The following is a 552,475-nucleotide window of genomic DNA, read 5'->3' on the forward strand; positions in this document are numbered from 1 at the left end:
CTTTCAGGAAATAATATCGCTTGTGTTCCCCTAAAACTGATGATTGGTCTAAAAATGGAGGTGGTTTAAGAATATACTACTTTGATGAGGGGAAATGATGTAGCAAATTAAAGGAAGAGTTCAGCATTTTGGGTGTATGGTTCAGTCTTTATACTGTAGCTTAAAATATTTCCAACAATCCTGAGCTCCTCATTTAAGTTCTAAGCTGATCTACAGTCCCTATGGCGTCTAATTGAGGAGTGAGGGAATATCCTGAGATGATGGCTATAAGCTAACAGGGGATATTCCCACCAGAACATGCCGTGGTAAAGCCCATACGTCCAGTAAATCAGCACACACACAGAGGAATGTGCACGTGTGGGCTGCATAATGCATAGAAATTATACACAGAGATTATACACACAGTAAAGGTTATTCACAGCCTCATATGCAGCTCAGAGAAGCCAGTGCACCAGTGTAGGTACTGTAGATACACATACATATACTCACCTGACCTAAGTGCTTCATCTCACAGCCATATGGAGCACCTGAACTTTTTCTGGGCTTGATAGATGGACGGCAGAATATCCCTGAGGGACCGATGATTAAACAGGAAGTATGGAGAGTCACTGAGCAGACCAGGAGCTGGCTGACCCCTCCTTCTCAGCCGCTGACTGATCTGCTGCTACAGAGACTAGAAGAGAAGAGGGAAAGAATGAAAGGGAGCCATAGATTATCAATAAAGTCAATATAGCATTGTGTTACATTTGCCCTCTGACCTAAGCAGGGTTACTAGCTCTGATATCCTTATTGTGATTTCTAGCAGGACTATTGGATTCACGGATCTAACCTCACTACCGGAGGACACAATCATAATTTATCTGTATTCAGCAACTGCATATTGTGTGCTGCTCTGGGTTTTTTCTGATGTTCTGATTAGAGAATTATTAGATTACCACTGAACCATATCAAACAGTGATCATCTGTAGGACACTTTTTGTTACACTCTGGGTTTTATAAGTTGAAAAATAGACAAATCCATGTAGATTTGTTTTGTTTTCTAACATATTTCATGTCATGTCTCATTTATGTGAAATTCTCACATTAGCATGCAGATTATTCAGAAGTGATCTTGCAGTCACTTTATCAAAGCATTATCTGTTCATACCTAATTAAAATTCTAGTCACAGTCGGTGAAAACCTTGTTTGAACATATACCATATCAGCACGGCTTCTATACAGTAATACCACTGAGCTGAAATCTGTCTTAGACCTGCTACTTTAATTCATCTCCAGCATTCCATGTTTAATTTTTAGCCTTGGCTGCCCGCTGGGACTTTAACCCTTTCTGCTGTCTCATTTTAATCGGATGCTTTTTTGTTAAATGTTTAACTTAAATTGGGAGCCTCATAAATATTCCAAATCACTCGTCCTGTGTTTGATGAGGAAATGAGCCTCGTACCCGCCGTGATTCCCCAGGCAGGCAGAGAGGGAGGAAAAAAAAAAAAGCCCCTACAACTTAACTCTTGGAACTAGACCTGTGCGGCGCTCTGACAGCCTATATTAGCAAGCGGCAAATTGTTTTAACAATGTGAGGGCCGCCTTTGTGTCGAGATAATGATGATATCTCTTTTCTGTGGCGCTACATGCTACTGAGGTAATCATAAAGGTCTCTACTGTCATCACTGCCTGAGAGCACCTTTTATGGTCTAAAGGGACAACAGCTTGAGCTGAATACGAATCTCACTGCTCTATTATAGACTTTACATGTAGCATGATGATCCCAGGTGATGTTGTGGCATAGTTTTGATATCTGTTGAAGCAAATTAGACGATGGTATTACGATAATATTTAGATCATTTTCCAATATTAACACCAGTGACATAGTGTTGGTGCTGCACGGACAGTTTAGTTAATATCGTAACTCCTCAGCAAAGGTCAAGCAGCTCTGACCTTTGAGTTAGTCAGATAGGCGAGGGCCTGTTCCAGAGTTTCTCTTTTTCTGTCTATCTTTCCCTCCCATGGCTCTGTGGTCATTAATCTTCCACACAGGTGCTGAGGACTCCTGACCCTCTGCTCCACTTCCTCCATTAGCACCATGACAGCTCCACGGGAAGGTTCATATACCCAACCATATTTCCATCCCTCTTCTCCCACGCTGCTTCGACTAGCGAACAAGAATCCGCCATGTCCCCCTCCCTCCTCAAAAGTTAAATGACAGTTGTGTAAGTGCAGCTTTATCATCCAGTCACAGAAGTGGCAAATCAGATTCAGAAGATAGTTTGTGGCTTGCACTGTGGTCTGAATTTTATAAGGAAGAAGTGATGTAAATAAACTGGTTTGATAAATTAATGACTAGCAGTAGAACAGCAATACAATCTAAAGAAAAAATACTTAATATTTAAGACAAAGCTAACTATTTTGTGATAGGCGCTCTTAAAATATACCAAAGCAACAGTTTTGGTATTTACAACATTATTGTCTGAAATGATGTCAGAAGTCCAAAAGTTCCTTCATATTATTGCTTTAAATGGAAAACAGAATTAGAATTTCACCAGGCAGGAGCAACAAACAACGACATTTCTTGCAGAGGATCTCGTAGACCCAAAGCTCAGAGTAAAAGCTGATGCAATATTGCATCACTACCTACATATGTCAGTTTTATCTAATGTAATCTGTAAGACATATTGCAATCTACTCAGACCATATTACAATTTTTAAGTGGTGATGCACTTCCTTTGAACACCAGGGTGCAAGCGATCAGAATATAGTTTATGAATTAAAATATGTAAAAAAGAATGCAGACATATATTTAGTTCAATTTAGCCACTGTATATGGATCTAATTATTACAGATATATGAGAAACATCTAGGCATAGTAGGTGAGCGTAACATTAGATTTTTGATATTTGATAGGCTGATATTGTCCAATTTATTTCAGCCGACTGCCGATACCGATACGTGCACATATTTTTTCATCTAATTGCAAACAGTATCAGGTCTCTCCTGTAGTGAAATTAACATATTATCACTGGAAAGTGCAGACATTATATTACAATGCTTTTCAAATTGACAAACTGACAGCAAAATAAGACGATTACTTCAACTTAAATGTAAAACATGCCAGAATTATTTTTAAGTAGGATTTTTGCAAAACTGCAAACGTTTAGCCTGACAGGTGTTATCTGTCTGTCTTTATTCATTTTGAGCCAATGACGGTATTTCACTTTAAAATCTTTATCAATCAACACCAATGAGATGCTGATGTCATCATGCATCCCTAAAATATTTTATTTCCTGCAAGTCCTAGCTTGCAACCATATACTGTATATCTATGTGTATCTTTTTGCATACAAAAAGGATTGATAGTAAGTGCATCTACACTCTCTGAAAACAAGAGATATATTTCTTTCAAACTTAAATCAGCATCCAGTGGTGAAAGAACACATTTAAGCATTTATGTATAAGTTGCAATACTACGATGTAAAACTTTTTATTATACTAACAGTTCTTGCTTTCAAAATTTTGCTTTGTAAAAAGTTATGATGTCAGATTACACTTGTGCAAATCCTCAATGAAGGTCAAGCAGCACTGCCATTTCAGTATCAAAATCAATTAGTCACAAAATACTCCCAATATTGTCTGACAGCTAGGACTAAAAGTATTGCAACAAATGTAGTGAAGTTGAAAGTGCAATATTTTCCAGCAAAATGTGGTTGAGTAGAAATATAAAGCAGAAGGAAATGGATTAAAATACCCCAACATTTTATTTAAGCACTAAAGCCAATGGCCATCATAACTCTGAATCCCTCCCAGTCAACAGCTTTCTCAGAATGAAGTTCAATTTTCAGATCAAAGACGGCTTGAAGGAATAAACTACATACAGCTCAGATGAACAGTAGCCTCTGTGCTGCACTCTGACACTGCAATGATAATGTGACAAGACCATGACAAGATTTCTCAGCTCCAGAACAATACACCAGCTCTCTTTGGAGGCTCTTATTTTCATCAGCGTGTCTCTTGATACGTTCCTGTCAGAGTTGTGAATCTGTGCCATGTTCTGGGGTCGCGACCCCTCCGCTTCTGCTTCCTGCACTGAGTTTCTGTTTCACAGCAGAGGAAGCCCCCGCAGAACATCTGGACTGGCTCAGCCACAAACACACATGTAGACATTTACACATTCTCACATCACACGCAGACATACCCCTACATTAACACATGCGGGCAGTTGTTTAACATATGCAGCATCTCTGTGCGTTCTCTCGCAGGCCGCCATACGCCCAGGCCCAAGGCAAAGAAAAAACACAAATGTCAGTCAGGATGGGGAAAGGTTACAGGGAAGCCAAGAGCTCAATACTGTTAATTTGCTCCCCGGGGTTGAAGGAGTGGGTCGACTAACTCAGGAGATATATCCAAAATACCATCTCCTCCGGCAGTCTACACTCATCTATCATAAAGAACTTTGACAAAGATAGTTTTCATGACATGGACAGTCAGATTGCGGAGAGGAATTGAAATACCTAAAACATTTTCTTAATAACAAATTCCTGTGTGTGGCTGAATAATAAGAAAAATATCTAAGAAATGAAGCTAAAAATAGATGTCAGTGGGTTTCAGTTTTTACGTAAATGGTCCTTTATAAACCACTCTAATTTTTGTCACACTTTAACAACTTTGGAGGTAAAAACGCACCAAGTTAATATAAAATATAATAAAATAAATAGATATTCTGGCCCTTTTGTGAAATATAAAGCTGTCTTAGTACAATGACAATGCAATGAATAGGAAAACATGGTTAGTAATCTTTTGGTTATGATTGACTGAATGAGTATCAACTATTAATTTTCTTGACTGTTAAAAACATGCCAATTTTATCCATTACTTTCTTTGCTATATTAATTAATTTTTCAGTTTTCATAACTTCAGTTCTTAAATGTTGTAGACCTACAACTACTTGCATTATTCTACCGCTGCTTCAGTTATACTTCAATTTCAGTCAACAGCATCAGAAACTAAAAGCAAATTGTCGCGTCATTTAAAATATCCAGACAATATTCTATGGAGTCAAATGAATACTTGTGCAGTCCACGGCGAGTGTCCTTTTTGCGGGTGGATGTGGTGTGAACGTGGTGTGTGAGGTGTGTGTATATTCCTGGTGGTCCCATCCAGACGGTGTGTCTGACTTTCAACATGTCTCTCCTCCCCATCTCACTGAGGTCACCTCGTTGGTATCGCAAGCGCAGCAGTCACATTGTGCTTCAATGCAGACAGATTGCTTATAATAACCGTTAGAGACCTTTCATTTTTCCCTGTCAGCGATTTGCAGGATAATTTTGGCACCCTTTAAGGATTCAGCTCCCCTAATAAGAGGATAAAAATAAACAAGCTAGTTGTTGAAGTACTATATTGGGATGGCATAATCCCATTTACAAGTCTGAACGCACTCTGGCCAATAAAATCAAACCCCAGCAACATTGTTATATGTGGCAATTTTCACCATTTCTAAAACAAGAAATGACTGAGAGCCAGGCTTTTAGACTGCCAGGATTTACTAAACGGATGAAACGTCACTTTCCAAATTTCATTACTAAAGACCTACAGCGAAAAATGCCTAGTCAATTCATGTACCATAACAAATATTAGGTACATTTATTTTTGGTTCAGCTATCGACCACTTTGGCAACAGATTACATTATAAGTCTATTTTAATTTACTATATAGCTGTTTAAAAACAAGTTTCAAATTCTGCAGAAGTGGGGCATATCGATTCCTGCAGTGAGCCGGAGACGTGATGGAGCTTTACTGTCTGTCCGTTGTGTCAGAGCTGATTTGACACAGCCTGACAACCGCATCATATACCTGTACTGTCTGCTGGTACACTTCATTTGTTCTGTTCTTTTGATTTCCATTAAAAGAAGTATGAAAGTGCGGTTTTCGCTATGAAAAGCAGATACTCAAAGACATTCGGCAGAGCTGAGAGATTAGGTAAATTAATCAAGTGACGAAAGTTTGAGAAGAGAATGCTACAAAAAGGTGATGTATGAAAACAGAATACAGAGCATTGTAGGGCGAGATAGAAATGAGTCGGGTGAATTAATCAACAGAGGCTGAAGGACAGAGGTTGAAGGAGTAAACTAATGTCTGTGCTGCCTTGAGTGAGATGGACATTTAAAAAATATAGCCAGAGATCAATACACACAAGGCTATCTCTGTTGATAAGATCTATCCATTACTGTCTTCAAAGTTGAACACATTTAATTCTGCTTTCTGATTAAAATAACTCGTTGCTCAACCAAACATATCTACATTCTTCTAACAAAAACAGTGTGGCAAGTCCTTTTTACAAGTGTGAATTACACCATATCATCCCCACAATGTATAGCCTACTGTATGTGTTAATAATATGTGATGATAACCTATAAAATGGTGACAGAAAATGGGGTTCATTTAGAGGCACAGACTGGCAAACAGATAAAAAAGGAAATGTGTGGCATTAATTCTGGGCCTCTATTTATCCCATTTCCTATACTCTCTTTATGTATCTAATATTTCTAATTTACCACCGTCCAGGAAAAGTGACACAAGAAGCCATAAATTCCCTTCTAATTCCAAATAATTCCGATTACATGGACGAGTAGTTTTCAATCAGAAAGATAATCTGGATGATAGATGGTGGGATAATTGGCTGTCTCTGCCACGTAAATATTGTGTCGTTCTATTAATCTTGCCGAATGAAGTGTCAAGCTGTCACTCATTCGTCAAACTGAATTAGGAAATATAACGAATAAATAAATGCATGCGGGTGGCAGTGGAAATGTGTGTTTCTGCGTGTGTTTCTTGGTGTTTGTGTGCGAGAAATGAGATGAGACGAGAGCAGGGAGTTGCAGTGGTCCTGAGTCAAGAAAAGGAGACGGGAATAGAAGAGGAGAGAGATGAACATGGCGGCCAACATGTGCTTTTGTGTTATTTTTTTTTAGGCAAGAGAGAGTATGACAGAAATGTTATGTTTGTATCGAGAGAGAATAGAGGACGGACAGCACTCTTCTCTTCAGCAACTATAAAATCATCTGGCGGATTGCACATCTTAAAACATTACAGTCTAACAATACACTGTGCTTAATCTTGCCAAAGGCATTTTTATCAGGACGTATACCTCCAGAATTACATTGTCTTTTCTGTCCTAGGCTCTATATCTGTCATCTGTCAAAAGCAGCTACAGAATATTTTACCCAACCATCCGGGGAGGAGTTGCTTTTAGTCTCTGCGGGGAAAAAAGGCCAAATGTTCAAATAAACTCACAAGGATATGCACGTTGGTAACATATGATACAAGTTTACTCTACATTTGAGAGCTGAACACATGATAAAGGAAACCAGTTGGGAATTTGTATATATATATAATTAATGTGCAAGAGGGCATATTTTTTCTATCATTCAAGAGGTGATAAATATCTTATCTACTCTTTAACCTGTAGGACAGGAAGATAAAAAAAAATCAAGCAGTGACATCCTCTTAATTTAATTTATAAAGATCATAATTAACGACCTGCAGGCTGCAGAAGACCCCATTTCAGACTGAAGACAGAAAGGACCTCAGCTGTAAGAATAAAAATGAAGTTTTCATTGAATTCTGAATTAAATCTCAAATATCAGTAATTTCACAGAAAAGGTCAGCTCTAATGGAGTTCCTCCCTGCTTTTTAATATCTGCTATCTCTCTTGAAGGAGTCTACCTGGCGTGACGTGGGGCCGCTAATTGTGGCCGGTTAATTAATGAAACCATCAGGTGTTTGCAAAGGCAAACAAAGAGCCGAGCTCTCCTAAATCATCAGTGCCCTTCGACATGGTTATTATCTGGCGGCAGGTGAACCCCAGCCTTGACGCATGACAGATTAGATCTTCTCAGAGGATGGGCCGTCCATTTATCTGCCTGATAAACTCAGAGCCTCTCTCCATTTTCAATCATCAGAAAGGAAATGAGATTAACAATCTAATGATGCCAGCACGCCCGCACACACACACACACAAACACACACACACACACACACACACACACACATAAAACAATGCTCATGAGCAAATGTCCATTTATCGCAGCTTTGATTATGAGCACAGGAAAAAGCGTCTTCAGTGATATATGATCAAATTATTTATGATAAATCAGAAAACAGTGATCTTTTTTTTATTTGGTGCAGGAGTCCCGTTCCCTCTCCGTTTCCATTCTGCCCGCTCTGCTGTGTCCCTGTTAAATCACACAGTGCGCCGTGGGTTCACACTGTTCCACAGAGGTCCACGCCTGTCATTTCACAGCTTCCATTCCTCAGACCTAAATTTACAGTGCAGGGCTTGTGTATCCCGCTGTACTCCCCCCTTGTGGGTCAGCCCCTCCCCTGCTGTCCCTGACACGCATAGCAAGCATCCCGGCCCTCGTAAAGCTGACATCTTCACTAAACTATGCTAACAAGGCCGTAGTGATTTGTATATGCACAGCCTGCTGGCACGTGGAATTGGGGGCAGGGGTGCTGTGGAGGACTGCGGGTGGGGTGAGGTGGGGGATCACGGGTGGAATCTACACATGTGGCAAGGCCAGTGAATCAAAGCACCGCCACTGCAAAGGTTCCACTGTCCACCAGCAAGCTTAGATGCGCTAACAAAAACACATATCTGAAGGTTCACATGGTATAGGGTGACAGAACAGGCAGCCCCGAGGTCCAGTGAGCAGCCCATAGAACATTTCAGCTCCCCGATTCCTCCCTGTGCTGGGATTTATAGACTTCAGGCTGAACGGCTGGTGCAGGTGCAGAGCAGAGACAACTGCTCTGCTCTGCTGATGCAATATATTACCGAGCAACAAACATCAGCCAGGGTGTCAACACAAACAACTCTTATTATTTAAGGCTGTGTCTCTTAAAGGTGATGAGCTTGAATGGCTCGGATGGTACAATCAAGTTGGGGGTTTGAATGTGGCTCGCGTTATTTACGAGAACGGAGCAGTTGATGAATTGAACAGAGTTATTTTATTCTCCTCATGTGAAGTTAGATTAAGTAGAAAGTAAACAACTAATATATAATGAAACATTGCCACATTTTATCCATAGACATACTGAAGAAAGCAGCTATATTTTTGACAGCTGATACTAGATTAATAAACACATGCAGGTGCTGGCATTAGCTGATCAGTGGGAGCCTCTGTTTGTCATGCTTTGTGTCTATTAATACCTGCAGTTGCAGGCTGGAGGACAGCGACCTGTCCACTGCTCACTGGCTGGTGATTGAAGACCCTCCGTGCTCTTTACTGCCCGACAGGTGAAGCTTATTTGAGGGCATCGCTGAGAGCAGCAGTCCAGTCGTGACCCATCCACTGCTAATTCAAGAGACTCACAGTTAAAATTATATTACGCTTCATTAAAACACACTTCTTTTTATCTGTGTAGGAATGACATTCAGGAGGTGCTTGGTTAATAAGATCATTCTGCTGAAAGATCCTCAACTCTGAAGCGACGAACCAAAGATTTCAGGAAAGCCTTCAGGTAATTTTTTACACAACAAGAATTAGCATATTTTTTTCATCATGCTGCTTAATATTGTACAGTCTGGACAAAGTAGTTGTTTTTCTCCACAGCAGTTGTAGATTTGCCAAAAATTTCATAAACACTAACAATTTTAGGTGCACTAATTCTAAGGAACTTCTCATGCAGTATTTAATATAGAGATGAAATGAAACTAAGTACATGTACATAAACAAAGTACTTGCGTACTTCCATTTCATGCTACATTGTACTTCACTACCCACTGCATTTTTCACTACATTTATCTTCACAGCTTCAGTTACTTTGCAGATAAAGATTTCACACTCAAAACATGATGAGTCAAAAGATATAGACACACTACTGGTCAAAAGTTTTAGAACACTCCAGTTTTTAAAAATTCATCATCACTTTGCTGTAGGCAAGGCAAGCCTCTTTTTTATTTTGATGTCTGAGCAATAACTTTCTTGCTGCAACTCCAAGATTTCTCTTTACAGTTGAAACTGAAACTTACTATGACCACTATTAAGCTGTGCTTGAAGCTGTTGTCCTGTGAGCCGCTTATCATCAAGCTGTTCACTCTCAGAAACTTGTCTTCTGATTCTATTGTGGCTTTAGCTCTTCCAGGGCTCTTCCTGTCAGTTTCCTCCAGTTACTGAGTGCTTTTTGATGGTGAAGAAAACTGTACTCACTGACACCTTGACTTTGTTTGCAATTTCTCTGTGGGAAAGACCAACATTTTTTTTAACTTTTTATTTATTTCACATATGTAGAACAGATGAAGATGCACAAAAAATCACACCATCACAATTTACACACTACTCAATCCATATCATGTTATCTTCAGTCATAAATACATACCTTTACGTACAAGTCATACACAAGATTACATATTTAAGACTTACATTTTAAAATGTTATGATGGTCTGTCTCTTTTCTACTGTTAATTGACTCTTTATCACCATGTTTATAGCAACACACCACTGTCTGCAGTACAATACTGTTCAAATAATGCTCTGGAAGGTATGGTGCCACGCTGTGTTTCCAACACTATTTTTATGCAGACAGAGGAGGCTGCAAGTAATCAAGAAAAGTTGGGATATTTGTAGGATTTGGTAGCATCAGTTTTCAAGGCTTGATCAACCTCCATTGCTGCAGAGCATCTTTAAGTTGTTAACCCATTTTTTGTTGCTACTTTTCCACAATGCAACTGAGGCTGTCACAATATTAAAAAAGCTAATTGCAGCTATTGTTGAGACAATGGCAACTGGACCTTCTGCTGCAACAAGTTTTTTTTTATGTTATAATCTGCATAGCCCTGCTCTTCACAGCTCAGTGTCTGACTGTAGGCGTCTCTTTTTTTTTCCTCCCCCTGGGGTCAGCAGGTAGTGAGTCGGTACAAGTGAACGAGAGAGCGCCTGATCTCCCGCGAGCGAGGCTGTCAGCGTGGCCCTGAGTGGGCTGTGTGGAGCTTCTGTCGGAGAGTGTCAAATTTCCACGGCCCACACTGTGGCCCTCTGTCCTGCTCATGGCTGCAGCTCAATGGCTCCTTTGATGGGCCACCCGAGGCCTTTCATCGTGCACCTTGCCACGGAGCCCGGGGGCCGGGAGGGGTTGTGCCGCACAACACCTGGCAGGTATGCAAACCCACGTGCCCGAGACAAAACAAAAGCCACTCTGTCGAGCATTTATTGGAAATTAATTTCCTCTCCTCAATCTTTTTGCATTCATAAACGCAGAACGGAAAAGAACAGGATGATCCGGAGGCAGACATGGGCAGTCACAGGACGTAGGACTGTGTAGGTTCTTCACCACAAAGTAATCATGCTCTTTTCATATAAAGATCTGGTGCATCCAGCTTCAGGTTCTGATCATTATTTAGACACTGAAAAATAACTCCACACTGTTGGGTTTTGTGTTTGATAGTCTGTTTGAAAAGGTTGTGGTCATGAATTGTGTTCACCACAGGAGACTATGCAACATGCAATGATGAATCATGTGAACTACACCTATTTTCAACCACACCATACTAGAGTGTAAATTCGACCATTGCATTTGTCTCGGGACTTATCTGACTTGGCCCTCGCTAGTTCCCATACACCTGCTCCTGCTTCCCTCCATCTGTACCCTTCCACTCATTTGCCCCTGCCCCATATACAGCAGGTCCATCCCTAGGATCATCCTCTTCCTCCCTTATCTGCAGTTCAAAGTCTGTTGACTGAATTATCTCCGGACGGTAAGAGAGAAAGGAAACAACTGTCGGCAGCTCTCAGTCAGCCGGACAGAAACCCTTCCCTGACAGCTGGTTGGTTAACTGTCTTTACTACAATAATCTGGAGGTGGAGGGATGGGAGCAGAGAGAGAAAGAGTGTACGGACCCATCAGCGCCGGCACTCGCAGCTTTCCGCAGACAAACGGGCTCAGTGTTTCCTCTCGGAGAGAGCGGTGTCATGAGATAGTGGGTATTCGTAGCTAGAGCGGAAGCCGAGGTCTCGGTTTGAGTGGCCACAGAGAGTGCTTGACTGAGGTGTTGAGAGGAAAGGTGTGGCGGCCAGGCCCACAGGAGGACAGAGGGGAGATTTAACTGCTGCTGCAGAGGGAAGGGAGAAGAAGCGCTGTGCAGCAGGATGAGTGGAGCCTATTGAACCCTGAACACCTGCGCTCACTGATCAAAGGGATTGTCTGTGTGTCTCGGGGAAATTGCACTGTACCGGCCATATTGTTTCCAGTTGCTCAAGAGATATTCTAAGTTCAATAAAATCAATTAGTTTTTGCACTGAGGACATCAACATGGCCAGTCAGCATAAACGTTTTACCACCATATGGCCTGGCCCTTAACTACTATATGGCCTGTTAGATACAGTTGATTTAAAGAAACCCAAGTCCTGCACATCCACATAGATGTCCCCCCTGGCCCCCTCGTCTGTCTTGGCTCTCTGGCACACAAGGTCATCCCCTAGCCAGTCACGACACTCCAATTAAGGCGACTGATGGACGCAGCTAATTGGTAGGATTTATAACCTCCTTTTATTATGCTTTATGAGGAAGCCAAGTGGAGGGCATTACCATTTATAGGCCCCAGGCTCCATGCTGGATCACTGTCATCCGCTGGTGTCCAGCCTGACAACAGAATATCGCAGCGGCGTGAGGAACTAGAGCTGGGATGTCCACGTGTCCCTCCATCCTCTCTGGTTTGGGCTTTTGATATAATTTCAGAGGAAGCAATCCGTTGTAGAAAAGAGATATATGAGGGAGAAAGAGAAATAAATGTAAAGATAAGAAGATTGAAATAGGGAGTGAAAAAGGAGGACAGAGGTAAAGATAGGGTGAAACACAGAGGGAGGCTTCATGGGGCAGGTAGGCAAGGAGGAGGCAGGCAGGGCTCCTATAATGAGTGTGTGGTTATTGATTGTATTGTCAGGGTGGCTGACCAGGGTCCCGTGTGCTATGGGCCCCAGTCCATCTGTGGACAATGCAGTCAGTTACACCTCACTGCTCCGTCTAATAAAGAACAGGCAGATTGATGTCACCAGTATGGTTGAACTCTACCTAACACTCACCAGCACCGCTAAGCACACACACACACACAGGGAGGCACATTTGTACTGCAGCACTGTCATGAAATACGGAAATCATTTTTATTTCCTCTCCTGGCAGAGAATATAAAGGAAGTGTGGTTTGGGCTGATAATATGCTTGGATATATAATATAGGGGCTGCAACTAATGATTATGGTCATTATCAATTAACGTGTCAGTTATTTGACAATCTATTAATTGTTTAGCCTATAAAGAGTCATAAAATAGTGAAAATGGCCATGACAATTTCCCTGAGCCCAAAGTGACATCTACAGATCATTTACTTTTGGTAACAGATTAGTTTGTGTTCGTTTCATATAAAACAAGAGCAGAAAATCTTGCCTGTGGTCCAATTTTTTCTTGATAAATGACTCAATTGGTTTTTAGATGGTGTAGATTGTTGATTCATTTTGAACATTTAGTTCAATAAATTAAGTATTTCTAAGGATTAAAGTAACATGAAGTACACATAAATGTACATACACACATATAAACATGCTTTGTTTGTGTAAATAATTAAAACTGCAATTTGTCAAGAAATCTACATCTCAAATGGGAAAACTACAGCACTGTATTAGTACACCTGCTTTTCACACCGTGCAACATATAAATGCCATGACAGTAGCTTTAATTCCCAGCCAGCCGACTTAGAGCGACTGACTCTTGAATAAAAGATGGAACAACAGCAGTCATAATGAAGACTCTGTGTTCTGCTGGTTAAAGTTGCCTCTTTTAGGAGGAAGTCAATGCCTCCACCTGAACATTTGGCTGCATGCGCTGCAGCCCCATAGCTTCTGTGGCAGCAGCACAAGCGATTACTCCTGCGCAGCCAGCCAAAACACTAAAATCAATAAACAATCTCAACGTTTCTGAGGGCCTTTCGTCTGACTTAATAAATGTCTCAATCCACTGTTATGACTTCATTTTGCTTTAACGTCTTCTTCATGTGCATCTTTTGCCGATCAATTAGAGAATGGAGTGCCCCTTCTGTCACGACACCTGCCCTCCATCCACTGCACACACACACACACACACACACACACACACACACAACACAACACACACACATACAAAGGCACAAGGTGAACAGCTATTTTAATCCTTGAAATAAGATACTTTTTGAAGGCACTCTCTTAAACGGCTCATTAGAGATAAAACCACCCACTTCTTTCAGGTTATTCTGCATATCATGTTCACGCATACAGTAATTTCATCTTTTTCTCTTCCGTTGATGCAGATTTTAGGCAGTTAAGGCACATTGCTTTCCTGTGGAGGAATGTGGTGTTTGAGTCCGGCCAGCTAATGAGACGTATATTTAGTGTAAGTATGCAGGAGAGGCACCATTTCCAGGCTGTCAGTGGCGATGATGACCACAGCATCTTTCTCTCAGGCTGCTCCTGCTGTCACAGGCCCTAATCCCGGTGCTGCAGGGATGACAGGTGAGTGGTGCCAAAGCCCCTGGTCTGTGACTAGAAGCTCCAGGAGAATTTCTCACACACCCCTCTCTTGTCTCCCATTGATTCTGCCACTTCCCATTATTGTCAATCAGAGCGGCGGCGTCTCCACGGGAGGAGCTGTGCAGCAGGCGATTGCCAGGGCAGCGGGGTGCGGAGAGCAGCATGCAGCTCGCCTGCCAGCCACTACGCCAGCACGGGGGCCACCAGGGGCCCCTCTCAAGAGGCTGTCTGGGCAGGATGCCACAGCTAAAACTGAGACCTTTTCGCTTTACAGTGCACACGGCTGAGAAGCACAGAGGGGTGAAACCTCTGGAGCAGTTTTGTGCCGACGAAAGAGGCAGCTGAGGCCCTCGCTGAAAACATAGTTTTACATGGCTGTCAGTGGGAAAGCAATGCTGCTCTCTCAGATGTGACTGCCTAGTTAGAAAAATGACATAATAACAATGACAGGAGTAATGGAACCGCAGTGAAGCATTGTTCTGGAGGTTGGTTTGGGAGGTGGTTGCTCCATAAGTGAGCTTCCGGTGTCGTCCCTGGTGGCTCCTGACCCTTGGTGGGCTGCTGTTGTGGTGCCGTGCAGGCGTTCTGGTCAGGTAAGGCAACCATGCAGCGGCTATAAGCCCTGGAGATTGATGGGAGTGGTGCCCTCCCTCCCTGCGCTGTAAAAGATTATCCGCTCACCCGCTGGAAACAAAGCTGTGATGGAAATTCGTCTCGCATCATCAGCAACAAAATATCTACAGCAAAGCAAGTCTCTCATTTTTCATGGGCTATATATTAAATAAAAAAGGGCATTAAAGAAAAAGGGAAGGAGGTGGTCTGAGTGATAGCACTAGTTAGTGTTTTTTTTAAATGGGCCACTTGAATCAGGGAGATTATAAGGTTTTTATTGGCTGTCAGGAAACACAACTTTCTGCGTACTTCACCTGCTGAAGCTCATAACGCTCTGATTAGAATGCCAGCAGAAATGAAAAGGGATGGTGCTGGTGTAAAGACGCAGGAGAGGCGGCAGGACAAGCACAGATGCCCTGGAATCTGCTCTCCCTCAAATACACGAGGGAATACAAGAGGACTAACACTTGCACCAATAAAGCACAGAGGCAGTGGAGAGGCTGCATACGGGCTTCAGACAGAATTTATACACCGAGTGTCACAGTCAGATCTGGTGTCAGGGGCTGAGCCGTGCCTATTCTGAACCGGATACATGAGACACATCAGGCAGAGTGTTATCTCTCGCTAAGTGAATATTGCATTCAGCTGATATGTGATATTTGAATTTCCTATTAGAGGGGGAATATGTGGCAGAGTGAATAAGCTCAGTGATGCTTGCTCATCTCACAGAAGGCAGTGAATGGAAACCTTGCTGCACAGTTGCAGTGTGTCACAGTGATGATAAGGATGAAGTGATGGAGGGGACTCCTGAGGGGGCTAGTAAGAAAACTGACTGCTGTTACTCACAGGGTCACCTACACAGAAGCCTTTGAGTCAGTTTGAAGACTAACCATCATTTACTAGAAACTCAACCAACTCAACCTGATCACTGTAATCTTCCCCAGTGGTTTAGACGTGTTTTTAAAAGGCGGCACCGATACCTCGCGAGTAAGGCAGCAGAGAAATCGGTCATTATATCGACTCGAGAGACTCCATGTGTGTCAGTTTGTTCAAACTGAGCTTTCAATTTCCCCATAGTGGAGAGAAAGTAAGAGAGGGCAACATCAAACTCCCAAACATGACAGAGCTGGCTCTTTCTGACGAGAGGAAGCCATTGATTTTTCCTCCATTTCACCATCAATCTGGTGGAGAAGAGGTGGCTGTGGGTGCTTAGACAGCTGATGATGTGATTTGTAACCATGGACCACCAGTGAGCGGAGAGAATTGCTCCGACTCTCAACACGTGGCAAAGTGACTACCACAGTCTTCAGCATTCAGCTGGAAGATTAACAGTGGGGGATCTACTGATAATCTTCAGCGGCCGAGGGAGTATTTTCTCTGTCAGCCACACTGCAGCCGCACTAACATTTGTATTCAACATTGTCAAATGTTGGTGGACTGTGTCACTCCTCTCTAACAAGTATTCTAATGCAGCAACTAAATCTAATCTGCATTATCAACTAATCAATTAATTCATGTCCTATTTGTTTAATTAACTTCCTAGACTGTAAAATTGTCAAATTAAGCTCCTAGGGTCCAGGGTGATATCCTCAATTGTCTTGTTTTGTCCTAAAAATTATTCCAAATCATCAAATCAAATCCAATCATTGATAAAAACAAAAAAAACAAACAAAAAAAACAATCAAATAGAAAATACCTTGAGGTGATTTGGTGGTTTTCGCTCAGTGTTGAATTAATTCAGACACACATAGTTCAGTAAATATGTACCTACCAGGAGTGGATCCAGATTAATTTTAGTGGGGGGGCACAGGGGGGGTACAACAGATATTTTTGGGGGGCCACCGAAAACTTGTAAGAAAAAATGAAAGCTGCTACCGACCTCTCGCTTTTACAAAGTATTTTTCATTGCTTTTATTTTGGCTCTTTAACCCAATAGGAAAGCTGTATGTGACCTTTTCATTTTGGACTGTTAACATTTCAAATTATGATGGACTTGTTTCCTTGTTTTCCTTCTTGACTAAACAAATAATTGGATAGTCAAGAAGTCTAAATTTCTTAAGTTGTCATATTTTAAATCTGACAAAAAATATCAAAATAAAGCGTCTTGAGACAATTTGACCTGGAATTGGTGTTACATAAATAAAATTGAATTTAAATTGTATGTATCTTGTAATGTGAGGAATTCAGCCATATATGTTGGAAAACACTTTTTCTTTGTCCATTAATCTGTTGATTGTTTTCTCCAGTAATTCATTTCTCATTTTGGTTTATAAAATGTCAAACCCAAATATATTCAGTTTACTGTCATAAAAACCAAAAAGATTTACATTCATGATGCAGGAATCAGGCAGTTTTCACTTTTATCTTAGTTTAGTCAGAAAGATAGTTGATAATGTGTGAACTGTTGCAGCTTGTGAGCCGTAAAAGGTTTAAATCTTTGGGGTCGAGTTTCAGAAAACATTTAGAAACCAACATCAACTAAACACTCAAAGATGTTGAACATCATTAGAGGGAATCCAACTTTGGCATGTCGAATAAGTCTAATAAAAAGGACATTTATTTCCAATGTAAATGTGTGATATTCATCCTCTGGAGGCTTCTCTTCACATCGTCTTCCATCTGGACTGGTTTGGTCGGGAGTATGTGCAACAAACATCTGAAAAAACTGCACTTCAACATCAATGAATGACACTGAAGTTTAATCTCTACATAAATGAGACTGAATCTGGATGTGCTGCTCTGTCATTAACTCCTAAGTTTAGGGAAAGTTCAGCAAAGAGGACAGTTCAGATAAGACTTGAGAATGACCTAATTTTTAACAAACATCTCAGACTTTCTAAACTTCAGCACCTCTAGCAAGATATTTTAACAACAAGCAACTCCAGAGATCCAGAAGTTAGAGAGAGTTTAGCTTTAGCTGAGCCAAAGAACGTGTGGGACGCTAACCTAGCAAACATTTCAGACTTTTCTCTGTGAATTCTGAGAAATAATTTCCTATTTAATGACAGAGCTACGCATCTGAACTCAGTCTCATTAAAACTGACTCTAATTCAGTGTCATCCATCCATATTAAAGAGTTACCCAAAATGTTTGTTGCATGAGCTCCGACAAAACCTGTCCAGGTAGAAGGCCACTTTGACAAACAGGAAGTGGAAGATTCCAAGCAGATTTATAGAAGGGGGAACTGGACTGTACTAAGTGTGGTCAAGTATAGAGGGGTGTTTTGTGGGTTTTTAAGGCTGACAGTGATTATTAGTGAGACATTTGCAGACCTGCCAACCTTGGCGAAATATTTTGCGTACCACTTAATCTCACACACACACACAACTCGCGCTCATGTCGATAGGAAAAAAAACTCTCGGTGCTTATTTCCCCGATATGACATCGTATTTTCAACGTGAAAGTAACGTTATTAACAGTACATATTTGCCAAAAGACACACACGTACACTCACGCGTGCACACACACACACCATTTTACTGTTTTAACTGCCAGCTGCTGTGGGTGGGGGCACAGGAAACGGGGAGAGAGGCGGAGGGAGGCAGAGGACAGGAGAGAGCGGGCCAACAAGGGTTCGGCAGACTCGTTATTCTCCGCTACTCTATGATGATTGGTTGAAATTGCACCACTACACTGCTGCATCATGTTGTCAGGCATGAGTATTGCACGTCCACATTTCTAACAGCACTCACAGATGTCTGCAGCTTTTTGAGTAGTTTAATGAGGCGGAGCGTACCAGCGTATTTTGATGTCAAATTGCGTACCTGCTACGTAAAATGCGTACAGGTTGGCAGGTCTGCATTTGAAGTAGATATTCCATCCATCCATCCATTTTCCTCCACTTATCTGGGGCCGGGTCGTGGAGGCAGCAGGCGAAGCAGGTTGTTCCAGACGTCCCTCCCCCCAGCGACGCCTTCCAGCTCTTCCTGGGGGATCCCGAGGCGTTCCCAGGCCAGATGGGATATATAATCCCTCCAGCGAGTTCTGGGTCTACCCCGGGGTCTCTTCCCAGGCGGACGTGCTCTGAAAACCTCCAAAGGAAGTCTGACTGGAGGCATCCGAATTAGATGGCCAAACCACCTCAACTGGCTCCTTTCGATGCGAAGGAGCAGCGGCTCTACTCCGAGCTCCCTCCGGATGTCTGAGCTCCTCACCCTATCTCTAAGGCTGAGTCCAGCCACCCTACGGAGGAAGCTCATTTCGGCCGCTTGTATCCGCGATCTTGTTCTTTCGGTCACTACCCAAAGCTCATGACCATAGGTGAGGGTTGGAACGTAGATGGACTGGTAAATCGAGAGCTTCGCCTTACGGCTCAGCTCCCTCTTCACCACGATGGACCGGTACAATGCCTGCATTACTGCTGACACTGCACCAATCCACCTGTCCATCTGTTACGGCCACCAGTATTGGTGTGCCGTCCGTTTTGAGGGGGTGTTTTGTTGGGGCCTTTGTGTGGGAGAAATGTTTGTGTGTGGGTTCAGCTGTGGCTTGTTGCAGAGCCTTTTGGAGCCCCAGCTGCCAGCCGTTTTCAGCTGACGACGAAGCTGATGACGACCTGCACTTTCGTCTGGTTCTCCCCGCCCTCCAGCCGTCCTGATTGGGCCACCCTCCAGCTCCTCCTCCTTCAATCAGCCAGAGGCAGCCAGGCACCACACCTGCCGACTATAAAGACCCACCATACCATCTGTCTTGGTGGCTGGTGCTTTGACCAGTCCACCCTGGTGCTCTCTTTGTGTTTCGTGGCTTTGTATCACTGTTCTGTGTGGTCTTTCGGTTTGGAAGCACTTGTGGTGGGTGCTCCAGACAACTCCGACCTTCTGTTGGCTTTAGTTTTGTGTGGAGCCCTATGTGTCAGTGGAGATTGTGGCTCCACTTTTGTAGTCTGCCAATTACGTGTAGAAGCCACTCCGTATACTGAGCTTTTGCGTACCGCGCTCAGTATGTACACACGTGGACAAAATTGTTGGTACCCCTCAGTTAAAGAAGGAAAAACCCACAATTCTCACTGAAATCACTTGAAACTCACAAAAGTAACAATAAATAAAAATTTATTGAAAATTAAATAATCAAAATCAGCCATCACTTTTGAATTGTTGATTAACATAATTATTTAAAAAAACAAACTAATGAAACAGGGCTGGACAAAAATGATGGTACCCATAACTTAATATTTTGTTGCACAACCTTTTGAGGCAATCACTGCAATTAAACGATTTCTGTATTTGTCAATGAGCGTTCTGCAGCTGTCAACAGGTATTTTGGCCCACTCCTCATGAGCAAACAGCTCCAGTTGTCTCAGGTTTGATGGGTGTCTTCTCCAAATGGCATGTTTCAGCTCCTTCCACATATGTTCAATGGGATTCAGATCTGGGCTCATAGAAGGCCACTTTAGAATAGTCCAACGCTTTTCTCTCAGCCATTCTTGGGTGTTTTTGGCTGTGTGTTTTGGATCGTTGTCCTGTTGGAAGACCCATGACCTGCGACTGAGACCAAGCTTTCTGACACTAGGCAGCACATTTCTCTCCAGAATGCCTTGATAGTCTTCAGATTTCATCGTACCTTGCACACTTTCAAGACACCCTGTGCCAGATGCAGCAAAGCAGCCCCAAAACATTACTGAGCCTCCTCCATGTTTCACCGTAGGGACAGTGTTCTTTTCTTCGTATGCTTGGTTTTTGAGTCTATGAACATAGAGTTGATGTGCCTTACCAAAAAGCTCCAGTTTGGTCTCATCTGTCCAAAGGACATTCTCCCAGAAGCTTTGTGGCTTGTCAACATGCATTTTTGCAAATTCCAGTCTGGCTTTTTTATGAGTTTTTTTCAGCAGTGGTGTCCTCCTTGGTCGTCTCCCATGAAGTCCACTTTGGCTCAAACAACGACGAATGGTGCGATCTGACACTGATGTACCTTGGCCTTGGAGTTCACCTTTAATTTCTTTGGAGGTTGCTCTGGGCTCTTTGGATACAATTCGAACGATCCGTCTCTTCAATTTGTCATCAATTTTCCTCTTGCGGCCACGTCCAGGGAGGTTGGCTACTGTCCCGTGGGTCTTGAACTTCTGAATAATATGAGCCACTGTTGTCACAGGAACTTCAAGCTGTTTAGAGATGGTCTTATAGCCTTTACCTTTAAGATGTTTGTCTATCATTTTTTTTTCGGATGTCCTGGGACAATTCTCTCCTTCGCTTTCTGTTGTCCATGTTCAGTGTGGTACACACCTTTTCACCAAACAGCAGGGTGACTACTTGTCTCCCTTTAAATAGGCAGACTGACTGATTATGAGTTTGGAAACACCTGTGATGTCAATTAAATGACACACCTGAGTTAATCATGTCACTCTGGTCAAATAGTTTTCAATCTTTTATAGAGGTACCATCATTTTTGTCCAGGCCTGTTTCATTAGTTTGTTTTTTTAAATAATTATGTTAATCAACAATTCAAAAGTAATGGCTGTTTTTGATGATTTAATTTTCAATAAATTTTTATTTATTGTTACTTTTGTGAGTTTCAAGTGATTTCAGTGAGAATTGTGGGTTTTTCCTTCTTTAACTGAGGGGTACCAACAATTTTGTCCACGTGTGTACATCTGTTTAGAGGCACCAGTTCTGTTTAGTTTGTTTTGTACACCTTTTGTATTAGTTTTTGCTCCTGGTGGTGGGTGTTGCTTCTGTAGTTCGGTTTGGCTAGGGAGTTTAGTTGTTTTCTTTGTGTTTAGCTTAGTTGCAAACTCTGTTAGCCTTCGTTATGTTTTATTCTGTTCTTTGTTTTGGCAACACCCACTCGTCTTGTGTTTTATTGTCACTTTTCTGTTCCCTTTAACTACTAACCAATAAATCCCTTAACCTAAACCAACACCATCTGGTTATTTTGTTGCATCCAGCCAACCCCTAGAGGTTGGATCGTAACACCATCTCTCGCTCCATTTTCCCATCACTTGTGAACAAGATCCCGAGATACTTAAACTCCTTCGCTTGGGGAAGCAACTCCCCCCCCAACCGGAGGGAGCAATCCACTGGTTTCTGGCAGAGAACCATGGCCTTGGAGGTGCTGATCCGCATCCCTGCCGCTTCACACTCTGCTGCAAACCGCTCCAGTGGATGCTGAAGGTGATGGTCTGAGGACGCCAATAAAACCACATCATCCGCAAAAAGCAGAGATGCGATCCTGAGGCTCCCAAACCGAAAACCCTCCCCACCACAACTGCGCCTTGAAATCCTGTCCATGAAAACCACAAACAGGATTGGAGACAAGGGGCAGCCCTGGCGGAGTCCAACACCCACCGGAAATGTGTCTGACTTAGTGCCGAGTATGTGGACACAGCTCTCAATTTGGTCGCACAGGGACCAAACGGCTCGTAGCAACGAGCCCGGGACTCCATATTCTCGCAGTGGCCCCCACAAAGCCCCTCGAGGGACACGGTCATAGGCCTTCTCCAGATCCACAATACACATGTAGACTGGCAGGTCATACTCCCATGACCCCCTCAGCAGCTCCGCAAGGGTAAAGAGCTGGTCCGCTGTTCCACGACCGGGATGGAATCCGCATTGCTCCTCCTGAATCTGAGGTTCGACTATCGGTCGGATCCTCCCTTCCAGCACCCTAGAGTAAACTTTCCCGGGGAAGCTGAGAAGTGTGATACCACGGTAGTTGGCACACACTCTCCGGTCCCCCTTTTTGAAAATAGGGACCACCACCCCGGTCTGCCACTCCACAGGCACTGTACCCGATGCCCACGCGACATTGTATAGACGTGTCAACCAGGACAGTCCAACAATGTCCAGAGCCTTCAGCATCTCAGGGCGAATCTCGTTCACACCTGGCGCCTTGCCACCGAGGAGCTTCTTAACTACCTCGGCGACCTCTGCCACGCATAAGCACAGACAACAGTCAGAGTTTTCCCCTCCACAACACGAAGTCGCAGAGAGGCGACCCTCTCGTTCTCTGGGGAGAACTCCAACAAAGCAGCGCTCAGCAGGGGGCTTGTGAGTATCCCCACACCCGCCTGGTGCCCCTCACTTTGGGCAACTCCAGAGTAGGAGAGAGTCCAACGCCTCTCCAGGATTGTGGTTCCAGAATCCTTGCTGTGCGTGGAGGTGAGCCCACCTATATCTAGCCGGTATCACTCCACCTCCCGCACCAGCTCAGGTTCCTTCCCCGCCAGTGAGGTGACGTTCCACGTCCCCAGAACCGCGCCTGCTCCTGCCTACTGCCTGGATGACATAGCACCCGACCCCGGCTTCCTGCCCTGTAGGTGGTGGGCCTACTGGGCAGTGGCCCCGTGTTACTTCTTCGGGCTGTGCCCGACCAAGCCTCACGGGACCCCAAGGCTCGGCCACCAGACGCTCTCTTGCGATCTCCCCCCCCCAGGCCTGGCTCCAGGGGAAGGCTCCGGTTTCCCTAATCTGGGCGAGGTAGCGGCTTCACCTTTTTCTGTTTTGATCAAGGTCTTCTGAATCGCTCTTAGTCTGGTCTCCCACCCAGGACCAGTTTGCCTTAGGAGACCCTACCAGGGGCTTATGCCCCGGACAACATAGCTCCCAGGATCACCGAGACACTCAAACCCCTCCACCGCGATGAGGTGGCGATTCGACGGGGGGGGGGGGGGGGGGGGGGGCGATCCGACAGGCGGAGTAGATATTCATTTGCAGTAGATGAAAGTATTTAAAATCTTGGAGTTAAACTTAAAAGAACACAAACTCTAACAGAAAACATTGTTGATACGTTTTTGTTTTGTTTACAGATGTTAAGTTAAAGGAGTTTTATTTGTGACATATAGCCAATCAAATCACTCCAGAAGACAGAGCGACCACAGCTAGATAAAGGTTCAGAGTGAAAGTAGCACCATTTTTAAAAAATTTTTTTCATTTTTTTGATTTATTACCGTAAAATCAGTAAAAAACTAAAATACTGATAATCAGTAAATCAGTCAGCCCACAATTACTACAATTCTACAATGTATGCCTCTTTCCTTTGACTTGTTATTTGTGCACTATACGATGTATATGATGACATTTTTTTATACCAAAGGCTATACTATGAAGTTTTCTCAGAGACATACTATGCTACTGTTTGTTCTGGTCCTGGGCCGCTGCACTCCTCCTCGGTTGTTTTCTGGATTGTACTCAGCTGCATGCCTTTGTCCACTCGGCCTCCGTTGACTCGTCCCACCTGCCATCTCTGGAGCTGAAGCTGGATTGGATCAGACCAAAGTACCGTCCAATCACAATGCCAGCTGCCTCTCAAAAGGCTCCTCCATCTGGCGGCACTTCTTCTGAGGAGAAGCTGAGCTTCAGCAGAACTTTGGAGATGTGTTCCAGTGGTCGGTGGATGTGTGGGGAGATAGAGATGGACCTTTGAATTGTTCAGAAAGGAAAACAGGGAACCCATTGGTAGTTTTAGTTTTGGGTCCTACTGCGGTGTGTTTTTGGGTTTTAATAGGTGATCAGGAAGAGGTTTTTTTCGTATTGATGATCTTTTACTTTGTTCCTGGTGGGAATGTCCATCAATGTCAACATAAAGTTCATTTTTAATTCTGTTTATTTTTTATTTTACTAACACCCATTTGCTTTTAACCCCCTCACATGTTGTGTTGTTGTAAACTTACTCTTTCAAATAATAACTTGTCTAAGCTTCTGGAAGCCAGAAATGGAAAAAAAAGGTGATTCTTCTCCTACATCCTGTTACTAGGCTACTACTGAATGAAAAATATAAAGATATAAATATAAAGATAAAGAGACATACTACATGCAAGACACATCACAGTAAGTGATGCTGCATCCATTACCGTAAGTTGTTTGAGTCCTTTGTGTTCAGCAAACCTTTTGCTGTGCTTCGTCGTGGAGAAGTGCTGCAACATGGTTGATTTTTTTCGGTGCTCCAGAACGATGTTGCACGGGGTGCAAATAAGTTTCCCCCCACTTTCGTGCAGTAAATCTGGGTACTGTTTTGCCCGGTCTCTGGCTGAAATATTCGTAGGTAAATGTGATCTTTGAGCATTCGCCATTCTTATTTTTCGTCTCTGAGCCAGTGTTGCCAACTCCTCAGTATGGAAAGTAGCTGTTGGCTGTCCTAAAAGTCGTTAGAAGTCGCTAAATGACATTATCGCCTAGTTTGCATATTTCCCAGTTTGCATGTAATTGTAATCAACGTTGTAGGAGAGAGGAATAACGTTGTGGAAAAGACCAAAAAGTGAGTATAAAACACCCAAAATAGATTTTTGTACAAGAGGCTAAATGCTGTGGTTTATTTTAGTATGACAGTGAAGAAACATTTTCATTTCTAGCTATCCCGCTCCGTAAGTCTGGATGGGAACTGTAGTGACTTTGCGCATGCGCGATTCATCTGCCGTCTGGCCGCGGAGTGATGTGTCCTCTAATCAGACACTGGGACTGCTGAGGGGTTACTGGACTGACAGCCTGTGCTTTGAGAAGGGGAGGAGCTCACAGCAGCACCTGCTGCTCGTTGAACACAGTAACTGCAGAATGATCCGAGTTTTCCTGTCAGAGTCCCGGCAGAAAACGGCAGAAAAAGTCGCTAGATTTGTCGCTAGTCGCTTTTGACAAAAAAAAAAGTCGGTAGGACGCTTTGGAAAGTCGCTAGATTTAGCGAGAAGGTCGTTAAGTTGGCAACACTGCTCTGAGCGCCGCACTCCGCATCAGCTCGTACTTCTAGTGTGTGTGAATGCACGAGCTGATGATGTCAGGCCGGGCGTCACATAAAAACTCACTCACAACGACATTTATATTGGTTATAGTTTTCTCATTTTATGCGGAAATTGTGAAATCAAGCGGGACCTGCATATTTCTCTTTTTTATCGTGGAAATGTGAGATTCTTGCGGGAATTATGCGCTGTTTTGTGGGGATTATGCGGCCTTTTGGGAAATAATTGTCCCCTGCATAGTCAGCGGCATTTTGGTGATTAATGCGGGAATTCATGCGATCGCATAATCACGTTTTTCTGGAGGGTCTAACTAACGTCATCGGTGCATTCAGGTGCAGTTGGACAACGCAGTTGCGTTCAGGAGCATCGGAAATTGGACTATCAGTATTGTAAATTTTCAATGGAAAAATTTTTTTTTGGCGGGGGGTGTACAGGGTGGCCAATCAGATCACAGGGGGGGACTACTGCCCCCCCGTGCCCCCACGGAAAATCTGCCACTGGTACTCACCAAGTAACTTTAAGCTCACATCTTCACATATACCTTCCACAAAATCATGATCACCAACTCATTTATTGCACACAAAGTATTCAGTATTCGAAATGAATACATACTACAGATTTTCTTCTATATATACACATAATATGTAGGAATAAATACAACATCATGTATGACATGAAGGCAAGATGACCTGAAGAATCCCACTTTTATCACTTTTAAAATACACAAATGGCTTGACTGGAACTACAACTTCTTAAAACAGCTTCTTATCCATGATAGACTATGAACAAGTTCTTACAGAGTTTATTCATTCGCGGAGTTTCCACCTGCTCCTGGAATTTATTTTGACACAACACTAGGAGATGAACATGGAAAACAGAGCTACTGCACAAACGCTGCACTGCAGGTTGTTTGAATTTTACTATTGTAATGTCTCTTTAACATCTAATGACACGGTGAAGGCTTTCTAAGGGAGGAGTAATCCTCTTTAGATCATTTGCAAAGCAATTAGGCATGCCTCCACTGCTATTAAACATAAAGATAACAGCTTATGAGATAAGATGCTATTTGTACGACATATCAAATGTGGATAGCTGCCTTGGAGCCCTGATATCAGCAAGATATATTTAAATCCCTGTAAATGAAATTAAAAAATATGATAGTAAAAAAATTAGACATATCTACGGTGCTATCTATCATGAAATTGAATTCATGAGATGTCCTCAGACCTAAATCCTCAATTAATGGGTCTATAATTATCACATCATAAATACACATTTTATACAGTGCAGTCACTTTAAATGCATGGCTTCATGGATAATATCAACTCTGTCATTCCACTGAACAAGGCAAATATATAAATACTTTTAGCTGCCAAGAAAACATATGATAATGTGAAATATATTGATCATTGCCACAGTGACAGACAGTCGCAGGAAAACATGAGACCCCACAAGGTTGGATTTCACAGTTAAAAGGACGCCCAGATCCAACTGGATCACTTTGAAATCCAAAGTGAGTTGAACTATGGTGACTCGCAACATGCATTTGTCAGCAGGAACCAGAGAGCCTCTTTTGCATGTGTTTCTATCATCAGTATACACTACACACCGAGAACAAATGCCACTGACAAGAAAGGAGAGGGGGGAAAAAAAGAAAAAAAAGCAAATTCCCCACTGACCTGTGACCTGGGGCTCAGAGGGGCTGCCCTGCATGCATACAGAGGAGGTTCAAACAGAGTTTATGACTGCATTATCTCCCCTCTTCCTCATCACCTCTCCACCCATCAGTGGACACTAGAAGCCACCACACTGGAGCAGACAGACCAGGCATCACTCATTCACTCGCCTCCTAGGTGCCTTTGTCAGGTGATTGCTGGCGGAAAAAGGAAAACAGATCAATACATCTCCCATGGGTCTGACAGGTAATCTTTACCTGGGATGAAATATGAGCGGTACCGGCCTGCTGGATTCCTTAACTGTAACAGGACAATTGACTGGCTGCACGGATGCCATTCTCCCATTTCCTAGCCATTGGAAATTCATTTTGGGGCGTAAGGCTGCAATGTCATTATGGTGACTGCTAATTACCACGCTGGCAGGTGAGGTATTCCTCTGCTGCTACTAATGGAAGTGCATCTAAACTGATACATCTTCCTCCCCCGTCAATGCCCTGGCACCGCAACGCAGACTGTCGGATACGCCAACAGCACTGAAGTCCTCTTTAAAACACTACACAGTCAATACTTGTCAACAAGTTCAGGGGCATAAGTCTCGAAGAACCCATCACTGTATTTATCAAAAGCTTTTTTTCCTAATTATGAACTCCTACCTGTGTTATTCATATTAATCAAGTCTATATTCCTGGCGTGGGAGGAGCCTGCGGTACTGCTGGACTTCCTGCTGGAGGAGAAGCAACAGTCTCTGTGGGGGAGGCGGGGTCACTCTCGGCCTCAACACTTTGACTGATTTCTGTGGCAGGATGTCTTGTGTGAGGCATCCATTTAGACTAGTGTGCACACACAGCATTTATAAATGTCATCCCTCTCCAACATGATCACATAAAGCCTTCTCAGATGGATTATTGCAGACATATAACTCACGTTAATTGGCAAATCTCATTCTATTAAATGAGATTCTTCTCTTAAATAAGGCTTTAAAGCGTCTGAAACGACATGCGTTATGTCTCTTATAAGTATGCGGTTCATTTCACTAAAAAGGTATCTTGTAATCGCTGTAGAAAGTGCATACCGGTTACTTTTTGGTGCTTGGAGTATGGATACATTTCATTTTTCAAAAACACTAAACTTTTCCCTGTAAAACACCTTTTGGAGACACTCAGCAGAGTGAGTTGGGTTGAATTCAGGTGTGTTTGTTACAGATGACAACAGTTGTCGACTATATGGGTCATGTCAAGACGGATGAACATCACTAAATGCATTTTTCTGAAAACTGCTTGTTTACCAGCTTGGCCAGAACTGTTGTGTTTGATCTCACTGTACGTCGCCATTGATCTTTTAATGCATCTGATGCTGAGGGAGCCGGGGAAATGTATACCCCAAGGGTAGGTGAAAATACTGTGTGTGACTCCCGCATCCTGTCTCCTAGAGCTCCTCCAACTCCTCCCCGCTGGCTCCCGTCCACTTTCTGCACGGCTCCAAAAGCAAACTCGTCCAGCACTGCTGAAAAACAGGCTGTTCAAACAGATTCGCAGCCGGCCTTGAACTTTAAATGCGTTTGGGGGAAATTTGAATATAGAAGGTAACCTGGAGAGAACAGAAGCGGCCCTCCGAGGACCGCGACTACACTCCCTCTGTGTTGTGCTAATGAGCACCTTTGTACCAACTGTAGCTTTTCAAATCCATGCTAATAGGAGGCCTGTACTTTGTGTGGCTCTCTACTGGTGGTCGCCTCTCTGAACCCTGTAGCAGCATGTGGTAGCTAAACATTGTGATGCTCTCCTGTCTCCGAGCTCGCTACGTGCTGCTGCACTGCTGCCGTTGGCTGCCTTAAAGTGGAGCAGACTCCCTCCTGGCCGCCCAGACTCGCTGGACCATCCTCCCAGTGTTCCTGCTGACAAACGCTGCTCTACTAGAGTGGACGTAATTGTTGGATTGTGTGGTAGCAGGTGGCCTGGAGATTCTGCGTGGAACAGGAGGAGCCGCCGAGTGTAGAGTCAAACAAGGAGCCTCTTGAAGCTGCCTTCTTCCTTGAGGAGATGGCGGAGGGCTTAACAAGGCTTGATTGCATTAACATTTGTCATGCTTAATATACTACCTGGAAGGATCTAGCAGTAGCATGCTGATTTGAAGAGTAATGATGTGCTTTGTGTTTTTTCCTTTGTTATAAAGTTTGTGCAGCAAGAGAAGCCTTTTCATTCTCGGGCACAATAGCTTTCTTTTTTTTTGTCACATTCTGCCAGATGTAGGTGTGTTCAGTTGTCGGATCCATTCAGGTGTCTTTATGGAGTGAAGACAAACTCTCAGAAGTAGAGGACTGTGCACTCGGTCCCACAGCTGCCATGGTTGAGGTGTTACCGGCTCCTTGTGCCTCTTCTCTCTGGTGATCCATATGAAATGGGTTGCAAGCTGCAGAGAAGAAGAGAGCACATATGATATTCTGAGCACAACACCGAGAACAAACAACAAGATACTCACATAAATCACATTTCCCTTCTCTGTTTCAAGCCTCTCAAATAAAAATTAAATTTAGCTCCACGACTCATGGATCACTCCATGCTTTAGGTATACTGAAATAAAACTTTGAAGCAATCCTCTTCTAATAGGTTAAATATTAATGAGGTTTTGGTCATGTGAGCCAAATCCAATTTGGCCCCATATGACTTGTGGACATGGTTATTAAAAGGCCAATCTGTGCTGCTCTTATGGCTTAACTTTCCCCCTCCGGTTATGCTGCGTTAGAAGCGGTATGTTTTTAACTCCATTCATCACACTTCACATCTCACTAACTGCGTTCCTTTTTAAAGATCCTCTTTCTCTTGATCTCGCTCACCTTTAAAGCTTTTTGTCTCTGCAAGTGAAGAGAAATATCTGAAAGAGAAGCTGGGCCAATTTTCGCACAAGACAGAGGAACTCTAAAACAATTGCGCTCTCTAACATGCTTTCTTGCTTTTCCTGCTTCGCTTTGATAAATAAATCTCTCCTGATCTCCCCCCAAAAAGTTAGCGGCGGTCACACAAGACATTTGCCAGGCAGTCCCATAGCAGAGGACAAGGGAACTAGAAGTGACATTGTGGCTCTGGGCTGTCTCAAAGGATTAGGCATTACAGCATTCACTGGCATGTGCTTTTCCTCATTCCCCTTATATCTGCTCCTGCCTCTTTCCAGATGACTTCTTCCCCAAACTGATCCGGCGGGCAAGATAATTGATTAATATTTCTTGAGGGAATGATGACTAACCGTTGCTGAGGTTCAACCCAAACACTTGGGTTAAACATAGTCGAAGGACTTGATCAAAATTCAGGAGATTTTTTTTTCCATATTTGACAGAAGAAACTGCAGGGAACATTTAGTTTCGGTGTTGACATTCACAAATACTAACTCAAATCCCGAGTCAAGGTCAGAATGAGGATAGCAGGATTGATTCATGTTTCTTTGGGGAATGACGACTAGCCGATGCTGAGGTTTGTTTTTACATTGTGATCAAATGAGACGACATTTGTTTAAACATTTTAAATACTACAACACAAAGAATAAGTGCACTTAAGAAAACTAACATTATTCCTGCTAATGCTTTACAAATACTCAAGCTTCTCATTTAATTACATACAAATACATTAGCAAGTTAAATGTTAGTCCTTCAGTAAAACTGAAACTATGATTAACTAATTTTAGATAATGTTAAAAGTTGAAGTACTTATTCTGATGTGGGACTGACATATTATTTCACATATGACATTAAAACAGATTTGAAATACTTACGCATCCATGCATAATCAGCGCTTACTGTTGTAGCTGCACAAATGAAAGCTAGTTTTAGCTTCCTCATATAAAGTTTGGGATTTTAAATCTAATCTGATTTGCATATTTTTTTTGCATTTTTCTCTAAATGTTTAGCCATGAGACACAGATTTTCTGTGAGGTGTTACAAGTCAAAAAGAGGTGTGAGATGGATGTCCAACAATTGTGTTTAATAAGCATATTATTATTATTATTAGCATACCTTTTTTTAGGGAAAAGCTACACTCTAAGAGTTGCTACTTCCATAAATCAAGTAGAAAGCATGTTTCCCTGTGAAATGTAGTGAAGTAAAGGTGCTTCTGTTACATTTCAGTAGTATTTTATAGATTTTGTGTATTTGATTGGTAAATAACTACTAATACTGTTCCTATATAATAATCATTATTTTTAAAAAGCATCTAATCTATAGCATGTAAAGATACAGCATCTTTATATATTCATGTGCCTGTAAAATTATTTAAAAGCGGTAAATGTAAATAATTTAATGCTCAAATTAAAGAATTCCAGCACCTACACTCATCTGGTTTTGCATGAAGGTCAATAAAGACGTTACAATGCAAAGGTTTTCTGTCAATGGGAGAATTACAGTACGTACATTTATCGTGGGCGATAATGGGAAGTTGAATGGAACCATCTTACCATCTTAATAAGCTCTCATGTGATGCTCTCTAAAAACAATCATTACAGGCCTTCCTGGAGCACTCCCCTTCCCCTGTTTATTAATCAGCTAATTACACATTGACAGTAATGGGCCTGCTGATTCCCACACTTAAATGCACAGGGCTGAATAGCTCTTTAATGATTAGCCTTTGTGTTTCTCTCTCCCCTGCTCACTCTCCTTCTCTCTCATACATACACACACACACACACACACACACACACACACACACACATATGCACACTTCGCTCTTTTCACAAATGAAAAAATAGGACATTCAAATCAGGCCTCCCAGTGAGAAGGTTTGCACACAAGCGAGTCAGGAAGCACCTGACAGGCTAAGCTGGTAAAAACAAATGTGTCTAGGCACAGAAGAAACCAAACAGAAAACAATTAGAGTGGTTACAAAGGCAGCAGGTTCTGGGTCTATAGTACATCAACTTGTGTGGTTCTCGGTGTTAAGCTCAGCCTCCAGCAAAAAAAACAAAAAAAACACACCGTGAAAGTTTGGTGGAGCAGTGCAAGGCAGGTGCAGGTGGAGACGGAGGAGATGTGGGGGTTTTTGAAGGACAAGAGCAGGGTGTGGAGTGGAGCCGGAGAGGGCGAAATAGTGCGGTGGGCTGCATTTCTGTCAGCAGAAGTGATGGCTGAGTGGTAGCGTTATTTGTCTTGTGCTGCCATACGGCCCTCGCACCAGCCTGGGCATTAATGAGAGGGGGCCGGACCGCCGGGCAGGAACACGGCGGGCCTCCGACGCAGGTGATCTGTCACGCAGCCGTCTTGCTCGGGCAAGGAGACACATGAAGACAGAGGGGAGAGGAGAGGCGGCGGCACTGACCGAGGGGCCGGCCTCCACATGGGCACCTACATGTGGTACTTAGCAGCATATAAAGATAACGCACGGCCTGACGAGGTTAATCAACGGCTAAGCGGACTGATTGTTCGCCGCAGACTCCTCCTGAAATCTAGCACACTGAGGAAGTTCTGGCTTGTTTTTCTTTTTTTAATATTTAACTTTCATCACTTTAAAGAGATAAAGATGAAGGGCATTATAGGAGGAAAGCATGGGAGGGGTAAAATTGCAATAATTAATTAGTCTGTGTGCGAGATCAGCCAAGGCTATTAAAATCTATCAAGATCTTTACACTTACTGATTCATCTCTGACCCACAAATAATCCCCAAAACTGTGTAGTGTGTACAACGGATCACTGAACGTGTGATATTATCCAGAATTCACTAATAAACCACAAAGCAATAATCAGCATCATTAAAAATTGTGCAAACTGTTGGACAAAGCTGCTGATGAATGTGTATTTCTGGATTTTAATAATGTCTAATAACACAAAAGAGAACAATGAAATGCATTGTTCAGTATCTAGTAAGGACTTGTTGGATTTGTGGATTGATACTGGTGAGAAAAGTAGAAAATGGCCAATTTAAGGCTAAGAAATGGAGTGGTCATCTAATCCAAACAGATACCTGGCTTGATAAGTTGTTGTGTGTGTTGTTTTTTCTTTCTTTTTTTCCCCTTTTTTCACAACCAGCTTCTGCACTGCTGTGGAGGTGCTAAAAGGGTAAAGAAAGAAGACAAAGCAACAGCTGGGTACCGCCTCAGTAATTCCCCATAGAGCCCTGGAGGATACCTTCAGCCGTAGACCATTTTCACTCCTGATTACAGAGTTTCAAATCAACCACTAACACATACAACAATCCACTTCCTCTGGCTAACTCAAAGACTCAGCTGTCGTGTTCACTAAGAGCAACACGGGGAGCCGCGCCGCTACTTTCTACTGAGTGCGGTAAACAATCTTTCCATGCAAACAAGATGTTTACCAGGAAACAAACTCCGTTCGGTAAATCACTGAATCTGATTTTGTCTCTGTACACATTTATGTCAGAATGGCAGCAAACCAAAATTTTTACGCGCCGAGTGTGAAAGCTTGTCAGAGTGAATGTGCATCTCCTGGCGGTGGTGAGATTACTGAGGAGAGACATGGTGCAGCAGGCTGCCAAAGTAAAGATTTATACAGAGCAGTTGCAGCTGCAGAAACTGACATTGGACGACATGGGATGCATGATAAATCATGGTGGACAGGGGGCACTAGACTCAAGAAGCAGGAAAACACTCTCAACAGGGCTGAGGGGGGATGTGGCAATCAGGGACTCTCCTTCTATGTCATTTAGGAAACAGACAATACACAGCAGTTCTAAAAAATCATTAAAATGCATTAATTTAAACATCATACGCTAATCATTAGTGTATCTGCAGTCCACTTTTTTGGCAGATTCCTGAAAAAAATTTCAGGAAGACAAATCAGTTTTCTTGTTCACATATTTCCCACTCTTGCACCTTTTACAGTCCAGACCGTGGGTCTGTTAACTGTCAACAAACTGAGGGATGCCTCCGGTTCCGCATGTTGAATATGAGGGGTCCTTAGGGGCCAGGGGTGAATCCTTTTTTACTTTTATGGGAAGTGGTTCAGCGATGGGGAGGTGAAGGACAGAGTTGCCGGCCGTGCCATCACTCAGTGCAATAAATGGATGCAATCTGTATCCAAGTAAAGCATTGGCTGTTTTTAAATTCCACCTCTTTTATCCAAATGAATGATGGACCCTGGTACAGTGCACTGTGCAGCAATATTAATATACATCAGAGGCCTGCACCCCTCACTAAATCAGGGGACTACCAGCATTTGTTATTTAAATGACAAACAGCTGCAGGAGTGGCGCTCAGAGAGGGGACGCAGAAGAAAAGGTGGACAAACCAATTCAGATTTCAATCCGGCAAAGACACAAGGCCCCGAGCCATCAGTCTAATGAAAAAAGGCAGCTCCACTGGTCTAAACACGCACAGCGCCGGCTGCTCAGTGCCTCCACTGATAGGACGGACTCTACATCACACTTCTTCTGTTTCAAACACAAAGCTACGGAGTCTGAGTGTACACTGGCCTCTGTTAACTCACCAAACATTTTACCTTCTGGAATTGACAGGGAATTCCAGAAATGTACTAAAAACTGCCTACAGCCTTCTTAGGTCTGCAAACTAGCCGCTACTAGGCTGTATTTCAGTAGAGTGATGCTTTGAGCTAAATGCTACATCAGCTGAATGACAATGCTAACCAGTGATGTTTACCATGTTCATCGTCTTGGTTTAGGGTGTAACCGTCTAATAAAATACCACAAAATACACCTATGGATGTATTTTTAAAAGGACAGTTAAATTTTGATCTGATAACACTGCTAAAAGTAACACTTATGTAACTTGAGTTTCATCTCAGTTTTACTCATTGAAGATTAATTTTCTGCTGCAATATGAAGTCCTATGTCCTATGTAACACGATCATGACTAGAAGTAGAGAGATTCCAAAATGTCTTCTGTGCACCGTGACACAGTTATAATGCCATAAATCATTAAAAAAAAAACAGAAAACAAAAGTTCACTTCCATTTATGATCTGTTTTATAAAAATAAAAAAATGAATTATTATGTATAATATTTGTCCAAGTGCTCACAAGTGTGTTGCCAGTACTGGAAAAAATATGGCTACTAAACATACTCTAGAGATTTTACTACTTCCATCTCCATACTTTCCTAGAGTGTAAACACTGCCTGCAGTTCAGTTGAAAAATCTCTCAATTTTTCTCATGTGACTGTCAAAGCTGAGTTACTAACAGCTTCATTTTTACACAGAGGTGCACATATATTTTATGTTTTTGTGCAGGATTTGGGAAAGATGAAAATCCTACAATTCTCTCTGTTTTTACAGCTTCGAGCTCTGACAAACGGTGTAATTTTGGCGATGTTTTAAAGATAACACGCATTTCCGCACTGCCAGGTTTCGGGGATTAGAGGGTTCCTCAACATCTTGCCATTTCATGTAAAGTCTTTTAACAGTTTTTGAAATATTTCCCCCAAACACCGCACGCAAACTTTACGTTTGGGCTGGAAGAAAAGTGAAAACCTCAGCAAAGCTATTAGGACTTATCGTCTGGGCACCATAAATGTCTGTACGTGTTCTCTAGCAACCCTTCCAACAAAAGAGCTTTTTATTGTCAGACAATAAAGTTGGTCTATATGGTACAAGTGTTGCTGGAGTTCTGACCTCTTTAGACCTTTCTTCTCTCGGCTGTGCACCTTGGCAGCAGGTGAACTTGTGCCATAAATCCTGACTCTGCTTCTACAATCCATCCAGTAAAGCAAGACTGCCATCCCAGGAACCAGAAGTAGTTCCACTTCCAGCTCTATCTCTGAGATGTATAACGTTCACCAGTGATATGTGAACGCGTGAGGATGTTACCTGATGCTGTGACGGATACGGCCTTCGTTTCCCTCCTCTTCCTAATATTTCCTTTGCACAACAGTCGTGGCGTGACGTTTGTCTGCCTGGGAGAACATAAGGCAGAGAAAAACAAACCACAGTCACAATATGATGATGCAGCTCCCGTCCACAGTGCAAATATAAACATGCAGAAATTTAATAATTTCTCACAAGTCGATAAACGCAGCCACTGCACTTTTGCAAGCGGCGCAGCTCACATTTAGCCTCATATTTTGCCATATATTAATTTTTCTTCATTAATGCATATTTTTCAGCGGAGAGAGCGTCCAATGCAGAGGGGTGCTGGGGTGCCGGAGTCAATGCATAGTTCACATAAACAAATTACACCTGCTCTGTGCCTCCTGTGTGTCATATGTCAGGAGCCCTGAAATAGGAAAAGCTCCCCCATGAGCTTAATAGCCCTGACTTCTGAGATGTAAAGTTAAGGTCAAGGTCTGTTCCAGCACTAGGGGGTTGGGAGCAGCTGATGTGATGAGTTCAGTGTGTGTGTTTGTGTATTGGAGGAAGGGGACAGAGACAGAAGAGTTGGAGTGAGCTGCAGTAAGACACAATGACAGACCTAAAGATTTAAACCTCACTGTGGCATGATGCTGCTTGGTAAAACTACGCTGCATCAAGGGGAGGTTTAAAGATTGATGAAGGGGGCTTTTTGAAGATGCCAATAAACCTGTAAGACCGACTGCTAAACAACACAGAACCTCAGAGAAGAAAGCTCCTTGTTAACCAGCGCCGCTCCCCTCAGACTGCAGGCTACAGAAAGCTCACAGCCCTAACAGACACATGCTGCAATAAGGCCCCGTCAGGCCAGCCTTTTAACAGGCAGCGTGTTCCATGACCTCAACGCCCATAAATCACATGACGGGTGTGCAGGCGCTGGGTGTTGAGAGCTGAGCAGGGCACGCTTTGAGCGAAGTCTCTATGTTGTATAATCAATAGATATAAAAATAAATGGCCTGACCGTTATTCTCTCCCTGCTACCCCTCTCTAATAAAATCCCAGTAATGCATATTTCATTTACTTTTATACTTATTGATTACCTGTACTCCAGTTAGTAAATCACGCGCCTATCGATCCCTCAATCGTACCTCTGTCGGACAGCACATAACCAGCCATTTGCGCCCCTGATAAAGAGCTCAGGCATTGAACTCCCCACAGTAAATCTTTGCAAACTAACTTTTTAATTCCAAAATCGATCCACGTTTAAACGTCGCATTATTTCACGAGGCACGCCCGCGGTATTAAAAGTAATACCCTGATGCATTTGGTCTTAATGTGTGGAGGTCCATCCCTCCATCTCTTCCCTCATTACACCGAGGCCGAGACACGCCGGGGGCCCTGCAGCCTGGAGGGAGGCGAGGACCGTCCCCAGCTACTGAGAGCTCAGACTCAGAGCCACTCTGGGAACGTCAGGAGCCCACTGAGGCACTCGGCACAATGCTAATCAAACATGAGAATACCATCAGCTGGCTCATTAACCAAGGCAAAACACCACCATTCATCTCCGAGCAGAAACCAAAGGCTTTTTTACAACATGTTACATGGCTCAGTGTAAAAACGAGAGAATGAAAGAAAAAAAAACATACACAACACTGTTATTATTTAACATCTGTTACTTCATCGGTCTGAGCAGCTTGACAGATGTTGGCCAGTTTGTGTCTGGATTTACTGAAACTGTGATGAGAAAACAAAGACTGACTTAGAGGCAACGAGCAATGACAAAAAACAAGTCATAAGTAAATGAGATGGCCGACAACAAAAACATTCTGTCAAAGACACAAGGACACCGAAGAAAAAGTGTCCAAGATGGATTTTTCAGGTCATATGAGACACTTTTAAATGCAATGTGGTCCCTTAGGATGCGCAGTAAAACAGCACTGACACAGGGTCAATTGTAATTTTGGCGCCCACATCCAAAAGCAAATATATCAATTAAAAATAATAAATCAAAAGAGGAGTGAGGAGCTGCGGTTACAAAATGGCCATCTATTTTCATTATGGTACATGGCGCTTCAGGTGTGAGCAGGATCTCAAGATTAATAGAGGTATTCAAATGAATCAGAAAGGATTAGGGTCTCCAGGGAACATAATCAATAGCCCCAAATCAATAATCAATAGGCCACTCACACCAATATACTAACTGCTGACACCGTGATCTCACAATTAAAATGAAAACTGGGAAGGGAGTGGCGTAAGACTATGATTTATCTCACAGCGCAAGTGTCATTTAGAAATAAATAAGTCAATAGATAAAAGCTGCTGCTGCCTGGCTCAGGTGGGAGGCAGTTATGCATTTTAACGTGGCCGCCGGCCCCGAGCATTACAGCCAAATCCCACAAAGCATTGCGCCTATTCACGCGCAGCATGCACCCTCATACAGCCTTTATCACTTAATATCAAAGACGTGATCGTCGCCGTCAACTTGCGTCAAACAAGAGATGACAGCTTTTATTAATACAATATCATTTCAACAATACAAGACTAATGCTTACACTGGGCCCACTGAGGGAATATTTTTGTCTCAAGGGTGTTTGAAAACAAAGAAAAGTCACGTGTACGAGGGGCTCAACGCTGGAAATCAATCACACAGGTAAGATGTTCAAACTGAGACCAAAAAACTGGACATTTTGAAGTTTGTCAAGAGCAGGAAGGAGTTTAACTGTGGCATTTCTCATTGTCACGCCGAACAACATTTCTAACTGTTTGTACGTTGCAGTGTTTCGCTGAAAGTTAAAGGAGCTAAGTGGGTGCCATGTGTGCAGAGCTGGGTCGTAAGGACAAAGCAGCCATCTCACTGGAGAGTGGATTTGAGCAGCTTGGGGAGATAGATTCAGCTCGTGCCGTCCAACGGGACACATCAGAAGCCCCTCTCGTCAATCCCCCCTCTCTCCCTCATTCATTTGGGAGTATGATTTATACTTTTTGAAGTGAAGGGTCTTGAATCCCACTATAAAGGAATTAAGAGGTCTCCCTTGAGTCTGCCATTCAAATGACAGCATGGCAGGGATATGAGGACTTTTTAATAGAGAGAAATTAGTATTCACAATGCCTTAAACTGGAATCTGAAGGAACCTTTCAGGTGGAGAAGAAAGGGCCAGTTTAGAAAAGAAAGCCCTAAGAAGTCGGGGGCTTTTCATAGCAGTCGTGTTTTTGCCCCTCATCAAGGAGCGCTGGAGCGCTCTGTGAAATCACCCAAGAGAGAGGGAGGAAAAGGAGTGTGTGTGAAACAAAAATTAAGAATGCACCATAAATAGGCAGAGTGGAAACAATACAACGAGGAGTCCCACAGTCTCGAGGCCAAGAGGGCTGCTCGGCTCCTCCTCAGTCCCCCATGCAGATCCAACAGTTCCAGGGATGACTGGGAGCAATGCGACGCTTTGACAAACATCTTTTGGATAAACCTTTCTTTTAATGTTTTTGTGCAGTTCCACAAATGCTGGGATTTGAATCTGCATTACAGCTACAGTATGTCAACACAGAGTATTTCTCTATTTGGGAACACTGACCTTGAAAACTAGTGAATCGGTGTTGCTGCATCCAAGTGTTACTTCTATAGCTACAGAGAAGGCAGCGGCAACTCTGGGACAAGATTGCCATTAACTCTCATACATTATTTGATCATGTTAATAGTTAATGACTTTTCTTAATATTGCATATGGCAGGATTTTGAAGTGAGGATATATTTCAAACATCTGCTGCAGGAAAGAAGAAAACATCTGTTTCAGATCTCAGAGACCCCAGTGGTTGACCATGTATTTTACCACAATACTGCCTCTCCCAATAAATTTCTCTTTTTGGACTTTTGAAACATTTTGTTATAGAGAACGTCAATTTGATTTTGGCAAACAATGCATAGCACATGTATAGCATGCAACATATAAAATATAAGGGGGTGTTTAGGCTGCGCATTATATGGGCACGAATGCCCTGAGCAACAACTCCCAGGTTTGATTCCCAGCTGGTAGCACCACTTACATTTCCCATTGCTGTCGGTACGATCAAACACAAGCTTAAAATGTCAAGAACATCTTTAGAAATGCATAAAATATTACTTAATTTGGTTAAATGAAAACGCCTAATGTTAATTTCGGTATTTTTTGCCTTTATCAAATCTGTAGGTTACCACTACTTTGCTACCAGCATATTTTAATACGGATAATAAAAGACAAATACACTACTGTTCAAAAGTTTGAGGTCAATTAGAAATGCCATTTTTTTGAAAGAAAGCAGTTTTTTTCATTGAAGATAACATTAAATGAATCAGAAATACAGTCTAGACATTGTTAATGTGGTAAATGACTATTCTATCTGGAAATGGCTGATTTTTAATGGAATGTCTACATAGGGGTACAGAGGAACTCTGATAATGGATGATTAGAAAACCCTTGTGCAATTATGTTAGCACATGAAGAAAAGTGTGAATTTTCATGGAAAATGTGAAATTGCCTGGGTGACCCCAAACCTTTGAACAGTCGTGTATATACCTCTAACCAGCACAAAGTAAAGCGAGTATCAATAAAATGGTTTCAGATGAACACATTCACAATAACAGCGCATATGATCTGTGTATTACATGCCGCTGCCAAGAGAATGCTTTAAGTGTCAATTGAAGATTAAATCTCCCTCTAGTGTACTTGCAACCTGAATATATTAGCACTGAAACAAGCCTTGAATTTGCAAATTCATGCGACACAAAAAGGCTTCTTCCTTCTTCCTGACACACACACACGCACACACAGCTCAATCTCACTTTAATGAAGAAGGAAGAGGTTTCAAATACATCTGCCCACTCAAACATACACACTCTCTGAGGTATCAACAAAGATTACTCAAGTTAGCGGCGTCCTCTGCTCTGTAACCGATTGGTAAAAGTGAGCCGGCCATAGATCAATATATTGAGCTGTGATTGAAAGGACTGAGCGGCGTCTCCGATAGGCCCTTGAGGGACCGCTGTGTTTAACTAACATGTGGCATCAACTACCTGCTTCTGAAGGCTGAGGAGGAGCATCTGAGATGGGAGCTCTCTGACATCATGTCAATAGGACACACTGGTAATGGGCACAAAGGGTTCAACTGCAAATTGAGAGTATCAGTAACATTTAGATTTTTGCAGTTTCACCGTCAGAATCTGAACAAAGTGGGGACAAAAAGATGACAAAGCTTAAAAAAGTTTTTTTAATGTAACATACCTGGCTTCGGTCTCGTTTTCCGACAGAAGGAAGCCAAAAGCTAAAAGGAGAAAATCACAGAAGAATTACTGGGAGAAAAATGATGCTGGAAAGAAATGCATTTAATACCAGATGATTTTTGTTTTCATAGGAGTTTTAACATCTTACTCTCTCTGGTAAGGATCTTGGGAGTAATGTCTCAGTCTCTCTACAAACACTGGCATGCTGTTGCCCTGTTCAACACAAATCAGACACACAGTATGAGACACACAAACTGTTTTCAGCAGCTCTAAGACTAGTGAAGAGTAAAATGCAACTTTTGCTTCACCTTCCTGGGAAGCCGCCTCCTGTCCTTCCGGATGCAGCAGGCAGCAGAGCCAGGCAGTCGTTTAAGACGTGAATGATACCCTGCAATGGGGGAAAAAAAAAAACAGCATTTATCTTCCTGTGCTGCAAAATGATCAAAGAGGATTTTTAATGTTCAAAAGGGAAGCAGGAAAAAGACGACAATGCAAACTTTGTTTATCGTACTGTGGCACATTTCACGAGCAAAGGAAAAACACAGCATGACTAGCATTAAGAGGATAATTAGAAATGATTAATCAAGGGCATTCAGTCATTTTGGGACAACTCCAATGGCTGGGATTTCAGGACAAGTGGTGTAATTCCTTTGTACCAGTCAACGACACAACAGTTCTCTTTCTAGTACAAAAAATGCAGGCTCCAGTCTCTCCAAAACTGCAGTTTGATCTACAAGACAAAATCCTTCTCCACAACCTCTGTCAGAGGGTCGTGCGGGTTGCAGGAAGGTGGGCGAGTTATCTTCAAGTGTAAGCTGGTTGTCAGAGTCCCAGTTGGGCAGCAGACCAGCGACGCCCGTCCCGACCCCAACGTCCCCCTCGAAGAACCAGTCGCTCTGCTCATCATCACCTGAACACAAGAACAGGCAAGATGGTGCATGGGTTAGCATGACACAGTAGCAGCTTGGACTAGGAAGCATATTATAGGACAACACTGGAAATAGCTACAACACACGTAGACCTGCACACACACCCATCACCTCCAAACTGCAAACTGCAGTCACATCAGTCTCACCCACTATCACCCCAGTAGTGATAGTGGGTGAGACTATCATCATTGTGTTTGATGTGTGCTTGTGTTTTTTTTTAACTTTCGTCCTTTTTAATTAATCTTATATTTATTTTACCTTAAATTTATTCTTAATTTTTATAGTATTATTTTATTTCTGAATGGATGTGAGAAACATCATTTCGTTTAACTGTGTACTGCGTACATTGCTGAATAACAAAGAGGTGAAGTTGAAATATCGGCTAAATACTCGATAATATGACTGCGAGGCTACAATATACTTGCATGATGCTGATTAAGTGATGCTGTACATAAGAGATGGAGAGAGCCAGAAAGAAGTGGCTTAAACCTGCACTCTTTCAGAGGGCGACTCATCTGATTGCAAGTCTGACTGTATAGAAGGCAATGAAAAAACACCCCAACTTCTCACTTGATTTGTTACCTCAGTAAACATTTTCCAAATTATTTTATGATATCAGTTGCTAATTTCACGTCTCCTTCAACATGTCATGATCTTTATTTTGTACATTATGGTCCCACTCAGAGGAAAATGGACAATTAAGCAGTGCACACTTTAGATGTGGTGACCACAGTGACCTGTCAATCAGAATAGAAGCGTAGCAAAGCTTCAGCAGGACAATGAATATTAAAATAGTCATGAACTTGTTTTTAGGGTTTGCACATGTTTTCATCTAAGATGTCATCCACTTCATGAAAGTGAATTGTAACATTTTGGTTGCCTAAACAATCTCTGGACTCAGATGTTAATTTTTTCCGGTTTGTTCCATACCTGTTACTACTCAAATTATGATGATAATATAGATAATCAAGCGCATGTACTTCAGGGAATCACTACCCACTGACGATTCGGTATTGCACATACAAGTTCAACTTCTCAGACACATCCACTCTTCACTCATCACGTAGGCAGTAACAGCCAAATTCCAAACTTAAAGCTGCTGTCCGGAGTTTGAATCGCAGCGTCTCCCAAAACGCTGTTGGTCCCACCCTCCCTCCGTCTGATTTCGCCCCTTTATTTGTGTACGCGCGCAGTACATGAGAGAAGTGCCCGGAGTGCTGCAGCATCTCGCCTGTTTTGCTGTTTTCCACTCTTCTACATTTAGTACATTTAGTAAATAATAAAGGAATTACGTTAGAATGCTGTATTGAGTCTAACTTGTCCTAATACCAAAATAACATGAATCTGCTAGGACGAACGAGTAAAGTTTCAATATGTGATTACACTCGTGTATCCCTCTCGATGACGTTGTTTATCAAACTTAGTGCATTTACGCGTGTATATGTATTACATTGTTTATTTATTTCTATCTAGAGTTCAGAATTGCATGACTCCTCTGACGAAGAGTATGTCCCAGACGGCCCAACATCTTCCTCCAGAGGTCGGGCATCTAAACGAAGCCGTCAGCCGGGCTATGGAGGCCGTGGTCGGGGAGCGACGCGAGCACCCCGAGCCAAAAAACGTCCTGCAGTCTCTTGGCCTGACAAGCCGTGGGATTGCTAACTTTTCTGGAAGTTGCTGATCCCTGATGCTCTCTCCTCCACAAGCAAAACAAATGTGCGTGTGGTTGTGTAGTGCGTAGCTCGCCCACCTCTGCATGGGCTTGCTTGCTGTGCGCGTAACCGTTGATTGACAGCATGACAAAGCTGAAGTTCGAACTTGATTGGTCGGCAGCAACCGGCGCTTTTTGGAATAACATGGGGGTCTATGAGAGGAAGGCGGAGCTCATGAACAAATTTTCATATCGCGTTATACTAACTTTATATTATAGTATCGAACTAGACTAACACATTTAAGCTTTGTTAAAAAATGATACATAAATTGAAAACAAACGGAAACTCCGGACAGCAGCGTTAAGGCTTCAAATCGACAGTCTACAAACCAACGGGTGACTTCATGGAGACAATCCTTTATTATAGTTTATATTTGGGGGAAGCTAAGCTGCTGTATGTTGGTGATCCTACAAACAACTGGAGCTTTGATGAGTGTGTGCCAATAATGGATGAAATTGAATTTTAGTGTAAATGCTCCTTTAAATACATAGCACCAGAAAGCGGCCGCCTCGTCCCCAGACAGTGAGCTCCTCTCAGACCTGTCAGTCAGCAGAGCGCACAGAGGAACCATGCCTCTCACAGTCAAGGTGTAGTGACAACTGTTAAATCAGAGGCCGCCTGGCCCCACCACGGCTAATGAGATTAGCAAAGGCTTCAGCGCTCATTAACACGACATGACAACGTCTTATTAGAGTCGCCTGGGTGCTCAGCAACCAGCCCATTGTATCTAAACCTCCGTCTCCACAGCCCAAGCATTCCCTCAGACTCCAGCAGGGTTTTGTCCAGATCTGACAACTCATCATCTGTCCTCACACGACACAGAAAGCTTCATCTGTGAACTGAAAGTGCCAGAAATCCAATCAGCTGTTTACTATTTTTAGTGCACTGTATGTGAGGAAATATTTGCTATGTTATACCTTGTCTTCCTTCATCATTGGTGAAAAGGCCAGGGTCACTGCTGCATGTGCTGCTGGTTTCCCTGCAGAGGAAAAAGAAAAAAAATGTCACATGTGAATGATTCCCACTCACATGCTGCTTTAATATCAATGACATCTGAGGAGGAAGAGCTCCATTTTGATTTGTCGTCTCAAAGCTGAAGGGTTCTTTAGGTCAGACAGTGTTATAGGATCTGAAAAGTGAACAATGAAAATCAAAAATGTACATGCCCCCGTAATGTCAATATTCAACATGTAACATTCAATAATAGAAATAATGAAGAAGACCGGAGCTAGAGGTCGACATAAATGGAAATGACACAAAAAGACAGAGCGTGCTGTGTTCTCCCTTGTTGCGATAGCAAACACAAAGGCATCAGGAGAGACTCTGATCGAAGCCACTGAGTGACATGAACAATCTAATTGAATATCCTCTGCTGTCAGCTCCAATCTAATCTGGCCTGCGTTGTGGAGGATGACAGGAGAGCGAAACACACTCCCCTTCCTGCCCCTCCCCCTGGGTGTGCCCCACACACAGCGCAACGTGCCGCTTCCACACAACAACTGGCCGACATCTGCTGTGTGGGCTGCCACCGCCACTCTGCCTGGGCCGCTCCGTTGCCGGGCCCCTCCACACGCCCCGGGCAACCTCTGTTACACCCCCCACCCCACCGCCCAGCATCCCCAATCACTGTGGGTTTCTCCGTCTTTCTCACACCTCGGCCACCTTGGAGCGGGACCTCTGCACAGTTCAAGGTCAAGAGAGGGATGGGGGAGGAGCAGGAGGTGCAAAAAGCATCTGTAAGAAGTTATCAAACTGGTTTTGGTTCCTTTAAAGAAATGCAACACGGTCACCAGAAGCTCCACTGACAACAATTGCAAAATAACTTACCGCAGAAGTATATTTGGACAGACAGCCTTTTCAATCAAAGGCTGTCATATCTGGAACACATTACCAAGTGCAATTAATAAGATAGCAGCTTTAAAAACTTTTACAGCAAAAGTTAAGGATTGGCTGAAATAAAAACAAGAATGTACCCACCTATGACATCTATAAGGTCTGATTGTGAATTGTGCCATTGTGCGTGTTTGTGTGTGGGTGGGTGGGGGGTATAGGTTTTTATTGTTGTCTGTGCTGTTTTTATTTGTGTTGTTGGTCCTTTGACTAATTTTACTTAAAAGCCCAACCAGGGACGGGAGTTGAGAATTAGCTCAATGCTATACACACTATGTGTAACGCATCAGTTCTGTGTTCTATGATAATTGCATAAATGAATGAATAAATAAATAAATAAAAGTACATATAGCTTAAATGTAAAACAATAATATACTTATTTTTTTCCCAATTCTGAATAGCAGCTAGCTAAAAGGTAACATTATTTCACTGGCTAACAAGTTCCTTCATCACTTGGAGCTTGATAAAAAAAATAATAATCTGGAAAGACATGCACTATCCTTCAAAAGCTTAAGGTCACTTAGAAATGTCATTATTTTTGAAAGAAATGCATTCTTTTCAATAAAAATAACAATACATTAATCAGAAATCCAGTCTAGACATTGTTAATGTGGTAAATGACTGTTCTAGCTGGAAACGGCTGATTCTTAATGGAATATCTACATAGGGGCACAGAGGAACATTTCCAGCAACCATCACTGCTGTGTTAAAAACCCTTGTGCTATTTATTAAAGTGTGAGTTTTCATGGAAAACATGAAATTGCCCAAACTTTTGAATGGTAGTGTATACTTGCAGCAGAAGTTAAAATCTTTGTCTCACAATGTTAAATAACACAAACTCCAACACAAAGCCTACTTCATTGGCTATTGCTTGTGATGTACAACCAATCAGATAGCACCGACTACAGACAGACGTAACTCAAATATAACTCATTTTATAATTCATTTATCTGATCGGGAGTCAGTTAAAAAGAAATTGTGATGCAAACAATCAGAAAAATACTGCTCAATCCTTTCTCTTTACTGTTATGAACAGATTAAAACACCAACACATTCACTATACAGCTTTTTTTGAAGAAATAAGTGAGCCATATCTATGGCTCGTTTCATCCTCTTATCTTCAGCAGCAACAACAGGATTTGGGGTCAGCGGCACAAACATGTTCAGGAGGCTTTCATTTTTTTTTTCCTGTATAAAGTAAGAAAGACAGACAATAACAGCAGCATTACCAATTAAATAAAGCTAATTGCCACAGTGCTTTCTGAGGCAGCGTAATTCTCTTCACTGCCTTGCATTTGGCTCTCTGTTTATCATCGCCGACCTTGCTCGTAGGAGAAAGCTGGAGGGTCAGATATGCGCTGATACTGTGCTTTGCCATATTGCGGAGGCCTGTCAGTGACGACAGGATCAGGGAAAACGTCCATCCAGCTCGCCTGTCTCCCTGTCCAGATGGTCCTGCATCATCTCCCTCTAACATCCACGAGAAGCAGATGTGAGAGGGAAGCAGGCCTCTCCGGGGAATCTGGAAGATGTCTGGCCTCGTCGAGCGGCCGCGGACCGTCCCTCCACCCCTTCAACCCTCTCCAGACTGCCTCCCCAGGCCTCTCCTCAGCTGCACCCCACCTCTGGACACATCAGCTGGCATCTGGAGCACACAGCACTCCTACCTGCCGTTTTGGTTTTAGGCTTCATCCCATCCACAACCTTTCCCAAGAGTTAAGATCAGCATGTCGTCTCTAAAAAAATACGTTTGCTTCTTATTGGAGGTATTTTGTGCAAAGTTTGAAAAAGAATCACAGGTATAAACAATTAATTAGAGGCACCCATTAAGTATTTATCTGTATTAAAGGTGTAATGTGATGTCGCTTGGAGCAGCACCGGGCCGATGTGAGACCGTTTCCATTAAGTACTGCCTAATTAATGCTATGAATAATTGAGATCCCCATTTTTCTTGGGACCAAATGGAACACCTCCTTCTGCCTTCAGCAGTGACCTTTATCGGGAAAAGTTGACAAACATTTTGAGAAAACTTGGTCTTTGACTCTCAGCATACAACAAGCAAATCCTGGCACTGAACTGCACTTGAACTGGTCAAAAAATAAGATATCGTGGATTATACACCACAGTTAGAATAAATAGCATATGTCCAGGTGAAACAAAGGCAAGGGCAAAAACACAAACTGCATTCCAGCGTTTAGGGACGAACTCAACTCCCCACACAGCCCCATTGTCTCTATACAAGCCAAAGAGGTGAAGCAAAACACAGTATCCAGATGAGCACTAATCATTAGGATATAATCCTTAGCTCCTGGGAGAGGCAGGCCAGTTTGCACAGAGATTACAGGCAAGCCGCCATTTATTGAGCCTGGGCTCATTCTGCAGAGGAATAAAGAAGAGGCAGAGTCGGAGGGGGGCAAAGTGCTGATAACAATGGATCTGTGGGCTCTTCAAACAAGCCGCCCCAACCCAAATCCATGCCCTCTTCCATGGGTGTCTGATTATAAGGTTATCCCACCCTCCCTGAGCTGCAGTAATTGGATTAGTCTCAGAGATTTATGAAAATTAACTTTGGCAAATGCCGCACTGCTTTACCAAAAACTCCACACAGACTTTTCAAAATAGAAATTGTGGCACGATAAAGCCGAGGAAAAGCACTCACCACGGCTTTTGTTTTGAAACCAACATCACCAGAAGTGGCACGCAGCTGGAGACGGAGGCTGAGCCCGGGACGGCGACTACCCACAGGTGAGGCCTGCTTGCTGGGCCAGCCTGGGTGCCAGGTGGCCTCAGTGCCAGCAGGCTGGGCCAGCTCTAATCAAGGATGTGGAGCCCAACTGGAGCTACCAACATCTGCTCTCCTTGCACTTGGGTGGCTGAAGGCGAAGCTCTGCTCAGTATGCACATAAGGGGAGTGACCTTGAGGAGAGGCACATTTTAAAAGACTAGACACTCCATATGAGAAAGGTTAATGGAATGAACGGAGACCAAAGAAATATCCGAGTGACTCAAAAGACATTTCGACAATGGCATCTGTGTCCGACATCAAATGGACCGTAGAGTCTCAGAGTATAAATATTGCTGTTGTACCACTGTCAACCCCTCATCACTGCTGCCATTTGTTCATATCCTTTGCCTCCGCCAGGGCTTCACCATTAGATTGTTGAGCCCTCAGTACAGTGTGGCAGTCTACTGAGCAGCAATCAAGAGTGTTGGCGTTGTGTAAGTGAGAAATGATTGACAGCATGCCATGGTGCTCCCATTTATTTCTTCTCCGGAGCTGTTTTCTGTCAGAACGGCTATTGATTTTTCCATAAAGTAAGAAAACAAGTACCGTTTAGGGGCTAGGGAGGTCAGCACAAATTAAACCAGAAGATGTAAAGCCTTCTCTCTGTCCCATAATGGGCTACCTCAAATGTCCTCTTCTCACATGTTTATATATGATCAGCAGACAATGAGATCGACTACAGAAATAAATGAAAGAGCACAGGAGGACATTAGAAACAGGATCTCCAAAGCTTTACAAAAAGACCATATGTTAAACTGCAACTGAACCAACACTCCACACACCGTGTATTCATCAGCTCATTATATTACCATTACAACTGTGTTGTAACATTATATCCTCCAAGCTCCATTAAATGGATTTTTGGTGTTTTTTTTCTCGTATCCAAACCAAAAGACCGAGGACGGAGGGTGTTGTGTGACGTACAGAATGCAAAGTCATTTGAGGCAAAGGTATAACTTCAGGCTATATAGATAAAACTGATGACTCCTTTAGTGAAGATCTTAAGAATATTCTTTGATGATTACATACACTACCAGTCATAAGTTTGGACATACCTTCTCATTCAATGGTTTTTATTTAATTATTATATACATTTTAGATGAGCACTGAAGACATCAAAACTATAAAAGAATACATATGGAACTATGCTGTAAACAAAAAAGTGGTAATCTTTTACAACTCAAATAATCTAATACCTGATATAATATGCAGAATTGTTCTTTCAAATAATGGAAAATATAAGCTTAATATCAACATTGGTTGCTGATTTAAATACAGTAAAAATAGTGACATTTTACAATCAGTATGAATTACCATTTAGAAAAGTTTTAATTTTTTCTACTGTCAATGTGTAAATTCATTATTTGTGGTATCCTGTGACTTTACTACTTAACAAAACAAGGAACAGCTGTAAAAGAACAGCAAATTGTTCAAACAATTATAGTTTAAACCATTGAAAAATGTTTATTTCTTAGATTATATAGATGCAACCATTTGTACTGTATTCCCTATCTGCTGTGGTATTAGAATTCTAAAGTCTATGCACTAAATTGTGCCCTAAAAATATTCCACTGTGGAACAAACACGTTTCATCCTCTTGGCATGTGCACACTAGTTCTCAGTGATGCAAAAGGTCATTCATTTGTAACCTGTTACTTATGAAAAAGGGATTTGGAGCAAAATAGAGACGTATAAAAGGTATAAAGACTCATCCACAACAGAACGGCCCCTTTCATAAGTTGCACTATTGGATTACCAATACTAAGGTATTCAGTGCTCTTAGAGACTATTTATATTAAGCAAAACATACAACACAATAGAAACACTCAATCCCTTTGGTACAGGTAAATGTACTTTGTTACACTACTGTAATTTTCTGTTAAAAATCCTGGAATGTGTCACATTTGATAGATGCAAGCACTACAAATGTCTATTCACTGCTCACTAGACGGTGAGCTATTGAGTGTATGTGATATAGGGAGTGGTGGATGAGGGAGGGACTTTGGGTAAAGCTCTATTGTTTACTGTCAGAATTGATTTTCAGCCATATTTAAGTCTTAATTCCACTGTATAATTTAGTATTTGCTTCACTGTAATAACAGAATGCCCCTCTGCTTGCAGTTACAGCCACACTTAGTTTTTGCTAAATAAAATGCACAGAAGTGGGCGCACTCTGGGACTGTGGGACAGGCACAGCTTTAATTACCCAGCCCAAGACAGGAATTCATTTCAAAACAAATCAATACCACACCAAGTCACTTATTTATTTGTGACAATATTTCTCGAAAGGAAATAATGAGCTGGCAGATGCCCGGAGGCATAACTATCAAAGATCCCTCCCTGATGATCATTTCAGCTATAGGAGATGAGGATGAAGAGACTCTATCATTCATTTTTAATGTCAACTCAATACTTTAAAGTGGAGTGGCATGATTGTGATACATTTTTTTGGTGTAGTTGAGGACATGCTGAATATTGACAGCTGGCTCGATGAAGACAGGCAGTATAGATCATCTTAAATGTCGCCTTGTTTAATTGCTTCTGTCTGATAGTAGTTATGCCCATGACTTTTATGTTATGGGTTTAACTGCCTTGGTAACTTTCAATTTAAAGGGTAAAAAGGGGCTTTTAGAGTTCTGAGCTCCTTCTTCAGTATGATCCTAATGCAGATTCTTTACACAATGACAGGGCTAACATTTAGCTTCTTGCATAACTGCAAATTAAATGTAGGGTTTTGAAAATTGAAAATGCCCGTATTATTTTACAAATAACGGGACTCAAAGCGCTTTATATAACCCTAACTGTATGCCAAAATGCAAACTAAAGCTTGCGGCATGGTACTGTGTTTGTACTGCACTGCAGAGCTTTGTAGATGCATGTCGAACTGTTGTAGCTGCCTGCTGCCATGTGGGGGCAGCGTCAAAAATACGGAACACAGTGGTCATTCGTCCATCATTTTCAGGCGAAAATCCCCGAAGTAGCAACCATATTAATTTTATTATTTATATATATATATTTTAGGGTCTTATAAACCCTCCTCACACACTGTACAACACCGCATAGCAACACTATGTGCAGCCATCAGACGTCTATGTGAGATGGACAAGGAGAGATGCTGAATGCTGCTAAAACAGGAGACAGAGGAGACTGATGCTACGGTCGCTGAGCCAATCAGATCCCAGTGCTGTACAACACAAAACTAATGTGGATTAAACATTCTTTTAATATGTTTTAGTTATTATTTTTCTTATATATTTTTATATTATTTTAAATTTTGTAGGATAGGAAATGCTTATTTTACCGCAAAAATAATGTAGTGAGAACTGGTAGCAGAACTGGTAGCTATGACTTAACCCTCGTGTTGTCCTGCGGGTCAAAATCGACCCATTTTGAAGTTAGAAAATGTGTATGTGTGTGTGTGTGTGTGGGGGGGGGGGGGGGGGGGGTATCTTCGCAGTGAAACTTTTGATGTCCACATTTTCAACATTTTTGGGAAATCTTTGAACATGTTTTGGTGAAAAAAAAGAAATATTAAAACTGCTTCTTAAGAACATTTGCAAAAAAAAAAAAAAAAATCAACCAAAATCCAGTGAAATTCGCTGGATTTTGGCTGATTTCTTTGTGAATGTTCTTAAAGAAAACATTAGAAATTTTACTGATATATATGTAATCATATTAGATATTTTTATGATTTCTTTGAATTTCTTGCCACATTTGGGGGATTTTTCTTTTTTTAAATACAACTTTTAAAGGAAACTTTTAAGGAATTACTGGAATTTTCTTCCTGAAGGTTTTGCTAATTTTCAGAAATTTGGGAAATTTTTTTGCTGAATTTTTGGATTTTTTTTAGACAAGGAAACAATATTGTTTGGTGCAGGTAAATGAGGACAACAGGAGGGTTCACTGTTGCGCTGCAGTGCACCATGGGAGTTCAGGGCGTTGGGGGTTTAAATGCCATTATTGCGTTTTATGTTAGTGTTACGGTGTTTGTGTTTTATTGTGTTTTGTAGTTTAGCCGGCCTAGTTAGTTTAGTTACGTGTTATGTTGTGAGAACCGTGAGTGTGAAATGCGGTGTGTTTGATGATTTAATGCCACATTTTCTGTATTTCTGGTCTCTGTGTGTCAAAATAAAAAAATCTGCTGGTTGCAGACTGCATTAAAAAGTAGATATCTTTCACCCAGCATCTTTCTTCAATGCAGCTCGTCACAATAATAAATACATACAAATACCTATACACCGCAAAATCCTGCGATATAGCAAAAAATATGAGATACGAAATGCAATTTAAAAACCCGTGATACAGCAAGACCGCGAAGAGGGAACTGCGATACACATGCATGCACACACCCCCACATACACACACAAGCATACACCCGTACACACACATGCACAGATACATGCACACACGCAAACAGGAACACACATTCATACACACACTGCACTACTGCAGTAGACTCTTTATTTATCTATCTACTAAATATTGCACTAACTGATGGTTCAGTGCACATATATTTATGTTGTAGGTTTGTATATATTGTATATATTAGTGTGTCTCTATATACTTAAATTGTCTTTTATGAAAGTGTTTTTATATTGTCTTATGGCTGAAACCGGGACCAGGGTCCAATTTCGTATTGTTTCATGTGCAAATGTGGAATGATATGACAATAAAGAACCTTTTGACCTTTGACCTTGACACGGTGAGGGACTACTGTACAACCGGAGATGTAGGCTGCTTGTGTTTGTTTTGCTTTTAGCCCTGCCACAGAAAAGACAGAAGTCATAGTTGAGTATAGTGGAGTTAAACCAAGTGAGAAAAATTAGAGAATAAATTTTGATTGATTGATTGATAAAAATAAGAGATCTGCATGCAAAGTTCAGTACACTGAAGGACCTTTAACTCCTTCTGATCCAAGCAAACCTTTCAACTAATCAGCATTCAAGATACACATAGCTTCATTGCTAATGGACAACACCCTGTTAGTTTATTGGAGGACTACACCCACTCCTGGTTTAATTCCCATAATCCTTCACTCTGCATATACAGACAGCAATACAAACGGACCCCAATTCAGGACCTTGAATCTACATAATCTCTGTAATTGTGCATTGAATAAAATGTTTAGCTTAACTATGTCAAAAAAGTAATATTACCCCTCCGACATGTTCTCATCTGCAGCATCTCTGCGTTCCTTCACCATCTTCCTCTTCCAAGCCTCCTTCCCCATCAGTCGGGCTCCTTCAGTCTGTCTGTCTGCTGCCATCCAACCACCACTCCTCTTCTTTGATCCTGACAGATGCTGCACCTTCGTCGGCCTGTGTCTCGGTTTCCTATCCACACCAGAGACTTTTAACTTCTGCTGCAGCCTGACCGTTATATCTGAGGTCATGCGTTTGACCTTCCTCCGCCTCTTGAGCGGCCTTCCTGGATTATTCTCAGCGATGGAGTCGGACTCTGGCCAGGACGGCTGCCTCGTCCTGACCGGGCCTCTCATCAGGGAGGACCACTGGTTGGTTGCAGTCATATCATCAGAGTCACTACAGTTGGTCACAGCGGCAGCGATGGCGGAGGAAGAGTTCACCCGGTATTCCTTAGCTTCATCCAAGCTGGACTCCGAGGCCTCGATCCAGCATCGTCTATGCTCCATCGGATAGAGGGAAGATTCGCGAAATCGCTTTCGGCCTCTGCGGCGGCGGATCTGCCGGCGCTGCTGCAGTGGACTCAGGACCATTTCCTCCCACAGCTCCCCCAGCTTACTCTGCTCTGAGGTCTGCTCCAGTGCAGACACCAGGTCCTGCACCAGCTCATCCATCATGATGCTGGAAACCAAGGGCACAACAGAGGAAACATTAGTGGTGTGGTGACAGACATTTAAGCTCTATGGTTAGTGGGACATCATAATAAAAGTGCATTAGCAGGGTGAATTTGTATAAAACCCAGAGCAATGACAAAAAAACACTGAAAAGTGAAGCCACTGATGAAGGGCCTAAAATTGCAAATCTGCTAATGATTTTAGATTTGGGCCTTTTGTGTACAACATTTTAAACACTGAGTCGATGTAAGCTGGACATCATGAAATGTAAATCAATCCTAACCATCGGAGGTTTTATAATAATAGTTGCACCATGGTATAAAAGCACTCAGTGTTTCTTGGTTTTCAGGTTGTTCATTCATTGGATTAGCCAAAGGTAACATTCCCATGTGGTTATCTGATATATTTACAACATGGAAGTTGAAATTCCAGAAAATCCACTGTTTTATTAAAGATTTCTTGATATCATTACATATCTGTCCATATCTGTTTATCCTTTTACAATTTAACACTGCAATGACCTAAGGAGGCGGTCGCTTGTACCACGAGTGGTTTTCTGTTGACAAGCAGAGAGCATTGTGGGAGTTTCAATAGCAGCTGGCCACCATGACAAAGACTGTTGAGGCAGTTAATGGTTTCCGATAAGAGCATTCAAGATGATCCTCAGTCTTCCAGGACAGGTGTTTTTATAATCGAGTGACTAATTTAACCATGCCATTTTTATGGTGCTGCCATATGTCAGTGGTTAAAAATAGTTCTATACATAGATAGAAAAATGTCTGCTAAGGAAACTACATTGTACCAAAGAAAGTCTCAAAAACACAGATTCGAACCTCTGAGGTTTCATACATGACTGAACATAAGGAACCAATCGTGTCAGCTTGCATAGTGCAGCTTTTTGCATCATTATTCTGCAGAATTGGGCTCATGCTCATCCATCCATTCTATATATACCACTTTATCCTCATTAGGGGTGTGTGGGGCTGGAGTCTATTCTAGCTGACTTGGGGCAACGGCATGGGACACCCTGGACAGGTCACCAGTCTGTCGCAGGGCTACACATAGAGACAAACAATCACACTCACAACAATTTAGAGATGCTAATTAACCTGAGCATGTTTTTGACTGTGGGAGGAAGTCGAAGAAAACACATGCATGCACAGGGAGAACATGTAACTCCATACAGAATGATCCCAGGCCTGGACACGAGCTGGGGATCTTCTAGCTGCGAGGCAACGGTGCTAACTACCACGCCACTGTGCAGCCCATGTTCAAGCATGTACAGTTAAACTACTCTAATATTACAAGCTTCTTTTGTGTAGCATAAAGAAGTTTTACAGTGTTTGAGCACAGACATCAACAGAATTAGACGTTTCTGATCTGCAGTTACGGGCCTCACCAACCTCCCCAGTGATTATTGTTCTCTCATGAATTGTTTGTTTTCCATCTGCTCTCTCTCCCCTTTAATCTCACCCCAACCAGCCGAGGCAGATGGCCGCCCTCCCTAAACCTCTCTATAGTTTTGTAAGGTCTTCACCTTGCTATGTAAAGTGTCTGGAGTGACTTGCAGAGTCCTGGGTGAGCTGGTTTGCTCGAGCTGGGGCGCATGGAGAAAGAGGTGGGGATCTATAGATACATCTAAGGCACTTTAAAGCAAGGTGTGATTCTTTTGTTGTAAAAAACAAAAACAAAAATATATAAATATGTAGCTTTGACACACAGAGTGAATCTGCAGCAATAAAATGCAACATCCACATCAATGCAGCAGTAATATTAGTCCAACAACATTAAAAACAGTAATAAAATACTGGAAAGGTTGTGTTTTTACTTTAAATACTCCAAATTGTGATGACAATTTGCACATTTGTATTTGAGCAAGGTTTTGAGAGAATATTTGTATAGCAATATTTACACAATACTTAGATCAACGATATGAATCTTAAACTATCGATGCCCTGCCATATTTTGTGAAGCAATCTAACACAACTGGGGCTTCTATGGCCTCCAACAAAAAGACTAGGTGGGACACAGTATGTGAGAGGCTTTATAGCTATGACGCAGCCTTTATATTGCGTTACATATGATTTAAACATCTGGTCCAGGCAGTCTTGATATTTTCAATCACACCTGCCTCCTTCTTTACCTCTGGATACAAGATTTCCCACATTAAGGTCAGGTATCAGTGGTGGAGGTGAGTTTTCAGAGGTTAAATCCAGGACCAGATAAAGACCCAACTAGAAAGAATCTCCTCCTAAAATCTGTTATTAGTGTATTAGGAAGATCACAGATGTCCAGCTATAACCCCTATCAGCTGTAAAAAAATACCATAAGTACACAACATTCAGCCATTCCTTTAAAGACAAAACACACCACCACAAAAAAATCAAATAGCCTAGTGTAGACTAGCTTCCCTGAATGCTCCTTTATGTGCAGCAGCATTAAAATAGTGAAGCTCATCCACACTGGACCTGCCAGGCTCCTCCTTATGTGATCACAGCCGTGTAGAAAATGACTGCTTGTCTGCTTGCTCCTCAGCAGCAACACGAGATTTACAGCATCTTTCTAACTGCTTCAGAAAGCGGCTGGAAGCTGAGCAACACCAGTGCAGCAAAAACAATAGCAGGCAGAGGCAGCAGAGTGTCTGCAGCTCAGTGTTACATAACAGCTACACGTGAACTCAGCACAAGGACGGACACACGTCTCTGAACGAGCAGCGAAACACGCCGTTTTTAGCAGCGTTTAACTCCGACACCGTGTCACTGAGGCGGTGAGCTCGGCAGATACCTGGATGCTAGGGAAGTCTGCGTTTGAACACTCACCAGTCGCAGCTTGTCTTGTTTTGTTTTCGCCACAGCTGGGACACCAGACGCACTTCCGCGCTGCGGTCCAATCATGTGGCTCCGCCTCGCTGTGACTCTGCTCCAAAACAGCCGCCACACCAGCCCCGTGTCCGGCCAGATAGCAAGTCAATGAGCCTGCTGCGAGGCAGATAACACCAGGAACTTCACCACTGACCACACGGATTACATTACTGTAGTAAACTGAGACAGTGCCGGCATAAACAATCATTTAATCACTTGTATAACTGTGCATTTTTGGTACTGCATCATATTGAGAGCTGAACAGATGAGCATTTTCATCAAAAGTAGTTTCATGTCAGTGGTGTTCTTAGGCCTCAGGCTTGTACTAAAATGCTGGATTAATGGGTTATGTTGAGCCTACAGTCAGAGTTTTCCAAGACATGAAGGTGGCTCTCTTATAACCTGCTACATCACCATGGTAACTGATGCTGCACACCTGTCCTGGTCCAGAGCAGGTTCTGTTCATGATTTGAGATTTAAATCAGAAGTAAGCCTTTCCCTTTTGCCAGCTCGTTTCCAGGCGATTCAGAGCCATGCGTTGGTAATGGTACTGAACAAAGCCTCAAGCAGTGTGTCTTGTATTGCCATGGGACCAGGTATGTATTCAGTTGGTGGTGCTGAAAATGCAGCTAACATGTGCTGCTAACATACCTGTCCATGTTTGTGATTGGTCACCTGGTACTACCACCAGCCTTTAAATTTCAACTTGCTCATAACTAGATTTAGAAATCCTGAATTGACTGTGTAAGCACTTAGTCCGACAGCGGTTTTTAGGTTAAGCAGTTTAGTTTAAGCCGGATAATGACAAGATTTCTTTGGTATTGGTTATTGATGATCAGAAATCATTGCAACATAGAATGTGACAATTTAATATAGATGTACCCACAAACAAAATGACCTTGCGCTGAGGACAGGCATGTGTTCTGCATGTGTACGTTCTGTATGGATACTGGATCGCGTGACCTAAATATGTAGCGGTTGGCGGAAATTGATGGGCCTCGGAAACACTCCCACAATTTAATCAACTGTTCCTTGTATCACTTCCAATGTATAAGTCCTGATAAGTTTGCAACGGTCGATTTGTAGTAGGATTGCATTCATGTGATCGTCAGCAGGCAGCTGGTGTAGTGTTCGCTTGTCATAGTTACAGTGATGCCGTGCCGCTATCTCGCAATAATACAGAAATCTTTAACAAACCCATGGATCCAGATTATGAGTCACATCACTGCCCAAATCTAATTAGTTAGTCACTGTGTCATTTCTGACCTTCCCTGAAAATTTCATCCAAATCTGTTGGTCTGCTTTGAGTAATGTGCACAGACAGACAAACATATGCCGATTGTCACATACCTCTTCCATGGAGTTTAGAAAGAGACAAAAACTATGACTCTGTTCATCTGTCACTCTGATCAGGCATTAAAGCCCCTCAAAAATAATATGACACAGTTGTTAAGAAGCATTGGGTCATTACTATGCTGTCAGTAACAGTCTCATCCGTTTACTGAAGTCAAAATATCTTTCTGTCATGTCAAAGGGTAAAATGTCTCTCCTGACCAGCACCTGCATAGAATAGAATAGAATAGAATAGAATAGAATAGAATAGAATAGAATAGAATAGAATAGAATAGAATAGAATCACTTTATTCATCCCCGAAGGGAAATTCAGTTGTCAGGGTTCTTATCTGTTTAATTTTGAATTGAATAGCCTGACTGCTGATGGCAAGAAAGTTTTCCTAAATCTTTCGGTCCTGCAGCGCAGGGATAGGAGCCGTCCACTGATGTTTCGTTGTTCATTGAGGCAGATGTGAAGTGGATGATCCATGTTTGTCAGAATGGCCTCCATCTTGCTCAGTTCCCGTCTCTCCACATCAGCCTCCAATGTGTTCAATGTGATTCCAACCACAGAACCAGCTTTTTTAATCAGTTTGTTCAGACACCTTGCATCTTTGTGTTGTATGCTGCCTCTCCAGCAGACTGCAGCATAAAACAGGACACTTGCTACCACAGACTGATAAAACATCTGCAGCATCTTACTGCAGATGTCTAGTGATCGAAGTCTTCTGAGGCAATAAAGTCGGCTCTGGCCCTTTTTGTAGATGAAGTCTACGTTTGTAGACCAGTCCAACTTATTATCAAGGTGGACACCTAAATATTTATATGATGTCACCATCTCGATGTCCACGCGACAAGTGTTCACTGGAAGAAGAGGGGGTTTGGATCTGCGGAAATCTATGATCATTTCCTTTGTCTTTGAGGCATTGAGTAGCAGGCAGTTTTTGTGACTCCAGTCACTGAAGGCACTTATCGGATCTCTGTATTCAGCTTCATGTCCATTTCTGATACATGCCACGATAGCAGTGTCATCAGAGTATTTCTGAATGTGGCAGGACTCAGTGTTGTATTTTAAGCCAGATGTATACAGAATGAACAGTAATGGAGCCAGGACTGTTCCTTGTGGAGCCCCAGTACTACTCATTAATGTCCCAGAAACACAGTTCCCCAGCCTGACAAACTGTGGCCTTCCTGTCAGGTAATCTGTGATCCATGAAACACAGGAAGGATCCACTCCCATCTCTGTGAGCTTGTCTTTGAGGATGGTGGGTTGGATGGAGTTGAATGCATTTGAAAAATCAAAGAACCTGATTCTCACAAACTCTAGGTTCCTCCAGATGAGACAGGGCACAGTGAAGCATGAAGAGGATGGCATCATCCACTCCAATGTGTTCTTTGTAAGCAAACTGCAAGGAATCTAGTTTGTCTTTGACCTCAAGCCTCAGTAGACGTAAAACCAGCCGCTCCAGAGTTTTCATGATGTGTGAGGTCAATAGAGCAATAGGTCTGTAGTCATTTAGTTCAGCCGGACATTTGATTTTTGGTACTGGTACAATACAGGATGTTTTGATGCATCACTACTCCTGAACTATTTAGAAGGTTGGTCACAGAAATTACTATATAATCAAACTTCTGAACGCAGTGCGGAACACTAGCTAAATAAAGCAAAGGTACGATAACTTTACTTTGCTTAAAGCATAGTGTCCAACATTTTATATTAATTACTCTGCCAAGGTACACAGCAGAGTTATGTGGCGATCGGTGTTGGTTTGTCTGTCTGTTTGTCTTTCTGTGTGCAACATTACTCAAAAACAAAACAACAGATTTGGATGAAATTTTCAGGGAAGGTCAGAAATAACAAAAGGACCACGTGATTACATTTTGGCAGTGATATGGCTTACAATCTGGATCCACGGATTTGTTAAAGATTTCTGTATCATTGCGAGATAGCAGCACGGCGTCACTGTAACCATGACAGTAAGTGAGCGCTACATCAGCTGCCTGCTGATGATCACATGATGGCAGTCCTACGACAAATCAACCCCTGCAGACTTATCGGGACTTTTTCATCAGAAATCACACAACTGAGCAGCCTTCGGAGTACTGCACTCTCTGAATGCTTTTCTTGTTTGACTCTGAACTAACTTGAAAATTGAGCAACTGTCAGTTTAAAATCCAAATATTTGTGGGCCTGGCTAAGCCACAGGTTCTTGTAGTATATTTCTATAAAATAAAATGTAAACTATGGTTACAGTGGCCAACATATAGTAGTGTTGCCGGTGAGATAAACATATCTCCAAACAGTCGATTTTTCATGAGCTCAGAATCAGCCTTATTTTCAGCTTTGTGACAATGCGTGCCAGCAAATCCAAGAGGGTTATTAAATAGTTTACTTTGCTTAAGAAATAGTAGAAGTTTCTCAACCCACAAAGGAACACTTAATCCTTCTGATAACAAATATTTAAAGAAATGTTGAAATATGGAGTTTTCGCCGGGCAGGAAAGGTGTCACAGAAATTAATCTGACGAGTAAATAGTATCTAAAGCCTCCAGATAAAAGTAGCGGAATCAGACAGCAGCACAGCAGAAGTATAAAGTTGCATGAAATGGTAATCCTCAAGTAAAAGTACCTTGAATCTGTGCCTAAGTGTAGTAGTTGAGGAAATGGACTGAGTCACATTCCACCACTGCAGGGAAGTACTTTACTAAACCATGCAGTGCAGAGCTCCAGTAAAAAATCAAAGACATGAAGCTGTACCGTTTGTTGCATGGCTATTGTTGCATGAAATTCTACTGCTCGTACAATTGTGTCCACTCCCATGAAGATAAGGGACTGTAACAAGTCTACATGTATGTAATATTCTGTTAAATTCTTCAAACAAAATCCAAAAGCATGTCAAGTTTGTAATTACTGTAGCTGCCGATTACAGATTACAGTAATTCTATTGCCTCCACACCTTTTAAAACAATAGTGGACTAATAAGTGTTTCACGATGTGAGACAGCTCTCGGTAATGAAGAATTGTTTCTCAAAGCTGGTGTTGTTTCTGAATGAAGCAAAAAAGAAAAAAAAAGTAATTTACCACTTCTTTCATCCATCAGATGAAGGCAGCCCAAATAATAAAAAAAGAAAAGTCTGTGAAAATGAGTACAAAAGCCATTTAATCGCTCTCATCTTCCTCTTAATAACTGCAAATTTCCCCTTGGGCCCATGGGAGAGGGCCTCTCTGTGCCGCTGCCACCTTATCTGTCGCCTCCATATTTCAGCATGCTGAGCGGCTCCCTCAGTACCCAGCCCCCGGCCTCTTCTCGCCGGGGCCTGTGGGGAAGCTGGGCTCCTGGGCCCGCCATTGTTCTGGCCTGGGAGGAGAGTCCGGAGAGAGCCCTGAAAGCCGGAGAGTGGGAATATTAAAAAAAAAAAACTTGAGCCACTGCTTCATTAAGTGGCAGCCTTTCACAAGCAAACATATCAGAAACAGCCCCCTTTCAGAGGCAGTAATTAGCAATTTGGAAACCTTGCCCCCTCAGGATATACTGTTTCAATTTAGTCAGCAGCTTTAGATTCTAAGGCACTTAATATTCATTGTTTCTGCCATCTTCCCAATTTCTCAACGCACATTGTCTAGTCTTTCACTGGCGATAAAGTGTTTTATCTGTCATGTAATTCTTCTTTTCAATGAGCCCTCTGCAAGAGAAGTTAATTTTTATAAATAATTTTCAAAGGGATTTGCAAAGAATGTGAGGGGATATGATAGCAAAGTGCTCTTCATGAAGTGCCAAGCTGAATATCATATGGAGCTTCGTTGATCAAGTGTGGCAATAAATAGAACGGGAAAAGTTCCTGCAATGTACGAGAAAGTTACACCGCAGAAAAAAAAACCCACCACTGCTAATAGCAAATGTAAAAAAACAATGATATTTGATAGAAAGTACGTCCAAATACAGCACCGTAGAGGTTCAGAGTTTGCATGATTTGCCATTTAACATTGTCTATTTGCGATAAGTTACTTTACTTACTTTCATGCTACAATTACTGAATTTTGGGCATTTTATCACCAACTTTTGGCTTGTTTTTGTATGACCACAGTAAACCCTCTGCACAGCTTTAATGGCAAATGTTTGCAAACTGCTTATTAAGCCAAACCACATATCATACCTCAGGGGGGGCAGACTGACACTTATCTTCGTCTCCATGGAGCCTTTGTTTCAAAATGGTACCACTTCCATTCATTTCCAATCAGCATTGTCTAATAGAAATAATTGATTTTTGCCTCTTCTTCACAAATGAAAAACGCTTGTGATTAAACATTTTGTCTCCAAATCTAAATTCCAAGATCGCCATCAATGCTTGAGAAAAATAGGCAACTCATTAAAGCAAAAAAAAAAAGAAAAAAAAGAAGTAGCTAAGATGTGAAAGGAGGAGGCAGGGAATGAAATAATGAATGGAGTCCTAGCGAGCTATCTTTCCCAGGCAGAGCGCCACTAGGGATGCAAACTCTCAGCCACCAGAAATGAGCTACCTATCTGTGAAAAGAGTGACTGCTCCATCCTATTTGATTTGGCTCTCCTATCATCTCTTAAGAAGATGTCAGCCTTGCTTCTTCTATTGCTCTGAGCCTTTATCAACCCGGAGACGATTTCCCTGCCCAAAAAAAAAAAGGGAAAAAAAAGAAAGAGAGAGGGAGAGAGAGTAAGAAGGGGGAGAGACGCATTTCAGTGCCTTTCAGGGAGCAACACTAAAGAATAAGTGTTATGCGATAAAAAGGGGGTTGTTAAATAGATCTGTCTATTTGTATGGTAATAATGATCGCTTAAAGACTCGGCTCTCCGTGACTTGTAGAACAAGGAAACAAATCTGTATTCAGGTATTGTGTTAACACGACTCTCCCAACGACCTTGTGAAACTTTCATACAGTAAAAAATGAGTTGGATTCGAATTTTTTTCCCCCCCCTTTCTTTGTTTGTATCATTCTTTTCTCTGTCCTTTCAGAGAGGAGGGGTTCCTGCACTGAGTCCGTCTCTGCCGCTGGAAGTCTGTGCAAATGATCTTTGTCAGGCTGATCTGGTAGAGATTCAGAAGTATTATTTAGGATTCGGTATATCAATAGAAAAGTCACATCAGGGTGTCTGCTACATATTTTCAGATGTTTGTAATGTTCCTTCACATTTGCAGCATCCTGAATTGAAAGTATGTGCATTTTGAACACCCTTTTTAAATAAGGACGACATAGGTGCTTGCCATTTCAAATAGCTTTTTATAATTGGATTGTAATTACTGAGGCATCAACAAGCAATTTGCATTTAAATTTCTGAATGCATATAAAACAAAAGAGTATAAAGTGTCTGGTAAATGCTTAATAAATGGTACAGAGTAGAAAAGTAACATTTTCTCTTTGAAATGTAGTGGAAAGGAAGTGCAAAGTGGAAGCATATAATGAACTTATATGCTTCCAGATAATTGTGCTTTACTGCCTTCCACAACTAAATACTGTCCATCCTCTTGGTTGATTAGCAACTCCTGAACATTATCAGTGCATCCAAGTTTAACCCTAACCATTAAAATCACAGCAATGCGCGCTGATTGTCAAAAAGCCAACCTCGAGATCTCTCATTAGGATTCAAAGGCTCCAGTTTTCTGTACCCAAGTGACATAAGTCATTAGCAAAATTATCTAGAAAGCTGGCCCATAAACCTCAGGAGCGCCGTTTTGTTGACAAGCAAATCAAACAGCGGCTTGTTTGTTGAGCTGCATACCTGGAGACTCTCCTGTACATTGTTTCAGATGCATCACTGCCATGGGTAGCCGTGTCAGCCGGCTTTATGAAGGTGTTTGATATGTCAATTTAGCAGGTGGGTTGATGCGGAGCCCAGTTAGTTGATCTTATATCTCCTTTTCTGACGGCTGTTTGGGGTGTCAATGTAAAAGAAAAGCCAGCCAGGATCCAAATCCTCAGCCAGGGGTTGTGAAAAGTGTAGACGATTCTTCAACAACAGCTCGAGAGGACTAGAAGTTATAGTGACGGAAAAGTTGTCATATCAATGCTGGTGTAATTCCCCAGAAGACAGAAAAACTCTGAATTAGATCTGTCTCTTTCTCCTAGACGTAATAGAGCTCAATTTAACATGAATAAGAGGTTTTGGTCATTTTTTCATGGTTCTTAAATTCGGCTCCTGGGAAAAAGCCATCCTCTAATCTCAGTCTGATTCCAATTTAAGATTTTAAAATGCTCTTTTTCTCCTCTCACTGCCCTGTTCTTTGTGTGTCTGAAATAATCAACTACAGAGAGAACAGGAAGATCCAAAAGAAAACTCAGTTGGCTTATAAATGAGCCTGCACAATATCAGAAATGTGGCTCAACTCTCTATTTTTTTGTTTGTACAGTTGCTTTACTGTTTTAATTTGTCACAAATATCACTGCAATTTCTACAAGTGTGTGTGTCTGTTCTTCACATACCTCAACAACTGTTCAATCCAAAGCTATCTCAACCTTGGCAGGTGTATTGCTGGGGACCAGAGGAAGTGCAGTGTTGAATTTGGAGATGTGTTTGACATTTTTGAGGTCTTGACTGCGACACCTACTTTTGCTGATGCTAACATCCCAGTGGCAGCAGGCATCACATTCATTTTTGTTCATTTTCTACGCAATATGGTGGTTTCTTTTTCGCTGTAAAGGAGTGGCAGTGCATCACAGGTGTGTAAATGTAAATGAGGAAGCAATGCTGGTATGTTTAGCGCATGCTTTTTCAGTGCACGTCTGTTTGGATGGACGTTATTTATTAATTATTTTCTTCTATTGAATTAAGTAATTCTTAATCTACAATCAAGATTTTTGGGCATAGTTTCATGGGGAGGCATGAGGTGCAGTTTGAACGTGTTGGTCAGCACTGGGCCGTTCTTGTAGATGTTCTCCCTGTGTGACATGTATTGAAGGCAATTGTTGACTTTAAATTAGCTGTAGGTGTGAGTGTGAAGATGGATCGTTGTCTTTCTCTTTGTGTTAATTCTGTGAGGAACTGATGACCTGCACAAGTTGTACTGGGATTTTTTTGCCTGGAAAATCCAGACTGACTTTATTTATGTATTGATACAAATACAAATAAAGGCAGTCTGGCATTGTGATGACAGGAGACGATTTCAAAAAGGAGGAGCTAACGAATGCAGCTTGAACGAGAAAGAACCAATCAGCGTAACACGGATGTGACGCACAAACAAATCGACCTTGAAGTCCATGTAGTCCAAACAACAATGGCATGCAGCCGAGAAAGCGTCGCGGTGAATGATTACTGCCGTTTTTGTCACAAAAATCTGCGAATACATGGGGTACTCTCAAGTACGACACTTATTTTTGAAAAGGCTACGCAACAAAAGACTCCTTCCGAACGATTAGCGGTGTTAGGAATAACTTTGTTAATGTTTGTGTTTGGTTACGGGAGGTGCGCAGGTGTTTTATGGGTAATCCAGGCGCTGAAGATAATGCAGCATTAACTCCCGCCTCCCGTGCTATGATTGGTCGTACCAAACTGTCCTGGGAGGGAATAGCGATTCAATTCGCCCAATGCCAAACTGATTCTCCTGTATCTCCCAACATGGAGATAGGAGATTACATGGAGATTCAGTTTGGATTGTCCAAGATAGGGATTTTTCTCTTATTTTCCTATTAATTTCCTCCATAAGTTTGTTAAAAAAAATATAACTCTTTGAAGACTTTGAGCACAGCTAGAATTCTTGCTTTTCTAGTGTTTTTGTTTTTATTCTCAAACTGGACAGGATAATTTGTCTCAGATTGATTTTTTTTGCTTTGTATTTGAGGAGAAATAGCTCAGAATTCAGAAAGGATTACTTTTCGTTTTTAACAGTAAAACTTTCCTCTGTGACCTATTTTGCATGATCTACACTACATGTATGTAGTGTGCAGTGATGACGTGGAGAATGTAGGAATAAGAATGCATGACAAAACATCAAATGGAAAGAGGGAAATTAACATAGACTGATTTGCTAACACTGTGGTGAACAATTGCTACTGTTTTCTCAATAATAACTGCTGGGTGAACATTTGTAAATCTGTGCTTTCCCTGCAATGTCACATCCAGATGCCCTCAGTCGTGAGCTGTAGGTCTTTTCCACAGCAGGCATTTTGGCTAACTAGGTGAGCACGTTTAACTAATCACATTAATGGTGGTTCTGTTCTATTCCAGTGTCCCTGTCATCCATGACAGTGCAACAGTCAGACAGTAAGCACAACATCAGGACCCTGGAAGTGAAGCAAATTGATTTTATTTTGAAAGGGGCTTGTGGCATTACATCTTCATGTATTTGTGTTAACTTATCCAGGCCCTGTGTGTCTGACTGTTGACCATCATGGAGTCACATTAAATGATTTTTTATTTTGCGTCCAGAAAGCAACATAAATGCTTGCCAACAAGTTGAAATACATTTTCTGATTAGTTCATCTCTACAAGATGCACTTTAAAAATTTAACATAGCTCTGACATCTGAAAAGCGAAGCCAACGCAAAAATGCCCTAAACATTCTTTTTAATAGCCAGTAGGGGGCGACTCCTCCGAGTGCAGAAATGGATAGAAGCCAGTAAAGAAATTAACCAACTTCTCAGTCAGTTTGTTCCCTCAATGAACATCTGCCTAACAATTTTTTGGTCTCAATTGCTAGTTTTGTATCTTATTCAACAGAGCATGGTTTTCTTTCTTTCTTTTGTCTTTCTTTCTTTCTTTCTTTCCCCCATTTATGTGTCAGCATTCAGTGTTGAAATGTGAAGCCAACATGGAAGTGCCAAAATCTGCAGTTACCTCAATGGCCACTTGAGGCTTTTAGTCTCTGTAACTAATTTCTCTATTCATGACCATCATAAGAGGGTGATTTTTTTTATAACTCACCTGCTTGAATGGTAAAAAAGTGATGTGTAATTATGACTGTGGCTGCTTTGAGTTCTAGGGGGTATCACTGAACGGTCCATGGTCTAGGGTTGTTTGCATGGCCTCAGCTTAACTCAAGCTAAAACTCTTTGCTCATTATTGTATTAGTTAGGGTTTAGGTGGAGTCAGGCCATCTGGGTGACATCAGGGAGGGTTCATCAATCTTTACATACACTATCTACAGTATGATGATAAATATAATAGATATGACAGCACAACTACTTAGAGATTACCACATCATGGCCACAGTGACCTGTCAATCAGGCACTGTGAGCATTTAGATACTTCTTTTTAGGATTTTGTTTTTATCACATAATTTTGACATTTTGAAAGTATGTTAGTCTGTTCACATTGTTCATTTTTGTTTTAAATCTGTTTTTTTTTTTTGGACAAAATTAACATTCCATTTAATATCACAGTTAATGTGAATTATGGATGCATCCTGCTAACTAATCCAGCTAGCTGGCATTAGAAATAGCAGGTAATGTAGTGTTTGCTACACAAATAGTACCTGGTCCTGCTGGACTGCTGGACTGCTGGACTGCTAACCTGCGTTAACGTTTCTTAACTAACTAACTCAGTATTTTTCATAGCAATATTTGTGTTTGCTTCACTGCAGTACAATCTCTTTTGTAAGCATATTTGTGTTCTATATTTGATGCTGCTAATTGTATTCCAATTGGGGATGTTTACTCATGTGTTAATGGAATAGCAGCTTTTCAGTTAAAGCTTTAAAGAATGGCAAATTTAACCAACACAAAGCTAACAATATTTTTGTGCGTGTTTCTGGCACATGTGACTAAACTGAGGCATATTTCTTTAGCATTATGCTCCTCTCCACCTGAAACCTCTCATTTAAATATGGTCACTTGTAGTTCCAAACAGTAATGTGGCCAAAATGTCAAATTCAAGCCTTCAGAACAGCAGTGCACCAACCAGCTGCAACAAACTATAAAAATGACGTAATCTCAAATGCAATGTATGTCTTCCAATTGTCTGTTCCTTAATAAACATTACCCAGATCAATCAATTGGGACTTAAGCTAGTTTTACCAAGACACATGAGCACTATTTAAAGGGTGAAGAAGAAAGAATCCTTAAATGTCTCACCACTTACTAAATTTTATTGCCTTTTGTTTTCATTCCTCACAGCTGTATTGCTCTCCACAAAGCCCGCTGCTGAACAGAGGAGGAGAATGCAGACTGCACGAAGCTCTCCAGACCCAGCGTGGAAAGTACTAGAGGTAGATTGATTAGCCCGTTCAGTTTGGCTGATTAATCAGGGCCTGTTAGGTGGAAATGAGCGCCATTTATGGCTGATTATCTTCCCAGAAGGCAAAACCTTACAGCACAATCCGCAGTGGAACTTTTCCACCTACAGAAAAAATTCTCTTTATTTTAGTCATGAGGATTCTGGTTGGATGCCCCGATTCATGGAGTTTCACATTTATAGTGTGAGAATACATGTAATATACTCTTTCGTGCTTAATTAAGCTCAACGGGGTAAACAAGAGAAGCTACCTGGGCGGTTTTTCTACCTCAAATCCAGAAATAGACAGAGCTAGTTTGCATTTACTTTAACCTACCTTAGTGCTTAAAAATCAATTATAAAGAAAGGCTGCAATATAATGTGTTGGACTTTACCCACTGTATTAACTCCGTTTTTATTCAATATCTTCTGTTTAAGAGAACAGGGAGGGCTGTAAGGTTGAGATTTAATATTATTTGAAGAAATGTTTAAGCCAAGATCTCGCATGTGAACACCCACAAGTAAATTCAAGTTATTTGTTCTAAGATGTCACTGTGAAATTTCCTGTTTTTCTAATTGTGTGCTTTTAGGAGAAGTGACATCTTTGCATGTAAAACGAGTAACATGATGTAATGTGCTGCAATGTGAAGTAATAAAAACATTTGGCTAAATCTAAATTTGTGAGAATAAAACATTTCTGATGTCTACATGTTGGCCTATCTTGCCGGTTTCTTTTCAGATGATTTATATTTTAATTACAGTTTTGATATTTTGTGCTGTGTGTATACGTCCCGTGTTTTATTTTATGATGTAAAGTTCATTCAATGGCTTTTATGTTTTAAAAGAGCTATTGAAGAAAGTTGAATATTGACTGAAAATGAATCAAAAACTAATTTATATTTATAATAATTCATCATTTTTCAAGCAACAATGCAAGATGCAGTTTTCATGTTATCTTATGTCAGAATTTAATATATTTCTCTATGTTTTTGGCATTGTTGATTAAAATCTAAGGAGATATATTCAGGCTCTTGGAAATTAAGATTTACTTTGAATGTCATCAATCAGACACCTAATCACACAACCAAGAAAACAGAAAAATCAAAAGGTGAAAAGATAATTGTTAGTTGCAGCCCTGCAGTATAGCTGGTTTTATATTCGACCGTTTGTTTCTCTAGAACAACTGAAACCTTCCACAGCAGGAAACCTTCAACTAACTACTACAGCGAAGCAAAGACTTTATGCAAAGTGTCTGTGACCTTTTACATTCAAGTGAGCTTGATACTATAGTAATGCTGACGCTTCTAAATTGGAAAGTGAACACCTATCACCCCGGGGACAGTTGCAATCACCCTTTTCATCTTCTGCAGTTCATTCTCAATGGAGCTAGACCACAGTGTGACACAGAACTTGAACTTGCAACTGTCTAACTGCTGTAATGGTTTAAAGTGAAGGTTTACTAACAGACACTAAGTTAGAGTTTTTGTTTGATCATATCTGAAGCAGTATTTGCCAACAGACTCCTCTCTAAACACAAAAAAAGGACAAGTCTGATGGCGACATCTCTGCAGTGTAGCGCTCACACCACACATCATGCTATTGTCCAGCCTTGCAGCCAACACTCGGCTGCAGTGGCCTTCCCCAGCCTGGTCACCCGTTTCCATTTATCTGCTGGGATAACTATAAAAATCTGTCAGGAGGCAGGGTGGGTTTTTTCGCTCAGCTCAGCCCAGCTGGCAGATTGAGAGCCCCCTGTAATGCACAAGTCTGTTTTTATTATTCTTGCTGAGGGAACACTATTTCATCAAGTGCATGATTCCACAGAAGAGAGGAGATAGCCCCGGCCCGGCTATATTTCTTCCAATCAAACATTCCAAGGGGAAAAAATGAGTGGGTGCCATCAAATCCCAGAATAATGCTGCCAGATTTTATGTAAAAAGAAGGACTGATGGACAAATACAGGAAGGCAAGACAAGTTTAATGACGTGTGTTCAGGAGCTGAGATTGGAAAACTGACAGAGAAAAGCAGCCTCTTTGCCGGAATATAAATTGTTGTGCGCTGTAAAAAGGCTTTTATCTGGAGTGAATATGGGACGTAATACACAGGTCAGGGTTAAGTCATTTTCTCCGGCAAGTTAAGCGAATAATGAAGGCGAGCCCGCGCGGAGAGGAGCACTGCTACTGCCAGTTTGTCTTCATTTATTATGCCAAATCTCATGATTTTGGCGTTGGCGCGGTGAGTGCTCTGGCGCGCACCGGTGGACGACATATCGCTTAATTTACACAAGGTAATGAAAGCAGGGAATGGGAGGACAAAACAATTTACCTGCTGACACGGGAAGAAGTGATTTGCGAACATGGGGAGGGGGGCAAGCGAAAGAGCAGGCAGAGGGCCAGGGCCAAGGGGTTGGAAGAGGAGCAGAGATAGGGGATGAGGGGAAGGAAAGGGTGGAGGCATGGAAGAATAAAAGAGCAGCGAGAGGGAGGAAGGGGGGAAAAAAGGATGGAACTGACAGACGGGCAGCTCGGCAGCTTGGGCGCCTGCTCGTCAGATGATGATGATGGCTTCAATGAGGCAACAGTAAACTCTCCCACTCTGTCTCTCCCTCCCCCGCACAAACGCAGCACAAAAATAGACGCAATCAGAGGGCGAAATTGACCTCAGATCTGGAGGGTCTGTGCTGACAAGGCCCTTGTTTTACTCCTCCTTTCTGCCCAATTGTAATCACTTATCAGAGAGCCACTTGTGAGGCAGGGACGGGAGGCTTCAGCATCGCTGTGGAGCTGCAACAGGTATTTTCACCCAAAGACCAAATCTCTGGCTGATGTGGAACACTGAATGTGCTGACCAGTTCAATGAAAAATGTGTTATTTTAAAAAAAATGCAAAAGAAGAGCTTCTACTTCAAGTGGAAGAACATCACCTACCAGATCCATCCATCCATTATCTATGCACCGCTCAATCCTCATTAGGGTCATGGGGGGCTGGAGACTATCCCAGATGACTTGTGGCAAAGGCAGGGGACATCTGGATAGGTCACCAGCCTGTCGCAGGGCCAGATGGAGAGACAAGCATTCACACCTACGGACAATTTAGAGTCATCAATTAACCTCAGCATATTTTTGGACTGTGGAAGGAAGCTGGAGTAAAACCCATGCATGCACAGGGAGAACATGCAAACTCCATGCAGAAAGATCCTGGGAAAGCCGGGACTCAAACCGGGGATCTTCTAGCTGCAAAGTGAAAGTGCTAACCACCACACCTCTACCAGATTCAGCATCCTATAAATACAGATATAGTTTAATCAAAATGAAAAAAAGTCAGCTAAATTACAACTAACTCACCAATGATTTGGTAAATTAGCGCTGTGGACAGCCAGTCTCTCCCCAGTAGCTACTGTCTAAAAGTGTACGATTGGCCATTCAGCTGCTGGCCTTTCACACAAACAGAGAAGAGTCTGGCCTGGACTCCTTGACAATATGGCTGGAGCAGGCACTGTAATTTTCCAATCACTAGCCCTTCAGGCCAGGCCACTCCTTAGGGCAGTAAGATCAGATGAGTTCGGGCATTTTCTTTTGTAGGAGGCCAAACTCTATTTGTCTGCTCACAGGAACAAAAACAATCAGGGAAGCCGAGAGCGAGCGGGCTTTTTGGTCTCTCTGGAGACGGGCCAAGGATGGAGCGAGGGGAGGTGGTGGTGGTGGAGGGGGTACAGAGGCAGCAGGGGGAGGGACAGTGGGGTGACACAGATAACCGAGTCCCCCCACTCCACCCCACCCCTCCACCTCCTCCTCTCCTCCCCCCCCCCCCCCCCCCCCCCCCCCCCCGTCCGCTGTGGGTGGTTGGTTGTGGTGATGATGAACGGGGGACGCGGCTCAGCACCAGGTCCCTGCTGTCAAGGCTCTCGGCAGGACGAGACAGAGAGAGGAAGTGTCACTCTCGGCGGGCCTGCTGGGCCAACCTGGACTCTGCTGAGTCCTGCTGCTCGAGTCTTCACAACAAATCAAACACCATAACACCCACCCCTCCCCGAACACGGCCACACACACACGCACACACACAAACACGTAGCTGCAAGAATGAGTTGGAAAACAGACTGTTCAGCAAGCTTCTATCGTCGAAATGTGGGTGGATTTTTTTTTGGAATATTCAGCTTGAATCTCCTTGAAAGCAGTGTTTGGGCTGTAAAAGGGGCTCTCCTCCGTCCTCCACCCTCCCCTGGCCACAGCTCTCTCTCCACAGGCTTATTTCCCCCCACAATGAGAGGTGACAGTGAACAGTGGAACTCGTCAGTGTGAATAACACGCAGTCACGCTTGGTGAGACCCTCTGGTGGAGCTTGGCACACACACTCGCGGGCGGTGACGCACACACCGAGGCTCAAGGGCCCAGCGGTAGGCGCGCTGTCAACCTCAGTGCACTGCCTTCCATTACAGCTTAACTGGGGACAAATTGAGCAATCTGACGGGTTAAATTTGACATGTTTGCCCGTCTGACCCGCGTTTGTCGTACAGTACGCTCACTTCTCAGAGTTCAGCGGGGTGAGCCAGGAGGCCTCGATGAGCACAATATGCATAACGTGCAGTCTTAACGAAGGTCAGACGTTTATTCAAGTTTACAAACTCAGCTGAGCTCACATTACTGTAGCATCGAGTCTGTGGCAGTCGCTCACTGATTCACTTCAGTCTTGTAGTGTCCTTCAGTGGCACCTTATAAGAGCAGCTCATAACACAACCAATGGTCAGGCTTAATTTACCCACTTTCTCTGTCCACTGCCCCATCAGCATATAGTATCACATAACTGCTAATGGGCTAATGGAGGAAAGAGGGAGGGAGCGAGAATGAGAGGAAGACAGTGATAGTTAGGGAAATGGAGCTCAGGTTCATCCAAACATTTAATAACTTATCCAATCTGGAGCGTTCACCTCTTAGGTAGGCTAATTACATCATTTAACTGGCCTGGACGCGGGGGCCAGTGTGGACGTTCCGTCTTACAGTGTCATCACATAATTATGACTTATGCCGGCGAGGTCTTGCAAGCTGGATGAAGTCAGCTTGCCATAAATTTTAATGATCACTTAGACAATACGAACATTTGCAGGGCTTCCGCGGAATTAACAGGGAAATATGGATGCCATCAGAAGGTGCAGGAGCTGAAGGCTGGAAACACAGGAGGAGAGAAGGAAAAAAAGAAGGGAAAGGAAGAAGGAGAGAGGAGGCAAAGTGCAGGAAGCAGAAAGAGAAGTGAAGTGTGTGTGACACGTTTGGGAACGGCGAGTTTAGAGCGAGCAGACACAGTTGCTTGATTGTGTGAGATCAGGTTCTGTGGTCACCGCTCGGAGGCCAACGTCAGGCCTGTCAGAGGGCTAAACACCCCAGCGTAGTCTGCTCCAATGGAAAAACAGCAGCTGACACTCAGCGCTCACATGCCAACTGCTGACCTCATTCTGTGAATAAAACGTGGATGGAGGGGGAAGAAAGCCTGGCGTGTCCAATATGGAAAGTTGATGCTTTTATTCCTCAATGCAGCAGAAGTTTCTAATAACTTTCAAAGTTGGGGAAAAAATAGAAAAGGCCATAATGTTGGGAAAATAGATGGGGCATAATGAAAAGGGCTGAGTGTCTTTTTTTTTTAATAGCTGTAAAATGGCTAATTAGCCCTCTATGATTGATCATTGTGGGAGCACGCATTGGGAGGTTTGAGTCTCCTGGGCTTTAATAGTTTTCTGGTAAAATAATTTTACATTTCTGGTGTAATTAAGAAACGCTCTGTGACCTCTGTGACCTTTGAGTGTGGCATGTGGAGATATTTTTATAAGCCAGCTTTGGTTCGTTTAATGTTCTGTCAATAAAAATGGGCTTTATTATAAAAATGTAGCTTAGCGTTAAAAACATGAGCGTAAACCTACACCACAGAGTAAGGAATATTGATTTCAAGATGCATGCGGCCTACTGAGATATTCTGCTCTTATGAAATAAAGGAGACGAGAGAGCAGGCCAAAGAGAAGCTGATCTCTCTTACACTTAATATTAATGTCTGTTTTGCGGCTATCCTGTTTCCGGAGGACCCAGCTCGTGCGGCGGAGCGATTGAATGACAGAGATTACCTGTTAGGAAAGCCCCACGAGACGGCTGATTGATAATGCATGACACAAAAATGTTTTTGTTTACCCACAGATATGGGTTTGAGCAAGGTTTCAGTTTCTTGTTGTTTTTTTTAACCTTAGAAACCTGATTCACTGGACTGAAGTGGATGGAGGGGGAGAGTCACGGGTCAGGAGGTCTCGACTCCGAGTCGACTGGGGCGTCTGGCTCCATAGGTACCTCCTCCACCGGGGGTCACCCACATCATATTCATCCCATTCAGTCTGTGTTGTCCTAGAGGGGATATAACATGAAAACATAATCTCACACCACAATTTCATTCCTTCAGCAGCATTAGATTGGATTGAAACTTCCCTGCACACTTTCCTGGGGCTGTCAAATGAGCTGTCAGTCATGTGTCACAGCCGGCCCCTGCTCATCTGCTCTAATACATCACACAGCCTTTTATATGGATCAGTATGAGTGGGACTCTCTACACAAACGCCAGCAGCTCCTCCGCCGAGACGCCGGGTGATTGATAACGTTTCCCCAGCTCTTCACACTCATGCCCATTTGTATAGTTGGTTGGAGAAGGGCCCCTGGTGTCCGCTGACATGTACAGTGCCCATCATCGCCTCACACTGAACATGACATCAGCCTTGGAAACATAGCAGCTTGCTCTGATACATGCCAGGAATGGGCAGCTTCCCATTCATAAAGTACAGTGTGACAGCCAGTGACGAATCACTGGCGCTGGTCACTGATATTTGTATTTTCAGAACAACAAAAGCAAAAGGTTCAGACGATCAAGCTAACTCAGCTGTTTAAGCCTCATCATAGTTGATCGATGTTTATTGCTCATTAGCATGTCAGTGCAGTTTATCGCTTCAGATGTCCAGTCCGACTGTTGAGATCACCGAGGGGAATCCTGAGCCTGTTTTTGTATACAGTTATATTGGCATACTGGCCGAGCTAATGGCCACTTGGCACATAGACAGCTATCCATCCCAATCTCAGCTCCACTAATCCAATTGAGGCAACCTGCTTGGCATGAGGGAGGCTCATCTGTCTTTACTGTTCATTAATAAAGGCTCCTCCTCGAGCTCGGAGCCCATTCACATTCCTTTGGATCGGCTCGAAACCAAACCTTCAAACGCTGGACCTGGATTCAGCAGGGAGGCAGATATATAATCACTTCTGAGATGCATAATCACTGCTGTGTGGGGCCAAGTATCAGAAAACATGAAACCTCCCTGAGGAATGAGCCATATATTTTCAGAGACAATATAAAACACTTTGCTGTGCAGGGAAGTAATTCAGCTCAATATTATGACGAACAAGCTACGTTTTATTCGTATTTTAAGCTTGTCTCATCCTGTCCTGAGCAAAGAGCCTTCTTCAGATTGTTTTTTTTCTCTCTCTCTGTGGCAGGGCTTTACGTCTAGCGGTGGAATGATAATAATGTTTCTAATCTTGTTACATTGCACACAGAATTGTCTTCCATGTTAATGATGGACCAGCCCCCTCCCCGCTCCACTGAGATGCTTACTTTCAATTTGTGTACTGTCATCTCCCCGCCACGCAGTTGAAATTGATGCCCCCTCTTCCTTTTAATTAAATCAAAAAACAGTCGGGGGTCCATGCAGGTGGGGGACCTGCTCCCATACGCAGCCATCACAAAGACCTGGCCGACTCCAGGACCAACTAGGGCTGCTCCTGTTCACCTCTCCACTGTGCTTAGTCAAGTTGATATCAGATTTAAAATACAGAAAAGATCTCAATTAAGCTAATTCTTCATTTCTTAAAATTATATTCCACTTAATAAATCTTCAAGTGTTGTTGTCCAGAAAACTATTTCTACCTTGGCTTCCACTACAATCTAACTTTCCAATGATATTGATTTCAGTCAAAAAAAAAGAAAAAAAAAGCATTTCCAGGGAAATAAATAAATAAAAAACAATCCCAGGAATCTTTCTCAGGTGAGTTCGGCCTGAGGCATGACCGACGCCAAAGTCTAAGAAATGAGAGCGTAAAATTCCCACACATTAGAAGGTGGATAATTGGATTTCCTGTGTCCTGTACGGTGGGCGGTGTGGTTCCTGCAGCTGTGACATTATCAAGGTAACATAACCTGAAGGCTGCGGTGTAACAGCGCAGGCCCCGCAAGGCCTGTCCTCCAGTTCCACATCACTGCCTGCTTGGCTATTCATCCTGTGGACCCTGCAAATGAAATTACGGGAGGAAGAGCAAAGGACATTCTTTGGGAATTAATCCCATTTATGCCTAAACCCACTTCAGATTTTTATAGTGAGGCCCTCTTTAGATGGAAGGCGCATTTACAATTAGACAAGGCCTTAGAAGGATTGGAAAATACTGTGTTTGCTGGTTTGTTTGGTGGGGAAATTGTAGATACAGACTGAATGCAGGAAAACTCAAAGACATGAAACAATTGCGGAAACTGAAAAGTTATTTTCAATAATTTGATTTTGCACAATACAGAACAAATTTCAAGCACGTAAGTGTCATTTGACTTAAGTATCTAAATGCGCCATTAAATTTAATAATACAGCATAGACAACAGCAAGCAGATGTGTAAATGTATTAATTATGAGATAAATGAAAAATGTACATACATTCTATACTGCCACTGAGAACATGAACTAAAGATGTGATATGAATACATCTACAGAATCCAATCACTAATAATTTTCATATAAAATGTACTTTAATTCATTATTAGAACACCGAAATACTCAAAAGAGATCTGACATTTCAACAACTAAAAGATTTTACAGTCACTGCGTTCAAATCCAACACAGGAAACAGTCCTGCACATTAACACTGAATCAGAGTTTACCTTTGTAATGAAAAATATAAAACTGCAAAATTCAATTTAAAATTCATACTGTACTGTTTAGCAAATTGATGTAAAGTTCTCACATTGTTTTAAAAAAGTCACACTTAAAATGCTAAATTTAAAACCACGAAGCTAACTCTAATTAGCATGAACTCACAAGGATGCAAGAGGGAATTTGTAGTTAATACTGTGACCAGTTTTAGTGCACTGACCACATATTGACGTAATATGTTCAGTTTTCAAGAGATTATTGTACAAAATCAAACAGATGCTGTGTCATCAGTTATTTGACAGGATGTTGTTGCTGTTGTTTTTTTTTAATTAATAATGAAAGCAATATTTCCATCTTACGTCTAAGCCAGTTGCATTCTTGTTATTTTCTGTTTTGCATGTCTGTCTTCAGGACACATCCAGAAGAGGCACCTGACATCAATTAGCCCCGTCTGTGTATTCTCGCGATGCATTGCAGATAAACACTGCCCCCTAGTGACAAGACGTGGATACAACTTTAAAATCAATATGGGATCCAATCCCAGCATGTTTGCCAAGAGTTTTAATTCACTTATTTATTTATTTTGTTGATTTACAAAAAAAATCTAAAAGCCTAATAGCATAAAAGACAAATAACTTAATTTTATTCTTAATTTTTTATAAAAGGAATATTTACATGACACCATATTTGACCATCTAGAACGAAAATATCAATAAAATGTCAATAAAATGATTTTAGGTCCTAATAGATAAATCTGCTAGAAATTTGAAAAAATCTGTGTCCACAGCATTTTACTGGCTCTGCAGTGCTGGCTGTCCTTACATATCAATTAAAATGCACATGGCGCACATGTCATATACGGAGCACTACAAAGCTCAACACACACACACACACACCATACAAGTATTAGTACAAGGGCTGGGCTGATTACATCTCCTTCACTGTCCTCATCAAGACCAGAGCAGACCACAGCCACAGTTGAGAGGCCCCAAATACACACGCACACACACACACACAGTAAATACAATAATCTGTCCTATCCACTGCACACACACACATACTGTACTTATAAACACACACAAACAAACACACACATGCTGTGACAGCCTCCTCAGGCAGCCTCAGAGCTCAGGCAGGTCCCTGCCATTATCCCGTCCTCTACCCTAAACACGCAGTTTTAATTTCAAAGCTCTGATTAGCTGATGATTGCATGACAGCCGCCGACCAGGTTCCCTTTTCGCCCGGCTCCCAGACTGCAACTCAATCATGCCCAATTAGTGGGTCCCCAAACACTCTCTCTTATTAGAGGACTCATAATCGACTCATTGTGTCCTGATTTGGCAAATAAATCACTCTGGAGGCTGCTGACTCCCCCAACCTCCTCCCCAACATCCCCCCTCTTTTCTCCCCCCCCACTTCTCTCACTCCGTCTCTCACTGCCCACTCCCCTTCTTTTCCTTGTCCAGGGGTTCAGTGACAACGTTTTCAGGCGTGCTTTTCATTGGAGCTGACAGTTTGAGCAACGCCGGACTCCTTTTTTTTTTTTTTTTTCTTTTTTTATTCCCCCCGAAGAATGAAGAATAATTTAGCAGCTAAGGCAAGGCAGGCAGCATGCGGGTGTCCTTGTCCTACAAGGTTAAGAATCCATTCCATCTGAGCAAGAAAGGAGTGAATTAAAATAAATGATGGCCAGATATTTATTGCGAGTTTGTAGATGAAGCCAAGTCAGTCCAGTGGACCAGCGGGGCCTGGGCTGCCAGTGGCTCAGTGTAGCTGAGTGACCTCCCTACCTCTCCCTGCCTAACTGGGGAATAACACTCAATGTCACATTACTCCTAGCCTGCATTTGATATATTTATTTATATTCCAATACATAATTATATCTACAAGAGCATGTGTTGGGGACATCAGGGCAAATGAGATAGCAGGACATATATGAAATTATCTAGTTGGGGGGGATGCTAAAAATAATTGGATTGAATGAGGGGAATTCTTGAGAAAACTGAGCTTTGAAGACACGGACAAGGAGATCCTGATGGCATGGACAGGAAACATGGACACACAGATGTCCTTCAATCTGGAGACACAAAACTCAAGGCCGCTCTGACATATAGAAGGACAGATACACCAACTCATGGCCATTATCATGGTGTATTTTGAAGGAAAGATCAGTTGTGGAGAAGGAACCAGAGCAGTATTCCCTCTCAGATTTCTTTGCTGTATGCAGTTGCTGTGGACAGCGGTACAACAGGAGCTTTACACACCCAGCGGATGAGCCCTGAGGCTTGTGGAGCGCCAGGAGGCCTGTGATGTTGCATGCAAGAGGAAAACCAGTAGTAGTGGACTCAGAGTAGGAATCTGAGAGTAGCTTTAGCAATGCCCCACTGTGATGTGAGCTCCCCTTCGCCGAGCTCAAAAAGCCTCTCCTGCAGCAGCAGATCCTGTGAAGTAACCTCAGGACGCTGTTTTGATTCATCCCAACCATCCGAGCCTTTTCACCTGCACCGTCTCCCCCTCCTCCATTCTACCAAGGGAGACGTGTTTGGTGTGTGTGTGTGTGTGTGTGTGTGTGCTGAGTGGTCATTAGTCTCTGTTTACAGGGAAGAAAGCCTGGCCAGCTGGCAAGTGACGTGTGATGTGCCGCGTTGTGGTCTACCACTGTGAGACCCCCGTGGCAGAGTCGTGGAGGCCCAGCAACCCCCTTCCCCGGGCGGGCCGCAGAGACCGCTGCGAGCCCTCGGCAGATGGAGCCTCCAGCGCTCCTCGTCTCTCCTCCGCGAGCGAAGAAGAGGTGGAGCGAGCGCTGGAGGTGGGACTGGCCGTGGCCCCCATCACAGATGCCAGGAGAAGGCTGAGGCTCTGACGAGGCCCTGCTGGGAGGGTGCTGGGCCGGAACAGGTGCAATCTCAGCCCCTCTATCCCCTCTGTCAGCACCTCAGTGGTGGAGCCCGCGCTCTCTTCCTGTCCTCGCTCCTTCTCATTCACACGCTCAAGAGGTGTTGTGGGACCACGTCCAGCCCCTCCCCGCCCCCAGCGACAAAAATCCAGACACCCAAAAATCACAAACCAGACACAGTTCAACAATAAGGGGACTAATAAACGTTGCTCCTGCTGCCTTCTGTCTTCCCTTCTGAAGGAACAAAATTACAAAGTTCACAGCCGAGTTGACCCTCAGAGGGCAAACTGTGCAGTTGTGTTGACTCAGGTGTTTTCCTCTGCCGGCCATGATAAGCTCCTCAGCTGACCTCGCCACTGCCAGGGGGGCCAACGCTACCACTCTCCCATCAGCCACTGCTTTACCGCCAGCAGCTACAAGACAAAGAGCCTCGGCTCTGTACCTGGCTGCATCTCGCATGATGGAAAGAGTTTATGACGGGGGGGGTGGCGAGGGCCCAACAGGCCACCTTGACCTGTCCCTGCTCAGAGGACCTTGGTGAACCTTTTCCTATTGCCCCCCGCCCCCCACAGCGACCTGGCCACTCCAAGCGCCACTGAGTTATTATCATAATTTCCCAGAGAGGCATTGCAGGGCCTCCAGACCAGAGAGGCATCCGTGTTTTACAGAATGTTTTGTGTTTTATTGCCTTTAAGTCACTCATAGGCCAGCGGAGAGGGCCCACAATGATAAGAAAACCAGTCATGTGAAAAATGAAGGACCTTGCCTACAGGACTGAGAGGTGAAGAAGGGAAATAATAAAATACATGACAAATGTGGAGCCCGACTGTATTTCACGTTCAAACCTGTGTCTCACCTTCCAACTCGCAGCCGCACTAAAAACATATGAGGGAAAGCAGGAAATAATAATAATGAATTCAGCCAATCTCGCCGTTACAAAAAGAACAGAAGCTTTTTTTTCTCCTCCCTCCCATCTCATGGTTTATACTTGAAAAAAACTCGCAGCTCTCTCTCTCTCCCCCTCCCAGGTCCTTTGACAACATGACGGCCGTAAGATGCCCAGGGGCATTCCAAGCTGCCACCGTCCCAGCCATTTCATGTCCGAGCCCACCTGGGGTAAACAAAAAAAGGACTTGGAGCGATAGAATATTAACTAAAGAAGAGAGGGGAAAAAATAGCTGAAAATACTTTTCAGCCCGTCAAACTTTAGGTCTTAAAAAATACCACTTTCATTGTCTCTTTTGTGGAGTAATTCCCCCTCCTCTCCCACAACCCCCTGCAGGCTTTTAAAGGTGCAGTATAACTAATGAAAAATAAAACATCTGTTTAATCTAGCTATTTCAAAGGCAAATCCCCTTTTGATCAAAAAATGATATTGATCTGACTGCCTTAGTTGTGTGTTGAGGATTTCTCCTTTAAACTTGAAATATCATGGAGGCTTTGTTGCAAATCAATACTGTGGCTGCTTTTTGAGGTTTGTTTCAAAGGGCACAAGTTCCATTTGAATATGGCTGCATTTGCATTTATTATTTCTAGCATCAGAATTCAAATTGACCTTGCATATATTTATGTTATAAATTAATGAGTAAAACATGATCTCGTCCTGGCTTAAAAGGGGGCATGTCTTTATGTTCTTGCCTTTTCAAACGGATAATCGTCCTCTCATGGCCGCTTCGTGGCACCTGACTGATGCAGCGCTGGTCGGGTCACTGTGACAGGCACGCTGCCCCTGGTGGAATGAACTGGACCTAATATTTCTGAGCTTTAGCGTGTCTGTCCTCACCCCTCACTCTGTGTCTGAGGGGCCCCGGCTATCTCTACATCTCCCCATTTTCTTTAATTAGACCTCGGCATATTGCTTTTGGGCCATATGGAAGGGAGATATTGAGAACAGATAAGATGTATAAACTTCTGTCAACACCACAGCATATTAGGTAGAGCTGGAAGCATATTATCTCTATTCTATCCTTGCAATTAGCGCCCAATATCAAAATACATTAAGGCGAGCCTGTCGACGGGGAGCAGGAAAAAACATTACACAAATGGGGCCTTCCTTTGCTTTTTATTAAAACTGTATTACTTCCCTGCGTTTGTTTTCTTTGCCACAAAATGAAAAGTCATTTCCGCCAAGGGACCCAATAAAAACACAGATAAATTGCCCATTTAAACCCAGTGGCCTGAGAACGCAGAGTGCTCAGCTGGTCCACACTGGCCTTAAGGTTTTACAGTGGCTCCTCAGTAACAAAATGCTGCTTTATAAATAAACAGTGTAGATTCACACGAGAAAACGTCGTTTTCTCTGTGAGCTCTGGAGGTTTTCTGCCGTAGTGTTGCGTGCGTCTGGTCAAATCAAAGCTTTTTAAACATTGTGTCATTAATGGAGCATTTTGAATGAAATATCGGATTGCAGAAGCATGCACGGGGGCAATGTGGATTTTTACAGCAGTAGTAGCCCCATTATTTTAATAGAAAAATGTCAAGGTAAAAACAAATTACACCCTAAACCCATGTGCGGCCTGTATCGTCTCATCTGATATACACAGAGCCAACATGGCCTCAGACTCAGCTCACCTCCCAGTGACACCGTGTTCGTCGGAAAGCTACCTCCATAACCACAAAACTCTCCGAGAACACGACTGTCTTCCTCACTAGAGATGATGTATACATTGTAGTTGTTTTGATGTGATTGAATTCACTGCACCGAGACACTGAAAGGTCATTCTTAGCCTCGCCGCAGCGTCAGGATATACTGCATGCACTGAGAGACATGGAGAGAATAAAGGAAGAGAAGAGAGCAGCAGGATGAGGCAGTAGAGAGAGGTCACTTTGAGAAGCTGGATGCAAGCACATGCCAAACAGCGTCTCTGGATCTCTCTCTCGCTCTAATCCCCTCTCTGATCCACAGACGGTTGGGCCAATCATTTGAGGCCGGCCACAACCCGTGATCACTGGGCCCTAATCTCAGTCCTCGGCCCGTCCGCGGTCCACCTCAGACAGCACCGGCTGGCTGCCAGCAGAGGAGTGGCAGGCTTAGCCTTCTCCAGAGAGACAGCTAGAGGTTGTCTCTACATGGATGGGCACTTCGCAGCTCAGCGGGGGCGGGAGGAAGGGGCAACATAGCAGCTGCTCAGGGCATATGGGCAGAATTCATTAAGTCTGGCTAAATAAGCCAATTGTGGAGGCGGTAAAAAAGTGTGCATTTGTATGTCTGATAGGGAAACAAACAGAGATCACTCACTGAATTTGAGCACCGGGCTCAAATATTCTGCCACACACAATATTCCGAGCACAAATATCCTGTGTGATAGCTTCGTGCTGGGGTATTATGCTTGATGAAGTTGATTCAAGGCCTACCAAATGAAAAAAACCTGGATCTATTTGTGATGGGCAGTGATTGAGCTGTTAGATGCGTGGATTGTGTGTCCTTGAGGACTTTTCTGTGCATCTCCAAATGTCCTGAGACTGCTCTCAGCCTCAGAAATAAACCTAATCACAATCTGTAAATGTTACAGCTGTTTCCCTAATAGACCTGCCCTGACTTTAGAGGCCTGCATCTATATTCACACACATGAACCAAAGACAAAACTGAATGCTGATACATAAGACCAGCACATGTTAAGACCATGCTATACAGCAGAATTCATACACTGTACCAAATACAATCGTAATGTATCAGTTTGAATCAATTGAGAAATGGAAATACTTCCTTTGCATATCTCTGGCCTGCTTGCTCTACATTCTGTGTTATAACATTGTTGTGAAGAATTTGCTCTTTCACTTTAAAGAGCACACACCTGATACTGTGCTGTCTTGTTCCCGACTTACATCCATTCTTCTTTATCCAGTAAAAAGGTATAATGTATGCTAATCCCCCAGGTGTCAATAGGAACACTGTTCAATGCATTTGAGATAATAGTGAAGAAGGGGTTGCTCCTATCGAAGAGCTGGAAGATAAAGTCAATGGCACAGTCAATAACAATAAGGTTGTAGGCTTTAATGAGGAATGTTAATTTGAACACAATCAACTGGATTTCAGCTTAGCTGATTATCAACCTTGGACTTGTATGAGGGTGTTGATAATGCTGGCAGTACAGAGAGGGCATTTTTATCTGGAACTGCTATTTTCAGAGGGGCTTTTCAAATAAAATCAGTTTGCCTTTTGGCTGTTTAAGTTAAAGCTAACAAACAAAATAGAGTGAAATTTCAAAATAACTAAACAAAGACAGGGTAAGACATTGAACTGTTCCCTGAGCAGAGAACTTTATTTAGAAATGCTGTACATACACTTTAGAAAAATAGAAATTCTGGTTAACAACAGTAATTAAAGTTAACATAACCAAAGTTTCTGGCCTTTCTGTGCAATGGACATTCTCACACCATTCCCACTGGAGCCATTTAAAGTCAGTTCAAACCTCCTCCTCATGTTACAGGCAATGCAGCCAGCTCCTCACTATCTCCTTGATCCCATTCCATCAGCAGCTCTGAGGACACCTCTGTAAACAGATGATCCCAGTCCCAGCTCACATCATCCTGCAAAGCAAAAGAGAGACAGAAGAGAGGGAGAAAAGAAGAATTAGAGAGCCAGAGGGAGACATACCAAGAAAGAGAGCATGGGGAGCAGAGGGAGCAAAGAGAGGAGAATGGGGGAAGGAGAGCAGAGGGTGTTAATGTACACATCATAAATCTTGATTACCTGGGAGACACAGTGGCAACCTCCCCTGGTGCTCTAGAAACAGCTGGACAGGCCTTTGCTGGGAGCTCACAAGCTATATTTACTAGAAACTCACTCACCTCTTTCACCTCCTGCTCCGGTGCTAAAACCTTGGTGAGGAGCTTCAAGTCAATCTCTCCATCCTGAAGAAAGAGAGCAGGAAAATTCACTTAGCTTGCACAAACAGAGGTGATGGTAGTTGCAAAAGTAAATGGACCACCTTGAGGAGAAGAGGCTTGAGAATATCAAAGATTTATAAAAATAAATGTCCTTGACTCACTAAGGTTTGGAATGCAGAGTAATACTTCAGATCATTGTCCAGATCTCTGTACGTCATTACCCGGTTCACCTGGACGCTAGCACAGTGACAGGAAGTCAGAACAGTTGAGAAAAACAGGCTTCTGATACACTTGTACTGATAACAAAGCTGCATTTGAATCGACACAACTTGACAGAGAGAAAAATACTGCTTTCACACTGCATGCAAAGTGAGACTGAGAAGTGGCCTCAGATAAGTTAGAAGTTTGTGCACAATTAAGCTTCAAGACTTCAAGCAAAGACCACAGAGAGCAGGAGATGGTTGCCAAGTGTTAAACGCTTCAAATTGAAACCCAGCTGCTTATCTGTGGGTCGGAATTAAGTGGGGGGGCTCTCAAAGTGGCCGGGGCCTAGCAGTGCATGCCAGTCCTACTTACTGCACATTACACGCTACATTGCCCCCGCAATGAGTTCAATGTGGATATTATCTCGCACAGAGAGCAAGCCCCAGCCTAATAACCTCCACCGCTGTCATAGCCTTGCTACATATTCGACACATGTCGGCGTGTCTCTCACTGCCCTGTAAATCAAAGGGCCCGGTTAGTAAGGACCCTGGTAACAGAGTTGCATAAATCACACCCAACTGTTATTTCTCCATTTCAGCCCAATAAAGCAAGGCACTCCACAATGGCATGAATGGAGGACAGGTAACATCACAGTCACTGTAGTAGGCTACCGATCCATTGTCCTGTGCGTACACAGAGGTTAACTGTCTTACAGGGTTCTGTGATGCACTGTGTGTGAATGAGTCCAGAGTGATAAGGACAAACTGCTAAACTAATGAGCTTCAGCAGTTCACTACCTTGGTGGAGCCGCAATTTGCATGGTGAGATCTTCCTCCTGCACTTCTTCAAGGTCTGGAATCACTGGGATATCTGAAAAAGCAAAAACAGAGACCACCATATTTGGTGAAGTGGAAAAATTTAGAGAAAATCAACTCTGTCATTTGCCTACCGATGCAAATCTTCTGATTAAAATACAGTGAATCCCCTGTGTACGGCTGCTAGAAGTGTGTGTGTGTTTGTGAAACCATGTGTATGTGTGACCATATCTGTGTGGCACTTCCTCCCCTCCCTCTTGCTTGCTACATCCTCATAAGAGCTGCCCTGTCACAATAGCCATGCGGCCATGAATATTCAGGAGGCAAGGCGGCAGCTCATCCCGCTGTGAGAGGGGCGCTGGCCAGGGGCTCCCCAGAAAGCACCCCCTGCTACCTTAGCATTTGGGCCCTGTCAGTGCCGCCCACCCCCAGGACCTGCAGTGGCCGGTAGGCCGACCTCCATGTCCACTCTGCCACTCCGACTGGGGCGGCATCCAGCCATGTGCAAGAGTATTTGCTTGCGGGCCCATCTGTGTGGGGTCGGAAGTCACAGTGCGGCCTGGCAGGGGCTGCAGTGCCAGGAGCCGCCAGCCCGCTGCTCAAACAGTGGGAACTCACTTTAATTGGCAAAACGCAACAGGACAGAGGATGGCTCCACTCCCAAGAAGGACAGGGCAAACTTTCACAGCATTTTTCAGATGGACATATTAGGGAAGGGAAATTAGAGAGGGATAATAAGCGATTGTACAGAATTTGGTTGGAAATAAGCAAAATAGGATAAAAGACAGACTGTGCAAAAGTCTTTGCAGAGATTTTATGATACATACCTTTCTGCATCCTGACATTCACTTTCAAAAGGTTACTGTATAGATAAAGAAGATACAACAATATACATTTCTGTGTAACATAGACAGCTGTTAAAAATGCTACAGGCTTCACAGGTGTCCTCGATTTAGGTGTGATGTGTCTCTTCCTGAACAATATTTTCTGGTGGGCAGCAGACAGCACAACCTTATTAGCTCTACAGCTGAGAGTTGACAGTGACAGAGACAGAGAGAGAGGCAGTGGAAGCACGAGAGAGAGAGAGAGGAACAGACAGATAGTGAGAGAAAAAGAGAGCTGGACTGCATGAAGAGGGTTGTCAGTAATCTCTAACCACAGTACTGCACCCTGAGGGGAAAGTCAATAGAAGAGCTAAATAGAGGTGAGGAGATGGAAGTCTGCATCTGATGTGAGGAAATATCTTGGCATCTATGTCACCATTCCTTCAAAATAACCCCTGAAAATAAACTTGAGTTGAAGAAACTTCGATCTTTGATAGAAGGAGGAGGAAATATTTTGATTCTGAACATATTTCTCAGATGAATGAAGATTTTGGTCAAAACCTAACCCATCAGGTTTCACTAGACACCAAAACCTCACCTTCTGCTGATAACTTATTTCTTTCTCTTTTTTAATTAAACCAAATTAAAAATGCCACGCTCGTTTAGCCACTGACAAGATTCATCTGTGTTTCTGATATCCAAATAAATGCGGGCGCGGGTATTTCATATTCATGAGGCCCCGGTGACACTTTGTCCTCTCATTTACAAAGCACAGCGTTCAGCAGAATCCGTCCCCCTGGACCCCCAATCAAATTTAATGGTCTTAGTGCAATGACATCAAAAAGCTTTGCCGTCCGGCTCTGCAAACAGCTTCCTGAGTTGTCTATCTGTCCACACGCTCCCGTTTTCCATTTCAGCCAGTAATGCACTATTAACACACTTCATGAGGGTTCAGTGTGAAGCTCAGAGGCATATGTTGTCTATATGCAAAGCTGATTATTAAGTGAAAAAAAACACAACAACATTTTTAAATGAGCTTCAAATTCAATCTATTACCGGAGGTCAAGCAGGGCACAAAAGCAGCTGCAAACAAGCCAGTGTTTTCTCCCGACGCAAAGGGCAACTCCATCAGGAGGAGCTCTCCCCTCAGCGCGGTGCATATTACCCACACTGACTTCCTCCGCTCAGCTGGATGTGTATCAAGGTGGCTTTTGTCTGGCAGCGAGCAGGCCACGCGTATCCTTATTACACGGTCGCGTCCGGCTTCCTCGCTGAAGCATGTAAATATCAAAAGGGGATAATTTGCTGTGAATGTAGACATTCTCCCGGCAGGCACATGCCAGTCAGCGACTTTGCAGAACAGGACGTTTCTCCACATCACTTGGGCTCCTATAATCTACGCAGGGGTTCAGTCAAATGATTACCTAGGCACAGAATCCATTTGAAAGGCTTATGGGACAATATTCGACACATCACAGGCTAAGAGTAAGACAGTGGGACATGCGATACTGGTGCTATTTTAAGTGACCAGCAGGAGGCTGTGGGGGCAGCTGATAGGGAGATGGGAGCAGGGGACTGGGCTAGCCTTCTCCCTCTGTGTCTCTCTCTGTGCTCGTAGCCAGTGGACATAAGGGATAAGGGTTGGGGACATAATCAAGATCGCAGGGGCTATCTCACTAACCCTCAGCACTGTAATTTCCAATGCCCCTGCCTCCAGCTCTGTATTAAGAGGTCTCCCTCCACAGAGTAATAATCTTTCCGGCGGCATTAACTGCAAGAGAACCAAACCTCCGGACTGCTCATACAGCTGGCCATTTTAGCCAGTGTGCTGACATTATGTGTGTGTATGTGTATATATATATATATATATATATATATAAAAATGTAATAGAGACATAGAGCATTATAAATCATTTACTAATAATCATTTACTGTACCTCAAACCCTACAGGTTTTATTAACAGTTCATTCTTATTTATCATCATCACATTTCTTTTTTTAAATTTCATTGCTAATTTTTTCCACCAGCAACAAAATACAGCATTAAAATACAATATTTCAGCAATTACCATCAGGCCTGAATTGTATTTAATTTTATTGCTTACAATTTCTCCAGGTCACAATTCCCATAATAAAATGATAATAAAAGACTGATTAAAAGTTAAATAAATATAAATACAAGTTTAAATAAATCAATAAACAGCCTTTTAGTTTTATGGGAGGAACATGAATTTTAGTTTTTCCATTTTTTTTAAATGGATTTTTACAGCTTTGTTGTAAGTTGTCTATTTTTCCAGTGTCTTTTTATTTACTACAAAATCCTAAATTTACAAAGTTTATTATAGATATTTTAAAACAAAGTTACAATGCAGGCTACAACCAAAAAGGGCTGAGATCAAAGACTTCATTTGCTAATTTATTCATAAACTGCACTGCACAATAAGCTCTCAGGCACTCCTGTCTTTTGGTCTTTTAGAATGGGAAGTAAGCAGTGCATGCTAACAGATCTTTACCGAGGCTATTTGAACAATTTCCTCTGCTGCTTTGCACTGCAAAATAGAACAATTATCTTCGGTAGCACCTTGTTGAAATTTTCCCCCTCAGCCCTGACATTGTTTGTTGAGCCCTCAGGTCACTCAGTCAAAGCGGCCTGGTTACCAGATCTGTATTCAACAGCATCAGTCTGACACTCTGTGTGTGTGGATGTGTGTTTGTGACTCTCTGTGTGGCTCTCCATCAGCTCTGAATCTAACGCTATTAAATGAACATATTCGCTTGTCATGTTCCTCAAAAGGGACGTGCTTATACGTTGCCTCAGTGGTCAAAGGCAGCGCACGGATCCATAGAGAAAGATGGTTTGAGCATCAGTGAAAGAGATGATCTGACCGCCTGCTTATCTGCTCTACTTTCAGAGGATGAATGTGCCAGAGAGACACTGGAGGGCTCCTCTTTGCCCGTGAGGAGACACACAGTGTGGGGGATTGCAAGGGTGCTCTTACCTCCTTCATCATCTAATCCCTGGGGAGTTTGTGGTCGCAGGCGGCGGCTGTAGAAACAGGAAGTGTGAGAGTATGAATTATTTAATGCTTTGAAAACCCAGCCTGACGGTGAGGTCATCAGAGGGAGTGAGTGAGTTGGCTCCGAGACTTTCCTTTGATGATGGGCCTGTTTTTGTTCCTTCTCATGCTGCGTGGACACTTGCTCGGTTCCCTACTCTCTGACTCAAGCTTCAGAACACAAAGGTGCTACAAGGCTCTGCTGTGCTTTCTCAGTGACCCACCCGTCAGTACGACAGCCCCGGACAAGATCACCTCTAAGGATTTTTGAAAAACCAAACCCAGCGGGAGTCGCAGCCTGAATAAGTATTACTGAGACAAGACAACAGTGACAGAAGCACAACATGAGGGGCTTTTGTGTCAGGTAACGTCATCAGTTTCACACAGCCGTGCAGGCACCAAGCTCCAGCTGCGATGAGGAGTAAAACATAGTCGTCTACGTCCTCTACCTGCCTCTGCTGTTGGTGATGTCTATTCTAGTCACAGAGTGATGGGAGGGAAGGTGAGGAAAAAACTTGAATAACAGGAAAACGGCAATAAAAGTGACGGCAACTCAGTCACGCTGTTTTTTTAATCATGTTAAGTGACTGTTCTTGGAAGGTGAGGATTAGTAGCAACCAAGGACAATCTGAAAGTATGACACCATTTTTATTTTACTGGAAAGGGAACAAAACATTTAGACTAACCTATATTTTATACATACACACAAACATGTCAGCAAATTCAATGAACAACTGAAAGAGTACAATAAAACGTGGAAGAGGAGTTTGAGTCTGACTTACTCTTCCAGGTCCTCAGCTGCAGGTCTTCTTGAAGACCTGTATGTGAGCAGAAGGAAAACTTTTAGACAAATTAAATAACACATTTAACGACAGAAACTATTTCTTCATCTGTGTTTGATAATTGCAACCTACAGCAGATGTCTCACCTCCTCTCTGTTTTCTCAGCTTTGTGTCCTATGAGATAATGTAACTATTTTTAACTTTCTCTCAATTTACTCAGCTCAGCTTGAAGAGGGCATGCCAGACCCCAAAATACTGTGTTTAACACTTTTTTTTTACCTCAACACAGCATTTTTAGCACACATTGTCTTTTTTTGGGAAGGGAGGTATCACACCTTCTATCAAAGAACTAGAAATATATCACATTATTAATGCAATATGAAACATTAAACATAGCACTGCTGAAATAAAATTAAAGTGTGCAGAACTTTTGTGCTTTTTAATAAGTAGCTTTAAAATGAGTTTTAACAACAAGTTCTAATATTTTCCTTGGAGCAAAATACTTTTGCTAGTTCTCCTGGTTGAGTAGTGCCCCCTACTGGTTATAAAGGGAAATTATTCAGTGTTGCAACCGTTTATGTGATGTTATTTAAATTCTTTGCGACCTGCAAAACTCAAGAGGACAAGGTACCAGCAGTCATAGAAGTACATTAAATAAATAAATTAAATTAAATATGCATTTATTTAGAATAGAACCCAAGTATTAAGAGGCGTTTATTGGAATAAATCAATCCCAATTTTGGGACGCACACTTGGAAAATAAATTAAAGCTTGTATGTTAGTCATGCTACAATCACGACAACTTTAATGATTACTTTTATTTCAACATAAGCGATGTTTATCTTCTGTTGCAATTCCTGAAGATTTTTATCTCAGGGGGCTTTAATTTTTTTTATGGAATTATGGGTTTAAGGATAGAGGACGTCATACACTGAAAACTGTAAAACCTTTAAGGCAAATATAATGTGGGTAATTGGTAATATAAATAGAATTGACATTCAGTTTTACCTTTCAATCCAGGCAAACAAACTTATCACCACAAAAAAAACAGAGCTTGTGTAAAAATTCTGATATGCAGCATGAAATTCAATTTTGACTGTATATTTAAATGAGTAGAAATTCATTAATTAATCATTTGTTTTTTACCGAGTGCTGACAAAAAAAAAATGATAGCATGACAAGACGCATAAAGACCTCGCTAATTCTCAGCTAATTATGTTTACTCATGATTTGTCTGTCTTTTGCATGAGGCCAGACCAACAACCTTAAAGGTACCGGAGTCCAACCAGGCAAAGCAGAGAGGAGCCGAGGGAGCCTACCTGCCTGCCCTTGGACTGTGTCCTGTCTGGGGGGCGGGGGTGGCGACACTTAAGACACATTACAGGCCCCTTGATTAAGACTCATGTAAGGCAAAGCGATAGACATGGTAAAACTGTCTGGAAAAAGTTGTTAGGGATAAAATATATTGTGACAACCTGGTTTCAAAGGTTCATCAATAAACTGACAGATCATTTAGTGTCAATTAGAAGTGATAGATCGACAAATCCTGGGATTTCTGCGCTGGGATTAGTGGGAGGAGGGCAGTGGTGATTGAGCATGAGGGGTGACATTGAAGGGAAAAGTCCTTGCCGGTTCCAGGGGGGACCATTACTTACTTTGTTTCAGAGAGGATCAATGCACGTGCAAACCCCTTTTACACCTCCTGTATTTCAATCACTTTGAGACTGGGAATCAAGCTGGGTTACGCAAAAGCGGAGAAGCGACACGCTGACCTTCTGTGAGAAAGGAAAGATCTATTGAGTTTGCTGTTTTCCCTGCTTGCACTAACGGTGCAGTAAACTACGCAAATAAGCACAATTGACTTCGCCTGTTCACTTCAATGCATCTCCTATGCTCTCACCTCCGCTGGGACCGAAGAAAAGAAGCACAGTGGCAGGTGGAAGAACACACTGCTCTGCACTATATTAAAATGTCTTCTGTTCAGTCAGTCATGTACAGTATTAAGATTTAGATTTGTTAGTTGTCGATGAAAGCTTTTGGCAAACACCTTCCATCTGTTCCAAATACTTCATGAATTCTCCATGTTGTGCTCCCTGTGTAAAGAGCAGACTGCAGTGGTAAGGGGTGATTAAGTGGCTTGAACCCCCGTGATGAAGTGGCTAGCTGACTAACAGTGCCCTCCTGTGGCTGATGCATTAACCATGTCAATTACCGCCTTGCTCACAGATGAAGACGAATGGAGAGTTGCCTGCTCAGACAGGCTCCCTCTAACCTTGTTGATTCACAGCCTGAGTGCCAAATATGCACTGATAAATAAGCTCATTCAACAGCATGAGAGTTCATTAATAACACATAACGCCAGACCACAGCTCGCAGGCCCCGCTCTCAGTGTCGCTACTTGAGATGAGGGAAAAGGTGAAGATACGTACTTGGCAGAACCAGACCCAGAGCTTTCTTCTGCCCAGCCACCCTGTCGCCGGGCCGGCTTGGGAGGAGGTGGGCCCTGGAAGGAGACAGAACTTTAATAGCAAATTAGCTTAACTGAATGCACTCATGTAGAAGATAAATAATTACTATTTGAAAGCATTCTAAACACTACTAGGCTTTACACTTGTGAAAAAAGCTATAAATAGTGCGTGAAATTTCATCATAATTGTTGGGGTGAGGTGTCACATCAACACATATTTCATACAGTGCTGAACCGGCTACATTTTTTACTTTATAACACTAAAATCATCCATAAACAAGAGACATGTAAAGACCTGTTTTCATGAGTTTAAAATTATAAATGTGTCACTAGAGGGCCCTGTTGTCTTCAGCAGAAAACCAAGATCCCAGCAGGAAAAGCAGGTCCTAAAGCTTAGCATTAATGTAAAAGGCAGAAAAGGTATGCTTAATGTCCTGCTAAAGGTATGCTGACAATTTAAACCAAAATTATCTTCTAATCTCTAATAAAAGTTGAAAGCCACCAAAAAGCTCCCATATATTGTGGTACGTGCCGCTAGGAGTCATCTATAAGCATTAGAACATATGGAGCAGAGTGTGGGAACAATCAGGGTCCTATTCTGACCCTAAAATAGATGCAGACAAAAAAATGACTCTCTCTCTCTCTAATTCTTTGATTCTGAAAATAGTAAACTCAGTATGCAGCTTGATCCTGAGACTGGGACCCTGAGACCGGCACTTGAATGAATGAATTCCTCAGAGCGCACAAGGGTGGGCGCTAGACAAATGAATTAGAAAAAAAAGGCACAACATTTCTCATTACTAAATTGGGTTTGCAGAGGACAAAGTGTTCGTGAAGAATTTCTTTCATTTATGATGAAAGAGGAAATAATCTTTCATGGCTGGTTCCTTTACCGAAGCCATTTATAAATCTGAATGTCACCATTAAGCAGGGCAGAGGGAGGGGGAGCCCACTCTGCCCCACTGTATATTACCATTAATCGAGAGAGCTGAGGCTGAACGAGCTCCCTCAACTTTGTGTAATTAGTAACTGTCTCTTTAAAAAGAACAAAAAGGATTACAATAATGACAATTGAGGCTTTCTAAGCAACATTCGAGCGATATGAAACCCCTGTGATGTTCTATGTTGGGTATTTCTGAAATGAACAATTTTCACGAGAGACAAGATAATAAGGTCAAATGTCTTTGAGTGGAATAAATTCATCCTGCGACAGTTATTTCACTCAACAAAAATGGAGAGGACCATAAGTGTCCTGAGAAACCAAACAAATCTGTGCCTGCGATTCTTCATGACCAAATATGAACTTCACAGTTGTAGTAAAATAGTTATGGCTGTTAAGGCAATTAGCTTGGTCCTCGTGGTTTCTAATTTAGGATTCTTTGATGGTCTCTAGGGCAAGGAACTTGTGGTGGCCAAGCCCTATCAGCCCATAAAAGCAACTGAGTCTTTGTTTAAAAGGATGTCAGGAATGTGACCAATCAGTTGGGTATTTTAGGCAGAAGAGGACAGGGTTGATAAACGGAGACTGCAAAGAGAAAAAACACCCAGTCGCACGACACTCTGGAAAAATGTATTGCATGTCCACAGCAGGTCAGAGAGGGCGCGAGAATATTGGTTCAAACATTAGGGAAGTTGGCCTAATTTGGGAAGAGTACCCTAAAGCAAGAGCATTGCTGGAATTTTTTTGCTTTGGGAATGTTGGCTGGTTTACAGTTTGCCAATCCAGAAGACGTGACTGATTCCATAAATGCCAACAATAGCGAAGCGAAGTTATTTGTTGTGTTTTTCAACTGCCACTTCTGACATGACTTCTCCTATATATGTGGTCCTATATTTAGTCTAAATTTAGAATCATTACATGCAACATATTTCAAGGCACAGTAATGGCTGAGAAAACTTTACAACAGCTTCAAGTGGTTTGTGTAAAATTAGGCCGTATTAGGGAGAGGATTTATTAAAATTTATGTTAGACTCATGGGGACTGAATTAGACAATTTACAAGAGCACAACTACAGTGTTTTGTGGCTATAAAGTTTAAATGGGTTGTAGAGTTTGTATGAAGTAACACTTCAAACACTTAAGGCAAACACATAAGACCCAACACACACACAGGGCAATGAATGAAGTGCAGCTATTCTGAATGTTTTAGAACATTGACTGTCTATGCTTTAAAACCTGCTGAAGTACAAAAATGGAAACTCAAATGTCTCATCACCTGCATAAATAAGCACTCCATTAAAACTTTATACCAAGTGTATCAAGCAGGGTCTACCGTCTGTGCAATTTGAGAGGGGTTGACTCTCAGCAGGCCTGGATATCAAATCCAACCAGCTTTTTAAGACATTTAACAACAATAAATGGTATAAAGTTGATATTTGGAACACTTGCAGCAGAAGCCATGCAAAGTCAGGGTTTTTCCGGCCACCTACCTCATCATCATCCTGTAATTCATGTATGAGACAAAACCAAAACGCATATTTATGAAGCGCAATGCAAAGTGTAAATCTGACATGCATCTATCTGTCCATTATCACATGATCGCATACCTCTCCCGCTGAAGCAGAGGTGGAGGACTTCCTCACGTAACGAGAATCTTCAAAGGATGATTGGTCTGCTGCAAGGCGAGCTCTTCGTCCAGACTTGGCAACCTGGGAAACGTGCATCATTTTAACATGGGAAATATATTTAGATTTCTGAAAGCCAGACATTTGAATGGTTACTAAATACTTGTGGTCTTGCTTTGCCTTTACTGGGTCATTTAATGACACAACCAAATGTCGTCTGAATGCACTTGCACACAAAATACAGTAGGTCAGGTTATTCCATTTGCGTAAATCAACCACATGTGAGATCTAACATTCTTTTTCTTAGCAATTTGGCGTTACTTTCAATTCTCTGAAGTTACACTGGATACGTTTACAGTCCCCTTTTGCATATGATAAGAGAATTATTCATTTGTATCTGTATTCATTTGCCAGTAGAAAAGCTTAATTAGAAATAACAAAGCATTGGAATATTGTCTTTCGGTCAATGAAGAGTAACTGGGTGTATTTTTTAAATCGGCCAAGGCCACTCCTGACATCTCATTAGTCGACAAGATTAGTAAAGTTAATTCACTAAAACTACAATGTTCAAATTTCAACAAATATTGAACTTCAGTGTCTCAGTGCAGCTAAAAGCACCTTTGGATGACTTCAACGGTCATGGTTAGCAGCAGCCAGTCAGTTGTGTGGTCGTCCACAAACATCACAGACAGCCACAGTCGGCGTGTCTTTAGCTGACAGAGGCATGCACACAGACCTCAAAGTATTAACAGGAGATGAAGTTTAGTTTGGTGCTTCCAGCATGTTTGTAGGAGTTTTTCCTCTGAGGTCATTGCATGCTTAAAGCATCAAACAGTAGCAGGATCCATATAAACGTCTTCAAAGTGAGAGGGGTGGCCACATTTACGCACGACACAGCGGTGACTTCATTAAGTACTGATATTTATAAATTATCTATGATATAAAAACAGGATCGGTCAGGATCTAATGGTAAAACACAGAATACTTTTGTACACTTCAGACAAATAAGTTGTCACACAAAGTCAGTTTGTTAGATGCAGTTAAATAAATTGTTACACAGCTGATTCCTAAACTCCATCATGGCTGGATATTTTACTGTAAAGGTTAGATCTGTTTACTAAATATTAAACATTTTTCTGTTGTATTAAGTTGTTTTGTTGTGTTTTTGTCATTGTGGAGATTTTTTCATTTGACAGTAGGTATTTTTGCAGTATTATTAATATTGAAAGTGTCATAAGAATGTGACTTTTCCAGTTAATAAAGAAAAAAGTATGGCAACAGATAGTCTCGCACAGCTAGATCAGTCTCTAGTGCTAAACTAGCTTTGTGTAGAATGGTCTGGCTGCACATCATTATTATTCTGGTCTACAGGGAGAAACAATGTCCTTGCTTCTTTTTATTTCTTTGAACCAATCGCAAACCTTGTGTGCAGTGCTAAGCCTTGGATGCAGCCATATCTCCCCTCAAAAAATGATGAGGGAACATTAGCAGATAGAGGGGGTGAGCACTGTCATTAAAATAGCTAATTTAACAACAAAAACAAAGTAGCAGCACTTCCTTATTACACAATTAAGCATTAAGCAAAACTTGAAATTTTTCATTTGGTAATTTGCTAGTGGCATCTTAAGTTGCTAAGTTGTGGGAAGCTGTTATCTGTAGTGCAGGTGATTCTGAAAACAGTAACAAGCAGATTTCTTTCCTTTTTCCCCTCAAATACGTTGCAGCATCTTTTCTCCTGGCCTAATCCAAACAGTGGTCATCATAATGTCCACAATGCTACATGTAACATTATTCATCTATGCAGTCTAGGTAATTCGTAACATTAACTGTGTCATCGCAGTGTCTTAAATTATAAAACAGACACTTTTTTGGTAAATATACTGTAGAGCAACGGAGTGAGAGTGTAAATCTATCCAGTGTGTCTCTTTTTACCTCACAGCAGAACAAGAATGACGGGCTACTTATAACATGACAGTGAACACAAACCTCTTTTCCTATTTGCTTGTTGTTTAGTTTCTGTAAGTTTACATGGTCAGAATTCTTCTTGGCCACATCAGAAACTCAAAGTCCTGCATTTCCTAGAGAAAAAGCAGCTTTTTCTCACTATAACTCAATTTCTCAGGAGAAAAACTCTATCTCTGGCCCAAATCATGTTATACACATCCCATCACAAAGATTAGTGGCCAACCTGTAACCCTGAAATATGTCAGCATTTGATCTCTGTAATGAAGTAAACATAGACACACTTATTCATAAATAACCCATCATCCCTGAATCAGCACTGTTCAGAACAGGAGGAAATCTTTCAAATATTGGAAAGTTGCCCTCTATGGAGAAACTTTTGATAGCTGTTGAAATACAGTAGAAACACAGTATGCAGATTTCGTGTGCATTTTTGATGGCGTAACAGCAAAAAACAAAACAAAACAGCGAGGTTAGAATGGGGAAAAGAAACCCCAGTTCATCTGTTACACGACCCCACAATTAAAAGCACCACCAAAACACTCAGCATTGCATGTCTGGAAATTTAGGAGAGACAGCAGGTCCGATTTGTGGCACTGGCAGCGAGCAGTGACACTTTTTGTGGCACCGCTGCAGTGCCATAAAAAGTGCCACGGTTAATGCCACTGTGCAGTGACACTTTTTGTGGCACCGCGGCAGTGCCACGGTTAATGCCACTGTGCAGTGACACTTTTTGTGGCACCGCCGCGGTGCCACAAAAAGTGTCACTGCGAGCTGCCAGTGCCACAAATCGGTCTTGCCCCTACTGAAATTTAGGCTAGCATGGCAACGCCGCCGAGTTAACGTTAGCTACACACTCAGCAGAGTGTAGAATCATCATCTACTGTAGTTCAAAAAGCGGACGATAATAGCCTGTCTTTGCTGGTAACTGGTGAGTTAAACATCGAGCTCTTTCACAGACTGGCTAATACTGAGCTTTGCACTAGCTTAGTAGCCAAAGAGCTAGCACTAGCCTCGGTGCACCGTTACTCTGTGGCCACAGCTAGTTGTACAGAGCTGAAAACTAATGTCAGCTCAGGCTCTATTTCCTCACAGCATGAACTAAAATACAAAGAAGTCACTCACGCTTTTCATCGCTCCTGCTTCTCCGAGGTGGAAGTTATCCTCCATTTTTCTCCTCCTTGCTACAGCTAAGTAGCAGCGTCTCTTCCTGGATATCAGGAAGCGTCACGTAGCAACGCTCTCCATGGTAACTTGGAAACCGCGTGTCTGACTCAATCAAATCTGGGGAGTAGTCAGGTTGTGGCGTTACGAATTTATCTGACAAGTTTGAATATGAATGTTAAAACACTTAACAGCGCATTTAAAAGGATAGTCTTTGAGCCAAAGTGTTCCAACAGAAAAATAAGGTTTGTGTCACCAATTTACCTAACAAGTTTCAATGTTAAGGTTAGAAAAACTAAAATATTGTCTTATGAAAATATTCAATATTATATACAATATTAACTTATCTAATAAATAATTTAAATATTAAGGTTAAGCTACTACTGTATCATAAAAAATAAATATTTCCCTTACGAATTTCAGTATGAAATACTGAAGAATCTTAACATAAATATTTAAATTAGTCAAGTAAATTTGATTTTTTTTATATAACATTGCAGGGTCTTAAGTGTAATATTTAACTCACTTAGGTAAATTTACAAAATAACTAATACTGTAGGCTTTTAACCTAAATTTTAACAGTGCTTTATTAATAACAATGATTTCACTAATACTGGCATACTGTGTTTTGTATTTTTGTGTCCTTTGTCTTCTTGTATTAATTTTAACTTAACTGTTGATATATTACCTTCTGTGCATCCTGCTTTTGCTTTGTAGGTCTTTGTTATTACAAGTGCTATCTGAACTTATAATAGTAATATACATGGAAAACCCAATTAATCCAAATATTGCCTATGAGTCAGCATGCTGGCAAGAGTGGAAAGGAAAAGCAAGCAGAGTCCTCAGAACCAGGGCGAGCTCAAAGATAGAAAAGGGAAGCAGACAAACAGACAACAAACAAGAAAACACAAAGAAACGGAAACATTTAGATCAGAAATTGGCAACAATAATGACTGAAACACAGCATTGTCTCACACACCAGCTGATTTCACTTTAATCACAGAAATAAACCTCTGTGGCACTGAAATGAACATCCCAAGTGTTTACTGTAATAGAAGAAAAAAGAGTAGTGAGCGGACCTAATTTGAATTTCTCATTTGAATCTATCACCTAATCCTTTCTCAGTTTTGGGGTATTCATTTCCTGTAACACAGAAACATGTAAACTTAACTAGAAATGCAATATAACAAACTGACTGTAATGGTAATTATAATGACGATAATCATAAATCCCTCTAAAAGGCTTGCATCCATTTTCATATTTGAGCCCCTTTCAAGAAATATAGATGATGTTGCTGAATGAAAAACTAACCAAAACTGACCAGGGTTTCTCTCCATGTAGTGGTCTGTGACAGTCCCAAACACAGACACTCAGTGGTACAAAGTTTGAGGAAAACCAGACCTGCAGTTGCTCGTTTTTCCCACTAGATGTCACTGCTGCTCATATATTTAGTCACTGTGGAGATGCTGGACGGTAGCAGCATGCAGCGGATCACAGCAGCTGGCTGCTTCTCTGTGCACCTTCAAGATCCTCTTTGTTACCTTTCGCCCTCCATCAACATCTGATTTGCCTCTAAAGCTTTATTTGTGATATTCTCAATATTGTCCAAAAATGCTGCACTCATTGAACTCCCCTCAACTTATGTGTCCATAATTGATACTAATATTTGAGCACACAGCAAAGCATTAATTTCAAACATACCCCTAAAACACGAATGGTATTTATCCCACTCCATCCGGGGAAAGGACAGAAAACAACAATATTATTGGCAAATCAATGCAATCCATTGTTTCTCTTGCGAAACCCCGTTTTACGCGCATTTGACTCAAAAACAGATTTGGCGAATTAAAATTTGAAGCTTTATTTCGGAGCAGGACAGATCTGATTGTCCGAGCGCAGCTACAACTCGCTGCCCCTCCTTCAGAAACGTCACAGCTTGTGACTATAAAGTGTGGGTGAGAGTGGAAAGCGTCTGAGTGTGTTTGAGGTTGGACTGCGGGCAGATAACAGAGGCGCACTGGCTCCAGGAGCACAAGTGGATGGAACGCCTGAATGCGATGGAGAAACTAAACCACGGTGCAGACATCGGCCCGCTGTAAACTAAAGAGAAACAAAAAGAGGAGAGGTGCTTGAATGAGACAAGAGGGAATGAAGAGTATAATTAAGAGTTTTGATGAAGAATTGAGGTTATTTTCCAAAATGGCACGGATTTGCTCCCATGCAAATGCGCATTTTGCAAAGATGACATAGCACTTGAGAAAATGGGATTCCTCCAGGAACAGAACTCACTCACGACCTGAATGAAAAGATAAAAGGGATTCTATTCAAATCGGATTTTTGTTTTCTTCTTCTTCTTCTTTTACTTGACAAGCCTCGGTTGTGAGTGAACGCAGAGTGAAATATGAATCTGGGCAAAGCACTTCTGTTTTTCCTCCTCTCAAATTGTGTGACAATGACTTTCTCGCTTTCCACTTGCACCACTGTGGACATCGACCACATCAAGAAAAAGAGGGTGGAGGCGGTCCGGGGACAGATTCTCAGTAAACTCCGGATGACCAGTCCGCCTCAGACAACAGGTCCAAGTCAGGTACCGTTTCAGGTTCTGGCCCTTTATAACAGCACCAAGGAGCTCATTGAGGAGCTGGGGAGAGACCGGCAGCAGAGTTGCGGGCAGGATAACACGGAGACTGAGTACTACGCCAAAGAGATTTACAAGTTCAACATGATCAATGGTCCGCCAGAAAACAGTGAGTTTTTTTGTTTTTTGGTCATGTATATCCACATGTATAGCTCCCCATTCTCATCCATTAAACATTTTCTGTTGTAGATGGAGGTGATTTGAAGTTTAGTATTGGTATGTTTTATTTTGCCTGTGTGCCATGCGCATTTATCCAAAACTTTATCCAAAATTTACTAGTGCAAATGCATTTACGCACATAAAACTGACTCCTTTATCATGCCACGATAACAATAAGGCGATGTAAGAATGTCAAAAGCAAAAAAAAAAAAAAAAGCTGCAATTTTTCCAGCTGGTCTGAAGTCCACTCGTGTCTGTGCAACTTTTACGCACAGACGCGCCAGCGAGCAGTGGAGCGTCGCGCAAAGGAGAGGGCAAAGTAAACAGTCTAATTGGAATGAGCACCATTCCTCATACATACCTCACACCAAAGCCATGGGAACTCCAGCCTAAGTCTGACACATTCCTAAGCGAGGAAAATTCTCAGGCTGTTAAGTCTAGTATTTATTGCCAACTTCAATACCTCATCTCCATTTTCTGGCCCCGAGTTACCCAATATTTTTCATCCACTGCTACTCATTTTCTATTTCCATACTATTTCTTTTTCGAGTAGCTCCTTGTTATGATCTTATTCCCTTGTTCATCCATATTGGTATTTCCTGTATAAACTATGGCCCATTGATTGTTCCAGAAATCAGAAGCAGAAGCTCACTGAGCAGCAGATTCTTCCAGAGAAAGTGCATTTTTAAATGGAGCAGTTGGATTTGTGCCTGCTTTTCCGGTCAGAGGCCGGTTAGTGCATGGTGTTACCAGTCTGAAATCAACAGGTGTTTGTGCTGCACTGTGACACTGAGCAGAGCTTCTGCCGCTTCCAGCATAAGCCCTGAATCAAATCCATTTCACAGGTCCCACAAAGTGCTTCTGACATTCAAAATACACAGCTCGGGGTTTATCCACTGGTCAGAGGTAGCCAGAGCTCCCAAAACAAATAGAGGTCTAAGGAGTGGGATCAGTGATGGCCAGGTGCCCAGGACACATCACTGGTCTCATACTGTAGGCCATACTGTAGGTGATAATACAAGACACCAACTCCCCTCACTAGTGGTAACACCTTCTGCCCGACAGCTTATCCACGGAAGATATTACTCAAATTAACAGAAGGCGCCACCATACATTAATTAACACTTTTCTCTCCCTTTCCATTATGTAATTTTAAGGGGAGCTGGGCATGTTGCACTGTGTAGGAACATAATGTCTGTCACCTTGATAATTTTGCAGTGTAGTTCATTTTCATTCCTGCTGGATATAATGAGTTTTACATTCACTGTTTTTGGAAGGTGGGAGTGTTTGGGAATATAGTCAAGTTTTTTTCCTTCTTGCTCAGTTAAGAAGTTAAACAGAAACTTTTCTCTCATACTTGAATGCATCGCTTGCTCCAGACTACTTTGCTAGACGCTACTACTAATGCAAATCAAGGTACTTGCCGTTTATGAGCAGACGAAGCAAAGCTGAGACGGGGCAGCGGCTTAGAGCTTCTTTTTGTGGCCCATCAGAGTGTGGCACGATAGCATTTCAGGAATCCACTGACCAACCATGCCTTGCAACTTGGAACGTGCAGTTTCAGTGAAATTTTAAGCCAATCATTGACTCATCGTTGGGTCAGTGAAAAAAATGAGGACTTGCGCTGAGGACAGCAGGGTATCTGATATATGGGATAGTAGAAAGATGATGTCATCTGCACAAACAGAGACAGAGGTCTTTGGCCTGCTCCCAGAGAAACAGCATCTCTCCAGCTCACTCCCACGCCTTGACCATTTTTGCTTCCTCATCTTTAATCAAGTGGGAAAAAGTTGTTTTTCTTCACAGCAGAGGTCCATCGTATTATCTCATCATCTGCTGTGGCCTGTAACAGTCGGAGTGTACAGTCAGATGAATGGAGGAATTAGACTTTATACAGAAAGAAACCTGCACCCTGAAACCTTAATGTCTGTTTCTTGGGTAATTGGTGAGTGAAAGTTTTCCATCGGGGCAAACTAGTTCAAATTCCAGATGCTGCAATTTAAGCAGATAATAGAAAACGCCAGCTAATGCATTTGCAGAGAAATTTGTGTCGTGCTTTATGAGATCTAGACACCACAGCAGCTGGCTAGCACCTGCCGACTTGTGCTCCGTATTTCCTTTGTTTACCTCCTCAAAGCTCTGGAGGGACTGACATCACCGACTATCCTCTGGGCAAAAGGGCAAAGAGAGGTGATTCCTGAGAGCTTTTATCAGGGAGCTTCTGTGTCATGAGAGGATCCCAGACACAGGAAGGCTGAGCGGGTGTCAGGTGTGGTCTGGACAAGGCTCTTAATGCCAGGCTTTATTCCAGAACTAGTCTGTCCCGAGGCTGTCTGTGCATCTTCGCTTCTAGATCCCTCATTTAAAACCTTTAAAACCCATCTATGCTCAAATTAATTGAGTGATAATATGCGAATGAAATCAAATGGGCACCATTTTGTTACCCAGGCTTTTATACGTGGCTATAAATGCACTTTTGTGAACATGTTAATGAGAATAGCTCCCAGTAAAACTCAAAATGAATAAATTCTCTAATTAGAATCTGATCTAAGAAGGGTGTGTTATTTAACTAAATCATTAGGGAAAACAATGGGTCTACAAAGCTTTTTAAAATCAAATAATTAGCATATAAAACCTCAAATCTCTCATTTCTCAGTAGATTTAGTTGCAGAAATTAGATCCTGGAGAGGCTTATCAATATCAACCTGTGCTTTGTCAAACAGTTTCCAGGTGAAGCTTGTGTCACGCAGTCTGAAGAGCTAACATCTAAAAATGGAAGGGGTCAAAAAATTAGTGAATGTAGCTCATTTTAATTACCCAAGCAATCCCCCTCCACTCACCAACATGGAACAAATTACCTTTCAGACCCTTGGCAAAAATAAGCCATAATGTGAAATCCACCTAAAACCATTGCAATGGGAAAAATGAGGTCATCCAAAAGGAAACCAAAGACTTGATTAGAATTTCAAATCTCCCCTCGAAGTGGGGCTTTCCACCTTCTGTGGGGGAGGCAGAGGGGGGGAGACGGAGTCGTGAGTGAGGGGGAGGAAAAGGCTACTGAGGTTTCCTCCTTATAGATTGTGTGTGGAAACACTGGATAGATATGTGGCTGGGGATGAATGCTGAAAAGGTCACCTATAAATAGGGAAAGCTGAAAAAAAAACTTTGTGGAAATATCAGATAATGACTGGGAGGACACTGAAATAGGATTATGGGTCAAATGAAGTACAGATACTTGGAGATGTGAAAGTTCCTTTCGCATGACACAGAAACAACTCGACTTCTGAGTTTCCATTTGTCCCAAAAAAAAACTTGCCTGAGGTGCAAATCAGCTAAAGGTGCAATGCCCCCTTTCAACTACCAGCAAAATCTTGAGGCTTGGTAATAAAGCTTAAGCTTGAGGTAATAAATTAGCCAAGGCTTGGCTGTAAATGACTGTTTCCACTTGGCTCATAAAAAGTTTGCTATGTGCTTGTTTTGCTCAACACTGCATGTGCTCTGCCTGTTAAAATAATAAACTGTTCAATGGTTTTTATGGTATAAAAAAGGGGGGAAAGGCTTCAATGCGACAGGAAGCTTTTCAGATAGAATCACAGTGTGGCCATTTATTTATCTGATCCTGCCAAAGGTCAGTGTGCAATCACACACACGAACACACACTATGTTCAGTCGCACAGCAGGTTATTGTTGGTCAAACACATTCTCAGTGCTGTCGTGATGGTCTCCCTCCTCACTGGTTGCTCAGGTATTGTTCTGCTCCAGCATGTGAGTCACATGTTCGTGGCTAAACCTCCGAGTTCCAGGGAATACTTGGCGTCCATCCGAGCCCTCGGAGCACCTGTTGGGCTCAAGTGCTGTTGGGAGGAGGCGCACGCTGCTGTCCCACTGTAGTCTGCTCCAGCACCACATGGGACATTTGGTTTTCATTTCATGACTTCAACTTGTTGCTAACTTGGACTGCTCAAAGTATAAGCAGATGGTTTGTGGTAATGGCTCCACGAAATAGACTAGAAATAGTTAAACAAAAAAAAGGTGGAACTTTTGTTTTTATCTGTAAACTATTTAGGGGAATCCTCTGCGAAAAGCTCATCAATAATAAGGAGGTAAACATGTCCACCCTTGGAAGTCTGTGGAAAATAGGCTTTGATAACATGTACACAATGAGGTAATAATAAAATGAGAATTCCATATATTTTGTAACTTCTTTTAAAGCCACTGATGAGTCATGATTTCCACTTTACCTGCAGATGACCTCCCCTACTGCCCTAAGGGTATCACCTCCAAGGTATTCCGCTTCAATGTGTCCGTCATGGAGAAGAACTCCACCAACTTGTTCCGGGCTGAGTTTCGAGCCCTGCGGATCCCTAACACCAGCGCCAAGAAAAACGAGCAGAGGATTGAGCTCTACCAGGTGTGTGAACTGACCGTTGGTTTCCGCCGTTAGCAGAGCACAGGGGGGTTGTGTGCTCTATTTCTCTCAGAAGGCCTGTGTAGGTCAGTGGGAAAGATGAAAACATTTATATTAGGGTGTCCAACTCTCTCTCTCCTCTTTTCAAGTGCTGATCATTATTCCATGTGCTTATAGTCAAATGGATTCTACATTAGGTCAAATTTAAGAGCTTGTGCAGCCGTCTTTAAGAAACCCCAGATTACCATTTGGCACTTTTTTTTCTTCCTTATAGTTGTCAATCTCAAAGCAGTTGTCCATCCATGGTAGATCAAGCGAGGCATATATAGATCTACCCCCTGCATTTTTCTGTTTATGAGCATTTTTTGAAGTGTGCTAAAGCATACATCTGGTAGATGTCTGTGTGTGGGGTGGCAAGAATAGATTTTTTTTTTCTGTTTCCTCATTAATCTCCCGTGAGAGACTAGGAGTAATGATCAGGTTCCAACATTTCCTGCCAGGGAGACAAGCGTCTCCGGACTGCATACCGCCTCTGAGGCAAGGCTCTGGCCAGAGCTGAATACAGACTGTCAGGCCCTCAGATTGTTTCCAGGGGCCTAGGAGGAGATAGAAGCAGGGTCACCCACCGAGGGAGTAAATGGAGCCGCTCACTCGCCCCCACACTTTTCAGACTGGAGCTGATTGGCAGCGGGCTGACGCTGGCAGCCCTTTGGCCCCTAGTTCCCACAGGAAGACAGATTAGATGCTGACAATGTTCAGGAACCTGGTTATCCATGGCACTGCTGTGGGGCTAAGCGCTCATACCCACCACCCAAACACACATTTCGCACCACAGATAAACACCTTTGTTCAGAGAGGTGCTGCTGGAGATATAAATGTCTGAAACTCGTCGTTGCATTTTCCAGTTTCTTCTTCTTTTTTCTTTGTTCTTGACACGATAACACAGTTAGAACATAAATGCCCTCAGAGGTGCTTTCAATCTGAACTGTGTGACACTACATCTGAGAAGCTTAAGTCAAAGTTTGAATGGCTGACGTGAAGGACAGCCAGGTTCTCATTGGCAAGAGGGTAACACGCAGGCATTAACTTGCAAAATGGGGATATCAACACAGGGAGTCACTTTTTCCATGAAGAGTAGACATTTGGCCCAAGGCATCCTGGAGAGTCTGGCTCAGACAGACAGCCTCGGTTCTGTGTGGATATGTGTGTGTGTGTGTGTGTGTGTGTGTGAAAATAGAAGAGTTTATGCAGCTGGGTCACATTTTCATCTTTCCTCCACAGATCCTCCAGAAAGATGACCCCAAAGCCAAACAGCGCTACATCGGGGGCAAGAACGTCCTGACCAAGGGGACGCCCGAGTGGGTCTCCTTTGATGTTACAGAGACAGTGAGGGAGTGGCTGATGTACCGACGTGAGTGGGACGCCTCAAATTTTCCTCACATCGCACCTTATTACGTATCCTGCCAAAAAAAAAAGCACTGGTTCATTTAAAAAACGAAGGATAATGGCCTCAGGGAAAAATGCCATCTCCTTACATCCCTCTGCTCTGGTTTCCCTCCTCAGAGACCAACCTTGGCCTGGAGATCAGTGTGCACTGTCCCTGCCACACTTTCAGGCCTAATGGGGACATCATTGAGAATGCCAACGAGGTGCTAGAGGTCAAGTTCAAAGGTGAGATTGCATTTGATAATTTTAAATGGTTTGGAGTTGCGTCAGAAAGCGTTTCTGTTTTTCCAAGTGCTCGAGTGAATTCCATTTTGACGAGGTATGAAGGTTCAAACCAACGAGCAAGTAGACAAAAGAGCAAGAGTGCATTCAAGTAGGAAATGTGTTTTTAAAAGTCAACATCAGTAATGCTTCAAATTAATTAGATCCAGATTAGATGTTACCGTCAGATTCGGTTCATGAGCTCCTGCATAATGTGAGGTGAAGGGAACAGTTAGATATTTGCTTTCTTGCTGAGCGTTAAATGAGGGAAATTTACCTTCATATTCTTTATATAAGGCAGATATTCTATGAATGTGTCAGACAGAAACCAAATCGGCGTATCACCCCGACAGTTCCTTAAAATATCTCAGTCTTGTTCATTGTGTGTGGAGCGCAGACTCTTTCTTCTTCAGGTTTCCAAGGTTTTCTGTGTCGTACAGCCTCTGTGTCCAGACTGTGGTCGCCGAGTCTGTGTTTGGTCAGCGTTTGTCTCTGCTTTTCATCTCTCAGTCTCAGAGTGAAAAGATGTTCAGCCAGTTTGTATTCGCGATCACGAGCCAGATAGCGCTTTAGTTTGTTTGACTTGTGTTTGATTTGTCCAATGTTCCAGATAGGCATCTCGTCTTTGTTTGAAAAATTCGGTTTATTCTGATTAGCGCTATTAAGGCGCTGCTGGCTTTTTGGATGATTTTTATTAATGTGTCTCAAGACTAGTTGATTTAAGGAGCGCTTTTTGACTACTTAGTTTGCAGTGCTTGTTTTAGATGTTTCTAAGATTTCATGTATATTTTTAGCTAATAATATATATATATATATATGTATATATATATATATATATATATATATATATATATATATATATATATATATATATATATATATATATATATATTAGTGTCTCAATTTACAAAAATATCCTTTTTGTTTAAGTGCATTTACATTTAGGTTGTGAGTTCTAATTTAGGTTACCTGAGGCACTGCTTTTGAGTAACAGTGCAGAATTTGCCCTATAATAGTGTTTCTCAGGATGAATCTAACACAATACCACAAAACTCTCCTTATTACAAAAGTTACTTTCAGTCCAGTCATCAAAATGTTCCTCTCGTAGCGATACTCATCGAGGCCTTTTTGTTAAGATAATGGGTTTCCTTTCTAAAAGGAAGAGAGAGACACAGAGCATGGGAATACAATCGATCTGGTATCTCACTTAACACTGGAGCCCCCGGGCCCTCGGTCCTGGGAACACTCCTGACTGGCTTGGCCACAAGGAATGTGCTGCCACGGCGCTCAGACGTTTGGCCCCAAATTAAAGAGGGCCGTACACATCCACTAGCAGCATCTCTCCTGAGATATCCACTGCTTTAGCTATCAGGGATAGATTGGATGAGCAGACACAGGCCCAGGGGGGAAAGCAGAGGAAGTTAGAGGGACCAGTGTTAAATACAGAAAGAGATGAAAAGTAAGCCAGAAATGAGTGAAGTATGTAAAGAGCTATAACTGACAACGCTGACCACAATTAAACTATGCTTCCACTGAATTCAGGCATCTTTGTGCAAGTTTTGTTCCTGGCCTCCTCCTGACCAAGTGACTTCCTCCTGCAGGGATGGAAGCCGACTATGATGATTTGAGCCGTGTGAAGAAACAGAAGGAGCAGCTGTACCCCCACCTCATCCTCATGATGCTGCCCCCCCACAGGCTGGATGCCCAGACCTCCTCCCGCAGGCGCAAGCGGGCACTTGACACCAATTACTGCTTCAAGTAAGGCCCATTTCTATTTCCTTGGGTTGGAAAATGCAATGTACTGTTCGTAGTATTGTTCATTGTCTTCAGCTGTGTAAAATGATTTCTCTGGCCTCACATGCACCGCCAAGTTCAGAAATCTGACTCCTGTGCTACTTCGAATGTTGCACGTAAATAGCCTCGCAGACAGGAGGTTATGTTGTCAAGTTGTACGCAAGTCGCAGCGGCATCAAATGAGAATATCAGTTTTCTCATCTCAAGAAGGTGACAGGGAAGAAATGAACGTGGGCACAGAATACACAGGATATACTTGATAATCACCCAGAGGAGCATGGAAGAAGTATTAGCTGATACAAGTCAGGATCTGTCCCAGTACTAGTGAATGCTACCTCCTCTTACACATTGTCTCCTCAGCTCTGGATTTCCTCTGTCAGACTGACAGGCAGTACCAGAGACACCTGGGCTGACTCCAAGAGGGAAAATAAGGGCACACCTAAGAGTGGAATTTCTGAACTTCTCTCTCTCTCATCTCACACTGAGACTATAGGGTGGAAAATGTATACAACTGTTAAAATTGTGTGTCATCCGTGACATCAGGACCCCGTCTCTCCTCTCTTGTCTGCAGCAATTATGAGGAGAACTGCTGTGTGCGACCACTATATATTAACTTCCGGCAGGATTTGGGCTGGAGGTGGATCCATCAGCCTGAAGGGTACTACGCTAACTTCTGCTCTGGTCCCTGTCCTTACCTACGCAGCGCTGACACCACCCACAGCTCGGTGAGTCACAGTGCCACAGCGCATTAACCCTCGTGTCGTCCTGCGGGTCAAAGTTGACCCGTTTTAGTTTGAAAATGTGGAGAAAAAAAAATTCTCAGTGAAACTTCTGATGTCCACATTTTCAACATTTTTGGGTAATTTTTGAACATTTTTTGGTGGAAAAAAAGAAGTGTTAAAAATGTTTCTTTAAGAACATTCACAAAAAATCAACCAAAATCCAGTGAAATTTGCTGGATTTTGGTTGATTTTTTTTGTGAATGTTCTTAAAGAAAATAAAAGTTTGGCAGACATACATGTAATCACTAGATATTTTTAGGAATTTTTTTGGAAGATGTTTACTAATTTTTTGAAAAGATTTACAAGAATTTTCTTGCCAAATTTGGGGGATTTTTTTTTAAATAAAACTTTTAAGGAATTATTGGAATTTTCTTCCTGAAGGTTTTACAAATTTTCAGAAATTTGGGGAATTTTTTTTTGCTGAATTTTGGGATTTTTTTCAGACAAGGAAACAATATGTTTTAGTGCCCGTAAATGAGGACAACAGGAGGGTTAAAATCATGAATCTGTTTGGCAGATGTGGCCGTTAATCCTCTACCTCGTCTCTCTTCTCCTGCAGCTGCTCAGCCTCTACAACACCTTGAACCCCGAAGCGTCCGCCTCGCCCTGCTGTGTTCCTCAGGACTTGGAGCCCCTCACCATCCTGTACTACGTGGGTCGCTCCCCGAAAGTCGAGCAGCTCTCGAACATGGTCGTCAAGTCCTGCAAGTGCAGCTAAAACTTCGGGACTTCAGAGCCCGGCGAGAGACATGGGATGTGACGGCTCCCAGCACTACTCAGAAGCGGGTATGAGGAATTAAAGTGGACAGGGTACAATTTGTCCTCCATGAGTACCTCTTCCCCCCACCCTCCTGCTTCAGCCTTGCCCAAGCTCTCTCTCTCAAGAAAAAAAAAAAAAAATGCAATCCACCACTTTGCTCACGATCATTGGCAGCGTTTCCCTAGAAGACTCGTCTGACACCACTTCGCTAGCAGCGCTCTCAAACCCATCAGACCTCTCGTTGACCTTCATCAATTGCCTTTTGACATCAGTGTTTCTCATGTTGTTGTTTTTCTATATATATATTCCAGCATTTTGAAGAGCCTGAACCTCACATGAATATCGGTAATCAAAGCCTGTTTTCATTGAAAGAGGAACAGAACAATAATTGCCGTGCTATGACCAACGCATTCTCAAGGACGTTAAATCATCGCAGCCAAAAAATAAAAGAGAAAATGCCCGAGAATGCAGACAAAACTCAGCATGCGTCAAAGAGGGTATTATATATTAAAAAAATGATTGTTTGCTGAGAGCAAACACATCTCTGGGCCCCGACACTCACACAGGACACATTTGAATGTCCAAAGCTGGAAACTGATGCTGTGCACGCCACAGCTCCCTACAACACTGTTTGTTTAGGATTAAATGCTGTTGAATAAAAAATGAGCTTAGGAACAAAGAAAACATGCTGGAAACCGATCTTTATTTCAAAGTAGTATTTCCATGGTTATGTTTACCTCTGTAATGCAACAGGATGGTGATTCCAGGGATTGTTTTGTTTTAAAAGTGAAGCCTTTCTGTTGTATGAGATGATGTATGTCACTAAGTGAACTTAACTAGATCACAAACTGTAAATGTTTTTTTCTTATTACTCTTGGAAACACTTTTTTTAATTAAAAAAAATGGACAATTGGAGAGATTGGTTTTATTTTCACTATTACTGGAGTTTCTTTTCAGCAGAAATACGACGAATTTTTAATGATCACAGTGAAGAAATCAAAGGCCAGCGGTGGAAGAAATGAACAAAAACATGTATTGACACAGTTGTCATATTTTAATATTTTCAAGGCATTCAGTTCAATGTTGTTTGCTACAAACTGCCTAAATGGTTCCAAAAATATTACATTTCCATGCATGTATATTGTAAACAATACGGACCACAACAGATTCCAACATTGTACCACCACAGTAGATTACACACATTGATTTGGACTCTGCTGTGGAGTAATACAGCATGCACTGGCCTCAGCAGTAATAAATCCACAACATGAAGTTTAACATTGATTGCACATTACAAAAACACCCACCATCAATGTATCTTTAAAGTTCCGTTGTACTGCATTGAAAACTACAATCTGTGCAAAATCACGATCATGATACTCATCGGTTGAAATGAGAAAATCATGCACAAAATTCAAGTATTTCAGACAAAGTCGTCATAAACATATGGTGAATGTACTCACATAAAACAGAGATATTTTAGTCTATAAACACGCCCTGAGCAAACTCACTATATGGTCCCAAGGAACAGAATATACAGAAGGATATTTGCCTGCTGGTGCAGCATTAACCATCATTATAAGTCTGTGCATAACCATAGTTCATCTTAATGTTATGCTTTGAGCTACAGAAAGGGTCAAAAAGACCTTATGATGGACATTGTACAGTACATAAATACTGATGCAATGACAATAAGTTATTTAGCAAAACAAAAACATTGAATTTGGTCCATCCAAGGGAAACAATATCAACATCTCAACAGTTTACAGTAATATTCATAAGCCGACTGCACTCTTGACATTAAACAACAGTGTCACATCATCCTTGTAAATAGGCCACAAGGCAACAACCAATAATATATTAGCTTTAACAATCAAAATTTCCCCATTAAGCCTACGAGAGAAAGCATGATATACTTTAACACATCCTTAGGTGAACGACAGAGATTTGGCAAGTGTTTGGCTTCCAACAAGGAGTGAGAGTCGCACATGAAAGTCGCTCCGCTGCACGCTCGCCTTTCACCACAGTAAGATGAGAAGCTGCTCGAACGGCCTCCATAATACTTGTCAAAAACTCCTCTGAAATCTCTCCTTACCAAAAGCCCCCCATCTCACCTGTATTCAAAAGAGGAAAATCTACATGTATGGCCGGGGGAGCACATGCCACTGCCTGAGCAAAGAATGAAACACTGAATCCTGCAGTTAAAATACCAACAGGGCTTGAAGAGCCATCTGCTGAAGGCTATCTGTCAGTGAAATCTTCCTGTGGCATCAATAGCACGGGGAGAATGAGGGCGGGCAACTGTCGGGCTATAGACTGATTGTAGCCAAAGGCGATGGGGGAGGAAGGTGGGGGGAGCAGGGAGGGAGGAGCCGCGCAACAAAATCCCAACCTGCGTCAAAGCTGGGCATTCCTGGCCTGGCAGACTATCCCCTGGCATGTCTGTGGCTGTATCACAGAGAAATTAATAGGACCCGGTTCAATGTTTGGCATACTTTGATCTGTTGTCCTTTCCCAGAATACACCTCTGTGAGATGCTGTTACATGCAGAGACAACTGTCAGGCCTGCAAAGTGACAGGACGTGCCTCTGGTCGCCTTCGTGTCATCTGTGAGCCGGCTCCTGGTCCTGGAGCAGCTTGCGGTACATAGAAAGACCTGGCACACAACACATGAAAAGACAATTACAAAGACGTACAAAGGCAGTCAAAGGTCCTCCATCTGTGTGCACAAACAGAAATGTTTACGGCCAATCTGAAAACCCCTGTGGTGAATGCTCTGTTGATAATTACTCATGGTTGAGGTGGTTATCAGCTGATCTGCTCAGTCAGCTCACTTCTCAGTCTTTTGTCTGACTGTTCCTCCACTTTCAGGCCCCTCGCCCCCTCATCCTATCGCCTGGCACTCGGCCAGGTATCCAGTAGAAAAGGCATTCCAAGTGCAGTTAGAGCTGCCGTGTTTGTGCTCCCAAACAGTATTCCCTTTCATTCCCTCTCTGCACACTGTTTGTTTTGGTGCTCTTTTACACTGTGGGGCCTGACTGAGCTGGAAAACGAAAACATCTCCCCGACTTCCAATCCGATGACATGACCGCTGGAAGTGGCTTCCTCCAGCTCAGCACAGGAAAGATAAAAAGCAGCAAGATTCGGTCTAACACATCGCACTCCAAATGACACTAAAACCGTGATAAAACAAGGGACACAAACAGTAAACCAGCCTGTAATTAATTCCTAAAGAACGCTTTGAAATGCTGTGTTTTGCTGCGTCAAAATACAGGTACTATAATAACAACGCACCCCTGACTTTATCGACCAATAAATTACCTACACGAATACAGTTTAAGGGAGTGACTCAGTGACAAATCAAACATCCAGTAACTTACATAATTCCTCCGAAAAAAGGGACGTGGGCCAATAACTACCCTCCTTTCCCAATAACGCACCACAGAGTCTTATTTTGATAGAGAGAGGCCAAAGCTATTCGTCCTGACATGATCAGACTCCCATTAAAATGGCACAAGTGCAGCATTCATTTCCCTCTCAAACTCGGGCAATAAATCTCCTCACAGTCACCAACTGTGGAGCTCTGAGAACTTCAAGGAAACTTCAAGGGAAGCGTTGTAAAACACATGTGGCCGATATAATCTGAGTTCTGTAAGCTTCGGTGGGTCCTCATCAAAATCCTGCCCTCATGTCATGTCAAAAAATCAACACAAGAAGAAGAAGGAGTGAGTGGGTGAGCAGGAAAAGTTTTCAGGGGATAAAGGGGGAGTTGTACGAGCAGAGAGAGGAAGAGATTAAGAGAGCGCGCAAGAGAGAGATAAAGGGGGAGTGTGATTAATGACGGCTGACAGCTGATCATAGAGAATGCTCTCCATTTGGACTCGCTCTAACTGCCTGTCAGAGTCAATCAGGGGAGCTCAGTCATCTTGCTACAAAGGTACACTGGGCAGGCAGAAAGACCTGATGCACTTCTAAGCTTCACAAAGGCTGTGCCCCTTCTAATAACACCCCCCCCCTCCCCCCGCCCCCTCCAAAACACCACAGTGAGTCTGTGTTCGACTCCCTGTCCCCATTCTCAAAGCATGGCTAAATCTGCTCTGCTAACTGGTTTGGGGTTTTTTATAAGTCAAGAGAGAAGCGTGTCCCCCCACCCTGTGCGCCCTGAACAACGGAAAAAATGCATTCATGAAATTCAGAAGCTGCTCCCAAAGAATCCAGTTACAGTAATTGATGAGTTTATAAGATGTTTGTTAACCTAAGCCAGCTTTCATAGTTTGGGAGCACAGAGAAGAGGCAGAATGAGAAGAAATATTCTGACACACGCACGTTTCTTTTTTTGTTTTGGATATGTGTGTTTGTGTGGGGTATGAGAAGGAGTCGATGCACAGCTACTGTATTCTTTCCCAACAAGCTTTGACTGCAACACGATGTGAGAAACGGTGCGACTCTGTGCTAATGTTAACGTATAGTGCGTCTCTGGAAAAAAAACCCTGATCAGACAAACAGATGTGTGCACGAACTGCTTAATGTCACAGTTGCTGCAATAACCTCAACACTTTGCTCGGGATGGAATGGCCTGTGGAAACAAGGCAGGATGACAGGGCACACGTGAGTGCACGAAACCCGCAAAGCCTGAGTTGCATTCGTCATTCTCCTGCGCGAAGTGTGATTTCTTCGGTACAGCTCTTGGCCAAAGGACAGTAATTACAACTGCATGGGAACGGCCAGCAGATGGGAATGCCCGAACTGTTCCCATCACTGGATCTCATTACAAAAAATGTAAAAGCTGCCTTCACTGTTAGGCATCTTTAACCTTCAGCGGTAATCTGACCTCTGCTCTTGGACGCACATAGAATATACAGTACGCTCAAACAGAAAATTACCCACATGGAAATTCTGTTTATGCCCATCCAGCTCTGGCTGCTTCAACTCTTCTTGGCAGAAACTCTACAGCACAAGGTATTGTAATATAATAACCAGTAAAAGCTCCTCTAATAAGGTTGTGATTAAAGTCTGTACACTTTTTATTATTATGACAGTGCTCTTACTTTGTACAGTGTGCAAAAAGCATTTACTCATCATGCACACAACTGAGAGAGCATGCTGGGTAAAAATACCCAGTGGTGCTTATCAGTCCTCCATGAGGAATGCCCACTATGCCTGGCTGTAATCACTGACACTGGCATAGAGAGGGTATAAATCCCCCCCCCCCCCCCCTCCTCCTGAGGTCTACAGCACAGCACTAAGCGTATGCAGAACCACAGTATCAAACCCACCTGTTTTACCGCAGATGGCCTCGTAGACCACCTGCTGGCCGCTGGACACGCTTCCACTGGCTGAACTCTCTGAGGACGGCTGCCTGTTAATCAGAGAAAGGAGAAGTGTCCGTGAAGACCAAAAAATCATCATCCCCTGAAGGGCTCCGCAGAGACAAACAGTATTTCAAAGACCGCGCTCATCTCTGCAGCTGTCATCCAAGCCGTGGGACGGAAACCTGAATAAATACATAAATATAACTGTTTCTGACAGCATGTGATTGTTTGAGCTTGTGTGTGTGTGTGTGTGTGTGTGTGTGTGTGTGTGTGTGTGTGTGTGTGTGCGCACAATGCCCGACCAGCCATCCTCTGACAGGAGAAAAGTGCAGCCAATTTCAAATAGTTGCTCTTTGTGTGCAGTCAGTGGAGGCTGAGTGTTTACTGAGAGCCTCTCGAGAGCTATTGTGACAAGAAGGGGAGAAATTCCTGCTCCTTGTCCTGGTGATGTGATTGTCACACTGGCAAGCATATTGAGGTGATGACTGCGTCCACACTGGAATCCCTGCACAAGCTCCCTGTTTGTTTTTGCATTGGTTTTACACCTCAAATGTCCAACTTTCTATTTATATTAAGGATGGACTAACCCCTTATGAGGTTGGACGTCATCTTAGATGAACCCTCCTGTTGTCCTCATTTATCGGGACCAAAAAATATTGTTTCCTTGTCTGAAAAAAAAAATCAAAAAATTCAGAAACAAAATTCCCCAAATTTCTGAAAATTTGTAAAACCCTCAGGAAGAAAATTCCAATAATTCCTTAAAAGTTTCCCTTAAAAGTTTAAAAAATCCAAAAAATATCTAAATTGATTACATATATAAACTGATTACATATATATATATATATATATATATATATATATATATACACACACACATATACAGTGGGTACGGAAAGTATTCAGACCTCTTTAAATTTTTCACTCTGTGTCATTGCAGCCATTTGCCAAAATCAAAAAAGTTCATTTTATTTCTCATTAATGTACACTCAGCACCCCATCTTGACAGAAAAAAAACAGAAATGTAGAAATTTTTGCAAATTTATTAATAAAAGAATAACGGAAATATCACATGGTCAGAAGTATTCAGACTCTTTGCAGTGACATTTATATTTAACTCACATGCTGTCCATTTCTTGTGATCATCCTCGAGATGGTTCTGCTTCTTTATTGGAGTCCAGCTGTGTTTAATTAAACTGATTGGACTTGATTAGGAAAGGCACACACCTGTCTATATAAGACCTTACAGCTCACAGTGCATGTCAGAGCAAATGAGAATCATGAGGTGGAAGGAACTGCCCAAGGAGCTCAGAGACAGAATTGTGGCACAGATCTGGCCAAGGTTACAAAAGAATTTCTGCAGCACTCAAGGTTCCTCAGAGCACAGTGGCCTCCATAATCCTCAAATGGAAGAAGTTTGGGACGACCACAACTCTTCCTAGACCTGGCCGTCCAGCCAAACTGAGCAATCGTGGGAGAAGAGCCTTGGTGAGAGAGGTAAAGAAGAACCCAAAGATCACTGTGGCTGAGCTCCAGAGATGCAGTCAGGAGATAGGAGAAAGTTCCACAAAGTCAACTATCACTGCAGCCCTCCACCAGTCGGGGCTTTATGGCAGAGTGGCCCGACGGAAGCCTCTCCTCAGTGCAAGACACATGAAAGCCCGCATAGAGTTTGCCAAAAAACACATGAAGGACTCCCAGACTATGAGAAATAAGATTCTCTGGTCTGATGAGACCAAGATTGAACTTTTTGGTGTTAATTCTAAGCGGTATGTGTGGAGAAAAGCAGGCACTGCTCACCTGCCCAATACAATCCCTACAGTGAAACATGGTGGTGGGAGCATCATGTTGTGGGGGTGTTTTTCAGCTGCAGGGACAGGACTACTGGTTGCAATTGAAGGAAGGATGAATGCGGCCGAGTACAGAGATATCCTGGAGGAAAACCTCTTCCAGAGTGCTCAGGACCTCAGACTGGGCCGAAGGTTCACCTTTCAACAGGACAATGACCCTAAGCACACAGCTAAAATAACAAAGGAGTGGCTTCAGAACAACTCTGTGACCGTTCTTGACTGGCCCAGCCAGAGCCCTGACCTGAACCCAATTGAGCATCTCTGGAGAGACCTCAAAATGTCTGTCCACCAACGTTCATCATCCAACCTGACAGAACTGGAGAGGATCTGCAAGGAAGAATGGCAGAGGATCCCCAAATCCAGGTGTGAAAAACTTGTTGCATCATTCCCAAGAAGACTCATGGCTGTACTAGCTGAAAAGGGTGCTTCTACTCAATACTGAGCACAGGGTCTGAATACTTATGACCATGTGATATTTCAGTTTTTCTTTTTAATAAATTTGCAAAAATTTCTACATTTCTGTTTTTTCTGTCAAGATGTGGTGCTGAGTGTACATTAATGAGAAATAAAATGAACTTTTTTGATTTTGGTGAATGGCTGCAATGACACAGAGTGAAAAATTTCAAGGGGTCTGAATACTTTCCGTACCCATTGTATGTATGTATATATATATATATATATATATGTATATTAGTAAAACTGGTAATATTTTCTTTAAAAACATTCACAAAAAAAATCAACCAAAATAGAGCAAAGTTCGCTGGATTTTGGTTGTGTTTTTGTGAATGTTCTTAAAAAACATCTTTAACATTTCTTTTTTCCACCAAAAAATGCTCAAAGATTTCCCAAAAATGTTAAAAATGTGGACATCAGAGGTTAAACTGTGAAAATCTTCTCTTTTTTTCACATTTTCAAACTTTAAAACCGGTGAATTTTGACCCGCAGGGCAACACGAGGGTTAACAGGTTGTGCTCTTCTGGTCATATCCAGAGCCTGACTGGTGACTGAAGACAACCATGGGTTTGTAATCTGGAATGACTTACCTGCTGAGATTAGAATCACTAAACCAAGCAGTGTTCTCAAATATCTTCTTAAAACATTCTTTTTAATATCTGTCCGGGTATTTCTCTTTATCGTTTTCATGACTTATTGTTCACAGTTGTTTCATTGTGGTTATATTCTTGTCTTTTAGCTGTTTTTTAATTGTTCTGTGAAGCAGTTTGGAACAATGTTAAGAAACGTGCTCTACAAATAAAGCTAATTATTAGTACTATTATAGCTACATGCCGTCCTGCGGGGAAATGTTACAGGAAGAAAAGGAACCTACACATACTGTAGGCTGAATGGTGAATACAGTAGTCTATTTATTTTACAGGGCTTCATACCTGAGTCTGAAGATCACAGACAAGGAATTACACAGCCCTTTTCACATAATCAGACAGCAAATACAGTGTTTTCACAGAGAAAACCATTATAAGAACTACTGAAGCATAGAGCAGGAGCAGACACGTCTGTAACCTTATACATTAAATCTGTTAAGCATTTTTTTTTAGGGGGAACAATAAATAAAGCTTAGCTGGCATTAACCTCTCGCCCCAGAAAAGCAGCTTGCCAAAGGAGCATTAATAAGGTAATGAGGGTACACACTGCCTCCTTGTAAGGGGCTGCACAGTTGTTCTTTCATACCATTACACAACCACAAATAGAACTGGCCCACTTTGAGCGTGGCATACCTCGACAGGAAGCAACCCCTTTCATATCGAGAGCAGGAGGGAGGAGGGGGAAGAAAAAACTTGACCTCTGGGTTCTTCACATCACTTTCTTTGTCAACGGTCTCTCACTCTGTCACTTCAGGAGTCAGACAGCAGCCAGGAGCGCTGCAGGTGACAGCCGATTCGGAACTCGCAGTATGTTCAGATGATACATAAGCCCAAAGCTGCAAATTTCACACCACTCGCACAGAGCTGGAGTTCTCGTGTAAACAGAGCTGATGAGCAGCTTTGCTTTTTGTGCGACTCAGGTGCTTAGTGCGTCTTAATGTTACTCGGACTGACCAAAGGGGATAAAGTTTAACCATAAACACACGTTTGGCAGCTTCTGTGTGTATACAGTATCCCGTGAAAATAACTACTGTTGTGGCTGATTAATAGGGAGTGAAAGCAGCGGCGAGGCTGACATTAATGGCGCTGCTGTAATTGTCACCCTATTAGTAATGCCACACGACAGCCCGGGTTTCCGTAGTTACAGCTGCGACTAACCAAACCTCGCAAACAAAATACCAAACAGGCTCATTTATTTGTGTTACAAATTGCTCCTTTCAAAGCCTTCACTGAAGTCATACCACTTTGAGTTCTTGCAGCCCCTCCAGTTGGCAGCTGTGGTATGTTGATAGAGGAGAGAGAGCCCTGCCCAGTTGAGTACGATACCAACACGCTGCACATTTGCTCCGAGCAAGTGTACCGTATGTTAGCTGAGCCCAAAATCAAAGGCGCTGTCACTCAGAGGGTTTGCCAAGGACTATTCAGCTTTACTTAAAAGTGAATGCTGACTAGTCACTCAGCCCAATCGCTGGACAAGAGTCAACAATTTCAGACAAAACTGACTGAATAGCGCTCTTGTTGGGTTTCAAGCCTCCAAACAGAGGAAATCGCTTGGCTGCATCTACAAAACTAAACAAGATCAAAAAGCAAATGCCATTTTAGTAAACAGATTCTGCTAACAACTGTCGGTGATCACCAGGGGTGCACTGCTCAGGCTGGTATATTTGTATCAAGCAACATTTCTGCAGTTGGCTAGAGGAAGGTGTTTGGAGGGCTGGATAACCTTGATCTGTTTGAACACACCCAGCACAGTGATTCTATTATAAGTTGGAGGGGCTTAGGCCCACGCTGGGATGCATTTCAGATGTGCCTCAATAACAGAGGTATTGAGTTGCCCCTAAAATGAGCACTGGAAATAAAGGGAAGCAACTTATTATCCCTCCATTTTTCTGCAAACAATCATCTCCTTTCTCCTGGACAGAGTTTACTTTCCTCTGTCATTCTTTCTTTTTCCCCTCTCTTTATTCTTTCTTTTCATTGTTTCCATCAGCGCATTTTTGGTCCTGAAGCTTCCGTTTTTCCCACACTCTCCCCTGTCACACTGGTCGACCACAAAAATGCAGGACAGAGGAGAGTGTGAGGGGGCTCTGGAATTCCACATGCAGAGGGTAAACACGGCAACTGCCAGGAAGACACACACACACAGGAGCAAACATGGCACCTACCCGGCTGCCCTAACCTATTCTATACAAGAACCCCGGCGCGGCACCCCTGCCCTCTTAACTCTTTACTTGCCAGGTACAGTTTGTCCAGTCAAGCAGGATGACTGAATGTAACACGTCAGCAGAGCGACGGCTCCTCTCACTGCAGTGTCAGCAGGCCTGCAAAGCTGCAATGAATGAATTAAGTCACATGGAGAAACGGACTGTCAGATTTTTGGATGATTCACTTTCTGTAAGGGCTCAAATCAAGCGCTATAAAAACAGTCTGTGTTCCAGTCCAGTTGTGTCCTTTTCCTCTTACACATTAAACAAGTGTGAAGAGCCCTTCAGCGCTGCAACGGCGCGCTTTAAACAAACAATCAGCCCTGATCACAAAGGTTTGCTGTTGTTGTGTAATTTAGCCAGATGTTGCAGTAATAAAGTCATAAAATAAGTGGGGGAAATAGCTGGCAGTTCAGCCCAGTTTCACTCTTTTCCTTTTATTTTTCCTTCTGTACTCTTCAGCTTATCTCCAAACCAAACAGGATTTAAACGGCGCTCGGAGCCCAGGCCCTTCCACTGAACCACGCTCTGTTTATGGTTCAGGCAGAAATCAGGCCTGTGATGAGGTTGTTTACTGAACAGGCAGATACACCCTGCAGCCAGAAGACTGGGAGCACTCTGCTACACGCATATTCTAACTCTCATTAGCATTAGCCGTGTCCTCTTGAACCCACCGATCCCATGAACCCTATCTCACTCCGCAAGCAGAGGCCAATGAATGCCATCCCATTGCACTTAATGTGCTATAAATTACATGGGGACTTTGCTAAACTTTCAGCCACACTTGACATAAACAACATGAGGAGTAAATACACTGATTCATCTGCAAGGCTTACTTGATGAGGCGCTTTGTTGCTGTTTTCCTGATTTGACCCTCGCGGGCGCTGCTGGGTGGCTTTGGAGCGAGAGCTGGGCTGATGCAGGTCTGGATGTGGCTGTGACCGTGGCTGTGATTGGGCCGAGCATGAAAGCCGGATGGAGGGCAGCTGGATGGTTTCATGGGAGCATGGGTGTGTGGAGCACTTGTCTGATCTGGAAATTGAGGCTAAGAAACAACAAAAGACAACTGTTATTTACAGGCTACAATCAAACTACTACAGCAATAAAACTATACTGAACCATCTACCCAGCTCGGTAAGTAAAGATCGAACATTTGCAGTTTGAATTTTAACTGTACAGCTACTAGAGATGTCTACTGACTCACAAACCTTCTGTAATCGTGTCAAGAACACTTTAATAGAGAGGAAATTAACTATTCCCAACTTTATAAAAGTGTTCATCACATATCTAAACATGGATATCAAAAAACTGGCTTAAACTGATCAGTCTATAGTAAGCTAAGAACTTAAAGGATACAGTACAACTTCCGAAAGCCCCACTCATTAGGAAAAAACATAAACAAGAGCAATTGGAGCTAGTTGAAGCTCCTTTGAAACTTAAGCTAATAATATCATAAGCGTGTAGCTTACAATTTCCATACCATAACTTCTTCAATATGTTGATTTGATCAGAGAGCTGTCACAAAGATCTTAACTCGAACCATTACTCTTCCCAACATATACAGTAAAAAGATATGGAATCTTTATTCTCTACGTTGGTAATTTGGCTTCTCTGGAAAACTTAAGATCTGTTTCTTGAAGCAATAATATGAAACATACTTGCTTGAGAAAAAGACTGAGCACAACACGACGTCATTACTCCTGTGTGAGACTGAATCTGCTGTAGTCTGTTTGCCCCAAATTACGTGCTTATAACATATTTTTTAAAATCTTGATGAAATGTTGCATGTCGGATGTAAGAAAACTGTCATGATTCAACCTAGAATTTCATGCGCATTGATTTAATTACCACAATCCCCCCAAAATATCATCAAGGTCACATAATAACTGCACAAGAAAAAAACAGCTGAACAAAAAATTACCCTTTTAAGCAATGGAACTGAATTCATTCAAATGTTACGTATGTAGCAGAAAACTCCACTGGCTTTTCTTTTAAAGCACCAGAGACTGGCATTAGTATGGGACAAAATAAAATCCAACTCAATTCCAAAAGAGGACTAAGGAAGTGTGATCACATTTGGAATGGGTTAGTCATGGAAAAAAATATGGCCTCTGGTCATTAAGGTGAAATATCAAAGTGCTTGACATGAATTAGTGGAGATATTAATGAAATGCCATCCAGTATCAAAACAAGCTCAACATTTTTGCAGTTGGCTCCACTGAAAGGCAAATTCTTCACATTATTTATATGTTTATATAAGATCTCTTCAAAGGCTTGGGAAGGGGGAAAATACTGTTGTCTTTCTGACCTAATATTTTAGAGCCACATTTGACTCTGTCCTTGCAGTGCTGGGGAATGCTTGCATACATTCCTTCCACGTCTCATGTCCATGCTATTTTCTTTGCAGCTTTATACGGCTATCTTACAAGCTAATGGTTTTCCAGCTTCACAGTGTAGCCGTTCAAAGGGCCGCGCAGGGTGACAGGGAATATCTGATGTAATTTCTGTGTTGATAAATGAGAAGCTGAGTTTCCAGGTTGCAAGGCCTATGGCCGCAATTCAGTTTGAGCGGGGCCAGGAAGGGCACCTTTCTTTGGCTGCCAGGTGGCCCAGGGCCAAGCCTGTGGAGGAGCCGAGCAGTCTGCACCCAGTAACTGGAACGTGGATTGGAGTGCCGGAACAGACCCCTGTCTCTTTCTCTCTCACAGAAATACACACTCATACACAAATATACACTCACACTCACACTCAATGAAGTACTTCCTTTTGTGTCTTAAACATATCCAAAATAATTAATACATTTCCCGTGAGATCAGGAGAGCCAGACTTGTAACTTCAGGGGTATGAATTATACTTGTATGAATCCCCTCTCTAATGCCACTGAAGAGCAAAGTCAAGTCACTGACTAATCCCTGGACCAATCAAGGTGCATTACCTGCAATGAAAATCTGGGTCTAATAGCTATACAAGACATGAAGTAGCACACTTTGCCAGGACAGCTGGCAGAAGGACCCATGTGGATGGAACAAACCAGGGTTTTAGTGAGGATGTCTGACTTGATGGTGAGACACTCGTATCCAGAGTCAGCCTTTCTATGACCTCAGTTTATGAGGGTGAACAACAGGATGGCTCTGTCTTAACAATGCGTGTGCCGCACTGTGTATTTTTGGTCCTAGATGCCACAATGTATTTTAGTCTGTAAGAGATACTCCGGCCTCCACACGCCTGCACTATGATGGAACATGTCACAAATAAGAGAAACGTGGTCAACTGTGCTCGATCTGAGACAAAAACAAACAAGAAAAAGAAACGGAACTGAGAGAGGCAAAGGATCACTTTCATAAAGTGCTTTGCGTAAGGCTACCAGACCAAGCCAAGAGAAATATCACCTCAATTGCATTAATTAGGGCCCAACCAAGTCGATGAAAAAACAATGACGTGAGAGCAACTGCATTACTCAGGACAGTGTGGAAAAAGTGGGTGCATCCAATCATTCCATCCTGTAAGCCGTCCCATGGTACTCTTCTGTCTCCACTTCTCTCCATCCATAGATAGACTCGACAAAATCCTCTGGAAAATGGGTAAATACACTCTTCCTATTAAGATCCTCTTTCAAAGTCACTGTACAGAAAGACGGAGGGCCTATCTTTTTACTCTAAACAAATAAAATTACACTGTGCAAAATGACCGAGACCTTTCTACCTTTCTAATCTCCCCGTAAAAACAGCCAAATCACATCTGTCACGGCTAGTCAGCCATGACTAAAAGGCTTTTTGTCGCTACAACACTGCTGCTGGGAAAATCATAGCCCAAAATTTGATTTGAGTTGTAATGGGAACATAAATGGAGCTCAAATCTGATACGAACTGAACTGGTGAGACTTAAAACTCACAAAAGAATCTGCACCGGGGCCTCTCCAGTGCCCTCGTGGGCAGCATTCCTTGATTACTCATCTTTCAATATAAGCCTAGTCGAGTCAGTCGGCCAAACAATGTAAACTGGGGGTGAGGAGTCATGTTTGGCTCTCCAGGAATGAGCTTCTGTTGAGGAAGACGTTCCCACCAAACATCATTTTGTTAAGCGGTTTGGAAGAAGATTCTCAGAATAGCTCTGCAAATGCTAACACGAAAGCTTTCCTCTTGATGTGGGCGTATTTTGTACTATTTTGGACAGCGCTGTGCTTAGGTAAGGGAATGTTTTGTACAGACACAAATATGAGGGTTTCCTGAGTTATAATTTAATAGCTCATACACATTGCTTAGTCTTTCTCCATGTGGTGCTGCTGCTAAATTAAGACTTCAAACCAAAACAAAAGAAACTCTCTCTCTTGTAATTTGTACTTTAATCCTAATTTCTTAAAACAACTCCAATTACTGCCATGCATTTGTATGCCTCCATCAACAGTTGAGCTCTATGTCTGTCTGAGCTCTTTATAGAAACAAATTATGAGGAACTAAAACTGTGTAAGCAACAAATAACCAGTTAATAGATGTTGTCACTGTCTCTAAACACTCAGTAGTAAACAGATTTCCCCCCAAAGGACCTGGAAAAATCCAGAACTCTCCAGCTAGCGTACTTGAGGCTGAAAGTTGACCTCTAATACATCTGTGTGCTTTGTGAACTGGAACGCCGGGGATTCCCCCTTGAAAATGATAAATGGGCTCATTTTTATCATGAAATAATGTAGAAAAATAATACAAGCTCTCTTTCCTGTACCTGGTGTCTGCAGTGACTCTGGTCCAGAAACTGATGAGACTTCAGTCTCTGCTGTTGCAGCTGCTGAATAGCAAACTGGAGCTGGTAGCTTCCCTGGGTGGGCTGGTAGTGCTGCTGGGGGTTCACTCCCGTCACCAGGCTGTAGGCACTCTCCATCTGCCCATCCCAGAGGCCCTCCTCATCCTTCAGTGGCCTGTGGCTAAGAGAGCAGGGGAAAAGAAAGTGAATGAGGAAGCAATATAACAGAAATACAAACATACTCTCTCTTCTGACTCATAGAAGCTGTGCTACTTTGCAGTTATTGCCTTCGGTTTGAAAGTGCCAGCTGGTTTTGTTATTGCCCTGTGGAAGAAATTGAACATCTACAAAGGTTTCACCTGTTGTTGACAAGAACTCCAACAATCACATGGAGGCAAGGTACGTTATCCTATAAGGACATTTTGCAGCATTAAAGCAAATATATACGCTACCGTTCAAAAGTTTGGGTTCACTTAGAAATGTCCTTATTTTTGAAAGAAAAGCGAGTCCTTACACCAGACAGTGCTCTGGCACTAAAAATAATGTGTGCCACATAGAGGGAAATGACACATGCACTTGTAGTAGTTTGCGAAACCATAGCTGTGGGCTGCAGATGTAGCCAAACTGTTGTTTTCTCCAGTGAGAGTGTTCAGTCAGGTGAGCATTTTAGTCAAGGTCAGACCACAAATGTATCTTCTTAGAGCAGTTTTGCCCTAACCCCTGCATGTACACTACTGTTTAAAAATTTGAGGTCCCTTGGAAATGTCCTTATTTTGAAATAAAAGCTTTTTTTTTATCAATGAAGATAACATTAAATTAACCAGAAATACAGTCTAGACATTGTTAATGTGATAAATGATTATTCTAGCTGGAAACAGTTGATTTTTATTGGAATATCTACATAGGGATACAGAGGAACATTTCCAGCAACCATCACTCCTGTGTTCTAACGCTACATTGTGTTAGCTGATGGTGTTGAAAGGCTAATTGCTGACTAGAAAACCCTTGTGCAATTATGTTAGCACATGAATAAAAGTGTGATTTTTCATGGAAAACATGAAATTGCCTTGGTGACCGCAAACTTTTGAACAGTAGTGTATATGTTCCAAAATGTCTGAGTATTCCTTCTGAGTTTTTTAAAGCAGGGCTATTACCATTCTACTATATCTCATCCTTTGTTTCTATTGATCAATGACTAGTTTAACACATTTAGTCAGAGTTAAAACATGGAGCACAGACAAGAATAGAAAGAGGGCTGCGAGACAGAGGAGTGTGTGTCATGAAATAATTTTACTGCATAAACTGAGAGGTAGGAGTGCCAGTTTAATATCAAAATTACTGCATACAGTATTTGTTTCACTGGGTTAGTGAGAACATCCTAGGGAGATCTGTGCTCAAAAATGGCGTCACTACTGGCTCACAGACATCCCCATTCCAACAGCTAATAATGACTAGGACTCTAAATCAAAAGGTTCATTACAATACAATATCATATTGATTCTTGGACAATGACACCATATTTGTTAATATCACAAAGTCTGAAAAAAATTTGGTTTGAATCAACTCAGAGGTCTTTGTTTGATGTGGCAATATCATATGCCTATTTATCACAATCATTTCTATTTATGTCATCTCAAGAATGATTTTGACAAATATATATATATATATATGAACATTTAGACAATAAACATAAACCTTTTGCTTTTATACCAAAAGGCGTTATGTACAAGTGCAGTTAATTTAAAAATAATATTATAGATCAATGTTTTCATGTGGCTTTGATCATACTAGATTGTCCTCAATAAATATTTTGATCCTGACCGATTCATAGCCACATTCCTTGGTATTATGTGGAATATAGGAAAAAGGTGCAAGTTTTAGAGTTTCAATAGTAGCTTTCATAGTACAGCAGTTGCTAGCATCTTTTTCTTGTTAGTTATATTACCATCCAACCCTGTGGCAGAGACAGTAGCTGATTAACTCCCCCATTTCCCTCCACATGTTGAGATGCAGCACCCCTGGTAAAGAGTAAAAACGACAAGACAGCTCACAGCATCCTAGCCGGTGGCTGCTGGGCCCACAGAAGCCTCAAATCAAAGTGTGCAAATCAGAGTCAAAGCAGAGGGCAAGCCTGTGGCAAACATCGGCTGAACTAAAAACCCTTCCTCTTTGCCTCAGCGCTCCCCGAGCTTCACGTTCCATTCACGTCACAAAGCCACAACCTGGAAAGCAAACCATTTGACGAGCTCCACGAGTTTGTAACTGGATTATCTGTCATTAGAACTAAGCCTGTTTCAACCTCTTTTTTTTTTTCCTTTTTGGCCCCTGTTAAAGCAATGAGGTGACCAGCCTCCCCTTCAGAAATGCTTAAATCGAGTCTATGTGGAGTCTGGTGTGCTGCTGTATATATACCGCCTCAGCCAAAAATAATGCCATAAAGAGCACTATTGGGAGCTGCAAGGAAAAATATAAAAGAGAGAAAAAAAGAAAGAGATACATGTACAGCTGAAGAAATGGGATCTCTGGGGGTCTTAATGACAAAAAGGTTCTTGGAAATTCCTCCCATTGCATGCAATAACATTTGTCCATTGGTCTAGAGTTAAAGTAAACACGGCAGACTTAAAATCACAATAGCCACAATATTTTTAGAACCAAACTATGATAAGCTCTAAAATTAGAATTCAATTAATCTTGAACAACAATGCACATTGTGGGATAATAATCTTGTGTCGCTCAAGTGGAAAAAAAAAATCCTGTGTGGCCACACAAGGGATCCCACACAGTTTAAGATCCCACACAAGGGATCTTAAACTCATGTGAACATGCTATCCGCCCATGCATTTCTCAGTTCACATAATAGCACATATATTGCAAAAACAACTGGTGTGACCCACGGGCCAGTTCAATTTTTTCAGCTTCTGGAAACAAAGGCATGTCTGTGAACCTCGCAAGGCCAGAGATCCTACAACGCCAGGAGACAAAACAAGAAGTCGTTCTTTGTTTACAGCAGTGATTTCCTCGGCTGCAGTTTGCACACTGGACCGCTGGGACCTTCAGTGCTACCATTTTATTAGCATATGGTCCGAAATCCACAATCGCAGGTTGAGAGCATATGCTTTTCTTGAGGCCAGTGTCACTGTAGAACCCCATGGAATGGTCTTTTCAGACAGGACCTGTCAACACAACACCACACAAAAAACTACAACAGATCACCATGAATTTTACAAGCAAGAGGAAGCAGTTTCATCCAACACAGTGACCAATGAAACAGAAAAAACAGCAATGAGAGAGAAGAGCACTTTTTACATCTGAGTTTCTCATCACGCCACATGTGTGGAGCTCCAGCTATCTGGGACTTCCCTCCCTGTCAGACTTCTGCTCGTGGGTGTCAGCTTACTCACCGCTGTGCTCGCCATCCTTTAATATGCTGATATAACTTACTGTAGAACAACACAGCGGCACAAGTTAAGCACATGTGCGGCATCAATCTAACTCGGTGTGAATGTGGGAAAATGTACCGTTTGAGATGACATCATGGCAGAGTATCTCAAAGCCCTGCCTGGTCAGTATAAACATCAGTCGCCTCAAGAGTGTGAGGGTATTTCCAGCCATTAATCAGTGTTTGTTTACCATGTTTTACTGCAACGACATGACACTGAGTAGAGCTATCCTTAAAGTACAAAGTATGACAAGCATCTGGGGATTTTTTGAGGGCAGCATAGCAGAGCTGGCTGATGATTTATTAAGTGCAGTGATAAGCAATACAGAATCATAAAACAATAAGTGGTCTGCTCTAAACAGCAAGTCCACGACTTTACTGAGAAACAACTTAAGCATCTTCATATCTGTCTCAAAGCTACACAACAGATTTGACTTCACAACAATCATACTTGAGGTAAATGAGCCACATATCCAATAAGAAATAAAATCAGAGGGGATTTCTCTATTTTAAAATTTCATTGTATACCTGGTTATGGGCTTGAACCAGTTGCACCACTTGAAACACTTAAAACTAACCTTTACCTATCAAATATACATATTACAGAGCTACTCCTCAAACACTCTAAAACTACTCTATGCTACACGATGGCAAGTTGTAATCATGAAGTGATTCAGCCATACATATTTGATCCGAAAACTGATAAAGAAGAAAAATAATGATACAGAAAGTCCCACCCTGCAAGTTGACAGGACTGATTCTTTAGGTTTGTTACATGCTAAACGCCAGAAGTCTGAACCCGTCTTTATGAGATCGTCATCTGTACACTGCAGTTTCAAAGTGGTGATGCTCAGCAAAGGAACTGACTGCTTATTTTTGCTTATTTTTGCTTATTTACCACAAAAACATGGAGTATAATAGATGGTTTGATTCATTTTTTTGTTCTGTTTTGTTTTACAGCAACTGAGTGAACATATGTAGTTAGTGCTATTGCATCTTTATTAAATCAAAAGACGATGCAAATTAGATCAAATTAAATCATCCTCGTGCATGAGTTATACATCAGTATCAGCTTAACAGACCTTCAAACAGCAATACGTCAAAAAAGAGAAAACTGTGAATATCGTAGACCCTCAAACGTGTTAACTAATTGTGTTTTTAGGCAACCTCATGTCTTATTTCGAGGAGCAAAGACTGAAATTCATGTTCATTTTCAATAACAGGACTGAAACTATTACACAAAGAAACCTAATTTTATTGAATTTTCAATTTAAGTTAAATTCAAAAGCCTTGTTTTATTTGCCCAGTTTACTGGCATCTGACAAAGAGAGGCAGCCAGTCCAACATTAGTAAAGCTAGGGTCTGAAAACATTTTGATTAAACGACTATTTGGTCCGGCTCTATTCAGTATTTATCCGGGATGATTTTCAATGACATTTCAAAAGTCCAGTTAGAGAACAAGAGTGAATTTTGGATGTGATTGAACGTTTCCTGCACACTCTGAAAACTGTATTTTTGCAAACTGTTGCTCAGAAACTGGTCACAGCTCATCATTCTGCAGTGACTTCCTGTACATGGTCGATAATAAAACTTTTAACTGGATGGTACTGCAGATGTTTCCAAATTATATGTCAGTAAAGTCTGTGCTAGCTTTCAGTGGTGTCATTTGATTGAACTGATTTAGAAGTTAGGTACTAAAAGCTTTACACATCAAGTGAGTAATGAATTAACTATTAGGTTATGCAGCCGAGTCTGAATTCACCGTCACACATTTCAAAACTCTGCAAAATACTGACTGTAAAGGTGTGTGTAACTGCTGAACGACCTAAATCTATTCACTGGAATTGCACTCGTTTTTACCTTAAGGCTTCCTATTACCACATCTGGCTTCAATCAATGGGAATGAAATCTTCTCTTCTTTTAAAGTCAAAAGAAGAGAGACATCAGACCAATTTTGTCAGACTTTGTCCCCATCAAAGAACTTTTCAATTTTTACTGGAGTTTTTCTGATTAGTCTGATTGTTGGTTCAGCAAATGGGCTGTCATAAAATCCTTTGGAATGGTACGTCCTTACAAAATTCGACCAAGTTAAACATCAATCTGACAAAGTATTGAACGGAGCTAAAAATACCCTGTATAAGCAGGGTTGTGGTATTTCTCAGCTCAGAGCTGGAATGAAAATAACACTGCAGAGGCTGTGAAGACATTTGTACGTACAAGGAGAAGAAAGTGGGGAGGTAATTTTTGTGGCCAGGGTGATAACGCAGCTCAGAATGCTGTAATGAGTGTTCGCATAACTAACGCAAATGGTGAGGATCAACCACGACCAGCTGCTGACTTAATACACTTAATACAAGGCAGACATGGAGGTCCATCACAAAATGAAATCGCAGCTGGTTCTAGCAAATCAAAGCACTAACATGTGTTGACTTATTTACCAAGCTGAAGAAGAAATGAAGGTAAAATTACCAACAAGGAAGTACAAGTTGGCTCTCTCGCACTGTGCAGAATTAACCTAACCAAATACAACAAACTCCTTTTGAGGCTGACCCCAGTCTGAATGTCTGACCGTCTGCCATCTGAGTGATTTTAAGAGCTCCCATCAATTCACACGTACACTGAATGGAAATCATCGTACATGTAGCAGGAGGTCCAACACCGGAAGTGATCGCTAAGTTAAGCGTGGGTGTACGAAGACGTGCTGGATGGTTCAAAGCCCACTGATTGTCAGCACACTGGATTGAGGCTAGGAGTGCTGATGCAGCATACCTGGTAGATCCTGGCAGCAGTACTTCAAAGAGCCGTGCTACTCTTTGAAACCCATCATACTTCACCCCTGTGGTTGCTAAAAGAGCCAGTGTGCTTAACAGTTTCAGTATGTTTGGCACAAACCATGAGCCCAAGCGTAGGGGGAGGGGACTCAGGAAATTCTGTGTTTTAAGAAACAGAGTCGGGATGAAATCAAAACAATTTATCCTAATATCTTATTAGAGACGTTTCATTGCAGTAACGCCAAGCCAAGAGCTGGGAGTACTGGGGCAAAAGAGAGCTTTTTGTATTGCAGCCAGTGACCCATGGAAAGATAAAGGGAGCGGTATATTTTCTTCTTTAACTAAACCTACAGTATATTCCTCCTCTTAAATCATGGAATTATTATCCTGAAATATGGAAAGCTGAAAGGTAAACCTGTACTAACATTTATTTTCTGATGACCGAAGAACAAAAACAACATATGGAAAAGTAAAGGAACCGTTTGAAATTCAATAGAAAAACTGGATCCATCACAGCACCGGATCCCTCAGAATGTGATTTAAGTTTCCACAGAATCATATATAAAAGTGAGATGAAGCTATCAGTGAAATTATAAATTCTATTAAAAGTCTCTTCGTGGTTTGTGGAAATAAAAACATTTTAAAAAGGGGAAAAGGCCAGACATTCCTGGAATTCCCTGACAGCTCGATACATAAGGAAGGGCTGGACTGGAAAAAGAGAGTCCAAGATCAGGGCCAAGCTGTCTGAGACACTGCCACTCACGTATCAGCAGGAAAAGAAAAGAGGACACCACTGACGCTCAGCCCTCAATAAATCCTGCCTTCATTCACCTATAGGCTTACAGTCCTGGTCCCACAGACCACGTGATCATTTTCTGTCCTTCCTCCTCTTCTCAGAGCAGTGTGACAGGGGTAAGCTTTGGGGTGACGTAGGCAGAATTTCAGTGGAGAAGAGGCAAGAGCCCGAAGCAGACAGACTTTGTGGGTGTTGACATTGCACCACTGCCTCCAGCACCCCTTCAACACAATGCTTTAAGCTGCCAGCCTGCTTCAGACTTGTGTAAAATTGATTATACAGAAAATCCTCAGGACGGCAATTTGGTCAAAGCGAATCCAATTTGATACCTAAAGAATGTTTCTTAAGCTTTTGCACAGATCAACACAAGCATGAGAAAAAAACAGCTTCAACAATCAACTACAGTGTTTTAATGCTTTAGACCTCATCAGGGGTTCTGAAACACCAGAATATCAATGTGTACTTTCTCCAGCATCAGTGTATGGCAGCACAGCATCTCAAACTTAAAGTAAGTCTGTCAGAGGAAGGACATTCTGTTTAGCTTGGCAATGAACCCTACTCAAACTGTAATGGACTATTTTCTGTCTGCTGCCTCAAGAGAAGACAAATAAATAGTACACATGAGCACAATGGTGAAACTTGACCAAAAGTAGCAGTCAGGCTTGTATAGGGCTGCAAATGCAGTGTGTGCTAAATGCAAAATGGAGTAATAGAGCGAAACTGTGAAAACAACTATAAAGAATAAAAACATATTAAGATCCTATAAAAATGATCACTTCAGTGTTCTATTATGTCAGTTAATACCATTTATAACATCTGAGACATTAGTCATTTTCTGTTTTTGCCAAGAAACGCTAATTATTGTTGTAAAAGAACAGAATAGTTTAAACAGATTTTCACTTGGATTTTACGCCCACGTGTGCAGCATATACAGAATATCAAAAATTGGAAGGCAACACCTAGAGGTAGGAGGAACACAATCCATCAAAGTGAAAGAACAAGAAAGGACTTATTTTTGTAATCTCTGGTGACTAAGAATGGGTTTTGGATACGGTTACTTCACTTGGACGTTTGAAATTCACTGTTCAGCATGATGTATGTGCAGCGTTTGACACCATGCAGCTGTTTTTGCATTCATCTACTGAGGGTGAAATTTTATCTAATCACCTTAAATTTGTTTGATATATGAATGTAAAAGATGATTCTGGGGCATTACATGCGTGTAAATCCGGTACACAAACACTACGAATGGACTTTACTGTGAAGCAGGAGACAACTTTTATACAGCAGTAAAAAGGCGACAGTAGTGCATGTATTAAAACATGTTTACGGGGACCCTCGTGATTTTGTGTATGCACGCATTTCCATGGACTCACCCAGTGCCGCTTTGCAGATCTGTTCCAGAGTGAACAGCTCTCACTGGCCCGTGGGTTGTAAAAGCTTTGGGATTGAGTGTGAAACTCTCTTTGCCCAGCATTCTGTTGGCCAAGTTCATGTTGGTCAACTGTTGGCAGAGAAGGAGATTTGAAGAGAATATTCAACTTTGCTGTAATTTATGTATACAAATACAACAGAATTACATGCATTGTATTATAAGCCTCAACCCTGCTGTTGTCCTCATTTACGGACACCAAAAAATATTGTTTCCTTGTCTGAAAAAAGTCCAAAAATTTAGCAAAAAAAATCCCCAAATTTCTGAAAATTTGCAAAACCTTCAGGAAGAAAATTTCAATAATTCCTTAAAATTTCGCTTAAAAGTTTTATTTTTTTAAAAATCGCCCAATTTGGCAAGAAAATTCTTGTAAATATTTTCAAAAAATTAATAAAAATCTTCCAAAAAAATCCTAAAAATATCTAAAGGGATCACATATATATCAGTAAAACTACGAATATTTTCTTTAAGAACATTCACATAAAAGTCAACCAAAATAGAGCAAAATTCGCTGGATTTTGGTTGATTTTTATGTGAATGTTCTTAAGAAACATTTTTAACATTTCCCTTTTTCACCAAAAAATGTTCAAAGATTTCCCAAAAATGTTGAAAATGTGGACATCAGAAGTTTGTGAAAATACATTTTTTTCCCACATTTTCAATCCTTGCACTGGGTCAATTTTGACCCGCAGGACGACACGAGGGTTAAATCATTGTTACAGGTGGAGTGAAAGGCGATTATCTGTGTGGAGGAATCTGCTGAATTTGAAAAGTAGTATATCAAAAGCACATATTTCACCTTTAAGTCACCTTAACTAAACATCTCCCCACCAGTGGCCTCCACGTCTAAAGAAATGGATGTGATGAATAGGATCTGATGAATAAGTGTCATATCACGCTCCTCCTTACATCGACCACCTCCGTTTTCTGTATCTGGGGGCTGTGTGAAATGTACACACGGCACATGGCACAGCTCGTCTCCACTCAGCACTAAATCCAGGTGGTCCCCTCCCCTCCTCCTTCCCCCGTCCTCCATCCTTAACAGAATCAGTTATCATGCCGCGCCAGGCAAAATGTGTTTACAACCGCATCAGCACTTCTGTGGCAAAATGCACCTCTGTGCGGCTCCGCACCACTCCGGGAATTATGTTCAGCGAAATCCAGCGGGAGAATTAATCATACTGCTGTGGGGTTTTATTTACTTTATTTCCTCCTGTGTATTAAATGTCCAATAGGAAATCTGTAAAGCTGCCAAGCCTTGCACGACGTAAAAAATGTGTCAGCATGTTGTTACACAGCTACAGCAGCTCTAGTTTACTTATTAAGGTAGACTGGTCATATTCGTATGAAGTTTAAACTAAGGAAATTGCTGGGAGGTTAGAGAAAACATCATATAACATATGAAGAGAGCAACATTTTAATATATATTTACCATAATACATCTTCCAATGTATGTATCAGCCATAATAACCCATCATCTAAGGTCATGTACACAGGCTTGTCTATTTGAGTATTACAAGGACATCTTATAATGCTTTGGACGTAAACATACGTACATACACAGACACTGGAGGGATTCACCGTCATATCATCACAGCACAGGAGTATATCCACTTTATTGATGGTGACCATGTCTGGCTTTACTCAATTTCGGTTTCTGTTTTGTGTATGTGGCCTAGCATGAGAGTGAGTAATTACATAAACCTTAGAGGGTCAACTGCGCAACAGGGTGTTGTTCATGTTTACAAAGTTCTCCATTTAGATCAGCAAGTGATTTAATGACTTCAAATCTGAGCCCTGAAAACCCTAAATGCACTCTGAGCCTTTAAGTGCTAAACACTGCACTATTTTACCCTGAAAAATAAGTTGCTGTCATGCCCAGGAATAACTGCTCACAGGAAATACATCAAACATCTTTCAGATAGACAGAATAATGTACAGTCACAAGGAAGCTATAAAAACTGCAGTCTGTGTGGTCTGGTGCCATCACAAAAAAAACTTTGACAGAAGAAATCCTGTGAGGCAGAGGAGGAGGAGGAGAAGGAGGTGTAGGAGGAGGAGGAGGTGTATGGGAGGAAAGGTTGAGGGGCTCCCCAAGCCGAGGGCCAAACCATCAGGGAATATAGGAGAAGGTGGTGATGGAGCCAACGGAGCTGCCACTCCCCTGCTCAGTGCCAATTTGCCACATTCCTCTATTTATAAGCATCAATTACCACAAAAAAGTGGCTGCTTGTTAAGTATCAACAGAAATCACTCCCCCATGGTGTATCTGATAATGAGACCTCACACAGAGCCGAGACTTGATGCGGCTCACCACTGTTTGGGCCAGCCAGCTTCAAACTCCGGTTCCAGACCCGCCCCCACACCAGCCCACAGACTGCAGGCGAGCTGGGGGCTGAAGGAGGAAGGTGCGTGGTACGAGGCAGCAGACCCCGTGGCTCCAACAGGTCTGCTGAATGAATGAGCAGCTAGATGCCGTCGACCGGCATGGGGTCTGAGCCAGGTTTACGCATCAACAAAGAGAATAATCAAAGACCTCACAGTGAGAGACGACTGCAGAGGGGCCAGATTGTTCTTCTCATGAAAAATTACACAGATCAGTTTACAGTTCCTTAATAACCCAGCGTTGACTCTTATTTAAAAGAGGTCACTGTCGACTCAGATGCCTACAGGGGTTAAAGGCATTATAAACTTACGTGTTGTGTCAGCAGGTTGATGTGACTGGAACTGGCACAGTGGCGAGCAACCTGCTTGTCAGCCAGCTTCTGCAGAGCTGAGATGAAGGCCTGCTGGTTAGACTGGGCCTGAGCAGACAGAGAGTTTAACTCCTTGAAAGCTCCCACTGAGTTTGACTTGAGCTTACTGGAACTGCTCTTCTTGACCACTGAAAGAAGAAGAAAAACAAAAGAAAATGCTGGAAACATCACAGTGAGATGGATTTGAAATAACAGCATGTGGAACAACAGGACTACCTTGGCTTGCCGATGTGGGTCTTGAGAGCTTCTGGCTATAGATGTGCATGGCACTTGGGATGGAGGAGGCTGATGGATGGGACAAGGTAAAGGAATGAATCCTTCTGAGCACCTGGGTTGATGGCCCTGTGGGGCCTGTGGATGTAGCTGTCCCCATCCCTCTTGGAGGTTGTGTGATCACAGGGGCAGAGGTGTATGCAGGAGGGTCAGAGAGAGTCTCAGAGTGGCAGAAGTGAGATTTCGCCAAGGACTGTGCATACGACGGCGGCTGAGAGGGTGGAGGAGGTGGAGGACAGTGCAGAGGCAGGGATGCTGGAGCAGGAGAGCAGTGCTGCAGATTGATGTGCGTGCAGTCTAAAGTCACAGGAAAACTGGAGCAGTGCTGAGACGACTGGACATCTGGCTGGGTTTTAGCAGTCCTAACCTCCGTCTGACGGTCTTCAGGCAGCATGCGGACAGAAGGCTGACTCTCAGTGGCCTTCATGTCTGGGTCAGTGCTGACTTTCCCGGTGGAGAGCGAGGACTCTGAAGCACTGGAATCCTCTTTGGCCACAGACAGAGCTGTTCAAAGGAGGAAAGAAGCCAGAGCTTCTTTATCATCAGCTAGCCATTCCTCAGCTCTGACACACATTTGTTTTCCTGCAATGAGTTCTAATCATTTGAGGCTGACCTATTCTTCACCCCAGATGACTCAACCTTTTTCCCTTCCCTTTTTTAGGGTTTTACAAATCTAAACAATTTCTGTTTACTGTGCTTGAATGATAAAAAAAATTAAAACATGAACCAGACCTACATTAACGATAATAAAGGACAACTGTGGAAGGAACTGTTGGAAATACCTTGATCTCCTGAGACATTTACTTCATGAACATCTTTCTTAACACTTCGGACTTTTGTTCCGAGGAAGACGGTTGCCGATTTATTTTTCTGCGTATAGAATGTCAGTACTTCCTCCAGATCGTTTTCACTGTTCATAAAAACACAAAAGACAAGAGATAAATGTGTACAGCAGATCGGGATCACTCTTCAGCCAGTAGCATATGTAACTGGAACAGTGAAGAGCAGAGCAGAGAACAAAAGTAAGTGTGCCTGCCAATTGACTAACCTCGCTGCAGTGATGTACTCTTCAAACACTCTTGAGTTAACACAATGCTCCTCTTTGCTATTTTCCTGTTTTTTCACCATATGTTCAGTTTCCTGAGCAGACGATAAAGAATAAGACAGCAAGCAGATGTAAATAGCACAATGTCCTCTGTGTTTAAATCACCTCTGAATTGTGTGATGAAACAGAAGTCTGGGCAAAGGTACCTTGTTATAACAGTGGATAAATTCCCCCAGCTGGTGGGACAGAATGCGTCTGCGGTCTTGCAGCGGTAACTGGCGACTCGGCAAGACTACCTTTATGTCTTGTTGAAGGTTACTGGCTGCTCTTCTCAGGAAGCGAATCACCAGCTCCTGTGCAAACAGAAAACACACGAGAAATCTTTCATTGCCGCCCCAAATCACTGATTCATCATGCTGCCTGTGTGTTCTCCTTTCAGGGTTCAGCTCCTTTGAAAACACTGAGACGTCTGAATTTGAAGCTTTGAGTTCACACTGATTTTCCCCAAAGGCTTGAGGTCACCGATGATGATGATGATGATGTATGCCATTACAATGCAGACTTTCCAATCGGTCTCACTTTTACAGTCGACGCTCTCCTTCTATGTGGCCACAAATGTCTCATACACATTTCGGCTACAGCCAGGGTACATATGAGTAACAGAATAATAAGGGAAATCTGGCATATATGTACATACAAAGGAAACAATGCTCCAGGGGATCCAACTGCTGTTTATTTATCAGGAAAAAGAAATTGAAAAATGGCTTTAAATGTACCATTTGGTCGTTGTCATTGTCTGGCCAAGCTGGGATGGTGTTGGCTCTGCTCTCTGCTAATAGCCTTTGCTGGACTCTCTGCAGGTAAGAGGAAAAAGCAATCCGGGCCTGCACTTTGCTGAAAAGAAGGCAGAAAAGAGAGGAAAACAATCAAGAACTTCAAAACAGCAAAACAGCAGAAAATTTAAGAAGTAACAACAGTTGAAAACAACTTGACATCCAGTTAATCCTTTGTTTTTCACTTGTAACTGACAGCAGAAGCTAATTTGAGTTGGCATTTGTGATATACGAGAAAACAAGCAGTTGGACTCGTTCAGTTTGCTGACAACCAGAAAAACAGAGAACCCAAAAACATGCAAAGCGCATATCACTTTCAGCCACAAATTGTTGAAACGCAGTGTAACTTGTTCTGTATCAGTATCAAAATGATAAACTGCCTGCCTTTGAGACCCAGGTGAACCTGGTGAGAGTGCTGTGGTTGAAAAAAATGTTTTGGAAAAAGCTGTCAAACACAAACAATGAAATGCTGTATGATAATTTCCCAGCTTCGTGCACAGTCCTGGCAAGTTCTGAGGAATTCCTACGAACTCAGACTTGTTATTGTAATTTCTACTGAAATTATAATTTCAAGTTTACATCTAACATTGACAGAAGACTGCAGTCTTTGTTGCATGTCAGTATAGCGGTACATACAGAATTTATGTGTCTAACAGGGTATAGCAGCATTATTTAATTAAAGAAAGTCAGGATGTTGTCTTTCTCAGCAAATTTCGAAGTCTTTGCTTTAAGTCTGTTGGTATTTCACCTTTGACAATATTCTTCAGTTCGTTAGTTCAGTTTAAAGTCAAGCTTCAGCCTCTACAGAGCAAGCAGCAGATTATGGTATTGACTGCTGCTAATTGAAAAGATCACACAACTACAATTTGATCTCTAGATAGTTAAAATGCAGGAACCCTTGCAGATTCATCATTTCTGGCAAAGCTCCGGTGATCGTTGTTTTCGCTACACTTGATCAAACCTAAGTGAGCCTTCAAACCCCTTCGACAAAGCAACCCCATGCTGTTTTGGAAAACCTACTACCACACGTCACTGCAATTCCAGCAGGGAGAAAAGCAGAATTTGTCCAGCATCTAGGTTCAAGAGTGACAGCTTATTTATAGTAAGGTATTTACAGTATTTTATGGCATAAAACTCTTTTTCCATTGGCTCATTTTGAATGGTTCAAGTACAGCCTATGGAATTCTCCTTGACCGTATCAGAAACTCTAAGCCTACACACCACATGCTGACAAAAAAGTTTCTTCAACCTGGAACCTCATTCCTCAAAAGGTCCTGAGTTCTCAACTTTTAAATTTTACTATGTAACACACATCATAATAATGAAAGCAGTGATCATCTTCAAACTGAAAATAAATAAGCATTTCACTTCTCTGATTATGAACAGATGATTAACATATCTATAAATAACAAGCCGTGAGCACACAACTGAGTTTGTTTCCACAGAGCCTCAAAGTTAAAATGGTTATCATCAAAGCATGAAAAGTTAGAAAGTAAAACAGCTTTTTTACACAACTATGTGGGTAGTGTGTGTGTTTTAGGCTCTATGACACAGAAATAATACTGACTGACATTTGTAGACCCCCAGCAATTAGAGAGCGAGCCAGAGGCAGCGGCTTAGCCTGCGATGATGAGAATGGGAATTTAAAGGAAATGAAAATACAGTCAGAGCAGCAGCCAACCTGAGCAGCAGCCCAAAATACAGACTGACCTGAGTTCCCACCCCTGCTGAAGGATGTTGAGCAGGTTGACTTGGGGCCTGGCATTGTGCGTGGCTGCCTCTGAGCTGGACAGAGACTCACTGTGGCAGCGCTCCAGTGGTGTGGCCACTTGTTTTCTTTGCTCTCCTACCAAAGCCTTGTGGGAGACTGGCTCAAGAACTTGTTTCACCTCCTCTCTTTCCTCCTGAGCACACTCCTCTCCCTCCTGACTGCTGTTCTCAGTCGGGGAGGCCTTGGATTCCTTCCCTGAGGTATGCAGCAGCGCAAGGAAAGACAAATGTCAGTTGCATCACTGGCATTTTGGATAGAATACACGCATACACTCTAAATAGGCTTTTTATTGTTTCTGCAATGAAATGAACTCATTCAGAGTCATATTTGGCCAACCTTACCGTGACACAAGGGAGTTATTTATTGGAACCAAAAGTGCATTAGCGTGTGATGTTGTCCTACTTAGCTACACTCTTCTCGGTTTTTGAAAAAAACTGTTTTCTGAACCGAAGCAGAATACATCAGGCCTACCCAGTCTTTTCTTCCCTGCAGCAGAGCGATGAGTCAGGTGGCGCTGTCTCCTCTCTCGTGCCTCCAGAGACAGCAGCTTCCTCTCATACTGGACAACATGACAGCCATGGACTGTGTCCACCTGCAGCTGCACATTCCCATTCACATTCCTGGGAGACAGAGCAAGACGTGTTAGAGCAAGACGTGTCAACGCAATGGTCATAACAACAACAGTAATGATTTATATGTATATCATCGTGTAATACAAAACAGAGAAATGGCTGTCAATGTCAACTTTAACTGGAGCCAGTTCTGAGAAATATTAGTGCGGTTAAGTAGCTTGTCCAGAAGTTGACGTGACAAATGGTGATGGTCCAAAGCATAAAGGGCAAACAATGACAGCAACTGAGGTCTTGCAGCAACAGTCGTCTCCCTAATCTGGCTACCTAACGAATATGGAAAAATCCTAGACGAGCTTAGTTGGGGGCCAAATCTCCACTCAACACGGTGCAACAGTCAAAGCTGTGGTTGAAACTTGAAAGCTCATACTGAGTCAAATAACCTAAATGCATGTTGTATTACAATAACAAAAATGTGGTTTAATAAAAATGGCCCAGTTCATCTATTACTGTCTTTCCCCTCCTGCCCCTAAATCGACACCACAATGCCACATAGACGTTGGGCGCGCTGGAAAAGTTGACTGTGCTTCATCTTTTCGCCTGTTCCTCTCACCTATCCAGTCGAAAGACCAAACACACGTTACGTTACAATCCAGCCATTTCCACAAACTGATGGAGAGATTTATTCCCCAACTCCCAACCACAATGGAAATGCTTACCTTCCATGGAAAAGTCTGTTGGCCAACATGAAGTTCATTGATGTCTTGGATTCCAGATATCCACTGAGAGAAGAAGATAATAAGCAAATTACAATAATCATAAAGGCAGGGGCCCCAATGAGCCTCGACCTCCTTATTTGCGGCAAATGTGTTAAAATGAGGCTTCTGTGATGTACAGTAGCTACTATGGCAGCAGCTGCTATTAAATGCCCCAATAATTTCCCAGACTGCTCAATAATATGCTTTTAAAAATGCCACAAAATCCCTGCTGCTAAGAGACCCGTGGATCTAATCAAGCAACAAATCCTCATATAGGGGTAGAAACTGTAGCCACAAAAATGGATTTCCTCCCTAAATGGGGGCTTCAAACAGATTTCAACATATAATCATTTTGAGATGCATTTTTTGGAACATAACTCACATAGCTGTACAAATATCTTATGGCAACAATTGCCAGTTATTCTATAGCTATACGTTAGATTTATGGTTCAATTAGTTACAGTCAAGAGGAGAAATATGGTCTGGATTTAAGGCAATGATTGCATTAATTTCTGCTTGATGTCCTACTTATCTGAGTATCAGTTATGAATACCATCTTAGACAAACACCCCTTATAGAAGTGATCTATGTGTTCTCTCTTATTACCCATAGAGCTCCCATGTATCTGCAGTGGGGAAGATCCTAATAAATCCTCCTCGTCGCTCATACTCCTCCATTATCCTCCTCAGTACTTTGATCTACATTTGTGAGACAAAGAAAAAAGTTTCTGAAAAAGATGCAGTTTGTGCATGACATAGCCCATGTACATTCGGTTGTCTTCTTTAATACAGCATGTTAAACACCATAATTAAGGCTTTACCTCCTCAGCAGTCATGCTCAGAGTGCTGTCTCCTTGGCTGTGTTTGGCTCCTTGCTTGTCTTTCACTCCCTCTGTTTCTGAGTTACTGGCTGATGTGGGTCTCTGACGCTACAGAGGAAAAGAACAGAGACGACACCATTATACACTGATAGTAACTGCTTTTCTCAACAAAGTGAAACCAAATTGGGTGATTTATAATCAGAATCAACTGAATTATGTTTAAAGGTTGCAGAAGTAGTAGTGGCAAAAAAAAAGTCAAGTGTAATATAAATAAGCAATCTACATCACAGGTAACCAAAACCACCCTCTCCTTTGTTCTCCCTGTCACAGAAAAAGAGCATTCTGTCTTGCATTGACATTCCTGGCAGTCTCCCTGCTGTACGCACTACCAGCCTGTGACTGACAACTTTGGCATGTAGTTTGGAACTCGGGCCAGATAGCAGGGCATAACCCCACGGGATCACACACAAAATTTGTCATCTAAATAGCGGGGGGATTATATTTAATTTGTCTGACGCAGCTGGGGGGGATTCAAAGGCAGCCAAAAAGTGACAAGGCCTAATCCCTCAGAAAAAGTCTCAACTGTTGCCCCTGATCAGAGTAAAGGGAGAGGACAGGTTCTCTGTAGGCCCCTGGAGTTCTTCAACTGACTCTGTGACAGCTCTGGTCTAGCGCTGAACCTGATTCAGACATGTCGGGAGAGCTAAGACTGAAAAGCAAAGTTTCTGAGCACGTGAGTGGAGTGGTGCATTGCAGCATCTTAAGCAGCAGCTTAAAAGGGCCACTCAGCTAATGACTATTAAAAAAAACAGCATTAGGAATCGATAGAGGCCATCTGTCTGTCACCATGAAAAATTGTAAAGCCACATAATCAAATAAGCAAGAGCAGTAAGCAATTTCTTACCAGTAATGTAACAGGCATCAGGGAATTGCAAAGAAACAAGGCAGAAGAAGATTAATATGTCTGAGTCAGAGTAAAACTCACCACTCTGCTGTGTGCAGTGGCTGTCGGTGCAGAAAAAGGTTTCTAAGAGGCAATGGGTGAAGACATTGCATCAGCATTACTGTTTACCCTTTATGAAGGCGTACAGAGACAACATGCAAACCACATCAACATGCAACAATGAAACATTGTTACTGTGTGTCTAAACAGGCCCTTTACACAATATAAGGTGGAGCAGAAATCTGTCTGATTTAGTAATATCCCTCCAGCAGATGCGGTGCCAAATCTCGATGCAGTAGTCGAGTGGAGGGAGCCAAGTGCATTAGCTGTTGTGGCATCATTAGGCAACAAGGCCTAGAGAGAGTATTAGTCACTTGATTAGAAATGATAAAACAATAAGCCACAGAGAGTGTAGCACTCACAAACTGATGTCACTCAAACGCTGTAATTACATTAGCAGTTGTTTTGCATTACAGTGAATTTTCCATGAGGGTAAGACAAGAGCTCAATGGCAGTGGCAGGAATGTACTGTGAGCAACAGAGAGACGAAGACAAGAATGGGAATGTTTCACAAGGAAGGGTGAATGAGTGCACGACTTGGCTTGATGGTCAGTTGTGTGTGCATGTGGGTGTGTGTGTGATGTTTGTGTATGTGTGTGAGGGTGAGTGTGTTCGCATCCACTACCTGTGTCCTCTGGGTTGCTGGGTGCTTGTCCGTAGTTCCTCGGTCGGTCCGTGGCTGTCTCGACAGGGGGTCCTGACACACAAAGCCTGCACGGACACAGATGAGCCATAAAGGGGTATATTAATGACATCAGGTCTTAAACATGTTACTCATTCCCATGACCTTCACATATTGCATCAACTCTTCAGTGTTTGTGCAAGAAACCAAAGTAGACCACGGAGGGACTCAGAGGCAATAAATTAAACAACAATATCATGGTAAATGGAAGACATTGCATTATACCTACTTCAGTAAGAAAATAACAGTTTTATATGGTAACACACTGCTGTTTAACGCAACCATAGTCCCTTTATGTTGACCACTGACTGAGTTTCTGGCTTGCTCTGGTAAAAATCAAGTTTTTTACAGTTTTAACATGTCCATATGGTGTTTATTATACGCTGGATGACACACCATGAGTGAAATAAGCAGTCAACGTCGAGCATTTCTACCATGAAACTGCAGCGTATGAGTCTGTCTCAAAAACACAGATTCAGAATTCCAGTGTTTCATACAAAACAAATTTAAAGAGCCAATGCCATCACATTGCAGGGCAGGGCTTTCTAATCATTATTGTCCTTCAAAATCGGCTTCTGATTCAAACTTGTATGCATATATTACTCCAATAATAGAAGCTGCCATTGTGTTTCACAGTTTTTCAGTGTTTGAGCACAGGTGAGCTGGTGTGCTTCAGATACAGCAAGAAGCAGAGGGGTGAAAGAGGGAAGGACTTGATAGATCAGCATATTCTAGAGGAAGCAGCGTGTATATTAATTGATTATCTAAATATGGAATTTAGAAATATGAATATGACTTATCAGTGGTTTACTCAATACCTGGAGGGGGATTTTAAAGGGAAGTTCTGGTACGATATCATTCTCATATCTGAAAATGAAAACACAGAAGTGACAAAAGTGCAAAAAGTGCAGTTCCACAAATGGCCACTCAAGGCTGTCTCCAAAAGTGAATTCGTCCTCATAGACCTTCATGTTAAAATGCCAAATTTTAAATCAGAAATAAACATGTTTACAGCCCTGTACAAAAACAGTTTTGGTCTCTACAGCTGATTTCTCCATTCATGACACCTGTACAGGTGGTGAGTTTTTATATAACTCGTCTGTTGAAATTTCATTAAAACCTAAAATTATACATAATAAAGGGTGTGTCCTGAGCTCCACTCACACTCCAGCTTTTTCCTCATTCTAGGATTAGTTGGGAGCTAGGAGCAGTCAGGCACCTAAATGGCGACAGCTAAATCCACCACACTGAGCTTTAAAACCGCTTTTCATGAAACATCTGTGACATCACAGAGGGTTCATCCATCTTTGTTACAGTCTATGGTGATGATACTATAAATCTAAAGCTTGTAACCACCAGGGATGCACTAAGAGAGCTACACACAGTGCTAGCAAGTAGTCTCTCTGTCAGATTTTTTTAGTGAGCACTCACTGTATTGCAAGCAACAAAATTCCCAACCTCGAAAAGCATTTTCCCACGGACTATTTTCAAAAAATACATATATAAAATGGCATATAACCTCTGATTTTATTTTATGATAATTGGTATGTCATGGAGGTTTCATAATTGTAAAATTTCCCAAGTGCAGAGAAAAGTTTGTTTTACTTTTGTAAAGAAGTTGCAGTGTAAAACCTGTGGACCCAGCCGAAACCTGCAAGTGGAGCCAGCGGTGGAAAACACAAATACACAAGTACAGTGAGCCATACAATGTGGAAGGCAGAAACTTTTTTTTCTCACGAACCAAGTGGCAATTTCTTTCTTTTGCAGTGTGGCAATGGTCTGATCCAAGTCTACTCTGCCTCTTTCTGGCTTAACCTTACATCACAGGTCACACTTTCATCATGGATATGACTGAGCATCCCCTGATCACTAGCCTAAAGAAAACCACTACCAGGAGAGCAATTTTCATTCAAGTCGCCATCAGGACACTATCTGTGGTGTATTAAAATAATACATTTGTTGTTTTGATCTGTTTGTTTTTGGTCACATTTTATAAAAACATGAAGTAGTGAGTAAGAGTTTGTTGGACAGACAGGTTACTTGTTTCCCCAAGTTACCAGACGATATGCTAAGCTAGGCTAGCTAGCTTGAGCGTGCTATTGATCCTATCAGTATTTACCAAAATATCAAACTATCCTTTAAATTTCTTAGACAGGAAAATAATATACATTTTCTTACAGTGACACACTGCTGTGGATTCACACAGCTCCACATCATTGCATTAAAGTGTGTCGTATTTGTAATTCACATTTCCCAGCAAGATGTTCCCACCCTGTCAAAAAGCCTTAATTATGTGATCTTCTGTTTATGATTCCCATAACCCCCTCCGAGCAAACTAGTGGTCACGGTGAAATGTCAAAGAAGGATGTTGATGTTGCATCCTGCACTCACACACTTGGATTGAACTGAATCTATTGACAGCTTGGAGCTCGAGGCTATTTGCGCTACCTCATCCCAGCCGTCAGGTAAGAGTCGGACCCCTGCCATGCTCTTGCCTAAACACAGCAATTATTACAAACATGGGCGACTCGAAGCTGACAGCTACACGCAGGCAGAAAATGAATGCTAATGGAATGCTGTCATTATTTACAGGTCTGGGATGCAGCCCAAGTGTTATCAGCCAACAGTGACTTTGTTTGGTACATAATAGATGTGCTATGTTTTACATGCCACTGCTCATTTTCCCCAGACCCGCAGTAACATCTCAGTCCAAAGATAACTGGCAATTTATGATTCTACTCTTTCATTTAATGAGCCGGAGGGGGAGTGTTTCAAGCCACAGCATGGCCCAGACTAAGACGCACGCGCATAAGCACATGTACACGTGTGCATACATGCACATAATAGCCATTCCTCTAATATCATTAGGCTGAAACCACATAGACATAATGGTTCAGCGCCAGTTTAGATGGACGCCTGCTAATCAGTAGGCTCCGTGTATAATGTGAATGGTAATAAGGATAAGACAGAGGATTACGTGACGCTAAATAATCAAGAGATGTTTGTCTCATTTTTTTTCCTTGCTGGTATCGTTTCAACTTGATACTACAAGGAAAAACAAACCGAGACAGCATCTCTGTATGTGGTAGCAGCACAGTCATGAGATTCTTCTTGGTTTATTATATCTTAGCTCTTGTTCTGTATGAGAATTCAATAATTAAGAAGGGATTAGAGATAATAGACACTTATCTCTTTGTCTGTTTAAAACACTTTTGTATACACAGTGTTGATCTCTGCCTTGGGCCAGGCTTAATGACTACAAAAAAGACTAAGGCCTGTGTTGACAATTTTGTCCGCAAGTCATTTAATGTTAATTAATGAAGACTGCGGTTTCTTCTTTCAACACTGGAGCGCCCATTATGAAGCCATGCAGCTATTTTCAGCAGTTTGCGCAAACTCAGCTGTTGGAATGCAGGGAGACATTAAGCATTAAAACAATAGACGACTGTCTCCATCAGCCTGAAAACTAGCTGCCATGCCTTTGGAGTGACACTAGTGCAAACACTTTTGATTTTATAATTGCTTCTCCAAAATTAACATCTTGTATTGTACTTATTTCTTTTTGCAAGGAATGATGTCTAAATTGTGCCTCAAGCTAAATATTTTTCCACTTACATCTTCTGTTCTAACTTTAGGTATCTAAAAACATCTTCAGCTGCAGTAACACTGTTTCAAGCTCTGTATTTAACTGAATTGAATTGTTTCTGATTGATTCTGTATTTTGATTTATATGTTGATAAATTATTTAAGATGCATACATTCTAGTAATGCAAAGCTGTAATTTTTTCAAGACGTTTAATGTGTTGTATTTGCTTTCAGTGAATAATTCGAGGTTCATAATGTAACTGAAGATGTTACCTTGAGACTTTTGGATTTTGCTGCTTATTTGTTGTACTTAAAATTGTCAGCATTTTTGTAATTTCCGAACTGAATAACCACTTGTGAGAGAATGTGAAATCAAATACAAGCTGTATCTAGTGATTTTAGCTTGCACTCACCCACAAGTGACAACATGTCTGCAATCATGCTGGCCTTTATCTTCAGATCCAAGGGGGCATCACTGTAAACAAGGACATTTGAAAAACGAAAAACAGGAAACATTATTATACACTACCATTCAAAAGTTTGGGGTCACCCAGACAATTTTATGTTTTCCATAAAAACTCACACTTGTATTCATGTGCTAACATAACAGCACAAAGGTTTTCTAATCATCAATTAGCCTTTCAACACAATAAGCTAACACAATGTAGCGTTAGAACACAGGAGTAGTGGTTGCTGGAATTGTTCCTCTGTACCCCTATGGAGATATTCTATTAAAAATCAGCTGTTTCTGGCTAGAATACTCATTTACCACATTAACAATGCCCAGACTGCATTTCTGATTAATTTAATGTTATCTTCATTCAAAAAAGGGCTTTTCTTTCAAAAATAAGTACAGTTCTAAGTGACCTCAATCTTTCGAATTGCTATAAGAAGATACATTTGTGGTCTGATCTCGACTAAAATGCTCAACTGACTGAAGACTCTCACTGGAGAAACAGCATTTTGGCTACATCTGCAGCCCATGGGTATGGTTTCACAAACTACTACAAGTGCATGTGTCATTTCCCTCTATGTGGCACTTATTTTTAGTGCCAGAGCACTGTCTGGTGCAAGGACCCTCCTGAAAGTGCTCTGTTTGTTATTCTATTAACATATTTTTTCAAAGTGCTATTTAAAGAAGGGCCTTCACTTGAAATGGCAGACTAACGGGAATGGTTTCAATCAGAGATTCTCCTGAAACAACAAATAAAAGAATCAAAATAATTGAGTCACTCACCAGGCCAGGGAGGGAGAAAGGTTCACCTCTAACAACCAGGGTTTGAGGTTGGAGTCAATGAGCACATCAAAACCATAGAGTTCTACAGAGGGAAACACAAAATGAATCAAAAGGTTTTCACCGCAGACAGGGAAGTCAGCAGAGACAGACAGGATTTAAAAAAAAAAAAAAAGATCTGCTCAGTGAAAATAAAGCATGAAGGGTATCAGAGTCACAAGCGTTTCCAGAGTTTTATCACAGCCTCATAACTGTATGTGGCATTTGGCAAACTGACCTATATCTTTCTGCTATTGATTACATGCATGTTATATACCCAGTTACTCAAAGAAAAACCCTCACCAGTGCTGCTACTGAGGGATTGGATCAATCACGTTAACTAAGAACATACACTCTTCATCATCATAAAGCTGCTTACATAATACAGGGGATAAAAACAGTGTGTGGCTGTGAAACTTTTCATACATACAGTCGATAATTTTCTCATGACTGGGAAGGCTAGAAAGTCGACATATTGTCACTACATATTAACAAGAAAGGCAGGGCTCTAATTGCTACCAGAAAAAGCATCAGTCCCTTCATGAGTTAGTATCTTGTCCAACTGGAAAAATAAATCCAGAGGTACAAAGCTTGAAAAATGACGGCCCACCGCAAGTAGCCAAACCTGGGGAATTAGAAAGCCTTAGGCAACATAGTATATATATTTCACTCCAGTAACAGCTTCGCACTGAGTGACACAATAAAAGCCTTTTACAAAGTGGTCAGGAAGTTCCTTGTGTAAAAATTCATCCATCCTATACCATTTTTCTCTCTTGTTTCAGTGACTGATATATGGCTCACTGCGGCAGACGCGGCCTATGTGCCATATGAAAGGCCTCACACTGCTCTGGGGAGTGTCACCCTATAAGCCAACGACCCGCCAGCCCCAGCAGCAGCGTGCAGGGAAACCACAGTATTTTACAGGGAGAGGGTAAAGCCCAGCCAAAGAGCCAGAGGAAAAATCCTTCTAATGGCACTTCAAAAGAACAGACTGTGTTGAGAATAGCCCGGGGGGTTGGAGGTTTCAAAGCTGCCATAACCAGCACTGTTTGTTCTAGCATCTCAGGTCAATGCCAGTGTTAAGCACACAAAAGCCAGCATGACAGCAAGCACTGGCTTGATTTTGCACTAAGTATCACACTGATAAAACTTAGCAGGTCTGGTTTAACAGGATGCACGTTACTGAAAGCAGCAAACAGTTAAATACAGTTAAATCAACACTTTATAGGACATGTACAGTATAAAGATCTGTATAGTGCATATAGTGTAGAGTGCACATGTCCAAGTGAAACTGTGTGATATTTATCAGGCACCGTCAAGATGTTTTACTCATTTTGGTGGAAATGTAGTTGTTAAAGTCCTTAATACGTTCTGTTTATTACTTTTGATTCATTTAAGAATGAAATGTACTTTAATTTGAAGACATGCAATATTTCCTTTTGTGAGTGATAAAAAGGGGTATTAGCAGCAGCTCCTGTTAATACTGATTTGGCAAAAAATGACTCCTATAAACAGGCCTGTTCTGTGTTGCATGTCATTTATGGGTTATTCCCATGCAATATAAAGCTCGTAAAGCTTCATTCATGTTGAGAATTAAAGCCCTGTTATATTGGTAACACAGAAAAAAAGGCATCAGCATGCCATTTCTGTGAGAAACTAATTTGCTGTGGTAAAATTGACAAAGTAGGTTGAACAAAACTGTGTTTGATTACAGGATTCTTCCATCTATACATCATCTATACACTGCTTAATCCTCACTGGGGTCATGGGAGAGCGGGAGTGTATTCTAGGTCACCAGTCTATCACAGAGCTGCACATACAGACAAACAAGCGCACTCACATTCACACCTATGTACAATTTAGAATCATCAATTAACCTCCACATGTTTTTGGACTGTGGGCGGCAGTCGGAGTACCTAGAGAAAACCCGCGCATGCACAGGGAGAACATGCAAACTCCATGCAGAAAGATCACAGGCCCAGTCTGGGACGCAAACTGGGAATCTTGTAGCTGCAAGGCGACAGTACTAAGCGAGCCACTGTGCAGCCCTTACAGGATACTTGTTTCAGTTAATTATCTTATGTATCATCAATTATTAGATTTCATTTTAGCACAATGTCTTACTCGGCTACTTCTTTAAGTGGGGACAGTATTAGGTGCTAAAAACAATTTACATACATTTTTAAGTGGAGTGGATTTCTGAAATCTGATATAAAATAATACCCAACAGTGCTGTATACACATGTTCCTTGGATTTCCTTAAAACACTTCTCTGCTGGTGTTTTTATTATTTATACTGAGAAAATATGGATAAAGTCCATAAAGAATTCTGTTCAGCATTGTTCACTGGGCTACTGTATATCACAGGTGGTGGCAGTTAAGCTTATGGTGGTATCATAGGATACAAATTGGTGTAACTGCAAACTGTATTTATATGATGGAACTGAACCAAGTTTGCCATACATCCATGAGCCAAGAGCTGAAACATAAGCCGCCGCTGCCATCTTTAACTTCTGGGGATGGACCGGACCCCCACTGCTAAACGGTGCTCGGTTAAGCAGAGCACTGGGATTCTATTTTCCACTTGCTGGCTTATCCTATTTTATCCACTTCTCTAGAAAAACACGTACAGATCGAGACTAAAAGAAAGATGGTGAGTGTGTGTGTGCGTGTGTGTCATAAAACATTACGCATTAGTCTTGGGGAGCAGAGCACTGGAATAAGTGGGCTTGAGCCTACAGTGCCTCATCAGTGGCACCACAACAACAGGGGAAAATGGGGAGGTGTTACACCACCTCACCAGCCCCCGACAAGCAGACTCCATGTGCCACAAATTTTCCCCCAATTAGGAGCAGACGCCGCTCCTGCCCCATGAGCCCGCCGAGCCGCTGTTTGTTCTGCGGCTCGACCGCTGCCGGGGGGAGCACCTTTAAATGTGCCCACAGAGAGCCCACAACAAGCATCACAGACAAGGAGACGAGAGGCAGCGAGCATCCACATCACACCCATTAAAGAGGGAGGGAGAGAAAACACTGACAGAGAAAAGGGATGATGAAGAGCTTTTTTTCTGCGTGTTATTGGATGGGCGCTGTTGGAAAAGTCACCACAAGAGACAAACGCCCAAAAACAATGATCTCCCCACCCTGACCATGCAGCCTGTTGGTCCACAATAACAACATCAAGTATCTCCTTCATGTGTGTTTTCATCACAGGCGAGCGCAATTGAATTAGTTTCGCATCACTCTTCGATAAATCACCGCTGCTGAGCTGTTTCACTGCTGTTGCACAGCAGAGCAGCATGAAGCCGCAATCATGAAAACAACAAATTCAAGTTGCAGTTAACAGTCTGTTGCCTTATTGTGATAGCGGGGCCCCAAACCATTATTCATTCTTAAAAAGACTCCGTCACAGCAGCTACAGTTGTCATCATAGGGATACAAACACTGTGCCGCAGTGAAGTGTGGGAGTATCTGACGAATGTAAAACAGGGAGAGTGGTTCACAGACGGGAGATCCAACCACACTCAGCACTTAATGAGGGACGTTCAGTGGAACACAGGACTAGTAAGTGGAATGTTTTGTGTGTAATAAAATAGGCCTTTGGCTTGGCTAATCAGATCTTAGTCAAAACATCTCGTAATCAGCATCTCTCAGCAAAAAAGCCTGTCCATTAATCACACGGCAGCGGTAAAGAGCTGCATGGGTGGCATTTTCTGCTCACAGACACACTCGCTCACACTCACACACGCACACACACTTCTTACAATGTAAAACGAAAAATCTGTTGTTTTTATTTCTTCCCGCATGAGACATTACGGAGCTATAAAAAGATTTTGTTACAGTATGCCCATTTAGATACACCGTGCAGTTTGAGCAAAGGGAAGAAATCCCATTTGAAAACAATAAACATTGTATTAAAGCCATTAATAGACATTAAAATGGCAGGGAACAATTTGCAGTAAATTAAGATTATAATGTGCTTTATGGTCTTGCATGGCTCCTTTCCAGACAAGCCAGAGACTGTATAAAAAACTCCAAACAATGGCTGCTTTTATCAGCGCATTCACTGAGCATTTGCTGCCATGCAAGTCTGACGCTTTACCTGTTTACTATTACAGGCAGCTGCTGAGGCCCAGAAAGAAGGCTGGGTGTGCTGCAGGTTGTGGACTGGAAAAGTCTAGTGAGGATAAGTGCAAGAGGAGGAAGAAAGGAGCTGATGGCAGCTGGCTGAATATGACTCCCAGGTGGTTTAAGTGGGTTTTATTTAATGGACAAGTAAAAGCCCACAAAGATACTTGACTGGACTCCCTGAAGCTTAAGCAGACCTGCATGTTTGTAAAACTCATGCTTTACACTCGTTCCTACATGTCCCTGTATTCATAGTATACGTACATACTCACACACACAGAGAGGGAGCTTGCATGCAATATGACCACACCGGGAGAGACACTTCAGCAGAGAGAGGATGAGGGTGGTCCTCTGGAACCGTCAGTGTCTGTCTTTGGAAACTTAATCCTGTAGACAGACTATGAATGCTGTAATTAAGTCGCTTGGGGCCATCTGAAGACAACAAAATTACACTAAATTCAACAGTAAACTGATAGGGCTGAAGTAAGATAATGGGCTTGTTCATGGCAGACCACAGCGTATTGTGTATCTTAATCAACAGCGTAGATCCTAATTGCTTTTGTTCTGTCGGCCTATGCATGAAATGGGTTTCAGTTTCTAGGCGGCTCAACCGATACGCAGTAAACAGCCTTTCACAGTCTTGAAAGTGAAAGATGCTTCTGTTGTTCAGTTTTATTGTAATTTCAAAGTGGACAATATATAATATAAAATATATCTGCAGTGTCATCAGCAGGTATGAGTAATTATGTTTCTTTCCATATTTTCATACTTCTTTTCTAAACTCTTAGGTTTATACTACACATTTATTATTTCACAAAATACTGCAAAATCAGATGATGTTGTGTATGCAGTGTTTACATACGCAAAGGCATGAACATTATCTGAAGTCTGGTGCTATTCTCATTCATAAACATTCCGTGGAGCGTTTTTCTGACTAGGATATGGGGATGTGTATCAGCAAATACTTAAAATGCAGGCATACCTGAGAGAAAGAATGAATGAGAATAAGAACTAACTTGTTTTCCCATTCTTGTTTTTCACTCTCACACCAAAGATATGCGCCATCTGGTTGTTTATTCATGTCTCTCAGGTGTGCAAGAGCACCAGCTTGAGGTTTGGCATGCCGCATTTTCATGTAAATACCTGCATGGTCAACAGTCACAGTCTGGGTTAATGTGGTTTTTCATCGCAGCAGTGATGCTCAGGGTGGAGATACCATCTTTATGCGGGCGAACGTCTGATGGCGAGGCCATGCTGCTACGCGCCCAGCACAGCCCAAACAACCACCAAACAGGGGGCTATTACATCCAGAGAAACCTGTCAGAACTGCGAAGCGCTTTATTTTTCTAACATCTGAGAGGTGAAAGAGAGTGTGAGCAGCAGAATTATAAACAAACAGAAACAGCAAGAGAAAAGGGAAAAAGAGAGTGAAAAAGAGTCAGCGGTGTTGAGGGAGGCTCGGCCAACGTACTCGCTTTCAAACCCCAGATCTCAGAAAGACTGCCAGACACAGAGAAAGAGCGCAGACAATTAGTGCCAACACTAACATGGGTAATGGCTCCAAAATGGAGTTCACACGAGCCCGCTGCTAGGCAAGACTAGCCAAGAAAACAGTCAGCCTAAATCAGGCAGACCTGAATGGCAACAGAGTAGAGGAAGCAAATTCCTGCTTCAGTCAACAGGCCCTCCACGACCCGGCAGCCAGTCAGAGGGCAGCAACAGGCAGGAAGGCTCCACACTGAGGAATGACTGTCTACAACCTCACCATGGCTCAGTGGACAAATAGTATGGAGGAACTGCGAGACAATGAATCTGAAACTGAAAGGAAATGTGAGGGGTGTGGTAATGTGTAGGAGTAAGCGCGTATGTCGGCACTGTGAGCAAAAATGGCAATTTTTCCAGAGTTCAGGTTTCACTCATGACAAATTCTTGTGACGCTACGCTTCTGAAGACTTTCACTTTGTCGCCTTGAACAGCTTGTACTGATGCCCTTCTTATTCAAACTGACCCATCTGCACTGCAAAAAATGCCTCCCTCAAAACAAGAAAAAAAATTATTTCAAGGAACTTTTACATTGAAATAAGTGAGAAAAATCTGAAAATAGAACAAGTGAAAGAAGGCTTGGTAAGATTTCTTGAAATAAGATATTTAGAATACTGAGATCTCAAAATTAGCTACGAAAACCTATTTTAAGCTGTATTTTACCAGGATTGTCAAGCTTAGGTGTCTTAAAATAAGCCAGATATGTTAAAAAAATATATCATTTTTTTCACTCAAAAATAAGTTTTCGATTTCATGTATCCTCCTCCTTGAGATGCATTAACCCTCCTGTTATCCTCATTTACGAGAACCAAAAAATATTGCTTCCTTGTCTGAAAAAAAACAAAAAAAATCTGCAAAAAATTCCCCAAATTCCTGAAAATTTGCAAAACTTCATGAAGAAAATTCCAATAATTTCTTAAAAGTTTCCCTTAAAAGTTTTGTTTTTAAAAATCCCCCAAATTTGGCAAAAGAAATCTTGTAAATATTTTCAATAATGAGTAAAAATCTTCCTAAAAAAGTACTAAAAATATCTAAAGTGATTACATATGTATCAGTAAAATTTCTGGTATTTTCTTTAAGAACATTCACATAAAAATCAACCAAAATCCAGCGAATGTCACTGGATTTTGGTTGATTTTTATGAGAATGTTCTTAAGAAACATTTGTAACTTTTTTTTTTCACCAGAAAAAAATTTCCCAAAAATGTTGAAAATGTGGACATCAGATTTTTCACTGTGAAAATACACATTTTTATTTTAACATTTAACATTTATTTTATTTTTAACAATAAAACGGGTTAATCTGACCCGCAGGATGACACGAGGGTTAAACTTATTTTGAGTTTTCTTGTAAAATTCAACTCAAAACAAGATATTTAAGATGCATTGTCTTAAAAAAATCCCTCTGTCTCGCTGAAATGTCACTGGTTAAGTGAATTTATCTTAAATCAAGTGGGATGAGACATTTTGACTAAAAATAAAACAAATAGATTTTGAGTTTCTGTAGTGTGCAACCTGATTCCATAACTCTAACTGGCTTGTGTTGTTATTGTAAAAGGATTTTCACCTCTAGCAGGTGTGAACACATATGGTGGGCGTGATTGTTCAAAGTGTGGCTGAAATTATTTTAAGGAAGAACATGAAACGATTACCAAAGCAGTTTGTCTTGTGGGGAACAAACATCTTGCAGGCGGTGGCTATCTGTAGCTCAGCACTCAACACGGCTTTGATGATGAGGTCCTCAATTTGCCTCATTAGCACTGAAAAGACAAAGTGGGGAAAAAAAAAAGATGTTAAATAAAGGTAAAGCTTCTCATATATTTCTTTATATTGCTCTGAAAGAATTCTTACTCGACAAAACTGGCAACATTTGATAGATAAAACTGAGGAGGGACTGAGAAGCAAACTACAAAGTGATAAAACTCTACTCCTATCATCTTTGAATGGATACAAAAATGAAAAGGTGAAGGTCTGACTCACATGTTGTATCCTTTCCCTCCTGCTTCAAATACCTCAACACTGCACTCATACTCCATTTGTTCCCATAATCCTCAACTTCAGGGTCATCGCAGCTGAAAAGGAAGAAATGCACTTCAAACACTCGAGCTGTAATAAATGCATGAGCCAGTGGGTTTCCCGTAACAGCAACGCATTCAACGTATGTGGACCGCTGACGGCACTTACCTGACATAATCACTGCTCTTTTTGTTCACACTGTAGTTGGTGAGATGCATGAATGTGTTCTTGATGTTCTTTGAAGTCCGGTCGTACTTGACTGTGGCAAACCTGAGGACGGGCGGTATTTAATAACACAAGAGAGAAAGAAACCTCAACCCATCGTCCAACAGCTTTACTACATATTTATGTGCCATAACATCCACATGAGTGAATAACTTGACTGAGTAATAGGGGCACTTTGGAGAGAGATTAGTTTCTTGGTAGTGTTTGAGAGGAGTGGATGCCACATGTGCAATAATGAGAATTCCTTGGCATGCATCGTGTACCTGAATACCAACACAACCAAAGGAATGTCAGGAGATAAAAGTGGGATTCAGGATTTGGCCCTGATTTATAGCTCGCACTTGATAATGAAGCCAGCAAATAAGAGGGCAGTGGCACTCTGCTTCCAGCACGAGCACGTATCAGAGCGAGGCCAAGAGCCAGTCATTCGATAAATCATCTAGCCTCGCCTGACCTACCTGTGTCTGATGATAGCCTGTTGATGGTTTAATAAATTATTCCCGCTCTCAACATCTCAACCCGAATACCGCAATCATATAAAGCCTTCATAAGATACGATCTCTGAACACTGACACAATCAGCAATATTAGATTAGCACATCCTACGCCTGAAACAATAGAGTGCTTTGTTTCAGAGTCAACAACACTGCAGTTAGTCTGAAAAGTTTAGGATGCCCTCTTCTGGGCACTGAAAGAATACCAGGGGATGTGTCTCAGAAAGTTCATGATGCGTTTAAGGACACCGAGGTTCATTACTCATAATAAACAACAGTAGACTCCCTAGGCCATTCTAACTCATGTGTAAAGTGTACAGAAAATTATTAATATGCCCAGCTCTGTTTCTGTTTAATGAAACTCTGCACTCATCTCTCCTTATCAACATGTTACGTGGCTTTCATCCAGAATGCAATGAAATAAGCACATAACAGAATCAACACAAAACACATCATACCGTGTCTTTAAATCAGCTGATTTTGTCATAATTCTAGCCAATGTTCATTCACAGCAGGAAAACAATGACCTAAAAGTCAAGATGTTTTAGTTTATCAAGTTTCCCAGATGCACCTTGTAAAGCATTTTTGATTTTCTACATAAAATTAATCTTCCATAACAAACAAAAGTAGTACTTTTATATGAATGAGTCAGAAATAGTGTGTGCTGCTGTACACTTCCATAGATTGTTTGCAGAATAATAGCAAAATGTGTCAAATCAAACTATAGTAAAACTACGATGGAGAAAATGTGTGTTGTACAGTATACAGAATATCTGCTGATGATTGTACTTCAGCTGCAACATTAAAACCACGGATCGCTGAATGACATTTCAGCACACCCCCTCATAGCAACAGTTCTCCCACAGCAGGACCATGAGTCAAAGCAAAAGCAGGAGCTTCTCAATGACTTCAGCAGCACGACAAAGAGCACAAAGCACTGACCCAGGCACCAAACTCAACCCAGATCAAGCATCGATTGGATGAGCTGAGACAAGGTCGATCCAGGGAGGCCCCACCCGGCAACTCACAGCACCTAAAGGACAGGCTGCTAGTGTCTTGATGCAAAAACCAGCCCTAGAGATCCTAATGTTTGGCAGCATAAGGGGGACCTACAGGCAGGTGGTTTTAATGTTGCAGCCAGTCAGTGAATCTATGATATATGGCAACAGAATGACATCAGTCCTCTGCATTTGGTTCTAATCCACATCACACCTTATGTGCTTTCTTGCAAAACAGCTGGGAAACAGTCTTGCTTTAATATAGTCCTGACATTCATCTAAGCATTCAGCATTTAGTGCTTCCTGGAGGGTCATCTAGGGTCAGGTGAATACATTTTCTACCTCCACGAGTGAATTAATTCTGCTTTGGTTGGCCAAATAGAAAGCTGCTTATCTGTCTGGTTATTTCCAAGTTTATGTTTTAAAAAAAGGAAGTCATTCTGATGCATCAAAGTAAAACTAGAAACAATCTGAAATGTAGATTTTAAATGTATTTGAACACAGCACTGGTGTAGAAAAGTAGTCAACTGCAGCATAATTACAGCACTTGATTAAAAGTATAAAACAGATATTTAAAAACTGAAAAGAGAAAGTAATCATTTCAATTGTGCTATAAGCAGATAACTAGAAAGGAAGAAAACAACCTAAGTTTTAAACTATGTGGCGACTGGAGGCAGTTTGCCACCGCATGCTTGTAAATGAACAAAAGTGTGACAAGAGTTTTGGAAAAAGTGCCATCATTAATTCAATAATATGGTACTAAACTGTTGAGACTAATATAGTACAGGCCAACTGTCTAATATTAAGCACTGGGTGCATCATGTCTGTGAAAATATTTTCTTCAATCACAACAGATGGACAGAGCTGCATATTTTGTTTATCAATTTGTCCATAATTTGTTTGTTAGTATGATAACAGTGGTGCAGATTAAACTGAGCGGAAATGCTTACAAGAGGCCACTGGTCTACTCCCTTATTCGATTTTCTACTTAAAGCTGGGTTAGCAATACTTTTTTGGCTTCAGCAGTCAAAAATCCAATAATAACCTTTCGGTGTATCGTAATTGAAGTCGTCTGAGAGGAAACTAGATGTCTGCATCTCCTCTTGGCTCTGTTTTCAGGCTTTAGAAAATGTAGCCTCTGACAGGAGATTTCAGCTGATCAGATGTCTTTTCATAGAGTAGGCATCTTTCCGACTGGTTGTTCTACAAATGCAGATTCTACAGGAAAAGTTAATCCAACATTGGCAACAATTGCCTCCTACACTGCAAATCAAACCAAAAAAAGAAACACAGACTAATCAAAAGTACAGTCTAAACAAAGGGAGCGAGACGTTTCAATATCAGTAAACAGAATCGTGGTTACATCCAGTAAATCCTATATTTCAAGCATGGAACCTAAAATTCAGGACTCAACGTTCTTTGGAGCTACTTTTGTCTTAATTAAACCAAAGAAACAATCAAAAACGGTTGTGCAACAGTGTTAGAAGTTAGTTTATGTTGCTTGTTGCCCTCAACAAGATTAGTGACCATTAACCAGTGACCATGACAAAAATAATTTAAAAATCCACATATACTCACCGAGCCAGGCCTTCCTCATACACATAAATGAGAACCGGATCATAGGATGTTACCAACACATATAAACGCACATCAAACTTGAACTCTACAAAGAAAACAAAAAATAGTGTAAGACAAAGAGCTGTCAAAATATCGCTTAAATACAACATAATGTGCATTACAAATATTACACACTCACCATCAATCAGTAGGGGGTTACTGATATAGCGAGACACCAAGATGTTTTCATCCATCGAAATCTGATTTGGCTGTAGATGAGAAACAGAACACATAAAAGACAGCACGATAAACACGCAAAGAAGCAGTATTTTATCACATGTTTAAGGCGAAAATGCTACAAGCTAATTCGTATAGAAATGCATTAAATCCTCAATTCCATACAGCTGACGTGACACCGCAGTTAACCATAAACATCAAAGAATAATCAGATGAAGAAAAGTCTCAGTGACGCTGGCCGTAGCAGGTCAACCTTCAATAACAGCCTATAAAAACACAATCTGGTGGTGGGAGATGGGTCATTTATGAGGTTGAAATGTGTTGCAGGTGGTGAAGCTGAGGGGAGATGGGAGAGAGGAGTGGGGAATGGGGGAGTAACCTCAGTGCTGGCTACAGTTCAGAGAAAAACCAAACCAACAAGATGAACGTATTTCTTTCTTCTCTCCAAATATCGCTCTGACATTCTTTCCACTGTTTCATAAAAATGCCTGAGAAGAAGAAGAATCGTGCATGCGTTTTCCAAGAGTGAGAACCTTGTCGAGCTCCTCCAAGAGCCAGGGCCTTGGAAGTGTGTGATTTACTCCACGAGGCTTATTAATGCCTGAAACGCTGGTTGATACTTATTCTGAAGACAGCTGTATCAGTGCACCCCCACACACAGATAACATCTGGCCGAGTGACTGCTTTGAGTTCACACAGTATTTTTTATGTCAGTATGCTTAAAGTTAACTCCCACTGGTTTTGCCATTAATGTGAATCCCTGCTTATACACGAATTAGAGGTCTTTTTTTTTTTTTTTTACACGAAAACAGAAAAGCTGACTGACACTGTCGGTAATATTGATAGTTTATCATAAGCGTTAGCAGTTGTTTTCTTTGTTTCCACTCTGTGCTAACCTTTACTAAGCATCTGCTGGCTGTAGCTTTGAAGTTAGTTGTATCAGTCTTGGTTTAAACCTTTAGCTGTGTTTCCTTTTAGATAGTTTTTGGGTTTCTGTTCTTGCCAAGGAACCTACAGACAATAGAAGAAAATGTGTTGTTCTAGTTTTTTATGTTCAGCAGTGTTTACCTCCAACAAGACAAGGCAACATTATAAATATAGCTTTAAAAAGACAGTAACAAACATAAAAATTTATTTAAAAAACTGTCTATGAAAACACATCAGTCTGCGTAAAACAATCTCAAACACACATCTTAGTCTGACAGAGGTGTGGAAGACAGAGTAACTCACAATCCTGTCATGATATGATGCCCGTGATGACAATAGTATTACAATACAACAATTCTCTGACACTTGATGTGTTCGATCTGTAACACACTGCAATATCTGTGTCACTGGAGAAGAACAAACATCCCCATGAGGCACAAAAGCAGGAACTGTGTAATTCTTTGCAGCATTGTGTGGATGTGTATTATCATTATTATTTAATGTAAATGTGTTTGATCCATTAGCTCTCTGATTTGCTTTCCCCCGCTGTCTGAACTGTCATTTTCCCCTGTGAGTTTATTCTTCTTCGCCACAAGTTAGTTGACTTATGTTCACTTTATATTGATTTATTTGAGTCAGTAAATAGTGACTCTATCTATGGGGGAACCCATTCGGGGTGCTCACATGGTTTTAAGAAGAATGTGGAAATGAACGCCTATTCATTGACAATTTATTGCAATTTCCTAGTACTGGAACAGAGCTTCTTAACCTGGAGGTCTTGGCCACCCAAGATGTCCTCAGACAAAACTCAGGACTCACACAATGATTAAAGAAAAACAAACACAAAATCTATGACTGTTACTGAAAATTATGTTTGAACTTGAAGATTCATTCTTGACTTTTAAAGCAGTAGTTTGACATCATAAGTCAGATCAAAACATCCACTTATTTGGTTGTTCTTTTCTCTTGAACTTTCACATACATCTCTTGGACTTCAAGAAGACCTGAAGAAGATGGGTCACAAAAAAACTATGGCTTAAAGCAGAACATGTGGTCTTCTTTTCTTAATTTTTTGTCATCTCCTTAATTTCTACTGCAGTTTTTTTTTTTCATACAGTTAACCAACTGGTCACATGTCATGTCCACACTGATAACATAACCCACAAGTTAAATGATCAGAAACCAATAGATTGATAACTAAAACAGGCCAAATCACTCACATTGCTAACCAAGTAAATGCCCCGTCCTCTTGAGGATGCTACTGGTTTAATTATCCATGGGCCCTTGTCCTTGGCAAAACAGCCTGAGAATAAAAGAAAGGACAGGAGATGAACTTAGAATGAATGTGTAATGACTGTAAACATTTCATCTAGATAGCTCCGCTTAGACCAGCTGGACCAGGAAGGTGTTTCTTACTGCAGAATTCCTGGTACTCAGAGGGAAGCACAAAGGTCTGAGGAACAATATGGAAGTTTTTGAAGCCATGGGTCTGCTGCATTCGCTGGATGTTTTTATAGAGCCGGTCTTTGCGCGTCAATTCGTATGACCTGGAAATGAGCAGAGCCTCCAGTTTAAAATATTTCTAGCGCTACGCTCCACTTCGACACCGACAGAACAAATATATAAATACATAACAGCTACAGAACGCCCTCTGCCTGACAGTGTGATTCATTTCATGCTCCAGAGAGGCACCGGTCCAAACTAAATGCGTGTTGCAGCGGAAGCCAACAAACACATTGCCTGAACTGAAGGGCTTAGAATGGCTCAGTGGTGATATTTATATTACAGAGAACAGTGGCAATACACTCGCACATTTGAGCCACATTTTATACCTTGGAAAGTGGTTAACCTTCTGGAAGTCTTGAAGGCTGCGCAGTATGTAAGGCTTTAGGTGAGATCCCGTCCACATGAGGTTAAAGTCATTACTGTTGGGGTGAACCTGAAAAACAGATCGACTTCAATTGACAGGCCGGATCGAATGATTTAATATCAGTACACACACAGTAAAATATCTATGCAAAACGGATCATTAAAAAAGCCATAAAACCAAGTATAGCTATTGCTGTTCATACTGAAGGAGCTCTGTGAAGTTTCCAGTGACCAACAGCAGCATTATCCTCTGATGTCCATCACATATGACAGCCCAGCTGATCTAAGAAGCAGATCACTCCACCGCTAACCTGGAGAACTACAGCCTTCACTTCTGAAATGACCTCAAGAGGAAGGCCAACTCGCAGATTTTCATCACTGTCATGTTACTTTATCTGTTTTGTTTTGTTTTATTCCAACAATTCGTTAGGAGGCAGAATTCACATGACCATTCTGTCTGCGTCTAAGGGAGAGTCAGATGTTTGCAATAAAGGCTTGTTAAAGTTTGGCTCTGCCGAGGCTGTGGTAGACACTCGTCTGCCTTTGATGATGGGTTAGCAGGAGTCAAGAAGCATTGAAATGAAATAAAAAGGGAATTAATTGTAACTGCTAGGAGAGAGCAATAATGGGGATTGTGCGCCCTCGTGAAACAGGATTAATGTTCTTGAGGTCATTTTGTTTTTTTTCCATGGGTGCATTCCCGGGCTTTGACATCGGCATTAGCAGTCAAAGGAAAAATAACAGAGCTGCAGTCGTATCCGTTATCCCTGCACAGCTGAGCATGTGCATAAGTCGCATGTGCTGTAAAAGACAATGCAATTTTGCAAGATTTTGGCTAAGCTTTTAAATTTGCATGATTTAAGGGAGAACATTACCTCATGGAATCCATGATTGGTGAGGATTCCTCGTACCAGGCGGCTCTCTGTGCGCACAATCTTGAAGGCCATATTATATCGCTCTACGAACATAAAATACATTAGGGACAACGCAATATTCTTAGTATGCAACTTACTGAGGCTCAAAACTTTAAGCATATTATTAATAATGTTTTGATAGTCATTCTGTAACTTCACCACAATGTGTTGTACCTCCAACTGAGCAGATATTCCCATCTTTAGAAACAACCGCTTCAGGGACGAACAAGAGAACTGGGATTGTCCTGCTGAGGCCGCTCCATGCGATGCAAGGATGGTCTCTAGTGGACAATTAGATGAGACACGTAATAAAAATCCAGTAATTCAAACAATCTGGATCATAAAAAACATACACTGAGAAGAAATTCTCGGTAACAATGTCATAAAGACGCACTTTGGGGTGAATTTCACTGCTCAGAATCTTTGGCATTCAGTCCAGGATGATGTGAACGGGCCTATATGGGCAGGTTACCTAATGCTGAGGGAATGCATCCTGACATGGTGTTTATTTCAGTCAGGCAGATAGAGACAGAACCACACACAGTTTCATGAGGTGCCGGGCAATAACAAACCCATATACTGTACTAACAAACACCCTTGTAAAAATTCCAGATTATCTCACAGTACCAGACACAGCGTGCTTATCAGGGGGCACAAATACGATAAGGTGGACCAATGATGGAGTGGAACTCAATCAGGTATGACCAGTCTGGATGAAGCATGTAAGCAACAGCTGCCCAGAGCTTACAAGTATCCAGATATGCGAGACAATAGGAGATATCTGTTCCACTGACATGGTCAAGTTGCAGAGGGGGTTTTGACAGTGTTCAGGCTTGTTGTTTATCATGAACATGAGCCACCATCAGTGCCTGAACAAACACAAGATGTAAAGATTTTAGACGACTTTCAGTGGGATTTTTAAACAAAACATTATCTTTCAAGTTGAAGACATTTGGCAAAATATGTGCAAACTTTAAGATTTTTATAACATCTGAAATATTCAGGTTACTTAGATGAATACTGAGATTAAAAGTTCACTGGACAGACAAAATGACCAGCGGCACATTTAAGAACATTCTGAACCCTGATAAAAGCCGACATTTTCATCAAGAACAATAAAAAAAGTGAGCTAAAGCCCTTGGGTTGTTGTGTTGTACTTTTGCCAAAGTAAGTTTCTCACTGTACAAGCACTTACGTGGGCTTGTCTTTGTGCTTACTATGCATTTCTTAAAAGTGTTTGCAGCACTATACTCTGTGGTCCTTGCATTAGTCATTTAATTCATGGTGCTGTATTAGAGCCTGACAAAGATGCTGGCATATCCATCCATCCATTCTCTATACACCGCTTTATCCTCACTAGGGTCGCGGGTTGTGCTGGAGCCTATCCCAGCTGACTCGGGCGAAGGCAGGGGACACCCTGGACAGGTCGCCAGCCTGTCTCAGGGCTACATATACAGACAAACAATCACACTCACATTCACACCTACGACCAATTTAGAATCATCAATTAACCTCAGCATATTTTTGGACTGTGGGAGGAAGCCGGAGTGCCCGGAGAAAACCCACGCATGCACAGGGAGAACATGCAAACTCTATGCAGAAAGATCCCAGGCCCACCCTGGGATTTGAACCGGGGATCTTCTTGCTGCAAGGCAAAAGTGCTAACCACTACTCTACTGTGCAGATGCTGGCATATGTTAGATATAAATATAAATAATTCAACTGATAATTTTGTAAATACTGCCAAATTTGTAAAAATGACGTCTCAGGGATGTGTGTATGTGTGTGGGCGGCTAGATGACTGCATAAGTGAGCTCTTAACTTAATTACTTTAGATTGGATCCTGGAAAAATGCTCTCATTTTGCCTGTGCTACTGTTGTATGTACAGCTAAATGATAACAAAGCTTGATTTGATTTGACTGATTTGATGTTGAAATAGCACAGATATCAGTATCCGAAAATATAATGCCCTATCATTGTCAATTGAAAAATTTCTTGTCAAAGAACACAATGTCCATCCACCCATCATCTCTACACCACTTAATCCTCTTTAGGGTCATGGGGGGGCTGGAGCCTATCCCAGCTGACTTAGGGTAAAGGCAGGAGACACCCTGGACATGTCACCAGTCTGCTGCAGGGCTACATATACAGCCAAACAATCACACTCGCATTCAGACCTTCAGACAATTTACAATCACCAATTAACCTCAGCATGTTTTTTGGGAGGAAGCCGGAGTATCCAGAGAAAACCCACACATGCACAGGGAGAACATACAAACTCCATGCAGAAAGATCCTGGGAAGGTGAGAATGCAAACCAGGGATCTTCTAGCTGTCAGCCAAAAGTGCTAACCACCACACCAGAACATAATGTAAAGAAGACAATTCCATTCATTTAGAAATAGTATCATCAGCGTAAATCATTTCATGGGCCAGGAACAATTTTACTCCCGGAAGTGTATACTTAAACTAGCATGGCTTAATCTTTAACACAAGTATATGATACTGGCAGAATCAACCAGCAGAAGGTGCTCTAAATTCATAATGTACAATCAGGCGTAAACTAACCGTGACGTCACCCGTTGGTTTCAACGCCAAGAAAAGGAAGCCCGGATTTTGCTACTTCCTGGTCGCCATTTTGGATTTTTTGGAGCCAGTGACGTAAAAAGTGTCAACTTTAACGCCGCCAACTTTAACGATTTATTTAAAATTCAATATTGATTTATTTTAAGATCGGCCACCTGATCTCTCATTTTGACCATGAAAACTAACAGGAAAAAAAATCCTGAGCTGTAGAAAATCAGTCTATCAAATTTTATTTTTTCCAAAAATGAATTGGGGTCTATGGAGAAAAATCTTTTTGGAGCCAACCCTAGCGGACGGCATGTCCAGTTTTTGACACTTCCGGGTTGGCTTCAATTCTGGAGCCAGATGCTACGTCCATCTTTATATACAGTCTATGTGTACAATACAGCGCTGTCTGCAGCACATGTAGCAGAGTATGCACGACAGCTGAGCAGACAATAGTGTGTAGTCAAGAGATGTCTTCATGGTAAGTTGCTGTTCTGTTGCTGTTTGTGAAACACGTCAGTGTGTCATTTTCCCTTTTCAATTTAACTCTAAGATACACAGTATATACAAGGATATAGCCAGATGTATTTATAAGTGATTTCTTGAGTACTTCCTAAACATCCAGTGTTGGTCAGGTTTTACTTTTCATCTTTTAGTATTGTCTGACATTGCAGTAAAAGTTAGGTGAAAATTTCCATCACTTTTGCATCAGCTTCATGTAAATTATTGCCCACCACTTATAAATGTAGAAAATATAACATTTAAGTCAGAGCATAGCAGAACAACTCAAATTGCTGTATGTTCAAATGAGAACAGGTGTATAGTCCTGATTAAACTACTTTCTAAGAATATGTTCTTTTGGATAACCACATGGTTTCTGCTCTGGCAGCACCTCATTGCTCAATAATTTTCCCTCACTGTAAAAGCAGCACTGGTTCCCTGGAAGTTAAACCCTAATTCTACGCAATCCAAACTAATTTAAGAGATGCAGCCTAAAAGCAGACACAGTTGCACTCAGTAAGGTATGACTAAGTATGGCTTAAGAGGGAATTATTGACAGAGAAAGACTGAGTGGCATGCCTAAGATCGAGACCTAGATGTTCTTCTCTCTCATGCAAAACTTTCATCAATTATGCAAAATGATACCTTAAGGTTTCATTTTGTCTTAATGTATCTTTGCATCAATTATTAAGCAGTGCTCAGGACATCTTCTGTAACTCTGCATAGATTGCATTACACAGTTAATAAATTATGGCAAGTTACAAAGACTTGGTACTGCTGAAAAAAAAATTAACACAGCTTCTGATCTGCCATCATGGTGGAATATTAATAATCTATTTAGAGGCAAATCCTGTGAGGCCTGCCAAGAGAATCAGTAGGCTAAGAACTGAAATAATAACACCTGCCAAGTCCACAAGCTGCAGGAACTGGGAGCAATACCCAAAGCCTCTCCACGCATTGTAACTGTCTGTATCACAATTATGAAAATGCACAATGTATTAACACAGAAGCCTGATATGAAGGACAAAATACCTAAACCAAGATTCTTATGGCAGAAGACATCTAACAATATAAAGTATTTTAATCACGTGTTATAAATACAACATTCTGTTTTGCCAGAGTTGTCTTGTTAAGGATGTCTGAATCACTCAATGTCCACATCTTGACATTTTTGATGATGACTGTAATGTATATTATCAAAACAATTGACATACATGAATAAGGAAAGGTAAGAAACAGGCTTTTCATGCAAAGTATCAGGCTGGTAGTGATAGAGAACAATTACAGAAGACAATTCAGGCAGAAGACTGATCAACATCATTATATAATTTGCATTTGGCTGTGTTATATGAGGATTACACACAGACCCTAAGATGACAGAAAAGCTAGAATGATCTCTGAGTTGGGAGCTTCATTTGCCTTAGAGGGTAAATGAAAAAGAAAGAATCGGTGCAAAATATATGATGTTGAATAGATGTTGTCCAGGTGCTTTTGTTCTGCTGACCTTTGGTAGTAGCAGATCACGGTCACTACTTAGACTCAACTGCAGACAGTACAACATGAACAACTGCAAACTTGTACTTACTCTTGCTCATCTTCTGAGGAGGATTCAGAATCCTCTTTATCCCGGATCACGGCAGGCATGTCCACAGCAGAAGAAGGGCTGCCTGCTAAAATCTCCCTGGGATCAAAATGTTACCACGGCATCTGACACATACAAAAAAAGACTATTATTGATGAAGCTCAGCTCATATTACCACCCGCCTGTTCGTACACAGTATTTCAATCACTTCACCACGGCTTGCTACTCAGACTGACACAGCCCTACAGTGGTTTATATTTAGCACACAGTTAGCTGAGAACAGCTGCTTTCTAACACTACCTGCGGTGGCAGTAAAATCACCTTACTAACGTAAAACATAAGACGTTAAGACTAAACCCTCCCAGACAGTCCAACCAGCGTTAGCTACAGAACACTACGGTTAGCGACATCTTATTTTAAGTACAGATATGCGTAGCTGAATGCAGTGTCTGTTTAGTTTCAGCCTGTTTTTACAACGACGAACAAATACACACAAATACAAACTTGCCTTTTATTTCTATGGAGCCTGCTAACGGCTAACTAGCTGCCATCACCAGGGCCAGTTGATCATCGCGGTTAATCTTCCTGGTAACTACAACAACTGAGTAGCAACAGAAGCAGAGCATGCGCACTGGGTGGCTACATTTGTCCACGTGACCAAATGTTGCAGTGGAACATCCATGCAGTGATATTTACAGTCTGTGGAGGCCCTGTGCTGTTCCAAAAACTCTAAATACTTTTATAGGAGGAATATGAGTGGTGAATACAGTCCTCAGATTTGAAACTATTTCCACCATTTTCAAGCTTTTCCACAATAATATTAACATAAAATTTGAGCCACTGCTCTCTCTTTAAAGACAGATCTTCTCACTGAAATCACAATAACACAGGGCAGCAGTAGCAGAGGTTCTCAAACTATGCATCTTGAAATTAATCTTATTTGTGATGATTTATAGAGCTATAATGTGATGTAAAGATGTGCCTTGGAAATACTTGTTTTCATAAATTTTAAACACTAATTTGGGTTATCGACCCCTTGACCTTCTGAATCCCCAGCAGTTTCTGTGCATTTTGTGCTGCTGTCACATTTCTCCTCACTGTGTGCTCATTTTTTACTGCAATATAATACCCTCCGTCTCTATGAAAACATTACAGCCATTGCTAGAAGTAGGGAGAACTCGAAAATATCTTTTGCACAGTATGAGACAGTTATAATGCCAAAAAAAAGACATTTCTTTGATAATATATTTTACAAAAATTGTTAAAATGGGGAATTAACTCATGCAACATTTTTCCTCTTGCTTACAAATGTTGTTTGTTTTTGTGGAATCTGATTAGTGCAAATGCTTTGGGGGTTTGATAGGCCAGTAGAACAGATAGAAGGTCACTCATAAATTAAATTATGGGTACATAAGATATCAAAAGTTACTACCGCTACCACTATTAATGCTACTACTAATACTGATATTAATTTTACTACTACTACTACTAATAATAATAATAAGAAGAAGAAGAATAACAACAACAACAACAACAACAATAATAATAATAATATACTAAGTCATTTTTGACATTGAAATCGGTAGGTAGTGTCACTCACCCTGCAATAAAATTAATATTATTAAACAAAAAAAACGTTGTAGTCTTTGCTATTTGCCAGTTGAATTTTTTTCAATATACAGTTTTGATTTAATATGGATTGATTATTTTTGCTCTGGTCCTTATTGATTTCTTGGTTTAAATGAAAATAATTAGTTTTTATTGTCTATTAAAAATGCTGCTTTGACATTTTCACTAGTACCTGTTCATTAATACTTGATACAGACTTATTTTATTGATTTCACGATACAATAAACCATCACATATAATTCTCTCGTCCACATCTACTCTTTGTTTGTACACAGCCTAGCTTAATACTACATGCGACAATGTTGCTTAGATTCTATTGGTTGGAGAGGCAAGTGGGCGGAACCTTAACCCTTAAAGTGGCCAATCACAACAATGGTACGAGCCAATGGAGCCATTTTTGGAGCTCTCTTATTGGCTAACCCCGCGAGCCAAGATTGAAAGACCTGCCATTGTAAATGTAACGCCATACTCGGCTGGCATCAGTCCCACTTCACTGTTTTACATGTAGTACTCGTATTTTCTGTCAGAAACATGGTCACACTGTAGTTTGATAGACGTCGTCAGGTAAATACACATGTATACTCATGCTATGTTTTCATTTTAACAGGCTAATCATTTGTATTAACCAGTTTACAGGAGTGTTAGCTTACAATGTCATAATAGTTATTGATGTTTTGCTAGCTGGATAGATGGTCTCCATGTCGAGTGTCAGACAGGTGACACACAAAACACATCTGTTAATCCGTCTCTGTTATATAAACGGACACTCTGACTTGCATGAACCTGCAGTTTGGGGCTGTTTGTTCTGACTTTTCCCCCCTGACAGGTGCGTCTGACACACTGAGGAGATGAGTCGCTTTCTGAACGTCCTGAGGAGCTGGCTGGTGATGGTGTCCGTCATAGCGATGGGAAACACGGTGCAGAGTTTCAGAGACCACAGCTTTCTGTCTGAGAAGCTTTACACAGGAACCCCGGAGTTTGGTGAGGAACACAGTGAACATTACAGCTTGTCAATATTAAATGTCAGATCACTGTGGGTTTCACTCTACTGTGAAAAATGTTGGTGCTGTCAGGAGTGAGTGATGTGATTCCTCTGTTGACCTTAATCCCACTGACTGTAATATTACTTATCTCTCAGGTATTCTGACATTGTTATGACTTTGTCAATGATTTTGTTCCTAATGACTTCATATATTTGTTTTGTGTTTATGTTTTAATTAGTGGGTTATTCACTACTACACTGCTACAGCACCTCTTCTTTGCTTTAGGTGTTTTTTTTTTCAGTATAAACTATGCATTTTTAGAATGGTAATGGTGAAATTGTAGATTGTACATCAAATGTTTATCCAGATCAAATCTTTTTAGAATTCGTCTTTGACCCACTTTCAGTAGTTTTTTTTTTCCGCACATTGAAATTTGAGGCTACATTTGAATAGCAATGTCTCAGTAACATCACAAGATTAAAACCTTTAATTTGCTCTTATTTGATATTGATATATTTGATTCAGAATCTGCAATATTGCACAAGTAGATTGAACAAATATGTTTGACAATAAAGTCAAACATATTCTAATGACTTTCAGTTTAACAACATTTGAAAGCAACAATGCACACCATATTATAGCTTTAATAACCTCAGTAAACAGTTTTAAGAATAACAGCTTTACCAATACTGGATTTTTTTAGACCAATTGGGAGTATAGAAAACTGATAAATCACCTTAGAGTTAAGTTTGTAAGTGCTTTCTTATGGACAGACAATTACCTCAAATATATCTTTAATGTGGCTCGGTGGTTAGCAATTTCTCCTCCCATCTACAAGATCCCCAGTTTGTATCCCAGTCTGGGATCTTTCTGCGTGGAGTTTGCATGTTCTCCTTGTGCATGTGTAGGTTTTCTCTGGGTTCTCTGGCTTCCTCCTACAGTCCAAAAACATGCTGAGGTTAACTGGCAATTCTCAATTGTCCATAGGTGTGACAATTGAGAATGACCCCCTCTATGACAGTAGTGAAAATTAAGCGGTGTATAGATAATGGATGGATGTCTTTAATGTGTGTATATGATTAGCTAATATTAGTATGCCCACCAGGTGTGCTCGAAATTTGGCAGTTTTTACCCACCTTTGATTGTGTACTAACAACTCATATTGGATATACCGATTGAATGTAACATTTTATTCATTCCAGTATTCCTTATTTTTCTCTTTTCCTGTGTCTCCTTAGTAAATGGTCTCCAAGCTCGGACTTTTGGCATTTGGACGTTGCTGTCGTCGATCATTCGCTGCGCGTGTGCCATTGACATCCAGAATAAAACGTAAGGCCGCCGGTTACTTCCTGCACCTTATGTAGACGCTATGTCCTTACAGTGTGTCATTCTGGCTCCTGCAGGTTGTATCACATCACCTTATGGACGTTTGTGCTGGCGCTGGGACACTTTCTGTCTGAAGCCTTCATCTACAAAACAGCACCACTGACCATCGGAGTCATGGCTCCTCTTATTGTGGCAAGTGAGTAGACTGCCGGTGATAATTTATTTACACTGGTCCTTAAGTTAAATTATGGCTTTAAGGGTTGAAACATCTCTGTAGATTCCACCACTTGTGTCACAAATGAAAACATTGTTAAAAACAGACTCCTAACAGCATCTCAACTTGTTTCTCCAGGTTTCTCTGTCATAGCAATGCTCATTGGATTCCAGTGTTTTCCAGAGACACAGGAAGAAGTCGGAGCTCGACAGAAGAAGCGTAACTGAATCTCAGTAGTTAGGGTTTTCCTCTAGTAGACTGAATCCACCACCGCCAGACACTTGCGGACTGATCCTAGTGTGCTACTTCTTGCCTTGAAGAACAGGCGATCACTTATTTCCTGCTGTGACATTTTAAAATGCACCATTTACATTTATGTCTTCATTTTACAGTGGACAGTGCAATCAGAACAGTGTTACACTATAATGGTTAACGTGTGTTGTGTTTGTGCAAATGAGCAATACATGGAGGCTTCATTTTAAGAATTTTGCAATATCTTAACAGCCAGAATTTCAGTTTCAGTGTGGCGGTGCTGAAAGAAATGACAACAGGAATAATCCAGACAAGCTTTTTCTGAGGATGCTAATTGTTTTATTTCACTAGATTGCAACCTTCTGTTAATTTTTTCAAACAATTACTCAAATTTTACCAAAGATCTCCAAGACTGCACAGTAAAAACTACACCCTTCATTATAAACCATCACAAACATGTATAGCAGCAGTTATTCTTGATGTTTTTTTCTGCTGGAGGAGGTTTGTACGCCGTCAGAATTTATGCACCGCTACCGTCGTGTGAAACCTTTTTAAAAGTCGTGTTTTCTATCAAAGTAATAAGATAATGATATGTATTTTTCAAATCACAATCTATAAATGAAAATGTATTCTAAGTATGCAGGTGTCTTGTTTCCAGGGATGTAATTGTGTTTTTGCTTCATTTTTGATAAACTCTTAATTCCCTATTTTTGCTCCGATCTCATATTTGGGTTGACAAAGACATTCTTTACATTTTTAAATGCAAATTCAAACATGGGAATACAGTGGAGGTGAAGATCTCATTAGTGCCAAAGATGCATTTAACTAGAGCGCACTGATTCATGTTTTCTACATTAACTTGGTTTTACTTGATTTTCTTTATTATTTTAGCGCAATAGAAACATCCATACTCTGTTGCAGAGCAAAGATTTTTATTATCATCTACATAAGTTCACATCATACAAAATGGTGAAAACTGAGGGTTTAGAAAATTCACAACACTAAAATGTCCGAGGACAGAATAAAAGAATAACTTGCATCTGTCACAATCACAGAACAATCATGATAAAATGGGAAAATCGGCAGACAGTTTGCCTCAACACACAAAGTAAAAGATAAATACTGGCTACACAGCATGAACTACATGTCTCAGTAACAAATTTACAAGCTAAAAGTATACATAAAAACAGTTTAGTGTGCAAAATGACAAGGACAGTAGAGTTTATTTGTCTCATCCCTCCATCATGTGGTGCTGTGCTGACATTCTTTATGTTCCAGATGCTCTCAAACGTTCATCTATCTCCTGTCTTCTTGTAGAGACACTTACAGTAAAACAAGGACAAAAGTGACCTTCCAAAGTGTACTCAGATGCACAGCATCAATCATATTCATAATCAGCAGTAATCAGAAGTAATACTTCCATGTGATCCTGAATGGCGGACAGGTGATCCGACTGCCACGACAGGTAGCGACGTCACAGTCCTTAGTCTGCTTTTAACATGCATATTCTAAAAACAGAACACTTAAATGAATACCTTCAGCAATGTAAAGACTGAGTTCAGTTACACACAATATTGGTCCAATATGAGGAAACAGTTTAAATATTGCTCATTAAATGCATAAAAGACCACATTAACACCAATCAGAGGGCGGCAGTAAAAGCTACAGAGGCAAGTCTTTAAAATTCAGTCCGGTATGTTGGAGTCACTAAAGTGCACTGAACATGACAAGTAAAATGCCCTTATTGAATAAAATTAAGGTTTACTAATTAAGGTTTAATATATTTAGTCAAGGGATTTAAAAACTTTCCAAATGCACTCCCCATGTGCGTGATGGTTTGGGAAGCGCTAAGTTGCACTTGGGGTAGTAGTGTGAATTTGTGCAGCGTGGCGTCCAAACAGTACATCAGACGTACAGCAGGTTAAACATCACCGAGAGCAGATCAGTGTGATGCTTCAGTCTCCATCTACTCACTCCTTAAAGCAGCTTTTTCTTCTGTTATCGTTTGTGCACCTCTATGCATGTTGATGTGTCTCTACTTCTTTTTTTTACAACTGTACATGATGTCTTTGACAGAGGGAACGTCTATTTTTCTTATAGCTTCCCCTCCTTCAGGATTTCAGGTGGAGAGACGCCTCCTTCCAGATCAGCTCTTATTTTCTGTAAAGAAACAAGGAAAGAATATTACTACTAAACAAATCAGTAAAGTTGTTGTTTAAATCCAAAAGAAACAACGTCGCAATTCATCACAGCATCCACAGAGGCAATAGAACAAAATAAAAAAACATATACTATACATTACTTTAGTATTAAACAGTTCACATTCACTGGCATTAAATCAGTGTAATCCATTAACTGTTAGTCAGTTAACAAACATCCACTTGATGTTTTAGAGACAGTTGAACTCACAGGATAAATGTTTAATTCCACAGTAACAGGAGATTAATCTGGATGATTTAAGAGCTGATTGTGCAGTGAAGTACAACAAAGTGTAGTTCAGTGACCATAACCTTAAAAATGTAGAAAATGTACAAAAGTGAATACACCTGTGATGATTGACACAAGTCTGAAATCCCGTACCACAGAAACAGAACTAAATACAACTATGATTTCCAATCAGCCTAACGACATGAACCTTGGTACAAAATGGCCTGTGAACACCAGAGCTTTCTCAGTTTTGGACTTCTGCGTTGTGTCTCCATCATGGCTTTACATGGGAAAGAGTTGCCAAAGGAACTGAAAGATCTGATGATAGGAGTTCACAACTTTACAGAGTTGGAAAAGAGAAGATTGTTGACCAGCCTAAAAACTGTCAGAACACAGTTGCAGCATTAATCAAAGGTATAGAATGAAAAGTTGTGCACAATCTAGTTCTGAAAAGATGATGGACCAGTACTTCAGATTTGTTCATAATATCAATGTGTATAGATGGTATTCATGATAAAAGCCTTGCTTACTCTTCGGTGCATTGCTCGAAGAAAAAACTTTGCGAAAGAACTTTTTTTTTTAAAGTCTGATGAATATTGAAAGCACATATTTTGATCAGGTAAGACCAAGATACATTTATTTTGGCTGAGATGGGGTCTGCATGTTTAGTGTGAATGCAAAGTCCTGGCACAGAAGCAAGAGTGTCCTGATATGGGGTGGCATGAGAGCAAAAGGTGTTTGGAACATGACGTTCATAAATGCCAGAATGAATCCCTGTGGATAAACTAAAATAAAAGGCTGACAAGATGACCCCCAGTCTGCAGAAACTTGACAGAAGAGAAATATTCCAGCGTGATAAGGATCATCAGAATCATACAAAAGTAGAAAAAAATGAAAGCTATGATCTGGCCAAGTATGTTGTCTGACTTCAATTCATTCAAACACCTTTGGGGTATTTTAAAGAGAAAGATAACAACAGCCAAAAATGATCTGTATAAAATAGTAGAATATCTGTGGAGAAATTCAGACAAAGAGAACTGTGTCCGGCGTTAAAAATGCAGCTACCTCAGCAGGATACAAACAACAAATTACTGTAATGTGATACAACTTCAAATCATCTCAGTCATTTATTGCACAGATGTGTACTCATGTCTGTTGTACCCTGCATGTGTGTTTTTGGATGTGATACAGCATTACTGTTGTTGAAGCTCCAGAGAGTCGGGCCCCTACCTTGACAGGTGTGTGTTTTGGTTTAAGTGAGGTTGTGGGTTATTGTCAAGACGGCCGTTGCCAGGGGCGACCGCACGATGTGGCCCCGTAGTCCTGCACCGATGAGATGGAGCCTGTAGGCTGGAATGATAGCTCGGGTGTCACACTTCCGAGGGGCCACGAGGGGTCACCTCATCCTCTACAACACCCCAGCAGCAGCAGCGGCTCCAGAAACACCTGCACACCCGACTATATACCACAGCCTGTCCACTAGCACTTACTGAACATGTGACTTTATTGAATGTTTCTACAGTATTTAGTCATTTTCATCTGTTTATCTCTCAAGATTTCTCATTTCTAGCAATTTACCAGAACTATCTGTTTAACAAAAAAAGGATTAGCAGTTGTGTCCTCTTAAATATGTCTTTAAGTTCTGTTGGTGTGCAGGGTTACTGGTTGTTTTCCATTTTAGCTGCATTTGGAATGTTAAAATTGGTATGGATTGAGAAAGGATGAGGAAACGCAGCAAAAGAGGTCCCAAGCTTGTCTGAAGCAACTGGTGAGCCGCAGAGCACACACGAAGTGAAGTGAGAGTTGGTTTAAAATGGCTTTCATTGTTAAATATTCAGAGGTGATGTTGATCAGCTGGATGCCTTGCTTCCTGTGTTTCATTGAATTTGACTGCTATTTCATGAACAGAGCCTTGTGGTGTCTTTTTATCATGTAAATGCACTGATTTATGAAGCAGGTTGTCTTTATAAATGGTCATACAGCATCTGTTTGACAGCTGTCAACTGCACCCGTATTAAAGTAGAAATAAAAGCACAAAATGTTAAGCCAAAAAGAGGCTTTTAGAGCACAACTGTGTCAACAAGCCTTTTGTTAGCGCGAGCTGGAGAGCTGTCAGACAAAGCAAAGCTGAGAGAAAATGATATTTTTTGTGAGTTTGGTACAAACGTTTCCACCAGAGCAGCTCCTGCATTCAGTCAGCAGCATGTGAAGGACTGCAGAGAAGCATTTAGAGTGCATTCAGCCCAGGACCAGTGTGGGAGCTTGAGCCCTTTTCAGACATGGGATAGGTAGCTTGTTTCTTTAACCTGTTAGTGACAAATTCTGTCATTCAGACACTGGTCTCGTTTACATTAATGCTACTCATGGCTTTGTTTAGACACATCCCAGACAGTCACAGAGATGTTAATTGCACAAAAAAAGTGACTCATTCAGACATTCAGATGCTGTCAGATTAACAGAAAGGAATACATGTCTGAAAGGGCTTAACACACGCCTCCTCCACAGGGACGTGAAGATCCCATATCTGAGTTCATGCAACACACACAGATGTACTCACACTCACTGTCTGCACCTCGGTCTGCTGGTTGGCCTTCTGCCGGCGGAGGTCGGATTTGATGAGGCCTGTAATGAATATGGAGCAGCTTAACTGTGGAGCTGATTATGTTAGCAATAAAAACAGCAAAATGCAAAAGTGTATCCATCTAGTAATCAACATAAAATCTCAAGAAAATAGCTCAAAAGTAGTGACTGCCTTCTGTAGTTTAGTCTTAGTCTGAAATACAAAAACAGAGACAATGCAAAAGACCATTTAAAGCAGGTGTCTATTAACAATAGTAGAGTATTAGTAGTATTTCTAGAGTATTGCACTGGATACTATAGCATGAAGTAGCCACTAAGATATTTAAAAATATATAGAATTTGATTTTAAAAAAGCATCCTTTATTAAAAAGTCTATCAAAGAATCTGTCTGTCATTTAATTTTAACTTTATCAAATTGTGATTCTGAATGTAGCCACTAGGGGGCAACATTAACCTATCAAGACAACTTTAAACAAAGGTTTAAGGTTAAAACAGTGAGGCTCTACCTCTCTGCTGTGTTCAAGTGTCTTTAATATCACATGCTTGGATGTGCAAAGGGTTGATCATTTACTGTTGTTTTCAGTTCTGTTCCATGTTGTAAGCACCATCACAGCAGAGTTACAGCGAGGACACGGGGCTGAGGTTAATATCTTACCTGTCATTGCTGTTCCTATTAGCAGAAAGATGCACAGGAAGATATTTCCAGCTAAGGTTCCCCATTTATCAATAATCTTGCCTTGGGCGATGGTGAAAATGATTCCAAAGATCTGAAATGAGATCCAAAATGTTAGCATGTGAATAAGCATAAAATTCCCATTTTGTTAGGAAATTACATTTGACATAAAAATACTAATATTTTCTTTTATGTAATGGATGAAATTGTTGAATTCAAGTTAAATACTATAAAGGTATTGCAATTTCTGTATTAGATACTATTCCTGACAATTAACAGAAGGTATTTTTCTATAATTTTACACAGATTTAATTAAATGACAGGTGTTTTATACACTGACAGAAATTTTCACAATAGAAATTCTGAATTAATGTGTTTTTAGCAGCAAATAATATATATAAGCAGTAACAGTAATAATAAGCTGTCATGAATTATCTTATCTGTATATATTCATAAAATCAAGGCTAGAAAATGCCTGTATTCTTATGAGAATGTTATTTTCTACTATTTTACTGTATTTTCTTGGCACACTGCTGGAATATTACTGATTTAGTGTGTTTTTGACCGGGCACATGTAGCCATGCCAACATTACCGACCTGCGCTGAACAGTTGAGCAGTCCAGATGAGGTTCCCTCTGACTCTGGGTAGGTGAGTTCTACTGCAAACTCAAAGCCCAGAGGCAGATAACCCGTCATGAAGAAGCTGCACACACACAGACAGGAAGTGAAGGCTGAATTAAAAGCAGCAAAAATCTCTCCTAGCCGATGAAGCAGCTTGGCAAATGTAAAAGTAGGACACATGTATATTGCTGTATAGTACATCCTGTCTGGGTTTTAGAAACAAAAACCAGACAAAGAAATTGCTATGGGAATCAGTTATGGGCATAATCAGCTTACCATAAATAGCAATAATTGTAAGGACAAAGCATGTGGACCGGGGACTCAGCGGAGAATTAATTTAGCTTCGACAAAGCCGCATTCATGCCATTTTAATGAAATGTTCAGAACATGAACTGCACAGAGCTTCACCTGAATGCTTAAAACATAATTAGCAGAGACTTAAGAGCTGTTAAGGGCTGGACATCAAATGTGACAGATACGGTTCGTCTTAACCGCAGGGTTAAAATTAGCCACAGGACGACGTCATCAGACAGGTATAATAAACCTTATCTCTAGTTAACCCACAGAATGAATCACCTTAAAGACACCATTAACTCTAAGTGCTACCAACCAGCACCTCTTAATTACCAGACATTATTACGTGGCTAAAATGTCTGTCAGGGTTCACATTCATTGGAATTAATAAAATTGCAGTTGTATTTGCTAAAAATGTAAGTGCTTGACTTGTTTTGCAATGAGTACAAACATTTTTACTTGTAATCATAAAGTCAAACCGAAGGATTCTTGTATGCAGAAATAACTGATAGTCAGTCTGACTTAACATTTCTCAAACTGGCAATAGTACACAAAAATTTTACGGGGTTTTTCAGCTGTGACCAGGTCTCAAGAATAATTATCAAATGGCACTAAGATATTAAAACTACTACTCACTTGCTCAACCAGTTTCTTTCAATAGTATTTCAAATATGAGAAAGAGCATTTCAACATATTTACTGGCTTGAATGAAAGAGTGGCATTCCACAGTTAATTTTTACCCACATTTTGCAGGTTTTTAGTGTTCATTTCAAGCCCTGACTGTGATGTTTATGACAGTGGTGGCCTCTCTTCATTAATGGTTACCCACCCTAAGACTCCAGCTGTGACAAACACCACCCACAGGTGACCCAGGTTGAGGGTGAAGGCGTAGACCAGCATCCCAACCAGAGAGAGGACGTATACGACCAGGGTGGTCTGTCTGTGAAGATGGGAGACAGACATCAGCCACATAGTAGAACTCTCAAATCCCACATTATCTTTATTTTTTTAAAAGCACCAACATTACACCATTTAGAAGAGCCAGTAACTGTAAAAACAGAAAGGATCAGTACTTTAGTCGATTGTTTCATCAAAATCACTCATGCTTTCAAATGTGTAACTTTTGTTTGAAAAATTACCAAAAATGAACCATTTGCATCCAGAGTCCGGAAAAAGTTAAAAATTTGGTGATCCTCAACACAACCGAGAAGTCATGAGTGATAATACAGCTGCAAGCAACGGCCATGTGGTAAAAATTTAAGGGACATTTTTGGGCTCAATTGCAAGCATGGAAAGACATTTCAAATGTAAATAGTAAGATATCAAAAGTATGAAGATCCTCGCTTTTTTCCTAGTATTGGTAACACCTGTGGAAAACATTATTTATGTTGATTCCAGGTTTGTGTGCTGTTTCCATAGAGGTGCAAGACTTTAAATTGTAGTAAAAAAAAAATGTGTCTATAGTGAGTTCAAATGTGCCAGAAGCAAAAAAAAATTGTGCAGAAAATGCAAAGGGTTCAGAGAGTTTAAAAGTGCTGTGACATGATCATATGAATTAACACATAAGTCACAATATGTGTGTAGACATGCTACAGAATCTAAAAGTCTGTTGTTACCCTAAAGGCTCCAAATCATCTTAGAATGTCTCGGCTTAATCTGATTTGACTTTTACATTACTGTTTTAGAATCGGAGTCTTGTGACAAGGCTCATGTTTGCTACATGCCTGCTAAAGCCGATCTGAACAAGAAAATCCTCCAGTATAGTTTTCTGTGTGTGCACAGGTAAAAGAAATCTGGCTACATGGAGAGAAAACATTCCTCCATCTATACTCTAGAAATTGAAATTCAGAGTGTTAGAGTGTTTTAATGAGTCACTGACTTATAGCTGATGGCATTCACTTTGTATGATCCAAATGTATCATAGTGCATGTTGTGACAGACCCAATGAGCACCAATGTAAACTCCAGTAAAGAGGACTTGTCCTTAATCTCAGGCATTTTACTTGAAAAACAATATTCCTGAGTCACTGAAAAGCATTTGTCTCAACACAGACCATCTGCAAAAACAGGCTTACTCTGGTGAAGCTGTCTCTGGTACAACCACGCGTAAAATATGCTGCAAAACATTTTTGTTAATATAGCGCAGTCCTTTGACTCTCTCCAACATCGGACACCGAGTGTCCACAGTGGAAGTGTGACCCTAACTGCTTTGACAGCTAAGCATCCTAATGGCATGTAAGGAATCTGAGGAGTTTTTCCAGTCAGAATAGTTTGGATGCCTCATCATGAAGGCAGTGTAGCAAACATCGTAGTGGTGACAACACTGGTGAGCAGTCACTGTGTGGGCTCAAAAAATAAGTAAAATCATTTATCTAACTGATCAAATGAAAACAACATCATCAATAATCAGATATTGTTACTGTTAAGACTGCATCGTTGCTGTTTTCATGTTTAAAGCAGCGACAAAACGCTCAATTTGAGACCAGGGAGGACCAGGAAAGTGTAGCCTGTCGGTGCGGATAAGCAGAGAGGGACATCACATCTGAACCTCAGCTCCACTGGATTCTTATTCGCGCCTTCTTTGAACTAAAGCTTTGATTCACTTGGACATCTCTCTGAATGGATGAATAAAAGGATGTCCATGCAAAGAGCCAGTGTTTTAAAGCACAGCCGACACTGTGGAGAACAGGAGAGACTGCTGACCCTGTGTTGCAACGTTTCCTTTCAGAGCTCCCTAAGACTGCTACCATTTATCAATCACAAGAAGCTACAATAAAAATATCATCCACTCAGCTGTGTGGTTCTGTGGATGACAATGACAGTCCATGTTTGGTAGAGACTGAAAAATCTTAAAGTGGAACTTCGGTTTTTTTCAACCTGGGGTCTGTTTTCATTTGCCTTTTCATACATGTGAGTGATGGAGAAATGAATTTTCGACATAGGTCCAGTATTTAGCCAGGCAGGCAGCTTCGCAGCTCAGCTAGCAGCTCAGCTAGCGAAAAGTATGGGGCAACTTGCCCCCCCTCAAAGTCCGCCCCAACGTGCTTTTTCCCCCACACTGACCGACTCGGATAGTCTCAACAAGTGTCCCACAACATACTAGAGATGAGAAGTGAACGAAAACCTCCACATTTCTTGGCGATCATTATTTGTTGTGGTCTGTATCCAAATCTCAGGACGCTAGAAAGCAAATCTCATTCCGAAATCGCGCGATAGCTCGTGCCAAAACACCTATCGCGTGATTTCGCGAGCTATGTACTGGAGCTATGTTGAAAATTCATTTCTCCATCACTCACATGTATGAAATGACATATGAAAACAGACCCCAGGTTGAAAAAACCCGAAGTTCCCCTTTAAGTAATTGATCAATTTCCTTAAAATGTTGGTGCAGGCATTAATGGTTTCCAGTTAATGACTCCCATTGGCTTTGGTGATACTCTGACTTGTATTCTGTGTGAGATATCTTATCAGTAACTTGATGGGTTGCAATGAAATTAAGCTGAACAGTTAAACTCTCCGTCTACCACCAGCAACCAGAGCTGCAACAATGAATCAGTTATCAGTGATTAAATTAATCTGCAACTCATGTATTTTGATAATCTAGAGAGTGATTTGAGTCATTTTAAAGAAAAAAAGCCAAAGCTCCCTTATTCCGGGTCAATAAATTTGATTATTTTCTGGGTTTTCTTTGCTCCTCTATGACAGAAAACTGATTATCTTGAAAAAATAAATATATTATCTTGGGCTTTGGGAAACACTGATCAAATTTCCCTAAATTTTCTGGCATTTTATAGAGCAAACGACGAGTAACTTGATCAGCAAAATAATTGTTAGATTGATTGAAAATGAAAAAAGTAGGCATTCCCATTACCCTCAGCAGCATTTTATGTTTAGTGCTAAATTAAAATGGTAAATATTAGTATGCTCACATGGTCAACCATGTAAAGTTGCTACTCTGACCAAAGACTCTATTCTTAGTCATGTTTGTTTATGTCAAGTCATCACTGATGTTTTAATGGGATCTATAATGTACTGAACTTTGATTGCAAATTGCCAAATTTCCAATAATCTTTAACATTCAAAAGTCATTAAGTTCTGACACTAAGTCTCGGTTCCTCCTTCATAGCTTGGAGGGTTTTGTAGTACATGTCAACAGTAAACGGTACTTTATTCGGTCATCTTACTTGTAGGTTTTGGTCTTGTCCAGCCAAATGCCACATATGAGTGAACCTGCCATGCCAGCAATGACGATGGTCAGTCCAATTCTCCCAGCATTCACCTCTTCACCCTGAGAGGAAAATATTGACATTTCTGGTTTACAGACCATAGAAGACATTAGTGACATTTTGCAGCCTGCAGTTATTTTGACAAAGAAGCTTTGGTCTGCAACAATCAGAGTCTCAGACTGATGATATTTACGTCAGGATCATCTCCCCTGTAGCTTTATGGTTCAGTGTCAGTGAACGTCACATGAATGCCTACATGTTAGGATTGAGCATTTAAATGACAGGAACGACAAGAGTCTACAAAAGGTGGAATAGAAACATGTGTTTTTGCAGCAGACATGCAGGAACTTACAGGGTAATGTTCGATGATCATCCGGTTCAACAGTGTGGAAATGGCATAGAAGCAGCCGACGTTCAGGCCTGCAGACGACAAACGGAAAACAATCTCATCTATTCTCAGGTGACCCAGATTCAACCTCATGCTTCTTCATAAAACCAATGCTGTGACCTTCACAAATCAGGTCTGCATTAATGCCGAGACACTGTCAGTACTTGGTTAGTATTATTTCGACTTAAAGGTCCCATATTGTGCCCATTTTCAGCAAATTAATATAAGCCTCTCATGTCTCCACAGTGTGTCTTGCAATTTTCAGTTCAAAATACTGCAAAGATGGTTCATTTCATCATGATTTTATAAGACAAAACACAATCAAGATCGATTTTAATACTGGAACTGTATCAATCAGTATCTCTTAGTTTAACACTCATGAGATACAAACTGACCTTAAAATCAGTTTGACGTTCAAGGTTTGACTTTTTAGTCAATCATTACCATTGCCATTATTAAATAGTGACCTCTGAGCTAAAATATGCCAAAAGACCTTCAGATCAATGCTCCATATAGACAGTGAACTAGACGTCCACGTGTGATAATGACAGACTCATATCCACACAGCAGCTGATTAGGACTAGGAGTTTACAGAAACTGAATTCCCTCTGGTCAGAGATCAATAGAATTTATCTTAAGTATGACGGTCACCATTTCAGACTGGCAGACATCTATTTGGAAGTTTTTATCTTTTACCTCAATAACACAACAACATCCTATTCTGAACTGGTGATAAAAGTACATGTTGAGTGTGGGATGAACCTGTACGTCACAATATGACACATGAGAATGTGAACACACCGATAACTGTCAGACTCCCTCCTGTCTGATGTTGGTGATATCATGTCATATGACCTATCTATGAACCCGCAGTGGGCGAAAATTAGTATTTTTAGATAATTTGGGAGTATTACAACTGTGTGTTGTATCCAATGAACATTACCGCTTTCTATGCAGCCATTAAATAATTATTAGATTTGAAGAACACAAACTGAATCAGCAACCATTGTGCTACTCAATTAATTATTTATGTGTTCTATCAAAAAAAAAAAATGCAGTCTTGCACAGCTAGATCATTCTTTGTGATCATTCTGCTTTAGGGTAAATAAAACGCTCTGACTTGGTTGTATTTCTGCAAAACAATCATAAGTGTGTCGAGTAGAGCAGATAGAAGAACGCAGCGAAGGTGTTCCTCAAAATAGTGAAGAGAGAATCGCATGGGTGGATGATTTGCAAGCTGGAAGTCAAGAACAGTTATTAAATGCAAAATTCTTCCAAACCCCCCCCCAAAAAACTAGCAGGGCTGTGTCACTGCACAATCCAAATTGTTCTAAAGTTGAATTTTCACTTTCGTAAGCTGCTGCACGAGGTTGTTGTCACCGTTTCCCGTAGTGAAGGGGATTTTTGAAAACAGAAGTTGAGGTGAAAACAGTGTGAAATGTGCAGCCAATAGCATCCTTTTATCCTATGTCTACATCCAATGAGTCAGATTTATGAAAATGCCAATGAGCTTCTTCGGAAAGAGGTACTAAAAAAAAAAAACGTAGTCGCCAAAAAAACAAACCTACTAGAATCCCCACAGCTCTGTCTGTAAGGCAGAGTTTCAGCTGGAAGTTGGGGTTTCTTGGTAGCAGCTCGACCTGTTTTACATAACTGGAAGCCAACTAACCATCTGACCATTTTCTAACCATTTACACTGGAGGATTCAGAGTGGCTGAAACTCATGACTGAGGTATTTAAAAATATTTCCCAAAGCAAATTTATCCACATACATCTTTATTTTCTGGTTTACATTAAGTGTGCAATATCTTAGAAAGGCTGAGGGGTACTAGTTAGCAAATTACTTCTATGTCTGTTTAGATAGTTGCCTTTGTATTCAGATTTTTGCTATATGTATATTAGGGTTTCAGTTTCACTGTATAAGCCATGTAGACTCTACATGGCTTATACAGTGAAACTGAAACTCCAGGATTCTGGGAAAGCTGTAGGCTACAATATATCACTACTAAACGAGAGCGATTTCCCCAAATTTACAAGCAAGAATAGAAACTGATACTCCAGTATATTATGATGGCAGTACAACTTAACATTGATCCATTATCAGTCATATTGACTTGTAATGGCCCTTGTGATAACTTAGCACGGGTTCACATTTCATATCATTGGCTGTAATGTGTATTTAATACTTTTTTTGTTTCGGGGGGACTTCTTTAAAAGAACGTTGAAAATTGAGTTTGGTTTCTTCAGTTATACCAAAAAGTTCATCCAATCATGATGCAGGACTTTGATTTTGGAAAAAAAAGTTCAAAAAGTTATAACCCTAATGTATATATGCTTGCATCTAATGTAATAATGTATGACTGAATTAAAACATAACACAAAGGCAGGTATTTGTCGCTTCCAATGTGGAGGTGATCACATCATACTTTTCTCAATTTTATGTAATTCTAAGCAGTTAAAATGTAACATTTTAAAATTAAAAACATAAAAAAGGTTTCCCGTGTCTGTTTGTGGAAATACAAAGAGGTTACACAACAACACATTGGACCCACCATAACTGACCACCAGCAGCATGAAGGGCTTGTTGCGCAGCAGCCTTAAGATGGAGGCCATGTAGGAGTACTCGTCAGGCTGAATGCTCCTGGCCTGAGCCTGGGCCTGGGTGGGAGGGAGCTCTGGCCTCTCCTGAAACACTGCAACACAAACAGACAGTATTTGTCGAAGTTACTTGTGCGACAGTGTATCATCTGTGAGGTCAAAGATCAGTGTGATGCTGAAGAGTTTAAGTGGAAGGTCAGTCGGTGATGCACACGTGCCTGTACACAACAACAACCCAGAGCTGGACAGGCCTCTGATGATAACAGATCAGTCAAGGAGGCTTGTACTAGCTATCATCAGCAGACGAGTAATCATCTGTGTGACATCTGTTGTCAATGAGCCAGTTAGAGATGTCATTTGTCAGTGTTGTCATTTAATTGTTTTATGGTTTTATTGGTTTTACTCACTCACACATTAATGTAGAGCTCACAAGGCAAAGCAAAGTGGAAAGCAAAAAAAAACATTAAATAAATGGTAGAAAATATAATAATTGAATAGAATACTACGGAAGTGATGTTTTATTTTAGCTGCAATATTTTTACACACTACTCCACAAACATGGCAGATAACACAGTAAGATGTTGTAAAATCACTGGGGTGTGAAGGGTCTTCTTATTGTGTTTTACAGGGAAACACTGTGGGAAATGGTGTGTTTCATAATTTGCTAAGTGTGCATATTTAAGAGTTGTACTGGTTCTGAGGAATAGGAAGGTCAAGAGCATCATTACCACGGTGTGACCGTAATGAAACAAAGAGTAGAAAAGTCAGAATCAATAAGAAGGAGCTTATGCTTTATTTTACTTATTACTCATATGATTGAAACCAAGGACGATCGAGACATAAAGTGATTGATAATCAAAGTACAGACAATTTTGATAATAAAGGTACAGATAGTTTTTGACGTAGGCCATAATCAGTAAAGAACATGAGCTTGTTGTGTGTGCAGTCTCTAATCTTGCTTTGCAGAGGCGAAGTCATTCCTACAAGAGCGATAATGACAAAACATCTGCTGTGACAGAGGAGAGCGGACCAATGCAGCACCGGAGGGAGCGGCCAGCCTAGATAGATAGCTATACACACTGTTAGAGTATAAGAAGACTGGGTCAGGAACAGTTAGCGGTCTGATTCCATCCGAACTGACTGAACACTTGTTGTTGGTTAGGGACAGAGGATTCAGGCCCAGAGCTCTGTATCGCACATTCAATTTTGCTTTAATAAATACTTTTGATTTTAAGAAGAAGTCTCCTGACTACTCCATCCAAAGAACTGGGCGGAAATAGCCTTACACATATTCTGTTGGTTTGTTTAATTGTAGGATAGGCTGATTTCCAACAACACATACTAAACTAATGTAACAATCAATTAAACAGTAACCCAGGAAAATGTGCAATGTATGTCACTAGATTGATTTTTATGTCTAATCTGATACGTTACATACAAATACTTTACACCAAGTTAGCAACAGAATGCAAGAGTGCAAAATAATGCTATTCCTCTATTAGTACTTAGACCAGCAGCATTTTTGAACAGCATTATTATATCATACTCAAAAGTAACACAACATGCAGTTCAGCTCAACGTGACGTTAATCACAGCTGAGTTACTAAAAGCTACTCAGTTGCACAGAATTTTTTATTTTTTACTGGACCTGGTTAGACCAGAAGGTTTATTTTGGGCATTGTATTTATTGGAACATCCATCCATTTTCTTTACAGTGCTTAATCCTCATTAGGGTCACCGGTCCCAGTTAACTTAGGGTGAAGGACAGGTCGCCAGTCTATCACACTCACATTCACACCTACAGTCAATTTAGAGATACCAGTTAACCTCAGCATGTTTTTGGACTGTGGAAGGAAGCCGGAGAACCTGGAGAAAACCAACACATGCACAGGGAGAACATGCAAACTCCATGCAGAAAGATCCCAGGAAGGCAGAGACACAAACTGGGGATCTTCCAGCTGCAAGGCACAAGTGCTAACCACCACTCCACTGTGCAGCCCCTTGGTAGAGGTGAAAGGACAATTTAACAGAGCTGTGGGGAAGATGATTTCATAAAACACTGCTATGACTCCCTGAGTTCCTGTTTCAGTATTTCACATCGTGTCCAAACAAATTTCATCAAAGGTCAACAATTACAGCAATTACTGCAGCTGCTCATCTAGTGGACCACAATGCTGGCGAGGTTTTTCGGTAGAAAGCACATCTCAGGGAGACTCGGCTTCCCGGCAGTGTTGGCTGAGGAGCTTGAAAAACACATAAGAGGCTCTAACATGGAAAATAGTGAGCTGTGTGTCAAAAACTGAACTTTAATGTGGCAAAAATCCATCTATAACAGATCAGTGATTCTGAAAATTGCAAATCCCATTGCTATTGTTGTGGACAAACAAATGGGCTTTGTCACACCAGTAACACCGGAAACCAAACCTGTAAAGATGATGCTTTGCTTTATACATTCTCCAAACCATGAGTGGGGAAGTTAACTGACAATGAAAGGAACTTGCAGCGTGCGATTTCTACATGAACGAGTAAAGAACCCCGGCAGCTCTTGGTCCGTTTTGTGGACCTTCATCTCGTTTTGACTTACCGATGAGGACAAGGACGAAGATGAAGGTGGCGACACCTGCGCTGATGTAGAACATGATCCTGATGTGATACGCCAGCTCCGTCACGTCATCCACATTAGGCACGAGGATGGGCGGCACCAGGAACCCGATGGCAATACCCATCTGTAGGCGTAGAGGCACGAAATGAAAAACTGACTCTGAGCCTTTAGCTGACGACCACACACACACACACACACACACACAATAGGGGAACATCACACATCATTACAAAAGGGGTAAAAGATAAAGAATTAAAGAATCCGAAAAGAAAAAAGGAAGTAAGCCGTTTGCAAAGGGTCAAGTATGCGCTTTTGTAAGCTGCCCTGCAAAACAAAAAAAAGCAAACCCTGACTGCTGGACATCTGTGTGAGTGATGGTGTACCTGTTAAGTACATGTTTTTTTGGCATATGTTGTAATGTAACTACATTCAAAATATGCCAAAGAGGGTGATACAGGAGTAGTCTGACATGGATGTAACTTTATATTTAACATGTAATTCAGTGAATTTCCAAAGATGTCAAAAAGACAGACGGTATTCTTGTGGAATGTGCCTGCTATGAGGATAAAACGTGATCAAATTTGACTTTTCAGACCCCAACACCTCCCTCAACCTCAACCGTTCTAGTGCATCTTGGACAAACAGGGGTGGGTTAGGGGTGACTAAACTTTCCAAATCTGAGTACCACAGGCAGGAGCAGTGCCAACTTCCTCAGCTTCCTACTGCCTCAAGAACATTCCAGAGGGGACACCAGCCGAGGTCCCTCCGCTCTGGGGGAGAGGTGAGAGAAGGAAAGGTGACGAGACATGTTCCCTCATGAGGAACAAACTTGTGAAGAGTCTGAGGCAAGTGCGAGCACAAAAATACGTCAAAACCCTTCAGTCTTCGGAGATTCTTACATCCACTGCGAGTTCTGCACCTGTTACCCTCAAAAACACAGGAAATGTTGCCGTACTGATGCTGCACATCCACCATGAGTGAACAAGCTTTAACTTACCTTGCAATCACTACAGAAAGCTTTATAAGATGTTCACAGGAGCCTATGCCTGTTAAATCATCTGAAGCCAACCAAAGGCACTGCATCCCTACTTTTGTGCCGTTTCTGATATGCAGAGAAAGCCTTGGTAACTTGTTAAAAATATGCAAAACAGGCGTAACCGATTTTCAGTTCAAATCAAGGATGGCCCCACTTATGAAGTTATTTTTAGCACAAAACTCTGTGAAATCTTCAAAGCACCACCGTTCTTTATGGAAATCCTACCTACTTTCTGTTAATGTGAACTATTTCTAAATGTCCAGGGGGATATGTAAAAGACTTCAGCCGGAAAACTTGGAGGGAAGTTTAGGGACCGAAGCCAAAGGAATTAAGACGTGGTGAGCAAGTAAACATCAACAACAATGTGTCCTTTTATCTTTATCGGTGGGGAGCGGGACGAAAGCACAAAACAAGAACATGCATGACAAAGACCGGCATGTGCTGTTTGGTCGAATGAAGGTGAGAAATGACGCACTTCAAATGAAGAAAAAACAGCTCGGTTTCAGAGATTTAAGAGCTTTGTGATCGTCACACGTCTTTTGATGGTATATGTTTATGTACACTGTCAAAGATCATGGTGAGAACACAAAGCCTCCACATATAGCCCCATACATGTGCGGTATGCACTGACTACTGTTTTTTTTTTACTGGTTTGTACAGTAGGAAACAATTGGTGCTAAACCGGATCATGAAGGCAGATTCTTTCATTTGGAAACAACTTCAGACTGCATCACATCTGTGTCACTCTGCTGCAAAACATCTCAATTCATTGCATCTGTAGCAAAATGGTTTTGACTAATTTATCCTCTTAGTTTGACAAACTGATTTTTCAAAAGTTTGAGACATTAACCAGTACTTATTGAGATTATTTCATTTCTCAGATTTATTACGTTTTATATTTGGAAGCCAAAGCAGTTTCTGGGCATTTTTTTTCTTTATTCCTGTCAATTTTTTTAAAACTTTTGTGCTTAATTTTTAATCCAATATTAAGTTCTGCTCCTCTATGGAAACAGCACAGACATGGCTAAAAGCAGGGAGAACTTGAAAAGGTCTTTTGCTTAGTATGACACAGTTTTCATGCCATAAATCATTAAAAAAAATTGAAAGTTGAATTTCTTTGAATAATTATTTTACAAAAAAAACCCTGTACACAAGAAAAGGTGACTCTACTATAGATATTCTAATGCTAAATGTTTGGGGTCACTCAGAAAGGTCCAGATTTTTGAAAGAAAATCTTTTTTTCAGTAAAGATAACATTAAATGAATCAGAAATCCAGTCTAGACATTGTTAATGTGTTCAATGACTATTCTCGCTGGAAACAGCTGATTTTTAATGGAATATCTCCATAGGGGTACAGAGGAACATTTCCAGCAACCATCACTCCTGTGTTCTAATGCTACATTGCGTTAGCTAATGGTGTTGAAAGGCTCATTGATGATTATAAAACCCTTGTGCAATAATGTTAGCGCATGAATAAAAATGTGAGTTTTCATGGAAAACATTAAAATGTCTGGGTGACCCCAAACCTTTGAACAGTAGTGTATGTATTTTATTTGTTTTAATACATTTGTCCTATCTGTTTTGTGCATACACAGCCTGCAGTTCAATCTGGTTAAACCGAACAGTCCCTGAATTTTAGTTGGTTTCATTTGAGCTATTCATGGCTACCTAGCTGCATCAAGGACCACAGACTGATTTTGTACTTTACAGAATCCTGGTGGCTTTAATTGTATTTTTTAACTTGTGAAACGTACAATAAAGTGAACTTGAAATATCAGGATTAATCTTGATTTGGTTCATTTTCCACACATGAATAGTTCAATGACCGCCGAACAGTTGGAAATCCATTTATTCTTGCTGTTATTACAGTTTCAGGCTTTGATATATTGTGGAATTTTGACTTTTTAAAAAAAAAACAAAAAAAAAACGATAATGTGCTTTTGAAATCTGCCAATGCATTTTAGGGTTCAGAGTGTTGATATAAACTCTCATATTTTCAGTGACAACATGAAAGCACGCAGTGACACAAACCCTCCCCTGCAGGCCGGACTACCTTGCCATAGTTACAGCAGCATTCCCAGTGTAATCTCATTGTACAGTTAATTTACCCAAGACGTGGGAGCTTGTTGCAGAAGCAGACGGTTCAAGCGGTAGCAGTCACCCGCCATCCCCAGCAATTTCCCCTGGCTAGAAAGAAGAAACCACACACACACACACACACACACACAGGAAATCACTTTGAACAATTACACAATACAGGTGTCTCCCTTTAATTAATTAGCTAAAGTTTCTCTGCAGCAAGCTTCCTCCTTGTTTGGAAGAGACACACCTGTTGACTGTATCTGTGACGAAAAATACAACAGGAAGTAGAAATGGCAGCCTGACATTGTCTAAAATTTCAGTTTTCTGCTCAAATTCAGCTTGTTTGGGGGGGGGAAATCCAATTGAGACCTTTTTGAGTTAAAAATGAAAGAATATATATTTGGACACACACAAAGAATACTAAATAAGCATTTAGACAAGAAGCTGAATGCAAACTATGAGCTAATTCTGTCATAACTCCACTTTAACTTCCCGTACGCCACAGGGCATGTGAGAAATCTTGAGGTGATTCAACAAGAACTGAAACTGACATTGTAAGCATGTATTAGGTGTTTGGTTCTGCATTACTTCTCTAAGATCTTTTCCGCTGTTGGAAGCTGAAGCGTGCAGTAAAGGTTTTCTCTACAGACAGAGAAGGTGATTAATTCTGTTAAACCTGCTGCCTCAACAAGAAACACAATTCACATGAGCAGAGAGACTCATTCACACATCCAGATGTCAGACGCTGACATGACATAATATGGACCTGCCTGTGTTTTGGCTCATTCAGATGATCTGCAAAGCACACCATGCACACACTGCCAAAGACCTCTTTTTTCAGCCCAGCAGCTAAATAAAGACACACCTGGTTCCCCAGAACGCCAATGGAACAGGCGGTGGACACCTCCTGCTGCCCAAACCACAACGACGCAAGTCTGGACGGGATCCCCAGGATATAAACCGTGGCCACCGAACACACAAACTGCCCGAAGAAGGTCATGGCGAACATGTTGGGGTCGGCCGTGCTCATCTTGATCCAGGCCCCGATGCAGTTGAAGGCCGAGCCCACCACCACAACGTCCCTGATGCCCCGACTGTCCAGCAGCCACATGACCGGCAGGATGAGGGGGATGTAGGTGAGGAAGTAGATCATGGAGAGCCAGTCGATGGCCAAGGAGTCGATGCTGTAGAAGCGCATGAAGATGTTGCTGATGATGCCGTACTGCAGCCACATGAAGGCGTTGCTCATGGAGTAGCAGCAGAAGACGAACAGCATCGCCCACCGCCGCTTGTACAGCTTGGTCTCCATGAGTGGGAAGAGCTGCGCAGTGTCCACGAACGACGGCCCCAAGGTGTCGCAGTCGTCTCCCAGAGGGCGCCTGTATTCATCCAAACCAGTCCTCTCCTTCCTTTGAGAGCAGTCATTGTCTGTGGCGTTCCCAAAGCTGTCCATCCACTCGTGGGACAGTTCGTCTTGAGAACTCATGTTGCTCAACCTCCTCCGGTTGCCTCCAGGCGTCTGTACCACTCAGCAGCTGGAGGGAAGAACAAATATTTCTTCTTGTGTGTGCTTTTTCTTAACACAGCTTACCTGACTGGTCCCTCCCACCCAGCAGGCTTTTCCTACATGCTGATCGTAAACGAGCTCGCCTGCTGAGCCTAAAGTTGAAATGACTACTCTGATTTGGCAGAGGTGGATCTGGGGTGCAGTTTAAATATAATGAGCGGCGCTGGAAAGCTGCTGGTCCCCGCCAACATCTACATACCTGGCTGCCAAGTGTCAGTATCCGCCTGGTTGCTCCGCTGTTAAACACCTCTTTAGTCAGGTGATGGATTTGTTTTGCGAGTTTAACTTCTGGTTTTTAGACTCCTCCTCCCTGCTAAGGTCACAGCGTGTAACATTTGATGGCAGGTGTTGAGTGACGGAAGTCGGAGTTATTGCTAAGGAGAATCACGTGACGCACACACATGCACTGATGCGCACGGACGAGATAAAGTCCACCGAGAGGAGTGCAAGTCATCAGAAAACTGACAAACTATTAACATGCAAAGAGAGGTCAAAGGCACGTGATGTTTTTGAACTAAAAACTGTGTCTCTAGTGCTTGTAGTTGGCTAATATAGGATAGAAATGAAGCATGTGCAGATACAGTACTTGCAAATATGTGCAGCAAAATGCATTTATCAATACATGGGAATAAAGATTTAAGCAGTAACAGACAATTACCAGCCTGTACTAATAGATCTTGTATTTTCGCCATATAAAAAGTTTTACATTTATTTATACATTTTTATGCTTGTGCCTCTGAGCTCAAACACAAAGCGACAGCAACCCACTGCTTAAAGGCCAGTTATTGGAATAAACTGTTTCTGCGTCATAAATTGGATTTACTAACACCCAATCACTTCATATTATATCATCTGTCAGGGACATTATAATACCGGCAGACCTGAGGCTGGTTGGTTTATTAAGTTGGTAGCATGCACAGTGTAGTCAGAAAGGATTAGCACAGTGGCACATTTTTGTTACTAGTTCACATGCCAGTAGAATGATTTTACATGAAAGAAAACAGAGTTTCAGCTCTAATTTGAAGCTGTTTACATAAAAATCAAACGATCAGCGTGGGGGTGGTGGGATTTTTTCCATTTGCTTGCAGGCATTTATGCAGCACAGCTTGTGCTACTGCCATCAATAACCACAACACTGAAAGTCATACCATCGTTGTTCTGCATTCCTCCTGCAGTGTACACATTCATCTACACAGTCTAATCACTTGAGCTTGTTCTGACATATAAAACCCATAATACTGTTGAGCAATCAGCACAGTGAATAAATGTTTAGTTAATGCTTAAGTTGTTTCTACAAAAATGCTCTGGTATTACACAGTGAGAATCTTTTTAAGTGCAGCGATGAAAGTTTTTCTCTTCATTTTTTCAGCAACACAAGCAGCTCATGAAGCACTGACCTTAAAGTGAATCCCTGTGATAAATGATTCGATGCAGTCGGCAGTGAGAGGTCAAGTAGGACCAGATATTGAATATTTCAGTGATTTGTCCAACTTCAATCATTCACAAACTGATTTACAGTCGTTGTTTGAGCTTGAACATGTTTGCACTTTGCTGTACAGCAATCAGGCAGAACATCATGACCACCTGCTTAATACTGTGTTGGTCTCCTTTATGCTGCTAAAACCCCTCTGACCCAGGTTGGCATGGACACAGGACCTCTGGGGATGTCCTGTGACACCGGGAGGGTGTCAGTGAATTCTGTGGGTCCTGTGCGTTGCAGGGCGGGACCTACCTAGTGGTACATCCCATAGATGCTCAATAAGATTTGGATCTGGGGAGTGTGGAACAGCTTAGCTCTGTCCTGAGCAGTTTTTAAAGATATTTTTGGGTCTTTTTGTTGGCTTTATTTGACAGATTAGTAGAGAGACAGACACAAAAGTAGGGAGTAGCATGGAGGGTAGACCTGCAGCATAGGGTCTGAGCTGGAACTGAATCCAGGCTGCTGCATCGGGGTCTATAGTCTGTTTATGGGTCACCCACCCAGCCAGCTGAGCTAGCTGAGGAGTTTATGCAGTGTGTCGGGATTCATTGTTCTGCTGAGGGTGGCAACTGATATCAAGGACTGCTGCTGCCACGGGAGGTTGAGGGTTGCTTGACCTTCATTGTTTAGGTGGGTGGTACATGTCAAACATCCACATCAATGTCAGGACTCCAGGTGTCCCAGCAGAACGTCGCATTTTAACAAGATGATTGATGTTATGCACTTCACCTGTCAACGGTCATAATGTTGAGGCTGATCGGTGTAGATGACTGAGTTTTCTCACCGCTGGTACAAGAAAGCCTCAAATGTTTTAGTGTTGGGCCTTGAAATAGAAAGGAATGTTGAACTTTGTCAGGACTGAGTAAATGCTGGAACATGACATGATGATCTGTTGGACAGAGCAGAGTTTGGTGTGTATTTCTCAGATGATTCTCCCTACTGAGGCATGCTTGGTCATCTCCAGACTTAGTTACTGATCAAGCTTAACAAGTAGAATGATCCAATTTGGGTCCTTTAATGTGGTGAGAATGCCGTTTTACATAAAATTATTCTATCAGACCACAAGCAAATGTTTCTGATAAAAGCTTAGTGGGCATTAAAGACACAAAGATTATTGACGGACAAAGACCAAAAACGTACTGGATATAGAAAATCAATTTGAAAAAAAATGTAGACGCAGGTCTTTATGCTTTATTTCTAATTAACTTATTTCATCCTCCTAATTCTCTAATTTCTGTTTTTTGTAGTCTTCTTTCAAAACATGGTCTAATTTAACAAATTATTATTGGATTGATCAATCCTAATCAATTAATTAATGCATGAATGCTTTTCAATATTAATCAATGCGTGAAAATATTTCAGAAATGAATTTACAAAGTTTTAAATTCATTTTCAAGAATCACTGCCAGGGTCATTTTGTTTATTGTTGTTATAGTCTTATTTCAGTTTGCATAAAATACTGTATTGTGCTTATATTTTATTTCTTTTCTATTAGGCACTGAATTTAATCTAAAGTATGGAATAGTGAGAGTGCCAAAATACAAAAATAAATCTATAAAATAATGATAAAACAAAAAGGGACATATAAAGAAGAGTAAATAATATGGTATACACACGTGGACAAAATTGTTGGTACCCCTCAGTTAAAGAAGGAAAAACCCACAATTCTCACTGAAATCACTTGAAACTCACAAAAGTAACAATAAATAAAAATTTATTGAAAATTAAATAATCAAAATCAGCCATCACTTTTGAATTGTTGATTAACATAATTATTTAAAAAAACAAACTAATGAAATAGGGCTGGACAAAAATGATGGTACCCATAACTTAATATTTTGTTGCACAACCTTTTGAGGCAATCACTGCAATTAAACGATTTCTGTATTTGTCAATGAGCGTTCTGCAGCTGTCAACAGGTATTTTGGCCCACTCCTCATGAGCAAACAGCTCCAGTTGTCTCAGGTTTGATGGGTGTCTTCTCCAAATGGCATGTTTCAGCTCCTTCCACATATGTTCAATGGGATTCAGATCTGGGCTCATAGAAGGCCACTTTAGAATAGTCCAACGCTTTTCTCTCAGCCATTCTTGGGTGTTTTTGGCTGTGTGTTTTGGATCGTTGTCCTGTTGGAAGACCCATGACCTGCGACTGAGACCAAGCTTTCTGACACTAGGCAGCACATTTCTCTCCAGAATGCCTTGATAGTCTTCAGATTTCATCGTACCTTGCACACTTTCAAGACACCCTGTGCCAGATGCAGCAAAGCAGCCCCAAAACATTACTGAGCCTCCTCCATGTTTCACCGTAGGGACAGTGTTCTTTTCTTCGTATGCTTGGTTTTTGAGTCTATGAACATAGAGTTGATGTGCCTTACCAAAAAGCTCCAGTTTGGTCTCATCTGTCCAAAGGACATTCTCCCAGAAGCTTTGTGGCTTGTCAACATGCATTTTTGCAAATTCCAGTCTCGCTTTTTTATGAGTTTTTTTCAGCAGTGGTGTCCTCCTTGGTCGTCTCCCATGAAGTCCACTTTGGCTCAAACAACGACGAATGGTGCGATCTGACACTGATGTACCTTGGCCTTGGAGTTCACCTTTAATTTCTTTGGAGGTTGCTCTGGGCTCTTTGGATACAATTCCAACGATCCGTCTCTTCAATTTGTCATCAATTTTCCTCTTGCGGCCACGTCCAGGGAGGTTGGCTACTGTCCCGTGGGTCTTGAACTTCTGAATAATATGAGCCACTGTTGTCACAGGAACTTCAAGCTGTTTAGAAATGGTCTTATAGGCTTTACCTTTAAGATGTTTGTCTATAATTTTTTTTCGGATGTCCTGGGACAATTCTCTCCTTCGCTTTCTGTTGTCCATGTTCAGTGTGGTACACACCTTTTCACCAAACAGCAGGGTGACTACTTGTCTCCCTTTAAATAGGCAGACTGACTGATTGTGAGTTTGGAAACACCTGTGATGTCAATTAAATGACACACCTGAGTTAATCATGTCACTCTGGTCAAATAGTTTTCAATCTTTTATAGAGGTACCATCATTTTTGTCCAGGCCTGTTTCATTAGTTTGTTTTTTTAAATAATTATGTTAATCAACAATTCAAAAGTAATGGCTGTTTTTGATTATTTAATTTTCAATAAATTTTTATTTATTGTTACTTTTGTGAGTTTCAAGTGATTTCAGTGAGAATTGTGGGTTTTTCCTTCATTAACTGAGGGGTACCAACAATTTTGTCCATGTGTGTATAAAGCAATATTATTCAAAAAATGAATCCATAGAAGAAAAGGCTAATAAAAGTAGAAATATAAAGACAAATAATTAAAGTAACAATAAAAAATGAGAACAAATATGCTCATAAATAAAATAAAAAAATGTATTATGTGGCAAAATTAATAAAAAAAATGAATCCATGAAAGAAAATGATAACAAAAGCAGGAATATAAACACAAATAAATAAAATAAACAAAAGAAATGTGCTTTTCCTTGGATTTTAAAACAATATTACAATGTTATATTGTTACTAAAAGTAGCAATATAAATTAAGTATTTTAAAAATAAAGGAAATGTGATTTCCCTTTGCTTTAAAATATTATGTCTACTTTTATTAGCCTTTTATTTTATTTTTTATTAATATTGATTTATATTGCCACATTATTTTATTTACAAGCATATTTATTTTTATTTTTTATTATTTTATTTATTTGTCTTTATACTTCTACTTTTATTATCCTTGTCTTTTATGGATATTTTTTTTGATTCATAGTAGCTTTATATTACCACATTTTTTATTTCTCATTTTATTTCTACTTTTTTATGTTTCCACCTTCACTATATCTATTTTTATAGATTTATTTTTGTAATTAGGCACTCCCACTACTCCATACACATGTAATTTTTTTCTGGCACAAGTATTTCTTTCAGGATTGTTATGGTAAGCAAAATTGGAAACAGTTAAATAAAAATATGTAGATAAATCAACGTGTTTGTCGATCTTTGTGCCCCCCTCCTGATCCACCTCTACATGTGTCTATTTTTGTTGTCTGACGCTGAAAGTTTCCGCCAGCAGACACTTAGAGAGCCGCTGGCGTCTCCAGCGTGAGGACGCATGAATGGAAGGAGTGAAGGGAAGACAAGGAGATCCAGACCTCCTCATGATATCGAAACTACAACCCCCAAACACACCTCTTGTCCACTACTCTTTAAGAAAACACTCAGTATCTAGACAGCAGCGGAGCTTTTCAGTAACAGACTCGCCGAACCGAGATTGCATCGCTGGCAGCAACATTCACCTTATTTCCATTCAAACAGCGCAATAAAACACTAAACCACAACTGATAGACTCATCGAAAAACAATCCCAGCCTCATTCTTGCTTCATATCTAAACAATTTTCGGGATTTATGGGACTACAGGCTGAGGCGATCGGATTTAACGCTTCCTAAAGAGGCGAGGAATCAGCAGCTGAGCTATAAATACATGGACTGTTCTGCTCTGTTACTCTGAAAGGAAAGTTTTACTGGAAATAATGGTAAAATGGAAAAAGAACCGTCAGTTTACTGTACCTGCAGCAGGGGAGCATGATAACAAAACGATACTACACTGAATGAATGCACATAACCAGCAGAAGGTGGCGAAATAGTGCCGACACAGATCACGTCATTTCCCGTTTGGTTGCATCCCTGAAAACAAATAGCAGCTAGGTTCAAGGAGGATTAGGTCCAAATGAACAGCAAACATCTGTATTTACAGCTGGATTATGAAAAGAAAAATGACCACAATAAATAGTAGTTCAGAAATCCTGACATCTGGATATGAAAAGGTTTGTGAAATTTAAAAAAAAAAGTGAATAAATGAATGGCACATTTGCTTCAGTAATACTGTTTTTATACGGTTGCACACTGTATTTTTGTATTTTATCCTTTATTTTGTTATACTTCAGTGCCAAATAATGCATACTTTACTCAACTGCATGTACTTTCTGGACACTAATAATAATTTATAGAATAGAACAGAACAGAATTACTTCAGTGCTCCTCACTGGGAAATTCTGTTGTGACAGTAGCAAGCAGAAAGTGTGAAATGACCACCACCAAAATACAAATAAATAAGAAGTTTTTAAAATATATGCGATATCTGATGAAAAAAGCATAGTAAAGTGTAATTTGTTCTTTAGATTCATCTTGTGTCTCTTTGCATGAGATCTTAACCATCTAATTTTATATAAACCTGCATTGTACAGCATTAAAAATTAGTTTGGTCAAATCATACATATTTTCTAGGTTACTTAATTTCAATATAAATTGTGTTAATTTCTTGTTTATTTAACTTAAAATGTCTAATTTTCTATTTTTCTAATCATTTTAGAATTTAAAAACACGAGTTCCTGTAGATATTTTTGACAGTTGAAACTCCCCACAGACTCTTGTTTTTTTGTAGTTTGAAAAAATTGATAAAATGGAAACTTGCTGCATTTATTTTTGATATAAAAAGCTGTTTCTAACTAGGTTAGTATTGAATTTAGTCCCTTTACATCCGTAAACTCATAATTTATCTCACTGTAACCAGAAGCAGCCTCATGGATTGACAAATGAGGCCGTAAGTTTTCACTGTTAAATGAACAAACTCTTCAAACTTGCAAACTATAAAAGCAAAAGTCTGTCTTTAAACATTGTCTACATGACTAGTTGATTCAACTCAATATCTTAAGTTTATTGAAGTTGTTTTCTCAAGTTGTTAATTTAACTCAGCTAGTTTTACACTTTCACAACAAATATGACTTTGAACTAATTATTCACCCAAAGTGCTGTTAACGCACATTTTAAGGCAGAAAAGAAACTTATGCTTGTTTTACTTCATTCTCATGTCAGCTAATCTAAAGTGATGTTCAATTTTGCTCCACATCAGTTAGTTTTAACAGTAATATGCGAGAGGTCAGAGGAGAATGGACAGACTGGTTGCAGATGACAGAAAGGCAACAGTAACTCAAATAACCACTGGTTACAACCAAGGAATGCAGAATATTATCTCTGAACGCACAACACGTTGAACCCAGGCGTGAACTAACCGTGACGTCACCTGTTGGTTTCAATGCCGAGAAAATGAAGCCCGGATTTTGCTACTTCCTTGTCACCATTTTGGATTTTTTGGAGCCAGTGACGTAAAAAGCGTCATCAAACAGGCTGGACCGGAGAGCAACTAGGGGCAGGACCAGTCTATGGGCGGGCCAGACTGAAGCCAGACTGCTGAAAGCCTCGCCCTAAAGGATCTGTCAATCATTCCAGACAAGACTGTCGATCAAGTATAGCCACGCCCCATGGCTCCGTCAACTTTAACGATTTATTTAAAATTCAGTATTGATTTATTTTAAGATCGGCCCACCTAATCTCTCATTTTGACCATGAAAACTAACGGGAAAAAAATCCTGAGCTGTAGAAAATCAGTCCATCAAATTTTATTTTTTCCAAAAATGAATTGGGGTCTATGGAGCAAAAGCTTTTTGGAGTCAACCCTAGTGGACGGCGTGATATTGCAAGTTTTTGACACTTCCGGATTGGCTTCAATTCTGGAGCCAGATTCTACGTCCATCTTTATATACAGTCTATCGTTGAACCTTGAAGAAGATGGACTACAGCAGCAGAAGACCACAACAGGGTGCCATGCCCTCCTCTCAGCTATGAACAGGAAACTGAGGCTACAATTCACACAGGCTCGTCAGAATTAGACTAGAAGACTGGAAAAATGTTGCCTGATCTGATGAGTCTCAATTTCAGCTGCGACATTCAGATAGTCAGAATTTGACATAAACACCATGAAAGCATGGATCCATTCTGCCTTGTATCAACAGTTCATGCTGCTGGTGGTGTAATGGTGTGGGAGATATTTTTTGGCAGACTTTAGGCCCCTTAGTACCAAGTAAGCATTGTTTAAACATCACAGCCTACCTGAGTATTGTTGCTGACCATATCCATCCCTTTATGACCACAGTGGACCATCTTCTGGTGCTACTTCCAGCAGGATAATGCACCATGACACAAAGTTCAGATCATCTCAGGTTTCTTGAACATAACAATGAGTTCACTGTACTTCAACGGCCTCCACAGTAACCAGATCTCAATCCAAAAGAGCACCTTTGGGATGTGGTGTAGCAGGTGATTTCCAACACCTTGTTGAAAGTATGCCACTGAGAATTAAGGCAGTTCTGAAGGCAGAAGAGGGTCCAACCTTTTACTAGTAAGATGTACCTAATAAAGTGGCCAGTGAGTGTATTTTGCAGTTTTTCTGTATGTTTTTCTGAAGTTTTATTGAAGTTCTAATAGATTTTTTTCTTTTTTTACTTTTAGCTTGGCTACTTTTACTACCATAAAAGTTCTGCTTTTGTCACTGAAACATCAACACAGAGAAAGTACATCACTCTAACAAAACCATTCGAAGCGTGTCCACAGATAAGCAAAGAAAATGCCCCCAAATCAGCTTTTTTCAAGGTAACAGACACTGAAAATGCAGATAAGTCTTCACCACACCGGCGTATCTGCACACACACACACACACACACACACACACACACACACACACACACACACACACACACACACACACACACACACACACACACACACACACACACACAACCCTCACAAGCTGCTTGCTGACTTTCTGTGGTACTAGACAACAACACAGAAAGTAGCAGTATCATTCACTGTTTGCAGAAACTTCTGAGGAACTTTACCAGGATGACAGCTGAAACATCCTGAATGCTTAGTCTCACTTCATGTTTGCAGAAGTATTCGAGCCATGAACAGTGAAACAACCAAAGACACACAGACAGATTGGTCAGAGACAGCTGGGAGTCAGTGTGTGATGCTTTAGCAGCTCAGTGTCAGACATACAGAAGTACTGTGGACAGCAATTAGACTATAACTAATGTACAGGTATCCCATCACTCACGCATTGGTCCAGGATATTTATCAGAAGGGTTTCTCTCACTACAGACAGTTTTCCCTTTCAAGAGAAAACCACAAATAACAAAGATTTAGGTGAAATTGGGTTGCTAGCTGGGCAAAACAGACAACTGCACAAACCAGCAGGGAACCCCAAAAGCTTCAGGTTTAATACAATATAACAGTACTACAATGCAATAGTTTAATACAATAAGGGGCCCTGTAAGGAAAGGCCTGCAATTGTATTTAATCAAATGTATGACTTTAGGTTAGGTACTTTTAAAGCACAGAGGTAGTAGCTGGTTTGTAACTCTCTGTACTTATGAACCTAATGAACTGGTATCCCTCCACTCACACTTCAGTCCATGATGTTGATCAGAATATCGTCTGTCACTACAGGTTTTGATAGACTTAATTATACTCAGGAAAAAAAATACTGAAGGATTCTGTTCAACATTGCAAACTTTAGAATTTTACCAAAAAATAAAATAGAATGTTTCAAAATGAGAAGCACAATTGACAAAGGTCTAGGGAAAGCTGTGCCGAACAGACAACTTCCACAGGGCCAATAAACCAGCAGAGACCCCCAAAAGCTTCAGGTTTACTGCAAGTCATCTGTTGTTTTAGTACTGGGTCAACCGCACAGAGATCTGTATGGAAAAGTTATGTTTTATTCCATTATGTATAACTACTGCAAACATATAATTGTTTTCAAATCATAATTACAGTTTGGGGTTACATATTGTTTTAGCATAGAGGTAATGGTTGGTTTGTAGGTCTCTGGATGCTGGTAGAGGGATGAAGGTGGGTCAGCATGGGATCCCAAACATGGCACATATCTAATTTCTCTGGGGTGTTAGCGGACAAACGTACGAATACAGAGGTCTACTTAAGTGCCTCTGTCTATGAGCGCATCAACTCACTTGATTGCCAAAAACTCCAATGGAGCAGGCGGTGGAAACCTCATCCGCGCCGAACCACACGGACGCCAGGCGGGCAGGCATCCCCAGGATGAAGACCTGCGCCAGGGAGCTCAGCAGCTGCCCGACCATGGTCACCCAGAACAGCTCTGGTTTGGCGCTGGCCACCTTGATCCATGTCCCTGCGCAGTTGAGCGCGTTGGCCACCAGCGCCGTGACCCGCAGCCCCTTCTTATCCAGGAGCCAGGTGACCGGGAAGATGAAGGGGATGTAGGTGAGCATGTAGATCATGGACAGCCAGTCCACCGCGAAGGCTTCCACGGTGTAGAACTTCACGATGATGTTGCTGATGATGCCGTACTGGATCCATTGGTACGCGTTGCTCAGAGAGTAGGAGCTGAACAGGAACACTATCGCCCAGCGCTTCTTGTATAAGCTGGTGGTGGGAGCAGAGCCGCTGTCTCCGTTCGGGATGCCGCTGCATTCAACTTGCTCTGCTGGGTTTGGAGCCGTCGGTGCCAGATGTGGACCGTTCTCCTTCACATCCTGAGCGCGTCTGTCCCCCATTTTTTTCCTGCTTCAATTAAGATGAGCGCACTTCTTCTACCAGCGCAGTAACCTACTTAAGATGCCTTCAAAAAAACAGAGGAAAAAATCCCTCAAAAATATAAATGAATTCAAACTAAAATGAAAGAAAAATCACTTTGGTTCCATATGACAGTGTCAGAAAACCACTCAGTTGTCAGGATCACTGCTCTCCTTCTCCCTTCACAGCAGCACTGAGATAACTTCAGACATTCCAGAGGACTGAGCTGCTCCACAGAAGTCCATTCAATACTTTCTGAGAAATTCCCTTTATTGGCCACAGACTATAGGAGCTGACTGGACCTTTACTCCACCCAGCTGCTGAGATAAGAAATGACAGTGACTGTGGAGCTGTGTCCAGGATACAGCAGAGAACAGCCTACAGACTGCTACAGACAAAAACAAAGTCAAAATATAGACTATCTGGCCTTGTTGATGCTTTTGTCTCCCATTACGACATCAAAAACAACAAGTGTCCAATATCATTCTTCTGATCTTTATAAAGGCCATTACTTCCAGACTTGTGTAGTTTCTTGAGCCTTGGTCTTTTTCTTGTTAATCTGTGAGTTAAATCCCTCCTACTAAAAACAAAGACTGCCTTGTTGTCACCTTGGTGCTTGCTGTTTGTCAGTACAGGCTAGGAGCTTGTTTTTATAATTTCCAAGTTGATTAATTTTGACTGAAATGTCAAATCTGAACCCAACAAAAAAGTTAAACCACTGGTCTCCAGTTGATTTACTGTAGATTACCGACTGCTGAAATACCGTGATCCCTGAAACCAAACAAAACGTGTAGAAAGTGACTTGAACACACCAGAACATTCACCTCGTTGCCTTTAAACTTTTCCTGTGTAGCTTTGGCTGTATGCTTTGAGTTATTTTGCAGACTGCATCAGGTTGTCCTCTAGTGTTTTCAGATACTTTGCTGCATGCGTTTGACCCTCTACCTTTACAAGCCTTTCAGGGCCTGCTGCTGAGAAGGATCCACACGTCATGATGCTGCCACCACCATGCTTTACAGCATTTCTGCCAAACACAGCAGGTATAGTCTCATGACCAAAAAGCTCAATTTTTGTCTCAACAGACCACAGTCTTCTTCCAGTTGACAGCTGAGTCTCTCACATGCCTTCTGGTGAACTCTGTGGGATTTATTACAGGTTTTTCTAAAGCAGTGACATTCTCTTTGCTACTCTACCATGAAGCTTTGACTGGTAAGGAACAGGCCACAGTTGTTGTTTGTACAATCTCTCTCTTATCTCAGAAACTTGTAATTCCTTCAGAGAAGTCACAGATGTGCTGGGGGCCTCGCCTAGTCTCTTTATTGTACGGTCACTCAGTTTTGGAGGACGGTCTGCTCTGTGTAGATTCCATATGTGGCATATTCTTTCCATATTTTTTAAGATGGACTGAATGTATTCCAAGAGACATTCAGTGACCTGGACATTTTCTTGTATCCATCCAGACTTATGTCTTTCAATAACCTTTTAACAAAGTTGCTTGGAGTATTGTTGTGTCTTCATGGTGTAGTTCTAACCAGGAGGACTGGTTCACCTGTAACTAGATCTTCTATGTACAGGTGTCTTTATGCTACAATAACTTGAGTCCCATTCAGTGCTCTTAGATGGTCTCCCTTTGATTAATTGTGTGACTTCTAGTGCCAGTCGCCTGCACCTGTGTTGAATTAGATGAGTAAGTTTAAAAGGAGTTAATACACATAAAATAACTTATTTTACATGCTGTTTAAATGCTCTTACATAAAAATTATCATATGTGTGGAGCCATTAAAATGTGAAAATGCAGGCACACAGGGTTAATTCGGTTATGCTTCTACTCACCACAAGATGACAGTGTTTAGCAGAAATTCTCAAAGGACAGTTGTACACAAAATATAGTTCATCACTGACATTGTTTCAATTTGTAAGACTCAAGAAATATCCAGTAAAAAAAGAAACTAAACATTTATTTCTTAAGGGAATACAAAATGGGATTTTGTGATAGCTTATATGCTTATATAACATCATATACAAAAGTATAAAAAACATAATTGGTAGTAACAATAAGGAAATAAAGTACAATGTAAACACTCCGTATATATATGTGCATACATGACGCCTGCGCCAAAACAGTGGAATAAACAAAAAAAAAAAAACAAGGTTCAACTGTTGTGCCATCAAATGTATGAAAGAACCAAAATGACCAGAAAAAACAATGATGGAGTAAAAAGGCTTCTTTGTGTGCCGGTTTAACAACATGAAAACAAATTGGAAATGTATTTATTTTCTAAAATTTGAAGGTTAATGTACTCCAGTAGTAATTTCCATGTTTTACTAGACGCATATCCCTCTAAATTTAAAGGTTTACGGGTAAAACTGATATGATTCCCCAAATGTATTTTGCTAAAAGTAAGACAATCCAAGTCACTTTAGGAACACGGACACAGACATGTTGAAACAAGTCGTCTATTTCTAGCCTGATCACATATAGCTGTTGCTGTTTAAGGAGCTCACATGGAAGCTATAGTTGAAATGATGTTAAAACAACAGTTACATGCAATTTGGCCACAATTAATCGCCGATTCAGTTAATTGATCAAATGTAGCTCAATTTTAAAAAATAAAAACATCATCAAGTAAATGTAAATAGTAGAACAAATTGCTGAAATTGGACAATTCTTCTGCAGTTAAGCTCAAATTTTTAAAGCTTGTTGCTCAATTTCAGATCATATATCGCACAAATCCACCTTAAAACAACAAGCTGATTGTATGGAAGGCAATTTTCTCGAGAGGTTTTTTCATTTAACTTCATGCTGATGGTGGCTGGAGCTGTAATGACCAAAATGACAAACAAATGTGAAAGCAAGAAAAAGAAAAGAAGACGGATTTTACTGTCAAAACAATGTCCGAGGGTGCCGGATCCACATTTTGCGAAGCGCTCTGAAGGTAGCAAGGATCGGGCTGGCTCTCCTTTGGACTGAGCCTCTGACCTAAGTGCTGCTTGTTGGCTGCTTATTCTCAACCGTAAACTGTAGAAAGTTGTGGTGTGTTCACTTGTCCTCCAGCTGCTGCAACAGAGGGTTCACCTCGCTCTCCGGAGTTTTGACACTGTCCGTCCTCACAATGCACGTGGGACGATGGCGGTTCAGCATGAGGATCAGCTGCTGCCGCTCCAGCTTCAGCTCCTCGATCTGGGCTTTAAGGTCGGAGTTTAGCATCTCTAGTCGTTCTGATTCCTATGACAGGATGGAGGGAAGAGAAATAAGCACAGATGTGGGAGGAATTTTGTTTGGATGACTAACAGGAGATACCTAAAATGATGTATACGGATTCTAAATGTAAATTAAATTTGATTCAACTTTATCTATTCTTTTCAACGCAATGAAATAAGTATTTGTTGTTCCAACACACAGCATCTCTACAGCAGAGTGGATGTGGACTGACTCAATGGTCAAGAATTTGTCACCAGTTGAACAGCTCATGAAGCTGCTGTGCACAACTGGCTAAATTTAACCCTTTTCTAACCAAAACAATAACACCGAAAAGACAAACCATCTGCATGCTGCGTGCATATTTAGTCCATACTGTACGTCTCACCTTTTGTAGATAATCTGTTCTCTCTTTCTTTTTGTTTCGACACCGAGCTGCAGCCACTTTGTTTTTCTCTCGCCTCCGTTTCCTCCTCTCTTCCTCTTCATCTCTCTTAAGAACAGCAGGGAAAAAAAACTTTAAAACGTGGCTTCAGTTGCAGTTCATGCTGCGGTACATTGGAGGCACTCCGTGTTTATGTGCAAGAGAATTGTGGAATTTGAATTAACAGCTTTATGTTTAGACCAAACTTCATTCACTATCATTACAAAAAAAAAAACTACATTAGCACTATTAGTTTAGAGGCCACATTCAGCCCAATATGATCTCAAGAGACCAGTAAAATCAGAGCATAATAACCTATAAATAACTCCAATTTTTTCTAGTTTAAATGCAAAAAAGCACTTTCTGAAAATGTTCACATTTAAGGAATTATCTTTCTACAAAACATTATGAACAAACTGGAATTTCTTTTTAAAAACAAGTTCAATTTCAGCAACATTATGCCTCAGTGTATCATTTACACATTAAAACCTACAGATCACAGTGTTTCTACAATGGTGCAAAACATTTAGTCACAGGTATCTGGAACTGAATGATACAGTGTTTTACTTTACGATCAAAATGACAAAAGTCAGACAAAGAAAGACAAAAAAACAACAAAAACAAGACAAAATATTACAAACACAAAACAAAAAAAAGACAAACGTCATGAAGCAAAACAAAAAAAAAAAAAGAGACAAAATGCTACAAAAATGGACAAACGACAAAAACGAGACAAAAAATTACTCAAATGATACAAATGAGACCAAAAATGACAAAGACAAGAAACAAAATGAGGAAAACATAGAAAAAAACACAAGCAAGACAAAAAGAAACTGAAAATGACACAAACAATACACAAAACAAAGCAAAACACAAAATGACAAAAACAAGACAAAAAACACAAATGAGACAAAAAGGAAACACAAAACGACATAAAACAGAAACAAAAGACAAAAGTCAGACAAAAACAACAACAAAGACAAACAAAATATTACAAAAAGGAGACACAAAATGACAAATTAGTATTTTACTTTATGATCAAAACAACCTGTCATGGTCTAGAAATTATTTTAAATTTATAGTTGTACAAATTCACAAATGGAAATACCAGCACAGCTACCAGCAAAGGAGAACTATGCTGTATATTCACACGTAAAGTAACTGTATGAAAGCATTTAATTCTGGCTCTGCTTTTACTCCAAACAAACCTGTTTAGTCCCATTTGCAATGGCACAGTTTTATTATTAGCATGATGCAGTTTATACTTGTAATGATATGAGTTTAACTGCATGCTGGACTTTTTGCTTATTGATATTGATAGTTGATAAAATGACACTTTGCATCACATAATTTTGTATAAGAGGTTATTTGATTTAATTGTGTTAAACAGGTGTTTTAGCCTGTTGTTCTGAAAGTTAATTCAGTAAAGTCCAAGCCCCAATATCATCTCTGCTGCCATCACTATGGCCAAGTTAGTTAAAGCTCACAGTCTAACAGCTCAGCATCCATCTGCTTGTATAATTCCCGTCACACTGACCACATTTTTATGTGTAAAGGGATTCCCATGGTACTTTTAATACCAGTGACATGCCCCACTGTGTCCACTAGATGGTCCTGTTGATTAGGATGTGACTCCAACAGCAAAGGTGTTTCCAATAGAAGCAAATCTGTTCATGATTTACTGTATAAAGGACATCTACCACATGTGTAGCTAGAATCTGTCAGGTTAATCTGAAATGTTGTGTGTTCATTTTCACAGCAGTTGTACTAAATAAAGAAATAAATATGCTATTGTCTATCTGTACAGAAATGTCCTCTCCGCATGCAATGTGTCATTTCTATTAGTTTAAACTTTATAACAGGTTTCTCAGCATGTCCCGTACCTCTGTTTTAATGACTAGGGGCCTCTTCCCCAGACTGTCCAGGAAGTGCAGAGGTGACAGCATCGTCCCAAACTCCTGGAGGTCGCCGAATTTGAGCTTGTCAGTCAGCGTGGTGGCCGAGATCCCAGCCAGCGGGCCCAGGCTGGGCAGGGAGCCTGCAGTCACAGAGGGATCTGGGATTTGTCCTGGCATCGTGTCAGTCTCGGTCGTGACCACAGCTACAGTAGGAGGCAGAGGGAGAAAACGGGAGACATGCTCAGACGGAAACTAAACCAGATCAATGAAAAACACATAAAACTCTGTCTGCTCTGCCTGTTATAGCACATAGTGGGGCGTACTTTATGCAGGAGGGGAGAAAAAAAACAGCCATTTCGCATTAGCAAATTAGACACAAATGCATATGAAAGTGCTTTATATGACCTACAGTACAGTCTGCTTCAGGAAGGCATTTGTCCAAGGTGCACTGTTCCCTTCTAGCAGACAGTTCGGTGATGAATTGCTGCCCTGTTCCAGGAGCAGGATGCTGAGACTGCTGCTCATTAACTTATTTTGTTATTTTGACACTTTCTCTGCAAGGAATATGCTAGCATTTACAGAAACCTTGGCAGGAGCTTACCTTATTTAATCCCAAGAGGACAGAAAGAAAGATGAACAAGAGTGCACAAAACAGATTCAAATTCCATTTTGATCCAAAGAGAGCTAAAGGCAGCAATGGCCAAGAAAAACCTGTTAACGGTGGTTTGCTTCCCTATGAGGCTTAATGTGAGGGGGGCAGAATATGGCTGCCAAAATTCAGCCAAGTTTTGTTTGGCCAAAATAAAAATGACACCATTCAAGTAATATGTGTTGGGTGCACAGATTGTTACAGTTCTGTGCTGGCAAATATGAACATTTTCATTGATACAGAGACAACTGGAGAGGAGGGGTGTGTGAGTAAAACCAGCCAAAGACACAGGAAATTACTACAACAGCTCAGCGGATTTCCAAGCCACATGACACAGCCAAAAACTATGATCTTAGGTCAGTTACTCAGCCCTGTATCCCATACTACTGGAATAAACAGTTATACTCATGTAAATATTACTACAGAAAGCATCCATCTGGCCTGTTATCTGTGAACACGGACCTAAAGTTAAGGGGAGCGTTTAAATGTGTTGGTTAACCTTTGAGCAGAGAACACAACATCAGAATCTCATGGGAATAACTTTCAGTTTTGCACTTCCCCAAATTTCAGGTCAAGAAGACACAGCACGACGGGATGTAGCACCATGATTCACACAAACAACATTTGCACTGAAACAGCCTCATGGTTCTGAACATTCTGTGTACACAGGATTAAAACAGCTTCTCTTATTATAGGCGATTCCTAAAAGTTCCGGCGAACCAGTTCACTTATCCTGATAAGTCCGTGTTATAATCATTTGTGCTGACCTCCATACATTAGAATGTCCCAGTTTACTTTACAAATATGCATTTGGAGCTGATTCTCAGCGTCCCAGAGGCCGGCATCGTGCCAAAAAGGCATCACTTGCCAAAAAACTGATGCTGCACTTCTTGTTCAATGTGTATTTTCCACTTTGTAAGGATCTATACCGTTTTTTTGTTTTTTTTTTACCTGACTCAAACAGTCAGAACATGCACAAAAGCCAAACTCCACATCTGCTGTGATAGTAAAGGTGAGTGTTAGTGGTATTTTAGCATTTCTTGTAACAGAATAGTTGTGATGAAAGAATTGCTGAGAGTTTATAGTTTAGATTTTAGATGATTCTAGACAAAAAGATGTGTTTGGTAGGTTTCATATTCTTGTTTAGAATGTAATTAACATGACTTACAGATGGATTTTATATACAAAATAAATAAAATTAACTGTTTTGCCACTACTCTATGAGATACAGTAATCAATTATAGCCTCGTGAAGTCATTTCTATGCATTAATAACATCTCAGTCACAGTGTAAGGCCTCCAGTCACTTTTTGGCAAGTGGGAAACTGCATTATGTAAGTTACACTGGTCCTTTAAAGCTGCTTCAACTGCTAAAAACGACTGTACTTGTTAATAACTAAGCCACGGAGCTAGTATGATAGTACAGAGACTTAAGGACACTTGGTTTAATCAGTTTTTGGCACAAAGTCACTTCTTGGCACATCAATGCAGCACGCACAGCAGCTGAATTGGTCAACTTGAAAGCGGAAGTTTTTTTCTCAGTGCGGCACTAATCTTACGTAACTTTGTCTTACCATCAGAAACCTGCAGTGATAAAATGTTACAGCTTTTCAGACAGATCGGCTTCAGATAAAGCGCGTTTTAAGGATCATTACGCTGCGTTGATTTCACTGTCAGATCGGTCAAACTAGGAACATTTTGTTCTGAATTGTGCAAGCCTAGATTCATGTTAATAGCAGCATGCAAACAAAAGAAAATGATCCTTCTGCAGCATGCTCAGAGACATGACATGTTTACTTTGCGCACCAGAATTCAGAGATCGCACCGAATCCAGCGAATAACCGAAAACATCCGATCTGCTCGCTGCGTCCTCCAACTATTCTGGTTGTGACCAATGCGTGGCGCGCCAATGATCTCTCCACACAAATTATTCAGCTCTCGACTTGTGAAGTTTTTTGCTCACCGACCTGACTTTGATCCCAGGTGCAACAAATGTCCTTTCTTCTGCTCAGCCGAGGGTCGAGAGTAGATTTTAAAAAGTGGAAATCGTTGCATCAGCCCGACTTTAAACGTGATCCCAATCTGGGAGGATTTGGGAATGCGGAAATTAGGCTATGCCAGCCAAACGTAAGCAGGGATGTAAAAAAGTACATAGTGGGGGCAGAAGTGGGGAAGTCACACCGCTCCTCCCATAAAGAAACACTGAGGCTGCAGACCGCAGCAGCGACAGAAACATGAGCTGGAAACACAGAGCGGCCACTGATCCACAGGCAGAAAACACAAATGTTAACTCCAGGACAGTTTAACAAGGTTAGTTCTAATACAGGGTGTCCCAAAAAAAAGACATCATTTCACAGGGCAATAATTTTGGCAATTCTTGTTGAAATAACCTCAAATTTTCACTGAATGTATAGAAACTGTAGCAGCTTTTAACCCAGTTTAAAGGCCGCTGTGGAGCGGATGGGATGTTACTTCTGGACGCGTGCTCCGGGCAAACAAATCCAACAAAAATGTCCTCTACACAATTCTTCTTTGGATATATCAATCCGTTTATTCCTTTAACCATTGTCCATTTAAGTAAAACATTTCCTTTAACTTTGAAATACGAACAAACAAACCTGTCTGCCACGCTGACACGGTCAAAAACTGTTTGCTCTCCATCCGACACACCTGGCTTAATTACCTGGAGCTTTTAAAACCCAGGACCCTAGCCCCCCCTACAGATCAACACAAACTTGATATATGGCAAGTCCATAGTAAAAAAAATAGAAAAACATAATAATAACAAACTATTATTTACTTAGCCGGTTAATTATTTAGTCTGTAAAACATCATAAACAGCTGGAAATGACAGACACAAATTCTCAAATCTGGTCATATGTAACAGCTCAAAACCCAAACTATCAAATGTGTTGTAATGGAAGATCCAGAAATGCTTCAAATTCTTACTTCTGACGTCATCAAGTCCTGTTACAGACGCAGGTGGATCCACAAAGAATCTATCTTGACAGCAGTTCCTTAAAGAACCTATTTTTGCCCACATCATTTTTGAAGATGTAATAATCAAATGTAAAGGAGTCTTTTTAAAAGCAAATAACCATTTGGGTAATTGGTTCTTTAAAAAACTCTTTAAAGGGGAAAAAATGTGTTTTTTCCCGCGGCATCACTGTGATGAACCTTTTTGGTTCCACTTAGCACCTTTATTCTCTGAGTGTGGAGTAAATCCCCTACCGACCACTAGATTTAGCAAATTCTTTGCTTCAGGACTTTTCTTGGATGATAGTGACCTTGGTAGCTAAAAGCAAATAATTTTGTGGTCTGAGGAAATCAAAAGGGGTGCTTTTAAGATATGTTAATGAATGCCTATAAATAAGCCTCTGTGTTTTTTTAAGGACACAGTTATACTTTATGTTTACTCTTAAAATGAAAGCCATACGGAGGATTACCTACCATTGTCTGAACAAGACGGAAATATTGTTTATGTAATCTGTGACAGTGTAAGAGTAGGACTTTTTAGAGCTGAGCTTTCCTGGTCATTTGACTAAAGTTTGATTTCAGTAATTTAAATATCCGTGACAATGAAGTTTTGTAATAAGGTCACAATCTGTTCAGCTATGATTTGTCGTTGACCCTTTAAATCTGAAGTGTAAATAATTTTGGGATGTGTTTAATGTTGCAGGAAATGTAAGAATACCATCAAGAATTGACAACAGAATTAATCGTAAACTTTAATGACAAGTGTATATTGATCAAATTGACTTAAAGTAAGATTGTCACTGGGTTTGAGAGGGAAGATATTCCTCTTTTTTAAGGTATTACATTTAGTTTTAAAATAACAAAGTTGTTCTCTGTTATGTTTGAATTAACCTCTGAATTTGCTCACTTATAGCATCCTACTTATATACGTATATATAATTGATACTCTCAAATAAATAGACGTTTTTCCTGCTGACCCTACACAGTTCATTCATTTGTCCAACACACCAAACACCACTGTGAACGTAGATTTATTGTAATTATTCAGCAGCATAGATAAGCAATCGATGCCCATTTTACTTATTTTAAATTTAACAAATAAGTCAAAATCTGAAAGGTAAAAAAATAAATCATAAGTTACATCTTGATAAGATATATATATATATATATAGTATATAGCACTGGATGTTTTCATGGAAAACTTTCAACATTTTAACAATGAGGTCAAACCACAGTTGATGACATTGAGGTATGTAGTTACTGAACAGAGATGAATGTGTAAATACAACATTTACAGCAATCAATACACTATTGACACCAAAAACACTAAACCATACTGTCACAGTAAATTCCACATTACACCTTAGATCTAGTAACAGATCAGATATATATGAGCTTTGAAAATTATTTGGAATTTCTCAGCATGCGTTTTTAAAATCAAAACTGACTTCAGTCCCTCCGGTTAAATTAAAAGCCATGCTTTTAGCTACATCACTCTGTTGGCTATGTATCTGGAGAAAGTTTATAAGTTTGTTTAGTCACACACACGACATTTCATGACTGTACTCCTTGAAGTGTTACAGCACACTGTAGCATACGTTGGTCACCATTTCAGATTCGTGAACCTGCAAACAGAGAAACCAGAGAGATCACACAGATCGCTTCCCTCTGCTGATTATAAGGCTAAGATAGTCGGGGAGTTGAGGATGTCGACGGATTCGCTCTTGCTTCCTGCGCCTTTATGGCTGTCTAGTCCCTCTGTGAGCGAGTCCAGCTCAGGACATGCGAACGTGAACACGGACAGGTAGCTGCTGCAGGTGGGGGTGGAGGTCACCACGGGAGTGCTGAGGGGCTCCAGGTCGCTGGAAACAGACTTGTACAGGGTCTCCCAGTCCGACACCCCCAGAGAGCTGCTCAGGTCGATGTCTGGCACCGAGCGAGCCGTCTCCATGGGGGTTTTCTCCTCCAAACTGGGCAGCATATTGTCCAGCAGCCCCTCCTTAATGTCCAGGGAGGGCTCGAGATCGCAGATGTTGATTTCAGCGCTGGCACACAGCAAGATATTGGAGTTCCCAGAGATGGCTGTGGACGGATCGCTGGGGATGTCCATGTCCTGGAGTGAAGGAGCCTCCTGGATGCCGTCCTCTGGAAGTCTGTCCTCGTCCGGACTGGGCGGCAGCTCCGGGGACCCCGTGGGCTCCTGGAAAATAGACTCCAGCTCCTCTGACATCTGGCACACCGGTTTATGCGTAGCGAGGATGAATTCAAGCCGTTCTTTCTCTTTGAGGAGGTTGGCTATTTCCGTCTCCAGCGCCGCCTTTTCCTCCTCCAGCTTGTCTGTCTCCTTCAGATACATCGACATCCAGAATCATCCACAGGGGAACACACAGAAAAGGAGGTGCAAATGACAGCTGAGTGATTGGATCACTGTTTACTTACAGCTTGCAGTGTATCTGTCAGTTCCCTCCGTCTGTTGCGACACTTGGCTGCGGCCATTTTATTCCTCTCCCTTCTTATCCTTTTCTTCTCCTCCTCCTCTGGAGACAGCTGGGACGCAAAGGAAATAATTTGGTTATTACCTTGAAGGATCCAGCCATTTCATCCTCTAATCCACTACATCCGCTCCCAGTTCACCCTCTGAAGAATGGCAAAAGCATGTTTCGCTGCAATGCGTCTAAAAATAGACCATTGTTGCAGACTTGCTGTGACCTGAATATAAATTGACTGCCTAAGGAAGGCACACAGCCCGCACACGGCACCAGAGGAGCATGCACAATAGCACTGTTGCACACAAGGAATTCAGATTGGCATATGTAAATCCACACTATCCCGACCAATAGCAGGTGGACTCCATCTGAGCTAACCTACCTGCTCTGCTTTCCCCTTCCTGACAGCATTTTTTCCCTTATTCCCGCCTGCTTTGGGTGTTGCCTGGTGAGAGCTTTGCGGTTCATTGGCTTGCTTGCTGCCCAGAGACGGGGAGACAGATGTGATAATTGTAGGCTGGACCATCCACTGGAAATCTGGGGTAGAGGAAATTGCTGTAACTGTTGGAACAAACGCTGTGTCTTGTGCGCTCATGTCATGGCAGACCTCCTGCAGAAAAATGGGAAATAATGCACAATGAGGACTACAATAGAGGATAGCAGGGCTTTAAAGTGAATCTTATTGATGACAATCGTGAATAAAAACCTGCAAATGACACGTTAGCTGAAATCAGAGGCTCGCCTGCATCCGTTGATCTTTTCTTGAAATATACCCCACCAGAAATAGCCCTTCTCCAGATCAATATTTGACTTTATCATTGTTTCTGACGTCAACACTGACGCAGGGATGCTGTGGAGTCTCCTGAATGGATTTATTTTTCTCAATGAACCGCTGCATCGACACGCTCACATTTGGTCCCAGGACGTCGGAATCATAACAATCCAACCCACCGTGCTGCTTTTGTCACATTTTTTCCTCCACCTCGCAGCTGATCCCTTTCGCTCCAGTTACATATCAAACGCATCCCGGAAATGTAAGAATATGCATATATATATATATATATGTACATTAAAAATGACGTTTAAAATGAAGCGCACTCAGTTAATTAAAATCTTATCAATCAGCTCCCCCTCCCCCCACCGACAACATGAAAAGCCACTCAGTCTGTGGATGTTTATAAAAAAGAGAAAGAATAAAAAATGATGGGGGGGGGATGTTGAATGTGCTCATCTGCCCTCCCCGGGTTGCATGTTGAATAAATGATCAACAAAGCCATTCATACCTTTGCATTGCTCTCTGAGGAGGAGGCAGGAGAGCTCGCCTCCTCTGGCGTCTTCTGGCTCAGTGTCCCGACAGGAGACTCTGTCCGGCAGGTGGGAGAGACTGGATCCATGTCAGGCGTCAGGTTGTTGTGATACATCACCAAGAGGAAGCAGGGAACAAACACACACACACACACACACACACACAGGTCCTGATCAATGACAAATATGAGTGTGGCCTTCCGCTGGGCAGAGCGGCTAGGGTCTGTTCTCCAGGTATATACCTGGTAACTGGACGACTAGAATGCAAGCCCCTCCTTTTATGCTCTGCTAGAATTTTATGAATGAACCAAGACTGTACCATCGGCGGAGGGGAGGGGGGGTCAGACTGGCAGCCACACGGGCCTACATTTTGGTGTAAAAGATTATTATTTGGGCATTTATGCACAGGAATATGAGAGATATTTTAACAGAGGTTTTACGCAAATGCAGCTAAGAGCTGTTCTCTGCACAAACGGGCCCCATTCACAAAAATCGGCTGCTTATTAATTCAATATGGGATGAGAAACGTGAGTCTATTTATAAATACAAAAAAAAATGTAACCATTTCATGGGCGATGAAAACTTAATGCTCGGGTGCGTTCAAGGGTAAAATCCATGTGCGATTAGAAGCAAGTAAAGCTCAGTGATGCTGTTTTGTTTGATCACCAAGGTCAACTGAGCACGTTTTTGCACGATCATTTCAACAGTAAACTACATGTTTAATTTCTCCGCTCTGCTGATCACATCCCATCTCTCTGAAACACGTTTCTGAACAGTGTGACAGACATTCCTCGACCATCTCTGCACAGCCATCCCGCTCCAAGATAAGCATCGGAGACTGTTAGCAGACATAATGAAATGATGCCGAATTGTTTACTTGGGAGATGGAGGTGAGGAGGAGAGGCTGCACATGTGGGGGCGGACAAGTCACGTGGCATGACCCGGAACTGTGGGGGAGGAGAGGGGGGGTCATCATTCACAACATCGCTGCAGCAGCATCCAGACACGCTGCCATGTCCGACGGTTTCTGTCCGTAACACTTCAGAACTGTGCAGATCAAACACTGAAGCGATGTTTACCTGAGACGTGACTCATGAGGATGTGGTGAGGAGGCTGGAGGTACAGTCAGCAGTTAAGGGGAAAGTTAAGGGAAACTTAACTCACAGGACACAGCAGATGTGATTGCACCCCACGTGAAATATCACTAAAATGATTCAGAAATAAAGAATACGTTACTTCTCAGTAGGCTATTTATTCTTGTGTAAGATGGAAAAACTACACTTGTAAAGCATTGAGCAGATTTTAAGTGGAGTTAACTATTTTCTTGTTTCTTAGGTGTAAATATGGATGTTTTGTCAGTTCCAAGTTAATTCAGCCTAAAATATCTCAATTTATTATTTTTAAAAATAAAAAACGTACCAGCATTTGGTTTCTGATTTGAGGTCTTTTGACTTAAATTGGACGATTAATTCATCTGCAGTTAAAAGTGTATTCAGCTCACTAAATCAAGTTATTAATCCTTTGATGCCCAACGTGAATCAAAAGCTACCCATTTGTATCTTTTTTTTTTTGGAAAAATTGATGTATTTCATTCAAATCCTGGATGTCTCTTTACAAAATAATTGAAGAATTCGTCCTGAATTCAGTCGATATACACTGCTTGGCCAAAAAAAAAAAAAAACAACAAAAAAAGTCAGCACCTGGATTTAACTAAGCAAATAGGTAAGAGCCTTCCATTGGATAATTACTGCAGTGATGAAAACGTTTCAGCTGCAACAACTTATTTAACCCTAGCTGATGCAGTGAGGAGCTTCTCATTTCTGAATCGTTGGCAGACATATCCTGTGGTCATGAAACAGATGTTTATCTGTCTCACATCTATGAAATTATTGGCCTGCGTCAAGCAAAGAAAACAACTAAGGAGATTTCTGAAACTACTAAAATCAGGTTAAAAATAGTCCAATGCATTATTAAAATCTGGAAGGATAGTGCTGAACCATCATCTTCGAGGAACAAATGTGGTCAGTCATGTAGTCTGCGTCCAGATTTACCCTGTTCCAAAGTGATGAGAGCATCAGGGTAAGAAGAGAGGCAGATGAAGTGATGAACTCATCATGGCTAGTGCCTACAAGCCTGTGGGGGTTAGGGTTATGTTCTGGGGTTGGTCAGGTTCAGCAACGTTATGTTCCCAGAGAATGAGGTCAGCTGACTACCTGGATACACTGAATGACCAGGTCTTTCCATCAGTGGAGTTTTTCTTCCCTGATGGCATGGGCATGTTCCAAGATGACGATGCCAGGATTCAAGGGGTTCACACTGTGTATGAGTGGATCAGGGAGCATGAGACATCATTTTCATACAGAGTCCAGACCTCAACCCCATCGATTCTTCTTCCACCTCCAGGAAAGTTCTGCAAGGAAGACTTGTACCAAGAGATGGAAAAGAGTGCAGTTTCTAGCAGATGAATTTTGGCAAAGATGGAAGCGAGAATACTTGCTTAATCGTCAACAAAGACAGAAACGACAAGGAACATCAAGAAACTCGCAAGTAGGAGGTATTGTTATCCTTCAAGATGACAGCTCACCAAGAAACGAATAGAAACTCGCCAAGGTCGTGGAAGCTCACCCAAGTTCAGATGGCATGGTGACAAAGGCGAAGCTGCTCATCGCTGAAAACATACACGACAAAGGAAAAACATACAAAAGATCAACCTTTTTAGAAAGACCCATTCACAAGATAGTCACCTTACTTGAGGCAGATTAAACCACAGAACACATGAAATCGCCCCAAGGACTGTCATGATTAAACGCCCGTTCCAAAGAACTACCTACATCTGTCATGAAGAGAGCTACAGTGACATTGCAGAAGCTTGTCGAAACAATGCCACAACGAATGAGCGCCAATATCAAAGCTAAAGGGAGTCCAACAAAATATTAGAATGTGCGACTTTTTTGTTTTGGCCGGGCAGTGCATAAAGTAATTGGAAACAGCCTGACACGTTAAAAATGGTTTCAGCACCTGCAGCTGCAAGTTCTTCATGTCAAATAAAGAACTAAATCCTTAAACCGAGACAACATAAAAGGAAATCAAGTCTTTCTGTAACTACTGTAAGGCTTGAAAAACCACGGATTCAAATCAATATCTTAGAATGACTTGACATCACCTGAATTGTTCAGTTGACTCAGCTGTTTTTACAGGTCAAACCTCATAATATGTTGTTGAAATAATCATTCAACCTATGTTCAGTCGACTCATACATCTAGGGTAGCAAAGGAACAGACTTAATTGAGTAGTAATTTATATTTACTACATTAGAAATACAAGGCCCAAAGCAGGAGCTCAATTTAATAGAAGTCGGTACATCTTTCATCACTGAGATCAAAATCTTGTTTTTATAATACTTTTTGTGTCCAAATGTATTTTTATTAACAAATTATATCCTGTTTTACTAAGACTGCACATTACAGGGGGTAAAAGTCTGAAAATTCTAGTAGTGATGGGAAATTTTTTTTTTTTATGTTGAAAATGATCCTCAAGTTTTATACTGAAAGTACAGAACAAAGATGGAGACATTTTTTAATTCTAAAAGTTGGGTTTGTTGCACTCGTCATGGAGGCAATGTCAAATATCTGAGTCAGTTGTTTGGATGTTGGTGACTAAGGTCACATGTTTCTGTGATTAACACTGGACTGAATTATATCAGAAAGAGCATCAGGGACATACGTTCAGACTTGTGACACTTTGAGATCAGGTTTAGACTTTTGAAGCATCTAAATTTGTCAGAGGCATTAGTGCCACTTCAGGTTCTGGTTCATAGGCCTGCAATCTACTATACAGTGCTCTTCTTTTAATGTCCCACTCCTGCACCCTAAGAGGTCTTTAAGGTGTGTGCAATACTGTGTTTGATCATCCATCTGGTATTCTGTGACTTTGCAAGGGGAAGTAAATAAAATATTCACAGTAGGTCCTGATGTTTCTGTTTGGTAACTGCTATGCATTATTTACTGCGTTGAAACATTTTCAGTGGCTTCAAATGATTAAGTTGGTGATAACACATGCAGTTCTGTGTATCGAATAGTTAAGCATAAACCACGATTGTACAGAACTTCAGTACAGCAGGTTTTGTTGCATTTCCTTCTACTGATTCAAGACCTGAAGTAGCACGTGTCCCCTCAAAAAGTTTGGTTTTATATTCAGCTCTTGTTGTCATATGCAGTGTCATAAGCATATTGCTTCACTAAAACGGTTATAAAATCATGACAGTGACATAAACGTTGAATACGAATCGTACAAATGGGATTTATTTTGCTCTCTTAATTCTTCATCTCAACTAGTTTGTGGACATAAATCAGAAAAAAAAGTTTTGTTTTTTTAAAAAACAAACATTGACCTTCATTTATCACAGTTGCTGAGGCACAACATTAATACCACTGACAGATAAACTGAATAAATAATTAAGCTGTTACAATGCCGTTACAATGCCACCATTAGGCAGCCAGTGTTGAAATGTGTTGAAAGCAGTAAGAATGGGCAACTTAAGGGTCTGAGAGACTTTGAAAAGAGCCAAAATGTGGTCGCTAGATAACATAGTCAGAGCATCTTCAAAACCGTTGGTCTTGTGGGATATACGCACCAAAAGTGGTCCAATGAAGGACAACTTGTAAACCACAGACAGGGTGCTGCGTGCTGAAGGCTCAGGTAGAGCAGTGAAGCCTGGCCCAAGTGGTCTGATCCCACAGACGGCTAACTGTAGCACAAATAGCTGTACACCATCATTCTGGGCTAATCCTACGTCTCATCAAGCTAAAAAACTATCCTCTGAGCAGCACAAGCATCAGCTTAATGAGGTTGTCCACACTGAGCCTGTATCATAACCTCGTCACCGGCTCTAAAGACTTCTTTTTAATCCCATACAAAGGAACTTTCTGCTCTCTTCACCGTTCATCTATGTGGATCTGGAGCAGAGGGAGTAACAGCACACTGTGTTTGTCTCTCATTTCTGCATTTTCCTACATTTAAATTAACGGAAAACTAAGTCAGATATTTTAGGTAAACCTCTAACAGTTTACTGTCCAAGTTTGTGGACCCATTATTCATTATTTGTGACAACACAAATCAGAAATTGTGTTGAGTTGTTAGTCTCTCTGACAGTATCTACCCCAGAGTTGATCGATCCATATATACAGTGATCTGGACCTGGTCTAATGCAGTCCAGATGTAAAAACAAAGCACCGCAATGTGGGTTTCACAAAACATTAATGGTTTACTGAAAATGTCTAAGATAGTTTTATATCATTTAAATGTGGAAAAAAGGTGAATTGATCACTCAGTTCAGTAAGATAAGTTTCCCTTAACTTCTCCTTACTGCTGCTTCTTAGCTTCATCTCAATCTGCTGTTTGACACAAATAGTTAAATGAATAAATGTTTTTCTGACTACATGTTGCTTAATCACCAAGTGGATCATCAGATTGTGGAACATTCACATGGTCACTACACTGTGCCTGCTACGGTTTTCCTGACGATGCATCACATTTCTTCAATTTATTTCAGCATTTCCTCTTTTTCACTATGACAAAATGACTTATTTAAATCTGACATTGTGTGACTGATATAAATACTTTTCTTGGAATTTACTGTTGGGCGAGTATAAAACAAAAGGTCTTAAATATAGGACTTTGGAGAAAACTTGAATATTTGAGACACTTTTATGAGCTATAATTCCTTTTATTGACAATAAATTACATATTTTAAAATAAGAGACACACCAACTTATCTATTTCCATAGAGTTCCCATGCTTTGTACATTCTTCTCAGCTTTTGGAGGTTTGGTTTGTTGAGTTCCTGCAGGGACAAGAATGCAATCCGATTCACATTGCCTTGAATCGCACATTTAGTAAAAGTTTAGATTTTCTTCTACATTCTCGTACCTTCTGGTCTTTGTCCAAATGAAGGATGTCTACAAGGGGAGCAATAGATGGACGGCCGTGAGCGCACTGGAAGGGCAGCTGGCAGGAAGACAAGGAGGCTACCAAGCTGCAGCATTCATCTTTGCTTAGAGTGTCATTGAACTTGATGGCACCTGTTTCATACACACACGTATAAAAATATCAGGTATAAAAATTACTGGCTCCTCATGACAGAAAAAATTAACTCAAGGACAGAGAGAAGTAATTCATCTTTACCGTGGCACGCTTGCGAGGCGAGCACTTTTAGAACAGTGAGAGGCAAAGTTCCTCTCACTCTACCTGTTGAGCGTAGTAACTGAAAAAAATTAAATAAAAAACTCTGTCTACATCTGTTACACTTCATCAAATAATAAGATGCCTTCTGCATCAAGTTTAGAAGGTACAGACAGGACCCAGCTTACCTCAATCTGCTCTTGAAGATACTCCTGATGTGAGACAAAGCAAAAGTGGGAAACATGAGGGAACAGAAGTGTAAAAACCTGACTTGCTCTATATAGTAAATTGTCTCAATGCTGAGGTGTTACAAGTCTTACCTCAACAATAGGCTTGATAACAGATGGCCTGCCTCGCCTGAGCTCATTACTCTCTTTTTCCGTGAAGCACAGTGGTACCTTCCCTACAAACACTTGTGGATCTGCTGCCTGTGAGAAAGTTACTTCCAGTCCCAAACTCCTCAAGTGTGGCTGACAAGACCTGCAGGAAGATGATAGCACACTATGTTAGCGCTGTAATAATAATACATTTTATTTGTATAGCGCTTTTCTGGGCACTCAAAGGCACTTTACAGGTAAAATGCAAATAATAAAGCATAAAATAAAGTCTGATGTTGATACAAATGACAAAACCTGAAGCATCGTTTCTGCTCTAAAAGGCTTTCCTACTTACTTTCCTGTTTCTCTGGAAACTCCTAATATTTTTTTGATGAACCTAAGTAAATTATGTTTGTTGTACTTTAAGAATACTTTTAATAAAAAAAAAAGAAAATTGTCTAAATTGTCAGATTTCAAAAAAGTCTGATGCTGATGCAGAAACCATAAACTGCAGCCTCGGTGCATCATTTCTGCTTTAAGAAGGTTAAAAAAATGTGTTTTCCACATCAAAATATCAGTTTTATTGAAAGTGAGTATTTCTGAGCAGAGTAAATTATGTTTCTTGTAGATTTGTTGAAGAAAATGAGAACCGTGCAGCAGAATGAGTTGGAATGAACATAAACCAGTTAAGAAACAGTAATAAGAAATTTAAAAAAGAAAACAAAAAGAAACAAAAAAAAGACTAAATAAAAAAATAATTGTGGGTGGACAAGCTGTATGTAGCAGTCTACAGAGCTGTGTGGTGCAGTTTGATGGAAATCAAAGTAACATCTTAATGTCACAACAAGGAGGTAAAGAAACACTCAATAATGGTGAAGGCTTCATTGTTCCAGAGTTTAGCTGCTACCTTGGGGACAGTTTAGTCCACTTTATGTGAATTAAGCTGAAGGATGAGAGTACGTTTCTGCGGTGAGTGACTGTGTGTGTTGTCATTTGTTAAGTCTTGTGTCATCAAGGGAAGGTATATCAGAAATCACAAAGGAAAAAGTTTCCTCACATCTTCAGGATATAACCTTATTCAGAAAGTGAAAGAAGCAGATTGTTGCAGTGACAGAAACCATCACCCTCCTGTCTAAAGCAGGAGACCTGCTTACATATGTTTTTAATGGACTGAGTCTTTTGATTGTCTGAAAACAACCTGAATTGAAACTTAGCCTGTTCACCTCAAGATGTAATGCTGACAGGACATTTTGACACTCACAAGTAGAGCACAAGGAATCTATGAATGTGGGAATACAGATTTAATTATAACCTTGCATGGAATCTGGAAAACATTCATTATACTGTAGGTTTAAATGAACACCAGAGGCTGTATCACTGTCTGTTACCACCTCTGTCCTTAGCTATACTGTAAACAAACGGATATTGTTAAACTTTGTATCTTGTTACACTGTACAAAGCAGACTCGTAGCCTCACCTAAGCAGCCGTAAGTCCTCTTCTGACACGCTGATCTCAAGAGGTGGCAAAATGCTTGACGAACACAGACGTCTCTCCCCTTGGACATCTGGGTCGTTCTCATATGAATCTACAGCGGCACAAATAATTGTCATGGTAGGATCACATGAGGATTTGCTTTATTAATTTTACATTTCACCGGCATCATTAAAATTCAGCAACTACATACCTGCAATTAAATTTTCAAGTCGAACTCTCTCATGTGCAGCATGTTGATCCACCAACACCAACAGGTTTCCTGAGAGTTCAAAAGAAAATGTACAAAGATGAAATACACAAGGTGTCAGGAAAACAGCAGATGGTGATGCTGTAACCCTCCTGTTGCCTTCATTTACCGGCACCAAACAGTATTGTTTCCTTGCTGGAAAAAATTCAAAAATTCAGCAAAAAATAAAAATAAAAAAATCCCCAAATTTCTGAAAATTTGCAAAACTCAAAGAAAATTCAAATAATTCCTTCAAAGTTTCCCTTAAAAGTTTTATTTTAAAAAATTCCCCCAAATTTGGCAAGAAAATTCTTGTAAATATTTTCAAAAAATGAGTAAAAATCTTCCAAAAAAAAATCCTAAAAATATCTAAAGTGATTCCATATGTATATATATATATATATATATATATATATATATATATATATATATATATATATATATATATATATATCAGAAAAACTTCTGATATTTTCTTTAAGAACATTCACATAAAAAAAATCAACCAAAATCCAGCTGGATTTTGGTTGATTTTTTTATGTGAATATTCTTAAAGAAACATTTTGAACATTTCTTTTTTTCCACCAAAATATGTTCAAAAATGTCCCTAAAATGTTGACAATGTGGACATCAGAAGTTTACCTGTGAAAATATTTTTTCCCACATTTTCAAACTTTAAAACAGGTCAATTTGGACCCGCAGGACGACACAAGGGTTAAGGTTTCCCTCCATACCCTCAGCTTCAGTGGGTGCCCCTGGTTCTTCATCTCTTGTATTGATGAGGCACGCAAGAAACTTCTTATCCACTTGGTGAATAACCTGTAAAGTGATTGGATAACAGCTTTATAACATCATCAAATAAGTCAAATCTGTCAAAACACTGAAAAGGTGGTTAAAGGACAAACTTGCCTTCATTGAGTGAATCATGGCCTTAGAGAAGCGGTACGGAAACAGGATGTTGTGAACCTTTACAGCCAGTTCGTCAGCTTGTCCAGTGGAAATATCCACGCCAACCTGCCGACACAGTCGTGGTCATTATGTAGTATTAAAAATATAAATACTGAACAGACAGAACAGAGAAAACAAGCAGCAAATTTTGCAAACGTCTCAAAAGTGAAGTTTCATTGGAAGAACAAGTTTTCTTTACCATAGGAGGATGGACAAACACTGGGTTATTCCATTTTGAGTACAATGAAGAAAGTGAGTTGGAGCTTTCACCAAGATTATCTGCAAAGAAACACAAGGTAAAACGTGACCCGAAATAAACAAAATACACTACATACATTTTGTACTTTGTGTGAGTCAGAACCTTACAGTCTACCACCTGACATGTCTGTGAGTTACCTCTATAATCAAGCCCTGAGCTAATCACTCTTTCTGGCCTGGATTTAGGAAGGAAAGGCAACACTAGATCCACCTGAAATGGGTAACACTTGTATTCCATCCCTACAGTTTAGGGAACAGGAGAGCAAACAGAAGCATCAACACTTTATCCACATGAAACCCTGAAATTTCTCAAAAGCTCCATCTATATTCTGGGCTAAATGAATGGCAATAAGGTTACTCTTGCTGAACCCTGAATTATATTTAGTGACCATAACATCTGTAATTGTGTGTCCCAACTCACCCATTTCAGAGATGACACTAACTGCCATATTGGTGACATCAGATGTACAGCGTACTTGAGTTTCTTCTGCAGCTGGTTCCTCATATCTGCTGAGCCCGGTCACTCTGTTGACGTAAACCGTCTTTCCAACAGATGCATCGTAGTGATGAAGCCAGTCATTTGACGTCATATCCTCTTCCTTTTCATCCAGTTCAGGATTTGTACAGCAACCTGTGTCCAGTTGGAGATTTGGTGCAGGATCACAGGGATTCTCATTGTTGTTATTCTCTTGGATACCATCACTGCTACTCCTGAGACAGATATTTTCCTCTGAGGTAGTCCTGGACATGTGTAGTGATACTTCTGAATTGTTTGTGGTGTGTTGCTTTAAATGGCAGAGTTTAGCCGCCAAAGATTTTTTACCTTTATTCTGAGCTGAGACTGGTTTTAGCTCAGAGACAGCTGATAGCATGGGTGGGCTTTGGGAGCTGCACTGTGTCTCCTCTCCCTCTTGTGTCTTTGTAACATCGCCCTCTTGCCAATCTTCCTGACAAGCTGATACATTTTTAGGATTCAAAACAAAGCTGTCCATCGGAGTACGTCTGGTGTTGTTCTGTGCATGAGCCTCAATAGCGCTTGGTAATTTCAGTTCATCAGACTTAACATATATTCTTCTGAACTTGTCTAGAGAGCCAGACTCCTTACATGTGGAGAACTTCTGACAAGAAATTATTTTGGGTACTTTTGATGGGATAATAGCAGCAAAGTCTCTGCATAGCTTCTGAGAAGATCCGTCTCGGCCTGCATGCAGTGAGATTTTGTGTTTTGATGCCAAGGATCTTCCTTCACTTTTCAAAGGTAAATCTCCCATCTGAAATACTGGCCTGTTGGTTCTGGATAGGCTCTGGGTGTGCAGACTTTCGTGAATGTATGGGTCAGACAGACAGATTTTTCTGTCCCTTGCTAGAGTCTGTCCATGGCGGTCTGGTGCTGTTGGTTCAGTACAGTTTAAATCAGGCTGAATTTGTTTAATATGACCATGTAGTGGATTTACATTGTTGATTGAGGTAGCACTGTTTGACTGAATGTCCTTTTCTTTAATAACTGCACCATCTAGGCCATCTGACATACGTAACATTTTAGAGCCTTCCCCGGTTTCACTGAATACTGGTTTCTTTTCTTTGTTAATGTTATTATGAGGCTCCAGTGTAGCCACATCACACCGGGGCTTCTCCACACATTCATCATTTACACCTTTTTTACAGTGCATTATGCTCACTTCATCTGCAGCTATCTTTTCCTGCCCTAGTTGATCGGTTTCATCTGCTCTGCACTCTGTCAGGCCAGACTCCAGGCAAATGCTGTCCACACATTCACCGACCTCTGTGGATTTACGATGAACAGATTCGGATGCCAGTTTAATTCCAATGCTGCAATCCAGTGAGGAAGTACCAGTAGTTTCTAAGCCACCTTTGTCAGCATTCTCTTCTTGATCTGTTCCATCTGTGCCAAAAACGTTAGGAGATACATCATCCAAGTCATCTTGAGAAAGGACAGCCACCAAGTTCTCTCTGCTCAGGAAAGCTTTCACTGCTTCTTCTACACAAAGCAAAATCCCACCCCAATCTTTGAACTCTATTAGACTTTTGGCAGGCTCAAGACAAATGTCATACTCTGAGTAAGAGCATTTAATATTGATGATGTAGACCCCATACAGCTCTTGGCTTCGTTTTTGTTTTGGACTCCTGATGACAGACAGCATATCTGAGCTGTCATTTTTCTGGTTTGAACTGCTTATTCTGCGCAGGAGAAAGTTCAGCAGCTTGTGGATCCGTGTTTTCAACAGCAGCCTGTCATTTACATACAGGAACTGCAAGGTGTTATTGTAGTGACCCTCTCTGCCGAGGTAGCCGATCACTTCAAACTGTTTGTGTGCGTAGCTGATTTCTCCCAGTTTCTCTGCTCGCATAAGGCCGTGAATCTGCACAAACCTGTGGTAGGTGTTTCTAGCTTTAGGAAGCTGCACTGTCATGGCTCCAGTGCAGTCATTCTTCAGTGTGAAGGATACGGAGGGATGCATCAGAGAAAGAGCCTCCACCCTCTGTCTGATCCTCTCACCCTCCAGGACAGCATCGACCCTCTTCCTCCGGACTGGCATGTTGTGGAAAAAGTTACAAATGATAACAGTTGTTCCAGCAGAAGGTCGAGCAGTATCTGCTTCAAAGACATCCAATCCTTTGCCCTCCTTGAATATTTTAACATGAGTTTTCACTGATGATCTGGTCCGTGATGAGATTTCAACAAGAGAGGCTAAAGACACCACACTTGCCAAGGCTTCTCCTCTGAAACCGTACCATCTGAGGTTATCCAGGTCATTCAAAGAATTACATTTGCTTGTGTAGTACCTATTTCCCACACATTCCATGTCTTCAGCGCCCATCCCCGCACCGTTGTCGATCACCTGAACTTTAAAAGCGTCCATGTCCATCCTGACTCCCACACAGGTCGCTCCAGCATCGATGCTGTTCAGAATGAGCTCCTCTACACACTGCTGAAGGGAGGGGATGGCAACACCGGAGCGAAGTTTCCCCTGAAGCTCTAAGGGCAAACACTTAATCATGGCGAATTCTGTTTTTGGTATGTTTGAGTAAACAAGCATTCACTTGTACTGATCAAAGCGTTAACTTAGCCAACTGCCTTTAAATTGACCGTTGCCAATAACCTAACGTACGCTGACTTGAAGCTGCCTCGTCTCGTGACTTCCAACTGAAACTTTTTGACGGCCACACATACAAACACAAACACTTAATCATGATTAATTCAGTTCTCTGGGTATGTTTACTCATTTACTTGTACTGACCAAAGTATTACATTAGCTAGTTGCCTTTAAACTGGCAGTTGCTAACGTACGCTAATCTGAATCTTGCTAGTTTCGTGACTTTCAACTGAAACTTCTCACCGCGACACATTAAAATAAAGTCCAAATACAGTAAACATTAGAAAAGCATACCATTGAATAACCCTGTTGTTGTGTACAGTCAACGTTGAACAAAAAGAGCTACCCTCAGCCGCTTATTGCAAACAAACAAAGCTAACACCGCCATCTTCTGGTGTGACTGACCGAACTAATGCTACGTTCGTGTGACTCGAAAACTAATACATTCATTCTCCCAGACTTCACTGACCACAAAAAGTAACGATATTAAAGATATGGGCTAGATTAGTAAATCAGACAGGGTTTCCGAAATGTATGCACATGTACACAAAACAGAGTTCATAGCAGTCTGTTAATATTTGGCGCCATAAGCTGGAAACTTCTAAGCTTTCAAATGTTAATTTCTGATTTCCAAGGTTACCCAAACTCACCATCCCCACACCTTTTCTCAATAGTATTTAGATGCCTTGTTTTAGCACCACCTGCTGTATGGAGTGCGCTATCTCAAGTGTTCACGGACCCAGACACAGGTTTGTAGTTTTTCCTGAACAAATAAAGTCAGTATATCCATGTTAATCACATTTATCTCCATTTATTTACCCCTTTGCATGACTTGTTAAACCTCAACCCCACAAGCAAATCTAGTTAGGTTAGATGTCAGGCCTTTCTTTTACAACATACACTATGACTTGTTACAGTAGAAAAGTAAAGGTGTTATTATTAGCTAAATTGTACCTAACCATGCTGGGAAAAAAAATTGCAATGTCACTGTGAGCCAGCATGCATAATTCAGAAACATGAAACCAAATCAACCAAATGGAATTCAGCATCATTAATTTAATTGCTTACACCTGTGCTGTGAAAAGGACACACAGAGGATACAGCTCAGCAGCTGGCACACATGCTATTTGATTATTATTAGCTAAAATGAAAAGCCTGGCCAAATAAATGTGGCTCCGTCTAGATTTATCTAATTAATCAATGCCACCTGCAAAACTGCTAATCTACGGCAGCTGTGGGTGATTGCCGCATAGATGACCATTCCAACAGTTCTTTGAAAATATACTTTAAAAAAACAACACTTAAGTATGTGATATTCCACTATAGTCTACGCTTTATTCTTACACAAGACATCTCTGCAACAGAGCATCAAAACTACAACTACAGATAGAATTGAAAGAACTAATTATGAGCTGAAATAAAAAATAATAATGTGCAGCTGGAGAGTGGGGTCATAAAGCAGAAATCAAAAGTTAGTAATGAGTCACACATCTTTTACTCAGAGAGTGGTGAAGTTGATAGACATTCTGGGGGGACAGGATTTTGTTAGTGGGCTTGTCTTTCCGGAGCATCATGCGGCCAATTGTCGTGCCATGCTGTCTGAAACTGTTTTTTGTGGACATTCAAGTGTCTGACTACGAGTATCTGATCTTTGCCATTCATTAAAACTAAATTTGCATGCTGAATTTGTTGTATTTAGATCGCTACTGACAATAAGGACATTCTATTCTATTCTATTGAAAAAACTCTATTAGGAAGAAGAACACAGTTTATTTCAGGACATTTGACATGACAAGTATATGAGAGTTTTGGTTATGAGGACTTCCCTGATTTATGAAATTAACACTGATTGGGGACTGGAAATAAATTGACAGTAATTTTACGGGCAATTTTGTCAAGGATTTCCCCACAGCCACTTCCAGAGCTTAGTCCTTGCCAAACAATAAAAATTGCATTTTGATGAGTATTTAGCATTCAGCTGTGCTCGTAGTTTATTCATTAGCTGTAATTTTAAGATCCTCTAATTGATGTTTTTATGTTTCTTACTTTTAATATTTTTAGTTTTTTATTTGTGTGCCTACGTCTTTTATTCTCCTACTTGGCTACATGGGAAATGATGTCTTCATATGCTCAATATATTCCAAGTTTAAATAACAGTTGAATAAATTCATACAGTCAATTGTTATGGAGGAAGATGAAAATCACAGTAAAAACTTCCAAGGTCATACCATTAAATCTGGGTTGTTAATAAATGTTCATACAAATTCACAATCTGTTGCGCTATTTTGCTCAATAATGTGACCACCTGTGATAACTTATGCTCCTCTCTGTATTCTAGTGCAAGACCCTTCCAGCCAGGCCCACAGTGTCACAGCTAATACTTGTTTGTTGCAGTTATTATAATAAAATTCTAACGACAAGAAGGCGGGAGAAGGAATTTTCCATTTATTAGAGACATCACACAGTCTGTGGATGTTAAGGAGACCCAGCTTTTACAGTACACAACTTTTTCATTCATTATAAGTGCTGAAGTCCAACCAATAAAAAAAGACTAAATAAATAAACAAATATCTGCTTCCAAGTTAGTATTACAAGCACAATCTATTCGCTATTTCATTTCACTATGTTAAAAGATGAGTGTTCGAGGCTGTCAATTGTTTTTTCATTGTTGAACTCTGCCTTGGTTATGTGTGATTTTGGGCTCCCAGTGGATTTCAGCCATTCTTGCATTTCCTCCACCTTGCTGCGTGGGCCTTGTAGCTGCCCCTGAACAGTTCCTGCTCCTGTGTTTTGGACCCAGCCAACCAGGCCAAGTTTCTTTCCTTCTGCCTGGAAAATGAGAATAATGACAGTTAACAGAACTCAGTTCCTACGGTAGGGCAGCATAATTTATTGTTTCAGCATCAACACTGCAATCTGCGCATGTGCAGTAGTCACATTACAGGAAATTCCATGTGGAGAATTTCTCTCATGGTTTTCATTCTCCATGACATGTTATGTTCTGATATTTCACTCCAGTTCAAGGATATACCGAGTTTTTTTTTCACTACATTTAAAGACATGGTGGCTCCACATGTACCGAGCAAAATGAGCGGGCAAAGGAGAGAAATACTGCAAAGAAAGACTTGGTAGCAAAAAGAATCACAACATCAGCTGTTTGGGAATACGTGGCTACACAAAGGATGTTGATCGAAAACAGGGGAAGCACTATCTATAGCTAATTAGTTTGATCAGTTAAAGCAACACTGCAAAGCTCTCTATGACAAGTGCAAAGCCATTATCTGAATGGCAACCACAGCAAAAAACAAAACAAAAACAAAAAACAACTAGTTTGAATGTGTTTATTCTAACATAATTACTTCTTACCAAAGAGACTTACTGAAGCCATTGGTGAATATGCCTTTATTATTTTCATATTGCAATATAGATTGTAGCAAAACACAAACAGGTCAGTTTTTTTTCCCCTCAATCACTTGCAGTAAACCATGGCCCTATTGGACGAAAACTGTCTATCACTGTGCAATAATGATAATGAGGATTAGGAAACTAAAAACCAAATCAGAATCCGTTTTATTGCCAAATAAGTTTTCGCTTACCAACATTTGACTTTGTGTTTTGGAGCATATCAACACAGAAAAACATCGATAAGGATAAAAGACTTCAGAAAGCAAGTGCAGAAGCCCTGCACTAAGGGTGGCTTCTGCTGGGAAACTACCAGTATCATCAGTACTCAACTACATAAATACAAACATCATTTGGATCAATAGCTGAAGAAAAACTTCAATTTCATGTTAGATCAGATTTGGGACATATTAACACTTCTGCTCTAGACTACTGCTCTCTCTCTCATTCCAGAGAATCCACATAGCAAACATTTATTCAGCAATAAAACAGATCAACGAGAGGACCATGACATGATATAAGTTTACTATCAGATTCAGTCTTGTTTAGCCTATTACTAGGTCACAAATGTCAAACTCACTTGAGTGTATTTCCGAAAAAATACACCTTGCACTCTGCCAAAAACTTCATAATCCACTGAAATTAAGTCTTCACCAGACATAGTGGACCTTAAAAAACACAGAAATAAGTCAGTAGTTGGAGCTGCGTTGTGTTTGTCAGAAACACAACATGAATGGCATGGGCTAAATTACGGCTACAAGCTAAGCTAACATAAAGAAATGACGTTCATAACATTTACAATCTAGATATGGAACATATTAAGTTCGTATTGGCTCTGTACAAATACGTGAAGGATCGTTTCAGTACTATGAGTCACCTGAATATTGTTACGAAGCCGTGAATCGACCATGCAGCTCCGAAAGATCTCGATTTGAAACATACGGGGCTCCGCTTCAGGAAGTGACGTCGAACGGACCAATCAGAGAACATCTGGTTTCTAGGCAACAAGTGTAAACGTTGAAAGAGGAGTCGCATCAATTATTGAGGTTTTCTACGGGGGTTTGTAGCTAAACTCTACAAAACATACAAGAAAAGAGCAATATCGGAAAGTCTATATCTTTATGAACTTTTTCCAGTAACATATTTGGAACTTTTATAGGTAAGTTGATATCAGCTCTCGTTTTTTTCTTACTTTTTTGCCGGTTCATACCATTTAGCTAACAACTGTTGCCCAGGAAACACTAGAAAGTCAATGCCAGCAATGTTTTCATTAGTAGCCAAAGTCATTTTCGAGGTTTATAACTCATTTACATTTTATTGTTCTTATTTCTATTATTAATAATGTTTAAAGTTTCCATTATTTAGCAGACATTTGTTTCAGGCTGTGCCAATTCAGCCTGAACCTGTTGCACAGGTTCAGGTAGAGAGGATTGTAGGCTTTGGGTAACTTGACATTGGCTTGAAACTCAAGCAAAGCTGATTTAGTGTTCTTTTTACTCTCCTTATTCCTTTCTCTTTTAACCAACTTTTTTTTTTTAAATGCTTGTTTTCACAGCTTTTGACAGCTGCTGTGGACAACTTGTGTCTTTAAATTTTTGGGGCAACAGCACAGCATAATCTACAACAGATGAAGTCATGAGCACTTACACAAGAAGAGAATACAGTCCCCAAAGGCATCACAACAGTGCAGGTCAAAGACATGGAAATGTCTCCTCTCATACAAAACACACTGTTGAGCCTAATAGGACAGCAAATATGACTGACCAGCCGTTTCCAAACAAGCCCATTAGCCACAGAAGACCTCCCAGGAAACAAGTCTTACTTGATTCACATGATTTTGAAAAAATCACAGCTTCTACACAACCCAGAGACATTTTGCTGCCCCACCATCACACAAGTGGCATCAGAGAGACCAACAGATCCTGGCATTCAAGAATAGACTCACATGTGCCCAGGAGAGAGCTGCAGATGGCCCAAGCAATTCAAGCAAAACAGTGCATGCTACAGGAGAAACTGTGGCTACTTGAAGAAAAAATAAAACAGAAGATCCAGAGAGATAGTGCTGATACTGCTGCAGGTGATGACCAAAAGAGTGGGGAGGAGAGGTCCAACAGAAGACAAGCTGAGAGGGGAAAAGCTCAGACAAAAACCAGGATACCTGAGAGGAAGGAGCTGGTGAAAAGCAGAGACATGTCGACACTGGAAAGAAGACGTGAGGATTTGAGACAGCCAAAGAATAAACAGAGGACTGAGGGCAGAATGAGGAATACACTTGAAGTACAGCAGAGCAGATGGGAAGTTGCAGAGACATCTCAGTCAAGAGGAAAAGGAAACAAAGACGATGAGATCATATTTAACAAGCAAGAAGTGGATGGAGAACTGACCAAATCGAGATGGCAGGATGTAAAAGAGCATACCAGAAGAAAAGAAGGAGGTGAAAGACATTATGGTATTCGAGGAGAAGCAGAGAAAACTAAATACAGAAAACAAAGTGAGACCTCCATGGGCAGTGCAGTTTCAGCAATAGAAAAGAAATTTAGGGAAATGACACATAATGAGACTGACAGTTTGGAGGATGAACCAGACATGCCTCAGAAAACTGGTCATAGCAGGGCCATGGAAAACCACAGAGGACGAAAATTGCCTAGGGAATCAGATCTCCCACTGGTTGATAGTGCTTCTCGTAGCAGTCAACTGCAACAGGAGGAGCTCGCACTCATGGATAACACAGACAGCAGCGACCAGCTTTTTCCTTGCAAAATCTGCAACAGAAAGTTTTTTAAAGAGAGATTAGAGAAGCACGTCCAAGTCTGTAAAAAGGTCAAGCAATCACATCGTCAAGTCTTCAACTCCTACATGAACAGGACCAAAGGATCAGCCATAGAAGAGTATTTGAAAACCCACAGCAGGAGCAAGACTCCAGAGGTAAGCTGGTCATATTGTAATCTCTTACAAAGGGTCAACCCACCAGTTTCACACGTAATGCTGAAGATTAGCGGTACACAGCATCTTTTGTGCCAATTTTTTTTGTCTTTTTGTGGCATTTTTGCAAGTTTTTGTGACAGTTTAGCAAATTTTGTATCAGTTTTGTGTCTTTTTGTGTCATTTTTGCACATTTTTGGGTTATTGTAGCATCTTTTGTGTCAGTTTTGTGTTTGTTAGTGTCATTTTTGCAGATTTCTGTAGCATTTTAGCAAATTTTGTGTCATTTTTACAAATTTTTGTGGCATTGTCGCATCTTTTGTGTCAGTTTTGTGTCTTTTTGTGTAATTCTTGCAAATTTTGTGTTATTGTCGCATCTGTTATGTCCTTTTTGCAAATTTTTGTGCTAATTTAGCATCTTTTTGCTAGTTTTGTGTCTTTTTGTGGTACATCATGAAGTTTTTGACTGCTAGTACCGCTGTGTAGCATGATATTTAAGACTCGGTCCTACATAAGTTTGCCCTCAAAAAGAAAATGCACAGGGCATCTTCTAGTTTAGTTACATTATAGGGGTGTAAATACGTATTGTAGCTGACACTCTCTGTACTGTATTCGATACCTTTGTCCAGGTTTTAAAGAAAAAGAACCAGAGACAAAAGTACAAAGGAAATATAAGCAATCTGCATCAGGACCGTCTCCCGGCTGGCACCTTGCAGCTAAAACGGACCAAGTAAGATGACCCAGACGAGGAGCAATAAATCCTCAGCTGTCAGCACATAATATTATTGTTAACGTTTTTTGTAAATAGTTTCATGTAACTAAACATAACTGTTGAAGGTTAGCACCGTTGCCTAAGGAGCATATGTTGATATTAACAGGTAGACTTAGCTACAGTACATTGTAGCTTAAAGTACGACACACTCATGATAAAAGATAGCTGCTAGTTTTATTTATGGCGTGTACACAAAGCATGAAACAACAGTGTGACCATGACAGAAGGAGAGTTTGTACAACTGCTACAGCCCCACAATATTTGGTAAACAGTTGGATAAAGTAAACTATATTCTTAAATGCTCAAAATACTGAATAAAAAGTTCATCCAAGGCACAGCGTGGTCATGTTTACGTCTATTCTAGATGTAATGGCCGAGTACGGCACTGTGGAATTAACACTGCATTTTACTGCATTAAAATACTGCCAGTGTTACAGGGATGTCACCTGACAGCTCACAGGATCATGAGTTATAGGCTATGGATGGATTTTAAACACATACGTGCACACATATAGCATAACACACATAAGAAACCAACCAAGCAGACCTCAAACAAATGAAAAGAAAACACATTTTTCCCCCATTCACAAATGATGCACAAAATGGCAAAAGAAAATTTCAGAAAGTACCAAGGACTGACAAAATGGTGAAAGAAAAAAATGAAATAAGAAAATAACATCGTAGCTGCGAGGTCAGCTATATTATATATGCTTTAAAGACCACATTTTATAAGAAAACTGTTCAAGTGTTCATACATGTCACAAAGAAAACAGACTTACATGTGCTGCTTCTACAAGAATTCAAGAGTCAAAGAAGGCAAGAGGGAAAGAGTTGCCAACTTGATAAAAAAAAAAAAAAGATGAATCAGTAGTTTTTCACACAAACGCTCTTAATGTGACAAGAAATCATGCAAAGTTAAAAGTATATATATACATATATATACTGTGTATTTGCATGAGATATTTAGAATATGTTGTCATAGCTAATATGTCTGATAAATATGGTAAAAAAAGCTATTAGATTTGACACTTTTGCTGTTAAAGAAAACAAGATAAAATTAAAGCTGCAAGCAGCGATGGACGGGTCCTCGCATCCACGCTGGTCGGCGAATCCATGCACGTTCACCAGGTGGCGCTGTGACTGAGAGTGTGTGTCGGCCTCTGAATCACATCTGGACCAGAGTTTAATCACACGTAAAATTTCAGCCAGATTGGAGCATGTTCAGACTAGTTATACAGCATTTCCTGCCCATCCACCACCAGGTGGCGCTGTAACTCAGAGTGTATTTCAAACAGTGGATGTGATGAGGGCTGGACTCTGATCACTCATGAAAAGTTTCAGGCTGATTTGATCATGTAGAGGCCAGTTATACAGCATTTATTGTCCCTCCAACAGGTGGCGCTGCAACTGAGAGTGTCTGTTGGCCTGTAGATGTGATCAGGATTGGATTGTGATCACACATGGAAAGTTTGAGGCAGATTGGAGCATGCAGAGGAGAGTTATACAGCAGTTGTTGTTTCATGGCGAAGCATCAAAACTCTAATGGTCGCCATGGCCACGCCATTTGGCTTCTGGTTAAACTTTTGATAACTTTTCCAAACCAAGTCCTGCTGTGTGGACTGACAAAATTTCAGGTCTCCTGGAATTATCCCTAGGAGGTATCAACTCTCAAAAATGAGAAAAATCATCAAAAATCTCACAATTAATCCAAGATGGCCGACTTCCTGTTGGGTTTAGGACATGGCTCCAAGAGGCTTTTTTGTGCGTCCTGATGTGCTCTATAAGCCTCCCAAATTTCATGGATGTAGGTGAAACGTGCTGGGGGGGCTGTTTGTTAAAAATACTGTAGGGGGCGCTATAGCATGTGCAGTGCCGAGATGCATACAGTGTTGTTCCTTGGGTCAATGGTGATGTGTGTGGTAATTTTTGTGAGCATTGGAGTATTCCTAACCTGTCAGAAAGGGCTTTGTTTTTCATGGCGATATTTGGTTGCTACGGCAACAGCGTTGCATGAAATGTCACACCCTTCACAGTGTGTGATTGTCAAGAGGTGAAGACTCGACTGACCAATTTCCAGCATGATATCACCAAGTTTGGGGCCATTGTACCTGAAAATATAAGGCCTTAAACTTACTATTACCAACAGGTGGCGCTATGACTTTTTCAAAATTTATGAGTGTGGATGTGTTCAGACTGGACCTGGTATCCAGCATGTGAAGTCTGAGGCAGATAGGATGTTGTTCAGCTGAGATATGAATCGTTAAATTTTCATGGCGAAACATCGAAATTGGTTTGGCCGCCACAGACACGCCCTTTGATGACAAGTCACCATTTTCACTGGGATGCATCATCAATGTGTTTAGGCTGTTGTCACTGCATTTGAAGTGAATATGATCAACCGGGTAACAATAGGGCATGAAAGTGTAAAAGATGTCTATTTCCTGAAACCACAAGGTGGCGCTATGACTGTCAATGAATATCCCTATGTGGATGACATCAGGACAGGACTGTCATCATACATGTAAAGTTTCAGGCAGATTGGAGCATGTTGAGAAGAATTAGACACCAATTCCTGTTTCATGGCGAAGGATCAGTTGTTTGAGGCTCCGCCATGGCCACACCTTTTGGCTTCTGGTTGAGTTTTTGATAACTTTTCATCAGAAAGGTCTGGTGAATGTACTGGCCAAATTTCAGTTCTCTCAGACTTATCCACTAGGAGCTATAAATTTTGACAAATGTACAGCAAATTCAAGATGGCCGACTTCCTGTTGGGTTTAGGGTGTGGCTGTGATTGACTTTTTGGTGTGTCCTGATGTGGTGCATATGCCCACCAAATATTGTAGCTGTAAATAAAACATTGTGGAAGTTGGCCTAATGACCACTTTTTCAATTTTGCAGGTGGCGCTATAGAGCCATTTTTCCACACATATGCGCAACTCCCATAAAATATCAAATTTTTCGCCAGTCCTGATGTGCACGCCAAATTTCACGCGTTTTGGTTCATGATAAGGCCGCCAAAAAGGCAAGTCATTTCCCGAGGAGCGATTAAGTTTGAAAAATTTACAGCAAATTGAAGATGGCCGACTTCCTGTTGGGTTTAGGGCGTGGCTGTAATTGACTTTTTGGTGTGTCCAGATGTTCTGCATATGCCCACCAAATATTGTAGCTGTACATGAAACATTGTGGCAGTTGGCCTAATGACTACTTTTTCAAGTTTGCAGGTGGCGCTATAGAGCCATTTTGCCACGCACATGCGCAACTCCCATAAAATATCAAATTTTTCGCCAGTCCTGATGTGCATGCCAAATTTCACGCGTTTTGGAGTATGATAAGGCCGCCAAAAAGCCAATTTACTTTACGGGAGAAAAAAAAAAAAATAATAATAATAATTAAAGCTGCGAGCAGCATTGAACGGGTCCTCGCATCCTTGCTGGTCGGCGACCCCAAGCATGTCCACCAGGCAATGCTGCGACAAAGTGTATTTAGGCTCATGGATGTAACGAGGACTGGATTCTGAGCACTCAGGTCAAATTTCAGACAGATTGGAGCATGTACAGACTATTTTTGCAGCACTTTGTGTCCATCCACCAGGTGGCACTATGTCTGTGACTGTATAGTGGTCTATGAAACTCATCAGGACTGGACTCTGATCAAACATGTAAAGTTTGAGGTAGATTACAGCATGTACAGGGGATTTACACAAGACGTCCTGCTTCATGGCGTAACATTAAAGTTCAGTTGGCCGCCATGGCCATGCCCTTTGAGTTTTGTGCACAATTTTCCCAAATATGCAACCTGAAGGCGTTTCTTATATATTGTCCCAATTTCAGATGTTTTGGAGCTATTGCCTGTGAGAAATGAATTGTTGAAAATGATCAAAAACACCAAAAATCTGACATTTAATTCAAAATAGCGGACTTCCTGTTGGGTTTAGAGAATGACTCCAAGAGACTTTTTTGTTTGCACTGACGTGTTACATATGCATGCCAAATTTCATAGTCATAGGTGAAAGTCTGTGTGGAGGCTATTTTTTAAATTCTTTTAGGGGGCGCTATGGTAGATGCTGTGAATGTATTTTGGCCAATAAATGTGATCAGGACAGGACTGTGTTTAATCATGTGAGGTCTGAGGTAGATTGGAGCATGCAGAGGATAGTTAGGTAGCACTTGATGTTTCATGGCGAACCATCAAAATTCTGGAGGTCGCCATGTCCACACCCTTTGACTCTGCAAGAATCTTTTAATAACTTTTGATCATAACATCGTGTTGTATATCCTGGCAAAATTTCAGCTCTCTAGACCTTAACCCCGAGGAGGAGTTCGCTCTCAAAAATGAAAAAAATACAGAAATTTTATCCACTTAATTCAAAATGGCGGACTTCCTGTTGAGTTTAGGGGATGGCTCCAAGAGGCTTTTTTGTGTGTCCTGGTGTGCTCTATAGGCCTCCCAAATTTTGTGGATGCAGGTGAAACATGCTGCCGGGGCTGTTTATTAAACATACTGCAGGGGGCGCTATAGCACATGCCCTGCAGAGATGCATACAGTGTTATTCCTTGAGACGACTGTGATGTGTGTGTAAATTTTGGTGAGCTGTTGAACATTCTAAGCCTGTCAAAAAGTACTTTGTTTGTCACAAAAACAACGCGTTGCCACGGCAACAGCATTTCATCAAAAATCAAAATCTTCACACTGTGGTATTGTCTGGGGGTGAAGAATTAGCTGACCAATTTTCAGAATGATATGACAAAGTTTGGAGCAATGGTGTGTGCAAATGTAATTTCTAAACTGCTTGTTACCAAGAGGTGGCGCTATGACTTTTTCTAAATTTTTCAGTGTGGATGTCCTCAAACTGGTTCTGGTGTCCAGCACATGAAGTTTGGGGCAGATAGGATCCTTTGCAGCTGAGATATGAACACTTCAATTTTCATGGCGAAACATCAAACTTTGCCGTCCCGCCACAGACACGCCTTTTCATCACACGTCACCATTTTTTCTGTGCTTCATCATCAATGTGTTCAGGCTTATGTCACAACATCTGAGGTGAATCTGAGCAACAGGCTAAGAATAGTACATGAAAGTCTAAAAAATGTCAAATTCTTGATACCACAAGGTGGCGCTGTGACTGTGAATGAATCTTGCTGTATGGATGTCATCGAGGCAGGTCTGTGATCATACATGTAAAGTTTCATTCAGATCGGAGCATGTTCAGGAGAGTTAGACAGCATTTCCTGTTTCATGGCGAAGGATCAAATTTCGACAGGCCGCCACGACCACACCCTTTAACTATGGAGGAAGATTTTGATAACTTTTTCTCAGGAAGGTCTGCTGTATGTACTGGCAAAATTTCAGATCGCTCAGACTTTTCCCCTAGGAGGAGTTCATCATAGATTTTGTACAGTTAACGCATGATGGCGCACTTCCTGTTGGGTGTAGAGCATGGCTGTGATTGACTTTTTTGTGTTTCCTGATGTGCTGCATATGTCTCCCAAATTTTTTAGCTCTCGGCCAAATTCCCTCCGAGTTGGCCTAATACCACTTTTTAAAATTTTGTAGGGGGCGCTATGGAGCCATTTTGTCATACACTACCACAATTCCTTTAGAATATAAAATTTTTCACCAGTTCTGGTGTGTGTACAAATTTTCATGAGTTTTTGAGCATGTTTAGGCCCTCAAAAATGCAGTTGTTCTGAGAGACAAATAATAATAATAATAATAATAATAATAATAATAATAATAATAAACCGGAGGGTTCCAATAGGGTCCTACGGCACCGTTGGTGCCTTGGACAGCCGGTGCCCTTGCACCGCCTGTCCTCGGCACCTCGGTGCTCGGACCCTAATTAAAGCTGCAAGCAGCGATGGACGGGTCCTCGCATCCACGCTGGTCGTGAATCCACGCACGTCCACCAGGTGGCGCTGTGACTGAGAGTGTATGTCGGCCTCTGAATCGCATCTGGACCAGAGTCCAATCATACATTTAAAATTTCAGCCAGACTGTAGCATGTTCAGAGCAGTTATAGAGCATTTCCTGTCTATCCACCAGGTGGCGCTGTAACTCAGAGTGTATTTCACACAGTGGATGTGATGAGGGTTGGACTCTGATCACTCATGAAAAGTTTCAGGCTGATTTGATCATGTAGAGGCCAGTTATACAGCATTTACTGTCCCTCCATCAGGTGGCGCTGCGACTGAGAGTGTCTGTTGGCCTGTAGATGTGATCAGGATTGGATTGTGATCACACATGGAAAGTTTGAGGCAGATTGGAGCATGCAGAGGAGAGTTATACAGCAGTTGATGTTTCATGGCGAAGCATCAAAACGCTGATGGTCGCCATGGCCACGCCATTTGGCTTCTGGTTAAACTTTTGATAACTTTTCCAAACCAAGTCCTGCTGTGTGGACTGACAAAATTTCAGGTCTCCTGGAATTATCCCCTAGGAGGTATCAACTCTCAAAAATGAGAAAAATCATCAAAAATCTCACAATTAATCCAAGATGGCCGACTTCCTGTTGGGTTTAGGACATGGCTCCAAGAGGCTTTTTTGTGCGTCCTGATGTGCTCTATAAGCCTCCCAAATTTCATGGATGTAGGTGAAACGTGCTGGGGGGGCTGTTTGTTAAAAATACTGTAGGGGGCGCTATAGCATGTGCAGTGCCGAGATGCATACAGTGTTGTTCCTTGGGTCAATGGTGATGTGTGTGGTAATTTTTGTGAGCATTGGAGTATTCCTAACCTGTCAGAAAGGGCTTTGTTTTTCATGGCGATATTTGGTTGCTACGGCAACAGCGTTACATGAAATGTCACACCCTTCACAGTGTGTGATTGTCAAGAGGTGAAGACTCGACTGACCAATTTCCAGCATGATATCACCAAGTTTGGGGCCATTGTACCTGAAAATATAAGGCCTTAAACTTACTATTACCAACAGGTGGCGCTATGACTTTTTCAAAATTTATGAGTGTGGATGTGTTCAGACTGGACCTGGTATCCAGCATGTGAAGTCTGAGGCAGATAGGATGTTGTTCAGCTGAGATATGAATCGTTAAATTTTCATGGCGAAACATCGAAATTGGTTTGGCCGCCACAGACACGCCCTTTGATGACAAGTCACCATTTTCACTGGGATGCATCATCAATGTGTTTAGGCTGTTGTCACTGCATTTGAAGTGAATATGATCAACCGGGTAACAATAGGGCATGAAAGTGTAAAAGATGTCTATTTCCTGAAACCACAAGGTGGCGCTATGACTGTCAATGAATATCCCTATGTGGATGACATCAGGACAGGACTGTCATCATACATGTAAAGTTTCAGGCGGATTGGAGCATGTTGAGAAGAATTAGACACCACTTCCTGTTTCATGGCGAAGGATCAGTTGTTTGAGGCTCCGCCATGGCCACACCTTTTGGCTTCTGGTTGAGTTTTTGATAACTTTTCATCAGAAAGGTCTGGTGCATGTACTGGCCAAATTTCAGTTCTCTCAGACTTATCCACTAGGAGCTATAAATTTTGACAAATGTACAGCAAATTCAAGATGGCCGACTTCCTGTTGGGTTTAGGGTGTGGCTGTGATTGACTTTTTGGTGTGTCCTGATGTGGTGCATATGCCCACCAAATATTGTAGCTGTAAATAAAACATTGTGGAAGTTGGCCTAATGACCACTGTTTCAATTTTGCAGGTGGCGCTATAGAGCCATTTTTTCACACATATGCGCAACTCCCATAAAATATCAAATTTTTCGCCAGTCCTGATGTGCACGCCAAATTTCACGCGTTTTGGTTCATGATAAGGCCGCCAAAAAGGCAAGTCATTTCCCGAGGAGCGATTAAGTTTGAAAAATTTACAGCAAATTGAAGATGGCCGACTTCCTGTTGGGTTTAGGGCGTGGCTGTAATTGACTTTTTGGTGTATCCAGATGTTCTGCATATGCCCACCAAATATTGTAGCTGTACATGAAACATTGTGGCAGTTGGCCTAATGACTACTTTTTCAAGTTTGCAGGTGGCGCTATAGAGCCATTTTGCCACGCACATGCGCAACTCCCATAAAATATCAAATTTTTCGCCAGTCCTGATGTGCATGCCAAATTTCACGCGTTTTGGAGTATGATAAGGCCGCCAAAAAGCCAATTTACTTTACGGGAGAAAAAAAAAAAAAAAAAAAAAAAAAAATAATAATAATAATAATAATAAACCCTAGGGTTTCAATAGGGTCCTTGGCACCGCTGGTGCCTTGGACAGTCGGTGCCCTGGCACCGCCTGTCCTTCGCACCCTCGGTGCTCGGACCCTAATAATAATAAACCCTAGGGTTTCAATAGGGTCCTTGGCACCGCTGGTGCCTTGGACAGTCGGTGCCCTGGCACCGCCTGTCCTTCGCACCCTCGGTGCTCGGACCCTAATAATAATAATAAACCCTAGGGTTTCAATAGGGTCCTTGGCACCGCTGGTGCCTTGGACAGTCAGTGCCCTGGCACCGCCTGTCCTTCGCACCCTCGGTGCTCGGACCCTAATGAAAAGTGATTCATAGGAAAGCTACAGTATGTTTTCACGTTGGAAGATGATGCCAATATACTGGCTCCCTACCTTCTCATTTCTCAACACTTTGGATTCATTAGGAAACAGTTTCCTATCTGCATAAGCTAGTCTCACATCTAAGGCACTAAGGTCTGAGGCCTCAATGCTGACATCGCTTTAAGTCAACAATAATACCACCAACATTCACATTGCAGCGTAACACTATGATTAGATTGCCTCTCGCAGGTGTTTGGGTCCAAAGCTTCATGTTGAGTCCAGCCAACATTTCAGTCTGGAGAAACTTTCTAGATCACCACAACCAGGTGAAAATAAGTGTGCACTGAGAGCGTGTGACGCATTATACATTATTTCATATGCAATAAAATGTAATTATGCAGCTTAGCTCTCTATTAAACATCGATACTGTAACGTAACCACTGGGTGGGAATCGAGATGCAGTCTCTGCTGCACCTCTCACCGAGCCTCTACCTCCCAGTCTAACCAGCTTGCTTAATCCACTATGTGCATTTGACACTTCTCCCAAAACCAGGACGTCTCCAGGTTAAATCTCACACACTGGCCCCAGCAGATCGGCCTCCATGATTTGTCAATCCGCCTCTTCTTCCTCCTCCAGCTCCAGAAATACGATTGGGGTGATGGTTTCCGTTACTGTCGCACCCTGCTTCCTGTAGCGCAGAACGACTGATCGCTGCCCAGAGCCTCTCATTCTCCTTCTGCTGCTCACTGACCTGTAGACACAGAAACACAGTGCATGCTGTCATTTATGCACACTCATCATACTCAGCTCTGAGGTACATGGATTTAGAAAAAAAATTATTAAAAATTCACCTGCTTTTCAAGCATCTGGATCCTCATCTCTTGATGGGCGATTGTCTCTCGCAGCTGCAAAACAAGCTCTGCTGTCACTGTTGCAAAGGAGTGTACTTGTACATGATTTGCACTGCTAAGTGTGTAAGCAATATACCTGTGCCACCTCACTACTTGCTTTGCAGCATGTTCCCGATTCTCCTTTTCTGCAGGCGTCGGTCTCCTCCCGTCCATTCACTTTATCGCAGGTCATTCGTTTTGTCTGCAGAGCCAACAGAAAGAAAGCTGAGGCTGTATATAGTAGAAATATTTAACAAAGTTTTACTCAGTATTGTGAAAGCTTTCTTCGGAGTACACAAGTCATGTGTACATTTGTGCAAATGGCATTACCGATAGGCCTGTATTACTGCTGACTGCTGCTGCTGCCGCCTTTAGCTCTTTCAGTTCATCGTACGGTAGAGTAACGCTCTCAGAGAAAGAGGAGAGCTGGTCAGGACTGAATGGATCGCGTTCGTCCGGCATTGGGATGAACTCTGCATCTTCAAGCTCCTGTTGAATAAAACTTGTCTGAATGAGTGCGTTGTACGGCCTCATTCACATTTTCATGTAAAACTCAAACCAAGGTTTTCTTGGTGCGTGTGTCCATTTAGCGTTTTTTTCTGGCAGAAAAGCAATGGCAGGCTGCTTCATCAGAGCTTGTCATCAGAGATGTGCTCCCACATTGTGGGTGTTTTTGTTGCTATGACAACAATATCTTGACAACATATCACCACTAACTGCAGCTGTATGATAGACTAGTGCTGCCCCTTGTTGTGATTTTACCATCTGACGTTTTATACAGCTCAGGGCAGAAAGACACTATCAGAACAAACTTCTAATCTAGATTCTTGGTTCCCATGGTGATGACTCCCACCCATGTGATTAGTTTCCTAAGAAAACAGCAGCAAGTGCTCGAACCTGCTGTCCAAAAAATTGGAGCTCACTGAAAGAAGATGGGTACAACTGAATAAAGACACTGATGCTCAGGAAAAACAATCGCTAAGTGGACACTTGGTCTTATTTCTTTGTACTTTTATGGTAGCAAACCTTTCTAAGCCAGAAAGGACAGGAGCTATCAGCAGTCTGATTTGTCATCGACATCATCGGAGTCATCATGAGGCAGTCCTCTGTATTAACCTCCAGTGTTCCTCCAAGAACCCTGTCACGACACTCAGTCTCAGAACCAGGTTCTATGTCCAGATCCACTGTGGAACTCGAGGCCTCCTGGCCCAACCCTGAAAACACACGTACAACATAACACAGATCTATCATCAAGCCACCCAAATTATTCAATACACAAATCTGTGGCTAAAAAAAAGGAATTTACCACTTCCAACTGATAGCCCACTACTGTTAGAGCGGATGGTCTTTGAGTTGAGCACTTTTTCTACAAACAAGACAAAAAAAAATATTAATGACACTGCTGTTTATTGTGGTGTTTTGTTGTATCGATGTCTGTGTAATGACTGGGATGACCAACCCATGATGATAATAGTGTGCCAGCCACGGCAAGAAAGGTCTGGTACGTGGTGGAGGGAACCAAAGATGGGCCTTGGCATGGCAGGGCAAACCTCTGAACCAAACCCCTTATCAGCAGGCATCCCAAGTCTCCCATTTCCGGCATTTCCCCACGCAAAGATGTGACTGTCTGCAAGATAAACAAAATTGGGGAAAAAAAAACTGATTATGATACACCTGTAGAATCAAAACTAAATTCTTTGGAGAACAGTCTGATGAAGATATTATTGTTGCTACGGATGAGGTGCAGGACTTTTCCTCTTCTTACCTTCAGTGGCTGCAATAGTGAATCCGTCTCCACAAGACACTTTGGTCACTGTCTTCCCTCCAAACGGTCCAACAAGGACTTGAACACCTTGGTGTCTCTTGAAGTCCTTCACACCCAGTTGTCCAAACTTGTTGCAGCCAAAAGTGATAAGACGACCACGTGCTGCAAAGTCATATGAAATAACACTTCTTTAAAACTGTCACCATTTCTGCTTACAAGAGAAATCAGATTTTTTGTTGTTGTTGTTGCTGTACCATCAATGGCAGCTGTGTGGGTCTTTCCTGGAGCTATGACCTGGATCTTGAAATGTGACAGCTGCTTTACCAAGGTCAGTGTGGTGATGTATGGGATCACTTGGGAACCCTGGAGCGGCATACATGAAAAACAACAGCTTATGAATGCAGCTGCATCACCGTGAGCCTATTGTTGTAGTACTATACTATAGATATACACAGCCTGGTACCTCTCCAGAGTGGTTTTTAAGACCAGAGAGTCCCTGGTTCAGTCCCAGCTTGTTGAACTCATTGTGTCCGCATGCTAGCACTTTGCCAGTCTCCGTCAAAAAGAAGGTTCCATCACTGCCACATGACACTGAGGAGATGGTGGCACCTTTGGGAATCTCCACCTGGAAAGAGACAACACACAGGACATTAGACAGAAAGAAATTAGTAATATTTTCTCTATTAGTTAACTTTATATCAAACTGACTCCTGTAAGACTTGTGCCAGGACTGGTCAATAAGCCTTACTTGCATCGGAGAAGAGAAGTCATCCTCACATTCTAGGCCAAGACGCCCTGCAACAGGAAAAAAGGATCAAATAAATTCAAGATAAAGAGTTGAGGTGTAATTCTGACTGAGAACACTGAAGGGCTACTGCCTCCACCTGCTCACTACACTCATAAAAGCAAAAACAGCCTTGGAGAAGCTACTTAACATCTCAAACCAACAGTACATACAGAAACCCTACATACCATACTCTCCGCAGCCCCACGAGTAGATGTCGCCACTCTGAGTCAACACCACCACGTGATTGTCTCCACATGAAACCTGGCGGACGTGTCGCTCCTCAAAAAAATCCAGAAGCACCGGCTCCAAAATCTCCATCCCCATCTCGCCCTCTACTCCAATGCAGCCGTAATAATCTGACCCAAACATGTACATCTGGTCCTCGTCTGCAAAAGAAGCACCAGAGGGTTCACTGGGAAAATAGGGTGGCTTTTACAGAACTGAGTTTCTGTCCCAACAGGAAGCTTTCTTCTCTCACCAGTGACACAGGCAGTGAAATCAGCCCCACACGCCACCTGTCGGACGGCCTTCCCCTGGAGCTTATCCACCTTCTTTGGCTGCCGGTATGAGGCCTGGTCTCCGTGCCCCAGCTGGCCCACCATCTTGGCCCCGCCTTGGACATTCTGGCGGTCGAGAAAGCTTCTTGTAATGCAGCACAAGAGCAACTACATCCTGTATATCAGCCCCAGAGTGACGGGTGAATACTCACAGCCCAGGTATACAGCTCCTTTTCAACCGTCACCACTGCAAAGTGACTCTCCCCTGCACACACGTGTTGGGCACTGCTGCCTCCTTTGAACGCATCCATTTTCTGGGGAGTGAACTTCCCTCCTCCCCAGAAATACACCTCCCTCGAGCGTGTAGTCACCACAGCAACTGGGGTCTCGGTCACTGTGCTCAGCCTGTAGTGCAGGTATTACAATAAATCAGTTATATCACACAACACCATATTGAAAGAGCAGGGTTAATCTTAAATGTCAGCTGGAATGGACTTTGGGTGCTTGGCTTTTACAATGCAAACCATGCAAAACATGTCAACTTACTTTGGTTTCTTCATTGCTGAATTCAGTAAGGCCACTCGCTCTTCAAGCTCCCTGTCACAGGACAAAGTTCAGAGGACTGCTGTACCTTACATACATACTGAACCTTCCTTATTTTAAATTACCCCCAAGGGACAAAGAAAGTTTTTAATAATATAACACATATGAAACAGAAAAAGAGAGTAATAGCCTTTTTCATTCAACAATTTCAAAGATTCTCACTGTCGGCAACAGGAGATGACTGGCTGCTCCAGGATCTGTTCGGCCGTGGGCCTCTTTGCAGGATCCTGCAACACAAAAAGACCTCAAGAGCTTAGTGATCATTCAAAAAGGGTAGTTTTTAGGTATCATCTCTGGCTTCAAATCATTTGTTTTACAGCAACATGAAACCTTATTCTCCTTTCACTTACTTGATCGAGACACTCGTACACCAGCTTGATCAATCCAGATGAATAAACATCCGAGTTCACCTCCATAGTCCAGTTTCCCTGGACTATTTTCACACAGAGGTTTAGCGGGTTCTGTACGGACACAAACATCACAGGAAAATCCATGGTGGTGGCAAAAATCAAACAGCCTGATGAATGCACGTCACATTGATTTCTAGAAACCTACCGTTGCATCAAACGTTCTTGTAAGAGTTAAGACTTCAAAAACTACACAACCCATGGCCCAGATGTCTGATTTGAAGTTGTACTTTGCTCCCTGGCACAATTCAGGCGACATGTAATACGGAGTTCCCACACACTGTACACACCAAGGAAGGAAAAGTGCAAAAAGAAATATTTAAAAAAGAAATAGCATATTGTATACTTCATATAATGAGTTTATGCAAAGTAAACTCACACCCACAGCTTTACAGATAGTGGTGATCAGCATCTGGATTCTAATTAAATAGTAGCAGCATTCAAGGTGACAAAAGAGTATAAACTGTGCTCGCTCACTGTGTGTTTTCATCTACATGTGACTGCTGTGTTTCAGCAAAGAAACAAGTAATGTTTGCTGTTGAATTTATGGTGATGTGCCTCTAAGTAGCATGGCAATACCCACAAATCTATGACCTACTCAATCACTACACCAAGAGTCTATGACTGAACAGATGATTTAACAACTAAATATTATAAACATAGATTTCTAGATTAGGATAAAAGGAGTCACAACTTACAGTCTCAGCCATTGAAAACTCAGAGTCTAGCTTCTTTGCGAGGCCATAATCTCCCAGCTTAATGAGGTCAGTCTTAGTAAGGAAAATGTTCAGAGTTTTGATATCTCTGCAGGGAAAAACAAACAAATGATCCAATTATCAAAAATCTGATTATTCATGCCCATTTACCAAGATCACTGTTTAAACATAGCAGGAAGTCACGTGACTCTCCAACTACCTTCATTACTAGCACTTACCTGTGTAAAATCCCAGCCTTATGAATGTGAGCCACTGCTGAGGCGATCTGGTACAGGTACCATATGACCACCTGAAGAAACATGGTAAAGATTGCAGTAGAGCTTAGAATAGTTTGTTTCATTTTGTTTTTTAAAAAGACATGCAATGGTGCACTCATACCTCCTCACTGAAGAGTTTCCCTTTCTGTTGGAGGATTTTGTCATACAGGTTTCCCCCTGCAATAACAAGGCCATTTAGCATTCTGTTGCACATGAACTACCGCCACGATATTATCAATCAGATCCCAGAGAAAAAGTGCGCATTCTTACCATTGCAATACTCCAACTCAATGAGCAGACTGTTTTTATCCATGAAGTGATTGAAGTAGGCTATGATGTTGTTGTGCTCCAGCATGGACAGGATGCTTATTTCGTTCATGACATCTCTGCGCTCCTTTTCTGAGAGCGAGTTCAGGTCCACCTCCTTCCATACCACCAGAGAGTTGTCCTGCGGAAACCAAAGGGGACATCTCACTAAGTAATTATAATAGTGAGAGCCTAAAACACGAGAACAGTATGAAATCTAAATGGTTCAAAATGCATTTCTGGAAGAGCTGGCAGGACATGGCTCTCTTTGCTGCAGCATGTCATCTATCTTATTCTCACTCAAGAATTTCTCACAGCCATGTGTGAGAAATATCAAGGCAGCAGAAACGCCAGAACAGTGAGCAATTCACTGTCAAACACTTAGTGTTTACTCGGCAGAAAGTAACAATAATATCACTGTCAATTTATCTCTCAATTATTTTATGAATTAATCGATTAGCTATTCGGGCAATAAAATACCAGGAAGTGGTGAAATGTTGATTAGTGCTTCCTAAAGCCCAAAGTGATGTCCTAAAAAATCTTGTTTTGTACACAAGTTTAAAAAAAAATGTCACGTTGCTCGAGAAATATATATAAAACACAAAACAACACCCATGAAATGAAAACTAAGCCTGCTTACAGGGGATCCAATGAATCCTATGTTCATTGTTTTTATGTATATTTTTGTAGAGTCAGAACTTCTGATCTAAATTATTCAGGCAAATCTAAATAATCAGTGCTACTGTGCTGTGTCCGCCATAACTATTAATACTTTTTGATCTCTGTCTTACTATTTATCACAGTCAGGTAAAGATATATTTTATCTTTTTTCAGCAGGATTCTAATCTGTACTTGGGCTGCACAGTGGCGTAGTGGTTAGCACTTTCGCCTTGCAGCAAGAAGATCCCTGGTTCGAGTCCCGGCCTGAGCCCGGGATCTTTCTGCATGGAGTTTGCATGTCCTCCATGTGCATGCGTTCTCCGGACACTCCGGCTTCCTCCCACTGTCCAAAAATATGCTGAGGTTAATTGGTTACTCTAAATTGCCTGTAGGTGTGAATGTGAATGTGATTATCTGTCTGTATATGTAGCCCTGCGACAGACTGGTGACCTGTCCAGGGTGTCCCCTGCCTTCGCTCGAGTCAGCTGGGATAGGCTCCAGCACCCCCCTAGTGAGGATAAAGCGGTGTACTGTATAGAGAATGGATGGATGGATAATCTGTACTACTTAAATTACTCGGGTAAATTCATACCACAAATATCACTGAAGGGTTTGAATTAAATCTAGCGGGGTTGATTAATACTTCAAGTTTTTCTACTGCAAAAGGGAGTTCATTTAAATGTGCTTTATAAATAATAGTTACTGGTAAAAAAGAAAGAAAGAAATTTAAATCAGATAAATTTGACCATCCTTAGGCCGATTAATCGTTAATGGAAACAGATGATTGATTAAATATTAAATTCGATTAATCTTTGCAGGTCTACTGTTTACTAAATCAGTGAGAAGACAAAATATACCACTGTTAGCACTAGCATCAGTTTAGAGGGGAAAACCTCATGTTTACTGGGGTGATGACAGTTATGTGGACTTTGCAAAGTTGCAGAAGACACATATTAGTGGTTCTTTAGTTGACCCAAACTTTAATGAAGTTTTCTGTGGCCAGAAGGACTGGACGTGTCCTCGTTGGAGTCGTGCTGTGCTGAACTTACCTCCGTCCTTCTGTACAGAGTAGCTTCACCAAACGCCCCCCTCCCGAGGATCCTGATAGGAATGTAATGCAACTTCTCCTCTTCGACATTAAATGTTCCCGAAGCTGACCGCTCACTGACCACAGACCCGCCGCACAAATCCGAATTTAGCGAGTCGAAATGTCTTTCATAGTCCTCCAGTGACATGTCTGTTTAGGGACTTGTTAGCCAGCGGCAGTGATGGAAATAACCAGAACAGGCCCCGACGACAACTCTTCCTCCAAGGCTTCTAGAAAACCCGACAAATGGCCGACATGTTACCGTTGACGGAGAACAAAAACACCTAACAAAGTACAAGTACGAGCAGAAGCGTCAAAACCCGCTTGTAAAACACGGTGTCAACCAGAAAACGCAGCAAAATACGTGCAACTACAGTACTTGCACCACCGTCAAGTTTTACACAATAAAAGTGAGCACAACATTTTTTCAGTTTTCAAATTAAAAGACGGATCTTAAAGAGTGGCTCCAGTGTATTTTACGCTGAAAGTTAGCAGAGCGGATGTATTGAATCGTACTCATCTGCTCTGTCTGTTAGCTTGACGTGGCTAGTAAGTTAGCAAAAGTGGAGCACCGTCTAATTTCCGAACTGTCATGAACTCTTTACTCCGGTAAAAAAGTCTCACTAGGTGTGAGAAACTAATATAAACGCTACCGAGTATTTAAAACGTTGCTGGAAGCGGAAACAGAGGCGACAACACACCGACAATTCGTCCATCATTCCCTTGTGTCAGACACGGAAACTGTCACACACGGTTCCATAAAGTCAAAACATCACCGCTTTAACCAGAACTCCGAATCTGTTATATACTGTGTTTTTTTAATGTCATTGTGCTGCTCGTGTGACTGAATTTAAAAGGACATTCAACAGGTTGCAGATCCAACTTTTTATCATTATGAAGTCTTATTTTACATTTGTTTTTATTTTCAGATTTTCAGTTAAAAAAAACTTTCATATTCAGTTGATCTGTTATTGCAGATTAAATTTTTTTCAACTTATGCAAAAATGAAAGAAAACCAAGAAATTTCTGTATCAACATAAGAGCCTCTCCCATACTACGATTATTACCAGCTACATATAACATATAAAGAATGTCCAATAAAGAGTTTCATATACACTATTTTTTAAAAATTACATATGTTAAACACTCGGTGATCAAACTTCTCTTGAAAGTGTTTGGCCACTTCTCCAAAAAATTTGCCGATATATCTGCTCCAAACATGAAAATAAATCCCTGTTCAAAGTGAAGGAGGGTTTGGGGAAATACAGTTTTGGGTTTTTATAGTCAAACACAGTTGCCAGTTGACAAATATTCACACAAACATCTGGAGTAAATGCGATAAAACAGATAAGTGATGACAGCACCCACTGTCTACGTTATCGGCAACATGGTGGTGGACCTGCTGGTCACAGACTCTTCTAGTTTTTCTAGCACATTTAGCAGTCAGACAGCTTAGCAGGAATAACCTCTAACATCTCTGCTAAGGACAGAGGTTGGAGAAGGTTGCAGTTACACATAGATGCTGATTCATTTGAGTTTTGTCCCTTACCAGTAAGGTTGTAAGTGATCACAAATTATTAATCACTGAGGTAACCAACACCCTCCTCAGCCGTGGCTTTAATAGACCATGATCAGATAATGTAAAAAGTAGATGGACACTCCTTTAATTGGTGACTATCAAAGGCCACCTTAAAATGCAGTTTAATCCAGATGACCGAAGGCATGCTGGATACTAACGTGGCAGAAACTCCACCATTTGTGGAGTAGTATGGTTTCTCGAAAGCTATCGTGTGTAACTATCACTTCATTTTGAAGGAACACATGCAATCAATGCATCAATCAGCCACAATATTACACCCACCCAGAGGTGAAGTGATTAACATTGATCATCTTGTTACAATGCAATGTTCTGCTCGGGAACTTTGCATCCTGACATTGATTCAGATGTTACTTTCACATCCACGTGAACAATGCAGAAGCCTAAACACCCAAAAGTAAGAAGATATCATCATGCCATAGGTATTCAAAGCCATTTAAACATGAAAGTTTTGAGTTTTGATTTAAAAAAGACCTGGGTCAGCGATGGTGCGCATGTCGGGGGGAGCTTGTTCCAGAAACAGGGTGCAGCTACAGAGAAAATCCAGTCACCCCAGTGTTTGTATTTAGAATCAGTTTAATTACAAAGTAGGCTTTCACATATGAGGAATCTGACTTGGCGCTTCATTGCATAACACTTTATGCTAATATGGAGATTGCAAGTGCTGCAATAAATGTTGCAAGACAAACTTTGTGATGCATAAAAACTGAACACAAATATTTCAGTCATGCCATGTTAAGTGAACTTTATATATCCAGCAGTGGTAGAAAATATGCAACGTTCAGGAAACGTTGTCAGTAGAAAAGGGTGAAGGGCATTTGGGAGCAAACAGACACATGATTATGCCATACTGACAGAAAAAGAAGCACATGACGCAGTGGAGGTAACAATGTGAAGATATTCAGACATGATTTCAAACAATGGTGGCAGCACAGACGGAAAATCATCACACCGTAACACAGGAAGCAAAGGTACATGTGTGTTATTTAAACTGTTATCATCAGAATTACATTAAACGTACTGCTTTTTAGTCTGTTCAGCTCACGTCAAAGCGTTTGTTTGTTCAGGATCTCCATGCATGGTCAGAGTGGGGCCCAGAAGACTTCCAGTGTATTCGCTGGTTGTTGCATGTTTAGGACTGCTGAATGCTTTTCTGCTCTTAGCTGCTGTTGTTATTGGGATTCACTGTGAGTACAAATGATCCCAAGAGTGTTGTAGCTCTGTTTCACTTGTTCAGAGTCAGTGTGGAGTACACAGTAATAAACAATTCATCAACTAAGCTATTACTAAGCTGGATAATTCATGATATTGACTCTTTTTAGAACCACAAATGTCACTTCAACGGATAAAACAGCATATTAAAGTAACTGTAGCTTGCTTTCTGAACATTGCCAGTCAGATAAATGGAAAAGTGGCCCTCTTATCTCTTAACCACAGGTGGTAATGTCAGTGAGAGACCGTCTCTTTACCAATTAACACCACAGATGCTCATCGAGGAGGTGAAGCAACTACAAGCAATAACCAAGGAAACTATGAAGAGTCAACAAGAGGCCCAACAATTATTAGAACAAGAGATCAAGAGTCACGAGCAAGTAAAGCATCAGTTAAAGCAGAACAAGAGTCTCTCTGACAACATTCAGAGGCAGATCGAGGCTCTGCGAGTGGAGAAGGCAACACTGCAGTCAGACTCTGCTAATATTAGTGAGGCTCTTCCATTCATTTTCTATAGACTCATTTTTAATTTAACCGTTTTTTCCATGTTGTGACTATAACTGCTATTTTTCTTTTAACAGTGCAGAGTTGTGGACGATGCCTGCCAGGATTTTTATTATTAAACACATCGTGTTACTTCCACGGTAGATTTCCATCCGTTTAACTGGACCGACAGCAGAGCGGACTGCATCAGCCGCGGGGCTGACCTGGCAGTGATCGATAACTTTGATGAGCAGGTTAGTGTAGTATGCTGCAAAAACCACGTGAATGACAACTGCAGAACAGACATACAGATGTGCTGTGGATGGAAGTTTGACATGTCCAAGTATGAAAAGTGCACACAGTAGCACAAATAAAAGCTAAATAAAGTTTAGCTGCTTCAGTTTCATTTTGCTGATATTGTGCACACTGACTCACTGTCACAATTCAAGGCTTACTGTGACACCTGAACAGAGGAGACCTTGTTATTGTTAGTAATGCCTGTGCTTTTCATACGACAAGTCAAAATGTCTGCTGTGGAAAAGGCCTATTATACAACAGATTCTACTACAGAGGTTTTCACACTGTGAACCTGACAACAGCTGCAGCAGCAGAAGATGCTTTAAAATAGAGCTCACAGAGGCAGCGAAGTACGGAGAACCACAAGTGCCATCGGAAAATGATTATTAATTAACTATTTGCATGACATCAACAGGCATATTACATTTTTTTTGACAAATTCATTATAATTCCAGCTATAAGTTGAATAAATCAAATTCATGATTTTGGAGTTTATTGGACAATAACAGGAGGAATGTTTTTTATATAAATCTACAAATCAAATGTTAAAAATACATAAATCCAAAATACATTAATAAATTATAGAATAGAATATATAGAGGCAAATAGAAAATGAAATATAAACTAAATAATTAATCCAATGTTCTCTTGCCATAAGGTTCAAGATTCCTTTTAATATTTTGCTTCCTCTCGTTTCATAGGAATCATTACTGTGTTGGTCCAGTTTGGTTTTCATTAACAACTAGTTTAGTGAACAACTCTGCAGATTACTTTAAGTGAAAAACTGACATGTTTCTTACCCTCTGTCTTCCTAGGTGAATCTTTTTGAATACCTACCTAAGATCCAGGTCTTAGGTAGGTATATTCGTCCGTGGGGGCTTGGAGGACTTTGGATTGGCCTCACAGATATTCAAACTGAGGGAAAATGGGTGTGGGTAAATAACGCAACCCTGCAGGGTTCTGGGTAAGAGCTTGAACAGCTTCAAGATTTTCTCTGTTGTGTCACTGTGATTAAAGAACGGTAGAAAAGCAGGAGCAGCATGTCTGGCTCTACACTACACCGCCAGGGCACAGTTAAAGCACAAAGCTCTCAGAAAACACAGAACTTCTGTTTGTTTTTGATTTCAAAACAGCTAGAATTAGCTGCTTCTTCTACTAAGCTAAGCTAACTGCCTCCTGGTTCTAGATTTATAATTAATTTCAGGGGAGATCACTTTTTTCTCTGTTTCTTTATAAAACACTCCGTTTAGCTCTCATAATTGTTCTTTTTAACAAGAACAGGAATAATTTTAGCTATCTGAAAATGTAGCCAATTTGTTTTTCTACTCATTTTTGAGCTGAAATGACTGAAGCGAATGACACACTGCAGTAGCGACGGCAAGAATAGCTTGCATTCTGGTATCTTTAAATTAAAGAGAGATTTATGTTTTATGCATGAATCAAAGTAATGGATCACAAGCATGCACAAATCATAGATCAAAAACAGTCTAAGTTTACATGAAGAGCCAAGGCTGTATATAAAAGATGGGTGTAGCTTCTTTCCAACAGCCAGCAGGGGGCGACTCCTCTGGTTGCAATTGTACAGTAGTATGAAAAGATGACCCTATTTCTTACTTGACTTGTTACCTCAGTGAACACTCGCCTCATGCATTTATGGTTTCAGTGTCTACTCAAGATTTTTTAAAATTTGTTGTGTTCATTTTGTAACTTAAGGTCCCATTCAGAGTAAATAGGGGGTGCAAAAAAATCAAACAATTTGCAAAATGTCAAATTGTTTCTTCAATAATCATAATCCATGTGAGCTGTAGTCTAAGTAAATCCAAATTTGGACATTTAAATGATGCATTATCAGATAATGACCAACATGAGCAACATTAATTGCACCTGCAATAACAGTAGAACATGAATCTTGCTTTAGGTACTGGTTGGATGGGCAACCCGACAATGATGGAGCGCTGGGCGAAGACTGTGCAGCACTTTGGAATGTAAACAACTCAGGAAGAAGGACGTGGTATGATGCAGGCTGCCAGAAGACCAAGGAATGGTTGTGTGAAAGGAAACCCATCTAGCTGTGCAATGTGTAGCAGTCCTAATTCAGGCTGAGTTAAAGTGAAACATGAGGGAAGAAGATGTAAACCCAATTATCCTTCATAGCAAATTTTATTAAACATTTCTTTTTTCTTGAATAAACACATGAAATGTTTAAACAGTACTGGTTCTTCGGATGCAGTTGTACTTTAGTCAACAGCGGAATTTAACCTAATGTACGGACTATAATAATGAACAACAACAAAAGAAAAAAACCATCTCAAATCGAAAACAACATTCCTAAATTTAGCATACAGACAAATAAGTAATTGCAACTGATTGTATAAATATTTACCTTTTAATATGAACTTAAATCATCACTGGTGCAGCCAACTGTCTTTTTAGAAATATAGAATATATATATTGACAATTAAAATGTATACAAACGTAGTTCATAACTGCTGAATGCACCCATCAGTACTAATAGAGGCTGTCAGAACATTCATATTGCAACACTGATGTGGTAAAATGTTCAAAAAGGCTATCTTTAAAACGTCAATGGGTGGCAATGAGAAAGTTACCACACACAAAAAGAGAAAAGAAAAGAAATCATCACGACATCTTGGCCAGTGCAGCTTCTGTTGTGTTAAACGATGTTTCCTACCTTCCCCAGCAGGAAATCTTAAGTTTAAGGCTTCATGGTGCTTCTTTGCAGGAGCCACAAGGAGACATGCGCAGCATTACGTGAGCCAAGAGGACTTAACTTCAACCAAGACACTAAACAAACAGCTGAAGTTTCACAGAAATGACATAAAACAATATGAATGTGCTACAGTAGCCTAGCCAGCATCAATCCCACCAATAAACAATGGCAAAACTGACACATGGTTTTAGAATAAATACTGTGCCCTGAGTGAAGAGCAAACAATAATAAGTGGGAGATTTGTTCACTAACTATGTTGAAAATCCACATTTCTTCGAATATTCACATTTTCATGTCACATTCTCAAGTTTAGCTCAACTGCTCCCCTGGACTATATAAATATAGTTAAAGCCTTCTAAAGCACCCACAGCACCCATATAGCTGCTTACGGGTATAAAGGAGGAGGTGAACAGATCCGAGGGCAGTAGCAGCGACACTTCAGTCATGGAGAGTTCACTAAAAGGAACAAATGGCAATGAAGCAACATCTTTTCGTGAAATGTTTGGACAAGGTATGATTTATCTCTGTCAATATGGTTTTACTGAATACATTACTTTAATGTTGGTGAATAAGTATTAGTTGGAATTAATCTCAAATACCTGCAAAATGTAAAATCATGCCCTGCTAATTGCTGCTTTAAATTTGGTTTCTATGTATAAAATTGTAGTTGTATGGCTTACAGGTCAGATTAGACAGAATACTCTGTGGACTATGAGGACTATGGACTATGTCGATTTTCTTATATATATAGTAACCATATATATAGTATATATATATATATATATATATATATATATATATATATATATATATATATATATATATATATATATACTATTTACTTAATGGTGACAGTCGATCTATCTATCTATCTATCTATCTATCTATCTATCTATCTATCTATCTATCTATCTATCTATCTATCAACATAGCTATTATTCAAAATTGAACAAAGCAGTGTTTTTGACAAGTTGAACTCAGTTTTCCTAATAGGGTTTTTCATTGTTTTGTGTGCTAAAATGAAGGGGAACTACATAGCAACAATAAAGGAAAAAAGTATTTTCAGCTTAGTATTGTTTTAATGTTTTTGTATGTCTTTGTTAACACAGTTAGCACAGGCGGTTACAATTTTTCCAACTATCGAATGGTTATACTATGCCTGGGACTGCTGAATGCTGTGTTGCTGATCACTGCAGTTGCTATTGGAATTAACTGTAAGTATGATAGATTTAAATAAAAAAAAAAACATTCCACTCTTTGTAGAATTTACTTCCCTTGAATTGCAGAACAGAAACTTGCCACACACACAAAAAACATCTTGCTTTCTCATATGTATAAATATATGTAGTTGTGTACCTCTAGCTCAACTAACAATGTAAAAACACACTGTACTGTTTTGTAAAAAAGTATAAAATGTAATGTATAAGTTTATGGTCCAGTATAATGAAGTATGACTTTTGATTGAAATCAGCGCAGTTTTGTTTTGACACAAGCACACATTTGTTCAGGTGCCAGAGTCAAAGAGGACTCCCTCCACATTTCCCACCCAACTGCAGCACAGCTCATCAGTGAGCTTGCTGATCTCCGTAGCAACCACAGCGATATGATTGAAGCTGAAGTGGAGGCCAAGGCGACATTACAGAGAGCGATCAAAAGCCACGAACAACTAAAGGTGAAAATTGAGCAGCTGAAGACGAATAATGACGTTTTCCAGAGACAGATGGAAGCGCTGCGAGCAGAGAAGACAAACCTGCAGGTCAATATGTCAGCTTTGGGTGAGACAGAAATGTACTATGACGTTAAAGTACAGTTTTTCATTTAATCTGGTAACTTGCAATGCAGTAAAGCTTGTGGACAACAAATGTTTTATTTTTCTCAGAGGGATCTTGTGGCCGATGCCTCCCTGGATGGATTTTCCTCAACTCCTCTTGCTATTTCTTTTCCTACACTGAGTCCTCTACGGTTAAAAAGAACTGGCCAGACAGCAGAGCAGACTGCATTCGTCGTGGATCTGACCTGATTGTGATTGATGACCAGGAGGAGCAGGTGGGCTGAAAACAAATGAGAACGAAGGGGAAAGAGCATATGGGTATATTTATATATTTCAGTCTCACAATTTGCTACATTAAAACTGTCAATTTTTGTCTCTATGCAGAAATTTGTTAGCAGCAGCATTGACAACATGAGAACTGCCAGAAACGTTTGGGAGAATGGCTTCTGGATTGGCCTCACTGACAGAGATGAGGAGGGGAAGTGGATGTGGATTAACAATGTCACAGAGGTGGAGCAAAGGTTAGAGCTGCAAATTTCTGCTCTTAATATTGCATATTACAACAGATATTATTATTTTCACTTTGCTGCATTATTTCATGAGGATAAGTGATGCTGTGTCAACACTGATTTTGATTATTGTCAGGTACTGGATGCCTGGAGAACCAAACAACCTACACCAGGGAGAGGACTGTGCGGTTGCAGTTTACAGCAACAATAATCCTTGGGAGACCCGATACGATGCACGATGCAATGTGGCAAAGTTACACTGGATATGTGAAACACAATCAAGATAAAGTTCAGATGTACACTTGCTAGGCTGGTTTAGAACTGCTGAGAATAAAAGACTGTTAACATGTGTGTTTTGTTTCTGGGCATTTTTCACAGCTCAATACATCAACAAAACAAGCTCATTCATGACATAAGACATCATTCAACAGAACCTGAAACTAGTCAGATTTGTATAATATCAGGCACTCTCGAAGAATGTTCCACATCTGAGGGGTATTATATGTAAATGCAGTAAATCCCAATTCAGTATATGTAAATGGTATAAAGGTAATGTACTCTCAATTATGGTAAACCTCATTTCAGCACCATGCAAAATCAAACACTTATTAACATGCTGTCCCCACAGACAGCAACCTACTGCTAAAAGAAAGGTACTGCTTACATTATTTCTACAAACAACAAACAACTTAGGTTTAAGGCTTTAAGGTGAAGTGGATGAAATTAGTCTTATATTATTTAGTAAAAGTTTAAAGTCTATTAAAGTCTTTTGAATTACCAAAAAAACTGATTGTAAATTAGACAAAGCTTTTTCAATTGTGTGCCATCATCAATAATCAATAATGAACAAAGTTGTTACTAACCAATGATAGCACTGAGCCCAGTGGCACTCCTTTTGTAACTTGAAGGAATTTGAATATTGATAAGCTTTTCAAAGCGTTTTGGCTAAAAATGACATTTTGACCACTGGATAATAGTAAATTGTATAGCTGTTGTCACTGTGTTTATGCATCATTGTTCACAGTTACCAATATTACAGCACATTTACGGGTCTGTACTTACATAGTAGGAATTACAGCAAATATATTTCCACACTGGTGGTTGTTGTTCTGCAGGGTATGATCATTTTTCCTATTAAATTAAATATATAGCCATATCAGAGGAGTAAAATAAGCTGCATTGCAGGGCGACATATATTGACAATATGGAAGACGTTTCAATAAATGCACCTATGTACAAACCATACTAGTTCACACTCTTTTGACTGCTGGAATCAGTCTTTTACTACAGATAGATATAGATTTTAAACTGGTTTGACTATTATTAAATGCCATGCAATGCAGTAAATCCTCAGGAGACAAATAATAAAGTACAATATTCCTATTAGCTTTAGTAGAAATCAACTGGACTTCTCTTGTAACTTCTTCCAGAAATCAACTGTAACCAGCAGTTAAGTTGATTTCTACTGAAGCTCCTACAATTGCCATGAGTTGGATGATTGAGAATCTACATAGAGATAAAGTACAATGTTTTTGCGCCATTAAAGAGGGTGGCCTCAGATATGAACAAAGTCTTCACTTGGAGGTCAGCTTAAGACTACTTCTGAAGGATCAGCATATTCACATCCTACAAGCAGCACAAATGTTGCACCATAGAGATTAGAAATAATTTCACTTCTGCTCTTTTAGTAATGCTACTTCCTTTTCTCATTTCTAACGAATTTACTGTTGATGAGTCCAGGGTTGTGTCCTCACCGGACACTGCCCAAATTGTGGCTCACATATGATCGCATCTTATCTCAACTAAACAGGGAGAATGGAGAAGAATGAAAGCCCAGATTGTAAATTTGATGGCGGATTTAATGCACTGATTTGTCAAGAGGACTTGGAGGAGCATCCTTACCACCAATTTGGTCAAGGCAGGCAAAATGGTTTAATAAGAACGTGTTTTTATTAGATGCCACAAACAGGTTTCTAATACTGTTGATGCTTTCCTAAGTTCTAAAGTAGTGCTGATTTATGACACATGACAAACAGTTGATGTATATTATTTACTGTATGGGCAGGATTATTTTCCAACATGAATAACAGCTAATAAAGCCTATGTAAAGCTCAACCTATTGTTGTGACCTCAGTACTAACACAATTTTGATAAAAAATATACCATAAATTCCACTGCTAGATAAGTTGTGTTTTGTTTTTGTGTTTATAATCCTGCTTTATTCTTTCTCTGTCTAGTGCCCATGTTCAGTATGAATCCTGGGAAACGCTGCAGACTGACTGTAATGATCCTGGCACTTCTCGCTGCTGTTCTACTGATAGTTGATATTGGCCTGGGAGTCTATTGTAAGTCACTTTTATTGTGTATAGTGACTCCTTGAGATTATTGTTGTTGATATTCAGTGCTGAGGATAATTTTCATTATCTAATAATATCCTGAATTCTTCCTAGAGCCCAGGTGATATGAAATGAACTGTTAGCAGTACATTTGGTGATTTGAAAAGTAGACAATAGTCTTTATTGTGCTTGAAAACTTCCTTGATCTATCAGTTGATTATCAACATTGTTGCTGGTCCATTTCCAAACTGAATATCTCTTCGGGGATAAATAAAGTTATTGTATTATTAATTGTTTCAGCTTTACATCTGATGAAATGGTTTGTAGAAGTGTCTTCTAGATAAAGGAGTCACATGATGGTTTTGGCCAATGCATATATTATTATAATGAAATGCATCCAGAGATATAAAGTTCTACTTTTTTATTTACTTTCTATGCATTTATTTTCAAAATGACTTTTTCTTTGTTTGGAATTTTGTTTATTCATTATTGAAAGCTTGTAGTTCAAACTATGTTGGCAATCCTATAAGATTAGCTTGATTTTTTTTATGTTGTTTATTTCTGTATTTTTGTATGTATTGCTTGTAATTTCTTTTATTTTTCTCTTTTTATTTCTGTGGCTTACAACCAGGACCCAATACTAATTCTCGCTGCCTCATGTGAATACATGTGCTGGCATGACAATAAAGAACCTTGAATCCTTGAATTTGAACATTTATCATGTACCAAAATACGTTAATGTTTGGGAGGATTATTTTTATACTAAGAAAAATCTGAGAAAGAAATCAGACAATGGTTTGTTGACAGTATTATTTTCTGTCTTCCACACTTACAGACAACAAGCTCACAGATACTCACCTCACACTTGATGATACTGACCGCATCGAAAAAGAGGTGACAACACTCCATGATACTTACAAGGCCGCAGTCGAAGCCATTAAGGGGGCAAAGAAGCAGCTGGACAGTGAGATGAGCCGTCAGAAAGAAACCAATTGGGAATTTGAACACCAGACAAGAAGAAGCAACGACTATGAAGTACAGATTGATAAAATTACAAAGGAGATAGCAGTTCTGAGAACACACCTACCAATGATTTGTGAGAAATATTTCACTATTACTGCATTATCTTTAAAATGTGAAAGTATTATGCTGTGTTTTGTGTTTGTTTTGATAGTTTTATCTGTATTTTTCCTTGACAACAGATGATGGCTGCAGACACTGCCCACCAGGATGGCTTCTGATGAACTCAGTGTGTTACTACTTCCCTGTCTCGAAAAGCACTGGACTCAAATCATGGCAGAGTTCCAGGGAATTCTGCCAAATGCACGGAGGGGATCTTGCAGTCATAGACACCAAAGACAAACAGGTTAATTAATGTAGCTGTGCAACTACATTCATGCACAATTCAAAACTTTTTAACTTATTTTTAAAAAAATTTCTTATAGAACACAACTGTAAATTACTTGATGAGTCATCACGATTTTCCACTACAACATGGGTACTGGATTGGGCTGAGAGATTTACAGGAGGAAGGGACTTGGAAATGGTTGGATGGAACAGAGCTTGTTGAAGGGTGAGAATTTAATATGTTACACACTGAAAAAATTTGAAAATCAAGAGTTGGCGGTTGTGTTTGTAGAAAAATCATAATGGCACACAATGATTAACATCTTGCAGTGAAGGTTTCCAACATCAACATTCTGTCACTATTTTTACAAACAAACTCCAACTCACGATCAGATCTGATCAGGTGGAGCAAGAAGGAACGTTTCATTTTCCCATAACTGGACTGTGATCACAAACATCAACAAAGAGTCAGCTTAACACAGGACTGTTCCTTCAAGATGCTCTCTGTACAAAAATGACACAAACAGCCACAGATCCCAGCCTGGCAGTTATGTAAATACATTCCTCAGTCTAAATGACAAGTGCATGATAAATAATGCTAGTTTATTGTGCATCAATGCATGTAAGAAATTTCTTAGATTTTATACAGTGTTTTTCTGTAGATAGTTGCGACATATACACTACTGTTAAAAAGTTTGAATGGTTAGAAATTTCCTTATTTTTTTAAAGACAAGCAATTATTTTCAATGATGATAACCTGAAATTAATTAGAAATAGTCAAACAGTCTAGACATTGTTCATGTGGTAAGTGACTATTCAAACTGGAAACGGCTGATTTTTAATGGAATATCTACATAGGGGTACAGAGGAACATTTCCAGCAACCATCACTCCTGTGTTCTAATGCTACATTGTGTTAGCTAATGGTGTTGAAAGGGTTATTGATGATTAGAAAGCCCTTGTGCAGTTATGTTAGCACATGAATAAAAGTGTGAGTTTTCATGGAAAACATTAGATTGTTTGGGTGACTCCAGACTTTTAAAAGGTAGTGTATATATACATACATAAATAAAAATAAAAAGTCTTAGGATACATTTAAGTGAAGTGAGGGCTCTCATAAAAAAATGTACTCAGTGATGTAAATGTACTAGACTTAATGACTTAATGATAATCTTTTTTCACACAGATAAGACAAAGATACATAATTTGATCTGAGGGACTCTGTACACTAACATACTGTTTTTTCCAGGTATTGGCGTGACGGTGAACCAAATGATGTGGGCAATGAGGACTGTGTCAAGGTGGTAGTTGTAGAAAACTTCTTCAAGTCTTGGAATGACTTACCCTGTGATAGGCTACAGAAATGGATTTGTGAAAAAGCATCAACTTCTACAAGCTGAAAACATCTTCAAGGAGACACACAATTATACTCTAGGTATATGTGGACATGTTAGTATAACAAACATTTCTGAAAACACTATTTGATACATCGTTAATACTTTTCTTGAAGTATAAATAATTTCTGAATGCTTTCTAAACTTATAATTACTTGCTGTTTGTTTTAATGAGACAGTTTTCAATAAACTGATTCTTGTAAGTGTTTGATAGCCAGTTGTTCTTCTCATTCTGCACTTCTTTATCCCTTTTAATACAAACTAAAACTAAAATGTCTCAACAATATGCTATGGTGTTATGGGGATTATAAACAGATTTTGTTCCATAATGGGTAATTCAGAATAAGATGTAACATGTCAGTAGTAAGCATCACAGGCGCTCAAAAGTGGATGTTTCTGTGATGCTATGCTAAGCTAAGTGAATTGAAGTGCACATTTTCAAAAACTGCTTTTTTTTAAAGTTTTGCAAACACCTAGTTGTGAAAAGTCAGCAAGAAAGTTCGATAAACAGGAGAGAAATTTGCAGAAGGAAATAAAATCTGCACTGTTCTATTCCTGTTGTGAATCTGTGTTTCATAATCAGCAACTCATTTGTGAATGTGCTAGTATGGCATTATTTTGGACAGAATAGAAAAATGTAGTAATGCAGCAGTTTGCAAATAGGCTTGCATGCATAGTGTCAGCCCCAGTATTGGTATATACAGAATGATAAACCAGATATCTGTTCTCCAGCATCGGTCTTCAACGCAGCTCGACACAATAATGAATATAGAAAACATCTATACCGCAAAGTCCTGCAATATACCAAAAAATCTGCAATACCAAATGCAGTTTAGAAATCTGCAATACAGTGAGACTGCAAAAAATGAACCACGATATGGTGAGGGACTTGTCTGAACTTTAAACTAAACTGAACCTCATCCTGACCTGTCTTCACCTTAAAATGTAATGATTGATTTTATGGGCACTTGCTTTTTGTCTTCATAAAGAAGCCAAGCCCCAATAATGTGAATGTATAGAGAGATTTGGGTCCCCACAACACCAGTAACACTGGCGCACACACACACACACACACACACACACACACACACACACCTGTTACTACTGGTATAAACAGGCGAGACAAACAGATCAATAAGCTCTATTTGCACCATTTCAATGGAGAACTCGCAGCAACAGTCAGAATCTGAGGAGGAGATGTCATTCGAACATAAAATTTTTCAAGATTTCAGTGGAGATGGGCCTTCATTCTTCCACCGTCCAACATTTGGACAAGGTATATCTTACTTTTCAATCCAGTTCTCTGTTGTCTTAACAATGTCCAACTTCGACACCACCACAGAAACTGACCCTGTGTAAGTTTAGCTCATTTGGTAACTTGGGTTATAAATACATTTAAAATGTTGTCTTACATACAAAATTGTTTCTGTGGTTTTGACTAAAACTGGCATTTTAAACTAATCTTCAGTGATTCTTCTGTAACCTATAAATAGGTTAAAAAAAATTACCATGATCATGTCCGAGCTTTAATTTTGAGCGTTTACTGTGTAGATATAAAACTGACTAGAGGATTTTCCCTAAGAAGAGCATTTTCAATGTCTGCTTGCAGGGAGATTTGGATTTATGTTTCCACGCAACCGACTGGTTATACTGAGTCTGTGCCTGCTGAATGCAGTTCTGCTGATAACCGCTGTTGTCATTGGGATTTACTGTGAGTATGAGAGTTCACCAGAAAATGTCGATTTCCTTAGTTTGACTGATAATTTGTGTTCTGTGGAATTTGAAACTCTTAACTGAATTATGGTGAAAATCAAGTTTTAATCTAGTCAACACGTTCATATGGTGCTTTTTATATGTTAGAAGACATAATATGAGGAAAATAGGCTCATAGCTGAGCATTTCCACCTTGAAACTGCACCAATGAAAGTCTCAAAAAAACTGATTTAGACATCCAGGGTTTTATACATAACACACCCAACAAATCAATCCTGTCAGCTTGCAGGGTGCAGCTTTCTCTATCATAATTACTCTTCAAAATCTGTTTCTGCTTCAAACATGTGGCTGAATTACTTCAATATTAGAGCTTGCCATTGCAGTTTTCTAACATTTGAGCAAAGTCATGAGGTGGTGTGTCTGAGCAGCAGTGGGGAGGGGTGAATGGGTGAATGGGGAGAGACACAGTGGCTTTGCTTTTTGGAAGAAGTAACATGTAGGAAGGGATTATTTAATGGTGAAAACTTCTCAGTCTGTAACTTTATAACACAGAAATGGGTTTTAATAGTTACATCAACGACTGTAGACGGGCTTAGTGTCATATAGGTACAAAAGTTTGCTTTCTCAACAGTAGAAATAATTGCTGTCCCTACTGTTATTTTAACATATTCATATCTTGTACTGGTTAACTGGAAGTGATTTTTGTTTGACTATGAAATCAAAACAGCAAATAAAATAATATAGGCAACAGTGAAAGTATGGCTGTAAGCAATCACTTGGTACGCGTTATAATTTTCAACTACTTGAAATGTTTGACGAATGTTTTCGTTTGTAAAATGTGGCATCAAAAGTTTCCAGAGAAGTATCTTAAAGGTCTTAAACCAAGGCTCTGAAGCTTCAATATAAGCTAAAGAAATTCTCACCTATAAAAGAATAAAACAAGCAAACGTTAGTACCACCAGTGCTGTTCAAGGTGTTTCCAAGGTGCAGGCAGGTTTTCACATTGGGAAGCCTAATTGTAGCTCTTACTAGAAGTTGTGCGTTTGATGCGTTTTAATAGAACTAAACTAAAAGGTTGTGCTTTGAACTAAATGTCGTTGTCAGTGTGCTAACATCATTAAAATAACAATTCAAACATGGAGTTGCTAAGCATTATCCTCAGTTGTACTTAATAGGAAGCTCATTAGTTTTGCACTTTTTTGTTAACAAACTGATTTATTATAAGAAAAATAAAACAACTTCAAAGAACAATGAGATTTTGTTTTGGCAATATTTTAAATTGATAGATATTTCACTGGATTAGTGAAAACAGTGCTAAAGGAAAAGTGAAAGATCATCAGAATAAGTAAGATTTGTCCTCTGGGGACAATGAATGTCTGTTACAAATTCCATCTACACTGACGTGTTACACATGAGACTCAGAGTATTAACCTTGATCTCACACAACAGTTTTGTCATAGCTCTTCTTTCACTATCTTATATTTTATGCCTCAGGTGCCAAAGCCAAAGACTTTGAGATTCCTCATTCAGATGCTATACCACTCATCATAGAGCGGAACTTTCTCCGCAACCACAGCGGGATCATCAAAGCTAAAGTGGAGGCCCAGATGGCACTGGCCAGAGAGCACACCAGCCATCTGCAACTGAAACTGGAACTGAAGCAGAAGAAGACAATCACTGATAGTCTTCAGAAAGAAATTGAGATATTACAGAGAGAAAAGACAAATCTCCACACTAACAGAACATCTTTAGGTAAAACGACCCTCCAACCTGTCTGTCTTTGGTGGCAACAGTCCAACCTGGCAACGTAATGTTGTGAACCTGTACTACCTATGTTAACATAACTTTTTTCAGAAAGTAATTCAGAAAATAACAGAAGATTTAACTCTTTCTAATCTGTTATTGCAACAGAGGCTAGCTGTGACAGATGCCCACCAGGATGGAATTTTCTAAAATCATCCTGTTATCGTTTTGCTCACCGAGAAGTGGTTGAACAAAAGAACTGGCAAGATAGCAGAGCAGACTGTGTTCGTCAAGGGGGCGACCTGCTTGTGATCAATAATTTGGAGGAGCAGGTAGGTCAAAAGTGGGGTGGGTATACTTAAAGACACTTAATGGGCTGAAATAGCAGTCAACACCATGTCTGACCGAGCATTTGTACCTTAAAACTATAGTGCATTGATGTCAATCTCAAAAACATAGGTGATTCTTCTTCTTCTTCTGGGTTGAACCTGCATGGTTGAATTACTCCAATGTTACAACTTGCCGGGGCATTGCATAGAGACGTTTTGCAGTGTTTTTCAGCGAGCTGGTGTGCTCGAGCTGAGGCGTGGGTGAAGAGAGAAGCAGAAATGTCATACAGCTGCACATTCTAGAGAAAGAGGGATCATTTTCATGGGAAAACCTTCTAAAAATGTACATGGAGACCAGTATTTATGGGTTACATCAGTGATCGGAGAGGTACCGTACTTTAAATTTAACCTGAAAGAAACTGCTACATTTTTCTCTGGTTGAGCACCAGCAGAACTAATTTGAACACAAATAACAAGTTAATAAATCTCATATATCTTGGAGAAAATGCTTTACAATTACCTGAAATTCTGTTTTAAATCTTAAGTATTTGCCCATAAGATTAAAGTGAGTTTAATTTAAACCTTTTTGTCAACCATGTATCTAATCACAATATGAAAACAAGTGGGAAAAACAGTCAGTGATAAAATATGAGAAATATCATCTCAATCTGTAGCTCTCCTCAGCCTAATAGAGCTACATAGCACATTTTAGCTCTTTTAGCTGTCTGGTCTGTGACTTTTTTGTTGTGGTTCACCCAAACAGTAGAGATAAAATTATGTTTAGTAAGAGTTTCACATTCTACAACTGTGTAAGTGTAGTTTCATCAGACTGAACTGACTTCAAACTGGCGACATGAGAAAAATGACCCCGCCACTCTTGCAAAAATTCGAATTGTCTACATCCTTGAAGATCTCACATCATGAATGTGACACAGATGTTCATGTTGTATACCATCACTCAGCAAAAGGGCTGAGCTTTTATTTGATCATAAAGTGTACTGTAAATGCCAATAAGTTTGAAATACAGACTTCAGGTGTCAACTTCCGCGTCTTCAATCTTACAGCAACTCATCAGTGAGAGCATTCCGAGGCAGAGCAGCAGCAGTATATGGTGGGAGAACGGATACTGGATCGGCCTCACTGACGTGGTGTCACAAGGAACCTGGGTTTGGATTAATAATGTGACCGAGGCGGAGACAATGTAAGCACTGACTGCTGACAGTGTTCTTTACTACAGTTTCACAGCAACAACATCATGAGTGAGAAATTTAGTGGAAATTAACTCTAGTCTGAATGGTTTTGATTGAAGGTACTGGAGAAGCGGACAGCCAAGCCACGGTGAAGCTCAGAGCGGGAGCTGTGCTGCTCTTTATTACTACCATGATACTATGAAGACGTGGTATAACGTGAACTGCCGACATCTACTGAGCTCCATCTGTGAGATGGAGCCACGTGCGACATGAGACCTGATCAGCAGAAATCAAAACAACTGGAGCGCAATGATGATGATAAAGAAAAATGATTTCACAATTTTTTTAACATTTATATTATGTGTTATGTGATATATTTTTAAAGACATCGGTGAAATGACAACAAATTTGTGCACACTGCTATTTTTTTTTTTTTTGAAGAAAACAACTATATTAGGTGCAAAAATGAATTTAAAAACCACAAAAGAACTTTCCACATCTGTAGCAGAATGGAAACAGTAGAGATTGGTTGCACATTGGCAAAATCTCAATAACTTTTTGTATATCCAGATGTGTATGGAACAAGAAATGTAATGATTTTAAGCTACATCATACTTGATTACAAGAAATAAAAAAAAAATTCCCACGACAGAACAACTGCTTCATTGTTGAAGAAACTAGAAATCGTCTTGTTTAGGTGATCGCAAAATGATTCCGCTCTGAAACTGACCAGCACCTCTAGTAAATATTTAACAAATGGACTTGATCTTTTGTTTGAGATGTTCTATCTCCACACACAAGCAAACACACACGGGGGCAATGTCCTAACAAACAGTCTCTGCTGGACAATCACATCAGACGGCTCTCAGTTGGACTTTCAAAATGGAGGAGAGAGAAAATTCAGGTGGCACTTTTGAGCCCAGATACAAGACACTGGTTTCTCCGGAGGAACTGAGTGCAGACAAAAACCCTCTCTACCCAAACCAAGGGCAGCAACAAGGTAAAGCAAATGAATGATGAGGAATCTTGTTTCAGTTGATACATGGTGTCAGACTGTCAAACAGTTTTGTGCTGATGTCCATATCATCCCTAATATGGATCCTCGCTTTGTTATCAAATCTATGCATTGGATAATTTAAAAAAACAAAAAAAAAAGCTTCTTGCTCAATCAGGTACTGTGGTCATTAAAGGGAAATCCAAAAAAAGTGTTATTTGTACAGGGTGACACAAAAAAACGGGAACTTTTTAACAATCCAATAAAACCAAGAGTGATGGAAGAAAAATATTTTATTCATAGTAATTGAAACCTTAAAACATGCCATTTAAGAAACAATGATGGAATTTTTGTTTTTTAAAAATTAGTTCCTGCAGATGGCATCCTCCTGTACGAATGTATTCTTGAAATCTACCTGGGGCTATCTCAAGAGTAAAGTGTACTCGACTCGACCAAGAACTCTGGATGAGTTAAAACAGAGAATTCAGGATGAAATTCACAGTATCCCAGCTGAGATGTTGCAGCGGTCAATGAGGAATCTCAACAGCAGATTTCAAAAATTCATTTGTACAGGAGGACGCCATCTACAGGAAGTAATTTTTAAAAAATGAAAATTCCATCATTGTTTCTTAAATGGCATGTTTTAAGGTTTCAATTACTATGAATAAAATATTTTTCTTCCATCACTCTTGGTTTTATTGGATTGTTAAAAAGTTCCCGTATTTTTGTGTCACCCTGTACTACTTATCCAGGTTTTTCTTTAACTTGTGTTGCTGATGTGCACAGTAGATCATTTTGTCAGTATTGTACTGTGTTATTTATCAATATATTTATTAATCCATCACTTGTCTGTGTAGTGTCCATGTCCACAGTGAGACCTATATCCAGCCTGAATCACTACAAAGTGCTTGCAGTGAGCCTGGCAGTGCTCGGTGTCATCCTGCTAGCAGTCGATATTGGCCTGGGAGTCTATTGTAAGTCAGTGTTAACCCATAAAACACTCACAGTTTTACAACAGTGTGGACTAAACTAGCTGATGTAACATCACATTCACAATTCATAATATTCAAAATCAGATTTGAAATTCTGAACTTTCACTTCACGAGATGCAGTAAACAATATTTTGGTTCAGAGCTTTTATCAGTGTTGTTTTACAGCAGGCCACTGTTGCCCAGTGGTGGAAAGTAACCAAGTACATTTACTCAAGCACCACACCTAACTACAGCTTTAAAGCTATTTGTACTTTACTCAAATATTTTCATTTCATTGTATTTACTATGGGGCTGCACAGTGGTGTAGAGGTTAGCACTTTCGCCTTGCAGCAAGAAGATCCCAGGTTCACATCCCAGCTTTCCTGGGATCTTTCTGCATGGAGTTTGCATGCTCTCCCTGAGCATGCGTGGGTTTCTCTGGGCACTCCGGCTTCCTCCCACAGTCCAAAAACATGCTGAGGTTAATTGATTACTCTAAATTGCCCGTAGATGTGCAAGAGTGATTGTTCATCTGTATATGTAGCCCTGTGATAGACTGGCGACCTGTGCAGGGTGTCCCCTGCCTTCGCCCGAGTCAGCTGGGATAGGCTCCAGCACCCCCCACGACCCTAGTGAGGATAAAGTGGTGTATAGAGAATGGATGGATATACTTACTACATTTCAGAGAGAAATTGTACCTTCTGCTCTGTTGCATTTATCTAACAGCTTCAGTCACTTGTAAGATAAAGATTTTACACAATGGATAGTTTTATATACTTAGCTTTTAAAATGTAACTTGTTTGAATAATCCAGTAGTTTCCAAACTTTTTAGCTTCTGACATCTTCCAAAAAACTACCATTAAACTTCAAATGTCTTTGAGTTTTTACACTTCTGATAAATAGATTTTTTTCCCCTTTAAACATTCTCACATTCAATTAATGTTCAAATGATCCAACATCTTGCCAAAAATCAATGATTACAGAAAAAGTCAAAAAACTAAAAAAAATGATTTGTCTATCAAAATTTTGACTCTTCTTCTTTCCTCTCCAATCATTTGACGACCCTCAGATTTATCTTCCGTCTATGAAACTGCTTAAAACTTCATTTAAGTTAGTTCCACCTGTAGCAGCTACAACAGTAACCTATTGCTGACACACTGATGTTTCAGTGTTAATATTCCAATAATGTCATATATAACAAGAAAAGTACTCAGAGAGCGCAGTACTCCACCTAGACTACTCACTCCTTGTATAATTTCAGACGGATAAGTGCCAATAAGTCCGCAGCGGTGGATTTGTAGTAGGAACGCAATCATGTGATCGTGAACTTGTTGTCATAGTTATATACTCTTATTATAGTTAAAATACTTTATCTGCTGATTTTAGGCTACTGCATTTACTGTATATTGTATTAGTGTATGTTTTGCAAATAAGGAACAAGAATTTGCTGGACAGACATCTTGTTTGAGGTATTTTAGAAGGTTGATGCTACGGGTGGCTCCGGGTACGGGTCCGTATCTGTAGACACTACCATAGTTTTTCTGTTCCATAGTTTGTCCATTTGAGAGCGCTGATGGGCTGATTGTTCATCTGTAAAATATTCCTCAGTATGTTACATGTCATCTATTAACAACCAGATTACAACTCCCAGAAATGTATATTCGTCATGGCTTCAAAAATGTTGCCGGGCTGAAGATATTATACTGATGTTTTCAAATGATGTTTTTTCTGCCCATAATCTTTCAGCTCTACTACTATACATGTGCTGTAAAAGTGTGAGCAAATCTCGATAATGCCTGTAAAACATCTCAGGTGAGACTACAATACTGGGTAACACTGTGTCTTCCACACTTACAGACCACAAACTAAACGATGGGGCCCAGATAGTCACAGACATCAGCGATGAGATGGTCAAACTGCAGACTACTTACCATAATGCCGTTCGAAGACGTGAAGAAGTCAAGAGACAACTTGCAAAAGAGGTCAGTGAGCACCAAGTCACTAAGTGGGAGCTCGAACACCAGAGCCGAAGAAGCAAAGACTACGAAAAGCAGGCTGCCAAAATTCAAATGGAGATTGCAGTGTTGAAGTCTCACTTGCCGATGCTTAGTAAGAGCCTTTTATTTACTTATGTCATCATGTCATTAAATGCATAATTATTGTGACCCGACCGACAACACGTCATGTTTCCTTCACTGTTTTTCTCCGGCAACAGAAGAGGGCTGCAGACACTGTTTACCAGGATGGACGTTCATGAACTCGGTGTGTTACTACTTGACTCTCTCTGATACTACTGTGCGCAAAAGTTGGATGGATGCCAGAGAGTTCTGCAAAAAGCGAGGTGGTGACTTGGCAGTGATAGACAGCAGAGAGGAGCACGTAAGATTCAACATTTAGACGAACAAGATGTTTCTGGGCCAAAGCTGATAGTACATTTTTACCATTTTAATTAACTTCTGAGCAGTAAAAGATGCACATGTTGCAATGAGCCTCTCAAAAAAGAAGTTAATATACATTTGTACATGTGTGTTTCCTGTGTTGTCAGCTAGCACTAGCGGAACTGATAAATAATTACCATGACTTCACAAGACCCATTTCCCAGAGTGGCTACTGGATCGGACTGAGAGATGTAGAGGAAGAAGGGATTTGGAAATGGCTGGATGGGAAAAGGCTGATTGATGGGTAACAGAGTTTTTTTCAAATCAGATAGCTCATTGGAGATCTTTGGGAATTTCAGTGTTGTGAAACCACTGTGACAACACATTCACACGCTACACCTACAGTTCTAGTGATCAGTCATTTGTCACACCCTTATTCAAATTGAACAGGCATTTGATGATTATGAATATACTCTTAAAGAAAGTACCTTAACCAGTTAACCTACTATCTGTTTCAGGTACTGGAATGAAGGAGAACCCAACAACATTAACAATGAGGACTGTGCAGCTATGTATCCCAGAAACAACCCCTTCAGAGCATGGAATGATGCTCCATGCAGTTACAACCTAAAATGGATTTGTGAAATGCCACCAAGGACTGTGCTTTAATGTAATTAGAAAAAAAAAACAGTCTTTGAGACTCTAACACATCTTCTGAATAGTTTTTTATTGTACTGTTGAGACTACAAAATAGCAAGAAACTTTTAAATACGAAAAATACATCTGATTTATGAAACAAACTAGAAATTGTATGTGAATTAATTTACTATATCTTTATCTTTACAATGTACATATGCAGTTCTGTACAAATCTGTACACTAGATTGCCAGTTTATCAGGAACACCTCCACCTTCATATACATTTGAAAATCACCATGACATGGGCCGTAAAAACTACTTAGTGCTAACTTAAATTCGGTAATCAGGCGCTTTAGCTCTAGCAATTCCCAAACTGCGGTCATCTTTTCACACCCTACTGTTCCAGAGTTTTACAGTGAGGTGCGAAAAGCAAAGAACCACCAGTGATCAGTGATTCTGAGCACAGCATGTCTACAACAGCTTGTGGATTAAAGAGGTCAAAAGAGAACGACCAGTCACATCCAGACTCAATGTTGGAATGCAAAATTTAATCTGGACATTCACTACGCTTTACTGTATCCAATAGAATATAACATGCCTACCTTATAAGCTGGCAGTTTAGTGTAATTGTACCATTCAATAAATAAACATAAACCCTTTTGTTGATTCCTCTATCTCACTACTAACCCTCCCAGCCTCCCACTATTTTATTAACTCTGTGTTTGGAACCCTGATGAATACCAGTGTGGTGGTCTGACCCTCACAGCACCGCAAAGTGCTGCCGGAGTTGTCTGAGGAGCTGCTGAGTGTCGACGTGCTCTGGAAAGGCATCTTCAGACTTCTGGGCCGCAGTGTAGCTGCTCTGAAGGTCTCCAATCTGAACACAGACAAAAATGTCTCTTTGGCAGACTGTATCATAGATATTATATCTTTAACTGCTTTGTTTAACTGCACTGTTACATGTTCAGTTGAATTAAAAAGTGATTAATTACCTTTTCAGAGAGAATACAGAGATTGAAGTGTGGTTCGTACATGTGAGGTGCCAGTGATGCAGCAGTTTGCAGGAAAGCTTTAGACTGGATCAAAGGCAGAGTAACAATTAATATGGATGACAATGCAATATTTTATCTAAATATATATGAGAAAAAATTTAGTTGATTTTCAAATAGATTTCTAGTCACATTATCCCCACATTTCTGGAAAGAACTAGCTCTTCTGGTAGCACATTTTGTGAACATTATTCTGACTTGGTTTTGTGACCATATAACCCAGAAAAAAACAGTGCTGCTGAAAAAACATTAGTCAACTACTATCTTTTCCCGATTTTGTAACTTATGCCAACTTGTGTTAGTATGGAAGTAGAAGATATAACAGCTAATGACTTCCACATACAGTGGAGCTTGAAAGCGTGTGAACATTTGACATTTTTTTACATTTCTACATAAATATGAGGTAAAGTATCATCAGAGTTTCATGCAAGTTCTGAAAGTAAATGGGAAAAACCCAACTGAACTTAAATATGAAATGATCCAATACTACATATCTCTAAGTAGTAAAAGTACATCAACCTCTATGATTAGCAGTGAGTTCACAGGTGAAAGTGGAGTCAGTGGGATAATAATCAGGTGTGAGTGGGCCTCCTGTTATATTAAAAGAGCATCAAACTCTGACCTTCACAACACAAGTTTGTGAAAGTGCATCACTGAACAAAAAGGGAGACTTCTGAAGATCTCAGGAAAAAGAGCCACTCATCACATTTGACTTGTGTGAAACTCATTGTCAAGAAATGTAGAAAATTCTAAAGTGTTCACAAACTTTCAAGCATCACTGCAGCTGCATGCAAGTTTCTTCCCTTCAAACAAGTAGACAGTCCAAGCTGCACCAAAATCTAATGTATCTCATGATATCTTGCCTCATATCATGATAACAATGCCAAATTGATTTCTTGCTGAGCTCTTGCTTGGTGTAATTAGGAGGTTATAGCTTGTTGGATTGATGGTGTGAGAGTGTAACCTTCCAATGAGTAATAATCTGTTAAAGGATATTAAAGGAACACTTTTAAAAAATCAATACATTAATTGGGTTATTTCAGAAATGTCTTTTGATAATACAGAGTACATTAGCTTTTGTAAGGCTTGTGTAACATTAGTAATAATTATAGTTCAATAACTTTCTAGTGACGAACTGTCTTACATCATATAGGAGAGTTTAAAAGGATGCCATTATGATCTCACACTTCCTATTTAACAGCCTAATAAAAGATATGACTCAAAAATGTGTCTTCACCTGTTCGACGTGACCTTTGCGCAGCTCCAGCACCGCCAGGTTGTTATAGGCCTCAGCATGGTCATTATTAAAAGCCAAGGTCAGCTTAAAACACTGATAGGCCAGCGTCAGGTCCCCTATCCCCTGCAAACATAAAAGACATTTTGTAAAAATCTCTATTTGTTAAATGTACAGAGTCTTATTTAGTAACAGTAAATATTGATTTTTTTAACTGCAAACCTCATACAGAAGTGAGGTGAACAAATGATCTCATCAGCAGACACTCTAGGGTGTTTTGGAGTTTGCTAACTCACCACAGCCACATGTCCTATGTTGTACCAGACATCAGCCTGCTCCTCATCACTGGACACCAGGGCCAGAGCCCTCTCAAATGAGGACAGAGTCATATCGTACTGCTGGGCGTAGAAACAGCACAGACCCAGGTTGTTGTACAGCTGGCAATTATACACTCCCATCTGGAGCAGCCGTCTAGCAAAGGGATAAACATATTGAGTCACAGATGGAATATAAATCTCATGAACTATAACAATACATGACATAAACTGTATAGAAAACTTTGTCTGACCTATAGAACCGCAGGGCGATCTCGGGCTGATCAGTGTAGAAGTGATTGCTGCCTATACACGCTATAGCCTCCACATGAGTGTTGTCTTGTTTCAGGACATCTTTGTAGTACTCTGTGGCTGATAAAATGTTATTCATCTCCTGTGACAAGATCACATTAGAAACAATAAATAATACTTTCTATCTTATTTTGCCAGTAATATCACGAGAATGGACTAACTGGACTCTACTGTACCTCATGGATGCGAGCAATTCCTGTTAGAAGGGTTACTTCACCAGGGAAGTGGTCCAGGCCTTGCTTGAATAGGTTGAGTGCTGTTACTGGCTGATCCAGGCGCTGATAAACCTATTGGAAAACAGCATTTTGCATTTAATGGCAAATGTGGCTTTAGAGAGTATCTTTCATTGTGCAGCAACTTGGTTATGTGTTATAATGCTATGATGTCTCCATCATTACCTTTGCAAGGTACAGATACGTATCTACCACCTCTTGGTGGTTGAGAGCGGAGCGAAATTGTTTTTCTGCTTCTCTATAAAGCCCAAGCCTGCAGAGGTCAGAAGATTTTCATAATTACTTAACTTCATACACATAAAATGCAGCTTTAATAAATGTCAGAAAGCTTGAACGATGTAAGTGTTTGTGAGTTACTTGCCTGTAATAACATTTTCCCAGTTGAACTTTCCACCACCAGTCTTTGAACTGTGCATGTTCAGTAGCTTGAGCAGCCAAATCGAGAGCCTGTGCAAGAAATATATCATTTTATTACATGGAAAAGAGTTAACACTCTTATAACAGAATGCAAAGTAATACTTTACTTTACTTACATTTTTCACGTCATTTTCATGATGGAAGATGTACTCAAATAGTGTCTGTGGAGGGAAATGGTGATTATTTGACATGCGAGGAAAAATACTGTGATTCTGATGAATGTTTGAAAATTACATTCTCAGTCTTACCCTGGATAAACTGGGTTTTTGAGAATACTTGGCCAGATTTAGTCTTGACAAGTTTATAAAAGGTCCCTCTGGATTGGTTAACATTGAAGCCTGGGGAAACAGTGACACAAAATGGTATGCTAAATGTTTCAGGCTCAGATAAATATAACAAACAAAATATATGTCATAAATCTTGCAATAATAATATATAAAGTAGTTTGAAGAATACTACACAAATAGGTTGATGAAGATCTTTGTTTGGTAGGAAAAGTATCTATTTCCATCATAAGAGCTTTCTGTAGATGTTTTACTTCTCCTCTTCTTCTTCTTTAGTACTAAACATGCAGTTTTTATTACGGGTATGAATACTCACTGTTCCCAAACGGATGAATCTGCCGGAAGCACTAGTGACAGGACGAGCAGTGCTTGCGGTGCGAGGGGTTCTGATGGCCTGCTCCATAGTTCCAGGGCGACCCGACTGTGTGCTGGGTCTCACAAATCCTGTGATAGGACGCCCCGACTGTGTCATAGGCCTAAATTTCAGGAAAGAAATGCTTTACTTTCCCGAAGTTATCATCAGTGGTTAATATTATGGTATAATTTGGTTTGGTTGGCTGAGACAAGGTACCTGACAGCTGGCGTGGGACCTCCACCATGACTTGTACCAGGGAGTCTCAGTGATGTTCCAGGTCCTAGAAGATAGAAAACTTTAATTAACTAAAAAAAACCACTGAGAAAATGCTTAGCTTATTAATTTACTAAACTATAGGACACTGAGAAAGAATTTAAACTTACGTGCAACCTGAGCAATGGAGCTCTCATCCAGCATCATCTCAGCAATCCCCTCCTGGTCAACCTCAACTTCATCTATATAGACCATCTCTGTAATTGCACAGGTTTTCAGGCTCCAGGCAGCCTATGAAACAGACAGTTTCAGTCAAATAAAACGCCTCAGACATGACTCCATGTAAACACACTACAGTCAGGACCCAAGTGAACCACGGACATGGAGAGGGATGTAAACAGTATGCCAGACAGGAATAGTGTGCAGTCATGGTTACCTCTGAGATAAGCAAGGACGAATCCTTAAGACAGTACGCAGTGAGTTAATGAAAGGAAAATAAAGTTGAGAACAAATGTGAATAAATCAGAGGAAAGGAAAAATTAAAGTAATACAGTATAGAAAGAAAAGAGGGGAATGCAATGTAATGTAAAGCAGTAACTACTAGACACTAAATGAATCAATAAGAAACAATAAATGCAACATTTGTGAGCTATGATAAACTACTTGGCTAATCGGGATTACACGGCAGACTGTGCAGCTTTCCGGCGTTAGCAAGCTAGCAGGCTTTCCCTAATTAGTAATCGCTAGCATGCTCGGCTAGCGCGGCTAACTACACGGCTGTACCTGGTCGTAGGGGTTGTCCTGTAATATCTTTGTACAAATATCTGAACACTGTTGCAGTTTCCTTCTTCTGAAGTAGCTCCACGCCAGAAACAAAGGGTCCATCGTCACCTCCATTGCTTTAGAGAGAAAAGGTGTAAAACTCGGATAGCAAGACGGAGACGATGGCGACACACCGAGGCTTCCTTTGTTGCTCGGCAACAGCAGACGAGGGCGGTACGTCACTGCCGCAGTTTCCTCTAATGACCAGAAATAATAAACATGAGATTTTGACAAGATATAATAAACACGAGATTTTGACAAGATAAATGTATCACTTTCGACACAAAATAATTCAGTTAAAAGTTTTAAAAAAAGAAGTTGACAGCACCTGGTAAAAATCTGCTGAATCCTTACTGTGCTAACAAGTAAGGAGAGACTATAGAAAGAGTTTGTGTTAAATTCTCTCTTGAACAGCGCAGATATGGAGACAAATTGGAGTTGGTTACGTTAGTCTGGGTGACTTGTGTTAGTTTGACAATGTGAGGTTCTCTGGTAAACTAGCACTTATTAGCAAAATTTGTTGAAGTAGCATTGGATAGCCAGGAGTAAAAGTGTTTTGCTGCTGTTTGACATTAAGAAGAGTTTATTGAGATTGTGTTAGGCTGTCTGTGGGGTTCTTTATCTAGTGTTTAAGGCTAAGAACTTTAGTGAGTAGTACCTAACGTTTAGTGACTAATGTGATGGCTATTAGTTGCAAAGTCAGTCTTAGCCGGTTCAGAGCAGTAATGGCAGCTGCAACAGGTGTGCTATAAAATGATCTTTTGCCAAAGTTTTTATACGTCTGCAGCTGCTTTTGTCTGGATCAAACAGTCTTAACATGCAAATACACAGAACATTATATCTGTGATCAGCACGAAGGTTTGTCTTTGTGAAATTTTTCTTCTAACTGAATATTTATGACCAAAGAATTTCTTGCAGTTTACAGCATAATTATACATGACATTCGAGATCATATTAGAATTGTAATGATTGATAGTATTAATACTTTTCAAATAGTAGATACATTTTTTCTGAATAATTTTTAAGGAAAAAGGTCAAATTCTCGGATATCTGCTTGTTAAATTTGAATATTTTCTGTGATACTAAACAGAATATCTTTGAGTTGTCGACAAAACCAGACATCTGCGGATGTCATCTTGGCCTCTGAAAAACACTGATTGGCATTTTTCTGTATTTTCTGACTTTTATAAATGAAATAATGTAGTAATCTGAAAAATAATCAGCAGAGTAACCAATAAAATAAATAAAAATAATTGATATTTTAAGCCCGAAGATATAGGCAACAAAATGATGTTTTTCCTGATGTTTAGATGATGTCTATTTTTACGCCCAATATCCTTATTTAGATAATAATTAACATAATTAGTGGATGGGTTTGATATATAAAATCTCTCTTTTGCAATTATCCTATCAGTTGTTGTCTTTCAAATGTGACCATCATGTATGTAATTAAGCCATTTCAGTGTATTAATAACATTTCAGTTCTGATGTAGGTGCTACGGTCACTTTCTTGGCAAATTAAACTGCATTATTTTTTTTTTATTATTATCCCTTACGAATCCCACGGGGGGAAATTCTGATTTTCGCATTATATGAATGGAACTCATATGACGGCTCTTTCAGGCAATTTCAACTGGAATAGATTGAATTGGTTAATGTGGAGCACAGCAGATAAAATAATGCAGAGACATGAAGATAATCAGTTTTTGTGGGCTGGAGTCAGTTTTTGGCACAACATCTGTCTGAGTTAACCAGTAGGGTATCAGTAGGGTTGGTGTTAGGTCGCCCGTGCTTATGGCATTGGGCTTTTATTATATTCAGTTTTCTGAGCCATGGTGTTTGATTGTAAGGTGTTGACTTTTAATGGTTGTTACTCTTGTTATTTGTTTGGGTTTTGTTCAAGAATATTTCTGGGTTTTTTTTTGTTTACCTTTTATTTAGTTATATTGTCAGAATGAAATGCGTTACTCTGAATTTTTTTTCTGAAGTCCCTTAACATAAAATCATGTCAGTGATTCCCAAGTGCATTTGAGTCATTCTGTCTCAGTTCACCAAATGTCCCATGCCTGACCATCTTCAATTTGACATTTTTTTAAAATTTTTTTTAAAGTGGTGAATATTGATTGAGTTGATCATGTGTAATATCTATGGTCATAGGTAACATTAGTTTTTGAGTTAACATTTTTTTAATGATTGGTGGGGTCGTGTTGATTTTTGTTTTCTACACTAACCTATGCTTGATGTGCCATAATTTGAAAAGTAATGTAGCTATAGTCCTGAAAATTTATAGATTCATATGGTCTTCAGCGGGCTGCACAGTGAAATAGTGGTTAACACTTTTGCCTTGCAGCAAGAAGATCCCTGCTTCAAATCCCTGGGTGGGCCTGGGATCTTTCTGCATGGAGTTTGCATGTTCTCCCTGTGCATGCGTGGGTTTTCTCCTTGTACTCCGGCTTCCTCCCACAGTAAATTGATGACTCTAAATTGCCCGTAGGTGTGAATGTGAGAGCGATTGTTTGTCTGTATATGTAGCCCTGCAACAGACTGGCGACCTGTCCAGGGTGTCCCCTGCCTTCGCCCGAGTCAGCTGGGATAGGCTCCAGCACCCCCCGCGACCCTAGTGAGGATAAAGCGGTGTATAGAGAATGGATGGATGGATGGTCTTCAGCCAATTCAAATCCAAAACACTGAACAGAACTTCTTCTGCAGCAGAATAGCTGTGCAGCATAAGTTTTTATTGTGATCCAGTCAGGTTAATAAAAAGAGCCACCTTCATGTCACTGAAACCTCTGACTTTGGGCTCAATATACATTACTAATCCACTAAACCCCTCTGACACTATAAATTTGTAGGGAGTAAGTAAATAAATGGATATTTTAAAAAAAATCTGAATTAGTTGTATTGTCAGGTTGGTTTTTGCCTATGATGCAGTGAGTTAATGCAGTACAGTAAACACTGACAAGCAAATAATTTTCAGAGATGGATAAAATATTTGAAAAGAATGCAAGTTTTGGTGTTACAAGTAAAAAAGAAGAAAAGAAGTAAGTTTGGAAAATCTAAGAAATATTAAATTATGAAGAAGTAATAGAAATATTTATAGTGTGAAGCTACATGAATCTACAAAATTCAAAAAACTAAAGAAACTTGAGATGTGCAAAGGAAGGCTGTGCGTTGATGTGACATATTGAGTGATTTATTGATTTAAATATACATTTCTTTTGGTTTTATGTGTGCTGGATGTGTGTAAAATTGACATATTAGGACACAATATTCAGATATTTAAGGTTTAACGTTAACCTAGCAGCACCACATGGCTGCTCCAGTCGGAGCTGTCCTTTCAGACAGTCTTTCCTCCTGGATGAGTCGAGGGCTCTGATTGGCCAACAGGCGGCGCCGTCATCCCGGTGGGGGGAGCCTGAGGAATAACAGCACAGCTCCATCTTTGTAGGATTTGACAGGAGCTTTGACCTGTGTCGAAGAGGACCGCAAGCCCGGGGCTGAACCACCACAAGTAGACTCTCACAATGACAGCAAGAGCATAGAAGTGAGCTTGTTAACCACAGGCGGAGGGCTTTTATCTTATCGGGCAGCCGGACAATTAATTCAACCTTAAAGAAAAAAAATGCTTCATTTTAATGCGCTCCCCGGACCGCTTGAAATCCAACGGAACTAATGGGACACACGGGCTTAAAATAAATCCTTTTTGGTGAATGACACTGTATCAGAGAGCCTACGTGATACAGACGGACAGAGAGATACACACGGAAGTGCGGACATGGCTGACAGAACTGCTCCCAACTGCCACCTGAGACTGGAGTGGGTGTACGGATACCGGGGACATCAGTGCCGCAACAACCTGTACTACACGGCCGCCAAGGAAATAGTCTATTTTGTCGCCGGGGTGGGAGTTGTGTACAACACCCGGGAGCACAAGCAGAAATTTTACTTGGGGCACAACGATGACATAATCAGGTAGTGCAATGACACATGCATGACAGTTTGTTTCAGCACCAAAAAACAAATATACCCAAGTGTTGTCATTGTGGGTGCTGCTGGTGTCACCTTGTCTCATGTAATATGATATTTTCCAGCTCTGTGGGGAGCTCAAGGCAGCACACGCCTACTCAGCACCATCCACAGTTAGTTTGTTTGCACAGAGGTTCACTGTCTTGCTCAAGGGCACTCCAGCAGAGCCTTCAACCAGCCTCCCAGGTTCCCAGCTCTGCTGCCACTCCTCCTCATGCAACCCCTTCGAGCTTCTCCTGAGACATTAACATTAATCATTAAACCTAAATGAATCATTTAGACTTTAATAGAGGAAATCATCTCTAATCTTGCAGTCTACAAACTCAGTGATTTGTAATTTATAACAGTGTCACACTGAGAAAAGCAGCACCCCTTCCACTAATGTTAATATTTGGAATTTTTACTTAACAAATCACTTAAATAATGAATGAAAATCACTGAATATTAAATTAATGTAGATTTTCCAGTTAATTGGAGACATTTTTCTCCTCAGTAGAGTGCTTGTCTTGTCTCTTTTAGTTAAGTATTACTAATGTTGAACACAGCTGTCCTTGAAGGGATCCTTAGATGAGAAAAGCTTTCTGTAGGATGTTGGAGCTCATCTGTGCAAACAAACCTTGAAAGCTCCTTTTCATGAAACGCAGCAAAAAGTGCCCCAGTGTCGAGCCGCTCATGTAATCATCCTGCCTTTCTGACTGTTTCTCAGCAATACTGCACAACAATGAGCCGTGTCCAACGCTTCAGCGCTCGTGTTGACATGTGTGTGTGGGTTGGCCTGGAGATGACGAGCTGTATATGCTGTGTCGGTAGTCAGCTGGGCTCCTGCTCCATTATTAATCGGACAATAGTGATACTAACCCTCCGGTGCCCTGTTGGTGAAGTGCCTGATTTCAGACGCTTAGCTGGAGGAGTCACTAGCAAAACTTATGAATATGGCAAATTAATAATTGTAAGTAAGCTGCACGTTTGATCTTACAGATTCAGCCAAAATTGAAAGAATTCAGTCAAATCTCACTCCTTATAGTGTAATTGCGATATGAGTATATTCGCTAGACAGATCTCTTAAGCTGTAATGTTGACAGACACCTGAGTTTAGTCATTTTAAACTCAGGCCTCAGAGGAGTCCCTGTGAAGCTCTTATGGACACTGCCTTTGACTTCTACAACACAATCCTGAGCAGATTCAGAGCTGAACCTCACGTTGCACACACTCATGTAAAAGAGATACAGCCCCCTCAGAGAAATCTACCATTCATACACCCCTCATTGCTCTTATTTTTCTATTTTGGTTGCTGCTTTATCTTGTTTGTGAGCTACCTATAAATTGATGTTTGACTGCATGAGGTAATTGCTGCCCTGGTTTCTCCCTCTTGGATGTTTTCACCCTCCTGCAGCCTCTTTTAACTGGTCTCCCAGTCTGATGAAGAGGTAATTGGCAGGTTTTCACACGAGTTATAGGCTGACAGGGATTCATAACTGTTCATTCCTCCGTTAGTGTTTCTGTGGTTTGTTTTTAGTAACTCTTTTATAGAAACATGCAAATGATCACAGTACTGGGCAAAAATGGAGTACGCTAAGAAGAATGTTAATTAGCAGCAGTTTAAACCTAGTTTACTCCAAGGCACTTCTGTAAAAACTGTTATTTGCTATTCTTTCCTCATATCTGTTATTGTTCCAGACTGCTCTTATTCCAGCCAGAAACACAAAGAACCCGAGGCTGCTGCTAAAACCCTGCAGATGTTTATACATACTCCAGAGCTCTCTACTTTTTGCCAGTGATGCTGGCATGCAGAACACGTACTCGACACACAAACCTGACCCGTGGACACGAATGCATTCAGAAGTCAGACATACACGCTGAGAACATTTCTCAAAGATGTGCTGACTCCAAGCCCACTGCTACCCATGTCCCATGGAAACATGGAACACCCTATCTACTACTGGAAGGGGAATTTGGAAGAGTGCCAAAGTATTTATTTTGTGAGTAAAAATTCACAAAACTGTGAAAGTACATGGTGGTCACACTTCAGAAGAGGGCAGTCCTGTCTGTTTAGTCGCTGTTGTATGGGTGCAGGCTTTGAAGGTATCTACATTCTTTCATTTTTCCGTCTTTGCTGGTAGGGCTGATTTCTGAACCTCCAGGAATTTTAGACAAATGGTCAAAAACAGTGGTGCCGTCAGACCTTTGCTCATGCTATTTAAGTATTTTACATTTTTAAAGGAGCATTTTGTATAGTAAGGTATTGAAAGTGATTTGAAGGATAGGAGCTGGTATTGTTGATGTGTTCAGATGGTCGTTTAAGGAGATATGTGGTTATTATAATGAGAAACATTGTGAAATAATTTAGACTTTTACCTCCTCTGACCTCTACAAAATAGTCAGTCTCGCCAAACAGAAAAAGAGCAATCTCTCACTGGCTTCAGTATAATCACAAACTGTTCATTGTCTCTTTCTATTGTTATAACAAAATCTTTGCCAATTACTGTTTTCGATTTGATAGATGGTGAGAGATAATGAGAGAGAGTTATGGACACATGAATAAAAGGCTGTCTTCTGTTACAATACCTTGTTAACTTTGTGATAGAGCACAGCCAGAGGTGTAGATTATAGATGACAGCCCGAGGCTAGTTTTGTTTCAGTGAGTTTCAGAGAGATGCTGTGAGTAAATTTCTATCAGTGCTGCTGCAGGATTCATGCAGTAAATGTGTCGAGTTCTCTGAGAAGAGTCTCACATGTGGAAACAGTCTTAGCCAATGAATGCACTATTGAAAGTCGTGCTTAAAGTGGCTTTGATATAGTGCTGAGTGTGTGTGTATTTTCAGGCAGTTGCTGTTGACTATCAGAGTTAATATGTGATTCATATATCCTTGTATCCAGCTTCCATTGTTTAGTGTCGAATAATAGGAATAGTTTGTCAAATTCTGTCTTTGGCTTATTCTTCTGCAGACTCCAGCCTCAGTAAAATGTCAGTCGCTGCTGTCTTCAGTTCTGCTTTTGTGTCTTTATGCTGCGATCTATAAACTTATAACCTCAAGGAAGAAATGGAAAGTTTAATTCCAAGATTGTTGGAAAAAAAAAGACCACCATACCAGTAACCTTTACTGCGCTTCCTTCCTTTGTTTCTTAAATTTTTACACTGAGTATGATCTTTACATGCACATTGGTATCTTAGTTTCAGGATGTTGATGTTTGCAGGGAAGATTATAAACGTAATTATTCAGATATCTCTGACTGCACCTGTACACGGTCGCATTTTGATTACTTCGTCTCTATCGTGCCACAGTGTCCCATTTTCTATCAGCGGAGTAAAGACACTATATCCAGGTTTCTTAAAACCAGGATGAGAACATACCCAAAATCCTCACCATAACCTGCAATAACACTTAAGATGCTGGTCTCGTGTAATACATTCCCGGTTTCGTGAGTCGCTGCCAGGCCACTCTGTGAAAGGGAAGCCTGGTCCTCCAAAGAGCACATGTGTCTGACTCAATTAAGATCCTCCAGAGTTTAGTATAGTTACTTAGCACAATAGCATGATTCAGCACTGTTGTCACTGGGATTTTAAAAAATACACTCAGACAGTTTTAAGTGGTGTTATAAATTATGCGGCTACAAGACTAAGGTCGTCTTATCTTTCCCCTCACTAAAAACAGCCTAATGTCAGCGATGCCCAGCTTTTCGTACAGTACATTTAAGAACTGTGTGATAGTGATCAAATTAAATATATGAAAAATTTTCCAAATGCATATTTTTATAGTGCAAAAATTTTATATACAGGATTTTATTTCAACTTTCATTTCAACTTTCATAAGATTTTACTATTTATTACAGATGTGCATATGATGATGATCTATTTATTAGGACTGTAGCACATGACTACTTTCCTTATTGATTATTCTGTTGGTTATTGTCTTAATGGATTATTAGCAATTTGCTCTGTTAAATGTGATAAAATAATCAAAACGGCCAAGGAGAAGGCCTTTCAGTCTAAAGTGACGCTATAAGATTCATTGCCTTGTCTGGCTAGAAGCCAAAGATCTTTAATAGCAGGGCTATAAAACAGAAAAAAACTGTAAATTATCACATTTGAGAGGCTTGAACCAGCATAAATCTTACATTGCTCTTTGATCAATTACTTTGAAGTACTTAATCAATTTCTTTTTTGTCGATTGACTTATTAGCTAACTGCGAAAACACTACAATTAAAATCTTGTAACTAACAGCTCAGGAGCACAGAACCATCGATTCTGATTTTACAAAGTCTTTGAGGACTAACTGATTTTGGAAACCCAGCAATCATACGATATTCTATCAGAGGCTCTTTGCTCGTGTCTTATCGTTCTCTCTAAATCCTTCAAGCGGGGCACTACTCTACATACCTGCTGCTTTCTTTAGTTTTAGATACTCTATTTTTAGTTTTTTGGAGCTGGCAGCTGGACTAAAAACACTTTGCAGCATCCTGGGAAATATCCCCTACTGTATAGACCGTCTGAAATGTGCTAATCCTCTGCTTTCTTTTTTTAATCCAGTGTAGGCAAAATCGGACAAAGAAAACTACTGCTGGAGAACGTGTCTCAGGAGCTCACCTTAAAATGATGATTTATTACCATTCAAGCCCATATGTACTGCATCTGTCTCTATTCATGCGTCAGCAATAGATGTTGTTTTCTATTTGTGTGTTTGTGTGCGGTGGAGATCAACGGGTGAACTTGTGCCACGTGCCCTTGCATGTATTTAGCTGTCCTTCGACTCATCCTGTGCTGCATCTCAGCATCTTCACCACAAGGAGTCAAGTCCCGAGGCTGTTTATTTGCCTCCTATCTACATGAAAACAAGCTGTTTAATTGCTGCAGTATTTGCTAGTTTTGTACTACAGCCCTGGCAGATGGAAGGCAGCATCATCAAACAGCCGTAGCCTATATCAAACAGGAGAACCGTGGCAATGCACTGCAGGCTCAGTCATTAGTGATGGCATTTAGCGAGCTCTTCAGCTGGCAGAAATGTAAGTGAATTTGTGATCTTGTTGTAGCTGGCATAAAGACTGCATTTGTTTTACATGCAGTAACACGACCACATATTGCTCTATAGCCAGGATATCTACTTTATTTAAACCCCTACTAAAAATACTCTCGGCCAGAGATCGATTGTGTTGGAAGTTCTATTCTGTGGTAATCATGTTTTATGTGCTTCCAGTGTTGAACCAGACAGATTTTCTGTGCAGCACCTGGTCATACCGAAGCAGTTTTCTCTGCTCTGTCTGTCTGCATCTCAAAGTGTTCCAATCATTTTTTTTCTTTTCCTCTGACTGCTATTTTTAGCTGCTTTGCTCTGATTATATAATTCATAAAAAGTAAGAAGAGAAATTGTGCCAGGTTGGAGAGAGGTTCGATAGAGAAGATGGTGAAGCAGAGGCGAAGGGAGAGAACAAGTGGAGAGGGTTAAGGGAGGACAGAGATCAGGCCTGTCACTTCTAACCCACTCCAGCTTTCAGGGACGTTACACCAGCAAGCTTTGTCAAGTCCGTGATGACAGCGCATTTCAAATGCAGATGAAGCGTCACTAGTCAGACAGAAAGACTCACAGTGAAAAGTTTCAAGGAGAAAGACAGGGAGAGTGGGCGAAGGAGGTAAAAGACTGAAGGGAACATTTGTCGTGAGCTGCTTTGACTCAGCAGGTTGATGCTGCCCGACCCGTGAAGCTTCGGCGGCCGCCTGTCTACATACACGGCAGGATTAGAAATTCTGGAGAGCAGTTGGCAAAAACAGGCTGTCTGATTATAATGGAGGGAGCTCCATCGCAGCATAAAATATATAGGCCAGGAAAAGGCGAGAGGAAGAATCGCCCAGTGACTCACCCAGGCCTGCTTGGAACGTGACTGGGGTCTGCTGAAAGGATGGGTGGTGCAGGAGGAGGGAGTGACAGCTTTATAAAGCAGGCTGTTGCTCAGCTGTAGAGTGGGAATGCTTGTAGGTGGGGGAGGTACGAGTGGAGAGGAGGGGGCATTATGTAACAGTGTTACAAACATATGCCCGGTGATGCGAGGAAACCCCAGATGTATTAGAAAAGGTGAAACAGGCAGACAATAGTTCAGATTATGATGGGGAAATGAACTAAAATGCAGAAGGATGTAAATGCACAGACTCATCAATACTGTTTTATGCATTCTGTGAACGCCTCGTAGGCATGCATGAAGCCAGGCTGTGTGTGCGCATCTGAGCACGGCTGAGTTAATGGAACCATGTCACCTCGTCAAGCTGCCCCTCTGCGTCCATATCCAGACTTAATGTGTTCATCTCATCCCAGTGGTTTCAGCTGGGAAGGCGAATCCCAGTCCGCCCTCGGCACACGCAGACACACATGCAAGCACGCAAGTTTGAAAAGCTAACCAGATGTTTTCCCTCCCTCTTTCTGTCTGCACAGTCTAGCACTGCATCCGGAGCGTGTGTTGGTGGCCACAGGACAGGTGGGCAAGGAGCCTTACATCTGCGTATGGGACTCCTACACTGTGCAGACTGTGTCCATCCTCAAGGATGTGCACACACATGGCATCGCCTGCCTTGCCTTTGACCTCGAGGGACAGGTACAGTTGAGATAACGCTAATTTAAAATGACAGGAAGAACCTGTCACAGTTGAACATGAACTGTGGTGCTGTAGTTTAAATCTTTGTTTGTCCAAAATCTGAAAGTGTCCCCACACTGGAAGAAATGCCCCTCTCAAAACAAGAAAAAAAAAATTATTTCAAAGAACTTTTACAATGAAATAAGTGAAAAAATCTGCCAGTAGAACAAGTGAAAAATGACTTGGTAAGATTTCTTGAAATAAGATATGACATTTAAAATCTTGAGATCTTAAAATGAGCTGGGAAAGCTTAGTTTAAGATATCTTTTACCAGGATTGTCAAGCTCAGGTGTCTTAACCCTCCTGTTGTCTTCATTTATGACACCAAAAAATATTGTTCACTTGTCTGACAAAAATCCAAAAATTCTGCAAAAAAATTCCCAAATTTATAAAAAAAAAAATTGCAAAATCTTCAAGAAGAAAATTCCTTAAAAGTTTCCCTTAAAAGTTTTATTTTTAAAAAATAATCCCCAGATTTGGCAAGAAATAAAAATTTTAAAATTTTAAAAAATCTAAAAATTGTAAATATTTTTTAAAAAATGAATAAAAATCTTCCAAAAAATCCTATAAATATCTAAAGTGATTCCATATATATATATATATATCAGTAAAACTTTTAACATTTTCTTTAAGAACATTCACAAAAAAAATCAGCCAAAATCGATGGATTTTGGTTGATTTTTGTGAATGTTCTGAAAGAAACTTTTTTTTAATGTTTCTTTTTTTTCCACCAAAAATTGTTCAAAAATTTCCCAAAAAAATTAGAAAATGTGGAAGTTTTCACTGTGAAAATCTATATATTTTTTCCACATTTTTATACTTTTTAAAAAAAGGTCAATTTGACCCGCAGGACGACACGAGGGTTAAAACAACATCATTTCAAGATTGTTTGACTTAACAAGTATTTAAGATGTATTGTCTAAAAACAAGTCCCTCTTTCTTGCTGAAATGTCACTTGTTAAGTGAATTCATCTTAAATCCAGTGGGATGAGACATTTTCACTAAAAATAAGACAAATAAACTTGGTAAGATTTTGAGTTTTTGCGGTGCAGATCAGTTCAGATTGAGCAGTACAGCTTCTTGCAGCTCACCTGCAGGGTGGAATTTCTGAATGACACCTCTGCAGTTGCTCAGACCGGCTCGGCTTTGAAGATTTCACAGAAAAACAGTGAGCTGCACTGCTTGATACAATTGAATCACTGAGTTTGACGGCAGCTGGGAAACGTTAAGGTGGGAAAAAATTCACTCTCGAAAATAACGGACAGGATGACCTCGCAGCAATACATACAAGTTGTTGTTTTTTTAATCACTAACACATCCAAGCAACCTCCTTCTTAGCCTTTTCATGTTATCTTCTTTGTCAGCTCTCTGCAGACTTGCCACCAGTTAATGTTTACACACTGCAGCCTCCACCTAATGTTGATTTGGGCTGCAAAAATCAATACAGTACGGAACCATTGCTAGGTTTTTATCTCTGCACGTCTCTCTCTCCTCCCGTAGGAGCTCTCGGAGTGGAGTTATACATCCTGTATTTTGCAGTAAGAGACAGGGAGATGACCCTGTGCTATTTTCCTGCTCGGGTAGAGAGCTGGGATTTAGATGGAAAGTGACAGTGTTTGAAGCCAGAGGAGGCTCCAACGCTTCTCAGTTTAGCGGCTCTATTTACTCTCCATCTCTTCCCTTCCTGGTTCGGAGGAAGTCAGAGCGAAACTCAGGACAATCCAGAGGATTCCCTGGTGCCGGTTCATCTATTGTGCTGTCTGGTACAAAGACCGCAAAAACTTGTGACCTTTGTTTTTCTAAATTCTTTTTCTTGTTTATATGCCACATTTTGCAGTGGTTGAGGCCACATTTAGGATTTTTATGTTGCTGCTTATTTCTTGAGTAAAGACTAGTTCGAATGCATGATTGCACAGAATATTTCCACATGAAACCCTAATGAGCTCTAAATGAGATTAAGCGTGAACAGCCATGCTAGCAGCCTCGCTAACAACAGCATTCAGCCATAATTACAGCGTTAACGTTGCCATGCTAATATACTGTGTGGCAGGTGCAGTGTTTACCACATTAAGCTTCATAGTTTGCTAATTACTACCTAATTCATTGTACAACAGAGTTTGTTGAGAATATCAATGCTTGGTTGTAGACCTAAATTAAATTTGGTTCTAGTTAAAGGGGTCACCAAAGTTATTATATTTTTCCTTAGGGGAACATGAATGTGTGCACCAAATTTCATTGCAGTATTTTTCATGGCGTTTCACCCAAAAGCCAGATGTGTCATCCTTGCAGCTGCTCTAAAAACATTTGGATTTGTTTTATGGAGGCCACGAATGCCCCAAAATTTCACAGCAGTCCATCCAGTGGTTGTGGAGCTGGACCAGCCGACAGAACATCCCTTGCATGGCTAAAATTACTTGACTTTGGATGCACTTTTCAGCCCTCTCAGCTGCTTAGTTTCACCGGGTTTCGTCACATTGGGGTTCTGTGCTGATCATTAAAACACTGGCATTTTAAATACAAGTTAAAACTGTACAAAGGCCTCACCAGAGACTTCCATCCGAAGCCAAACACTGATTCAGCAGTGGATCAAAGAGGACATCCTCTGCCATGTAAAACAAGCTGCAGAATGGTGGAGGATTTCCATGAGAGCAGCTCTCTTCTCTTCTGCTCCACTGCTGCTGCTGCCTACTCATTCAGTCAGCTATAGGAGGCTCCTCCAGCGAAAGCACTCAAATGTGCTCACTGGAAGTGCCAGGGGCTGGACAACTGTTCTCTTCTGCTCTGTAGCCATTATTAGCCCTTTCATTGTGGTCAACCATGCCGCAGTGGAGGTAGCTAAGTTTGTAACAGTGATTAGTGCAACAGAGCAGAGTCTGTTCAATCTGTGATGTGAGTGCTTTTCTCTCTTTGCAGTGTTTGGTGTCCGTGGGCTTGGACTCAAAAAAACACAATCTGCGTGTGGGACTGGAGGAGAGGAAGGTTCTGGCAGCTGCTCCCGGTCATACAGACAGGGTAAACAACTTCTTCCTCCCCTGTCACTGTCGCAAGCTCAGAATCGACCGCCTCAATTAGCTATAAACGCAGGATGGAGCGCCTGCCCAACAGGGACATAAACAAGTTAGGCCTGATTGATTGTGAGCTTTCCAGAGCCCGTCTAAGAGGGTGCACAGCTAATGAAAGGAATTTTAAAAAGATGAAATACAGGCAGCTGTTGTTTTCTAATACAGTCCACATGCATTCAAACAGAAGCAGAGCAAACACAAATGTCTTTTGTTAATTTTGACTTTCAAAATCTGCATTTCAGGTGTTGTATTGTGTTTTTTGTGTTCCAATAATACAATATTTATTGCATTGTGTTTTTTCTTCCTGTAGATATTTGACATATCGTGGGATTTGTACCAGCCGAGCAAGCTTGTGAGCTGTGGTGTCAAACATATCAAGGTACGGCCCTTTCCTGGACATTTTAAGTGCAGCATACTGAAGTTTTTCTGCTTCATTTGCATAATATCTCAACATAGATTATGATTTTTAGGAAGTCTGAAGAATCTGGTGGCTCTGTGCCCCTTTCTTCCCTGCCGCCTCTGCTTTATCGTCATGGCTATATCGACGCCTTAAAATAGATCTATGCAAATTCACTTTAGTCCATGGTTATTAGGCATTTAACATAAGTAGGACACGCAATGACTCACAGATTCTACTCTCAAATTTGTATTAATCTGCACTGCAGAAGGGGGAAAAATGCCTTTTCATGGGGGTCCATGACTCTGCTACTCGACAACCCGTCATTCAGCTTTTAAAAACAGCACAAACTGCAGCTGTGCTCGCTTCCCTTTCCAGGCCTATCTCTATCACTTCTTTTCACACAAGAGTGGTGCTCATAAATCTTCAATGAGTTAATGCAGGGTGTCTTACCAAGTCTTCCCTTGGGAGATGTAGTAGTGTTCGGCGCCGCAGAGGAAGCTTATTTCCAAAACACTGACAGAAGAATGAATCGTGCTCAGATAGAAGGTATGCCCCTGGCCCTTTGCGGCACGCTTAAATGGGTTTGATGCAGTCGAGGGGGAGGGGCTGGGGTTAAGCCTACTGTATTTTCTATTTCTCAGTGCTGTACCATCTCACTGATGACTCCCTCTTCTCAATCCAGCTTGACCTGCCTCCTCTCTCGTAGTAATTCCCCCTCCTGAACTCTTCCTCCACCGCCGTGACACAGAAACACCCTCACACCCCCCCACCAGTCCCCGCTGAATCCTTCAGTCCTTCCCTCCTACTCCTCATGCTTTCCTCCGCTCTGGTTTTCTGATGCCAAGGCAATCCAGCAATTGTCCCACATAATTCCCCAGCCTTCACCCTGCGGACCATGTGACATCTGCTCCCCCGGCCTGTGCTCGCTCAGCGATTATAGCACTCAGAGCATCCAGGAGATTTAGTCCCAGTAATCCACTCACTAGCAGGCTGAGGAAAACACAACCTCTGTGACGAGGACGCGTTCCTCCTCATGCAGCTCCTCGTTTTGTTGGTTCATGTTTTGATTTGTTCAGGACAACTCAGACCTTAGTTTGCTCTTTTTCAGCCACCCAAAACAGAGACACCACACCTGTCCTTCATCTGCCCACTGCCTGAGTCTGGGCTGATTAGAGGCTGTTTAAGGGTTGTACCATCACTGGTTTTTGCACAATGTGGCCCAGCAGCTTCCAATCTGTTTAGCTTCTTAAAGCAAAACAAAATCTGCTTGTGACACCTAATTGTCAGTGTTCTAACATAATTTTACAGACCTTAGAAGTTAAATCATCCAGTAAGTTACCAATTAGCTCGCGTTTAAAGAAATTTATAGGATTTTTACTTTCAGAAATTGTTTTTGTGCACATCTTCTCCAACAAACCCTCTGACTTATTTTGCAATCCCTTGTTGCAAACCAGTTCCGAACCCTCTCTGAAGATAATTTATCACAAATCCTATATACTTACCATCACCATTTTGCCAAACATGTTGACATGTTAAGAAGCTTTGATTTTTTTTTTGTGTTATTTTTGCCACACACAGTTTTGCATTTATTTTGCCTCAGCTATGAACTTGCCTTAGACTTAGAATTGTATGTTACTTGCTCTTGTTTTGTTCAGTGCTGCTCTGTTATTGCCTGTACATTTTAACTCTGACCTGCCAAGAGACCCAGATAGCAAACTATGGGTGAATCAATGTTGAATCTATGTTGAGACCTAACGTCGAAATTATACAGAAAGCACAAGGTTGATAAAATGTTGAGTCAACGTTTGCTTTCAACCATAAATCACACTTTACCCAGATAGCAAAAGATGTTAAATCAATGTTGAATTAGGGTTAAGAAGGTTGAATTTTGGTTACGGTTGAAAACTGATGGTTGGATCAACGTTGATTCAACAACATTTTGTCAACATTGAAGTTTGTATTTAAAAGATACCATTGAATCTACATTGTATTTTGGTTTAATTAAAATGTTTGACAGGTCAATATTTAATTAATGTTGAATCTATGTTTGCAAACATGTAATCTATGTAAGCAAACGTTGACTCAACATTTATCAACCTTGCGCTTTCTGTATAATTTCGACGTTCGGTCTCAACATAGATTCAACATTGATTCACCCATAGTTTGCTATCTGGGGAAGTTGCAGAATGAAATTGAAGAGGTCATTTGCCAAAGCAGATAACTCCGTTTCGATAAATTTTCAGAAAACTTTTTTTTATTGTTGACTTGAAATAATATCAATCAAGCTGAAGTTGAGTGTGTTTGACTCGGTAGAAAAATTCATGACAAAATAGAGAAAAAATAAATTATTATTATTATCTCAAGTAAACAATAAAAAAATGAGTTTTGTGCAAACGGAGTTACCTGTTTTTGCAAATGAACTCTTAAATTAGCTTTAACTTGTTTCCAGTTTTTGGTTTAACCCATAAAAACTCATCTCTATATACCAAAATTGTATATTTAGAAGTTTTACCATAAAAAAATCTTTATCTCTGCACTGTTGCTTCTGTTGGAATGAGTAGAACATCTATGAAGTCCGTGCCTCTATCTCTATCCTCCACTCTGCTACTTCCTGCAGCTCGAACACACCAGCTCACCTACACTTCTGCTCAGTCACTCCTTGATGCTACGCTGTGGCAAGTTGTAATATTGGGGTAATTCAGGCATACATGTTTGAACCAGAAAACTGAGAATAATGATACAGAAGGCTCTGCCTCCAAGATGACAGGATTATTTCTTTAGATTTGTTTTGTGTGAAACTCTGGCTGCTTGAATCCATGTTTTTGAGATTGTCATTGGCACACTGCAGCTTCAAGGTTGAAATGCTCCGCCATGGCTACTTATTTGAATTATTTCAGCATATTAAAACCACAACATGGACATGTTAACAAGGCAAAAAAACGTATCTATTTTTGGCACAGTTTATAAACTGGAAAAAGATGTTTGTTTTCACATGGTCCATTGCAAAAGCTGTTTAATTGATACATCAAAATATCAAGCTTTATCAAGGTTGTCAGTGAATTACCTATTATTATCCGTCCATAACACTGTAACACTGACAAAAGAATGGATGGATGGAGTCTACTAATATATTTTCACACCACTCAGAAATAAATTGAAGCTAAAAGATGTGCCTCCAACAGCAGAAACTATACGCATCTAAAATTGTATTCATTGTTTTACAAATGGTCAGGAAAAATGCAAAGGTGACATGATGTGCGATCACTGAGCTGGTAAATGCACTGGTATGGCCCTTTAAGGAAAAGAGTGTGTGTTTGAGAGAGGGAGTGCTCACAGACAGACGTTGTTTGTGTGTTTGCGGACCACAAATTGGCACAGAGTCAAGCTTGATTTTGACATGTTGTGGATGGATGACAGCAGCTTTGAGGAGATGTGCTTCCAGCAAAGCTACTGGCCAGTCATTTAGTTTTCCTTCCAGCAAGCTGCCAAACGGTTGACCTCTGTTAGTGTAGCAGTTAGCGCTCTGACACCACTCAGGGTCACTGTAGTCTAACAAGAGGGGATATTATAAAGGAGATGAAGGGCGAGCAGGGTGGAACAGCACAGTAGCTGATGATGAGTTCCATCACCTTTCCTGTGTTAATTACATTTAGAAGGTTCTCCTTGGAGTAATGGTGGAGGTAGCTCTGCTAATGACACACCACTAATCCTGTGTTAAGAGTGAAAGCTTCTCTCTTGTATTGTCTGGAAGAACTTTAAGAAATGATATTCAGAAAAAGCAACGCGGTTCCTAGATCTTCATTTCCACTTAGAGATGTCTCGTTTTTCAGCACACCTTTCTAGCGTGCACTCTTTCCCTGTTCTCTCCTGCTCGTGGGCTCATCACAAACCCCACCAGCATCCCGTCTCCTCGCAGTAATTCAGCAGCAAAGGGATTAGCCCGTGCCCGTGCCTCGCTGCCTTATCAGTTGTGGGCAGGGAGGGCTGTGCAGTCACACCGCATCCATCCCTGTTGCCTCTGCAACAGGCGTGGCCCCAAAACCCCCTCCCAGCCCCTTCACCACCAAACCTTAAACATACCAGCGCTTGACACACTTCAACCTGCATGTACACTGTCCTAGATTCCTCATACACACACACACACACACACACACACACACACACACACACACACACACACACACACACACACACACACACACACACACCTACCTATGATCTTCACTACTTAACCTTCATCCCTGACCCACCATGTAAGCTCATGCACATGCAAATACTCAAATCTCAGTTAGAGCTCAGGGTTTTAAAAAGTCCTGTTCTGTTTAGGTGCGTACAAGCCTTAGATGTTTGATGGCAGGGCTGTATCTGAGCCTGCGATGCCCGTCTCTGATAATCGATCCCTCCTGTTAGCGCACAGCGGCTCTATCACTCAGGATGAAAGGTGTTAGTGAGCGTGTTACAAGCCGTCGCTGTCAACAGGCTCATTATTCGTTCGTTCTGTTACCAAGTTACAATTCACGCATTTATCAGAAACAGTATGTCACCACCTATATATGTTTTTATATTAATCCACATGGCAGCCAGTGTGGAGGTAAATCCTCCTTTAGGTAGGTCAGAGAAAGGGCTGTCAGTCTGTCATTTTCCTGCTGCGTGCCGGTGATGAGTGCGTCTCGGTTTCACGTGCTGACGGCTGCGTCTCAGTATTCGAGACGCCCTTCGTGAGCTTTCTCCCTGTGATCTCATCGCCATGCAGACAGAACGTCTCTCTTTCGCTCTCTCCTCGTCCGTTTGATGGATTTAGTCCTCAGACGAGGCCATGCCCGTGCATCCCAATGACCTTGTTCATAAATAATGAGCCTCATGTATGCATGCGTGTGTCTGTGTCTGTGCATGCTGATCAGGTGGTTACAGCACTCACCCCCAGCTAGAGTCCCCAGTATCACATGCAGAAGAAGGGGAGGTGGCAGGGGGCGCATTTGAATTTGACTTTGCTCTCTCTCAAGGTCTCTGTGCTTGTTTTTTTTATTGGAGTCTGTGTCTGTGTGTGTGTGTGTCAAACCATAAATGACTTGATGATTTTCACTCTGTCGTTTCCAAATACTCCATAATTATCCATTTGCTCTTTCAGGACAGGATTACACAGGGGATTATTAGCCACCATACTCTTTCACTCTTGCTGTTTGTGTTTGCAGTTTTGGAGCTTATGCGGTAATGCTCTCACGCCCAAACGTGGTGTTTTTGGCAAAACGGGGGATCTCCAAACCATCCTCTGTCTCGCCTGCGCCAAGGACGAAGTCACATATTCAGGTGCCTTGAATGGTGACATCTACGTATGGAAAGGGATCAACCTGATGAGGACGGTGCAAGGAGCTCATGGGGTAAGTTCCCTGCTGTTTGACTGGGGCTGCTTTTCCATACTCACTGGCTGCACCATATACAGAAGAATCGCAGTGAAAACATGGAGCAAACTTAACCAAGTTTGAAGGCCACATGCTGGCTTCATTTGATTCTGCTCAGTTGAAAAGGATCAGCCTTTTGCTCCACAGGATTAAATGATATCTATGGGATCAACAGCTGGGTGGGGGGATAGGAAAATGGGGGATGGGATAATAACTACAGTACACGTTTATTCCTGCTTTTTGTATCTCCAAATGTTCCACTGGGGCCACGACAAGGGACCTCCCTTGTGCATACAGTACGTCCCAGACAAATGAGCCCATCAGTGGAGCTTTTCAGTAATAATGAAAACAAATATGACACCTCCTGTTTCTCTGTTTGGTCTTATCTTGAGGCTACAGCAGCAGGTTTGTAATTGTGAAAGCCTTGTTAAACAAATGCCTGGCTGAACAGCAGCCCTGAATCTGGGGCTGGTTCTGTCGTTGCTCATTTATTGTGCAGATCCTCACTGACAGCCTGTCATTTCCTCCAGTCAGGGATTTTCAGCATGAATGCCTGTGAAGAGGGCTTTGCTACTGGGGGCCGAGACGGCTGCGTCCGGCTGTGGGATCTCAACTTCAAACCAATTACTGTCATTGATCTCAGGGAAACAGACCAAGGATATAAAGGTAATGTTCAATTGCCTTTTTTTCCCCTTTAATCTGAGCACAAAAGGTTGCAGGCTAAATCGTGGTCTGCTGAGGTGCTGAGAGAACTGTATAAATGTACAGAACAAGCTCTGTTGGATGCCAAAGCCGTTCTTTAACCCACTTCTTAACACCTTACTAACATTTTCTTTCTTCTCTATTTTTCCCATCTTCTTTACTTGTAATGGACCTATCAGTAGCTAGAGGTGAAAATAGCCGAGGTGGGTAATGTCATTGAGGGCGTAGTTACCAACCATGTCAGTCTGTTTGTAGCAGTCCCCACATTGTTCTGCTGTTCCTCTTGTTGTTAGTAAGTCCAAGCTCTGTTGCAGTTTTTACGTCGCATAAGGATATGTTTCTCACTCACAGTCCTGTGCAAAAGTTTTAAAAACTACATTTAAATGCATTTTATATCTAGTTACTGAATGTAACTAAATATAAAAAACTATGAACAGAAAAAATAACAAAATAAAGTCAGTATTTGGTGTTTTCCATCCTTATACCGGGCTTTGCAAAAGTTCTGTTACACTTGTTGAGACATTCACGAAAATGAACACAAAGATTTTTTTTGGTGCAATAAGATAATTTTTTATTTTCCAAATATTTCAATATATGTGTTGATGATAATATTAATCACAAATGTGGCCACCCTCAGCTGCAATCACACGCTCCAGACGAGACCTGAAGGCTGTGCACACCCTGCGGACATAGTCCTTCGTCATTCCTACCCACACACGGTTGATGGAAGTCTTGAGCTCCTCGACACTACTGTGCCAGACCTTGCAGGCCTTACCCTCAACGTGCGCCCACACGCTGTAGTCGAGGGGGTTGAGGTCAGGTGACTGCGGCGGCCACATGTCCTTCGGCCAGAAACTCAAGTTGAACCCTAACCACTCTTGCACAACCTTGGCAGTGTGGGCTGGTGCACCATCCTGCTGGAAGACATAGTCTCCCTTCTTTGTGATCTTTTTCACCCACGGCAGGACTTTTGTGGCTGTTCTTTGCGAACTCAGTCATTTTGAGCGTCGGATTGCTTTGAAAGGCCTTTCTCACCACCGAACGCTTGACAACTCGAGGTCTGCCTGATCGTGGTCGATCTTTCAGGTCTTCACCATTCTTGAGCCTCTCCGCGACTCTGTGGACGGTCATCCAGCTGATGTTCAGCTGTTTGGCTCTGTCAGACTTGTTGTGGCCAGCATGAAGGAGAGCAGATATCTCAACTCTTTTGACTTCCATCTTGATACAACTTCACCAGCGAACAAATTTGTATTAATGACACCTGCCTATAAGGTAGAACTTTCAGTTTGTTTAATGGAAGTTTTCACTCTGACTCGTAAACGTCTCTAAAGATCATGAAACCGAACTTTTGCAAAGCCCGGTATTTAAAGCAGCACCAGCTCTCCTAGGTAGACATGTGTTTTTAATGTAGGTGATAGGTAGGTTCTTGCAGCATCTTGGAGACTTTCTACAATTATTTTGTGAATTTAGTTTGTGTCTTCTGTCTCGTCATGTAATCCCAGACTGACTCCATGATGCTGACGTCAGGACTCTGTTGTAGGACTCTTTGTTCTTCTTGTTGCTGAAGATAGTTCTGGCTGTTTGAGGTTCTTGTAACACTGTAGACTGAATCCAGGACCGGTTAGATGCCTCCCTGGTGATACTGCATTACTGACAGGAATTGAAACATTCTAAGTGCCTGAAACATTTGCACAGCACTGTATGTATACGGCATATGCATCCTGCATCCTGTTCTTGCTGTATCACCACGAGTAAGATCGGCTTGAAAACACGTGCCGTCATTGTATTTCTTGTTAAAACCTCCGTCCAAGGTAGCCTGCAGATGGCTATTATCACCTCCTGTCTTTATTATCCCTGTTGCGTCTCTTACAATGGCTGTGTAAGTGGTAAATGTTTGTCTGCTTTTGTGTTTGCATGCTTTTTTTTCAAATCATGCCTGATGTTTACCATCTGTTTGTGTCTTTTTGACAGGGCTGTCTGTGCGCAGTGTGTGCTGGCGGGGAGATCACATCCTGGTGGGCACACAGGACAGTGAGATCTTCGAGGTGGTGGTCCACGACCGCAACAAGCCCTTCCTCATCATGCAGGGTCACTGTGAGGGCGAGCTGTGGGCGCTTGCCCTGCACCCCACTAAGCCTCTGGCCATGACAGGAAGTGACGACCGCTCAGTCAGGTGATGCTTCATTTTCAGACCGTGTAGTGCTAAGAGTGCTTGGATTTTTTTGAGAAACCTACGTGTCATATTATTTATATTGTACAGGTGGGTGACAAATTCAAGGAAAAGCTAACAAAAAGTGTGTTAATGAGATTTTGGGCCACCACATTTTACCAGATTAGCTTCAGTGTCCTTTGGCATTGATACTACAGGTCTTTGAAATGCTATTGAAGGGATTAAGCGCCTTTCCTCCAAAAGATATTTCCTCATTTGGTCTTTTGAAGATGGTGGTGGAGAGTGCTGTCTCATATGTCGGTCCAAAAACTTCCACTGGTGTTCAGTGTATGTTGAAAGCTGGTGACTGTGAATCATTTTGCCTCGTCAAACCATTCACTGACTCCTTGTGCCTTATGGATGGGGGCATTGCTATCCTAGAGGACTTGGCTTCCATCAAGAGAGAAATGTTTCATTGTAAGATACAGATGATCTTTCATAATAACTTTGTATTGATCTGTCCCTTACCTCTAAGAAGACAAGCAGACCCAAACAATGTTGGCAAAATGCCTCCAACAACAGAACAGATCTACCATATCCCTTCTCTTTGGGAGTTCAGATTATTTTTTCTTTTTTATTTGTCACCTGGCTGCATGGCAAATTGATTGTGAAGTTGTACCTAATAAAATATTTTTGTTGTTGCTGTATGGCCTTACTGCAAAAAATACTCTTATGAAACATTTTTAACTGTCAGTGTGTAGCCATAAAACAAATTCATAACAGGAAAAAGATGACTAACCTTATTGCTTTTTCATTATTATCTTGGCAGACTATTTTACCGGCTGCTCCTCTGCTCCGGTTGTTTGATTCTGTGTAACTCCATTGCTGCTTTTCCTCCTTCATTTTTCCTACTCTTCTGTGTCTAAAGGATATGGAGCCTTATAGATCATGCACTGATAGCTCGCTGTAACATGGAGGAGCCTATTCGCTGTGCAGCCGTGAGCACTGACGGTATTCACCTGGCGCTGGGAATGAAGGATGGCTCATTCACCGTTTTAAGAGTCAGGTGGGCACACAAAATTCAAAGGGAGAAATTTTGATCCTCACTGACTGCCTGCTGAAATGAAAGACTCCATTATTTCGTGTCCATTTTACCTCTTGATTCAAGATACATTTGTCTGCTTCTCTCCAGAGATATGACAGAGGTGGTACACATCAAGGACAGGAAGGAGGCCATTCATGAGCTGAAGTACTCCCCCGATGGGGCTCACTTGGCTGTCGGCTCTAATGATAACTCAGTGGACATCTACGGTGTTGTGCAGAGGTACAAGAAAGTGGGCGAGTGCATCGGCTCCAGCAGCTTCATCACACACATGGACTGGTCCACGGACAGCAAGTACCTGCAGACCAATGACGGCAGCGGCAGGAGGCTCTTCTACAGGATGCCAAGTAAGTACGAGAACAGTCGAGCGGTTGTGTGCTCCCAGAAGAGTTGTGTTTCTTCAAGGAGCTGCTTTGTGAGATAAAATGTTTCTGTCTTTTATTGAGGTGGGAAGGAGGTGACCAACAGGGAGGAGCTGAAGCTGGTGCAGTGGGCTTCATGGACATGTGTGTTGGGCCCTGAAGTCAATGGAATATGGCCCAAGTACTCAGATATCAATGACATCAACTCTGTGGATGCCAACTACAGCAATCAAGTCTTAGTAACAGCCGACGACTATGGACTAGTCAAACTTTTACGATATCCTTGTGTAAAAAAAGGTAAAAACTGAATATCGGAAAAAGCTTATCACTAACATTTTGAAATGAGCAAATTTCTGATGTATTTCCTCTTGATTTCAGGTGCAAAATTTAAAAAGTATTTAGGTCACTCAGCTCATATAACCAACGCTAGATGGTCACATGATTACCAGTGGGTCATAACGATCGGCGGTGCAGATCACTCAGTGTTCCAGTGGAAGTTTGTTCCTGAAAGAAAATCTAAAGAGGCTCTCCATATAGCACCACAAGGTGAGATAATACTCTTATCCACTCACTATTTATGTCACTATACTTACCCTAAATGCAGATTTAACTTCTGATCAGTCCATTTAGGAATATTGCAGCGTTACATTTTAATGCAGCTGCTGACTTGCATTACTGATATTACTTATTTCTCAAAATCAGTGGCTCCTGCCAACGAGACATTATTAAATTAGGCTAAGTGTAGGACCCTGATGGAAATTTTGTCTACTCAGTCTCCTGGTCAAATAAGTGGAAAATAGTGCTCAGGAAAGTTAATTTAAAATATGTTTTTTGGGGGGGAAATAAGTTATGTTTGTCATTTTACTTGGAGGTAAATGATGATACCACTCCTTTGTCTGTGTGTTAAATGTAAAGTTTGAGCCAGAAGGTGAATAATTTGGTTTGCAAAAACAGGGGAAGAATAGAGAACAGTTTGTTTACCTTTCTCCAAAGTTACTCAAGATAAATCTTTCCTGCACACACATTTCGCCTCTGCTGATATTGTGGATTTGTTCAAAAGTTGATGTTTTGGTCACAAGTCCTTTCTCGAGGCATATGAGTCATGAAGTGATGTAGAGCTTAGATACAGTGTGCTTCCCCAAAGCATAATGACATCACCAGTCCTTGAAAACACCCTCTCAGCAGCACATATGAATATTATAAAACATAGCTGTTTATCCAAATGCATTTAAACCAGAAGAAAGAATCACAAAATATGCAGTTACTATTTCAAATTTAGTTATCTAGTTGGCTTCATGTTTCAGAAGGGATGACCTCAAGTCACCTCATCGTCTGGAAATTTGAACCTTCTCATTTCCAGTGTACCAGTACGAGGCCAGAGTATGTTTCATATTTGCAACATGAAGGACACCTGGACTGTGTTTGTTCACTTTTCAAGTAGCAATGTGATGTTCCACCATTCTAGCCTTCAAAGATCTGTTTGTCAGACCGGTGTATACTTTACCTCACGGACACTGGATGATTGGGTATATAGCTCCAGAGGCTGTTCAGGGAATTATGCCTCAGATCTATTTTATACTATTCTCTATAAGATGGATGTTTGGAGGATTTAATCCCCTGCACCACAAAGGAAATCAAGCAAGTGGTGTGTGTGTTTTCTTCTAGTCATCTGTCCAACGTTAAAAAATAAAGGCCTGCTAACGCTGCTAAAACCTGTTTTGCTCACATAAACAAAAGAATAAAAATGACAAGTTTGACAGGCAGGACGAGTCACGCTTGGTAGGCATATTTTTTTAGCTTTGGACAGAGCTAGGTTAGCTTTTTCCCTGAGCTTCCGGTGTTTATGCTTAGCAAGGCTATTCACCGACTGGCTCTAGCTTTATCCTTACAGACATAAGAGTGATATTCATTATTACTGTAAGTATCTTTAGTGTCAGTCTGAGGCTACAACTATTTCTGTTGCTTTAAGACTGCTAATGTCACCCCATTAAAAGAAATAATGCATCACTGTGCATTTAAGGGCTTTAATGAATGTAGCCTCCTGTTACATAATGTGCATATTGCTCCCACTAGCCTCGTGAACTTGATGTACTAAACCACCAGAGAGCAATGTGCTAGATTTCTCCCGTCGCGTACTTTAAAAAAAAAAAAGAATTATCATTTCTATAAAGCGCTGCGAAGGAACAGCCATCTCATTAATTAAGACGAATCCAATAAAAGTGAATGAAGCTTGGAAAGTATAATTGCATTGTCATTTCAAAGTCATATTTTTTCCAAAGACAGAGTGCAGTTGTGCTCTCTGAAATTAAACCACACACTAACTGCCTTTCCTTTTAATTTTCCTAATGGATCTTATGAGTAGTCGCCCTTAGCTGCCAGTTCTGCTTATTGCCTTGTCTTGGCACGGCTTCACTGTGCTGCATCAGCATTTTTATACATTTGTCTTGAGCGTTGTCACTGCGAAGCACGCCAGCCTAATAAATAGGAGATGTCACAGTATTATTACATGATCGACCCTCACTCCCCCTGAAACAGGATGCAGTGTGGTTTTTTTTAGCTTGAGCAGTAGGATATTTGTCTGATTTAGAGGCAGGGGAGGATTTTACTGGCTAGCTGTGATGTAACCTTGTTTCCTCCCGCAGAGACCTTGGCTGACTCCAACAGTGAAGAGTCAGACTCTGATCAGTCAGACGTACCTGAGATGGACTCAGAAATTGAGCAAGAGACGCAGCTCACATATAGACGACAGGTTTGTGATGAAATCCTACATAAATGCATCTCCTGGGAAATCACACAGTTTATAAAACAACTTGTAAATCCGTTTTCCACACCCATACAGGTTTATAAAGAAGATCTACCTCAGCTCAAAGAGCAGTGCAAAGAGAAACATCGAGCAACGGCCATGAAGAAGAGAGAACGAGCTCCTGGGAGTGGGGTGAAACTGCACTTCATTCACGGGTAGGCCGACTCTCTAGCACAACGAAAGAGACGTTTTTTCAATTTCAAAGTGTCTCTATGAAGTGAAACTAAATAAAATACCTCCAAAATGTGTTTTTTTGTCTGCAGCTACAGGGGCTATGATTGCAGGAGCAACCTGTTCTACACCCAGACCGGGGAGATAGTCTACCACGTAGCTGCCGTAGGGGTTGTGTACAACAGACAGCAGAATACGCAGCGTTTCTACATGGGCCATGATGATGACATCCTCTGTCTGGCTATTCATCCCCTGAAGGACTTTGTAGCAACAGGCCAGGTAGCTGCCACAACTGCTAACATAAATGATTCAGGATTTTTTGGCTCAGGAATAGCCTTAGAAAACCTTTGAGCTCAGGAAGGCTGGAGACTCTCTGCCATCTTTATCTAAGCAAAATTTCTCATTTGTAGTGGGTTTGTGTACTAGATTTTGTAAATGCACCACAAAAACTCAAAATCTTACCAGTCTATTTGTTTTATTTTTAGTGAAGATGTCTCTTTTAAGACAACGCATTTTAAATATCTTGTTAAGTCAAACAATCTTGAAATTATTTTGTTTTGAGTTGAATTTTACAAGAAAACTCAAAATGAATTTAACCCTCTTGTCGTCCTGTGGGTCAAATTAACCTATTTTAAAGTTTGAAAATGTGGAAAAAAAAAAAATTTCCCAGTGAAACTTCTGATGTTCACTTTTTCAACATTTTTGGGAAATCTTTGAACATTTTTTGGTGGAAAAAAGGAAATGTTTATAATGTTTCTTAAGATAATTCACAAAAAAATCAACCAAAATCCAGCAAATTTTTATGTGAATGTTCTTAAAGAAAATATTAGACGTTTTACTGATATATATGTAATCACTTTAGATATTTTTAGGATTTTTTTGGAAGATTTTTAGTCATTTTTTCAAAATATTGACAAGAATTTTCATGTCGAATTTGGGGGATTTTTTTAAATAAAACTTATAAGGGAAGCTTTTAAGGAATTATTGGAATTTTCTTCCTGAAAGTTTTGCAAATTTTCAGAAATTTGGTCAACTTTTTTGCTGATTAGGGATTTTTTTTTCAGACAAGGAAACAATATTTTTTGGTGCTTGTAAATGAAGACAGCAGGAGGGTTAATGCACCTCAAATTAGGAGGTTACATGAAAGCTAAAAGCTGTTTTTGAGGGGAAAACTGCTTCTTCTTCTTTCTTTTTTTTTTTTAGCATATCTGGCTTATTTGAAGACACCTAAGCTTGACAATCCTGGTAAAATATAGCTTAAAATAAGTTTTCCCAGCTAGAGATTCTACTTATATCTTATTTCAAGAAATCTTACCAGCCATTTTTCACTTGCTCTATTGGCAATTTTTTTCACTTATTTCAAGGTAAAAGTTCCTTGAAATAATTTTTTTTCTTGTTTTGAAAAGGGCATTTTTTCCAGTGTATGAATGTTTTTTTCTCTGTACAGGTTGGCAGAGATTCCTCAATACACATATGGGACACGGAAACGTTAAAGCCCATGTCTGTGTTGAAGGGTTTCCACCAGCTGGGAGTGTGTGCTCTGGATTTTTCAGGTAACACCAACTGGCTGCATTTAGCTCGCCTATCGCCACAGATTTGACAGAACATACCATTTATTATGACAAACGCTTCCACGCCTCCGGCTTTCACAGAGGAACAAAAAGCGTATTTCACACATAAAAGAAAGGGGTGATTTCACAAGACACCCAATTTACAAGCAACATGGAAAAGCCTATTTCTGCCATCTCTTAGTCACAGAGGACTGACAGCATCAAGGTGGAGCTGTTCATCTCACTATCCTTAATTGGCCCCAGATGCAGCCGTGGCAGTGATCTTTATGTCAGTGTCAGTGACTCACCTGCCGTAGATCAAACCCACTAGAATGCTTTCATGTTGCTAACGAGGGCCAAACTTTCATGAACCAAAGCGAAGGCTGGCTCGCTCTGAACGATTTTTTCCCCCTCCTCAACAGCGGACGGCAAACGTCTGGCCTCGGTGGGTCTGGACGACAACCACACCATTGTGCTGTGGGACTGGAGAAAGGGGGAGAAGCTCTCTGCCATGCGGTGAGTATAGTTACATCACAATGTTCAGCTAGCTTGTAAAATCCAAACTGAATCTCCATGTAATCTCCTATCTCCATGTTAGGAGATACAGGAGAGTCAGTTTGGCATTGGGCAAATTGAATCGCGTTTCCCTCCCGGGACAGTTTGGTACGACCAATCATAGCACGGGAGGCGGGAGTTAATGCTGCGTCATCTTCAGCGCCTCGACGATGATGCCGGAGGAGGAGGGGGGCCAAAGTGAATCTTTTTGTGGTCTCTTGGCGTTTTGGATGGTGTTAGTCGTTGCCTCTTTTCACTTGACGTTTCTGACGATGAGGAGGCAGTGGATGGCTCGTTACTTTCGGCTTCTTGCCATTGTTTGTACAGAGGAAAATCCCATTCCAAACGTGTGAGTAAATTTAAGCAACTTTTACACATACGCACCGACTTGGTTTGGCTCCGATTTAAAGTTATTCCTAACACCGCTAATCGTTCGGAAGGAGTCTTTTGTTGCGTAGCCTTTTCAAAAATAAGTTTAAATCAGTAATCATTCACTGCGACGCTTTCTCGGCTGCATGCCATTGTTGTTTGGACTACATGGACTTCAAGGTCGATTTGTTTGTGCGTCACATCCGTGTTACACTGATTGGTTCTTTCTCGTTCAAGCTGCATTCGTTAGCCCCTCCTTTTTGAAATCGTCTCCTGTCATCACAATGCCAGACTGCCTTTATTTGTATTTATATTAATACATAAATAAAGTCAGTCTGGATTTTCCAGGCAAATGTTCAGCTGCTGTCCCAACATCCAGAATGCTTTGACAGACCTCCTTCTTAATGCTAAAGATCCTTTGAGCACTTTTAGTTTAAATATGGACATTTATAGATGAGAGCTGAATTGAAGCCACTTTGCTGTGCGGGGCTGACAGCATGACTGATGGCAGAGTGGAAAGAAAGTGAATTGCCTTTTAGATTGCAAGGCTGCTCCTCTGCAATACTCAACCCTGCCTGAGTCTGAATGGTTAGAGTTTGCCCCAGAGCCTTTACTGTAGATCCTTAATTAAAGAGAATTGCTTTTAATTCATCCACAAGGAGATTAACCTGGTGAGTTAAGGCGACTTGATATTTCAAATGTTGTTTTCACAGGGAAACATATTGAGAAAATCCCATTTTTTTCCACACCTGTGCTCCGTGTCTCAAGATACAAACAAGACATAAAAGGAAATGGGTTGCGAAAACAATCAAGCAGTAAAAAGGATAATTGAAAACTGGTACCAGGCGAAGAGTGAAAACAATCTCACAGCTTATGAGCGGATGGCTGAAGCAAAATGGGCAATAAAGACCACGTATAAAAGTGCTGTAGAAACAAAGGAAGACGTACTCGAGGAGTGGCCAAGCTGACACATGTGACAGACGTCCTACACAACCAGAGACAATGATGCAAATGGCGACTGTGCGCTTTAGATGTAAACTATACATGCGGCCAGATATGGGGCCCACTCCCCAGCCTTGTACGTTTGTTGCAAGTGTATTAGCTTACCACATTTAGAATTATGAATTTCTTGAAAACATGAGAGGTGTCAGTTTCTTCAAAACATAATATTTTCAGTTTGACAGCAGGTAAAGTTGAATAATCTTGGAACTAGAAGAAGCCAGACGTAACTAACCGGAAAGCTTCCCAAAATATCATTGCTTTTGCTTTCTTGCTCGTCCTACTTGATGTTCATATTTAACATCTACTCCACTGAAATTCCCCCCCGGCTACTTTGGAGTAGTGCGTTGCGGGTTGTTCTCTGGCGTGTAGTGTGGCAGGCCTTCACTGCAGCTCAGGGACAGCTTGGAGCAGCACTAATCTCCTTTGCAGACCCTGGTGGGCAGTGCAGTGAGGTGGACGGAGGGAAATGGGGCCTGACAGGGTCTGGCTTGTGCAGTGCCACTGTCTTGTCTTAAGCTGGAAGAGGAAGGCGAAGAGGCTGAAGAGGGTGCAGGGAAAGAATGTAGAGAGACGGGGAGAGCTACAGATACAGACTACCAAAACAGTGAGACTCCTAAAAGTATCCTGGAGCCAAAAAAAACAAGCTACGGTCAATCAATCAATCAATCAAACTTTATTTATATAGCACTTTTCATCCATTTAAAATGCAACACAAAGTGCTTCACAAAATAAAAGAATACAACAACAGAGAGAATAAAAGCATAATATAACCGACAGTATCCCGCTTCCAGATATATACACACATGCGCTCACACACACACTCACAAAACACACATACACACACACACGGTGCTGAGACACGGCAGGGCACTGAGGAACCATGTGAGGAAACACCTATGGGAGCCCTCCACACCGAGATGCGCCACAGCCTACAGCCACCGGGAGCGCCGCCACAGAGACCACCCAGACGCCGATGGGCAGGGGCAGACCCCGCACTTATTGCAGAGCCGCCCCAGCCCCACGGGCCCAGGAGGCCTCCAGGGCAACGCCCCCCGTGGGCAGACCGGGCATACATCCCAGTGTGGAGGCCTCCCATGAGGAAACACTGAAGCTAAAAACTAAAAGACTAACGAGAGAGAGAAAAAAAAAGCAGGTATAATGCATAAAAATTAAAAGCTTTAAGAAAGTTAAAAATGTAGAGATAAAATAGACAAATAAATAAATAATAAATAATAATAATAAGATTTTAAGATGTAATACTGATAAAATGCATAACTAAGAACAATTGTTGTTATGGTATATTTTCTGTTTCAGTTTTTGCTCACAGAACTAATCATTGTAAATGAAAACTGACACATTAATAAAGTTAAGTCCACAAAATACCCGCCCACATTGCTAAAATCAATACTCCAATTCCTTTAATGTCACAGTTATAATTAAATGACAAAGTGCAGCCACAGCAGGTTTTATAACATGTTTTTTTTTTACAAAGCTGATCCAGTAGGTAAACTATGAGCCACCAAACTATATGAAATAAAATAAGACACTGAGCACTACATATTTATTTATAGATTTGTATCGACTGCTGTTTCTTTTCAACATTTCTTTTAGACATCTACTTTGTGAGTTTGTGTTTTCAGTGTGTTTTTATGTGTTGTATTTTATTGTTGGAGCTTGTCAAAGCAGAATTTCTGTCACCATTTGGGCCAGACAATAAAATCTATCTATCTTTGATTGTAATCGCACACAAAACAGAAAGTGAGACATATTTCTGCTTTTCTTTGCCATGATCAATAACTCATATGCATTTTTACTAACTTGGGCATTGAATTCTCCCTCACAGCCACAAGATATTCCTTCTCCTTATTCTCTAAGACCAAATAAATTTGTCATTCCAACAAGAAAAATGCAGCTGAAATTAAATGTTGTTTCTCTCAAGGCCAAGGTGTAAGAAAAGGCAAACTATACAAATATTTTAAGTGTGCAGGAGCATGAAAAAATATACTAATTTAAGGTTTTTCTCCGTATTTCCTGATGTGTTTTTCAGGGGAAGCAAGGACAAGATATTTGTTGTCAAAATAAATCCCTACCTGCCTGACAAGCTCATCACTGCTGGTGTGAAACACATGAAGTTTTGGCATAAAGCTGGTGAGACATATATCTTTCTGTTGACTAGAACTGACTCTTAACAAGCACAACTCTGGCTTAGCTGTGAAACATCTGAGTGCGAGCCGACTGTCTGCTTCCCTTTCAGGTGGCGGCTTAATTGGGCGCAAAGGGAACATGGGGAAGACGGAGACTATGATGTGTGCTGTGTACGGCTGGTCAGAGGAGATGGTGTTTTCAGGCACCTGTACAGGGGACATTTGCATCTGGAGGGACATGTTCCTGATGAAGACTGTCAAAGCTCACGACGGCCCTGTTTTCAGCATGCACGCTCTAGAAAAGGTACGTTACAAAAGAAAGGCCCAGAAAGACTATTCTTACACAACAGCAAGAACTTTTTAAAATATATCTTCTGTAATCCAATGTTGTTTTTCGCTTGAAATTGAATATTTTGAGCAATTTCCAAACATTAAAGACCCCATGTTATGACTTCTGGGTATTTTCTGTGCATGTAAACGGTCTGCAAACTTAAAAATCTCACAGCAAAAGGAGTTATTCTTTCCTACAGCAAACGCTGCTCCTTACCTGCCTGAAAGGTCTCGTTTGAAGTCCCGCCTTTTTCTCTGTTACTTCACTATGTAAAACATTTTCATAACACCTGCTTTGTGGCTAGTTTGACCCTCAAACAAAGAAGACGTTGATTTCTCACAATCCATTATCATTTCCTCTTTCGTTGAGCCATCAGAGCAAACCTGGCTTTTCAGGAGGTGGGTCTTAACGAGACAGGAACTAAAACAGAGTGTTTCAGACAGAGGGTGAGAAGAGGTGCTTTGGTAGTGTAAAATATGACAAAAATAATGTGTTTTTTGAATATTAATGCACGTAAAAATATATTAATGTGCCCTCTAAACAAAATTATAAACATATAAATGTTCATAATGTGGGCTCTTTATGCATCAGACTGCAAATTCTGAAATGTCATTATTTTAAAATATGATAATATTAGATGGTGATGCTCCAGTCATATCTGTCTACCTAGCAGCTTAGCTTCCTCTTTTTATAGTGGGTTGTATGTATTATTGCAGTTGTGCTGACAACGGCATGTTGAGTCAGCAGGAGATCATTGCAGCTATTAATGTGACCATATTTTGTCCCTGTAGGGATTTGTGACTGGAGGAAAGGATGGTATAGTAGCTCTGTGGGATGACACTTTTGAGAGATGCCTCAAGACGTACGCCATCAAGAGAGCAGTCCTAGCTCCCGGCTCCAAAGGTAAGGTCATTTTGCGCTCAGTCGTCCTCCGCTGTCCTCGGGTCATTTCTTATGCTCCATTGACATAAAACACCCATTTAATGCAAATCCATTTAAAACAGTCAATGCTTTTAGCCGAAATGAAGATTGCTTCCTACATCCAAGTTCAAGCTCTGACTTTATTCTGTAATCCATCGATTCTGCAGGGTTGCTCCTGGAGGACAATCCTTCCATACGTGCCATATCTCTGGGCCATGGCCACATCCTGGTTGGGACCAAGAACGGAGAGATCTTGGAGGTGGACAAGAGTGGCCCCATCACTCTGCTGGTTCAGGTAAGAAGAAAAACATGTCACACATCTGATAATGTACTCACACGCAAAAGAAACGCAAGATTCTTTTACCCGATGAAAAATTAAATTTGGTTTCCCAAAACAAAAATGCATTTGGTACTTTGTGGTGCATGGTGTGTTCTTAACATTTTCTGTTGCGTTTTGTAAGGTTGGTGTGAAAACCGAAAACAAAACGAATCGTCGCAATACACCAATGCATTGATGATGTGGACATGATTCACACTTTGCACATGCAATTGAATATACACGATTTATCGACACCTTCAGTGGGTATAAATTTCATTTAAGATCATAGGCATTTCACTTGCTGTTTAACTATGCCACGCTTAAACCAAATTGAGAGGAACCAAGCCATCGGACGTCTGCAAGGCAATACAACAAGGCATAATTAAGCATATGAAAAGGCATTATTGTTCTGGCCTTTCAGCCTCCTGTCTTCATTCATCAGCTGTTGCAAGAGTGAGTTGAGCAACTCTGAATTAAATATTTATGTGCGTATGTGCGTGCAGGGTCACATGGAGGGTGAAGTGTGGGGCCTGGCCACTCACCCCCATCTCCCTCTCTGTGCCACTGTCAGCGATGACAAAACCCTGCGCATATGGGACCTCTCACCCAGCCACTGCATGCTGGCTGTACGCAAACTCAGGAAAGGTGAGTCACCGCTGAAACACTAACAGATGAGTGTATCTCCTCACAGGATGTCTGCTGGTCTCAGGGCTTTAATAAACACCTTGTCCTCCACAGGCGGCCGATGCTGCTGCTTCTCCCCCGACGGCAAAGCTTTAGCGGTGGGCCTGAACGACGGCAGCTTCCTTATTGTGAACGCAGACACCCTGGAGGACCTGGTGTCCTTCCACCACCGCAAGGACATCATCTCTGATATCAGATTCTCTCCAGGTCTGTGTTTCGCCTCCGCAGTTCCACGGCTCTACAAAGCTACTTTTAAATCCGGTCTGAGAAGTGAATAGACCTCTAGAATCCCTGCGACCTCCAAAGCAGTTCGGTTTACAGTATGTAGGATGGTGTGCAGCGTTTCAGCAGGTATACATATTTCCCTCTCGCTGTGAGTGGGGAGATATTGCTGCAGGCCTGACCCAAATTAATGGCTTTCTGTAATAAGGCCAGACAGAGAAACAGCAAGAGAGGAATGAGAAACAGTGGGGACGGACAAAGTGAGAGCAAGAAACTAAACTCTCTTTCGCCTGGACACTTAACCTTGATCTACAATGCAAGAGATCCTGTTTCTCCACCCAGCACCCATGAATTCCTGAGAGCACACATCTTGGGGGAGCAGTCAGTTTGTAAATGTTAGGTTTGGTTAGTTAAAAAGATCATTCTTTTTTGACTCACTCTGTAGGGAAAATTCCAAATTTTCTATTTGCATGAACAGCATAAGTGTCTTTACCACAAATGGAGCTTGAGAAGAAATCCAGGGCTTATGTTTACTTTATTTAATAATCAGGGTGCATTTTTTTTAAGGTAACACAAATGCTGGTACAATAATTTCTTCCCATCTATCTTTCAAATGTTGGGATCCTTCATTTCTGAAATTTTTGTTGCTCGAGCTGAGAAGTCAGAATCACCACAGTCATTGTAAATCGTAGATGCTGAGATATTTTAGTCTGAACTGAAGTGGTGGACCGATTATGTGAAACTTTTTGTTCTCTTTTGTCGGCTCAGGAGCTGGGAAGTACCTCGCAGTGGCGTCAGGAGACAGCTTTGTGGATATTTACAATGTGATGAGCAGCAAACGCGTAGGAGTGTGCAAAGGCTGCCTCAACTATATAACCCATCTGGACTGGGACAAGAGAGGTAAACATGCTTCCTTGAATGCTGTTATCTCGGTAAATCCTTGCAAATGAGCATTTAACTACCAATTACGGCCTCAAAATTTCTCTCATAACCGTTACGTTGCGGCCCATCGGGCTCTTTCGTTCACAGGAAAACTACTCCAAGTCAACACAGGTGCTAAAGAGCAGTTTTTCTTCGAAGCTCCTCGTGGCAAGAGGCAGACCATCCCGGCTACAGAGGTAAGCGGTGAGAAAAAGGCGCAGGAGCAGCCGTGGTTGTGACGCTGTTGGCCCACATTTTCCCCTCGGGATCAGAGGAGGCTCGGGGAAGGGCAGTGAAGCATTAACACGGCCCACTTTTCACCGGTATCATTCTAATTTTGGCAGTGGAAGTGGGATACTGTTTAGGGTCCCTCTAATACATGGTGACATTCAGACACCTTGCGAGGCGCACAGCGGGGTGGAGCATTAAGAAAATAAGGGTCAGAGATGATAGATGCTGTTAGGTCGTGTCTCAGTGGAGCGTCCGATGTCGTCTTCTACATGTGCTCTCATCTCATTTTACCCCCTTGTCATGTGTTTTTTTTCTTTCCATCTCATTCCTCATACAAGTCTCTTGTACACTTGGTCTTGGTCTGCTCATTTACAGGCAGACACGGTGTATTATCCTATATGTTTATATTGTTTTCATCATGTAGACAATTTACTCTGGTGGATATTGGTAACAGACAGGAATTTGTGCTGTGGGGTACCTCAAGGGTCTGTTAATGTTTATTAATTCACTATATATACTCTATTTGTTAGGTCTTAAAGGTCTCACGTGGTAAAAATCCATTTTTATTGTGTTTTACATATCTTAAAAACTTTCCTTCACATCAGAGTCATTTTCAAGCCGCTGCTCTGTGTAGATCAACTAAAGTTTTAAAACCACACCGTTGTCTGACAAACCACCAAACACACGAGTTAAAGCCAACTGCTGTGATGTACATTCTGTGATATTTCTGTAAAATGAAACGAGAAAATTAGAAGCAAGAGTCCTGGTCTCACACGTAGTCATCTATGTCGGCTGCCGTGAGGTCAACTGTGTTCTCAGCGCAGACAATCATAGATACAGAGGGGGTCTTCTTCCTGAAGGGGGCGGGACAGCAGCAGCTCAGCTCTGCTCAGAGCTACAGACACTGAAACTGCCTGTTCAGAACAGTATGAAAATCTTTGCAGAAATGTGAGCTAAAATATTCTGGGGACATCTGTCACTTTCATTTATTTCCTAAGAGGGAGCACTGAAGGAGCCTTTAAATTAATAGTTATAATATAAAGTTTCATTTTTATGTTAAAATATCCTGCTATGATCACATTAAATATGAACCCAGTTGATTTAACTTGGTCAGAGTGGAACCAGGAGGACACAGTTTGTGGCTGTGCTGCCGGACCAAGTGGCGCTAACTGTTTCCTATTTAATAAAGACATGAGAATGACATTAGTCTTGTCTTTCAACTCTTAGCATGATGGCTATCTTTATCTTTTTTTCAAAGATATTTTATTATAGTAGACAGTGGAGCGAGAGAGACAGGATATGTGGGTGGAAGAGTTGGGGAAAGACATGCAGCAAATGGACGTGGGTCAGACTTGAACCCATGGCTGCTGCATCAGGAACTATAGCTCCTATTTATGGGTCACCAGCTCAACCAGCTGAGCTACCTTCAACTTTAATGTTAAGTTTTGCACTGAAAGTCAGAGTTTCTCATTTGAATTTAAGAAACCTGTGCAAAAGTCATTTCAAGTAACGGATATTTAATATTCCAGAGTTTGTCAGACATAGTCTATCTTTTGAAAGTATAGAGAAATGAATCCAAGTTTTTGTCTTCACTATTTTTTTTAAAATTCTAATTCATTCTACTCTTGCCTCACCTACTGAGCTGTAATTCCTCCTGCTGATGCTTCAAAATACTGTAGCACATCTTCTAACAAAGACACCGCAAAGTTTAACTTGTCAACTTTGGCTGTCTCTGGAGTTCAGTGTAACATTTTAGTTATTAGCTGTCTGGCTCTTCACAGTGAAGCCCCTGGTGCACTAGAGTTTGCTCCTATCCTTCCAGTTTGGCATTTAATGCTATTGTTATGAACCGCTTTGCAAGTTTGGTTCTGAAGAGTCCTCCACGAATACATCTTTACTTATGTTCTGTCTTGGTTCAGGTGGAGAAGATCGACTGGAGCACATGGACATGTGTCCTGGGGACGTCTGTTGAGGGCATCTGGCCTGTGATCAGTGAGGTCACTGAGGTGACCGCTGCCTGCCTTAGTAATGACAGGAAGGTGCTAGCAACTGGAGATGACCTCGGATACGTCAAGCTCTTCAGATACCCTGTCAAGGTTTGACACCGCGCACAATTCTCTGTATTATCATTTGAACATCTTATGACTTAAGGCGTTAAGACTTATGCAAATGCTATGTAAATTCTGGCCTAATGTCACAAGTGTTAAATAAATGTTGTTCGTCTCCCTCAGGGGAAATATGCAAAGTTCAGACGCTATGTGGCTCACAGCACACATGTTACCAATGTGCGATGGACCCACGACGACAGCCTCTTGGTGTCGGTCGGTGGGGGCGACACGTGCCTCATGATTTGGGCCCACGAGCCCGAGGGCCACCGGGAATTCAAACAGTGTGACAGCGAGGAGTCAGACATCGAGAGCGAGGATGATGGAGGCAAGAGATTAAATTCTTCCTTTATGTGTCAAGCCTTTCTGTCGCTACAACGAAATAATCACTTCTCTCTTTCACAGGTTATGACAGCGATGTGACGAGGGAGAACGAGATCAACTACACCATCAAGGCCTTATCCACCAACATGCGACCAATGACGGGTGTGAAACCTCACTTGCAGCTAAAAGAGCCATCTGTGGACGAAAGGTATTTCACACTGAAGCTGTGATGATGAAGCTCTGCAGGTTTGCCCAGGATGCTCCTGAGCTGTAACACAATAACACTTATCAGGCCTTTGTGTCGAGCTGCCTTCTTCAGACAAAATGTCTTTTTGTTTTCCTGCGTGAAATTCCCATCCTGTCTCTGCCTTTTGGAAGTAACTCAGCCTTTCTGCTCTTCTTTCTTTCTTTAATGGTTGTCCATCTGTCATTATCCTGCTTCGTTCTTTAATTCCACTTGAAGACAAGGTGTGGTCAGGTAAGTTCCTGTGATCATATGTGATGATTTACAAAAAATAAAATTGGGCAAAATATGCACACGTACAATGAAAAGCTAAACAAGACTTACCTGTCTGTGGCACAGACGAGGTGGACGGTATGATATGATCGTATTATAGCTTTCAAAAACAGCAAAAATAATGGCATAATTATGTTTGTTATGCATCAGGTCTTGAATGACAGAGCAGTAATTTATTTTCTTTGAAATTTTTAAAAAGAAGGCTCACTTGCAGTTTTATGTAAATGCCTGATGTCTGTGAAATTTGTCTGTTAAGTTTCCTCTGTAAAACTTCTTCACTAGAGTTATTGTTTTCTCTTCCTATACAAATTATTGCTCTATTTTGGGTGTTTGAGATGTTGTGACTGGCGGAAAAAGTTAAACTGGGACAAAATAATCAAGCAAATCGCAAATAACTTTAGTGAATCCAGGGAAATGGTACGATTAAAGAGGATCAAGATTTAACGTTGCATCTCAAAGCAGGAAAATACAGAGTTTATACTTTTTACTCATTTTTTGCTTATTAATGTTACTACTTCTTTATACTTATGATAATATCCATTTGCATCTTTCGAAAACTGTTGTTTATCCATTTAGCTTACAGGCACTGTGAAAGTTTTTGCTATTATACGCAATGAGACATTTAGTGCATCAGATTTATTGATTTCCAGATTTGCTTTTTAACGATGATTCGAGCATCCGCACAGCATCTTCTAAGCAGCAGTTGTCATAGAAATAGACTTTGGTTGTCATGGATACACAGTGGCGCTGACTCTTGTATTTTATGTCCTCAGTGGCTGAGGTGTTGTGTTACGTGTGTGTCCGCCGGGCAGCAGTGAGCGCTGTGGGAAACCGTTTTCTAATTCTTGTTTTTTTTCTTTGTTATTGCTGCCATGAAGAGGGTCAAGGTAAGCTTCTTATAGTGCTGGTATTCTGTTATTTCCTCAACAAGATTTACTTTAATATTACTTTTTCGATAGTTGTAGATTAAATATGAAGACTTAAGTGTCTTTGTGCACCTCTGTTAGATACCTGATAGTGTTTCCCCTTTCACACCGTGTCCTGACTGTTTAAAAAAAAAAAAAAGGTCAGGGTAATAGTTTGCACACACCATATAGTCTCTGCATTATTTATTGTTTTCCGGGCCTTCAGTCACTTTAAAAGTCTTGGTAATTAAAGACTTACTTTTTAGATTCAGAGAAAGCTGCTGCAGTTTAAAATTGTTCAGTGTATTGATTAATTATGACTGAAGATGTGTTAGAATAACAGAGGTCCAAGGTTACTTCACTGTAACTTTCATTTGTATTTACTCTTGATAATTAATATATTTCTTCTTTTGCTCTCTGCAGACAAAAATAAAAACCCGCCTTTAACTGCCAGAACACTGATTTACCTTTCTTTTGAAATCAGATATTGGCTACTAATGTAAACAGTGTAACATCCATATACATTTTAGCATAATGATCATTGTCAGTATTTTTATCAGCATAATAAACATCACCTCTGCAGCCTTCTTATCCCAACTGTCTGTTTCAGACCTCCTGTCAGCAGAGCGTTGCCACAGCCAGAGAAGCTGCAGACCAACAATGTCGGCAAAAAGAAGAGACCTATTGAGGTACAAACAATCTACAGACGGCACTACACGTGACTAATTGGTATTTTCCCATGAATTGTGTGATTACTACAAAATGCATGACATTCTTTTGAACTCGAAAACATCCAGTTAATGCATTTTTTATTATATATAAACTGAGATGTCTAACAAATTCAGCCACCTAAAGTCATTCACTACTTCAAGCTAAAGGACAAAAAAAAAAGCGCTACAATTTGTGTAATATTCTCCTTCAAAAACATACATTTTTCTAGTCATGTGTCTGGCAGAAAACATCTGCAGTCCAGAAACCAGAACACAACAAATAAAGAGCTGTACAGAGGATGAACATTGTGTAAGCAGGGGGAAGCTTGTCTCCGTCAGAGGAAGCAGATGATTCAAAACGCTGGTTTATAATGGGATTATTTCAGCTGAAGACGCCGTCTGCTCGTTCCCCGTCCAGACAGCCTCTCTTTGGACTGTGACGTCGCTGTAATCGAATAATGACGTTCTTCAGGCGGCAACTGGCTCTGAACATCTTAGTTGTCATGGTGTTAACCTTTGTGACTTTCAGACCGTCTTTTCTTTTTTTTTTTCTTTACTCTCCCACAGGACCTTGTGTTGGAGCTGGTGTTTGGTTACCGTGGAAATGACTGCCGCAATAATGTGCACTACCTGAACGAGGGGTCGGACATCATCTACCACACGGCCTCAGTCGGCATCGTCCTCAACTTGACAACCTGTAAGTAGAACGCAAGAGGGATGAGTTCCTCACAGTTTTATGTTTCACTACCTGAAAGGCAAACGCAATGCAGTGAATGTGTTACGATGTTTCTGTGTGTGTGTGTGTGTGTGTGTGTGTGTTTTTACAGCCTGCCAAAGTTTCTATGTAGAACACAGTGATGACATTCTGTGCCTGACAATCAATCAACACCCCAAATTCCCCAACGTGGTGGCAACTGGCCAAGTAGGTATGTTTGTGAGAAGTTGACCTCCTGTGTCGCCAGCAGCCTCGTTTTTCTCCCCTGTCTCCTGTGTTGTGCCGTGCAGGGGGATTATTGTGCAGCAATCCTCCTCTTACAAGCTTATCTGTGCTACAAAAAAGCTAATTAAGAAAATTACTATTGTTGCCAACATGAGTTCCTGCAGGAACTTAATGTATGTTGCTTTTTCCATTCAAATTTTCACAAAGTGTCAACAAAAATCCTTGTAAAAATCCTTGAAAAGAAAATGTACCTCTAGTAATTGGATGTTCATACACACAACTGTTCGAACTGTTCAATATTTTTCTTGTGAGTTACTAAAATATTAGAAAATGAGGCTATTGTTGCAGCCACAGTTACTACCGTTGCTCAGAAACAACCAAAAATGGTCAGAAAAGTTGTTGGTTTTTGTCAATAAAGACGACTTTCTTCTTTTCCAGGTGATACTGGTGACATGTCAGGTAAGATATTTTTTAGAATTAAAAACAAAGAAGAAAGTAACAGGGGAACTGTTGAGCAACCGCTGAAAGAAAACCTGTGCTGACCATGTGAAGTCACTGCCATCTAGTGGACAGAGTTGTTTGTTAAATTTGAACATGGAATTTGTAGAACTTCATATACATACACAATAAACAGACACATTAATAAGCCATTAAAAACTTATTAATAGACACATTAATAAGCCATTTTGTTTATAGTGTATATGAATAAGCAAGTACTTTTTTTTTTTTAAATAACTATCGTATTTAGAGAGGACATAATGGAGTGCTTTGCTGCCATAGTAGTTAAATTTACACTCGTTATCTCCTCCTTTCCATTTGCCCTTCAGCCACATCTCCATCCATCCATGTGTGGGACGCCATGACCAAGCAGACGCTGTCGGTGCTTCGCTGTTTCCACTCCGGTGGGGTTTGCTCCGTCAGCTTCAGTGCCACAGGAAAACTCCTGCTGTCTGTGGGCCTGGACCCCGAACACACAGTCACCATCTGGAAGTGGCAGGAAGGTGACTGGAACACATCTTCCTAAACTTTGTTTATTTTTTTATGGGGATTTGAATTGACACTTCTATTACTCTCTGCTTTAATTCTCAGGTGCCAAAGTGGCCAGCCGGATCGGTCACACCCAGAGGATCTTTGTGGCCGAGTTTCGGCCCGACTCGGACACACACTTCGTCTCGGTGGGCATCAAACATGTGCGTTTCTGGACGTTAGCTGGCCGAGCTTTGCTCAGCAAGAAAGGCGTGCTGAGCTCCATAGAGGACGCCCGGATGCAGACCATGCTGTCTGTAGCATTTGGAGCTGTAAGTAGTACCTAGCATTGCATTTGTTCAAATGTTTGATTATTTAACTGAATTTTTTGCTGCTCATGATGCATTTTCTGCCACGTAATTTGAATCTGCTAATATTTTACACCTCAACTGATCCCACACTGTCTGCTTAAATGTGCTGTGAATTGTTTGTGCATTGCTCGCTCTGCTGTCTTAGGCCACTAGATTAGTGCAGATTTGTTTTCTTTTCAGAATAACTTGACATTTACAGGTACCATAAGTGGGGATGTGTGTGTATGGAAGGAACACATTCTAGTAAGAATAGTGGCCAAAGCTCATACGGGCCCCGTGTTCACTATGTACACCACACTGAGGGACGGCCTCATCGTCACCGGAGGCAAAGAAAGACCGTAAGTCTCTGTTCAGTTAATGTGCTAGAATACATGTCAGTAAGATTCTGCTGTGTATCAGGGCTGGGTTGTGACTTAAATACTATTTGAAAGGGATATTTTGATGAAGAAATGATGCTGTAATACTTTGATAAAAAATGTTTTATGAACGAGTAATACTAAGAAAGTTGAAGAACTCAATGAATAGCACAGCTGATAGCTGATAAAGATTTGTAATGATTCCAGCACAACTGTATTTTCTACTTCCCCTTCCCTCAAAAAAGCATTTTTTTACACCAACTTATGGTCAGAAAAGCATATGTTACTATTAACATTAACAATGTTAAAGAAATAGAATAAGAACAGGATTCTCCATACACCTTCCAGCAAAATTCAGTGGAACCTAACTGACTACAAAAGCTGACACGCTGATTAATTCACACCCTTTAATTGCGCAAACAGATTTCAGCACTGATCTGTCTTCATCACAGACACATTTTCAAGTCAGAAGATCCTGACATGACGTTAGACTTCTGGCATAAATGCATCGTTTGGTCCATGATGCTCTCTCTGGATTGCTTCAATTGACAAATGTTTGTCCTGGGGCTTTTTTAGCTTTTATTTTGAAACTTTTGTGTATATAAAAAAAGAGGTCTTTATTTTATTGTTTCTGACATGGTGTTAGGGGTGTGGCACTCGGATACTAACTGGTGCAACACCCACTCTTTGATTTATTGTCCAACAGATTAGATGACAGTTATACATCTGGTTTAGTTTGATTATGTCTGTTTGTCTCATATCTGTGTCCACTTTGACACTGGTGAAGACACATTAGTGGCAAAACATTACTCTGATATTAAACATTAGTGCACAATAAAAGCTGTATTAAAAGATCAATTTGATCCTCTGGAACATAAAGAATGTTTGTGTTACATTACGGCCAGCATGTACAACAACAGAGCTGTCTTTGACGTCCAGTGGCCAACTGTTCCATTTCTGAGGGCATCATTTAGTGCTTAAACTTAACACTGTTTCAGGCGTAGCATCCTTAAACTAGAGCAACTAAAGAAAATTCTGTCATTAATGTAATTTACACTTATGCTTTTCTTACAGCGACGAGTCAAAATGCTTTCTTAGACAATTTTATACATGCTGACTCACTTTATATCTTCAGAGACACCTGTGTTCGATATCCACGTGTTTGCCAAGGAAATGGTCTGCTGCGTATAAATGCATGTATTTAAAAGCAGCCCTAACAATTGCAACAAACTCAACAAAACAGCGAGGGAGCTGTCAGTCAAGTGCAGCCTGTAGATGCCCACACAGTCACAAGAAAAGGTCTAATCAGGCAGCACAAGCAAAGCATTTATGAGCGTGGTATGTGGGTGTGTAGGGGCTTTAGCACTGTGCAGAGGAAGTTGTGATGTATTTATACAAATAAGATTTCATGTTTTCCATGAAAACTCACATTTTTATTCATGTGCTAACATAATTGCACAAGGGTTTTCTAATCATCAATTAGCATGATTAGCTAACACAGTCTGCCATTAGAACACAGGAGTGATGGTTGCTGGAAATGTTCCTCTGTACTCCTATGGAGATATTCCATTAAAAATCAGCCGTTTCCAGCTAGAATAATCATTTATCACATTAACAATGTCTAGACTGTATTTTTGATTTATTTCATGTTATCTTTGTTGAAAAAAAAACTGCTTTTCTTTCAAAAATACGGACATTTCTCAGTGACCCCAAACTTTTGAACTGTGGTGTGTATATATATATATATATATATATATATATATATATAAAATACATTGTTTGATTTCCATCAGCTGAAGGATAAAATTGTCTTTATTTCTGTCCTCAGGTCAAAGGAGGGCGGTGCTCTGAAGCTCTGGGATCAGGAGCTGAAACGCTGCAGAGCCTTTCGATTAGAAACTGGACAGATCATAGACTGCGTTCGCTCTGTATGCAGAGGAAAGGTAGCTTACACAGAATTTTATCCAATTATTTAAGCTCCGTTATCTTATTCCTGACATATTTTGCTTATTACTGTGCCAGGGGAAGATCCTCGTGGGGACCAGGAATGCGGAGATCATTGAAGTGGGAGAGAAGAACGCAGCGTGCAACATCCTGGTGAACGGACACATGGACGGACCTATATGGGGTTTGGGAACTCATCCCTCCAGAGACGTGTTTCTGTCTGCTGCAGAGGATGGCACCGTTCGTCTGTGGGACATCCCAGAGAAGGTCAGGATCTCCGTTCATCATCCATCATCTCATCAAGGCCTTTACAGTTCATTTTAACGATGCTTTGTCTTGTGGGGAAGCAGAAGATGCTGAACAAGGTGAACCTGGGCCACCCGGCGTGCACCATCAGCTACAGCCCTGAGGGAGACATGGTGGCGATTGGCATGAAGAACGGAGAGTTTATCGTCCTGCTCGTGGCTTCACTCAAAATCTGGGGCAAAAAACGTGACAGACGCTCTCCAATTCAAGATATCAGGTAATAATGCAGACTGTGGCTCTTTAGACAAGATATAACAAAGTTACCAAACATGTGTTGAATGTATTCTTTTTGTAATTATTTAGGAAGGATTGCCTCTTAGTAGTTTCATTATTTCTGTTCTGCAGCAGCTGTTGAGCAAAAAAATCAGCTTTTTGTTCACAGGATCTCAAGGATTATAGGAGAATTTGGTGGGAGGTGTGGATTAAAGAGCCCATATGCTCATTTACAGCTTCATTAACTAATTTTGCAATCTCAGTGCTTTAATGTTAAATAAAAACATTTTCTCAAGTTGTTAACAAAGACAGGAATTTAGCTGAACTTGTGCTTATTTAAGTCAATGCATTCTAACTAATTTGGTAAATTGTGAAAGACTGAATAAAATATATAAAATATTGTCAAACAGAAGCTTTAAACATCACCACTAATATGTATCTTAACTTATTTGAATGCTGCTCTGCGGTTATTTTCTAACACCACCGCTCTGCTTTCCAGGTTCAGTCCAAGTTCCCGTTACTTGGCTGTGGGCTCCACTGAGTGTGCCGTGGACTTCTACGACCTGACGCTCGGCCCACAGTTGAACCGCATCAACTGCTGCAGGGACATCCCCAGCTTTGTGATGCAGATGGACTTCTCTGCAGACAGCACTTATGTCCAGGTATGAACCGTGCGAGGGATTTTCAGGGAGAGGTCGCAACGCTGGTGGCTGATGCATCATTTTAACATGCACTGCCTTCAGATTTCCACAGGTGCTTATAAACGGCTCGTGTACGAGGTGCCGTCTGGGAAGCAGGTCACAGAACAGACTCACATTGACAGGATTACCTGGGCCACCTGGACAAGGTGAGTGGGACCCTGGAGAAAAGATCAAATAAAAAGAAACGGAAATCTGGCAGCAGTAAACAGTAAACTACTGCAACATTCAAAAACTGTGACAATAAGTGAATATATGTAAAATAATTAGTTTTTGCTGACTTGTATACAGTAAAGCTGTGTAGTTTTAGGGCCATATATTGTAAAAGAACAAATTACCATTTGTAATAATATTCTTTTTTAATGTGGACATTATTTACAGTTTTGACAATTTTATCCTTCAAATTCATATTTTTCCTTCAAATAATGGCAAATGTTTGAACAATAATTAAATATTTGCTGATTATATTCAGTCAAAATAATTTTATTTTAAAACATAAAGGAAAGAAAATGCTGTATGTGGACAATACTTATTAATACTTATTACAGTTTTGGCCTGGTTTTTTTTGTTGTTTTTTTTACAGTTAACATGTAAATTATTACTTTTTTCTGAGATTTTTTTTTCTGTACCTCAATAAAGCAGGGAGAATCTGTAAAATAAACAAAATTATTTTTTTGTTGATTTCAGTGAAGTAAAAATAGTGTAATTTGACTGTCAAAGATAACAGAAAATACAAAAATATTTCCATGTGTTTGATGTAGGCTTTATTTACAGGTATGAGCGTTTTTTTTGTTTTTTTTAATCTTTAAAATACATATTTTTTCTTTCAAATAATGTCAAATGTTTGAAAAATAATTAAATATTCGCTGATTATATTCAAGAAAAATTGTATAATTTTACGTTAAAACATAAAAGAAGGAACATTTGTAAAAATACAGATTTTTAATGTGCACATTGTTTATTACAGTTTTAGCCTGTTTGTTTTGGGTTTTTTGACAGTTAATATGTAAATTATTACTTTTTCTGAGATTTTGCTAGCTGTTATCTGTAATTCAACAAAGCAGGTAAAATCTGTAAAATAAATTAACAAAATAATTACATTTTTGCTGATTTAAGTGCAGTGAAAATAGAGTACTTTTACTGTCAACGTAAAAAACAAAATACAAAAACAAATTTCCATATGTTCGATTTGGTCATTATTTACAGTTTTGGCCTATTTTTTAGGGTTATTGTGCGGATGAATACTTTCAAAAAATATATTTTGCAGGATATTATCTGTAATAGCAAAACAGAACATTTGTAAAATCACAGTACTTTATTTTTTTTTTTAACTTACAGTTAAAGCCTGGTGAATACAGGATTTTGTTTGTTTTTAACATTGTAGTTTTGACACATCATTCCATGCAGGATGTTGGACAGGAAGGTAAATGTTGTTGCTGTTTGTGTCTCCAGTGTCCTTGGGGACGAGGTCGTCGGTATCTGGTCCCGTAACACTGATAAAGCAGACGTCACTTGTGCCTGTGTGTCCCACTCGGGCCTTAACATCGTCACAGGAGATGATTTTGGGATGGTAAAGCTGTTTGACTTTCCCTGTCCGGAGAAGTTTGTAAGTACAGCTAGATACGATCATTTTTACTATTTGTCATATTTCCAATGTTTGATTGGGGCTGCAGTATTTGCACTTTCGTTATTGATGTTGTTATACTGTTAAACAGGTGCGTCTCTTTCTTTGCTTGGCTGATCTTAGAGCCACTTTGACGCCCCCTAGTGGTAGCATCATGAAAGAATCCAACACACACTGTCCTCTTGTCATTTCTCAGTTTTTACATTCTCGATTCCTCTCCTTGCTTCTTATTCCCTCCTACCAAAAATCCAAGTGGAGGCGTTGAGAATAAGGCATGAAGAGAGAGGAGTTGAGGCAACAAGCATGAAACAAAATGAAACATCCTTGCTTCAAAGCTGTTGTCGCCAATTAAACATGACAAACGGCACCGCTGCGTCATCTGTTGATTGTTTTGTGACCACCTGACACTTATTCTAAGTGTGTTCATGAGAATTTAGTGTTTACTTACTAATAATTCAGTGTACAATGTGGCAAAATGTCACCAGAATGTATGGATGTCATACATGTACTGTGAAGTATAAAAGAGTGACACACTACTTAAATAAACAATGATATAGTTTATGTATGGTTGAGTGATATGTATTACTCTACATACACACATTTGTCAGTCCTGCTCCCACCATGCTGTTTATTCCAGCTCCTTTTGTACGTCATGATTCTGTGAAGGAGACAGTGTGATAAATGGGTTCAAAACATTTCATCCACCCTCCTTGTACCAAAAATATCACCCGGAAATCTGTTAAAATTTACTTTAAAATCACAGAATTATTAAAAGTTCAGCTATTGATCTATGTTGTATTATTGTACCAGTCCATTAGTGAAAAAAAAAAAATTTAACCCTCCTATTGTCCTCATTTACCGGCACCAAACAATATTGTTCCAATGTCTCAAAAAAATCCAAAAAAATTTCTCCAAATTTCTGAAAATTTGCAAAACCTTCAGGAACAAAATTCCAATAAGTCAAAACATCCCCCAAATTTGGCAAGAAAATTACTGTACATATTTTCAAAAAATGAGTAAAAATATTCCAAAGAAATCCTAAAATATCTAAAGTGATTAAATATATATCAGTGAAACTTCTAATATTTTCTTTAAGAACATTCAGAAAAAAAAAACATTTTTTTTACATTTTGTCTTTTTCCCACCTAAAATGTTCGAAAATGTTTTTGTTTTTTTTCCCACAATTTCAAACTTTAAAACGGGTCAATTTGACCTTCAGGACAACACTAGGGCTAACTAACAAATTTGACATGTTATTTCAGCTAATAGTAATATTTCTGCACACTGTAAAATCCTATAAACTTGTCTGTGCTTTAAATAATCCAGTAGTTTAAAAATCTAACTTTGATGATGTGATTGTAGTTTTGTTTTGGTTTTTTTTTTTTTAGGCCAAACACAAACGCTTTCTGGGCCATTCTGCTCATCTGACAAACGTACGCTTCACAAATGGAGATCGTTTTGTTGTGAGCGCCGGTGGAGATGACAGAAGGTACGAGTGTGGAAGCAGCAGCAGCACAGTTCACACATGACATGACGAAGCAGAGGGAAATGACGCAGCCTTTTCTCTTCTGTCCCCTCTAGCCTCTTCGTGTGGAGGTGTGTCCACGCCCCACACTGAGGATCACACTAACACCATCCTGCCTCAAAGAGTCTGGGCATCTCCTGGCATGACTCTCCAGAGAAAATAAAAAAAAAGAAGAAGAAAAGACACCCTTGATGGATGCATTTAGATGACGAGGAGGACAACAGACCTGGCAGCTTGTAAATGAGTGGTGATTCGACTTACTGCCTCAAAACTAGGTGCATGCATGTGTGCAAGGCTCATTTTGGTATCACAGTCCTGATTGCGAAAACAGGAGGAGGGCAAACGGCCCTGCTCTCATGAAGTCACATATCCATTAACCCTCCTGTTGTCCTCATTCACAGGCACCAAAACATGTTGTTTCCTTGTCTGAAAAAAATCCAAAAATTCAGCCAAAAAATTCTGAAAATTTGCAAAATCTTCAGGAAGAAAATGTCAATATTTCCTTAAGTTTTATTTTAAAAAAAACTAATATTTTAAAAAAGTGATTACATATATATCAATACAACTTCTGTGTTTTTTTTAAGAACGTTCAGGAAAAAAATCAACCAAAATCCAGTGAAATTTGCTGGATTTTGGTTGTTTTTTTTTCTTCTGAATGTTCTTAAAGAAACATTTTCAACATTTCTTTTTTTTTCCACCAAAAAATGTTGTTTCCTTGTCTGAAAAAAATCCAAAAATTCAGCAAAAAAAATTCCCCAAATTTCTGAAAATGTGCAAAACCTTCAGGAAGAAAACTTCAATAATTCCTTAAAAGTTTTATTTTAAAAAATCACCCAAATTTGGCAAGAAAATTCTTGTAAATATTTTTTACAAATGAGTAAAATATTCCAAAAAAATCCTAAAAATATCTAAAGTGATTACATATATCAATAAAACTTCTGTTTTCTTTAAGAACATTCAGAAAAAAATCAAGCCAATTTCGCTGGATTTTTCTGAATGTTCTTAAAGAAACATTTTTACCATTTCTTTTTTTCCACCAAAAAATGTTCTAAGATTTCTCAAAAATGTTGAAAATGTGAACATCAAAAGTTTCACTGTGGAAAATACATGTCTTTTGCACATTTTCAAACTGAAACGGGTCAATTTTGACCCGCAGGACGACACGAGGGTTAAGAAGAAGAAAAAACAAACATCTGTGCATATCATGTCTGATGGATTCTTTTTTTAAAATGAGCTTATCTGTGTACACGTCCCAAATGGCAGTGTTGCCAAGTCTTGGCAGGCCTCTGAATATTGTGTTACTGACAATGCCATTTTTTTTTAAAAACATGTAGCAAACAGAGCTGATTAGCCTTAATCTGAGTGTTTATGAGGGTTTGGATTCTTTTTGTATCGTTTTGTTTTACTTGTTTTGGATCATGTAGTCATTTGTTTGGTCTATTTTTACTGGTAATTCCAAATCCTGTGGCCTTCCTCCTGAATGTAACATCCACTGTTATGTTCTGGATGTCAGCATGCCAAAGCATACTATGCACTGTACACCTGACCTGGTCACTGTGTCACCCTGGTGGTTCCATTTATGATTTTCGTGGTCGTGTTGTTGACTGGTTGACCTCAATCCTCCCTCAGCAGTGTTCCCCCTCATGACATATTGACGTGTGCGTACGCGTTTGAGGATCCGTTTGTGGTTGGTGGGTGTGCATGGCTTATCGAAAGACAATCCGTCCGAACCAAATTCCTCAGAAAAACAAAAAGAACAGCTGTAAATTGATGTTTCAATGCACTGTTGCAATTCTATCGGTCACTTTTTAGTGTGCTGCTATGATATATTATTGTTGCATTTTCATGGATATGAACGGTGTGACTTTATCCTCCAACAGTAAGTTAGTGTTTTGTGTAATAAGATATATTGCTTAAATGGAATGTCGATCAGAGAATATGAAAAGTGCAAAACATTTTGCCCCTTGTATTAAGACTAACTCCTAAAAAAATGTTGCTGCATATTTTGATTTACATTTCACCAGTGTAAATACCATTTGTAGATATTCTTTTTGTATATTTTTGTGAGATGTTTCTTAAATTCCACTTTAATAATAAAAAAAGCAACGATCAACTTTAACATTCTGGGTGACCTGTGTTTACTGAGACTGATAACACCCAAAGATAATGTTCACACTTGTAATGAAACAATCACTGCTCAGACTACTTATTCTGTAATTGAAGTCAACTGAATAGATCGACGCTTTTGAAATGCTAGCACTGTACTTGAGTATTTCCATTTTATATCATTTTAGGATGACTGCTTTACACAGCAGAAAACATGTTTTTAAAATTAAACACATCAGTAAAGATGAAATTTTCCAACTTTTCTTACAAAAAATCAGTTTGTAGCTGAAGTTCCACAAGAAAGTGATTTCTCAATCTAAGTGTCTCATGTAGTTTAATGTCAATAAATGTTTAAATGATCCAACATCTCACCAAAAAGCAAAGATTGGAGAAAAAAAATCTAGAAAATGGAAACAGGTTTGTGACAGAAATGAGTTTTTTCTACTTTCCTCTCACACAGATCATCTCATGAACCCGTCTGCTGTCTGTGAAACTATAGAAAGTAGTTCAAACTAGCTCCACCTGCAGCAGCCTAACATACTGCTGACATAATAATAAAAAGCCATCTTAAAATAGCTAATTTGAATATGAGGCACTAAAACGACTGAACACATGAATATTTTAAAGTCACTTTTATTCCACATGGAACAAATGCAATATAGCTTTGAACTTTATAGTTATGGTCTATTTACATATTTTACATATAAAGGCTAATTTACGCACTAAAAACATTTAAAGTGAGCCTTTACAGTGGAATACTGTGACCTGTCAGTGATGTAGTTGACTACACATCGAAGTACTAAACTCATTAATTGATGCATCTGCTGTTTTGGTAATTTTCACACACAAAAAAAAGCAAATAATATATACTGTCTATCAGTTTCAGCATCACTATATGTAATTAATAGTGAATTGAATTAGGAATTCAACAGCTCATAGATAGTCTGATATAATGCTGAGTTACCAGTTTATGAAGTACACCTTCTGTCTCACTATTAGAGAAGTACCTCTAATATTATGATGCATTTTGTACATGTGTACCTGACAAACTGTTAAATCTGAGGAACGGTGGAGCAGGAGTCGGCAAAGTGAGATCATAGTTTGACAGAGAAGGAGCTGCCGCAGGAGCAGCCGTGATCAGCCTGAGGGTTCTTCAGCACTTGGAAGGTGGAACGGATCAGCTCCTGACTGAAGTCCACAGTGGCTCCTTTCACAAACTCCAGGCTGTCCTGGTCCACGACAACGCCCACTCCTCCCTGCTCGAACACCCTGAAAGCAGAGAACAGAGGATGCAGGAGGGAACAGAGTTAACTGGACAATAAGGAGGGCAGCGTAGAACAGTAACTTGAATGTTTGTGGCAATTTACCTGTCATCCTGATTCTTGTTGCTGTCGATAGAAAACTTGTACTGGAACCCAGAGCAGCCTCCTCCCTCCACATGTATTCTCAGGAACTCGCCTTTCTCCATGATCTCCCCTAGTCTCTGAATCACATGAACACGATGCACGAGGTGTAAAGCACAATAACTTTCCACACCACGTTGCTGTACTGAAGCTGTACTATCAGCTGAAGGTGTCATTTTACCTGTATTACATTTAACATTTCTCAAAATTTGAGGGTGCACACAATTTCATGGCAAAGATATTTGCACATACAATTCAGAAATTCAAAATGCAAGTACAGATTTCTTCGTGAGATTTCAAAATTGGTTTCGATGTCTCATACTTAAGTATAGCTAATAAAGAATGTAGTCTAATGGCTTGAGAAAGTGGCAGAACTATGCATTAAAATATTATTGAAATTGCAATGAGGCCAAGAGCAATATCTAAATTACAGAAACTTGATTTTATTGAGAAGGATAAAATGTGTCACAAGATAAATGAAGCATTGTGACGCTACAGAGATACCAGCCTACAAATCATAGTTTCCACACATAAGGGAACAGGCTTATTATGTACTGACTGCAGCAATTTTTAAAAGATTTAAGTGAAAAAGACATGCAGAAATGACCAGTGGCACTAAAAATGTGTCTCATATCGCAGGGTTATGATTATTCTAGTTTGTTTTTTTAATATTGTTGAGCTCTAGCAGACTGTGTGATGTTAGGAACAGGCAAGAAACATTAATGTGGTTCTAGGATTGTATATAAATGTCTTAGGTGTCAATTGTGCCAGTACACCATGAAGTTTTGTTGACAAATGTTGAGGATAAAAAAGTTCAATGTCAATTGTACTCACATTATTTGCAGTCTTTGGGTCCTCAGACTTTGGTCAGATAAACAATATTACCATGTGAAACAATCCTGATGTGGGAACCAGATATTGTTCATAATATGACAATTACCAGAGGTTTTTGGTTTATTCACAGGCAAATGTCTAGGCTGTATGCATGCAAGATCAATACTTCATGTAACTTACAAAGTTGGACACTGATCATCATTTAATATCATGGATGTGCATTTTTTCAAGGTTTAACACAGAAAATGGGACGATCAATTTGTAACCGAGACAGAGGATGAGTGTTCTGTCTAATTATGGGTATCTACTGACCTTCACACATGACTCAGTGAGATGCACTTTATCCTCAGATGGCCCTGACTCTCCTGTCTTCTCCTGGATGGAGGCGTTGCTGAAGCAGCGAAGCCCCGTTGCATAAAGAGGCTGTGAGCTTTGAGGAAGCCGGTGTAGCTGTTCACTCACACTGAGGCTGTTGAGACGAGTAGATGCCCTACAAAACATCGATATTCCGTTAAGATCTGTCGGATCACATGACTAGACAGCAGAGGGACATGAAACGTTACGAACAGAGCTAGCTAGTTAGCCACCTTGCTAACAACCTGCCAAAAACATCAACACGAAGCTATTTTTTCCGCAAGTAAAGTGGTCCAAATGTTACATTTTAGTTAAAGGAAATCCACAATGGTGTCTAGACGTGCGGTTGGTTAACAATACCTAGCAAGGGTCAATATTTTGGACTTCGACGCAGATATCATTGCTCCTCGTACGAATGACATCTTCCATAACAAATGTTGGTGAGTTTGGCCCCACCCATCGAGGACAAACAAAACGCTTTCTTATTGGCTAAATTTTCTACCTGCCAAAGAAGTACGCCTATAGTGGTACAATAAGGCTATTTGATTGGTCATCTTACCTGTCAATCGTGAGTTTGGTGGTTTGACCTCACTAATTTGAATATTTGACACATCGGTAATATCTGTCAGGCAAATTTTTTACAAGGCTGTAGTCCACTTCTAACTGAGTACATTTAAGTTGAACGTAAATACAGTTTAGTATATGTATTGTCTGGTGTCTCAGCGGTTCATTTACAGAGCAGGAAGTGTTATTTTTAAACAGAGGATGCCGCCTGACAGGCAAAATTCAGGGCTTAAAACAAAATGCTAATGAATAGGCGTCACCAGGATCTCGTGATACAGGGAAATAAAAAGCTGGGTGTTCTTGCCGCTCCAACAGCTGACACGGAATCTCCCCAAAGGTACAATATGTTCGTCCAAAGTGTTTGTGCTTCTGTGTTCTGTATTTAGATGTCTAGTTGTGTTTGTGTTGTTTAGTGTGCTGTTAAGTAGTCGGAAAGTATTTCTTCGTCGTCGTGTTAAACTTCTTAGTCACTGCTACTCTCGGGGCTTTGGGGTAAAGCAACAAGGAGTCATATGATTGAGTCATTGTGCTGACAACACCAGTTCACAGTACTCTGACTAAATTAACCTGTGTGCTTCCTAATCAATACATTTCCCCGCTTTAGGGTGACACACACGCTAAAAAAGAACCGGAAACATGGATGCCAGGACGGGTTTGATTGTTTTGCTCTGCTTGATGGGCTTCACCTGGGCTGTACCAGTGAAGTACGCGGACTGTGGTGAGTTTCACCAGAGGATTTAGCCTCCATTTAGCTGTTATAAGTCAATTTATTCATTTAAATTGATTTATAAAGAGTGTATACTTTTTTGTTAGTATAATGGAATCCAAAAGACTGAAGATGCAAAGCCTCACTTGTTACTCTAAAAATGGAAGAAAATCCATCACTACTTCCTAAAAGCCATTGTGATGTGGTTAAGTTTATTTATGGATGGCCAACACTCTAAAAGCACCCACACACTGGACAGATTTTATTTGCTTTTTTGGTTTGTTTTTAATTCCTGTGTTTGCTCATCTTGGTGGTTGTTCACAGCTTAATTAGGTTTACTGATTGCTCTGATTGGTTTCCTGATTACTGTGGTTAACTGAAACTCTGAGTCCTGTTTTACCCATTAACACAGAAAGCCTTGCATAGACGTAACAAAATCACTTTTTATACAATGACCTGAAACTTTTTAAATTTCTCTTTAGGTTCGGCTGCTGGTACAGTTACCATCGTGGACATTAATCCTTGTCCCAGCCAGCCATGCCAGCTACACAAAGGCCAGTCCTACAGCGTCAACGTGACCTTCAACAGCGGTGAGAGGGCTATAGCTTTTTAAAACTGCTTGTTCCATCAACCTGATAACGCATATATTTCTGTATTAAATTTGTTCTCACCGGCGTGTTTTATCTTGAAGGTGTGGAGAGCCAATCAAGCACAGCAGTGGTTCACGGTATCATTGGCGGCCTCCCGATCCCCTTTGCCATTCCCAACGCCGATGGCTGCAAGTCCGGAATCCAGTGTCCCATCCAGAAGCAGCAGATTTACCACTATGAGACTGAACTCCCTGTGAAGTCTGACTATCCTTCAGTAAGTAGTGCAGAAACGGTCCCTTTTCAAGCAGTTTTTCCTGTACTGTAAGCAAAGTAATAAGAGTTGATGATCAATTTCTGTTCTTCTGCTGGAAACTAAAGCTGACTGCGGGGTATCTAAATTATAAGGTGACAAACAAATCTACATTTAATAATATTTGTCTCAGAAGATAACTTTTAAATTTTTCCTAGAGATGATATTGAAACAAGTGGTGCAAGTATTCAGATCTGTTAAGCAGAATCCAGTGCCACAGTTTTGAAATACTCCATCACAAGAAAATACAGTGTAAGAAAAAAGTACGAATTCTGGGATCATCTGCTTAGTATTAATACTAAAAGCAGAAAAATGGAGATCTCCTGTGTGTAATGCTGCAACAAGTGTTTGTTTGGCACTGTTCTGATCACTGAATAATCATTTCTTATTTGCTTAAGCAAAAAATGTCAGATATGCAGCTTCTAGCTTCTCAAATATTAGAATTTGATTTTCTTTGTCATACATGTAGGAAAAAGGAATGTATTTGGATTGTGGGCTGATTGACTGAAGGTTGACTCAACATTTAACTACTTTCTTGTGACTCTACATTTTCAGTGTCGCTGATAACTACACTGTCAATGTTACAGACAAGATAAATTTAAGTACCATTCTTAGAAAATATATATATATTTTTAAAAATCTTTCAGATTTGTCAGATTCTGTGCCATATTTTCATTTTCAAACTGGTAATGATATTTTCTTTGTGGTCTGACAGAAATGTTAATTTCTCCTATGGTGTCTGCTTTTTCCCCCCTTCTTCTCTTTTTCACTTCCTCTGACCAAAAAAAATACAATTTGCACCTTGTTCACTGACTGCTCTCTTCTGCTTTTCCAGATAAAGGTTGTTGTGCAGTGGGAACTGAGAGATGACAACAAAAAAGACCTGTTCTGCATCAGGTTCCCAGTTCAGATTGTCTGATGTGCCAAATTAGCAACAATACCTCTTACAAGTGTCTGCCTTTAAAAAAAAAAGGGATTCAGCTTTTAGCAGATCTAAAGAATGCCAATGATTCAAGCAAGATGTAATTTTATCAATTCATCAAACTGATTTTAAGGTGTCTTCACTAGTTTGCAAGACTTGCTGCACACATCTTAAATCCTACTGAAATACAACGCACATTTTCTTTTTGTGCTGCGCTTCCTAATGATCAGTTTTAAGAGTTGTGAATGTGGAAAAAAAATTAGGTTAATGACTAAGTGACTCAGAATACATTCCTCTGCAGTGCAAATGTCTTGTCTTACTGGCTGCTGTGTAGTCTGAAAAGGTACATGCAGTACTTTTTCTTTACTCATTTTTTTTGTAATATTTCTAACCTTGTTATACCTTACTTATGGGATTGGATACTTTTAAAATGTATGTAATTAAATTCTAATAAAGAAATGTGTACCCAAGTAGTATGTGTTTCTTATTTGCTCAAATCTTTCGTACAGCACTAAAGATTGCACCCTTTAGTAGGAATGCCGTGGTAGTAGTGATGCAGAAGTGGCTTGTTTTTAAGTTTTTCTGCTCAGTCTAGTTTGGCATCACCACATGCTTGGATTGTAGGCAAAGAATAGATTTTTAAAATTATGCATTGGAGCACAACCACATTAGAAAGTCCTACCTTGAATCAGCATTGAAAGCTGCAGGTGTTTCAGTAGCAATATGCTGTAAAAGTTAAATGCGGAAAAGTGCACTAGTTCCACTAGCAAATGAGCCCCTGTAGTTTGTTAATGATCACTGGATGTTGTTAGACTTTATGTTGAAGTTCAACAAGTAGCATTTTATTGCTGGAGCTGGTAAACATGGAGCTAGTTTATTCCAGTAGGGGTCAAGGACACTTTACGCAGTCTGAAGACAATATATGGGGGAGAGACTTAAAATGGAGATCAAAGCTTAAGAAATATTGGATAAATTTGTCTTTGGGCCTCTTAAGTGATTTCTAAGTAAACCACTTTGTAAGGTTACAGGGGAAATGTTTCTTTGTGTAAAATCTGAAAAATATTGACAGTCTTCGGGTGATTACAAAGTAAATGATTCGGTAAAGTACCCTAAAACTGACTATACCCACTGCGGCTTCAAATTTGTATTCTTGTTTACTGTCATGAAACAAACCTGAGAAGGCGAGACTGACATACTTTGAAATTTTATTGGTCTGAGCAAAGGCCAGCAGCAAGGAATGATGACAGTATCAATGCAAAGTAGGTACAAGTTTTCTCAAAATAGCTCTCGTAACACTGAAGACGGACTATAACCAGGTCACATGTACAGAAAACCTATGTTTTTAAGCAGCTTTAAAAGTCATCACTGAATATTAAATTCTGTGCACTCTGAAAGAACTTAAAAGCTTAAAGATAAGAACACAGAAGTATATTTAAACTTCCACACAAATAGCTTTTGCCCATTTCAGCTAAAGTTTGAATTACAAGCTTGAGATGCAATGCGCTACGCAGTATGGAAAAATAAAAGAATCCTATTGAAACACAGTTAACTTGATGACTTGTACTGCATACACAGTGTTGTCATGTTTCACAACATAATCAGAGCTTTGAAAAGAAGTTGAATTTGTTTCTGACCTACTTCTCCATGTGAAATGGCAGCCCTGTAATATACCGTTATCTCCGTCAATACAAAGCGAGTAAAATACAAGTCAATGAGTTCATCTGTTTTGAATCAAGTCAGTCATTAAGGCAGCACACACTTGAAAAGAACTTCGCTTTGGCTCTTTCACAGAGACACCTGCTGAGAAAAAAACTAGTTGGGTATATTTGAGCAGATATCGCAGGGCAGAAGGGGAAACTGGATCACTGTTAACGCAACTTGCTGCTTCTTTCTCCGATCATTCTGATAAATACAAAAGGCGCAGCACTGTTACAAATCTGTACCATTTATGAAGCAGAAAGCTCTCTCCACGGTTAAGTCAACAACACAATGTTGCAACAGAGCAGCCCGTGAACTTAAGTAACATGAAATCATTCAACGGTATGTAACTCAGAACAAAGCAACGCTGATAGAGCCGTGCAGCCCTTATTGTAGTGGAAGCTATGCAGTTGGACATCAAATAAACGAGTATTTGACCAGACTTGGTGGTTATTGGCGCACATCCAAATATCACCCATGGTATCAAGCCCTGTTTAATGTGTGTATCGTAAGCAGCATCTTGGTCCTTTCTACTGTCCGTTTTGCTTCAACCTCTCCAGCCGCTGGAGCAAAGCATTCCCAAAGGCTTCTCTGTAACCCGGACTGAGCGTGTCCAGAAGGGAGTAAACAGTCTCATGATACTGGGTGCTCAAATCCTCATCCACTTGATCGAAAGCGTAGCCCACCACCTGTGTGGGTAGAAATGAGTTATTTATTGTGCAACTATGCAGTGATCAAACCAGAAGCCACTGCATCTCGCTACCAGAACATCTTACCCTCAGTCCGGCTTCTGTGAGCTCCAGACAATAACGATTCCCCTCTCTTGTTTCCACGTTAATGTAGGCCACATCCGATGCGCTGCTGAGACTTTGTGATACGTGCATTTCAGCCACGGCAAAGAGAACATCGTTGACCACAGCTTCCGCCTCCAATCTCATGTCCTTCACGTCACCAAGCTCAACACAGTCTTCGTCAAAAGCAGAGACAATGGACTCCTCAGGCTGGCAGTCTATCTCCATCCCCTACAACGTACTATAACAACAGTATTTATTGACACAATGGAAGGCCATATTTTACTGTGTGCTTTTAAAATATGTCGAATTCCAAAATGATAAGAGTTCCCCACATCCTCATGAGTACACTTCAGTGACCGGGTTAGTGGGTCTCTGCTGTTTACAAGCTATATTTTGCCACTGAATGGGTTATAATAGCTGATAGCAAACCTAAAACTGTAATAAAGTGTTGTTTTTTTTTAACTGCATCTATAACATCTCGCCATAAAATGTAAAACTGGACTGTAGCATTAGCAGGGTTCTGATTCAGTTGCAGTCTTTACATGATATTGTGACAGTGTGTCACAGCATGCGTCTGAAAAGAGAAGTGAAACACGCATGACTGTTCTACAAATTCCGTTTTTAAAATGCAAAGTTGAATATTTTTAGGACTTAGCATCCGTAGCTTAAGAAGACAATCACGTGAGGAAAGGTTTAACCAGTTAAAGATTTAGAGGCACTAAAGTACAGTATTGGGATCATTTTAATATTACAGTAACTTCCTCAATTAAATATAACTGCTTTGAGTTGAAGAGCACTACATAAGTAAAAATAAATGATCAGTGGGGAAAACTCAGAGACATTTACTTCCTTCATTCTTTCTTGGTTCAGTTGCTTCCTGCATGGTTTACTGTAATTCACCAAGGCACTGAAGCTAAAAAATGTCCAATATGTGAAGAAGACTAATGTCTCCGGTGCTGAGCTGGTCAGATGCTTTTTTCCATTCAAAAGCCAACTAAAAGGCCAAGCAAACCGCTGCTGTAAGGTGGATTGCAGTTTGTGGAACTGTGCCATTTAATCCCAGAAACAGGTATAGAGGTACAGCATAATATGCTGAAAGAATGTATGTACATAAAGTATTTGCAAATGCAGACTAATAACTGGCAGATCATGTATTCAACAGCTATTCAGAGTGAAACCTATTACATGTGCACTGTTTGTGCTTCTTAGCAACAGTGAAGTTGTTGGACAAGTTGAAGCTTGTCAAGATTGTTGCCCTGAGATGCATTACACAACATTTTCCTGCGTGTCAGCTGTTGCCTTTTGGTTCACATCTGGCTTCGTCATCACTCATTCTGTTAGCTGCAAGCCTTTAGGAGCAATGACTCAACGATCTTGACTTAACCCGTCTCTTCAATGCCAGAACAGCAAATCAATAAAATTTTGTTTTGTGCTTCAGCACACGCGCCTAATTTTAGTTATTAGATTAGACGGAATTGAATTAAAGATACTGAATAGCTTGCTTTGTGTTTTGTTTTGGGACTTGGGTGCTGACAAAAGACTTGTAGCAAAACATTTGGCGGACCTTTGTCATTTCTGAAGTTTTAAAAAACTGAACCCTTTATACTGTATTGAGCTAACTGACAGATTGAATTATCACTGAATGGAAATAAATGATAGTGTACGGTCCGACTGGCATATATACTTCCATTTAGAGCAAGTATCAATATGGCAATGGAAAAATAATGAATGACATCAACAACACTTCACTGAAAATGTTACTTACTTTAAAGTACAGAAATAAGCAAAAAATAATAATAATCTAAAAACAGACACACTGCATGTGTACCAGCATAGAAACCACTGTGACTAATTTCACTTGAAGTTAAAGTAATCTAAACTTGTTTTATATAAAAAAGAGAAAAGATCTGAAGTTAGACATTCTAATTCACATGGTAACTGTATTCTTGGGACTGTTTAAAGCTCTCAAATATAAACATAAATACTGGTGGTTTGACTTGTAAGAATCAAAAATACAAAGATTTAATGCAAAAATGTCCCAGGAGAGCATTATATTACATACTGGTTTAAAAATAACTGTTGCCTCGTTGTGTATGTGACATTTGACTGGAGGTGGTTATTTTAAATTCACAGCGACATCTTGAGGACTAGCCTTGTTGTGTAGCTAGCTGAACCGACTGGGTCTGGTCCCTGTCAACACTCGGACATCACATTTAGGACTGAATACACACTTAAAGTTCCATACAAATATTACAATCCGTCTATGTCCTGCAGTTAGCTCCACTGATCTACTAAAGCTAAATGCTAACAGTTGCTACGTTTTACTGTAAACTCAGAACTCATCTGGAAAAATAACTGCTCGCCAAAAACACATTTCGCCCACTTTGTTAAGTTATACAACGTAAATGCAGCATGTAATATTAAACAATAATGGGTGTTTTTTTCGCAAAAAGTCTTTTCTAAATAAACTGCGTTCATTTTTCTCACCTCCTCGCTGCTCGTGTTCTTCCGGCTTGTGGAAGCTTCCAGCCCACTGAGGGGGCAAACCTGCGTCACCGGCAGACAAATAAATACCTGATATCTGCTGTGATTTATGGTCAGTCCGAGGAGGAGAAAATCCTCTCCTCCCTTTGTTTCTGGTTTATGTATTGCGTGTGTAATTAACTACCTTAAAGAAATCCTGACCCAGTAAGTGTCCCGTGAACGACACAGCTCCGCCATGTTATGACCTCACTAGCTAATCCCTCCCCGGAGTGCAGCTCAGTTGGTGCGGAGTCATGAAAGTGTTTGTAAACAACTCAGTCAGAAGGTAACTTATCAGCTGCACTCGTGTGTTCAGTTCTGCTCACGTACTTCTGCATGTCGGTATATCGAACCGGTGTTTGTGTATGTAGCGTCTTTGTGTTTCTACAGCTGACATACGAGGGTGAATAACTTGAGAAGTGTTTGATTGTAGGTTCGCTTGCTAGCTAACTAGCAAGCATGTGTAGCTACTACCTTAGCCTGACGTTAGCCGGGTATGCTAGTGTTGCCTCATTCAGTGGCTTATGAGCTAGCTAAGCTCACAGATGCTAGCCGGCTAGTTAGCTAAATGACATGCCTTTGTCTAGCCAGCAGTCAGTGCGCAGCTCCCGTCGGCCCGTGACAGCTTGGTTTATGTAAATACAGCTAAGGGTACATGTTGACAAGCAAGTTTGTAGCATGCTAACACCATTTCGCAACTACGGTGTGCAGGTTAGCAGTGGCAGCTAGCATTACACAAATGTTATTTGGACTGGTGTGCTATATTATAACGCTACTCAGGAGCAGTTTAAGCGTTTCTCTCTCTTGAAATCACGCATTAACAGTTAATGGAGCTTGGTGTTTTCTGTTGTGTTGCCAATGTTTTGTGTTAAGTCACATGTCGTGCCAAGTGTCAGATTTCAAAGAGTGACACTATGCGCGTGTCTTCACTGTAGGCGCAGCAAACTGGAGTCGGACCACTGCACACGTACAGCTCTGAGTGTCAACACATCCTCCAAAGTGTCCCTAAAGTTGGGATATGAAGGATGTTTGAGCTCACGATTTCTCGATGTCTTCAAGTCGACAGGATGACACGACTGTAACAGCAGTGATTCATTCATAGCGGTTTGAGTAGCTTCAGCAATTGCAGTTGCAGAGCTTCAAGACTCTTTTCATTACCTGTGTACTGCTCACCTACTAAGCTAACATGCCTTGGCCATTTTCGGAATCCATCAAGAAGCGGGCCTGCAGGTACCTCCTGCATCGGTACCTAGGCAACTTTCTGCAGGAGAAACTGAGCTTGGATCAACTCAGTTTAGACCTTTATCAAGGCACTGGGTCTCTTGCACAAGTGCCTCTGGATAAATGGGTATGTGTAGTTTACCTTAGTGGCTGGAAATATGGCAGATTGATATATTTTATTAAAACACAGAATCGTTAACACTATTTCTTGTCCCTCAGTCACTAAATGAGCTCCTAGAGACGGCAGATGCTCCTTTTGAGGTAACTGAAGGGTTCATCCAGACAATTTCTCTAACCGTCCCATGGGCAGCCCTGCTACAGGAAAACTGTGCTCTTGAGGTCAAGGGTTTGGAGATGGTGCTCAGACCAAGACCAAGAGTGGGTAAGGACTTTCTGCATCTGTATCTGGGAAGCAGGATTGAGATAGATGGAAAGGCATTGAATAAAGATGTTTTACTTTGTGTCATATACACAAGTTGACAACTAATTGTGCTAAAAAGTAAAAGACTTTTGTTCTTTTAGCATCTGGAACTGAGCCCATGTACTGGTCCAGTTTCATGACAAGCAGCATGCAGCTCGCCAAAGAATGTCTGAGCCAAAAACTCACTGATGATATGGGAGAGAGCTTCCAGCCTTTTGAAGGATTAGAGAAGTTTGCAGAGACAATAGAAATGGGTAATTGTTGTCGACACTGGTTTAAGCATTCAGCAACGTTAACAGCCTTAAACTGTGTACTGACATGATTTCTTTAATTTTCTGTCTTTCAGTTCTAAGAAGAGTCAAAGTGACATTTTTGGACACCGTTCTCAAAGTCGAACACATTCCAGAAAACTCTAAAACTGGAATTGCTCTTCAGATTCGAATTAGCAAGTGAGTTTTTATCAAGTTAAAGCATTTGGACGTTATCAGTTTCCTTTTCAAATCTGTGCTTAATCAGAATGGGAAAGTTGTAGATAAGATATATTGTTTTTAAAGGTATAGGCTGCAGGGAAGTGTATGGGAGATGTCCCTGATGTGCATTAGTTTTCACTGTCACTCTGCAGGTTCTTATCAGTCTAATTATAGTTTGTGATTGTGTTCAGGATTGTTTACTGCGATGAAACAGATGAGGACAGTTCAAGTGTAAATGTGCATCAGCCAACCACGTTTGCACATAAAAACGTGCAGATGGAAGGAATCACTGTATTCTGGGACGAGTTCTCAGATGTGTCTCGTGCTGGTTGTAAATCCTCACCTACTCCAATGGTTGGTTTCATGATTATTTGAAATTTAGCATAGGAGAGTTGGTTTTATAAGCCTGTTTAAACCTGTATCTCTTTTTCTACAGGAAACGGAGCCAAAGCTCTCCCCCAGCTGGAATCCTAAAATAATATGTGAGCCTCATCCCCAGTTCACAGAGCCCGTGTCCTCTACAACACCCTTTGAACCTGTGCAGGTTGGAATCCTCGGTGGTAAAATTGAGTTGTCCCTCACTCTTAAAAACAACCTAGCTATGCCCGGTGCAAAGGTAAATGAGCCATTAATCAAGTGCAAAATATTAAAAGAAAAAAATGTCCCTGATTGTTTATTTAGTATTATGTTCTTTGGGTAATGCCAATAGACTCACTGTTTTGCATACTTTGTTTTTTCAGCTGGATGTTGTTGGACATATTGATACTCTGATTATTCTGCTGTCCCCACGGCAAGTTCATCTTCTTTTGGACTTGTTTGGAGCTTTCTCTGGTGGAGGTGAGCGCTCTTTTCTTTTCAAATAATCAAGAACATTTGCACCAAACAAGGAAACAGTGTCACTAAATTAGCAATTTGGAAAGAGAGTGAACAGATTGTTTTCTCACTCCTACGGTGAAGGTACCCAGGAATGGAACAAAGATAGAAAGAGTCGCCCCATGCAGCAAGAGGATGAGTACCGGCTCCATATGGAACTGAACCGGTGTCTGAAGAAGGACACTGCTGTGCCAGGAACAGATCCCGACCTCTTCGAAAGCCAAACCACGAGAACTGTGTCAAGTCGAGGTGTGACTGAACCTCCATCCTGTAACTTCTGCATGTTCTTGGAATTCAGATGCCTTTCATTAACCTTTTAATGAAAACTGTTGTCTTCTGTTGCTGGTGTAGATGATGTGTTCTTCTCCATGGCTGACATGGACATGTCTCACAGCTTGTCATCCCTCCCTCCCCTGGGTGAACCACCCACTGTTGACTTGGACTTGTCACTCAACAGTAACTACTCTGCCTCCCCAGGAGAATCTCCGTCTGCAAATGCGACAGTAAGCGTTCTTTTGTGCATATAAACAAGCAGTAAGATATATAGGAAGAGTAAGGGCTCTCAGCAGTCTGTTCACTCAATAAGATCCTGAAATCTTCAACGAAGTCCAGGACAGTGGCATGCAATCTTTTTGCTGCTAGTATCAAGAGCTGTACAAATTCATATTGTGAATATTGTTGGTTTAGTTTGTGTCATGAAGTTATTCCAAATTGTTCTTGAATTTGAAATCATATCTGTGTCTGTGTTTCTAGGCTATCTGGGATGACTATATGGATGTGCCACGACAAAAAGAGAAGCAGACTAATGAAACTCCAGTCCAGTCACGGGATTCACAGCTCCCTCAAAAACTATTGAGGCAAACCTGTAAGCACTGCAGTAAATTAATACACACGTCCAAACATAATACACAACGAGGCTCAATCCCTCTGTGGTCATTTCCTATATATAATAGAGAGTTTGCATTTTTCATTCCAGCAAAAGATAATGATTAGTTCCTGCAAGCTGTTTTGTTCAGTAAAAACCTGCAAACGCTTTTCACTGTGTGTACAAGGTTATTGTTGGATTACCATATTTGTTGTTGCGTTTCAGCCCATCCATCCAAAACCCATGGTGATGAGTCAAGGCCAGAGCTGGTGCTGAAGTTGACACTGAGTAGCTTGGCTCTCTCAGTCCTACACATCGACCCACTGCCACCACCACATGCTGCTCCCAGTCCCCTTGGGCCCATGGCTGCACACTTCTTCAGCATGGTGGGCCCCCTTGCCCCAGCTGCTTTCCTTCAGTCACGCAAAGTGTTTGATCAGGCTTGTCCACATGATCACCTCAGGTGTGCTTCATTTTCCACTAATTCCTATTGTGTATGATTAAAACTGTTATCTTGTTTTCTGTAGGACAAGTTTGGGATCTGTATGTGGAAATCTGTCTTACCTCGGCTTATTTCTGCAGGTTTGTAGGGCAAGATCTGAAGATAAACTACGAGCACTGTCAGGGATCCAGCCTTCGGACTTTCAGCACTGACATCTCCCTAAACCAGCTGGAGTTTCTGGAGTGTCTGTTCCCCTCTGAGGCTGTCATTGGCGGCTCCCAAAGAGGCATTCAGTACACTGAGGTTAGACTTTCAAGCCTGAGCTAAGCATATTTTTCACAGCACTAAGCTTTGGTTGGTTGAACACTGCATATCTACAGAGAAGGCCTAAAAGATGCGGCTGGCTTGTCATTAAGAGTGTTTCACTCTAGTCTCTTTGTCACACTTCAGCTCCTGACATTTGACACTGCAGCCAGTGCTGATGCACCGCTTACCACCTGCCTTCACCTGCTTTACAAACAGGCTGAGCGCAGAGGCCCTCAGGTAACTGCTTTTATAAGTCCAACCTGAAACCAAGACACTAACACTAATGCTCAGATGCTTTTCCTGCATGGTCATCTGGCATCCAGACTATTAACCCTTTTCCTCTCTGTGTAGGGCGGCCAAGTGCGTCTTAGCACCATTCCAAGGAAAGCTGAGATCCATGTGGAGCTGGGCCCTGTGCGCTCTGAGGTGGACATCAGCATTGTGGACCGCCTCAACTCCCTACTGCAGCCTCAGAAACTAGCAACCACAGAGATGATGGCCTCTCATATGTACACATCTTACAATAAACACGTCAGCTTGGTAAGGGTGTCCTACAGAACAGGGAATTATTGTCACACCGTTGTATCTGATCATATAAATCTCCACTGCCGATCAACATAGAAATCATTCTAGAGTCATTGTTGCTGTCTGTGACTTCCTGGTTACACAGATGCGCTTTTACTTTATCAAATATATAAATCCACATTGACTCTATGACTCATCCCCCTTGTTTTTTGCACTTCAATTTCTTTCTTTTTCCTCTGGTGTGCTTTCTGAAGCAAAATTTCCACAGGAAGTTGTCTAAAACACAAATCTTCAGCTTTATACGTGCTCTGAACTTTTATTGTAGAGAAATTCTGCCTACATAGTCAGAGATTACATACATAAAATTCTGATTTCTTAAAGCTGGGCCTACATGAAATTCATTTCTGTCTGGTAAGTTTTGCTGTCAGTCAGCCTGGTGAAGGCAGAATCTCTGTCTTTTCTGCTGCTAGTGAGCTGCTGCTGAAAGACAGACCGCTGATTTTGACCACAGAAACTATTGTCATTGTGAAGTGAACCGGCTGAACATATCAGCTGTGCTAATTGTGTCTCACTTTTAATGTGCCTCCTCAGTTAAAGTGCTAAGATGAAATCTAGATCACGTGTTTATGAGCTCTGAAACACTGTATATAATGTTCATCTCTGTCTTTCACAGCACAAGGCCTTCACAGAGGTTTTCCTGGATGACAGTCATACTCCCACCAACTGCCACATAACGCTGACAGTCAACGCCCCAGTGCTTGGCATTGCAGTGCGCTTTCCCATCCCTGATCTACGTTCAGATCAGGAGAGGGGCCCTTGGTTCAAGAAGTCCCTGCAGAAAGAAGTGCTCTACCTGGAGCTGGAGGACCTGGAGGTGAAAACAGAGTTCATGGGAGGCAGTTCACCGGAACAAACCAAAATGGAGCTCACTTTCAAAGACCTTACTGGTATGTCGATCTCCAAACTGCTCTTTTAAGAAACTTAATTTGCCTTTAGCACTAACATTAGTGGCTTTTGTTTTTCTCATTTTACCAGGTAAATTCCAGGAGGAGCCAGATCAGCCGGCCACCCGGTTCCTCAGAGTGTCCCACAGCATGGATGGAGACATGACAACATCTGAGAGTGTAAAATTCGATTGGCCAAGGTTAGTTTGTTTAACCAACCACAGGCTGGCCTTTCCATTGTATGGCATCTTTCAATGATGTTAAATTTCTCCGAGCAGGGTTGTCCTGAAAATGAACCCCACTGCAGTCCACTCAATCCTTGAGCGTGTGACGGCTGAAGATGATGAGGGGGCTGAGGACCATTCCCTTGAAGAAGAAGAGGAAGAAGGGGCTGCTCATTCCCTGAAAGATGTGTGTGACTTTGGAAAACCGGAGCCGTCTCCATTTTCCTCACGTAGGGTTATGTATGAGAATGAAGAGGTGAGTCATCGGTAAAGGGCACCATCCATTAGAAATGAGAAATTGCAGCCATCTACTGCATGTATAATTATATTTCCTTGTGTTGCATAACGTGGGTCGACTCGATCAGCATTGGACCCATTTATGAGTCAGCTGTCACCCTGTTTCTCGGTGTTAATGAAGACTCCAGTCTGCTGTGTGGTTTCATACACATCAAATCTGAAAAATATGATAAATAATTACAAGAAAATAGTCAAAAGATCCCCTCAATTTAGACGTGTGTTCTCTTGGATGTTTAAGCCTCACTGTGCAGAATGATGCATGTTTAGAGTTGAACACTATAAAAATGTTCTCAGATGTTTCTGCTGAAAGGCAAACATTTCTTTGCAGTCACCTATAATCTGATTTTAAGGTGTGTATCTGCGAGCATGATTTATGACATCACAACTAGTTTGGAAACCAATTCTGATCCAACTGGCAATTAAATGCAACTAAATGCGATGCACATACAGTCAGAACAGACTTTCAGTTGAGTAGGAAACATTAAAGGCAGTTGAACTTCTGAAATGAAAAATGATTGCAGACTAATTTCTTCTTGCATTAGTGGTTTTGACCTGCATCAGTGTTGATCTGAATGCAAATGTAGTGGAGCTGAAATCAACTTAGATGTATAACCTTAGAGATTACCTAAATGTGCAGCAACTTGTCGAACTCAAAATGCACCCGGTTTGCACCAGGGGCGTTGATAGCACATGGCATCAGTGTTTGATGTTAAGGAAGGTCTCATTTGCCCGCAATCCTTCATGTGTCCTTATATTTGAAAACATTCAATCATCAGGTGTGCTCTGTATAGGTGGATACATTTGCATTCAGGAGCGAGGATGGTTTTTATATTAACATGTCTGACCGACGCATCATTATGCAAATAGTGACAAGAGCACTGCTTTGCATGCCTAACCTGTTGACAAAGCAGGTGGTGACAGGGCCGTGTTTGCTAAATCTTTTTTTTTATTCCAGATGGTCATCCCTGGGGATGTTGCTGAGATGACAGAGTTCCAGGAAAAGACCATGAACAACTCTCGCTTTGTCCTTGAGTTGTATTTCCCCAATGTGCAATTAGTGCTACCCAGCAAGGCATTTTATGAAAAACTACACAACAGGTACGGAGTTTGCTCACAAAATAGTGAAATAACATGGTAAATGTGGGAGTTCTGGCTTGCCATGAATAGAAAGAGCATAATATTTATCTGTTTATCCCATTATTTCATCCACGTAAGATTTTTTTGAATTTCGTCTTCCCTACCTGTTTAGTATGTACAATGCATATTCTCAATGTTTTAGGATAAACAACGATCTGCTGCTTTGGGAGCCCACTGCTCCTTCCCCCGTGGAGACCGTAGAGAACATGCCATATGGAGGTGGACTTTCTGTCGCCAGCCAGTTGATCAACACTTACTCCAAGGACAGCTTCAGCCAGTTTCGCTCTACCGGTCCCGAGGGTGAGATAACCAGAGACATTTAACATGATTTTGCAGACTTTAAATCCTAAAGTAAATGATGTGAACCCGTCTTTCGACAACTGATAGCTTGTCTGCTCATAGACAAACATGTTGTTCTTACAGATGACTCCAGTGGCTCAGAGGAGGAAAACATGCACTATTACTCTCCTGCCTCTGACCTCGGCCTCAGATCTCGCAAGAAGAAAAAGCCTAAAGCCCACAGCAAAACCTCCCAAAGTCTTTTCTCTGTCATCCTCAGTGTCAATCACGGCCTAGTGGCTCTTCAAGCTAACGCTAAGGTAAACTCACATTCTTTTTGATATCACTTACAAAACGGCTTTGTTTAGCTAATCCTAATAGATTGTGAAGTTGAGTTTGCTTTTTTTTTTGTTTCCCAGAAGGAGGATAAAAGTATACTGAAAAACAAACACGGCGAGTTCTGGATGGAGGTGAAGAATGCTGTTTTATTCAGTGTCACTCAGTATGAAGGCTATAAAGACCAACACTACATCTGCTTCCATACCAGTAGCATATGCATGTATCACCAAGGTAAGCCACCTGCACTTATTATAATGCTATAATATTCCTCTTGTGTTTTAACTATGCAGCATTTATTCATAACATGACCTGAAAATATATGGAGAACTACTACACAGCTATTCTGTATCTGCATGAGTGCTTATATGTTTCTTTCTTTCACCATCTCTTCATCCACCCAGGACTTATAGATGGAGGCACTTCAGTCTCAGACATCAAGTTGCCATGCAGGACTCATCCCCACTGGCTAGAGCCAACCATCTATCAATCTGAGACGTCTCCGGAAAGATCCTCAACACCCTCGGAGGGTATTGGTCTGGAAGCCCGCAGCATGGTGTCTGTCGCTGTGAAGATCTCCTCACAGAATGCAGAACGCAACATCAAGGTCAAATACTCAAAGTAGCTACTGGGCGGGCTGTGTGTGGGACCATGTTGCTGAAATACCGTTCTTCTGTAGGTTATTTGCTTGGTAAGAAAGTTTAGAACCACAACAAAGTCTGCTTAGCCCTTCTCAAACATATAATCATTTGCGTGCATCTGATGGCATCTGAATATGTCTGAATGAGCACCCTGGTCACTTTTCCATTAAAGCTGGTACAGCAGTCTTACTTTCAACAAACTAAACTGTATGTAGTTGCATCAACAGATAGTTATACAGGGTCAACAGGCAAAGCGGGTTTGGTCCTTTTGTTAATGTTTCGCGAGGTCATGTCCATAATGGCTGTGTAGTTATGGAAACATATTCGTACACCAACTAGCCTACTACTAATTATATCCCACTGTGAGACTGAAACCAACAAATCTATGTGATTGAAAAGACAATTTGATTTGACAAATTATTTAGACTTTAGTAAACAGATGACACTTTTACAGTAAATAATATTCAATACCCGCTCTCAAACATATAGTTAAAATCTGTGACAGCTCACTTGTCTGAAGTGCAGGAAAGTACACTATCATTTACTACTAGATCCTGATCAATCCTGTCCTCATTACTGATACACCTGCTATTAGTTCAGGTTTAGTCTTTTGTTTATTCGAAAACTCATTGACCCTTGATGAACTGCCCGATCTAGCACGTATAACAAATGTTGCACATGTACCGTTGGTCTCTCCATCACTGTGTCTAAGTGAAGCTGTGAGGAACACTGACATAAAAATGACCTTTTTTCTGAATGACAGAATGCTGTCACTTGCCAAGAACATTAAGTATCTCATCTCTGAATAGGACTCTAACAACTCCACTATCACTTTGCTGCATAGCATTTTTTACATTTGAATTATTTTTAAGATCTAAAGAAGTAAAACTATGAAAAAAGAACAGATTTGAAGAAAATGTTTTAAACAATTTTTAATTTTCTTGTCCCATATCTTGTTAATGCATTTACATCCCCTTAGATTTACCTTGTGATTGTCTTAGACATCTGAAAAGAAGAATAAGGCTCAGTATGTTTGAGAGACTTAGATGACCTCTGCATGCGATCATTTTACTGAAGCTCAGCAGACTCTTTCATGGCTATATTTTCCTTCTAAATTGGGCTATAGTCAGTCCTAAACCCTGATCCTGCAATGTGAGAACGCAGTAAATACACCCATTTTTAGGTGATTCTTATTCCCATGCCATCTCAAGGAAATAATGGATAAGTGAAGCCACATTTGTATGCGGGGTAATACCAGACATGATTTTATGTTGTCTCTAAAATATTTTCTGAATCTCTTTGTATCTACATTTAATGTAATATCAGCTTATTTAGACAGAACAGTTTTTCAAAGTTTACCAGAAAGCTTGCTTTTGTTTTGCTGCTGATTGTTGTGATGTGTGACCTTTCATGCAGGAGTTTTTGATTGCGATTGGAGTGAGAGGAGCCACACTTCAGCACAGAGTGGTCCCTCCCAGCCAGGGCTGGTATGACCAGGTAAACAAACTCACTAACTCCATCCAAGTTCTCTTTATTTATGTTGTAATATAATATGACATGCTTAGAAAACATTTGAAACAAGTACACATTGAAATCAGACTTTACTAATCTCATTGCCAATTTTGTGCAACAGATTGTTGACTTTCTGAATGTCTCTGATGAACCTGTGTTGGGTTATGCCCCTCCTACATCTGTTACCACCCTACATCTACACCTTTGGAGCTGCTCTCTGGACTACAGGTGAAGCAGAATTCACACCAACCACTAAATTCTGAGTTAATTGTCATCTCTGCATGGGTATTCTAATGCGACTCTTGTCATCCTCTTGACAGACCTCTTTACCTGCCACTGCGATCGCTGTTGATTGTAGAAACCTTTAGCATCTCCAGCAGTGTCTCTTTAGACCACTCTTCGTCAACACTCAGGTATGAAAAAAATACTAATTTTGTACAAAACTGAGAAGTTACTGAAGATCTATAAAAATGCTGTACATAATATAATATGTTGTTTCTAGAATCATTTTGGATGAAGCTGCTTTGTTCCTGTCTGACAAGAGTAATGCCGTCTCTGTCAATCTTGTGCGTGGTAAGTCAACTTCAGTGACAATGTTGTGTTTTACAGGTTTGTGTGCGGCTTTGACCAATGTTTGTCTTCGGTTTTTGTCACAGATTATGTTCAAGTGGTAGACATGGGAACTCTGGAGCTCAGGATTACAGCTGTCAAACCTGGAATAGATGGAAAGTTGGTAAGAGTCACATATCTCTAAATGGACTTAATGACTGTCACTCAAAGATATGCTTTACAAATTCTAAACACATTTTCACTGTCTCTTGGTTGATAGTCAGAGCCCAGATTTGAGCTGCGCTGTTCCAGTGATGTGATTCACATCCGAACATGTTCGGACTCCTGTGCTGCCCTCATGAACCTCATCCAGTATGTAGCCAGTTATGGGGATTTGCTTCCCCCAGCAGAACCAGAGGCCAAGCAGAGCAGCAGTACACAAAGAAGCAAGGTCAGCAGTGACCCCCTTGATGCTGGGTGTTACATAGATACAATGTCATTTTAAAGCTCTGCTACAGTAGTCATACGTGCTCAGTTTGAGTGTGCTTCTGGACAGGCGGAGGTTCCTGGCCGGCCAGCATCTCAGACCTCGCTGCTCGCTGAGACAGAGCAGCAGATGTTGCAGGATCTGATGAGTGAAGCAATGGAGGAAACTGACGGACAGCAGGCACCAGGACCACAGCAGAATGGTATAGAACTCTACTCAGTAAAGAATACCATTGACTCCATGAGGGTTATGTCTTTAATCAATTTTTATATTTCTATGTATTTTCACACTTCTGCAGGTGCACACGAGGAGCAGATTCATGACCACGATCCGCCTCGCTCAGATCTCTTCCTGTTCCCAGATGAGAGCGGGAATTTTAACCAAGACTCAAGCCCCACCTACCCCATGCTCCCCTCTCCCCTCATCACACCTGCTCCTAGTCTGGCCCAAGAGACAGATGACTTTTGCATCTTGGAAACTCCAGGTTCCAGAGGAGAGGTTGGTGTATACTCATTCACCTAGTTAAAGCTACATAACACAGTGGTGTAGCTTTAGTTTGCTTCACTTTAAGCAATGTGTGTTTCAGGATCGGGATCAGGAGCCCGTGGTGAAACTACTTACCTCAGACCCAGTGGAAATCAAAGACGATCACTTCAGTCAGCCTCTGGAAGGCAGTGATTCCAGTCGTGGAGCCATGAACTTTCCAATCCCAGAGGTTCGCTACCTCATTAAGGAGATCTCTGTCATCTGGCATCTTTATGGAGGGAAAGACTTTGGGAATGTGATTTCCACAATATCTCCTGCCAGAAGTCGTGGGTGAGTCATGAGCTTTACATTCTGCTAAACTTGTTGAAAGGGAAACAGACTTGTTTATTTTGTGTCTCCTTTTTTGTCTGGCAGGTCTACACCTCATAGCTCCCCGTCTCAAACTCCAGTCAGACAAGCCAAGGCTTCAGGGAGGGCAGGAGGTGGAAAGGGAAGGAACCCTGATGTCCTCATGGAGATCCAACTCAGCAAGGTGATCTTACTCTCTCCTGCAATAAATATTCATCACGATAAACTCGCACAGATCATATAAAGGCCCTAGGGAACTTCGTCACCATTGAGCTTTTGTTCTTTTATTTCCACAGGTGAGATTTCAGCATGAGGTGTACCCACAGCCCCCGGTGGCATCTCGTTCAGCGGTGGACCAGCCAGTGTCCCGACAGGTGTTTGTTGTGCAGGATTTGGAGATTCGAGACAGACTGGCCACTTCACAGATGAACAAGTTCCTCTACTTGTACTCCAGCAAGGAAATGCCCCGGAAAGCCCATTCTAACATGGTGAGGAAGGCAGCACGCTCAAAACAAACACAAGCTTTGGTCTGTTGGAACTTCACGAGTGCTTTTGTTTTTAGTTGACAGTTAAGGCCCTGCACATGTGTCCAGAGTCAGGCCAGGCTCCCCCTGAGTGCTGCTTACGTGTCTCTCTGATGCCTCTTCGCCTCAATATTGATCAGGTAAGAAAATCATATATAAATAATTGGTCAGAGATATGGAAAACTCTGGGCATCCTCACAACATGTTTTGATTTTTTTAAGTAACGGACTTGTTTTTTGTTTTCTTGAAGGATGCACTTTTCTTCTTGAAGGACTTCTTTACTAGTCTTGCTACTGAAGTTGAGTTTTTCTCACCACCTGCCCAAGAAAGTAAGACTGATGAGTCACGCAAACATCTATTATTGTACATCCCAGTTTAAGTTCATGGTTGCTCATAATGTTTTGTTTTGCAGCAGTCTGTGTCACCGCAAAGAAAGCTGCTCCCCCTGAGATCTCCTGCAGCTTCTCCAAGCACGCTGGTAGCAGCCAGGACCCAGCTCCTATCATCTCAGTGCCTGCTCAGAGACGACTGAGCCACAACGGTTTCTCCACATCTGCCAGGGACGACATGAACGACAGTGAAGCCTCTGCCTCTCCCTTCACAGACCAGCCAATCTTCTTTAGGTGAGCGGTAAATAACTAAATATTACAAACACCTAAAAGCCCCAAAGTGCTTGTCTGTGTTGGGTAACGCTTTCTCTTCCTAACAGGGAGTTTCGATTTACCTCTGAGGTTCCCATTCGCTTGGATTACCACGGAAAACACGTGTCGATGGACCAGGTACACGATCTAACTGGGAAAATGTATTATCTCCAAATTATGTTACTGAAACTTTATGACTGATTTTATGAATTCTTTGTTTCAGGGAACGTTCGCAGGAATCATTTTCGGATTGACACAACTGAATTGTTCAGAGTTAAAACTGAGGCAGTTGTGCTACAGACAAGGGTATGTTTATGTCCCAAGATCTTATTCCACAATAAATGAGCACAATTCTTTCACATGCAATGATGCATTATACTTTATATTATAATTGAAAGTGTGAAATGCTATTCACAGAGTTTTTTTCCAAGAAAATAATGTCTATATTTCAGATTATTGGGTGTGGATAAGCTGTTTTCCTATGCAATAAACGAGTGGCTAAATGACATAAAGACAAACCAGCTTCAAGGAATACTGAGTGGTGTGGCTCCTATTCACACTCTGGTAAAACTGGGTGAGCATAACACTTTTTGTTTTTAGTCATAGGACTTCAGCGTTTTCAGCTGAGTCCTACTCTAACGTCTCTCAGTTTATGTTACTGTAATTTACATTATTGTTCAGCTATTTTTCACTTGGCAACACCTCCAGCAGACAGTAAACTTGTGTTTTAGAAATCACTGTAAGGAAAATGTATTATTATTTTTACTTCTCAGTAATGTCAATGGCAGTAATGTCTCGGATACGTGACTTTCTCATTCTTAAGATGACTGTTCTTTTCAGTTCATGGTCTCAGGGACTTGGTCTGGCTCCCAATTGAGCAGTACAGAAAGGATGGTCGGATCGTCCGTGGGTTTCAGCGCGGCACCGCCTCCTTTGGAACTTCTACTGCTATGGCTGCTCTGGAGCTCACCAACAGGATGGTGCGGACTATCCAGGTAAACTGGTCTTCCTTTGATTGTTAAAAGTATTTATTCACTGCTCATTTCTTTAGAAGGCATCAGACAAATACAGTGTTGTTGTATCTGTGATTTTTGCTTTTAGGCCGCAGCTGAGACGGCCTATGACATGGTGTCTCCTGTTCCCGATGAGAGAGACACGAAGAGAATAAAACGGTACACCCACTATGGACTGGCTCATCAGCCTGTCGACCTGAGGGAAGGTGTAGCCAAAGCCTACACCGTGGTGAAAGAGGTAAAAACCTAAAGATGATATGACCGATATAAGATAAACTTTATTGATCCCACAGTGAGGGAAGTTCACCATTACAGCAGCTCCAAAGGAGGAAAAAAAAAAGTATAAAGGCAGCACAAGAATAACTTAGAAACACAAAAGTGCAGAGAATATTATATCACCAGAAGATTTTTTTTTAAGAAGACTGTTTACATGAGAATGAGGTTGAAACAGTTATTACACATAAGTGGTATGCATTTGGAAGGAAAAAAGTGCAGCAGTAACAGAGGTAGATCAGTTTATAAGGCAGCATTGTAAAGTCTGACTGATGTTGGAATAAACCACCTGCAGAAACGCTCCTTCTTACACTAAGGGTGTAACAGTCTGTCGCTGAAGGCGCTTCTTAAGGAGTCCACAGTCTGATGCAGAGGGTGGGAGGTGTTTCCGATGATAGTAGACAGTTTTGCCAGAGCCCTCCTCTCTCCCACCACCTCAGTGGAGTCAAGGGGGCAGCCACAGACTGAACTGGCTCTTTTAATGTGTTTCCTTAATTTACTCAGAGCAAAAATTTAAAGTCCTTTTCTGCCCGTAGAGAAAAGTTAAACCTCATTTCTGCTGCACAACAAGTTCATGAGCTGTTGAACTTCATGCACACACTAGTCAGGTGTGGCTTTAACCAATGACTACAAAAGGCTGCCTTAAAATGCAGCTTTATTCAAATGAGCGATGCCACAGATGACAAGTGAAAGATGAGAATGTGTTGTGGTTTGCTGCCATATCAGGGCTGCAGCCAGACACCTGAATGTCCACAACTCCACCATAAGAAATTGTTCCAAAGTGTTTGGCTCTTGAACAACGAGATCCGGTCCCCTAAAATCAACTTCGCCGAGCCCTTCAGGAAGAGTGGAACAACGTTCCACAAGCAACAATGACAACCTCATTAGTGTCACAGTGATGCAAATGGTGGACACGCTTATTAATGACTTGTGATTTCTAGTCTCTGACCCCTCTGTCAATATGTCCGCTTTAGTTTCCACTATAGTTTGTTCTTAATTGTTTCACGACATCCTCCTTGTTGTAAAGCCGCCGTATGTTAAAACACCAAACAGATCGAATTCCTCAAAATATTGCAGTTTATATAATGGAAATATTTTCATTAATTCTGACTTTATGGTGTATTTCCACCTACAGGGGATCACAGACACTGCACTGACTATCTATGACACAGCCACGCGGGAGCACGAGCAGCGTGGCATGACTGGAGCAGTCGGTGGAGTTCTCCGTCAGCTGCCGCCAGCGGTAGTCAAACCACTAATTATGGCCACTGAAGCCACCTCTAACGTCCTGGGTGGGATGAGAAACCAGATTCACCCCGATGCACGTCAGGAGGAGTCGCAGAAATGGAGGCAGGGTGAAGAGTGACTCAGATTGCCATATGGTAACTGAAACCTTGACTGTGCAGCAGCCACAGCTTCTCCGCGGAAGAAGAAGAAAGGTGAGGCGGACTGCCAGCTCTGGTGTAAATAAACTTGTGTTCATCTCGTGGCAGTTTGAGCTACCGTGATTCAGCTTGTGTCAGCTTAACAGTTCCCTCACAGTGCCTTCATGGTCATCAGCATTGTCCAGCTGTGTGTTTAATCAAAGGGACATGTGGATAAGAATGAATTTGTGAGCCACATATCGTCTTAATGTGGATTATATTCTGTTGTAGGATAGAGCAGGATATTTCAAACATAAACACATAACAAGGAAGAAATAGGTCGTCACATTGGCTTCATTTTCAGCTCTGTTTACAAATTGTGTGATTACATTCTCTTATCCTACTTGGTGTCAACAAACACTAATGCTCTAGGTGTAATTGCCCTTAATTTATATAACATGTACTGTATGTGGGCCTTGTTATTTACTGTAAATATTCCTAACGTGTAACATTTCATGCAAATAGAGAACAAGTGTAGAAACTGAATGTGTTAAAGCCGTGTAAAGTTCACTTTCAGCACTTTTGAGTGACTTGAAGGGTTACTTGCCCCAATAAATGGTAAATAGAAAGATAACCCAAATTTGTTTTAAAGTTTCACAGTTTTATTTTGACCTGTGATCAGTGTTGCATAAGTTTCACAAAAGCTGCTGCTCCTGGAAAGCTGCTTTGTTAAATTTCCGAACTGCTTTATTCCTTGGGTCAGCTGCTCACATTTTCACATGGTTGACTTGTACATCTACTCGAGACATTCAAGCAAAGTCTTAATATTCTCCTTTTTTTTTAAATGTATGTTTAAGTATTGATATTTGGCGTGATCTGTTGTGTTGCAGACATTTGATTTGCTCACTTTATGTGGGAAAAGTAATATTTCTTGTACATACGTGTACAGGTGATTCATGAATTTGTATTAAAAGCATGAAAGGGAAATAAAAATGGTTAAATTCATCACTATGAAGAGTAGTCGGGTGTTTTTATTGTTTTTCTTGGACTTGGAGAAATTTAATCGAAGCTACAGAATTATGTCGGAAGTCAGCCGGAAGTTTGTGCTGTCATGGCAACAGGAGACAACTTTTTTTTCGCTACACGCTAAATTACGTCGCCAGTGGGAAGTTTTGGAGATGGGGGACGTAGCTGCAGATCTGAGCAGTGTTTGTTTTGAAAGCGGACTGAATGACGAAGAGAAAAACTTACTTTATCTTCGTGCACGCTCGGCTGGACTGACGTTTTGTGGGTGCGCGCACGCAGCGTTCATGTACGAGCTCGTCCACTCACTGAGGTAATCTGTGTCCGTTTTGTTCGACCACATTTTTAGAGCGACTCCTGGCAGAGTTTGTGTTATAAATGGCTGCAATGTGTGTGCATTCAGATGTGCTATCAGAAGTCACACTGCCGACAGAGACCCAGCGGCCTCAACAGACGACTCAACAGAGGACAGGGACCTCTGTGTGGGGATACTTGGGCTCGGTCACCTGGGAAAACAGCTACTGCTTTTCCTCCTTGAAAAGACCAGCATCAAACCATCACATGTTAAAATCTCCACTAGAAGACCAGAAGCAGCAGGTACACACAAATGTAAAACAGCTGTTCTGATGCAATAGAAAGCCAGTATGCCAACACTTGGTGTCTCTTTTGAAAGAAAGATAATACCGTCCCATTTATGTGTCACAAAATCTGGAAAATAGCTCATTTTTGTTTTGTTTTTTTCTCAGAAAACAAACAAACAAACAAACAAACAAAAGCAACTCTTGTACGATGTAAACAAAATGGCATCTAAATTGTTAAAAGAAGAAATGATAGGTGTGATTGGGAATGATGTTTAAAGAAAACTAACTCTCTGGAAATGGAAAATCATAAATATCTAGTTTTGTTTTCTTTTCTTTTTTTATTTTTACTTCTCTGTCTTTATCATTAAGTTACTAGAGCTGAATTTTTAAAATATGATAAGGCACCAAAAATAATAATACATCAGAGTCATTGTTGATGCTGATCGTGCACATCCCGGACTGTGATAATCATAGAAAAAAAAATCCTTTTAGCATTTACCTTCTCTAAAATAATTCATTTTTTAGATGAAAACAACTGTGACATCATGGTGACATTTAAAGGGTTACATTCCTGAAAATTAATTTTTTGGTAGTTATGAGGATTGATGGAGGTTAAAAATGCAACCCAGTAGAGGGGGAAAATAATGTCAGTATACAATATAATAGTTTTAGAGTAGTTTTGCTAACTCAAACATTTTTCTCCTCAACATCCTCTGCATTACTTTATTAAATCAACACCTAATGATTAATACATAAAAAAGTAAAAAAGTAGGCTTACAGTTGAAAGTGCTGGATGATGTTTTCAGACCCTTTACTTCATTATACAGCAATGTATAATGTAAATAAAAAAATCTTACTTAAGTAGAAGTACAAAATGTGAGTAAAGCATTGAAGTAAAACATTGGTTTTGTCCCTCTGACTATTACTATTTTACATGACATCATTAGATTATTAGTAGAGAAGCATCAGTGTGTCAGCAGCAGGTGGAGCTAGTTGGAGCTGCTTTATATACAGTTACAGGGACAGCAGATAAAGCTAAAGGGTCATTAGATAATTAACAGGAGAAGGAAGAAGTAAAAATGAATTTCTGATCCACAGATGTGTTTTCAGTTACTCTAATGGTGGAATTTTGGATCATTTGAACCTTAATTGAAATTAAATCATGTGAGAATCTTTAAGAAAAGTTTGAAAGCCATTGGTGCAGTTTTTAAATAACGTGTTATATTGTTAAAGCTGTGTAAAATGTTTGTCTTAGTAAGTAGAAAGTACAATATTTCCCTCTGAAATGTTGTGGAGAGGAAATATTAAGTAGAACAAGACTGAAATACTCAAGCAACCTGTAAGTACCTCAAAACTGTACTTAAGTACAGTACTTGAGTAAATGTACTGTCCACCACTGGCAGCTGCTCACACTGGTACTAATATGAAGAGAAACTTTAAACAGAAGTTTTAGGAGTATTTTTGTGCATAGGGCAGAGGTACAGCATATTTCCATGAGAACTGAACACCTTCTCTGTCTTAACTTATACTTTCATACACAGTGTAAAATAGTGCATTTAATGATTCACCACTGATGGACACATACATCTCTGATATTAATCCATACAAGACGTTCAGTTCGACATTTGTGAAATACTGTGCATGAAGTTAAATTTCTTTTCAGCAACATATATTGGGGTTTTCTTAAAAATGAGCTCAGTTTAGACCATGAACAGTTTTTGTCGTGACCTTTAGATATTGATGAGTTAATAATTACATGTGAGTTGATTCAACTAATTATTCCACCTTGAGTTTACTTTAAACAGTCAAGATTTTGCTTTAATTCTGTGCTCCAGTGGAATTTGTCCAGAGAGGAGTTGAATGTTTCTTCGACAATCGCAGACTGGCAGCGTGGGCAGATGTTCTGCTCCTCTGCTGTCTGCCTTCTCACCTCCCCAAAGTCTGTGCTGACCTCCACTCTCGCCTGTCCAAGCACTGCCTCGTGTACACTTTCTCCTCCGCTGTTCCTGCCACCAGGTACTGCTACACTCACACAACTGTTATGTTTTTATTTTTATTTAAGGCCAACAAATACCCCTCTTTTGCATTTCTGTTTCAGGTTATCTGTACTTCTTGGACACGACTACATCCTAAAGCCACAGTATGAGTTTCTTACTTGTGATGCTGCAGACTTGTGGTTGTCCTGCACTCAGCTGACCACAGCTTTCACAGATCCTTTGCTCATAGAGGCGTCGTGTCCTCTAACAATGAAAGGTCTGTGACATTCCAGTGCTGCAGACATCATTTGACCTTTTTGTGCTCCTGTAATATGTATGAGAAAGCATTTAATATGTGCTGCAGCCCCTTGATTTGGCATTTTTCATATAAATAATGCCAAATCTAACTCGTGATGCTGATGTGTGACCTCTGTGTGCAGGTGGCATTTCCCTAGGTCTGAGCTGGGTGTGTGCAGTGTTGTACAGCCTGTTGAATACCTGCACCTCCGCCAGTCTGAGCTCCAGTGAGGCTCTGTCTCTGATAAACAACATGTTTAAAGAGAAATGGGAGAACACTGTGCAATTTAACGCTCAGAGTTTCATCAGTTCTTCTTACGCAGCTTCCCTTCCTTCAGATAAGTGAGTAGTTCAAGGACACAGTGTTTCTTGGGATATTTTGCTGCACAGAAAAGCTGCCGCATAAATCAAGAAAAATTAGTGTTTTAAATAACCTCTTTTTTTCCCCCACAAAGGCCTTTTCCCTGGATTTCTCTCACTGATGTCCAGACCAAGGAGACACCGCTGCTGCGCTTTTTATCAAGCAGTAAATCTGTGCTGCAGTGCATCTCTGCTGCATACAAATCCCAGCTGGAGACACCAGCAGAATTACACAGAAACACCCCAATGTAGAAGTCACCATTACCTTACGTATACACTTTTGAAAATCAGTCATTTTAGGATTCTTAGAGTACACTTACAGTGTCGATATTTAAGCGCATTATCACTTTAATGTCAAATGATTCAAAATTGTATCACCTTTCATTCTTTGAATTACTTCTAAGTTGAACAGTAGGGTGTTTACATTTATGTAAAATTAAAAACTAGCCATTTACATATACTATGTTTAAAATACAAGCAGCACAGTAGGACTTCAACGCAATAAAAGTAGTATACCTTACATTACTGTGATTCCAGTGTTGTATTTTTTCAATACTTTTTATGTTCATCTTTATATTTAATGAATCTTAGTGCTCCTCAGATGTTCTTCAAAGACTGTTTTTTTTTAAGCTGCTCTTCGCCGGAGGGATTTTGTTGCTCTACTTATTTTCTCTTTGAAATACCCTAAAGGTGTTCTGCTGGATTTTAATCAGGTGACACACTCAGCCAGATCATACTTTTACCTTCTTTAGAAACTTTTGTGTGCTATTATCAGTGTACTTTGCGTGCCTGTTCTGTCAAGCTTCTGCAGACTGGGAATCACTTTATCAGCCAGTATTTTCTATCTATCCATAAATGTCATCTTCCCATTACCTTTAGCACTCATGCAGCCCCATACAGTACCAAAAAATGTGCTCTCAGTATTCATCAGGCTTCTTTTCATGTTTAGCAAAGTTTCATTTTGCAATTTTGTGCTAAAGAACAAACAAGAAGCCAGGTGTTTTTTCTTGGTTGCCGTCCACAGAGGCGCTGTCCTTCATACTGTCTGAATTGTCACAACAGCGCCAGTTTCCAATAACCCCTGTAAAATGTCTGAAGCACCTGCCTGTCAGTTTATCAAAACTAGATTATGCAAGTAGTACACTGTCTGTGATGTCCTGTGTGTCTCTGATTGGTGGTACTGTGGCTAGTTCTGTACCTCTTGATTACTGCTGCTGCTGTGTTTAGACAGTTTCACCGTTCTACCTGTATCCTTTCCTGTATAAACACTCAATCCCATTTTTCGATTCCTCAGGCAGCTCTTATGCAGCCAGACTTTTGAAAGTTCCGGGGTTGACAGATAATCTTTTGACGGTTTTTGCAATAAGACTAATTGGAAATGTAGCTGTACTGTAAGTGATCACTTGTGTTCCACTTAGTTCCTGCTTTGGGGTCTGCATTTTTAATACAATCTCTCTAAAGTATTTGTTTATGATAGTTCATAAGGAGAAATACTCAACTTGTCAACTTAGAAATTATACAAACATGAGACGTGATGCAATTTTTGATCAGTTGACCTTTAAGCGGTGCTGCTCCGGGCTGTATTTACACTGTGTGGTGTTATTATTGTTTTTGTAAACAATGTAGTTAAGATATGAAAATATTTTTACTATGTAAATGAGAAGTCGGTATCTTCTGTATTATTCTGCAAATGTATTCTCAATGGCATTTTCATGAAAACATACGTATGTCATTACTTGATGGGACATTAGATTTCCCTTCAATATTTACCACAATAACAAATCATACTTCATTATATACCCAAAAGAAGAAGAAGAAAAGACAGGAATACAGAAACAAACAATGCTGATTCAAATTCAACATGTGATTGAAAAGAAATATAAAAATGACATTAAACAAAATCTTTTTTTGTGGCTTTCTTTTCATGACCTGCCTTCAGGGATATTATTTCACATTTATTGCTGCTACAGCCCCAAATGTTTTATGAATAACTTAATATCTAATTTGTTTGTTTAATGCAAGAAGAAAAAAAGAGCTCTCAATGTATTTATCTGTCATTCGGCTCGTGTTAAACTCTCAAAAATAGTACGATACGGTTCATCAAAAATGTTTTATTTTATTGTCAGTAAAAGTCTGATCTCTCACTGAAGTCAGCATATTTTTGTCTTATGAAGTGTTTTATTAGAGATTTTTTTGTCTCACAGCAAGATTTTTGCTGCAGTGACAATATTGTTCGTATGGATGCTTCCTTGTAACTTCATTTAGAATATGGGCTCTCTGCTCATTAAAGTAACTAACAAATATAACAACAGGTAGATACATAGAAATTAAACATATTTTATTGTTACTGTTAGTGTCAGTGGGGACATTTTTCATTTTGTGTTATGTAATTCCCCTCACCAGCACCTGCATCTCTTCTTTTGGACTATTTAAAACCTAAAATACCAATAAATAAAAATTTAGAAAAATAAATATTTCTGAAACACTTGCATATAGATATAGCCAAATTTAATAAAATACTAGTGGTCATAGGTCATTTTGTGACTATACTATTGCAATTAGGCAAACTGGAGAACACGTTTTAATGTGATTCTATACAATCATGAATAGCATGCAAGTGTATTTATATTGCATGAATATATTTTTATAGGTAACAGGAGAAAAAGACAAAAGATAAAAGAAAAATATAAAAATGCAAGCATACAATAAATAGGAAAAAAATTCCAGACAAGTTTAATTAAAGTAATGGCAGTTTACCTTATTTTTAGTTAATTTTTTAATGATTACTGTACACAGAGAGCGAAGATGGAGTCAAACTGCACAAACCTGGCCAATAAAGTTGGTTCTGATTCTGATTTAGATCAGACAGACAAATAAAATAAAATAAAATAAAAAACCCACTGCTCCAGTCAGTCTGCACTTAGTCATGTTAGTGTGGCACACAGGTTAATCCGTGATTACCTTACTTTACACAGAGAGGTGATTTATTGATTTTACTGTGGAATAATATGAAAATGGTGCAATTGTCAGGTTAAAATGTAAAGACTGAGCTGAGCTAATCTCTGCAAGTGTCCAGATCCTAACAGCACCTGTGTGTGTACCCATTAACCAGCTGTAAAGCAGTGAGGAGCTGCTGCGATTGAGTCCTGATAAATCTGCAGATTCGCTCATTTTCGGCAACACTCGAGAAAACTCGGAAGTCTCAAAAATCCGCGTCTGTTTTTTCCTGTCAAGCAGCAGCAGCAGCAGCAGGACAGACCCGTCACATGACTGCGTGGATATGAAGATGTATTTCCTAATAGTCTGAGTTGGATTAAAGTCAAATCACATCAGGTCACCAGATTATCGGTGCTGCTTCGCGGTAAGAGAAGTTTGAGGTCAGAGTCCGCAGCTCCGGCGGCGCTTTAACTGCTACGTAGCTAACAGCTAGCATCCAGCTGCAAGCTAATGTGAGTTTAACAGGATGGAGCTCGAAGCCGGAACCCAACACACACACACAAATACACACAGATAATTCACCTCTGGGGCTTTATCTGTTTAAATAATGAGTCAGTGTTGTGGTTAGCTGCATGTATTCGTGATAAACAGCAGTTTGTTTAGTTTATGTGCCTGCGTTGAGAGGCTAGTTCCAGTTTGATCTCTCCCTCCCTGTGGTCGTAGGGGCGGGGTTTCATCTGTTTCAGCCTCGCAGTCTGAGCTATTTGTCTTGTCATGACAGCCATGGAGAGATTAGAGGCTACATCAGAGCTGCAGTCACGGCTGTCATCCTTGTCCTTCTCGTCTTTTCCCGGAATAACATCCAAACAGTCCGACAAGAGACCGCTGGACAGGTGACCTGTTGCTACAGACACTGCTTCGTATTCAGCCTCTATAAGGACTGCTGGTTAGTCTTCCTGCATGTTAATGTCATAACCGTGTAAATGTTCTGATTCCTGCTGTGCTGCTTTACTTCAGGCTCCAGAATACAAGTCTGTCAGAGGGCTTCAGTCAATCCACAAACCAGGCTGATATGGAAGAAACCAAGGAGGATTCAGGACAGCGCTGTGAGGTCGGTAATGCTGGTGTATGCGGGGTGAACTGTCAAAAAGTAGCATTAATCAGAGAGATGCAATCTATTCTGACTTCTTTCCAGTAATATGTGTTATGTGTGTGCATTTTCAGGGTAATGAAGAGGCCCCTGCTGAGCTGGCCCTGGGGGAAGGAGGCGAGGAGAACAACAGCAGTGGGAGCTGTCAGCTGTCTGCTGACATGAAAGGTGAGGACCTGCTGAGTGTGCCATCAGGTCCGCTGCTTTGTTTTCTCACCAATTTGGATTCACAGTTTTGATAAATGTGTCACTAATAACAAGGCTCAGTGTAGTATATGCTCTAAAATGGTAAATCTGCTCTATAATAAGGCTTGTCTAAGCTTCAGAAGTAATTGCGGTTGGACTCTGGTTGAACTAACGTCTGTCTGCTCCATACACTCTCTCAGCCCAGATGCCACCCCTGGATCCTCCGGCAACTTGGACATCTGCTGCCCTGAAGGAGCTCAAGGCGAAGCTCCGAACCGAGAAGGACAGCATGGTGACGGTGTACCGAGGCGACATCATGACGGTTCACGTGCCCACCGTGCCCGAGGCCAAGAAAGTGTGCTGGGAGTTCGCTACAGACGGTTATGACATTGGCTTCGGCATATACTTTGACTGGACTCCGGTGACGAGTCGGTCGATCACGGTGCACATCAGCGAGTCAAGTGATGACGAAGATGAAGAGGAGGAGCTGGAAGGTAAGGTGGTGATTAGAATTTGATCTCACGTGTAGGCCTTTATTCGCTTCACGATTCTCTAAAAGCACATCTATAAAACGCACCGTAATCGCATTTTTGTGTGTTTTCCTCCAGGCAGTATGTTGACTTTGTGCTTTACACGATTTGCATCGCAGGGCCTGTTAGCAATGGTGACGTCGAGAAGGGCTCCAAAAGTCACGCCAACTCCAACTTGGCTGAGATCTTACCCGTATACCGTCAGGACAGCCATTTGTCCGTCCACGGGGGGAGCCACGACTTTCCAGGTGAAGGCACTTACCTCCTAAAGTTCGACAACTCCTACTCCCTTTGGCGAAACAAAACACTTTACTACAGGGTTTATTACAGTGCCTGAGATGCCAATTTATTGCTTATGAATGTATAATTTCCAGAAGAATATTACTCATAAGAACAATGAACTATTTTTGATTCCACACTTGGGGAGAAAAAAAAAGAAATTATAATATAGAAGGTTAAATATACGCAAATCTATTTTTTATCACTACCTGCTTGTGTTGTCACGTGTTGAACTCATGTGTGTGTTCAGTTCTGCATCGTGTGCTTCGGTGTCTTGATGATATGTATTTAAAGCAGCCTTGCATATGTGCCATATTCCCATGTATGCACTGTGCTATTTGGTCAAGTGCCCATCATAAAGCACATATTGTCTCCTCTTGTAACATTTCTCTGGTAGCAGTGATCAGGGAACACCTGCACAGAATACATTTTCCCAAGACAGGTGCTTAATCAGCAGTGCTCTAAAGAAATGAAGTTTGATTTGTCATGTGTTTGTGCGTGCACCTTTTTTTAACCGTTCTGTTGCTTTTGTCGTCGTTTGCTGTATTTATCATCCAGCTTCGTGGCTTAACTTATTGTTTTTTTGTTGTTTTTTTAATCTGTGTTGAATCCAATCATGTGATATCGCAGAATATAATATAAATTCCGAGTACTGACGTCTGCTGTCATAGTGGCGTGTTGGTAAAAGTTGAATGTACTAAAAGCGAGTGGTCACGGTAATCCAGAGTGCTTTTTATGACCCAAATAAAAGCCATCCCTTATCACATAAAGCTCTTATTATGTAATATAGATTCAATATTTACATTTGCCTTGCCCCCCTTTAATTAGCTGTTTTGCAGATAGGCACCAGTACATTTCACCTACATGTATTTTGTGCAGAGGTCTGTGTACGTAAAAATCACTGTTTGTTTTTGGGTGTCCTCAGTGCGTCGGACATACTTTGTATTCGAGCGTGCTTTCTTCCATCCTCTCTGTAAAGCCGATGCTTCTGCAGCATTCACTTGTGCGCATGTTCCCAAAGAAGTCACAGATATGCCTGCTAACGTATACTATGTAAAGCAACCGATTCAAGGTTTCCCAGCTGTTTGCTGTACTGTACCTTCACTGTAAGTTATGCTGATGGCATTTGTTCCTGAGATTTATATTACACAATAAAATGAAGATTGTCTAATTTGCTTTGTGATTAATCGTTGCGTCGCATTGATAGGTGATTGTGCAAAACTGCAACGTAACTAACTCTCCAAATCTGGCCATTCCACCCAAGAGCTGTCATTTTATAATAGTCTCACTGCACATCCAGGATTAGAAAGCGCTTCAGGATGGTCCCTTGTGTTTCCATTAAATCGTGGCATTAGGGGATTGATGTAATTGTTACAGAGGTGCTGATGAAACCAGGTTTTATTTTCAGCTCTCCCTGAGGGACAGTCACAATCCTAAGTTACAGCTTGTCTCACTCATGCTTTGCTGGATTTCTAAAAAGCAGTAGGACAAACATGTTCTTTAATTGCCCTCATGCGACGCTGCTCCAGATACGGAGCCCAAAAATACTGCATTGTTCAGGTGTTATTGTAAAATCTAGAAGGGTGTTTAGCTTTGCAAGTAGCTGCAGTCAGTTGATTTAAAGCAGTTTTTAGTGTCACACCCTCCCCCATTCTATGCAATATATGCACAAGAGGGAGACAACGTCAGCATTAAATGATTATCTGACAAAATGTCTTTCTTTTCTATAACTTTCATCTATCCAGGAACAATCTAATGTACAAGGGCGTCCTACCCAAAACAGGAAGCAGCACAGTTTGATAAGTTACAGCCGCACTTAAATGATATTTACATAAAGATCAAGAGCGCATAATAGCATCATAAATTTGAAAAAATATGTCACAGGTCATTAATGTCAACAGTGTGATCACACAGGGTGAAGGTGAGTCAGTCATAGCAGGTGTATCTGAATGCGATTTCAGTTTTCATCATTTAAGATTTAAATACATTTTTAAAATATAACTAAACCCATACATGATAAATATAATTGCTACAATTAAAGACCCCTCCACTGAACATCAGGTTTTTGTCCATATTGTGTGTTTATATTCTGGACAATACGATCAAAATAAGCAGTCAGCACCACAACTGAGCATCTCCACCTAAAAACTGCAGTGCATTGGTGATCGTCTTAAAAACACAGACTCAGACTTCCAAGGTTTCATACATAATTAACCTGAAGAACCCAGCCTGTTAACTTGCAGGGTTCAAACCGTGTGGTTTTGTACCGCTGGGTTCAGTGCTTTGGGAGGCACAGAAGATAACAGTTTTCAAAACTTCCAGTGGGGCTGCATCTCTAAGTAAATAAAATAATATATATGAAAATTATAGACACATTGGCTTTCACTCCATTTTGCCTTCCATGCCTGATCAGTTGCAGGACTTTTTTTAAATCATAGTTGACATTTTTGCTGTTTTCAGGCCTAAAATCAACATGGTCGCCTATAATCAAACACCACATGGCATTTTTACAGAAAGAATCTTCTAAATATTATATATAAGATTGGGTAAAATTGAAATTGAAAGCTATTTATAAAGATATTGTAGTAACACTGTCCACACTTGACTCACACACTACTTTATATTAAATAACTCAGAAAGCCTTGGAGTCTTGCCAGTCTTTTCTTCAGGAGGAAATGACATCATGTGGAGCAGGTCATGTGATCTGGAATCAACACACTTCTTTGAGAGATGTTTTTGTAACGGGTAACTTAGTTGAAAGTGATTTCTCAGACACAGATACAATTTGTTATTTTCCATATAAAAATTGATAGATTGCCAAAAAAATACTTGTCATGATTATCTCATATCTAATAAAAAGAACACAATCAAAACTGTTTTTGAATAAGCTCAACGTAGGGTTGTTGAGCTAATTTGAAGGTGGTTATTAAATTTGGACGGTTATTTAGTTGACAGTTTAGTGATATGCAGTCATTTTTTTTTTATTAATAAGTGATTGTTTCCAAAATTAATATTCATGGAATTTGTAAGGACAGGATCATAATGAACATAAAAGCTTTTTTAAAAACTTTTATTAAAAATGTATATAAGATATATCCCATGGACTTCAAAAATCCCTCAATTATATATTGACCCATATGGTTTGTTTTTATTGCTCATCTCAACAAATCTACAAAATACCTAACAATAAAAACAAATGTCAATTTAGACAATCAGTAAAAATGAAATAACAACAAATAAGATCCCAAACATCCATCAATCCATTATCTATACACCACTTTATACTTGTAGTCGAGGGTTTTAAAAAATTAGTAGGTTCTGTCGGAGGATCTCAGGCAGCAATCACACTCATTTGATTAAAAAAAAAACTAACAAAGCTGGGAAAATCTGGCAGCAATCATGCCAGAAAACAACATACATTTAAAAAAAAAAGTGGGCTATTATAATGCTCAAAACAATAAAAACTGCTAAAAAAAAAATAATGGGAAAAATTAGTGAAATCATGTTTTTTAAAAACTAATTTAAATACAGTAACACTGTAATTTTACAGTCAACTATTGGAAAAGAACAAATTACATGAATACAATTTTTTTGATGTGGGCTTTATTTACAGGATTATAGTTTAGGCCTGTTGTTTTGTAATTAGCATGTAAATCAGTCCCTTTTTTGTCAATTTTTGTTTGTATTATTTAGCTACAAAACAAGGAAAGCTTGCAATATAATAGTAAATTACTGGAAAAAATAAACCCTTTATTTACAGCGTGTTTTAGGGGTTAAATCAGCAACCAGAGAGGGACTTTTAAAGGCTGTATTAAAGGTAATACAGAATTTGGGGACCACGGACCCTTCTATTTAATATTTTTTCAACTCACCTGTGCGCGCGGCCTTCCCGCTATATCACTGCTCTGCGGCCTCACCTGCACGTTCTCACCTCAGCCAATCAGAGGCCAGAACGGGGCTCCACGTTACACCGGAGATTTGCAGGTTAAACCGTGAAAACATGACAGGGAGCCTCAACTTTTACGTCCTCTGGTCTCTTTGTGACGCTCCTCGACAGTTCATCAGGTACGTTGGTGGAGTTTTACACCTGGAGTAACTGGGTAACAGACATTAAAACTCCTCCTCTGGGTCTCACGATCCCGCAGCAAAACTAACCGGCGGTGCTTTCAAGTGCACATCCCGCTGCCTCTTCCCAAGCTGCTGGTCATCTTTGGTCTGGGGGAGTGGAAATGCAGCCAGACAAGGATCTCTGCAGAGGTTGTGGTCAGTGCAGAAGCTCAGAAAATTGGAACTCTGTCCTCTCAAGTAAGGTAAGTAGGAAAACTTAGGACGCTTAGCTTATAAAAACCGAATGTCTTCATTGGTAGACCTGGTTTGATCTCAGGTGTCTGACCTGGGAGGGTGACTGGAGCTCTGAAATTGCCACAGTGGCTGCAGAAAGAGGCAGGAGAGGAGTTTATGGCAAGATACTGCTCACAGTGTGTGGAGAGGTAAGAAATAATTGCCCCTGTTACTGCTTAGCATCAGAAAAACTACCATTAGTATTCTAAAACCTGCACTGCATCTCCTGTAACTGATAATAACATTGGTCATAGCTGAATTCTCCAGTCTCAAAGAGCTCTATTCATGGGATCTCGTGGTTGATGTTATATATAGTGCTGTTTCCGTGTTTTGTTTTCTGAAATGACTTGCCACAGGATAACACCAGTGTCTACAGCAGCACCCCTCTGCTTCAAAGGAAATGTCTGTTTCCAGAGAATCACAATGAGACTGGCCAGTCCAGCACACTGCAGCAAAGCGATCACAATGAAACGGTGAGATATACAGGGAATCAGCAGTTATCCACGTTTTTTTTCTGTTTGTTTTGATGTGTCACAGCTGTTTATGTAATGCTAATCCTTACAGATAACTTCCCAGTCATCGCAGCTGGCCGATAGCGTTTGCTATGCCGAGATCCAAGTGAATAAAATCGACACCAGTGGCTCCACTGCAGGAAAGAAACCTCCACTCTGGCCCACGGTGAGTGTCACACTTAACAATATGCACTGCCTGTCTAGAGAAAAGTTGCCACCAGGATTTATCTAAGCTAATAGATAACAGCCTTCTATGTGATAATTACTGCAGTGATGAATATGTTTCAGCTGTAACAACGTATTTAACCCTAGATAATTCAGTGAGGAGCTCCTCATTTCTTAAACAGCCATGTTGGAAGACATGTCCTGTGGTCATGGAAAGGATGTTAATCTGTCTCAGAAGGGTCAAATTATTGGCATCAAGCAAAGAAAAAAACTAAGGATATTTCTGAAACTACTAAAATTAGGTTAAGAACCACCCAATCCATTATTAAAAACTGTAATGATAGTGGTGAACCATCATCCTGGAGGAACAAATGTGGTGGGAACAAACTCAGATAATCGTAGGAAGTCAACAGTAGAACTCACGGCTATTTTTAATAGTGAAAGTAAGAGAATTTCCACACACACAATGTGAAGGGAACTCAAAGGATTGGGACTTAACAGCTGTGTAGCTCTAAGAAAATCACTGATCAGTGAGGCTAACCAAAAAAAAGGCTTCAGTTTGCTATGGAGCATAAAGATTGAACTCTGGATCAATGGAAGAAAAGTCATGTGGTCTGATGAGTCCAGATTTACCCTGTTCCAGAGTGATGGGGCATCAGGGCAAGAAGAGAGGCAGATGAAGTGATGCACTCATCATGTCTAGTTTCTACCAGCCTGTGGGGGTTAGGGTTATGATCTGGGGTTGGTCAGGTTCAGCAACGTTTTGTTCCCAAAGAATGAGGTCAGCTGACTACCTGAATATACTGAATGACCAGGTCTTTACATCAATTAAATTTTTCTTCCTTGATTACATGGGCGTCTTCCAAGATGACGATGCCAGGATTCATGGGGCTCACATTGTGAATGATTAGATCAGGGAGCATAAGACATCATTTTCACACATGGATTGGCCTCTACAGAGTCCAGACCTCAGCCCCATTGAGAGTCTTTGGGATGTTCTGGAGAAGACTTTGTCCAACTCTTCCATTATCAATACAAGATCTTGGTAGAAAATCAATGCAATTCTGGACAGAAATAAATGCTGTGACATTGCAGATGCTTATTGAATAGATGCCATGGTGAATGTGTGCTGTTTTCAAAGCTAAAAGTGGTCCAACAAAATATTAGTATGTGCAACTTGTTTTTTGGACGGGCAGCGTATTATTGCCTGAATATGAGGCAAGTAACTTGCCAATCTGTGGTGTATGCTCTCTCTGATAGGATAAGACCCCCAGACGTACCGTCATTAGTAAGAGAGGCCGCCTGACGTGGAGCTCTGAGGACATGGACAGTCTCACGGAGGACACAAACCAGGCTTCGACGCCCAAGAAAAGGAGGATGTCCAGGATGAACAACCAAGAAGAAATGACTGTGCAGATAAAGAACGAGAACAGAGAAGGTCAGGATCAAAAACTTGCCAACTGCTGTGGTGACGTCTGACTGGGTTTTTGACAGAGATTCTGATCAGTTTCAGCATGTCCATCGAAGCGCTGGAGTCACACTATGTGTCTGAGTGATGCTGATACGGCCGTCCTGATTGGAGGAGAAACCTCAGATCAAAACTACTGCATAGACTCGCTGTGGAAGCTCGAGTTAGGTCAGTGGGGTTTGGTTACAATTGGATGGAAAATGTGCAGCACTAAAGGACGAATTAAGACAAATCTGAGATTTAATGCATTCCTACATGATGGTCTCTTTTCAGACAGTGACTTCTGGTTCCCGATGAACTCCTGTGCCTCTGGTCCTCTCCCACCGTGTGCCCGAGGACACTCTGCCACCTACGACCCAGACTCTAAGGCGGTCTTTGTGTACGGAGGCCTGAGGGAGGGTCAGCGCTACAGCGAGCTGTACATCCTGAACACTCTGACCTGGAAGTGGAAGCTTGTCACTGTGGGTTTGTTGGAAGTCACTAACATACTGTACTTCACCATCCCTTATTTGAAATGCATGCACTTGTATGTGAATATTAAAAAATGTGCTTATTTTTTTGGAATTTGTCTTGTGGATTTTCGTCCTTTTTAAGGCAAAAGGGAATGTTCCAAATCTGGCATATCACTCTGCGGCTTTTTATAAGACAGAGCTTTTTGTCTTTGGCGGTGTTCAGCCGAGTCACTCCTCTGGGGATAAACCCTGCAGTAATGCTCTGTATATCTTCAACCCGGAGTTTGAACTCTGGTACCAGCCCATTGTGGAGGGGGACAAGCCTCTGCCTCGGTTTGGGTCAGTCTAGTTTGCGCTTTATTAAATTCACAATAACCTAAATGCTGCCTTAATTCTCACAAACAGCATGTTTAATAAACAGGCACTCAGCCACACTCCTCTCTCAGAAGTTGGTCATATTTGGTGGACGGAAGACTGCGGCCTACCTGAATGATCTCCACGTTTTAGATCTGGGTGAGATGAAGATTCACTGACTGCCTTTGGTGATGTTGTCTCCAGGTTTGATCTGACGGCTGCATTTTTTTCTTCCCCGAGTGCAGGATTCATGGAGTACGCAGCTGTGATGTGTGCGAACATGCCACCACTGCCTCGAGGGTGAGTGAACAGCTAATCAACCTTGATAAATGTCATTGATGTGGTCATCTGGTTGTGATATTTGCGGCATGTCAGACAGAAGTGCATTTGAACATTCATCTGTTTTCACCCAAAAATCCATCTATTATGTAGTGAGAAAGTGATACCACAGTTTGGCAGTGCTTGATTTTTGATTAACATTAAAAATTGCCTACATAAGGATGTATTAAATATTTAAAAAGACTGACTTTAGAATAGTAATGGTGAAGATTAAACCCTCTTATATGTAAATGGACAGGTTTCATGCAGCCCTTCCAGTTTCAGACAACAGGATTTTAATCAGTGGAGGCTGCAGTGCAATCGGAGCTCTGCAGGATCTTCATATCTTTAACACTGGTGACTACTGATCTTTTTATTAATGTGTGACTCGTGCCAGTTCAGACTGTGCATACATGATATATAAAGCTAAGCCACAACCTGTAATCCAGCTTGGATCATATTCGTTAAATAAGGCTGACACTTTTGGCTACATTTTCATCTACTTTTGCATCCTTCCCCCCCTCAGATACCAACATGTGGAGCTCAGTGGCATCTCCACTGCTTTGCTCGAAGCCTCGTGCTGGACACAGCATGTTAAATTTGGGCTGCACCGTCCCAGCAGACACTGAGAAGCAGGAACGGAGTGAAAATGTCAGTATTCAGTGCACATTGCTGGTGTTTGGTGGGTCGGACTGCTCCGGTGCATTCTACAACGACACAGTCAAGTGCACAGTGGAGATTCCTGGTGACAAGCGATCCCATTTAAACAACTGCAGATGATGTGATCTGATGGGACGGAAGAGTGCATTTCTCTGAAGGAGTGTTTGTTTTTCTGATGTTTTATTGTGATTTTTCTGTCCTTACTGCGATTACTTTATTGCATGAGTCTTAAACAATCATTCATACTTTCACCACACATGCAACATTGTGCAAACACTGAGCTCAGTGGTTTGGTGCTTTGCATAGCAAATCTCAGCTTGTTTTTACACATGACTATGTCACGTTGCCCAAATGTCAGCATGAATTTGAGGGTCAAGTGCTGCACTCAGTATTAAACATGATATTTCATTAACAAAATGCTAATAAATATTTTTAATTCAAAGTTTCCTTGTTATTTAAAGTAACTGCACTGGAAAAAAGATGACTTTCAAAGCATTTTATTTAACAAACTCTGCATAAAGCTACTGAGCTGTTTTTTTTTTTTTTTTATGCCCGTAGCTCAGGAGGTGTATCCGGTTGGCGAGATGGGTGGCTCACTTTGAACGCTTCCATCTCAAGTAAAGTTTGATTTAACCTTTTGATTGTTGGAAACTGCTCCATATCCACATTGAACCTGTAGAGAGTAAGAGCAGAGCGATCATGCTTCTCTATGTAGAGTTCAGAGTCTGGAGTTACAGGGTGAAGTTTATGTAAACAAAGAGGCAAAGACATGCTACAATGATCAAATACAAAATGTCACAAAGCTATAAGAAACGTCTGATTACATACCTCTCTGCGTTGTAGACTTGTGGGACCAAACAGGTGTCTGCCATGGAAATCTGAAGAGAAAAAGTGAGTAGGGTGAAAAGTCTCGGCTGTATGTCACCCAGTTGTGGCTCTTTGATGTCACAGTCGTGCTCTTACCTCGTCCCCTACACAGTATTTCCCAGCGGTTTCCTTTAGAATTGGCTCAAGAGCTGAAGGATAACAAAATATGCATGTGAATTACACTGCAAATATGATTTAGGTGACGATGTGGAAAAAGGGATGCACTCACACCGACCTTGAAAGCCTTGATTAATGAAGTGCTGAGCCCACTGCTCCTTCTCACTTCCTTTCTTCTGGAGCACTGCCAAATTCTGAAACATCCAGGAGTGAACAATTATTGTGAAACTTCCAGCCTGGTGATTTCTGTGAGCCTGAGTGAAGATACCCATTTGAACTGTCTGTTTTAGAAATTATTTTGACTGTTTCCTGCTCTTCTGGGACTGGGAACTTTCTGTGTGAAGTTCGCATGTTCTCCCTGTGGAGTGTGGGTTTTCACCTGGTTATCCGGCTTCCTCCCACAGCCCAAAGACACGCTGAGCTTAACTGGTCCATTTTAAATGATCTGTAGGTGTGAATGTGAGTGTGTTTGGTTGTTTACAGGGTTTCTGCAGAAATCAGCCAGTCAAATGTAATGTTTTTTAATCCCATTTTAATGCTATATTGGAAAAAAAATTGATGCTATGACCATGAACTCAACAAATTACACGGGTTTGTTTTTTTTGTAAAAGATGATTTTTATATGAAAACACTCCCTACATTTCACTATTTCTGAATCCAGAAACCACCCCTGACCACCCACCGTGTACTCATTCTCTAAAATTCACATTTTCTAGTCATTTTTGCTTGAATTTGCATTTCAACCCTTTCCCAGCTCTCCTCCACCTGGTCCAACCTGCCAGCCACTTTAAAAACATGCAGCTTTTGGCAATTGTATCCGACCAGCTGGAACAATTATCGCAATGCTTCGGCATGTTTACACAGACGCACATTGTTACGGCCCCAGGGCCTTGGTCTTCTACTGCTCTGCTTACAGGTCCCCAGCTGGGCGGAGCTGCAATCACCTAACCAGCCACACCTGGGGAATGCACCAGGCTATATAAGCCAGCCAGCTGAGCCAGAGCAGCCTGCTCTTCTGCCACTGGCTCTGCTTTGCCACTGCCTCTCCTGGCTGCTCCACTCTACATCTCCAGGTAGCCATGTGGTCCTTGGTAGAATTTGGTTTTGTTTTACACTGACAACACGCACTATGCATTCTCCACTACCATCACACATTTTCACACACCACTGATTCTAACTACCACATCCCATTACTATGTTTCCTTTCCAATAAATAATATTTTGTTTCACTAAAACCTTCCGTGCATTTCCTCCTTTGTTGCGGCATCCAAAGCTGGTCGTAACACATATTTGACGAATCGCAGTCTATAATTGGTATATTATTATTGTCAAATATTTTTCTTAAAGGTTGATGCTAGAGGTACGGACCCGTACCCGTAGCATCTGTACTAGAGGTACGGACCAGGCGTAAACTAACCGTGACGTCACCCGTTGGTTTCAACGCCGAGAAAATGAAGCCCGGATTTTGCTACTTCCTGGTCGCCGTTTGGGATTTTTTGAAGCCAGTGACGTAAAAAGCGTCATCAAACAGACTGGACCGGAGAGCAACTCGGGGCAGGATTGGCTGAGGACTCTCTTATCCCGCCCACGTTTTACCGCAGAGGCTTCTGTTGCTGTCTATCAAGTATAGCCACGCCCCCTGGCTCCGCCAACTTTAACGATTTATTAAAAATTCAGTATTGATTTATTTTAAGATCGGCCACCTGATCTCTCATTTTGACCATGAAAACTAACGGGAAAAAAATCCTGAGCTGTAGAAAATCAGTCTATCAAATTTTATTTTCTCAAAAAATGAATTGGGGTCTGTGGAGAAAAAGCTTCTTGGAGCCAACCCTAGCGGACTGCGTGATATTGCAAGTTTTTGACACTTCCGGGTTGGCTTCAATTCTGGAGCCAGATGCTACGTCCACTATACACACGTGGACAAAATTGTTGGTACCCCTCAGTTAAAGAAGGAAAAACCCACAATTCTCACTGAAATCACTTGAAACTCACAAAAGTAACAATAAATAAAAATTTATTGAAAATTAAATAATCAAAAACAGCCATTACTTTTGAATTGTTGATTAACATAATTATTTAAAAAAACAAACTAATGAAACAGGCCTGGACAAAAATGATGGTACCTCTATAAAAGATTGAAAACTATTTGACCAGAGTGACATGATTAACTCAGGTGTGTCATTTAATTGACATCACAGGTGTTTCCAAACTCATAATCAGTCAGTCTGCCTATTTAAAGGGAGACAAGTAGTCACCCTGCTGTTTGGTGAAAAGGTGTGTACCACACTGAACATGGACAACAGAAAGCGAAGGAGAGAATTGTCCCAGGACATCCGAAAAAAAATTATAGACAAACATCTTAAAGGTAAAGCCTATAAGACCATTTCTAAACAGCTTGAAGTTCCTGTGACAACAGTGGCTCATATTATTCAGAAGTTCAAGACCCACGGGACAGTAGCCAACCTCCCTGGACGTGGCCGCAAGAGGAAAATTGATGACAAATTGAAGAGACGGATCGTTGGAATTGTATCCAAAGAGCCCAGAGCAACCTCCAAAGAAATTAAAGGTGAACTCCAAGGCCAAGGTACATCAGTGTCAGATCGCACCATTCGTCGTTGTTTGAGCCAAAGTGGACTTCATGGGAGACGACCAAGGAGGACACCACTGCTGAAAAAAACTCATAAAAAAGCGAGACTGGAATTTGCAAAAATGCATGTTGACAAGCCACAAAGCTTCTGGGAGAATGTCCTTCGGACAGATGAGACCAAACTGGAGCTTTTTGGTAAGGCACATCAACTCTATGTTCATAGACTCAAAAACCAAGCATACGAAGAAAAGAACACTGTCCCTACGGTGAAACATGGAGGAGGCTCAGTAATGTTTTGGGGCTGCTTTGCTGCATCTGGCACAGGGTGTCTTGAAAGTGTGCAAGGTACGATGAAATCTGAAGACTATCAAGGCATTCTGGAGAGAAATGTGCTGCCTAGTGTCAGAAAGCTTGGTCTCAGTCGCAGGTCATGGGTCTTCCAACAGGACAACGATCCAAAACACACAGCCAAAAACACCCAAGAATGGCTGAGAGAAAAGCGTTGGACTATTCTAAAGTGGCCTTCTATGAGCCCAGATCTGAATCCCATTGAACATATGTGGAAGGAGCTGAAACATGCCATTTGGAGAAGACACCCATCAAACCTGAGACAACTGGAGCTGTTTGCTCATGAGGAGTGGGCCAAAATACCTGTTGACAGCTGCAGAACGCTCATTGACAAATACAGAAATCGTTTAATTGCAGTGATTGCCTCAAAAGGTTGTGCAACAAAATATTAAGTTATGGGTACCATCATTTTTGTCCAGCCCTATTTCATTAGTTTGTTTTTTTAAATAATTATGTTAATCAACAATTCAAAAGTGATGGCTGATTTTGATTATTTAATTTTCAATCAATTTTTATTTATTGTTACTTTAGTGAGTTTCAAGTGATTTCAGTGAGAATTGTGGGTTTTTCCTTCTTTAACTGAGGGGTACCAACAATTTTGTCCACGTGTGTATATACAGTCTATGGTACGGACCCGTTAAGGTCACTGAAGAGCTGGCGCCGGTTAACTACTATTTGCTGCACATTACAGGCAGTTTATATGAATGACTTTGACGGCGAACATTGTATAATTTAACCAAAAATACACCGTCTCCTCTCACACTTTAGACAATGTAGTTTTTACGCTTTTAGACGCCGTGTCTAAATTGTTTGAAGTCCAGTTCCTATTAATTAGTTTACCGCGTTCAGTGGTGGAAGCGGCCGACGAACTCCATTGCAAATGTTCCCATTTAATTTCGGACGCTAATTTACAAGATAAAATTAAGGATGTCGAATATGAAACAAACACTCGTGAATGGTGAGGAGCAGCTCTTTAATTCGGCATGAATTTTAAAAAAACACAAACTCGATTTACTGTGATATTGTGAGATTTGTTTGTGGTGATGTAACTTAGCCATTCAACAGAGTCCGCTAACATTAAAGTGACTGCGACAGTGTCTGTGTTGACAGACGCAGAAAATACGTCAGGGTTTTGTTTAGGTTGTTAATATGTAATAGTCTGTCGCTACTTTTGAAGGTAAAAAAATACTTGTAGTTTGCTGGTTGTTAGTTCTGCCATTTGTTTTGTTTGCTGTTTGTGCTTTATTAGAACAGGGTCACGTGAATAAAAAGTTTTGCTATTTTCAATAGTAGTGCTGATTTCAACCCCCAAATGTCCGTGAAAAAGACTGACATGACAGGCTCTGCATGCAGATTCACCTCGAATCAGGAAGCGCCTTCATCAGCGTAGCCGGCTCATTAATATTTATGTCCGTCGGATTACCAGCCAATCACGAAGCGCGTTCATCAGCCGGCTCATTAATATTTATGTAAGGGAAAGTGCCGTATCCGTAGGCCACAGGCTACGGGTACGGGTCTGTATCTGTAGACACTACCTTTCTTAAAAACTGCACAATTTTTATTGCAACTCAAAATCAAATTTAATGATTTTAAATGCCATTTAAGGCCTTAATTTTCACAATCAACTTAATGACTATTAAGGCTTTTTAATGCCATGCAGAAACCCTGCTTTGTCTCTCTGTAGCCCTGTGATAGACTGCTGACCTGTCCAGTGTGCTCCGTGAATCCTCTGGGATAGACTCCAGGCCCCACACGACCCTACAGAGGATTAAGCGGTGTATAGATAATAGATGATTGTTTTGTGCTCACCTGCACAGGCTGTATCCCCGAGGCGATGAGGTCGCTGATCATCCGAACCTGGGCTCGTGTTTTTGGTTCTGCTGGGAGAAGACGAGGTCCTGGTCTGGTCTCATCAATGTACTGAATCACTGCCAGCTACGCAAGGAAAGAATAAACCTTTTAGTAGTATTAAAATTGGTTAAATGAAATAGTGTTAAATAGGATGACACAGATATTCAGACTCACCGACTGACAAAGGGTGATGCCATCAATTTTCACTGCAGGCACTTGCTTCATGGGGTTTATGGATTCAAACTGCTGTGTGTGCTGAAGCATATAGAGAACGTTTGTCAGACTAATACATGAGTTAAAACACATTTTTAAGAAACCTATACCCAAACTGCACATGCATCTATTGTTAATTTAAGACTGCTGTATCCTCTAGCACTTACTCCTTTTATTCAGCATTTGGCTTGCAGCTAACAGTTATTTCAGTTGTCTGTTATGTTATTATGTCAAGAAAATAGTGAAAAAAATGTCAATCAGTTGTTCCCAAAGCTGAGGATGATGAATATTTTTTGTTCACAATCTGAAGATATTCAGCTTACTGTCATGAAGGAGGAAAGAAACCAGAAAATATTCACATTTACGGAGCTAAAAAAAAGAGAATTTAGACTCTAATTGATTACTAAAAATAGTTGCCATTTAGTTTAATAGTTGACAACTAGTTGATTAATTTACTAATAGCTGCAGACCTTTTCATCATGGTGCAGAATGCTAAAATACAATGACTTTCTCATGCAAGTGATCATGTACAGTATGTCCTTCTTGCTTTGATGCAGATATCTTTATACTTTACCTGCTGGCCTCCATCTTGGATCAGATTGACTGCAATCTGGTCATATTCGATTCCTTTAAGAGCGAAAGCTGGTGCACAAAAAGTTAACCATCATCTTCTTGGCATCAGTGACGACGATTTAAAATAACAGCTAAGAAGAATAACTTAATGGCATGACTTACCAATGCGAACTCTCCAAGAGCAGGAGCTTCTGAAGTATCCATAAAGTATAGGCTAAAAATGAAAGCCAAACAACAAGCAAAAAGCATTAAATGAGCTGAAGAATGGACACAACTTTTCATGCACAAATTCACATCCAGTGTCTGAGTTCACCTTGGTCTGGGCTGCCATAGCTTTCTGCTTCTAGTTCTCACTCAGCTACAGTGAATCAACTATTCTAAGTTTTTCTCAAAATCTTCTCCTGCAGCCAATAGGGTGGGCTCCTAAACCCCCTCCTACCTACTCTTTGGTCAATGACTAAGCAACATTTGGGCTTCATATGGTTCACATTAACTCTGTGCGTACAAACTTAGCAAACAGTGGCAGAGTTACTACATTACCTTAGCGAGGGAAGCTAACGACAAGTGCATTTTTGTGTGTTTTTTCAGGAGAAGCTTCACTTTTTGCTCAAAAATTCGTAGTGCACGGCCTCATGTCTCGACGTTTCTTGTGTCTACGCAGACGAAATACAATCAGGTCAACAAAGCTCAGCTAGGACACAGTTAACGGTCGGTGATAGCTGAGCTTTTGGTCACAGTTCAGCTCCAAGTTACATAACTTCCTGATAATAAATGGAAGGACCATGTGGAGGACTGTCTGGCTTTGTTTTCAGCCAATGATTAGTCGAGTTCCGTAGCTAAGGCGGGATTAAGTTGTAAAGCCGCAGAGGATTGGGTAGAATGAACATCAAGGCGACGAATCATGTTTTCGCTCTGCATGGGAGTGCGAACATTCAGCCAATAGCAGCTCTCGGATTTCGTGAGAGCCCGCCCACAGATAGTACATCTCTGTGAGGGGAGAAAACTGAAAGCTGTGTTCTGCTGGCCCACCGTCCTACCTGCGGAGTTCGTCACATCAAGTCCACATAATACCTCCAGCATGGCGTCAACAGCATTACGATCAGTGCTGAGGACAAAGGTAAGATTAAAGAGTTTAATTTCGGCCAGCTCATGTCTCATTGTTTACAAAGTGTCATGTGATGCAGGATTTATGTCTGGACTGATCTACTGACTGATTTGTTCCTCTTGATAGGATTCACCTGTTTCTTCTCTCCAAAAGTCATCAGAGAAACTGTCACGCTGTTCTGTCTTTTTGATAAGGCACGGTGGTTTATAAGCTGATTTATAACATGAAGCAAATTGCACTACAAGTCAGTGAATAAATCAGATAACAGCTCCAGTGAAACGAAGGCAACAGGTTAAAGAAAAGGGAAAGTGACTGTTAAACTACCATGTAGAGCAGTTCAAAGTAAACCAAAAGTTCAGTGCAAATTGAGCAGACTCAACTGCTAAAAACAAATATAGTTATTAAGGATAACTGTAGGGTTGTTGACACTTTATATACATGCGGTAGGTGGACGCTTTTCAATGCATTATACTTGCATTTAAGCACAAATAGATCTCACTGTGCACCTATAGATTGGACAACGGTTGTTCCTACAGGTCACTTTTGTCAACTTGACTTTGTCCCCTGTTCATAACCTCACACTTAGTAGTTGCTCATTAATCTTGCAGGCCAGCAAGTTGCAACTGGACACAGCGGGTTATGTGCCCTCAATATTCTACAGGATGTCTAAACCAAACGTGCCTCCACAGTTCTGACACATGAATAATGCTCACTTCGTTTGATGTTTGACTCCTGACTGTGCTTTATTCTCAGGTCCCTTTTAAAGCTGGCCGTATGTGCTACTCCTCCTCAGTGGTGAGTGGAATTGTTGCCTTCATCTATTCGCCTATTACTACATTTGATACCAAATGTTAATAATATGTAATCTCTCTCACAGCCCACTACCAAACTGTTCATCGATGGCAAGTTTGTTGAATCCAAGTCTTCAGAATGGCTGGATATTCACAATCCTGTGAGTATTCTGTGAAGTCTGAACCATTAAATTGCACTTTTTTGACAGCATTCACATATGTAGCAGGGTTAGGTAGTGCTTCATGAGTGCTAAACCTACAGAGCCGCTTAATCTGTTATGTGTCACGTATTGGTTAGTGAACATCCTCTATTGACATGTAGTAGAACTCTGAACATAAAAAAATAGTTTTTGGTTATGTTAGCAGATTCATAAATTTAGTGTAGTCTAAAATGAATCGAATGATTACAAAGTCTCACTTGTTACCTCCTGTTGTCCTCATTTACAGGCACCAAGAAATATTGTTCCTTGTCTGAAAAAAATAAAAAAAATCAGCCAAAAAATCCCCAAATTTATGAAAATTTGCAAAACCTTTAGGAAGAAAATTATATTTTAAATATCTTAAAAACAATCCCCCAAATTTGGCAAGAAAATTCTTGTAAATAGTTTCAAAAAATGAGTAAAAATCTTTTTAAAAAAAATCACAAAAATATCTAAAGTGATTACGTATATATCAGTAAAATTTGTAATATTTTATTTAAGAACATTCACAAAGAAAATCTTTTTGTTAATGTTCGTAACAAACATTTTTAACATTTCTTTTTTCCACCAAAAAATGTTCAAAGATTTCCCAAAAAGGTTGAAAATGTGGACATCAGAAGTTTCACTGTGAAAATACATTTTTTACACATTTTCAAACTTTAAAACGGGTCAATTTTGACCCGCAGGACAAAACGAGTGTTAATAAATATACTTTAGTGACCTCTTCAAATATCACTCGACATATCCTAATATCCCCCTCTCATTTTTCCCTCCTCTGCAGGCGACCAACGAAGTGATTGCCCGCGTACCTAAAGCCACCCAGGCCGAGATGTTGGCTGCTGTAGACTCGTGCTCTAAAACCTTTCACTCCTGGTCCGAGACCTCCATCTTGGCTCGGCAGCAGATCTTTCTGCGCTATCAGCAGCTTATCAAGGACAATATTGTAAGTCAGAGGATCAGACGGTGGAAACGGAGTTTATCATTCTGCATAACCACACGCTTAACTTTATTGTTGAACATTATGTTTTTTAAACCTCTCCACTGTAGCTCAGACCTGATGTTTACTTTTGATAATGAAACTCGACTTGATATTTTATTCAGTCTTGAAGTGAAAACACAGGGCTGACTTGAATGTATTGCTGTATTATAGAAAGAACTTGCCAAGGCCATCACACTGGAGCAGGGAAAGACTCTTGCAGATGCAGAGGGGGATGTGTTCAGAGGATTGCGTAAGTTTATGTGCAAGACACATTTACTCAGTTAACCTTACAAAGGGCAAGAAAGAGCTGAACAAATGCACTGTTCTAGAGGCTTTTAGTGGTTGCAAGAGTTGTTAATTAGTTTTATCAGGGACAACCAGAACAAAGGGCGAGTTACTTTCAGAAGATGTTAAATTACTTGAAAGAGACTAGTTATTACTACAGTTACTACTCTGTGAAGCACCTTCAGTATATTGCCAAGTCATTTAGTCCAGTTTGGTCTGAAAACATTCCTCTCAAGTGAAAAGCTTCCAGCAGGAGGAAGTTCTTAATCTTATTCCAGTGTAGTTTCTTAAAGCTAGAGTGCAGGAATTTTCAATATGAATGTCTTCCTGTTACATTCAAGCCCTGCTCAAATGAATCCACACAGTGCTCATTAAGCCTTTAAGCACAATCTCTCTGTGTTTTGTAGTATTCCAGAATTGTAAACAGGTCTCTGCAACATACCTGCACTGGCAGAGCTGAAGGTTACAGCAACCTACAGAAAATAAAAGCTTCTGGTGCTCCAAAGGAAAAATAAAAAAGACACTGAACATTCAGACAAATGATTCAAGTCTGAGAACAGAAAGCAAACAGCAGCAGACATAAGCACCTCTACAGTTTTTGTGTAATTACTGTAAGTTCCAGAGGAGGGAGACAGAAGTTCTGGTTTAACTGGTAAAAACAAACGCCCAAAAAATGCAGAATTTATATTGGAAAAAAATGGAGTTAGGTTATTGTGTTGGCAACTTTTGTTACTTTAAGTCAGTATTCAAAGAATGCATCAACTAGTTCTTACACTCAACAAAAACATAAACTCAACACTTTTGTTTTTGCTCCCATTTTTTATGAGAGGAACTCAAAGATCTAAAACTTTTCCACATACACAATATCACCATTTCTCTCAAATATTGTTCACAAATCTGTCTAAATCTGTGATAGTGAGCACTTCTCCTTTGCTTCTGATGTCAGTGTTGTGGATGGAGTGGCACATGGTGGCGGTGGGGTTATGGTATGGGCAGGCGTCTGTTATGGACGAAGAACACAGGTGCATTTTATTGATGGCATTTTGAATGCACAGAGATGCCGTGACGAGATCCTGAGGCCCATTGTTGTGCCATACATCCAAGAACATCACCTCATGTTGCAGCAGGATAATGCACGACCCCATGTTGCAAGGATCTGTACACAATTCTTGGAAGCTGAAAACATCCCAGTTCTTGCATGACCAGCATACTCACCGGACATGTCACCCACTGAGCATGTTTGGTCTAATCAGCATCTTGATATGGCACACCTGTGAGGTGGGATGGATTATCTCAGTAAAGGAGAAGTGCTCACTATCACAGATTTAGACAGATTTGTGAACAATATTTGAGAGAAATGCTGATATTGTGCATGTGGAAAAAGTTTTAGATCTTTGAGTTCATCTCATAAAAAATGGGAGCAAAAACAAAAGTGTTGTTTATATTTTGTTGAGTGTACATGCCAGTAACAATGTCTGACTCTGCTCTGTGTCTGACTTTGTTATTATGTATTGAAATTATTTCAAATGTTGCGAATAAGCTTATCTTTGAAGGGACAGTCTCAAAAGATTTTCATTTAAATGAGTGTCTGTTGGGTCACAATCTGTCACCAAATGAGGTAGCATGGCAGCGACTGAGCATAGACCCACTGATGAAATTATATGAGATTAAATGCACTTCCAGTATTAGAAAGTGGTCCTCTGTGGCAACATTGCTGCTGCACCCATATTTCTTCATCCAGCAGTATATTTCTTCTCAGTTTAGATTAATGGAAAGTGAGGTCCAAAAACACCTGCAATTACTGCTCATTGCTATAGGTACCACTAAAGAAACAGAAATCAAGATTGTCACTCTAAATAGTGAATTATTGTCCTGAATAATAATACATTAAGGGCAAAATTTAGTCAAATGGAAGATTAAATGACCGTCATAAAGTCAACACATTTAGTAATCTATGTCTTATCTTTACTTAATTGTCCTTTTATAGCTTGAGAAATGAACTTGCAGTATGTGTTGCATGGTGTGTTGGCTTTTCTTTGCAGAGGTTGTGGAACACGCCTGCAGCATCACCTCCCTCATGCTCGGGGAAACGTTGCCTTCCATCACCAAAGACATGGACACTTACACCTACCGCCTGCCCCTCGGCGTGTGTGCCGGCATCGCCCCCTTCAACTTCCCCGCCATGATCCCTCTGTGGATGTTCCCGATGGGCATGGTCTGCGGCAACACGTACCTGCTGAAGCCGTCGGAGCGGGTGCCAGGCTGCACCATGCTGCTGGCCAAGATGCTGCAGGACGCAGGCGCTCCAGATGGAACACTGAACGTCATCCACGGCCAGCACGATGGTAAGGATCAGACTCTAACCGGGGATTGTTGTGTAGGACTTGTGTTGCTATTTGAAGATGTGCAAGTCGGGAAACAGAACCTCAGGTTTCTGAAATTCAAAGAAATGACATCTGTATTTAGTTCAGGGTGTGCCTTTGTGTGGGTTCAAGGTTTTTTTTTTGTCTTGTCATCCAGCATTCAAGAGGAGCTAAGAATGCTTAGTTTACCTAACTGATCTATTCAAGGAAACATATTTCTAGGTGTGGTTTTCTCGTTTGAGAATTTGATGCTTTTGTTTGTCTTTTCCAATGGTAAGCTTAGCATCCTTGGGTTTGGGACTTACAAGACGTGCAAATTTGTAACTTGTGTCCCTGCGAGATTACGATGGACATTTTTCACAATTTTCCAACTTTTAACTGGTAAAACACTTCAAACTTTAAAATGTGAATTAGTTGCAGACTCGCATTCAAGCGACACAAATCCAATCTATCTTTCTGGGGATGTAATCAACATTGCTGTCTTTCATTTACTCCAAAAGCCCCGCATTTAATCTTAAAAATTCATTTTTATTGCTGATGTGAAAGAGCTAGCACATTAGCATTTCTAAACTTGTATTCAGCAAACTTCTGTTAGCAACCAACTTCAATCTATAGAAGTGACAACTGCTAAATTGTCTCTAAATTCTATGAAGTAATGACTTATTATTTTGCTCGTTTCAGCTTCTGGATAATTGCTTGATATTCTTTGTCATAAAACACCACTCAATATTTGACAGATTAGTGGTTCCTGTGGTTGACTAACAGACATTTTTAATAACCGTCTTTCTGCCACAGCTGTGAACTTCATCTGTGACCATCCAGCCATCAAAGCAATCAGCTTTGTGGGATCAAATCAAGCAGGAGAGTATATTTATGAGAGGGGCTCCAAAAATGGCAAGAGAGTCCAGTCCAACATGGTGAGTTCTGACTGAAACTGCAACACGTTTGATCTGCTGGACTTTCTGTAAATGTCCAGAAGGTGGCAGCATTGGCCAACAGATTCTTGTATTTTTCAACTGCAAACCTCACAGATGAGAGAAGTGGAAACCAGATTGCAGCTGTGCATCGCTGTAGAAAAGACACACTGTTGTGAATTTTAAATGTTTATTTTGATACGTGTCAATCAGTCCTTTCACATGGACTAAAATGTGTAACGAGTTAAGAGTGTTAAATTTATAGGTTGTTGGTTTGTAATTCCCTGATATTATGTTTCTTCTTGTGACAAACCAGTTGCTGTAATGTGGAGATCAAACGCCAGAAGGCTAACCACTTCTTGTGTACTGTAGGGAGCCAAGAACCATGGTGTGGTGATGCCTGATGCCAACAAGGAGAACACTCTGAACCAGCTTGTGGGCGCAGCGTTCGGGGCAGCGGGACAACGCTGCATGGCTCTGTCCACAGCCATCCTGGTGGGTGAGGCGCGGAGCTGGCTGCCGGAGCTGGTGGAGCGTGCCAAGGCTCTGCGCGTGAATGCAGGTACCACACCCGTCACCCCGCCCTTCACCTCCATCTCCCCTGAGCCCGTTGCCCCAAAGGCCCTCGGTTTAGTCATCTCGGGGGCCACCCACGCTGCCCTAACCTCACCTCTCGCCTTATGCCCTGTTGTAACTTTGCTTTGGAGTCAGCTGGGAGAGGGAGCTTGTTGAGTCAGCCATGCTGCAAATTTGTGGCCAGATCTGCGGCCCAGAGCTAAATAGCGGTTTAGAGCATCAAATCCTCTCAAAAAAAAAGAAGTTGATGTGAAGTAAAATGGTGAATGATTTTCTCTGTTTACAGTGATATGGAGTTTAATTTGTGTCGTACACAGGAAACCTGCCAGTATGCATTATGGAGGGAGTGCCTCAGGGTGCCCCTCGCCATGGCTTTTGCGTGTTTGTGGCGTAAGAAGTAGCTGAATGTCAGTGCCCTGAATGTGCTACCATACTATGAGTGCCACAGTATATAACCATATAGCTGGTTGTTTTGGGGGCCCTGACAGGAGACCAGCCTGGAGCAGATGTGGGGCCTCTGATCTCTCCCCAAGCCAAGGAGCGAGTGTGCAGTCTGATCAAGAGCGGCGTGGACGAGGGAGCGAAGCTGCTCCTGGACGGCCGAAACGTCAAGGTCAAGGGTTATGAAAATGGCAACTTTGTGGGACCCACCATCATCGGCAGTGTCACAGTATGTGGACTCATGTCTTTACGTGCAAAACATAAATGTTTATACATCTGAGTACCTTTTAAAAATAACTCTTCTACCAGTAAAAGTGTTTTCTTTTGTGCTCTCAGCCTCAGATGAAGTGCTACACTGAGGAGATCTTCGGGCCTGTGCTGGTTGTTCTTGAGGCTGACACTCTGGATGATGCCATCACTCTGGTCAACAATAACCCCTACGGCAACGGCACAGCGATCTTCACCACAAATGGTGCCACTGCACGGAAATACACTCATGAGGTGGATGTGGGCCAGGTGAGTGGCTGCAGCCTCCAAATGTGTTCCTCTGTTTTGGGAGAAAAGAGGCATTCACATCACTCTGTCATGTCTTTGCAGCATGTCGGGCAGGGAGCACATCACATTTCTGTTTGAAAACCTTCACACACATTGAAAAAACAATTATTTTCCATGTCAAGTATACCCTTGTTTGCTCCTCACCTAAAATACACATCTTCAGCAACCCCCTTCCCTCCACTTCCCCACCCGTCAAGGCTACAAATAGCTACAGCAAATATGTGTCTGCTAAATGAAAACAGGGGGACATAGAAACATTTTTCCAGGTTGTATTTAGGGAGGGGGAAATCTTAAAATTAATTTTTAAAAGGGATTCCTGGAGTCCTCTTCAGCAGTTAAGCATAAATATGGCCAGCCTTGAGGCTGTTTGTTTGCCTGTGGAGCCTAGTTATGCCCTGTGTTTGCTGTTCACATGTCGGGGAATGCTGCGCAGGCCATGTGCTGTACTCCTCTCCAAACCTCCATGCAACAAACATCTACTTTTCTTTTTTTTCCTCCATGCACCTTGGCCAAAAGGCCTGAGTGTGTCCAAACTTATTCCTGCTGTTTCAAACATTCTAAACCAACCATGCCATTCTTCTATTGCCTTCATAACAAAATGTTTTATTTAGTTTTCATCCCTTTCATAAGAGCATACTCTGCTCTCAAAGCTGCAAAAATAAGCCAAAGGTTTAACTTTGCTTAGAGTGATCATGTAAGCTTGTTTTCCTAAACAGCATGAATGTACCACTTCTTTGATCTGCCGCATCTTACTCATCATCGCAATTTAGGATCTTGGTTTGTTGTTGTTTTGTTTTACAAAGCTTGCACTTATGGAAATGAAAGGAACAATACTTGTTTTCTGCAGGTTGGAGTGAATGTGCCCATCCCTGTACCGCTGCCAATGTTCTCCTTCACTGGATCCAGAGGATCCTTCAGAGGGGACACAAACTTCTATGGCAAACAAGTGAGAGCCGCATAAACAAATGTGTCCTCTTGTTACAGTTGGATGAAAAACACAGAAGCAGCGGTCTAAGTTCTGAAGTAAATGTTTTTATTTTTTTCTCCCCAGGGTATCCAGTTCTACACACAGATCAAAACTATCACCTCACAATGGAAAGCTGAGGATGCCACCTTACAAAGTCCTACGGTTACCATGCCGACAATGGGACGCTAAATACTCCGAGTGCTGCTGATCTGACAGACCAGAACACCAGTCTTCCACGTATAGACTTATATGTTCACTGTGAATAGTTCATAAATAAAAATTATGACATAATACCTTTTGAAAGCTTTATATTTGATTTGTATATATGGATATTGTGTAAATATCCACCACTATGGCTGAGATTTTAACAATGAAAAAGATCTGTACATCTGTTATTTCCTGAAATACAACTCTGGTATTAAAACTTTGGTGTACTTGCAGTGTTGTATGTATTATTCCAATGAATGAAGATTGCCACTGCGTTGTGTTCTACTGAACCACCATCCAATGAGTGTTCAGAGATCTTGTGTACTGTGCTGCATGTTTTGGTATCAGAAATAAGTTTTGTATTGGAGAACAGTGATCCTTTCAGTGGGTTTAACAGAACTCACACAATGCTTTATGTATGACGGAAAGCACTCACAAGCCACACATCAATGCAAGCATCTTGTATTCTACTACACGTATGACTGCCACTGTTTGGAAAACCTACACAGCAGAGGCAAACAATCTGTGAGATGTTGAGGCCACACAGAGGTCATGTGATATGCATATCTGGCAGGCTGTTGGGGTTTGAGGGCAGAATGGACTCAGGCGCCTGGGTGCTGATGGTCACTGGGGAGAGCTCCTCTCTAATTCTGGAAGACAATCATCATTATGCAACTGTCTTGATAAATCACATGTAGGCACTCTTGTTCTCACAGCTGCTGCTCTTTCTGCTAAACATGGAATGCGGCACCAATAAATCTGCACAGGCTTCTTAATTGCAAGGATGAGGCACAACTTTTATTCTCTCACATTCCTTTAGTGTCTTACCCGGCAGCATCACTGTCAATAAGGCTCTTCTTCTCAGAGGAGGGAGATGCAGCCAGATGTTGGTTGACTTTCCTATCAGGAAAGAGCAGAGTTGCAGTTAAATAACCGAACCTCACAGTGAAAAGCCGTGTTTTAGCACACTGGTGTCTTTTCACTCAGGCCTGCAGCCTGTCTTGAAAAAGGGTTACTCTGGGTCAACGCGACGCACATGGATTTGGACGCTGCTAACTGACTCTCTTGAGCTGCCAAATGTTCTGTGTTATTCTGCAGGACTAGGCGCCAGACCACTGCTAACATGAATATACTTCTCCTCTTGCCTGCCTTACCCCCATACGTCCAGATCCCCTGCACACTCCGTTCTGAAAATCATGTTACCAGCTGCTCTCTGACCACAAGCGTTCAAAGAACAAAATAAACTGCTGGTGCACGTGAAGAGGGGCCAATAGGCTGAAAGCAAATCGACGTGACCAGATGTTTGTTTCCAAGCACACGACTCTGCGGCTGGGCCTATTTTTACTATTGTGCCCAGACTCTTTCTTCATTCTTTTTAAGCAGCTGGATGGAAAAGAAAATTAGCCGAAGCCTAACTGATGTTTTATGGTATCCTCTTCTGCTGAGAAAATGGCTGTTTTAAACATTAAAAAGAGGGAGGAGTCAGCAGAAGTTCAGTCTCAACAACTGCATGGTGTCACTGCACTTTGTTCTTTGGAGTTAATTGAGGCAGAAGCTTCGGTTCATTTTAGGGGATTACAAATGGATTTTAATGCATTATCTAGGATGAAGTCAATAAGCGATGAACAAGCAACCAGCAAGGCTCTTGCTAAGGCATACATTAAGCAATAATTGGGATGTTTTATTACCTTTCTCTCCGTCCGTTCATTTTCGCAAAGAGAAGCCGGAGCACTTGTTCCTTCTGCTCCCAAGTGAGATCTGAGATTTGAACGTTGCTGTCTGGGGGATGCGTCCTTAAAACGAGGTAGAAAAAAGCAAATCAATATTGACCTTTATTGTACAAATTAATTCACTTGTCCAGTAGGCTGTACAGAGATGAACCACTAAATAGTTTCTAACTGAACTCCAAGTGTCCTGACTTGACTAAACATGAAGAATTAAACATGCCACAAAGGTATGAATCTGAATGGTACAAGTCACGGATAGGACGGGAAGAGAAGTGGGCCTACCATGTCACAGCTGCCTCCATATCTGAATACACAGAGTTGGTACTGTGAGGACTTTTATGGAAGGTGCGGATGGGTGGAAACTTTATCTTTCCTGCTGTGGCTTCTCTAAACCTCCAACGATAACCCTGTAGTGCCTCTTTTTTGTACTGAAGCCTGCTGGTCACAATCTCCTGCTTGACATGAGCCAGCGCCTCATGGAAGAACTCCTCCACCTCTCTGCGCTTCTCTACAATGGTGCTCGCCAGCTGCTTGATGTGCCCCAACTCCCTCTCCCGCATGGCGAGGACCTTCTGCAGCTTCTCCAGCTCTACCTGGCTGGCCTGGATGGTGACCAGGTTCATCTCTTCCTTCTTTTCCTGCCGCTCAAGTTCCTCGGCTTTCAGCTCTATCGCCTGCTCCAGGGAAGCCACCTTGGCCTTCAGCTCAGAGAGCCTCTTATTTTGGGCCTCCATCTGAGCTCCGTTCTTCTTTACCGTCAACTGAAGCATGTCCTGTGAGAGCAAAATGACACAGAGCTAAATTTGGAAAATCCTTTCATTTTCATGCCAATATAGAGCTTAAACATATAACAATTTGTGCTGTAGCCCGTACTGCTGAGTGACTGGCCGAAGCTTCAGCAGGCCGGATTTACTCTCTTGATTAACTGTCATCATCACGTAAGATTAATGTGTCCAATATTTATTTGTCTTAAAGAATCGGTGCCAGAAAACTGTGAAGGATAAGCCACTGAATTTGAACCCAAGACACCAGTGGAAACTGACCACAACCACTGACCACTGAGAGGCTAGGTAGCAGTCAGAGGGTGGTGGGGGGTGGGGGGGGGTGTGAGCAGGACCACAAGCAAAATACACAGGGTCAGCAAAAGTAAACAACACAAGGGAAAAACCACCTGAAATATATTCTGAACCGATCTGACAAGTGTTTCCTGAGTGAAAACGATTGAAAATGACTTTATGGAGATGAATAGCCTCCATCCAAGGACTAATAGTTACACTGATGTTTGCTGTCCTACGGTTCAAACATACCCTGTCCAGTCCCAGTGAGGTATTTTCCGTAGCCAAAGAAATTGTCAACTTCTGCAGGTCCTCTGACTCCTTTACGTGATGCTTCAGTGCTTCATTCAGACGATCGCGCTCCTTAAATGCAGAGAACATGGCACCTTCCAACTGCCTAAATAGTTTACAGTACAAACAAAAGAGCCACTGAGAAAGACAGTCTCGATTATGAACACATCTGTACTAGTCTTGAAACTGTGCTCAACAGCATTTGTACACAGTTTTTTTTACTTTTTTAACCTATCTGGAGTGCCTGAAGTAGAAAAAACAAATGTGTTCCGAACTATTTCAAGGGTAATAATTAGTCAAGGTGGCAAAAGCTTTGAAGGTGAGACGATTCTTATGACATAGAGCATATTTTTGCTCTTGGTTTTGAGGTTCTTACACAGAAAACTGAGTTATCTGAATCAGTGGGCTTGCCATTTAAAGATACCTACGTGCATTAAAATTAAATCAATTACCGACACCAGGACCAAAACGGCCGGACCACACCAGTATCAATGTTGATGTTTTATGAGCTGTAAAAAATAACTAAACATAGCAGAGGCGGAGTATACATCCTACGGCCTCAAAGGTAATAAACTATGGTCTTTCACATACGCTTCACTCTCGCCTCCCCGCAAGAGCTTCAGGGACTGCTGAGGATGTGATCGTTGGCTTAGGTGATGTACACTGTCATGATGAGCAGTGTGGTGAGGAAAATAACATTAGTTCTGGTTATATATATATATATATATATATATATATATATATATATATATATATATATATATATATTCATATACATAAACACCTGCATGAGGTAGTTATTTGTTCTTTGCGTTCTGCATGACAGTGCAGTTTGAAGGATGAAATTAGTTTGGAAAGTGACGCAGGAACACACTCACGCAACGACTTCAAGGTGGTCCTTCTTCAGCATTGCCATTATTCGATTGCATTGTTCCATCATGTCCTTCTCCAAGCGTTCCTGCAGGGAAATTTACAAAACTGTTCCTCACTCCTCCACTGGGAATATTAAAGTTGGTTTTTCACCAATTTTGATCCATATATTTTCACATCAGATCAATTTCACACCCTATATTTATTAAATAATCGTCCATGTAGATGAGAGAGAAAATTGAAAAGATGATTCTTTCAGATTTGGTACCTTTTCTCTGTAGAATTTGTCCTTCATTTTGTTTAGGTTTTCTCTGTGTTCCTTTTCAGCAATATCCATGTTATTTTTAATCTGCAGAATAAAAAGGTCATGCTATTGTTCGCATTTTCACAACCTCACAACTACAAGACTTTTTTTTTTTTGGTTCCTCACATCAATGATTTCCTGCTCCATTTGGGCTTCCATCTCCTTCATTATCTTCATTCTGTCCTGGAGCCTGTTAAAGTCACTCTCCTTTATAAAATGAGATAAACAAAAAAAACAAAAAACTTTCAGTGCATTCGTGTAAAAATAGCGCGCCCTAATGCAACTGTTCATCACTGTACTGGAGCTGCTGCTGCAAAAGTCCCATAAGTGCAGCTTGTAATAGTTAATGTCAGAGTTCACATGGGCAATGCTCTTTTGCAAACCAATGTAAGCACAGATCAGTCACGCTAAATACCTCAAGATGCTACTGTGGAGAAGCCAGTCTCAGCAATAATCTGACAAAGTGACCAAAGTCATGAGAGACTAGAAAAACACGCACCCGCAAACATGTACATGACGACTAAATGAGAGGTTATCTACCATCTGATTACAACTTTAGGCCTAATCGTTATTCTTCAGATAACTTGTTCATCTACATCGGTGCAGCAGTCTACAGTTAAATGAGGTCTTTTGCATCATGTGCAATTTTCTCTCTATGCAATTAATCAAAGGGCCCGCTTTCCAAATATATCTACCGGTTTAAAGATAAAAGTTATCAGTCTTCTTGCATCTTTCGATTTCACATACAGGAGCAGCAGTTACAACAACTCTCACAGAATAGCTATTCTCTTAGTGACTTTCTCACCACTCAGTTTCATAATATTTTTCCTTAAACAATAGTCAGGGCATTCCTATTTTGAAAATGAACCTTTTCATCATCTTGCATAATGAAAAGCGCTGCTCAGCATGTCTTGAAGTCACATCTTAGAAGACAACCGCAGTATTTTTTCCCCTTACTGGACATATGTGACAGCTCCATACATGTCTGAAAACGGGTTGTTTCAAGTTGCTCCAGACCATGTCTCTTTTTTTTTTTCATCCTCAGAAGCTTAATGGACTCAATTTTACCATCATGAAGTAAGAGCTGCAAGATGGAAAACAGCTGCTGGCAACAGAAGTTTTTCTGTACCTTTTTGGTCTTGTTAAACCACTTGAATTTGTCGTGTAAGTTTGATAGGCTGATCGTAACTATAAGGAGCTGAGTTCAGAGAGGACAGGAGTCAAAATAAGTTCTTTTGGTATATGTTATGCAACTTATACTGGAATTTTAGAGTAAAGATCTGTGTGACATGTGAAGTATGGTTAACACATCAAGACTAGTGTGACTGCCTTTCCCCAACCAAGCACTTTTAAATTATGCTTTTTTTCTGTTGCCACTGACATGGATTAAAATAACATTAGACCATGTAACTTGGAATGTGAGGGTTTGTTTTTTTATTTTATGGTCGCTTTGTTTGGTTGTTGTTTTCTTACATAATAAACGTCAACATAATTACACACGAGACAGCTGTTAAGGCACAGCACAGCACATTTTTGAGATGCTACAGGTTTAAGATGTGCACAGTAAATTACAGCAATGCTGCACTCAGCTATGAACATGCTAGCTCGTGTATGTTTTGTGTAGACTATATTAAATCTCAAGTCGCAGTTTCTTTTCTTGTGGCCGTGTGTTAAATTAACTCACCAGTTTATTCTTCTCTTCACGTGCAAGTGCCTCTTGACTTTCGAGTCTTTTCTCCAGTGTGCGGATCTGTTAGAAGCGTCGAGAACAGTTGAGTTTGTCACATATTGTTTATTTACGCCAACAAAACAAATCAAGTTTATGTATATGCACGGTGAAAACAGCCTGAATTGACTATAGTGCTGTGTATGCAATCGGTCAGGCAGCAAGGAAAATGTGTGCAAATGGAAGACCGAATAAGAACTCAGGACATGTATCCGTAAAACGAAAAAAGTTGTTGGCAAAATTGGATAGCAACTTGTAGATCAATCTCTAAAATAAGAGAAATGTGAAATGTTTAGAACATGAAGAGCAACTAAAAGCAATTGAAAACATGCACATCTTGAGATTTTTCTAAAAAAATGTCAATGAGGGCCAACATTTGGTGAAAAAAGCTGCCTTGATCACGGAACATAACAGCAGTGGAAGTGTATCAGCAATTTACAACTAATGCACTAGTTCAACTTTAAACCCATTTCTGTAGGGATGCTAGTACATGAGTGAGGCTTTCCTCTTTTTTGTTGAAATCTTGCAGTAGTAATCTGCTAAAACTGCAGATGAAACAGAGAAGACTGGCCTGTTACAGAGTTCAAATAGAGGATAGATCTCAATTTGGCAGAGCATCTTAGTTGAAAGTAGCACCCTTTAATCACAGAGTTTATCTATGTGTCACAGGGTGAAGTCAAATATGACACCCTAAAACCTGCTGTCTGACCTCCTCCTCTCTAGCTGCCAGCTGTCTCTGCCAGTGTCCGGTTGTATCTATGGCGTCCTTCTCCGCTCGGTACAGCTGGTCGGTGAGCTGCTCGTTTGCTCGGGCCAGCTTGTGACAGGCCTCTCGGTACTCGGAGAGCGACTGCCCGGTGACCTGTAACCTCAGCTCCCACAGAGCAGCGTTGGCCTTGGCCTTCTCAACGTCCGACTCTTTGTCCGCCTTCGACTCATGTTTGCCATCTTTCTTTCCTTTACTGCGACAGAGAGAGAAAAAAAAACTTTTCCGTTTCCGTTTGAACGTCGGTGAACTACCAAGTGTAGCTTCTCTTACCCGGCTTTGACTCGCTTCACTTTGGAGGCTTTCGTCGGCATAGCTGCTACTACAAACTACCGCAAAGAGGAGAAATTTTACGGTATTTAGCAGAGTTTTTGTGCGGTACCGGCTGCAGGCTCTGGTAACCTACTAGGAATGTTTGGTTCGCTTGTTGCTATGGAGACGGAGTAACCATGTCTGCTGCAGTTTCAGGACCGCAGCTATGGCTGTAGGACCTTTGTTTTTTCACAACAGCGCCACCTACTGTACTGTAAATACAACGTATAGTTTTAAAGTCCTCTCTAATGTCCTAAAGGTTAATTGCTCCCAAAATACAACCTTCTGTCCAAGAAATTGCAGTTTTAAATGGTATGTCCCACCCAGGTAGTAGCTACTTTTATAACTAACGAATTGTGATTTTTAAAGGTTTATTTCACCCAAAATACTACATATTTATAATTTTAAAGCATTACTCCACCGAGATAATAGTTTCTAACTATGAGTTGTGGTTTAAAAGGTTAATTCAACCTGAAACATTACTTATTTAGATCTTTAAAGATTTATTTCACCCAAACAGTACTTTCTAACAAGTAGTTTGTGGTTTTAAAGGTTTATTCCACCTAAAATACAACTTATTGTCCAATTACTTGTGGTGTCAGAGAATTGTTCCACACAAATAGTACTTCCCAACTAAGAAGAAATATTTTTTAAAAGTTCAGTCAACCTAAATACTGCTTCTTGTCCAAATATAGTTTTAAAGGTTTCTTCCTCTCAAATACTACACACTGTCCACTTCTAGTGTTTTTAAAGGTTAATTTCACCCAAACATAAAATAGGATATAGACTCAGGTTCTCTGAGTGGTAGTGTAGCTACAACATACAAAACATACAAAACCATCTGCCTTTCAACCCTCCAAAAGATAAAGCTTTCACCCCCCCCAAAAAAAAAAAACAAAAAACAAAAAAAAACGATAGCATGAAAGTAACAAAAGAAACCTCAGAAAGGTGAAACAAGAATGGATCTCTTTTATGACAAGCTAACATGGCATATAGCAACATACCGCAGCGAAAAAATGATGTAATTTAGCATCATATTTCCTAAGAAAGAACTGAATTTCAGTTACTACCGACACAGTTTTAGTTATCATAGATAGAAAACTAACTAGTTCTATCTACAACAGCTAATCTAGCTAGCTAGCCATACTGAGCTAGCTAGTTAGATTTAGGAGGGGATTTGATTTTTATTGAACTGCCAGTGTTTTCAACACACTTTTTTAAAAGTAAGTATAACACAAATATAATTATACATATATCACCTAAAAACAATCCTCCAATAACATTTAGCCCAACTGAATTTCAGTAACTAATGACCCAGTTTTGGCTGTTGTAAATGGAAACCTAGCCAGTGAGTCATATTGAGCTAGCTACACACGTGGACAAAATTGTTGGTACCCCTCAGTTAAAGAAGGAAAAACCCACAATTCTCACTGAAATCACTTGAAACTCACAAAAGTAACAATAAATAAAAATTTATTGAAAATTAAATAATCAAAAACAGCCATTACTTTTGAATTGTTGATTAACATAATTATTAAAAAAAACAAACTAATGAAATAGGGCTGGACAAAAATGATGGTACCTCTATAAAAGATTGAAAACTATTTGACCAGAGTAACATGATTAACTTAGGTGTGTCATTTAATTGACATCACAGGTGTTTCCAAACTCATAATCAGTCAGTCTGCCTATTTAAAGGGAGACAAGTAGTCACCCTGCTGTTTGGTGAAAAGGTGTGTACCACACTGAACATGGACAACAGAAAGCGAAGGAGAGAATTGTCCCAGGACATCCGAAAAAAAATTATAGACAAACATCTTAAAGGTAAAGGCTATAAGACCATCTCTAAACAGCTTGAAGTTCCTGTGACAACAGTGGCTCATATTATTCAGAAGTTCAAGACCCACGGGACAGTAGCCAACCTCCCTGGACGTGGCCGCAAGAGGAAAATTGATGACAAATTGAAGAGACGGATCGTTGGAATTGTATCCAAAGAGCCCAGAGCAACCTCCAAAGAAATTAAAGGTGAACTCCAAGGCCAAGGTACATCAGTGTCAGATCGCACCATTCGTCGTTGTTTGAGCCAAAGTGGACTTCATGGGAGACGACCAAGGAGGACACCACTGCTGAAAAAAACTCATAAAAAAGCCAGACTGGAATTTGCAAAAATGCATGTTGACAAGCCCCAAAGCTTCTGGGAGAATGTCCTTTGGACAGATGAGACCAAACTGGAGCTTTTTGGTAAGGCACATCAACTCTATGTTCATAGACTCAAAAACCAAGCATACGAAGAAAAGAACACTGTCCCTACGGTGAAACATGGAGGAGGCTCAGTAATGTTTTGGGGCTGCTTTGCTGCATCTGGCACAGGGTGTCTTGAAAGTGTGCAAGGTAAGATGAAATCTGAAGACTATCAAGGCATTCTGGAGAGAAATGTGCTGCCTCGTGTCAGAAAGCTTGGTCTCAGTCGCAGGTCATGGGTCTTCCAACAGGACAACCATCCAAAACACACAGCCAAAAACACCCAAGAATGGCTGAGAGAAAAGCGTTGGACTATTCTAAAGTGGCCTTCTATGAGCCCAGATCTGAATCCCATTGAACATATGTGGAAGGAGCTGAAACATGCCATTTGGAGAAGACACCCATCAAACCTGAGACAACTGGAGCTGTTTGCTCATGAGGAGTGGGCCAAAATACCTGTTGACAGCTGCAGAACGCTCATTGACAAATACAGAAATCGTTTAATTGCAGTGATTGCCTCAAAAGGTTGTGCAACAAAATATTAAGTTATGGGTACCATCATTTTTGTCCAGCCCTATTTCATTAGTTTGTTTTTTAAATAATTATGTTAATCAACAATTCAAAAGTGATGGCTGATTTTGATTATTTAATTTTCAATAAATTTTTATTTATTGTTACTTTTGTGAGTTTCAAGTGATTTCAGTGAGAATTGTGGGTTTTTCCTTCTTTAACTGAGGGGTACCAACAATTTTGTCCACGTGTGTAGCTAGTGTCAGGAGGGGGTGGCTGCACAGATTTTTGTTGAATTTCACATGACAGTAAAATACAGATAAAATTAACAAAGGCCCACCTATTTACGGCACTGTAAAAGTATACACAATACCAGAACCATGAAACGGAAGCAACTGAATAGAGGAAACATTTATTTTATTCTTTAAACCTGTGCTTGTTAGCTTTAACAAAACTGGAAATGACTGTCTTGTAGCAACACTACCTCTTTTTATTTATGAGGCATGAATTAAAAACTTTTTGAAATATCAACATTTTGTACAATGGCTGTGCTGTTTGTAACATCTCCATTTAGAAAGTCATTAAACCTAAAATGTAACAATTATATTCCGTCCTTGATACATGTTTGGATTAATAAATTGTTAAGTTCATAAAATGTCAGAAGAATCACAGATATATATTACATTTTTGTGAAGTTTAAGAAAGTTGAACCAAAATTGACATTTTGTCATCCATTAACTTTTGGCTGCAGTTTAGTGTTTTACATGCCTCCAAGAAAAGGATTTATTTAGTGAATCAAAAACCAATCACTATGGGACATTCATAAGATGTTTGTCCTGCTCAACAGTGTCTGGACTGTCACAGACTGCCTGTATTTGTCGCTTGTCTTGTAATTACAGTTTTCTCACGCTGGACTCCATCAAACAGGATCTGTTTTCACATGATCTCCTCCCACATGATAACATGAGATACATTTGGCTCCTGTCACTTGTATTGTCCTGAAAAGAATTATGTGTTTTTTGCTGCCATCTCCCACAGTTGTTTTTTGCAGTTATGGGAAAACCACTGAGAATCAACGTAAATGCAGTTGGCTTACATCTTCGAAGAAGCCTATCCAAATGAAACAATGTAAAGTTGGCACAGGTCATAATTCAAGCCCGAAACCACTTGAATTCACTCCATCATCTTGTTCAGCCTTCTGCAGGCAGGAGTCTGAGTGTCCACTGCAGATTATTCATCAAACAAAAAAGCAGATATCGCAAATGTGTTGGGTGTAGCTACTGTAAACTGAATCATGTAGGGTCGCTCTCTGCTCTGGCATCATGAACAGAGCTTGAGGACTAAATTTAATGGTAATTACTATGACAGTAAAGAGAGAAAACTGAAATAACCCTGAGCTTTTCAAAGCTGTCATTATCACTGGAATTGTAATGACAAGGTTTGGGTCTCTTCAATGGACTTTTTGGGGTAGGACACCCACAAACATGACATTCCTGAGGGTAACATTGCAGCATATTAATGATATATTGCACAGTGTAGATTACAAAGCTGGGGTCCCTTCTCATGCTTTACGGTTTCAGTTAACTTGAAACAAAATACCAAACTGTGAATTGAGACTACCTCTCATTTAACATGGAGGTTTGTAATGCGCTGCGTCATGCAGTAGACAGGCACTTTAGGTTTATACAGTAGTAGTGCATAGTTGACCGACATATTCACAAGAATTTGACATGATATAGAGACTCCAGGAGATTATTTTATGTTTTTCAAGAGTGAATACAAAATACACAATTTCAGACATTCTCAGTGTACAGTTTACTTTATATGAGATTTTCCTTGGAATTCAGTTCCTATTGCATCACTTTTTTAAGTGGTAAAATAAATGTAGGTGTGTGCTGAAAAACATTCTGTGATTCATGGCAGAAGCAGCAAATGTCCTAAGGTGGATTACAGCTACCCAAACATTGCACTTTAGAAACAGTAATTGCAACATTAACCACAAGATGAGCCTGAGCTAACAATGATTTTGGAAAGAAAACACATGGCAGATAAAACACGGCTTCTTTAATATTTCGAACAGGACATTTTAATTCAGTTTTATTAATCACATATCCTGCTGTTAACATGCAACCAAGACAACTATGGGCACGAGTCAGCGAGAGGTCCTGCACATGTACGCTTTGATAGGGGCGAACGACCATTCTGGTGAGCCACAGGATTGAAAAAAGTGGCCACAGTATTTAGAAAAAAGGAAGGAGGAAAGAAAGTCCAATATTTTTAGTCCAAATTACAGTGTTGGAACAGTGCTTTGCACAGTCGAGTGTCCTGGGAGTGGAATGGCATGATGGGTGAACACTGATGCCAAGCCCCACCCTCCCCACATTGTCCTCTTCCTGCACTTTCTTGTGCCCATCAGCGGGACCTCTGCCCTCCTCTTTACCCTCCTGCCTGGGCTGGCCAGTGCCTCGGTTTTCTGCCACAGTCTTTGCATGAGTTGAAACAGGGGGTTGAGACAGGGTCAGTTCTCCAGGGATGCCTCTATCGCTACACTACCGGCGCCTTTCTTTTCAGATCTCTGTCCTGTTTCTGTTGATCCAAAGTGGGTGAAAAATATCACAGCCCGGTACAAATGTCAGTTCATGTGAGGTCTCTGAGATGCCTCGCCTCTGCGCTCCACTGCTCTGGAATATCCTTGATGATTCTGCACTCATGACTCTGAAACATAACATGCGAAAACATTAGCTGATACACTTCAGCTCGGCTTATGATGCCATGCCAACCACCCACCTAAAGTGGAGAAACAGCTACTCATGCTTTTCATGCATTCTCTCGTGAAACGTGCCTTGCAGCCCAAATATTTTTCCCTTGGAAAGCCTGTGGTTAACACAGGGATGAGTGGGAGTGAGATGATTGCTAACATTCTTTTAACTTTTATGCCAGCTGGAGTGCAGGTCACATTTGCATTTTTTAAGGTTGGTAAAACAGCTGCAGTAGATTTAATGTGGTGATTATTGCAGGATCATGAAGAGAGGGGTGAAGAGATTTTTTTTATTCATGCATAATTCATTCCAACTACCAAACATGATTTAGTAAAGGTAGTCATTTGCATAATAAAAGAATACAATCTAGCTTTAAGCTGAAATAAAAGTATTTATTTTAGAGTAATGCACTGTCATCCACAAAAAGGACTGATGTATTTCAAGTGAAGCAAAACTTACCAGTACTTACATGATAAAAATGTAACCCAAAATGAATGCAAACATGAGAAAACTTCACTATTGAACTTTTACAACCTTCACTAATTAATATAGCAACTCTACACACAGGCCTTTATAACAGCCAAATAGTAACTTACATCACCCCTAATTTGGGCAGTAGCAACTTATGAAGTCCAAAGAGTTGCAGGGTGAAGGAATTTCTGAGAAAATGGGTTTTAAATACACCCATAAAACGTATTTTAAGACCATTTCTTTAAAGTTTTTTCAGTGTGAGCCATTCATTTTGAACCTTTATAAACCCCTTTCTCCTTTCCTAAGGGGATTTTTTTGGCTCCAGAATAACCAGTAAAGATGAGGAGGGGAAAAACAGAGCCAAAAATAATTCTCCTTGTAAAAAAAGAGAAAAAGAAAAGAAAAAGAAAAAAGGAAATGCTGTTAGGAGGCAGGTAGTCACTCTCCAATTCAGCTCACAGGAGGGGGGACTCCTGATGGAGCTGGGATGGACCTCCACAGGATTGGTGGATGGCTGCTCCCGGTGTGGCCCCATGCCAAGCCCTTATGTCTTTATATACTGTAATCAGATGACCGGACAGTCCTGAGTGTGCATCGCATCCACTCTGCGTCTCTCCATCTCCACTGCTCTCTCTTCAAGGGCCCCTCTCAGCCTTCTTCTCTTTTTTTTTTGCTCTCCAGCATCCACAGGGCTCCTCTCCGCTCCAGCTGCCTCCTCTGTCTCCGGCTGTGAAAACAATGGCCACGCCGAGCCTGCTCCTCTCTCTGTACGTGTGGTTCCTGGCCGGGAGCCTCCTGTCAGAGGCGACTTACTACCGGCACCACCGCTACGTCCCCCACTTCTACCGCTACCGGGAGCATTCCGCCAACACGGAAAACCTCCTCCCCGAGGTCTCCAACCCGGTGCCTGAAGTCGTCCAGCCCGGCGAGCCGACCTACCCCCAGATCCCCGAGGTCTTCCACCCGGCGCCCGAGGTCATCCCCCCCATACCGGAGGCTTTCCACCCGGTGCCCGAGGTGGTGCATCCCGTAGTCGAGTCCTACCACCCACATGCGGTGCATCAGCCCGCACCTGAAGCCCCCTCACCTGTCAACATGAGTCGTGTTTTCTATGGGATCATGTTTGACGCAGGCAGCACGGGCACCAGGATCCACATCTACAAGTTCATCCAGAAGGATCCCGGTAAGCCTCCCTCCGTCTCTCCCTCTCTGGCTCTCTGTAAAGTAAGGTTTGCACATGCTGCTGCTGCTGCTGGCTCCCACTCTGTTTGCTCTTAGGTCATTCACTGTGTGGTGTAAGGACATGCAGAGTGCAAAGGCAATGCAGCTTCTAAAAGTAGCTGAGCTGCACTTTTAATTTGCCTGTCTGACTCAACTGTGTAGGAAGCAGACCTTTTAAAAGCTGATTGTGGATGTAGGTGAAGCGAAAATCCTGAGTAGTAAAAATAAAGGAAGTGCAATTAACACAGAAAGTCACACACTGTTGGGTGTCTGGTTTAATGATCTCATCACTTTCTTTTGTTTTAGTTGAGCTGCCTGTTCTGGACAATGAAATGTACCATGCAGTGAAACCTGGACTGTCTGCCTACAAGGACAACCCTGAAGAGGTATGTATTTCTGTTTACCCTTATCATTAATTATCAGGTGTATTAGGGAGTTGTTCACTGTCTGCAAACCGTCAAACCACCGGGATTTTCGTTGGGTTGGGTTCATGTGATGTAAACACCATGTAATTACTGAAATGCTGCCCACAGAAATGTTGCTGATGCTGTCACTGCTGCCCAATCTTGTCTGCTATAATTGACGTATCTTTTAAAGACCGATCTGTGAAGAAAATTAGAGATAAAATATGCCTTTTTGCTCCCTGATTGGCCACCAATGCTCATTCTGCCGCCAACTCTTCTGCAGGGTGGCAACACCATCCGCCAGTTGCTGAAGATCGCCAAGAAGACGGTGCCAGAGGATGAGTGGAGGAGGACCCCGGTGGTCCTGAAGGCCACGGCGGGTCTTCGTCTGCTGCCTGAAGACAAGGCCAGTGCTCTTCTGAAGGAGGTGAGGCACGTTTTCTCTCTGCCCTCAGACAGTTTGGCACAAACACCACCCGCCCCGCCAAGGAACGGGATGCGAAACCACTAAGTGCTTACAAGTGTCACTGAAAAAAAAGGCAGCATGTCTGCCCATTTGGTGGCTATCATGTTGCAAAGAACAGCTGTTGTGGGGTTGTGTGGAGTAACCATATTTGTCATTTTAAGTATTATTCAGGCTACTGTTCCAGCCATGCTTGTGGTTTAGTTATCTGTCACTCTAGAATTCAGCACAGTTTGTCTGCTGTCTCCTGAATACACTGAATCATAATAACAGCAAGGTATTGCAGCATGTAGTTTAGTAGAATTGCACTGTTTAACACATTTTCAGTAAATGTTGACATAGTTTTGAATCTATTCCACAGGTACGAGATGTATTTGACGAGTCCCCTTTCTTTGTGCCAGACAACAGTGTTTCTATCATGAACGGAGCAAATGAAGGTGAGTTATCTTTAATTACATGGTTACTTTTTGCACTATATAAAGTATGCAAAACATATGCTTTTAATTGGCTTTAAAATTAAGATTTTAGTGTTTTTTGACTGAGGTATTGTCTGACCAGGTGCTTTAACAGCCTCATGCGCTAATGATGTATCAAACAATGCTGCTCTCATAATTCCTTTTTACAAGAGTTCTGTTACCACCAACTCACAGAGACAAATAAATACACCAGTGTGAGTTTGAGCGGCCCCACGCCCTTTAATTTAAAGTGAGCCTCCACATCACTCATTAAGACACCCTCACTATGTTATGTTTCATCACAGAGCGTGTGCTATTTGTTATCCTCACTTTATGAGTGCAATAACTTTACATCTGAGACAACTGTAATTACCTGGGCTGGTCTGCAAACCTACGAGCTAAACCAACGCTGCTATTTTAATGTCAGCCTAATGAAGGAGAGCTGGACTAAAAGTCATATTCAGTTTATTCTGAGCGCTTGAACATTTTTAAATGGGAAAATTGAATTGTAATCGCTTCTCGGGGGTTTGACTAATGCTTCCTTTTTCACCCGTGTGCCTGTTTTAGGAGTCCTCGCCTGGGTTACAGTGAACTTCCTTACAGGTAAGACATTGCTTGTGTTTTGCTATGGTGGTGTTAGTGGTCAGGAGACTCATATCTGGGGCTCCAGTGTACACAGAAGCCCAGCAGTGAAAGACTCTTGTCTCCTTTCTGAGGTTATGAGTTTGAATCACTGGCCCCAAACAGGTTGCAAAAACAAGCAATATTTCCTCACATTTCTGACTCAGCCAGGATACATGAAATTAATGTTAAGCAACAGCCTTAAACCTCTGACCAAAAAGGTACTTTCCCTCAGCTATTATCTATGAGTACATGTCTTTCTAGTACTAGGAGGATTAAAATGAATCATTTCCAACTAAAATTGGCGATAAATCCACACTATATGCTCTGTTATCTACCCTGATGATGGATAACATTCTTCATCCACTTTCTGCTTGTTTCCTGTAGGTCACTTGTACTCCAACACCAGGAGGACAGTGGGCATCCTGGATCTGGGTGGAGGATCTACACAGATCACATTCCTTCCAAAGTCAAGGGTAAATTAAATACTTGATATGGTTGATAAGTGATTTGTTTTAAATCAAAAACATGCCACTAAACATTTGTCGTTAATCCAACAGAAAACTGTTCAGTCTGCTCCACCAACCTACATCGCCAGATTCAACATGTTCAACCACACGTACCAGCTCTACACACACAGGTAAATAACAGAGAACCAGAATACTGCAGTGTCATGTCTTGAGATGTGATTTTTCTCATTAAAACTTACACGTTAGGATTATTTAGAGTAAAACATACATATCTGTCAAAAAACTCACTATAATCATATGTCACCATCATATAGCTACCTTGGTAATGGACTGTATGCGGCTCGTCTGGCCACTCTTGGAGCACTAGGAGCTGATGGTACAGGAATTCTTACCATTTGAACACATTTCTATTTGAATACTGTGTCCTTCTTTCATAAATGTATTCATCGGAAGATGGCAAACTGTTTCTTGTGTTTGTTTTCCCAGGCCTGGATTGGAAAATCTTCACTAGTTCCTGCCTCCCAAAAAAGTTCAGGGAAGATGTGACTTTTGGAGGAACCACCTATAAAGTTAGCGGTATTCCAGACGGTAAGATAAAAGCACTCTGAGGTTTTGATTGCCTTCCCTGTGACTTGGATCCAACAATCCATACATTCTTTTGTCAACTCTGGAACACAATAGAGTACAGTACAATACAGTCTCACTTGAGAACATTCATCGGCTGAAGTTCTTTTAACCTTGGCGCCAAACGCATGTTTTGTCATCCTCTCTCTCTCTCTGTCTTCCCCCTCGAACAATTATACTGCAGTCAACCTTGTATTTAAACGAAAAGAAAACTGTCAGTTAACTTCACAAATAAGGCAGTCACTCCCATACCACAGTCAAGTAGCCAAAAGATGCTGGGCTTGTCCCTGAGTTGTTATTTTTTTGTGTAACGAGCAGCTTGATCTGGCCCGCGCACAATTATGTGGTAAAAATAGACAGCACAACAGGGCTGTGCTAACTGCCACTCTTGTCAGCACATGGTTTTGCCGGCACAACAGAGCCAACCATACCCATGGGGCTGTGGGAAACTTGTCCTTCTGGGGCTTCCCTTGTATATTATCTGGTGAGCCCCCAGCTTCAACCGCTGGCTGACCTCAGAGCGAGGCTCCAAGCTCTTCCAATTGTATTCCATCTGTCGTTGGCTCTGTGCAGCTTTAACTCACTGTTTGCTCCACATTTTTCAATATTTAGTTAAATTATTCTTAAAAAACCTTACAGTGTCAACTTTCTCTTACTCCAGGATATGCAGGCTATAAGCTGTGCTACTATGAGGTCATGAAGGTCATCAAAGGAATCGTCCACCAGCCGTATGAAGTGAAAGGCAGCAGCATCTTCTATGCTTTCTCCTACTACTTTGACAGAGCTGTGGAGTCTGGCCTCATCGGTGAGTGGACCCAGACCAGCGAGTCACCGTCCAGTACCATTATCTTTTATACTAATTATCATCTTTTGCACAAAATAGGTATTCAAATTGCATGTTTGTTTTCCTGCACAGATAGCAGTCGAGGTGGTGCGGTTGAAGTCAGGGACTTCAAGAAGAGAGCCAAAGAAGGTAAGAGTTACATGCTATCTTCTCTAGGGTTGAATAAACTTGCTTGGGAACCAAACAGTCTTAGTTTTACTGTACTGTACATTCATTCAAATCACTTCTACTCTAAACAGCAAAAGTGGACTTGTTTCCCAATAATTGCACCAAACTGGCACAGCTTATCATGACAAAAAAGAATTCATCACAGCAGCGAAATGTAACTGATTATTTGCTAAAATGTGTCAAGGAGACAAATTACAGAGTAAACACACAGTGCGTTCACATCCCACTTAAACGTCTTAGTATGTTTAACCAATGCACACTATGCTTATCAGCTGACATTTGTGACAGTTGTGATGAACCACATTTATAGCAAGTAGGACTGAGTTGGTGTGTTATGTAAGGCTGTTTGTGCTGTGAGAACACTGTCACATGGTCTCGAGGAACAAGTCTAACTCAAGCTGGGCTGGCAGCTGAGCTGAAGATGTCTGTCTGGCCCGGGCAGGAGGGCACCTGACAGCCACACACCACCTGGGCGCTGACACATACTGAAACACACACACAGACTGTTTAACACCACCACCCACCCGCACCCTTGCGCTGACCTTCAGCCCTGCTCCTCGCACCTCCCTGATTATTCACCAAACAAAACAGAAAGGTCATCTTTTAATCATGTAGCACAGGGGCTAGAAACGCAGCTGTTTCACTATTATGTGGAATGATAGGATGCAAATTATTTGAATTAAGTTAATGTCATGTCTAAAACTCTTTTGTCTTTTGTGTTTTGCAGTTTGCAACAAAATGACCAAATACCGTGCTATCAGCCCCTTCCTCTGCATGGATATGACATATATCACTTGCCTGCTAAAGGAAGGCTTTGGATTCAAGGACAACACTGTTCTGCAGGTAAGAGAATCAGAGCCAGGTTACCGTGGGCACTGCATGTGGGAGTAGAGATATGAAAAGCTGCATGACATGACAGAACATTCACATTCTGTCAGAACAGCAGGACTAACGGGCTGCATTTCCTCTCACTCATTCAACAGCTAGCCAAGAAGGTGAACAATGTGGAGACAAGTTGGGCCCTGGGGGCGACCTTTGACTACTTCAGAAACCTCAACATCCACTAAGGACAGCTCCACATCGCTGCAGCTGGCACTGAGAGGGACAGTCTGTCACTGTGGGGCTTCCCCTCCTCCATCCACCCTCCACCGGCCCGTCCCCTCACAGATACACCTGGTCCCACCATGCTTCCTCCCCCGCTACACCCTCTCATCTCCTCCTCAACCTCAGCACCCTGCGAACACTTCGAGAACTGTTGAAAAAGAAAAAAAGAAATCACTATATTTTTATAAGGCCAGCTATTTCTACTGTATGTTGAGCCCATAACTGGTGGGCTGACTTTATTTTTGTAAAGCGTTTACATTTTTTAATTCCTTATGGGTGTCTGATCTGAAATGTCTTCCTCACCTACCTGGAAAGTGTGTAGAGGGTAGTTACAAAGCGACACAACCAGTCATGGTATTTGGTGCTTACTGTGGTCCTGGCTTGCACTGTGTGCTACAGTGGAACAAATTTAGTGACTAGTTGCTGGAACTGCAACCATAGTTGTCTGTCTAGATGCTTGTAAATCCACTTTCTTTTTGTTCTAGCAGTAAATTATTTTACAGGACCCTAGTTAATTCGCTCCTAGCATTAGACGAGTTAGACTTCATCGGAAACAGAGTAGTTGACAACCTTACAGCTTCTTTTCCTCAACGTTGCACGTAACACTTTAACTGCAGATATTGTAGCTACAACATGATCAGTTGCTTTGATGTCGTCTACAGAGTTGTACATAATCATCAGTAGTGTTGGATTCACCATGACTCAGGGGGGCGAAGAGAGCGCTGTGGAGAGCAGATTCTCACACAGTGATGTATAGCCGTTACATGTATGAGGTTTTTGCCCGTATTTTTAAAGTGCAGCCATTATCGTTTGTTTCGTCTAGAGTGGGAAAGACCTTATCAAGCGTGGCTTAATTGCAGGGGCCTTTGGTCTGAGCTGTATTTTACACCAGTGACAGAAAAACCACTCATCAAGGGGAGACAGTGCATCCAACAGCATAATCTACAGCCTTTAAACACAAATTATGTAAAATTGTTTTTTCAAATCATTTTCTCCTTCATTTGTTGCTCAGAAACATTAGTCATATTGATTTCTGTTTGTGACTTTTTCTTGTGAACTGTACAAATATTTAAATAACTGAAAGTTTATCTAAGAGTAGAGTATTTTAATTATCCTCATCCAATATTAACTTTTGATCTCTTTGTGTAACTGCTCTCTAAGCCATGCCTATGCTGTTTCTTCAGTATTTGACATAATCAACAACTACTGCTGTATATATACATAATGTAAACTTAGTGAAACTATTTGACAGGTTGCTTTTATATTACAAAAACTTTATGCTGCACAATCGCTGAAAAATGCCTCTGTGTTCATCAGTACAAATAACCTGATGCCTGACAACATGTAGATTGTTTTTAATAAATCCAGTGACATAAGTGTATACTATACATGTATGTTTTAATAAAACATGAAAAATGTGATTTGATGTTTGTTCGATCAACACCAAATGTTCTTCACAGACACATAAATGAGCATAAGAGTAGAGAGGAAAATAAATCTTTATTATTATTTTTCACATTCACAATTTTTTACAAGCTTTAAAGCTCAGTGTCATTGGAGATCCATGGCACGACTGATGCATCACTTGCTTGCAAACGTCATGATCTGCTCCTGCAGAGTGAAAAGAAACACCAAGTTAAAAACTCTGTAACCTCTGAATCACGCTTAAAAGCCTCTTATAAGTGAGTGGCGCTGCAAACCTGTAAACCAGTGAACTCACAGCATTTAATATGGAAAAAATGTCACTTTTAACTTTGTGCCTCCACAGTGAAATGCCTTTACAGCCCGTTACAGTTGTGTTGGTCTGAATCACTTAGTAGGGAATAAAGCCATTTCACATGAGTGGTCGGTAATAAAAGGAGTGTGAAAACACAAGCCAACACCACTGTCCGCTGCCCCAGGGCCAGCCATGCACCCCACCCACACACTTTTGGTAACACTAAATTTGGGGCTAAACTTAGATGCCATAGTAGTAGGCTCAGAACCCTGAAAATTATAGACACCGCTAAAAGTAAAGCTCCGTGTAATCAGAAAAGAGGGTGGAGGGTGGAGCTTAGGTCTGACAGGTGGCTGATGCTATCTGAGCGACGGTCAGGTTCGCTGAGATGTGCCGCTGCTGTAGGAAAGGGGAAGCTTACTTTTAGCGCCGGGAGCATGTTGGTGGCCTGCAGACCGAAGGTGCGTAGGAGAACCACAGGAGCAGCGTTGGTGGAGTAAAGCCGCTTCATGAGGTCGATGGCGGCCATCATGGGCAGATTGTGCCTCTGACGTTCAGTTTCGTATTCTAACAGGTGCTGTATGGCTCCTGTGCACACAAACAAAAACTGGGGGTCAATAAGTGTGAATACGATTCAGGCCTGTATGCCTGTTTTCTACATTAAGTCAGTGCACTGGTGCTATATTAACTTCAGAACATTTAACAGAGCGAAAAAAACAAACACTTCATCTCATAACAGGATTTTCATTCTCTTATGAAAAGCAACTTATATGCAGTTCCTGGACGAATGGACAGAAAAACATCAAATAAATGCTGCCGGAAAAGCTGATGCTTTATATAGCTCGGATCAACAGCGTGCGTTCTGAGCTGGGGCAATGGAAAAGAGCTTAGGGGAAACCACTGTGCTATGGTGGCAGCGCTCGTGTCTGTTTAAAGTTCTCACTGACCCAGGTCCTTCCCGTTAAAGGCCGCCTGGCTCAGGAGCTGCGTGAGGCAAGCCACATCCCCAAATCCCAGGTTGACTCCCTGACCAGCCAGAGGATGGACACGGTGGGCCGCATCCCTGAAAAGACAAACATATTGTCCACTATCCAAATGAATATGTTACACTACATGGTATGCTGTTTCATGCATAACACAAGGTCAAAGTGTCATTTCTTTACATGTGAAGCAGGAGATTCAAAGTCTTCTTGAGGATTGTTCTAATCTAATCTTCAATGTGGGGACCACTGCTCCTCCAGTATTATCATCTTACCCAATGAGTGCCACTCTGTGCCTGATGTACTCTGAAGCATGACCCATACCCAGAGGGAACATGACCCGGGTCTTTGGGCCGATCCCTGCCACACTTGGAGGAAGCTGTCGAGGTGAACCTGCAGATGGCATGATGGCTGAGAGGGCGCCGCGGAACATCGAGCCAGCCGTCTCAATTAGCTCCGACTGGTTCTCATTATTCCACTGTCAGCGAGCGCACAGACAGACAGGAAGACAAAGACACATTCACAGAGAATGAGAACTGGTCAGAAGAGAGAGAAAACAGACATTATCCCTTTGAGTGGACAAAGAAATTAGCTGACACAGGAGCAAAGCTGAACTCCAGGCCAGCGAAAGTGCCTTTTTTCCCCTCCCTAACTAACTGGTTTGGCAGGACCTTGAGAGCTGGCCTAATTAAAAGAAGATGCCGGCCAGGCTATGCAGTTGAATTAGCTCTGTTTGAAAAACATTCCATGCAGTAATGGTCGACACTGGGAGACCACAGGTTTAATTAGCAAACCAGGCCTGAAACCAAACGTGACTCAACCGTGGTGACCCCATCCATCAGCAGGCCCAGTAAAAATAGCCAGCTTGGGAAAAAGGAGTTTCTCCAAACACAAAAAAATAAAAAGGTGTATCATTCCTGAAGTGAAATATTAGTATTGTGTATAGTCTGGGTTAAACAATGACTGCATTGTTTGTGTGAGGCGCTCAAAACAGCTCAACACATGACTCACACCATGGAGTCCCCTGCCACATACAGCACACAAATATAGAGCTGATGCAACATCTTACTGACAGATGTGGAATCTGACTATACATACAAGATCAGCTGTTATGGTTACAGTGGCACTTACGAAGGCAGAGTTGATTGCGTCAACAAAGCTCTCCTCATCCAGCTCCAGCAGCTCCTCTGCGAGCCGATGGCTGGTTGACCACACCAGGGAGCTCTCTGTGTCCGACAGCTGCAGTGCACAGAATGTGGACTTTTAAGCTTCATCACTTATTTCTTTTACAAATGGATATGTTTGCTAGAAAATACTGCAACTGCACATCACACAGATATATTTACCGGTAACATTGCAATGGGTCCTGTTGGGAGAAACCTCTGCCATGCGACATTGTTCTCCGTGGGCTGTCCGACACGTGAAATGAACTGAATTAAACACACTTAAATTCTGTATAACTATATTTTGATTGCATACACACGCTAAACATAAAAACTATGTCTTAAAAGGTGCTTCTGGGTGGGTTTGTCCTCCGCATGGTGACACACATGGCGTTAAAACTGCTATCACAGTAAAAACATTGAGTGAATTCACTCGGTAACCTGCAATAAGGTTTGCTTAAATATGTAAGTCTGCAAATTATAAACACCATAATAACGTAAGAGGAATTACATGGTGAGATAAATGCTTACCTCTGATAGGTGCAGAACAGCCACCACAGCAGACTGGTCATAATTCCACTTGACTGTCGGTATCCCTAATTCCTGCCTCACCATCGAGTTCGACCCGTCGGCACCGATCTGACAAAAAGACAGAAAACGGTAAAAAAGCAAAAAGGACAAAAGGGACAGTTTGTGTGGCAGAAGTAAACTGACCAGCAGCTTGGTCTGAAGAGTGTCCCCGTTGGCCAACGTGACCTGCACCCATGGGATGGAGTCTGCAGCCTGGTGAGGCATGGGCCATGTGTACTTCACCACCTTGGACCTGTACTTAACTTGCACATTATCTGGCAAACAGCAAGGTCATAACTCAATCACTACTGTACAAAAAAAACGGCAGGAAAGAGAAAAAAAAATCAAAGCAGCAGCTCGTGTGACTTTCTCACAGCAAAGAAATCAATCTGGGTCCTGTGAATGTGTCATCTCAGTAAATCAGTGCTTTGCTACTTTTCCCTGTAAAAAAACACGAAAGGATGGTTTGCCTGCAGCCAAAGAAGTGGAAGATCTATAAACCACCTCATAAAACACCACTGGTTTTCCTCGCTGGCACATGCGAGCTGCCAAAGTTCACATTCGACAATCTTCTTAATGGTCTTGGCCTGCCGCATTGCACTGACTAATAGTGTTTATCTACAAGAGCAGCACTCCACACTTTGCGCGTGCTGCCAGCTTGTTAGATTTTGCACTAAAGCTGCCCCACTCTTCTTAAAATATCAGCAGCTGGACATCCCAAACATGAAAGCATCCTGAGCTGCGCTGGCTCATGCAGACTTGGACTGGGACCCATCCACAGAACAGCTACTGGTGCTTGCAATGTCAAATATGGGTTTGCAGTGATTGGAGAGCAGGGTTACATTGAAAGCAGCTGGCGACGAGCGCACTTTTCATGTAGCGCATCTCGAGCATAACAACACCACGGCTAAAATGAGAGGGAGAGAGAGAGGCGGACAAATGGGACGCACATGAGGCAAAAACGTGCAGTGACCACACATCCGTTGTTTGGCGCAAAATGTTGAAAACTGTTTATAAATACGCCACTTTAACTGTCAGGCACATAGCAGAGCCCAGTTTTATTTGTGAGCCTCACAAAAGTTGGTCTAATGTCAACAGCAATACACTGTCAGCGATTTAGTGTCTTAAAAGGTGGCAAAGCCCAGGGAGCACATGGCAGCTTTAAATAGGTCACTGGACCATTTCACGTGTCCTCGGAGGGTGCCGGGGCGCTGAGCTTCCCAAAATGTGAGGTTTTGATTGAAATTGCAGGAAAAACATGGACGGCTCCAAGAGCTTGTCTTTAAAAACAGTCACACGGGGAGAGAGAGAGAGAGAGCACATATAAACAAAACCTGGGGAGAGGATGGAATAAAAGTGGTGGCATTAGGTGCCAGACTTGGAGGCCATTAGGCAGATGGAACAGAAATAAAGCTACTGTGCGGGCGGGAATTCATGTTTTTTATCATTTCTGCTGCGCTTACCAGACAGGCTGTCCAGCTGTTTAGTGAGCGCAGCCACAACGATGTCATTCTCCACGATGTAGGCCATCTCGTCCTGCAGGTTCTCCTTATCGAATGTGATCAGGGCATCTGAGCAGGCATCCCAAACCTAAATGACAGACTCATTACGCCTGCGGTCCACAAGTCTATCCTTAAATGCATCCCCCTTTCCCTAAATATAGCTGGGCAGTGCTGCTTCATTGAGCTGAACACATCAAAGTTGTTAACTGCTCTTGGAGGTTGGCACGGCTTGCATGCATGAAACCCAGAGTGATGAGGGTCACCAGCGCCGCTCTGGACGGACCTCTGACTTCAGATTAATGGCGCTCTGTGAGGTGGAGGCCTGAATGACATTTTGTGATGTGGACTTTTTTTTTCTCTCTCTCTAACATTTTTCTGGGAAACACAAATTAAAAAATGTCATGTTTGTGAGCATTACAGAGTGAGTCAATATTTGTCCACAACCAAAAGTGGCACAATGAGATATAGTTTTAGGCTACTGTAATTCCAACCCTGAAAGCAGCATTTCAGCTAAACATGAGGGGGTGAGAAGTGTTTGTACAAGGTTAATCCTCTCCCGGGTTGTAGCTATGGTGACAGAACCCATCATTCTGCAGTAATACGCTGCTGCACTAGTTTTTTCCAATTCGCCATAAAGTAGGGGGATATACCCCACAGAAAACCACTAATGGCAGTGGGTTTGCAACTTGTGATAAGTGGTTGGGAAGAAAGATTTACTGAGACCAGCCCAAAAATTGTTCTGGTTTTGTTTAATGCAGGGTGAAATGATGCAGCTTTGGGGCAGAATGAGTGACTGCTTTTTGTGCGAGATTTAAACAATCTACTTCCTTGCAACTTTATAGAGAAAAATGTGGGAAAAAATGACGCCACGACGGCAAAAGCTCGGTTTGCCTTCTGTTTCGAATCTAAACCTCAGTGCTTAGTGGACATTTAAGGTGGACGAGGATTTTATTGCGGGGAAAGAATGCTATTTAGGGCTGACCTGCAGTACATACTTTCCAGTGCTACAGGCCGAGATGTATATGACTGAGATTCAATGAGCAAACAAGCCAAAACAGTGGTAGCAGAGTGAAGGTATAATGGGAGAGGTACACTACCATAATCACTGTAAGGCACTGCATGATGACATCTTAGGCCCAGAGAAAAACCCTGCGGTCGAGTGTTTGGTACACACCGACCACATCTTACAAGAGGGACCGAGCCTGCGCCCACAGCCGTAAAGCGGGTTCACTTTGCAGCAAACAACCGCTCTCCTAATCTTTCATCTTCTTCCCGTTGTTCACATGAATCTTCATAATTAGAAGACGGGGGGTAAGGAGTACCAATTTTAAAATGCCAAAATGATTTATTCCTCATAGAAAACATGGCTTTAATAAATAAAACTAGCGTGGTCGGGGAGCAATGCAGCACTTTGAACATGCAGGGGGACGGCCTTTTCTTAAAACGTACTCAGTGTTCTTTGGCATTCCGTGTGCCACAGATTGTGCAGAGCTACTGAAAAAGCAGAAATTGCACAAAGGAATGAACAAAATGCATGCTACATGAAACCGCCGTTTGCCATTTTAATGTGAACAATTACATACCCTACACATGATTATATGATACAGCATTGTGTTGCTTGTTCATTAAGCTGAATGACTGAGTAGGAGCTGAGTGTCACAGATTTTTCTCTCCACAAATTGTATGGTACTGTGATTGATGGATGACAGAAATACATACAGTATGCCAGTAAATTAGAAAGTCTGGAGGACATATGAAGGAAAAAGTCTGTGAGCTGAAACAGAAGAATTCTGGGAGATAGTCTCTGTAAGAGAGAGCTCCAGTTACAGTATTTTTATCTTGAAATGATACTTTTCTAAACATCTGACACAGCAGTGCAGTGTTAGTTATCATGTCCTTGTGTGGAACAGATAAAAAAAACAAATTTTATGCAATAATTAACTAAAAATCAACATACCTGCATCTTTTTATACGGCTTACACCTCATCTGTGTGATATGCTCCCATGCTCCAATACCTGTGTGCACATTTTGAGACAATTATATGACTAAAAATATTTGTGAGCGTTTTACAAATCATCCAAATTGTACTTTGGAAGTCAAAACATGACAAGTACAAAAATTAAATACACGTGTTTACAAAAAGTGTAGTGCAGGAGAACATTGTGTGACCATGATTAAGTCTGAGAATTTTGGCAACACTGTGACCATCAGGAAAAATCAGTAATATGGATGAGTTTTTTTTAAAAACAACATCTGGTGGAGTTGACAATGAACTATACAAAAGAATTGTGAAACATTTCCATCACTGTCGGCTTCTTAAAGTGTTTGAATTTGAAAAATATGAGGGCAAAAGCTGTTTGAAATTACTTTGTGTCAGGGAAATCACAGGACATGTTACTTCACAAAACTTTCCGGCTGAGATACTCTTTTTAAGGTCATAAAAACGCCATCACTGTCGTTTTTTACACTCAGTATTTACAAGAAAAAACATTTTGCAACAATCTAACAACTACTCACACATTTAGAAGCCAAAATATTTCTTGGTATTTTTTGCTTAAAATATTTGTAAAAGCAAGGATGATAGAGTAAATACATGATCCTTCAACAATGTAATCAACCAAGAGTTAAACTTGACACTTTTAAGTTATGAGATTATAGTGAACAGACTAAATATAATTTATTGATCTCTCACTGATTGCTTTTATGCAACAGCTATAGTGCGCTAAGTGCTAGGGTGCAATATCTAATCAAATAATCTTAAAATTTATTTAAAAAAAACAAACAATATAAAGCCTTATTCAAAGTTACAGTAAAAGATATGTTTCTGGAATGCATAAAGAGAGGATTATAAAGTTAAAAACACAACTTAAGGCCTCTTTTTATCTTTATTGTAGATGTACGGAGTGAGTAGTTATCAGGCTCTCCAAATATCAGATCTGATATTCAGCATTTTTTCAATTATTAGTATAGTTTGGTAAAGTTTTAAAACCTGATTGCAGCTTTTAAAAAGTGTTACTCTTTATCTGTAGTCACCATTCTGTGGTCTTGTGCAATGTCCTTATCAATACCTCAGAACAGATGTTGAAAAGTTCTCTTTCAATTAAACATATGTAAAACAGCCAAAAATAATTTTTCCTATTCACTTCTTCACTCTGCACCACTACAAATACTATCTCGAAATCTAAATGTCAAATTAGAAAATGTCTGAGAAAGGGTTTTAGACTTTAAAGTAAAGAAATGGTTTATACCACAAGGAAGCTGTGAAAAGGAGTTCATATGAGATTTTAAACTCTGCTTCACCCTCTGTGTGACTAAATGGCACTTGCAAAAAGATTACAACACACATGATCTTAGTGCACTGGAATGTGTGATCTACGTGAGCTGAATCTGGAAAACTGTGGACGAATTTATGTGTCCAACAATCAAAGTAATTTAGCCTGATGATTATTTTGTGTCTATGTAATGCCATACAGTATCAAAATGCACAAGCCTGGACTCATGGTGATGTGGTGCTGTTTTTAATGGATTCTAGACCCGAAGTTGTAATTTAGAGCAAAGAGCAAGTTTAAATGACGAGTCCATCTCCAGCTGAAATTACAGTGTCAGATCCCTGACTCTCCCTTTCCCTGACTTTTGACATTTTGCAGAGAGGTACTTAGCTGCATTTTGGGCAGTAGCAAAACTCTCATCCTTATCATTACTACAACAAAAAGCAGCGTCATGACACACTCCAAGTGACCCATTGCATGAGGAGCAAGGTCAGATATGATCCCTGCTAAGCTCAGGTGACGGGGCAGTGTCTGATCCCTGGCTTACCCTGACGAAGCCACTTAATAGTCGGACAGGACAAACTTATTACAGGAAAGACACAACTCAAGATCACAGCTTTTTAAAGACTTCCAATACAAACATACACACAAAAAACATTTAGGCTGATTCTGTGTGTCAGGTTATAGGTTAATACTGTACCGCTGAGGAGTGTGGCAGAGCCTGGACTGATGGAGCTGACTCTGGTGCTGTAGGCATTTGGGACCTTGTCCATTACTTTCTTGTTTCCAGCTTCAAGTAGCAGAATCTTCTTGCCCGTCAAGTTGGGATCCATGCCTGAGATACAATGAATATTGTATATTGTAGAAAAATGACTGCACAAATATAAGGGTAGTGTAAAAACAGTAGGACACATTTTAAATATCTTGTGATATGTACATGAGTTTAGAATTTGGACACCTACCAATATGTTTTTCCTACTGCCCAACATCTAATTTTTATTTTTTGAGTAGATTTTAGTGTGTGACATGTTTCTACGATTCTCTACAGATGGACAAATGAGAGTATAGCTACACCGAGTCCTAACATAATTTAAATTTTTGATTTAGACGTGTAATTAATGGCTAAGTAACATGCTAAGAATAGGTCTGACCATGTTGGGAGGGCAGCACTTACCTAGAGAACATGCCATTGCTGATCCAACCATCCCTCCCCCGGATATTATCACATCATAAACCTCATTCTTGCCAGAGTCGCTCTCATGCTGTGCACACACTAATCCTCGCCTAATGATTTTTACAGCAGATACATGTTTTTCCGTTATAAAACACCGGCCAAGTCCGTTCAAGGCCAGTGGCGCCTTTGTGAGCTTGTGCATCATTCTGCCTGCAGTCTGTCTCCACACGACACGAATCCCGCGTTGATCTGAAGAAAACAGTCCAGCTTCGGAGTATGAACACTTTCATACAACAATCGGACAGACGTTTCCCCTTGAATGTGTCCTAATACGTGCAGCTGTGTCCCCTCTGTAATCCTGCCATGTTGTGTTGACAAGAGGTTCAGAGGAAGTACTTCCGGGTTCCTGTCCAATCACAGAAGGCGCATTCAGCGGCTGTCGGTGCCGCTTCTGTCCACAAACAGTGCTAATGCTACCGAAACAGACGGCCAACTGCGTTTAAAAGATGATTATTTCGCTCCATCCGCGATAAAAAGAAGAACTTTACACTTACACCAGCTCAATAGATGAGTTGTAGTATTTGTAGTATATCTACTGAGAGTTTGGAGGACGCTTAGACGACGAGAAATACTTCCTGAAAGTCGTCTGTTCACAGGTTGGAAGCGCATTATTACTTTTAAATTTCCTTTCGTTGATTGTATTTGCTTAAAATGTGCCTTTAAGCGGAAAAAATGGAATTTAAGTGTGTATGTAAGTGTGTAAATGTAAATAGGTAAATAAACTTAGCATAGCTGACCGTAAATGCATATGACCAAATCGATAATAGCTAAAACGTTATGTCGAGAGTCGAGGTTGCCATAGTAACCGGTTTACGCAGGTCACACACACTGTAGGTGGAGACTTTGTAAGTTCATGTGAGTACATTTTTTATATTAGATAGGCTTGCAACTCACTATTTGTTAATTTTATTGTTCGATCTTTTGTTTTTATTCTCTTAATTTGTCAATAAATTGTTGTAAAACTCAAGAAAAGATGAACCATTTTAGTTTCCCAGCACCCCATGGGATGTTTTCAAATATCTTTTGTCACAATTACTGGGCTAAAGACCCAAAGATGTTCAGTTCAATTCACTTAAGTTTTATTTGTATAGTTTGCAATTCACAGCATAACTTGCATCAAGGCTTTTGCATAGTAAGCTGAATACATTGTTAACCTACAAATCTAAAAAATCCCTTTGAGCAAGCTCTTTGGTGATAGTGGGAAGCAAAAAACTCCATTTACTCTGAAGAAACCACTGGCAGAACCAGGTTTTGGTGAGAGTGCTCATTGAGGGATGAGAGTAAGGGATTACACATAAAAATCAGACACACTGCAAAAACTCAAAATCTTACCAAGTCTATTTGTCTTATTTTTAGTCAAAATGTCTCATCCCACTTGATTTAAGATAAATTCACTTAACAAGTGACATTTCAGCAAGATGGAGGGACTTGTTTTAAGACGATGCATCTTAAATATCTTGTTAAGTCAAACAATCGTGAAATTATCTTGTTTTGAGCTGCATTTTACAACACACTCAAAATACGTTTAATACATCTCAAATTAGGAGGTTACATGAAAGCAAAAATCTGTTTTTGAGTGGGAAAACTACTATGTTTTTTAGCATATCTGGCCTATTTTAAGACACCTAAGCTGACAATTCTGGCAAAATATACTTAAGATAAGTTTTCACAGTTAATTTTAAGATCTCAATATTCTAAATACCATATCTTATTTCAAGAAAGCTTACAAGCCATTTTTCACTTGTTCTATTGGCAGATTTTTTCACTCATTTCAAGGTAAAAGTTCCTTAAAATAATTTTTTCTTGTTTTGAGAGGGGCATTTTTTTCTGGTGCAAACAGCCCTTAGGAGGACAGTAAACACTGAGGATGTAGCTGAGGCCAGCAGCTGCAGATCAGAAGCCAGTGATACCTGCAGAGAGGACAAAACACAAAGTACAAGACAGAGAAGAACACAAAGTTAGTGACATGCATTAGTGTCATATAAATATATGGGGAGCAAAGGAAAAGGGAGAAGACAAGTGCTCAGGGCATCATGCGAGCAGCCTTGGTCTGTAGCAGCATAACAATGGGATGTCTCAGGGTCATCTGGGCAAGCCATAATAATGAGCTTTATCAGAACGGAAAGTTTTCAGCCTGATCTTAAGACTACAGATAATGTCTGCCTCTTGCACCCAAACTGGGGGCTGGTTCCTCATGAGGGGAGCATGATAGCTGAAGGCTCTGCCCACCATTCTACATCTGAGAACTTTCAAGAACCACAAATAAACCTGCACTCTGACATTAAAGTACTTTGTAGGGATAATACGGTAAAGATGAAACTGAGAAAAGCAGCAAATCCTCACAACTTAGAATTAGTGCTGAAACTGAAAGTCTTTTGTGTGCTTGAATAATGGTTTGGTCTACAAAAGGAAAGACTGAGTAAAAAATGTCCATCTCCATTTACAGCAACAAGAAAAACAATTCCAACAACCACTCGCACATAGACATATTTTTAAACCCATAATTTTATTTTTATTTATTGTAAAATAGTATTTTAAATGTCATTTTTGCTTAAAACATTTCTAAAGGAGAACTAAAAATGCATATTCTTTCAACAGTCCAATAAATCAGCAGGATGATATGCTCTGTTCTGTTTAATATATTTGTTTAACAAATGACTATAAATATGAATCAAGTTTCAAAATAGTATGCATTCTTTTTGTTTACAAGAATAAGCAAATTTTAGTGACTTTGTCTTTAATTTTCTTTCTTTTTTTTCTCTCTCTCTCAGTTTATTTCTTTAAGTACTTTTTGTTGATGCCAAAGTTCAGAGAAATATGCCAAAGCTGGAGACCTTGGTGGAAGATAGACTCAGATCAGAGCAAATGCTGCAGCTGCACCTCAAGGCCCTGAGAAAGACCCTGAGACAGCAGCTACAGGAGACACAGAGGAGACAGACAGAGGAGCTGGAGAAGAGGATTCACCTGGATGCTCTCCTGTCTACAGATATAGACAGAGAGTCTGATGTACAAAAAAAACATAACCATCCTACCAAGTATGCTTCCTCAAATTACTTTTACGTTGTGTTCTAATTATAAATGATCTATTCTGAAGAGGTTTTCTATCTTACAGACATGCAGAAATGAGGAGATCCACCTCTACATTTGCCAACAAAGAGACCTCCCACAGTCCCAAACAGTCAGAGACACCTATCACATCTTCTCCAGTCTGGGTATCGTCAACAAACAGGAAGCATTGTTCTGTCAGGACTCAGGAGTGTGAGCGGTTAGTTTTATCTAAAACAACACAACTTACCAAAGAGGAGGAGGCTGAGGCTGAGTGTCAGCAGAAGTTCTGTGCCCTCCCAGTCCCCAGCCATGTTGTTCAGCCCATCTACCAGGAGATGATGGAGCAGAGAGAGAGGGAGAGGAAGCAGAGCCAGGAGCAGAGGAGGCTGTTCTTGCTCTCCATTCAAAAGCCTTTCCGCTTCCAGGAGAGAGAAAAAGAGAAAAGGGAGAAGCTGGTAGCAATGTTCAACCAAGACTCACATGACCAGAACAATAATGTTACTCCTGTTAGAAAACCTCCTCACAAAGACGAGAAGGACTTGCCAGACTCTGAGCTGAAAGGTGGGTTTTCTTTTCAGCTGGCTCATGGTTTGATTTAATACTTTAAATTCACATGAATATACAAAATATATAGATCACTTGCTTTTAATGTTTGTGGCTTGCGGCACTTTGTAGCCGTGCAAAGCGTACCTGTGAGGCTTTCTCACATGTTAGATATGCCAGTAAGTTGTGAACACTTCATCCCAAGAGACCTGAATAGATACAACTCTGCAGTATTTCACAAGAAAAGCTAAAAGCTTAAAGAAAAGTTATAAAAAGACAACCATTATCCTCTCTGAGCCCCTTAGAATTAATCAGTTGATATAAGAGAAAATCATAATCGTCGTAGCCTGAAGGTAGGCAAACTCTCCTGCATGAAACCTCCACATAAACATTAGACAATGCAGGGTAGTTATCTCGTTATATTTGTTATGTGGTCTAATATTCACAAAGTTACATTTGATCTAATTTGGCCATGTCTGCAGTTCAGGTATTAAATATAGGAAAAAAATGTACTAGATCTATTTAGATTCCGAAAAATAGTGCTTCTGTATACAATTCTGAATATATTATTATAGTCACTTAATTTATGTACATTATTTTTAAAGCAAACATTGAAAGGTTTTACTGTTATTATATTTTCAAAGGTTTTGTTTGTAGGAATAATAAACTGAGTCACGATTGAATCACTTGAATTAAGACACAGAACAATAGTTTATACGGCACACTGATGTCATATAGTGTCATACCGGATGCATGTGTAGAGTACAAATACCTTTGATACAATCTAAACAGTAACATGACTACAACGTCTGTCTTACTTCACTGTAATTCTGTGCAGGCCAGGACAAAAGTGGCAGAAAAGTCCACGCTCAGACAAAACTGCAGCAGAAGAATCCCACTTCGACCAGCTCGCCAAAACTGCGCACTGCTGAACGCACCAGGAAGGAAAAACTGGGGTTCCTGGATGAGAAGCCGAGCTTCCAGCCAAAAATTATCCACCAGGTCCCCAACTTCAGTAGGTTGCACAAGGCCTTGCAGATGGAGGCGCTGAAGAAGACGCAGAGTAAAGATGTGACCAAATGTCAGCCCTTCAACCTCAGGACCTCAGCTCTCCCTGCAAGGCAAAGTAAGATGAGCCCAGAAACCTCACAGGTAAAAGATTTTCTTTACTAGACACCCGTTGTTTTGTTTACTAGGAGAAATTAAAATGTGGTCATTGGTTTCTCCTACTTCTGTTGCTCTTTCTTAGATATGTGGCACATTATGAGCTTATTTTAGTTTACTTTCTGGGATCGATTTATATATAGTTTTTTTTCACTGTTGGCAGATTTGTTAGAAGCAGTATGGGGTATTTTGAGAATTAATTTATGACTTTCTGAAAATTATCACATTAAATACAACTTATGTTATACATTTTATCTTTTACAATAAATGTAAAGGATAATGTCTTTCTAAAAGAGCTGGTGTTTCTGTCAGGACTCCAACGCACCAGGCGCAGATGGTTTCATGTTATAGTTTCGCAGCACTTTTTTTTTTGAAGTCTCTCACACCTTTTCTGCTTGATGGATGGTTTGAGACTTATCCACCCACCATTTTATCAAGTCAATACCCTTCTTTCTCCTTTTTCAAGGAGGATTGCAAACCACTTGCCTTTCTTAAAGCCTTCAGTGGTCTGTATGTTCCTCTGACTGCCTGAAATCTTTGCCTAAAACGGTCCGTACCAGTAATGATTGCACCATGTACAGGCACATGTTTATCCCACACTTCTTGCCGACTCCACAACACAGCATGTTCCTGTGGTCCCTCAACACTCAGATAAAATATGACAAAGGAATTTGACCAGGTCACGTTTTACTGCGTTGTCAGTGTCTTTGGGAGTAATTTGTTTGAAAAGATTTATTTGTATGGGTAAACCTCTTGTATGCCTTTTGTGTAATTTTTTTCGAGGCCGTTCGTACCAGTTCCCTCAGTTGTGGAATTGGGGTGAATTTAAAATATGCACATTAGGCCATCTTCAAAGAGAGCAAATTCCCCTCCTTTAAACGGTCACAGTTCAAGCTTTCTCCACCTCCTTTATTTATGAAATTTAACTCAAATTCCATTTCTACAGTGCCGCATCTACAGTTGTACCATGTTTGCTCACTTTTTATCCCTTAGCTTGAGCAGCAAAATCTTTTTTTATGAGACTAACTATATATTTCACAAGAACATGCCTATAGATGGTCGTCAAAATTTGTCTGAGTGGATGATTCACACGAGAGCATTAGAGACTAAGAATACATCTAGATATAATTAGGTAAGAATTACAGTAATTTACACTAATCCAAAAAGGCAATATAAACTTTGTGATCAGTTTAAGTTACTTCCTGTCTTCTTTTTCATGTATCTTGGGACTCAGCCCAAAATTATCCAATTACCAGAGTTTTACTTTATGAAACTTGTCTGACATTTTGGGGAAGATTCTTCTGACTTAGCTAATGCTATTTAAAGCTTCATTTAGCTGAAGATGGGAAAGCTACTGTACACATATAGCAGTTACAGTATTTGCAGACTAATGTTGCACGCCTAACTGTGCAAAAATATCTTATAGTTAGTAAAAGTATTGGAAAACCTAGATGTACGCCACGTGATTTTTTTTCTGTAAGGCAAATAAATCAAAACTTGTCAAAAGATCCTCATATAATTCCTCAGCTTATCAGTATTTTGTCATTAATCTTTTTCATTGTTTACTTTCTGGCAGTATTTGTTTTCATATTAATCATTGCTATGCATAAAGACTAAAATGTACTTTTTAGAAAGAGAGAGATTGGAAAAATACAAAAAAAACCCATTAGAACTAAGCACAGTTTCACTAAATATGTAGTGTTTTTCTTCACAATATATCTATTTATCAACCGGAAATGCTAGTCATTAGTTCTCTTAAAATATTTTACCGTTTAAAACAAATGACTGAGGCTAAAAATATTACATCATTCGTGCTAGTCTAAAAAAGAACACGGCACACCTGCTGCTACACTGCTCAATGCACTGTTTTTACATTTGACATAATGCCTGAATTATGTTGATGCTATACATGCAGTATGTATACTTTACTGCTCCCTAATATGTTTCATTTCTAAATACATTCTTCATTTAAAATTTGACACCATATGTGGTCAAACTACATATTTAACCCTCATCAGTACACGTGGCAAAGCCTACTTCATCCCTACACTTGGGTCCAGCTGGACCCCAGTAGTATTTCATTTGTTTCACATTTCTGTAACTCTCCATATCCTCTCTATGTATATTTTCCTAAAACCTGTGTCGTCTATAGATATGAAAGAAACAATAAAATTACTACTCATGATTACAATCGTGTATTGCTTACAATATTAGTGTAAGAACTCCTGAATTGAAATGAAACTCAATGGAACTGAGGCAGTCATCACAAGAGCAACATAACACAAACATATGTAAATAAAATATGCACAGTCCGGCTGAGGTACACACCACAAACCTGGTTGAAATCAAATAAGCTTTGGTGTGATGGCAACTATGTGGGCGACAACTACCTAAAGAGACTGAAAAATCCAACTTGTAATTTAAACAATATGACAACTTATATACCCCTGGGGTCTGCATGGACCCCAGGTGTACTGATGAGAGTTAATTTTGCAGCTGATGAAAGTGGGATCTGTATGCGAAGCGCTTTTTTCTCCCCATCTAAAGGCACCAAAAATGAGTAATCTCAGTCGAAGCAAGTCGCTTGGGGCCTTAATATCCAGTGACACACTCCCCACATACATCACAGATGCTGCGAGGAAGCGCAGCACGGCCATCAGGTGAGTTTTAGCATGACTTTTGAACTACTGACAGTAAAATGTTCCTCTATTTGTTGTCCACACACTAAAGAGGACATTATTTTTACTTTCACAGAAAATCAATGGAGTTGAGGGACAGTAAGAATCAACAGAGCGCAGACTGGATGAGGAACCACCAACTGAGATCCCAAGCCATGAAGAAAACAGTAACCCTCCATGCGAAGCTGCTGGATCCACACAGCAGCTTGAAAGAAGTGTTTTATGAAAAACTACAGCACCATCGGTGAGTTCTGGCCAGTTTTGGAACGTTAGCAACTAACATCACAACAACCGCACGTGCCTGCCACAATAGCTAAAACTATAATCTTCTCTTACATGAAGGGAGGCTGATCAACAACGGATGAGAGAGTACACGAGAGAATTACGGGCAATGAAAGCTCGAGTTAGTGAACGCCCTTATTTGTTTGAACAGGTGAAACAGGTAAGTGACATAAACTTTTAAGCGTTACTTCAATCTGTAAATGACATGCGCCTCCAGTAGCTTAACTGTGAGTCTTTTACTGGCAGAGGAATGCAAAGGCTCATGCAGAGCGAACATACAGGAGCACGTTGATGAACGCTGGGGTAAAGGAGCAATTTGTTGAAGAAAATGGAGAGGCGCTCAGATCTGAGGATGATACAGACGTGAACGACCACAGCACTGAAAACGACATTCACAGCAGGTATGCAGAGGGAGAATTTATAGCAAGTGTTGTTCATCCACTGTGTAATACCACTGTGTCCGGTAAAATTATGAATAGCACTGCTGCAGGAGAGCCAAGGACTTCATGTGGTTTGGTCATATTACATTACATAATTTTCTGAGCTTGCCCTGCAGTCTTTAGTGAAGAAAAGACAAATACTGTAGCCAAGTAAAAGTTCGATGTAATTACAATATAGCCATTTTCTATCCCAACATGTCTGATTTAGGGAAGAAAATGTAGACGACGGGGAGAAAATTGAAGATGTGGAAGAGAAGAGCGTGAAGTCCAAAGGGGAAGAAATGCCATGATCAAAAAGGTTCAGGCGGCACTGAGTTTTTTGTGGCCTCTCCGCTAGAAAACAACACTGTCTTTAAAAATGATTCATGTCACGGCTAACTATCCGCACAAAACGTTTGATAGGTTAAGATCTACGGCTATAAATTATGAAATTACAAAACATCTGGACTTTACAATCAGAAATGTAAAGGATTACAAGTGGAAGGAAATAAAAGTTTATAACTCTATATGTTTATAAGTAATTAATATTTTTTATGGATCGCACACTCACAAATGTGTACATACAAATAAATGTGTGTATATATATATATATACACACACACAATAAAAAGCTTTTAGTTTTACAACAACAAATTTACTAAGAAGTATAAAGACTATAATTTAGAGGATAATGAACACGTGGCTACCAGAATAAACTGTTAAAAACAAAATGAGAACGCCAGTTGAGACTACTTTGTAGCATTCATTTGTGCTGCTAAATCAAGACGCTTCCAATAGCCATGATAAAATAACAAAACTGTGTTGTGAGATATTGTATCAGACAATGCTCACAGTTGCATTTTTACTTATGTAATGTTAAAAAAAATCAAATTCATGTATGTTTTTTAAATTGAACAGGTCCCACAGGAACACCAAGCGTCTGACATGCACTTTTCTTTAGATGGCTCGGTTAAAGTTCCCAGTTATTTCTGCAGCCACACTGCCACCTAAATAAACAATCCTCTCTGTGCATCTGCACTCACACGGGCCGGTTCAGTGGTCTCCTCCAAGCCTGCAGATCCACATCAAATGCTCTTGAACACTGGCCTCCGCTGTGCTCTTATGCTTTGACAGCAGACTGCCAGGAATTCAAGTGATCATTTTAAGTTACAAACCGCATGGGTATGTCTGAATATGTATGTATAATCACAAGTTCATCATGGAGAACAGAACATGCGTTTGGTTACCTGTTGAAGGCTAGTGTGCCAGGCTTTGAAGCTACTAAAGTCAATGGGAATTCAGATTAAAATATCTAAAACTATTAAACGCATAGTTTGAAATGCAACTTGTGGTAGATGCAGTTTTGTGCTGCTAGACTAGACTCTTAAGAAAATGACATAAAAACAGGACTGCCTCAGTATTTAGCATTGATGTCTGGGAATTAAAATATACATGGAATTAATTTTCTAGAATTAAAAAGACACAAAAAGCAGAAAAAAACAACAAAAAATTGTCACATAGTATACATAAATGTAACAAGTAATCACAGAGTCCCTTCTTTGAAATTGCAAATATCACATGACAAAGCTTCAAGGGCTCCATCCTGTCAGGTTGTCATGGGAACCGTGTATCCCTCCCCACTCTGCCTCGTAGTCCCTCAGGAGAAAGCTGTGCACCTGTGATTCCCCGATGCACAGCTGAAAACAAAACCAATCTCTCCCAACCTGTTAGATAATATCTGAGTGGGAACCTGCATCCGTGAAATGCGTGAGGGAGCAGACGGCTGTGACATCTCTTTAAACAAACTGCAGCCTCAAATCTGTGTGTGGAGGCAGAGAAAGGGAGCGAACACATCTCATTTAGATTAATGAGAGGCTGCACACTTGGCGGCTGAATGTTATGATCACGCTTGTTTGAGGAGTGGCTCTTGCTTAGTAGATGAACAATATAATTTTGCTAAGGTGGCGTGTTCAGGTCTCTTATTATTGTAGCCGCTGCGCGATATTAAAATTCCCACACATTTAATTTTGTAAATGCATGGGTTGCATGAGGACACTTCCTAGAATAGATTACGCAGGCCTCAAATGGTGTCCCCTGTTTTAAAGCAGCAATTGCAATGCAGATTTCTTATGTTGGGTTTTTTAATTGTCTGGTTATTCATCTTAATTTCTTATTTATTTGTATTAACTTGTTTATACTGTTAAAGTCCAATTGCCAAGTTTTTGGTTAAGTGCAATGCATGCTATGTGTGCATGGTGAGTGTCAGTGTGTTGTAGTCCTTGGTTCACCTGCAGGAGGAGCTGTGGCTCGCTGCAGCCTCTCTGGAGCAGAAGAGAGAGATCCCTCTTTTTCTCCTTCAGTGGCATGAATAATATCCCCAGTGCTGGAGAGAGAGCATATCAAGAGGCAAACGGAAAGGGGAGAGAGATAGCAGCCAGTGTGACAGATAAGAGCGTGGCAGAACTTGTCTTCTTGACTGCACCGTGGGCCGGGGAAAGAGAGAACAAGTGCACCAGAGTGTCAGGCAAGGCTGCTGCCTGCACACACAAACACACTCACATTCACACACTCACACACACAGACACAGACAGACCCCACAGCCCGGCTGCACCAGAAGAAGTTCAGAGAGAAGACTGACCTCAAAAAGGTACAGTATGATTGTATCATTTCTCCTGCAGCCATGTCCCCCCTGTCTCTCCTTTACACCTTAGACAGTGTCAGTAAATCAGCTGTTATCCGCTCACTTGATGCTCCACTTTGTTTTTCAGGTGGGTTGGCACAAGTTTTGCCTGTGGATTCACCCAAACATTATGGCTTTCCTCAAACTGAGCCTTCTTGTCCTGTAGAGGAGTTGTGTGTTTCCCCACCAGAAGAACTTGTCTCGTGCTCGCAGCCTGAGGGAGGATGGAGAAGCTGTCAGGGAAAGACAAAGAGCTGATACGAGGCAGCTGGGAGAGCCTAGGCAAGAACAAAGTTCCCCATGGCGTCATCATGTTTTCCAGGTACAGTCTTCCACAATCAGCATGACTCAAATGGAGTAAAGACAGTCAAGCAACTTAGAAGAGAACAAGATAACCTTCTGTTAGTATGATTTTTAATAGCACTGAGAGCAAAAGTGACAGGATCTTGCTGTTTTTTGTTTTGCTACTTGTTAGCTGTCATTTTAGTATGTGTATCACAGGTGTGGAGAGAGAATCAAGCAAGATCTTATGCTGTACACTTTCACCATGCAGGGACCGGAGGCTTTACTTGTTGCTTGGCGACAGACTGCAATAATCCACAATTTACTTTGAGACAGCTGCTGCTAAATCAGACGCTAGCACGGGAGATTTGTAGATGTATGATTTCTAGATTGATTTTGTGTCTGTGTGAATGTTTGAACCCGTGCCATCTGTATACACCTATAGAATAGTGTGGTATTTGTCTGTGGTAGACTGTTTGAGCTGGACCCTGCGCTCCTCAGTCTTTTCCACTACAGTACAAACTGTGGTTCCACACAAGACTGCCTCTCCAGCCCTGAGTTCCTGGACCATGTCACCAAGGTGAGCTCCATTCGCCACAGTGACCACTACAAGTACACACACATTTGTAGCTTTACTTGTGCACAGCTTTTTAACACTCTCTGTTTGTGTCTGCGCCCCTGGTCTCAGGTGATGCTCGTGATCGATGCAGCAGTCAGCCACCTGGACGACCTTCACTCCTTGGAGGACTTTCTGCTCAACCTCGGGAGGAAGCATCAGGCAGTGGGAGTCAACACACAGTCATTTGCTGTAGGACCAACACTTATAGTGAAACTCTCAAAAAGCGATTTCACAAGTGAATGATCTTTGTGAAAATGTATTTTTTTCTGTGTGTGTGTTCTGTTTGTTGTCACTCCTGCAGGTGGTGGGGGAGTCCCTGCTCTACATGCTGCAGTGCAGTCTGGGCCAGGCCTACACAGCACCGCTGCGTCAAGCCTGGCTCAACATGTACAGCATCGTGGTAGCAGCTATGAGCCGAGGGTGGGCCAAGAATGGCGAGGACAAGGCCGACTGAGGCGCACAGCGGGAGCTGCTGAGCAGTTGCTGTCAAATCATCAACATGGTTGCCATGGAATAAGGTTGTGTAACTTGCAGCATTGTGGCTTTAGCTGCTGTACATTTGCTCTGTGAGTGGGGTCGCATATAGCGTAGCGGCTGTATGGCATAGTTACACTTGTCAATTCGACCGTCCAATCGCAGAGTTTATTTTCTTTGCTGTGGATGTTTAGCTACCAAACAATGCTGCTGTTAAGCTGTGAGAATCTGAGCCAGCCTGCTTTGGTTCTCCTAAGTCTGGACCTGTAATCTGAACGCCTCGAACTGAGAAAAAGCATTTTGGATAACTGTTGAGTCTCTTTGTATATAATGGCTTTGATATATCTATTCAAATGATAACAGTGACTGTAGTGGTCTTGGTGATGTATCTTAAAAGAGTTGCACACTTGTGAAACAATACATATTACATTTAGGCATCACACACTACTCAAACTGTGATGGTTACTGTGGCCAGCAGGGCAGCTCTCTAACTAACTGGAACACAGTGATACTCAACAAAACTTGTGAGACAATGCAATGTCATTTTACAGAAGAAAACCTGATCACTTTAATCGTATTCATTACTGTGTGTTTTTTTTAAATTGATATTACACATTACACTTTTTGTGAGTGACTTTGTTATCTAACTTTTAAGCTACTGAAGATAAGCAAAGCGAATTTATAACATTATATTCAATAGATACTGACAAGAACTGTTATACTCTCTGATAGCTTTTTTCAGCGATCTGTGACTGTTAAGGCGTCCACGTGCACCTTACTCGACACGGTGCGTGATGCTCTCCTCAGTCGAGGTTGTGAGTATTTCGGTAGGCGTCTGATGACTGTTAAACTCTAACTCATAGACTGTTATGTGACCTTTAGCATTTGAAAATGAATGGAATCTTGGAGGAATTCTGACATCTGTGTTCCTTGGCTATCAATTTCCAGTTATTGTTAGTGTGAAGTAGTTTGGTTGTATTGTAGTTGCCTATCTTAGAAATGCTTATTACCTGCATTGTTGCGACTACTTATGTAGTTTTCCCCTTGGCTTTAGAGCTGAAAATAACCAGAGTGGCTTGTGTTTCTCCAACACAGAGTATCTATGTGGAACTGAAGCTGGATATTAATACTTATTTAGACTTAATGACACAAATGGAACAGTAACTGATGACAATATTCCATTTAATTTATCAACCCAAAACAAATAATACAGAGATACTGTGTGCTAACACTGTCCAATATGTGTGTATTATTATCGCTGCCATAACACTGTATGTATCATCGTCAGTTGTTATTTACATTCATGGCCAGAATGCCAAGTAACTTAGCAACAGTGCGCCAAGTATTAGATAATAACACCATACAACTGTAAATCCAAGCTGCTGATATGTGGTTATTATCGCTTTAGTCTGAGTTTATATTTAAAAATTTTATTTTTATATTCTCTGAATAGTATGTGCAGTGAAAGAGCATTGACTTTTTTCTCATATGTCATGAACAGAACATCCTGGAGATATCTTGTGTGGATTCCACTTCATGAACCCAATATGAGAAAACCAACTGGCAACTTATAATCAGGTTTCGTTTAATTAAGAAAAGTGAAAAATTACAACTCCGTAATGTCCAATTCCTACAGAAAAGTAAAAAACAGGGTTGTTTTGAGCTGTTTTTTCCCTCCATAGTCTGTACTTTCCAGCCCACAGGTGTGATGTTTGTTAACTGACTGTGTAGGTGGTGTATTTATAGTGGCTCTTTTTTAGTATGTTCGCCGCCCTATGCAGGTTGTTCACCATGTTTCTTTCCTGAATTACCTGACAGTATGTATTTTTAGCTGGCATGACTGACCACTGGCCTGTTATCTTTTTAACATCCAGATGTGTATATACAGTATATTGGGTGTGTCACTGTCTACCTCATCATTATCAGCTGCTACTGAACAGCGATGACTTCACCTAGTTATCCTTCAACCAAAAAACGCACATTATTATTCGAGTTAATAAGAGCACGCACTCTTTGTAAGCTGGATTCCATCCTACACTTTAAAGAAAAAAAACATGTTATGTGCTTACTGGAGCCTAAATAAAGTGATCTGTGGATATTTTACTGCTGAACGAGGTCAGTGTGTTTTCCTTTTGGTCGTGGATTGTTTGTCACAGACTGATTCTGGTTACAACACAATGGTCAGCTTTTGAAATCAATCACTCAATGCCTGATTTCCTTCCCACTGCCAGCCCATCCCCTAGTGTTACATAAGATCCAAGCATCGAATGGCTCATCGCCCTGGGCTACAGAGACGAGGGTGACTCCAGGCACATCAGCCCACTTACTCATGCAGCTGCACAATGTCACATCGAGAATGTTTCCCGAATTTCACCAAATTCTTGACAGTCCGTTCTGTTCTTTTGTTTTGCATTATCCTCCAAAACCATATAAAAACTGATATTTGCACATGTTTCTGCTTCTACATCAGTTTGTTTGTGTGTCCTGCAATGAGAGGATTTTAATACACAGGGCTCCTTTCTCCCATCTGTACAATTTGTTTGTATCCCAGTAAAAGTCACATCCATGAGCTGGCTGTCTGTTCTGCTGCTGGAGGAGCTGCTGACATGGCCTTAATCTGTCTCTGTGCGCTGCCAACAGTACCCTCACTCCCTCTGTCCCACGGAGAGTCTGCTGGATTTTTGTTGGCTTCATGCTCCACGTCTCGCCTCAGCATACACAAAAAACGCTGAGGCTCAGTTTGTCTCATTTAGCCTCCTCTCAGATCCCCAACCGATGCTTGGATTGCAACAAAATTCAATCAGCTGCTGACTAACCGTGTGCTTATTTCCCTCGAGGTAATTCCTCCATCAGCTCCTAGGGTTCTACCGTCTTACCTTGTAGTGTACGAGGATTTGCTCTGAAGGCTGTCGTCTGGAGAGGGGTCTGTGAGAAAAGACAACACATTATTTTTAGAAAGTCTGCAATGTGTTTTGGAATGAAGGGGTATTGAACGTTGTCATGGCAACTGTTAAGTGATGGTCGTATATGTGTGTGTGTGTGTGTGTGTGTGTGTGTGTGTGTGTGTGTGTGTGTGAGCGCATGTGTTTGTTTTTCATGAAGGAGGAAAGCAAAGGCATTGCTTAATCACTCACTCATCCTAAATCATGCTGTGCAGAGGAGTGAGGAGTGGATAGTGGGCATGCATGCAGACTCAGCCTAATAAGACTCGCTCTGATAGCTCTCTAGGACCACGACTGCAACACAAGTCTGCCAAGCAACAACCACAACAGCACGAATAAGCTGTCTGTCAGCAGCTGCTAAACAGCTACTGCCACCACCAAGTACAGTCAGTTAGGTTAAGGCCGGTGTTTTGATTGTACTTGCTGATGCATTACATCTTTTAATTCCCCCTCGATTCCTATTGAAGATGGTAATCTCTACAAAAACAGTTACCATTATAGGTTGAGTTTCAGTGCAAAACAGCTGGTAACGGTTGCTTTTTGTTACTCAAACAAGAGTATTTGTTTGAGACTATTTCCAGCTGTCAACTAATACACTTCTGGTTTGTTGTAGATTGTCTCATTTAACGATTAAACGAACCAACAATTGATTTTCTGTAGCTATTTTCTTGCTCAGTTGGTAGTCGGTAATTATGATAAAGGCTATGATGCAATTAAACTATTCAGCAACAGCTTACTGCAGTCACCTGATCAGTCCTTTATACCAAAAACTGTTGCCTAAAAGGAATGCACTGGAGACTTTTTCAGTGTTATAAAGTAGTCCCTATATTGAACATTCCCTCATCAAGATCACTAAACAATCGAATGCTATTAAGTTTAGTTTATTACTCTGCCAAGGAATGCAGCAGAGTTATGGGACGATTGTCCATCTGTTTGTCTGTCTGTGCCCAACATTACTCAAAAACGGAATAATGGATTTGGGTGAAATTTTCAGGGAAGGTCAGAAATGACACAAGGGCCAAGTGATTAGATTTTGTTAGTGATGTGGCTTATAGTATGGATCCACTGATTTGTTAAGTGTATTATTGCAAGATAGCAACAATAAATTGCCTTTATTTGTCACAAATACAGAACAGCACTATGAAACACTGTTTTTTGTATGTCCCAATCTGGGTCGGCTATAGTACTGCACTCCTGGAGCAGGAAGGGTTAAGGGCCTGACAGTGGCCATATGGGGGTTTGAACCGTTGACCTTCTGATCAGTGGTCCATAAACTTAACCGCTGCACCACCACTGCCCCCAACTATATTACTATGACAGCAAGTGAATGCTAGCTGACAATCACAAGATTGCGATCCTCCTGCAAATCCACCGCTGCGGACTTATCGGGACTTCTCTGTCGTAAATAATACAATGACTGAGCAGCCTTGGCAGAGTACTGTGCTCTCTGGGTGCTTTTCTCGTTTGTATAGTGCCACTTTACAACATGAAGTTATTTCAGGAACTTCACATAAAGACTTCAAGGTCTTACACTCTTATTATATAGAGAGAAACCAACAAAACCAAAATTTCAAGCTCTTTGGCAAATCAGAAAAACCCTCCAACAGAACAGGCACTGTGAGGATGGTCGTCTGCCTTGACTGGTTGGAGTGAGGGCGAATGTGGCAGAGAAAAGGACAGCAGACAAAAAGCATAAATTTTAACATATGGGTTCAAAAGTTAACTAAGCTTGCGACTGAAAGGCCTTGAAAAGCTACTGAACGGACCTCCTGGTGACATTGCTGCTTCTGTTTTTAGAGGAAAACTTTTAAATAAACATAACAAGCCATATTGTCTTCGGAAAAATGAAAATCTGAAACTTGGCAAAGTCCAACTGCAGGGAAGGACTGTAAGATGAGATGGACAAGCTCTTGTACAGCAACTAAAAAATCATTGTGGTATTATTGTTTTGTCAACTGCCTTTTCCAAGAATGAACTTTTATTATGTAAGTTGGGTGGACTGTAGCCTGTAATATACTCGAGGGGGCCAACTTTGAAAGCTCCATTTGCATGCTGAAACTAGCCCATATGGGAGTGACAATATGTTTGCTGCACGAGGCAGAGGCATTTTCTATTCTGAGCATCTGGGCAGGAGAAAGGCAGGCGGCAGGCCACACACCCAGAGGAATTCACCTTTCACTGCTGTTGCCACGGGTGACAGGGGGAAATGTCAGGGACTTTCTTCTTTCGTAACTCTAAGCAGTGAAGAAGGACTGTATATAACAGATTGCGGGCTATGGTGTGTCCCCCCCCCCCCCCCCCGCACACACAAAAACCCTTTCGCTACAAGGAATTGCCACCCATGCAGCCAGTGTGAGATGTTTCTCAGAAAAATACATACATCTCCACTACTTTGCTGGAACAACATCTTCCACTGGCACTAAGATGCTACCACTTTCCAGAGTGGTTTGGATAAAAGCAGGCCCATGTAATTAACTGGCCTATCCACACTCTGATGTGGCTTCAGGGGCCAATGAGGTCTGTAGTATGTGCAGAGGAATGTCCCAATGATAGTTTGTATGCACATGCAGCGCTTCAGATGCTGAGCTATCACCTGCATTCATTATCGCCCCCTTTACTGCATTGTTAAATATTGAGCCTGTGATTATATTTGGATGGGTGGTCTGAGGAATCACTGTCACCAGCAGTTGCACTTTGGCACATTTTATCTTATTTACTTTCTTGCGTCGAATGAGATGACAGGTTTGATCTTCTAGAGACTTGAGGAAAACAGCAAATATGGCTCTTTCTAGCACCTTTAAATTATGTCTTGTTGATTTTGTGCGAAAACAAGTATAAAAAGGACAAGTTGTATCTTAACAATAGGTTATGTTGCAGACAGTTTCTTGGCCCTCCCAGAACTGCCGTAAAACCACATATTGTTGTTTTTGCAAGTCATCTTTTGCACAAATTGAACGAAGCAGACGTAACATGTTAATTATTATGCTTTACATGTGTTTATAGGTAAAGGTTGTCACTTTGAGTCAGAGTCATGCTCTACTGTTCCTCCTTGATGTCCGTGCATGAAAGTGGTACCAATAATTAAAGCATTTCCCAAATAGCATTAGTCATAAACCAGTATTGAACTGTATGCAAGAATTTCCTTCACACATTTCCCAAAGGATTCATGCGCACGTTCACCCTTGTACTACTGTTTACCACATGAAGTCTGACTCACTGCCTCTCAAAATCCTTTCATCCTCCACAGCAGAGGAGAGGAACAAGGAGTTCATGGCACAAGATGAGTGGATTGAGCTGAATTAATTTTAATTTCAGATCACAGCACTTCACTTTTGACAGATGAGAAGTCATTAGCCTGACAGAGATCAATCGTAAATGCAGTCCGTCCCTTCGCCTCAGCTTTCTTGGGGATACAGCAACCCACACTTACAGCCGGCTTAAATTTGAAATCATGTCCTTATGATACACAAGAGCAAAAAAGAAAAGAAAAAACAGTGAGTGGGCACGCCTGGAAAGCTATTTGACCTCGGACAGCCAAGGCAACTGCATATGAACAGACATGTCAGGATACAATAAAAGTAGTTAGGCATGGAAATGGACAATCCGTCTTCACATGGCCATTAGAGCCAAGAATACCCTAATAAGTTTTATTTTGTGTTTTTCAAAGGAAAATATGTTTAATGATCTTTGAAACAAGCTTCTGGAAGAGAAACCCAGGGGCCATGTTGGCAGTTGAGAGACAGAAATTTTGAGATGGTCTTTGATGTTTTTTTTTCCCAAATAGATTTTACATCATGATTCTCAGCACTGACCACTTCATACTCTCTCTCTCTGCTGCCAGCTTTCATCTCTTTTACACAGCATGAGGAACTACAATTAGATTCCTCATAAAATGGAGCAAAATACATTTCATTTCATGAAATCATATGCCATCAACTTTATAAAAGGACGTAAAGTAGCACAGCATATCATAACACAGTTTCTGAGACAGAACACAAAATGCATTAAAGGTCAACTTTACTGAACAACGAGAAGCTTCTGAGAGAGAAGGATGGTTTTAAAATCAAAGCTGTGATGCTGAATGATCAACTTTTAAAGATATTTTTATCCTCTACAGAGATCGGCCATACACAGTACATGATCTGTAACCGAAAAGATACCGATTGAAATCAACACAAGGCACCGACAAGGCCACGCTACAAAACGTCTTTCAAAAGCAATACAACTGCTGTGACATAAAGACACAAAGTTAGCGCTGAGCTGGACATTTCATTCTTGATGTTGGAACCAGCGATCTCATGAACATTCACTTGTTCCGTTCACTTCATAAACAGATGAGGTTTGCTCAGCTGTCACTGATCTGTAGAAGATGAAACTCTATATTTAAAATTCCAGATGGTTTACAAGTGCACAGGAAATTGGAAACTTTGAAGAAGTTGCAGGCCGATGACAACAGAGCAAACCTTTATGGCGATGTGGATATGTTTTGTTTCTATGTTAGTTGACGGATCCCGCTGCTGCTCGTGTCTGTTTCACTCTGAATGAAAGGAAACCACTCTGTTTTTGTTGTTGTGTTTTCAACTCTTCATTGTTTTCCCCGCAGTTTTCAGTCCATGCAGCATATTTCAGGCCATGCTGGATTGTCACACGAAAAGGGGGGAGTTTCTTCAAGGCACAGCAAAGGACATGAATAACAGACTACAGTCAGTTCACATTCACCTCTATGAGAAAAACTTTTACCCACCATGACAGACAAAAAATTATCCCATAATACAAAACCTGACTGCAAATCAATGAGTTTAGTTCATGTCAAACGTAAAGCGGGAGGACATAAATGCATACGTCAGTTATACAACATAGTGTACATGCAGCAGACAGGACAGTATGCTTTAATTCTACTGGTTGTGTGTGTTTGTAACATAACAAAAAATATTTTACCACAGAAATATTAGACCAACATCTAAACAAATTGATACAAAAAAAAGGATCCAAAGCCATTGTGGTAACATTTAGATTTTTTTTTTTTTTTACATCTTTCCCAACAAAAATATGCAAATATAATGGCTTTAATTGTAGCACAGGGGCTGTAGTTAGTGTTGTTATTTCACATAATTAGCAAAATTAATAAATTCTTCTAGATATTTTTAAAGTAGACTGCATGGCATATTTTTAAAACATTGTAATTCCAAGATGTACTTTTATTTTTATAGCAGCCTGTAGAAATTAGATGAATAGTTGCTCATTTTCCTAAATATATATATGTTTTTTTTGCCTAGAGTGAGATGAAAAGATTGATACTACTGTGACAGAAAGCTAAAATAGTAATATATCTATTGTACGGACATGTGAGTGCTATCAGTCTCCTTACCAAGCTCTGGGCAAGAAGGTGAATTTCCCCAAATTAACAAATAAAAATCTGTTTGGATCATGTACACAGTCAAAACAGCATAATTATCTAACATCATGATTAACATGGGACAGCTCTTTGACTAATCTCCAGCCCCCCCTTCTCCCCCGACCCAAAGCACAATATCAACGACACCAAAAATAACGTAGCAAAAATAGCAAACCTTAAATTGTTACTAGTTACAACGCGCTCTGGGTTCAGTCGAGCTGCTTGTGCCTCCGTGCAGAGAGGGTACATACATTACAGTACATCTCTGAGTTACATTCGGCCCTCCGTCTGTCTGCGCTCTCACTGCAGATGGCTTCACAACTAGCTGCCCTCACCCTCAGCCTCGCCGAGCTCCGCCGCAGAGGAACCAGATATCACCCGTGCCCAGACCACTCTGTCAGTCTGCCGGGGCAAGCCTGCTCACACCACCCACTCCGATGGGAACTTTCACCTCCACTCACGTCCAAGACTCTCTCTGATAGCAACCCACAGGCGATTCCACCCCAGTCGTTTCCACTTGCAACCTTTTTAACTTGCAAACGAAGCCATAGAAGAAGATAGATTCTCTACCAAGGAGCAGCTGAGCATTTAGCCTAAATAATCTGTACATTTAGCTTGATGTTGTCTTCTGTTCAGACTGATGTTTGTGTCCTTAAAACAGTTGTTTTGTCTGTTTAATTATGTTTACATGGATTCTGCTCCTTTCCTCTTTGGGTTCTTCATCCTTCCTGATAAGCACAATCTAGTCTCAAGGTCCGAGGCAGCAAAGTTGGAGTCTGAGGTCAGTCGTGAAGACGCAGCATTGTGACATTTAGTAATCTGTGTCCCTCGGCTGAAGGACACGTGGAAATCAGTTTGGAGGAGGGGGATTTTGGTGTTACTGGTAGCCCACAGGACTGTCCATGAGCCGGCTGGAGCAGTAGGGGTCCGGGGGGTCTTGCAGCTCAGTCTCACGGGTCTGGGCGTGATCTTCCTCACCCTCCTCTTCCTCCACTGGGCCGTGGCTTGAACTCTGGGAGCTGGCCATGGCGCCATAGCTGTGGTGGGCCGGGGAGGGCATCGGAGTCAAAGCCAGCTCTGGCTCCAGCAACACGGACGCCACAAACAGCTGAGGGAGGCAGATCAGCATGTAGTTTATGATTGTGCCACGCAGTAAATCATGAAATTCACAGTGAGATGAAAGCACGGTTATAAATTTGGGTTGGTTTTCCCAGCCTACAATTACGATGTAAATATGCATAAATTTGTATATGAATCGTGATTATTGTGTTGCACATAGTCAGCATGACATAATATGTTTGCGCTATGTTTAGAATAGAACAAATAACAGCTCTGAATGTTCACATTATGGATCCAGTTCCAGAGCATAATATGGAGACAATGTTATTTATATGCTTTGAAGGATCACACAGGTTGTTGTTTGTTCGGTTGGATGGTTTATAACAAATATTTTAAAAGACATATGTTATGTAACTACTAATTTGGGCTGTGAGATAAATGTAGGCGAGTTAAAACTACAATGGTGGGCTTTGAAGCTCACCCAAGAATTGAGCAAGCTACTAAATTCAAAATATGGCACCTATATTTGCATATTGGTTTTCTTCTAGAGGTGGATTCTCTGCCTGGGAAAGTCACTCAGCATCTGCTGCTGATTGAACTTTTACACAAGTAAAATTGAGCCTGCTGTGTCAAGTTTCAAGGATCTGACCACTGTGACTGCCAAAAAGTTGTTAGCACTCATGTAAATGAATATTTCCCTGAATACTGGGAAAGCGATGACAATTTTTAAGGCAAATAAAACTTGTTTTAGTGGTGGAGAAGCTAACAGAAAAATAAATTGGTACTGTACACTGGAGGCGGTGGTGGATGTCACAGTACTCCTGTCTGCATCAGGGAACGTCCCCTCTGTTGGCTGATCAGACATCTGAAACAGAGAAAGGGAACAATGGAAAAAGAATGAAAGGTATTACTTAATTTAAAATACACACTCTTCATTCAGTATTGGTACATCTCGAGATGAACAGTGAGTTGTGGATGAGCTGACCTGGTAGCTCGTTGACTTGTCTGGTTGCTTCCTAAGGCACAAGCGGAAGAGGTAACAGGCGATGCAAGTGATCAGGGACACTAAGGTGAAGAGGGTGATGGGATGGACTGGACCTGTGTGGGACAGTCAGGAGGAAAACATTCTATATAAATGAACAGTGCATTGATAGATGTGGAAATGTTACAGAAATGGCAGTGATAACGTCAGTGGCAGATCCAGATTAATTTTAGTGGGGGGGCACAGGGGGGTACAGCAGATATTTTGGGGGGGGCCACCGAAAAGTTGCAATAAAAATCAAAGCTGCTACCGACCTCTCGCTTTTACAAAGTATTTTTCATGTTGTTGTTTTTTTTTGGCTCTTTAACCCACTAGGAAAGCTGTATGTGACCTTTTCATTTTGGACTGTTAACATTCAAGTTATGGACTTGTTTCCTTGTTTATGTGAATTACAGCATCATTAGCTGCAGCATTTGCCTGTTATGTAAAACTGGTAAGCTCAATGACAGTATCCTGAGGGCAATTAAATGACAAATATTGTGCAAGAACAGCACTATATACAACCCTGTCAATTTTCACTTCTTAGAATGTTTACTGACAATTATCACACCTAAAATAAGAAATAATATTCTGTACTTTTAGCAACTAGTTCTCTGTATATCATAAACATCATAGGGTTCTGGATACTAATCAGTCTAAATCAAAATGAGTACTACCCAATACACAGTGAACAACAACAATCTGTACCCTTGATCTGTGGTAAAATAATCTGAAATATTCTGTGCAGTAATGTAAATTTTAAAATACAATAAAATACAGTAAGTAGCAATCTATACATTTAATAGTAAACCTGAGAACAATAATAAACAGTAGCAATTTTCCATATTCTTAAATCATTTAATAGTGCACAGCTCAGCAAACATCACAGTGTTCTGCATAGAAATCACAAAAAGCTGCTCTCAGTAATCTTTCACAGTGAGCAGATGTTCTTGTGTTGCAGGTCCATGGTCCAGACGTGGCCATCGAACAGGCCGGGGGGGTCTGGCACCGTGTACTTCCTAGAGCACCTCCTCTTTTTGCATTCTTCATATGGGATGGAAATAAAGTAACATTGGTTTAGCACGTCGATCAAAGGCCTGTAGGGGTAAAGCAGGAAGCCCTCCACAATGAGGATGTGAGTCTCCTCCTCCTCCTTGTGGTCAGACTTCGGGACAATCTCTGTGTCCAGGGTATTATTAACGCCATGAGACTTCTCAAACTGCACCGGGTTCTCCAGCCACGCGTAGATCGTACTCATGGCGTCCATGTCCAGAGCAGTGATGACATCGTACTGCTTAAAGCCATCTTCACCAACTTCAATCTGATCTTGGGGCTTAAAGAAGTCATCCCGATGGACCACACAGCAGTTGGGCAGGTTCTTGATCAGGTGGTTGGTGAGGGTGGTTTTCCCTCCATTGGTTACGCCACCGATGCCAATGATGTACTTCATGTTGTCAGATTGGTCAAAGCTTGGAAAAAGGGTTAAAAATATCAACAAAAACCGAGTCGGGAGTGATCAGATGTGGAAGAAAGCTGAAAAAGAGAAGGTTGCAGCAGGAAACGTGAACTACTGGAGTCCTCCATGGCACTTGAGTTTAGTGAGTAAGGTAAGAGCAGAAAGGGAGCTGCCACTCGGACACGGTTCTTCCACCCAGAGAGGACCTATTTCTGCTGTCGCTGCTGCACATACTGCCCTAGTTGAGGTTTTAGGTGGAATATTCCTTTTAACCAGTCCCTTAGGTCTCTGAGGATTTTGGATGGAATACTCGGTTAAACCAACATTTTAGGTGCATGTCCAAGGATTTTTGGTGGAATGTTCCTTTAAGGTGGATGTGTGAGGACCTTGTAGGTGGAATACTTCCTGAAACCAACCTTTTAGGTCAACATTCAAAGATTTAAGGTGGAATACTTTAAACCAACCTAAATTTCATGTTTTGATCATTATCAAGTGAGAAACCTCAATCTAGACTCCTCATTATGACATTTGACATTTCTGCTGCTGTTATTTGTTTAGTCCAGACTTAATGACAGAAATCCACAACTGTAATTTTATTTCAGGACTCGGTTATTAAATGTCAAAACAATCCATGTGACTCTAAAAAGTCAACAGCTTTACAAACTCTAAGATTAAACTCTCCATAAGGATCAAAAATAAGTTGGACTTCTACATGAGAGCTTTAATTATTCTTCATCCACTACCTGAAAAGTTTGGTCAATAAAAATGACAAAAACTAATATTTTCAGCTGAACTACAGACAGACTTTGTGATTTTTCTGTTCACATGTTGTGTTGTTGTAAACCTACTCTTTCAAATAAATAGCCGCCAAACCCCCTGGAAACCAGCGTTTGTCTTTTTTTGTGTCGCTCCTCGGCGACCCGAGACAGCCAATCATAATGTTTTTTGAGCAACACACCATACTATGACGTTTTACAGTTTGACATGTTCAGGAGTTCTTTGTGTGAAAACTCAGAGATTTCAGGTATCAGAAGGTGGTTTTCAACTTTCTTTGTTAACTTTCTGCTTCAACTTTAAACCAAATTTACTTCACTAAGCCAGCCCTCTGGACTTCCAGTAAGCTGTGTTCCTATTGGCTGTCCAGGTGGCTGCTTGGTGTTATCAGGAACACCTGAGCAGCTCACTATCTTCCTGCTTTATGTCTGCAGTCAAACATTACCTCTGCTTCTCTTCACTGGCTCGGCCTTAGTTTGTTCTTTAGGCATTGGCTTGCAGCTTCCAGTAGTAAAATCCTGTTTAATGTGTTTCTTTGTGTGTTTTAGGGCTTTGTACTGGATAGTTGTCTTGGTAAATGTGGTTCTTTAGCTACAGTTAGCACATGGTGCTAATGTGTGCAGTGATTAGTGGATTTGGTGCAGCTGAGTTGTGTCTTTATCTTGGCTGTAGTGAGTCTTTAGAGGTTTTTGGTCAGACACCTTCTGTATTCTTGTTTGTGAACCAATGTTGGTTGTCCAGAAGGTAAGAGTTCCTGTCCTGATTCTCTGTTTAAAGAGATTCTCTGGTAGGCTGCAGGAGACTTTAGAGTTTAGGTTGTGCTAGTTTGGTTTTTGTACGGTTTCATTTGGACGACTATCTTGAGGCTCCTCCATGTGGTTTAGTGAGGTTTTCTGGAACAGTTCTACAAAACAACCTGCAGCAGAAGAGACTTTGAGAGTTTTTAGGAAGTTCTGGAGACCAGATTTTAGAGCAGCAGAAACATTTGTTAGCAGTTCGAGAAGGTGAGCTTCAGAGTAGAAATGAGAAGGAAACCTTCTTGACCCGTGAGGTGAGGTCCTGTACCAAGAGTTTGAGCAGGTTGTGAAGAGTCTGTAGTTCTTTGGTCTGAAAGCACAAGAAGAGTTGACTCATTAAAGGAGAAAACAGGAGATATTGTTGGTTCTACTGTCACTCTGCAGTTTCCAGTTTTGTCATGTGTGAAAGGTACTAAACAAATGAAGTTGAATTGATAAACTAAATAACTGAGTAACTCATGATTGTGACACCAGAAGGATTTTCATTGATGTGATTTAAGGGTTTTTTTCATTTTAAAGGTTGGGGTTAGAATCTTGACTAAAGATTAAACAAATAAACTACATTTAAAAAGCAATTAAATCAAAGGAAAAAACAATTAATGCAATAAAACTTTTAAAGAAAATTAAACATTAAATACAATTTATATTAAACAGACAAAATATTTAATTAGATAATGAAACAGAAGATACAAAACATGTAATTATGAAATTAAACATTTTTTCAACTAAAATATTAAAGAGGAAATATTTAAAAAATACAATTAAACAAGAGTATTGAACATTTAAAAATGCAAAACATTTAATTAGATTAAGCCTTTAAAAAGAAAATATTTAACTGAAAAATTAAATGTTTAATTAGAAAATCTTAAAGACAAAAATTTAAATAGGAAATAAACAAACTACAATGAAGCTTTTAAAAAGAAAATTAAACATTAAAAGGTGGTAAAACATTTAAAAAGAAAAACCTTAAAGATTTAATCTCAAACTTAAACACTGAGAAAGAAAAGGAAATTTTTCAAACAAGCCAATGAAACATTTGAAAAAACAACAAACATTAAAAAGACAAAACATTTCAAAATCAAATCAGACGTTAGAAAAGAACAAAAGGTGAGAAAAGAGCAAAACTAAGCATTTAAGAAGAATCAAACTGAAGACAAAACATTTGAAAAGACACCAGTTAGACTTTAGAAGATCAAATTAAACAGAAGAGAGAATAAAATGATCAAAAAGAGCAAAAACAGATAAAGGTCTTAAAGTGTTTTCTAGTCTGAAAAGAAAACATCAAATTGTTTCTTCAAACATTTCCTCTTTCTATGCTCTTGGTTTGATTGTGGACAGATTTAATAAGAACTCATTTCAGAAAACTGCTTTCCAGATAAAGTCTACTAGTAGTTGAAGGCAAAAATCAATCGATCAAACTAATGTTACCTTCTGATCTCCACAAACTTTACTGTTCAGTGAAGAGAATCAAAGTTTTTTCAGGATTTCTAAAGCACCATCCATCTGAGAAGAAATCAGATGGATCTAAATGTGAAATCAAGACTCATGGTTACAAGTTTTAAGGCTTCTGTTAACCCGAAAGTTCAAATTAACAGAGAACTGCTGAGAAAGGTTTAAAACTTCAGCCCTCATACTGTCTAAAGGTTCAAACTAACAGAGGAACTACTCAAGAACTTGGAAGATATCAGTCCTTGGACTGTCTGACAGTTAAATCTAACAGAGATCTACTGAGGGACGTAGAAAATTTCAGCCCTCAGACTGTGTAAAAACTCAGGTCCTAAGGACTCGGGAGGTCTGGAGGCTTTGGAAAGTCTTGGAACTGAGGGTTCAACCCTCCAGCGCAAAAGCTGAAGTACAACCTCCTGAGAAAAACGGTCGAGTCGAGACTCGAGTTAAAAAAAAAAAAAAAAACTCAAGCGTCAAAAAATAGATGATAAATGTGCAAAATATATATATATATCTGCGTGAGTAGCTCAGGGGGTAAGAAGAGAGACTACCAAGTGGAAGGTAGCAGGTTCAAGACACACCATTGGCATTTTTCAAAAAAATTTAAGAAGAGTCTGGTCTTGAACCTGCAGCTCCATAGGCAAACCCTTAACTCACTGAGCTACAGATCAGATAAAAAGAAACAAATTCGTCGTCCCTTTGACATCGTAGTTTCTGTTTGTAATAAAATGACCACATGGATGGAGCCAAGGCGGAGTCAGGGTGGAGAGTAGGAGGGGAAGTGGGTGGTGGCCTCCCCTATATAATCATTATATAATGATTATTAGTGAGACATTTGGAGGAGATATTCATTTGCAGTAAATGAAAGTATTTAAAATCTTGGAGTTAAACTTAGAAGAACACAAACTAACTACTACTACAAACTAATACTGGTATTTGGTTGTCAAGCTGCTAGCTCACGTTAGTGTTTTGCCAGTGGATAACTAGTTAGCTCTCATAATCTGGAAGCTCTCAACAAGATTTAAGAATGAAAAAAGAGCCAAAAACTATTCTTACCTATGAAAAGTTATTCCAAGTTTCCCTGTCTTAATCGTACGACATAGTGTGTAATCATCCATTTTCACACCGTCTACATCAACTGAATGCTCTGAAGCTTTGCCCCACTAGCTTAGCCTTGCCATACCACGCAGCTAAAAGGGGCGTATCCTATCTACCGATTCATATCTACGGTCCTATCTACCGATTCATCTCTATGGTCCCATCTACCGATTCATATCTATGGTCCCATCTACCGATTCCTCTCTATGGTCCTATCTACTGATTCATATCTATGCACACTAGTCTGGTCCGATGCAGTCTTGATGATGACGTTTCACGAGTACGTGAGAACCAAGTACAAAGTACGGACAGTTACATACTGAGAACGTCTTCTTACCGCAAAGGTCCAAAGCTGCTCATCTTCTCCTTCAGCATCAGGAAACGTCTTCAAAGCTTCTTCAAATCCAAAGGAAATACAATCAAAAGATCAAACTAACGTCATTGGTGCATTCAGGTGCAGTCGGACAACGAAGTAACGTTCAGGAGCGTCGGAAATCGGAGTATCAGTAATGTAAATTTCCAACAAAAAATTTGGTGGAGCACACGGGGTGGCCAATCAGATCACAGGGGGGGCCACTGCCCCCCAGTGCCCCCACGGAAGATCCACCACTGGATAACATACCTAATCTGAGCACAGAGAAGAAGAGCAGCCAGAACATGCAGAGGATTGGAGCCACGATGACCTGGCTGATGGCTGCTCGGTGGATCCGCTGGTTGAGTTTGGTGGGAATGTATGCATAGTAGATGTTGTATCGGTCAACCATGTGCTTCAGAATCACATACAGAAGACCTGTACAGACACAATAAGACAAACACACATTGAAGAATCTGCAGATCTCATTCCTAAGGTTTGATAAATTCACTGGGAACAGTGGAGTAAATAAACAACTCTGGGCTTTTTAGCCCCAAACAGTTTCTCCATTTATTTATGTATTTTTTGCTCCTGTCAAAATTTAACTCACTGTGGGTTAATTTTTTTTTACTGCAAAAAAAGTCCTGCACCTCTATAGACACAGCATAACCATGGCTAGAAGCAGGACAACATTGATATGTTTTGCAGAATGAAACAGTTACATTGACATGAATCCTTGAATACCGAAAACGAAAGTTTCTTAATTTATTTTATTATTTATTTTATTATTTATTTTAAAAAAAGACTTGAAATCAACATGTATAACATTTTCCAAGTGCCTACAAACATTACCAACACTGAAAAAAATAGTGGCTCTACATACTATAGTTATTCTACTAATTAGATTTTAAATTTGTTTTCGTGCTTGTGCCCTATCTGCTCAGTGGAAGCAAAGCTTGGAGTTGAGTTGAAAAGTCTGAGTTTTTGTTACATAACTGTTCATTACAGTTAAGTCACTAATGGCTTTACAGCTGTGCCAAATAATGCAGATCTTTTAGTTTTTCACCAAATGCCGTTAGTGTGAACGGTTCATTTTAGACAATTTTTAAATGAGACATGTAGAATAGAGTGACTTGGATGAAACATCGAAATTATAAGCTTAGAGCTGGTTATTTTCCAGATGGAGCCATATATCACAAATGATTAGTTCAAAGTCTGTCTGAAAGTTGAAAATCAGATGTTGTTACAGTTTCTGACTTTGACGAACGGTATAATTTTGGCGATGTTTTAAAGACAACATGCCTCTCAAACTAGCCAGCAGGTTATTGGGTTCAGAGGGTTCAGCAGTAATTAAAAGCCAACAGAGACACAAGAGCACAGACAGAAACTTTTGGCATGCACCAAATCCATATTACATATTTTGTTCTGTCTACTGTCCCAGTCTCTGGAAACCTCCACGCATAAAACTTTGAAGCCTCAAACACTTGGCTTATATATCTGTGGCTCAATGCAATTTTACTGTGCAGTAACATTATTCTGATATGAACTGATATTATAAATAGGAAACATGGAACATGTCTTTAAAAACAATTCAATTTATATGACGCCAGTTCACAACATATGCCATCTCAAGGCACTTGAAAGAGTTAGGTTAAGACCTTTACTATAATATAATAAGAAACTCAACAAATCAAATGATTCCCTTTGAGTAATCGGTTCAGTGACAGAACAAAAAAACCTGGCTCAGGGAAGGCAGATGTCTGCCTCGACCAGTTGGGGTTAGAGAAGGGGGAGTGAAAAGAAGTAGATGTAGGTTCTTTCAACAAGTGTTTAACTCAACCATTTATATTATTTGCCTCAAGCCTGTCACAGAGGAATGTTTGTGAGACTAGGATGCCAATCTGCAGAAAACAACACAGGTGAAACACACAGAGCAGCTGGGTTTTGGTGTACGAAAGGGGCCTGTTCGGACTGACAAATAGACTGCAGAAGTAAATAGAAGCTTGGTGAGCTCTGGGCAGAGACAGGAGCAGAGTGGGCGTCTGGCTCGCAACTCACTGTGTCTGGGTGTCTGGGACTACAGCAGCAAATTCACACAGTCTGCATCGGACTGGCAGGCAGGAGAGGAGAGTGAGGTTACAGTACGAGGAGAGACGGCACACACATTCACCACAGAGAGGGAACGTGATGGGATGCAGGCGGTGGAGAAAGGAGGGTTAGAAGAAGAGGTGGGTGATGATACAAGAGGGTAATTGTACGTCGCTCACCAAAGGGTGTAATGATGGGACATGTGATGCTGTAGGTCATACTGACAGCGAAGATGCACATAGTCCACGCGTACTCCAGGCCGAACTGGAACTCGTAAGCTTGACTCTGCAGACAAGAACACAAACTCGGCTTCAAAGTTCAAATCAAACCACGTGTTAAAGATAAGCACGAAGGCTCTGTTTACCCGTTTGACATGAATCCGCTCAGCCTGGGACTTTGCAAAGCAGAGGCGGAGAGCGTATACTGTGAGCGCCGGGATGCGAAGCAGCTCCATAGATGTGCCGATCAGACTGGATGTGATCACGTAGTTCACAAAAAATGCACCGTTGTCAGGGAGAAACACACACCTGCACCAAGGAAAGGATGAGAAACTGGTTGCTACTGAGACTTTTATTGCTTTGTTTATGTAATATTGCAACCAAACGAGTAATCTTACTGGAATTTGACATCCTTCTCATCCAAGAAGTGAACATCAAAGAGCCAGGTGAAGAAGAGGTCGAGACTACAGCAAGAACAAAATGAAAAAAAGGACATATTTACATAAAAGTAGCCACTCATTTAAAAAAAAAATGGGCCAAAATCGAAAGAAGTGCATTAAAATGTGTGCATTAAGTTTACCTGGACAGACCAAGTGAGGGCAGGATGATGACCATGAAGACCAGCAGTAAAAAACACTTGTGCATCGTCACTTGGTTCTCACCAGATCTAAGAACATTATTATACAAACATGATTGGATATTCAGTTACAACATTCTTTTCTCCAGCCTAATAAATTCGCCCAGTGAAATGCTATAATGTAAAATCAGCTGACTCCACATTTACACGACTGTTGGGTTAATTAGCACGAACTACACTTCTCACTCCAGTAAACAGTCGATTTGCATTCGGTCCTTCGCACATCACGCCTGCACAACACGTTTGTGGAGGTGGTTATGTAAAGAAAGGGTGCTTATAGGTGCTGCGTGAGGTTGTCTCCTTATGCACAGTTGTTGCCGCTCCTCCTCCCGCTAGTCACCACGCGCCATGTTTCCTCTGCGCACGGTGACTACTGTGCATATCATTATTCTCACATGGAGATCTCTATGACAACCTGCCCAGAATAACAGTGCAGGAGAGAGTGACAGAGAGAATGAGGGAAAGAGGGGAGAGAGTAAAAAGAGCAAGAGGGTGAACGAGGAAAAAAAACATAATTGAGATGTAAAAAAAAAAAAAAAAACTACTGAGAGTTGAGTGGAAGACCAGCGGCTTCGCTTGAAGGGTCCATTTGAAGAAGCCAAGGACCAGCATTTCCATTTCAGAGGACAGAGGAAAGTGGTAGATGATGGCTGGTGAGTACCTGGTCCAGTGGGACTCGAAGAAGGCGGAGTAGTAGACGATGAAGGGCAGGAGCACCGAGAACGCCCACAGCAGGAGGGTTGGGAAGAACTGGGTAATGACTGGGCTCTGCGTTGGACAGAAAAACAGTTACCTAATGAGAGCGAAGAGGGTAAAAATGAAGCGCTGAAGTCACAAAGCTCTGAAACTCTAACCCTCAGACTCTCCACAGGCCTTGTGACGTTGAACTTGTCCATGGTGTTGACGATGATGGCGGGAGTGGTGAGGAAGAAGAGCAGCAGGAAGAGAAGGATGTTGAGGAGGACGCAGCGCAGCCACCAGCGAGATCCGCACACTGACAGGTTTTCCCTGGTGATGGGAAAAATAATGACCCTCAGTTCACAGTCATCCAGCAAGACGGACAGGGCAGTTAACACACTCCTCTCCCCTGAAATTGCATGTACTTAATGTATTGACATATGCCTGAAATAGCCAGCTCACTGGAAGAGAAGGAGGCGAGCGTGCTTCCACTGTACTGGACTGGAGAGCAGGTTGGGAACAGCACACTTCAGCGCTCTGTTTTAATGAAGGAACAAGAGTCCCCGTTTAACCTCGCAGCCTCCTGCTGCTCCAGTGGTCTAGTTAGTGCACATTCATACAGAGACACGAACACACTGCAGCCAATCGGCCGTGAAGCACAAACAGTGAGCGCTACCATCTTTTTGGTTAATCTCCCATACATATGCATCACTCACTTGTTACATAATCTTGCTGGGACTGCTGCATTTGCTTTCCAAGATAAGAAACAAGCACTGTAACTAATCCAATCATGGATAGTGAGCGAGCTTTACATGGTGTTTCAGATCTACTGCACACAAGCAACAACAGTTACAGCTTCAGTGTCTTAACAGAAATAGAACAGCAATACTAATGCGGTAACTTATGTCCCTGCTTTGCATAATGATGGCCACTTCCTTAAATGATTACTCTTGAGGTCCATCATTACAAGCTCTGTTGCACAGATGAGCTTTATGAGAGCCCACAGAACCTTTGCTCTAGAGTCTAGTCTCAATCCAGAGGTTTCCGAAGATACCAAATATGTCAGGCTTAATTACAGGGAAATGTGTCTAAATGATGCACAAGCCATGCAAAATTAGATATTACACTCAAAATCTGTGTCTGTGTGGGTTTCCTTTGGGTGCTCCGGTTTCTTCCCACAGTCGAAAGACATGCAGGTTAGGCTAAAGCATTTCTTGCACGATAGGTAAAGAATATGAGAGTGGATGGTTGGTGTACCGAGCCATTTGTCCAGTGCATGCACAGGATAAGGAAGCATACTGTAGATGAGTGGAGGATGCACTATGTTGTCAGTGTTGATTATTTTGATACTTTGAGGATAATCAAGGGGAAATTCAGGAAGATAATTTAGATTAGTGACCTTCAAGGGGCATTAAAAGCTGTGTGAGCTCCAGTGATGTTACCAGCACTCACCAGATGATGTCACTGGGAGCAGGTGCGTAGCTGACACCCCATTTATGCGACTGCACCACAGTAGTGATGCTGGACTGCTGGGGTCTGCGCCGACAGTGCACACGGCTGTAGTCTTTCACAATGCTGGAAAAAACAAAATGACATGTTCAGAAGTGCTGCAGGAATTCATGCATCAGCGCCGTCCTTATGTCACAGATTGAGCTCTGCTGTGACATCATGCCATAAACCTCGATGTCACGCTGTCGTTTACTCACACTGCAGTCATCCTCTCATCACGAAAAGTCACAAAGGCAATGCCCAGCCTCTTCATGGTGATACGGTTCTTCTCGGCGTTAAACTCATCTGTCCGCTTCTCTTCTAATTCGCTGTAGTACTGTTCTGCATCGACCTGCAGAAAAAGTTACAGCACATGTTACTCACTCCATCTTTCACTCTAAGACACTTTCCCAGATTTACACTGGCAAGATATCATGGTGCTGCTCCAGTTGCCTACTTTTGCATTGCAGTGCCATCCAGTGGTAACTCGCTTTCTGTGCACTACAATTCAAAGAAAGCCAAAAAAGGTGAAAAAAGTTACCTTTTCAAAGCCGCATATGTCGCAGCAGAATATCTGAGCACATGGGTGAGTCTTGATCATGATCTTGCCCTCCTTTTGGGCCTTTGAAGCAAAATACAGCCTGCCTTTCATCGCCTTGCGCCTGAAAAACACAGCATCCTCAGACAAGAGCCTAATAATCCCAAACTGTGTTGCTTTGGTCTGTAAAAGCAACTTTACCTCTCCAGGTCCAGCCGCATGAGCTTGTGGACGTTAAAGCAGAAACGGATGTCAGTGACAGTGCAGCTGGGGTAGGCCTCACTAGTGAAAGGAGATGAATAAGTTCATTATAAATCAAAGTATAGAAGCTGAACTGAAATGCTGCACAATTAAAATTGCAGACCATCAAAAGGAATCTACAGAGATTGTGGATGTGCAAGACCGTTAAATAGTCACTGATAACCGCAATCAAGAAATGGAGAGGATTTAACTTGACTTAACAATAAAACAGAGAAGAAAACATGTATACTGGAAGTGTTTGGTGATGAGTCCTGGGTCAGAGATTTCCCTCGGTATGGAGGTAATCATTAGTGTTCTGGCTACCTGTAACACAAAATACAACAATTGTATTTAGTTAAGTTTGTGTGGATTCAGTGCTTTTGGTTGAAACAGAGAGTTTGCATAAAATTTTGTACAAGCTTTCAAGGTTCATAGAGGTGATCCTCTGACTTTTCCTCCAATGCCTTAGCCTACTTAAGGTTCTCAAATGCTGTTCAACATGAAAAACTCAAGATATATTAGATGGATTGCTATTAAAATTTGTAAGGAAATTTCATGTTCTCCTAAAGATAAAGTGCAACTGCTTTGCCAATACATTCATTTTTCATCTAATGCAGCGCCAAGGCGACATTTTACATTAGCGGATGACTTAATAACTGTAATACTGACAAACCCATCAACCTAAGTTGTACTTAGTGTTCTGCCCTGGTACTGAAGTTACTTGAAATTAGCAGGTAAATATGGGTCTTTGTAATTGTCACTGTTAGCATGCTAGCATTATGACATTAGCATGTGTCTTGCTCTACTAGCAGAGCTGCTAGCATGATTGCAGACTCTTCATCTTGTTATCCATTTTAGGGCCTGAAGTCTTAGTGATGTGTTGCTTTAGGATGGTCTGGACATCTTTCTTGATTCTAGGGCAGTAATTTGTATTTTCTGTTCTAATACTAACATTCAAGAAACTCTCGATTTGTAAAATGCGATTTGTAGGGTTAATTTTGCAAGAAAATGTTGAAACAATTACTTCCTAAGGGCTTCGGCAGAAGGCAGCTGAATTTTTTTTTGGTTCTTGAAGATGTTTTACATCATCCAATAGGAGTCCAAAGTTCTAATTTGAATGGTAAAGAGTCCCTGGTATTTATTCTGACCTCCATATCACATGGATCATGGCCCATTTCCTGTCCATGACTGCCTTGAATACAGGTGTGAATGGTTGTAAAACTGCCAAGTGAAGGTTGACTCAGGGTGTTAATGGTGGTTAAACTGCTGGGGATGCACTGTAAGGACCTAATAAATGATGTTGCAGACCCCCTGAAGCTGCTATCTAATAAATAAGGGGCTATGTGATGTAGGGGTAAGAATAAATACCTGGGGTTCTAACACAGATTAGAACTGATGAAGCCTCTTCGATGAGAGGTGATACGACTTATCAGGTAGTTACAGCACAGTCTTGTAATCCTTACCCAAACAGGTCCACCACCATTAACACCTTGAACCTCCCTTTAACTGGCAGTTTCAACACCTTTCAGATTAGAAAAAGAAATGTCTTCAAGAACCAAAAACAACAGTCCAGTTACTTTCCACTGTAGGTCTTAGGATGACCATGACCTGAATGATTGAGAATATACAGACATAAGTACTAGTTTTCCTAAAATAAGATCTCTCGACCTGAAAAATAGAGGAACTGACTTGATAAGATGGATATTTTTGCAGTGGAAAAAGACAACCGGCTGGTTAAATCATATGATGCAGCGGTGACAGACCTTCTCATCTTCTCTGTACTCCAGACGTATTGAGTGATGAGCCATACACAGCAATGTGATGATGAAGTACACCAGAGCAAAGATGCTGTGCAGCCACAGAAAGCTGTCCCTTAGAGGCACAAGAACAAAAACAACAATTAAAGATCGTTTTGTTTCACGGTTCTGGGATGTTTCATGAGATGTGATGTCATTCCTGCAGTGCTAGACTTACTTTGCACTAACATTAGCCAGTGTTGTTCTTCCAAAGTTTTCAGGACTGTCTCCTGTAGAAATAATGAAAGACGACAGAGAGCGAGACATGTTAATCTCTGCAGCGACTTAAAGGAAACTCCTCCTCGTTAGTCTGGAGGGTGAAGCACAAATAAAACAATGTCACTCTTTAGAGAAAAAGTTTTCCAATCTAATGATTTCTGCACAGAATTTAGACACCACAGTCATACCTAACTGTGCTTTTTCAATTTGGGAGACCTTTGTTTGCTGTTGCCATGACACCCTGTGAATGGGTGTTGCTTTGTTTAATGTTTTATGACACATCGGTCCATATGATGACAACCAGCAGTATTAAAAGAGTTTCTGTGGACAGCCCAGCTCCTCATAGACCCCATAATGGTTCCTGCACTCATCGTGTTGTGGAAGGGCGATCTCAACACGTCCTATAAGCACACAACTGCCAAAAGGCATTTCTGTTGCTATTTAGCAGCTGGTTATGTGCACCATCCCACCCCTGGCACCTCCATGTGTACTGTATTTTCGGAGGAAATGAAGCACTTTCTATTCCTACAGTCTCACTTGAGGAAGTGTTTGATGACTTGCCACTGGTATGCTCGCAACTCCCAGTAGATGAAGTGCAGACTTTGTGTGTGTGCATGTTGTTGTTGTTTTCAAAAGTTAAAATTACCGTACCATTAAATTTTTTAAATAAAAACATTCCCACAGCTGAACTTTCTGTGCATTTAAGCAATACATATTTAGTGTGTGATTGTATCTGTGTGGCCTGTACTCTTTCTGCCCGCGAGGTGCCCCATGTGTGTGTCTCCTGAGGTTAAGGATATCCCTTGACTTTTCAAACATTCGGCCGGCTAGACAATTATGTGAGGACCAAAAATACCCAGGAGGTTCCCGGAAAAGTTGACCGGCAGGATCACGGCCAAAGACAGCATGGAAACCACGGTCATGAGCAGGATGATGTGGCGCTGGAAGGACAGGTATGTGACAGCATCGATGCCACATTTGCTACGGATCTCCTCATCCCTGCAGAAACAGGAAGAGGAGAAGCATTCAGAATCCCAGACATAGAGAGAAAGATGCTGCAAATTGTTCTTGAGGTGGCAGTGATGAAGTTTCCACACACGCAGATGTAATGTTAATCAGAGCAGTGCCATCTTAATGCAGCATTTTTATGCGACCGACACAAATGGGCCTACAGCTTCTACCTCATCATGAGTAAAATGGTGGCACCACTACTTTGGTGTCAGAAGCTGTGGATAGCAGGCAGGAGGTTCAGGAAACCCAGTGTCATAAAATAGAACAAAAAAAAAGCATGAAAAAAAAAGAAGAAAAGAAGGGCATGTTGGCAGCCCACACATTAAGAACTCACAGGGTGGGTTTACGCTTTCCCAGGGATCCCAGGGTGAACCACTGGCACGGCAGCTAAAAACAGCAGCACCCAAACTCCACAATAATACTATAGAAACCATGGATACCATGGAAATTGCTTTTTTACAGGTCTAAATCAGTTGTGTGCAGTCAGACTCAAGCAAGTGCAAATATTCAAGGGGAAACCACGGCACCAGCAGTCACACGAGCCCAGACTCGTTTGTTTTTGCTGCTAAATGAGATATAGCACAAGACTTTACATCTGATGGTGACATCATCTTTTAAGGCAGATGGCCAATGAAATGATGGAAGCTAAGATGAGAGAGGGACAAAACAATTACAACTGCTTTGCGCTTTACTTACTTCATATGGTAAAGAGATGAGAGCCACGAGCAGAAGCCCTGGAAGGACAGGAGAATCATAAAACAGCCGATGAATTGGTTATTAAAAAATTATGACATTTGAATGCAAGCCTGCTCACACCACATCTGGATACTTGAATGCATCCAGTATTTGCTTAAGGTCTGCAGAATGACACAGAGATGGAGATTTAATAGGTCTAGCCTGGAGCAGTAATCACTTTACTGCAGCCTCAGCTCTGTGTAGGCACAGGGCGATGACTCCAGTCTGACTCTTTCACTTGCACTGTTATAAACATGCAAGCGATGACCTCAGTCTGTCACACAGGTGTCATGGAGTCACAGACAGTCCAGCTGAGTCATGATCCAAACTTTCCTCTCACCACAGTTGACACGGTGCCATCTCAGACAACTGGGCCATATCATGGAAGTTCAGCATGCGGCATTTTTAGACATCAGTATATCACAGGGAAATTAAATGTGACACTGTGGTATAATTACTGTGAATAAATCAAAACATGATCAGGAAGACAAGCAGACTGTCTAGCATCATTGTTATTGGTAATGACAGCGTTTCCTAAAAGCGAGGCCCTCTCCTTCATATTTTGCAGTGTGCAGATGACTGGAATCTGCCAGTCTGCTCCTCAAACACCGTGTTTCTTTACCATAATTATACTATTATAGTGATTGAAGGTACCCTGTGGCGTGTTTTAACCACTAGTGGCACTGTAGAGCAGAGTTTGGATGAGTGGGTCCATTCATTGTTTGGATGTGTTGTGCCCATAGACTGTATATAAAGATGGAGGAACCCTCCATGATGTCACCCATGGTTTTTTAGAACAGCGGCTTTGAAGCTCAGTGTGGTGACTTCAATCGGTATCTTGGCAAAGCCTGAGACCTACTAACCCTTGACCCACATATGAGTAAAGCAGTAGAGCGTGAGTGGAGTTGTCTTGTTGCTTTACGTGGCAACAACCTTATGAGGCATAACTTTAAGTCTTAATACAATTTAAATGGGTGCGTTTTATCAAAAAATCCACCCCAAACCGTTTTAGATTAGAAGATTATAATTAGAAAATCTTTATTGTCCCAATTTAGGCAATTTGATTTGCAACAGCAGTCAACAACGAAATGAATACCATAAAAACAGTAAAATACAATACATAGAAACATAGATACAAATAATATAATAATAAATGTCATCAGGTAAGTTATCATGACCATCTATGTAGCCTGCACTGCAAGGACACAAGCCTAAAGCGTATTTAAAAACTCTACCGCTGAGGGAACAAATGATATGAGGTATCTGTTTGATTTGGCCTTTTTAGGGAAGGTATGCCTCTTCCCAGATGGCGAAAGTCAAAACTCAGCGTGCAGAGAGTGATGTGGGTCGGCTAAGATGACTTTTGCCTTCTGAACGGCTCTTGCTTGATAAAAATTGTCAAGCTGCTGCAGGCTAGTGCCAGCGATTTTTCAGCAGAGTTTGACAATGTTTCCCAGCCGATTTTCATTAGTGATGCTAAGGTTCCAATACCAGCAAATCACTGCAAAAATTAGGACTGACTCAATCCCAACTTTTGCAGTTGTCAGAAATCAGCTATAAAGATTTGAACTTTGTTTTTTTGTTGCATCAGGCTGTAAACATGTTTATCTTTCCTGTAAAATTGAGCATTTTAACATGGTGGTCTACAGAGATCAATTAATTCGTGGAGTCAGCCTCAAGTGGCGGTTTAAGGAACTGCTGTTTTTGGCATTTCTAAGTTGATATCGGTTCCCAGTTCTGAAGGTTTCTCCTTAGTTCTTCTACAACCATGTGTGTAAGCATAAGATTGAAATAATTTACTGGCTAAGAGGGTGATACATGACAAATGTCCTCTTTCATCATGTCTTTTATAGCATCTCAGAGCCATTAAATGCACATCTCAGGGAATGCCCCATTGTAAAAGTAGAGAAAAATATTATGTTGCAAATCTGGTTCTGTAATAAAACGTCCTTCCTGTTTTTAGTTGCTGTGCACATGAGCATTGTGTGTGCAAAGCTGCACTGGCCAAACAACAATGGGCAAGACAGGACGGGGGAATACTTTCCATTGTGTGGTGAAGTTTGGTTAATCTTTTTCTGCTGTGGAACTGACGGCGCCTCCATGGAGAAAACAAAAGATGGCAAGGGTTTTGTTTCAGCAGAGATGCAACACTGTTTTTACTGGGCCAGTTTACTTTCTTGTAGTTGACGGTTAGTGATAACATCTTATTCCTCCACCAGGGTGAGGGCTGAAGCAAAGGTGCTTTTTTTAGTGCTGTTTGGTTATATGTCAGCAGGATTACACAAAAACCATCCAGCCGAAGTTCACGAAACATTGCAGTAAAGTGGAGCGTGGGCAAAGGAAGGACACATTACATTTTGGAGTAGATCAAATCATTATTTGTAAATTTCTTAAATATTTCTTAGATTAACCTTGTTAGAGGCCTGTGCTCTCTGAGTGTACTTCCAGTTTAGATGGCCAGAGAACTCTGACCAAAGTTTGGCAAATATTTTTTTTTCTACATGAATTTTTCAGAAGTGCTCATCTTATAACTTCAATATCCACCAAAAACTATTTTAGCTGCTAAATGCTCTGTCAAAAGCTGAAAACAGTGCTGTGACATTAAATGACACTGATTAGCAGAACTTCCATCTTCTCTCATCAAAGTAATGAGCTATAATGAACACAAACACACACACACTAAAGTGACCATTTTCTGTAACTTTGTCACTGCTTGTGGCTTTCTCACTTTATATTATTCCAGTTTTTCTACACATTTTTAATAATAATTACTGTTATAATAGTAATTGTAAGTATAATCACTATCATTATTACAAATGTGAATGTGAGCTTCATAGGAAAACATTCCTTTGCAAATACACTGCCTGTCCAAAATAAAGTTCCCACCTGGATTTAACTAAGCAAATAGGTAAGAGCCTTCCATTGAATAATTACTGCAGTGATGAATATGTTTCAGATGCAACAACGTATCAGCTACAGAAAAGCAGCTTTGGTGAAACAGCCTTCAACCTTTTCCACGGCGGATATCTCTCTTCTATTTTTCCTCTCTCTTTTTTTAAATGAGGTTTTTTTTCCTCTCTTTTTTTAAATGAGGACTTCCTCACTGCATCATCCTAGCTGATGCAGTGAGGAGCTCCTCATTTCTTAAACAGCCATGTTGGAAGACATATCCTGTGGTCATGGAAAGGATGTTAATCTGTCTCAGATGGGTAAAATTATTGGCATCAAGCAAAGAAAACAACTAAGGAGAGTTCGGAAACTACTAAAATTAGGGTAAGAACCATCCAACGCATTATTAAAAACCTGAATGATAGTGGTGAACCATCATCTTCGAGGAACAAATGTGGTGGGAACAAACTCTCAGATAATCGTAGGAAATCAACAGTAGAACTCACGGCTATTTTTAATAGTGAAAGTAAGAGAATTACGACACACACAATGTGAAGGGAACTCGAAGGATTGGGACTAAACAGCTGTAGCTCTAAGAAAACCACTGATCAGTGAGGCTAACCAAAAAAAAGGCTTCAGTTTGCTATGGAGCATAAAGATTGAACTCTGGATAAATGGAAGAAGGTCATGTGGTCTGATGAGTCCAGATTTACCCTGTTCCAGAGTGATGGGGGCATCAGGGTAAGAAGAGAGGCAGATGAAGTGATGCACTCATTATGGCTAGTGCCTACAAGCCTGTGGGGGTTAGGGTTATGATCTGGGTTGGTCAGGTTCAGCAAAGAATGAGGTCAGCTGACTACCTGAATATACTGAATGACCAGGTCTTTACATCAGTGGAGTTTTTCTTCCCTGATGACATGGGCATGTTCCAAGATGACGATGCCAGGATTCATGGGGCTCACATTGTGAATGAGTGGATCAAGGAGCAAGAGACATCATTTTCACACATGGATTGGCCTCTACAGAGTCCAGACCTCAGCCCCATTGAGAATTTTGGGATGTGCTGGAGAAGACTTTGCACAGTGGTCCGACTCTCCCATCATCAATACAAGATCTTGGTAGAAAATAATGCATCTCTGGACAGAAATAAATGCTGTGACATTGCAGAAGCCTATCGGAACGATGCCACAGTGAATGTGTGCCGTTCTCAGAGCTAAAGGCAGTCCAATGAAATACTGGAGTGTGAGACTTTTATTTTTTTGGACAGGCGGTGTATTTCAAGAGCTACACATTTAACATCTTTGTTGGACGTTTAGGGCACATAAAACATGTTTTGTTGAGGGAGGATGAATGTAAACAAAACAGTTTATGGTGAACTCCACAAGGCACTGCTAATTGATCTGATAATGCTAGTAAGAGCTTTGTTGCTGCTTTTAGGAGACAATGAAAAATTCTGAAACTTGAAACTCACCATGTCCTTGGTCTCCGAGTCAGAGGGGCTGGATTCTGAAGGAGATTTCTCTTTCTCACTTGGTTCTCCATAAAACAGGGATGTGAGACTGAAAGTGGGAAGACGACACAAACAGAGACATAGCAGATATCGATCGTGACCTGATGTGACCTTATCAATACACCAAGATGTAACGTAGCTGCCGCAGTCCCAGCATAGTACCTGTCTGAAATCAATCCATTGCACACACAGAAGACATAAAATACATATAGTGTGGTCTGATCAAATAAAGCGAGTGCTGTGATCGAGTTTGTGGACATTTCTACGTGGGCCAAACCACTGACAGTTCAACAGCATGTCAAATTAGGCAGCATAATTGAATTACTATGAGAGAGAGCCGCTTGGAAAAACACACAGATGCTGCTTGCCCTCGAGCGCTACGAAGCCGCCATCGGTCAGGCAGAAATAATCAAGGCGGCACTCCCCTGGAGAGGAGATTCAGGTCGAGCAGAAGAAACCCTCTGATGAGTCATGCCGACTGTTGAATGGACATTTTCATAACCTTAGAGATATTGAAAATGCAGAGTGATTGACATGAAGCAACATTCTCTAATAGCGAATTAATCTTTAAAGGATAAATCTGGTCATATTCTATCTTCCACTGTCAGCAACTTACATCAAATGACAAAAATAAAATAATGAGCGGCTTGCTAATAGATATTTACTGAGTAGCTAAAGCTTCTTCTTATGTCCAGGTCTTTTAAATGCTCACAACCACCACAGCTGAAAATAGTCCCCAACAAATGGATTGTGTACTTGCGTTTTAGTAATATTGGCTAAAATCTACAGTACCCAGCTGTTTTAATAAATTACTAACCATTTCTTTTTTAGAAAACTTGAAGACACATTTTTGTGAACTATTTTTTACAGGTCTTCTGAGGCTGAATGTCACAAGAAGCATAGGAAGTTTTAAAGTATAAAATAAAATTCAAAAAAAAAAACAGATAATTGTATTGTTTGTAGACTGGTGACCTGTCTAGGGTGTCCCCTGCCTTCGCCCGAGTCAGCTGGGATAGGCTCCAGCACCTCTGCAACCCTCGTGAGGACAAAGCGGTGCATAGAGAATGGATGGATGGATGTATTGTTTGTTTTGGTATTTTTATAAGATTTGATAACAATAAGAAAAATATGCAGAAACATCAGCTTCATGGTCTTTCCTACTGAGTTTATCAAGGGAAAATATGCTGCTCTTTTTTTGTTTTCTACTGTTGTAAATTAAACATCTTCTGCAAATTTTGTAAAGTTGTACACCTTAAACATGATTATTAAAAACTACTATCTGAACTATCTCTGTGTTAATCAGTAATTAAAACACCTCTGGAAACCAAAGGGGCATGTCTGGCCTTTGTAATACTTTGAAGTTTGACGTTAAAAAATGCATTTAAAGTGTTGCAACCATCACTCTGATAACAGTGACTGTTCAAATTATGGCTCCCTGTAGTAATTTGCAGTACTATTTACACCCAGCAGAGGGAGCTGCAGCATCAGCCCACTGAGAATCGTTACTCCATCTTAAATGTTGACGTGGCTCACAGACCGTTAAGTGCAGCCCATTTTTCTTGTGTGTGTTTGTAAGACAGCAAGTGAGGGATTTACCTGTCATTCTCCATCAGCAGAGCCAGGCGGCCGTAGTCCCATGCAGCCTTCCTCAGACAGGAAAAGATGAGCAGCAAAAACTGTAACACAGAGCAAGAGCCCTGATTTCAGAGCCTCTGGGAGTCTGATTTACACAATTACACACACTTGGGATGAATGTCTCCAAACTGCTTCATTCTAAACCTGTCTATAAATTCTCATAAAGACCCTGCAAACAATAGATTCAAAATGCAGCAGCAATAATGAGCCATTTTCTTTCTTTTGGACGTCTGGTTGTCTTGGAAACTACCAGAGACAGGTCAGCATGCACACATGAACACATGCTGTGCAGTGATGACAAATGAGCACGGTCAATGGCAAGAATAAATCTGAATACCCTCCATTCTGCCACGAACGGAGGACAAAGTGGACAACACTATGAGGAGCAGAAAAACCTCATTCAGTCATACGACAGTGGATTCATGTTCATCAGCTGCTCTGGTTAAATATCTGCGTGTAGAACTGGACCGTGACTGATGGCTGTTGACAAATGCAAATTGAGGAGTAAAAGTGCTGATGAATGTTTGAGTTTAATCACAGCATTAAATCATTACCTCATTTGAGCTGAGAGGACATTTGGCTTAGAGGGTGGGCATGACAGCTGTGTTAATAGGAAGAAAGCTCCCATAAATGTTGAATGATTCATTCTTTAATGATCTAAAGTCATGCATACACAATCAGGACAACCTGACTGAGGCCTGTGGATGAATAATGAGTCTGTACTCACATTCGCAGTCAGGACCAAAACTCTCCCTTTGTTTTTTGTCTTCAAAAAATAAGAATCCCTCCATTATCTCAGTGTTTTCTCGGTGCCCAGCTCCTCCCTGTTGTTTTATTTCATTCTGTCTCGATGCGTGGGCACGCTCTCCTCAAGTCCCACAGATGATTTATTCTGTATGATGATGGAATTGATGCAGAGGCGTGCTCCCGTCACCTGGGGGGGGACGCGTGCTTTTGACACATGCTTGTCATTAAGAGACAGCGCTCAACCCTTCTGTGTTGGCTTGACAACCAGGCAGCGATAAAATGAGCCAATTAAAACAGGGGAGGTGGCAGATAGAGAGCGATATCAAGGCCTGACAGTGGAACTGAGGTAGCTGACAGCTGAAAACGGAAGCCTATTATTATCTGGAACACAGCAGGGAAAATATGCGTTGATGTTTGTAAATAGCGGCGCGCTGTATTATACTGCGTGGGGGAAGTTAAAACAAATGGATTTAACTTGACATCCCTGACGTGCACGCATTGTGTCTGTATCCGTGCGTGTTCTTGTTCACAATTATGACATCAAAACCTCAGACAAGGAGGAGACAAATGAAAAGCTCCTCAGCGTTTTGCAAGGCGATGGCTCAATTTGAAGGTTAAGTTAGTTTTTTGCAGACTTTTCTCAGGGAAAAAGTGAAGTTCTTTGAAACATTCACATCTACGGGAAAGTTAAGGTGTCCAATTAAGTAAACAGAGTACAAAAATATAAACGCAACACTTTTGTTTTTGCTCCCATTTTTTATGAGATGAACTCAAAGATCTAAAACTTTTTCCACATACACAATATCACCATTTCTCTCAAATATTGTTCACAAATCTGTCTAAATCTGTGATAGTGAGCACTTCTCCTTTGCTGAGATAATCCATCCCACCTCACAGGTGTGCCATATCAAGATGCTGATTCCATAATGAAGTAATCATTAGTTGGCATTCTGTGCAAAGTGAATAAAAGCTTCAACTCAATCAACTACAACAGTAAAATCCTGAAAAATAATAAATCAATTACATGATATCTAATAGTAAAACAGTCACAAGAATACTTTTCTGTATTGGGTACCTTTGCTTTTAAATATTTTTTTGTAAAAGGAAGAAAAGACTGGTAATATACCTCCAAATGTAACATATTTTCAATACATATTTTAGTTTGTACTCAAAATACGACACTGTCAAAGTCAAATTTAATACTGTAAATATGTCTCTAAAATTAAGAGACATCATGTATCACATACACAATAAATAGACTTTATCAAAAATATGAAAAGGAATGTAATTTCACTGGTGTATATTATCTGTAAGCATTAGTAAACTCTCAAAGTACAGTTTTCAAGTGAGGTATTAATATTTAGTACAAATGTAAATATGTGACCTATTACTGGTAATATATTAGAACATCCAGACAGCATGAAGAACTTTATTGACTACTATTATTTAGAGAATAAAAGATGCGTGTGCCATGCTGAGAGGGAAATAATGTTGCAAACTTTTTTTCCTACCAACAGTAACTAACTGTGGTTTTATGCATCATAACAATGACACAGAAATCTCCTCCTGTAAAAACTTTATACAACTTGTGGCCAACTAAGATCTAAGTAAGTGTTTTAGGATTAGGTATGTATGAAGATAAAGGTTGAGTTACACATTAAAATCTAGACCGGATGTACCGAGAGTCAGAGTTAAAAAATAAAGTCAGACAAAGGACATCGCAAATAATTCTAAACACTGACATACGTGTGTGTGTGTGTGTGTGTGTGTGTGTGTGTGTGTGTTGCGTGTTTCTGACACACAGAATGTCTGAGTTCATTTCACACGTTCATGTTTGATGTCCAGAACTCCTGATGCTGTTGTTCAACCTGATTACCATCAACGGCAGAGTCAAGTGTTCCAGACAGGAGCTCTATTAGATATTATGTGTTTTAGAAAAATAGCTCTGACTATGTATCACCTCTGCTTGTCTGTTTGTATCAGGAGTCTTCACAGTGTCTTAAAAGGGTGTTGGCAGCTTCAGGTATATTGAGAAACCTTGTTTTCAAGGCTCACTAAGCTGCAGCAGAGTGAGGAGAAGAGACTATTTGGAGCGTATGAGATGGACAATAAGTGTCCTGTTAAAGAGAAGAAACAAACCTCTGACTGGACCAGACCGTTTATATGAATGGACTGAGAACTACTTTGATAATCTGATGATGATTTTAAGCCATTTTCATTTTTAAAACAAAAATAACAAACCAAATGTGGCAAATTTCTTGCTTTCTTAAGGAATTCTCTCTCACACCACTGTGGGCTTTCTATGAACTAAACAATTAGAAGAGAAAGTGGACTATTGTAAAATTAAAAAAAAAAAAAAAAACACTTCATAGCAGTGTTAATCTGCAAAGACTTCTCTGTAGTGAACTGTGTCCTCTGTCTGTATCATGTGTGATCTGTACCATCCAGAGCACCACGTTGATGGCCAGGACTGTGGGAACTCCACCGAACGGCAGCCCCTGGAGGACGCTGCTGCGAGAGTGTGAGCGGTAACATCTCTCAGCTGTGCTGTTCTCCTCCCCGAATGATTCCAGGAAGCCCAGAATATCCAGCTCAACAGGCTGGGCCTCCACAGGGGGCGCTCTCGTCACAAACAGCTCAGACTGCGCCATCAGTGCTGGACCATACCTGAAGGAAAAGACAGACAAAACACCAACACATGAAGGCTGAACAGAGACTTGCCAACTTCTATCTCTTTGGTTTTTAAGATAAGTGTTAGAGCTGTCAGGCAGCAAATGTGATACTTTTATGTGCTGATTCGTAGTGCAGTCATTGTTGATTATTGTTGATATTACAAAACTTTTGCTCTAATCTTTGCTCTTGAGAACAGGAGGAAGAAGTACTCAGACTAAAGCAGAAGTACCAGTACCTCAGTGGGAAAAATACTCTGCTGGCTAAAAGTGATGCTTTTAAATCTATATTTACATTTAAAAAACAGCATTAACATCAAAATACAATCATAGTACCAAAGGTTGCTCATTCTGCAGAAATATATATTTCATAAGGATGTATATTACTGGAATATAATAACTGATGCATTACTGTGTTCATCACTTAAATAATCAGAGCTTATATATACAACGTATCTGCTGATTAGCTTCTGAATTTCCATTTAGGAATCAATAAGGTTTATTTCAATTTCATAATACTACATTATTTTATATTTTTTAGTTGCTGATTATATTTCTATCGTATTATTAAACTAAATCTCCAAAGTGAGTGAAGCTGTCAAATAAAATTTTGAAAAAATAATTTGTAGTGGGGGTCAAATAAAATAATAAGATATTTGTCTCTGAATTATAATGTACAAAAAGTAGAAAAAATGTAAGAAAAATATTCAAGAAAGTACAAGTAACTCTAAAAAGTGGTTACAAGTGACATTTTTGAGATAATCATAAAATGCTAGTTTTTAGTGGTGTTTTAAAAGTGCATTTAATGACTTAAAAATTAAGCTTCTGAGTTTTCAGAAGTTGCTTTTGAACCTATCTTTTAAATAATCTCTCAAACTGTAGAGGTCTGTGTTTACATGAAGTGAGAATCACAAGGTTTGGCATTTTAATGGGGCCACTGAGTAAGGGTTTGCAACAAATGGTGAAATTGGGACTCCACTTGCCGCTGTGACTCATTTTTACCAGACAAGTGCCACTCACCGTTAGTGCAGTTATGATAACATTTGGAAAGACCAGTCTAGTGAGCATCATGGTCCATTAGCAGTAATTGATCTGTTGCTTTATCTGACAAATGGAAGTGGAGATGTTACATGAAAGTGACAAAGCGACTGAATAACAGATGTACTGGAGGCTCTTTAAAAAGCAGGAGATGCTAGCTTCTAAAGAGATTCACTTTAATAGTCCAGCAGTAAAAACATACTCAACTACAAGTTAGAACAGACTGTTGTCACTGCTACTTGCTGTGTATTTCCCTCTGTGTGTGGAGCATGCATCGGACGTTATCACTCACACTGCCATGACCACAGAATGCATGGACGCCTGAACCATCTGTCCTCCAGCAGCACACACTATTCTCACTTTCAATCAATACAGTCCCGACTCATCGCTGCTCAGCTTGTGTACACTCCTCACTGAATAAACACTCAGAGGAAATGGAGCAGCAACAGAGTGCTGACAAAGCTCTGCGTCAATACTGCAAATTCACATGACTAAAAGACATCAATTATCATATTGCATGGCAAAAATGAGATTGTACCGTATCAGATGTTGGTACTGTGACAGAGCGGTAAATATGCTGTCTGCTCCGCAGCAGTAAATGGCAGCCAAAGCTGCATTACAATCCTCCATCGTCCAAGAGCTGCGAGGTACCAGAGTGATTTAAAGGAGAAGCTTAAAGGCCTCCAAATTGGCACATGGTACTGAACCAAACCTCAGTGTGATTTATCACTGCGCCAGTGATGTCACTTCCTGAGAAGCTCCATCACAGCTTTGAGAAGCGTTCACCAAACGGCGCTTGTTGTGCAACAGAAGCCACAGCAGGATATCTCGTGTAGGAGGCGAGCTGATCAATGGCAGAGCTGCTGGACTGCTGTACATCACACTCTGAGAGGTCTGGTGAAGAGCACGAGTATAAAAATACAAGCCAGTCATCTCTGAGCGGCTCCTTCTGCACCACTGTAGCCTCCTTCTCCGCTGTGAAAATGTACAGCTTGTAGTCAATAGTGAGATACTGTCATGTCAACAGCATCTGGGCCTCCCTGTGGAGATGACTGGGAAATTCCCTAAACATTGGACAACAGAGTAAATCCATAACATGCGCACACTGCGAGTCTGGAGAGCTGTTTCCACAGAAGCCAATGTATCATAGATCGCCTTTTCTCTCTTTGCCAATAATGAATTTAGGCCGTCGATATGTACAAAAGGATTGTTTTACTGCTGAAAATGGATTGCTAATCACAGAGGGAGAACAAGCTGGCTGTCCAAAACAAAGCAGGCTCCTTCTATTACCAAATAATTGATTACACAAAGGACTGCAGTTTAACCAAATACATGTAACTCACTGAATGGATACTAAATAATAAACTGCTTGCAAATCAGACTAACTGGTTTTGTAATTCTGTGATCAACAGAACAACAAATCAACCAAATCCACAGTTTCTTTATAATGCATTGCTTCTGAAAGCATTACAGAGTTCCTCTTCACAGTATTTGCCTGTTTTTCAAAAAATAATTACACATGTCAATTAGCCTAATGTGAAAAACTGCAGTAAAACACCACCCAGTACCTATTTTTATACTCCTGAGATGAGTTGATGGCAGCGAACAAAACAAAGAGCAGCTTTGTGAACTGTGAAATGCAGCAACAGGAGCCAAATCAAACAGAAATGATGCCCCATTATGGAAGACAAACACAACTAGCGAGCTGTAATCTGGAAACACACCGAGCACTAACGTAGTCTGACGTGCAGCAGCTTCAACAGACCTTCATCGACTCGCTGAGCTTTTCCTCTTCCTGCTTCACTTTGCACACTGCCGATGTAAACACTGAAACTCTTCCTCTCCACCTGCAGCACCAGGCAGGATGCTGGAGGACGCAGGCTGACTGTGGTGTGGTTTCACACAACATTTGGACAAACGTCACAGCATGACTCAGCAGTTTCATGGTGAGGCTCTGTGGTTATTCTCTCTCTCTGTATAAACGCTCAAACATGCTCACACTGATCCCGAGATATCCATTTCTCCTCCAGCTTATTCAACTCAAATGTGCAGTATTTCTAATCCTTTCCCTCTGCTCCTTCTTCCTCTCCTTCCTCTGAATCAGGCTTCCAATGCCAACGCAGCAGATTACAAACTGATGTTTGGCTTGTGAAGCACTGTTGTGCCTCCCTCTGGCAGAATGAGTGAGATCTCTCCTCTGTGCTCAGCGAGGCTATTACCATCCCAGATGCTGAAGTCAGTGCCGGAGCAGCAAGCTGGTGATGGAATACACCTGAGTTAGAGTGAGAGAAGCAGAAAAAAAGGCAAGCTGCAAAGAGGAAAGCAAGCTCAGGTTAGCTAATCTGCTCAACGCAACAGAAAAAAACAGCTGATGTATGAGAGGGAGTGAGAGAGGAGGGACATTCATCCCTGAGGTGAAACAAACAAAACAATTAGACTGTTACTCAGCAGATCAATAACTCGCAATAACCTATGATTTAAACCAGATATCTGCCATCCCGCTCTAATAATATTCTGATTAAATCAGCTTTTATTGTAGCTGCAGCCTGGATTCTGTCAAAGCCCCATTATATTGATCATTTCACCAACTTTACAGCATCCCCTAATGGTCTTGCAATGCCTTTCAGGAAGAAAACTCTCTCTGCATGCATGATCAGCAGTGCAGAGCCAAACAGCTGACCAGAAAATTCAATTCAAAAAACTTTATTTGTCCCCTGGGAAAAATTCAAAAGGCAACTGCTACTTGTTTGATTCATTGTCTGACAACAGAAACAGAAAATTATGTAAATAAGAACTGATTAATTGGGAATCTGACTTCATTAAACTGCATTATATCTGAGCACAAACAGATGTAAACACTGGCTGACTTTAGGCTGTAGAAAAGCACAACCGAAGACATGAAAACACAAGAACCCACCTAATCCTTGATTACTCGTTTCAAATCAGTCCTAAAGTGTCCGCCATCCCTGACTGTCCCTCAGTGTTAGTTTCCACAGAGATCTGACCTGTGGGAATACCATCAAAGCTAATTAAAGCACTAACACTAAGGAAGTTTCCTGTTGTTGTGTGTTGACATTGTCAGTAATCCAGTGATTTGCTTGTAGCTGAAACATTTCAGAATTATCAAAAGCAGCTCTAGAAGAAAAAAAACCCCTGCACAACTGTGAGGCAGCTGCTCATTTTAAATGACTCACCTGGAAGCAGCAGGCAGTGAGGGGGCAGGATTGTACAAAGTTCGACTTGGACAAATATTGGCTCATCAGATTTGAGGTAGCACCGGGATTGAATTTTTACTGGCTTGTGAAGACGGAAGGCTATCTAGTTTTCTGGGGGCTTGAGGAATGGCAGAAGTAAACATCTTTTTATCTCAACAGCTTCTATTTTACTCCTCAAAGTTTATGACAACCACAAAACACAATACAAAAATGATTTTCACCGTATGGTACATTAAAAGCTGCAGTCCACAGACATTCAAAAAAGAAAACAAAAAACAAAAACATGATGTGAAAATCTGGATGAAAAGTCTCATAATTGACTAGAATCATCCATTAGGGGTTAGATTTTCTAAAAACTGAAAGTGACGCTAATGTGCTGAACGGATTGTTTGGGTTTTACCTGATATTGTCAAAAAAAAAAAAGCTGTCTACCCCGGCTTTAGGAACATTACAGTAAGGCTCTAGATTCAGCAGTGTGTAGAACTACATGCTCATGGAAGCATAGCACAAGCTGACAACACCAACATGCTCTAATCACAAAGTTGAGTTGAGGCTGCTGATAATCTCCAAATGTGCAAATATTTGGCCATATGTCACTCTGACTGGATGATGGTGCTCGAGGAGAAGTCCCTGAAATGAGTGAAATATATCATGACAGTGGGTGACTGTGTGACCCAAATTTGACGACAATTCTTCCAATAGTTTTTGTCTTTCCACTAAAAGCCTAAATGGAACCTCGTGGCAATGCTACAGAAATCAATGCAGATTCATGTAAATCATTAGGATCCATCCACTTGGCACAAACAGCTGTGAAACCATTATAGCCAAAATAAAAACACTCACGGTGCTACAGGAAATATAAGTTCAAAAATCAATATGGCTCATCCTCTGTGGACTATGAATGCCTGTGCACACTTTCATCACAATCCAACAGTTGAGTTGTTGCGTACTAACAAAGTGGTGTTTCTCCCAAACAACAGACCAACACTGGCATCCATAGATCACTTGGAAATAGATGTTGTGCAAAGACCAAGACTACAACAAAGTGTCGGCATCCGCTTTTCCTGACTGATTTTTTGTGCTGAAAGTTGCTATCATTAGAAAAAAATCCATAACAGGAAATACTGTATCGTTACATTTAAGCATATTTTAAAGAGATTGGATTCCAATCCTGAGCTGCAGCAAAGCCTAACAAACACCATAAAGCATGTGATGAACAGCTCCACTAGAGCTTTACTTCCCTTCGTCAAACATTCAGTTGGACCACAATACACTACCTGCCTGAGGGAATGAGAGAGAGAGCGAGAGAGAGCGATTGCTGTACATTGCCAGAGAAATGAACCATAAATAAAATGTGAACTTCTGTTGACTTCCAAACCGCTGCACCTAATCAACCGCCAGTCACTGAGATAAAAGACTAACCCCAAGGACGATCTGCAATCACCATAAATAAAAGAATCATAGCTTCAGAGCTGTTATTCTCTTCTCGACTGCAGCCTTGTTAAACATGCAGTTTCTCTCTGTTTGTGTTGCGAAGACAGTTCTCTCTGCATGAGGCAGCAACAACAGCATGGACAGGAAAGGTTTGACGTTCCTCTTGTCATCTGCTGCACCCGAAGCTCCGAGCTGGTAGAATATGTATGAACTTTTTTTTCTTAGGAGAGGATGTGCTCTGCATGCAAATTGAAAAGTGAGATGGATTATTGAAATTCAGTTTTTCTTAGGTATTCTGTGAAGACGAACCTTTTTTAAATTGACTGTTGACGCCTTACAAACTCCGGTGACATGAGAAGACGCATTGTGGAAGATCTACTTTAGCCTCATAATTGCAGCACAATGAGTAGAATGGAAGTTTATGAAAAAGTCAAGGGGGGTAAAATAAAAAATGTACTGTCAGATGGGAACTTCAAGATTGGATTTGTTGTGTTTTTAACATTGACTAGTTGTATATACAGCATATGATATATATTACCCGACCACAGCTTGTATAAGGTATTATTATCTTAAGTTGTTATGGTGAATGTCAAACCAGAAAAGATGTCTTAACTGCTTCATGTACAAACAGGAGTAACATCCCATGAAAATTACTGACTTTTCCAACATATTTTAGGTAGCAAACATTTGATCCTTGCAAGACCCTTCTGTCTGCAATAGTACCTATTAATTAGGGTGATATACTCAATCAATATCCAAAAAATATTATTATTTATTGGAAGTCATTTTCATAATCTAAATAAATTTAAAGGTAGTGTCTACAGATACGGACCCGTACCGTAGCCTGTGGCCGACGGATACGGCACTTTCCCTTATCATAAATATTAATGAGACGTACATGAATATTAATGAGCCGGCTGATGAACGCGCTTTGTGATTGGCTGGTAATCCGACGTACATAAATATTAATGAGCCGGTTTGGTAATCCGAGTGATGAAGGCGCTTCCGTGAGTCGAGGTGAATCTGCGTGCCAAGCCTGTCATGTCAGTCATCTGCTGTTCTCTTTTCTATCATGCATAATGTCTTATAAATATCATTATCTGACTTTTTCACTGACAGCGATTTGGGGGTTGAAATCAGCACTACTATTAAAAATAGCAAAACTTTTTATTCACGTGATCCTGTTCTAATAAAGCACAAACAGCAAACAAAACAAATGGCAGAACTAACAACCAGCAAACTACAAGTATTTTTTTACCTTCAAAAGTAGCGACAAACTATTACATATTAACAACCTAAACAAAACCCTGACGTATTTTCTACGTCTGTCAACACAGACACTGCACGTCAGTCACTTTAATGTTCGCGGACTCTGTTGAATGACTAAGTTACATAACCACAAACAAATCTCACAATATCACAGTAAATCGAATTTGTGTTTTTTTTTTAATTCATGCCGAATTAAAGAGCTGCTCCTCACCATTCACGAGTGTTTGTTTCATATTCGACATCCTTAACTTTATCTTGTAAATTAGCGTCCGAAATTAAATGGGAACATTTGCAATGGAGTTCGTCAGCCGCTTCCACCACTGAACGCGGTAAACTAATTAATAGGAACGGGACTTCAAACAATTTATACACGGCGTCTAAAAGCGTAAAAACTACATTGTCTAAAGTGTGAGAGGAGACGGTGTATTTTTGGTTAAATTATACAATGTTCGCCGTCAAAGTCATTCATATAAACTGCCTGTAATGTGCAGCAAATAGTAGTTAACCGGCGCCAGCTCTTCAGTGACCTTAACAGTCCGTACCTCTAGTACAGATGCTGCGGGTACGGGTCCGTACCTGTAGCATCAACCAAATTTAAAAACAGACCAATCACATGGAAAATTAAGTGTATTCATCACACCTTCAAATCTTGGTGGGATGTGTCTTAAACTGGGTGTTTTATTGAGTAAAGAAATGTGTTTTGTGTGGACGTCTGGAGGTCAGAATCTGAAATAAATTATTACGCTTGTCTGTGGAAATCATCGACAGTGAAGGCAGATTTTACACGATTGCCAGTTCGACCAGGACTGTTGCCATGGCAAATTTCACCCCAACTTTTATCACCAAATCTACAGGTAATCCTTGCTGTTATAGGTATTAAAATGTATAAATCTAAAAATGAGAGAGAAACTGCCCAAATTTAACCTGCATGGGAGCCGTGCTGATAAAAAGCTTTCGCTGCTCAAAAAGAACATGAGAACAAAATGGTAGTTTGACAGTGAACATAAAGACAAAGACTAGACGCCTGTGCTAAAATTATAGATAGATATAGATTCACAGTGGGGGATTTCGGGCCTTCCATGCTTTCCCATTTTTTCCTGATGAATGCAAATAATTCAAAGCATTTTATTTTTCTACAGAGCTTTGTGAAGCAAAAAAACAAAAACAAAACAGAGATTAACAAAGTGCTACAGCCTTGGTTTATTTGTCATGTTACCAGTTTAGATTATCTTTTAATATTTGTTCGTTATTTCAATGTCACCAGCTTGCAAGTGAAAAAATAACTCTAAAATTGTCTCATATAAAATAAGAATAGGCTACATCGAAGCAGCACATTAAAAGGAGCACACAACTGTAATTACTGTCAGATCTTCTTGTGCTTTCATGATAGGGCAGTGATATTAATAAACTTATGCATTCACACAGTAGTAGTTTGAGTGAAGCAGCTGAGTATGTATTATATTGTTAAATTTCTCATATTAGTTGAGGATTAAAGGTTTTTTTAAGTGTGAGAAAGATGCAGGTTTTAGCTTTTTTTAACCTGATCAGTCTCCACGACGCTGTCAGAGCTGAAGAACGTGTTTGTAGACGTATCCATGTTTGCTATTTGTCATCTGGTGCCAGTTTCATATGACTGCTTTCCATGATTTGTTGTTGTGAGGCTTTGCAAAGACAGATAATGACAAGACAGCACCCAACAGTCCTCAGGAATTTTGGAATACTGTGCCCTAAATAGATTATTGTTTGAAGTTAAAATGGCCCCTTCAACAGAATAACCATCCAACACTGTAAAAAAAAAATCTTTTTAAAAAGGCAAAAAATTTGACAGCATGTGACGCCACAAAGATATGCTACAAAAATGGAATGTTAAAATATTCAAAAATGGTTAAAAAAAGGTCAAAATAACAGCAAATATCTGTAAAATAATGGCATTCTTTAGCAGATCTAACAAAGGAATTAATAAGAAAAAAATATATAATCTGTAAAAACAAACAGCATTTTCAAGCAGATCGGAGCATGTACAGGCTAGTTTTAGACCATCTCCTTCCATCCAGCAGGCGGCGCTATGGCTTTAAATCAGCATGTGAATGTGATCAGGGCAGGACATTGATCATACATGTAAAGTGTGAGACAGATTGGAGCATGTTCAGGGCAGTTACACAGCATTTCCTGGTTCATGGCAAATTGTAAATTTCCAGGGGTGGCCATTTCTACGCCCTCAGACTTTTGCAAAGCATTTTGAACTTTTGATCACCCATGCCTGCTGTACATCCTGGTCAAATTTCAGCTCTGTTGGAGTTACCCTTTTTGAGTATATAGCTTTTGAAAAAGTGTAAAAATGACCGAAAATCGTTCAAAATATGACACATAATTCAAAATGGCCAACTTCTTGTTGGTTTTTGGGCATGGGTGTCAATTAAATTTTTGTGTGTCTTGACCAGTTACATGTGCCTACCAAATTTCATAACTCTGGATGACACGCACTGGCCGTAGTAAATGTTAGAAATGTTCCAGGTGGCACTGTTGAGCCATTTTGCCACAATCAGGTGAAATTCCCCTAAAACATGAGATGGTTTACCAATTCAGATAAGTGTGTTAATTTTGGCGAGCTTTTGAGCATTTTTAACCTGTCAAAAAGTACTTTGTTTGTCCCGGCAACGATGCCTTGCCATGGCAACAGCGTTTTATGAATCATCAAAATCTTCACATTGTGCCATCATCTAGGTGTGATCACTGAGCTGTCTAATTTCTAGAATGATACGACAAAGTATCAGGCAATGGGACATGTAAATGTAATGACAAGAACTCCCTGTTGTCAGTAGGTGGCGCTATGAGTATTTCTAAATTCATGAGTGTGGCTGTGTTCTGATCCAGACTGATGTCCATCATATGAAGTTTGGTCCAGATTGGACCACGTGCAGCTGAGAAATAAATAATTCAATTTTAATGGCGAAACATCGCCACCACAGACACGCCCTTTGATGACGAGTCATTATTTTCTCTGGGAATCATCATCATCATGTTTAGGCTTATGTCCCCAAATTTAAGGTGACTCTGATCAACCTGCTGACAATAGTACATCAAAGTGTAAAAAAAATGTGTATTTCCTGATATGCTATGACTGTGAATGTATATAACCACATGGATGTCGTCAGGGCGGGACTCTGATCAAACATGTAAAATTTCAGGCAGATTGGAGCATGTTCAGGTGAGTTAGACAACACTTCCTCTTTGATGGCGAAGGATCAATATTTTTGGGAGTCACCATGGCCACGCCCTAAGACTTTCGCAGAGCATTTTGATAACTTTTCATCAGGAAGATTTGTTGCATATACTGGCCAAATTTGAGGTCTCTTGGACTTACTCCCGATGAGTTATTAATCAGAAAAAATTTACAGCTAATTAAAGATGGCCGACTTCCTGTTGGGTTTAGGGCATGCCGTGATTGACTTTTTCGTGTGTCCTGATGTGATGCATATGCCCCCCAAATATTGTGGCTGTAGATAAAATGTTGTGGCAGTTGGCCTAATGGCCACCTTTTCAATTTTACAGGGGGCGGTATGAAGCCATTTTGCCACATGTGCGCAACTCCCATAAAATATCAAATATTTCGCCAGTCCTGATGTGCATGCACAGTTTGACACGTTTTGGGGTATGTTTAGGACGCCAAAGTAGAGTTTGAAAAGACGGGAAAAGAGTGAAGAAGAAGAAAAAGAAACCCTAGGGTTTCAATAGGGTCCTTCAGCACTGTCGGTGCTTGGACCCTAACAATGAAGTGAAGTTGCTGCGATGAATAAGTTTTAGGTTTTTAAATGTAGAATTCAGTTTCTGGTTCATACCTGCATGATCGCATACAACACACATGAATTGTGTCTTCTCAGTATTGGAGTTTGAAAGACTTAATCCCCTTATTGGTGACTTAACCTTTGTGTCAGAGCTTGTAATTGTGAGCACGTTTCTTCAGAGCCTGACTAACTCTTCGTGGGTGGTTTATGTTATTTTGTCGACTCCCTGTAGTTTTCCATCAACGCACCAAAGAGCAGCTGTGGAGGATTTTTGCTTTTTCCATTTTCAGCAGGTGATGGTAGGTAAGTCCTCCAATAATCCACATGGACCAGAGGCTGAATCATTTCATAATAATGTCTTATCAAAGCCGAGCTGGAGACGACGGTGCATTTACAAAATCATCTGAGGAGTTTAATGAGAATTCTACAGCTTATCAACGCTCTGACTCTGTTAAATTTACTCCATGACGAGAAGTGTCTGAGTGATCACCTGAATATCAAACGCACACTTAACTGTTGAACATCTCATTTTGAAAGCTTGAGCATTAACATGCTGCGATAACAAGCTACACTCTTCTAGGAAAGACTGCCGCCACATTTTACAACCTAAAAGCAGGAAGGACTCCCATTGAGCCACAAAAACATAGAGTGAGGTGGGTCTATGATGCTGGGTGATAAAGACGATATATCCTAATGGTCTAGTTCCATTTCAACTGATCTAATGTTGGATGGTAAACTGGGAAAACTATTTCTTTATGGAGCACAGCAGAATAGCTGGAAAGGGGAATATTCTCCTCCATACTGTTGGTAAATAGTCCTCACTTTAGCAATCAGTTAATATGGGGTTGTTAGGGGTGATGCCGATGCGGATTACTGATAGTCAAGAAAAGTCGATTACATTGCGTATAATGATTCAATGGCATGTGATTGCAGAGAACCTGTCATTCATTCCTTAGCTTCTTCATTATTAAGGGTTGACTATGAGTGACTATGTAAAACAGAAATAGGAGTGATTAGATTAGGACACTCTCCTTCGTTTATGCGGGATCAACTGAGATTGATCCGTTTGTCTCCTGTAGGTATTTCTACTGTTCTCTATTTTCTTAATATTTCTCTGTTCTGTCACTTTTATTGCCCACTATGATCTTTAAACATGATTAGTTATTGATTGACAGACTCTGTTTCACGCTAACCTGTGGCTGACTTCTAATTTAGCCGCTAGCAGTTAGCATAGTCTTAACTGCTGTGAGAGAAGCCAATTTCCTCGTTTGTGTTTCTTGTTGAGATTGTGCAGTCTCTGCTTGGGAGACATTTCTGAGGCCATAAAGCGACGACAGACAGAAAGGAGGCTGCATCAGACCTGAAGTAGAGCATTTAATTGATCTACAATTGACTGGTAAAAATATGGATTGAAAAAATGCCAAATATCGGGCATGAAAATACTGATGTCAGGAGCAGTTTGGGGTTCAGTGTTGCTCAGGGGCACTTCAGCACATGGAAACCTCCAAGCTAGCCACACCGACACAAAGCTCACATTAAAAAGGCCTGTATTTCTGCACCAAATTATATGGCAATCCATCTAGTGTTTGGTGATACATTTCACTCTGACATGTCCACCCTCAGAGCTGTAATACTGGTCTGACTAAAATCAACTACTAATCAATCTACTTCTAGAGCAGGAGTGTCCAAATAATTTTTGTCATGTAGTGCATCTGAAAAGGAGTTTCTTGATATTTTAACAGAGATGCCATGTATGAGTGCATCTCACTCTCAACTCTGCAGGAGCTGCAGGCCTCTGCTGTGATAATTTTGGTTGGAGGGGGGTGTTGGATGTGTGGATGGGCACTTCTCATCAGACTCAGCCTGAGGGGGGAGACTTTAACACAATCTGCTCACCACCTGCTCAGTGGAAGGGAAGGGAGGGGGCTTTACCCTTTGTCATAACTCACTCTCCATCACACAAACACAGATCACTGAGGTGTGTCTGCTCAGAGCTCCCAGTTAATGCAGCCTCCCTCCACCCAGCCTCATCCTGAAGCCTGAAGGAGTCTTAGCATGTCTGGAGCGACGGATGCATATGCGGGTTGTGCATGACAAGCCTAACACCTGCTTCCTGTCTGGCTGCACATGCTCAGTAGGGCCCCGGGGGAGCGTAGTGTGTCTGCCCTGCTGCTGTGTGGACGAGACCTTTCCTCATTACGACCCATCTGGCATCAGTGATGCTTCAGTCTAACATGTATGTGGATGACGCTGAACCTGACCGGCTCAATAACAGCAGACCGTGCCTGATCTGCGTTTTCTCTGCATACCTCAGAGATTCTGGAAGATTCCACCTACAGACTCTTTCACTGCAAAACCTGCTGGAGATTATCCTGAAAATGAGCCTGTGAGAAAACCTCACTCATAATTCCCTCACCTCCACACCAGCCAAAAAAGTGCAAACACTTCTCATCAGAACAGATTCACTGTGGGAAATTTATGCTCTCTGCAAGAATATAAACCAGATTTACATTAAAGGAACATGGACACACTTGAAATAGAACAATATCAATGTACTGTTAACCATTCATTTGATCAAAAGGAGCCTTATAGAAGCAATTGTAGTTTGAGTCATATTTTTTCCTGGTTCTTTGCTCCGTATGCAAGGTCTACATCATTTTTTAACTGATTAAAACCCAATACCAGGGGTTTGTAGACAAACACATTTGTGCTTAAAGTACAAACGCATGGTCCAGCCTATTGTAGGGGCGAGAATCAACCTCAAAATGTACAGTATGCTTCAGAAACTGGTCACCAATAATATGAAGTAAGGCAGAAGCTGTTCTTTTGAAATTAATAATTATTTATTTGGCTTACAAAATGCCTGTCATGAGTCTTGCATATAAAAGTATTCCTATTAAATACGGAAATAAAAAAAATGTAAATAAATATTGTCTGACATATAGTTCAAAACTCAGATATATTTGGTTGACTTTTATTTTTTTTAAATGCAGATATTCACATTTAAGGAACTAGAAAGAGTGTTTTGAATTATTGCTTGAGTTTAGTAGTAATTAATATTGATTAGTTTCCAAATTGTAATTTGTAAAATGAACAATAGCACCATTTTTGCTCATTTGAAAATGACTGAGCATCACTCTGGGATCACAACCAACTATAAATTAAAGGTCACACATATCACAACTTGTGATGCAGCTGCAGGACCTCTTTGACTGGCTAAAATATTGTATCTGATGTGACTGTTCTCCCACAGTGTGAATAAAACAAGCACCCTCAGAATAAAGTCTTGTAAAAAGCGTGACATTTGTGTATGACTGTGAATATCTGATGCTGGCAGGGCCTATAGTCAGCGTATGGCAGGACACTCTTTGCAAGAGCCTGTGTACAATACATCAGTGACAAAGCTTCATGCGTCTGCATCGCTGTGATGGACCCCTGTGGAACGGCAGGAAGATTCACAGCTTGAATGTGAAATAGCGAGAAGCCTACTTTCCACCTAAGACATAAAAAGAATAAAGCCGAGCCTATGGTACATAAAACCGCTTTGGTTAGATGACAGGTGGAATACAAATGGAGGTTTCACAGCTAACCGCGGCATCATCAGCCCCTGTTTTGTTCTGATATTCTGTTTGTGTTTGATTTTCTGTCAAGAGGGTTTCACCAAAGCATTTTCTGACATTTGTATTTATGCCCCGCAGCCCGTGACATGTGGCTGTGGAGATGACTCACAGAAATACATCTGACGTGTGATGCAATCATCAATGTACATACACACACACACATGTATATATATATATATATATATATATATATATATATATATATATATGATACTGGCACCACACATCTCACTACCACCATCGTCATCAATGAGACCAGATGGAACACGAGAGAAAGTCCACAGGAAAACACCTGTTTGGTGCTATACAGAAGTGAGTACACACTGTCAGCAGCGTAGGCTGTTCCTCTCAGATCGTAAATTCAGGCTTAAATATTGAGGTACCCCATTTATTATTGTACTAAAGGCAACACAATAATATATACACTTCTAGTAGTTACTAGGGTTGGATGATATAAGATATGACAAGATAGATAACACCTTTGTGATCTGCGTGGGGGGAATTCAGGATGACTGTAGCTGAGCAAGAGTCTATAAATAGCGCAATGCTACAAAAACATAAAATTATTTCAAATGAACAGAAATTACTTGTGCCATAGACTGCATATAGTATATGTATACAATGAGTCAACAGACAGTATCTCTAGGTGCATCATGGAGTTCATTGGATTTGTCATAAAACTGTTTGTACTCTACCTTTTTTCCCTTTCCAAGTTAAACATAGCACATTGTGAGCTCATTTGTATAAACCTACTGTACAAAGGCTCTTTGTGCTTCAACTCCACTCTTTTCTCTCTCAGATCATTGTGTGCAGCTGGAGCTGTTCACCTGCTCCAGGTGCTGAAACACACCCAGCCAAACAAGCACAGACATCAAGCAGATCCGTGTAATGAGCAGAGGCTTAAGTTTGCTTTTAATATTTTCTCTGACATGCCTCTCAGCAGCTGTTTGAGCGCACCGCATCCATCTCACTACTGCAAGCTCTCTTTTTTTTTTACAGTCTCAGCATAGAGTTTTTTGAAATATTAATGTCTGTGTGATACTTGAAGAAGATCAGTGTCCATTTATTCCTTCAACGATGGGTTAAATTTTAAAGTGATAGCCGCTGAAACACTCAAAACAATGAAATGAAACCTACACAGGCAGCAGCATTGACATAGCAAACAAGGAGGTCTCTGAAAGCATAATATGTCTATTTATAGAAGAAGCATAGATGGGAGCCTGGGAAACAGAATCTCTAATTAATGAACAACACTAATCATCATCACTGCCATTTATCCGCTCTAATCAGATGTGATGAGCTGTATGTATACAATGAGTTTTTTGCAGCTTCTCCACAATCTAAATATGACTCTCTGCTACAAAGAATAAGGCATTTACCCACATAAAATGTAATTTTCCAAGCTCTCAGTATGATGTGACACAGTGACCTACTAAAATGTCAAAAGTCCATTAAAAATCTGGCATTTCTAAGGTCACCTCCCTCTGTCATGGCCAGGTGCAAATGGCAGGAGTTGTGAATTGATTTACTAGAGTCTGCATTTCCTTTTTTGCACCTACAAGATCAAAATAAAATAGAAATACAACAGATTTATGCATTGTGAGAAACATAAATTACAATAATGTCCAAGAGGGATGTAACACAGCTATGACCTCAGATCACCTCAAAAATAACACCTAAAACTGTATTTTAGAAGGCAGCAGGAGTGGTAAAAACCTAGTAAATGTGAATTACAATAGGCATCAACAGGTCAAAGTATTGGTTCAGTTGATCAGTAATGTCTTTGTGTCTGATTGGGTCCAACAGACTGAACAGCAGCAGACTAGAGCAGACACAAGGCAGCATGGTCACAGCAGGAGTGGAAGAATCGCAGATTTCATAGCTTCTAAATGGAAACCTCAAATCACACTTAATGGTGCTCTCTCAGCCAGCTGACTGAACAATAGGTGTTACAGCCAGGAGGGATGATGCTCCTGGTCTGGGTGTAATAGTCTGACACGTTGCCAGAATCGCATCCAGCCACAACAACACAGTACAGAGCGACGACGCAGGCAACTTTCTCATGTTCACCGCATTTCTGTAACAGCATTTCCCCATTTTTTAAAGCAAAATGCATTTCCTCTCTCCAGTCAGACAATTTTTGGCGACTCTGTTCCCCCGCTCACTGCAGCACTCTAACAGTCTGCACACCCACCTTCCTCCTCTCAGCTCTGGAACTTGATGGAAAACGATTGCGCCACAAAGCAGCGCCAGTCCAACATTCAGATCAACATTTAGACACACGAGTTAAACATTCACATCGCTCACCTTACAAAGCTGGATCGCTGGTGCCTGCTGGTGATGGGGATGCTGCTGTGTTATTTTCCCCCTTCAACACCAAGAAACGAGAGAAACTCCCACCTGCTCAGGGACCGTCTGACAGTTAACCACCCGCCCTGAAAAGGCTGCAAGGGAGCGTCTACAAATTATCACGAAAAAAAAAATCAAATTTCATCAGCAATTATATAAACATGTGATGAAAATTAGATAACAAAATCTAACTTATTTAGCTAGCAAAATTAAAATTATATTTAATTTAAAATAAGTTACCAGATTTAGATAAAGAAAGGAATGTGCAGGAATATAAAAGCTCCATGGAGAATTTTAAAATTTTGAATTGAATATAGCATGTTTCATTATGTTTAGTTTAAATGTACCATGTTTTACCATATTTAGCACATGCCACAAGAAAAAAATATTTAAAGCTGTACAATGTCTCAGAGTAAGTCAATTTTTTATTTTAAACTAACAACAGGCTGAACTAATAAACATAGAAGATAAAAAATGACATAGACTAATAAGTTTCCTTGCATGATGTCTGTCTATAAAGGAGAAATAGAAATATTTGGAAAAAGATGACGATAAAATGTAAAAATTACTGTTAAACTGATTTTAAAAAACACATCTGTACGAAATGAAAGCACAAAGCAAAGGCTAACATATACCCCAAAACAGTTTATTTTACGGGTAAAGAAGGCGATGAAATTAGATTTTCCAGGCACTCACATTGTGGAATGACCTAGTGACCTACTAAAATGTCAAAAGTCTATAAGTAACCTGACATTTTTAAAGTCACCTCCCTTGTCATGAAGAATTTAAAATTTAAAAAAAAAGTTGTGAAAATTCTAAGCAAGTGCTGATATATTCTAATGTAGCTCCTTTTATGGGTAAAGCTGTAAAATTCCTCAATCCTCTTTCCTTGTTCATGTCACCACGTCCTGATGATAAGGACAGTGTAGATTGTAACTCGAGGTAGAGCACAGCGCTTAATTAATCAGTTTATTACTTTCCAGCTATTAAACTAACTGCTAAATATTTTTGAAAAGTTGTTATTATGTCTGAAGATTTTTAATTTAACAAAAAGTCGGAATTCTCTGATTCCAGCTTCGTAAATCTGAATATTTTCAGTTTTTCATCCTCTATGGCATTAAACTAAATATCCTCGTGTTGTAGACAAAATAACAGGGACTTAGGAAATTTTTTCTGACATTTTGTAGACCAGACAACTAGCCGATTACGTGACAACAAATTAGCAATAAAAAAAATATTATTTAGTTGCAGCCCTATTAGAGTGTATTGATTTCACTCAGGCGTAAACTAACCGTGACGTCACCCGTTGGTTTCAACGCCGAGAAAATGAAGCCCGGATTTTGCTACTTCCTGGTCGCCGTTTTGGATTTTTTGGAGCCAGTGACGTAAAAAGCGTCATCAAACAGACTGGACCGGAGAGCAACTAGGGGCAGGATTGGCTGAGGACTCTCTTATCCCGCCCACATTTTACTGCAGAGGCTTCTGTTGCTGTCTATCAAGTGTAGCCACGCCCCCTGGCTCGGCCAACTTTAACGATTTATTTAAAATTCAGTATTGATTTATTTTAAGATCGGCCACCTGATCTCTCATTTTGACCATGAAAACTAACGGGGAAAAAAATCCTGAGCTGTAGAAAATCAGTCTATCAAATTTTATTTTTTCCAAAAATGAATTGGGGTCTGTGGAGAAAAAGCTTTTTGGAGCCAACCCTCGCGGACGGCGGGATATTGCAAGTTTTTGACACTTCCGGGTGGGCTTCAATTCTGGAGCCAGATGCTACGTCCATTATATATGCAGTCTATGATTTCACTCCAATCAGCCAGAGTCTGCTTAATGTGGGCTTTTTTTTAAAAAATATTGTCTGACAGCTTTAATTTCATGTCAAGACAGACAAGAACATAATTACATCAGAATTTTCAAACATAAAGTTTAGATTTAAGAATAGATAAATAGATATCAAATACAGACAGTTTAACATCACATCATAATCATTCGCAGACATTCTGCAACTGAATTAAACGTGACTTGAAGTTGTGATCACGTGTGAGGCAGCGCTGCTTCCACGCTCCTTGCGACGTTACGTCACCGCGCTGCGTATGGGTGCGTTCAAGTGCCACTCAGGTGTGTTATGAGGAGAGCACCGCTGCAAAACAACAACAGAAAGCGAGGGTTGATGCGGTTTGGAACATATTCCACACAAACCGGACCAGAAGCAAGAGAAATCACGGATCTGTTTCCTGACAGACTATTAATATCACAGATATCAACACTGACTCTTATTCCTATTTATTGGAATTCTGGGTGCAGATAACCAAAGTCATGATTCTGTATCTTTCTAAGCGTTTTGTAAGGATCATCCGCTGCTGTGACTGGCTGTAACAGACTGTATGTTTGGCCCCTATAGATTTTATTCCCTGTGTTATTTTCCTTAGTTTCCATCATCCAGGATGGTAACCAGGCAGTAGGGCCTCAGCTAGGCAAGAGGGGGCCGGAAGTCATCAGTGAAGAAACCCACAGGTTTAAGGAAGGTTCACACAGCCTGTCAGCATGGACAGCTGGAGAAAGAGGCGTGTTTTGAGAAGAACATTATAGTCCCATAGCAATGGTTTTAGCAAACGGAAGTCACAATTCTGTTTGGATTCAAAGCAAATAAGGCCTAGAGTGGTGCATTTGATGATGTACACACGTGGACAAAATTGTTGGTACCCCTCAGTTAAAGAAGGAAAAACCCACAATTCTCACTTAAATCACTTGAAACTCACAAAAGTAACAATAAATAAAAATTTATTGAAAATTAAATAATCAAAATCAGCCATCACTTTTGAATTGTTGATTAACATAATTATTTTAAAAAACAAACTAATGAAATAGGGCTGGACAAAAATGATGGTACCCATAACTTAATATTTTGTTGCACAACCTTTTGAGGCAATCACTGCAATTAAACGATTTCTGTATTTGTCAATGAGCATTCTGCAGCTGTCAACAGGTATTTTGGCCCACTCCTCATGAGCAAACAGCTCCAGTTGTCTCAGGTTTGATGGGTGTCTTCTCCAAATGGCATGTTTCAGCTCCTTCCACATATGTTCAATGGGATTCAGATCTGGGCTCATAGAAGGCCACTTTAGAATAGTCCAACGCTTTTCTCTCAGCCATTCTTGGGTGTTTTTGGCTGTGTGTTTTGGATGGTTGTCCTGTTGGAAGACCCATGACCTGCGACTGAGACCAAGCTTTCTGACACTAGGCAGCACATTTCTCTCCAGAATGCCTTGATAGTCTTCAGATTTCATCGTACCTTGCACACTTTCAAGACACCCTGTGCCAGATGCAGCAAAGCAGCCCCAAAACATTACTGAGCCTCCTCCATGTTTCACCGTAGGGACAGTGTTCTTTTCTTCGTATGCTTGGTTTTTGAGTCTATGAACATAGAGTTGATGTGCCTTACCAAAAAGCTCCAGTTTGGTCTCATCTGTCCAAAGGACATTCTCCCAGAAGCTTTGTGGCTTGTCAACATGCATTTTTGCAAATTCCAGTCTGGCTTTTTTATGAGTTTTTTTCAGCAGTGGTGTCCTCCTTGGTCGTCTCCCATGAAGTCCACTTTGGCTCAAACAACGACGAATGGTGCGATCTGACACTGATGTACCTTGGCCTTGGAGTTCACCTTTAATTTCTTTGGAGGTTGCTCTGGGCTCTTTGGATACAATTCCAACGATCCGTCTCTTCAATTTGTCATCAATTTTCCTCTTGCGGCCACGTCCAGGGAGGTTGGCTACTGTCCCGTGGGTCTTGAACTTCTGAATAATATGAGCCACTGTTGTCACAGGAACTTCAAGCTGTTTAGAGATGGTCTTATAGCCTTTACCTTTAAGATGTTTGTCTATAATTTTTTTTCGGATGTCCTGGGACAATTCTCTCCTTCGCTTTCTGTTGTCCATGTTCAGTGTGGTACACACCTTTTCACCAAACAGCAGGGTGACTACTTGTCTCCCTTTAAATAGGCAGACTGACTGATTATGAGTTTGGAAACACCTGTGATGTCAATTAAATGACACACCTGAGTTAATCATGTCACTCTGGTCAAATAGTTTTCAATCTTTTATAGAGGTACCATCATTTTTGTCCAGGCCTGTTTCATTAGTTTGTTTTTTTTAAATAATTATGTTAATCGACAATTCAAAAGTAATGGCTGTTTTTGATTATTTAATTTTCAATAAATTTTTATTTATTGTTACTTTTGTGAGTTTCAAGTGATTTCAGTGAGAATTGTGGGTTTTTCCTTCTTTAACTGAGGGGTACCAACAATTTTGTCCACGTGTGTATGAAATTATATAATTTGCACTTCAGCTTGCAGAAAGAGTGTCATAGGGAAGACACAGAAAGGCAAAAAGGGACTTATAAAATCCATCATCTGTTTGTTTTCTAAGCTAAAACCTCCTCTTTTGTTCAAGCTCTAAAAGTACTTCAAGCCACATTAGTACAAAACAAATGTTTACATGCACTGCTGTGCTTCTTAAATGCTGCAGCAAAATTCCCAGGTCACGGGTCAGGACAGACTGCTGGACAGAATGATGATGTTTGTGTAATGAATGACGAATGATTTTCTGAGGATCTGGAAGACAAAGTGCTACTCACTCTGATTTAACAGAGGCCTTTTTGAATCAGGACAATGAGGCACCAGTCACCACTGCAGATTTGTGTTCGGGGTTGCTTGGTGCCGCAGAGAGTGTCATCCGCAGCAAAGCAGGGTATCTACCCATTAGCTGATTGAGAAATGCACCGGGGGAGCTACTTAGAAGACAATGTTTTACAGCATAACAGGGTGATACAAGAGCAGGGGTGTCAAACTCGTCTTAGCTCAGGGGCAACATTCAGCCCAGTTTGATCTCCAATAGACCGGACCAGTAAAATCACAGCATAACAACACATAAATAACTACAACTCTTAATTTTTCCTTTGTTTTAATTTAGAAAAAGTTCACATTTAAGGAATTATCTTTTTTACAAAACATTATGAACAACCTGAAATTTCTTAAGAAAAATAAATTCAATTTTAAATTCCACATTATTTCTCAGTTTATCATTTACACACTATAACTTCCAGATCACAGTTTATCTACAAAGGAACAAAGCATTTACTCACAGCAGTGGCAGATCTTCCGTGGAGGCACAGGGGGGCAGTGGCCCTCCATGTGGTCTGATTGGCCACCTCCTGTGCCCCCCCCCCCAAAATTTTCGTTGGAAATTTACATTACTGATATTCCGATTTCCGACTCTCATGGACGCAACATCGTTGTCTGACTGCACTTAAATGCACCAATGACGTTAGTTTGATGTTTTGACTGTATTTCCTTTGGATTTGAAGAAGCTTTGAAGATGTTTCAAAGAGGAGCAGCTTTGTACCTTTACAGTAAGAAGACTATGGCCTTTTCTCAGTACGTAACTGTCCATACTTGCGTTCTCATGTACTCGTGAAACGTCATCATCGAGACTGCATTGGACCAGACTAGTGTGCATAAATATGAATCAGTAGATGGGACCATAGATAAGAATCAGTGAACACAAGGATTTTATTAGAGGAAATCAGGCACAGTCACACAGAGAAACATGAGACCTCACACTGAAGCGGAGCTACAGCTCTGTGTCTTGGACAGGATTTATTTTAAAAGCCACATGTGTGACAGTAATCGTGCCAGAGCAGACCTCATAAAGCACTTCCGCTAGGTCGGCTAACTTCCGGTCCCTCCATGGATGCTGTTGTCAGTAATGTAGCCAGAATATGGATTAATTTTTAGTTTGGGCTTGACAAAGACGAGAACAAAACTATTCAGAGCATGTGGAGCAGCTAGTTAACGCTTATTACAGTTTGATTTACATTTTGAAAGTCACATTTTTGAAATCATGTAGTTTTTCCGTAAAACAAATCACGGCATTTATTTTGTCAGAGAACCCTGGAAATGTTGTTTATCCATAATTCCGCTAACTTGACTGAACGTGGGCTGCAGTTCCCATTATCTAAACATCAATATGATGTATAAATGCAGATGGACTTCGTATATTTCACCTTGCAGACATTTTTATTGATGTCCAGTATATTTTATAGACATAAACATATTTGATAGAAATATTAGAAATCGATTTCTGTTTCCTCAAAATAATTGAGTTAATGCCATTAAATGTTCATCAGTGATTCATCTTTAGTGTGAAACTTTTACTTTACACCTATATTTTTAAAAAATGTTGGTCATTTTAAGGTAAGACATTAAGGGATGTTTTTTAGATAAATGAATTTAAGGTTTAATTGACTGAAATCTTTCAGTCAATGTTGTGTTTCTTTCAGTTTGAAATATCTCGATTTGATTAATACAGCTCACTCAGTTACATTTGATACTATTAAGAATTCTTATTCACTTTAACACGAGATGACGTATCAGTTCATTGTGTATTTCAGAGCCAGTTTTTTTCTTTTCAATTATCTGTATTTAAAGTGATATTATTAAAATATAATTGAAATGAAACAGCAGCAGCAAGAGAAATGACCAAATATACAAAGGAAGTGCAGCTATTTTAATATATATATAAAAAAAAATCATCTTTCAAAACATGGTGAAAGAGCAGCTGAAGTTAAGTTAGAGAAACTACGGCTAAGGAACTGCAGTTTTTCAGATGTTTGTTGCACATGCTCCCGACCAAACCAGTCCAGGTGGAAGACGATGTGAAGAGAAGCTCCAGAGGATGAATATCACACATTTACATTGGAAATAAATGTCTTTTAATTAGACATTGTCATGCCAAAGTTGGATTTCCCTCTAATGATGTTCAAAGCTTTGAGTGTTTTGTTGATGTTGGTTTCTAAATGTTTTTTGACACTCGGCCCCAAAGATTAAAACCTTCTACGGCTCACAAGCTGCAACAGTTCACACATTATCAACTATCTTTCTGACTAAACTAAGATAAAAAAAAGTAAAAAACTGTCTGATTCCTGCATCATGAATGTAAATCTTTTTGGTTTTTATGACAGTAAACTGAATAGATTTGGGTTTGACATTTTATAAACCAAAACAAGAAATGAATTACTGGAGAAAACACATGACAAAGTAAGAAATTTAAACCTCTTGAATAATCCAATTTATTATTTGATTTTTAAGAGACTGATCAACAACTAAAATAACTTTCTCCACTAAAACTAATAAACATGAGGTCAAACAGAAGGAACAGTTTTAAATCCTGCAGTCCCACGAAGACAAGAATCAAGTTTCTTAACAAAAATTAAATCTGCTGGTGGATTCCATTAAAGTCCTAATAAATGATAATAAAGTGTGATACTAAAGGTTTGTTGCGCTAAAAATCTCAAAGATATCAAGTTGAACATCTGGATGGAGGTTGATAAAAGTTGACCTTCCTTCATTTCTCTGGAGCCGACTCCATGGATTTTATGGATGCTGGTTAAAGACCTGCTCTTCTAGTCGTCTTCCTTCTAGTCGCTGTAAAAAGTCACTCCATCCTCGCCTCGAAAAGTTAGCAAAGAAAGTTGAAAACCACCTTCTGATACCTGAAATCTCTGAGTTTTCACACAAAGAACTCCTGAACATGTCAAACTGGTTCCATAGTAGAACCTTCACTGTAAAACGTCTTAGTATGGTGTGTTGCTCTAAAAACATTACAACCGGCTGTCTATGGTCACCGAGGAGCGACACAAAAAAAGCACAAACGCTGGTTTCCAGGGGGTTAGGCGGCTATTTATTTGAAAGAGTAGGTTTAGAACAACACAACATGTGAGCAGAAAAATCACAAAGTCTGTCTTTAGTTCAGCTGAAAATATTAGCTTTTGTCTTTTTTATGGACCAAACTTTTCAGGAAGTAGATGAAGAATAATTAAAGCTCCCTTGTAGAAGTCCAACTTCTTTTGGGTCCTTGTGGAGAGTTTAATCTTAGAGCAAGAACATCTGCTCACTGTGAAAGATTACTGAGAGCAGCTTTTTCTGATTTCTATGCAGAACACTATGATGTTTGCTGAGCTGTGCACTATTAAATGACTTAATATGGAATATTGTTACGGTTTATTATTGTTCTCAGGTTTATTGTTAAATGTATAGATTGCTACTTACTGTATTTTTTTTATTTTAAAATTTACATTCCTGCACAGAACATTTCAGATTATTTTACCACAGATCAAGGGTACAGATTGTTGTTGTTCACTGTGTATTGGGTAGTACTCATTTTGATTTAGACTGATTAGTATACAGAACCCTATGATGTTTATGGTATACAGAGAACTAGTTGCTAAAAGTACAGAATATTATTTACTATTTTAGGTGTGATAATTGTCAGTAAACATTCTAAGAAGTGGAAATTGACAGGGTTGTATATAGTGCTGTTCTTGCACAATATTCGTCACTTAACTGCCCTCAGGATACTGTTGTTGAGCTTACCAGTTTTACATAACAGGCAAATGCTGCAGCTAATGATGCTGTAATTCACATAAACAAGGAAACAAGTCCATCATAATTTGAATGTTAACAGTCCAAAATGAAAAGGTCACATACAGCTTTCCTAGTGGGTTAAAGAGCCAAAAAAAAACAATGAAAAATACTTTGTAAAAGCGAGAGGTCGGTAGCAGCTTTCATTTTTATTGCAACTTTTCGGTGCCCCCCCCAAAATATCTGCTGTACCCCCCTGTGCCCCCCACTAAAATTAATCTGGATCTACTGCAATTTGCATTCACATCTTCAGTGGTGGTTGGCATCATCTTATCCATCTACAGAGTGGAAAGTGTAAAAAATAAACTATTTTTTTGTAGAGATCTTAAAATTAGTTCAGTCGTCCTCTACAACTGTCAGTGCAAAGCAGCAGCACTAACAAAACTACTACTTCTAACAAAGCTGTTCAGCATGTTCAGAGAAGACACTGGGAACATACAGTGCGCTCAGACAGGATTATTACATTTGTTTTACTTCTACTCAAGCACTGTAACTAAAATAAAACCAAATGTAGAAGTGCCAGTGTGTTCATATCAACATTTTAATAATTAGATCCCATATTAACTGGGTGACAATGCTAAAGGCTAATATTCCTAACAAAATATGACAAAAACAAACGGACAGTTTTCTACGGTTGAAAGGTTTTAAAGTGAGCATTTCATTCCTCTGACCTCAAAGTGAGCATCTGTTTGACTGAGCAATTGACTGGGACTTGAGGGCTAAAAGCCTGTGACAGACCAGAAGATGAAGATGACTGAAGTACAGGCCTGGAAGAATAAACTGACTCAAATTTGGGAAGAGAAAAGAGACCGAATGTCTGCTGAAATCTGTGGCTCACAGATGTGTAGCTTAGTAATACTTAATATGACGACTTCGATTAAGGTTTACAGATTTAGCTGCATGTCAAGAAAGTGACACACATTATTGTAGCTTTAAAAAGTCAGAATTCTCATGTTTTTTATGCACAAACTAATTTAACTTGTTCATTCTTGTAAATATCTGCAGACGACAGTGGAGAGGTCATTTGTATGTGAAGCTCATAATATTGTGATAGTTGTCAGATTTTTGTTTGTAATCAGTAATCAAAAATCCTTTACTCAGTGAAGAAATTGTAATTGTTTTGTGTAATGACTGAAATGAAATGTTGTAGTGTTAAATTCTAGATGTGAGGTAGATAACTGCTGCTGGCTTTGAGTGCATGTCATTTATGCTTTTTTATTCCTTTTTATTTTGTTTTTAGAGCTGATTCAGTTACTGTCTGCCTCTTTATCTTGACAGATTGTTAACAAATGGATCAAGCTCTCTTGTGTCCTTGTTATTAAACTTCATTTTACTGTGACCCAGTGCTGCCATAATCAATCTATATACTGTACTAACCAGACCGAGAGGGAAAATAATTGAGGATGCATTGCCACCTGCTGGAATGAGCTTTTCTTGCTTTGTTCTAAACCTCTGCAGACTTACTTAGAATAGAAAGACTGAAAATACGCAATTTGTCAAAATCCTAACCAATAAATTCATAACTGAGTACATTTATTAAGGACATTAGAGACTATTGTACTTCACCTGTTTCCATTTCCTTCACTTTCTGTTTCTACTGATTTTCTCACTCCAAACACCAGCTAATGAAGAAACAGCTCCCAGTTTGTGTTCAGGAAGCAGACACCCTTTTAAGATGCTTTTATGATGCTTAAAATGCTAATTTTTAATCAAATTTATACTAAGGATTGACTCAGCATCACCTCAACCATCCCTTAGTTACCAACTTAGTGTCTTCTCTTTCCTGTAGTTACTTTGTTTTTGGTCGTCTCTTCAGGTATCTCCGGTTCTGAAAGTACATATTTCTGATCTGCAGCTACTAGCATCACCAGCCTCCTCAGTGTTTACTGTCCTGTGTCATTCTGTTCTCTCTCCCCCTTTTACACTCAGCCAAACTGGTCGAAGCAGATAGTCGCCCTCCCTGAACCTGGTTCTGCTAAAGGTTTCTTTCTGATTAATGCTTTGTTTTTTCTTCCTACTGTTACCAAGTGCTGCTCAAAGGGAATCCAAAGAAAATGCTGAATTTGTTGGGTTTCTCTGTACAAGGCTGCATCAAACTACAGGTATGTGAACTGCCTTAAGATGGCACACTACCAGTTAAAAGTTTGGACACACCTTTTCTTTAATGGTTTTTCTTTATTTTCACGAGTATTTACACTGTAGATTCTCACTGAAGGCATCAGAACTATGAATGAACACATAGCAAATCAGTAATCAAAGCAAAGGGTGGCTACTTTAAAGAATCTGAAACATAATGACATTGACATATTTCACTTTTTTTTTGTTTACTACATAATTCCACATGTGTTAATCCATAGTTTTGATGCCTTCCATGGGAATCTACAATGTAAATAGTCATGGAAATAAAGAAAAACCGTTAAATGAAAAGGCGTTTCCAAACTTTTGACTGGTAGTGTGTGTTATGAATTTCATAAATTGGTGATAAATATAATTTAATTAAACTGAATAAAAACCTTAATTGTATTAAGTGTTTCTACAGCAAAATACCTGATTTTTTTTCTCAATCACCATCAATAATGACATTTCAATAATGTAGAACAGAAAAAAAAGCAGTTTTCATGCAAAGAAAGTGCAGGACAATCAATAGTAATCATAAAACATGTACACCACCAGTCAACGTTTGGACACACCTTCTCATATTTGTATTATTTTCTACATTGTAGATTAATGCTGAAGATAAACACTTTTTTGTTTACCACATAATTTCATGTATATTCCTTTATAATTTTAATGTCTTCAGTATTATTCTACAATATATAAAATGATGAAATAAAAATCACTGAATGAGAAGGTGTGTCCAAACGTTTGACTGAGAGTGTATGTATATATGAATAAGATGTTTAACTGAATATCCCAAGTGAAATATATTTATCAATTTTACTTTAAAATGACCATCTATGCTTTTTTTTTTTTATCAGTTTCTATATTTACATGGCTTATCCTGATTAGATTTTTTTGTTGTAAAACTAAAATGTCCTTTTATAGAGATCTGGTCTGTCTGTGAGTGACTATTCAGAGAATTAAAAGGCAGGTAAAGTAAAGTAAAAAAAAAAAAAAAAAAAAAAGCTACTTGAAAACAGGAGGAAAACCGGCGCATCCGGACCAGCAGGCGGTGCTACACAGAGGAGAGGACACCCCGGTGTTGAAAGAGGCGTCAATGTGGCTCAGAGACCTTCTGGTCTGCGTTTGAAGGAGGCTGCGGAGCTCCTCGGTGCTGAAAGGACAGCTCCTCTCACATCTGCAGGTAGGAGGATGCGGCGTCGCCATGGAGATAAAATGATGAAAATGAAACGATCGACGCCATCACTGGCTCCTTTGTAACCTCTAAGAAAACAAAACATGACAGAGTGATAGTATCGTAGATGCTTTCTGTCACCTCCGGCATGCGCTGGCCTTCAGTAGAGAATACCGGTGTTTGTGTGTGGATGCCCTATTAAAAAAATAAATAAAACGGGGTAGTTTTAAGTTTAGTCTATGTGAGCTCCTTCTTTTTGTGGTCTGATACTCTGAGATTTGCACATCTGTTGGTGGTGTAGGTTAGCAGATCACTGAGAGGAGGATGAGATATTCTTGGTATTCTCTATGGCCCCTGAGAGTCCCCAGACCCTACTTTGCTCAGAAATGAGTTTTTCTCAGCAGCAGACTTACTTTCTCTTTTTTAAATATAATTTCACCCAGATGCTCCATGTAAATGGCCCTAACCCAAATCACAGTCACTGTCTCTAATCTGCCAAATGCTAAAGCTTCTAGTATTGGATAAATAGCTTTTAATAACATGCTGATCCTATTTAGAATTACCTCTATGAATTAATATTTCCCTGCCTTTAAAAACATAAATATAAATTTTTACCTCAAGTAAGAAGTATAATCAGCAAAATGTACTAAAAATAGCACTTTAAAAATGTATAATGTGTACACACTGTAAAAAAATGTTTTTATGGTAAAATTCCAGCAGTTGTGGTTGCCATGATGCTACTGTATAATTACACTAAAACATTTTCTATAATTATGGTAAAGAAATATACTGATATTGTTGATTTTAGGGTTAAAAAATTGCTTCATTCCATATTTTACTGTTAAAAAAGTTTTAACCTTTAAACATTTGAAAGTTACATGAAACTATTATATAAAGTAAAGTTTGTGTCAAATATTATAAATATTACAGTATTTTCCCAATATCAGTACAACAGTTTATGTATTTAACAGTAAATGTATGTATTTTTTTTTAGCAAAAATTGCGGCTGAAGCGGTCATAAATATTAAAGCATATGTCTGTTATTAACACAAAAGTAAATCATTTTGACTGGAAACAAACTGTAATTTTTATAAATGCAGAAATTTCCATGCTACTTGTTACACATATTGCAGCATGTTTCCATTATCAGTACAACAGTATGTACGTTGAACTGGGAAAAAACTGTTTTCTTTTCAAGAATTAAATGCAAAAATTACAGTGTTGTTATACATATTATGGCATTTTTCCATTAAAAATTGTGCCAGAGTCAGGAAATGCATTTTTTAAACCTATTTACAGTGATTGAGTGTTATATAAACTGCATCAAACAATTTTACATTTTACAGATTTTTACCGTCATGGCTTGACAGTTTTTTTTTTTTACTGTAAAATGTACATTTTTTTACAGTATATGTGTAATGTAAGGTATGTTCAACTACTCGATCGTGATTCTGAATTACTGGATGGTGATTTGTGTGCTTTCATATGTTGACTGTATTTGGATGTAATTTCACTACTATCCTGTGTACTATTAGCTAGTTTATAGTATTGCATCATTAGAGGATATATGGTTTTGTATGGTTCGGTAAATCTACTCTCCTCACCTGCTGCTAACTCTGTTGTCTTCACTCCCACACAGAGATGTTCACCCGGATGTTAAAACTGAGGCTCCTCAACGCTGTCGCCCCTGCATACTTCTTCATGGCTACAGCTGTCACCTTTGTTTTGCACTTTGGCTTCTTCATCCCAACAATCTTCCCAAACCCAGACACATCACTGAGGAGCTCTACAACGCTTCACACTGTTGTTTTCCTTTTCCTGATGTTCAACGCTTTAGGAAACTACATAATGACTATTAAATATCCCGCTGAAAGTGCCAACGAGACGGCGGTTCCCGTGTGTTCGCCGCACTGCTCGGACAAAGTGGACGCTCACTACCTCCTAAACGGCCGTCACTTCTGCAAACTGTGCAAAAAAGTCATTCTCAAGAGGGATCACCACTGTTTCTTCACTGGAAACTGCATCGGCAACAAGAACATGCGCTACTTCATCATGTTCTGCATCTACACATCCTGCACGTGTTTGTACTCTCTGGTTCTTGGCGTGGCCTTTCTAACAGTGGAGTACTCCATCTCCTTTGAGAACCCGCTGACCTTCTTGACTCTTCTCCCTCTCTCTGCTGCTTATTTCTTCATGGGTGAGTTAACCAGTCGAAGGTTGTAATTTAATCCTCCCTGCAGGTCAAAATTGACCCGGTTTAAAGTTTGAAAATGTGGAAAAAAATATATATACATTCGCAGTGAAACTTCTGATGTTCACATTTTCAACATTTTTGGAGAAATCTTTGAACATTTTTTGGTGGAAAAAAAAGAAATATTGAAAATGTTTCGAACATTCACAAAAAAATCTACCAAAATCCAGTGAAATTCACTGGAGTTTGATTGATTTTTTGTGAATGTTCTTAAGAAAATATTTTAACTTTTACTGATACATATCACTTTAGATATTTTTAGGATTTTTTTGGAAGATTTTTACTCATTTTTAAAAGATATTTACAACAATTTTCTAGCTAAATTTGGGGGATTTTTTAAAAATAAAACTTTCAAGGAATTATTGAAATTTTCTTCCTGAGGGTTTTGCAAATTTTCAGAAATTTAGGGATTTTTTTTCAGGCTAGGAAACAATATTTTTGATGCTCGTAAATGAGGACAACAGGAGGGTTAACCTATCAGCTCACTTGTTGGAGTATTAATTCCTGATCGATATCTCCTCACAGGAACCATCTCAGGCGTGCAGTTGTTCCTGGTGCTGATGCTGTACGTGTGGCTGGGCATCGGTCTGGTCTGTGCAGGTTTCTGCTGCCAGCAGGTGCTGCTGGTGGCCCGCGGACAGACCTGGTGTCAGCTGCAGAGAGGACAGCTTCAGGACAACCACAGCCCCTGGAGAGCCAACCTAAAGGATGTTTTCGGTACCCGCTGGATTCTTGGCCTTATCCTGCCAGTGCAGACGGTGGAGACGGGCTCTGACGACACGGAGGCACTAAAACAAGACTGACTGATGATAATGTTAATAAGTACAGCTCCCAATAGGTCAAACAAGCAGCACATGTTGTAGAAAACGCTTTCTTGGGATCCACGTGGTGATTGATTTTAGATATAAATGGATGCTTTATGATGTTTTAAAGTAGTCCATGAGATAGCTGGCTGTTAGCACACATTCCAATAAGGACAGGAGCCATAGCTACAAGCAATGTGAAATAAGCGCATAGTCTAAGTGTATCCTTTAAGTAGCTTTTTAAAAGGCAATATTAAGACGAATAAGTTGGTCATTTTGAACATCCAGCAGTTTCACTAAACGCTTGCTTCAAAATGTAATGACGGCTTTGCATGCCCTTTCGCAGCCTTGCAGTTTTGTATTATTTGACAGCTCTGTGCCGTGCGGTGCTCCGAGATTATCAAAGTGCATCGTCATTCCACACTTCCATAGAGGACGCTACAGTGTGACATTCAGGAAACCTATGGTCATTTTCACTTTGACATTAAGGGCTATCAGACAAGAAACAAGAGTTTGTCTTCAGCATAAACTGCCGGTTTTCACGACGTTGTTTTGACAGTTCACTGTTTCATGTTTAGCCTGATGTTTTCTACCCCGACTAACGTGACTCAGACAGTCTGATTGAGCTACAGAAATGTCCTCCTTTGTAAGAACGGGTGGGGGGAACGTGAAGACGACAACCATATTATTATCCAGGGTATTATTCACAATGTGCCATAAAGTCTTACATGCTTATAGATGACCCCAAAGATGAGGTTTTCACTACACTGCTGATGATAGGCCACTCTGCGTAATAATAGTAAGGACTTTTCACTGTTATGCTGCAGCTATAGCTGCTGCCATACTGGAAATCATTTTGAAGATGTTTTGGGTTTCAATAAATATACTTTATAGAGATATTTTGTCTATTCCCGTTATACCAATAAAAGTATTCAAACCACACCAAGCAGTTACTTTTTTTCTTTAATAATGACACATTCTGAGCTAGAAAAGTGCAATAGATGAGCAAAAGGAAAGGGTCTGCGAAGTTTTAGAACAGTTTAAGTGAGTGATTTTTGTTGGAGATACAGAAAGCACACTTTACATTAACAGGAAAAAATGATCAGAAATGTAATCTTCTTATCACGACCCTTTTGCAATGTTAAAAACAAAACATTAACTTAAAATCAAAAGAAATTATTTCATTATTTCTTAGTTTACAGTGACTAATAATTACAAAATATTACAATAGTAGCAACAAATAAAACAAGGTGCCTGGACTTTCATTTAAAACTCAACCATTTAAGACTTAAATTGCTTCTCATAGGAGTCGACTGATTATTTCCCAGATCCAATCAAATGCATTTGTCTGACTGTCAGCATCATCGTGCAACAATTCACCCCCCAAAATAAAACTATTTTAAAATGCACAACACTGGCATTAAAGCAAAGTAGATGCAGTCTGTATTTACATCAGAACTGAAGGATAAATGTGAAGTTTTCTTTTGCAGTTTGTATTATTGATTACAAATAATATTAGCTCTGAAAAACATCAGTCAACCCCGAGTTCTTAATGGTTTGTTGTATAATTTCAAAAAGGGACATTTATTCTTTGGAGACCCTTAAATACATTCAGCTTTCTCTTCAACATGATGCCTAAAAAGAAATACATGAATCTAAGCTGCTCAAGCACTGATATGAAGACAAACACATTTAAAGGCACAGGCATCCAGATAGACGTTAATATTCACATTATTTTATCAAGCCATAATGCTCATTTAGAAAAACAAGTCAGTAACCTTTTGTCTAAAGTGCAAGATTTTGTAATATGAAACTAAACCAAAACATTTAGGTGTTATTTCTTTGTCTTAAACTTCCAATCAGTACTACATCATATTGAGCATAAAACTACAGGAGGAATGAACGTGGCAGCAACAGAGCCCAACCCAAGGCAAGACAAATATATGGCTACAGCACTTCACTTGCTACAATTTAAGCTTTCGCTAATTCGTATGTAGGCATCTTTTCAGAGAAGTTCACTTAACTGGCAAAATCCTTACAATAAACTTGCTTTGTTTACATCATTCACACAGCTTTAATCTTGGTCAGAAACATTACCACAAATAAATAATACTGACAATTAATAATAAAATTATATTTAGAAAAAATAAAATCTATGTTACGCTTTAGCAAGCCTTCTGAAGTCTCACTGTGACCCTTTCTTCACTATAAACACTTAATAACAAAGAAGGCATCTGCTCCAATTCAGAAATAAAGAATATAGAAAGTCCTGACGAGACACTGACCTCTTGATTAAGGATGCATGATGGACGTGTATCCATCAGGTTTTCTATTTTATCTAAAAGGTACAAATTATGCTCATATCCTCTCTATAGCCATACCATTCCTGGCATGTATAAGGAAATCACCCCATGTGTCTTCATGTGTGCTGTAAGGCATGCGTAAATGTTGATTAGGAGTTTCATGTATAGAAGCCATAGCCCTATTGCAAGTGATACTTGCTATTCTGAAACAGCAGAGGCAAGAAAATTCATTATAGGCAAGGGTTTGAAACACAAGCATGCTTCTTAACTCCCACGTTGTAATTGTGGATGTGCTTCAGCTTCAAAGCAAACCAGCAGTTCTAAATGTTTCTGAGTTCCTGACGATTTACGACTAATACGCTCAGATCAAAGTGTAAAAGCTCCTAATACAGTTTAGTTTAACTGATTTATCACATTCACTACATCACCTCAGAACCTTCTGACTGATCCTCCTGCATCCGGATTCAGAACTGCTGGTCATGTCCACAAATTAAGCCAGGACTCTCTGGGCATTAGCCCCCCACTGTTCCTTCTCTGTGTTGTGTAGAGAGAGCTGGAGTTTAGTCCAGAGCTGTGGGTCTCCACTGCTCAGAGCCTCCAGCAGCAGAGCCGTCTGCTCCTGGAGCTGCTGCAGTTGGCCCTGGGTACGCTTATTCTCCTTGATCAGCTGCTTTGTGCGCATGGTAATCCCCAGCAAGCCGGACTTGTTGAGAATGTTATAGGTATTGCTGAAACGTTTCAGTTTGTTGCTGTGCATCGAAACGGCATCGTGGTATTTGTCATCAAGCATCGTGTTGCTGTCTGTTACAATCCTAAATTCATCTGAGTAGGAGAGCAGAGAGCTGGTTCCTGCTAGTGAGGACAGAGGCTTGTTAGCGAGCTGCTCCTGACTCTCAGCTGCCTGTGCTTGGCTGGTTGCTGCTTCAAAGTTGGAGATGGGCTGAGCTGTCGTCTGCAGTGCCGGCAGCGGGCTGGGGGAGCTATAGGGCCTGTGGCCATGATGGTGCCTCCTCTGTCGTTGGTCAGATCCTGATGTTGGACTACCCCTCACCCTCGAAGATCCCACTCTCTTAGTGGGTGTGTCCACAGGGTGTGGGGCGATTCTGGGATATGACTTGAGGATGGGCATGTAGCTTTTTGATTGTCTTGCGTTGTCAGCACTGGCCTTAGGAGGAGAGCTGCTGTTGCCATTGGATACCATGGGTTGAAGAAGAACCACCTGTGACTGGGGCATCACATCCAAGGGTGAAGGAAACCCCCACTGTTTTTCTGCTGGAGCCATGGGTGGTGGCTGAAGAAAAAATATATCTTTGATACCATTCTTTAAAGTGTTCCCCATTAAAAATAACTATATATTGTCTATATGTTAGAGAGAGGAATTAAACCAAAAAATGTAGGCATTTCAGAGAATAATTCATCAGCAGATACAAGTTGGCCACTCAAATACTGAGAGAAAAAGCTCTATACTAGCACCTTAAACTACCAGAGCATTTGGTGAATTGAAGGAATGGATTCAGGGTTACTAACTAGTTGAATAGCAAGTGCAAAATACTCATTTACAGTCAGAATTAAGAATAAAACATATTGGTGCATTTTGCGCTACTGCTCAAAGACAATCGATCCATAAAACACCCCAGGATTAGTTAAACAGACAGTACTATGCAGAGTCAGACATGTATTGCTGTGTTTTACCTGCTTCAACACAAAGTTGTTCATGATGATCATTGGAGACAGTCCAGCATATGAGCTTCCCATCACAGCCACCTGCGGGCCGGCTGGTTCCTGGCCAACTAGTGACCCATTCCTTCCTGTTTCCTCAGAGTCAGTCAGTTCGACCGTACTGAGGTACTCAGAGCTGGCATCTGAGAATAACAGGACAAGCGTATGGGTTCCATTATGTTGAAAAGAAAGATTTACCTTTCAGTTGCGTACAGAGTGGTGGAACATTAGCACAATGAAAACAGTGGCAGATGTAGATAAGAATCTCCGGAGCATCTCAAAAAAGGATACATCAACCTAATGAGACCGGCTAAACCAAATCCAGATCAGCCTTTATAGTGTAAATAAAGGTCATCTCCAACACAGCATAGCCTACATAGAAAATGTGACCTAGATCTCAACATTTGATTAGGGTTGACCTTGTTTATGAACTGACAGTCAATATTTCTAATCACGTAAATGTTATTTATGTACATTCAGGTCAAGACACTAGCCATGCTAACATCACTGGTGCAAACACACAGCTTAAACTGGACAAATTAATGTAGCGGGATCAAACCTGAGAAGCCTGAGTCTCTTTCTAGGTCATGCTTGGACATTCCAAGCTGTGGTGCCCTGGTGAATGGCGGGGCCCTGTGTCTGTCTGGTCTACTAAAGCTGCTCATGCTGACGTCTTCTGTAAAAAAAAAAAAATGGAGAGGTGAAAGATAAATGACATGATCAAAACAATTAGTCAAATATGTCCAGAACAAAGGCTTGACTAACTTTTAGTTAGAATCTGACTAACCTTTGTCTTGATTTCAAGTGTGATAGTGCAAAAAATAAAACAACGAAACAATTGGCTGGTCAGCATTTCATAGAGTCCAAATGAGACTAAGGAAGACAACAGTTTATAACCAAAAAGTGGCTTGTTCATTACTTACAGTCATATTTAATTTCTCTCAATTTCCTTTTTCTGTTGTGATGTCTCGATAGCAGTCAGCACTTCAACTCATTTGGTTGTGGAGGACATTTGAAGGACTGCATTGCTATTTAATCTGTACCCACATAAATTATCTACCAGTAACTCAGCACTGATCGGCCACTGGGCCATTGCCATCTCCTTCATTAGTCTGCCTTATGGAAAATTCAGAACACTAACTGGTGATGAAAGGCAACAAAATAGCCCTACTACAAAACTTCCTTCTTCAAACATTCAGTCTTCTTAAAGCTACTAATACAAATTTTTTTCCATTCAATTGTTTAAAAATGATGGCTACTAAATGGCATTCTACATTAGAGGCTTGTACTTTATGCTAATACGTTATTAAAAGTCGTAATTCTCCACCTCATATGTAAACATAAGCTTATTACTCACATGACGTTTAAGGGCCCGTCAGCCTCCCACAGCCAGTGTGCTTACACAGGTAATGTAAAATATGCCTTTCACCATTTGTACTCAAAATATGGCAACGAAGAAAATACGTCTGTGCAAAAAAATGAACGAAAAAATAAAGCTGGGAGTCTGAGCTGTCAACCATCTAGAATTTGTTATTGGGTTACAGCGAGTATTGTTGCTTACACACTCAACTTGGTCAGCGCTAGTTAACTGCTAACAAGAATTAACTTGGATTAAATTAGGTAGCTATGGTGCTGCTGTAACTAAATGCAGAATGAAACATTAGCTGCTGATTGTATCCACGACGTTTCCCCGTTTGTTGCCTGCTGTTGCACTGTTAGCTCAGTTAGCTCGCGAAGGCTAGCTTCCGTAGCCTTAGCTTGGTACTCAATTCTCCAGACTATTGACTAAACATTTACCTAATAGTGGTGTCTTTGTATAACTTACCAATACTTTGCTCGCTTGAAAATCCGTTTATATTGTCTTAAACGCTGGTACTATTCCTGTAGTTATAGCTACACGTCTCTGGTATAGCTAACGTTAGCTACGCCTATTACCTACTTGCTATTTTTGACTCTGCGCCCTCAGTAACGTCTGACAGGTAACCAAAATGACGCGTTACCTTTGACAGGCTCGGTATTTTTTGAAACAAACCCGGGCCTTTAAATTATTTATCAGCTGTTAAATATGAATTATTTTGTTGGGGAATAATTATCTTAACACATATTAACTAATGTTGTGTTAATAACTAACACAACACAAATTATTCTCTGCCGTAGCCCAATTGATAACTATTTAAAAGTAATATTTTCATAAAGAAGAGTTATTAATTCAGCTTCAAGGTTATGTTTCAAACCATCTCAAGCAAGTAATTTAATAGAACATTCATATAGACTGTGGGCTGTGGCCTCCCTGTAAAACAGTACTGAGGGCTTATGCCCATAGAATGACAGTGGTTGCCAGGGAAACGGGAAAAATCCAGGCGTGTGTTACGTGTTTGACTCATGCAGGCTCAGTAGCTAATCTGAATAACATCGTTTTAAATTGTACTGTATTATTTTATGATACAAATATCAAATAGTATGTAGTTTGTCTTGTTTTGTCATTCCTTAGTACATAATATCATAAAATAGGCTACTGTATGCAATCCACTTAAATGTTAATCTGTTCTTTCTATCATCTCTATTTGATAAATTAACCACACAAGACAATCTGACGACATAACAATTTTATTACAAAATAAATATTTAAATGAAACAAAAACACTAGCACAGTCAAATGTTACTTTTTTAAAATTGTCATAGATTTTCTTTGTGTAGTACATGGAAAAAACATACAAAAGGACATTTTACACACTTTACATAACTACCTCAATTGATCCCTCTCATACTGCTGTGTTTCCAAAAGCAGACAGAGGAAGACACCTGTGGTGTGGGATTACTGGAGTCTTGTATCACCAGAGTGGACACAAATTTATTCTGTTTCACTGCACAGAGTACAGAAACATTTTTCATATATGTGGGAATTTTGTGATCACATTTAAGAAAGAAAAATACAAATTCTGTATTTTAGAGTTTTTTTATAGGGAGGATAAAAGATGAGTATTGCTTGAGTGTATTGATAGCTATAATATTAATCTTCCGCTTCATGCTGGGCTCACCACATCCACTCTGCAGGATGCTGGTTATCTATAACTGGATCACTGGTTATCCAGCCCTGGAGCAGTTTTGATGAATAATTTTATTTTTTAAAATTTGATATGTCACACTTATTCATACACAATCTTTCTTGGATACATCTTCAGTTCACAAACTTTTCGATAATTTTTGCTCTTATTTACGCTTAAATTGACAGTAAAAACGTATTTTATTGCCTGTTTTAAGGCGGGAGACAATTTACACAGGCTGAGCAATTATAGGATAAATGATAGGTAGAAAATTCCAATAAGTTGTAACTGATGACTGTGTCCTGAGTCTAATTTTGTTTGTAAATTTGACAAAGAAAAGCATATTTTAATATAGAGCAATTTTAAACACTGTTTCTTTAAACACTAGAGGGAGACATTTCATTATTGCATGTACAAAGCAGTTGTACATTCAGTCCAATACACTACTTCATGACAAGTCAAGGTATTCTTAGATAATGTTTCAATGAAGGATGACAAACTTTTTAAAGGTTGCTGGTCCAACTATATTCAGCTGTATCAATAAATATAGACTTTTGACAAGAGTAACCTCCTTTAAATACCAAAGAAATTGACAAGTTAACATAACTGATACAGTAATACTTAGAATAAAAAGTAGACATCAGTCTGTTTGGTCCTACATTGCACTGGCTCCCAGGGATGTCCATTGTGTCAGGTGTGTAACAGCAGTGTTTCCACCAATCAAAACACTTTTCCTGTTGAACCTTGTCATTACAAACGTCCCTGCCCATCAGCAGGAGATCAACCCAGCTGTTTGAGTCTCTGGTCGCAGACACAGTATTGATAGATGAGTGAAGGAGACTCTTGATGCTGTCGCTGAGCTGGAAATAAATATTGAGCCGCACTGCAACAGGGGGTTGGATGGCCACTGCAGTTACCTGCGAGGGATTTGGCACCTGAAACACACAGGAAAGAATAATTCATCTTTAATGCTGTTTAAATTAAAGCTGGTGGCTATGTGAATTCTTTCTCCCACAAATGTGCAATTACCTGTCACATTCTTTTGTTTTTTGTCTCTCCTTTCTCTTCCTTTCTCTCGTCCTTTGCCTTTTCCTGTACACAGAGAAAAATAACCAACAAGCCTTTATTCTCAGAGAGAGGAATATTTAGTGTTTTCAACGATCTAAGAACTGATATTACAACAGTGCGCTCTTACCTTTCAACCTTCACAATAGGTTTCCTGATTCTGAGGAGAAAGGGTTCAATAAGTTAGAAAGAAGGCACAATAATAATTAAGGGTCCTTCCAAGTTTCTGCCAAACCAGTCTCCTAGAAAATACATTGATATATAACTAGTGTTGGAAGCCTGATTGCTGGGGTCTATATGCTCACTTGCTGTATGTTTCTTTGTGAAAGTATTTTGGAAACGATTGTGGTTTTTGCTAAATGTGAAAATATCCAACATCAGGTTTTAGGTCACTGTTGACTTTTTCAGTATCGGACCAAGATATCAATCTTCCACCAACTTCCTTAAAATGAATCTTGCTTCAGTTGCTATGAGCAGATATTGTATTGTCAGAGCAGGTTATATTGTCAGTGAACTTCATCGGGATACATTCACAGAGAACAATATGCAACTTGGCATGTATATATATATATATATATATATATATATGTATGTATATGAACATAAATTCTAAGAGACAAGGTTTGCATTTGCATACTTATCAATATTTAGTGTTATAAATGGTGATTTGTTTTCTTACCTACATTCACATGTCTGGTGCTCCACAAACGTCATCTCAACATATTCTTGACCTGGTTCTGATGGCCTGATTTTCAACAGCTGGAGGATAAAATAACTTAAAATGATCAAAAAAAGCCACTACAGCGCATACAGCAGTGGATCGCATGAACATTGATCGTAATATTGTCCCTGGCCTACCTGCATGGTGACGTTTGTGGTGTGGGTGGGATGGCACTCCAGGTTCTCATCCCCACAGCAGCCAGCACACCTGACCAGGGGCACACAGGAGGGGCTGTAGATGTGCTCCACCTCTGTTGGGTATTCCTGCACCACCTCCACCAGCTTCTCGATGGTCCGGCAGAAACTGCGACCCCACACTTCTTGAAACATCAACACTGTGAATGAGAGGAGGAGGCCGAGTGTACTTCAATTTGGAGTTGCACACTGGAAAAAATGCCCCTCTCAAAACAAGAAAAGAAATCTTATTTCAAGGAACTTTTAACTTGAAATAAGTGGAAAAAATATGCCAATAGAACAAGTAAAAATGGCTTGGTAAGATTTCTTGAAGTAAGATATGATATAATATTTAGAATATTGAGATCTTAAAATTAGATGAGAAAACTTGTTTTAAGCTGTATTCTACCAGGATTGTCAAGCTTAGGTGTCTTAAAATAAGACAGACATACCACAAAAAATAGCAGTTTTTCACTCAAAAATAGATTTTTGCTTTCATGTAACCTCCTAATTTGAGATGTGTTAACCCTCCTGGTGTCCTCATTTATGGGAACTAAAAAAATATTGTTTCCTTGTCTGAAAAAAATCCACAAAAAACAGCCAAAAAATTCCCCACATTTCTGAAAATTTGCAAAACCTTCAGGAAGAAAATTCCAATAATTCCTTAAGTTCCCTTAAAAGTTTTATTTGAAAAAAAATCCCCCAAATCTGGCAAGAAAATTCTTGTAAATATTTTCAAAAAATTATTAAAAATCTTCCAAAAAAATCCTAAAAATATCTAAAGTGACAACACATATATCAGTAAAATTTCTAATATTTTCTTTAAGAACATTTAAAAAAAATGTACTGGCTAATGCTAGTTAGCAGTTATCTCTGGTTTACTCATGTCCAATCCCAGTTGTATTGAACAATCCAGTCCAAGTCCAGGTTATGAAAAAACAAGAATGTATTTATTTACATTGTGTCGCTGATTAATTCACAAAAAAGGCTTTCAAAACAAACACAGGACGGGACACGGTAAGAAAACCGTGTGTCTCCACTGCTAACCTGGCGTTTCTTCCCATAATCTCACGTTCCGGTGAGCCAAGCTGCAGGCTCTTAAAGCTACAGTACCACCAGAAATTAAACATAAAGTGAACAGTCTGTTCCAGTCCAAAAGATAAACAAATAACCATATTCCATTAGCATGACTCTGAAATAACCATTAAACCAATATGCAAACTTAAGATTCAAAGGTTACAGCAAAAATTATATCTACTGTAAATAACAAACAAATAAAATGAGAAAATCAGCAAACTTATGATTGCCTCATACAAAAAATAATCAACCAAAATCCAGTGAAATTTGCTGGATTTTGGTTGATTTTTTTACATTTCATTTTCCACCAAAAAATGTTCAAAGTTTTCCCAAAAACATCAGAAGTTTGCCTGTAAAAACATATATTTTTTCCACATTTTTAAACTTTAAAACGGGTCAATTTTGCCACACACGACAACACCGGGGTTAAACTTATTTTAAGTTTTCTTGTAAAATTCAACTCAAAACAGGATCATTTCAAGATTGTTTGAGTTCACAAGATATTTAAGATGCACTGTCTTAAAACAAGCCCCTCCATCTTGCTGAAATGTCACTTGGTAAGTGAATTTATCTTAAATCAAGTGGGATGAGACATTTTGACTAAAAATAAGACAAATAGACTTGGTAAGATTTTGAGTTCTTGCAGTGCAAACAAGCCAGATGTAGAAGTTGGAAATCCAGAATGCATTTGACAGCTTTTATGCATATGTAAAAGATTTTGATGGGGCTTAATTAGACCTGCTAGGGAAAAAAATCCTACCACTACCATTACACACAATATCAGAAATGACCTGAATAATCCGCCGCTGACATACTTATACCATGTACACAGAAACCTAAAGCTAACTACGATATGCCAGTGTGTATCCTGTTTTCATTTTGAAAAAGAAATGTTTGTATAATGTACAGTATGCTTTCCTGTGGGAGTACATGTGTGAAAGTGTCCCAGATGCAGAGGGGGACTGTGGAGGAGGAACAGAGACGACTATGGCCAAACACAGAAGGAAGAGAAAACAAACACTGGAAACATGGCCATGAACAGAACCCTGCTGGAGCTGGAACCGAGTTGCCCCGCAGGCACCTCCGGGACTGCGGTGACCCCCAGGGGTCACCAAATGGAGCCTGACACCACAACAGCTGTTTATAAAAGCAGACAGGCTGGGAGGAGACGGCTGGGGAAGCATCTACGGCAGGGAGAGAAGGCCATGAACTATAATGTTGTACAGCACAAAGGGACAGTTCACTGGCCAGTTACTGCTCCTTCAGTTGATTGTACGTCTTCTGCTTATCTGGCCTTTTCTGTTACATGTCCTCCTAATCCTTTCTGGCTGCAAGTTCTACAAGTCTTTAGCATAAAATGTATTTCTCTTTTAATTTATAGTAATGTGAGGGAGGAAGAGGATATGAGGCGAGAAGGTCAGCTGTTGAGTAATTCCTTTTAGTCCAGACATGCCCTGTTATGTTCAACATTCAAATCAAATTCATTGAGCAACTTACATACAAGATTGAAGAGCTTAGTCATTTATATTGCTCAACAGTGCATGACAGTAAACAGTGCAATGGAATACACTTCTGTTAAAACGGATTTTGTTAGGAGTGGCATCCTTTAGACGCCAGCTGCTACAACAAACACTGAAAAAATGCAGCGTAGCAAAAAGTTTTGAGCTACTTTTGCTGAGTAAATCTGCAAAAAATAAAGAAGAAAACATTCCCTGCACTTACATTAGACTTCTAAACTAATCGAAACTTACCTTCCATTGTGCCATTTATGCTTGACAAGGGTAGACTCTGAAAGAGAGAAAAATTATGACAAATTTATTATTTATTCCTTTTATTTCCCTACATGCAATAAAGATATATTTACTATATTTAATTAGTCATCCAAATCTAAAACTATAAGACTGAATAAGATTAATCAATCAAACCTAAACTCCTGAACCCCAAAATCCACCAGTGAATTTGAAAAGAATGTAATCTTTAAAAAAAAAAAGACTCATCAAAAAAATCATCAAATTTTCCAAGAATCCTTGGACTAATCATGTGTGAAGTGCAGTTCTATCTGGAAAACTAACCAAATCTAAACTTACAATCATGATACTTCATGAAAATAACTTTATTTTATGTGTCTTGTTTAAAATTTCATCAGAAATAAACCATTTCCACGAACTAGATTTGGTAAAACAACAAAAAAAAAAAGTCTGTGCTTCTCGGCACAACTGTGAAGCCATTATTGACTCAGCTGCAACTGAACATCATGTGAGTTTTCAGTTGTACTGCAGCCTATGTTTACACAGCAGATAGGAGACAATCATTGAAGAAATTAGAGTAAGTAGTTAAATCTCAGGCACCATTTTTCCCCCCAGTATTGATAACACCTGTGGACACTTTGAAAAATGTGTCCACAGAAATCCATTTGTTTATTCTTTTGAAAACAAGTAATCATTTCTGATATATGGCATTTTAACTTATATTGAAAGGTTTCCTCTACCTCTAGTCATGGTTGTGCTGTTTCTATAGAGGTGAAAGACTTTAGCTTGCAGTGAAAAATGAGCCCACAGTGAACATAAATGTAACAGAAGCAGTAAAGGGGTGGAAACTGCTTGGAGTTCAGAGGGTTAATCATGTAATTTATGTCCTCTGGTGGTGACAGGAGGAACTACAGTGACATTAAGTAGATGATCATAGATTTTTATCACCCTGCAGTGAACACAACTTCTCGTACGTATCCTCTGTGTGCCCATCTGTTTAGTTTCGAAACCTGTTTCCTGTGCTGTCATACTCAGCTCTCTATTTGTTTTCCCATTGACGGTTTCCCCCTCCGTCTTGATTTTTTCCCATCATCCCATGATAAACAGAGAGAATTTCTCATTCGCCTGGGAAAACACAAAACCTCTGGTTGACTCCATCTCAGGAAGGGAAATCTATGTTTGATAAAATACCCTCCGGCAGAAGCGCAGGACAGGCGGCAGACAACCTGCTTCCGCTATCTGTCCCCATCACCAGCGTCGGATTTCAATTTTCTGTGACACATACCTGATCAGATTTATAGTGGAACGCCGTCTGTGTACGCACTGATAGTAAGATTTGCCATGTTGGAACAAAAATTGTTATGTAATAGCCAACAGACTGAGGAGGACTTTCTTAAATGATGGCGGAAAAGACAACTGCTTTTTACACCATCTGTCCGTTGCTGAAATGCATCCTTTTCCTGTTATGAACCAAAATTAGTTTGAGGATGAGGATAGCATCTGTCGGCACACTGCTACACTCAGCCATTTTTTCCCCCTCCAAAGTATGCGATTAAAGAGGAATGTCCTGATTTAATGATGATGAAGCATTCGAGCTCACACAAACATTTCAGAGGTTCCTGTAAAACTGAGACAAGTGTCAGGCAGGTCTTTGTATTTGACCGGTCTTCTCTGCTGCACTGTATGACCAACTCCATGAAAATCATAAATAGACATGAGCTTCCACTTAGGTTCAGTCCTCCCTGCGTGAGGAACTGTTGAGGCATCGCCCTCTTTTTCAAAGTGGCCGATCATCTGGCCAAAACGTACAGCTGCTGCTCTGACAGCACACCCGTTCTATAGAGTGGCGTTCACTGAACTGTGTCGGCTGCACAAAACCACAGCAGGATGTGAGCTCCACTTGCAGAATATTCTTTAAGCACAGCATGGGAAAGTCACAGTTCAGTTTCAGTTATTGTTAAAAGTCACTTCCACTCTCTGGGGCATTGATTATTTTTTATCCTCTATAGCAATGCCAGAATGATAAAATAAATCCTTTTCCAGTGTTAATTGGCATAAGATCTGCTCACTCTCTTCTCGTCCGTGGGTGTTAATGTGGTTGTGCTGCTCCACATCACAAGGGCTTTTTGGCTCGGCTCTCACATGCTGCTCAGAATTTTGTGAGGTGGGGAGGATTTTCTGACCTTGGTCATGGGTTAAGACTTGACATGACGAATAGAGAGCCCACAAGAAGCTGCCAGATTATAAAAGCCTGCATGAGGATCCTCACGTAGCCATTCCCTCTTCCTTGTGCACTTACAGTATTAGTGGTGTGATTAATGGTGACTGGACGTAATTTGTAATCGGGGCACCACATCACATCAATAAATGTGTATAAACTTGACTAATAAATCCCAGAAGCAAGATCACAGCCTGAGTAATCCTCAGTGATTTTTTTACTTCATTCCCCGGTGACCTTTTGTCAGGGAGGTTTTATTTGTCCTCGGTGAGGGTCTAATATTGCAATGTGTCACTTTCATTTATTGTTTTCATAATGTGGGTGTTAAAACCTTTCACACTAACTGTGATTGAGGACTACACAAATAAGAAAGACATGACCAGACAATAACTTCATCTCTTCCTGGTTAATAACAGAATACCTCTATGCTGATTCCTTTGTATCATAATTTTCACTTGTATGCACATTTGTTTTTTGTAAAATCTGCTTGAACACATTTAAAACATTAAAAAACAGCCATTTTTATAATTAAAAATGCATCTCCTGTGCTCGCAGTTTGTGAGTTTGGCAGGCTTGATGTCATGCATAGTCTCATCACATAAAAAGTGATGGATTGCTAGCTTAATTAAACATCTGTTGTCCAGATTTAAACTAGAGTTGTGGACTTCAATAAAATTTCTGACTTTCTACTGTTTCAAGTCTGAAAATATAGCAATATGCAAAAACAAGCCACACAGTGAGCTGTTGCAACTGATTCAGGCACAAATACATAGAGAAAAAACCCCATTGCCCACATTTATATTCAATCAGAACTACCCAGTTTAGAATAAGATTATGGGTTAAGAAGAAGAGATGGAGAGGTGATCGGGTACTGGAACTAAAAATGTGGGCCACTCACATATATTTCATTGATCTACAGTCAGCGCAGTTTGTTGGACTGCAGACACAAAGACCTTAAACAAACAAATCCTAACATGATCAAATAATATGTGGAAAAACAAATAATTTTTAAGATGAATTTATTTAATGTTTATCAGCATATAATCATCAGTGTTTTTAAGTGTAAATTGGGGATGTAATGGGAAATGTTTCTTCTGAACTTGACTGTCTGTTAGCATGTTGTGTGTCTTATCTTTTTAGTTTGTGTGCCAGATAACTTCTGTGAAGAAGCCTTTCTCATTGCATAACAGGGTGGATTTGTAACCCACCCATCTCTGGTTGTTTCAGGACTCAACATCTGGCTCTGTGAGACTCTGTGCTCTACAGCACACAGCAGTTTGAGCAGACTGCTTTGCAGAAAGAGGGGCAGTTAGCTGAAGCAAGTGAATGCAGATTGAAACATCTGTAGCAGAAATAAAACTATGGCATTTCCATGCTTTTGATGGCAAATCCACTCTAAAAAGCTTGTCTCCTGCTGGCTAAGAGTTTATGATGCACTCTGGGTCAGATCAGAGGACCTGTTGTGTCCCTGGGCTCCTGCCGTCAGACCATAGAGGCCCCAAGCCTCATTACTCTCCAGTCCCAAACAGCTGAACTGCGTCATCTTTAACCTCCTTGCTTATTCCATCTGTCAGAGGAAGGGCAGCATGCGTAGGGAGCAAAACTCAAACATGAAGCATCATGGTCAGAAGATTTTTCAACTTTGAGGGTCAAGCGGGGGAGGAGGTGACGGGCATTTCAACAGCAGGTACCGTGGCCATTTGCCAAGAAACATCTGGACACCAGCCAGCATATTCCACAGTGTATTTTTTATTTTAATAAAGTTAAGACTGAGAGACAAAGTAAAGCACTGCAAATCAAAAGCAGAGGTTTGTTTGTCATTTTAGGATAATTAGAAAAGACAACTTCACTTGGGTGGCTGAAACAGAAATGCAAAATTTGGACAAGTCATCTAGGTTTGTCTCCTCCAGGGGATTGCAAAACAATGACAGTAAGGGTGAGGTTTGTTTCCCAGCAATTTGAAAAGCAAGTGTTCTGAAGAAATCCATAAAACATGGCTCAACACTTTGATTTCATTCCAGGACATAAAAGCTTGAAATGTTAACTAATAAACAGATCAAAACAAGATTTTCAGAAAAATTGCTGAGATGCCTAGAGACAGTTAGTCGAAGATGTTATTTCATACACTGTTGGGTGTACTGGACCATCCATCTTATGGCTCGCAATACAAAGTGGTTTAATTTATACTGTTTAAAACAGAGCCAAGGCACAGAAAGATGGGAGTTTCACAACATGCTTTTATTTTCATCACGATAATTTCTACTCATCAAAGTTAACAGCATCGTACAGTTACCAAGTTCATGCATTTTAGCTAAAAAGCAGCTCTCTGCACAGCGTTCTGCAAGAACTTTGCCATATTTGGTTGCAATGCTGAGTCAGTGAGCTGTTCAGATAGAGAGGGAAGTTATGGTGAGTTGTATATTTTGTTTTCAAATCTGTATGAATAACAGTGAAACATTAAAAACACAAACATCTAATTATCAGTGGGAGCACATATGTTTAATGAGGGGCACTACTGTGGAGCTGCAATGGCTGTAGTAGTCCTCCAAGCAGGCATCTTAATCCACAATGCTTTCACATTAATCACTTCAGTCAAGCAGGGTCACTTGGCTGACTTAGTTTTGCAATATAAGGCACAGAGTAAAAGTGGACTGAGTTTGGGAAAATCCCTTCTTGCGTTCTCTACTTTCTGGCAAATAATTATCCGAGCTAAGTTGGACATCAGGCCATAAATTCTCATCGGGTAAACAGTCCACAGATGAGATGCAGGGTTGTGGTTTGCTAATCTCTGTTGACAAATAAGGCTTGGTGTTTCTGAAGATGCAGAAAGAAGAGAAGTTAAACAAACAAAAAAATGATTAGAAAGCCTTGCTGGCAAGTTTCCCACTCATAATCCAGGTCATTGAAGCACCTGCATCTTCCACCTCACAGTAAACACAGAGGCCAGGCAGGGAGGACTGAAGATCGACTCTGAACATGAGACCACACAGGGGAGAATGCACTAAAGTAGAACAAATGAATACAAACACATAGAGAGCCTGACAAGTGAGAAGCTCAGCTTCACTGATCTTCTCCCATCCTTTATTACAACCCAGATTCCACATCATCAACACCATGACCACAGCGTTAATTCTTAGGCCTCTCATGTGGCCCGTTGGTCACTGTATCTATTCTCCACCACTACAAAGAGAAGTCAAGTTCTGTTTTGTATACACCAGGCAGGTGAACCTACAATGACAGAGGTGGCGTTACAGGACTGACAGTATCCAGCTGGGTCTCCAGGGTGGTCAGGTCAGGGCCTGTGATTACAGGCCGCAGCCAAAACACCAACAAACCTCATCAGAGCATGTGGTAAATGTGCCACAACCACAAGTAATCTGGGTAATTGGAACCTTTGAAATCCACATTTATTCCACACGTTCGAAAACTAACACATTGGCAACTCATGCAGATTCAAATCCATAAAGTACCATAAATAAACAGGTACGATTGTCTGATTTTGAAATAAATACAAATAAACAATAAAGTTTACAGACGTGTTTGTTTGCTGAGCGGTAGATGAGGAGATCAACACCAATCTCACATCTGCATTGCACAATAAATACTGCTGCAGTCGGTTGTGCACAGATCGGAGACTCTCATATCGAACTTGCAGCTATTAATGAAGTCAAAGATAGGAGACTACAGTCAAGAAAGTCTGAGATATAGTTTCTGAAAGCAGATTTGAAGAGTTGTGTGAAAGTTGTGATATTGCTCAGTTTGTACAGAACCAGGATAGTTAGTATACTAATTCAGCTTACATTTACTTCCTAAAACACTGGTTGCCTGGCAACTACAGTAAAAACAGGATTCTGAGAAATCACTGCACTCAGCTTAAAAATGGTAAAACAAAGACACGTGGAAAAAAAAACTTGTTACTGATACACTCTAGTTTTTGAGCAAATTACACATGAGATTTACCCCGTGTTTCCACTTGTTATGTGAACATATGCTAACAATCTCCTTGCTCTGATTTATTCAATGCATAGAAAGTCATTATCTCATCCAGCGCACAGCAAATAAGTGTGTTTTACAAAATGTACATTTAAAACTACTCTGTGAAGACTACTATTTCAAGCTAATTATAGTTTTTTAATATTAGTTTTTAAAAAATCTTCAATAGTGAGTTTGGTCACTTTGATAACAATCATGTTTTCTTGGTCAAGTGACAGAGGAGCGGTAAAGGCCCATATAAATTTTGATTTAGATAAACGCTATTTCCTCAGTATAAATCCATTAATGCATGTACAAATGTCTCCCCAAAGACACACACACACAAGCACACATACACACACACACACACACACACACACACACACACACACACACACACACACACACACACACACACACACACACACACACACACACGACACAGGTCTTGAGATAAGGCTGACCGGTGGTAATTGTGGTCTCTATTACAGTAAATGCTGTTCTGTAAACCACAGCAAATTACCTCCAGATGGGAGATTAAAGCTCGCTGGGTAGATGGCTGCCCCGAGCACCACCACTCCTCCTCCTCCTCCTCTGCAGGAGGAAGGAGAAATCCATATTTCCTGATTGCGATTGCAACTCTCCCCTGGGTCGGGACATTACAACCGGAGAGAAATACCACAACAGCCGGGACATTACAACTGGGGAGAAATACCACAACAAAATAAGAGCCCCGTCGGTCAGCAGGTCACTACCAATACATGGCCTCACGAGCACACACCTGAACCAGAATGATGTGCAGAGAAGAAAGCCAAAGACAGAAGGAAAGGGGGAAGTTGACTGTTTAATGTTTAAGCGTCCATAACTGAGCTGCACCTCGACAACAATAGCTGCTCTTTGATTCTGAGAAACTGAAATCTCCACCTGTTGTTTCCCGTTGATGCTTTCGGAAACCTTCCGCTTATGAAACTCCACTCTAACAACTGGAAATGTGATGTCAAACCACAAACACTTGGCTAAACATGAACCCCAGTGAAAAACCATGAACACAAACACAGACACATGTGTGCTATACAGATGGTCAGTCTCAAGTATTGTTTCGCTGCTGGTGATGTTGTAAAGGAAACACCTGTGTAGCGTCATGTCCTCACAGACACAAGCACAAAAGTAGAGGTCCACTGCCTTCTTTTCACTTCGGGACATTAGAAACATGCTTTACTGGTGAAGTGATGAGTCTAACTGTCTGGAAAAGTCAAATGAGTTATAGGCAAGTGGTTTTTTCCGATATCTAATTTCAATGCTTGCATCCCAGTGAAAGTGTGTTTTTAACAACAGACAGAAGGAATTGCGTTATTGCTAACCAGTGAGGCTTGTAATCTGTCTCCTTGAAAGATCGTCTTAATACAACAGAAATATTCTTGAGAGGACAGAGTGTTTCTCCATCACTTGAATGCTTCTCCCTGCTGACTAATCCCAGTCAGGTTCGGCTCTGTTGATGCAAGATTTCACCTGCACTTACACACACACACACACACACACACACACACACACACACACACACACACACACACACACACACACACACACACACACACACACACACACACACACACACACACGATGGTTATGACAATGAAGGATAAAAGAGAGGCATTGTAGAGAGAGCATTCCAGAGGTTTTGATACAACTTGGGAAAAGTTGTCAAATGGGCAGGAGGCAACAGGTAGTGTAGATTTTGGCAAAGCTCTTAGAGTAGGATCTGAACAGCGATATTCACACTGAAGTGGCTTAAACACAGATGTACCCACACGCTCTGCACACAACATGTAGTTTATATGCAGCGGGAGTACAAATTATGCAGTGAAGAGTAGAAATGGAACCTCAAAAAACATGTTCAATATACCTGGTGGATGGCAGTTAGATCATATTGTCCACTGGAAAGCTTTGGTCAGAGGGTGACCAAGAGGCACTGTTGTTCAGAAGGGAAACCCAGGTGCTTCCACTCACAGTCAAAGGCCAAACTGCATATAAATCTGAGCAGGTCAAGGGAACGAGTCGCTGCACATATCAACACATTTGCGACTCTACATGGATTCTATGAGCTGCTGAACTGGTTTATCAGAAATCACAACATTGGATAACCAGAGCATTAAACAATGATTTAATGAAGCCTGCATACATAATTACTGTGATGAGTCTATCAGTGGTGCATAATTTGTATATTCAACAGTAGTAATCTCCTCAAATCCCACTCTGCGAGCTTTATTCTAGCACTATGTCTAACTATCTATTTGAAATTAAACCTTGATAAACTAAAAACCGCACAACAACTCACTTTTACAGCAAAAAACTAACATTGCTGCTGACTTATATTACATCGTTTCCCAACAGGGATGTTTCTATGAAGAAGAGGTAGCAGGAGGTGGGTGTCATGAAGTTACAGCAACTATTGTGTAACATCTCTGGCAGGGAACCTTTGCTGCACATAATTTCTGATGCTCTTTCATCATGTCCCCTGTCTGTATGTTACTTATTCACAGCCGAATACAGAAAAACAGTTGGCATGGTAGTGAGTTCATTAGCAGAATAGACACAGTCTTTTCTTCTTTACTGCAAATTAGTCATCATGTCTTTTCTCTTTGTTTGAACTACCAATTGTTCAGCAGTGTGGATGTAGGTAGACACTGCTTCACCATGCACTGACTCATTGAACCATGGTGTAAATCCCTTGTAGTGCAGCAGAAACACTAAAAAGTTAACCCCACCCTCATGCTGGCCGCTCCACAGCAGACATGAGTGACCGCATGAGTCATAAGGCTGCTGACAGCAACTCCAGCTGTGACGGTTATGAGAAATAACCATTACTACATATTTAAGGGAAGAGAATCCCTAAGAAGCACAATTTAAACACAGCATTCCCAACCACACGGCCAATGTCATGGTAAGCTGCTCTGAAGATTTAGTGCAGGACATATACCTCCCAGAAGACTAGAACTGAGCTGATGATTTAAGCATTGTTGGTGAGGTATTTGGTTTAAGTTGTTTGCGGTAAAAACTGAACAAATCTTTTAACACAAAGTAGCTACTGTGGGGTTAAAGAAGCCTCAGACTTCAGATCCTCACAGCCTGTACGTGATCTGACAGATTGGTTGTTGAATCTCCAGACTGTGCTGTTTACATTCGTCATCAGTCTTCGGAGCAGCAGGGGGCATTTAACCTGCTACATGTTGAGGGCCCTGGATTTTGTCACTCCTGTTTTGACTAAGCAGGCCATGAGCTGATTATGAGGATTAGAGGAAATGTGGTGATCCCATGCCTCTCCCACTCACTCTCAACTTAGCAACAGCTGCAAAGTCTCCGGTTTGAGAATCTGGTGGGACATGGAACTTTTTTTTTCCAACCCTGAGAGACCGGCTGCAGCACTCCCATATGGGGCCTACATGCTGTCGAACCCGATTCAATAGGCAGCAGCAGTGTGTGAAGTGTGACAGTGGCAGTGAATGGACAGTAAAGGAAGGTTTTTCATTAAACAGGAGAGCAATCGGAGATAACTGCCAGCCCTCAGCCACCTTAGGAGGGAGGAAATCAGAGACTGAATAGGTTCAAGAGCTTGGAGCATTAGGTGGCACAACTCCCGCTGTCCAATGGCACATCCTTTTACAAGTATTTCTGGCACAACGCAGGCCTTTGAATGAGACCTCACTCCAGTTTCAACTTTGCCCTGTTTTGGCAGATTTTCATTAAGAGACTAAAAGGTAATGCCAGGCAACAGAGAACAGACCAGCTTTGTACTGATCCACAGTTGCCTGACAATGATATAACCGGCCCTGAAATGAAGTTTCATTTGATTTCTGCACACATACACCGGCCTGTCTTCATCAGTGTCATTCTGGACACCACCAGTGTCCATTAAACATGAAGATTTAGCCTTTGTTAGGACAAAACAAGGCAGGTGCAGATGACAACACACTGTTGGCATGTTTCCTCCACTCTGGCAAAGTTTGGAAAAAACACAGACATTATCACTGAAATGTTTATTGAAAATTCCACATTTAGAGAATGTCTCACCAACATGGCAATCAGAGTGTTTCCTTGATGGAAATGTAAACTGTAAAACGCACACACACACACGCACGCACGCACGCACGCACACACACACACACACACACACACAGAAAGAGAGAGACAGAGAGAGAGAGAGAGAGAGAGAGAGAGAGAGAGAGAGAGAGAGAGAGAGATCTCGCCATACAAGAGTGGGAACGATCCATGTCTGCGAAACTTGCTTTTAAACTATGATGCGGCTGTAATTATGAGCTTAGTGTGGTTGGCCAAATATAACAGTGAGTCACTTTGCATCATGTGCTCCACAGGGAGAGTGATGCAGTTTGTCACGTTCCATCTTATGAATGAACTGCGCTGGATGGCGCTCATTCAAAGCGATAGGAAAGAGTCAAAGCGCAACGGATCATGAGGTTGGATCACCTCTTGATTTCTGTGTTGCGGGCACATTATTTAACGCTATATTGACAGAAAATAAACCAATCTACTTTGTTTCAATAGCATGCACATGCAACATCTTCACCCAAGTTTAAATTTGCATTGGCACATCAATCTGCACCTTGTGTTTCTGTGCGTAAAGTTCCTACCTGTGCAGGTGAGAGCAGCAGATAAAGCGCCAGCACAGCCTCGAAGACAAAACCGACTCTCATTTCTCTGGGCACGGAGAAGGGGTGATGGTTCCCGATGCACAAAACACTAAATCCTCACAAAACAATCCGACAAACTCCACCAAACTTCTCAAAAATAAAAAAGATGCTGACCGGGAATTTCCAAGTCATCTGCCCCCGTTTTTTTTTTTTTTTTTTTTTGAGTAATGCTGAGAGTGAGTGGAGTCACGTAGCTCCGCCGCCGCTGCGTGTAACCTGATGAAGTAGATTGTGCTTACTAATGAATAAGGCCCCGGAGGCGAAGTGGAGGTGGTGAGGCAATCAAATAATACTGCTAAAGAGTTTTTTTCTTAAATAGTCACATTTACTTCTAAAATCTAACGCGTAAAAAGTCTGCAGAGTGAATTAGTTGCAGCCACTTTTGACAGAGCATATTCAGAGTAAAAAAAAAAAGCAACAAAGCAGCGAGTTCAGTCCAAAGTCTTCAAGTGAGGATCCGTTTGTATGAAGCTGCACCGACAGATTTCAGTCCTCCTCTGAGCTCCAGACGGCAGAAAGAACCACTTGCGTCTAATTGCCCCACACTACCTTTTCACAAGCTGACCATTTAAATCTCCTCCCCTTCTCTGTCTTCCTCTCAGCTCTGCTGCTTCTTTCTTCGCAGAACTCACTGATGAGACTTTACAGCTCCTCTGAGCTGCTGCATTTAATGGTAATTTATGTGATACTGTAAATAGAGCTTTTGACACTGCTGCTGATGCTTTATTTGTGAGTCCTAGACTATACACCACAGGTGATTTACACAGCAGAGTATACACAGTGCTGCCGAGAGACATCTTCTTAGTACTTCTGTGAGAGCTATTCAAGCAAGGTAAACATTTAGAGATCTTCTTCACCGCTGACATGCATGCTATACTCATTGCTGGCCCAGGGGTGTGCAGAGATTTTCCTCTGAGGCTTTAGTATTTAGTTAAGTTTGCAGAGACAGAAAGGGAGACTCCTGTACTGTTGACACATAGGTTTAGTCTTCAGTGTGGGACTTCTATGTTTGCAGAAACCCTGGAACGAAAGGATTCCTTGTGGGCTTCCACACATTCCTCCAACAGTGCTGAATAGCTGCAGTGCCTTTTGCTATTGAACAGACCACACTCAGGAGTGTGGTGTTTCTAAACATCTCAGACACTCCAACTCCCCCGCCCCATTACCAGTTTTACCAGAGCATCAGTAAGTGCAAACAATCAGACATGATGAAAGACATTTCCTCTAATTACACCGGCCGATGTCACAGTTGTCTTCTCCCAAATTGTATCTCTTCATGGCGATGATGGATGCTCTCTGAAATTCAGGGAGCGGACAGAATAGAAGCAGAGCAAACTGATTCTTCAGGGAACTGGACTCTACAATTATTTTTGTTTTAGTCCTGCTCTGCTTCTCTGTATGTGCTGCTATTGTCTGGATCATGAACTTTTTTTATAATAATATTCATCCTCTCTTTCTGACTGTCTAATTATCCGTCCTACTGTTGCAATCTTGCAAGTGCAGATGAACCAAAGATGGCCCAGAAGCCATTTCTGCCTCTTAAGTTGTGAAATTGATACCTCCACTTTTAGAAAAAGGCTTATGTAACACTATAATTATATGGTGCAAGTGAGTTTCATGTTTTGTTTCAAAGATATTTTTAATAGAAGCGCTAAAGACCACTGCTTCTCCTCCCTGCTGCACAGACGTTGTTTGCCCATAGCACAGAGACAGACTCAGCAATGTCTCACCGTCTGCTCAGCGATCCATCTGTGTTTTTAAAGGTGCACCATCTGATAGGACCTAATAAGATCACTCAAATTGTTCACACTATAAATACATGCTGATAAGACAGGCTAACCTGGTTGGAGTGATAATGCGGGCTCCTCCAGGGGAGATGAATCTCTCAGCTGTCAGATTGTGAAGCAACCTTGAGGCCCTCATTGGTTTTGCTAAAACCACAAAGCTTGATAGCGTTAAACGTGTCTCCTTGTTCTGTGTCAGAGTGTTTGGAGAAGTCACTCCTACTGAGATTTAATTCTCTTTTAAACATTTAGTCTGAAGGGATACAAACCATTTCAAGTGCGCCTCTTTAATGAAATCACATTTTCAAAAGGAGGTAGGCTTCTTTTTCATACTGTGCAGACAGATGGGCTCATTATGATCAAGGATAGCAAGAACAGACTCAGGTTTTATTCAGGAATATTAAAAATGCTTTAAAGTCCTGTCTGATCCAGGAAAACAGAGACCAAAATGTCAGCATAACCTCCCATCTAATTGGATTTTGTGATAAGGCTTTTTGATTGAAGGAGGGTCAGCCGGTCGAACAAATAAGACCTTTCCAGGCTGCAGCGTCTCCTGATGTTGTGAGGACCAAATGGGTGGCTCTCAGTGAGCTGAATGCAAAGGTAAGTAACATTTCCCTTTTGCTATTGACCCCTCATTTTCCCAGATTGCCGAGCAGATGAACAACATTAATGATGTCCATTCATCATTGTTGGGGCAGCTTTGGTTTCCTCCACAGTGGGGCCATTAAGGGGACGGTGGAGGGTCGGAGAGCCCCTTACTTTGAAGGATGTCATTAACATTAGTTAGAGGCCTACAGGAAGCCCAGTGTTTCTGCTGAAGACAGAAGTTAGTCATAGTGCCACTGTAAATCTCATAAAATAAGTCAAAGTCTATGGATCACCTTTGATTTAAAGGATGTAGCTCAAAACTGTGCATTTTGCAGCACACATGGGAAAAATGTCAGAGACCGGAGCCTGAACAGAAGCATTGTAAGAGATGATGTAATATAATTTTACTGATGATGGACCACCTGGACAGTGAAGCCAAACAGGATACGGCAATATTTGTCACTAAAACCCGTTCTTCCTGTCATTAATTAGCCGTGACGAACCATGAATGTTCTGTGCCTGAACCAACTGTATCATTGTGAAGACAAACTATATTTGAAATAACTGGTAAATAGGAAGTGCTTCAGCTGTGGGTAAAAAGTCGCTTACATTTTCCTAAGGTGATTATATCACAACTTCTTTCATTTCCAACATGTCAAATCCTGTTTACGTGCCCATTGCTGCAATGGCATATTTTTGCTGCAGACATATATTTGTTCCAAGGTTGTCAGGTGTCATCCTGTTTTCATCCCCGGCCTGCTCTCGTGTGAGCATTGTTTCTTTTTTTTTTTTTATTTTAGGAAACCAGTCAACCTGTTAACAGACGAATGGAAGTTATTTTAGTCTGGATGTCTAATGAATCAGTCGTTGCAGAAATCTCCAGACACCATTTAACTGTTTAACAGCTGTGTCTTTGACATGATATTGTCTGCCGGCTGTGGTAGTCACAGACTGAATGAGGATTTAATACTTGATGTCAGAAGAAATTATGACTCAATTTTTTCTGTTCAATTTAAGGAGCAATTACGGCAAAGCATGCAGCGTTCAATCAATCATGCGCAAAATGGGAGGAATGACTTTGACTATGAAAAGAGCTGAAACAATTCTGTTATAACACAATGCTGACAGTTGGGGTACAATTCTCATTTGCTTTCTTGTACTTCAATGCTCATACCTGCACCTATAAAGAAAATGGTATTGTGATATTTTACAGTTTAAACAGATGTGAAAAGTGACAATTTGTGGTTTTCCTGTTAGTTGAGAACTTGTTACAGCACCCGACTTCCTCCCAGAGACATTTTATCCCCAAAATGTTGTTTCTGAATGACATTTAATCAGCGCAGCACATTTAAAATAATATGCCTTTATTTTTCTTCTTCCACCAGAAAGACTGACTCATATGTGCTTACCTTCACAGACAGACAGGAGCTCAGCAGCAGCAGCTCTGAAAGGAAACTGAGTGTTTGTCTAAGATAAAATTTCATCACCTCCAGAAGCTGCGGGGGAAAAGGGCTGTGGTAATATAGAAAGGGGAAAACAACACTGCGAGTGAGTTATCATGGCTTCTGTCATTGCCAGTTGTAAAAGCTGTTAGCTTTATAAATGAAGAGCAAGTGGTGCAAACTCTATCGAAGTGGTCCCGCAGTCAGAGAGCAGGTTATAACTCAGGCTACAGTGATACTCTAAACTCCATTAAGAGGTCCCACATGTGGAACATGTTCACGAGTTCATGGGTTGACGCTGTTGGTGGTGGTTCAGCCGGGGCCATGAAACAGATAAATGAGATGTTTTTAACATCTCTCTCATGTTAAAACACTATATTCAAATAATAAGGCCAAATTTATGTTTACTGTAAATATAATGTTCACTTCTCCAGCAGGTGTACTGCTACAAACCTCAGATTCCTCTGTAAACATGCTCTTTTTTTTCCAGCTGTCTGACATGTTATTAAAAGAGATAAAGGAGGCAAAGGCTAATGGAATATACCCTTTAATAGTAAATGTTGCATTGAGATTGATTGGTTAGAAGATTAGATTTATTTCTAGAAGTGGGAGACACTAAAGTAAACATGAATTCAATCAGGGAGCGAGATTTACTGGACTGCACTGATCGCAGTTGAGCGCTGCAGTTTATTTTTTCAGGATACCAAGTGTGTTTTTTTAAAACCTCAAATTAGTTTATCCCCCTCAAGGTCTACGTGTAAGAGTTTTAAAAGTGTTTCCTCTGAAAACACACACATGTCAGCCGCATTACAAAAGTAAACCTTAGTGAACTGACAGTAGCTGTGCAATATTTATGCATTTACTATGGCAATGGTAAATTGTCAAGCTTATTTAAAGTTTTAATAAGCTTGAATAAACCTAACTGTAGCTACACATGAGCTATAATGAAAAACATGTTGTGATGATCAGTCATTAAATCCCTCCAAAAGCTAGAAGAAAGACTGTGAGTCACATGTGCAGCCATGTGGACGCAAATAGGATCTAGAACATGCAGGCACAGCATTATTTCCAGACAGCAGCATTGACCATTTGTGCTTTATTTTAATGCCCTGATGGCTGCTCATTACCTTAACCTTAACAAAATGGAGACAATTCAAGTAACCAACCCAACCAAAATTGTCTCTGCAGTGTAGGGCTAAACACTTCGCCTGGGACACCTTTACTGCTGGAATACATTTTGGGAAATATACTTATTTATTTCTTGCTGAGCTTTACATAAGACAATAAATAACATCCACATGTCTGCATAAGTATGTAGATATCTACAGTCAGTGGACTGTTAGCTTAGATTGGCATAAAGACTGGAAACAGGGAAAACATCTGGCCTGGCTCTGTCAAAAGTGACAATATTGATATTCATCATCTTGTTTGTTTAATATATATACACACACACACACACACACACACACACACACACACACACACACACACACACACACACACACACACACACACACACATGTTTGTTTTTCTATACCGGTGGGGACTTACCATTGACTCCCATTCATATCTAACTCCTAACCCTTACCCTAACCCTAACCTTAACCATCACCAAATCAATGCCTAACCCTAAACAAACGTTTTTGCACTTTTACATTTTTTATTAACAACAATATGGCCAAGAAAACGGTGTTGCCACCCGTGGGGACCTCATTTTAGGTCCCCACCGTAAGACAAGTCCCCACCTTTATAGCAAATAGTCAGGTCAAAGTCCCCACCGGAATAGCAGAAACAAGTACACACACACACACACACACACACACACACACACACACACACACACACACACACACACACACACACACACACACACACACCTTGCAAAATTTAAAAACAGCACAATCAGGGATATTTTCTGAAGATGTATAACTATCTCATAAGTGAATACATGATTGGATTCTGTTTAAAGGAATTATCCAGGTAGATATTTATAACTGCACAATGTTTAATCTTTAGATTATCAGCAACATAACTGTAAAATGAAATGACCTACTTTTAAAAAAGCATTTGGCATTTGAACCCACATAGATTCATTTATAAAGTCTGTGACGTAAAGGTATAAAACGACAGGAATCATGAGAGGAAAAGTACAGAAGCAGGCCATGGCCTGAGCAAGTGTTAGGTGAAGTTCATCTGTGTGCAAGTGTTTACACAAACTGCAGCCAAGCAAAATTGCGCACTGAGATTTATTTATGTGTAGAGAAATACATTTACTCAAATAGCTATAGCTTGTAGAACAAGGAACAAGGAAATGGGAGCAGAGCAGTGAGAGGGTGGGTGGAGGTCAAAGAGCTAGGGAAAGCTAATAATTTGAAATAATAAATAATACGGACTGATGGGAATTTGGCAGCAGTGCAATTTATGATCATCAGATTGTTCGCTTCATAAAAAAAAAACATAGCCAAGCAGCTCACTGAGCCACACTGTGGCTACTGTACACGTTCTAGGACAGAAGTTTTGATTACTCAAGACAATGTTCATTTCTGCAGTTTTACTCCTACGATTGAGTGTCTGATCTTCAAGTGTTGCCGTAAGGGAGATGGTGGAGACAACCAATCTCAGATGTCACGGTGCCCTAAGGAGGGAAGATAACCGAGGACCACCAGGGTGGATAAAACACCCAGACAGTGACACTGGGTCTGCAGGATGAACACGCACTAATTCACTTAAGTTTAAGCAAATGCAGACAAGCTGAACCAGTGTGTCTTTCATGATGTGCTTTTTCCTCAACTGCATGAACACTGCGGCAAAATCTGGAGACTGTGAAAACGAAAAGGAAACATCATCAGTGGCCAAAGTGTAATTTTTCCATTACCCTAAAAAAGAAAACAAGCAAATAAATACACAAGTTCAGGATGGTGAGGTTGGGGTTGTGAGAAAGGAGGTTAGAAATAGTTATTTTGTTGCTGTGCAGTTTCTGATTTCATCTCTGTGCTACAGGAACAAACCATCAGTTAATCCACTCATATCCCTCAAATATTTGGGAATGCTTGAAGATAATGACAGACATAAATTATTGCGCTCATACTGATTTGGTGATTGAATTGGAGTGATTTTTAAGCTGGGTTCCATACACAAATAAGAGCTGGTCACGAATATAGCGTTGCTCCGTGAGACCTCTACAGCTCTCACATTACACCATAAGACCTAATTCCTGTAATACATTTGCAGAGATTTCAGTAATCCACTGTGCTTAGCTGGATCTGACTCTGTTCTTCAGAAACTGAGTGTGAGGTCCTTCCAATATACATCTCTGATGAAGACCAGAACATCCATCCTGTCTGTCAGATTGTGACATCCAAGAAATATCAGCTGTGATTACAGGCATGGTTGCTTTCAGACTATACAACATGTGCCACCAACAGCAAATGTTTTAATCTCCTCTATGATTGGCTTGGAAAATGATTGAAAACTAAAACCAGCCTCAGCAGCGAGAACAGCAAAGTTCAAATCATGAGTCCTGTCTGGAGAGCAGATCTGAAAGAGCTGTTTGGGGGGTTAGAAGGTGTTGTGATAAGCTTTGAACTGCAGTGCGAGCCGGTGTTGAATGAACACAGACCACTAACTGTTTCCCCACACCCCAAGCCGTGAACGAGTGAAATGTGCAGCGCTAATCAGGGGAAAATAAACAGAGCCGTACCCCCGGGCATCTTGGTAACAAAAAGTGCAGGATGGTGAGGCCTACACATCATGGTCCACCCACATTCATGGTAGTTTGTGTTCCCCGAATTATAAGAATGTCAACATTTGCTCACAATATGAGTACAAACATAATTACGTCAATAATTGCGTATTATTTTGTATGTATGTATCACTGGCTGGTTGGGGGCAGAGGCTCACTCACTCACTCAAATGGATTACTCTGGATTAAAGCCAACGAGGCCTGAGGGAGTCTGCTTACAAATGGTGAGCCTCCGAGGAGCCAGTGTACGCTGTCTGGGGGACTCCATCACAATCTCCAAGATCTGGGGAAATTTCCCATAGAGATGAGAAGCAGATGTCTCTCTTTTTCGGTCTCACTCTCGCTGTCACACAGACTCTGTTTCTGTCTCCCTGCCTCGTACAGTCAAACCTGGCCCTCCTTCCCCCCAGGGATGGGGAGGAACATGAGCACCATGGGAAGGGTAGCTGTCCTTTAGCCCAATCACATGACGAGGGAGCACTGTTTGTGGGAGGCACTGCCTTTAGGTACTGAGCTGTGAGCTCATGGAGCCGGTCCAAGAGCTCCCAACTTTCTCACGGAAAAGGGCAAACAAGACGATTTGATAAAAACGTCATGTTGTGACGATTCCCACTTAAGATGGACAACCGCTGGCTGGCCGGCTTTCTTTAGGTGGACTGGAGTTATACTGGCTTTACTGTTTGGTTCCCAGTGTTGATCTAGGGTGTGACCCATGACTCCTGCTGGGAAGAGGAATCACGGACATCAGATGGGAGAGTCTGGTCCACTCCCCCTCTTCTCATCCTGTCTCTGGAGCTGGTACTTTCGCAATAAATTGTCTCCGCCTCTGCATAATGCACCTGCAACTCCCTTGGGCTCTATCTCCAGTTTCCCTAGAGCCCAGCTCCTTGGCTCCTGTGGCTCAGTACTGACGTGCACACTGTGGCTCACAGCGTAAACAGACAGAGACGAACTGTTGGCCAGTCACCGGGTGTTTGGTTGTGGTCTGTAAACAGATCAGCAAGAGGAGGAACAGGAGCTCCCAGTGGAGATGAGACTAACTGACTATCCTGAGGCGGGAGAGCAAAGGGACAAGATATAAGGCTTAGAGTCGTCTGTTAAATGTCTAACTTGCTGTGCCATCAACCAAGATAAGGATTTTGGTATGAGTTTGTTTAGCTAGCTAGGACTGCAGGGAGCCCTACTGGTCAGAAAGATCATCCTTCAATCAAAGCACGAAGGTTAAAGGCCCCGGTTTATCAAAAGTTTAACCAGCCGGAGTGTCTTTGAGCAAGACCCAGAATCCCTTTAAGCATCTACTGCTCTTTAGTTGACCCTGCAGTATGAAAGGAGGGGAGCAAGCAAAAGAGAAGAACTATTTGGAGATAAATTTAATCTTGTTCGGTACAAACTCTCGCAATAAAATAAATAATTTAAATAGATGCAATTAAAGGGAGACACCACTGATTTTACACATACTGCAGATGGATTCTACTACACAATGTGAATGAGGAAGTTGAGGGAAGTCTGATAAGTTGCTTCAAGTCATGTAATTTCATGTCACCCCACTGAGAACAAAAAAAGAAATAAGTGAGCTTACCAGACCTCTGTAACCTGCTACTAAATTTTGCTTGAGGCTATTTCAAGGCAACATTGACCGCAAGCATAACATACTCGGATCTCTGACCAAAATGTTGGCAGTCGAGTTGCTTTGTGGCTCCTGTGGACACCAAGCTTTGACAAAGAATTTTTTGGAACAAAAGCGATGATATCTCCAGTTCTGCTGCATCATTACTGACAATCTCAGTGTACAATTTAACAAGAGAACAGAGTGAACTTATAAACATGTGGGAAAAACTCTCACAGAGTGTTTTATAACAACAGTTTTCAACATTTCAGCGGAACATCAGGGAACATCTGCAATGTGAACATTCTTGTGTATACCTTCATAGATAGTGTTTGGAGTTGCAAGCTAGAGAACCTATTTGTAATCCTTGTCAACATCTGGCCTTGGTTACATTCCATTAAACAGTATGTAAATACTCCTCAGCTATCTCCTCACTAATGCTCATCTTCTAATCAATTTTCAAAAACCGCATATTTCAAATTGTTTGATGAGAGCTTTAACCCAGTGCTGGGTGTGTCTGTGAAGTGTAAGAAATGTTGATGTCAATTAAAAATGAAAACTAAAACTTCACTGTGCTGCGCTATAATGAGCAAAGCACATCTGAGGCCAAAGCTCGAGTCATGGTTGAAGGTTATTGAGGAAGATTACTGAGTCTGGCAGTGTTAATAAGGCTGTGTTTACATTCTATGGCTCAGTGTTTAAGTAGACCTGAATGACCCAGGATTAAATGGCGGCTTGCGGTGGCTAGATGGCAGACACACACACACACACACACACACACACACAGATGACAAACTGGTGCCGATGGGGCTTCAAAGGCTGTGCTCAAGATGGAGAGCACTTTCATATCAGCAGGACTGCTACAGCGGTATTACATGTCTGCATCAGCCACATAACTGCCTCCTCATAAATTAGATGAGGTCAGATTGTCTTGAAGTGCTGCAGGATACAAATGACAGGGCAGTTGTTTTTCTAATTAGTAATGTGATCCATTGGATTCCATATAAAGATGATATAATCTGAATGCCTCTGGAATATTTCATAACCAAATATTAAAAACTGTGCAACCTGTACTAAAAAAATGGATGTACCAAAACATTTTAAGTTCCACTAATACTCTTGTCTTTCTCTTCAAGCATCTCAGAACATTTTAAATGCAAATAAAATGTTCAGCCTTCAGCAAAAACAAACTCTACATGTTGCCTAAGATTTAATCTTTGTGGATGACAGCAACTTTATTTTTGACTTGTACAAGCTCCACTGGACATAGATGTTCCTGTGGTGGACAGTTTTGAAATCAGAGTGGTTGTGGCATTTCCTGGCATTTTAAGCTTTTGTGGGACTTCTGCTACTCAAGCCTTCCATCTGGGCTCACATTGTTCAATTGTCTTACATCATAAAGTGGGGCACTTGTCGAAGAATACCTACATGTTATTTGTGCTTTTCATTAGTTAATAATACTGACTATCAGAAAGAAAAATCATTTAAAAATGACCAATTATTATAGACACAATCACATTGTAATCAAGTACATAGGAATTGAGCACTGCACCCCAGGCAGATGTTTTTCATCTGTAATCTTGTCTGATTATCGTTGTTTATTTTATAATCCGATGAATTAATACTGATCACATGTAACTTACCGCAATCCATCCACAATTAGATTTACTGAAATCAATTTAGCAAATATAGCATAAAACCCAGAATCACACTGGATACAATACTGCCAGTGAAAATTAAACTGACAAATGCACCTGATTTATAATAACAGTAATATGACCTCTTCTTATACATAATAACGTCAGTGGAAGTGCATAAATCTGCTGTATTCTGGACAACAGATTTTAAATTTGATTATCACTGATTACTTTTGCCTATCTAAAACACATAACTGTGGTGTTATTTCTGTGAATGTGACGTATTTTTCTTAAAATAATGAGTCTGCACCAGCAGGGAAAAATGACAGGTTCCACAGCAACTAAATATGTTCCCAAACCAACAATCAGATATTTTTTGTCAGACAATGGGCTGTGGTTTTAAATTGTAGCTGGAGGCCTTCAGGAATAGTTGTGATTTTTTTAGGGGTTCTTAGTGGTGTGTTAACTAGATCTGGTTAGGTTTGACCCAGATTCTTAACCTGATAATGCAGAAAGGAAAGAAATAGTGACAGAAATTTGACAGGTTAAACAGTTGGTGAGAATGCAAATCCCAAAATATCGAATTATGACACTTCGAAGAAAAAAACCTATGTAAACAAGCCAGACAATCATTAAGTGTCTTTGTGCCAGTGACCAGAGAAGAATCACCGTCTATTGTTTACACCTGATCCTGTGTTCTCCCAACATACAAGAGCAAGCACTTAGTAGTGAAGCCATCAATCATTCTGACATATTTTGGAGCTGAACAATTGCCACTCTGCTTCACTGTTCCACTGTAGCCTCTGGGGTCTCTGCATTCACACTCCACTACACCTGGCTGTAAAGAAACACCAGACCACAGGCACCTGCACATCCAGCACACCACAGATGGAGAGATGAATCACATCGCAGATGAATGCAGGTGATTTATGGGAAACTGTGACACTCTGGTCATAACACGCAGAAAAGTATATGCGGGACGGCCTAAAGAACGCTGCAGCAGGAGACTAAATGGGCCATTATTTGGAATTCAATGCAAGGTTTCAAACCAAAGGGGTTCCTCTTTCTCTTAACTGGGGAAAATGAGGGGAAAGAGAAGTCCCACATCTGCCGCTTTTGATGGTGTAGTTACAAGTGGTTCCCCCCGCCCTCTTGACCTCCTTCCTGTGGTTTTCCTCCTCTTCTTATTATTCCTGCTTCCTCCTGAGAGGACATATTCCCACACTGTGGCCAGAAGGAATCTGGGTCCTTTCTGTCGTGACTTTGTCCACTATCACCGCAGAGATACCCAGCAGCTTTACGGCTCTGCCGGGGCTGAGGTTAGAGGGGCAAGGGGCTCGTCGTCTCCAGGGACCGCCGCCTTCCACCGCTGTCCCTTGTCTGTCCAGCAGATAAAGTCTGACAGGAGTTCTGGTGAGTGGGTTTTACACACTCACATGATACCAGCAATTATATGTGTGTGCCCCCCTCCAGCCTTCTGCTCTCCTGGGAAGCTCTTATCAATGTGAAGAAGTCATTGAAGGAAATGCCAGCTTAAGTTGAGAAGTCTGCACACTGCTGTTCATCTCCTGTCTACAGTGACAAGGGATTTGGGCTTGCAAGCGCTGAGGAAGAAGGGTGGGCGGTATGTCTTTGTAACTATTAGACAAGGTGCCTTGTGGCTTTGTGGACGGTGCGCTATACAAGATCTGACCTGTGCACTCTGCTGGGGTCCAGGATCGGGTTACAGGCCTTATAGACATGGCACAGATCACTGAAGCAGCAACAGGAACAGGCTGAGCACGCAAGCTTGGGAAATTTGCTCATGAATGGACAGACCTTTTTACTCTGGGCAGGAAACACAAATCTGCAGATGTTGAACAGCTGGGCGACATCAGAAACTTGCAGCATGGGAATTAAGGGCTCATGAAATACAGCATGCAGTTCACACTGTGGGGGTTTTACATGTACTGTATTAGCCTGTGAGACAGAATGCTACTGTATGAATTTGCAAACTGAAACCAACAAATTGTATTTCTGAATGGAGAGGCACAGTAGAAGTAATCCTAACTGTTCCTGTTCTGAGAGTTTTTTTTCTTTTTATGTGATTATTCTAGACCTGAAAAGGGCCACCACTGGCGGCATATTTACTTCTGCAGTGGAAATTAGATGGAAGCTGAGGAAAGTGGAGCAGGGGAGAAGATGAGAGCACTTTGCAATTCAAAGATGCAGGCAGATAGCAAACTAAATACTACACTCATTGTCCCATCCAAAGCAGATGGTATCTGATGTGATGCATGCAAGCCAAGATCGAGTCTCCTGAGAATGTGAAATACGGTGAAACCTCAAATTAACAAAAAAAAAAAGGTCATTCCCAGGAAAAGGCTCACGGAGGACAAGATGTTATTCAATTTGGTGCATGTTTGGGTCATTTTTCTGCTGTCTGTTTTGAAAATCAGCAATCATATCTGTGTGTTTGCTTTTAAGAATGGATTTGCCCTTTAATGGCAAACAGAAAATGGGAGACGCTGTACACTTAGCAGTGCTTTAACTGGGCGTCACAGCAAGAAACATATGTGAACAATTGAGTTTTGGAGCATAAGTAGAACACAAGAGTTTTGAAAAAAATCTTTGAAAAAAATATACGATTAAATATGAAAGTCTGTAGCCATCGTCTGTCTCGGTGATGGTTTTGTTTCTGTGTTGCTCTGAGAAATCTCTGTTTAACACTTCAAGTGAGATGCTGGTGATTCTTAAAAAAAAGAATATCATATCACAAGCAATCTTTTTGAAGCATAAAAACTATGTGATCTCAGCAGTACAACTAATTCAACAGCTTCAAAGCCTCTGAAAGGCAGCAGCTGTGGAGGACATGAAAGCTGAACGAGACCTTATCAGATTGGTAAAGCATTTTTCTCAAGACAAAGCAAATGCTCATATATCAACAGTTACTAACAGAATTCATAATGAGCCGTAAGGGACAGAACACATTGTGAGGTTCAGGATTTCATTAACACCTGTGCTTGTGCTATAAATACAACAATATATACAACAATATAACAATAAAGCTGATCTTATGTTGTCTTTTCTGTTCAAGAAATGGAATGAGATATACATGCCGTGCAGGACATGAGTCTGAATGATGTTATCATTGATGAGCACATCTGTTCACAGCTGGAATGCATCACTCTTAAATCATCCAATAAGATTTGAGAAATTGTGTGATAATTATAGCCTCAATCTACCTCAAATTTTTAAACTTGAGGTCACTTTTGCCAGCTCAGATAAGTTGTGTGTTACGTGTAATTACTTTAATCTGTCAAAAGCAATATTGATCAAGTTGAGCTCATCAGTCTGTTCCATGTGGCATGCTTTGTAGGCAGATTTTTATCTCTCGTCGAGTTTCGACTCAATTCAGTTCTGGGAGACCTGGCAATCACTATAACATCTGAAATTACACCTAATCTCGGTTCCCAGAAAGTGGTTGGGAAATGCCGCCTCACTGTGCAGTTGGAGCAACCTGACTCGTTCAGCCAGTAAATCATGTTTTCATGAGGTGCCAATGCGATAACTTTTGGCATGCATCAGGAATTCTGGTCAATTTGCTGTGGACACTGACGCTGCAGGCTGAGAAATGAGAGGCAGCGTTTCTCTCTCGGATGACGAAGTCATGAGACTCCTGGCTGGGCAAACTCAGGGAAAGGTTCATCTTACCCGTCCTTGAATAAGTCATCGGGTTCAGAGTGAATTTAATCTAATCTTAGAGGCAGCTAGTGGCAAATACTTGCAAATATCTGAGAAAAACAGGAATATAACCAAGTCTTTTTAATTAGTGATAGAAGTTGCCAGAGGAAGATGTGCATAAACACAAGGATTTCACCTTGAATCCAGTCTTTAATACTGTGTCGTATATGCCCTCTGTGCTCTGTCCTTTTAGCATTTAAGCAGCCCTTATTCCAGTTCATAAAATGAAAAATGAAAGCTTTAAATCTTAATCCCCCAAAGGAGGTATAGACGGGCTATTTATCCCAACACAGTTGTCTCTGTCTCACAGTGAGTCTGCTGTTCTGTATTAAGTTGTTTCAGAAGAATGTTGACCTTCACTTGGACTTGACTCGTCCTTGATAGTGAAGATGAAAGTTTTATTTATATCATGGGAATTTTGGTGTTGCATGGTAGAATGTCATATAGGATTCAGTAACATTTTCTGTTGTCCTGTTGCCATATATTTTAAAATATAAAACCGTCTTTGTATGGTTGTAATCCAATCATGTGAATGAAGTTACTGTGCTGCAGAGTTGAGCATTTATCCATACTGTGAACTGCCAGCAGGATCCAAATTTTCCTCTTTGCAAACCGCTGTGTCTGTCTCCAGTCTTAATTAATGCTGGACCTCAGACCCATTGTTCAATGCCCAGGAGCCACACACTCCTCTACAGTATTTGTTCTTTTTATTTCATCGTTCAAAAATGGATTGCAATTTAATTGCATGAATATGAATTTTTAATGCCCACACGAGCTACTAAATTCAACAGAAACATCATTTTGAATTGTTAATACTTGTGCTCTGTGTTAATGAAATGCTTTAAACTGAATACAATGATTGAAACCAGGCTTTAATGACTAATTCAAGCTTGACAAGTTTGAACTGAGCATTTGTTCTGTGACTCTTGACTGTAAAGCAGCTGTCTTATAGAGCCTGTCTTAAGACATCTGGCACAAGGCCTCCTGTGTGCCTCATTTACACATGAAGTCGCCTGGTGTGTTAATGAGTTAATTACAGCAGTAGAACAGTATGACAGGTATTAGTAGGTTTTGCATTTGTAAACCAGATTGCTGCACATATATTAAGTCTTTTTAGCAGTGCTGAAACAGTAATGTTGAGAAGGCGGTTAGCACTATGGCCTTACATGAAGCTGCTTCTGGTCAGCTGGAGTTTGCACATTCTCCCTATACCTGTGTGGCATTTCAGCTTCCTTCCACTGTCCATGCTTAGGTTAATTGGTGATTCTAATTTTCTGTATGTGTGAGTGTGCACGTGCATGGTTGTTTGTCTCTTTGTGTTAGCCCTTAATGAACTGCATGTGTCCAGGATGTATTGAGCCTCTCACTCAGTGTCAGCTGGGACAGACTTCAGCCTCCCTCAAAGCTTGCAGAACAGCAGATATACATAATGGAAAAAGTAACAGTAATGCATTTAATCAAATTACAGTGTTGTAAAAACAACACCTCACAAAGATGGTGCATACTGGCAAAAATGTTTTAATGGGGCAGTTATGTTTTTGAGCAGCTTTTTTTAATTTAGACTCTGATTTCCATCAATAATTATAATGCACTTAACGGAGAAAAACAAGGTAATTCATTGCTCAAAGTGCTTTATTGCTGCTGTGTTATGCTCTCCAGGTGACATTGAGAGTGTCACCTTATGTACAACTTAGAAATGAAAAAGACCAACATTAAATGTGATTAAAAAGCATTGGGTGTTTGGAAGCCTCTGGAAGGCTGCGGTCCCTTTTGTCAGTAACCAGTGTTTTTAATCGCAGGCAATAAAACAACTCACAGTTATCTGATCTCTTAAAACTGTACTATTTGATTAAAATGATGCTATATTTCATCTGCACACTATAAGTCAAAGCTCAAGCAGTGAAACGCATCATTGTCAGTGAACACTGCATTAATGTCACTTACATAAGTGAAAACTAAATTGAATTATTCATGTGTCTGTGATTATAGTGCAAATGAATGCAGTTAGGAGAAACATCTGACCAAATGGCAGCGTATCCTTTGATGGTCTGTCCGTAATGCGCAGCTCCCATTTGAGAATTCTTTATGAACGTGCTCCGTCCAAAAATAAGTGCAAAAACACATCAAAGCCTAAACAGGACACAACTTTTTCTGCTTTTCCTACATTTGAAACTCTTCTTCACAAACCCCAAACCATCTCCTACATACTATCGTCTGCAGCATATCTGCAGTCAGTGCCCCTGGGAACAGACTTATTGTGATATTGGCAGGTTGACCAGAGGGTGGCACTCTGGTAACAGCAGTAGAATGGTGCTAAAAACCATAATCTTGTACAAGGGAGGTTGGATAAAAATAGCATAAATATTCACACTATTGAACCAAGATGTGTCTAGGAAACTTGGTTCTGAGAGCAAGATGGGCACCGATTAATTCCCAGGCACGCTGCAGAAACAAGACAGTCAGGAATGAGCAATCATATTCTACTATAATCAGTTATAATATTCTACTATAGTCAGTTTTGAATAGATCAAATTAAGTGTAATTACTAACGCTTCCATTTAAGACATTGTAGGCATCAAGCCGTTCTAATGATAATATCTCTATAGATGTATTTTGTGCCTTACATTACCAAACACACCTGTAATACTGAATTCTGCGGAATAATCTACATATACGTGATACTGATACTAATATGCTAATCCTTGTCATGTCTGAATATATAATAGTCTCCATCAGACTTTAATCTGGTGTTGAGATTCAGCAGCGTGATAAGAAGAAAAAAAATCTCACTACCTATTATTCATTAAAGTTAATGTGATGACATGCGGCAACGGCTGCATTTACTCAGAGTCCACTTAAAATTTTAATGCTGAATTACAGTGTTTGAGTTGAACTACAAAGGGAACTGCTTGAATTACGGATTCTGTCTGCGTTCAGAATCTTTGCACTCTTTGCACTCGATGTGCTTGACATGAGTGTAAATGTGTGGTGAATGTATACAGTACATATCAAGTAAATAATGTAAATTAGCTTCATACCTCCATGTATCTCACTCAGGCTTCTTCTAAGTGGACAATTAAAACATGGTGTTGCAACATTATTTCAATTCAATTCAATTTTATTTATATAGCGCCAGTTACAATCAAATTGTCTCAAGATGCTTTACGGAACCCATATGCCTGAACCCCCAGAGCAAGAAAAACACCCTTATAACAGGGAAGAAACCTTCCAATCAAAACATCAATTAGCCTACTATGTTTAGTGAGTCAGCCAGAGAAAAGGCAGTTTACAGTTCGTCAATGCTGATGAAATACAGCTCAAAGCAACTCATCTATCAGAACCTCATCAACATCTAGTACTCTTGGTCGGTTGCAGACTACCAAGTGACCACTTTCTTTTTCAGGAAACTCCTCAGGGAGTTAACCATCAGCGAGCATCGATTCTCTGCTGAGACGGTGGCCGTGAGCGTGAGTGTGACCCTGCACCGCTCCATGATCGAGTTGGTTTAATCAATGTGGACCTTTGAGGAAAAAAGGGCCGTTATGGGTGATGCTCAAGGGTGCATGAGGTCAGAGGGGTTGTAGATCAATATTTAAAGGGTTTGATCTGGAAACTGAGAACCTGCAAGCAAACCAGTGGAATTTCCCACAAAGATGTGCAGCTCTGACTCTCCAACCAGTCGTAAAATCGCTTGCTCATAAAGCATTTAGACACTTGTAGATAGGAGATTAAAGGAGTGGTTTGATATTTGGTGAAATAAGGTCAGAGTTCGATGAGAAGATTGATACCGCTCTCATGTTTGTGCAATACATTCAGGGTCAAATTATTGCCAGCAGCGAGGTTACCTTAGTGCAAAGAGTGGAAACAAACTAATCTGGCTCTGTAGGTGATAAATGCATGTAGCAGCACCTCCAAATTTCACAAATGGACCTGCTAAATCTTGGTTGTTTGATCTATACCAAAAAGCTAAGTGTAAAAATGACTATTTATGTTTTTTTTGAAACCTTAATCTTGTTACTGTGAGTTTGCCAAGCAAAAGATAAGAAATCAGAAAGTGCATTTTCTCAAATTCCATCCAGGCTAACTGTTTTCAGTCTTACTGGGTGAAATTAATCAGCTGCTGGTTCCTACAGTAGCCTCATATTTACCGTGCAAATATAAAAATGATCAAACATCTGTTTCTTCAAGAAAGCAAATTAGCCCAAAATGTTGCATTGTTCTTTTGTTTTGTGGCACAACAACCCCACAGAACAGCAGAATCAGCTATCTCCATGAAAAAAAGCAATATGCTACATGGAAAACGCATAAGGAAAGTATGAACAGCTTCATTTCTCTCACTCCACACGGAAAACATCCTGCAAAAGCCCTTTAATCACACCGATTTTCATCTGTTTTTGTTTTCTTGTACTGAGAAAGGATGCCTTGTTACATTATTTAAGCAGCGTTTGCTGAGTAGCACTTCCTTACAACACTTATTTCCTGCATGTGTGTGGATGTGAGTGTAAGAGAGAGGGAAACTATAAATTACCAGTTTAATGAATGATGATAGACAGAGTGTAACAGCTGGAGATGTTCAGAGAGGCTGGTTCTTGCCACGCGTCTCCACCATCACTCCCTTGGCACCAACCACAGGAGACAACAACTGCAACCTACCGCATCATTCTTAATTTAAGGACAAATGACAGTGGCTGGTAGCCTACGGAGGGCCCTACGGAGAAGTTCTAACCCCATGAACAGATCTTTCAGTCAATACTCACAACCTTGAATTCCCAGCATCAGCGTCCTTGTGTCGGATCAGAGTTCAACGAGTTTGACTCTGAGAATTGACCCTCCTGGCTGATATTCCTCCCGACTAGATCGCGCTTAATGAGCTGTGAGAAGAGAAGCTTTAGGCTGAGAGTTCAATGGGACCATTTATCTCTCTGTGGAGCAGGAGAGAGACACCCAGGTCTGTAGTCATCTGTATCAGAGATGATGTAGTGCTGCAGATGCACGGTGTTAACGTCACAAACACCAAAAAGTGACCTTTCATCGCCCAGTCAGATGAGGTTCGATGTCTGCTGTGTGTTGGATTGATGGTTAAATCTTGAAAGATTACCTGTTGAACTAAGCTCATCTATGTAACTGCTTCTGGGGCTGATGTCCCACTGACCCTGATAGCAGGATAATGGGAACAAGATTTTCTTGAGGCAAATCTTTTTTTTCTTTTTAGTGCATAAATGTGTGTGGGTGTATGAGTTGCAGTCTTGGTAGCTTCTTTCTCAGCTCTTTTTGGGTTTGCGGTGTGACTATGAATGGCAATTTTAGCTGGCATCCCACATACAAGGTGATGAATCATGATGACCCCGAAGATCTTGTGACCATGTGGATGACTTTCTTCATTTTGAGTGAAATTTCTCAACAAGTATGTATGGCCGTGACAACCACGTATCCCCCAGGAATTGCAAAAATTCATGTGATCCTGTATAGTTGCGCCCTGCTTTGGTTCAGAAAACTATCAGCCTCAACTGTACTAAGTGTTATTATGGCCAAATTAACACATTACTACTGTTTTATAAGAGCTGATAATGTAGGGAAGCTTTACAGATTGTTTATAAATAGAGCCGTGTAAGAGCAGTTGGCAAATTGTGAAAAATCCCTGCGATTGGTTGGAAAAATCCTTTCATTAACAACCGGTTAACATGACTAAGAGCAGACTTGATAGATTAAAAGCTCACCCCTTCTTAATTATTTATTAACATTGCCAGCTTCAGTCCTTCTTCTTTATTATGAAGTGAAACCCATGATCAATTATTAACAAATCACCAACATTTATATCTGCATTAGGCCCATTGCCAAAGAGATGGAGCAGGGAAAGGAATTTTTCACGTCCTTGCAACCTAAATGGTGTTCGAATTAAAAGGTTATATCCATAAAGCATTAATAAATCATTTGCAACTAAAAAGGTCTTCATTAAGCAGTACCGTATGTTCTATTATAGCTCAAAATGTTTATGTGCAGCCGTGTTTCTGTCAAAACCCCAGCGGTGCAATCGAACTGAAATATCTGTAGATCTGCAATCTGTTGAGCGGCATCTCTTATAATCAACATCCTGGAATGATAGAAATCAAGAGCGAGTGAGAGTGAGACAGACTCTAAGCTAATATCGTTGTGAACATTACTCAATCCCTCCCGGTCAATCACACTAAATGTCCCGTCCCTGTTGTCATCCAGCCTTTGCTCCTCATCCCGCCCTCCTTCACGCTGGAGGCCTAATCCATCATCATAACTGCACTGAGGAGGGATGCAGAAGAGCTACACTGAGGGATTTAACTTTGTTATTTCCAGACACCATAAATCTCCAGTGGCCGTCTCATAGATACAGCAGGTGAGATCAAGTTTAGCTTCATTTGGAAGAATCCAGCTTACTTTTAGGTAAGAGGCACCAAAGACCTTGGATCAGTGTCATATGATTGAATATATGACATAACAGAAAGGAAGAATTGATATCAATGACAAATAACTATATCTTGTGAGGTGTGAATAATGCTCATGGGCAGGTTTATGCACTATTTAGTTTTAAGTACTTAAGATAACTCAGACCTAAATGAGATGATTTAAGATGAATAAAATCATCTAGACAACTTCTTAACTTGACAAACCATGTGGCCTAATGGACAGAAGCTCTTTTAATCCATCCCAAAAGGCCACTTTATATTTTTGGTCTTCAAAATTGAGAATTTTAGACAATTCGTACATCTCCAAATACACTCTTGCATCTCGACTGAGACATTAAATACACTTCCTGTATAAACACACAGAATGTCTGTAAACAATCTGTAAAATACGTTACAATGAAAGAGCTAAAAAGCTTGTAAAGAATTCCACCTGCATCTGATTGACGACAGGATTCTGACGAGATGTAAATGCTTACGGCAACGTTCATCTGGATTGGTGCATCGATTGTCCATTAAGGTCAAAGGCTAAGTGATTTCTCATGTACGAGCCACATGTTCAAGGCATATCTCAATTCCGCTGACTTACAGTGGCGTCCTTCCTGCGTCCCCTGTCAGGCAACATTAAATCATGTGTACATGCTTTACCATGCACACCACATATGGAGACAATGACCTTCAGTCAAGTGATACCTGGACGGTTGCTGATGAAAATTTAATGTTCAAAGTTATGAATCAGGCATGTGATAATGACGCAAACTGCCTGCAGAGGTACATGTGACCATTGTGGGTCGAAGCACCGCTGGGAACTGCAGTTTGTAGTGTGTGCACTGCTTAATTGTCTCCAAGTAAGAGCGTGTTCAAACAGGCGTGAAATATACAGTAGCAGGCCGCAGATTGGCATGATGGAGGGGCTAAGCTCTGCGGATCGTCTATTTTTAAAAATGCAGTCTGGTCATTGTTTATTTTATTTATGAGCCGAATGGCATGAAGACTTGTGCGCCAATTACTTTCTCGAGGCCAATCAACTTTTGTTGCTGAAAAGAAGCAGGAGCAGGAAGAGATCCTATAGGCTGTCCGGTGCTTTGTGAGATTCATAAGGAAGCAACTGTGTTTTCCTTTGCGTGGAGACAACAAAGAAAGGTCATACGAGGCTTCAAAAGACATTAGGTTATTTTATCTTGTGCACAGCCACAGTAGATAAGGATATCAGACTCGGCTGTTGTTGACAGTCTGTGTAGTAACAAAAGCAAAATCACCTTTTACTGGTATTTTCTCTCACTTAATGCCTAAAAATGCCATGATTCAAAATTCCAACCCGCTCTAATGGAATGATTTAATCCTCATTTTGTTAACATTCCTTTCTCTCTCTAATTAACATTACCACAGAGACTTGGTGATCAAAGCTATTAATTTTTTACCAAGCTTTTAAACATGACCTTTGCAGGCCAACATGCCATGCAACCACAGCTGAGCTCACTATATTCAAATCACAAGCCCTTCTTGTGCCAAGCCATTCTCTCTCCCCACTGCACGAGCCAGGTTATCTTTAGTGCACATTGAATATTTATACAGCAGGTGGCCGGGGAGTCGGTCACTGATCTCTAAGGTGACTTGCTGAGCCTCTGTTGGGGGTGCTGGTGTGCTGGGTTTGGCCTGGGATGAAGTCACATGGGACATATTGTCTCCTCAGTGTGTCCTTTTATTCCACTTAGGCAAAGGGATTATGTTTTGTGGTAGAACGCCTACGACAAGCACTGAAGAGAAGAGTCAGTCGCCTGATTATGGTCAAATTGTAATTCGATTAATGACTAGAAATGCCCAAAAATAAGATCTAAAAATAGAAAACACACTCTTTGCCCATACTTACTGTAACTAAGCCCCTCCACAGTACAGTAGCAGTAAAATCCCTCGTCACGCAGCAGCTCAAACAAACAGTGGCAAATGTCTGAGGCTCTAATGAGCATGATAATTGGAGTTTTTGGCTCAAGTGCTTTGATTTATCCTTCACGAATAGAGGTGAGCGGAGAGGAAGGTGAGGCCATGTTCATCATGCACGGAGCGTCTGGGAATGCTCTGAATGATAATCAAGTTGTCTGAGATTGAAGTCGGCCTCGTTGCTGGGGGACAATTAGAGAAGATATTAAAGAAGATACGAGGATCATCTTTTCATGATAGCTTTTAAGATCCTGCTCCAAGGACTGATTGATTTCTTTGGAGATCACTTTGCGATGTCTGCTTCATACAACACAGCACATGAGCATTTAAAATCTTAAAAAAGCCAGGACTTGCCTTGTCACAGCTCATGCATAAATTGCTTTCTTAATGTGGGTTATAGCTGCAAAGACTGTTAATAAGCCCACTGCTGTCAAAGAGCAATTTTCCCTTTGAGCTGAGTTCTTTTTTGATGCACTAGCAGCTGATAGAAAACAGCAACTCAGACGAGCACCTTAGGCATAAAAGAGCGCAACCAACGCACATCTGCAAGTGTAGCTGTTTACATTCTGCATGAACTATGTAGAACTGCAACTAAAGTAAAATGCCACAACAAAAAGTAAACGAACGAAGAAAACTTTCTTGGACTGTAGCTGCACAGACTTGCAAGAAAGTGTCCGATAATAAATTAGCAATTCTTAAAAGGCGTGGAGATAGTTTCTGGGCACTGGCATTTCATTGTTGTAGCCACAAAGCTGTCCCTGAACTGAATGTGTGAGATAAGTGCTTTGGAGCGCAAACAAACTGAAACAAAAGAACATGAGGTGGAGATTGGTTTAGTAAGTAAGACAGGGGGAGGAAGCACTTCTGGCGTCCAAGGGCATCATAAACCCCAGCATGTGTCTGCACAACAATGCCAATAGGGGCACAAATTCTCCACACACTGGGAATCAATTTCACACAGAGAGGAGAGGACTTGGAAGGAGGCGTATCGGAGAGACACTGAAATACTGCATCTTGTGTTATTGGATTTAGAGCCCGGTTTTCTCAACAACAAAAAAAATTTCCAAGCATCTGCAAGCTGGGGGATCCAGTCAAGTGGAGCTTCCCTGAGCCAGCACAAGGACCTGTGGCCAGCTGAGGAAA

General features: G+C 40.7%; 36 protein-coding genes and 1 long non-coding RNA gene across 59 annotated transcripts; 17 read left to right on the forward strand and 20 right to left on the reverse strand.

Annotated features, from left to right (window-relative positions):
• Positions 1 to 26,362: 26,362 nt before the first annotated feature.
• Positions 26,363 to 57,580, reverse strand: LOC110950561 (G patch domain-containing protein 2-like). Of its 3 annotated transcripts, none has more exons than XM_051949036.1 (10): positions 57,386 to 57,580; positions 53,943 to 54,608; positions 45,029 to 45,090; positions 42,228 to 42,380; positions 41,779 to 41,858; positions 41,619 to 41,683; positions 41,472 to 41,511; positions 41,264 to 41,355; positions 36,244 to 36,329; positions 26,363 to 29,895 (listed from the first exon to the last, which is right to left on the reverse strand). In XM_051949036.1, the coding sequence occupies exons 1-10, from the start codon at positions 57,493 to 57,495 to the stop codon at positions 29,759 to 29,761; spliced, it is 1,491 nt and encodes a 496-aa protein (XP_051804996.1). In that variant the 5' UTR covers positions 57,496 to 57,580; the 3' UTR covers positions 26,363 to 29,758. The 3 variants fall into 3 exon arrangements, with proteins under 3 accessions (XP_051804996.1, XP_022048909.2, XP_051805003.1); XM_022193217.2 differs by having other exon boundaries at positions 57,421 to 57,564; XM_051949043.1 differs by lacking the exon at positions 41,264 to 41,355 and having other exon boundaries at positions 29,751 to 29,895; positions 57,386 to 57,575.
• Positions 57,581 to 85,030: 27,450 nt separating this feature from the next.
• LOC110950563 (intraflagellar transport protein 43 homolog A) lies at positions 85,031 to 99,594 on the reverse strand. 2 transcript variants are annotated; one of them, XM_022193219.2, is made up of 10 exons: positions 99,429 to 99,594; positions 96,324 to 96,425; positions 96,207 to 96,218; positions 93,740 to 93,813; positions 91,311 to 91,346; positions 90,472 to 90,518; positions 86,631 to 86,703; positions 85,791 to 85,866; positions 85,591 to 85,653; positions 85,031 to 85,329 (listed from the first exon to the last, which is right to left on the reverse strand). In XM_022193219.2, the coding sequence occupies exons 1-10, from the start codon at positions 99,471 to 99,473 to the stop codon at positions 85,219 to 85,221; spliced, it is 639 nt and encodes a 212-aa protein (XP_022048911.1). In that variant the 5' UTR covers positions 99,474 to 99,594; the 3' UTR covers positions 85,031 to 85,218. The 2 variants fall into 2 exon arrangements, with proteins under 2 accessions (XP_022048911.1, XP_022048912.1); XM_022193220.2 differs by lacking the exon at positions 96,207 to 96,218.
• A 1,831-nt stretch (positions 99,595 to 101,425) lies between these two features.
• Positions 101,426 to 112,630, forward strand: tgfb3 (transforming growth factor, beta 3). The gene is made up of 7 exons (XM_022193224.2): positions 101,426 to 102,214; positions 106,512 to 106,675; positions 107,954 to 108,083; positions 108,236 to 108,343; positions 109,981 to 110,137; positions 110,745 to 110,898; positions 111,515 to 112,630. Exons 1-7 carry the CDS (start codon positions 101,869 to 101,871, stop codon positions 111,671 to 111,673), a joined length of 1,218 nt encoding a protein of 405 aa, XP_022048916.1. The 5' UTR covers positions 101,426 to 101,868; the 3' UTR covers positions 111,674 to 112,630.
• Positions 112,631 to 112,748: 118 nt separating this feature from the next.
• Positions 112,749 to 170,907, reverse strand: ttll5 (tubulin tyrosine ligase-like family, member 5). Of its 2 annotated transcripts, XM_022193221.2 has the most exons (32): positions 170,785 to 170,907; positions 170,280 to 170,401; positions 165,797 to 165,903; positions 165,584 to 165,666; positions 164,672 to 164,778; positions 164,256 to 164,386; positions 164,060 to 164,142; positions 161,875 to 161,944; positions 161,697 to 161,781; positions 158,571 to 158,672; positions 158,367 to 158,458; positions 158,039 to 158,146; positions 150,683 to 150,764; positions 149,859 to 149,920; positions 145,804 to 145,889; positions 145,161 to 145,202; positions 144,176 to 144,283; positions 143,962 to 144,053; positions 143,317 to 143,379; positions 142,500 to 142,648; positions 141,968 to 142,223; positions 140,201 to 140,318; positions 139,631 to 139,777; positions 139,428 to 139,519; positions 139,162 to 139,289; positions 138,323 to 138,883; positions 138,047 to 138,234; positions 135,295 to 135,422; positions 126,895 to 127,093; positions 123,015 to 123,223; positions 116,992 to 117,074; positions 112,749 to 114,371 (listed from the first exon to the last, which is right to left on the reverse strand). In XM_022193221.2, the coding sequence occupies exons 2-32, from the start codon at positions 170,336 to 170,338 to the stop codon at positions 114,319 to 114,321; spliced, it is 3,873 nt and encodes a 1,290-aa protein (XP_022048913.1). In that variant the 5' UTR covers positions 170,339 to 170,401; positions 170,785 to 170,907; the 3' UTR covers positions 112,749 to 114,318. The 2 variants fall into 2 exon arrangements, with proteins under 2 accessions (XP_022048913.1, XP_022048914.1); XM_022193222.2 differs by lacking the exon at positions 145,161 to 145,202 and having other exon boundaries at positions 144,176 to 144,277.
• A 1,432-nt stretch (positions 170,908 to 172,339) lies between these two features.
• On the forward strand, positions 172,340 to 175,387 carry erg28 (ergosterol biosynthesis 28 homolog). Its single transcript, XM_022193229.2, has 5 exons — positions 172,340 to 172,469; positions 172,732 to 172,886; positions 174,127 to 174,217; positions 174,292 to 174,410; positions 174,567 to 175,387. Exons 2-5 carry the CDS (start codon positions 172,754 to 172,756, stop codon positions 174,653 to 174,655), a joined length of 432 nt encoding a protein of 143 aa, XP_022048921.1. The 5' UTR covers positions 172,340 to 172,469; positions 172,732 to 172,753; the 3' UTR covers positions 174,656 to 175,387.
• Positions 175,388 to 175,595: 208 nt separating this feature from the next.
• Positions 175,596 to 191,305, reverse strand: LOC110950566 (FLVCR heme transporter 2). The gene is made up of 10 exons (XM_022193225.2): positions 191,071 to 191,305; positions 188,441 to 188,581; positions 185,853 to 185,920; positions 185,459 to 185,562; positions 182,105 to 182,215; positions 180,958 to 181,063; positions 180,343 to 180,454; positions 179,665 to 179,729; positions 178,338 to 178,457; positions 175,596 to 176,840 (listed from the first exon to the last, which is right to left on the reverse strand). The coding sequence occupies exons 1-9, from the start codon at positions 191,303 to 191,305 to the stop codon at positions 178,383 to 178,385; spliced, it is 1,017 nt and encodes a 338-aa protein (XP_022048917.2). The 3' UTR covers positions 175,596 to 176,840; positions 178,338 to 178,382.
• Positions 191,097 to 202,049, reverse strand: LOC110950567 (feline leukemia virus subgroup C receptor-related protein 2-like). 3 transcript variants are annotated; one of them, XM_022193227.2, is made up of 4 exons: positions 201,819 to 202,047; positions 195,073 to 195,742; positions 194,234 to 194,312; positions 191,097 to 191,212 (listed from the first exon to the last, which is right to left on the reverse strand). In XM_022193227.2, the coding sequence occupies exons 2-3, from the start codon at positions 195,691 to 195,693 to the stop codon at positions 194,283 to 194,285; spliced, it is 651 nt and encodes a 216-aa protein (XP_022048919.1). In that variant the 5' UTR covers positions 195,694 to 195,742; positions 201,819 to 202,047; the 3' UTR covers positions 191,097 to 191,212; positions 194,234 to 194,282. The 3 variants fall into 3 exon arrangements, with proteins under 3 accessions (XP_022048919.1, XP_022048918.1, XP_051806483.1); XM_022193226.2 differs by lacking the exon at positions 191,097 to 191,212 and adding an exon at positions 191,776 to 191,858; XM_051950523.1 differs by lacking the exons at positions 191,097 to 191,212; positions 194,234 to 194,312 and having other exon boundaries at positions 194,861 to 195,742; positions 201,819 to 202,049.
• Positions 202,050 to 208,639: 6,590 nt separating this feature from the next.
• Positions 208,640 to 215,075, reverse strand: jdp2a (Jun dimerization protein 2a). 2 transcript variants are annotated; one of them, XM_022193230.2, is made up of 4 exons: positions 214,836 to 215,075; positions 212,206 to 212,423; positions 210,287 to 210,391; positions 208,640 to 209,925 (listed from the first exon to the last, which is right to left on the reverse strand). In XM_022193230.2, exons 1-4 carry the CDS (start codon positions 214,921 to 214,923, stop codon positions 209,740 to 209,742), a joined length of 597 nt encoding a protein of 198 aa, XP_022048922.1. In that variant the 5' UTR covers positions 214,924 to 215,075; the 3' UTR covers positions 208,640 to 209,739. The 2 variants fall into 2 exon arrangements, with proteins under 2 accessions (XP_022048922.1, XP_051813025.1); XM_051957065.1 differs by lacking the exon at positions 214,836 to 215,075 and adding an exon at positions 214,675 to 214,781.
• A 1,784-nt stretch (positions 215,076 to 216,859) lies between these two features.
• Positions 216,860 to 219,881, reverse strand: fosaa (v-fos FBJ murine osteosarcoma viral oncogene homolog Aa). 2 transcript variants are annotated; one of them, XM_022193236.2, is made up of 4 exons: positions 219,614 to 219,881; positions 218,713 to 218,940; positions 218,284 to 218,391; positions 216,860 to 218,188 (listed from the first exon to the last, which is right to left on the reverse strand). In XM_022193236.2, the coding sequence occupies exons 1-4, from the start codon at positions 219,749 to 219,751 to the stop codon at positions 217,520 to 217,522; spliced, it is 1,143 nt and encodes a 380-aa protein (XP_022048928.1). In that variant the 5' UTR covers positions 219,752 to 219,881; the 3' UTR covers positions 216,860 to 217,519. The 2 variants fall into 2 exon arrangements, with proteins under 2 accessions (XP_022048928.1, XP_022048929.1); XM_022193237.2 differs by lacking the exon at positions 219,614 to 219,881 and adding an exon at positions 219,037 to 219,288.
• Positions 219,882 to 220,052: 171 nt separating this feature from the next.
• mlh3 (mutL homolog 3 (E. coli)) lies at positions 220,053 to 232,584 on the reverse strand. The gene is made up of 12 exons (XM_051945033.1): positions 229,481 to 232,584; positions 229,001 to 229,299; positions 228,763 to 228,867; positions 228,588 to 228,672; positions 227,818 to 227,886; positions 227,610 to 227,718; positions 226,136 to 226,295; positions 226,004 to 226,027; positions 225,819 to 225,897; positions 225,564 to 225,715; positions 225,402 to 225,477; positions 220,053 to 222,303 (listed from the first exon to the last, which is right to left on the reverse strand). The coding sequence occupies exons 1-11, from the start codon at positions 232,116 to 232,118 to the stop codon at positions 225,406 to 225,408; spliced, it is 3,792 nt and encodes a 1,263-aa protein (XP_051800993.1). The 5' UTR covers positions 232,119 to 232,584; the 3' UTR covers positions 220,053 to 222,303; positions 225,402 to 225,405.
• Positions 232,585 to 234,599: 2,015 nt separating this feature from the next.
• Positions 234,600 to 236,594, reverse strand: acyp1 (acylphosphatase 1, erythrocyte (common) type). Its single transcript, XM_022193249.2, has 3 exons — positions 236,455 to 236,594; positions 236,158 to 236,245; positions 234,600 to 235,004 (listed from the first exon to the last, which is right to left on the reverse strand). The coding sequence occupies exons 1-3, from the start codon at positions 236,565 to 236,567 to the stop codon at positions 234,789 to 234,791; spliced, it is 417 nt and encodes a 138-aa protein (XP_022048941.1). The 5' UTR covers positions 236,568 to 236,594; the 3' UTR covers positions 234,600 to 234,788.
• Positions 236,595 to 236,604: 10 nt separating this feature from the next.
• Positions 236,605 to 264,708, forward strand: LOC110950577 (CD209 antigen-like protein E). 5 transcript variants are annotated; one of them, XM_022193244.2, is made up of 11 exons: positions 258,097 to 258,327; positions 258,424 to 258,543; positions 258,794 to 259,057; positions 259,150 to 259,305; positions 260,164 to 260,312; positions 261,267 to 262,590; positions 263,189 to 263,293; positions 263,588 to 263,854; positions 263,959 to 264,125; positions 264,235 to 264,371; positions 264,496 to 264,708. In XM_022193244.2, the coding sequence occupies exons 6-11, from the start codon at positions 262,524 to 262,526 to the stop codon at positions 264,644 to 264,646; spliced, it is 894 nt and encodes a 297-aa protein (XP_022048936.2). In that variant the 5' UTR covers positions 258,097 to 258,327; positions 258,424 to 258,543; positions 258,794 to 259,057; positions 259,150 to 259,305; positions 260,164 to 260,312; positions 261,267 to 262,523; the 3' UTR covers positions 264,647 to 264,708. The 5 variants fall into 5 exon arrangements, 3 of the variants coding, with proteins under 3 accessions (XP_022048940.2, XP_022048939.2, XP_022048936.2); XM_022193248.2 differs by lacking the exon at positions 258,424 to 258,543 and having other exon boundaries at positions 258,085 to 258,327; positions 258,841 to 259,057; XM_022193247.2 differs by lacking the exon at positions 258,424 to 258,543 and having other exon boundaries at positions 258,087 to 258,327.
• On the reverse strand, positions 247,440 to 256,148 carry LOC110950572 (serine/threonine-protein kinase Nek9). Its single transcript, XM_022193238.2, has 23 exons — positions 255,722 to 256,148; positions 253,977 to 254,154; positions 253,828 to 253,883; positions 253,668 to 253,738; positions 253,432 to 253,537; positions 252,882 to 253,013; positions 252,677 to 252,787; positions 252,489 to 252,553; positions 252,270 to 252,320; positions 251,936 to 252,128; positions 251,705 to 251,849; positions 251,412 to 251,612; positions 251,188 to 251,234; positions 250,903 to 251,064; positions 250,694 to 250,802; positions 250,440 to 250,601; positions 250,134 to 250,301; positions 249,981 to 250,040; positions 249,701 to 249,888; positions 249,005 to 249,163; positions 248,772 to 248,876; positions 248,636 to 248,689; positions 247,440 to 248,535 (listed from the first exon to the last, which is right to left on the reverse strand). Exons 1-23 carry the CDS (start codon positions 255,905 to 255,907, stop codon positions 248,356 to 248,358), a joined length of 2,889 nt encoding a protein of 962 aa, XP_022048930.1. The 5' UTR covers positions 255,908 to 256,148; the 3' UTR covers positions 247,440 to 248,355.
• A 148-nt stretch (positions 264,709 to 264,856) lies between the features above and the next one.
• Positions 264,857 to 269,987, forward strand: LOC127530194 (CD209 antigen-like protein E). Its single transcript, XM_051945579.1, has 6 exons — positions 264,857 to 266,277; positions 266,597 to 266,704; positions 267,531 to 267,791; positions 267,898 to 268,061; positions 268,141 to 268,268; positions 269,291 to 269,987. The coding sequence occupies exons 1-6, from the start codon at positions 266,175 to 266,177 to the stop codon at positions 269,439 to 269,441; spliced, it is 915 nt and encodes a 304-aa protein (XP_051801539.1). The 5' UTR covers positions 264,857 to 266,174; the 3' UTR covers positions 269,442 to 269,987.
• Positions 269,988 to 270,545: 558 nt separating this feature from the next.
• LOC110950576 (C-type lectin domain family 4 member A-like) lies at positions 270,546 to 275,171 on the forward strand. Its single transcript, XM_022193243.2, has 6 exons — positions 270,546 to 270,711; positions 271,045 to 271,146; positions 272,643 to 272,900; positions 273,060 to 273,223; positions 274,285 to 274,421; positions 274,530 to 275,171. The coding sequence occupies exons 1-6, from the start codon at positions 270,594 to 270,596 to the stop codon at positions 274,681 to 274,683; spliced, it is 933 nt and encodes a 310-aa protein (XP_022048935.2). The 5' UTR covers positions 270,546 to 270,593; the 3' UTR covers positions 274,684 to 275,171.
• A 56-nt stretch (positions 275,172 to 275,227) lies between these two features.
• Positions 275,228 to 280,050, forward strand: LOC110950575 (CD209 antigen-like protein E). Its single transcript, XM_022193242.2, has 6 exons — positions 275,228 to 275,410; positions 276,262 to 276,378; positions 278,233 to 278,484; positions 278,591 to 278,754; positions 278,921 to 279,057; positions 279,272 to 280,050. Exons 1-6 carry the CDS (start codon positions 275,293 to 275,295, stop codon positions 279,420 to 279,422), a joined length of 939 nt encoding a protein of 312 aa, XP_022048934.1. The 5' UTR covers positions 275,228 to 275,292; the 3' UTR covers positions 279,423 to 280,050.
• ttc8 (tetratricopeptide repeat domain 8) lies at positions 279,464 to 284,801 on the reverse strand. The gene is made up of 14 exons (XM_022193239.2): positions 284,586 to 284,801; positions 283,973 to 284,093; positions 283,806 to 283,869; positions 283,551 to 283,710; positions 283,199 to 283,288; positions 283,067 to 283,111; positions 282,895 to 282,980; positions 282,699 to 282,786; positions 282,477 to 282,587; positions 282,243 to 282,382; positions 281,971 to 282,145; positions 281,678 to 281,800; positions 280,384 to 280,467; positions 279,464 to 280,268 (listed from the first exon to the last, which is right to left on the reverse strand). Exons 1-14 carry the CDS (start codon positions 284,697 to 284,699, stop codon positions 280,152 to 280,154), a joined length of 1,518 nt encoding a protein of 505 aa, XP_022048931.1. The 5' UTR covers positions 284,700 to 284,801; the 3' UTR covers positions 279,464 to 280,151.
• Positions 284,802 to 288,056: 3,255 nt separating this feature from the next.
• eml5 (EMAP like 5) lies at positions 288,057 to 336,291 on the forward strand. The gene is given in 46 exon segments (XM_022193251.2): positions 288,057 to 288,596; positions 295,071 to 295,230; positions 298,183 to 298,209; positions 298,211 to 298,247; positions 298,250 to 298,281; positions 298,642 to 298,710; positions 303,924 to 304,109; positions 304,661 to 304,796; positions 306,804 to 307,005; positions 307,910 to 308,047; positions 308,174 to 308,430; positions 308,530 to 308,742; positions 308,824 to 308,991; positions 311,088 to 311,194; positions 311,285 to 311,403; positions 311,512 to 311,698; positions 312,867 to 312,972; positions 313,392 to 313,485; positions 316,943 to 317,043; positions 317,150 to 317,343; positions 318,162 to 318,273; positions 318,459 to 318,586; positions 319,114 to 319,255; positions 319,349 to 319,501; positions 320,285 to 320,416; positions 320,546 to 320,634; positions 322,588 to 322,764; positions 322,900 to 323,101; positions 323,179 to 323,305; positions 323,561 to 323,575; positions 324,493 to 324,501; positions 325,130 to 325,208; positions 325,797 to 325,926; positions 326,057 to 326,155; positions 326,608 to 326,628; positions 326,997 to 327,170; positions 327,259 to 327,467; positions 327,687 to 327,844; positions 329,691 to 329,805; positions 329,885 to 330,073; positions 330,157 to 330,329; positions 330,825 to 330,987; positions 331,069 to 331,172; positions 332,476 to 332,629; positions 334,036 to 334,136; positions 334,229 to 336,291. Coding segments are annotated over 46 exon segments (5,922 nt in total). The 5' UTR covers positions 288,057 to 288,399; the 3' UTR covers positions 334,266 to 336,291.
• Positions 336,292 to 336,895: 604 nt separating this feature from the next.
• isca2 (iron-sulfur cluster assembly 2) lies at positions 336,896 to 339,353 on the reverse strand. The gene is made up of 4 exons (XM_022193216.2): positions 339,230 to 339,353; positions 338,828 to 339,005; positions 337,646 to 337,761; positions 336,896 to 337,547 (listed from the first exon to the last, which is right to left on the reverse strand). The coding sequence occupies exons 1-4, from the start codon at positions 339,289 to 339,291 to the stop codon at positions 337,373 to 337,375; spliced, it is 531 nt and encodes a 176-aa protein (XP_022048908.2). The 5' UTR covers positions 339,292 to 339,353; the 3' UTR covers positions 336,896 to 337,372.
• A 249-nt stretch (positions 339,354 to 339,602) lies between these two features.
• Positions 339,603 to 342,431, forward strand: LOC110950582 (NPC intracellular cholesterol transporter 2). The gene is made up of 5 exons (XM_022193255.2): positions 339,603 to 339,770; positions 340,038 to 340,151; positions 340,622 to 340,729; positions 340,831 to 341,003; positions 341,875 to 342,431. The coding sequence occupies exons 2-5, from the start codon at positions 340,070 to 340,072 to the stop codon at positions 341,956 to 341,958; spliced, it is 447 nt and encodes a 148-aa protein (XP_022048947.1). The 5' UTR covers positions 339,603 to 339,770; positions 340,038 to 340,069; the 3' UTR covers positions 341,959 to 342,431.
• A 718-nt stretch (positions 342,432 to 343,149) lies between these two features.
• gskip (gsk3b interacting protein) lies at positions 343,150 to 347,182 on the reverse strand. The gene is made up of 4 exons (XM_022193256.2): positions 347,122 to 347,182; positions 346,941 to 347,000; positions 344,436 to 344,691; positions 343,150 to 344,348 (listed from the first exon to the last, which is right to left on the reverse strand). The coding sequence occupies exons 3-4, from the start codon at positions 344,676 to 344,678 to the stop codon at positions 344,190 to 344,192; spliced, it is 402 nt and encodes a 133-aa protein (XP_022048948.1). The 5' UTR covers positions 344,679 to 344,691; positions 346,941 to 347,000; positions 347,122 to 347,182; the 3' UTR covers positions 343,150 to 344,189.
• On the forward strand, positions 347,140 to 364,165 carry atg2b (autophagy related 2B). Of its 3 annotated transcripts, none has more exons than XM_022193252.2 (43): positions 347,140 to 347,262; positions 347,912 to 348,324; positions 348,417 to 348,579; positions 348,720 to 348,872; positions 348,965 to 349,067; positions 349,280 to 349,442; positions 349,525 to 349,704; positions 349,829 to 349,925; positions 350,046 to 350,210; positions 350,313 to 350,464; positions 350,715 to 350,826; positions 351,052 to 351,289; positions 351,409 to 351,571; positions 351,719 to 351,811; positions 351,926 to 352,114; positions 352,773 to 353,046; positions 353,135 to 353,243; positions 353,322 to 353,523; positions 354,520 to 354,662; positions 354,844 to 355,001; positions 355,125 to 355,300; positions 355,400 to 355,550; positions 355,721 to 355,923; positions 357,374 to 357,454; positions 357,591 to 357,697; positions 357,790 to 357,882; positions 357,972 to 358,042; positions 358,126 to 358,202; positions 358,299 to 358,469; positions 358,575 to 358,707; positions 358,804 to 359,003; positions 359,092 to 359,321; positions 359,406 to 359,523; positions 359,636 to 359,827; positions 359,902 to 360,003; positions 360,114 to 360,192; positions 360,276 to 360,486; positions 360,573 to 360,642; positions 360,728 to 360,810; positions 360,957 to 361,078; positions 361,345 to 361,499; positions 361,606 to 361,755; positions 362,926 to 364,165. In XM_022193252.2, the coding sequence occupies exons 2-43, from the start codon at positions 348,163 to 348,165 to the stop codon at positions 363,154 to 363,156; spliced, it is 6,225 nt and encodes a 2,074-aa protein (XP_022048944.2). In that variant the 5' UTR covers positions 347,140 to 347,262; positions 347,912 to 348,162; the 3' UTR covers positions 363,157 to 364,165. The 3 variants fall into 3 exon arrangements, with proteins under 3 accessions (XP_022048944.2, XP_022048945.2, XP_051814692.1); XM_022193253.2 differs by having other exon boundaries at positions 360,279 to 360,486; XM_051958732.1 differs by having other exon boundaries at positions 347,228 to 347,339.
• Positions 364,166 to 364,284: 119 nt separating this feature from the next.
• Positions 364,285 to 369,098, forward strand: noxred1 (NADP-dependent oxidoreductase domain containing 1). The gene is made up of 6 exons (XM_022193257.2): positions 364,285 to 364,490; positions 364,581 to 364,774; positions 366,594 to 366,774; positions 366,857 to 367,011; positions 367,175 to 367,373; positions 367,487 to 369,098. Exons 1-6 carry the CDS (start codon positions 364,333 to 364,335, stop codon positions 367,641 to 367,643), a joined length of 1,044 nt encoding a protein of 347 aa, XP_022048949.1. The 5' UTR covers positions 364,285 to 364,332; the 3' UTR covers positions 367,644 to 369,098.
• A 1,469-nt stretch (positions 369,099 to 370,567) lies between these two features.
• tmed8 (transmembrane p24 trafficking protein 8) lies at positions 370,568 to 373,644 on the forward strand. Of its 4 annotated transcripts, none has more exons than XM_022193211.2 (6): positions 370,568 to 370,840; positions 371,052 to 371,221; positions 371,346 to 371,439; positions 371,553 to 371,646; positions 371,865 to 372,158; positions 372,314 to 373,644. In XM_022193211.2, exons 2-6 carry the CDS (start codon positions 371,103 to 371,105, stop codon positions 372,529 to 372,531), a joined length of 819 nt encoding a protein of 272 aa, XP_022048903.1. In that variant the 5' UTR covers positions 370,568 to 370,840; positions 371,052 to 371,102; the 3' UTR covers positions 372,532 to 373,644. The 4 variants fall into 4 exon arrangements, with proteins under 4 accessions (XP_022048903.1, XP_022048905.1, XP_022048904.1 ...); XM_022193213.2 differs by having other exon boundaries at positions 371,110 to 371,221; XM_022193212.2 differs by having other exon boundaries at positions 370,568 to 370,752.
• Positions 373,645 to 376,578: 2,934 nt separating this feature from the next.
• Positions 376,579 to 381,185, forward strand: zgc:163014 (uncharacterized protein LOC100038766 homolog). The gene is made up of 11 exons (XM_022193264.2): positions 376,579 to 376,783; positions 376,858 to 376,963; positions 377,171 to 377,287; positions 377,379 to 377,492; positions 378,752 to 378,929; positions 379,233 to 379,420; positions 379,554 to 379,750; positions 379,833 to 379,924; positions 380,011 to 380,065; positions 380,343 to 380,440; positions 380,610 to 381,185. The coding sequence occupies exons 5-11, from the start codon at positions 378,815 to 378,817 to the stop codon at positions 380,861 to 380,863; spliced, it is 999 nt and encodes a 332-aa protein (XP_022048956.1). The 5' UTR covers positions 376,579 to 376,783; positions 376,858 to 376,963; positions 377,171 to 377,287; positions 377,379 to 377,492; positions 378,752 to 378,814; the 3' UTR covers positions 380,864 to 381,185.
• A 39-nt stretch (positions 381,186 to 381,224) lies between these two features.
• gstz1 (glutathione S-transferase zeta 1) lies at positions 381,225 to 388,073 on the reverse strand. 2 transcript variants are annotated; one of them, XM_022193266.2, is made up of 9 exons: positions 387,843 to 388,073; positions 387,465 to 387,516; positions 387,304 to 387,371; positions 386,691 to 386,771; positions 386,475 to 386,600; positions 381,846 to 381,921; positions 381,707 to 381,759; positions 381,572 to 381,621; positions 381,225 to 381,416 (listed from the first exon to the last, which is right to left on the reverse strand). In XM_022193266.2, exons 1-9 carry the CDS (start codon positions 387,870 to 387,872, stop codon positions 381,290 to 381,292), a joined length of 663 nt encoding a protein of 220 aa, XP_022048958.1. In that variant the 5' UTR covers positions 387,873 to 388,073; the 3' UTR covers positions 381,225 to 381,289. The 2 variants fall into 2 exon arrangements, with proteins under 2 accessions (XP_022048958.1, XP_022048959.1); XM_022193267.2 differs by lacking the exon at positions 387,843 to 388,073 and adding an exon at positions 387,616 to 387,776.
• Positions 388,074 to 388,274: 201 nt separating this feature from the next.
• aldh6a1 (aldehyde dehydrogenase 6 family, member A1) lies at positions 388,275 to 396,918 on the forward strand. Its single transcript, XM_022193259.2, has 12 exons — positions 388,275 to 388,419; positions 389,161 to 389,202; positions 389,285 to 389,359; positions 390,180 to 390,341; positions 390,549 to 390,627; positions 392,705 to 393,007; positions 393,821 to 393,942; positions 394,312 to 394,501; positions 395,004 to 395,185; positions 395,293 to 395,472; positions 396,359 to 396,457; positions 396,563 to 396,918. Exons 1-12 carry the CDS (start codon positions 388,381 to 388,383, stop codon positions 396,665 to 396,667), a joined length of 1,578 nt encoding a protein of 525 aa, XP_022048951.1. The 5' UTR covers positions 388,275 to 388,380; the 3' UTR covers positions 396,668 to 396,918.
• si:ch211-163l21.10 (basal body-orientation factor 1) lies at positions 392,986 to 403,890 on the reverse strand. Of its 2 annotated transcripts, none has more exons than XM_051958852.1 (11): positions 403,698 to 403,890; positions 403,368 to 403,620; positions 402,617 to 402,682; positions 401,059 to 401,139; positions 400,897 to 400,977; positions 400,637 to 400,716; positions 399,720 to 399,864; positions 398,695 to 399,185; positions 398,374 to 398,478; positions 397,514 to 397,585; positions 392,986 to 393,096 (listed from the first exon to the last, which is right to left on the reverse strand). In XM_051958852.1, exons 1-11 carry the CDS (start codon positions 403,736 to 403,738, stop codon positions 393,015 to 393,017), a joined length of 1,497 nt encoding a protein of 498 aa, XP_051814812.1. In that variant the 5' UTR covers positions 403,739 to 403,890; the 3' UTR covers positions 392,986 to 393,014. The 2 variants fall into 2 exon arrangements, with proteins under 2 accessions (XP_051814812.1, XP_022048952.2); XM_022193260.2 differs by lacking the exon at positions 392,986 to 393,096 and adding an exon at positions 396,524 to 397,335 and having other exon boundaries at positions 403,698 to 403,889.
• A 4,333-nt stretch (positions 403,891 to 408,223) lies between these two features.
• Positions 408,224 to 410,219, reverse strand: LOC127537120 (uncharacterized). The gene is made up of 2 exons (XR_007946604.1): positions 409,706 to 410,219; positions 408,224 to 409,202 (listed from the first exon to the last, which is right to left on the reverse strand). It is a non-coding gene; the product is annotated as an uncharacterized LOC127537120 (long non-coding RNA).
• Positions 410,220 to 410,455: 236 nt separating this feature from the next.
• Positions 410,456 to 417,512, forward strand: entpd5a (ectonucleoside triphosphate diphosphohydrolase 5a). Its single transcript, XM_022193261.2, has 13 exons — positions 410,456 to 410,900; positions 411,245 to 411,324; positions 411,626 to 411,769; positions 412,167 to 412,242; positions 412,828 to 412,863; positions 413,269 to 413,357; positions 413,442 to 413,521; positions 413,666 to 413,727; positions 413,838 to 413,939; positions 414,637 to 414,780; positions 414,892 to 414,948; positions 415,715 to 415,830; positions 415,971 to 417,512. The coding sequence occupies exons 1-13, from the start codon at positions 410,456 to 410,458 to the stop codon at positions 416,052 to 416,054; spliced, it is 1,515 nt and encodes a 504-aa protein (XP_022048953.1). The 3' UTR covers positions 416,055 to 417,512.
• A 60-nt stretch (positions 417,513 to 417,572) lies between these two features.
• Positions 417,573 to 426,870, reverse strand: coq6 (coenzyme Q6 monooxygenase). Its single transcript, XM_022193262.2, has 12 exons — positions 426,468 to 426,870; positions 425,994 to 426,128; positions 423,981 to 424,039; positions 421,985 to 422,111; positions 420,666 to 420,796; positions 420,483 to 420,590; positions 420,135 to 420,197; positions 419,920 to 420,027; positions 419,064 to 419,266; positions 418,756 to 418,871; positions 418,230 to 418,396; positions 417,573 to 417,702 (listed from the first exon to the last, which is right to left on the reverse strand). Exons 1-12 carry the CDS (start codon positions 426,670 to 426,672, stop codon positions 417,673 to 417,675), a joined length of 1,452 nt encoding a protein of 483 aa, XP_022048954.1. The 5' UTR covers positions 426,673 to 426,870; the 3' UTR covers positions 417,573 to 417,672.
• A 17-nt stretch (positions 426,871 to 426,887) lies between these two features.
• On the forward strand, positions 426,888 to 435,188 carry fam161b (FAM161 centrosomal protein B). The gene is made up of 9 exons (XM_022193258.2): positions 426,888 to 427,123; positions 429,299 to 429,562; positions 429,640 to 430,136; positions 430,957 to 431,270; positions 433,830 to 433,942; positions 434,037 to 434,204; positions 434,303 to 434,402; positions 434,489 to 434,643; positions 434,891 to 435,188. The coding sequence occupies exons 2-9, from the start codon at positions 429,345 to 429,347 to the stop codon at positions 434,970 to 434,972; spliced, it is 1,647 nt and encodes a 548-aa protein (XP_022048950.2). The 5' UTR covers positions 426,888 to 427,123; positions 429,299 to 429,344; the 3' UTR covers positions 434,973 to 435,188.
• A 122-nt stretch (positions 435,189 to 435,310) lies between these two features.
• Positions 435,311 to 440,827, forward strand: ngb (neuroglobin). Of its 2 annotated transcripts, none has more exons than XM_022193268.2 (5): positions 435,311 to 437,308; positions 437,430 to 437,663; positions 438,095 to 438,203; positions 438,312 to 438,431; positions 438,544 to 440,827. In XM_022193268.2, the coding sequence occupies exons 2-5, from the start codon at positions 437,566 to 437,568 to the stop codon at positions 438,694 to 438,696; spliced, it is 480 nt and encodes a 159-aa protein (XP_022048960.1). In that variant the 5' UTR covers positions 435,311 to 437,308; positions 437,430 to 437,565; the 3' UTR covers positions 438,697 to 440,827. The 2 variants fall into 2 exon arrangements, with proteins under 2 accessions (XP_022048960.1, XP_022048961.1); XM_022193269.2 differs by having other exon boundaries at positions 437,508 to 437,663.
• A 4,116-nt stretch (positions 440,828 to 444,943) lies between these two features.
• tmem63c (transmembrane protein 63C) lies at positions 444,944 to 490,949 on the reverse strand. Of its 2 annotated transcripts, none has more exons than XM_022193270.2 (23): positions 490,823 to 490,949; positions 473,927 to 474,152; positions 470,700 to 470,779; positions 469,065 to 469,152; positions 464,666 to 464,703; positions 463,815 to 463,957; positions 462,918 to 462,969; positions 462,707 to 462,815; positions 461,194 to 461,267; positions 460,905 to 460,985; positions 460,707 to 460,827; positions 460,384 to 460,517; positions 460,130 to 460,252; positions 458,854 to 459,007; positions 458,661 to 458,767; positions 457,943 to 458,029; positions 457,761 to 457,826; positions 457,509 to 457,671; positions 457,324 to 457,429; positions 455,327 to 455,494; positions 449,098 to 449,210; positions 448,903 to 448,977; positions 444,944 to 448,161 (listed from the first exon to the last, which is right to left on the reverse strand). In XM_022193270.2, exons 2-23 carry the CDS (start codon positions 474,134 to 474,136, stop codon positions 447,931 to 447,933), a joined length of 2,523 nt encoding a protein of 840 aa, XP_022048962.1. In that variant the 5' UTR covers positions 474,137 to 474,152; positions 490,823 to 490,949; the 3' UTR covers positions 444,944 to 447,930. The 2 variants fall into 2 exon arrangements, with proteins under 2 accessions (XP_022048962.1, XP_022048963.1); XM_022193271.2 differs by lacking the exon at positions 490,823 to 490,949 and adding an exon at positions 476,958 to 477,359.
• An 11,552-nt stretch (positions 490,950 to 502,501) lies between these two features.
• zdhhc22 (zinc finger DHHC-type palmitoyltransferase 22) lies at positions 502,502 to 506,631 on the forward strand. The gene is made up of 3 exons (XM_022193273.2): positions 502,502 to 502,644; positions 504,275 to 504,832; positions 505,412 to 506,631. Exons 2-3 carry the CDS (start codon positions 504,277 to 504,279, stop codon positions 505,687 to 505,689), a joined length of 834 nt encoding a protein of 277 aa, XP_022048965.1. The 5' UTR covers positions 502,502 to 502,644; positions 504,275 to 504,276; the 3' UTR covers positions 505,690 to 506,631.
• An 8-nt stretch (positions 506,632 to 506,639) lies between these two features.
• Positions 506,640 to 511,680, reverse strand: cipca (CLOCK-interacting pacemaker a). Of its 2 annotated transcripts, none has more exons than XM_022193272.2 (4): positions 511,537 to 511,680; positions 510,271 to 510,387; positions 509,685 to 509,854; positions 506,640 to 509,283 (listed from the first exon to the last, which is right to left on the reverse strand). In XM_022193272.2, the coding sequence occupies exons 2-4, from the start codon at positions 510,374 to 510,376 to the stop codon at positions 508,483 to 508,485; spliced, it is 1,077 nt and encodes a 358-aa protein (XP_022048964.1). In that variant the 5' UTR covers positions 510,377 to 510,387; positions 511,537 to 511,680; the 3' UTR covers positions 506,640 to 508,482. The 2 variants fall into 2 exon arrangements, with proteins under 2 accessions (XP_022048964.1, XP_051807013.1); XM_051951053.1 differs by having other exon boundaries at positions 510,271 to 510,384; positions 511,537 to 511,678.
• Positions 511,681 to 512,302: 622 nt separating this feature from the next.
• On the reverse strand, positions 512,303 to 529,048 carry pgfb (placental growth factor b). Its single transcript, XM_022193274.2, has 7 exons — positions 528,376 to 529,048; positions 517,543 to 517,579; positions 514,679 to 514,875; positions 514,500 to 514,579; positions 513,951 to 513,980; positions 513,785 to 513,847; positions 512,303 to 513,690 (listed from the first exon to the last, which is right to left on the reverse strand). Exons 1-7 carry the CDS (start codon positions 528,436 to 528,438, stop codon positions 513,669 to 513,671), a joined length of 492 nt encoding a protein of 163 aa, XP_022048966.1. The 5' UTR covers positions 528,439 to 529,048; the 3' UTR covers positions 512,303 to 513,668.
• Positions 529,049 to 552,475: the final 23,427 nt, after the last annotated feature.

Source organism: Acanthochromis polyacanthus, chromosome 1 (assembly GCF_021347895.1).
Source record: "Acanthochromis polyacanthus isolate Apoly-LR-REF ecotype Palm Island chromosome 1, KAUST_Apoly_ChrSc, whole genome shotgun sequence".
Taxonomy (NCBI): Eukaryota; Metazoa; Chordata; class Actinopteri; family Pomacentridae; genus Acanthochromis; species Acanthochromis polyacanthus.

Excerpts from the sequence above, each read along its gene's own strand:
- LOC110950561 (XM_051949036.1), bottom strand. The coding sequence starts at position 57,495 with ATGATTGGACCGCAGCGCGGAAGTGCGTCTGGTGTCCCAGCTGTGGCG. Across the intron at positions 41,859-42,227 it reads CGCACGACCCTCTGACAGAG|GGTATCATTCACGTCTTAAA; the intron begins GTTGTGGAGAAG and ends CCCCCATTGCAG. Across the intron at positions 41,684-41,778 it reads GGAGGCGGCTTCCCAGGAAG|GGCAACAGCATGCCAGTGTT; the intron begins GTGAAGCAAAAG and ends TGTGTTGAACAG.
- LOC110950563 (XM_022193219.2), bottom strand. The coding sequence starts at position 99,473 with ATGGAGGATAACTTCCACCTCGGAGAAGCAGGAGCGATGAAAAGC. Across the intron at positions 90,519-91,310 it reads GCAGCTGAGGACCTGGAAGA|CCGCCGCCTGCGACCACAAA; the intron begins GTAAGTCAGACT and ends CTGTTTCTACAG. Across the intron at positions 85,330-85,590 it reads CGGAGCAGGAGGTGAAAGAG|GATGATGTGAGCTGGGACTG; the intron begins GTGAGTGAGTTT and ends TTTGCTTTGCAG.
- tgfb3 (XM_022193224.2), top strand. The coding sequence starts at position 101,869 with ATGAATCTGGGCAAAGCACTTCTGTTTTTCCTCCTCTCAAATTGTGTG. Across the intron at positions 102,215-106,511 it reads CAATGGTCCGCCAGAAAACA|ATGACCTCCCCTACTGCCCT; the intron begins GTGAGTTTTTTT and ends CTTTACCTGCAG. Across the intron at positions 110,899-111,514 it reads CTGACACCACCCACAGCTCG|CTGCTCAGCCTCTACAACAC; the intron begins GTGAGTCACAGT and ends CTTCTCCTGCAG.
- ttll5 (XM_022193221.2), bottom strand. The coding sequence starts at position 170,338 with ATGCCTGCCGTGATCCGGGATAAAGAGGATTCTGAATCCTCCTCAGAA. Across the intron at positions 117,075-123,014 it reads GCAACAAAGCGCCTCATCAA|GCAGCCGTCCTCAGAGAGTT; the intron begins GTAAGCCTTGCA and ends TCTGATTAACAG. Across the intron at positions 114,372-116,991 it reads GGCCATCTGCGGTAAAACAG|GTCTTTCTATGTACCGCAAG; the intron begins GTGGGTTTGATA and ends GTTGTGTGCCAG.
- erg28 (XM_022193229.2), top strand. The coding sequence starts at position 172,754 with ATGAGTCGCTTTCTGAACGTCCTGAGGAGCTGGCTGGTGATGGTGTCC. Across the intron at positions 174,218-174,291 it reads ATTGACATCCAGAATAAAAC|GTTGTATCACATCACCTTAT; the intron begins GTAAGGCCGCCG and ends TGGCTCCTGCAG. Across the intron at positions 174,411-174,566 it reads GGCTCCTCTTATTGTGGCAA|GTTTCTCTGTCATAGCAATG; the intron begins GTGAGTAGACTG and ends TTGTTTCTCCAG.
- LOC110950566 (XM_022193225.2), bottom strand. The coding sequence starts at position 191,305 with ATGTTCCCCTATTGTGTGTGTGTGTGTGTGTGTGTGTGGTCGTCAGCT. Across the intron at positions 185,563-185,852 it reads TGATCATCGAACATTACCCT|GGTGAAGAGGTGAATGCTGG; the intron begins GTAAGTTCCTGC and ends TTTTCCTCTCAG. Across the intron at positions 179,730-180,342 it reads AATAGGAACAGCAATGACAG|GCCTCATCAAATCCGACCTC; the intron begins GTAAGATATTAA and ends TATTCATTACAG.
- LOC110950567 (XM_051950523.1), bottom strand. The coding sequence starts at position 195,693 with ATGAGTTCTCAAGACGAACTGTCCCACGAGTGGATGGACAGCTTTGGG.
- jdp2a (XM_022193230.2), bottom strand. The coding sequence starts at position 214,923 with ATGCAACGATTTCCACTTTTTAAAATCTACTCTCGACCCTCGGCTGAG. Across the intron at positions 210,392-212,205 it reads CCCTAGTCATTAAAACAGAG|AGAGATGAAGAGGAAGAGAG; the intron begins GTACGGGACATG and ends GCTGTTCTTAAG. Across the intron at positions 209,926-210,286 it reads GAACAGATTATCTACAAAAG|GAATCAGAACGACTAGAGAT; the intron begins GTGAGACGTACA and ends ATCCTGTCATAG.
- fosaa (XM_022193236.2), bottom strand. The coding sequence starts at position 219,751 with ATGTATCACAACAACCTGACGCCTGACATGGATCCAGTCTCTCCCACC. Across the intron at positions 218,941-219,613 it reads CCTCAGAGAGCAATGCAAAG|GAGGTCTGCCATGACATGAG; the intron begins GTATGAATGGCT and ends ATTTTTCTGCAG. Across the intron at positions 218,392-218,712 it reads GGAAGGGGAAAGCAGAGCAG|CTGTCTCCAGAGGAGGAGGA; the intron begins GTAGGTTAGCTC and ends TTTGCGTCCCAG.
- mlh3 (XM_051945033.1), bottom strand. The coding sequence starts at position 232,118 with ATGCTTGTTTACTCAAACATACCAAAAACAGAATTCGCCATGATTAAG. Across the intron at positions 226,028-226,135 it reads TTATCAAGCCTATTGTTGAG|GAGTATCTTCAAGAGCAGAT; the intron begins GTAAGACTTGTA and ends GTCTCACATCAG. Across the intron at positions 225,716-225,818 it reads CGCCTCGCAAGCGTGCCACG|GTGCCATCAAGTTCAATGAC; the intron begins GTAAAGATGAAT and ends TGTATGAAACAG.
- acyp1 (XM_022193249.2), bottom strand. The coding sequence starts at position 236,567 with ATGTTCTCTGATTGGTCCGTTCGACGTCACTTCCTGAAGCGGAGCCCC. Across the intron at positions 236,246-236,454 it reads GGCTTCGTAACAATATTCAG|GTCCACTATGTCTGGTGAAG; the intron begins GTGACTCATAGT and ends GTGTTTTTTAAG. Across the intron at positions 235,005-236,157 it reads TTTTTCGGAAATACACTCAA|GCAGAAGGAAAGAAACTTGG; the intron begins GTGAGTTTGACA and ends CTCATTTTCCAG.
- LOC110950572 (XM_022193238.2), bottom strand. The coding sequence starts at position 255,907 with ATGTCACTGGAGGACTATGAAAGACATTTCGACTCGCTAAATTCGGAT. Across the intron at positions 253,739-253,827 it reads GGAAACTCTTCAGTGAGGAG|GTGGTCATATGGTACCTGTA; the intron begins GTATGAGTGCAC and ends ATGTTTCTTCAG. Across the intron at positions 249,889-249,980 it reads TGGGCTATCAGTTGGAAGTG|GGTTGGGCCAGGAGGCCTCG; the intron begins GTAAATTCCTTT and ends GTGTGTTTTCAG.
- LOC110950577 (XM_022193248.2), top strand. The coding sequence starts at position 262,524 with ATGGAGAGTTCACTAAAAGGAACAAATGGCAATGAAGCAACATCTTTT. Across the intron at positions 262,591-263,188 it reads TCGTGAAATGTTTGGACAAG|TTAGCACAGGCGGTTACAAT; the intron begins GTATGATTTATC and ends TTGTTAACACAG. Across the intron at positions 263,294-263,587 it reads AGTTGCTATTGGAATTAACT|GTGCCAGAGTCAAAGAGGAC; the intron begins GTAAGTATGATA and ends ACATTTGTTCAG.
- LOC127530194 (XM_051945579.1), top strand. The coding sequence starts at position 266,175 with ATGGAGAAGAATGAAAGCCCAGATTGTAAATTTGATGGCGGATTTAAT. Across the intron at positions 267,792-267,897 it reads AACACACCTACCAATGATTT|ATGATGGCTGCAGACACTGC; the intron begins GTGAGAAATATT and ends CCTTGACAACAG. Across the intron at positions 268,062-268,140 it reads TAGACACCAAAGACAAACAG|AACACAACTGTAAATTACTT; the intron begins GTTAATTAATGT and ends AATTTCTTATAG.
- LOC110950576 (XM_022193243.2), top strand. The coding sequence starts at position 270,594 with ATGGAGAACTCGCAGCAACAGTCAGAATCTGAGGAGGAGATGTCATTC. Across the intron at positions 272,901-273,059 it reads CACTAACAGAACATCTTTAG|AGGCTAGCTGTGACAGATGC; the intron begins GTAAAACGACCC and ends TTATTGCAACAG. Across the intron at positions 273,224-274,284 it reads TCAATAATTTGGAGGAGCAG|CAACTCATCAGTGAGAGCAT; the intron begins GTAGGTCAAAAG and ends TCAATCTTACAG.
- LOC110950575 (XM_022193242.2), top strand. The coding sequence starts at position 275,293 with ATGGAGGAGAGAGAAAATTCAGGTGGCACTTTTGAGCCCAGATACAAG. Across the intron at positions 275,411-276,261 it reads AAACCAAGGGCAGCAACAAG|TGTCCATGTCCACAGTGAGA; the intron begins GTAAAGCAAATG and ends TTGTCTGTGTAG. Across the intron at positions 279,058-279,271 it reads GGGAAAAGGCTGATTGATGG|GTACTGGAATGAAGGAGAAC; the intron begins GTAACAGAGTTT and ends TATCTGTTTCAG.
- ttc8 (XM_022193239.2), bottom strand. The coding sequence starts at position 284,699 with ATGGAGGTGACGATGGACCCTTTGTTTCTGGCGTGGAGCTACTTCAGA. Across the intron at positions 283,711-283,805 it reads GGTCCCACGCCAGCTGTCAG|GCCTATGACACAGTCGGGGC; the intron begins GTACCTTGTCTC and ends CCTGAAATTTAG. Across the intron at positions 283,112-283,198 it reads AAAAACCCAGTTTATCCAGG|ACACTATTTGAGTACATCTT; the intron begins GTAAGACTGAGA and ends TTCCCTCCACAG.
- isca2 (XM_022193216.2), bottom strand. The coding sequence starts at position 339,291 with ATGTCATTCGTACGAGGAGCAATGATATCTGCGTCGAAGTCCAAAATA. Across the intron at positions 339,006-339,229 it reads AAAATATTGACCCTTGCTAG|GGCATCTACTCGTCTCAACA; the intron begins GTATTGTTAACC and ends GATGTTTTGTAG. Across the intron at positions 337,548-337,645 it reads AACAAGAATCAGGATGACAG|GGTGTTCGAGCAGGGAGGAG; the intron begins GTAAATTGCCAC and ends CTCTGCTTTCAG.
- LOC110950582 (XM_022193255.2), top strand. The coding sequence starts at position 340,070 with ATGGATGCCAGGACGGGTTTGATTGTTTTGCTCTGCTTGATGGGCTTC. Across the intron at positions 340,152-340,621 it reads AGTGAAGTACGCGGACTGTG|GTTCGGCTGCTGGTACAGTT; the intron begins GTGAGTTTCACC and ends ATTTCTCTTTAG. Across the intron at positions 341,004-341,874 it reads TGAAGTCTGACTATCCTTCA|ATAAAGGTTGTTGTGCAGTG; the intron begins GTAAGTAGTGCA and ends CTGCTTTTCCAG.
- gskip (XM_022193256.2), bottom strand. The coding sequence starts at position 344,678 with ATGGAGATAGACTGCCAGCCTGAGGAGTCCATTGTCTCTGCTTTTGAC. Across the intron at positions 344,349-344,435 it reads TCACAGAAGCCGGACTGAGG|GTGGTGGGCTACGCTTTCGA; the intron begins GTAAGATGTTCT and ends CTACCCACACAG.
- atg2b (XM_022193252.2), top strand. The coding sequence starts at position 348,163 with ATGCCTTGGCCATTTTCGGAATCCATCAAGAAGCGGGCCTGCAGGTAC. Across the intron at positions 350,827-351,051 it reads AAAACTATTGAGGCAAACCT|CCCATCCATCCAAAACCCAT; the intron begins GTAAGCACTGCA and ends GTTGCGTTTCAG. Across the intron at positions 355,551-355,720 it reads CATATGCATGTATCACCAAG|GACTTATAGATGGAGGCACT; the intron begins GTAAGCCACCTG and ends TCATCCACCCAG.
- noxred1 (XM_022193257.2), top strand. The coding sequence starts at position 364,333 with ATGGGGGACGTAGCTGCAGATCTGAGCAGTGTTTGTTTTGAAAGCGGA. Across the intron at positions 364,775-366,593 it reads TAGAAGACCAGAAGCAGCAG|TGGAATTTGTCCAGAGAGGA; the intron begins GTACACACAAAT and ends TCTGTGCTCCAG. Across the intron at positions 367,012-367,174 it reads GTGTCCTCTAACAATGAAAG|GTGGCATTTCCCTAGGTCTG; the intron begins GTCTGTGACATT and ends CTCTGTGTGCAG.
- tmed8 (XM_022193211.2), top strand. The coding sequence starts at position 371,103 with ATGACAGCCATGGAGAGATTAGAGGCTACATCAGAGCTGCAGTCACGG. Across the intron at positions 371,440-371,552 it reads ATTCAGGACAGCGCTGTGAG|GGTAATGAAGAGGCCCCTGC; the intron begins GTCGGTAATGCT and ends GTGCATTTTCAG. Across the intron at positions 371,647-371,864 it reads GCTGTCTGCTGACATGAAAG|CCCAGATGCCACCCCTGGAT; the intron begins GTGAGGACCTGC and ends ACACTCTCTCAG.
- zgc:163014 (XM_022193264.2), top strand. The coding sequence starts at position 378,815 with ATGGACAGTCTCACGGAGGACACAAACCAGGCTTCGACGCCCAAGAAA. Across the intron at positions 379,925-380,010 it reads TCTCCACGTTTTAGATCTGG|GATTCATGGAGTACGCAGCT; the intron begins GTGAGATGAAGA and ends CCCCGAGTGCAG. Across the intron at positions 380,441-380,609 it reads TCTTCATATCTTTAACACTG|ATACCAACATGTGGAGCTCA; the intron begins GTGACTACTGAT and ends TCCCCCCCTCAG.
- gstz1 (XM_022193266.2), bottom strand. The coding sequence starts at position 387,872 with ATGCACTTGTCGTTAGCTTCCCTCGCTAAG. Across the intron at positions 387,372-387,464 it reads CTCTTGGAGAGTTCGCATTG|CTTTCGCTCTTAAAGGAATC; the intron begins GTAAGTCATGCC and ends TTTGTGCACCAG. Across the intron at positions 381,417-381,571 it reads CAAGTCTACAACGCAGAGAG|GTTCAATGTGGATATGGAGC; the intron begins GTATGTAATCAG and ends TACTCTCTACAG.
- aldh6a1 (XM_022193259.2), top strand. The coding sequence starts at position 388,381 with ATGGCGTCAACAGCATTACGATCAGTGCTGAGGACAAAG. Across the intron at positions 388,420-389,160 it reads GATCAGTGCTGAGGACAAAG|GTCCCTTTTAAAGCTGGCCG; the intron begins GTAAGATTAAAG and ends CTTTATTCTCAG. Across the intron at positions 390,628-392,704 it reads GGATGTGTTCAGAGGATTGC|AGGTTGTGGAACACGCCTGC; the intron begins GTAAGTTTATGT and ends TTTTCTTTGCAG.
- si:ch211-163l21.10 (XM_022193260.2), bottom strand. The coding sequence starts at position 403,738 with ATGCCGACGAAAGCCTCCAAAGTGAAGCGAGTCAAAGCCGG. Across the intron at positions 402,683-403,367 it reads TGGCAGCTAGAGAGGAGGAG|ATCCGCACACTGGAGAAAAG; the intron begins GTCAGACAGCAG and ends CGCTTCTAACAG. Across the intron at positions 400,717-400,896 it reads ACAAATTCTACAGAGAAAAG|GAACGCTTGGAGAAGGACAT; the intron begins GTACCAAATCTG and ends ATTTCCCTGCAG.
- entpd5a (XM_022193261.2), top strand. The coding sequence starts at position 410,456 with ATGGCCACGCCGAGCCTGCTCCTCTCTCTGTACGTGTGGTTCCTGGCC. Across the intron at positions 410,901-411,244 it reads GTTCATCCAGAAGGATCCCG|TTGAGCTGCCTGTTCTGGAC; the intron begins GTAAGCCTCCCT and ends CTTTTGTTTTAG. Across the intron at positions 414,949-415,714 it reads CAAGAAGAGAGCCAAAGAAG|TTTGCAACAAAATGACCAAA; the intron begins GTAAGAGTTACA and ends TGTGTTTTGCAG.
- coq6 (XM_022193262.2), bottom strand. The coding sequence starts at position 426,672 with ATGATGCACAAGCTCACAAAGGCGCCACTGGCCTTGAACGGACTTGGC. Across the intron at positions 419,267-419,919 it reads ACGCAATCAACTCTGCCTTC|TGGAATAATGAGAACCAGTC; the intron begins GTAAGTGCCACT and ends GCTCGCTGACAG. Across the intron at positions 417,703-418,229 it reads ACATGCTCCCGGCGCTAAAA|GAGCAGATCATGACGTTTGC; the intron begins GTAAGCTTCCCC and ends TTCACTCTGCAG.
- fam161b (XM_022193258.2), top strand. The coding sequence starts at position 429,345 with ATGCCAAAGCTGGAGACCTTGGTGGAAGATAGACTCAGATCAGAGCAA. Across the intron at positions 434,205-434,302 it reads GAAAAACTACAGCACCATCG|GGAGGCTGATCAACAACGGA; the intron begins GTGAGTTCTGGC and ends TCTTACATGAAG. Across the intron at positions 434,403-434,488 it reads TGTTTGAACAGGTGAAACAG|AGGAATGCAAAGGCTCATGC; the intron begins GTAAGTGACATA and ends TTTTACTGGCAG.
- ngb (XM_022193268.2), top strand. The coding sequence starts at position 437,566 with ATGGAGAAGCTGTCAGGGAAAGACAAAGAGCTGATACGAGGCAGCTGG. Across the intron at positions 437,664-438,094 it reads GGCGTCATCATGTTTTCCAG|ACTGTTTGAGCTGGACCCTG; the intron begins GTACAGTCTTCC and ends TGTCTGTGGTAG. Across the intron at positions 438,204-438,311 it reads TCCTGGACCATGTCACCAAG|GTGATGCTCGTGATCGATGC; the intron begins GTGAGCTCCATT and ends CCCTGGTCTCAG.
- tmem63c (XM_022193270.2), bottom strand. The coding sequence starts at position 474,136 with ATGGCGCAGTCTGAGCTGTTTGTGACGAGAGCGCCCCCTGTGGAGGCC. Across the intron at positions 460,986-461,193 it reads CTCATCACCAAACACTTCCA|TGAGGCCTACCCCAGCTGCA; the intron begins GTATACATGTTT and ends TCCTTTCACTAG. Across the intron at positions 458,768-458,853 it reads GGCCTGTGGAGAGTCTGAGG|AGCCCAGTCATTACCCAGTT; the intron begins GTTAGAGTTTCA and ends TGTCCAACGCAG.
- zdhhc22 (XM_022193273.2), top strand. The coding sequence starts at position 504,277 with ATGTTCACCCGGATGTTAAAACTGAGGCTCCTCAACGCTGTCGCCCCT. Across the intron at positions 504,833-505,411 it reads TGCTGCTTATTTCTTCATGG|GAACCATCTCAGGCGTGCAG; the intron begins GTGAGTTAACCA and ends ATCTCCTCACAG.
- cipca (XM_022193272.2), bottom strand. The coding sequence starts at position 510,376 with ATGAGCAGCTTTAGTAGACCAGACAGACACAGGGCCCCGCCATTCACC. Across the intron at positions 509,855-510,270 it reads AAGAGACTCAGGCTTCTCAG|ATGCCAGCTCTGAGTACCTC; the intron begins GTTTGATCCCGC and ends TGTTATTCTCAG. Across the intron at positions 509,284-509,684 it reads ACAACTTTGTGTTGAAGCAG|CCACCACCCATGGCTCCAGC; the intron begins GTAAAACACAGC and ends TTTTTTCTTCAG.
- pgfb (XM_022193274.2), bottom strand. The coding sequence starts at position 528,438 with ATGAGAGTCGGTTTTGTCTTCGAGGCTGTGCTGGCGCTTTATCTGCTG. Across the intron at positions 514,876-517,542 it reads CATAAATGGCACAATGGAAG|TGTTGATGTTTCAAGAAGTG; the intron begins GTAAGTTTCGAT and ends TCTCATTCACAG. Across the intron at positions 514,580-514,678 it reads CCACAAACGTCACCATGCAG|CTGTTGAAAATCAGGCCATC; the intron begins GTAGGCCAGGGA and ends TTTATCCTCCAG.